This window comes from Prinia subflava, chromosome 2 (genome assembly GCF_021018805.1).
Source record: "Prinia subflava isolate CZ2003 ecotype Zambia chromosome 2, Cam_Psub_1.2, whole genome shotgun sequence".
Taxonomy (NCBI): domain Eukaryota; kingdom Metazoa; phylum Chordata; class Aves; order Passeriformes; family Cisticolidae; genus Prinia; species Prinia subflava.
The window spans coordinates 1,692,927-2,208,680 of record NC_086248.1 but is presented as its reverse complement, the minus strand read 5'-3'; the positions used below and the strand labels follow the sequence as shown (position 1 = coordinate 2,208,680).

The 515,754-nt window shown below is 46.4% G+C and overlaps 4 protein-coding genes across 22 annotated transcripts; 2 read left to right on the top strand and 2 right to left on the bottom strand.

Moving 5' to 3' along the window:
- Positions 1 to 63,226: 63,226 nt before the first annotated feature.
- On the top strand, positions 63,227 to 184,671 carry KIF13B (kinesin family member 13B). Of its 5 annotated transcripts, none has more exons than XM_063422946.1 (41): positions 63,227 to 63,384; positions 75,683 to 75,776; positions 111,419 to 111,431; positions 112,873 to 112,933; positions 114,559 to 114,651; positions 115,251 to 115,431; positions 115,826 to 115,913; positions 117,215 to 117,349; positions 118,978 to 119,090; positions 119,536 to 119,647; positions 123,698 to 123,910; positions 128,067 to 128,177; positions 131,202 to 131,336; positions 133,396 to 133,526; positions 134,539 to 134,625; positions 135,277 to 135,470; positions 136,388 to 136,598; positions 138,522 to 138,684; positions 139,670 to 139,816; positions 140,237 to 140,386; positions 141,054 to 141,182; positions 142,396 to 142,566; positions 143,547 to 143,704; positions 144,718 to 144,850; positions 145,770 to 145,904; positions 148,430 to 148,459; positions 148,967 to 149,066; positions 149,375 to 149,501; positions 150,799 to 150,854; positions 151,788 to 151,912; positions 153,029 to 153,205; positions 154,720 to 154,812; positions 155,950 to 156,102; positions 157,016 to 157,093; positions 157,587 to 157,640; positions 158,487 to 158,507; positions 164,669 to 164,786; positions 165,840 to 165,976; positions 175,047 to 175,103; positions 176,493 to 177,459; positions 180,432 to 184,671. In XM_063422946.1, the coding sequence occupies exons 1-41, from the start codon at positions 63,330 to 63,332 to the stop codon at positions 180,701 to 180,703; spliced, it is 5,778 nt and encodes a 1,925-aa protein (XP_063279016.1). In that variant the 5' UTR covers positions 63,227 to 63,329; the 3' UTR covers positions 180,704 to 184,671. The 5 variants fall into 5 exon arrangements, with proteins under 5 accessions (XP_063279016.1, XP_063278999.1, XP_063279007.1 ...); XM_063422929.1 differs by having other exon boundaries at positions 63,228 to 63,384; positions 111,416 to 111,431; XM_063422937.1 differs by having other exon boundaries at positions 63,229 to 63,384; positions 111,416 to 111,431; positions 165,843 to 165,976.
- Positions 184,672 to 187,034: 2,363 nt separating this feature from the next.
- Positions 187,035 to 303,388, bottom strand: HMBOX1 (homeobox containing 1). 11 transcript variants are annotated; one of them, XM_063423050.1, is made up of 12 exons: positions 303,218 to 303,387; positions 298,934 to 299,043; positions 258,191 to 258,274; positions 245,980 to 246,459; positions 243,851 to 243,936; positions 235,512 to 235,622; positions 228,338 to 228,491; positions 208,530 to 208,612; positions 206,302 to 206,397; positions 204,830 to 204,924; positions 204,586 to 204,687; positions 187,035 to 201,336 (listed from the first exon to the last, which is right to left on the bottom strand). In XM_063423050.1, the coding sequence occupies exons 3-12, from the start codon at positions 258,211 to 258,213 to the stop codon at positions 201,199 to 201,201; spliced, it is 1,368 nt and encodes a 455-aa protein (XP_063279120.1). In that variant the 5' UTR covers positions 258,214 to 258,274; positions 298,934 to 299,043; positions 303,218 to 303,387; the 3' UTR covers positions 187,035 to 201,198. The 11 variants fall into 11 exon arrangements, with proteins under 11 accessions (XP_063279120.1, XP_063279113.1, XP_063279157.1 ...); XM_063423112.1 differs by lacking the exon at positions 298,934 to 299,043 and adding an exon at positions 203,489 to 203,569 and having other exon boundaries at positions 201,202 to 201,336; positions 303,218 to 303,388; XM_063423120.1 differs by lacking the exon at positions 298,934 to 299,043 and adding an exon at positions 203,489 to 203,569 and having other exon boundaries at positions 201,202 to 201,336; positions 204,619 to 204,687; positions 303,218 to 303,388.
- Positions 303,389 to 303,530: 142 nt separating this feature from the next.
- On the top strand, positions 303,531 to 365,480 carry INTS9 (integrator complex subunit 9). Its single transcript, XM_063423031.1, has 17 exons — positions 303,531 to 303,823; positions 308,598 to 308,725; positions 312,872 to 312,932; positions 315,069 to 315,131; positions 318,698 to 318,837; positions 320,434 to 320,520; positions 324,617 to 324,737; positions 326,432 to 326,566; positions 329,142 to 329,253; positions 335,013 to 335,193; positions 337,340 to 337,400; positions 344,192 to 344,363; positions 349,093 to 349,217; positions 351,717 to 351,884; positions 362,240 to 362,338; positions 363,217 to 363,354; positions 364,263 to 365,480. Exons 1-17 carry the CDS (start codon positions 303,815 to 303,817, stop codon positions 364,437 to 364,439), a joined length of 1,977 nt encoding a protein of 658 aa, XP_063279101.1. The 5' UTR covers positions 303,531 to 303,814; the 3' UTR covers positions 364,440 to 365,480.
- Positions 365,481 to 366,858: 1,378 nt separating this feature from the next.
- On the bottom strand, positions 366,859 to 507,774 carry EXTL3 (exostosin like glycosyltransferase 3). Of its 5 annotated transcripts, none has more exons than XM_063422980.1 (8): positions 507,687 to 507,774; positions 466,144 to 466,215; positions 420,571 to 420,673; positions 396,790 to 399,414; positions 377,489 to 377,616; positions 373,820 to 373,964; positions 372,938 to 373,066; positions 366,859 to 372,258 (listed from the first exon to the last, which is right to left on the bottom strand). In XM_063422980.1, the coding sequence occupies exons 4-8, from the start codon at positions 398,935 to 398,937 to the stop codon at positions 372,049 to 372,051; spliced, it is 2,760 nt and encodes a 919-aa protein (XP_063279050.1). In that variant the 5' UTR covers positions 398,938 to 399,414; positions 420,571 to 420,673; positions 466,144 to 466,215; positions 507,687 to 507,774; the 3' UTR covers positions 366,859 to 372,048. The 5 variants fall into 5 exon arrangements, with proteins under 5 accessions (XP_063279050.1, XP_063279042.1, XP_063279056.1 ...); XM_063422972.1 differs by lacking the exon at positions 507,687 to 507,774 and adding an exon at positions 487,445 to 487,673; XM_063422986.1 differs by lacking the exon at positions 507,687 to 507,774 and adding an exon at positions 487,346 to 487,412.
- Between the last annotated feature and the right edge of the window lie 7,980 nt (positions 507,775 to 515,754).

Here is a 515,754-nt window from a genome sequence, read left to right as displayed (position 1 = left end):
CTGGGGATATCAGGTTGGGTATCAGGAAAAGTTTCTTCCCTAGAGGGTGTTGGGCACTGGAACGGCTCCCCAGGGAATGGGCACGGCCCCAAAGCTGTCAGGGCTCCAGGAGCATTTGCACAACGCTCTCAGGGATGCACAGGGTGGGATTGTTGGGGGGTCTGTGCAGGGCCAGGGGTGGATCAATAACCATGGTGGGCCCCTTCAATCTCAGGATTTTCTGTAAAACTCTGTGGGTCCCCTTTTCTCTCCCCACCAAGAGCTGGCTGAGCTGTTTGGGGGGCAGCAGGACAAGGGGACCCCCAGCATTCCTGGCTGTGTCACAGAACAACGGGAGCCCCAACATTCCAGCCCTGGAGATGCTCCAAGAGCAGACCTGTGTCCAGAGCTGAGCAGGCAGTGAGCCTGAGTGGCTCTGAGTGACAGTGACACGGTCCTGCCAGCCCTGTGGCACCGCTGTGGCAGCTGGAGCTCCTCCATGGCCCAGCTCCTGCAGCCCTTCCTCTCCCCCAAGGCCTGGTGCAGCACAGGTAGGGCCTGATCCTGCATGCAGCAGCCCAGGGATGCAGTGTGGGGACATTCCCCACGTGTCCCGTGTGCCCTGGGTGACCCCAGAAGTGTCCCCATGCCCATGGACTCTGCAGGCATCAGTGGCACCAGTGCCCAGCACAAAGTCACCCAGCTCTGGCTGCCTGGCAAGGTGCCCCTCACTGAACAGAGTTCCAAACTCATCCTGAGCTCAGGGCATGGCAGGATCTCTGGCAGGAAAGATCAGGAGGCACAGCAGGATGCAGGGACAGACCTGTCACCACCCCAGGGCAGCGTGTCCAGGCATGGCATCAGGCTGGGAATGGCAGGGAAGAAGAGGAAGAACTCTGTGCCCAGAGCTGACAGCAAGCTCAGGGCTCCCGCAGGCAGAGCTGGAGCAGAAATGGAGGATTTGGCCTTTTCAGAGCACACATCGTTTGGGGATGGAGCAAGGCTGATTTTGATGTTATAGTTGTAGATGTACATGAAGATGTAGCTGTAGATTGTTGGGATTATCCCAGCTGAAGTAGAAGAAGAGCTCAGCTCAAGGCCATGGAAAAACCCTTATAGTTGTGGTGAGCCATAAACTCACTCCCAAGATTCCCCCGGTAGTTTTATGCAAATTGTTACCAGAAAGTTCTCAGTTCTCCCTGCTATTATTGGCTACTTTTTGCCACGGTAATTTTAATATTCTTAATCCTCCTTCCCTATTGGACCCTTCCCTCAGATCCCTGCCATGACTCCTCCCTATAATTAAATGTATAAATAACCCTGCTCTACCCTGGACCCAGTTCTTTTCCAGTCCATCCCTTGTACTGTGCACGCCATCCTGTTTGTTATTTTTTCCTTATTAAAGTTCTGTTACCAGAAAACTGGATCAGACTCGTCTCTCTTGTCAAAGTCACCAGTAACTGATTGTCCTGAAGACGAAGCAGCCGGTCCAAATGTCTGGGTTGAACCTGGGCAGCTTCAGTAGGTGTAGATGTAGATGAAGGTGTAGATAAAGGTGTAGATGAAGATGTTCACTGTTCTGTTTTTCCATTAAAACAATTTTATCCATAACCTGTCGGTGTCTGCATGGAGTGGGGAGTGAGTGCAGAGGGCCCCAGGAATGGCACCCAAGAGGTGCAAAAGTAGCACTGAGCCCCAAAGCAGAGCCACCAAGCCCCAAAAGGCACCAAGAAGACCCCAGACCTGAGTGACTGCCAGCAGTGCAGGAGGGGGACCTGCCAAAGGCCCTTCCCCAGGAGAAGAAACCCTCTGGGGTGGGAGCCAGGACAGATGGGAGTTTTAGTTTGAATGTCAAAGGTTTTTATTCACCTCCTGGTTTTTGCAAATGCTCCACTTTTTTCAAGACTCCTAGAATCCTAGAGCAGTTTGTGTTGGAAGAGACCTTTAAGATCTTCTGGTTCCAACCCAGCCCTCCATGGGGACAGGCTCCTGCAACATCACTGCAAGTGCAGGAGATAATAAGTTCCTTTGAAAATGAAAGTTGGTTTTCTCATACAAGGAGATGACTGATAGTTCTTGGGGAAAGATCCCAGGATTATCCTTAAAATTGTGAGATGTGCAATGAAATCATGGACGGTAGTGACCTCACATTTCTGCCTGGGTAGGACACTGTGTATTTCATATCCTAAAGGTACAACAGTAAGATATTTCAAAAAGAAAATAAATGTAATGTATTCATAATTGCTAATGTGATTGAGAACGTACATTTAAGAAATGTAATGGCATAAACCTGAAGAAATCTAATTCTGAAAGGAAGCTGTCTAAATTTAGAGTGATGTAGTAATAATTAATCCATTTAGCATTCCATGCTGGTTTCAGCCCCAGGAATGACTAAACAGAGGACTGCCCCCAGCTTAGGAGGGGCAAGGAAAATGGAAGAGGTTGTATATAAAAATATATGGGCGCTTTTTCTGCCAAGTCAAAACAGATCATCTCTGATCATCTCCAACAGAGATATTTTTTCCAGGTCAGTTTGCACTCTGGATTAGATGAAAATGCTTTCCAGCAAAGTGAGGTCTAAACTAGACCGCTATCCCAAGCTGCTCCAAGCCCTGTCCAGCCTAGACTTGGACACTTCCAGGGATCCAGGGGCAGCCACAGCTTCTCTGGGAAAACTGTGCCAGGTCCTCACCACCTTCACAGGGAAGAATTTCTTCCCAATATCCCAGCTATGGTTTTGTGGGAGGTGTCCCTGCCTGTGCCAGGGGGTTGGAACGAGATGAGCTTTAAAGTCTCTTCCCACCCAAGCCATTCTTGGATCCTGGGATTCTGTGGAGCATCTCATAAAGGGAAAGTGTGAGAGAGCTGAACCTGTTCAGCTTCAAGGAGAGAGGATTGAGAGGGGATCTTATCAATGCACACAAATAATTTAAGGGCAGCTCTCAAGAGGATGGGCTCAGGCTCCCTCTGTGGTGCCCAAAAACAGTGCAAGGGGCAATGGAACACAAAAAACCAAAACATTCGGAAGTTCGATCTGAATATGGGGAAAAACTTTCTTACTCTTAGTCTTCCCAGGGAGGTTGTGGAGTCTCCTGCTCTGGAGATATTCCAAAGCCACCTGAATGAGACCCTGTGTGACCTTCTCCAGTGACCCTGCTCTCACGGGGGGGTGGCACTGGGTGGTCTCTAGAAACCTCTGTCAACGCCAGCCCTTCTGTGATGCCATAAAGAAAGGATCTTCTCTCAGGCCGTAGTCATGGGGAGGAAAAAACAAAACTACAACAATGAAAAATAACCAAAACAAAACCAGGCAAGAAGGAAGAGTCATTGGGACCATGGGACATCAATAGAGACGGAAATAAAATCCATTATAACTCCTGGCCTTTGCATCATGGTAACCATAATATAAGCAGTGCGGGAGGAGGTTCTTGTTTAATTCAGTGGATATCAATGAGTTCTTCTTAACTGTATCAAATCGCAGTCATTTTGCTTTCTGTCAAATATTCAGTCTGTTGTTTAACTATTTTTGTTCTTTTTATTTATTTTTTCCCCCTGCTCCTTACAAAAACCCTGATAACCACTTTCAAAACCTACTTAAAGTCTGAACCAAAAAGTTGGTGAAATGTTGAAATGTCTTACAGATCTCACTGGAACACGCACAGCTTCATTCTCCATGAAGCTTGCAGTGAAAGGGAAGCAATTACAGTGTAAGATTGAAGACTAAAGCATCACCTGAGTGTCTTGTGAGCAGGGAATGTGGGGACCCCAGAGGCAGAACTGTCACCTGAATTGAAAGCATTCGGTGTCAAGGGACATTACCCTGAGGGATGGGGGACAAGAGGATTTTTCTCTCTGCGTTGGTCAGACATGTAAAGCTGTGGGGCCCTGATTCAGGTGTGCAGGAGCTGGCGAATAACAATCACGCTACACTTGAGCTGTTACTGGGTCTGGGCAAACTCTTCCCATGAAAATATCCACTGGGAAGCCCCAGGACTGGGATCATATCAGACACTGCGACAGGGAGCTCTCTTGGGGGACTGCCATGGTGGGATGAGCATGGTCCTGTTGCCCTCTAAAAAGAAAAAGGCTTTGAAATCTAGAATATAATACATATATTTATGTACATATCCATCTCACTCTGTTTGTATAAATAAGATTTTTTTTCACATTAAACCCTTTCTTCATACCTTCAGGTGCTATAAAGATGTGCCAGGGTCGTGTGAGCTCTGCTGGCTGCGGACATGAAGCCACAGGGAGAAGGGAGCAGCAGTGAATGCAGCTTTGCTGGAATTACGTAATTACTTTCTTCAAGCTAAAAGTATTTCAAGTGTTTGATTGCCAGTGCTACATAACAATCTGGAGTAATTATATAATTAGCAAGAAATTGCAGCTCCCATTAGGTACTTAGAAGAAGTCAGATTTAGGTTTGATTTTTTAAAAAGGTGGGAAGTTGTGCACATGTGGGTTTTTTGCATAACGATATGACCTCGAAGAAGTGAGGGAGTCGATTTTTTTTCCTTTTCATAAAGGAATATTTCTGTGTTCATTTAGAAAATAGATCAAGTAAGACTTGCTTGAGAAGATTGAGAAATCTAACGAAACTGGCGATTAAAAAGTTCATTAGGATTAATTGCTTCCAATTGTTACCAGAAAGCTTGCCAGGATAGGTAATATTGGATTTCAATATCCCTCTGAATAGAAAAAGACTTGGATTAGCTCCAGGGACAGTCTTCCTGGGGAGAAGGCCAGCGAGTGGTTAGTGTTGGAAAGGACCTTGAAGATCACCTAATTCCAGCTGCCACTGGAGATGGGAGAAGAAACCAGGTCTGACACCCAGACTGTGATTGTTCCTCTCTGTTGGGATCTGCCCTCTGACACCAGGGTGTTATCTGGTACTTCATACCCAGGGTTGGAGAAAAGGGCTATCGCATCCCTGCCATATTGCTGATCCTGTTGTTCAAGTGATCAACATTTCATTCATTAAAGCCACTGGAGCCTTGCCATAAACACCAGCCAAATTTCCTCCTGGAGTGAGCTGCTGACTCTTCCAATGATAAACAATTTTATACCAAAAAAAAAAAACCCATCCGATATGAGAGGGGGAAAAAATGTCTATGCATTTTCCACCCAGATGTGCAAAATGAAGATCCTGCCTGAGTAACCTCTTTTAAAGTCTTAAGCAAGGCCCAGGAGATATAATTGATTTGGATTTTTTAAAAGCCGGTGCCAATTTCATCAGAAAGACGCCTTGTGCAGCTCAAACCCACCGGGAGCCGGCATGAAATAATGGAATGGTTAAGTAACTTATTATGGACAGCAAGGAGAATTTGTAGCAGAAACTGTCGGCATGTCATTCCAGTGCCAGGGCAGAGAAATCAGTTCTAAAATTGATTTCGTTTGGTGGTGATGCACAAAAAAACAACGGTGCCAGACAAAGGGAGATGGGGCAAGTGGAATATTCCTGTTGCAACACGGAGCTGCTGAATGGGGAGAAAGCAGTGAAACAATGGGAGAGGAGGGAAATAGCTTGAAGAGCTGCATATGAGCCTGAAATTGTGCTGCAAACTTTGGAAGTTCCGCTGTCACATGAAAAAGTAATTTAATAGCCAGGCAGAAAGAGGACTGAGCCTCAGCTAAACGCAGTGCTGAGCAAACCTCATTGATTTCCATGGAAGGCAGCAGTGGATGTGGACAGATCCTGCACCGGGGCCACAAAAATAGGGAGCATCTTGGCACAGGGATGGGGTGGGGAGCAGCATCCCGTGCCACGTGTGTAGCTCCAACCCTTCCCCACCACCAAGCCCCGGCAGTGGGATTGCGTCCGACGTGGGATGGGAGCTGCACAGATTTTACAGCTGCCTCCCAACAGTCAAAAAACGAGGGGGGGAAAGCAATAAATTCTACCGAGGACAAGGAATTTGATGGCGGAGATGGTAAAGCGGGGAATGGCTTTGGGAGATAACCGGTGTCACGCCGTAGCGGATGTAAATCCCCGCAGCCGGCTCCGGCCGTTTACACCGTGAGGATCCAGCCCTTTGTTCCCCCGCAGACTCCGGGATTAGGGAAAATGAAAAGGATAAAGAACAGCCCTCCTGAAGCTGCGATTCACCCGCACGTTAATGTATGCGCATAAAGGAGCGGCCACCCGGGCCAGGCTGCGCCGAGAAAAGATGCGAAGGTCATTCAGGAGCAGATGTCACCTTAGCAGAAAACAAAGCAGTAAAATGAACAAGCCTCAATGGACCAAATGCCTTTTCAGGCAGGCTCCAGAATCCGTGTTCCAGTAACAGAAAATAAATGTACGGGGGGGAAAATGTGTGTGTTTGTTTCTTTCTCTTGCAGAAATAGAATCACATCCCCGCGTCTGAGCGGGAGCTACTTGAAATAAAGCTAGAACAACGCTTATCTCTTATCAGCACTCGGGGTTTGCAATAATGAAAAGATTTGCATAACAAATGCTTCTTCTCCTTCTTCGGGTTGGGATGGAAGTATTAATTTCCCCTACTTTTCTACGCTGTTTTTTTTTTTTTTAAATAGATCCACCTTTGAGCCAAAACACAAGCCTTTCTACTTTATAACCACTGCCTCAACCCTTGTCTATGCTGACTCTCTCCTGCTGCAGTTTGGGGATTGAAAGAAACACATTTTTGCCCTCATTTATATCCTTACAGGCTCCTTGTGGCTTCTGTGCACTTGCAAACAAAATAAAGACAAAAGGCCTCATTCATCCCTCGCGTGGCCCCGTTTTACACCCGTGCCACTCCGCTTCTTCAGCGCCGGGGAGGTGAGAGAAGGATCCTCCCCGCGTAGTCAATTAATTATGAAGTCAATCAGGAGGTAAATATATGCATTAGCCTCGGCGAGGGCTGGAGGGGATCTCTGCTGCTGTATCGCAGCGTCCCTCTGCACAGCAGCCCGCTCTGCCCTTTGATCATTTATGCTGCAGCCGGGCCCCCTCCTGCGAGCGCGTGTTGGAGCTCCCGAGCTTTGTGCTCGGCAACGGGGAGTGCTCGGTGCTGCCCTGAGGGATGGATGGAGGGATGGATGGATGGATGGATGGATGGATGGATGGATGGATGGATGGATGGATGGATGGATGGATGGATGGATGGATGGAGGGATGGATGGAGGGAGGGAGGGATGGATGGATGGATGGATGGATGGAGGGATGGATGGATGGATGGATGGATGGATGGATGGATGGATGGATGGATGGATGGATGGATGGATGGATGGATGGATGATGGATGGATCGATGGATGGATGTGGATGGATGTGGATGGATGGATGGATGGATGGATGGATGGATGGATGGATGGATGGAGGGATGGATGGAGGGAGGGAGGGAGGGATGGATGGATGGATGGATGGAGGGATGGATGGATGGATGGATGGATGGATGGATGGATGGATGGATGGATGGAGGGATGGATGGATGGATGGATGGATGGATGGATGGATATGGATGGATATGGATGGATGGATGGATGGATGGATGGATGGATGGATGGATGGATGGATGGATGTGGATGGATGGATGGATGGATGGATGGATGGATGGATGGATGGATGGATGTGGATGGATGGATGGATGGATGGATGGATGGATGTGGATGGATGGATGGATGTGGAAGGATGGAGGGATGGATGAATGTGGATGGATGGAGGGATGGAGGGATGGATGGATGGATGTGGATGGATGGATGGAGGGAGGGAGGGAGGGAGGGAGGGAGGGAGGGAGGGAGGGAGGGAGGGATGGATGTGGATGGATGGAGGGATGGATGGATGGATGGATGGATGGATATGGAGGGATGGATACATGGATGGATGGATGGATGGAGGGATGGAGGGATGGAGGGATGGATGGATGGATGGATGGATGGATGGATGGAGGGATGGATGGAGGGATGGATGATGGATGGATGGATGGATGGAGGGATGGATGGATGGATGGATGGATGGATGGATGGATGGATGGATTGATGGATGGACGGACATCCAGAAGCTTGTGGTCAGACTCCTCTCGCCCCAGAGTGGATAGAAATAGGCTCAGTGGGTATTTGACTCAGTATTTCACCCCAGTGAGGGCCTTCCAGGACCTTCCCAGGCCATGCACCAGCACAGAGACATGGGAGAGTGATCAACACAGAAATATGGGAGAGTGATCCCCTACAGCCAGGACCTGTCTGAAAATTGATGGGGGTCATGTCAGATTCATGAAGTTCCCCACTTAAGCCACAACTGCTTCTTGAAGATGTCACAGTCATACTGATGCATTATTTTTTTACCAGGTTCTTGGAAAAGGTCTTCTTCCGCTCTTAGAGTGGAACAGCTTTCCTAATGTCTAAAGCTTCAGTCTCCAAATAAAGCTTTTTTCTTCCAGTCTTTTTCCTGGGGAATGACTACATTTGCTCCAGAAGAGCCTTGTACAAGTGCATGCTCTTCTCATGCCACATCATTGTATTTCCTGTTGGGTAGCAAAAAACAAAAAAAAAAGCAAACAAAAAAAGAAAAAAAAAAAAGAAAAAAAAAAAGAAAAAAAGAAAAAAAAAAAAAAAAAAAAAAAACCAAAACTTTTTTCTCCCCTTCCCTTTGTCTTTATTCCTGCATCAGCAAAAAGTAGAAATCAAGTGTCAGCCTAAACTGACAAAGCTGAATGACACCTGTAACCTACTGCAAAATTTCATTTTACTGACTTTATAACCAAGGCTGGCCAAGCTGACTGCGGGAATTTTGAGCTGTTTTCAACCTCAGGTCACTCGGGAAGAACCTCCATGGGCCTCCTCTGGAAGACTCATTAGAATTTGTACATTGATATTGTTTTCCCAAATAAAAATAGACTGTATTCCGAGATCCCCACAAAATCCAAGATAAAGGCCAGAAGTCAGTGCATCACCCACGTGAACATTACTGTGGAAAAGCATCTATTTCTCCCCAAGAGAGGAAATTAAAAATATTACCATTCTTTCCAGTTCATTGTGCTGGATCAGTCCATATTAATGATATCCATAGGTCAAAAAGGAAAAGGAGGATGCTTCTTCATTCAAGGGCATTATGGAGAAAATTTAACAGGCCTTTTATTTATTTCTTTTTTCTTTATTTAGGACATTCATGCATGCCATCTCTTATTTCAGGGCACAGGGCTTTTTAATTAGGACATAGGCTTTGAAACAAATGCATTTTGGAATTCCTGAAGAAATAAAACCAGAGGATATTAAACTAAAATGACAAGGGATTAAAAATGTATATGATTTTCCTGACCCCACCCCAATTTTGAAATTGTTGGGCCATCACCATCACTTTTTTCAACTTAAAATAGAAGTAACTTTATTCTTTCCCTAACAGAGCGGTGAATCTCTGCAACATAACAAATAATTCTTGGGTTTTGAAATTCCACACTTAGTTAAGGTCTAATTCAGTATCCAGACACCGTTCTGCCATGGCAATGTCCATGACTGACTGCCACATTCCTAACTGCTAAAAGAAAAAAAAACCAGGTATTTCTATCTCAGATGTGGCTGTTTGGTCATACAAGAAATGATGCCTGTCTCCCTCAATTTCTCCTTTTGACAGTGAAGTGCTGAACAAAAAGCGGGAACAAAAAGGATCAGCATTAAAAGTTAATGCTGTAGGATTTGGCTTTTGTGTCTCACTTACAGGGGAGGAATTACAATGACAGGTGAATTGATCTGGTTTTCCTGCCCAGGGATGGGTGACGAGTTCAGAGAAGTTATGGATGGTCTAAGGATCTTCTTGCAGAGGTCTTCAGAGTAGAATCACAGAATCGTTTGTGTTGGAAAAGCCCTCCGAGATCATCCCAACTGCTGACCCAGCACTGCCAAGCCCACCTAAACCACGTCCTCAAATGCCACATCCAAATAACTTTTGAAAACTTCCAGGGATGGTTGCAGTTGTGCTGTCTCAGTCCTTTGGTGCTTTTAAGACCTAACTGGATGAGCAACCTGGTCTAAACCCGGCGCTGACCCTTCTTGGAAAAGGAGGTTGGACCTAAGACCTCGTAAACGCCCTTCCAGCCCAAATTCTCCTACAATCAAGCAAGACAACACCTTGTTAATTTTCCTTTTTTAGCTTGAACTCCTCACACTAAAAACTGTCCCCACCTTTAAACAAGGGACCTGGTACTGGTTGATGACCTGGGATTTTCCATTTCAATCCCTACTTCACATCACTTTCCTGCAGGGCTCTCCTTGTCTCCCATCTCCATCTGCAGAGCAGAGACATTCCTCTGTCTGCAAAAGGCAGCTGCGAGATGAATTTGTTAGAGATCAGCGGGTCCTGAATTCAGTGGTAATAAGGGCCATAAGACAGGCAAAATACAGGGTGGGAAAAACCTGACAAGATTTTGATATCTGGTCTAGTTGCCTGGATACTCTCTCCTGGCACAGAGAACTCATGCGCCACAGCCACCGTCACATGGTGTGAGCTCAGAAGTTGATTCACTTCAAGGCAGGAGGAATAAACAGAAAATAAAATGTCTTCCACGATCATTCCAGGGCCAGAACATTAGCAGTTATAAATTGCTCAAGACCTTTAGCTTTCACACCTAAGAGTACCTTGGCTGATGCAGAGGAGCAAAATGGTCTTTTTGCCACGAGGCTTGGGCTTGGAGCAGCCTATGGGTGCGTTGTGTCGGGAGCATGATTTTGGAAACTGGAGTGTGTTAGACAGTCAAGATCTGCAGCCTACTTCCATATGGCCACATTAATTTCACGGCAACTCTGCAGAGAGGAAGATGATGCACCTCCCACCCTCCTTGTGGGGGAGAAGCGGCGCTCCTGCCAAGCAGTTTGCACAGGACAATAATTCTAAGCACTGTCCCCTCTGTGAACAGCCTCAGATGGGGCTGCTGGATCCTCCCATCACTTCTCCAAACCCCTGCCAGGGCAACCCCTTGTAAACCTTCTAAGAGCCAGGTGAATTCTTTCTTCCTGGGCCACAGCGGAGTGAAACGAGAGAAATAAAGTGAAATAACTTCCCTCTGCTGAGGAAGGAGACAAAGTGTGACTGTGGTTCTTAAAAAGCTTGAGGAGCTTCCAAATTACAAGGGTTGGAAGTGTAGAGAATGCAGGGAGATCCTTTTAAGGGCATTTATGGTACTGAATCACCAAGGAAAGTAAATGCAGATCCAACTTGAAGACCTGTGGTCCTCTCATGGCAAGGAATGGGCCAGAACATGTTCTGCAGCACCACCACCATGGAGGCTTCCTGCCAGCTCTAGGTCAGTGTGAGCCTGCATCATCCAAGGAGAGACACCAGCCTGCTGTATCCCAGGAAAATGCCAGGCTGGGATTCACTTAAAGTTAGGAAAGTCTTTCAGGAAGTGGGTTATTGGCACAGCATTTTTTTCCCCAGCAGTCTGATGCTGTGGGCACTTATCATGATGAAATTGCTTCTTCAAGCTTTTTTTTTTTTTTTTTCTCCTCACAATTTTCCTCAGTGAAAAGTTTGATTCCCATCCACTTGGGTCAGAATTTGAAGCTTTAGCTTTGAAGTTTCAAGTTCTGGATCCACAACTGGAAAGATCCTGACCCTGTCTCTCCCTCTTTGTGGCTGGGCAAGAGAGGTGAACAACAGGAATTTGTAACAAAATTGGTTTATTTATTGGATTTATTGGATGGGGCCCTGAGCAACCTGATCTAGTGAGTGACATCCCTGCCCATGGCAGGAGAGGGAACAAGATGAGCTTTAAGGTCCCTGCCAACACAAACCTTTTGTGATTCTGTAATTACAAAGATTCTTTCAGAAGACTTTATGAACATTGCACTTTGGCTTGGCTCAAAATTTAGGATCGCACAAAGACGAGCCAGTTGATCCCAGCAGAGCACCCAAAAATATCACACTGTAAGAAAGGTTATAAAATTCCAAGGACTGATCATTTTAATAATTTAAGGGCCACACCTCAAGTGCCAGCCACCATTCCACAGGCCTGGAACATGCCTGTTCTTGGCTGCTGAGCATGACAATTGCAAAAGGCCCATTCTGCTGCTTCCCAACATCAGCCCAGTGACAAATACACAGAAAAAAAAAAAATCACTCTGCAGAACATCTGAAAAGGCATTTTATGTTCATTTAACAAACTGCCCAGTGCAAAACCTACAGGCAGGAGGTGCCTGCTGGGTGAGAGCTCCTCTGAAATTGCACGGGATTGGCTTTGGCCAGAAAATGGCAGGAGTTGGAATGAATCCTTCTGTTTGCTCCCCGGAGTCCCCCCATCACTGGGAGACTTGTCAGTTGTAGATGAACAGGGTAGATGGATGCACAGAAAACTCATATCAAAACCTGAGTTTCACTGGAGTTAAACTCACATCAGTCTTCCTCAGAGTAAATTAAATCTGGTTTAAACAAACAAAAGCAAAAAGCAACCACTCCTCCAATAAGTTTACTATTCAAACCAGGAGGAGCTTCTCGTGTTAAAGACTCTGGGTCATCACTACCACAGATAGCAATTAATTTTCTGGAAGACTGCATGACAATAAAGCCCAAATCAGTCCTGGCACTTGGTCGTGCTGGACAATGTGCTGGTGTTATTAAAAAGCCAATTACCATCAGCTTGTGTTCCAGATGACAGCAGGAACCACTTGGACAAACTGGAGTGTTCCAGGGAATCCTGACATCCTTGCACCACTCGTGGTAGCTGCAGCTCCCACCTAAGTAATCATTCAGCTGCAAAAGCAACCCTGATTAAAATGTTTACAGAAGCATTTCTGACAGGAGAGGAATTTCGTCCTCACCCACTGATAGATGCCTTGCTCCTTTCTCTGAAACGTTCAGCAGCATTGCAGGGAACAGCTTCAATCAGCTAAGATAACTCAGATATTCTTAAATTAAAACACAAAAGAAAATAGAGTATTTCCTCTTGACCCCCACCTGGCAGATCAAATGAGGACAATAAAATAAATCAAATTTTAGGATCGACTTGATTTGGTCTCTCTTGTGGAGAGGAGGGAAGACTCATATCATGGGTTTTGATAGGAACTGTTACAGAGGTAGGACTATGAATATCAAAGCTATTTTCCATTTCAAAGATCCCTGTTGGAGAGAAAACACTTCCTAAATTCCTTAACATCCGTGAGTATGGGTGGAGAGTGCTGTGATGGCTGCATCCACACCCTTTCAGAACAACTTCTGGGAAGGAAGAGAGTGTTCTGTCATTTTGTTGGTCTGTATTGGATGGACATCCCTATCCTATGACAATCCCACAAGTCCTGGCTGCACAAAGTTGGGATCTGCAGCCTCTGGCTGACACTGGGTGTTGCAGGTGGCTTTTCCTCCTGTGCTTGAGCAGCCCTGGGTGGGTCGGTGCTGCTGGTGGCCTTGGTTTGTGACCACTGGTGACACTCATAGTGCCAGCACACCTGTCCCTCTGAACAGAATTAACTGCAGTGTTCTGCCAAGCTCTGACTTGAATAATTCAGGTCTGTCCTGCAATTTCTCTTTGAGAAACTGAGTTTGGTGCTCTAAAGAAGGGGCTCTTCACCATGAGCATGTGAGATCCCATCTCAGGGCTGTTCATGGATACCATAATGGCCTGCAGGCTTTCTTCCAGAGGAAAAGGCTCTGTGGAGAAGGCAGGGAGAGAGCTGGATTTTAGCCCTGAGGTGGTGAATCTTTGTGTCCATGATCGTGGAATCACAGAATTCCAGGAATATTCTGTGTTGGAAGGAACCCACAAGGATCTTCACAGTCCCTCTCCTGGTCCTGCAGAGGAATTCCACCATGTGCCTTACACGAGGTATCACAAATCACCTTCTGAGGCACTTGCTCAATCTATAAATCTAAAAATAAATAAATCCATAAATTCCCAGACCAGCTCAAGGTCCGGGAATTGTGAGAGTGTAGATGCAAGAACAACCTGAAAATCTTGGATGCCACCTCCCAGGAACACCAGTTGCTCCAGTGACCGCTTTAGGGATGGACTGTCCTGTGGTCTGGGAGACAGCATTATAGATCCTAACGTCCCAAATTTATTCAGGGGACTTCAATGCGCTTTCTTTGATTAATACTTGTGAAGGGCTTTCAATAAAGGCCCAGCAAGGGTGTGAGGTTTGTGGCACTAATAATGGAATCACAGAATGGTTTGGGTGGGAAGGGACCCTAAAGCTCCCTGTCATGGGCAGGGGGACCTTCCACTATCCCAGGTTGCTCCAAGCCCTGTCCAGCCTGGCCTTGATAGCTCCAAGGATGGTTCTTCTTATCTGATGCCACTTACCTGTTAATTTTGTCTTGAACTTTGATTTTTTGCTAGGTTTGAGGACACCAGGTGGGAGATGGGCCAGGTTGGACATGTGCAGAGATGCTTCTCTTTTATTGCCTGATATTTCCACTCTTCCCATAAGCAGGGAGCTCTTGTTTCCTTCCCAAAGATACATCCTACAAGAGGCTGTTATGCAGCACAATAAATTACTTCTGATGGTCAGTTTTTCTCTCCTAATTGACTGGCATAGAAAAATAAAACAGCAGCAGCAACAACAGCTCCATGCTGGCTTTGACTTGAACTTTCCCAAGCACTTTGAAATCCTGAGTGAAAGAAACTTCCCAGCCTCTCCTGAGGCAGGTGGGGAGAATGAATGGGAGGGAGGGTGGAAGGGAAATCATTTCCTGAGCTTACCCAACAAATCCAGGCATGGTTTCATCTCTCTGGATTTACTGTCCCATCCTGTAGCCATCAGGATGGGACCCAGCATGGATTGTGTTCACTTGGGGCTGGGGAAGGCTGAGGAAGGTCTCCCTGATGTGGAAAAGAATCTCCACGCTGAAAGTTTATTCCCTGCTTTTTTTCTAATGGTCACACTGACCTAACTGGGAATCAGTGCTTTGCTTCCTGTTCAACCCAATAATTAACATCCATCCCTCCTTCTTGTGTCCTCTGCAACTTTCTTAAAGCAAAGTCCTTCTCCAGAGGCAGCACTTGTTCGCAGGATGCCCTAAAAAGCCGTACTTTTCCCCAAAAAGCAGCATCCCCAGGGTGAAGACTGCAGCTCCAGAACGCCACACGGCCTTGAAGAATCCCAGCTGGGCACAAGTCTGAGGGTGCTGGGTTCACTGGGAGCACTGGGGGAGCTGCCACCCCTGACACGGAGCAGGGCATCAGCTGCTCGCCGCATGCCAGGGCTCTTCGTGCCGAAAGTGGAGGAGCACGAGCTGCTGCCGCCCTCTGGGAGAGCCATCAAAACATCTGCGGTATTTGGGACCGTTCCAGGGCCAGGGAATCAGAAGTGGATCCTGGAAATCTGCCTGTTATCCTAATGAGGATGTTTCTGTGTCATGGCAGAGCGAGGCGGGGAGGCTGACGCCGGGGAAGGGTTGGTCCAAGCGACCTCCTGCTCGTGCCTGTCCTCCCCGTCAGGATCACTTACTGGTTTGTGTCGTGTGTTATTGCCTGTGTAACTTCAGCTCCCAGGAGTGTTTTCCCATTAGGAAAAGGGGGGGAAAAAATCTAACAAAGTAGAAGCTTTGCACGGGCTTTTAAGCAAACAAAATGTGGAGCATGTGTGCACACAAGATTTCACACCCACGCACAATTTCCCTTGTAACGTTGCAAATGGCTCGTGCACGAGGACCTGGCATGATGCAAGGCAGGGAAAAGTGGGAAAAACAAGGGGAAAACAGGGAAAAAAGACAGGGAAAATTTCAGTAATTGTTTCATTTTAGGGAAACCATGTAAATTTTCAGCGATGAAAACCAACCTCCATCCTGTTTTATCTGATGTTTGATCAAGCTGAAAACCCTTTGGCGTTCCCTTCCCATGCTCTGCCGTGGAGGTACTGTAAAGCAAATAAAAATTGGGAATAATAATAATAATAATAACAACACATCTGGGGTGGCAAGGTTATTTTATTTAGCACTTATTGCCTGCAGTCACTCCTAGTTTGCTAAAGCCTTTTGGACTTTCAGGTGGGAGCCATAGCCTGGCTCATAGGGCAACAGCCTGAGGAAGATTGTGGATCGTGATTAAAAGCTTCCCAAGATTTTCTGAATGACAACAGGGAAGAAAAGTCCTGCTATTCCCAACAGTTTTTTGGAGAGAAAAAAAAAGATAAATGAAAACCACAGTTTCTCTGTGCACATCCAACAGTGGCACTTTGCGAACTTTTCAGAATCCCAAAAATATTCCGCTAGATTGGTGGTTTATTCCCATGGTCTTTTTTTGTCAGTGAAGGTTTTCCATTGAATGATACATAGAATTTTGGGGAGATATTAGAAATTGGGAGGAAATTCTTCACTATATGGGTGGTGGCACAGGTATCCCAGAGAAGCTGTGGCTGCCTCTGGATCCCTGGAAGTGTCCAAGGCCAGGTTGGACAGGGCTTGGATCAGCCTGGGATAGTGGGAGGTGTCCCTGCCCATGGCAGGGGGTGACACTGGATGAGATTTAAGGTCCATTCCAAACTATTCTGGGATTTTATGAAAATTACTTCAAGGCGAAACCACCTTCAGAAAAACATCCCAAATAAAGTCCTGGCCGGGAATCCCGCCTGCCTCATCCCTCTGATCTTCTCAGAGCCAATTTCTCCTCATGCTCATTGAGTGTCCGAGTGCTGCCTCCCCACCACATCAGAAACACAAATGTGGAACACGTGCCCTGCTTCATTAAAAATTATGCTAATGGGAGGCATCATTTAAATTGCTAATAGGGTCGGCTGTTTCTAGTAAGACATGACAAACTGTCTGGAAGGAAATTTTTGCATTTTTAAAGATCCCCTTTATTCCCAAAGGGAAGTGAGTTGTTTCAGAGGGGAAAATATATATATGTATTTATATACACACACGAGCACGCACACAAACACACGCGCGCACAAAGACAAACATTTTTTTTTCCACCTCGATAAAATGCAAGTGGCCACAAATCAGCTTTTCCTTTGTGGGTGCACAGGGTTGGATCTTTTTTAGCCACAGGAAAGGGGTGTTTTGGTGCTGCTGCAGCAGGAGCTGCTGGAAGGGTGTCCCTTCACCACCTCCCCACACCCTGCACGCACCGACTCCCGCTGCAGATTAGCAGCTGCTCTTTGCAAGGAATGCTGATTAGCAGCAGGCAGGGGAGGGAAAAGCCACAGGGATGGATAAAAGATGAAGGCAGAAGAGCAACCAGGACTTCTGCTCCCTCCCGGGACCGCCTCGCCTCGGAATAAGTTATTTTTTGTGACAGATTGGAGCAAACCCTACAGCAAAGGGGCAGCAGTTTTGTCTGCACTGGGCAGGGCACTGTCTATCCCATTCCTGGGCAGAGTTTTGAGGTGCCTGCATCCCACCAAGAGATATTTGCTCCCCTCAGCAGTGACAGGAGGGAGCACCTGACCCCTGGAAGCGCTCAGGGAGCCCCTCCCTGCCTCTGGATTGTGCTGGGAGGAGGGGGACAGATGGCAGCACGGCCACTGGGGACACCCCCTGGAACACCACCAATCTGCCAGAGGGAAAGGGCTTCCAACAGGGAGCAAAGGAGGACAGGGAAGCATTGGGAGGTGAAGCCAGGAGATAAAGTCAACTGAGGACCGCTGGCAGGCGCAGGCAGCTGCTGAGGGACCACAGCTGAGCTTCTCCAAGGGATCTGGGCATCTTCCACAAACTTCCCAGCAGCTGGGAGCATCCCCCCGTGGTGTTTGTGGTGCTGACATCGGTGGCCTGGCAGAATAACGCTGTTTGCAGACTCATAATAGCATTTTTTTGGTCAAAACCTGAATCAGCTCCTCCTCCTCACCTGGGATGGGCTCTCCAGCAGCAGCTCATGAATAGCCACAGCTTAAACACTCCTGCTGGTTGTCACTTCATCATTTCAGTGGTTATGAATAAATTTAAGCTTAGATAGGGATGTCCATGAATTAATTGTTGTTTTAGAATGACCTTCTGTCACAATTTGACACTGGCCCAATGCCACCTTCTTTCAAAGGCATTTGTGTTGAATGCATCTGGTTCTGTGGGGGTTCTTTTAATCCTTCAGTTTTATCTGTTTGTCCTTAGAAGTCCATATTTATGAACAGAAACAGCCTCAATATGTGGGTTTTCCTTGTGCTTCAAGCTCTCCATGCAGGTTTGGAAAATGACCTTAGTCCGGATAACTTCACTCTGTGCTGCTTGGGGTTTCTCTGGGTTTTTCAGCAGAAGTGGGTGCAGAGAGATGTGAATTCATCCCTGCCCCGAGCTGATGGGAGCTGGGCAGGGAGCCCAGCTATGGGAGAGCCAGCACAGCCAGAGGAGGTGGCTGTCCCCTTCCACCAAGGCTGCCACATCCCCTGAAGGTGATCTTATCTCAGGAGTGCAGGCAAAGTGACCATTGTGCACATGGACAGAAAATTGCTTTGTTTCTGCTCCAGACTCAGTTCCAACCTCAGCTCCTCTCCCTCTCCCAGTCCTGCCACAATATTTGCCATTAACAACAGGACAACCACAAGGCTGAGCTTGTCTGTTTATTTTACCTCACTGCTATTTTATCTCACCTGAACCACTGCTTGGCCTTTCCATCTTGGCATTTTCACCATTTCTTCCGCCATCCCCTTTTACCATCATAACTCAGCACTCCAAGGTCCACAGACAAGTGTCCCAATAACCAATATTTACATGTGCCATGGAAAGAATAAACAAAAAAAATCAGAAAAACAACAAACCTGAGGAAAGCCAGTGTGCTGCACGCAGCAATGCAGCACACTCTGCCTAATTCTGCCCCTGGTGGAATGTGATTATGTCTGGCACACGATAGGCAGAAGAACTGCCCAACAACCACGAAATTAAATTCCAGGACTCCAGTGCAACTTTCTCACTGCACAGCTTTAGGAAATGCAGACAGAGCCCCTGATGCAATAAATACCCAACAGCACTGGGAGATGGCTGCTCCAGTAAGAGGCTGGAATTCCAGGACATTCCAGGACAAAGTGAACAGTGCCAGGATCTGTCCCTAATCTGGGTTTGAGGACTATCCCACAGAAACATCAAATCACAGAATGGTTTGGGGTGGAAGGAACCTTTAAGGTCATCCAATCCAACCCCCCTGACACACGCAGGGACATCTTCAGAGCCCCTTAGCTCAGCAAAACTTATCCCAGGCCAAAACCATTCCAGAGTCAGGCTGATGATGATTTCTGGGCTCCAAAACACTTTAAATTCCCTATTTCTGACAGACTTTACTGTAAGATGAACACTGGTCCCCAAGGACATGAAGTTTGGGTCTTGTATCCAATTTGTAAATAACGGCCTGAGGCAAAAAACACTGGAAACAGAGATTGGATGAGGTGATCCTGGAATATCAACCAGCTTTCTTGGGCTCCTCTTCCCTCCTGGGCATTATCCCATGGGACTGACCCAAAAAAAAAACCTGGAGAGGCTGAAATTTGCTCTTCTGAAGCCCAAGGGTCTGCAGCTCCACCATTCCATGGTCCCAGCAGCCCAGGCTGCCCCTGAGCTTCCCATTCCCCACCAGCCCCTCCTTTTTGATGGGAACAGGTCCAGCATGGCTCATCTATCCCATGGGGGAGGAAGTTGTTGCACATTCCGGGAGTGGGATGGATCCAGGTTCCACTCATGTAAGTGAGGCATTAATGCTGGTGTGGATAATATGATACACACTTGAGTAAACAGGTGAAAGTACTTTACCTGCCATGTTTCGAGGGAATTTAGTGAAGAAATGTATTTTTTTAACATGAAGTGGCTGTTTGGGAAGATCTTGTAGCATTTTTTTTTATGAGAGGAGAGTGAAGTGTCAGAACCACCTTCAAGGCTCGCAACAGGAGCATTGGGAAGGTGGGCAATAGTGTTCATCCCTATAAAAAAGATCCTCTGTTGCAGCCAGAGGTGGAATAAAACAACACAGTTGCTCCAGGTGGAGATGGTACCCTGAGTTTTATAAGGCTGGGATCGAAAGGATTACCTCAACTGCAGATTTATTTCAGATGTTAGATTGTATCAGCACACATTTATACCAAGAGAAGGTCCCAAAGGAGTGGGTCTGTACCAGAAAAAAAATATCCATTGTAGACCTTTAAGAAGGTTTTTAAAGTCGTTAAGAGATGTGAACCTCATCCACTTCTGTTCTCTTCTGGTTTGCTGTATTGATATTTGGGATGTGTCTGAAGATTTAAGGCAGGAAAAGGGGGAATGGCTTCCCACTGCCAGAGGGCAGGGTTAGATGGGATATTGGGAAGGAATTCTTCCCTGGGAGGGTGGGGAGGTGCTGGCACAGGGTGCCCAGACAAGCTGTGGCTGCCCCTGGATCCCTGGCAGTGTCCAAGGCCAGGCTGGATGGGGCTTGGAGCAACCTGGGACAGTGGGAGGTGTCCCCACCCATGGCAGGGGTGGGATGAGATGGGCTTTAAGGTCCCTTCCAACCCAAACCTTTCCATGGTTCTGTTTTTATAACCAAACAGAGCCTGCAGTAATGTGGAAAGTGCATTGGAAAATCATAGAAGAGTTTGGGTAGAAAGGGCCCTTTAAAGGTCACCTGCCATGGGCAGGGACACCTTCCACCAGCCCAGGCTGCTCCAAGCCCTGTCCTGCCTGGCCTGGGACACTGCCAGGGATGGAGCCTCTACCACCTCTCTGGGCACCCTGTGCCAGGCCCTCACCATCCTCACAGCCAAGAATTCCTTCCCAATATCCCGTCTAACCCTCCCCTCTGGCACTGGGAAGCGAGTCCAGGCTGCCAGGAGAGGGTGGCTGACCCTGAGTGTGTGTGGCACGTGGCCACCATTCCTCCTCAGTGCTGAGTGCCCCTCCTGGCCTCTGTTTTTGTTGTATCTCCAGCTAATCCTTCCTCCCCATGCCTCCCCTGATCTCCCCCAAGTTGGCTGGCACCCCTTAATCTTATTTCAGAGATTTCTGTTCTAAAAGTTCTGCTGACCCACCCTCCCAGCCCTGCCCAGAGCTTCTCCTGGGTTGCTGAGGAGGTCGCCGGCCCTTCGGCAGCTCCGGTTCTTTTGGGAATACTTTTGGAATGCTACTCCTGAAATAAAGCCTGAACCTCTTTAGCTCTTCTTTAGCTCTTGCTCAGCACAGTCACTCACAGGGTTTGCCCTGAGAGATCTCTGGAGATCAGGGAAGGGATGGGTTCTGCACAGGGATTTTGGGGCTGGGTCAGTGAGACTGAGATGGGAAAGAACTGAGGATGAACAGCAATCAGGATTGCTGGTCCCAAAACTCATCCTGGCCTGTTGGTGCTTTCAGAGTTAGACCCAGTTTTTTTGATTATCCCAACTCCCATTGCACCAGTTTTCCCCCAAAATTGGAGGGGACTTCAGTGCAGTCACATCATGGAGGGGAAGATGGGATGAGTTCTCATTTGAAAAACAACCTCCAAATCTCTTTTGCTGCCTGCTGTGGGATGGGTGGTGAGACAGAAAGGCAGGAGACCTGGGCCCACATCTGTTATAACCCCAAATTTGGGCACATCACACACTGGGCTCAGCCTCACATTCACTGTGTGGGTAGTTGGGGATATTTTATTTGCATTTCAAATAACTCACAGTCACCTGTGTGGGCACAAACCTCACCTAGGTGAGGCTGGTTTGGAGATGTGAAGTTTAGCTCCTCATCACCAGCCACTTCTCTTTCATACACTTGATGATCAATAATTCTCAGACCCGCAAAATTTCATTAAAAAAAAAAAAAAATCTCTGTTTGGAGAAAATAGGACTTAAGTGTCATGGCCCTTGCAAATTTCCTCCCCTAAAGCAACTGATTCCTCCCAGCTCTGTGTGCAACAGAAATGAAACATCAACTCCTCAAATTTCCCTGTTTCAGCCAACAATGAATTTCCAGAAATAAACCCCAAAATATTCACCAAATTTTCCTCCTACATTGCCTGATTTTCTGCTAACATTTCCTACTTTTTCAGATTGGTGATACAGAAAATAGTCAAAGTTCTAATCACATAATCCAAACAAGACTGGTTTCAGCTTCTCTTCTTATACCTTTACCTTCTGGTCTCTCACTAGGACCTGAATTAATGCGAGTGTGTGCTTTGAAAGTTTGATTTGATGCTTATTTGGCCTCACAGCGGTGTTTTCTCCTTCTGAATCCTTCTTTGTGTAAATAAACTGACCAGTCGGAAACTGCTTCCACAATTTCTTCTAAAGCACCAGCAGGAGCATTTTCCAGGACAGCATAAACCAGAGCAAATTTGAGTGAACATTCCTGATGCAATTACAGCCAATCCCACCCCGACCAAGGCCATGCTATTCCCATCCTAATGCATAACTCAACTCTCCCACTGCTGGAAAACCAAAGCAAAAGGGTGGAAAGCTTCTCCTTCAAGTGTGACCATCACCTGCAGAGCTCCTCCAGGTGCCTCCAGGAGCCAGGAACCTTCCACGTGATGTGAGCTGTCCCTCCGTGCGGAGCCAGGCAGCTCAAAAATAGGCTGAATATATTAAGTGGTCAAATCAGGTTATAAATATTAAACTGGCTCTGCTGCCTGCTGGCACATTGAGCTCAGCTGAGCCAGCCCAGCGTGGCAGGGGGGGCTTCATTTGCAGGTCTGTGCTCGACGGGGCCACAGCTCAGCTGTGGGATGGCAGGATCCCAGCAGAATTCCGAGGTGATCACAGCCCTCCCAGAGCTGACTCCTGAATTTCTGCTCCTGTTTGTGGCATTCATCAGGCTTCAGAAGGAAGGAGAGAGCGGGAGCGCTCCATCCACTAATGAGCTTCCTCCCTCTCTAATTTCCTCGCCGCTTTATTCTCCTGTCCCACCAAAATCCAGGAAAGCCAAGTCTAAAAGCATTTGAACTGTAAAAAAGTGCCTTTTTTCCATCAAATGTGGCTCTATTAGCAGGACAGAAAATGAGGACCTGGAGAGAAAAGGTCCAAGTGCATCTCCCCATCCAGCACAACCTGGGGTGGTGGAAGTTGCCCCTTCCCATGGCAGAGGGTTGGAATGAGCTGATATTCAACCAACCAAACCATTCTGATTCTAGACTGTGACCCAGCACTGACAGCAGAACAAACTCCTTCATGTCAACAGCACAGCACATATTTTACATTTAAAACTCAAATTCACATTGCAAATGCCTTCCAGACGTGCTACAAGTGAGCGTGCATGGATCCAGATCGTGGATCACAGAGCAGGGCCAGAGCACCCAGCATTCTGCAACATCAAACCTAAGGAACATTGTGCTTCTGCTCAGGAAAAAAATCAACACATGATTGAGTTAATTCTAACTCAGCCTGTGTCACACGCAGCTCTTTGCCTGGATACAGGAGGAAGAATAAGTGAGGAGTCTCTTCTGCTTCAGGAACCGGCACTGGTGATTGAATTCTGACAGCCAAACTGGCATATGGTCACAGAGCATGGAAGAGGAGGAAAGAGAAGGGATTTTGATTTCATGGAATCATAGAATCACAGAATGGTTTGGGTGGGAAGGGATCTTGAAGAGCATCCAGTTCCACCCCCTGCCGTGGCCCAGGTCCTTTCAACCTCCCACCATCCCAGGTGGCTCCAAACCCTGTCCAGCCTGGTCTTGGACACTGCCAGGGATCCAGGGGCAGCCACAGCTTCTCTGGGCTACCTGTGCCAGGGCTTCCCCACCCTCATAATAAAAAAAAATGTTTTCCTTCACTCTAGTGTTAATCTCCCCTCTTTTAGTTTAGGTTTACATCATTACCCTCATTTTAGCCAACACTTTTTTTTTTCCCCAGCTCCATCTTCTTCCCACTGGCAGAAGTACCACAAGGCTGTGGGAGGAAGAAGCCTTGGCTGCCCCTTCCCTGGAAGTGTCCAAGTCCAGGTTAGACAGGGCTCAGAGCAACCTGGGGTAGTGGAAGTTGTCCCTGCCCATGGCACGAGGTAGAACAAGATCACCTTGACATCCCTTCCAACCCAAACCCCTCCATCATTCTGTGTCTGTAAGAGCAGCCCCAGCAAATTCATCCTCCATATGTGCCCAAATCCTCCAGAGAAAGCAAAGCACGAGGATAAAGTTAATCATACGCTGTCCTGAAGGAGAAGTCATTTTGTGTTTCTGAAAGGACTTTCTGGAATATTGGGGTGAGACTGGAGAATGAGTGAAAAAAATCAATATTTTGAAGACTGTGAGGGATTTACAGAGTACTGAGCCTTGGTGCCAAGAGGAGGGTGATCCCCCTGCACAGCAAGCCAGCCCAGCTGGCACCAGTGCTGGGAGAAAACCTGGGATGCTGAGGAATAAAACCTGTCTGGGGACTTGCAAGATGTTTCTGCATTAAGAGGAGGGCTTCTTAATGGTAGAATTAAGTGCTGGTATTCAAAGTTTGGCTGTGAACTGGTTAAACAAACAGATCTGCTCTGTTGGGCTGTCTGTGATCGTGAAATCACAATCAACAAACAACTGGTGGAGGGATAAACCTGTTGGGAAGAATTGCTGCACTTCACACCAATGCTGAGCGTTCCCAAACTCCTTCTTGCACCTCAAGAATTGATTAGCAGGGAAGAGGTCATTGCCAGTCCTGTAAATCTCAGATTAGACTATTCAATCCAGATAAATTATGTCTGTATAACCCTCTTTGGGCACTCTGGGAAAAGTCATGGCTCTGGGGTAAATCCTGGCATTCCTTTGCAGCTGCTTTAAGGAGTTCCTGTGTCACAACTCCTCCTCGCTGGCCCTGGCTATGCAAGATTTGCCTGATGCATGGGAGATGGCTGTGCACAGATTTTCAGGTGCATTCCCACATGGGCAGCAAGCCCCACGTGAAGCAAATCCCTCTGCCAAAAAGGTGAGTCTCGAGTGGTGTCCTGAGCTCTGTCTTGAGGAGGTTTCATGCTCCCTCCCCCTGGTTCTGCAGCAGTTTTTGTGTGCTGCATTCAGCACTCTGGCCCTGGCACAGTGATGGGAGGAGAGGAAGGACCATTTCTGCCTCACACGGTGGCATCCTGCCCCTAAAATGGTCCCTGGGGTAATCCCTGGCTGAGGGGGTGAGGAGGGCAGCAGAGCACACAGTTTGGGGGTCTCCAAGCCATATCAAATACGGTTTTATCAAAAAAGGGGAAAAGCTCCCCTGAAACTTGATTTTTCTCCTCTAGTTAACTGAGCCAAAATGGCATTGAAGTAGGAAGTAGAATAAATACACACAAGAAGTCTTTTCACAAAGTTATTTAATTCACCAGAAGGGACACTTAACCATACAGCAGCTCCTTATTTACATCGAACTGCTCTTTATGCATCCTGTAAACATCAGAAGCAATTTCTAATAAATTACAATCCAGGGAGCAGCAAATCAACAATATCACTGAGTTGTTTAAACGAATTCATTACAAAATATATTGCCTTTTTCCCTGTGACTTCATTCAGACTGCACTTGAAAGCATTATTCTCCTGAATTTTCTGTTCAGGATATACATGTGCAAAAATATCTCCGAGCAAGAAGAGATTGTATTTTAAACTTCATTGCCCTTGACCTCAGGTCCTTTTGAGTCTATTATGTTCCAGCCTCTCTGGCAACACCATCACTGGTGACATCTAACAACAAACAGCCCCGACAGCAGGTCCCAGCTAATTCCAATTGAGATCACAGATTCAGCCATGTAGGAGTCTGAAAAAGAAATCCCTAAAATTTCTATAACCTCTGGGCTTGTCTTTACCAGAAAGGATGTTCTACACAAAATAATAGGAAAATGTAATATTGTTTGCCAGTTTAATTGGATGTGCTCCTGTTATGAAAGAGATTGGCTCTTGCTGACCGTGTATAAAACACAGGATGAGAGCAGATCCTGGTTGTTCAAAGTGACAAAAAAAACCCAGCAGTGATTTGAGGTGATGTGACAGCTATGGGGACATTTTCTTGGCCTCGATTCCAAGTGCAGGAGGGGGCTTTGAACAGGTTCTTTGGGGTGGACATCACTTGGTGGAGGAAAACCCCATCGTGCCCATACCTCTGCCTGTTTAAAATGAGGTCCAAGGCGGCCCCAACAGCACAATTCCCGATTTTTGAGGTCAGCAGTGGTGGTGCCCTGCATCCCACTGCCCCTGGCAATGCAAAAATCCACTCTGGAAGGAACATGGATTTCAGGGATAGGATGGAGAGCAGGACAAGAGGCCGTGGGGGGCTGTTCTGGCTCATCCCCCACAGACCTGACCCCTGACCACTGTTTTATTATGAAACCAAGAGCTGGAGGAGCAGAAAAGGGAGCCTGGGCAGAGATGACAAAGCAGCAGCAGGTTCATCTGCGGCAGCAAAGCCGTGTCCCAGCATTCCCAAAAAGCTCTTGTAGGCCACGGCTCTCTGGGTGGAGTGGTTCAAGTAGCTGCTGTCTGCCTCGCTTTCTCTGCCTTCACTTACAGAAAGCCACAAGAAATATTTCATCCTCTTTGTTGAGACAGTTTCCTTGCACTTAGAGAGGCAGAACAAGTGCATTTATGCTCTCACACCAGGGCTTGCTGATGGCTGTGAGAGGCAGCTGGGGACCGGGACTGGGCTTGTTACAGCTTCAGAAATTCAGTGCCTGAGTGCCTTTGCTCTGGGTGAGAACGAGGAGAGGTCTGTGCTGCCTGACCTCAGCTCCCCTCCCGAGCCACCACAGGGACAAGAGAAGGTTTCCTGCCATGGGGAGGTGGTCTCCAGTTAATTCCCAGGGTCAAAGAAGCACGGACTGTCCTGAGTTGGAAGGGACCCACCAGGATCATCCACCCCAACAATCCCACCCTGTGCATCCCTGGGAGCTGTCCAAACGCTCCTGGAGCTCTGGCAGCCTTGGGGAGGTGCTGTGCCCATTCCTTGGGGAGCTGCTCCAGTGCTCAGCCACCTTCTGGGGAAAGAACCTTCCCCTGATATCCAACCTAAACCTTCCCTGACAGAGCTCCATCCATTCCCTGGGCCCTGTCCCTGCTCACAGGCAGCAGAAACTGGAGCTGTCCTTCAGGAAGAGCTGCAGCCCCCGGTGAGGTGTGACCTCAGTCCCCTCATCTCCAGGCTGAACAAACCAAATGACCTCAGCTGCTCCTCATAAGGCTTCCCCTCAAGGTCCTTCACCCTCTCTGTAGCCTATTTTGGATGCTCTCTGACAGCTTCAGGTCATTCTTATTTTGCAGTGCCCAAAACTGCTCACAGTATTCAGAATTCCACCCTCGTGAAGAGCAGAGCAGGACAATGCCCCTTCCTCTCCCTGCTGGTGATGCTGTGCCTGATGCCCCCAGGACAGGGATGTCCCTCCCGGCTGCCAGGGCACTGCTGGCCCACATCCAGCTTGCCATGAGTCATGGAATGGTTTGGGTGGGAAGGAAATCTCTTAAATCTCACCCTGTTCCAAGCCCTTGCCATGGGCAGGGACACCTTCCTCTATCCCAGGTTGCTCCAAGCCCCATCCAACCTGGCTCTGGGCACTTCCAGGGATTGATAAATTGCAGGAATAAATAAACCAGTTCCAGATTCTCTTTCCTTGGCCATGAGGCCTTGTCTTTGAGATGGGGGAGCTGTCACCATGGGGTGCATGTGCAGTCTCAGCCTTCTTTTGGTGCCCCCAATTTGCTGCTGGTTCAGAGACACCTTGGAGCAGATTTTGGCACTGAGCAACAACATTTCTGAAGTTTGAAGGGGTGAATCCCACCTCACCATGAGCAGGGAGACCTGTGTGTTGTGTAAGCCTTGTTCTTTCACTCTATCAAAGAGCAGGAGCACGTTTTGCTGTTCTTTAATAAATTAGGCCATGAAGAATTGTCTAAGGAGGGTTTTCTGTGCTCGCTGGTGGGATGCTGTCAGCAGCAAGCCCTGCCCATTCCTCCATGGAGTTAGTGTCAAATCCAGTCCAGTAGAATCCCTCTTGGTTTCTTCATCCATAAAACGCCTTCCCTAACTTCCAAAAGGAGAAAATCCCTGCACTTTGGTGCATCTCTGCAGCCAGCCATCCCAACATGGAAGATGTTTCCTTGGCTATAATTATTGCCTTGGCCATGGCAGGCTTGTGCTCCACTTGTCTCTCTGTAAGTATTGGTGTGTCTCCTGAATTTTGGAAAAAGTGCCTTTTTTTTTTTTTCCTGCCAATCCCAACAAATGGAGGTCACAGCTGAAGGGCCCAGCCAGGGATACCCCATAAATGGACAATGGTTTATCCCTTTTGGGAAAGGACATTTTCTCCACAGAGCCGGAATTTGCAGTTTGTGTGGTAACAGGAAAAATGGACCTCTGGGATTTGGGCTGTAATGGGAAAAGTCTTAAAAAATAAAAGCAGATTCTAATTGTGCCTGAAAAACCACCTATAAACACCTAATTCAGCTGAAGAAAATGCTGAGAGGAGGAATGGGGATAGAACTGACTGGCATCTTGGGCACATGGAAATGGGAGAACTTCTGGAAATGGATGAGATTGGGCAATCTGAGCGAGCCCATTTTTGGAAACTAAACCCATTATGGGGATAGAACTGACTGGCATCTTGTGCACGTGGAAATGGGAGAACTTCTGGAAATGGATGAGATTGGGCAATCTGAGCGAGCCCATTTTTGGAAACTAAACCCATTATGGGGATAGAACTGACTGGCATCTTGGGCACATGGAAATGGGAGAACTTCTGGAAATGCATGAGACTGGGCAATCTGAGTGAGCCCATTTTTGGAAACCGAGCCCATTGAGCTTTGTCTTGGCACAGGCTGGGATTGTTGGGGTGTCTGTGCAGGGCCAGGAGTTGGACTCGATGATTCTCGTGGGTCCCTTTCCACTCAAGATATTCTGTGATTCTCTAATAATTACTACGAATCCCCGTGTTTCCTTAATGAACTGGGTATGATGAGCTCAGGAGAAGACCAGATGAGGCTCAGGCCACAGCAGAGCGCTCAGACCGTGAGGAAGGAGCTCAATTCTCCGTGCACTCCCTGGGCCACCCTCATCCAGGTGCTTCTCCTCACACCTTAATTCTGCATATGCAAAATAGAGCTAATTCCCTGTAATTTGCTCAGCGTGGGAGCCTTAATTAACATTTTTAGGAGAAACCCCGGGCAGACCTGGGCTGGGGAAGTGGTTGTTGCCCTATCAGAGCAGGCATCATTCCAGGCCTGGGCCGGCAGCGGGAGCTGGCTGGGATCCAACCTCGCTCTGCTCCGCGCGCCCCGCGTTTGTTAACATCCCAATCAATACCACGCAAAATCCAGCTTCAACTTTCCAGCTGCAGCTCGGGCCGTGGGGTTTCTTTTTTTGTTTTGTTTTCCTTCCCAGCTCACCACCCTAAATCCTATTTTTCCAGCTCCTTCGAGCCCCGCTGGGAGATATTAAGGTGTTATTATCGCTCCCCGTTGCTGCGGGGGAACGGGGGGAATGCTAACGAGGGAGACGCGTCCTCTCCTCTCCCTCGGTTCATCTCACGCCACCTCTCCCACCGCTGTGAGCTTTTAAAAACAACAAATTGCAGGTTGTCCTTCCTTCCTTTGCGAGGGGTGACCTTTAGGGTTCGCGATGCGCTTCGCCGAGGGATGAAGAGAAATTTGTTTTCCGGGAGGAAAAGGAGAGGAGCGCTGAGATTCTCAAGAAATGGACCTTAAGAGGGGGAAAAAAGAATATTTTGAGGATAAATTTAAGAGCTGCTGGAATGCGGATTCATCAGGAGCGGGTCGGTTCTGGCCAGCACGGGAACCAGAGGGATGCAGGATGGGGTCTAAGCAAATATGAGCCTATTAATAATCAATAACTGCTGGCAGGGCAGAGATGATTCAGGCCAGGTTGGTGTCTAATTGCCATTATTGTTATTCTGGTTTAAACCCCGTTCCCCTCCGCTGCTGCCACCAGTGATCTGAGGCGCTGTATTTTTAATTTGTTCCCAGGCACGGCACAATCCATCACATGCCTGGATCCAAATGCCAGCTCGGGAGCAGCAGCAGAGAAACATTTTTTTGTTATTTAAGTTACTGTATGCTAAGTTTATGTTGATTGCTCTGAGTATCATCTCCCAAAGTTAACTAGCGTTAAAGTGTTGATAATGCCCCACTTTCGCAATCAGATTTGCATAGTGCACAACGGAGTTTTAGCAGGAGGAAAAAAATTAGCTTAAGTGCTGTTTTTCATCAGCCCTGTCAGTCTCACACTGTTTGCTTCATCTGGGTGCACGGGGCGTTTGGTGACAAATGGTTATGACATTTTCCATCTCAGCATTACGTCATTACAGAATCACTGCCATCCTCTGGCCCGCGGCTGCGTCCTGGCCTGGCACAGAGGGAGGGGAGGGGTGAAAACGGGGGCAGAAAGGCAAGAATTGGGATTTTTTTAAGTATTTTGTTATTTACGGGTTTTATTCCCTCTGTGGGGGGAAAAAAAAAATTCGACCTCTCTCCCTTCCCCCCTGCTCAAGGCAGCATCCAGGAATATTCCCGTGGGGAAAACGAAAAGCATCCTGTTCCCGCTGAAGCCAGCAGCAAATCCCTGGATGTGCAGGATCCAAAGGGGGGTGACCTCTCTCTGTTCGGGGTGCAGATCCAGGACTGCTCTTCCCAGAGGCCTTTCCTCTCTCCTGGCATCCATAAAACCTGGCTGACATCCCTCCCCTGCCTTCCTGTTCAGCCCCGGATAAACCACGGAGAAAACCAGGCTGGAGATCTTCCCTGCGACACCGCTTTATAAAATAGAATGCAAACATTTCCTCGGTGTTAACAGCTCCGAAATAAAATCCCCAGAAGGCAGGAATGTGTGACATCCATAGCAATTTTGGTTCGGTTTTGTGTTAAACTTCCCCCCACACCCCCATCCCTTACTTTTCATCTTGGTTTTGTAGCTGAATTTGGGAGAAATTTGTTCAATTTATTCCCACCCTGGATCAGACAGAAGTTTTCACCTGCATTTTGCGGGGTGTTAAGGTGGCAATTCCTCATTTTGGGGCTCTGGTTCCTGTTTCACCCCCTTGCTTTAGGGGTAAATATAATGCTGTTAAAGCCCAGCATTATCCTGGGATGTGTTTTTAGCCTGAGCCCCCCCCTCCATACATTAAGTAATTCATCCTCATTGCCATTAGGAATTCAGATGTTATTTTACGGGAGGGGAAGGGAGGATGGATGTGCAGAGCAGAGCACAGCTTATATTTTACACATATTCCTTTTTGCTGTGCGAGTTGCTGATTTACTCTTGGAAACCTGCTGGAGGAAGGTTTGAAGGAAGCTTTATGGGGGAAAAAAAAGGGATTTTTAATGTAATTCAGGCTTCTCCCTGCTCCCGTGCAGCTCTCGCTGGCTGGATGTGCAGAGCCGAAGAGGGAACGGCCGCCTTTGCATTAATAATAGTCCAATAAAACCAGACAATATTCCTGCTTAAACGCACTGAGTTATGTAGATCCTAATTCTAGCACATCAGCAAGCAAAGAAAAGCAGATATTTCGTCCTCGCCACAACAAATTCCGTGATACAAATGCGAGCCGACATATGGTAAAAATTGCCTGCAGCCCTGCTGATTTACAGAACTGTTTTCACTCACAGATAATTCATTAAAAATCATTTCATACTGGCTGTATATACATAAAAAATATTTACTTGTGTAAATATCAGTCAGGAAGGTATTGCTTTTTTTTCCTTTTTTTTTTTTTTTTTTTTTTTTACCCTTTCCGTTCTTTTTTATTTTTTTGACAGCTGATGGGGAGGGGGAAAAAAAAAAAAAAAAGATGTATGATGGACATAGGGGAAAGCAAAGGTATTCCTGGCATCCATCCGTTCATGCTGGATATAGGTCAGGCCTGGGGGTGGGCTGGGACAGCTTTAAATCCGCTACCTGAGCCATCTGCTCCTCCACGCCCGTGGAATCTGCGTTGGGGAAACGCACACTAGGCAGGCGTGGATATTGTGGGATACGGCACAAAAGGGAGCTGGGAAAGGGCTTGTACCTGACTCAGGGCTCTCTGCTGACCTGTGGAACAATGGAGGAATGCACACCCCGGGAGGTGTCGCAGGAAAAATGGGATTTCAAGGCCGCTGCTGCTGCTGCGGCAGAGCAGCTTGGAAAATAAAGAGCAAATCCCAGCAAGGCAAGGGGAGTTTTGGGGGTTTCATGGGGTTTGCAAATTGTCCTAAAATGATGGAGGCACCAAACATGAGGGGGAGAAGTGGCACGATGGGGTTTGTGGCTCCCAAAGATGAAAATTCCAGTTATACCTGAGACAAGCCCTGAAATTCCCCTCCCAGTCCCACATTTTACCCTCTGAAATATGTATTACACCACTCTAAATGCTGAACAAGGCTTCAGCCCGACATTGTCCCTCTTTTCCCTGTGCTTACTCCAGTAGAATTTCTCTAAATATGATGAGTTTTAAACCTAAAGCTTAAAGACCTTTAGATTATTTTTTTTTCCCCTCGAGGAAAATTCAGAAATAAATCGTGGACTACAAAAGATTCGGGATATTTCGTTTGCTGGGGGTTTTTTTGTCTCTCCAGCCAGTAGGTGAAACAATATTATTTAAAGTGTGGAAGGGAATAAGTACTTGGAAGAGGGATCTGGTCCATCAGCTTTCATCCTCCATAAAACCCAGTAGTAAACAAAGCAATAATATTTGGGGGCTTGGAGAGGGCAGCTCTGGGGGGAGCTGGGATGTTGATTAAGAAGGAATGGCTACGTGGGGAAAGGGGGGGATGCTGGAATCGCATCCCACGGCGGCGAGGGGAGGAAGTTTGGGCCCGTTTCCTCTGGAATTTGGTGCCGTGCCTCACTCCGTGGAGCTGCTGCATCAATGGGAAATTTTCCCATCAAGCTGAACCCGAAAGGGAGGGTAAAATCAGCTCTCACTTCCCCATCGGAGCGTCTACAGCGCGAAAGCCTCTCCCGCTCTATTTATACACTGGATAAATCAGTCTCCAGACTGTTACCATAGATAACAGAGTTTTTCTCCTGCTGTTGTCTCTAACAGCTTCTTTTTCCCCCCACTATATTTTGCACGGTTCCTACCTATCACCTCGGTGAGTAATTCCCCTGCTTTAAATCAAATTACTTGGGGGAGAGCCGGGTTTTTCAGGCAGAGGGAGATTTTTCATCCCCCCTCTCGCCGAATTTTGCTCCCAGTTCTCTGAGTAACCCTGAGAAATCCTGCAGGAAGGGGAGCTATAGGTGGCTGCATCTGATCCTGATACATATTTAACCTTCTCACGGTCTCCAGGATTTAACTATTTAGGAGGTGAGCAGCCGGCACAGGCGTTGCACCGGGATAACGCGGCCAGGCTGGTTCGCAGCGATGCCGAAGCTTCCCACAAAAATCCCTAATTCTCACCACAGAGCTTCTGCAGGAGACATTGCCACGGGCTGGGATCTTTATTTGGAATAAATAACTCACTCAGTGCGGCAGGTCCCTGTTTTGGGGACCAGTGGCTGCGGAGTTTCCCCTCGCAGGGATGGGGCGTTAATGGGATTTGTTGCTCCTGGCTGGGGAGCGAGGGGGGTTAATCCCTTTCTCCATGTATATCCCTGCTAAGCTGGTTTAGGTCATGTTTAGAGCTGAGTTTTGTGGTACAGGCTCTGTCCACCCGTCCATCCCGCAGTGCCAGGGATGAATCCAGCTGCCATCTTTGCTCCCCTCGCACCTCCCAGCACTTAACAATTCAAGTGAGCCCCAGAAAGAAATTAAAGCAAAGGTTTAAATTCCACCAAAGCGGTGAAAAAGCCTCTGAAGGCTTTTAGAAACCCTGCGTCGGCGTTCGGGGAAAGCTCCCAGCGAGGCCCAGAGCCCTTTGTTTGCTGCAAGGGGATTTATCCTGGAGAGGGTAGGGAAGGAAAGGGACTTCTTCCCTCCACCTGCAGGGACCCATTCCCCCGGCATCACCTCTGCCATCATCCCCAGCAGGCGTGAAGCTGCTTGTGGGGAGGCGGCTTTGGGGCTTTGGGATCTTTTCCTAAAGCCTTCCAGGAGGCTGCAAAGCGTTAAATAGCCTCACCTGACCTCCTCCAGCAAAGCCAGGCTCTGCATCCTTATTTAGGGACATACATCACCTCCACAGCTTTCCCTCTGGCGCTGGGGGTGGAGCAGAGAAGTGAAATGTCGTGAGAGGGAGGGAAAAAAAAAAGAAGTAGCTCTAAATCCATCTGAATTTGCCTTGAAACCCCTTTCCCACCCCAGCCCGGCCGAGCCGTGCCGGCGATCCCGGCCGAGGGCCGGACACATATGCCGTGCCATATGGAGCGGCACGATCCCAGTCAATCGGATCTTCGGGAGTTTTATCGTTTAATTTCTTAATGTGCTAACAGTGCACAGGGAGGGGATGGATCACCGGTTAAGTCCGAGGATTTATGTTTTTAAGGGAGCCTAATGTATTTCCGAGCGGGCTTTAAATATCCCCGGCCAACGTGACGGGCGGCGGGCAGGAGGGTGAGCTGGAAAAGGCCCTGGAAGAGCCCTTTGAGCTTTAATCCAGCACAGGTTGATCAGGTGACATCCAGCTCCGTGTGAGGTGAAATTCAGGCGGAAAATCCCCATGTCCATTTGACAAAGCCATTTTGCCCAGCCCTGAGCCCTGTTCTGGGTCTGTGTCCCCCTGCTGCTCCCGTGATTTCCATCCATGGGTCTGTTCCATTTGAAGCAGTGAAGGATGGGTGGCAAAATCTCCCCAAGGCCCTGATCCTCAGTTTCTCCTCTTAGAAAGAAAATTGCATTTCCTTCCTTCAAACTGCCATTGGGATCAGGGCTTATGCAGACTCCCAAGGTGCTTTCGGCTCCTCGAAAGGAAAGGTCTTACAGAGAGATAAAAAATAAATGTCCATAAAAAAACACACAGGAGTCATTTCAGGGGAGTATTGAAATTACAACCGTTCACCTCCAACCTGCCACGAAACTCATCTATTTATTTTTAAATAAAACCTCCTCAGCTCTCCATAAATCTCCGAGGCAGGGAAGCAAGGAGGGGATGAATTAGGCAGCGCCGTGACCCCATCCTGGTCCCCGCTGGGCAGCTGCCTGCGGGGCAGGGACGGCTGCTCGCGTGGCCCCGTGGCTCCAGCTGCGGCTGGAAGCGTGGCGGTCTCAGAGGGATGCTCTGGCTGTTGGCTTCTGTCAGCCAGACCTTAAAATCTGCGCCGTTAGAGGCCTTATTTGAATTGCAAACGGCTCCAGGGAGGTGTACGTGGAGTTGCTCTCTCAGGGTAAATAGGGTTTGGGTTTGTTCTTTTTTTTTTATTTTAAGCTAATAATATTGTGTCATGCTTTGAGGGGGGTGATGGTATAAAGGGCAGGCGGAAAGATTTCTGTGGCTGAGCTGGTGGCTCTCCCGAACCATTTCTGACAGCTAATTTCTAGCATTTCCTTGAAAACTCCTCTGATCCGATGCGTTAAGCAAAATGTCGTGAAGGCAATGGGAACACAAGGGGAGGACTGTGAGACAGCACTAAAGGGGAAAGGGCAGAAGCTCCCCGAGGCTCCCAGCCACGTGTTTTGGACCCCCAACGTGCCCAAGGCCCTTGTGCTTACTCAGAGCTGGACGCTCCTGCCCCTCTCTGAACACACTCGGGGTACCAACCCCCTCCTCGCGCTTCCACGCGGGTTTGTCTCAGCAACTTCTAGGCCTCGACTGGGGAGGGAAGAAGGAAAAGAGAAAAGAAGGGATGTGTGTGTTGTGTTCGTGCAATGGGAAGGGAGGGAAGGAAGCGACGTGCGCTGCGGTGCAGCGCTGGAATGATCTCGGCAGCCGCGGCTTGTGCGGAGAGATCCCAGCAGCGGGCACATGCCCTTGACACCAAATCACCCGGCGAGTAATGAAGGATTTCCTGCCCCCAGAGCCTGCTTGAGCCGGGGGTTTAGCCCGGGTTAGGCTGTGCAGAGCCCTGACAAGGTTACAGGGTCTGACTGGTGGTGTGGGGAATGTGTAGACACCCCTGGATGGAGATGTGTGGATACCCACAGCGCGCTCCTCGCCGCAAACAAAAAGGGCGCTCTTCTCCTTGAAATTCACCTTGAACGCGGTGAGATGGGGTGGCTTCCTTGGTTGGTTTGGGGTCCTTTATTATTATTATTATTATTATTATTATTATTATTATTATTATTATTATTATTATTGTTATTCGTGTCCCCCCCTTCCTTTTCCCTGACAACTGCCAGCAGAGAGGCTGCAAAAAACGCTGAGGAGCCACTGCAGGCTGCGCAGCGCTGGGAGCTGTCAGCCCCACGCCACTGCAGTGATGTCAGCCGCAGCCACAGCCACTGCCACCCCCAGCCCCTGCACACACGCGAGTCGCAAGAAGAAGAATTCATAATTACAGTAGCGTAGCCATGAAACCAGCAGTGCTGGGGGTGAGGGGGGTGGGGGGGAGAGAAAGAGAAGCCTCGGCCAAAATTGGTACTTTCATTTTTTTTTTTTTAATACCTTTTTTTTTTCCTCCCCCTGCAAAGCTGCACCCAGCTCTGCTGCAGCATCCTTTCTCCGCAGCGGGGTTTGGGGGGGCCAGGGCAGGGGGTTCCCCCCCGCAGCCCCCCCAAAGCGGGTGGAGGGTGCGGGGGGCTGCGGGGGGAGCTGGGCAGGGCTGGAGGCTCTTTCCCCGCGGGTCGCTCCTTGTTTTAAAAGGCAGCATTTCTGCGGACAACACCCGGAGCATCTCTGCGGGAGCGGGGCTGGGGGCGAGGGCTGCAGCCGCCTTGTTTGCGGCGCACGGAGTCAGCAGCTGGGATTTTTTTTTTTTTTTTTTTTTTTTTTTTTTTTTTTTTTTTTTGGCTGAATAATCCTTTACGGGGAGGGGGTGTGCGGGGAAAAAAAAAAAAAAAGGGGGGGGGGGGAGCTGGGGGAGGAGGGAGGGAAAGTGAATCAACATCACCGAAGGAGGACAGCGAGCAAGATTAGGGCTGGCTAATGATAAATGAGAAGGCGCCGCTGACAGCTCCGCGCTCCGCGCAGCGCCCGCCCGGCTGCTCCGCGCTCCCTCCGCACCCTCCGGCCGCCCGCTCCGCTCCCGCCGCCGGCCTGCCTCCAGCCCCCCCTTCCCTTTGCTTTTCTATATATATACTTTATATTTTTATATATGTATATATATATATATATAATTTTCACCCCCTCCGCATAGCGCGGGGTGGGGGCACATCCCACCCCCTGCCTCCCCGAGCATCCTCCGCGGGATTACGCGCCTGGCCGCGCTCCGCACCGGCTGCAGGACGGAGGGACCACGGCGGGGCTGCCGCAGAGGGTATTTCCTTCGCTCCTCTTCTTGGGGGGGCGGGTTTGGGTCGGGGTCGGGCCGGGAAAGGGGGGCTGGATAGACAGGACACCCCTCAGCACCCCACGGGGGAGGGGGGATGCAGTGGGGGCTGCGCTCCCACCCGCCCCCCCCGCGCCCTTTCTTCCCCCCCGGAGGGCTGGGGCGGGGGGGATGAAGGATGAAGCCGGGGCGGTTTATCCGTGGGCTCTGCCCGCCCCCCCTTCATCGTACCCGGGTGACCTTTCAAATCAAAGCCCGGCTCGTACCTACCAAGGTGCATTGGGCAGCGAGGGCTGGGGGGTGCTGGGGAGGGGGGGGTGATGCACCCGGGCTCTCCCCCTCCCTCTGCCTTTCCCCCTCCCTCCCTCTTCCCTCCTCCCTCCCTCGCTGCTCCCTCCCTCTCTCTCTCTGCTGCATTTTGCATGAGCTATCTAGGTCATTAGCATTTTAGCGTATGCAAGACTTGACAAAGCTGATGAGAAGCCAGATGGGCCCCTCTCCTCTTTTTTTTGCACCACTTGGGATCTGAGCGAAAGGATTGACTGCAGCAGGCGAACGGGGGAAGGTTTATTGCGCTCCTCCAGACCCCCCCGCTTATAGCAGCGCGGCGGGGCTCGGGGCAGGCGGCAGAGAGCGGGCAGCGCCGGGCAGAGACGGAGGGCAGGTAACGGGGCCCCCCCGCCGCCCCCCACCCCACAGCCCGGGGCTTCTTGGATTTGATGGAGGGGTGTTTTATTTTTTTTTTTCCGACGGGGGGTTTGGGGGGGTGTTAGGTTGGGTTTTGTCCCCCCCCCTCCCCCCCGCCCATGGGGAAGGGCGCGCCGAGCCTCCGCGGGGCGCGGAGAACAAAGGCTGGGCTCCGCGGGGTCCCTCTCCCCCCTCCCCTCCTTCCCCCCCTCCCTTTTTTTCCCCCTTTTCTTTCCCCTTTTCCCCTTCTCCTTCTCTATATTTTCTTCCTCCCGAGGAAAGGCCCCTCTCTCCGTGTTCACAGCGGACCTTGATTTAAATGTCCATACAATTAAGGCACGCGGTGAATGCCAAGAACGAGGCTGACCAGCATCGAGGCCGGAGGCGGCTCCGCGGCTCTCCGCACCCGCGGAACCCCCCGCACCCCCCGCCATCCCCTCCCCGTCCCCCGAGCTCGGCCGCGGGCAGCGCTGCGCACCGGCGCAGGTGGCACCGCAGCGCGGGGAGGGGGCGGACAGGGATGCTCGGGATGGGATGGGATGCGCCGGGACGGGATTGGGGCTCACGGCAGCTTTTGGGGGGCTCTCCGGGATAGAGGAGAGGGAGTCCTTGGCAGCACGGGCGCCCGGGGTGTGAACTGCGGAGCTGTCACTCGGGGGTGCCCCGCGGGTGGGCCCCGGGGGGACGCGGCTGCTGTACCCGGGGCTGCTCCGCTGCCGCCGCTTTGTGCTTTGCCTTTTCTCTCGCCTTTTCTCCGCACAGCGATGGGGTTTTTCCCTGCTAAAAGCAAGGGCAGGTCTTGGGGTCACCGGGGCTCACGCTGCTCCCCCGGCAGAGGGGGGGTGGGGGGGGATGCTGGGGTAAAGCCGCTTTTTTTTTCTTTATTTTTTCAAGCTTTATTGTGATATATGATTTTTTTTCCGGTGGCTGTTTGTGTGTTTTTCCCCTCCGCCCTCCCTCTCCTTTTAATCCTTATAATTTAAATCAAAAGTGCCGGGGAGAAGAAGGGGGGGAGCGCTGTGTCTGCAGGGCGAGGCCGGGCGTAAATCTCTCGGAGGGATAAACATGTCATTTGTTCCCTTTGTATGGTAATGCTGTCCCCCCCCCAGCTGCCCCCCCACCCCCCAGCAGCTGCCCCAGCCATACATCCTCCCTACAAAAGATCCCAATTACCCATCGGCTGCCTCATTATACTCCTTACACAGCCCCGGCGAGAGGCGTGTGTGTGCGAGGAGCCGAGGGGAGGGGGGAGGAAGGATGAAGGGGGGCAGAAACAGCACCTGAATTATTCAGAAAATCAAATAAAATTCAAAACTCTGGAGGTGGCGGGAGGGAGGGGTGCTGCGACCCCGCGGGGATGCTGCAACCCCGCGGCCTAACACGGAGCAGGTGCCCCCCAGAGCCTCCTGCAGCACAAGGGCTGCTCCCCCCTTCCCCCCACTGACACCCCGTTGGTTTATTCTTCCCCTCCTTTTTTCAGGCTTTTATTTTTATTTCGGGGTTGTTTTTTCTTCCCCCTCCACCCTCATAGCCATCACCACCGCTCTGCCCTGCTCCCCGCTGGGGCCCTTCACCTCCTTTCCCTTCTCCCATCCCTCTCCTCCCTTCCCTTCTCTTTGCAGCTGGAGGCCACCCCGCATCCCTTCATCCCGTCCCAGTGCTCCCAGCAGGTGCCTGGCACTGGGGAAGGTCAGGCCTTTCTGCAGGGGACACCCCCCCACCCCTCAGGGCACCTGCAGAGCTGTCCCAAATTTGGGGAGCCCTTGGTGATGGCGCGGGGGGTCCCATCTCTCTTTGCAGCTCCCAGCACAGAGCCTCACCTCTGGAGCGGCGCCCTTGGGAGCACTGGCAGCACCTCGGGGTCCCTGGGACGCCTCCTTGCCCCCACCGAGGGGTTCTGCAGGTATTTCGGGCCATCCCTCCCTGGGCTCGCATCCCGGCCGCTGCGGATGCCGCCAGGAGCTCATCGGGTCGTGCCAATAAAGCTCTTTCCTTGCGGGTTCCTGCATCCTCTCCTTTGTTCGTGGAGGTTTCTGGCCCATCTCTTTACGGCAGGAGCCCCCTGAAGGACCCGCGAGGTGGGGGACGAATGGTTAAAACCCACCCCAAAATAAAAACCTCAGCCCTGCAATTCGGGGTCGCCTGCTCAAGGCTGGGCGGGCACCGCCGCATCCTGGACGTCCAGGGGAGCCTGAACGGCCGGAGGGCTCCTGTGTGGTGAATAAAAGGGGGGAAGAAAGAGATTCAAGGTGCTTTCTCTCTGGGATTGGCCCCATCCCGGCAGGCAGATCCCTGCCGAGCATCCCTCTGCGGCACCGCCAGCCCCACAGCACCCAGCCCTCACGATCAGGATGGATTTGCTTTTAAAGCCGTGGCGTGGGAGAGGAAAACAAGCCCTGAGTAACCCCAAATAAAAACACAACTTGTTTTCTGTTTTCCCAAATGGCCGGGATGAAGAGGTGCCACCACCACGCACCCCAAGGCCTGGTACCCCCGGCAGGGCCCGGCTGCCTCCCTCGGGCTCAGCCCAGAGGGATGGAGAGGAGGGGGCAGGACACTCTTATTAATACTAATCCCAAGAAATATTGCTGTGCCCTGAATAAATCAGGCCGGGGGTTCCTCCAGGACCTTTGCCCCCTTGAGATGAGCTGCAGTGCGGCCCCTCCTCTTCGGGGTGGACACTTTGGGAAGGGAATTGGCACGGGGGGGGGTTGGGGGGGGGGTGGACAGATGCGTTTGATTTTTTCACTGAGGGATGGAGGAGGAGGTGGCACGGTTTTATTCCAGGTTTTATTCCAAGCACGTCAGCTCCCCCCTCCCTCCCTGTCCCCTCCTTCCTCCCTCCACCCGCAGTCCGATGTAAACACAGCGGCAGGGACCTGCCAGGCTCCAGCCCCTCTTGGATTATGGGGGGAATTAAGCAGCTTTGATTAACACAGCGATGCCCCCAAATAACCTTCAGGTGTCTGGCCCTCAAGGTCGTGCACTAGAAGGGGCTGGGGACAGGGACCCCAGGGCACCCATCCCGTGGGCAGAGGGAAGGGATGGATGGAGAGGACTCGAGGGGAGCAAAGATCCTTCCATCTGCGATTTTATGCCGGTTTTGTCTCTCCTGCCCACGCCCACCCCTGACCGATTCGCTCGGCACTGCAGCGCTGCTTGGGCTGGAGATGCTCCGGCTCCAGCGGGGAGGTGCAATGGAAGGTGTGGGAAATTCCTCTATTCCCCTCATTTCCCAGATCTCTGTCGAGTGCCAGCCCCGGTCTTCACCCAGCCCCAAGAAGGATGGTGCTCTCCATGTACAAAAGTCTTTTGCTCCATATTCCCGCAGCATCCAGCTCCTTTTCTCCATTTCTTTTTTCATGCCGTGTACCTCCATGAACCACAAGCCAACACATCTCCTAGCAGCAGCAGTCAAAGTGGGCGTTTTACTGGGAAATCTAATCAGGTTTCGAGGGGAAAATCCTTTCTTAATGTCTCAGCTAAGCAACGAGCTCGATTAAATTGGTCAGGCTGTAGGAAGGGCCAAGAGTCCCATCTCCTTTCTCCTCCCTGCTCTTCCTGGACAGCGCTGCCATCTCCGCACTCCTCCGTCTTCAAAGCCCAAACGAGCCTCAATGACACAGGACTCACATGTCATTCCCCGACATCCCCCCCCGCCCCGCCTCCCCCCAGCAACAGAGTCACAAATCATCTCAAACACTCTAAATTTAGCCCGGCAGCGCGGCCACGAGCAGGGATTTCAGTGACATCACTGCTGGAAATTAAGGGGTCAAACGGGGAGGCTGAGCGCGGCACCCTGAGCAGCGGGGACGACGCTTCACTGATCCTTCCCCACACTGAGGGGACATCTCAAAGCATCCCCTCAAAATATATTTGTCCCAGCTCCAGAGTGGAGCAGCCTTTAGATGAAATCCCATCAGGAGCCGTGCTGAAAGGCCCTGATGGATCAGCACTGCGGAGACGCGCGGTGCGACCGGGAGAATCCAAAGGAGCCAAGCCAAGCTCTGCCCGGTGCAGAGGCTGGGAGAAAGGGGACTCACACCTCACCCTGGAGCTGGAAGGTGGGTCCAGCACTCCCTGCAGGGCTGGGAATGCCAGGGCAATGTTCCCGTGGCACTTGCAGAGTTGTGTGTGCTCACGGTGCCCGGTGGTGCTGTGCTTACAGGGCGGGGATGCTGCTGGGGTGTCCCAGTGCCTGCAGTGATTCCTGCCTGCTCTGCAGAGCCAAGGAAATCTCTGCACGTCGGGAAATGGGAGCCAGGGCTGAGTCCCGAGGTGGGAATGGGGCTGCTCTGATGCACAAGGTCCGATATTCCAGAGGATGAAGAATGAAGGGAGATTCCAAATGGCTGCACTGCAGCTAGAGGGGCAGATCCTGAGCTCCTCAACAACATGGGATGGATTCATAAACTCACACAATCACAGGATGGTTTGGGCTGGAAAAGACCTGGAAGAGCATCTCATTCCAACCCCCTGCTATGGGCAGGGACACCTTCCACTATGCCAGGCTGCTCCAAGCCCTGTCCTGCCTGGCCTTGGACACTTCCAGGGATCCAGGGGCAGCCACAGCTTCTCTGGGAAACCTCAGCCAGGGCTTCATCACCCTCTTAGCCAGGAATTCCTTCCCAATATCCCATCTAATCCTGCCCTCTGGCAGTGGGAAGCCATTCCCTGTGTCCTGTCCCTCCATCCCTTGCCTCAGTCCCTCTCTTTAGCCACTGGAAGGGATTCTAAGGTCTTCCCAGTGCCTTCATTTCTCCAGACTGAACAATAAATTACTGCTTGGGGGCCCTAACCAGAGCAGCTGAGATGATACTTTTAGAGACCTGTAACTCACAGCACCCTCATCCTTTAGTGGTCAGCAACCCTTCATTTCTGCTGTGTTTTTTTGGCAGCACAAAAAGGCTGGAAAACGCTGCCTCTGCCTTTTGAAATTCACCTTCCCCTTGCCCCAGTGGTGAGAAATGAAAAATGAACCAACAAGCCAATGGCTCCCGCAGCATGAATTCCTCCTACAGGCACCAAATACGACATGGTGGGGAAGGAGAAGAGGTTAAAATCTGACAGGGATCCCTTGGGCCACAGCAGCGCACGAGGATTTCTCTGCTGCCAACGCACACGGTGGCAATTCTGTGAACGTTTGCTTATTTTGATAGAGATTTTGCCTTTTCAGACCAAGTGTTTCCGTGTGGCACCAGCTGTAGGGATGAGCTAATGCAAAGCTCAGTCATTTCCCTGCTCACCCGGGCCTTCCTCCGCTCAGGGAACATCTCATCCAGGGAGAGACAAAAGCGATGCGTGTGCACGTGTAATTTCCAATGTCAATGCGTTCGGAGAGGAGTTGGAATCATAAAAGTTATTTCATTTATTACAATCGTACATAAAGCCTCTTAGAGCTGCAGACTTGGAATAGGCAATTATGCCCATAGGTTAATAACACGCGGCGATTTGACTGACAACTGGAATTAGATTTAAACGCGGCAGAGTGGCAGCTAAAGGTACTTTATTAAAACTGTGGCTGGGGATTTGTTCAAAATACCAGTTGCATACCTTTCCTGGTAAAATATTTATAGGTAGCACCATATTGTGGCCCATTATATTGCATTTTCTTCTCTTTTCCCTCACTGCTCTGAGCCCTGCTGTACGGCGAGGGATTTCTCTGGTTGGATTTTGCTGGGGAGAAGGGAAATGCCAGGGGTTGCTTCACATGGGGTGATGTGATCTGCAGTGGGAAAGGGTCCTAAAGCAGTGATTAACTCCAGACCTACGAGGGACCTGGGTTTACCTTTCCATCCTCTCTCCTTATCACTCCCCAGTGCAGCATCCTCTTAACGCTGCCCTCATTAGCCCCGAGCTAACGATCCCAACAGCCCAGACAAAACCAGGGTCAGTGGCTGATACAGCCAATAAAATAAATATTGTTTGATTCTGTTGATACTGGGAGCTTTTCCTGCTACTGGGGGGGATCCTCCTTGTGAGATTAGTTTAGCCTGGGATGGGTTACCTGCAACCAGGATGGAGTCCCTGCTCATGGGAGGTTTGAATACCAAGTTAGAGAAATGTGTGACAGGAATGACAGGAGAAAGGGGCTGGGGCTGTATTTCCCATCATTCTTGGAAAAAAACACTAAATTTCTTTAAAATAATAGCTAAGGACCAGCTGGGTCTGGGCCAAGTGAGATCCAAAGGTCTTGTTCCACCCTAACATCAGTCCATCATTCCAGCCAACCTGGAAATGAGGATTAAAATCCCAAAGGCTGTTTGTGTGCCACTTCCTCCACTGGCAGCCAATGGAAAAGACAGGTGACACCTGAAATGCCCTTAAAACTAATTCCCAGTTTTCCCAGTTCCCATTTCTTTCCCTTTGCCTCATTTGTGTGAAAAATCTCTGAAAAATCATAAGAGCTCTTATAATATCCAGGGATATCCAGGGATTCTCATGGATCCATGGGCCAGGGGTTAAAATTCAGGAGCGCTGTATGGCATTCAAGGATTTCACTTTAAAATTAGCAAGGCCAAAATCAGCAGAGAAGAAAGGGCAATACATTGTCTGGAGAGGGACAACTGACAGGTTTTAACACACTGAAGGATGGTACAAGTAGATCTCCAAGGTGGCCAAATCCAGCAAGGTACAAGGGGGATTTCTCATGGATTTAACAGAGGGAAAACTCCCCAGCCAGCACTCACTGGCAAAACAGAGTGTACACTGCAGACTTCCAGATTCCCATTCTTCTGCAACAAAGCCTAGCAGCTCAAAATCAGAGTTTAATCCAAAATACTTTCCTTAGTTTCAGGGAATGGGAAGCTGAAGGTGCACTCAGCTGGAAAAGGAGCTTGAATCCACCATTCCATCATCATTCCCTGCCTGGCTCCAGCATATTCCAGACCAGGAGTCATCCTCTGGCTGAAGATGTCCAAACTCCTTGCAGGGGGCTGGACTAGGTGACCTTTAAAGGTCCCTTCCAACCCAAAGTGTTCCATGATTCTAAGATCCGTGGGCTCCCCAGTGCTCCCTGGTCCTCAGGATAAGGAATTAGCTCTAACTCCAGATTCTGATCCTACAGACCTCTCCTGCCAACCTGGGGGCCCAACCCCAAATTTCAAACCCCCTATTACCCAACAATTAAAATAGGATGAAGCCTGAGAGCACCAGCTATAAAAAGATCATCCTGATACTCCTCATGCATTAAATATGAAGGCTCAAATCCTTCTGTGGTGCCACGGGGGGGGAGCAGCTCCCTGGGCTGGGATTGCCTGGTCCTGATGGATGCCCTGACCCTTCCCCAAAGAGCAGCCTGTGGAGCAGGGCCAGCAGTGCCCATGGCAAACAGAAACACAATTCCCAGCAGCTTTTTCCAGCAGATTTCCTGAGTGCCAATGGCAGCTTTGGAGGAGAAAGTGCCAGGAGGTGAAATAACCAAAGGCATGTGAGGGGCATTGACTCAATCCCAGGGTGACTCCCTTTGTTAAAATGCCCAGGGGAGAAGAGACCTCCTTTTTTTTCTTGGTTTTTTTTTTCTTGTTTTTTTTTTTTCTTTCTTTAAATGTCCTGAAAGATTTATAACCCTTTTTGTCATGTTCTCCCTCCTATCACTGATAAAACTCATCCTGGCACGACCTGAGCCAAGGATCAGCTCTTAAAGCGTGGCAGAGAAAACCTCTGTGATTTAAAGCAAACATCCAGTCCTTGGCTGCAGCCCAGCCCAAATTCAGGGAGCATCCCAGCGTTTCCAGACATGGAAAGGAGGTTCATGTGTGAAACCCACATGGGATCAGCTCAAATGAGCCCAGCCACCCTTTACCCTCTCACCTCAGTCCCTGCTGCATTGGGTGAAGGTGATTTCTCACCCTCTCAAAGAGATTCTTGTGTCACCAGCTTGTGTAATTTTACCATCTTATGAAGGTATAAATGTCTACATGAATACATACCCACACATTTATATGTTGTTTTCCCTAAAGCCCCGGGCCCCAAAGGCAAAACTCGATTCCTAAAAACCTCAGTGTCCAAAAGCTTTGAGGGATGAGCTGAGTTTACTCGAGCAGCTAAAAAACAAACCCAGAAGGCAAATCCAAAGCACATTAGAAAGAGCACTAAAAATACAGTCAAGAAATTGGAAGCAATTTTGTGATCCGGGGATTTCTTGCTGGGTTTTCTGGGAGTTTGGGGTTGGAGATAATGGCAGTGGGAGTGGAGGGCGGCATGGTTTCATTTCAGGATCAATATCAGGGTGGAGCAAATGGTGTATTTATCTGCAAGGCTGAGAAGATCTAATTGTGCCCTGTTTTGCACTAATGCAGCTCGGTGGCACCACCAGAGAGTCCCAGAGTACCAGAATGTGCTTGTTTTCTAGTCCATCCCTGGTTTTTGTTGTGCATCCTGTCCATCCTGGTCTCACCCCAGCAGTTTTATGGATTATTTCCAGGATGCCCAGATCTCTGCTCCATCCCTCTTTTATATCTCAGGGTAAAAAAGGGACCGACATCATCCTGGAGGAGTTCCCACTAGGAAATAAGGTTTTTATGGATGATTTTAATTGGGGGGACACTTCAAGGACAAACCCAGACACATCCAGGAGCAGTAATTGCACAAGGAGATGAGGTTCCCAGGAAAACCCAGCCCAGCCCCGTGGACATGAAACCACAATTGTCATCTGTGATGAACAACAGAGAGGGGAACGTACAGGAAACAGCAATTAAACCATTAAAGTCTTGGGCAGTTTCCCAGTGACCAGCAGCCTTTAGATATATAAATATCTCACATGGCATAAAAGGAGCTGTTCTCTACCCATTATGTCCCCAGTGACCTTCAGGAGGGACAGGGGGGGTTGGGATTGTCACTTTGAACTGGCATCTTCTGCTCCATCTTAGCAGTGAGACATCCCTTGGGACAGGCATCTCCTGCTCCCCAATTCACTGCTTGAAAATCCCAACTGGAAGCTGAAATCCAGTTGAGATCCCAGCTGAAATTATCCTAATTACTGCCCAGATCTGCTTCCTGTAGATCCCTGGCTGTGGTGCAGGGAAATAACTGAGCTGGAAGGTGGCAAATGTGCTGCTGTTACCACATTTCAGTGTTAAAATAGAGGTTCCTATATTTAATGGGAATGTTTTGTGCTCCTGTTTTGTATCGCACCCCAAACACCCTGAGGGATCAGCCCCAGACCCGAGGGAGTTTCTGGGCTCCAGTTTACTTTAATAGTCAAGCTGTGCAAAATGCAAAATATCTCAATGAGCGCTGAAAATTTTGGTCAGCAATTAACAATTGGCTGTCCTTTAATTAGCCAAAGGAGCAGCCCTGAGAGTGAGATTGGAATCAAGATATCCCAGGGAAGATCCACGATCATAAAAAACAGCGACAAGCTGAGTTTTCATCAGTCAGAAATCATCCTTGGCAGGTGCTGCTTGCTGGGAGAAGAGTTTTGGGGATAGATGTCAAGACTGATTGCTCCATTCGGTCTGGGTGGGTTTTGTTAACGCCACCAAGAGCAGATTTAGTGGTGTTTACATTGAAATAATCACCCTGGGTTTTCAAAGCCGTGCCTGCTTTGACAGGCCTGGATCTGTGGCTCTCGGAGGATCAGTACCTCGCACACCTCTGGATTTTCACCCCGGGGAGGCTCAGATGTGCTGCTCTGGTGGTCCCCCAGCAGGAGAAAATGCTCCCCTGCAGCCCCATTTTCCCCAGTATCCCCCAGTAGGGCAGAAACCCCGGCTGCTGGTGCCGGGTTTGGTGGTTTAACCAAACCACACAGGGCTGCAGGGTCATTCCTGCGGGCTGAGCTCCCCGGGGATGGAGGGCTGGAGGTGTTGGGGGGAGTCCTGCGGCGCTTTTCCCTTCCCACCAGGCAATTCCTGCAATTCCTGCCGCTGCACGGAGCGATGCTGCAGCAGGGAGCGCCTGCAGGATGATGAAACGCAGAGGGGCCGTAATGAGATTTCAAATAAAGCCAGCTTTTCCCCTGGCATGTCTGGTCTGGATAAATCCAAACTGTTGGCAAGGCAAAAACAGCCGGGAAGGAGAAGCGCGCCCTTGACCTGACACGGCTCTCCCCATTCCCACCCCTCCCTGCGGATCGGGAGAACAAATCCTGCATGGCAAACAGCTCATCCCGATCCAGGAGCCGCAGGAATCGCATCCCGGTCCCCAAACCCCACACGGCACCGCCGGGGCACGGCACAAGCCGGGGATGTGCCGCGGGTCCCGCTCCCCGTCCCGCAGGAACCCCCTGGCACAGGATTTTGGCACCGCTGACCATTCCCGGGCGTGCAGCGCATCCCTCAGCTCAGCATCCCGACATTCCAGAGCAGCAGCCGCTAGAGGGGGGCTCAGCACCGGGAGAGGGACTCGGAAAAGCCCCGCAGCCTTCGGGGAGGAGGAGCAGCTCGGAGCTGTGCGTGGAGGAAGGCGGGAGGCTCGGGGAAGGGAGGATGCGGGCGATGCGAGAAGGAAACCACACCAAAAACGCCTTCCCAGAGCGCTGGCTGCCAGCAATCCGTGCGCTTGTTAAATATTCCTGCAAATCTCTGCGGAAAGCGATGCCCTGCCAACAGCACCGAGGGGCTGCGGGGCTGGAAGGAGGCAGGACGGGGAAAAAAACCTCCCGAATATTTCCCAGTCAGGGAAGCACAGCTAAAATCTGCCGGTTTTAAAGAAAAGCTGCCGTAAATAGCCATGACTTCATCCCTGCAGCCACCGCTTTTTACTTTTCACGGGAAAACAAACCTCGGTAATGAGGAGCTGCCAGGTGAGGCACGTTTAGGATGCTAAAGCTGCTCGGATGTCGGATGGACACATCCAACACCTCGGCCCCCCCTGAGGTCTCTCTGCCCCCGGAGGGTTTTTGGGGAGCCAGGCAAGGTCCTGCCCTGTCCAGCTCCCACCCTGTCCCTGCCTGATCTTTCTCATCACTCCCCATGGCTTATATGGAAAACGGGAACAAACTTTTTTATTAGGGTTTGTTGCTGCAGGACAAGGGGTGATGGGTTTAAAGTAAAAAACAGGCGATTTAGACCAGATATAAGGAATATTTTTTTATTATTATTATTATGAGGGTGGTGAGGCATTGATAGAGGTTTCCCAGAGAGTCAATGATCCCCATCCCCATAAACATTCAAGGCCAGGTCGGATGGGTCTTTGAGCAACCTCATCCACTTGAAGGTGTCCCAGCCCACTGCAGGAGGTTGGACCAGATGAGCTTTAAAGGTTCCTTCCAACCTAAACCATTCCACAGCTCTGTGATCCCACACCTGGGGGCCAGGGCTGGACCTACAAAAGTCCCATTTTGCTCCTGCTGGTGGAAATCCTCACCATCCTAAATCTGTGAGCCAAAGCAGAGATTATTCCTAGAAAGGCCAGCTCTGTCCATCTCCCAGCTGTTTGTTTCTGCAAATATCTTGGCTGGGAGGGGAAGGCTGGGGTTTCCCAGGTGGAATCAGTGCTGCAGGACAGAGTGGAACCCACGCCGTGGTGTCCTGGTGCTGGTGGTGCTGCATGGATGGGTGGAGGTCGCTTAGAAACTCCTCAGCACTGGAGAGGGAGCACAGGAGAAGGGAGAACAGAGGGGCCACTGCTGCTGGTGTCCATGGGGCCGCACGTGGAACTCCCCCAGAGCGTCTGAGACCTTGCTCCCGAAAGGTTCCTGACACTGATGGTGGAGTCACCAAGTCACTAAGGTTGGAAAAGCCCTCCAAGACCATCGAGTCAAATTATTCCCCCAGCACTGCCCTGTTCACCACTAAACCACATCCCCAGGTGCGACACTGTCTAGGTTTGGAAAGACAGGGATCTGTCAGGGAAAAGTGGAGCCTCCCTTGGAGTGGAGAATGTAAAAAACCCTCCCTCCAAATTATTACAATTTTGCAATTAGGAGCTTTCAGGCAAAATATGGGAATAGGAATAGCAGCTCTTTACTAGGAATATTAAAAAATGCAAATGCAGTAATACAAAAAAAAAGCAAGCAAACAAACAAAAGTCCTAGATAACCCTGACAGAGTCAGGAATACCACCTGACACCCTGTTGGCCAGGGTGTTGGAAGCAGTCCAAATAAATCCTCCTGGAGTGACAGAAGTGGTTCTGTTGGAGTAGAGATGATCCTGTAGTGGCAGTGAGATGAGTCCAGTCTTCCTCTGAGAATCCCGTGGAAAAGAGAATGTTCTGAGGTCCCTCTGTCCCCGTTTTTATCTGGGTAGGGAATGGTTGGCTCCTTCCACTGTGTGGAGCATCTCCCAATGGGATGAGGTGATGTTATCAGTCATGGGAGAGGCCTTCAATGGCCCATTCACAGGGGATGTCCCTCGGAGGAGGATGGGTGGAGGAGGAGATAAGGAGGCCCTGCCTTATCTGGTGTTATCAGGTGTCCCATTAACAGAAAATATCCACCCTCTTCCCCCCCTAGAGTTACAAGAGATAAAGAACAATATCTCCCAATGGGTTTCAACAGATGAAAATAGAATACACATTCTTAGTTACATTTTTCAACCCAAGACACACACACACACCTTTTAAACACTTCCAGGGATGGTGGAACCACAGCAGCCCAAGCCCAGCTGGTCCCAAACACATCAGCTCTGGGACCCAGATGTCATGAGGGTGCAATCCAAGGTCAGCCACCAAATCAGGTCCTGGGACATCCCAGGAAATGCAGCCCCTGCTGGAGAGCCATGATTGGGAAGGACAGCTGCCAGCTCCAATGCCGAGCAGCACCTGGATAAATGAGCTTATTTAGAGAGGGACTCTTCAAAAATCACTCCCAGTCTGTGCAGCTTTGCTGGGCTGGATTACAGTTTTGCCAACAAAAATCTGAATTTTCTGAAGTTATCCCTGTAGAGCTCTGCTGCTGTAACCTGCAAGGACACAGGCAGGGAAAGCTTTCCATACAGCCTGAACAGTTTAAAACAGGAATTTCTCCATGCCCAGGGAAATGCTCAGCCATGGATGTCGCCTGCTCCTCCAAGCCCTACCCAGCCTGGGTTTTTCAAGTTTTGCTTGAGCACTGAAATTCCTCCTCCTTTTTGCCCCCATGTAGAAGGTATCTCTCTCTTTCCCAACCCACTGGAGTTTGCACATGGGAATCTGATTTCCAGGCTGGGAGGCAGGATCAGATCCACCTTGTTCTCTGCTTTGCCCTATCCCCACTCTTAGAGACAGGATTCTGGGCTGGATTCCAGCCTCCTCCAGGATATCCATTCTTGGGATATAAAGAATTCCTCACTGGATGAGGAGCAGCTTCCCTAAGGGCACTGTTCTTTTTATGTCTATTTTAGCACCATATCTACATCATTCTGAGGCTGCAAAGGCTTTAAACCATGCAGTGCCCTCAGAGTAAACACTCTAATTTTATGTGAATCCCTAGCATTTGTGTTTCTAATCCAGAATTAACATCATAAGCAAATAAATTTATGCCCCTTAAGTCTACAGATTTCATAAAATGTGTTTAGCTTTACACAAAAGCCTTTTTTCATCTGTTTTTTTCTGTTACAATTTTTCAAATTTCTCCTGAAAGGAGGAAGCTCTTGAGGAGCACAGGAATACCCTTCTCTCCATCACGTTCCCTCCCAGTGTTTTACAGATTCCCTGACAATCATTTGATACCCTGCTCTCCTGACTGCTGTCATCAGACTTTTTCTGTCCCTCACCCTCCTTCCACCAAATTATTTTGGCAATTGGTGGCAATTTATTTCTGAGAGGATTATTTATTTGCATTAAAATACCTATGAAATCACAGTTGTTTGGAGTACGACTGCAAAAACTGTGTAATTTTAAGTAACTCAATATTATATTTATATATATAAATATATATATCATATATATATATATATGATATATAAATATATATATATCATATATATATATATATGATTTAAGTATCACACCACCTCTACTGCCTTGTTCCTCTGTTCCGGGATGGAGTTTGGGTGGGAATGATTTTAAGCTGCAGGATAATGTCCCTGTGCATTTCAATTGCTCTGTTAAACATTAATTCTTGTGGGAAAATTTGTTTTCCTTTCCATCAAACCACCACAGGAATACTTTTTTTTTTCAGGACCAGAATCTTGCTGTTTAGTGGAGCTCTTCTCTACCACATTTTTCTGTCCTAAATTTTTATTTGGGGCATTTTTCTTTTCAAAATTTTGCCTTTCCTTTGCTATTTCTATAATTCCATGTGAGGCTGCTCTTCATTTGTATTTTACTTTCCATCTCTCTGAATTCCTGCTTCCTGAACATCATCTCCATCAGTGCAACAGACAGATTTTCATCCCTTGAGCAGAAACACCATTTCCTGAGGTGATTTCCAGTTTACCTTTTTGAGTTTATCTTTACATCAGGAGCAAAAACACCAACACTGGGAAGGATTTCTCCCCCATGTAGGATGAAACCTTCCCCTGTTTAATGGGATGTTTTTCTTGGCCAAGCTTCCACTGCAGTTTCAAGTAAAAGTCAATTTATACCTCAGCATAAGAATTCAATTTCTGTTCTTGGGTTGGTTATATTCTGTATTCTCCAAATTCTCACTTCTAGTTTTAAGGGATGTCCCACCAGCCTTTAGCTGAGGTTTTCAGCTCCCAAGTCCCAAGCCTCAGATTCCTTTAGCCCTCCAAACCTGCACATTATTTTCCCAGTCTCAAATTTCTTTTTGGGAACCAAATTTCTGACACAGAGCCAGCACATGGGTAATGCCACTAATTCCTTCTTTCCAGAAGAGTTTCTTGTCAGGAAGAATTTCCTTGCAGGAACAGTTTCTTCATGGAAAGGGTGGTCAGAGATTGGAACTGCCCAGGGAGGTTTGGAGTCCCCATCCCTGGAGGTGCCCAGGGAAGGTCTGGCTGTGGCACTCAGAGCTCTGGGCTGGTGACAAGGTGGGGATTTGCCACAGGTTGATGATCTTGGAGGCCTTTTCCAACCTAAATGACTCTGGAATTCTGTCAAGAGTAGCAGAGATGGTGTTAAAACCACGAGTCAGAAGAACCTCCTTGCTTTCAAACTCCTCAGAAAGAGCAATCAAACCTTTCACTGGAGAAAAACAACGAGAAACCCATCCCAGGGGGCTGAACTGTGGGGGTTTTCAGAGCTCAGATGAACTCAGGGGTTTCCCTGATGCTCAGGCATGGACCAAAATGTTGGTTATAGGCTGGAGAAGGATCTGTGACTAAAGGCATGCCTGGAAGCTTCTGTGCTGAGAAAAGATTTGAAGGGGGTTTCAGCAGGGTTGGAAAAGCCTCCCCAGTGCTTTTATTCAGCTGCTCATCCAGAGAGAAGTTCCCAACAAAAGCCCAGAGCTTGTTTAATGGTTTAACATTCCCGTGCATCCTTGGGAAGCATCTGACACACTGCTTCTGTACAAATAACCACAGCAGCACTGTACAGATGACTTACTTTGTTTCCCAGTGGGTGTGTAAGTAAATTAGCAAAAAATAAATGTCACGCGGCAGTGACTTGACTCCGTTTCTAAAGGCTCTGTTTTCCCTCTGTATTTTTGTTTGTTTAACAAGTTCTTAATTAAATTCTGTTTTCTGGCATTCGAGCTGATGTGATGACACGAGATAAAGTTGTTTAGAATTCAAATCTTCCTCGATTTCTCGTTGTGGCAAAGGGAGAGATAAGAGCAGCCAGGCCCTGCCTTCCCCTGGTTGTGTGTGGCTGTAACTCCAGCCAAGCAGGAGCTCTCAGCCTTCCAAAATCCCTCCTGCTCTCGTGGGTTTGTCACTGCCTTGAGAGGATAAAAAATAATGTGTGGGCTCCCCCTTCTGCCTGAGAACATCAGTGCCGGGAAAAGGATCGGGATGATGGAATGGTTTGGGTTGGAAGGGACAGCAAAGCTCATCTTGGTCCAACCCTGGCACCCCTCACCATCCCAGGCTGATCCAAGCCCAGCCTTGGACACTTCCAGGGATCCAGGGGCAGCCACAGCTTCTCTGGGCACCCTGTGCCAGGGCTTCCCCACCCTCCCAGAGAACAATTCCTTCCCAATATCTCATCTATTCCTGCCCTCTGGCAGTGGGAAGCCACAAAGGAGGGCCAGGATGACTTTCTGAGGCGCCAGGTTCCTGTAAAACACACCAGGCAGGGCACTGAGCATCTCTGAGCAGCTGGAAGAGCCTGTTCCCAGAGCCACACGTCTCCCTGATAACCCCCCTGGTGCTGGCAGGGCAGGAGAAAAGCAGCTCCACCGATTCCTGGGGCATCTCCACTGATTCCTGGGGCATCTCCACTGATTCCTGGGGCACCTCCACTGATTCCTGGGACAGCTCCACTGATTCCTGGGGCACCTCCACCGATTCCTGGGGCAGCTCCACCGATTCCTGGGGCAGTTCCACCGATTCCTGGGGCACCTCCACCGATTCCTGGGGCAGCTCCACCGATTCCTGGGGCAGCTCCACTGATTCCTGGGGCACCTCCACCGATTCCTGGGGCAGCTCCACCGATTCCTGGGGCATCTCCACTGATTCCTGGGGCACCTCCACCGATTCCTGGGGCAGCTCCACCGATTCCTGGGGCACCTCCACTGATTCCTGGGGCAGCTCCACTGATTCCTGGGGCATCTCCACTGATTCCCGGGACAGCTCCACTGATTGCTGGGGCATCTCCACTGATTCCTGGGGCAGCTCCACTGATTCCTGGCAAGAACAAGGATCACTGCAGATCTGCAGCCTAAAACAGGGAGTGGGAGTCATTTCCCTTTACCAAACTGTAAATTAGACCCTCTAAGCTTCCCCGTCCCCTCAGAGAGACACCAGCACCAGCAAAAAAGGTGATTTCTCCCAGGTATCTTTGATACTTATTCCAAAAAAGCAAAAATTGTCTTCCAGGTTGTTTTTTCCTCCTCATTCCCACTGCAAAGACAGGGGAGGTGACTGATGTCACAGAGCCATGGAATCTTTAAGGCTGAAAAGTGTCATTAGTGAGGCCCAGCACCACGGTCAGCCTTAAACCACATCCTCAGGTGCCACATCCACACGTTTTTGGGACACTCCCAGGGAAGGTGACTCCACCACTGCCCAGGGCAGCCCGTTCCAGTGCTCTACAACCATTTCTGTGGTTGGATTCTGTATTTTTAGGAGCTGAAGTAGGACTGGAAGGTTCCTATTCCTTGCCTTCAGCAAGTTTCAGAGCATTTCTGTAGAAAACATGGAGTGCGAAGCCAACAAGCTCATCTATTTAAAATACAATTTAGAGCATGAAGACAGAATGATCTGAAGGCTGGGCTTAAAACCAAAACTGACTCAAGCTGGAGATAAAGCACTGACAGCTCTGGCTATGGAAAGAATTGAAGATTTGGGGAAGAATCAGTGTGTAAATTCACCATTTCTATTGAGGGGTCAGAGAATTCAGTGGGCCCTCCTTGCTCTGGGATATATCATTAAATACAAATTCTGACTTGGGATAAATCTGGACATGCCAGTCTCAAATCCGCCACTCCAGTATTTCTGGTTCTGCTGTGAATCAGCATTCTCTTTTTGCAGGGTGATTTGTTTAGCTAATTCATGTGAATATTCCACTTGCAGGTGCCGATTTTAATCCAGGCACCACCCCAAGGGACGTGCACAGCATCACCCACGAACTCAGATGAGTTGTGGGTTGCAAGAGTAGGGGATGCCCCCTTCCTACAGGGCAGAGGTGTCAAAAACTGGCCAAGAAAGGGATGTGCAAAACTGAAAATAAAATACCTCCTGCAGAAATCAGGGGGAAAAGTTCTCACTAACTCTTGGTGAGCAACACAGCCTTCCCTAATTTTTTTTTATGCTGTTAATTCATGATTTGACCACAGATTAGCAGTGGCTTAGAACTCGGAGCACATTCAGTGAAATCTCTAACGCTGCACGAGATCCCTGGGATAACTGGAGGCAGTGAAGGTTGGCTGCACATGGCAAATCACCCTGAGCACATCATTTCCACGGAATCCCCAAACACAACATCTGGATCAGCTCCTGGGCTTGTTAGCTCAGCTCAGCTGAATCTTCCTGATACCTCACATTTTGATGCTTTTTATTTGGCTTTTAGTTATTTTCATTTCACGAGGGAGAGGAAGAAACAGAGAAACTCAGCTGAGGTTCTGAGCTGAGACTGAGCAAGGATGTCTGCGTGGCCTCAGGGCTGTGGATTTCTGAGCTAAAGATCCTGAAAACTCCCATTTTGCTACACCTTCACCACTGCCAATGCTTCGTGAAGGGAAAAGGGAGAGGGAGGTGGAGAAGGGGATGGAAAAGAAGGAAAAGCCAAAGGGCAGCCTGGCACAGGAGGACCTGGGGGACATTTTCATTCTGGAGCCACTTTCTCCAGATGAAATTTGTTGATTCAATATGTGCTGAATGTTGAGAGCTGTTGAAGCTGTTTGACAATGGAAGGAGAAGGTTTGGATGTTTGACTGTGCCCAGAGAAGGGAACAGAGCTGGGGAAGGGACTGGAGCACCAGGAGAGGCTGAGGGAGCTGGAAAGGGGCTCAGCCTGGAGAAAAGGAGGCTCAGGGGGGACCTTGTGGCTCTGCACAACTCCTGACAGGAGGGGACAGCCAGGGGAGTCAGGATTTCTCCCAGGGAACAGGGACAGGAGAGTGAACGGCCTCAGGCTGTGCCAGGGGAGGTTTAGATCGGATATTTGGAACAATTTCTTCCTGGCACAGCTGCCCAGGGCAGTGGTGGAGCCTCCATCCCTTTGGGGGGGTTCAAGGCTGTGTGGATGTGGCACTCAGGGATATGTGATGCTCACAATCTTTGCCATTTGGAAAACACAAAAAACCTAGTGACACAAAAATGCTTCTCCTTTCTGCTGCATTCAAGAGAGAAATTAATTATTTTCACTCAGATGTTCCCACATTTTGAGAGATAACACTTCTGCATTTTCTTAATTTTGCAGCCAGCCATGAGTTAGGGACCAGAACACCAAAATCCCTCTCTCCAACAACCCCCCCTGCTCCATCTTTTCAATTTGAGACAGCATCACCCAGCTCCTAAATCCAAAATCCAGCAGCACCAGGCAAGCAGAGCCAGCACCAAGATCCAAATATCAGAGCTGGGCTTTCCCTTCCCAGTACAGCAAACTGGGATGCTCAGAGGTCAGACTGAGCTGCCTCTCTTTGCATGCTGAGATATGGATGGGTGCCTTAGGGAACATGGAATATCACTGCTCCCCTCACAGAAACGTCACAGGAACTCGGATTTAGGAGCCAAACCCTTGGTTTGGTTTGTTCTACGGGCAGATTTCCAGGGGAGCCAACCAGCCCTGAGCAGGGCTCTGCCAACACTTGGCATTCATTAAAGCCACAGCTCAGTGGGTGATGTAATTACCTGGACATTTCCATTTTCGTGTTTAGTAATTCCAAGTGAAAGTCCAAATAAAGCCCACTTTTCACAAAAGATTATTGATTTATCTCTTTTTTTAGCACTCTCCTTGTGGTATTTAACCATTCACAGTGCACTTCTATAACCACTTAGTGAAGATATTCAGGTTACATCCACAGCAGTAGTAGGAAAATGCTGTTTCATTTCTTTTGTCGCACAATTTTTAGTGCATAATAAACAATATCTAGTAAAAAGAGCTCCCAGGTATCCATCTCTCTCTGATAACTGAGCTAATCCTGTTATTTTAGATAAAACATGGTTAAAAATAATAATTAAAAAAAGACTAAACGAAGAGAGAAGGGAACGTTGCAGTCAGAGCTGATTTTATTTTTGCTCCGCAGCCACCGGGTGTCACCCTTGCCTGTGGAGTCAGAAAGGAATTTTCGGTAGCTGATAAAATCCTAATACATCAATAAATCCTGCGGCCCCCACTGGTGACAGCATCACCCCCACATGCCACAATTCCACAGGTTTCAACATCGAATCACAACTCATTAAATCCGGGGAGATCTGGAGCTGGCACTGCTGCGCTATTTGCCAAACGCATTAAATTATTTTCATTATTATTGATGTAAATGCGGCTGGAAAATTTAGATCTGAGTTTAGATCGCGTGTGTGAGGGAAAGCGATGAGGAGAGAAAGTGGGGATGGGTGAAAAAGCCCCAAAATTTGGCTTTTGCAGGTGTCTCCTCTGCAGCAAGCACATGATTCAGCAGATGAGGCTGTAACACATTCCAGCCTTTGAAGTCAAGGCAGTTCAGGTCTCACCGATCCTGCACCTCAGAATTACGAGGAGATAAAGGCTGCAAACATGACACAACTCCCTAAATATGCATTCTTCAGAGTATCGGTCACTGCCTTGTGCTGGGGGGGTTTTGCATTTCTGGGATAACAAACTTGTCTTGCAACAGCTAAACCTGCCCTACTGCTAAATTTTGTATTTTTCGGGCTCTCTAGAGATTCTCCATTTCCTCCAAGGACAGAAGATCTATTTTATTTTCACACGAATGAAATTCAATGTGGAATCTTTGTCTGAAGAAAGAACCCCTCCAATAAAATGCAACGTGACGGGTAAATCCAGTTGCTTTGGCACAGGTTGGATCAGCCAACTGAGCAGCTGATAAAGATAATAAAAATTTTTAGTCAACAAGAGGAGAAAATTCTCATTAGGGGCCTCATTCTAGCAGCACATAAAATGCTGATATTACCTGGCCCTGTGCTGCTGCCAGAGGTAAAATTTGTGTTGAAATCCCACCACTAAAGCACAGCCCTAAGGAATTTCCCTTCCATAAACAGGGCACGGATGGGATTTATGGAGATATCAGGGCCTGGGATTCCCTCTGGGTAATGTAAGAACAAGCATCACGTCCTACAATGCCATAAAATTTACGGCCAGGACTTTGAACTTCGGAATGACTCTTAAAAAGTGGGAGATGTCTATAAAAAGTTTGTTTGGGGCTTTACTCTGTTATATTTTGCTGCAAGAAGATGTCAAGGATTCCTTTATTTATCTGGGGATTCTGTTCACAGTGAGGGCAGGAGGCCACACACAAATACCTTTAAAAATCTGTCTCGGGATCAGCATAATTCAGAGTTTTGAGTGGCCTTGGAAACAATCAATCCAAATTCAAATTTACAAAGTTCCTATTTAAATAATAAACCACAGAAAGTGCTTTGCAAAAATTGAGGTGAATCTCCTGAACCTGCACATTTGCACAATATGTTGCACAAGAAATTGCAGCAATTCCTCTGGAAACAAACAAATAAATATTTATAACAAGCAGAATTTTGACACAACTGATTTGGAAAAATTGATTTGCTGCTTTATCCATATATTTTTTTCTATCTGTTCTTAATATTGGTTTTCCTTGGCACTTTCTTTCTCAATTAAAGCAGAAATCAATTCATAACAAAGACAAACTTAACTTCTGTTTTTGCCCGTGCCTCCAAACTTTTACTTGGTTTACACATTCCTATCTTCAGGCTGAGAAGAAGATAAACCAGAAGACAAAATCAGATTAAAACTTATTACCCCAGGGACTGGACAAAACAAAAATCTGTGAAAAATATACAATAGCAATAGGTTTGATTTTTTTAAACGCTTCACCGCATATTTTGTGCTGAGGATCTGATCACTGCTAAAGCGCTGCCGGATGAATCCCAGGACTGTCCCAGGGGTGCTGAGCTTTTAGAAAAAGTGGTGAGCGCTTCAAAGTTTGACTAAACCCTGGTAAGATCCCCTGGTTTGGTTTTCCGAAGCCTTGAATGATTTATGGGCACAAAGTAGGTCCACAGCAAATCCATAATTGACGCCTCTCTTTCGACGCTTAGGCTGAACAAGTGGAAAAGCGAATTTAAAACGCGCTGGATTTGTTGCTTGTCGTGGTTTGGGTGAACGGACATCCCAAGGACTGTCATGTTTTCTGGCTTGCCCGGAGATAAAATTCTTTCTAGATGATCTGAGAGCTGAAACATTCCTGCCTTCATCAAGATAAAAGCAAAAACTTGTTCCCTGGCAGGCTGGTGATAACGCACAGCCCGGGCAAGACACATGTAACCACGTATTTCTAAACAAAAAAAAACCCCAAAAAATCAATTTTTGTTGCTTTAAAAAAAACAAAAATAGATGAAGGACCTGTTTTTTTGTCATCCACATCCCTGTGGAAGCCCTGCCACAACCAGGTGGGCACAGCAATAACTGTGGCTCCTCAACCTGATGAAAACAGTGTCGCATTCAGGAACTCGATAAATGAATGGGAGGGACGAGCAGTGCCTCCCCCCCAAGGATGTTTTGTTAATTAAATTAGCATTTAAATAGCCAGAGCTAATCTGGGAAGTCAGCCCCTCATTACAGTAACTAGGAAGGGGGAAAAGAGCTGGAGACAATTCCCTACAAGATGGGGTTAAGTTGGCGTTTCACAAACTATTTGCCCGGCCTGTCCCTCCCAAGTGAAAGCTGCCACCCCTCCTCTTTCCTCCCGGCATAATTAGCATGTTCCAGGGCTGTGAATGGAAACAATATCCTCCCTCCAAGCTGTGCCCCTCCGGGGAGATGCTTCCCACAGATTGTGGAACCCTGAGCCAGGGAAAGGGCTTGTCGAGGAATTCACAGTGGGGTAATTACAGCAGCGCTTGTGCCAGTGCAGGAGGGGCTGAGTTGCTGTAATTCAGCGCAGGAAGCAAGAGGAAGCATAAAGGGAAAGTGCAGAGACAGGACTTGCACACAACCATGAGAATTTATTGCTCCTGAGCATCTTCCCAGAGCTCCCATCAACAGCACAGAAACTGAGAGGGGTCTCTGGACTGTAAGGATGTCCCTGTCTTTGAAGAACTTTGCAGAAAGTAGCAATGGTTATGTGTAAATCTGGTTTTTCCTTGGCTATTAGAAGTGAAGAAAGGGTAAAAGAGTGATTTTTTCAGATTTTAGAATGAATTCTTCATTCCTAGTAGAAAACAGGAGCAAAGCTTGCAAGAAGTGTGTGATTGCACTTAAAACGCTCTGGCACTCCTTAGGAACAAATAAAAAAGTGCTGTGTGATCCTTCCCCTAAAAGATTTGCTGATTAATTTTACCTAAAACAGTGATGACTGATACGGGAGAGGAGATGCAGGAGGAAGGGCTGGCCTTGAGTAACACCTGCAGTGCCACATCTGGCCTTCATCTCATTTCTCAAATCAAATTCCAGGTGACTCAGCCCGAGGTAAAATCACTCGTGGTGCTCAGCTGGAAAGTGGGAATTCAATTTATCTCCACGGCCAAAGCGCTCGGTTTCAGAAAACCTTGGTGCGGTTTTGCCGAGGCCCCAGCTGGAAAATACCACGAGAGGTTCAAAGCCGGGTTTCATCCTGTAATTGGATCCTCAAGTTCACAAGTGCAAGGACCAACTGTGCAGGCTCAGAGTGGGACATCCCCTCTCTTGCAGGGCTGCCTGCTGATAAAAACTCAGTTTTTGCTTCAAGCTTTCACAGCTTTGCTTGCTCGGACCTGTTATTTAATTTTTTATTCTTTTTTTTTTTGGTGCCTTCACGACATCTTCCCAGCCCTCATGCTCGCTTGGGATGCTCTGAGGAACGTGGACATTAATCCCATTTAATATAATATTAAATGCCTATTTAATATTCGTTTTCTCTCTGCTTTCACAAGATATTCTTCAGGTCAGACAGGCATGAAGTGATAAATATTGAGTGCAGTTCTTCTGGGAAAAAAAGGGCCACCTGCCAAAATCTTATCTTGAACCCACTTGGAAATGTGCTATTTATTTATTTCTGTCACAAGACCTCATTCAATGTTTGAAAGTCAAACGATTACAACTGTGAATTTTGGGGTTTTTTCTGTCCTTGCTGAAATCTGCCCTTTCCAAACAACATTGAGAGAATCCTTGTTTTGAACTAAAACAGCAGCTGCAAGGGTTTTCAACCATGACCATTAAAATGAGGTTTGGGGTGGTTTTTTTGCATTTTTGCATTATAGTTTCGTTCTCGGTCTTTGCAATAGGTGGCTGTGGTTGAGCAGTTGAGGGGTTCTAGTGAAGGATAAATTGTGATATTGTTCGGGCTGGGTCTGACCTGCTTTTTTTTTTTTTTTTTTTTTTTTACCTTCAAGACATCTTCCCAGCCCTCATGCTCGCTTGGGATGCTCTGAGGAACGTGGACATTAATCCCAATGTGACTTAAAAGCCAATTTATTATTCATTTTCTCTCTGCTTTGACAAAATGTTCTTCGGGTCAAACAGGCATGAAATGATAAATATTGAGTGCAGTTCTTCTTCAGAGCCTCTTCAAGTGCCTAAAGGGGCTCCAGGAGAACTGGAGAGGGACTGGGGACAAGGGATGGAGGGACAGGACACAGGGAATGGCTTCCCACTGCCAGAGAGCAGGGATGGATGGGATATTGAGAAGAAATTCCTGGCTGGGAAGCTGGGGAGACCCTGGCACAGGGTGCCCAGAGAAGCTGTGGCTGTCCCTGTATCCCTGGAAGTGTCCAAGGCCAGGCTGGATGGATCTTGAGGCAAACTGGGATAGTGGAAGGGATTGGGGTTGGACCAACATGAGTTTTTAATGTCCCCTCCAACCCAAACCATTCTGTGATTCTGCGATCTTTAATGCAATGTGACTTTTTAAGTGATTTCTAATGAACAAAAACCCATGGAGCACAGATTAAATCCCAAGGTGAGGTTGTAAGTTCCAGAAATACCTCGGTATCCCCAAAAGGAGGGGACTGAGATGTGATGAGCTTCCCTTGCAGCCACCCATGGGTGGACTGGCAGGGTGTGGGGTGACCCTGAGCTCCCTCCACTCCATAAATGCCATTTTGGCTGCACCCCTCACAAATCCATCTATTCTGAAGGACTCCACATCCAAGCATACAATCTCTGGCTCCCTCACTTCAACATGGACATCGAGGGGCTGGAGCGTGTCCAGGGAAGGGAATGGAGCTGGGGAAGGGACTGGAGCACCAGGAGAGGCTGAGGGAGCTGGAAAGGGGCTCAGCCTGGAGAAAAGGAGGCTCAGGGGGGATCTCCTGGCTCTGCACAGCTCCTGACAGGAGGGGACAGCCAGGGGGTCAGGCTCTGCTCCCAGGGAACAGGGACAGGAGAGGGAATGGCTGTGCCAGGTTGGTCATTAGGAAGAATTTCTTCACAGAAAAACTGGTGCCCAGGAAGTTTCACCAGAACACGAGGAAGAGCTTCTTTCCTGTGCAGTGACGGAGCACAGGTTGACCAGAAAAGGTGTGGAGTTTCCACTCACTGGAGATATTCCAGGATTGTCTGTATGCAACCCTGTGCCGTGTGTTCTGGGATGAGCCTGCTTGAACAGAGGGGTCGGACCAGATGCCCCGCTGTGGTCACCTTTAAATTGAGCAATTCTGTGATTCTGTGCTCACACATTGGAAGGGGCTGTCCAGGGAGGTTTGGAGGTGTGGAGGTGTCCAAGGAACACCTGGATTTGACACTCAGTGCTGTGGTCTGGTGACAAGGTAGTGATGAATCACAGGTTGGACTCGATGATCCCGGAGGTCTTTTCCACACTAATTAATTCCGTGATTCAGCCAGCTTGCTTCGTTAGCAGGCGGGGAGCAGCGGGAAGGACTACAGCTCCCAGCGCGCACCGCGGCGGCCCGCCGGGAGGTGAAGGGGGCGTGGCGCCGCGCGATGCACGCTGGGAGTTGTAGTCCAGCCGGCATTGGCCCGGCGCGGCGCCTCCCTCCTCGGCGCTCCTCCCCGCTCCGGCTCTCCCTCGGCAGACGGAAGCCGGGCAGGGACGAGGGAGCCGGGAAGGCTGGATCGGCAGGATGGGGGACTCCAAAGTGAAGGTGGCGGTGCGTGTCCGCCCCATGAACCGGCGAGGTGAGACTCTCCCTTCTCCCTCATCATCCTCCTCCCCTGTCCTTCCCGGGAGCGGCGCGGGCCGGGGGTGCCGGTCCTTGGGGACAGGTGTCCGTGGGACAGGTGTGCCCCAGGGCGGGTGAATCGGTGCGTGTCCGTGTGTGCTTAATTATTTATCAGGAATGAGCACACCCCGGATGGGCACAGGCGGGTGTGTGGCCGCGGCCGCGCCGTGCTCACCCCCCTCTCCCGATATCTCTTTTCCTAAACCTGCCTGGGTTTATGGCTTTATTTTGCCTTGCCCGATCCCCCGGGGAACAACCCTCTCCACACCTCTTGCACCTGCTTTACAGCCGGCTCCTGCTGGGAGAGCTCTTCCTTCTTCCTGCTTTGCGGTTTTGGGGGAAAATGCGGCTTTTTCTGCGTTTTGCCCCGTGCTAATTCACCCCGCCGCTCTCCAGCCCTCGGTGGGGCTTGAGGGGGACGCTGTTAACCAGATGACAGCGACACAAGGACAAAAAACAAGCACGAAAATACAGAAGAGGAAGCGAGAATTGACAAGAGAATTTTTTTGTTGTTGTTGGTTTTGGGCTGTTGTTGGCTTTTTTTTTTTCCCCTTAACGAAACTTGCCTAAGGGTTATGTTAATCAGACCGTGGTCTGGGCAGCTGTTTAAATGTTTATTGCTTGTCTTAATTGGAAAAACTTGTTCTGGATGATGAGGAAGCGAGTATGAAAAGGCAGCTTCAGCCAAGGAATGGGAAGGTGAAGAAGGCAGAAATCCAAGAAAGTGTAGGGTGGCTTTTTTTTTTTAATCCCACATTCTCACAGGAGTATGCCAATAATTCCTTTTGGGGAAAGGGAAGCCAGTGAAGTCAGTTCAGTAGTTAAAGTAAAAAAAGGAGGGTGGGGGGAAGCCCTTTATTGTCTACATCATCTTACATACAATATCTTTTTAATTCCTTTCTATTTAAAAAAGGGTTAAATTATTGAATACAGTGATTCCACGCCTGTAAAACTTCAGCAGGGGAATGTTCAGTGAGTTCTCAAGAGCTCCTGAGTCCCACTTCAAGAACAAGAGATGGAGTTTGATGCCTTTTACAGGCTGATGATTTAGGGAAATTGAGGAGATTTTGACCAAAAGCTGCATTTTGTTAAACTTCAGGTGCCAGCTTTCAAAACTGAGGAGGATCCATCCTTTCAGAGAATTGGTTGGAGATGGAGTGGCAGTGTGGAGGAGCTGGTGGTGCCTGGTGTCGGTGACAGATCTGAGCTTTCCTCTTGCTCATGTCCCTTTCCTGACAGAGGTCATTTCCTTGGCTGTGTCCCAGACGTCTCCTGAGTGCTTGGTGTTCCTCACCCCCGGGATTAGACAATAATTCAGGCTGGAAGGGACCTCTGGAGCACGTCAGATGAGATGAGCTTGCACAGGGCCTCGATCAGTGAAGTTTGGAATCTCCAGGGGTGACTAATGCACCTCTCCCTCCCACATATATCCTATATCTGTCCAGCCCTGAATTTGTCCATGTGTCCCTTTCCAGCCAGGATCTGTGGGGAAGCACTGGGGGAAGTAAAGTAATCTACAAGAAATCTAGATTGTGTCTTGTTACTCTCTTTCATAGAATATCCTGAGTTGGCAGGGACCCACAAGTCCAACTTCTGTTTCTTTTCTATTCTGTATAAACTTAAAAAAATGTTATGGAGAGGATGACTCCTGTCAGGAGGCTCATGCAGGAGTGAGGGATATTTGAGTATCAGTCCTTGATGCTCATCAGAGAGAAGAGGGTCCTAAACCCCTCACTGCTGGGAGTTTGCTGCTATTAAACATCCTGTTATTTGTGAGTGATGCCTAAATCCATTTAACTCTAGCCTAGAAGATCCGTGTCTTTTTCTCCCTCAAACAAAATGTCCTGGAAGTGGGTTTTTTCCCCAGCAGATTATTTGTCACAGTCCAGATGTTTTGGTCATGTCTAAACCACTGATGCCTCCCTATGGTATTTCTGATGCACCTTGAATTTATAGAAACAAACAGTGATACTGAGACTACAATTTTTCTTACCTATTTAATGTTAAATTTAGGCATTTGTGCAACTGATTTTCTGAAGAGTCATCCATTTGGAAGACTTCTGTGGCCTTGCTTTTTTTTATTAAGCTTTGAGGCAAGAGGCAGCTTTCCTGGAAGCTCTTTCATCCACATTTTGTTCTGAGCAGTGTTTGTATGGAGTTCTGGGGCTTTGGACCTGAAGCAAGTATTTGTTTTCTTCAGGATCACGAGTAATGTTCTTTCCTTCCCTCTGCACCGAAGGGCTTAACATTGCAAACCTGTCAGATGGCTGAGACTGTGGAAAGTTAAGCTTTGAAATATTCTCAGTGTTTACTTGTGGTGGTGGTGGTTGTTTTTGGTGTCTGAGTTATGAATTTCTTAAGGCGAGGGTTTATTAGGTTAATAAAAGCGGTGTGCTTAACTGTTAGGAGTTTTTACAGCTCATAAAAGTATAATGGGTTCCATGGCTGCATGTGGAAGGGATTTGTGTATCAAATAATTGGTTATTTATAGCACTAACATTTCAAGGTGTTTGGATTGAGAGTCCTGCTTCATTCTCATGCAGAATGGTAATCCATAAACTCAGTTTATAGCACGAAGTTTTAGTGAGGGGAAGCATTTCTAATTGTACTTGGGTTTTGTTATTTTGCATCCAGGCCACTTTATTTTGGATCTTTCTTCAAATTAGACCTCAATCCTACCAAGCTTTGCTTTTATAAAAATGCTGCTGTGTCCACACGTTCGCAGCGCCACGTCTGAAGTTGGAGGCTCTCCTCCTTTTTTACATCCCTTCTAATTTCCAAACTGGGATCTCGATTAACAGGCTTTTATGAATTAAATAATTCAGTACTGCTTTGTTAGATAAGGCCCTTGGTCTTTTATTTTCTCGGCTCTGTAATTCACTGAAGTATTTCCTAGTGCACTGCGTTATTCAAATGGGGGTTTGATAACAATCAGGAAGTTCATTTGCTGTTTTATTTAAGAGTTGCAGTGGATTTCCTTTTATGAGTGTCATGTTTGACTTCTCGTAGCAGATATTCATCATATTTCAGGTAAATACAAATCTCAAGCCATACCATGAAGCAAATGACAGCTGAAGGCTTTTTAATTAAGATTTTTCTGAGTGAATACTTTGTTTTCAGGTGATATTTGGGTACGAGCAGTACATAAATATATTAACTCATTGTGTTTCCTTGTGCTTTTGAATCAGTTCAGTGTCGTGTTAAATAATGCTGATAAAAGTTGTTCTGTTTTAAAAGAACGTGACTTAAGCTCAAGGATAGGGCTGGTGACACTTAAGCCAGTCCAAACTGCTCCATCCCACTTGGGTCAATATTTTTTGAACAAGAAAGGCAGGAAAGCAACTGCCTCTATTCTGGCAATGCTGCCAGATTAAACTATTCTAGGATTGTAGTGTAAGAGTGGCAGCTCCAGTTTAAATATCTGGATTAAACTGCTCTAGACCTGTAGTGTCAGACCTGCAGCTCCAGTTTAAATATCTGGATTGCCTGTAAATACACATTCAGGTATCTGTTCTGTTGATATGTGTATTTATCCAGACTCAGTGTTCAAACAGGGATCCTCTCATGAGAACTTTGATGCTGAAGGTTCTGTTTCCAGTGCTTGTCAGGAAGGAATTTGCTTCTGATCACTGTGTCAGGTGGTAATTTTATGTCCTCCCACTCTTCTTGGAGGAGATTCCCAGCCACCTGAAATGTTTTTGGGGTTTCAGGTGAGGAGGTGGGGGTTGTTCCTGTGCTCTTGTTTGTTTTCCCATGGAAATTACAACAGAGACAATTTATCCATAAATTGGCGTTTGTGCAAGCGGGTTTATAAGATTAATTACAGTATTAGAGGGTGTGAAATGGCACCTGTTGTATCCTGATGGCAATGTGCAAACTACAAGGCTGTTCTTCACCATTATCCCTGTCATGCACAAGTGCCTGGAGTTTGGAATATTTCCTGCTGATGGTTGATAAGCTATAAAATAATGTTTGGGCGCAGGATTAACCTTGAGATAAGGTGCCAAATGGGTAAAGGATGCAGAGTTAATGTTTCATCTTGTGAGGCAATTGCATTTGAAGAGCTCCTAAGGTGCTACAGCCTTAATCCCTGCAGCCAGAGACTCCCAGACATCCAACGTGGGTGCCACAAAGGAATTTTCTGCTCTGGTTTCAGGCTGGCTGCTCCTCCTGAAGATCAGATACACCTGGACTAGCTCTGCCTTGGCTTTTGGGTGCTTGGTGGCAGAGCAAACTCAGGCATTTCATGCCTGTTGACCTTCCTGGGAGCTCCCCAGAGTCCCCACACTGATTTATTTACTCAGTCCGGGGGTGTTTGCAGCAGCAGAGCTGGCTATGAGCAAGGTCCATGTCCAGATACATGAAGTGCCCTCACTAAAGCTGTCTGGGAAGCTCTTTCCTTGCAGAAAATGAAGCAGCAGAGGATGGAAAACATTTTTTAGCATTTGGGCAACATGGAATTAACGTGAGGGGGCACCTTTTCTGTTCCACATGCTGTGAGTTTGAGTTGGCTTTCCCCTCATGGATGAGCTTTGATGGCATCGTGTGCCCTTCCAGATGCACTCGTACATATTTAATGACCTTTAATTGCTGCAAGCTGAAAATTTCATGGCTTACATTTGAGCAGTTCATATAACAAGAGAAGCTTGAAAGGTGCCTTCATGTCGGTAGACATAAACAAGTAAATTACTGTATTTTTGTCAGAATTCATCACTATGTCTTGCAATCAATTCCCTAAAAGTGCTTTTACACTCTTTTTTTCCATATAAGCCCTCAGCATTATCATGTAGATGGAAGTTATTTTCACATTCACTCCTCTCCTCAGTTAGTTTTGCTTTTATTTGTGTTGGCTCCTATGTAGCAAAGGGCAAAGAGAAAAGTCACTCTTGGGAAACAAATACTGGCAGGGAAACTTGAGGACTTGTTGTCTTTGAACTGGCTTTCACATTTCTTTTTCAAACAAATAAACAGCAGAAAACCCCAAACAACAGCCTCCCATTTTTTTTAGTTGAATTGTGTGATAAACAAATATTTTAAATTACTATTTAAATATTTCTCAGTCTTTTTGCCTTTTGCTTTTTCAGACCAAGAAAGGTATGAGAAACTAATTGTAATTTCTTATCCAATGCAACTTGATGGCTCTGGCCACAGCATTCCAGGTCTAACCTCCAAGGGAATGTTAATCTCCTGAAAATCTACTGGCAATTTAAAATACAAAATTTCTATCGTCTGTCTTCACAGGAGATTATTTGAGCTTTTGTATTTGGGGCCAATTTTGGCTTATGAGCTTAGGAGAGGCACTTTAAACCTTTCACATTTTATTTGTTATACTTCAGTTGGCTTTTCCAGCTTTTGTGAAGCTCTACAAGGCCAGTTCTGGTTCCCAGTGACTCTGAAGAGTTTGAGGCCCATCTCCCAAGGGTCCTGAGGTGTCACTGAAGGTGCAGCTGCCCTAAATCTGGTAGTGGGGTCAGGAGGAAGCTGAGACAAATTTTATTTGACCTGTCTTGTAACACCAGGTTCATGGCTCTGCTTCAGTGGGACTCAGGATTAAATGGTTTTTGAAATGGCTGGAAAATTGTCAACCTTCATGAACTAATTCCTTAACTTGAGCTCTAATGGAAGAACTTACATGGAGATCAATGCTCTTGATTAATTGGGAGGGGTCATTTCCCTTGATTCATAGAAACATGGAATGGTTTGGATTGCAAGGGACCTTAAAGCTCATCCCATTCCACCCTCTGCCATGGGCAGGGACACCTTCCATTGTCCCAGGCTGCTCCAAACCCCATCCAGTCTGGCCTTGGACACTTCCAGGGATCCAGGGGCAGCCACAGCTTCTCTGGGCACCCTGTGCCAGGGCCTCAGCACCCTCAAACCCAGGAATTCCTTCCCAATATCCCATCCATCCCTGCCCTCTGGCAGTGGAAGCCATTCCCTGTGTCCTGTCCCTCCATCCCTTGTCCCCAGTCCCTCTCCAGCTCTCTTGTAGCACTTCTAGGCACTTTTAGGCTTCTGCCATCTTATATAATGTGGAAAATATGGAAGTTCATGTAATTTGTAAGAGACCTTTTATCAACCCTGGCTGTGGTGCTAAAAGTTCTTACAATGCCATGCTCCCCCCACCACAAACCATGAATTTAAAACCTTGCATACCCCCTTATTTGCTGTATCATTGTTCATTTAAAGACTATTCCAAGCTGCCCTGCAAAAGCCATCTCTTAGGATCACTTTGTTTGGGTGTGGAATGCAGGGACCTGCAGTGGGATGGTTTTTGGGGTCGTGGCTGAGGAAGCTGCAGTGTCACCCCGTGGCAGTTCAGGTGGTTTTGTTGTGCCACCCAAGGCAGCCTCTAGAGCTGGGTACAAGATTATCCAATTTCTGTTGTCAGCAGTTGCAGCCAGTCCATGAAAACAGTTCCCTGCCTGATCCATGAGCAAAGACAGAAATTTCCCAGAGGTGAGAACATCCAACATTTCCCAAAACACCTCTCTCCCCTTCCTCCAGGATTCGCACACGCCCCTTGTCTCTGCCCCAAACCTGATTTGTACAATTTCAAGCAGCACCTCTGCCAGAGTTTCCTAACTCTGTTGTGGAAAATCTGCTGTGCTGAGTTTATGATTACCAGACACGTGACTGCTGCTGCAGAGGGATTGGAAATTCTTACCTGTGGTGGGAATGGGCTGGTGCCTGCTGAATCCACAGTTCCTTGCAGTGCTAGGCTGCTCCTGGCTTTGCTTTTCCAGCTCTCTCTTGCTTGCTGACTTTTCCACCCAGTTTGAAACTCACTGAATTTCTTAGTGAAAAAGCCCAAAGTGTGTATGGGGAGTGAATTATTTTTACAACACCTGGAAATTCTTTTATCAAAGGCATATCAGAAATTTGGGATTTAGACAAGTGTGGTTTCAGCTCTGATTTACACTGAATCCCAGTTTTAGAAAAGTCTTGTGAGGAGTTGAAGAATCAAGGAAAAGAGAGTGGCTTCCTTCAACCCCCACCTTCCAGTTTCACTAGTAAAATAACAACTCATCCAAGGAACTCTCTGTGAGCAGCTTGGACAGAACACTTAACAATTATTCCTACACTCAGCCCAGCTTTGCTTAACACTTCTACAGCTGTGAAATGTAAATGTGGAGAAGTGACTCAGATAAGTGCTACCCTTTTATTATGGATGTCACAGCTCTCTTCTTCCGAAGCTGTGAAAGAGATTTTCATTCTCTGCAATAAATGGTTCTTGATGTTGAGAGTCTGAGTTTGAATTCTTCAAAGAGGAGTTAGCTGATTCATTTCTTGATTTGATGAAACAAGTGAGTAGTTGATTGTGTTTGCTGGGTAATGACCGAAGGTAGAAGCAGGTTAGCAATAATAATAGGTGAAATTTTGTTTGAGGTGCAAAATTTGGGATAAATCCCAAAGTTTGACAGTGAGCCGCTTCTGTCACCTTTTAATTTCATCTTTAATTTCTCAATTTCATGCTGCCTGAAAAAACCCACACCTGAATAGTTGAAGAAAATCATACCAAACTTTGACAAACGCAGATTAATTGGGGTGTTTGGATGTGCATCCTTATGATCTTATCTTGGTGCATCCCAATTTTGCTTGTTGTTCAGGAGCTGCAAGTACCCAGCTCACCTGGGAGACACTGAAACTAGTAAAAGTAAGGGTGGAGTCCTTGTGTGATCATATCCAACAGGGCAGGCAGATAATTTGACTGTAAGGCCAACCTGCTTTAATGATATTAAAAACTTAATGAGGTGGAAATGATGATGATATAAGTTTCAGTAGTGCCTAATGTAAGATTCATCTCTCAGTTTACCGGAAGCGTTAAAGAATTCAGAAATCTGCCAAAGAATGTAATGGAGCCAGAATTTGAAGAAAGTGAGTGATGTGCTGTTAAAACAGGATTTGAACTGTTTCTTCAGCTGAAAGGAGAGTTTCCATGTGAGCCTTTGGCCAGGGTAACTGGGATAAGCAGCCTTAAGGCTGTCTGGATCCAGACCCAGCTTAGAGGCTCAATAGAACTGTTCCTTAGGGGTTTGTTTTGTGTGACACCATGAACTGGTGGAGCAGCTCATCTCTGCTGGGACAAGACCTCTCCCAGCTCCTCTCTTCCCTCTGCACAGGTCTCCCCACCTGTTTGCATGGCCAAGCTTTCAATGGGCTGATGGAGCTTTCCATAGGCTCTGGATACATCCATTTTCCATGTTGGGTGGTTTTCTGCTGTTGAAGTGACTTGAGATGAGTTACAGAGGATCTGCTGAGCACGGTAGCTGCAGAAGGTGAGCAACAGGCACAGGAGGGAAGGACTGGAACCCCTCTGGTTGAAAATAGCTGCAAATTTGGCTCACCACATCTTCCAAAACTGCAGCACAGCAAGGTGAAGGCTTTTAACATTAGCTGTGTGAGGGTGATAATCAAACAAGGTGTGTTGCACGGAACAAATTGGCTTTGAGCCTTTTTTCTTGCGAGGACATTTGACTTTAAGGAAGTCTCTTATCCTGCCTGTGTGCTTTCTTCAGGGCATTTCACAAGGAGAGGTTTAAGGAGCACTGGTGAGATGGAGGTCACCGGGCAGTCATGGATGCAGAGCCTGCCATGGGCGTTCTCTCTCAAGAGCTGCATTAAGAAACGTGGCAGAAATCAAGCTGCTTGCAGACCTTATGCTTTGCATGAGGCAGGTAAAACCCTTCCTCAGGAGCTGGGAAAAGCAGGTCACTGCAACACAGAGTGTTAATCACTAACCAGCCAGACCAAGATAAAGTGCCTTGTCGGATATGGGATGTAAGAAGAACATGGTTTCATCTGAGCAAGCATGTGTTGCATATTAATGATCGGTAAATTGGCTTTCAGGGTGTGGGGAGAAATTAAAATAAACACTGGCTTCTGGAACTCGTCTGGCTCTTCCTCCTGCAGAAGCACAGTGTAATAACAGAGGAGCAGTTTGGCTCAGGAGAATTTCAGTTTCACGTGACTGCCTGCTTTGGCCAGTGATCTCGAGCTTTGGCTTTCTCTGCTGCATGTCAGCTAGCAAAGGGCTTTAACATTTCTATCCAAAAACGTTAATGGAAGAAACTCCCTCTTCTTGTGTCACTTACCAGGAGAGAGAAGCCTGCAAGATGCTGTGCAATAAGATCTGTGGTCTCTGCCTGAGAGCCTTCCAGACTGAGTTTATAAGGTGCTGTGAGGTGAAAGAGCAAGTACAGGTGACTGGGGAGGAAAGAGCAGAGATGAAGGAGGATGAGGATTATAATTAACATGATTAGACACGAGCGTATTTGGGTGATTCAGCTGAGGTGCTGAACCCTGTGTGGAGGTTATTCGGCGTAGCCCCTCGTCATCCTGGCGTGGGAGGGTGTGAACAGTGTGTCATGGCCATCAGAATCAGCTCTTGGGAGTCTTTTCCAGAGTTATTGTCACTGTGCAGGGACGTGTTTGTGTCCTGGGTGTCTGTAACAGTGACTTTGGGTATGAGCAGTGTGTCACGGCCATCAGAATCAGCTTTTAGGAGCCTTTTCCAGGGTTAATGTTGCTGTGCAGGGACATATTTGTGTCCTGGGTGTCTTTAAGAGTGATTTTGGGTGTGAACAGTGTGTCATGGCCATCAGACCCAGCTCCTGGGAGCCTTTTCCAGGTTAGTGTCACTGTGCAGGGACATGTTCATGTGCAGGCTCCACGTTCTGGGTGTCTGTAGCAGTGATTTTGGGTGAACACATGGCCATTGGAATGAGCTCTTGGGAGCCCTTTCCAGGGCCAGTGTCACCTTGCAGGGACATATTTGTGTCTGTAGCAGTGACTTGGGGTGTGAACAGTGTGTCATGGCCATCAGAATCAGCTCTTGGGAGCCTTTTCCAGGTTAGTGTCACTGTGCAAGGACATGTTTGTGTGCAGGCTCCATATCCTGGGTGTCTTTAAGAGTGATTTTGGGTGTGAACACTCTGTAATGGCATCAGAATCAGCTCCTGGGAGCCTTTTCCAGGGTTAGTGTCACTGTGCAGGGACATGTTTGTGTGCAGGCTTCACATTCTGGGTGTCTTTAAGAGTGACTTTGGGTGTGAGCAGTGTGTCATCAGAATCAGCACTTGGGAGCACTTTCAAGGGCCAGTGTCACTGTGCAGGGACATGTTTATGTCCTGGGTGTCTGTAACAGTGATTTTGTGTGTGAACACTGTCATGGCCATCAGAATCAGCTCTTGGGAGCCCTTTCCAGGTTAGTGTCACCTTGCAGGGACATGTTTGTGTCCTGGGTGTCTGTAACAGTGATTTTGGGTGTGAACAGTGTGCCATGGCCATCAGAATCAGCTCTTGGGAGCCTTTTCCAGGGTTAGTGTCACTGTGCAGGGACATGTTTGTATCCTGGGTGTCTGTAGCAGTGACTTTGGGTGTGAACAGTGTGTCATGGCCATCAGAATGAGCTCTTGGGAGCCCTTCCCAGGGCCAGTGTCACCATACAGGGACATGTTTGTATGCAGCCTCCACATTCTGGGTGCTATAAGCAGTGACTTGGAGTGTGAACAGTGTGTGATGGCTATCAGAATGAGCTCTTGGGAGCCCTTTCCACGGCCAGTGTCACCTTGCAGGGACATATTTGTGTCTGTGTCACTTATAGCAGTGACTTTGGGTGTGAATGCTGTGTCATGGCCATCAGAATCAGCTCTTGGGAGTCTTTTCCAGAGTTATTGTCACTGTGCAGGGACGTGTTTGTGTCCTGGGTGTCTGTAACAGTGATTTTGGGTGTGAACACTGTCACGGCCATCAGAATCAGCTCTTGGGAGCCCTTTCCAGAGTTAGTGTCGCTGTGCAGGGACGTGTTTGTGTCCGGCTCCATGTCCTGAGTGTCTGTAGCAGTGATTTTGGGTGTGAACACTATGTCATGGCCATCAGAATCAGCTCCTGGGAGCCCTTTCAAGGGCCAGTGTCACTGTGCAGGGACAGGTTTGTGTCCTGGGTGTCTGTAACAGTGACTGTGGGTGTGAACACTGTGTCATGGCCATTGGAATCAGCTCCTGGGAGCCTTTTCCAGGTTAGTGTCACTGTTCAGGGACACGTTTGTGTGCAGGCTCCACGTCGTGGGTGTCTGTAGCAGTGATTTTGGGTGAACACATGGCCATTGGAATGAGCTCTTGGGAGCACTTTCCAGGGCCAGTGTCACCTTGCAGGGACATATTTGTGTCTGTAGCAGTGACTTGGGGTGTGAACAGTGTGTCATGGCATCAGAATCAGCTCTTAGGAGCCTTTTCCAGGGTTAATGTCACTGTGCAGGGACATGTTCATGTGCAGGCTCCATGTTCTGGGTGTCTTTAAGAGTGATTTTGGGTGTGAACAGTGTGTCACGGCCATCAGAATCAGCTCTTGGGAGCCCTTTCCAGGTTAGTGTCACTGTGCAGGGACATGTTTGTGTCCTGGGTGTGTTTAACAGTGATTTTGTGTGTGAACAGTGTGTCACGGCCATCAGAATCAGCTTCTGGGAGTCTTTTCCAGGGTTAGTGTCACTGTGCAGGCCCCACGTCCTATAGCAGTGTCTTAGGGTGCAGGCTGTGTGCTTTATCCCATACCTAACCCCATTTGTCACTGGGTGGATACCTTGGACTGCTGTCAGTGTTATCTGAAGCTTTTTTTTTTGCTTCCCCCGCCTCTAGGGCCGAGAGTTCTCACACACTCCAAATATCCTCATTACTCAGAGTCCACATCCCTTTGCTCAGCGTCACTGGGGAGAGCTGGACTTGCCGGGAGCCCGTGGGGGAAGGACAAACCCTCTTCTACGTGCTTGCACCTAAATTATTTTTGATGGGGCTTGAATCTCTGTGAGCAGGTGCCCCGGGACTGACAGCTGGCACTGTGTCACAGCAGTGGCCAGGGAAAATGTGCTGCAGATGGCAGGGCCAGCTTTGCTTTCCCCGCCAGCCTGTGAGGCATTGAGGGAGCAATAAGAAGAGCTGTCAAAGTGGTACCAAGCCTAAATGGTTCTTTTCCCCCAGAAGAAATTTCATACTTCACACTTGTGTATGCTGATTGTCGTTCAGTGAAACCTAAATGCTTTTTCTTGCTTTGAAAAGAGTGCTTGCTTTAAAGCTGGACGGGATCCATCCCGTCAGAATATCCCTAGAAGTGGAATTTGGCAAAAGTCCTGTTTCTATTCTCTGCCTGATGGGTGGCTGTCAGACTGCATGAATAAATTTGGTGTCTGGAGGAAGTAATGGTGTATATAATCCCAGTGCTTTAGGAGCAGCACTTGACACTCTCTCATTTCTTTATAGAGCTTGATCTGCATACAAAATGTGTGGTGGACGTGGATGCAAACAAGGTTATTCTTCACCCTGTAAACACCAACCTTTCAAAAGGAGATGCCAGGTAAGATTTTTGAATTGGGAAGGTCAGGTTGCAGAAATTAGATATGAGTCTTAACAACTAGGAAATGCAGGCCTTGATAGAAGGCTTTTCGTTAAAAAAAATTGTATATTCTTTCTGCAGTGTAATTGCCATCATCCATAAAATAAGGCTCATTTTTACCACGCTGGGAAGTTGCTTTGAAAACCTTGTGCATTTTTTTCCTGCACCCAACAACGTCTTAGTGGTTGAGTCCATGAGCATTCATTTTTTTTTCTCTGTGCTGCTGTGGGACAGGAGAAATTTAAATCTGCAAAACAATTTGAGCGAAGCACGGTTTGTCATTTTGGAATGAAACTCATTTTCACAGTTGTTTTCTTATAATGGGTCATGGTGTAAGAAGGTGAATGGGAACATTCTGGAGAGTTCTAAGAGTTTCTTGACACTGGGGCATTCCATGCATCAAAAATCCGTGGAGAAGTGGCTGAGGGTAGGGACCAGTTTGTGTCGGAATTGGCCTTAATCTGTTAAATTACTGTGAAACTGAAAAGTCATGTAGTGAGTGATAGAGTTAAGCTTGTGACTACTTAATTTATTGCTTGATGCAAGGGGAGGAAATGAAAAAATACATGCATGAAACAAAATAATGGTGCAGGAAAAGGCAAAACCTGTTGTCTGCAGTCAATCATCTGTTTTCTAGGGGGGAAAAAATGAAGAGGTCTTAAGGGTAAAAGGAGAAAGATTCAGTTAAACACATAGAAAAGCTTTGTTTAAATGTTTAAATGTTCATGTGATGCTGAGCTCTCTATCAGGGGTCAGTATTCATTAACTGACCTCTGATAATTTCAACTCCTCAAACCCAAGTGTAGCAAATGGACACGCACAGAGATCATCAGGTGCAATATTTACCTCCTATTGTCATTAGCTGAAAGATTTATTACAGACAGTGGGACTGGAGCTTTAATAAGTCACTTAAAACCAAACAGGCTGTGTGTGGGGGGTTGTTTTTGTTTGTATCAATATCCTCCTCTTCCAGGAACATGTGCATTGCTCAGCTGCCAAAACCCTGCGTTGATTTGAGCCTCTAAAAATGGCAGGAAATTGAGATTTTCAGAAGCCAAGTCAGCCACAGCTGGATTAAAAACGTTCCTCGTAGTTTCTCTAAAACATGGCAATGAAATGCCATAGGTTTATAGGGTTTATATTAGGGTTTATAGTCCCTAATACATGTTTAAAAACGTTCATGGGGCAGCCACACATCGTGCAAATCGTGTCCCTTGGCAGGGAGGGCTGTGCTGGCAGTGGCTCCAGGTCCCAGACAAGGTGGTGAGCTCAGTGTGGGAATCCAGCGCTGGAGCAAAGAATGCTTCATTTGCATCCTCACAAATGGCCAGTGCTAATCTGAGCAGGAAGCAAAGGAAATTTATACGGGGTGGTTTAATAGAAAAGAGGAAAGTGGAGGCCCATTAAGTGCACTGTGGGTTTGCCTGCACACGGTGAGACAACAGATCCCAAAAACACGAGCTGGAGCGATGAGGGTTTGGAACAGAGTCCTTGTGGAACAGGTCACACCCTTGAGGGGCTGCTGCTGAATTGTCTTGGCTTCTGCAGCTCCATCAGAGGAATCTTAAATATCAGCTCAAGGAGAAGGTTAGTTGTAGCTGCAGTTTTTCTAAGACTGGGCTTAATTTATGCTCAGGTTCTGCTTCCATTTCCAAATCCGCCATCAACTGCTTCACCTTCTATTACAAAATCAGTTCCTTTGGATTTCAGAGTTGTCTCAAGTCAGCTGAAGGAATTCTGGCAAACCTATTTACTACACGGGGAAAAGAGAAGTAATTAATATTGTAAATACACAGTTTAGGTGCTTGTAAAGCAGGGCAAGTTTGAAAACCTCCAAAGCTTTGCTGCATTTCTCATTGAGATGCCAGGGTCAATTTAGGAACTGGGAAAAGAATTTCAGAAATAGAATTCTGTGCTGTCACATCCCCACATGTCATGACTCAGCCTTGCTCTGGCAGGGAGTGACATTTGGAAAAACAACCCATGACTTTTGGATTTAAGCCTTTTTTTTTTCCCAACTTCCATCCTCTCTGGGAGAAACCAAGCCTAGGAGATGGGGAGAAGCAAATAAATCCCTAAATTTGAGGTGTGTGGGACCTGACTGTTGCATTGGGCAAATTGTGTCGGTGTAATCGCCACTGAAATGTTCTCAGGCCTTCAGAAAAGTGTCTGTAGCTGTTTCAAAGTTGGAATTAAAAATTAAGGGATGTTTTGATAACTGATGGACCTCACTTTTTCTTGTGTCTGCAAACTGAATAGATTACTTACATATTTCTCTAGAGACTTGAGGATTAATAAGTACCTGTGAAACACTTGCTCTTAAAACAAGTCTCTTTTCATATGACTGGAAAAAATCTGGTATTCTCCTGTTATTCCTTAACCAAGAAAGGACCTTTCCTGAGCTGGAGAGAGGCAGCAGTTATTTTATTGAGCAATCTTTAATGCTGTTGTGCAGGTTTCAGTAACTTGATCACGTCCAGAAGATCAATTTTAAAACCCATGGGGTGACCTCCAGGCTGGGCAGGCTTTGCTATTAACCTTGGGCTGTTGATGGGGTGGCTTTGCTTGGATGGTGGTTCCTTGTGTTAAAATTAAAATTACAGCGTGTGGAAATGCTCACCCTCTGCTTTAGCTGCCTTCACAAAATTAATTGTGACAGATCTTGGAGCTCTGTCACAAATTTCCCCGAATGACCTCTGTAAATCAAAACCTCCCCTCAAGGATGTGTGAAGCTCCAGGGATTCTCTGTGGATGGATAATGTCATTAGCATGACTTGTCCCCTCTTTTGTTTGCTTTCCCGAGCTGTCTGCTCCCTCTGCTCTCCCTGTTGCAAAGGTCAAGGCTGAAGTTTCTTTATCAACTCGGGATTTACTCCGTGTTGCAAAGATTACTCACAGCATTCTTACTCTGGCAGTGGGGCTTGGAAGAGGGTGTGAACTCATTGTGATTGAAGTGAATAGATAAGTGCTGGGCAACAACTGGGAATGTTTATGGGAATTAATTTTTTTGGAAAATCTCCAAATTGACTGTAATTACTCCAGGCTCCTTTATAGCCTTTTATTAATATTATTATTATCAAATTGCTTGCGGTGTAATTTTATACCTCCCGTTCAAGACCTGTTAAAAAGATTGATTTTTTTTGTTTGTTTTTTGACATGTCAGACAAAGGAGGTTTATTCTGTCTTGCAGACATAACTGGAATTGATGTGTAACTGATATGAGCTCAGAGATCAGTGGTGTATCAGTCTGGCACAGCCCTGTGAATCAGCCGTGGTATTTGTAAAGAAAAGCATTCATTGAATCTGCCCAGCAAACCACCCCTGAGCCTTTTTTATTAAGAGAAAATGCTTAAAAATGAAACAAGTGCTGACTTCACTGTACTTTTGTTGCAGTTTGTGGTTTCTAGCTGCATTCCCTCTTGTTTTGCAGAACAGAGAGATTCCAAAGACTGGCACAGGGTAAAAAACTCCTCCGAGGAGTGAGTGCAGCTAACTGGAGCTGACAAGTGTGTTAAAGCAGGCTGGGTTTTTCCTCTTCAGCTATTGTAATGTCTTTATAATTAGTGCTTTGTAGTAGATAATTCAGTAAATGAGGATCTTTCTAAAGATCTGCTTTTATTGTATCTATTTCTGGATTTAAACCACTTTTCTATACTCTCACACATTTTTTTTGCTCATCAAGTTGTGGTGCTTAAACTCAATTTGGTTGTTTTTAAGAAGTTCTGAAAATTGAGAAGGGGTCTGTTGTTATCTTAGGCTTGAGGATTTTTGTAGCCTTGCAGCAGCTGAGCTCAGTGATTTCTGCTTTGATGAGGAACTGGGTGAAGCCCATGTATATTTGACATAGGAAAGAATAATTTTAGAAGATTCTTCTGCCATTCCAATTCCCATTTTCTTTCTGAGACATATGACAGTGCTGAAGAAGGTGGTGAGGAGATGGGGCTTGGAGCTGGGGTGGTGGAAAATGTCCCTGCCCATGGCAGGGGGTTGGAATGGGATAAGGTTTAAGATCCTTCGAACCCCAACTATGATTTAAGTGGGTAATAAATTGCTGATTTCAGGGGGATGATGGACTTCAGGCAGCATTTGGGTTAAAATGAACAGCCCAGCATGTTAAAGCTCTCCTGAGTTTGTCTTTGGACTGAAGTTTCTTACAAAGCTGAAGCAGCTTTTAATCCTCTTGAAGAAATGAAGATCAGGGCCAATTCAGACAGAATCCTGGCAAAGATTTAGATATTGAGAAAATGCTACCAGAAAACAAGAATGGGGCTCTCAAGGACTAACCAACATGAGTTCACTCTTTTTAAAGGGTTAAGCGCAAAGCGAAGGAACGGCAACAAACACACGTGACTTCAAATTTAAAAACAAACAGACCGGTTGCTAAAAACTGGAATGGGGTGTTCTTGCAAGCCCACACAGGCTCCCCGTGCTGTGTGTCAGCCTGGAATCCCGTGCTGCAGAGGCAGGAGCATGTGGGGAGGCAGGATAAGCTCCTGCTTGGCACAGCTTACACAATGTTGGGTCTGCCCAGAGCAAGGTGAAGCCGCCTTTCACCTGCCTGGGTGTGTGGGTGACTCCTCAGCGTGACTCCAGAACTCCCCTCAAAGCTGCTCAAAGCTGGAAATAAGTCATGACTTAGCAGCTCTTGCTGTGGGGAGTGTTAGAGACCTCGAGCTGCCTCAATCATGACAGGAAATGATAATTTCAGTCTGGAGGTGACTGAGTGGTGAGGTGGTAAAACTGTGTGTAAATGGATTTCTGGTGCAAAAGTTGTAGATAAGGGAGTGTGTTCATGTTGGGGTAGATGTACATTGAGTGGAGAAACAATTATAAATAAAAAATACCCCTGTGATGTGGTAAAGTATATATAGCACATATTTCAGTGAGCTGTACAAGGAATATATGTGGAATGATAAGTGAAAATCCCATTTAAAGGAAAATGGGCAAAAATCGAAAGCATCATGGTCCTGTTTACCTTTGCTCTATATCTTTCAATTTTGTGCACACAAACATCCATGGGCCTCACTCAGAGTGAGGATGCCTGGAGAGGGAATTCTGACAGGATTATATAGATGTTTTTAAAATGTAGATATTTATGAACTGGAAAACTTGACTGGTGGGAGTAAGCAGGAAAAATTGACTTCTCAATAATAATTCATAGCAGTAGGAGCACATTGGGGTGCAGACTTCACTTCCACCCTAGGAAAGGGCATGCATGATCAGGAAAGGAGGCAAATGTGTCAAGGCATTGCTATTTATGGAACTAATCTGCAGAACTGCACACTCCCAAGAAAACAGGCAATTACTGGTAGATAGTCATGGAAAAATGCCCACATTTTCTTGAGAATCACCCAGGATCCTGCCTGATGTTAGGCAAGAACCACTTGGAGGGCTGTCTCATCTCGGGCATCTGTGTCCCCAGCTGTTCCTGCATTTGGCTGAGGAGTCTCAGCTGTTGGACACCACCAGAAATGGAATATTGGGCTTGCTGAACCATTTGCATGCTGTGGCACGGTCGCTGTTTGACAGCAGAGCAATTTAAAGGGTGAAATATTATTCTCTTTGAAGATGGGTGAAAGGTAATTGCTGTGCCTTTGCTTCTCCATATCTTTCCTGGCATTGTATTAATTCTGTATAAACTGCTGGGGGTGGGGAAAATTCAGATTAGGAAGGGACACAGAATTGCATTTAAGCAGTTGCATTAATGGCTCCCTTGGCTGAGGTGTCACATTGGTGCATAAAATTCTGAAATTGAAATTTCTGGGTTAGATGTTAGCTCAGCATTGTCATCCAGGGCACAGATCTGTGCAAAGTTTTCATGTGCAGCAATGTTCCAGGAAGTTTGGGGGGAAGGGAGTGTGTGTGTATTCCAGAGGCCAAGAGCTGACATCCAGAAAAAAGGGAAGTCTGCCCCTCTTGACATCCAAACTGGTGAGTTTTGGGCACACAGGAAGTTCCTGTTTGCAAAAACAGCACCATGAGATTTTCCTGCACTGCCAGCTTGGCCTCTGTTGCATCCCTGCTCAACTCTTATTTCAAGCATGAGCTTGTTCTGTAAAATTTATAGTTATTTCTGCTGGATTTTATTGGTTGCTGAACAGCCTGAAGAAGTTGGAAGAGAAGGGAATAATATAGCTGATTTAAAACTGACAGAGTAATTTAAATAAGTGAATGAAATTGTGGTGAGAACATTGGTTTTTCAGTCTGCTATCAAACCTTATTTTTTAGGAAGTGGTATCAAACCTATAATTTGGCAGTGAACTTGTGCTGGGGTAGGTTTAGGTTGGATATTAAGAACAATTTCTTCGCTGGGAGGATTTCAAGCGTTGGAAGGGGCTGCCCAGGAGGTGCTGGAGTCCTCATCCCTGGAGGGATTTAAAAGTTCTGTGGATGTTGTGGCACTTGGGGACACAGGGCAATGCTGGGAGAAGGGCTGGAACTGATGGTCTTAGAGGACTTCTCATCATTCCATGTGCACTAGGGCTGCATACAGTTCCCAGTCATTTGTATCTCTAAAAATTATCTTCTGATGTTAAAATTACACGACTGAACGCTTCTGATGAATTTCTGCAGTCCCTAGAAATAATTTTGTTAAAAGTGTCCTGGGGACAGCAGGACTGGCTCTGCCCCTGCACCTCCCCAGGCTTTGGCTGCACAGGGGAAAAATGAATTTGCACAAGGAGGTGAAGACTCACCACATAAAATCCTTATCTCGTGTAAAATTGAGAAGTGGGAGTTCTGCCAGGAGAGAAGGGGCTTGCTGCAAGTTTTGCTTTTGAGGAAGTGTTTACTCCAACTCACATGCTTTGACTGAAGTAAAAGTGAAAATCCAAGACAGAATCCCTCCATTAATTTTTGTGATGGATAAAAAGTAAGCAGAAGTTTTGAGCTGTGCTTGTGTGTGTCAATGTGCTTAAAACAGACCCGTAACTTATTTTTTATTGCTTAAGTAAATAAATGGTGAGACTTGTGTTAATGATTTCTTTTATAGCTGATTCCCTTCCCAGCAGCTGGGCCACACCTATTTACATCTACCTTTTTTTTTTAATGGCAAACATAGCCATAGCTAATTAGGATTATCTGTTATTTCAAAGCTCTGTGCCCATGTGGCAAGTGAAAACTGCTTTAACATGAGCCATATCCTCTTTAAGTGAGAATTGGGTGGCTATGTCACTACTGGAATCATCCTTGGCCCCCTAATAGTCCTTGGAGGAAATCAAAGAGGCTTTTTTTGATCTTGCTGCTCATTTGACCAAGTTGGTAATAACCTTCTGCATTGGAGGGAAAGAGCAAATAGATGAAAAAAATGAATTTATTTCACATCACGTGATCTGAAGTACAACCCTCAACTTGTGCTTTATTGATTCGTAATCTCTGGTGCTTTTTCTCCTTAAAACCCCCAACATTTGTAAAATTCTTCACTAAATTGAAGGGGTTTTGCTGTGCAGTGTAGCTGCAAGTTCTGAAGGACTGGTGGGGTTGTTGACCTGCTTGCAGACACCATTTGAAGGTTGATGGTGATAATTACTCCAGGAAAACCTCCAGGAAAACTCCTCTGGAGCTGGCAAAGGCTTTTGGCTGGGATTTCTCCAAGGAGTTGACTTCTGCTGCAAACAGAAAATTACCTTCCCACAGTGGTACCCACTTCCACTGGCCACTTCCCAGAGCTGGGTTGTTTTCTCAAAAAAAACCCCAGTGCAACCACAAAACCAAACCAAAACCCCTCTTGGTGCCGTGTCGAAGCCATTAGAATGAATGTGTTTAATATTTGAGTGGGATGTAGCTTTTATTGAACCATTTATGGCAATTTTGAGGGAACTGTCTCAACAGTTTTGGTTTTCTAGCCCACGTATATCTGAAGCTTTCAGTAACAGGTTGTTGAAGCTTGAAGGAGACTGAAGTTGTAATTGTTCTGTTGACTTGTTAAATCTACAAACCAGACAAATTCTTTTGTTTTGGGAGGAGTCTATGTCCCTCTCTCTATATCTCACTGATTTATGCTCAGCCAGTTTTGTTTTGGGGATATTTGAGTTTGAACTCCAAAGTCTTGATCTGAGATTAATATAATGTTGCAGTCATTTTGATTGTGTAGATGTATCCCCCAGGCTAATTTGAAATAAGATAATCTGAATGTTCAGGGTTGAGCTGCTTTGGCAGGACAAGGTTTGATGCTCTCCTAAGAGGGTGGATGATGCCCCATCATATTATCAGTGCTTGTATGGTCAGCTGGAAGGCACAGGCAGATAATAGCTCATAAAATCTTTTAATTTCCTTGTATTTTGGAAAATGGAATAGGAAAACTGTCAGGGTTTGTTTCCTAAATTATATACAGGCTTAGTATGAAAAGTAAAGGAGAAACTTCTTAGTATCTTACAGTCATTCCTGAGGAAATTTGAACAAATTTTTAGAGTTACTTGAATGCATCAGTTTGAGATAATTTGTCCTTTTTTGTTGTGGTGTTGTTAATTTTAGAATGGCACTGTTGCACTTGATGCTACCTTACACTTATGGGGTTTATTCTGATTTTGTCACCAGCTCTGTAAATAAAGCTGCTGAATAAAGAGGAACTTGTTTCTCTCTGTGTTTGTTACAATCAAATGATAAAATTGGAATTGCTGTAGCACCTCAAGATTTGCTTCAATATTTGATGTTCCTCCACCTATTTAAATTTCAGTAGATGAGGAAAAAACACAACAGGCCTGTTTGTTCTCCACCTCCTGTGAGCAGAAATCAGCAATCAGCATCTTGTAGGTATTTCTGCTTTCTGGTTTCCATGAGCTTGGTCTGCAGGAATGCAGCATCTTGCATGGGCAACACCCTTCCCTCTGCTGGGAATGCTTTTCCTTCATAGAAAAAAGCTCTGGAAGTCTGTTTATGGCCTCCTCCTAAAAGGAGCACACTAAATTTTGTGTTGTTGCAGTTTTGGAAGTACCAAACCATCTTCTTTTGGTTGTCATTTGCATTAAAATAAGTTCTATCTTTATCTACTGGTTTTGTGTGGAGCAGGATGGATTCTGGGGATATAAATCTGGCTGTGGGGTGAGCAGTGCATTCACTGCTCTGGGAGTGTGTCAAATAAAATGACATTTTAATTAGTGCTCGAAAGTTCAGGGCGGCCTTGATAAGCACAAGGTTTGATAAGCATACAGTGCCTTACATAACTAATTATCCAGTTGGAGCTCCTTTGAGGAGAGGAGCAATCAGGGTAATGGTGATTTTTTTGGCTAAAGGAAGAGGGATGGACATGAAGGATATCATGGGAGGAATGATGGAATTCTCCAAGAGCAGTGGCTGCACAAGGGGATTAAAGTTTTGCCTCAGCTCTACCATATGCTCCTTATCTGACTGTGAACTGCAGATTCCTCTCTTCCATTTCAAGCCTCTAAAATAAATCTATCATGTTTTCCATTTTTTTGGTTGGTATCTATTCCAAGAAACAATTTACTGTGTGGGAGGGTGGCTTTTTATTGTTTGAGGAGGATGACTTTTGGTTTGTTATTGTTGTTGTCTTGGGGGTTTTTTGTGTGTGTTAGGGCATTTTTTTGGTCTTTTTTTTTTCCCAGCAAGAAGCTTCCTATGCTGGTGTATAATTAATGAGGTCACATCACTCAGTGGGGCCAGAACTCTGGGCCTTTATATTGTGGCAGTGACGTAAGGAAACCCTATATCTTAATGTGTATTGTCTGAGCTTCTTAGGCTCAGCCACTTACTTGATTTTCAGCCTTTTGGAAGGCACAATACCATTTTCTTCCTTTCTCCTCAGGGTTTGCAGCCTCCTGCCAGCGTTTTGTTCTGTCCCTCAGCAGTGGTGGCCTTGCTGTGCTGATCAGATAAATGAAATGAAATGAAGGAACAGGATATCCACTCAGCTTTATCTGAACAGTCCTGCAGTGACGAGCACTTCCAGCTCTCTGGGTTTTTTAAAGGATTACTTGCCTATGTTTATGATGTGAATTTTATCTATATTTCAAATATAGATATTTGAATATAGTATGTTCAAATGTAATCACTCAGAAATAGTACCTATTATGAATAACTCCAGTCAAAATTTAACTCTGATCAAACTGCCAGAGGGCAGGGATAGATGGGATATTGGGAAGGAATTTTTCCCTGTGAGGGTGGTTAGATGGGATATTGGGAAGGAATTCTTCCCTGTGAGAGTGGTTAGATGGGATATTGGGAAGGAATTCTTCCCTGTGAGGGTGGTTAGATGGGATATTGGGAAGGAATTCCAGCCTGTGAGGGTGGGCAGGCCCTGGCACAGGTTTTCCAGAGAAGCTGTGGCTGCCCCTGGATCCCTGGAAGTGTCCAAGGCCAGGTTGGATGGGCTTAGAGCACCCTGGGACAGTGGAAGGTGTCCTGCCCATGCCAGGGGTTTGAAAGTGGGTGATCTTGAAGGTCCTTTTCCACCCAAACCATTCTGGAATTCTGTGGCAGTGACATTATCCATTGTTTTATTCTTCTGTTAAACCTTTTTCTGGTTTGAAGGCTCTTCTCCCTGCTCCTCTGAGCTCTTGGAATGGAATTTGCCATCAGTGAACTTCTATGTTGAAATGCGTGTATGTCACAGTCCGTATATTTCTGATTCCTTCCCAAAAATGTGCCTAAGATAACATCTTTGCAGAGTTTGCAGCCGTGGCACCATGAAAAGGGAGGACTTCAATGTGCTCTGCTGAAACTTCAGAGGTGTGAAGTAAAAAAAAAAAAAAAGAAAAGAAAAAAGAGAGAAAAACCATATGCAGATTTTGTGGCAGAGAAGAGAGAAATAGGGATGGTTGTGAGAGGAAGCAATTTTCTGGTTGCTGAAACCACATTTGCACCAGCTGAGGCTTAGCAGCATCTCTACTGCCTGCAAGTTTTCTTATTTAAACACCTGCCCTAAGCAGCAAAGAGGCTGTGAAGCAACTCCATGCTGAAACCTCCCACCCTTGCTCTGCCCCTGCCTGTGCAAATCCTCTCTGCAGAGTTTGCACACGTGGTTTGATCTCTCCCTGTCACTGAGGTATTTTCCTGTGCTGCTAAGAGTTTAACTGAATTGCAGGAGGAGCACTGGGCAAGCCTTCCCCGGTGTTCCCAGTGCAGGAATTATGTGGGATTAGCAGAACCATGGCAGGTTCACACTGCACAGGAGTGCAAGGGGTCCAGAGTAAGCTCAATTCTGTGTGCTGAGTAATTTCTGCAGCATGTGGTCATAGGTTTGGAACTGGGCATAGTCCTCCATGATTTTGATAATTAAGAATCTCTTGGTTAAGTAGTGAGGTGTTTCACTCGTGAAGGTGGCACAAGGTGAAACTGGAGGAGTTCTCTGAGGGTGTGTGATGTCTATCCTGGTACAGCTTTTTGTGGAATGATGTCAGTCTTTGGAAACACAGGAAGATTGGAGCTGGAAGGGGCCTGAGAGAATGAGATTCCAACCCCTGCCAGGGGCAGGGACACCTTCTACTATTCCAGGCTGCTCCAAGCCCTGTCCAGCCTGGCCTTGGACACTTCCAGGGATCCAGGGGCAGCCACAGCTTCCCTGAGAACCTGTGCCAAAGCCTCACCAACCTCACAGGGAGGAATTCCTTCCCAATATCCCATCTAAGTCTCTCCTTTTCCAGTTTGAGGCCATTCCCTGTGTCCTGTCCCTCCATTCCTTATCCCAAGCCCCTCTCCAGCTCTCCTGGAGCCCCTTTAGGCTCTGTAAGGTGCTCTGAGCTCTCCCTGGATCCTTCTCTTCTCCAGGTGAGCACCCCCAGCTCTCCCAGCCTGGCTCCAGAGCAGAGGGGCTGCAGCTCTCAGAGCATCTCCGTGGCCTCCTCTGGACTCTCTCCAGCAGCTCCACGTCTTCCTTGTGCAGGATCTCCAGGGCTGGATGCAGTGTCCCAGGTTGGATCTCATCTGAGCAGGGCAGTGAGGGAGAACCCTCCCCTCCCCTGCTGCCTGTGCTGTGGGATGAGCCCAGGGTTGGCTTTCTGGGCTGAGTTTGCTGTGCACTCTTTAGTCAAACATTTCCTCATACCTTTATTTTCTTTGTCCTCTAGTCCTGTTTAGGTTTCTCAGGTGACATTTTCCCAGGTCAGGTCATGCCAACAACGCCTTTCCAGAGGCCGTGGCTGAGTTTCCTGTGCTCTGTGACATCTCTTCTGCTGGGCAAGGAGATCACCCCATCTTCTGCTGAGCAAGGAGATCACCTGGCTGCCCCCAGGTCAGAGATGTGAGAGGCAGAGCAGTCCTGGAATACTTTGGAATTGCTCTTGGAGTGGTGGCAGGCTGACTCAGGGCAGTCTTGAATACAAGGATGTGCCTGTGGAGCCTGGAAGGGGCCTCTGGAGGTATCTGCTCCATCCCTCCCTCCTCAGACAGGGGAGCTGTTCACCCAGGATTATGTCCAGATTTTTTTTTAATATCTCCAGAGATAATTTATGTAGCTCTCTGTGCATGAATAAAACCATAAGTTGTTTGTATACTGCTGAAGAGTGACCTGATTCCGAGCGGAATTTGGATTGCACCTGCCTTGCTGAGATGTGGGAGCTAAGCTGACAGAAGTCAGTGTATAAATATCAGCTGTCACTGGATAATTGTGTCCATAATTAATATGTTTGAAAGTGAGAGACAAGTTGGTTTTCAAGGCAGTAGTGATATCAGCAGTTGATTGTAGCTTCGTTTGTGAGGGGTTGTTGGCAAGCCACAAGTCTGCACCTTTTGGTAAATTATATTTAGCAGGACATCCATCCAGAAACCAAAAAAATTCATCACAATTATCTAATGTCCATCTTGAACAATTATCTTCCAAATGAAAGTTTAGCTTATACCTCCTGTTGAAGTGGTATCCAAAGAAATTCCATTTCAAGCAGTGCTGAGTGCTTCTTGTGTTATTGGCTGCTTTGGCTTGCGTGGAAACAACCTCTGCAGGACGTCCTTTGTCCTAAAAAATCAAGGATTTAAAACTTATTTTTTCTTTCCTTCAGTCATTTTTCATTTGGGGAAGATCTTGCCTGAGTTTTGGGGTTGACTCTGGGAGGCTCTTCAGCACATCAGCAATTATAAAAAACCTTTAGCAAAATTTGCCAGACACCCTCTAGGTTACCATGGCTTTTGAAACAACATTTTTTCCTTACATTTTGAACATTAACTACTTGGATCCTTGAACCTTGACAAAGGCAGGTGCTTTTAAGGTGTTTTTTTTCTTAGGAAAAACGTTGGATAGGAGATTTGAACAGATTAATTCAGACACTGCAGGTGGGGTAGAAAGTGTTTAGGACTTCATGTGCTCTGGTCATGCCTCCTGTGCCTTAGACTTGCTGCAACAAATACAATTCCAAAGACTTCACTGGCACCACTAACAAGTTCTAAAACTGTTGCCAAGTTGCATAGAAGTCATTAAGCCTTGTTTATTGTCAGGATTAATGCTTAGAAGGAGCTTGATTCCTTCGGGAAAAGTATTGAAATCCATCCTTGCAGAAAAATGAAGTTAATTTTTATCACAAAAGAAAGTAACTTGACATCTTAGTCTCTCCTGGCATCTTAAAGGCCAACAAGAAACTAATTACAGCATAATTGTGGTTTCTCCTGCTGTTGTCCCATCTGTGTACAGTGGTTTATAAGATATTATAAAAATGGATTAAATGGCCATAAGTTAAAAATCTTTGCTGTTTTGCAAATGATTGGTCTTGTAATTATAACTGGAGTTTTGGAGCAAGTTTTTAATCTGTATTTGCAGGGGAACATAATGAAAAAAAAAGAGTTTATAGTCAGACTTGAAAATCTATTTATGGGAACTCAAAAAGCAGGAAAAATCTTATGCTGAAACAGTTACCAAATTTTTAATTATGATTTGAAGGATGTCATTTGAAGACCTTTTAAAACCTATTTATAAACACAATTCTTTTGGAATACAGTACCAAAGGCAGTATGGAAAATGAGTAATAATGGCAGGAGTACAGTATAAGATAATTGTTCTCCCTTAAAAGGAGATACTCAGTTTATTATTTGAATTCCAAGTCTCTGGAGCCTGCTCTCATGTGAGTCTCTGATGCTTTATAGGGAATCTTTCATTGCTAAACCAACTGAATAATCTGAAATTATGGCTTCTCCTGTAAGGCTCATTTGTAGACTTTTTTTTGTTATTAATGCTAAAGAAAGAAAAAAAATCAGACCAATGGTGCGTTAGAATTTGGGGAAGGGTTTCAGACCTTGTTCCAGTTTTTGGGTGACAGAAGGGACCCCAGAATGGCCTTGCAGACTCTCTGTGGGGTGACCTCACCCTGTTGCCATGGCTCTTCCCAGGAAGGGCACAGTGCCTGAGACAAAGCAAAAGAGAGAATTATCTAAAGAGAGAATTTGCTGCTGCTGCAGGATTTGTGCAGAAGACCTGTAGTGGTCACAAAGGATAAAGAACAGCCACAGAAAGTGATTTCTGTGCTTTCAAGACGATGCTTGTCCAGGAGGTGCCTCTGTCACCTTCTCTGTCATCTCCTTTCCATTTCATCCATCGTGTTTGTGATGTACAAACATGGATAGGCAAACTGTCGGCATGATCTGAGTGGAATATATCAAATTACAGAATGGCTCAGGTAGGAAGAGACCTTAAAACTGATCCCATTCCAACTCCAACACCTCCCACTGTCCCAGGTTGCTCCAAGCCCCATCCAGGCTGGAACATTTCACAGATCCAGGGCAGCCACAGCTTCCCTGGGCAGCCTCTGCCAGTGTTTTACCAGTTCTGCAGGATTTTGGGGAGCACAGCTCTCATTTATGTGTGGTACCTCAGTTTGCTGCCCAGGAAGCAGGGGTAGATGGATTACTGAGTTTTTTGGGTTCCAGTCAGCTGTTAAATGCTGCAGAGTGGTTGTAACACCAAACTGGGGTGGTTTTGTGCTGTGCTGGGCCTCAGGAGCATTTTTCCACCTCTGAGCTGCTGATGCAGGGTATTTAACTTCAGCAAGGCAAACCCCAAACCTGAGCAATTCTGAGGAGGCATCAAACCCCAGCATTTTCTGCCCTCTTGGGTGAATCTCCCTTTTTAAAGGTTGTGCTTTTCCTGCCCTGGTGTTCTTGCCTGTGTGACCACTGCTCTAAATGTTGTATTAATTTTAAAGTAACACACAGCTATGAGTTATTTCTCTGGTAACTTGGAGTATTTGATGGAATCAGTGACGTGAGCACATGGCAGCTTTGTCTGCTGCCTCACAATTCTCCCCAAAGCCATAAAATAGCTGCAAGTGCTGGAGTTTTGTTTTAAACCCCTCTCCAAGGTTTACCTTGCCATTTATCAGCTGAAACAATGCAGCCACAGAGAACTTCAAAGTCTCTTTGCTTCACAGCAGTGACCCAGGCAGAGCAGGTTCCTTCCTGTAAACACGCACTTTCCACGGCTCAAAGTCTATTTTTAAAAGTATCTTTATTAGGAATCACCTACTGGTGCTGTGTCCAGGAGTTTTTCAGTGTGTATGATCCCCCTGTGCTGTGGGAAACCAAACTAATCTTTCCATATTCTTAGAGAGCTGGACAGTGTAGATTGAATTGAGGGTTTTTCTGTTGATTTTTAAATTTTTTTTGACATGCTGTAACTTTATATTCCTGGTCATTGAAGGTAGACCTTGCACAGAGAACCACCAATGCATTTCATGTTTATCTGATGAATCACTGCTTCCAAATAGCTTATTCCCTTTCATCAGGTTTTTAATTAGCAGTGGTTGAGGATCTGAATATTGTTGATCATCTGAGACTGCTCATTGCAATGAAAGATTTACTGCTGATCAGTCTTGTGGTGTTCTCACTTCAACTCCAAATCCTGCAGGTAAATGGGGGCCAACAGAGTTGTTTGAAATGACAGCTATTTTCTAATAATCTGAGTGATTAATTATTATTCCCTGTTCTACCCTCTGTCCCACTTGTTCACTGATACTGTCTGCTCATCTGCTGGCACTCGAGTTTTGATACCAGGGAGATTTTGGCTGAGGATCTGTGCTGCTCTCATGTGGGAATCCCTCTTTTTGTGGAGCATTAGTGTAGCAGTTTCCTTGAAAGAAATGTGAAGTGCCTGTTGATATACTTAGGCTTTCTATTTAGCTAAAGCAAAAAATAGAAAGAATTTTTATTTCTGTCCTTCTGTACTTGAAAGTTATGTGCTTTTTAATTTTTTGCAGTAGTCATTCCGTGAAAACAAGGCCGTTTGCTGTGCTGTAGTCATGCATATTTGCTCTTTGCCATGGCATTTTTCATTGTGGGATTCCCTCAGGATAATTCAGTAAAATATCCATTCCCATTATCTAAACCAGGTAGTCTTTAAGCTGGGAGTATGGAATGGCTTTAGCTGCTTATCCCTTGTCTCTTAATTCTTGATAAGGAGATCTCATGGAAAGGTTTGTGAGAACCTCAGGATAGGACTGAAGATAAAATGTGGAATTTTGTGTGTAAGATAGGTTCCATCAGCATATATTTATCCCATTACTGAAATTACTTTGCTTTGCTGAAATACACCTTCACACCACAGCTTTTAGAGGCTGAGGGATCATAAATAGTGAATTATTTCATATGCTGGAGCTACCAGAGGACCTCAGTGCTTGATACAAAGTGCTGCCATCACCTTGGAAACCCGTGTTGTGACAAGGGAAAGGTGGCACAAAGACCAAGTGTATGAAAGCCTAAAAATAGAAAAATACAAATTGGGAATTTATCTGTACCACTCTTAAGGGCAAGAGTTATTATGAACTATTGGAACTGACTATGACAGGTAACAGTGAATTCTTGTTGGTAGAGTGAGGATGTGTTTCTAAAGGAGCAGTGATGGCCAAATGATGCAATTTTGCCCTCTTCACTTTTTGAGTTTGAAGCCATTCCCTGTGCCCTGTCCCTCCATCCCTTGTCCCAAGTCCTTGTCCAGCTCTCCTGGAGCCCCTTGAGGCTCTGCAAAAGGGGTTTTTTTTTAGGCTCTGTCTGGTTGACAGGAGCAGCTCCATGAGCAAACCTCAGTTAATGTGGCAGAAGGGAAGGAGTCATCTGGGAAAAGGCAGGGCAATACTTTGGTTTTGGGTCCTAAGAAATACCATCTCCTTGCTCTTCCCTTCTTTCTGAAGGCCTTCAATGCTGGATGAAATGACTTGTGCTGTGAAATTCTCTGCTTTAGGCTGGCATGACTGGCAGTAAAACATGGAGCAGGGAGGGAGGGATGAGAAATACTGAGCTCAGGCTCTGCTGCCAACACAGCCTTGGATAAGTTACTGTTCCCCTTTGTCGTATCCATTCAGTGGGAACAATGCAGGAGGCATCAACACACTCGTGATTCTTTTATTTTGTTCAAAAAATTAAAAAGTAAAGGAGAGCTTCACATTTATTCCATCTGTTTCTGAATCATCTGGTGTGTGTTGATGGCACAGGTAGCTGAGTTCATGTCAGTGACCCACTGGGCAGATGCATTCAAGAACCCAAACCCAGCCTGATCTGAGGTTTATAACACTTCAGTGTAGATATTTTTTAAATATTTTGCTGGGGTAGTTTGATAAGACATGTTTAGGAACATAAAGTAAATAAACTCACTGGGCTTGAAATACTGCCTGCTTCATTGTGTATTGGTAATTGATAGATCTCTGGGCTCATTAGTTAAACTAAGCAGGGTTATTTTAATTTTATTTGCATCAAGTGCAAGAATGTTTATGTGTGTACTTGTCCATGGTTTTCTTTCTAATGAAGGGTTGTTTCTCATTAAGGGTTGTGTCATTTGAAAGATTTTCGTATTGAAGTTTTCTTTTAAGCACTCTAAGTCATTGGAAAATTTTACATTTAGCAGTTGAACTTAAAAAAGCAGTTCCATTGAAGAAGAAGAAATAGGAGAGGATATTGAAAGATGTGATTTTTTTTTCCCCTGCTAATTTCTTTTGGGTTTGCTCAGTGATTTTTAGGCAGGCCAAGTCCTCTGCCTGATTTCTGAAAGGAGCCTTGGACTTGAGACAAGCCAAGAGCCTCTGAAAGTCTAACAAAAGAGCTTGAGAGTAAAAAATCACTCTCTTGGTATCAGAGCCCACTTCAGCTGAAAAATAAAAATCATACTAGGTATTCCTGATGTTTATAATGTGCATGGGTTACAAAGGAACAGCCTTTCAAGCAGCCTCTTACAATACAGCTTTATGCCTGTAACATATTTTCTCTTCCTTTCTTTTTGCAAGTCATGTTTTTAGCCCATTTCTTTCCCTTTCAACTCTGGAAGGCAAATGTAATGTTTGAAATGCTGTGTTGTACTTGGAGAGGTTGGATTTTCCTCTTATTCTGTGAAACAATAAATGGAAGCTTGAGTGTTTGGAATTGCACAACTCAATTCTTCCCCTGAGAGCATTCGGTCATTAAATTCCCGATGGGAAAATTGAAGTCCAAGGGTAAAAATAAAGGTGTAAGGAGGGAGATGCAAGGAAGGGGTTTTGTCAGGTATTTGCTTTTGGCATAAAAATGTTTTGAAGCTTTTCTGCGTGGGCCAAGTGTTGAAATTCAGTCCAGCTCTGAGTTTCAAAACCCTGTGTCCTTTTGGTATCAATTCTACCCAAAACCAGGTGGCCCTGGGTGCCCAGTCAGAGGCTGCATCCCAGTGCTGCTCCAGTCTTGGATAAATGCTAATTTATGGATTGTACTGGGGGAGGATGGAGAAAGCAGCAGGGAAGCCACCCCTCCACCCCTTGATTTATAATTGTGCCACTTGCACAAAGTGCTTTATTCCCTGGAGATTGATTTCCTGCACTCTGTGACCAGCTTTGCTGTCACCCCTCAATCCAGCCCTGCAGCCAGGTTGTCCCCAAAGATAAACCCCCTCTGCTCATCTTAAACATTTTGGAGTGGTGATAACTCACAAGAGAAACCCCTCTTAGTGCTGCTGTTCAGCAAGAAGCTGCTGCTAATTAATGAAGCAGAGAAATTGGGTGTGATGAGTCTGCAGTGACAGTCCCTCCTTCAACATCCTCTCTTCACCCTGTGCTTAAAATAGCACCTTAAATTTCTGCATGGCTTTGTTTTTATGGCAGCTGCTTAGGAAATCCTGGATTACACATCCCAGGAGCGTGGGCAATTCCAAAAAGGGCAGGACCTGTTGCTGCAGTACCTGCAGAGAGACATTTTCTTGCTGTGTCCTGTTTTCCTGTGGCATCAAGTGACCAGATTGAATACCCAGCATCTTTTCTGTGTTTGTTGTTATGCTTGGACAGACTCATTCAATCAGCTGCATGAATGAGCATTTAAGGGGTTTATAAGCCAGAGTGGACAAATTGTGGTAATTAAACATCTTGTCTATTTTGTTATCCTGGCTGCAGAACAATAATGAGGTTAAAGGGATACTGTCAAGGTGACAAAGGTACCAGACTGTCTTACCTAAAAGCTGTGATTTTTCAGCTGTATATATTTGAATATTTTGGTTTGGAGTGTTCTTTCTGCCTGTATTTAATTTCATAACATTTAGAGGCAGAGGGAAGGGGCAGAACAATACAAATGTGTGGTGTGAAATCCATATCAGCTTCTTATTTCTTGGAGTTTGTCTCTTTGAAATGCTGTCAAATAACTTGACAGTCTCTAAAGTTTAATTTTGTGCAATGGGTCACATGTAATTGTTCTAGAAATTCATACCTCACTACTGAATATGACAAACATACATTTAATATTACAGAAAACTGAATGCAGTAGAGAAATGGGTAACTCCTTAGGGCATTGCTGCTTAGGAATGCCAGTGTCTTTTATATGGGCTTTGTTAAATAATTATGTTTATGTGGCTGAGAATTTGATGCTCATAATCAGAGGTGATTAAAAAAAACAAAACAAAAAAATGCAACCAGCTAAAAGCCAACCAGTTTAGTAACATCAAAAGTGGATAAATTAGCTGATTTCATATATTAAAATCAAGCCAAAGAGAACCAGCAGTCATAGCCAACGACAGCAAGGCTGGTCCTGAAGGCTCATTTTTGAGGAAATCACTCAACTGGAACATGTGATCTGAACTTTACATCAATATGACTTTGCTTTTTTCCTCTCCTGTACTTTGTCAATTCTTGTATTTAGTTCTTATAGTGTTTTACGGTTTTTATCTGAAAGTCTGATACTCATTTCACACGTTTTCTTTTTGTCAAAATCCTTTTCCTTTGCAAAAATCATGTTGAGGGCAAGGACTTCTTTCACCCGCCACTTTCAGGGCTGTGTTTTGGGGAAAACAACTGTTAACAAACCATGTTTTTTTTTTGCAACACAGGCATCATCCTAGAGCATCTGGCCTTGGGTAGTCTCCCAACCTGCCTGCAAAATAAGGACTTTTCCTTTCTTGTTTCTGTTGGCAGGAGGAGAAGGAGGATAGCCTGGTCTGTGTGAAGGAGTGGGTTCCAACCTGTGTTTTTAGGACTGGCAGGATGCATGGATGTCCTGCACTGTCACTAAAGGCTCTGCAGGAGGAGGTCTGCTGTCTTTAAATGCAGATTTGTTCATTTTGGCCTCACAGGCTCTTTAGAAAATTGTGGTGGTTTTATTAAGTGGGGAAGGGGGAAGCTGAAAAACATTTGTAGGTGGTGTAACAAAGCTGAAAATCTTCTGTCCCACCATGGGCTGTGTGAGACAACCAGCAAGAGCAGGGGATGTGGAAAAGGAAAGTGTGTGTGGCTGTTCAGTGATTTTTCCCTGGTGTGTGCTCAGCTCCCTGATCTCAGCCCAGATGAGCAGACTGGTGACTCTCAGACATCCTTTTGGCTATTAATTTTCACCCTCTTCCTGTTCAGAGAGGAATTACTGCCTACATGTCTGTATTTTCCCTGGTGCAGCATACTTTCAGTTTTTGTTTTTAAGTCTCTGCCAGCTGCCAGTGTACAGCAAACTTCTTTGTAAAGTTACCAGTTTGGAGATTATTATTTTCCCCCTCACTTACTGCTTTTATGGCTAAATGATGGTTTGTAGTGGTGGACGAAGTGTGAGCTCTGTGGAACAACGAATCCACAAATATTCTGTAGTTTATTTTTAATGAGGTTTCCAGTCAATTTTCACGCAATAGCTTTCCTCCCTCTCTGACAGAGTCCTTCCCATTCCCACCCCTACCCCACCAAAACAGAGGTTGCCCATTAAAGATAACATTTTCTTTAGCAACTTGTACGTGTGGGTTTTGTTTTGTAAGGAAGCAACTGAGTTGATCCATCCCCACAATTTGGGGGAGTTACAGCCAGGAAAAGTCCCCATGGAAATGAAGATGCTTGAGTTTATTTGATGTAAGTGGCTGAAGAATTGTTGTAACAAGGAGCTGTTGTTAGAAAACATTTTTATGGTAATGATAAATGGGAAGGAGAAGAGCTGACCTTCCAATTCCGTGTTCTGTTCCAAGTGGGATTGTTGGGGTTTTGCAGTGGCTGTGAAGCTGCTTTGTGACTCTTTGTGATGCAGTCACCAGGGAATCCAGCAGGACAGTTTTAGAGGAATAATTTAATTAATGATTCTTATTTTGTCGTTCTAAATGAAGAGTTGTGTGTTGAGCATTACTGTATAATCTTTAATGGATAATTTAGTATTTAGCTTCCAGCTTCTCAAAATGATCTGATGTCTTTTGGATTTAGAAGAATAAAACATGAGTGATTTTAAGAGCAGTTGCTTCAGGTTGAGAGTAAGCCAGTCCTGTTCATCTGATAAAATTCCAATATCTGCCTGTTCATCAACACAGATATTCATAGCTGCTCTTTGTAATTCAGGATGACCAGAAGGTATTTTTGAGCACCTTTCTAATCCCCAAATTTCATCTAGCATTAGCAAAAAAAAAAAAAGCATTTCTTGGTGATGTGTGTGTTTAAAATAATTAAAAGAGCTTCTCGAGGTACAAGTAGACATCTGCTTTTATTCTTATTTTAGGGAACTGCTGTGCTCAGTGCTAAATCATGATAATGCCACATGAAGTGCTTTTGCATGTGCTGTCCCATATGAAGCACAGTCAAGCAGGCAACAAGTTGCATCTAAAAGCAAGATATTTTTCAGCCAGAAGAAGCAGCAGGCAGCCTGGGAGTTCAAAGCTAGAATTCAGCAGGAAACATCCTTTGGCTCTGTTCAGTGCACATGAAAGCCTCACATCCCATCCCTGTTTATGAACACCAGCAGCTTGCTGTGTAGCCCACACTTGCAGGCTAAAAATAAACTTATTTTCAGTGCAAACTTGGCATCAGGAGCCCACAAGTTTATTTGGTGTCACCTTTAGGTGTTTCTTTTTCAGGGAAATTAATGACTCCTTTACTGTGTGTGTGAACTATCACACTATTTAATCGCTGAGACCACAAAATACAAAACTCTTTTCCACATGGCACGTACGAGAATTTGTCTTCCAAACAGATCCTTGGAAAAGGAAAAGAGAAGTTTTAAGTGAAACCAGCTGCCAGCAAGTGTCTGGTGCTGGTGGCTACTGTGGAACAAAAAAAAACAGTGTGAGGAGGTAAACATTAGTTGGAATTTTGGGTTGCAGTTGTTTTTTTTAATCTTGTTTTAGGTTTTTACACTTCTAGAATTTCAACTTTCCACAGAGAGTGTTGTGCCCCAAATGAGCAGAACTCACATGGAGCACAGGCTGTATTTCCCTCATGAAGAAATGATACAAAATATGGTATAGTTGTGGTATTATAGTAATGATAGATTATTTTTAAAGGTTGCAAAAAGTGCACAACTCCCTGACAGGAGGTTGTAGCGAGGTGTGGGTCAGTCTCTCCTCCCAGGTGACAAGTGACAGGATGAGAGGAAATGGCCTCAGATTGTGCCAGGGGAGATTTAGATTGGACATTAGGAAAAATTTCTTTGTGCAAAGAGTTGTCAAGCATTGGAACAGGCTGCCCAGGGCAGTGGTGGGATCACCATCCCTGGAAGTGTTCAAAAAAGTCTGGATGTGGCACTTGGGGACTTGAGTTGGACTTGATGCTCCTAGAGGTCTTCTCTGACCTTTATGATTCTATAATTCCACATTTAGCTGAAGAATTTAGAATTACAAACAAGAAATGGCCTCAGATTCCAACAAGGAAATGTGACTGTGCTTTTCTTATTTATTAGGGATTTTTTCTCTTTAATTACATTGCTTTTTGACAGAACTAACAGGTGACAGCATTTTTGCAGGGCTATAGCACGTGATAGGTGATGAGAACGGATATGTTTTGATATTTTCCTCCATGCCCAAGTATCCATTTTGTATTAACCATTTGTGGCAGTGGGAATCAGCACAGAAGGTCTCAGTTTCTCGGTGATGGATTGCTCTGTTCACTAGGACTTCCTATAAAACCACTTTATTGTGGTGAGATTCACAGAAAAGCACAACTCTTGTTCTCATCCGGGATGAACAATGTAGATAATTTACTGCAGAAGAAGCTTTGGAGCACTGAATTTACAGCATTAGATCTGTCCTGCAGTTGGAGCAAAGTAATTTTAGATTAGTTCTAAGAGGGTTTTTAAGGAGGTGCTGAGGCCCTAGCAGAGATTTCCCAGAGAAGCTGTGGCTGCCTCTGGATCCCTGGAAATGTCCAAGGCCAGGCTGGACAGGGCTTAGAGCAACCTGGGACAGTGGGAGGTGTCCCTGCAGGGTTGAATGAGATGACCTTTAAAAAGTCCCTTCCAAACCATCCTAAAATTCTGTTCCCAGTGACTGCACGAGGCTTGTTCACACACAGCCCTGGGGCATCATTTCTTGTTATCCAGCTCTGTGATTCCCTGTTCTGGCTGCTGTTTTCCCTATTTTCAGCCCCTTTATATTGTCCAGGAGGGGAAGGTACTAAAGAGCCACAGAGCTGCATTTGTGCAGCACAGAACACTTGACCATACAATGAACTTTTAATTGGCCTGAATTGAATGTAACCCAGCACATGTGCAATGTCCTGAAAAAGACTTTTTAATAAAAATATCTACAACCACGAACAGCTTTTGCTCCAGAAACAGCGTTATGGAAGGGTTTAAGTCTCCTTTTGGGGTGTTTTTTTGTTTGAGGGAGAGGTGTTGAAAGGGATTTCAAAAGGGAAGGCATGCTGGGGAGATAAACAGCTCTGGGAATAAGAGCAGCACAGGAAGCGAATCCATGGTGTTGCTTGTGGGAAGCTCTTAGAAGTAATTAGGGATAAGAGTGAGGCGGGAGGAAATCTGGTTGGCAGCTGTGGCACTTCCAGCAGCAGCTCTGACCTTGGCTTGTAGGTGCTTTGAGGCTGCTGGGGAAAGATCTGCTGCCAGAGCTGCTGGTTTTACCTGAATTCCCTTGGAAAATCTGCTGGTGACCTACGGAGTGCAGGTTCTCATCCCATGGCTAAAGGCCCTGCATCCCTCCTTCACTTCAGGCACTGCAAAAATATGTGATAAGAGTCGATGACAGACCAGAGGACTCGTGTTTGCAATTTTTGGAAGCCTTGTCTAATCCTGGAGCACCAGGAGCAGTCTCTCATCCATCTGCCCGAGGGTGGGAATTGCATCCTCCTTGCAAACACCTCCCTGCCCTGGGACAACATGAGGCTTGGCAAAAGCCAGCGAGTCCCTGGCCAGGATCCAGGCCCAGGAGATTGGGCTGGCAGGAGAATCGTGGTGGGATTGAGTCTGACACAATTTCCGTGGCTGAAAGGGATGAGTGATGGTGCACGGTGCGTGTCTCACCTTGTTCAATATCTGAGCATGAAGTGATAACTTAATCCCTGATTGCTCCTTACAGCCCTGCAGGCCACAGGCTCTGGAGGAATGTTTGCCAGCCAAAAATGATGTCTGGCTTCACCAAGCCCAGTTTCAGTGCCTTTTCCAGCTAACTCACTTCTGAATTAATTTGGGGCCAGATGGTTTCGTGCTCTCGACGTTGTAGCTCCTGCACTTGGTCCCACCAGCCACACTCCTCTGCTGATGCCTGTCCCTGATTCCTGTTGTCCCCAGCATGAATAAATCAGCAGCAGTAATGAACAAACCCTTCAGCAGCTGCCACGTTGGTTTTTGGGGTGCTGGGTGTTGATACAAGTGTTTAATGAAAGAGTTTTTTGTACACAAGAATAACCATCGTTGGAACCAAAAGTGAGGACTAAAAGCGTATTCAAAATCATCTTTCTCATTAAATTCTTCAGGATTATCTGATTGCCCAAATGAGAGCTTTCAGTTGGAGCACAGTGGGCATGAAAGAACTGCAGTGCTTTGAAATAGTTCTGTAGTGTGTTCACTCAGGAACAGTTCACAAAATATTTCCTACACTTAAAATTGCCACAGCCATTTGCAGAGGTGGGAGGGAGAAGAATAGACAAAGCAGATGGGTAGGTTCATCCCATGGCCAAAAGATGAATGTGGGAAATTTAGGATGCAGAGGAATGCCACAGTGAACCAGCAACACCTATTTAGGTAGAAATAATTGAGCTTTTTTCACCAAATAATGAAGAGATCTGTATTTCTGGGGTCTCTCTTTCCTTCTCGCTCCAAAGATATTCTTTTTTGTCCTCAGAACAAGTTCCCGATGCAGATCTGTTCACTTTAATGCAATTCTAGGTTTAAGCAAATATTTAATTCTGCCTAGAGCACTCTGACTTTTTTTTCAGCAGTCTGGAGCCATTAGCAGGGCAGATACAGGACATGGGAGCCGAGCTGTCATGGTGAAGGCTTGCTCATAATTTTCATAATATGCTGTATTTTCCCTTTGCATTTCAGCAAACAGGTCAATTATAGCTTATTTCTCATCCTCATGCTGGGAAGGAAAAGCAGCTGATTGGAGTGGTAGACTGAGGATAAGGATTGCTTTTCTAGGTCAGCCAGGAGAGAGCTTGGTTCAAAAATGTTACCCTGGAAGGCAGTCCTTTCTTGCTTTCTTTGGGACTAAGTTTGTATTTATTTCCTCCTGCCAGGTCCTCCTGTAAATGAGATTTCTGGAGTTGGATGGGATATTGGGAAGAAATTGAAATAATAGAATTGTAGAATTGTTAAGGTTGGAAAAGACCTTTAAAATCACAAAATCCAACCATGCCAAGCCCACCATTAAAATGTGTCCCTAAGCACCCCAGCATCTGGTAGATCCCTGCAGGGGTGGTGATAAGGATATTGATCCTGCCTGCTCCCTCATCTCCACATTCAGTCAGGTTGTCTTAAATGGGCTGGAGGAATTCAGACAGCACTGAAAGCATTGATCAGGGAGGGTACAGAGTCTGTGCTCTTGGGAAGAGCAAGACAGCATGGCATCATTCTTTTTTGAGACACATGAACACTAATTTTACTCTAGCTGAATGTTTGAGGCTTCTAACACGTGTCAGGCTTTTGTTGGACTGCTCTTTTTGAGGTGCCAGTGCTCTGACAAGCTGCTGTTCTCATTTGCAGCATGGTTCAGATGAGTTGTGCTGTTCTTTCACCTCGCTTGGATGCTGATGGAGGGTTTGGGTTGAGGGTACCCGGGTGTTGTGCCACAGCCTCTGGGTTATAGCTGTGATCATGGATGTGCTGAAGTGAGGAAATTCAGGTTATTCAACAGTGGAGCCAAGACAAATCTGTTTTTTATGCTGATGACCATCCCTTCTTGCCTGCAGCTCTTATCTTCTCCCTCCTCCCCATCCACCATTAGACCAACATCATTTGTGGTTTCCAGTGTGTTTGTATTTTAAATACTGCTCAAATCCCTCATTTGGAGCTGGATCCAAAATAGACTTCACCAAATAAAAATAATGCTGTGCTCAGCAGGCATCTGGTTCTGGAGGTACCAAAAATGACTCAGGTATAAATTCTGGCCCTGTGCATGTGCCCTCTTCATCAGCTGGAGATGCAGAGGTGCTGAAATTGCATCAAGGTTCAGAAAATTACTGGCTGCTGTACCCAGTGAAGTTCCCAGTCTTGTAAATGCCCTGTGCATGCACAAACCACACCATGAAGATTGATTTCTTTACAGAATGTGCCCACAACAATGTTCCCTTTTGAACTGCTGCCACTTCAGACATTTCCTACTTGCTCAGTGCCTGGTGGATGTGTAAAGAACCTGGAGAACCAAGTCCAAAGAGAGGAAAGAGGTACTCTCCACTGGAGGACAAGGCAGACCTGTGGAACCAAAAAAAAAAAAGTGAAGGAAGCAATTGGACTTCTTATTCAGGCCTTGGGGCTGGAAGGTGTCTCCCAAGTTGCATCTGTGATTTTTTAACACAAATTGCCTGGACAGTCGTGAGATAAATGACTGAAAGTTCTCTGGGAGTGTCTGAAAATGTCGACAGTCAGGTGTTAAGAGTACAGAGCTGCCTCGTGGTGTTGATAATTCAGTAGGAGTAGATGGGGAATAAAATTAGCAAGTACTCAGAGACACCTCTTCTACACATTTGTGCTTGGAGGGAGTTAGTGCCTATTTAAAAGAAATAGAAATATATAATAATAAATATATTATAAGAAATAGAAATTGCTAATATATTCGGAATGCTCTTGGTGAGGCATTTGTTTCCCCGAGTTGAAGAGTCCTTCCAGTGATTTCCTTAGTGTGCACTGATTGATTAATGTGAGGGTGAAGAGCCTGTGAGCTGCTCTGGAGCCCCCATGGCTGTGGATCCCTTTGTACTCCTGCAAATGTCTCATTTTTCCTCATCTTGCTCTCTTCTCCCTCTCTTTCTCCCTCTCTTTCTCCCTCTCTTTCTCCCTCTCTTTCTCCCTCTCTTTCTCCCTCTCTTTCTCCCTCTCTTTCTCCCTCTCTTTCTCCCTCTCTTTCTCCCTCTCTTTCTCCCTCTCTTTCCCTCTCTCCTTCCTCTCTCCTTCCTCTCTCCTTCCTCTCTCCTTCCTCTCTCCTTCCTCTCTCCTTCCTCTCTCCTTCCTCTCTCCTTCCTCTCTCCTTCCTCTCTCCTTCCTCTCTCCTTCCTCTCTCCTTCCTCTCTCCTTCCTCTCTCCTTCCTCTCTCCTTCCTCTCTCCTTCCTCTCTCTCTCCTTCCTCTCTCCTTCCTCTCTCCTTCCTCTCTCCTTCCTCTCTCCTTCCTCTCTCCTTCCTCTCTCCTTCCTCTCTCCTTCCTCTCTCCTTCCTCTCTCCTTCCTCTCTCTCTCCTTCCTCTCTCCTTCCTCTCTCCTTCCTCTCTCCTTCCTCTCTCCTTCCTCTCTCCTTCCTCTCTCCTTCCTCTCTCCTTCCTCTCTCCTTCCTCTCTCCTTCCTCTCTCCTTCCTCTCTCCTTCCTCTCTCCTTCCTCTCTCCTTCCTCTCTCCTTCCTCTCTCCTTCCTCTCTCCTTCCTCTCTCCTTCCTCTCTCCTTCCTCTCTCCTTCCTCTCTCCTTCCTCTCTCCTTCCTCTCTCCTTCCCTCTTTCTCTCTTTCTCTCTCTCTCTCTCTCTCTCCTCATTCTTTCTTTTTTATTCTCTTCCATGTTTGTAGTAGAGAGGGACTGAAAAGGATTTTAGGGAAGAAATTCTCCCCTGTGAGGGTGGGGAGGCCCTGGCACAGGTTTCCCAGAGAAGCTGTGGCTGCTCCTGGATCCCTGGAAATGTCCAAGGCCAGGCTGGACAGGGCTTGGAGCACCCTGGGATAGTGGAAGGTAGAGGCTCTAGTGAGTTTTGGATTTGATAATACCACCAAAGGTGAAAACCCAGTCTTGCTGGACCTGAGAGAGTTCTTGAAATACCCTTTGAGGGATTAAATTCCTTTTAGTGCCACTCCTTTGCTTTCCATAGTGCCCAGGAGATCATTCTGGGATTAATCCTGCGTGCCAGTGGCTTGGCTGAAGGTTATCCTGGGTGTGAATGCTGAGTTGTTGAACAAGATAGACACAAAATATTGTATATTTTCCTCTATGTGCTGCTCCACTTGCCATCATTTTCCATTTGGGATCTCCTGGAGGAGTTAAAAAGCTGCCACATCCTAAGGAGGTTTTTTTCCCTCCCTCCCATGGTTATAAAAAGGTAGCTACAGCCCACTTCATTAAAAAACACCGTAATTCACAATGGTAATTGAAAGTTTGAGGACTGGCTGTTCACCAAACATTCTCTAGAGCACAATAGCGTCCTGACATCTGAGTATTTACAAACAAAAGGATAAAGTTGTAATCTCCTTGTCATAACACCAGCTTTATGGGATCCATGCTCTGCTTGAATGTGGTCGGGACTAAGCAGATTATTGTACCAACAATACAGAAAATTTAGCTCCAAGTACAAAATACCCCAAACCCACAAAGCTGCTGCTCAACCCGAGGTTTGGGGGCTTTTTTTTTTTTTTGTTTTCCTTGCTTGCTTTTTTTAAATTGTTTTGAATGAGCTGGCAAAAATTAGTTTTGTCAGTAGAAACTAAGTAACCACCAACTACGCCTGGAATGCCTTGGAGCACTGGAGGAATTTTCCAAGGAACAGTGATTACCTTTGTTCCTTTTAGCTACACAAGTTTAGGCTTTGAACTGTGTATGCTCTTTCACAGGTTTTTTTGGGTTTTTTTTTTTTTTATGTATTTGGGGTTTTGTTTTAAAGGCTGTTTCTGATTGCAAAAAAATCTTTTGCTCAAATAGTTCTTCCTCCCAAAGAACTCGGTACTGCCATGGAAGTAAAAATGAGACTCTGTAAGAAAAATGTTAATTGCAGGACATCATCAAAAATTGGAGTTTGGGAAGCCTCAGCATTTTGATACCACTTGGCCTGCATGTAAAAACAGGGTAAAAATATTTATAAACTGTTAAACAATTGTGAAAACCAACAACCTTAAGCACCTTACAATCTGAAATATTCTCTGAAAACAGTTTTCTGAGTATCATAGGATAAGCTTGACGTGATCTTGATTTAGTTGACTTTTCCTCTCATTGTGTATACCTGGCAGCAGCAAAATGGATTGCAAGTTGTATTTGTCTGAATGGCAGAAGGAGGAGAAACAGCTTCCCAGAGAATTCTAATTTTTATCAGCTGTCACACTGCTGTCTTTCAGTTATATCTGTGTTAGTAAAATCATTAAATCTATTCTCTACATTTTATCTCACCATTGGCTCGTGCTTTTTTATGCCGTGAAAGAAATTCTGCAGCTGAAATTTAAACAGTAAAACTCTGACCATTGCAGTGCTGGCTCTTCAAAATTCTTCATTCTGAGTCCTTTATTCATGCAGGAAAAAAACAAAAAACAAAAACAACCTGCACAAGCTACCAATTAAGGGATCTGCTTCAGAAAGATAACTGGGCTCCCAAACTTCAAACAAATCCAAGATCTTCCTGGTATTTTGTTTTGTTGTTGATGGTTGGTTTGGTTTTTTGGTTGTTGGGGTTTTTTGGGTTTCGTGTTTGGTTTGGTTTGGTTTTTGGGGGGGATTTGGGGGGGGTTTTTTTTGGGTTTTGTTTTGTTTTTTGTGGGATTTTTTGGGGTTTTGTTTTTTGTTTTTTGTGGATTTTTTTGGTACCTCCTTTGCATCTGTGCAAGGCCTTGAGACTTGCTGGTTCTGGAGCTCTCCAGTAATTCCTGCACCATTTTTCAGCTTCTCCACTCTAGGAAGGTCCTGTAGTACAGTGAAGGATAGGAAAGCTTGGAAATAATCAGCCCAGTTATTTCAGAATAAAAGACTCTGTGTTGTTAAATCCCATCTCCTGTTCAGGCAGGTGTTTAATGCCGAGGCAATGGGAGCACTTCCTTTGGAATTCCACTTATCTGCACCCCATATTTGCCTTCTGAGAGACAGCCAGGGGTCATAAAATTATAGAAAATCCTGAGCTGGAAGGGATCCACCAGGATCATCCAGTCCAACCCCTGGCCCTGCACAGATACCCCAAAATCCCACCCTGTGCACCCCTGAGAGCGTCGTCCAAACATTCCTGAAGCTCCAGCAGCCTCAGGGCTGTGCCAGTTCCCTGGGGAGCTGTTCCAGTGCCCAAACAGCCTCAAGACTCCAAAGCCTCATTTGAAGGATGGGTTTTCTTGAGGAACCCTTCAGTCTGTGAAATCTGTAATGTTTTAACCCACTGCTCTTCAAGCAGAGCCTCGTTTGCTCTGTGCTGAGGTGCTGGGAACGGGAGATTTGATATTCCTGAGGTGCTCCTGGCTCTGCTGGGTTTGAGCAGTGAAGCTCATGGCAGGTGAGTGAGAAGTAGAAAGGGAAAACACCTTTAATTGCAGTGGGAGGGATCACTGCCAGGGCAGCAGGATTGCAACAGGATGAAAAACCTAAACGGGGCCCTTCCAACCCAAACCATTCCGTGATTCCATGAAAACACTGCACAGGAAAAAGAAATTGGGATTCAGGGTGTTCCATACCAGTGCTGTTTTGAGCCATTCTTAACCAGGGAAAGAAAGGAAGGAAGGATCTGAAGGGATGACAAACTCTGCCCATTGTAACTTTAATTCTTTGATTTCATGGAATATTGGTAAATGCTGCTGTTGTGTCTGTCAAAACCTAGGATAGTTATTGTACAGCTTCTATCTGCAACAACTTATTAATAAAATCCCAGAATGACTGGATCCAAAGAGTAAATTACTGTTACAACATCACGTCAACTTTATTTTTAATAATAGTAATTTTTAAGCCAGCTGGGAAGATAAAGATGTGTCCTTACAGAGTGATCGCTGGGAGACATCACCACCTCTTCACTTGTAAACCCCAAGGAGTTTTTCCCCATCAGTTTCCTTTTTTTGCTCCTTTTTTAGCTGCTTTCTAGAGTTTATGCTGGGCAGTTTCTGCTGAAGGGCATAAAATAGCAGGAATTACAGTGGCATTTGATATGGTTGTTTTTGCAATGGTTATGGAAGACTGAAAGTGGAAAGCAATAAGAATTTCTGGAGAGATTTGCTGAGCCTTTCCTGATTCATAGTTGGAATTGTTGCCTCTCTTTTTTTTTTCTTTTTTTCTAATCCTCAAATTTGAGTTACATTTTCCTAGTCTAGAAGCTTCTGAAAATGACAAAATGTTATATTTCAGTCCCATAAATCCAGCATAGCCTCGTGCCCCGTGGCAGTATCACTCAAAGGCACAGTTTGGATGTTGTTGCAGTTGCTGTTGCCACAGGAAATGTTCTTTTTCAAAAAAATTACAGAGAAGAAAACCCATCCCTGGCATGTCAGCTCCTGTCCTGGAGCTTCTGGAGCCCTTTCCCCTGCTTCCTGCCTTGTCACCTCCCACCTTTCCCCTCCCTCTGCCCCATCTGCCTGTCTGTGATTCAGACAAGAGGCGAGATGTGCAGTGACTGATTTAGAGCATGTGCTGATTTGCCAGCTGGCTGCTATCTGGGAGCTGTGGGGTCAGGAGAGATAAGGGCTCAGCTCTGCTCTCCCCAGCCAGGGTTCACCTCTGCTCCTTTGCTCTGGGGTGTTTTCCCCCTCAACATTTGCACAATCTGAAATACACTTGAAATACTACTGAACCTTCCTTCCCCCTTTGAACATGGAAAAATTGAGTGTTACTAAAATGCCACTAATAACGATGGTTGAACTATTGTGTTTGAATATGTAATTTAATTATTCCATTAAAAAATTGAAGCAGTAGTGGTGTTGCCCATACACTGATGGTCTCAGCTGGGATGTGCTCTGATTTTATTCATATTTTTACATTGTGGAACCACCAGAATATTCTTGGAAAAGCAAACATCCTGATCAAGAGGCTTGATCAGGACACATTTATGCTGTGTAAGAGGTAGTTTAAACAGAAATTATTACCCAAGCTCCATGTCTTCATTCACTGTCTAAACAGCAGATATATTCATGGAATCTCCAAATGATTTGAGTTGGAAAAGCCCTTTAAGATCATATCATTGCAATTTCCTGCATCAAATAAAATCCTGTTAAATGTAGGGTGTTGTTTCGGAGCAGTCTTACTCCTTTTTTAATTCTAGAATTAAGTTAGATAAGTTCAATTCCCTGCTTCTGTTTGACATTGAGCTGAGAAGAGATAAAAGAAGGGAGTTGGTGAATTCCTGTCAGGCTGGATAGCAGTGAAAACAAGTAGCTGGAAGCATCTCAGTGGCATCCTTCAGTGGCTGAAAGATAAGTTTTCCTGCTCTGCCTTGGATGTTTCTGCTGGATCTGAGATAGAGGTGAATTTTTGGCTGTGAGCCGAGGAGCTGTGCCTGCACCTCGGAATGGTCCTTGGGGAGGGAGAGGGACTTGGGACACAGGGAATGGTTCCCACTGCCAGAGGGCAGGGAGAGATGGGATTTTGGGAAGGAATTCCTGCCTGTGAGGGTGGTGAGGCCCTGGCACAGGGTGCCCAGAGCAGCTGTGGCTGCCCCTGGATCCCTCGAAACTTCTCTGTGCCTGGTCCTCCTCAATGGAACAATTCCTTCCAGATATCGAACCTAAATTTCCCCTCTTCCAGTTTGAACCCGTCCTCCCTTGTCCTGTCACTCCAGTTCCTGATGAACAGTCCCTCTCCAGCTTCTCTGTCACCCTTCAGACACTGGAAGGTTTTGTGAGGTGTCCACACAGCCTTTTGCAGGCTGAACAGCCTGAAATTCCCCAGCCTGTCTCCTTAGGGGAGGTGCACCTCTGGACTTGCTCCACCAGTCCCATGTCCTTCCCATTTTGGGGACTCCAGAACTGTGTGCAGCATTCCAGATGGGTCTGACAAGAGCAGAATAGAGGGAAAAGTCACCTCCCTGCTCTGTGTTCCTGTCGTGTGTGTTTTGTTGTAGGAGCTCCTTCCCTGCTGCGTGGGTGATGGAATTTTATGGAATTTACCTTTTTCTCACCTCTGGGATGGATGGGAGCACTTGGCTGTGAGCACCCACCACTCCCAGTGTGTCCTTGCAGCCAACCAGGCTCCTGTGGGTGCTCTATTTCCCCATCCATTCATTTCCCAAGGGATTTTTGAATCAGGTTAAAAATCTTTTTGTGGGTTTCTGACTGCAGCTGCAGCTTTAATGGGCTCGTATGTGCACAGCACAATGCTGTGTGATGCAGCCTGCACCCTCAGTGCTTTCCTTGGGGAAACATTTGTCCCATTTATTCTCTTCATGCTCAAAAGTACAGCAAACAAGCTGCAGCTTGTACCCCAAATGCTGCATGCTGGGTTTTGTAGGGCTTCTGTTCCCTCACGTTTGAATTAAGACCCAAGACCTGTGTTTGTGCAGCCCTTCAAAAATGAGATACTTAATTCAGACTAAAGATCTTAAGTTAAGCTTGGTGATACATAGCCCTGTGTAATCCATCGTCTTAGAATGGTATCTGTGATAGAACTTCTCAGATTATATCCTCATGGCTGCTTTAACCCAAATACTCAATAATATGCCCTATATTGAGGGCTGGGCAGATCAGCTGGGTTGTTGCAATGTAATCCTGCCTTGGAACTGGGCTGGGAACGTGAGCAGGGCAGTGTCACATCTCTGAGTGCTGAACCCAGACTCTGAATCCACTTCCCTTGGTTTTACAAGGAGAATGTTGTTGTAGGAATAGTCTCTAACCTGCCCTGTAAGCAGAGCTTCCCTAAAAGCAGTTCCCAGTGAAATCCTGCAGCAAAGGGCTCCATGAGCATTTCAGAAGACACAAAGGCAGGAAAATGCTCCTGTGTCTGGATCAATGCCCCAGTGAAGGGGATTCCCTCAATAAAATCCACCCAGGAGCAACAGCAGAGACTCCACACCAAGCTCTCTGCCAAGGACCTTGGGAGAGCCTTTATTTCAGCTGAGCCAGGTGGCAGAGGAAAAGGGGTCACATTGTCATTGCTGGCTTGGGTGACCCTGTGACATGGGGTGACCTTGGCGTAAATAATCATCCTGCTCTCCCAAGTGCCCATCATTCCTATTCTGTCAAACAGATACACACAGCAGATCCAGGCAGGAGTAAAAAGAGGTGATGGATCTGCATAATAAATAATAGTTTTTGAGAGACAGTGCTCAGAAATTGCTATTTTTAACTCCCTTCTCAAGCCCTGTGAGCAGCAGGAGCTCTGAGGGTAATCCTGCATGGCTCCCACGTCTTTCTCCTGCTCTGTTCAAAAGAAATCAGTGTTGCTTGTCACAAGACTTTACTCGTTGCTGATGTCAAGAGTTTCCTAATGTCGTGGAAGGTCCAGGACAAGGGGAGTGTCAGTGGCTTGTTGTGTGTTTACTGCTTTTCTCTAGCCTCTGATGTGGGGAGGCTGCATAACCTGCAGTCATCGGCCGGGGCCCTGCTGGTATTTTAAAGGTCACTCCAGTAATTTTGTCCTTGCTTAAAAACAAAAAAACAACCCCCCCCCCCCAACTTTTAAATTCTGCACAAAACAGCGTAGAGGAATTGCTGTTCTCTGCTCATTCTTTTGGGGAAGCAAATGTTTGCTCTGCTGTCCCAGCAACCAGAGAGAGCTGGGTTGAGCAAGCCCAGGGGCTGGACTCTGAAATTTCCTCTTGAATAACACTCCTGAAGTTCCTGCTCAAGTGGTTTTGGAAATTTTTATGTTGCTTGGGTACTTTGTTTTTAAGAGGTAATGACACTCAGAGAGAAGGAGAGGTGTCACAAGCAAAATAAACCTGCACGAGAATGAGGAAGAGGTGCAGCATGAGGAAAATCAGTGGCTTTGAATTTTTAATCAACTCTGAGCAACATCTCAAATCTTGCCCCTAAAAGGGTTTATAAAATGACTTGGGATCTGTAAGCAAGGAGAGATCTGAGGAGAGAAATGAACTTCTTAAATACAGCATTCCAATGATTAATGAGAGCACAGTTAAGCTAAAATCACTACAACTAACAGTCCTTGTTCTTCTTTTGTCTTTTTTTTCCTTCATCTTCCCCTGACCTTGTACCAAATCCTTTCCACTCCTGATGCACTGGGGAACAGCAGGACTCACCCAAAGGTAAGGGCTTTTATCAGTTGTCCTGTCATTTATTAAAATGACTATTAAAAGCATTTTGCAGAGCTCTGTGGCTGATCAGCTGCTGAGTAAGAAACTCGAAGCATCTCCTTGCTGCAGAAATGCTCAGTACAGCCCGTGCCAAGGAATGAGTCAGAGGAACAAATGAGAACATCCACACTCAGCACTGCAGACTCTGAATGGAGGATAGTTGTTCTTTGTGGGCTTTTTAAAAGCGTTTTTCTGGTGCTTGTGTTAAAGCAAACTCATTTGGTTTTTATGGTCCCGTGACTTTGTGCTTGTGCTGAAGACTCTGCCCTGGGATATCAGGGTTCAGCTCCATGGATGTGCTCAAACAGCCCAGTGGTGTTTTACTAAATGTTCTGAAGTCTTGGGATGCTTTAATAACATGTTTAGCTGTAAAATGAATTCAAAGGGGAAAAAAAAAAGCACCTTAATTTTTAACACACAAGTTGTTTCCTCAGTCAGAGGATATAAAGTAACTACTTTATCTCTTGATGCTGGTACATCAGTGTAGTATGGGAGGGGGGGAAACAATGTATTTTTTAAGATAAATTGTTTAAATTTCAAGGATTTTGCGGTGTTAAAGCTTATTCATAAATGTTGATAGTCAGCAGCGTAACAATGCAGGACATTCAAAGGGGAAAGAGCAGTTTCCATTAGGCTTGGAGGGGAAATCCACAGCCCCACATTGCACTTCCCTTCCCTACATCCCACAGAATAAATTTTGCCCGTGTGAATGTAGGTCAGACATTACCCTAATTAATATTTTTCCTTGCAGATACATCCCCAGGGGAGCTGTTTTTGCAAACATCTGTCCCAAAATACACATCCTGTTATTTCAGGTCATCTTTCAGGACGAAAGGTGCCTGTGGACCTTTCGATGGATTTATGGCAAAATTGAAAGTTCTCTATTAAAAATATTATAGTGCTGCTCTTTTCATGATAAAACTGATTTGCTTTCTATTATTCTTTGTAAATATTAGACTTTGATGGCTGCTTTGGTTTGTCATGAAATGTAAATAAATACATACTCCTCTTGTATGGAAAGAGCTTCCTACCCTAAGGCTGGTTTTTAATTTATGCAGACAAGAGGCACAGGGAGATGGGAGGCAGAAAGAGCTAGAGGACATCTGTCAGTTTGCAAAAGAGAAACTCTGGTGAAAAATGAATTGCAAGGATGGGTTTGGAGGGAGAAGTGGAAAAGGTCCTTGACATCCACTGGGTTGGCACAGAAAGGAACAAATAGAAACAAGGAACAAATGAAAGCATGCAGGAAAAATGAAGTGTTTGTTTAGGCTTCAAACTCCTTGAAAATAAGGACTTCAGTGGGGATGTGTGTTGGGTTCAGGATGTCAGAGTGTGAATAAGGTGTTGAATTTAGCAGCAGCTGTTCTAAGGTGTCCTGGTTGTTTCCCTGCAGGTGTTTGCATATGATCACTGCTTTTGGTCTATGGATGAATCTGTCAAAGAAAAATACGCAGGTAATAATATTTACTGTGGCTTGGTTGTCTCCAAGTGGGAATGATGTGATTAAAATACATCATTGGTGCAGGGCACAGGCCATAAGTGCTGTCCCCTCTATGACTGGCTGCTGTCAAAAGGAAAAGGGAAATCCTCAATCATTCCAGTTTCTTTTCTCTAAAGATGACAATAACAATGGGCACTGCCACCCTTTGCAGTGCAGAGAGTGGAGAAACCCTGCACAACTCCTATTTACAGCTTTATTTAAAATACTGCTCCAACTCCATCATTTTAAATGCATCAAATCCATTTATTTCTTTTGAGGAGCATTGTTATGTGTAATTTCATGTTCTTCAGTGCTGATGGGAGTTTGGCATCATAGTAACACCTAATAAAGGAATATTAATAAAAGCCTAATTTCATTTAAGTGTATGTGAATTGAGATGCTTTAGTGAGAATGTGTAATGTATTCAATTAAAAGTTGTCTATGTATTATTATGATGCATTTTGTCATACAGTTATGGTAAAATATGAAATATATTTGGACTCATCACTCCTATAATTTATTCCTTTCACATTGTTATCCTTTAAACTTTGGGATCAGTTGAACTTGTTAACATTTATTTTATAAAAATCATAAGAAAAATCAAAGACACATATACTTTTTAATTTTAATTTCTTTAACACATAACTAATGAACTAACCTATTAAGGCACTGAGGAAAAATGTGACACTTCCAGCCATACAAATGACATAAGGAATAATGAATACATTGTTTCTCAAACTCGTAGTGGTGCCTATAGAACTGATATTTTTATCTGTTACACAGTGGAAGTGTTAGCTCAGCTGAGCCTGGCACAACTCTTGGTGCTTTTGATGGGGAATTGAGCATGGATTTGGCTGTAAAGATAGGAACTTCAATGAGAGAAAGGAAGAGCTGAAAGGAACATTATTAGAGAGGACTTTTCAGTCCGTAAAGTTCTGTCATGCCTTGTTCAGACTTGAGGTTTTCTGGCTGTAAAATTCTGAAAATAGATTTTGTTCAAGTAGTTGCTACCCAGATATTTTAAGCCTTCGTTCCTCTGCCTGGAAAATGATCAAAAAACCTCAAAGTTCAATTACAAAAGAAATGATACACCTTACTTTTGGCCAGTGCAAAATATCCTGTGCAAATCATCCTTATCTTCCACATACTTGTGATTCCTTCTCTGCAAAAATCTCCTCGTGGTATTATCCAATGTCTTACACAACAAAATTTTCCAGTGCTCTGCTGATTCCCTTGGATTAAAATCAACTGACTGTCATGAAAATGTCCAGCTTGACGATATTTTGAGGAGATATCATTCCCCAGCAGATCAAATTCTGCAGTTGGTCGTAGATTCTCTGCTGATAAAACTTCTGAATAGGAACTTTGATAGGATGTTGCCTCAAGCACATCCAGGTATATCCATGATAATCCCAGCCCCTGATTTTTACAGCAGCATAAATCTGGAGCACATCTTCTGCTCCTTTCCAGGGAGCAAACACTCGATGGAATTTAGCAGGAAAACCCTCACAGCTTTTACCGAATTGTCGAAAAATCCATATCGAGGGACAAAAAGCTCTTGCTGTGTTACAATGTTGGCCTGTGTGTTTTATTTTCTAGGTCAAGATGTTGTTTTCAAGTGCCTTGGGGAGAATATTCTCCAGAATGCCTTTGAAGGCTACAACGCTTGTATCTTTGCCTATGGGCAAACGGGTGAGTCCCAGAGTGAGGGAGAAATGTTCCCTCCAAAGGTGCTGTGTTCTGGCTCCAGGTTCCTTCCACGCCTCTTGTGACATTGTGTGAGGAGAAATGCCTTCTAACACAGATAAGAAATGTTTTCCTCTTTTGTAACATCAGATATGAGGTGAGCAGGATGAGAAGTAAGGTTTTGTTGCTGCTGGCTGCCCTTATTTCTCACACTTCGTGTTATAATCTTTGGCGTGACCGTGATCGTCCTTGAGCTCAGAGCTTCGCTCAGATTTTCTGCCTCTGCAGTTAAAATAAGCTTGAATTGTCATTTTAATGTAATATATAAGGAGTAATATGAAGAGTTTTCTCATTGTGGGTGTTAGTGGCTTGTCATTCACACTAAGGCTGTATCTACCTAAAAGTTCTCCAGCACTCTGAACCAAATTTCCCCTTTTCATTAAAATAGTCTTTAGCTCAGTGGTGTTTGGGTTACTTCAAGGCAGAAAACCAAACCAATACCAATGCAGAAAAAAACCCCCAAACCCCTCTTTTATTTCCTATCAGTATTCTGCACAGCAGGAACCTTTGTTATACGCTCTCTAATCAGAGTTTTCCTCACACAGGATCTGGAAAATCCTACACCATGATGGGTACTGCTGATCAGCCCGGATTAATCCCTAGACTTTGCAGTGGACTCTTTGAAAGAGCACAGAAAGAAGAGAATGAAGAGCAGAGTTTCAAAGTGGAAGTATCCTACATGGAGATTTACAATGAGAAAGTCAGAGACCTCCTTGACCCCAAAGGGTACGGAATTCCTGTGTGAATGGCACTGTAGTATTTGTCCTACACTCTTCCTTTCCATAACCAGTTTGCCTTAATGGATCCCATCTAAAACATTTGCCTAGGATGGCTTTTGCTGCTTCCTGATCTCAGCATCTCCTCATTATAAATCAAAATAAAGTAACAAGGCTAAAAGCTTGGGGTAAATTTACCTTTTGTGAAGTGACAGCGCTGTCTGTGTCGGCTTTTCATGTGTTATAAAACTTTTTTTGTTTGCATTCTGGGCCCTTGCTCTGTGCTTCAGTGGGTATTCGTGAGACCATCCTGTCTGAGATGTGTCAGTGAGAAATGGACTTTGTGTAAATGTTGTCTTAAGTCAGTCATGTGCTTATAAATCCCTTTTTTTTCCCCCAACCAGAAGCCGTCAGTCATTAAAGGTTAGAGAACACAGTGTTTATGGCCCTTACGTAGATGGCCTATCCAAACTAGCTGTTGCTAGCTACAAGGTAAGGATCAACTTTATGAAAGGCTTATCTTGACATCCTAAACACCAGGTGCTGTCCCTTAAGCTGGACAGAATCATGAAAATTCTCCTTATCAGTAATTTCAGAGCTGGAGATTGTTGTGTTGTGATCCCTGGGGAAAACAGGGCTGAGAGCAGAAACTTCATCTCGTGCTGCTCAATAATTCTGGAAGTAATTCCAGCTGTTGAATGGAACAGATTTCCTCTTAAGACGAGTGCACACTGTCATGAGAAAGTGTTCTGTGATTAATTACAGGCCCAGGATCAAGCACAGACAGGCTGTCAGTGCCCCACTGTGTCACTTTTTGCCTGTCGTGCTCTGCTCAGTAATTTCCCTTCCCAGTAGCTGGAATTGTGAACTAATGATTGTTTACCAAGCAAACACTTGAAAGCATCTCACGGGACTGGATAGCAAATGCTTAAATGTGCATTCACAAAATGCCCTGTTTGCCAAGGAGCATTAATTTACTGTGAGGAAATGGATAAATATGGGATGGAATCTGCCAGCTTCACCAAAACACAAAAACAGAGCCATCCCACCATTGCAGTTTCCCCAGTGTTCATCCAGCTCTCCTTGGAGGTTTCAGCTAGGACAGGACACATTTCATGCTTTGCCTTTCCATGTTGCCCAGCAGCTTTGTGTAATCCAGAATTCGGAGTCAGTGCTCTGTGGTGGTCCTTTGTTTGGCTGTTTATTTGAGTTGTTTTGGCATCACCCAGCTAGAGATGCAGAAATAGAAGTTTAGCCCAAGACCCCGAGGTTTTAATTATTCACACAATTGCTGTGAAACCCCAAAGCAGGGCAGCTGCACCTTTCTCAAGCATCACAACAGATCAAAGCACTTAATAAGCTCGTTAAATTTGGAGGAATATAATGACCTGTTCAGCGTGGTTCTGTTTTATAAACCTCTGAGCGTTCTGTCAGTATTCCAGATTCTCAGACCATGACAGCTTGAGGGTGAAATCTGACAGGGTTCAAACACAAATTGCTGTTTCCTCACTTCTTTCTCTGCTTTTGAGTGTTGCTGTGTGCAGACAGGTGCATTATTTTTGTTGATAATTCAGTATCTAAGTTGAGGAGTGGGTGAAGTCATGACACTGTGGAGTTTTCTAGGTTTTAAAGAGGGGGGATCACTTTTATTTTTTTTCCTCACATTTTTCTGACTAAACAAATGGGAGGCTTAGTGAGAAAACGCTGTGTTTGACCAAGATGAGATGACTTTTGGAGGTGATTGCAAAGGATGTTAATGCAGATATGCTCATGGCTGTGAAAATTGTATTTAGGACATCGAGTCCTTGATGTCTGAGGGCAACAAATCTCGGACAGTGGCTGCCACCAACATGAACGAGGAGAGCAGTCGGTCCCACGCTGTCTTCAAGATCATCCTCACCCACACCCTCTATGATGTGCAGTCAGGGGTAAGAAAATTTGCAGTTTTCCATGCAGGCTAAAGATAAAATAGGTGAAAAATAGAAATATTGCATTATATTAAAAATAGAAATATTGCACCAGTGTACCTCTGGTGATCCCCTTCCCCGTGGTTATTGAATGTAAATTTGTATAAATGATCAACTTTCTAAAGTGAAAAAAAATACAAATTTTAAGTATTTTGCATTGTATGCCATTAATGCTTTTGTGTGTATGTATTAAATGTTGAAAAAGCATTTAAAGCTATAAATATTTTTATTTATGTTTCCTTATATATAAATATGCCTTGGAGGGATGCATGAAATACATTATGCCAATATTATTTCGTTCCTCACAGAAAATGGTGATAAACTGGAATTAAAAGAAGTATCTTTAAACTTCTTTGATAGATTCTGTGCTTGGACAATTCTTCAATATTTTCAAAGCCTTGGAGGAATGTTGAGTGTCCATAGAGCAAATCTGAGCCTAAATATTGAATATATTGGAAAGCATAACAACAATTTGGGCTTTTTTTCCTGCTAATTTCTCAGTTTCCACCAATCTTCTTATCCACACAATTCTCCTTATTCTGTATTTGGATTTTTTTTCCCCTTTGCACTTCAAATCAGCATCATACTGTGCTGATTTTTTTGATTTTCCCCTAATTTGTCATTCCAGTTTGGCTGGGGCTCTTCTGCTTTTCACTCCTGCCTTTTGAGTGGTCCTGCTCATCCTGGATGCGGAGTGGTTGTGACTCCCCATCTTCTCTGCACCTTCCAGTGACCCCTGTGGGAATTCCTGCAGCAGATTTCCCTGTTCTCCCATCTGCTGCTCCTGGAAATGGCACATTCCATGATCACATCATGTTCTGATGGGTTTAGGGTGACATTTTTGAAAGCTTCTTGATTCTAATTATCCCATTCATTTACGGGAACGCTTTGCTTTCTCAGGGATCCTGAGATGCTGAAGGTGCAGATGCTGCAGAAGAGCAAGCTGTTCTCAAAGGCTGTTGGCTCTTCAATTTCAAATTGGTTTAGGGAATTCATGGAGTGTTTCAGAATATCATTTAGGGTCAAATGAGATGAAAGGATTTTTGTAACAAAATCTGCGTTACAGGTTTAAATACTCACATAGCTGGGATCGTGTTCCAGGAGGCTGATAAGGAGAAAGCAGGCTTTGCAATTGTGATAATTTATGTAAATTATAACATGCTTCTCATCAGGTTCATTCCCAGTCACTGGAAACCAGAAGAAACCCTGGTGTAAAATCCAAGGATTTTAGGAGGCTGTTTTGAGATGAGGTTGTGAACCTCATGTCTCTGCTTGTGACTTCTCTGGTATAACTCTGATTTTTTCATGGTTCAGCATTTCATTAGTGTTTCCTGTGTGCATCTCCTGAGATTTCTGGGATATTTGTGGATATCAGAGCACCTGACTTCACATTATCCATGGCTCCACTGTTGTTTCTGAAACAGCAGGGAGTGACTTAGCACAGGACACTTCAAATCCAGCCATTCTCAAAGGGGCTGGAACAAGAGTTTACACCAAAAATGAAGTTTTATTTCTGTTGCAAAATACATCAAACAATGTAATTTGATTGAAGTGACCTAACAGGGGCTGTTCTCTGGTTCCTTCCCCAGACATCAGGTGAGAAGGTGGGCAAGCTCAGCCTGGTGGACTTGGCAGGCAGTGAAAGGGCAACTAAAACTGGTGCTGCAGGAGACAGGCTGAAAGAAGGAAGCAACATTAACAAGTAAGACCTTGAGATTATTTATTTTCCTTTTTTTCATCACCATTTCCTGCTAAATACAGCCTGCTTGTAAAACAGGAGGAAGCTCCTGTAGTCAGTTTTCTCCTTTCTTTCTCTCCACAAAGCTCCTGTAGTCAATCCTTTTCTTTTTCTTCTCTCTCTTTCTCCTTCTGACATGCAATACCCTTAGATATGGGAATAAGAGCTCCACCTTTTTAGAAAATGTTTGTGTTCCTACAACTGCCACTGATTTCATTGTGAAGATTACTAAGACTGAAAACATACTGAAAAAAATAGGACTAGAGCTTTTGTGAGGAAAGAATGATCAAAATTAAACTAGGATTTTTTTCCCTCAGAGCATGTTTTTGGAGAGAAAGTCACTGTATAAATATGCATTTGACTTATGAATATTTACCCTTGTTAATAACTGCTTGTGTTCTCTGGGCAGATCCCTCACAACTCTGGGGCTGGTTATTTCTGCCCTGGCAGATCAGGCTGCTGGCAAGAACAAGAACAAATTTGTTCCATATCGTGATTCTGTGCTCACTTGGTTACTTAAAGTAAGTAAATTTTGGGGTTTTTTTTTAATCTTCTTTTTTTTAAAGTGAAATAAAAGAGAGAAAAGGGGGAGAAGAGTCTCATTGAATGAAATGAAAATTCTGTGCTTTCTGCCTCATTTTCTGGGTTTGATGTTAACCGTAATTGTCTTGGGAAAATTAGCTGGATGTAAGCCATTAGTATCTCTGCAGACTAAATGTGTTCCCTGTCTTCTGCTGACCTGCAATGGCCTAAGGATTAAGGAAACTTCAAAAATAAAATTAAGAGCAGTGTATATTTTATGGGTCAGTGTAAGTACAGCTTCACACACAGCCTTGGGGCTAATTTAATTTGGGTTATTTCTGCATGCAGCTGATTTTACATACTGGTATGCTTAGCTCTGAAGATGTTGATTAAGACTATTACCTTTTCCTAATTGTCTAATTTAATTGTTAAGATATTCTACTTCTGTCAGCAGAGTATAATTGCAGAGCATTATCCCAGTTACAGTCTGAGGAACAGGTCAGGAGGCTTCAGAGATGGTGTTAATGTGGAATGAGCAGTTAAATCATTTTCTGAACTGCACAGGACTCTTATCTGGTCTTACTTTGGGGGAAAAAAGAATGTATCATGATGGCACTGGGATGAAGATCTGTACAGTCTAAATGAAGAAACCCAAATTGTTAAATATGAGATTTATATATGTCAAATTTCTCTTTTTTTGCCCCTTGTGCTCTGTTTAATTGTTATCCAGGAGCAACTGAGATACTTATTGGTAGAAAGAAATAATTTGAGAAAAAACTGATTTGTGGTATCACCAGCCTCTCTTTGTCCTCTTACTTTTTTGTAGATGCTCTGTCTACATTTTGCTACCCTTTCTTAGCAATCTTTTTAGATGTTGTTTAAATTTCACATCCCTGGGATTTAGCTGCACACGTGGAAAGAAAAAACAAAGTGACTTGCAGGTTGTACAGAAGTGTGGTGGTAAAAAGAAAAACAACACATTTTTCCTTGCAGAGATTTGAAAACAAAGTTGAATTCAATGCTTAAGTAAAACAAAATCCCTGCTCCTGTAACCTCTTGACACACAAACCTTCATTTTTCTCAGTGCTGCCTTTTAATGAACCTTTTAGCATGACTTGTGAAAATATTTATCCCTAACAGATGTGGACATCAAGTAAAAATCTAAGCGGCACAACACAAACAGTGTCTGAGTAAAACAAGTCCTCATAGCACGGAGTTCTTGCACTGAGGCTTTTTCAGTCTTTAAATACATTTTGCCTCTCTGTATTTACATTGAGTTTTTACTCTCATTCATAAGAAAAAAGTGATTTTTTAGAGGGTCTTTGCAAGGATGGCAACAAAGCCCCTGCTCAGCCTCGCTTCTCCCCGGTGCGCTCAGGGTTCCTGGTGTGGCTGCAGCAGGGTGGAAACCTCCCTCATGAATTTCCAGCCTTGTTGGAATTAGTTCTGCTGCCCCATTTGTGAACAGACCCAGGCTGCAGACTGCAATTCCTGCCCAGCACCTGTCTGGGCATTGTGGCAGGAACTGGAGCCCACTTTTGTTCTGCCTCCTTTCAGGCAAACCCTCTTTGTGTCCAACATCAGCCACGTTCATGCCAACAAAAGGCTTGGGGGCTTTGGGGGTTTTTTAGCAAACAAGCTCTCATTGAGGCTTTATTTTGAAAGGGGGAAAATTTAAACTTTTTTTTTTTTTTTAAATTAGAGATCAAAGAGGAGATTTATTTGTTTAAAGAGGGCCTGTTTGGAGAAGCCATAGATGGTGGGCTGTCGTTTCTCCCTGGCTTTCAACTTTTAATTGTGATACCAAAGCAGACTAGATGTGTTCTAACAGCAGGAATATCTGTCATACAGTGTCTCTCCACAAATCTGAGAAATCAGTTCAGGAGACCTCAAGATCTGACAGTTTTTCCTTGATTTTGTGAGGTTTTCGACAAAAGTGCCAGGTGAAAAATATCATTGCTTGAGCAGTGGCATCAGGTTATGTGCAGGGAGCCAAATAGCTTTGTCAGTTCTGTAACTTCTTGTTTTAATCAAACTGTATTGGCATAAACATGTTGTTTTCCCATGTTAATCATAGGCCTGATGGCCTCTGTTAAAAATATAATTTCTGAGCTCTACATTTTGAGTGTTTTCGCAGTAATCTTGCTGTTTGAGGAGAAAAAGCTAGTTAATTCTTAGAAATAACTTACTATTTCCATTCTGTCTCTCCAACACATGCAAGCCAGTCTTGCCAGGCTCATTTCCAGACTCTTTTCACTATTGAGAGGCCGATTTGGTATTTTTTCACCTTTCTTGCTTATCATTAAAGAAACCAGTGCAATCAGCACGTGAGTTTTGTACATAAAACTTTATCAGACAGTCTGGCATTGGGCTTGGATTGCTACGAGAGGGACTTTGCCCAGTTTATAATGGGGGTATTGTGGGTTCTGGTGTATCACAGCGTTCTCAGCTGCCTCTCCAGCAGAGCTGCAATTCAAATAATGAATTTATCCTGGTTTGGAGCTAATTAGTGCAGTGGAGGACATTCCCAAAGTGTAAAGTGTTAGGGTTGGATTTGGAGGGGAGTACCTGGCCAGCTCCATGCCAAACTTCAGCTTTTTAGGCTGAACAGGGATTACAATTGCAGGGTGTCATTCCTAATTTTTGACCAGGAAATCCCATGGAATAATTCATTAGGGCCACTGTTAAAATTTTCAGTCAAAAAATATTTCTGTGCTATAGAGGGGACCCTCCCAACCCATGGCTTAATTTGGAATAAACATAGGCTAATCCTTGGTGAGAAAAGTGACAGTGAGATCAGTCAGAAAACTCTTCTTTGCTGCTGAATTCTGTATAAATACACTTACCTGCGTGTGCTGACTGTGCTGAACACTCTAAATACCCAGAGATTTACATTTCATATGAGTTCCATGCCCTTTTGCATGACCAGAGACAGCCAAGTGCTGCCAACAGCCTGACTGCTGTCAAACTGGTTTAGGCATCACGCAGCCAAGAAGAGATTCTTGGGCAAATACTTAAAGGGGCATTTTAATGATTGCTGAGGAGAGCTCCACGTGTGCTTTGGAGTTGAAATGGTTTGACAAGCAGCTAATGCAGTCAGATTGTTCTAATGGCAACGCCTGACCTACATTTCATGGGTTATTGAAGATGAAAATTAAGAGCGTGGTTTGTCTCAGAAAGGGTTATTGTGCAAAAACAAACAAACAGAAATCCCCACCCCAAAATTCCAAACAAACCAAAGAAACCAAACTGCCAAACAGAAAAAAAGAAATCTGCTGCACAATTTAAACCTGAATATTTTATCTTTATATATCTATATTTAGCCAAAATTGTAAACCAAAATCTTATGGTCAATAAAAAGATGGGATCCTTCCTTCCTCTTTCCTTCCTTCTTTCCTTCCTTCTTTCCTTCCTTCTTTCCTTCCTTCTTTCCTTCCTTCTTTCCTTCCTTCTTTCCTTCCTTCTTTCCTTCCTTCTTTCCTTCCTTCTTTGCTTCCTTCTTTCCTTCCTTGTTTCATTCTCTTCTCTCTCAACCAAATTCCAGAGGGTAATTTGTTGTGTAACTCAGTTTAGATTTGCAAGCTGTGCCCATGGGACGAGGGGAAGGGCCCCATTCTGAATGTTTATAGGAATTAAATCAGCTATATTGTTTATGAAGAGATATTTCAGGAATTTATTTCTTGAAGACTTCTGTCTTCTAATCTTTAAAATGAGGTAATCTGAATTCATCATGGTTTACTTGAGCTCCCCCAGTAGTGTCTGAGAAGTTCAGTGCTGAAGTGTTTATATTGCTGGTTTGTAAACCTAAGCAGAAAACACAGAAAGAAACCTTTGAAGCCTTTACCAGGCCCTGTAAAGCCCAAAACCTTTTTTTCATCCATGTTGAAACTAAAAAAAGCCCAGAACGCCGAAAGCCAAGAACGACATTTCCTTAACGAGCTTTCGAAAACCGCGCATTGAAAAATCGCGACTCCTTCTTAACTTAAACTCTTAGGCCAGCAAACTCAAAATAAAAATGTTGATATTAAAGACTCTCCTTGACCTTCCAGGACAGCCTCGGGGGCAACAGCAAGACGGCCATGGTGGCCACGGTGAGCCCGGCGGCCGACAACTACGACGAGACGCTGTCGACGCTGCGCTACGCGGACAGGGCCAAGAACATCGTCAACCACGCCGTGGTCAACGAGGACCCCAACGCCCGCATCATCCGCGAGCTCCGCGAGGAGGTGGAGAAGCTGCGGGAGCAGCTCACCAAGGCCGAGGTACAGACCGGCTCTCCCGAGGGAATTCCGTGGGGGAAGCTGGCGGGGGATGATTCTGTCTCCCTTGATGTGATTTTTTCAGGTTTTTCTGTCTCGAAGGCACGGGTGTTTGTTGGGGTGCTGAGCGCTTTGTTGAGCGTTCTTGGTTTTACTCTGTGATGCAGTGTTGGAGTCCAGGACATCCCTCTGGTCACCCTGGAGGGTTTGGAGACCGGACAGGGGGGTCTGGGATCTGTCCAAGGGGCTCAGGCAGCCTCACACAGAGCCCAGGAGGACACTGCCTCTGATCCCTGGCCATGGGAGTGAATGCCCACAGTGCATGAACAATCACAAGCTGAGAGAATTCAAAATAAGCAGTATTTAGTTTATCATAGAACGTAAATGTAGAATCTAGGATTTTTAGTATATGGGGTTGAAGAGACAAGATGGAGGAATTGGGGAGTGGCCCCTGTGCTCCTTGTTCTTGCTCTCGTCCCCCATCTTTTGCTGAGTTGGATTTTAGAGATTGGTTTAGAGTAGAAATGACATGTTAGCATAGGTAGTAGGCATTGGTAAAATTTTGTAAATAAAAAGTTCGTTGTGGACATGGTTGGGTCAGGGGTACCGTACATAAGGTGCGGGGCTCTCTGATCCACCCAGTCCTGCCGCGTGTCCTGCTCTGCTGGGGACGCCCTGCAGAGCTGAGAAAGAGCTGAGAGATAATGAAGAATAAACAACCTTGGAAACATGAACTGGAGGACTCAGCTTGTCTGCTCTGGCTCCAGTGTGAAACACTTAGGGCAAAGAGAAGACAAAAAACCTCATTACCTCGGGGAACAGCAACCCTGAGGAGAATCTCAGGGAACAGCAACCCTGAGAATGCAGAGGACGTGGAGACAGGGATAGTTCCAGTTGAGGCTGGGTGATGTCTAGGCAGAGCTCTGCTGATGTATTTTAAGAGTCCAGCATGGCCATGCCCTGTGAGATGTGATTTCAGTTAAATAAAATTTCCTTGCCTGTTTCCAGCTGTTGAATCTCTTACAGGCACTAGGAAATGTCTCTCTACAACTCCCTGAAGGGAAGTTGTAGCTGGGTGGGGGTCGGTCTCTTCTCCCAGTGGCAGGATGAGAGGACACAGCCCTGAGCTGCACCAGGGGAATTTTAGGCTGGACATGAGGAAAAAATTCTTCACAGAAAGAGTCATTGAGCATTGGAATGGGCTGCCCAGGGAGGTGGTGGAGTCACCATCCCTGGAGGTGTTTAAAACAGACTGGATGTGGCACTCAGTGCCATGGATTAGTTGATAGGGTGATGTTTGGTCACAGGTTGGACTCAATGATCCTCAAGTTCTTTTCCAACCTGTTCTGTGATTGCTTCCTCAGTGAAGTTTCAAGAGAAACATGCTCTAAATGTTAGATGAGGGCCAAGAATTAGTTTAATTCTGAGTTCTGTTCCCAAAGGGACAAAGTGGTGATGTAATCCCTGTGGTTTGCAACTCAGAAAAATTATGATTACAGCATTTGCATCCTGAGGTATGCAGGGAATGCTGGCTGTGATACTGCAAACAACTCGTGGATTTTGGACTCGTCTCATTTGAGCTGCCTAATTTGCTAAGTATCCACTGTGTGTATATCAGTTTCTTTTAGGTAGCTCAAGATAAATATCATGATATTAAATATCTAAAAATTCCTCTAAGATATCAACCACAGACTTAGCAATACTCTTGAGAGTTGCAAGTAATCCCCATTTGTTCTGTTTTTTTAGCATTACTCCCAAAATAATGGCAGCTGTCCAAAGCAATGAAGCAGTGTTTCCTAAGGATGAAACAATAAATATTTCCCAAGTATTAAAATCCCACCCTAGTTGTCATCCCAGTGGCGTTGACAAAGAGCAGGGAAAAACCAGAGCAATTTGCCATTAAGAGGCTGCACAGTAAAGGTCAAACCCCACATTCACAGCCTTGTGCTCCTTTCACTTCATTACATTTGTTGCCCATCTAATTGTTCTTGCAGAAATGTGCATAAATAACTTCCTGAAGTGAACAAAAGCACTGACTCATTATGACAGGTTACATTTTCAAAACTCATTTCCAGATATAGAAGTTGCCAAGTCGTGGGTTTGGGGTTTTTTTTACCTTTTGTTGTCAGTGTCCTTTTCTCTCCCAAGCAGCCAGAACAGAACTTGACAATTGACTTTCACCTCAAAGAGTATGGGATTATCCTCTTTTCCCCTTTCCTTTTATAATCCATGCATTTTGATTTCTCTTTTTTTGTTGGAATTAACATCATGTTTTAATTTGTCTGTGCTGAGGCCACCAGTTTATCCCTCCTGGGAATTCACCTACTTCCAGCAGAGAAGAAGCAGCCCCTGAGTCTGGGATCAGGACTGGCCCATTTTTAGGGGGTTTATTTAGGCATTGTAGGAAATAAGAAGAGTTACCCAGTTCATTGTGCAGCTGAAATGTGTGAAAATGTTCACTAATTATCTAAAGAAATGGACAAATTAGACCTTGAGATTACCTGGGCTTCATCATTCTGCCCTGGTAGTGTCCATCCCTTTGCACCAATCAGGTTTTTTCTGGCATTATGAATTTTTATTTGGGAAAATGGTCTTGGCTTCACTCCCCTTCCTGTGTGGAATTCATAGAATCACGGAGTTGTTTTGGGTTAGAAGGGACCTTAAATCTCATCCAGTCCCAGCCCCTGCCATGGACAGGGACACCTTCCACCATCCCAGGTTGATCCAAACCCCATCCAGCCTGGCCTTGGACACTTCCAGGGATCCAGGGGTAGCCACAGCTTTTCTGGGCACCCTGTGCCAGGGCCTCACCACCGTCACAGCCAGGAATTCCTTCCCAATATCCCATCCATCCCTGTCCTCTGGCAGTGGGAAGCCATTCCCCCTTGTCCCTCCATCCCTTGTCCCAAGTCCTTCTCCCTTTTACCCCATATTTAGGTATTTAAAGCAGAAAAAGCCCACACAGGACACATCAGCTGACAGTTCCTAGACTGTTGTGTCTTGAGGCAGAGGAAACTCCTGTCTGAAAACAGGATTTTCCAATCCTGGCCCTTGCTCCTTTTCTTGAAGGAACTGCAGTGTGATGAGAGCACTCTTTGATCTGGATTCCTGTGAGGAGTTTTGGGTTTGTGGTGAGGGAGTGCCTGTTGCTGGAGGACGATGCTGCCATTGTTTAATTGGCATTGCATAAATGCCAACCAGCCAAATGATGTTCCTTATTAGCACTAATGAAATAATGACATGAGGAAGTCCACAGGCTTTTTGATCGAGGTTAGTTGAGGAGGAAATGCCAGTATGGAGATGGAAGTTTAAAAATCATAGAATAGTTTGAGTTGGAAGGGACTTTTTAAAGCTCTTGTCCTGTCATGGGAACACCTTCCACTATCCCAGGGTGCTCCAAACCCCAGCCAGCGTGGCCTTGGACGCTTCCAGGGATGGGGGGATACTGATTCCCTTTCAGTTTTGGGGGTGTCTGATGGGTGACTGTGGGAGTATCTTCTTATCCTTAAGGTAAGGCCTTGGAATATTTCACCAGACATAATTAGAGCTGTGGCAAATTAGCAAGAAAATGGAATTTCAGTGTCCAGAAGCACGTTGTAAAGCTTCCTTTGATATTCACTCTGTAAACTGCATGCAGAAATGCAGAGGTGCATAACCAGAAGAGCTGCATTTTTCCTACAGAAAAAATATTGCACACATCAGGCCATTTACAAATGAGCAATTAGAATATTTTGGTGGCATGGCAATTTACTGAGATGTGAGGTGTCATTTTGAGGGGTTGACAGCTGAGGGGACACAGCCAGAGCAGCAGAATCTTAAAAAACAAGACTGGTTTTGATGAGGGTCACTTGGGATGTAGAAATAAGATTATTTTGTGTGTGAGTATCTTTGTGCAAATCTGCCAGTATCATGTGATTGGTTTGTGTTGAAGTACATAAAATCCTCGTTAACATCTGTACTTGGAACTAATTAAAAGAACTTTTGGGTGGATTCTGCCTTTATGTGCAATGTGTGTTTTAAAGACTCCTTCACTTACTGCTAACTGTGCCTTGAAAAATGAGTTGTGTTGCCTTTATTCCCCCATCTGTGTGGCTGCAGAAGGAAAAAAACCACAAAGCACAACAAGCTTTCCTTGTTTTATTGGCTTTTATTCCTGCAGGCTATGAAATCACCAGAATTAAAAGAACGATTGGAGGAATCAGAAAAGTTGATTCAGGAGATGACCGTGACCTGGGAAGAAAAATTACGAAAAACTGAGGAGATAGCTCAGGTTTGCTGCTTCCTTTCCTCCTTCCCTGCCCCCATTTTTTATGAAAAATAGGTTTGTTTTCTTTGTCTGTCAGTTCATAGAGGTTGTCTGAGTCTCTCCCCACATTTATGGGTAAGTAGGTCAAGCTTGCTGCCCTTTTCAAAAGCTTGACTTAATTCCTGTGATAGATGGGTGCCTCCCAGATTACCACTCCAGTGACAGCAATAAATTGTCACTGTATGCAAATGGAGAAGTTATTTAAAAAAATAACAATAATAATCCACGGATGAGAGGATTACAGGGGGTTTTATATTCTTCAGGCAGTAAAATTGTTTGTGATGAGGGAGCACTGAGAGCACTCAGTGCAAGGTTATGGACTGAGTGCCTCAGTGCACCAGGCAAAGGGCATTCAGAATGATAAAAAATAGAGCTGCTGAGGATCTCTGTGTGGTTTAATAGCTCCTAAACTGATATTTAGGGCCTCAGACCATAACTGGAGATGATCACGTTGGAAAAATGACTCAGGTCACCACGGTTATTGCATGACACTGCTGGTCCTTCCCACACAAATGCTGATGGATATATTTGCAGAGGGGAGCTTTGGAGGGGGAGGACTCTTGGGAGGTGATGAATGGTGTGTAATAAATAAGGGCAGAACGGAGCCCCTGGTACAAAGCCCTCTTGTAGATGCCACAATCAGAATAGACTGTGTTGACTTTGGTTTTAAAGATCCATTGTAAGAAGTGCTGCCTGCGACTATGAGGGCTTCCTGCCTTTCAGGGCAATTCCTCCCTGTGTATAAGGGTGGGAAAAAAATAAAATATAAAATAATAATAGTGAAAAAAATCCCTCCCTTATCCTACACAATAGTTTCTAGGCATTTAATGTGTGAGGAGGTTGAAAAAGTGAAGTAATGAGCTCAGCTCTCCAGAATAAACGTGCCTTGATGTTTGCATGTTGCTGCTTTAGCTCTCTGCCTTTCTGGCTCTAAATTCCCAGCCTGGTAGGATGTTTCAGAGCTGAGAGCTTCATGAGCCTTGAAAAAGGGATATTTTTTCCAGAGCAGGGATGAGGACAAGTGTTTGAGCAGCGTGGGCTGTTTCAGGAGTGTCTGGAAGTCAGGGGGAGCCACTCTGTCACTCCTCACCTGACAGGGGAGAGAAGATGGAACAGAAGGTTCCTGGGTCGAGATAAGGATGAGGAGAGCTCAATCATCAATTACTGCCACAGGCAAACCTGACTGGACTGGGGAAAATGAGTTTAATTCATTGCCCATCAGATCAGAGTAGGGCAGTGAGAAATAAAAACTGAATCTTAAAACACCTTCTCCCCTCTTCTCCTTTTTTCCCAGGCTCGGCTTCACTCCTGATTTTCTACTCCCTACCCCCAAGTGGGACAGGGGTGTAGGGAAAGGGGGCTGTGCTCTGTTCTCCACGTGTTGTCTTTGCTGCTTTTTTTTCATCTGTCCAACTGTGTCAGGGTAGGATGGAGGGATATTTGTAAATCTTTGAGGAAAGGATGATGCCTAATACAGAGCAAGGACCATAAAAGAGCCATCACTGAGAATTCAAAGCCTTAAACAGCAGCCACATGAACAGGCAATTTTTCACATTTTCACTGAGCATTTGACACACTTTAAATGTTTTTTTCAGTGTTTAAGTTAATTAACATTAGGTCTTGAGAAAAAAATCACCAGGAACTGGCTGTTTTTCTCTCAGTTAATCCTCTGAGGTTCACACTGTGGGCCAAGTTCTCCTTAGGGCAACATGTGCTTTATCTGTGCAGATAATGAGGATTTTTGTGAACTTCAGAGCCTGGCACTGGTGATCGGAAGAGAGATCTTTGACATCACGCTGCAGTTTCTCCTCTGTTCTTTGTTTTCCCTCTCTCTCTCACACACACACATGACTTTTCCTTACAAGGACATTATGTTGGGTTTGTGAGCGTGTGGGGAGACAGGGAACAGAAAATCAAGAGCAAATTGTGCCATTTCTTTGCAATTTTAATCTTCGTTAGACCTGGTACAGCTCCAGTGCTGAGCAGAGAATGATCCTGAGCATTGTGACATACTCAGTTTTTAAATTTAAAGCACTCTGATAGGTAAACATTCCAGGATTAGTCCTACATTATTTAATTTGATATTTTTAAAAGTCTCAGCAGCATAGGGAAAGCACTGTAGGTCTTTTGTATGGTTTTTTTACTTATTAATTTCACCCCCACCTGTTTCTGCTTCCCCCAGTAATCCTATGAAGACCCTCCCATATTTATTTCTAATTTTTTCTTTTTTTGTTGTTGTGGACAGTCTCACTTCAGTTTCTCTCTGATCCTGGGAACAATCCTCAACTTTTCTATCCCTGTAGGGTTGGTTTTTTTTTGTAGAAGAATCCCTTTCTTTTCCTAAGTCAGAAATGTTTAACGTTCCTCTTTCACTGCTCTGCTCTCACCCAAGCCCTTCCCCTTGAGAGATGAACATTTTTTGCACAGTAATGCTTTGTTGGGTGTTTCTATGAAGTCTTTTGACAAGAACAAAACCCCATCCAAAATGCTGCTATTCTTGTTCAGCAGGAAGTGTTCTTTGCATGGCTTAAATAGCAGGTTGCCAGTTTTTTGTCATTTTGATCGCTCTGGAACAAAGCACAGACACGGAGCTTGGCTTGGCAGGGATTTCACTTAACTTCTTGCTTTTTAGCTGGAAAGGGAGAATAAAGGGCTCTAGAGATGGCTTTGTTGGTAGCATTTTGCTGTTGCAGTGAGGTCATGGAGAAGCTCTGCAGTGCTGCAGGAGGCTGCTCCCAGCTGCTTTCCCTTCCCACTGGGAACATGGGGACGTGTGGCACCAAGGCACGGAGCCCTCGGAGAGCAGAGGGACAGTCACAGACACCCCCGAGCACAGCTTGGTGGCACTGAGGCTTTTGTGCCTCACCTGTTGCAGAGGGAAGAATTTCCTGCTCTGGAAGTGTCAGTGCATCGTTCCTGCCTGGTGGGAGTGGATTTCCCAAGGGATGAGCATCAGTCAGGTGGATTCTGATGGCTGCTCTCTTCCAGGAGCGTCAGAAACAGCTGGAAAGCCTGGGCATCTCCCTGCAGTCCTCTGGAATAAAAGTTGGGGATAATAAGTGTTTCCTGGTTAATCTGAATGCAGATCCGGCTCTCAATGAACTCCTGGTGTACTATTTAAAGGTAAAAATATATCTTTGTATATAAAAAATATCTTTGTGTATAAAAAATACCTTCGTATATAAATTTTTTTTTATGTCGGAAGTGGGCCTCTAATTCAGTTGGCAGAGGTGTACATGGAGAGTTTTATATAACTGTATATCTGAAAATATGAAGATTTTTATGAGTGCAACCTTTTTATTTCAAATGTAATTCTTTGTAGCGCAGGAAAAGTTTGGGGATTTGATGTTTTTGTTTGTTTCGGTTTCCTTTGGCTTTTTTTAAAAGAAATTTAGACGTGTTCTTTTTTGAGAAACTCTCTCCTGTTCTGGGATTGAGGTTTTTTTGTTGGCTGGGTTTTTTTGTGCAAATTTTCACAACCTTTTACCCATGAAATTGTTTTATATGAAGGTTGGGCATACCAGTAGTCAGCTTCTCAACATGTAGTCTAAATTCTGGCTGCTGTCTTCAGTTTATGAAATAGATTTTTAATCCTCTTCGTACAACTTGCCAGGAGTGAAAAACAAGTTCTGTTCTGCCTCAGCACTTCTGATGTGCACTCCCTGTTTCTGATATTAACCATCAAACACATAATGTGACTTTTGGACCCTGTGCTGAAATATTGGGGCAGTTTATTGTGGTTTTCATAACTTCTAGGTGGAGGACTCAGGAGGAGAAACAAGGTACAACCATTTTAAAGTCACATCTTGGAGGGCAAGTTTTAAAAATTTCCCAGCAAATGTTGGTGCTTTGAGCTTCACATTAAATCATTCTCTTCCCTTTGAAGTGGGGTAGGAACTCTCAAAACAGCCACAAAATTAGCAATTAGGCTGAAAGATGGTTTTGGTTTAGTCAGTCTTAGGAATTATGTGATCCTCTTTTATATCAGCCATCGTGGCTCTGCGATATCTCAGTAAAAACAAGGGAAAACACTTTTTCCTTGTCGTATCTGCTAAAGAAAAACACATTAAAAAGGAGAAAGGAGCTGAGGTTTTGGGAGAGGTTGACTCTTTCCTGGACAACTTGCAGATAAAAGTCCAGAGTGTGACTCAGCTGCTGAATCACTGACAGATACTGGGACAGATCCCACTCCTCCCAGTGGTCACTGGGAACAAGGACAGGAAAGCCTTTGGCCCATCAGTGCCAGCAGGAAAAGCCTCAGCCTTTTCCTTTTCTAGGGAAAACTCCTTGGGGTGGATTTTATCTCCTTCAATTAGTCTTTGTTGTTTTTTTAATAACTCAGATTTGTCTTGTTCCTGGGGAATTTTGGTGTAAAAATCCCCATGCTTTGAATTATTATGATAAAATTACTCACATCTGTTTTTGCTAAGGTCCTGAGATTGAGCTCTCTTGTTTCTCAGAATATTTGCCCACATTCTCTCTGAGCTGTGTGTGCACCAGGTCCTTCAAGAAGAACAACCTGAACTGACCTGTCTGAACTGCTCTATCTGTTCCTCAAAAATTGCTTGGAAATGCCTAAAAAAGAGATTTCTGTCCCAAAATGGGGATCCAGCCCTGGCAGTGCTGGAGTCCCCATCCCTGGAGGGATTTAAAAGCCATGTGGATGTGGCACTTGGGGACGTTTTGGGGACAGTGCTGGGGGGTGGTTGGGTGGTCTTAAAGTGGTTTTTCCAACCTCAATAACTTTATGTGTGGGGTGATCCTTCACCTTCCAAATCTCCCATACCTTGAATATCCAGGAATTTCCTGAGCTGTTTTTGATCTAGCTGGAACCTCCATAATCACCATGGATCTGCCACTGTGAGCATCTCTCAATTCCTGCCTGAATTTTGTTATTTCTTTGGCTTCTACAACATCCCAAGGCACTGAGTTCCCCCATTAAACCATAAAAACTTCTTCATTTTCATGTTTAACTGTTGCCTGTAAACTTTCCTGAGTGCTCCCTGCTTGTTATTGTAAGACAAAGCGTTGATTCACTTCTTTTTTCCCCTCTAATGGAATTATTGAAGGGCTGTGACATTTTGGGACCAGATGACACAACACATCCAGAAGGAGAATGGGTGAATTAGACCCAGTGAACCTCTGCAGTTTATTGTTAACATTTGAATTTATTTCTCCCCAGGAGCACACGTTGATAGGCTCAGACAACTCCCAGGATATCCAGCTGTGTGGAATGGGAATCCTTCCTGAGCACTGCATCATAGACATCACCCCAGAAGGCCAGGTTATGCTGACCCCTCAAAAAAACACCAGGTGAAGGAATAAAATGCAGCCACAGCTGTTTGATAGCTGTCATTTTATCCAGTATTTTATGAGTAATGAGCACAAAGATACTTGGAAAGCAAACTTCATAGTAAGAAAAATTCTGCTTCTTGTATGCTGCTTTTACATTTTAATTGTCACCTGTTCCTCTGTCAACTCCTGTTCCATCCCAGTGAGATTTCTCTCAGGGAGGGTGTTTGTAGCCCAAATTTTCAAAGGGAAGATGAGTAAATTGCGTGTGCTTTCAGCAAGCAGATACTCACTGATTTGCAGCTGTGTAGATGCAACTCCTATCAAAATTTGAATTAATTTTCTAGGAAATCTGTTGATATGCAAAGAGCTGCTGAGGCATTTGTTGCTTTATTCAATTAAGTAGCTCTACTTGAGAAGCAGCTGGCATATTCACATTGATCACAAAATGACATGCAGAGTCAGCATCTGCAATAATTTATTGTTAATGCACAAAATTCAAACTTTTCACGTTTACCCTGCTCAGAGCAGATTGGGCTGGGTGAAAACCTGAGATTCCCTGAAATTTGAGTTATCTCACAATCCTATTTTCAAACTCACTCTGAAATAAAAGAAGTTTCTCATTATTTTAATTAGTGCCTTTAAGCTATTCGTATAGCAAAGGTGTCTGTTGCCTTATTCAAATATTTCTATTTTGTGTCTGTATTTCAGAGCAGTGTGCAAATGCTCTATTGACTTTTTTTTCAGGTTGCTCATTTTTAAGCTCTGATTTTACTCCCCAGACACAGCTGTAATAATATCTGTCTAAATGTACTAAACTTCATGAGTTTAAGAGGTCAAAAGAAGCTGAATTTGAAGCGTGTGAGAAACAGCACTGGGTAGATAAGTGAATTTTCTGGGAATATTTTGTCTGTTTGCAATCCATAAATCTCTTATTCTACCTTTACTTGTTGCAGTATGAAAGTAATACTGGGAGAGGAAGAAATTAAGCTTTACAAAAATATATTTACTTCAGATTTTTGCCTTTTCACAGGACTTTTGTAAATGGCTCTGCTGTCGTGTGTCCCATCCAGCTCCACCACGGAGACAGAATCCTGTGGGGAAACAACCATTTCTTCAGGTAACAGAAATCATTAAAGGAACTGTAAATTGGCACCCACTTTGTGTTGGCTTAAGGTATGAGGAGAGATGGGGATTATAAAAGCAATGCTGATGTTGGACTGGTTTTTATTGCTAAATCTTATTCCAAGGTCACTGTGCTCTCTGTCCCCCTCGTCCCAGCCATTTCTGTGACCTTCCTGTGTCAGACAGGATCACTGGTAGATGTTTTCTGGTCAAGACTGTGCTTTGAAACCCTCTGAAATACCTCAAAAATCAGTGGGTTTGAATGATAATCTTGAATTTCAGTGCTTTATTTTATTCTTAAAAGCAGAACCAACACAAAAAAAGTGAGATTATTATTCCACTTCATTATTGCCCCTAAATTATTTGGATGTAGCATAACTAAAAAATGTCATGATTATCTAAACTGTATTATTGGTAGTATCAGGTACTTAATTATGAGAATGTAGAATGGATTAATTAGTTTACCTTCTGCTCCTGTTTTTGCCCTGAGGAAAACTGCACCCACAAGAGATCAATAAAATCCGAAAGGGGAAAAAAAATCACCTGATTTGGAGGCTCTGCTGAATTTTCACAATATTTAAAAGCGACCCTGCGTTTCAGAGCTGAGCAATTAACAGTCCTTTAAACATTTCCCTCTTATTTAAAGGCTGAATTTGCCAAAGAAGAAGAAGAAGAAGGCAGATCATGAGGAGGAGGAGCGGGACAACTCCATGAAGTGCAGCAACAGCGTGGAGCAGCTGGATGCAGATGGAGACAATTCCAGTGAGGTGTCCAGTGAGATCAACTTCAGCTACGAGTATGCCCAGATGGAGGTCACCATGAAGGCTCTTGGCAGCAATGGTAAGGAGCCACAAAAAGTGTTGGAAATGTGTACAAAATATCAGGATAACCACAGGCTTTTTCCCCTTGTAACTTCCTTTTGGAGAGTTTTTCTTGTCAGTGACTCATCACAGCCATTTTTGTGCTCGAGGAGGGAAAAGTAACCATGGCAGAATGTTTGGTTTGGCAGTGCTTGCTGAGGGGAAGGCCAGAAGTGGAATGCTGGTGGAATTGCAGTCTCAAACCAAAGTGTTTTCGCTTGGCTGTTTATTTTTCTTGTGTTATGTCTCACTCAGGCATTAACTGCAGTGATTTCTGTCTCTGAAACCCTGTTTTTGAGTTTTTGTGGTCTTATGTCCCAGAATGACATTATTTTGGGAAACAGGAGGCCTTTTTTTTTCTTCCCAGCAGCTTGGGCTTTTCCCTTTTCTTAACTCTCTTAAATCATTTGTAAACATGTAAATATTTGTTTTCCTTCAGAATTCAGCAGCACTTTTTAAATACACTCTGCAACAAAACCTAGAGTCTCCCTCTTTTAGACCTGTGTGTCACAGATGGCACAAAAAAAACCACACAAGGACAGGCTGGTGAGAAAAGCAGGACAAGGGATGAGTTTATTTACAAAACTCAATTTTATGCATTTGCTATGGGGCCTGTGGGTTGGAGGATGGAATTCCACCTCTCAGACCACATTGCTCAAGCGAACTGTCAATCAACCTTTTCTTCTCACCTAAAAATATGTAAACAATGAAAGACAGCTAGCAAAACATTGTTTTAGAGTACAAACTGAGAGAAAGTAAAAATTCTGACTCTAATATGAAGAACTTTACAGAAGGCTTAGAAAAGTCTTCAAAACCAGGGCGATGCTCCTGCCCCCATCCAGGACGCTCCTCGTGGATCTCACTGGAGCCCTTCCTTTGTTTTCAAACCCTGCCTAGACCCGATGCAGTCAATCCTGCAAAGCCTGGAGCAGCAGCACGAGGAGGAGAAGAGGTCAGCTCTGGAGAGGCAGAGGCTGATGTACGAGCACGAGCTGGAGCAGCTGCGGCGGCGCCTCTCGCCCGAGAAGCAGCAATTCCGCAGCATGGACAGGTTCTCCTTCCACTCCCCCAGCGCCCAGCAGCGCCTCAGGCAGTGGGCAGAGGAGAGGTGGGTGACCCCCCGTGACCTTCAGGGGGGTTCAGTCAAATTTCTGCGGGGAATTTTGGCGAGATTTTGGTTGTGCTGTGATTGGTGGTTGATTTCTGTGAGGGCGCGCGGAGGACACGGCCAAAATATTTATCTGAGAATCACAGAGTGATGGAACAGGTTGGGTTGGAAGGGACCTCAAAGTCCATCCAGTTCCACCCCTGCCATGGGGAGGACACTTTCCACTATCCCAGGTTGCTCCAAGCCCCATCCAGCCTGGCCTTGGACACCTCCAGAATAACCAGACCTAAAATGGTAGAAAATATGAGAAATGATGAGTTCCTGCTTTGTTATTGAGGAGCTCTGTCCTGATCGGCAGCAAATTTAAGTAAAGATGGGGTGATTGGATGAAATTTTGAGGCTCCTGTGTGAATTTGTTCTTTCATGAGTCATGAAAGCTGCTGGGAGGTTCTTTTTCGTCAGCTGTCTGACCTGGGCAGGGTCTGGCAACCAGAAGAATGCAAATAAAAAAAGGCAGTAAGAGGATGATAGAAAGAATTTGAATCCAGATCACTGTAAAAACCATTTAATAACCACAGAGGGGTCACTGTCCACTCTGCCCCTTCCTGGGTAATGGCACTGAGGTTATTTACTTCAGCCCCTAAATAATCTTTTTCACTATTGGTTCAAAAAGAGCAGCTGCAGGAGGAAGATGAAACCCTAAATAAATGAACGTGGTACAGACATTGTCATGAAAAATACGAATCCAATATATAGTGATAGAAAAGCAACTTTGGAAGTCAAAAAATATTTCAGACAGCCTGACAGGGTGCTAGCTGTGTGCCTGGGATGTTTTGTGGCACCAGATTCCTGGGCTGCACAGTTGCCACTCTCTCTCTTATTTGCCACGAAGGCCAGTGAGCAAGTGGGTCATGTCTGAATAAACTTTTCTCTGTAACGTGGAACATCCAAATCTGTGGAGGGAAAACTCTGGAGTGAGCCACACAATAGTTGCCTGTTCAGCAGATGCATGGACAAGTCTCCAAAGCCAGCAGCATCCTAATTTTTGTATTGTTAAATTCATATGGGTAGGGTTTTTTTCCCTCAGTTGGAATGTGATTTCATACACCTGATTTTTGTGTTAAAAAGGATAAAATTATTTTGATGTGGAGGGACCTGAAAGCCTTTTTAGTTCTACCCCTGCCATGGCCAGGGACCCCCTCCACTGTCCCAGGTTGATCCAAGCCGTCTCCAGCCTGGCCTTGGACACTTCCAGGGATCCAGGGGCAGCCACAGCTTCTTTGGGAAACCTGTTCCAGTGCCTCCCAGCCAGGAATTCCTTCCCAATATCCCACCCAAATCTTCACTTTTTTAGTTTGAAGCCATTCCCTGTGTCCTGTCCCTCCATCCCTTGTCCCCAGTCCCTCTCCAGCTCTCCTGGAGCCCCTTTAGGCTCTGGAAGGGGCTCTGAGCTCTCCCTGGATCCTTCTCCAGGTGAGCACCCCCAGCTCTCCCAGCCTGGCTCCAGAGCAGAGGGGCTCCACCCCTTGGAACATCTCCATGGCCTCCTCTGGACTCTCTCCAAGTCAGGGAGATGATGCAGATGATGCAGGAAGCCCCAGACCCAAGAGCTGGGACCCAAGGATGTTGTGTAGGGCAGTGTCCAAACCTTTGCACAAGTCCAGGTGAAGCCCAGGCCTTGTGAACACGAGGCTGCTCCTGGGTTTTCTGGAGGGGCTCATCTGTCCAATATCTGTAGCAGCCCCAGTAAAATGTCACCTGTCCCTTCCCTCTTTAATCCTCACCCACAAGCTCCCAGTCGCCTCCTCATCCATTTGTTTTGCTTTCAGTCATAAAGTGACTGTGCTAAGCTGCTGCGTTCCAACTTTCCATCATAAACCTGATGATTTTCCCTGTCTCCCCTTCCCAATCCCATTCTTGCAGAGAAGAAATGCTGACCCACAGCCTGAGGAAGCTGCGAGAGCAGATTGTTAAAGCCAATTTGTACGTGAGAGAAGCCAATTTTATCGGAGAGGAGCTGGACAAGAGGACAGAGTACAAAGTGACCCTCCAGATCCCAGCCTCAAGCCTTAATGCCAACAGCAAGGTACAGCCACCCTGACTGAATTAAATGGTTGTTCACTAAGTTTGTCCCTCAGTGTTGAGATTTCTTTTACTCTGGCTGTAATGGTTGAGTTAGTTTTCCACTGATGGGTGTTAAATACATCTCTGCTATATCCTTATCTTATTTTATACCATGAAAATGCTCTCATGTGCCTTAAAAGAGAAATGTTTTGGTGCAAGACCTTTCCCCTGGTGTTGAAGATCCCCCTTGCTGCCATTGCAGAGTGACAAAGTCTCTGCAGGTTGGGTAACATCTGTTGCAAGTGTTTACCTTCCCTTTGAGGACCTTTGGCTTTGCATCATCCTGCAAAGGTTCTGCCATCCCTGTTGTGGAGGGAGGAACTGGAGCAGAGAGGATTTGGGTTGTTTGTTCCCAGGCATCTTAGAAACTTTGGAAGGAGGGATCTGAACCCAGATTTCCGTGCCTCAGGCTGGATGCCTGAGCTGGTGTTATTTCCTGAAGCCAAATCAATATTTTGGTGATACTCAACCTATCCTAATACAATAGATGGATTTTATTCCAGGATTATCACTTCTGTCAGTTGTTTCTGAAGTTTTTCTCGCCGTCTTCTGGGGAAGACACATCCAGAAACAGGATGGTAAAGGGGGTTAAGTGTCTGCACTAGCTGAAAGTTGCAGGCAGTAGTAATTTTAGCTGGAACTCCGGGCCTGCTGTAACTTGAGGATATTTGTGAAATACTTAAACGTTCCCATTTCTAACACTTATGCAAGGTGAAAATCCATGGAAACCAGTGCCTGTAGCTGTGATTAGACCTCCCAGTTAAAGTGGACACCAATCCACTGTGACAGCTGAACTCAGAGCCTGTCACGCTCCGATTTGGCTGCTCAAGCCAGAATAAAAAAAGAGAACAGACTTTCCCCAAAGATACTCCCAAGTTTGTGTTAGTTTTAAACTCTTTTTTCACTGTTGTGACACAAATTCCTTCTTGGCATCCCTTCAATGGCAGAGAGGTGCAATTCTGAGTGAGCCTGCAATCCAGGTGAGGAGGAAAGGGAAAGGCAAACAGATCTGGTCACTGGAAAAGCTGGAGAATCGACTGGTGGATATGAGGGACCTTTACCAGGAATGGAAAGACTGTGAGGAAGACAATCCAGTAAGTAAAAATTACATTCCTGGAATTACATTCCTGCTGCATTTGCAGGAGGATTGTTGGGTGGAGGTGGGAATATGCAAAGAGCTGAGTTTCCCTGAGGTTTTGCTTTTCCTGGCACTGAACTGATCCTGAGCATTTCATTAACCCTTATCCTGCATAGTTTGGTGAGGGAATGGAGCACACAACAGGAAGCAGCAGGTAACACAAGAGCAGTTCATGTTCAGGAATCTGGCAGAATTAAGGAGAACTTGCTCAGAACAGGCCTTACCCAAAGAAAAATTCATTTCCATTCTTCCGGTTATCTAATCTGGCCTCTTGCTTGAGTCCCTTTTTCTTTCACTGGGCTGGTTGTGCACCACTTTGCAAAGTGTTTCCTGGGGGAGGTTTGGTTTCCTGACAGGACTCTGGATTTGCTTGCAGGTGATGAGAGCTTATTTCAGGAGAGCTGATCCCTTCTACGACGAGCAGGAAAACCACAGCCTTATTGGAGTAGCCAATGTTTTCCTTGAGTGCCTGTTCTATGATGTGAAGCTTCAATATGCAGTTCCAATCATCAATCAGAAGGGAGAGGTTTGTCTTTCTTTATAATCTTTATAATCTATCCTTACTCAGTTGTTTGATTACAGCCTGTGGATCTTGCTATCAGGATGGAGCAGATAATTTCCAATTTCATGTGCACAAGTTCTGCACCAACAGTGTGGAATTGTGTAAATCCCATAATATTTGACTGGAGTTTTCAGACAGCTCTGAATCCCAGTGATTGAGAAAGGAGAAAGCTTCCTGAGCACCTTCCTGAGAGGAAAAAGCCCAAAATAAATCCTTAGGATGAGCTAAAACTCCACTGGTTTCACTGCCTGCTATCAGGAAAATAGGTTCTTAAATTTATTCTGTAAGAACAACTTCAAAGGCAGCAGAGCACACCAGGCAGTGTTCTCCATGGTCAGCATCAAGTGTGCACTTTGCAGACTCTCCAGAGACTGGTTTGAAGGTGAGATTGTTCCCCAAAGTCACCCAGCAGCTGATTTCTTCATGGTTTTTACAAAAAAGGCTTTTTGATTCTTGCTCCGAAGTGTTCTTCCTGTGGTGCAACAAAAGCAGAGTGCAGGAGCAGAGGAAAAAGGAATAAAAATAGGAATAAAAATAAAATAAGGAAAAAAGTTGGCTGCTTACAGACTGGGAGGGGTGAACCTGTCACTGTTTGCTGGCACACAAATAATTCTGATTCCTGTCCTGCCAGGTTTCAGGTCGTCTCCACGTCGAAGTCGTTCGCGTGAGCGGGGAAATCGATGACAGGCTGGTGGGAGGTGAGGACAGCCCTGACTACTCGAGTGAGAACGACATCCAGGAGAGAAAACTTGTCTGCAGGGTGAGTTCCAGAGGTGTCCCAACCTCTGAGCCACCTTTTCTCTTCCCAAACTGAGTCAGAAAGAAATCCTGGGCTTCTGGGAGTTGGGTATCTCGTCGTAACCTCATTTTGTTTCTGGAATTGACACAAGATCATGACTTGGAGTTCATTCCTTTCATTAATTGCATTTATATGCCAAAGGCTCACCCCAGGCAGTTTCATGGAATCCAGGGAAGATTTTTGTTAGGATTGGCACTGCAATATCCAATTCAAGAAGAGTCACAGAATCTGATAAACTCCCATCATTCTAGGAATCATGATCTCTTAATATTTCTTCTTCTCTCAATACTTCTTTCTCTAAAGATTAAATATTTCACAAAATATGTACAGTGTGTTTATTACTGTTAGTAGTAAAAAGAAAATTAGTAGAAAGTATTTACTAGCAGTTCTTTGTTATATTAAAACTACAAGCTACAGGTAAGAAAAGAAAGGCAAAAAACATTAGAGGGAGCCATCCCCAGCCTTTGACTTCTGGACAATATGAACAATTTGGGAGAAATTGTGCTTTTTTCCACACTTTTTATGCTGTCCCATAGAGCTTCAGTGTTTATAAGCAGGATGGAGCATTTTGGCAAAAAATATTCCTGCCCAATCATGAGGATGGTATTTTTTGCAGAAGTCCAACTCATTTGGTCTTAATTTGACAAACGGAGAATAAAAGTTTATGAAATATGTGATGAATATGATGGCTTTGTTTAGATCAGAATGAGAATTCTCAACATTCTGTTCCTATTTGGCCTTGATTTGATGAGGGGACAGGCTGATGTTGCATTCTCTGGGGTTGATTTTGGGTTATTTCCAGCATCACAGAGTAAGAACAAGTAGTATCTTAAACCCAGGATTTTTAGAGCATAAAGGAGCCACTGGAAAACGAATTTTTTATTGTAATCCTCTTCAATTGCAATGGGTTTGGTGCATTTCACCATTAAAAATGAGCAGAATGTCCCTTCCAGGAAATATGAGCCTGGTGACATCTAGTGACTGTGTTCACTGCTGCACTCCAAATGTTGTCTCCAATGAGTATCAGTGCAGAAATTTCATTTGCTAAATTGTTTTTGCTTTGCTATCTTATCTTTTTTAACCCTTTGCAGTGAAACATTGTTCTGTCAGGTGATGTTTTTAACTCCATGCCTGATGAATAAATTTTTCATTTCTTTTCTCACCTCCTTTCCAGATTAAAATACTTCAAGCTACAGGTTTGCCACAGCACCTGTCCAACTTTGTGTTCTGCAAATACACATTTTGGGATCAAGTGGAGCCAGTTATTGTTGCACCTGAGGTGGATCCTTCCCAGTCTTCCATCAGCAAGGAGCCACGGTGCATGGTTGTCTTTGACCACTGCAATGTAATTTATTTCTCTGTTTTATTAATTAAACTGTTGGGCAGGCACAAAAAAAAAAAAAAAAGAAGGTTTAGGTTTGTGTAGTAGTTTTATCTGCCTCTTTTCTCACATTATATTTCATGATGCCCTAAGACAATTTTTAATTTCATTGTGTTGATACACTTATATTTTTTTAATAAGAAGTTAAAACGTCTTCAGAGTCCATTTAAGTTTGATTCTTGTGCACTGTTCATTTGTACAAAAATTACTGAAGGTGAAGTGGGTTAGTAAAGGAAAACATCAGTTCATCAGAGAAACTTGAATTAGAATTTCTCCACAGTAAAATTCACTGTGGATGAAGGATATTTATCTGAGGATATTTGATGTCAGTAACTGGGCTGATCACTCCAAACCCTGATGAAATGAAGAGAAATGTCCCAATTCTGGGACCTGGGGCTGCTGTGGATGCTGAAGTTGGGTTGTTAGAGCTCAGAACAGGTTATTTAGGACAGACTCTTTCTTCCCACTGCCTTTGGAGCAGCTGAGCAGAGGCATCTTTAAAAGAGACTTCTAAAGTCAGCTTGGATGAATCCCAGCCAAATCACCCCAGCCCTCACCGTGTTCTATCATTTCTTATCACACTGAGCAATTTATTCCTCTTGCCATTTGTGAAATGGATGTAACACCTTCTGATGAGTTTTGATTTTCTGATTCTGAACATTACAGCATATGCTTTGATTTATTTTATTTTCCTGAGCCATTGGCTCAGGGCTTCCGTCAGTCTGTGGTCATTTTTCAGCTCATTACAGGCTTTAATCTTTGGAAAATCACATACCTTTGACCTGCCTCCTGATTTTACAAACTGAGGCAGCACTTCCTTCACCCTGGATTGTGTCTTGGGAACCAAGGGGATTTTTAATAAATGCTTTTATTAAAATCAGAGCAGTAAAATCTCCCGGCCTGAGTGGTGTAGTCACATTTACCAACTGATTTGTCCCTTCCAGGAGGTTTCTGTGAATATTTCTGAGGATTTCATGGAGCATCTTTACGATGGTGCTTTGGCCATTGAGGTTTACGGGCACAAGCAGAGCGGCGACCGCAAAAACCCAGCCCTGTGGGATTTGGGAATAATTCAGGCCAAAACACGCAGCCTTCGGGACAGGTGAGTGTGGGAAACACATCTTTGGGTTGGAATTTGGGGAAAATCACTTTTTTTAGAAGCAACTTTTTCTTTTTTTTTTAAAGAAGCAGCTGCGGTGCCCAGTTTTGAAGCAGGTTTTGGGTAAGGAGTCAGATTTTGAACTGACTCCAGTTCATTCCTGGCTGTGAAATGCCATCCCTGTAGTGCTTCCACTGGAAAAGCATTATTCCTTATTACCTCAATTTGGATAAATATGCAATATTGTGGTAATTCAGACTGCAGGGGGAGTTGTTTGTTTGCTGGCACCATTTGTTGTCCCCAAAGTAATCTTGCAGCAGCATTTTATTCAATGTGAGATGTTTTGCCTCTTCAGTTAGAAGGCAGCTCTGCATCTTAATTTATTGGCAGTTACTTCTCTTTTTACTTGCAGCTTAAGCTTATGTTGACTATTAAGCTGCATATATGGAAATTTAAAATAAAAATCAGGGAAATACGACAGAGAGGAAAAGGATGCTCTAAAATAGTGAGTTGTGTTTGATAGCTAAGTAGTGAGCACCTCTATCCCTTTTAATTTTGGAGTTCTACAAAAATTGCTGGTTCTTATTAAGCTGTGGGAAGGGTTGGAGAGAAGGCAGTGACATGAAGAAGGTCAGGAAAGTGCTCTGAATCTCGAGAGCTTGTGAGACAATGTCACATTTCATTTTTCTGTCTTCCATCTCACTCTGATTGCCCTGACAACACCGGGCCTCTGTGGCAGGAGCTGAGACCAGGGCTTAAATGTGAAATTGGGGCTTGGATTGGAATCAGGAAAAGGTTTATTTCTGATCTTTGACTAAAACAGCTGTCAGGAAAATTCAGGAGCACTGCACAGCTGCTACCTGTAAACGGTGCATTTATTGCAGCAGTTGTTGCTGCTTCAGTCTGCACTCTCAGCTCATCAGTTTTGATGTTTTCATTCCTTTTTCTTTGGGGAAAAAAGAAACAAAACAGCCAAAAAACCAAAGCAACAAGGCAGTGTGTGTCCTGTTGTGCAGGTGGAGTGAGGTGACCCGCAAAGTGGAGCTGTGGGTTCAGATCCTGGAGCTGAATGAGAACGGGGAGTACTGTCCCGTGGAGGTCACCCCCGCCAGGGACGTCAGCACAGGAGGCATCTTCCAGCTCAGACAGGTGAGGTGGCACAGGCTGTGCAAAAATCACCTGGGGACCTCTGCTTTCCATGGCCAGGGTGTGCAAGGAAGCCTCGAGCTCAGGTGCAAAACAAAACGCTGTGGGAGACAGCAAAACTCAGCTTAAAGGTGATCAAAGCCCTCCCTGTCACCTTTTTGCTCTGTCCTGTGCCAGCACCTGGCAGAGGGGACATCAGTCTCCACTGAAATTCATTATTTTTTAAAGAGGCCCAGAGTTCCTTTTTATTTGATCCTTCCAGCCAAGCACTCCTTTGTTCTTTGAATTCTACCTGCTTTAAATTGTTAATACCTGACTGGACAGCTCACATTTTTAAATGATGAGTTATTGATAAGCAACACGAGGAATCAGTAAATGTTGGATTCAAGCTGCTCTTCTGGCCTCACCAACCCTTTTGATTTTTAATTTTCTTTTTTTTATTTACAGGGGTTTTTTTTCCCCATACAGTTTTACTAAAGAGCTTTGCTGCACTGATACCATCAGTAGGTCAGAATTTTCAGCCAAGGAGAGCAGAGTCAGGAAAAGTTCACTGAAACTCCAGTAGCTCATCAAATCAGACTATTTTGTAGCTGGGGAGAAGATCCCATTTCCTGCCCTCAGATGTATTAAAAATAAAATCCTATAAGGGAGGAGTATGTTTGAAAACCCTTCAGAAAAGTAAACTGGGGAGTTGCTGGATGCTGAGCTTTTCTTTTTCTCTTTAAATATAAATCCTTGCAGCAGGAGGAGGGATCTCTTGAACACTGGGTCATTGGGATTGCAGCACTCTGTTCTTCCCAAAAGAAAAGTATTATACTCCCTGCCAATGGCTGCCAGTAGAGGTCTCTCTGGAATTAAATTTTCAGCACTCAATATATTAATTTATTTTTAAAGAAGCATTTCAAATTGTTCTTTTGGACAGGGGCAATCTCGACGAATCCAGGTTGAAGTGAAATCTGTGCAGGAATCTGGGACCCTGCCACTGATGGAGGAATCCATTTTATCTGTCGGCGTTGGCTGTGTTCAAATAAAACATGTCAAGTCACAAAATTATCAGGTAAAACTCTGAATATTTACTGTTTCCAAGAGCTGGAAAGCATAAAGGGAATCATTTTCCATGGAAAAATGACACTTGTAAGATGTTTTGTGTCTCTTCTGGTTTTGGTTGGGTTTTTTTTCCATCTTTGAGAGCAGCACAGCCTTAACACACCACCAGAAGAAGAAAAGAAAATGCAAACATTCCTAAAATCCATTAGGAGTTTTTCCTGTAGATTTTACTTCAAGTATTAGACACAGAAAGCAATATTAAGTAAGTATTGAAAATAAAAATTAATTGAAATATTCCAATTAAAAATTAAAATAAACCAGTGCATAATCTATTTAAACAGTGTCCAGTTACAAATGTTAGAATTCCATGAAGCACTTGTGGCCCACAGTAGATATTGGGCAGTTGTTTGACAATCTCACACTCTGCATCCCACGTGTATCCCTCTCTTTTTAGGGTTTGTCTTCTTGCACTGCTCCTTTGAGTTTCTGGTGCACTTCTGTTTCCCCCACAACAGATAAATGAGAATTCAGTGACTCCCTGGAGCTGGCAAAGCCAAAATCTGGTGCAGCAGCAGAAGTCTCTGAAATTGTTTGATTTGCTGCCCTGTTTGTTAAATTGAAAAGCAGGAGATGTCCCAAACATTTCTCCTGTTGACAGCACATGATTCAATCCATGTCTGCTCCCTTTTTTTTGCCTAATCAGGAAGGCTTTTCCTCTGAGCTCTGAAGTACTTGGGGTTTCTGTTGTCTCCTAACCAAGTCAATCCTTTCCCATTTTGGGTACAAAAAGGGGGATTTTTTCCACCTTTCCAGCAGCATCCTGGGCAGATTGTTCCTGTTATTCCCCATGAGGCTCCTGCTGGCTCTTCCTGCAGTTTTTCCACCCCAGCAGCCCCTGATACCCCACATTTCCTTCCTGTAAAGCCAGGAGGCTCCTGAATGAAGCAAGTTTCTCTCCCAGGACAGACTGATTGATTCTTGCAGTTTTTTCTTGACCCACACCCTGCAAGTTCCCCTTCCAGCCTGTTTTGTAGGGACAAATCCCTGTGGAGCATCCTCTCTGCCTCACCTCATTTATTCCCCAGTGAATTCCTGATCCACTGACCAGTTCCAGACTTATCTCACAGAGCTGGCCATCCCCAAATTGTACATTCTGTCAAGGGGAAAGACTTAAACTCAACTTGAGAGAGAGAAACCAAAGAGTTGTGCCTGACACTGATAATTCCCATTGGAAAGAGCCACTGAAAATCAGATTTTATGAGACCCGTCGCTTATAATAGGCTTTGAACATCAGCACCTGGATTTTTTAGTCCCTTATTATCATTTCTCTTACCTCAGGTAAATCAGGTATCTCTGGAATGTGAAAGATTTTCTAAAGACCTTGAACTGAGGAAATGCCCCTTCTCTATGGCTTTTTAATTTTAGCTTAGCCAAGTTTTTGCTTTCATGATTAAGGTAGAAAAGTAGGCTCTGGTGGCTCGTTATTGCTTAACTAGGTGAGTAATAACTCCCTGAGGAGTGGAGCCCTCATTCCTTTTGCATTCCCTGTGAGGAGGGGAAGTTGTGCTCACTGCAAGTGGCTCTGCTTGGGATGAAGATGAGAATTAAAGGTGGTGCCTGCCATCAGAAAATGATGGGAATAAAAGGTTGAAAGTCTGCATTGACACTCCTGGTGTGGCTGCTGTTTGAATTACCATGTCCAGGGAAGGGAACAGAGCTGGGGAAGGGAATGGAGCACCAGGAGAGGCTGAGGGAGCTGGGAAAGGGGCTCAGCCTGGAGAAAAGGAGACTCCAGGGGGAATTTTCCTCTCTGGAATTCCCTGACAGGAGGGGGCAGCCAAGTGGGATCGGGATTTCTCCCAGGCAATGGGGTCAGGATGAGAGGGAACAGCCTTAAATTATGCCAGGGGAGGTTCAGGTTGGATATTTGGGACAATTCCTTCATGGAAAGGGCTCTCCAGCCCTGGCACAGCTACCCAGAGTCCCCATCCCTGGAAGTGTGGAAAAAACGTGGATGTGGCACTTGAGGTTCAGTGCTGACCATGGGGGTGCTGCTGCTTGAAGGTTGGGCTCAATGATCTTAAAAGCCTTTTCCAACCTTAAGAGTTCTGGGATTTTGGGAATCTGTACCAAACTTGGATTTTTCAGCACTTGCTGTAACATTCCCATTTAAATCTTAGAGGTAAAACAGCATTTTTATTTGCTGTCCAGGATCAAAAGGTTTGAAGCTGTTTCTCCTGTCTCTTTCTTGTATTCCACTTTCTTTCAATTATTAAGTCTTCTAATAGTTACATTCCTGTGAATTTTTCCATTATAATTACTGGATTGTTCTGGTTGGTGTTTAGATGAGATGACTGCAGCAAATCTTTGGGATTCAGTGGATTTTAATTCTGTGACCATGCCACTGCTGAACTCAGACTTTTATTTATATGTAAGACTGTTAATATTGCTTAAAATAGTCACAGCTTTTGCATTCAGCGTGTTTCCTGCTATCAAAAAAAAAATTAATGGCTTTTTTTGTGTGTTTTGGCCTAGGAAGAAGAGGATGAAATGGACAGTTACCAGGTAAAAATTTAAAATTCTCTCCTACAAACGCAGAAGTTTTCAGATGAAAGCATAGTAGAGGAGGAACTGAACATTCTTAAGGATACTCAGGTGTTTGGAGGTTTTTTTAAAGGACATGAGCACTTGAAAGAGATATATTAAGGGCACATTTGCAAATGCCATAACAGTGGGATGGTGTGGGATAGGGATGATTTCCTCACATGAGGCTGCTAAACATTGAGGGGAGTGGTGAGGACTGGGGTTTCCAGCTCCAATGGTGAGTTTTGGAGTAGTTTGGGGGCAAAGAATTGTATAAAATGAAGGATTTTTCAGCTGTGTAGTACAGAAAAAGCCAAAGAGTTGGCAAGGAAAAATACTTTAAAAAATGTGGAAAGTTGAAGGGTTTGGATGTGTCTTCCTTATCTTGTGCTTGGGTGTAGGATGAGCAGAAGGGTTGAGAAAATGCCCAAACCAGAGTGAGGGAACCTTCCTGGGGACAATATTTAATGTTTTTATCCCCGTTTTTAGGACAGGGACCTGGAGAGGCTCCGTCGGAAGTGGCTCTGTGCCTTAACAAAGCGCCAGGAGTACCTCGACCAGCAGCTGCAGAAACTCGTGGGGAAGCCTGGTAAGGAAATGCTCTTAAAGGCAATAACAGTAAAAAGCTGAGAGATGTGCACACACTTTTTATCTTAATATGTTGTCAGGTTTAGAAAAGATGTTCGTGGAGAGCTGGATCTCCGAACTCAGCAGTAATTTGGTTTTTTGGGGGGTGAGGGTAAAGTTGGAGAAGCCTTGATGAAATGGTTGTTATGAAATTGTTGTTTTGGGGTGTTTCTTGGTGTGCTGGGCTGTGAGCAGAGCAGGGTTTGTTCTGCCATGGGTGGTACAAAAGGAGAGCACCCAGGGGTGCCCTGACTGACGTCCTGCCTGCAGATAAAAGCGAGGACGACGCGGATCGGGAGGCGCAGCTTCTGGAGATGAGGCTCACCCTGACAGAGGAAAGGAATGCTGTGATGGTTCCTTCAGCTGGCAGTGGCATTCCTGGAGCTCCAGCAGAGTGGTAGGAACATCCATCCCCAGAGGAGGGATGTAAAAATGATGCACAGCCCATTCCTGCCTTTGGATTGTGCCCGTGTTTATTTTTTTTTTCTCTCCTCAATCTGCCCTCTGTACCCTGCATGAGCAAAGTTGTTAAAATTAGGCCTCTTGCTTAAATTGTTTGATCAGGTTGTGTCTCTGAAACCCAGAAATGCTGTTTGGTAAACGATGCTGTTATTGATCAGGGGGTAATTATAACCTTCTGAAAAAAGGAATCGATATTTATTACCACTGCACTCGCCATTTAAAAAAATTAGCTAATATGTTAACTACCTAGTGCATTCACTTAAAAGGCTGCCCCCTCATCATAAAACTGCATCTCCAGGAGCATTTTGTTGCACTCCTGGTTTGAGAACAAACTCTGTTTAGTCAGCAAGTGTTCCATGTAATTTTCTGAGCATTAAAAATAGTAGAGAGCACTAGAGTGAGACTGGATCAGCTGAGAGCAACAACTGCAGATGAGGATTCGGGGTTGTCTCACCTCAAACTCCTCTTCAGGTGTTTGCAGCTTCCTGAATATCTCCTCTGAGCAAACCTCTAGCAGTATTTATTGATGGAATTGAGTGTCATGGGGTTTTAAGCTGAAGTTTGTCAGATCTAAAACATAAAAAATACTGAATTCTTGATGGAAACACATCAACTTTCACATCCATGTGTTTCATTAGATTTGAAAACACTGGAGCTGCAGGAAACTGGCTCCAGGAAGAATCTGGTTTGCACCAGAGGAAATGTTCAGTGTGATTCAAGCACTTCTTGTATTACATGAGACTCCAGCCTGCTCTTGTCCACTCTAAATCCTTCAGTTTTGGTTCTTCAATATGTGTTTTTTAAGGAAGACTAATAACTGTGTGGAGTGGCAGCATCACTGTTAGTTTAAAAACTTTGAGCCTGGCTTTTCTGATTCCCAATTTCCCTGCCATCACTAAAGTCTAGGGCTTTGCATTTCATCAATGTGTATGTCAGAGTAAATAAACTTAATTTTGCTATTAGCATTTAAGAGAGAGAAAACACTTCAGAAAGCAGAGGTCAAAGAAGATAATAATTCTAAGAGAGCTGATATAAAAGAAATACTGATTTATTTGAGTCTCTTGGACTCTGCAGCAGTAAATTAAAATAAAGAGGTTGGCCAAGGTTATCAATAGTCTGGCTAAAAATTGCAGACTGAATGCAATGTCCTGGGGGTTTGGATCATCAGGGACGTGGGCTGGGTAAATCTCTGTTACTTTAAATGCCACCACTGTCCCTGTCTTGTATTTTAGGACTCCTGTGGCTGGTATGGAAACTCACATTCCTGTCATATTCCTTGACTTGAATGGTAAGTGGTCCTTAAGGTGGCAGAGTAATTAGAAAATGAACTTTGTCCAGCCAGTGATGTTACAGAATTAAAGCAAGCTCCTAAAATTACCAAAAGCCTGGGATGGCAGGTGGGTTAATTGGAGAAGTGCCCATATTTTCCTGAAATATGTTGCTTAATGTTTCAAAATAAACAGTATTATGTGTGGAAGGAACCACAGGTTTTAATAATCCCGTGTTTCAGTGCATCCCAATGCAAGATCCAGTTTGAACAATGTCATGTGCTCCTACCAAAGATGGGAAGCTGGAACCAAGAAGGTGACAGCCCCAGAGCAGTCCAGGGAGCAATCAGTTAATTAAATCCTTGTTAGGAGGTTTAGAAGAGGGTGAACATTTGGATGAGAAGGGGAGGTGACACAGCCTGTGGTGAGGAGAGCTGGGCTCCAATCTTCTGCCACTGCTGCTTTGTGTCCCTGGGACAGCACATCCCTGGCTCCAGTGGCTTCAGAGAGGAGCTGGTTAATAATTCATGGGAGGGACTCCAGCCAGGACAGGCTGAGCTCCTCAAAACCCAGATTAAAGGTTTGTTTAGTCATGACCCAAAAATACTGTGTTTTCTCCTGTTCAACCAGCAGCTTATCTTGACAGCACCACATATTTAGTGCCAGATGAGCTCAGTGCTGAAAATCCACCTGTGGATTGGCAAGGAAGGGGTGTTTGCCACAGGGGAGATTCCCCTTTATTAGGCACATTTGAATCTGTGTCCCCAAATCTTTGTGCACACTTTCTGTACAGAAATAGGATTTTTTTTTTAAAGTGGAACAGCTTTCATTCTGTAGGTGAAGTCTTAAGTAGCCAAGCTGGGGATGAAAATGTGAATTCGTGACTTCTGATGTTTTTTAAAAGGGTGATTGCTTTGTGTTTCCTCACCCTCCACGTCCCCTCCTGTTTGCAGCTGATGACTTCAGCTCCCAGGATAACCTGGATGACCCAGAGGCAGGAGGCTGGGATGCTACTCTGGTGGCAGAGGAGGAGGAGGAATTCTTTGAGCTGCAGATTGTGAAGCATCACGACAGTGAGGTAAGGAAAGCTGCAGACCAGGCAACGTTAGTCTTTTAATTTTTTTTATATGTCCACATATGAAAATAATACATCAAATATGTCATAGGAATGATACAGCACTTGTTTCTCCTGTGGGCAGTTGTGTTTTCAAGGAATATTCACGAGGAGTGTGACCATGACTTGGAAAAGAGTAAAACTCGAGGATCTTCCTTCATCCAAACCCAGGCATTCCAAAAGCCTGAGATTCAGTTTGGATTTAACAAAGCAAAACCTCTGAGCAAGTGAGAGAACAAAAGCCCCAAACAAAGAACAAACCAAACAGTCTTAATTGTTAACATTTTTACCTCTGCATTGCTACACTCATTATCCTCCATTTTGACACATAACTCATAATTTCACAACTTCACAATTGTTAGTTTATAATTTCTACTGTTAGGTTTAGAATCTCTGACTTAATTTAGTCCTCAAAATTTTGCTCCTTTTTTCTGAAACTTCTTCGTTTTTAAGAGGAGCTTTATTCCTGGTAGCTCTGTTAGGGATTTCTTTTAGGTCCTTATTTGTATTTAGAGTCTGGAAATTTGCCTACCAGGCCAGTTTTCTTAAGGCTTGAAGATAAACCATTTCAATCTTCAGTAATACTTATATTTTAACATGCAAGAGGAAAACATTGCAGCTTTTGCTGTATTGCTAGAAAGGCTTCAGCAAAGTTATTTCTCAACTACAGGCAGGAGAATTTTTGTGGCGTGATGGAAGATTTCCACTGCAATCTCTGTTGCTCTCTGGTTTATCTTAATAAATTAGGGCAAATGGTCCTGCACTTCTGCATATTTTATTGTTTATTTGCAATGATCCTGGGTATTCAAAGATCTTTTTTCAAGAGGAAATGTTCCAGAGTTCGAGCAAGTTGGCATTTTTAATCCCAACGTCTTCATTTGCCAAACTGATCTTGATTTTTAAATGGCCTCTTCTAAAGCGTGGGGATTTTTTCTTCTCAGTGAGCGAAACGCAGAAACCAACTCTCAAAATTTATGTATTATGTATTTTTGCTAATTATGCTTAATTAATTACAGTTAATTATACACCCAATTATGCTTATTAGAGGATACATTTTATTTTTTTTCTTTTTTTTTGCAGGTGAAAGCAGAAGCCTCGTGGGACTCCACGGTCCACGACTGCATCCAGCTCAGCAAGGGCACGGCGGCGGAGGAGAGGGTTTACCTGATTGTCAGAGCCACGGTCCAGCTCAGCCACCCTGCAGAGATGCAGCTGGTGCTGCGCAAGCGCATCTGTGTCAACGTCTACGGCAGACAGGTGCAGCCCTGCAGCCCTCCCCACTCCCCAAAATTCAGATTCTCCCTCCTCTCCCCACTCCTCAGCCGGATCGGCGGCGTCCGGCCAGGCGTTGAGCTGCCAGCTCCTTTCCCTGGTGTCCCTTGAGCTGTGGGTGGTGACACAGCTTGTTTCTCATTTGAGTATGACAAATTTCTTTTTCTCTCAACCCCTAAGTGCTTTCTCAGTGGAAGAAGGAGTTAATTCCTCGTGTTTTGCATAAAGGAACTCCTGTGTTTCCCCAGTCCTGTATTATATTGCTGCTAACCATTTGTATTTACACCTCCAGGTATTTAAAAATCAACTAGGAGTAGCTGGAGGAGGGATCCCTTGTGTTAATTCACCAGAGTTAATCACTCTTGGTCCTTTATGTTTTCCAGCTGGTGCTCTTACAACAATGTGTAGGTGAGAGCAGGGTGTTTGATAAACGGCAGGCAGTGAAGTTGTCATTCCATTTGCAGCATCATGCCCTGAAAATAACATAAATCCTGAGAGCGATGGGGGAGGAAGGAGTTTGTTCAGCACTGTCTGAGAATCCAGCCTCCCCTGGCAGTGATAATGACAAAGCAGAAAGCCTGGATTGTTATTCTGCTTGCAGTTAAAATCTGAAGCAGGAGCAAAGAGAAGAGAGGTGTGGTCACACCCAGATGCCCTGTAGGCAACTCCCAGTGCTGGAAGGAGAACCCCAGTTCTTGGAGCTTCCATCAGGCAGAAGCTTTTCCTCAGCAAGGGAGGAACAGTGAATTTTTTGTCATATGGAATGGGAGACTGTATTGAACAGATCAATTGAACATGCCAATAATCACAATCAGGTGAAGTCTTCATCAATTCTGTTTTCTACAGATTTAGTCAATGCCATTTTTTACTTTCATTCGACACAGAATCTTTGGCTTTCTTCCTGTTTTTCTAAAAACCCCCGTCAATAACCTTTCCTGGGAGTTTGTCTCAGCAGCATCTTTGAATGACTCATCTCTGCATTAATTCAAGAGTCCAGTTCTTAACCCTGCAAGGCGCCAAGTCAGCATAAACAATGACCATGCCCCTTAAATCATTCTTCATAACGATCTCTTTGGTCAAGAATTTAATGTCTGTACTTGTCAATATTCAAGACAAGTTACCTAGGGCTCTGTCAGGGAAAAAAAAACAACCCTAAAAGCAGCTGATGCTTGGTGAAACAGTCACCTTGCAAGGAAGGAAGTGAATCCTTCTCTGGATCCACAATAAGCAAGCAAATGATTTTTGCCAAGTTGAAATCTTTGGCTCTTACATATTTATTGGTTAGACTTTGGAGTTTGGGCTTCTTGCATTGTGAACTGTATTTATTTCAGATGGAATGTGTTAATGCAGGTTTTCCTGGTGGTTATTTCAGGTGGAATCTGTTAATCCACGTTTTCCTCATGTTTATTTCAGGTGGAATCTGTTAATCCACATTTTCCTGGTGGTTATTTCGGGTGGAATCTGTTAATCCACGTTTTCCTGGTGTTTCCTCCCCCCAGGGTTTTGCACAGAGCTTCCTCAGGAGAATGTCCCCCCGAAGTTCCATCCCTGGCTGTGGCGTCACTTTTGAGATAGTCTCAAACATTCCAGAGGTGAGTAAGAAACCAGGAATGTCTCAGATTGGCCAGGAGCCTCTGATTTTGTGCTTTCCCCCATGGTTTGGAGCGTGCTGGCTCTTGCTGGTGCCAGCATAAACTGTGGTTTGGAGAAGATGGAGCCTGATTTAGCAGCAACCTCTGCCTTAGCAGTGTCACTCTGTGTTTTGTTGAGTGAGCATCTATTTGCTCAGGTCCTTGAAAAGAGAGAGGGAGGGTGGAAAGAGAGAGGAAAAATGGGCAGGTGAAGTGCCTGCTGCAGGGAGCACGAGGATCTGTGTTAAAAAAATAACAAAGTGGCTTTTTCTCAGTAATGTCTTTATGCAACTCTTGATTCCTGAGCATGTTCCCAGTTAGATGCTAATCCTTTCCTTCCAAAGAGATGCTCCATCAGAGCACTTGTGAAAACATTAACACATGAAGAGCCAAAACTCTGATTGCTGCCTGGCTCTTTCATGTTCTGCTGCATTTTGCACTCTGTGTTGAAATGCTTCTCAAGCAATGTTCTACTTTTTTTTTCTTCTTCTTGCAGCTCACTTGAAATTTTGTTTTCCTCTCAGGTTAGATAACGCCCCAAATGTGCTCGAGCACTTTTTAATTATGAAATATCTGAATGCAGCCCTTTTGCTAATTAATGGCAGTGTCTTGCTGTGAGACTCTCAGGAAGAACCCAAAAATCCTCAAAACAATAACCACGTACAGCTTGAGGTGTCTGTGACAGTGGCAGGAGCACCTGTGCAGCTTGCATGGCACAAGGTGTTCATCAGAACCTTAGATTGGGTATTAGGAAAAAATTTAGAAATAGATTTTAGGAAGAAACCTTTTTCTCCAAGGGTTGTGAGGCAGTGATTGCCCAGAGAGGTTTTGGACCATGGAAGTGGCAAAGGCCAGGTTGGACAGAGCTTGGAGCAACCTGGGATGGTGGAAAGTGTTCCTGCCATGGCAGGGGTGGAGTGGGATGAATTTTAAGCTCTTTTCCAACCCCCAATTCCATGATTCTCATCTGCCCCTGAGCTTAAGGACGAACAGTGCTGAACTGGTGCCGGGTGGTTTAAAATGTGTTTTCTCCGGGAGTGTTGTGGGAGATTCTGGGTTTATTTTAAAGTGCTGCCCTCTCTTTTTGCCCATCCCCAGGATGCTCAGGGGGCTGAGGAGCGGGAGGCACTGGCCAGGATGGCAGCAAACGTGGAAGATGCAGCCTCAGCTGACTCTGAAGCCTACATTGAGAAGTACCTGCGGAGCGTCCTGGCCGTGGAGAACATCCTGACCCTGGACCGGCTGCGCCAGGTCTGCAGCAGGCAGTGCCCTCAGAGCAGTGTGTGCAATCCAAAAATCCTCCTGAGTGCACACAAATCACCAAAGAACCCCAAAAACCACCCCAGTGCCTCCCAGAATGGGCCTGTGGCAAAGATCCAGGGAGGCAGAGATGTCCTCGCTCAGCTGCAGCACGGACGGGGCTGGGAATTCTGTGCTCAGGGAACAGTTCTGGGTTGCTGGGTTTGGGTTTAAAGCTGTTCATTGCTAATTCTGGTTCAGGAAAAGGAGTTTTGTGAAGACAGCTTCTGCTTCCTGAAGCTTTAGCAATAGTTTCTGCAATTGCCAGTAGAATTTTTGTCATTTTGCCCACATTCTACTTTGAATTCACCAAAGCCATCCTGCCAATAAAAAAAGACATTGATCGGGTTAATTTTAAGTACTATAACTTGATCTGTTTACCAGGAAAAATACAGGAGAGAGAAGCATTTATTGAAAATTGTTCCCCTGGATATAAATTATGCAAGCACAAAGAGAAAAGTTATGCAAAACAAGCTGGAGCTTGTGCCTGCCCACTATAAATTCATGGGGAAGTGTGATGCACTTTAAATATTGAAAGCAAGTTCCCTGTCGTTTATAATTAGTTTAAAGGATTAAAATAGGAGCACAGCTAGGAAAGAGAGCCTTAGTTTTTGCATCTCTGTCATCTCCTAGAATCAAGACTAGCTGCAAAATCCTACCACGTGCCAATCAGCAAAATACCAGATGTTCAAATTTATCCATTCATAATTTTAGCCGTGTAAACTTTCCAGACCACAGCCGGTGCCACGAGGCAGCTTAGAAACATTTTGCTTGTGTAGACAAAGCTGTCCCGGGACAAATCGGAGCTTTAAGTCTTGCCAAATACATTTATTTGCTTTTTTTTTTTGCTCTCTGTGACTGCCAGGAAGTCGCTGTGAAGGAGCAGCTGATGGGAAAAGGGAAACTCTGCCGCAGGAGCCTGAGCTCCCCCAACGTGAATCGGGTGAGTTTGCCCTGCTGGCATCTCCAGCAGCTCCACTCTTCATTCTCAGGTCCTGGAGCCATGGAATAGAGCAGTGAATTTCCTTCTTTTTGACCTCTCTGTTCTATTTCTTTTTTTTCCTGAACACTGGAGATTTTTCATTTCCTTTCCAAGTTGAAGGGTTTTTTTTTTCTTTTTTTCTTTAGAAGATTTAAAAACAAGTTACAAGTATATGCTGAACTTCAGCTTTGTACCAGTGTTGTGCATAAGAAAAATGAGACTTCTACTGCCCAAAGTTTGAAAAGAAATAATTTGATAGGACTGGTAATCAAACCAGTGTCAAATTCTGGCTCCTCCCAGGTCAAGAATTAAATTGTCACCTTTAATTTCTTGGATTTTGGTTCTGCTTTAACCACAACACTGTTTCTCTTCGGTCTTGCTAGTTAAGAGGCACAGTTATGAATTTTTTAAAGTTCTTGTTAAGAAATAATTCTGCTTCTTTTAACTCCTCCAGCTTTCTGCAAGCCGCCAGGATTTAGCTCCCCCTTATAACCTGAGCAGTAACAGGGTGAGTATCTACAGATCTCCTGGGGAAAAGGGGAAAAAAAAGGAAATTACTCTGCTCTACCAGGGATTAGGAGCATAAATGGAAAATGTCTATGAAAAAGGGGCCACCCCATGTGCTCCTGGATGCTTGGGACAGGAATAGTTTGGATGTGCTGCTCTGGACCTCTCTGGGGAAGCTCCCAGGGCTTGTCCCAGCCCCTGTGGAATGCTCAGGAGCATTTTCCAGCTTTAGAGCTCTTCCAGAACTTTCACCTGGGTGGAGGGAAAAATTCTGGGATACAGGAAGAGGTTTGGGTCTGTATGTCAGTTCAATTCCACCTCTAGACAGAATAAAGGCTGTGAAGAAATCCCTGCCCCTCCCAGTGGTCCTAAACTTGTGGTGGGTGATAATTCAGCCCATTTCACTCCTTAAAAACACCAGTATAAACCCAAAAAACATTTCTTTAAGAGGTGAAAAATGAAATTTAATCTTATTTTCCAAATCCTAGATCAACTGAAGGATCTCCTCCTGATAGATATTCCTGCCCAGCAAGTGTGGAGTCATTTTGAGGGGGAGGATCTGGTGGTGACAAGGCATTTTAATGCATAATGCAGTCGCACAGAATAATAGAATTTTGATGTAGTGCTCCAGCATTGGTTGCTGAATCTGCTACATCTGATCCATGCAGAGAATGCTAAAATATGTGCAGGAGATAAAGGGTTTGTAGCAATTTCTGTTCGGAGAGAACCGTGGGGTGTTTCAATATTGTAAAGTTTTTTAAAAAGCAAAAATTAAAGTTTAGATTCTTAATGATTTCTGTTTTTCTCCTCCCTTGCCCTCAATGGTTTCTCTCATTGCATGTTTCAGAGTCCAAAGGTGCCAGCAGAGGTAATGCATTAGGTCCACCTAATGAGTGGGATAATAATTTTATCTCACTATAAAGTTGATTTTGCTCACTCACACGCTTTCATTTCCTGCTTTGAAGATGCTGCTGGTGGTGCCTCATTTGCATAGCACAGAGCAAACGAGTTTTTCCATTGAAATCCTGTCATTAATGCAGCGTGAACTGCTGCAAAGCAGAGAACTTTTCTCCTTGGGTGCATCCGATGGGTTCTTACAGAGCTGGGGCAGTTCAGTGCCATTTCTCACAGATTTTGGGGCAGGCTGAAGTCATTTCAGAAATAACCCCCTCTCAGATGAAAAAACAGACATGAAAGCAAGCAAATATCTCAATATCTGCCAGTGAATGTTAGCCTGGAGATGAGATGAACATTGAGACTTTCTCTCAAATCTTGCTCAGGCTTTCTACCTTTTATGATTCATTGTGAGCAACTCTTGATTCCTGTGAACAAACAACTTTAAAATAACAACTGAGCCAATGGAAAACGTGCTTTTCCTTAGTTTTGTGTTAGTGCTCTCAGAGGAATGACCCTTTTCTCCCAAGCTTTGGTTGACTGGAATTTTGGGCAGCGGTCTGCATGAGGTTCTGCAGCTCTTGGCCATGGCTGTGGCTGCTGACAGAGGCTCTGTGCTGCAGGAATGTGGAGCTGAGGTGCTGGAGCTGCTCCCCTGCTTGCAGTGAGCTTCAATCCAAGGCACTTGTTCCTCAGGGCATGGAGGTGCCACCTCCCCACTGGGAATTCCTCTTTGGAATTTCCTCTCTTTCCTCTGGTTCCAGGCAGGGCTGAGTGGAAATGCCCCTGCCCATGGCAGGGAGGTGGAATTAGGTGATCTCAAAACCCTCCCAGCCCAAACTATTTTGTCATGATCCAGTTTCAATAGAAAGGTGAGAAAAAGCTTTTGTAATCCCAGGGAAATATTGAACAAATCCTTAAATGTCCCTGCAGCACAGGGACATCACAGAGCTCACTGGTGGCATCAGCCCTGTCCCTGTTAGCATAAAGGACCTGAGAACAGCTTGATAGGCAAAGTTTTGGTTAAGTTGGATGTCTTTGGCCCTTGTTGAGAAGTTTGGTGGCAAAGAAGCCTTCTCCAGCAGTCATGGATTGTTATTTTATTGTCATTTTACCCGGAATTGGGTGTTGTTTGTTATAATAATCCAATCCCAAACGAGTGATTTAACGTATCCGAGGAAAAAGCAGTCACAGGACAGTAACAGCACCTGAACTGGGTGCAGAATATTGATGCAAGCCCTTGGCACATTCCAGAATATTCCTTTCCTTAACTTTTATTCCATTTCTTTATTTCTCTCCTCTGATTGTTGCTCCTTGCATCCCTGCTGCCTTTACCTTGGATTTTTAGCTTTGTGGAAAGAGCTCCTGAGTCTCATTCCTCTATATCAAGCACCATCCATGCTGGTAAAATTTGGAATGTGGATGCTGCTCCCTTTTCCAGCACTCAGAAGAGCCAGGGCTCATTCTTCTTTAAAAAAAAAAAAAAAAAAGAGCATTAAACAAATAAACAAGAATATTATATGAGTTGAAATAAGAATTAAAGGTGGTGTCAATGCAGCTACAACAGGCAGCTCAGGAATTTCAAGAATTAGGGCATGGATTAATCTTGCAGGCTTTGACAGTAAAAACATGGATGGGTGGTGACATCCTCCTGAAAAGCTGGAAAAGTCCTTCTCCAGGACTGGAGCAGAGGTGTGGGATGGGCACATTTTGGGGAGAAAAAACACCTTAAAGAATATCCCAGTGTGCTGAGAGCACAGAGAGATTCCAGGGAGCAGGATGAGCCGTGAATTCCTGGGAAATACTTAATTCACCACTTGGAATTTTTAATTTCTGAATTTACTTCGGAAGAATTGGATGGCCTTTCATATTGTCAGCAGGACTCCCCTCTAGGTTCTGGCTGCTTGCTTAAATAAAAAAAGGCAATTTTACTCCTGTTATCACTGCAGATCTCGTTAGGGGAGAGTGAGATGAGTTTGATTTCTCCTTGCACATTAGGTGGTGCAGGGGTGTTGAGTGTCTTAGTCGTGGTGTCAGGTACAGGGGGTGAATTTTCATGTTCAAGGGGGCTTTTGTTGGAAATGTAATTTTAAAATTGAGTTGACTGAACTCGATGAATCAGAGGCACCTCTGAGGTGTTTTACAGATCAGACTAAATCACATATGGATAAAAAACATCACCAGTTTCTCCTAAAACACCTCTGACAAGAAGCATTTTGTCTTGGACAGTTGTCCTTCCTTTCCCAAAGGCCCAGTATTTGTAGCTCAAAATCCAACTAAGACAAGATGGTGCCATTCAACCTGCAGGTTTTTCTGGGAACCAGAGGTTTTTTTCAGCAAATTGAAGATTTGTAAATTGAACCTAAATAATCCTGCTGTTCATGAGAACAAGTGCCTTTTGTCCCAGCTGTGTGTCCCAGCTGTTTGCTTGTATTCCAGTGCTCCGTGGTCACCTTTTCCTAAGCCTTTTCTGAACTGCTGAAATAATAAAACACAAGAACTATTTCATTTCTCTTACCCAGTGGCTGCATTTTAATGGTCTGTCAACTTCAAGGAAAGATTTGTCAGGTAAAGGCTCCAGATGACTTTAGGTAGTGATCATCCCTACCTGCCCTGAAGGTTTTGTGCATGAAATAAATTCCCTGGGGGTTTTTCATGGAGGAGGTGTGAAAGAAAGGAAGGCACAGGGGGGAAAAGGAGAAGGTCTTACAAAAATAAACCACTTTATAAACAGCTCTGCATTAAAACACATCAAGGGATGTGCATTCTTCTGGTGGCCACTTTGATTTGTTAAATTAAATCACTTGACCTCTGTTTGGTCACTTGGCAGAGAGCAAATATATTCATGAAACGATGGCTCCTCTGGGCAAATGATTTATAAGCTTCCTCTCTTTCTCTCACCACCCTTCTTGAGAGAGAAAAGATTCACAGCACTTAAATAATAATAATAAGAAGAAGAATAGACTTAAAACTTGGAGTGGTGCAGTTGGTGAATGCACAAAGCAACACAGGAGAGTGCTGGATGACTCCAGCTGGGAAACTTGGGAATTTCTTCAAGTTAATGTAGTTAATAATTCTTTTTATTTTTATTTTGGTGAGATTGACAGGGGTTATCTTTTGATCCAGCTGAGTAAAATCATTCATGAATTATCTTTTCCCTCTGCACAGTGGTTGACACTTCCAGTTGTCCCCAGTATTTTCTTTTCCAAATGTTTCTCCACCCTGTAGCCCTGATTAACCTAATTTTGGTGGTTTGTTGTCATCTCAGAGTTGGGGATCACAAATCTGACCTTCAGGATAAAGCTGTGATCTCTGCACTCTCTCCACAGCAAATGTGATTCAAAAACCCAACACAAATCCTTTTCTCAGTCCTGCTCTCAGCACCTTCACTTTATTTAGCCTGGCATAATAAAAAAACTAAAATTACTTAGAAAATGTAGTCATCCAGAGTATCAAGGCTGAAGCAAAATTTCCGAAAGCTCCTAAGGAAAAAGCCTTTTTCTACAGAAAAAGTCACCAAATGCTGCCAATCTTTCTGTGCAGGACGAATATTCTGAAAGTGTTCTGCTGGTTCTTACCTTCCATTTTTTCAGCATTTCCCCAAACAGGGGCTAGAAAGTCAAGATATTTGCCTGAAATCATTTTTCTCTTGGAACAGTCAGTGAAGGGCACTTCTGACTCAACAGATCATGACTCAGAGATTTATTTTGTTGCTCTTTACCTGCACTGAGTCCATGTTCTAGTAAGCTACAATACTCTTGAGTATCTGTAATATTCTTTTTGTTTCTTCTTTTTCTGGGGTCTCCAGAAGCGTTTGGGCTTGGCTCAAAATGATCCATTTGTCTTTAAGGGGATCATTATCTCAAGATCCAAAAGGATCACTAATCAAGATTTAATTTCTCCAAAAATGAAGCTTTCAGATGCTTTTCACTCTTCCACAGCTCTTTTTCCTAATCAAATTCTAACATCTATCAGGCTGATGGCAACAAAACCAGTATTTCAAGATTATTTTGAGCTTTGTGTTGTTTGGTCTGAGTCTTCCATTTTTTATTAATCTCTGCATGTAAAAAAAACACCTGAGAGAAATCTGCACTCATAGGAACACAAATGACAAAAGAAAAATTTTTTAAAATAAGTAGAGTTTGGGGATGAGGAAGAGGAAAGATGGTTCCATGGAAGCATTTTGTGGAATTTTCCAGCCTCAGACATGGCTCTTGGATGTGGGTAAGACATAAATGAGTTGCAGGTCAAAGATAATTCTGGAATTGGAGGCTTAAGGCATGAACAGAAGCTTCCAACACCAAAGAACTCAAAAGCAGCAGACTGAACAAAGCCCTGCAGCTCCCATCCATCAGCTTCACTTTCAGGGTGCCTCAGACATCATCAGCTCCCCCAAATTTGTCTTCCCAGCTGCAGCAGTGCCTGCACCTGGAGCAGCAGGGCTGAAGACAGGTCCAAGTGAGGTTATTTGCTATTCAAAGCAGGAGAGCTTCCCTGGGACTCACTTATAGATCCAAATGGAAATGATTCTTGCCCTGGGCTGCTCACCGTGACCTTCAACCCATTGGAGAAATCTATTCCTCCTATCTTGCCTTATTTATTATTTGTGAAATATTCAGGACTTCAAATTCCAGTTAAGATTGTGTTGGCTGCCTGTCATTTTTGTGTTCAAGGTCGGATTAATTCCTTGCATCCAACAGTGGGGAGCTTCTTGAAAAAGCACATTTCCCCCTCTTTCTCCAGGAAAAAACTGGCCTGGGATGCAGCAGGTCCTTCCATCCCTTGTAACTCCTGCACCATTTTACTGTGAAAATATTTCTCCTCCTGGACTTTTCTTGACCCACAGGCTCATAAATGGGTATTGAGTTGCCTTCAGGCCTCCTTTAAATTACCTAAATGAGAAGGAAGTGCTTTGGCAGTGTGCTTTTGCATCTGTGCCTCCCTCAGACGTTTCCAGCACAACCCTGTGGAATTCTGGTCTCTCTTCAGCTCTGCACACTCAGTTTGGTGAAGCAAAACCTGTCCTGCATCCACATGAAACCTCCAGCAGAGGCACACCCTGAGCAGTCACTTGGAGTAATCATTGCAGACAAATTTATAAATAATTTTACCCAGCAAGATGAGGGAATTAATAAAAAATAAAAATTAATTTATAAATAATTTTACCCAGCAAGGTGAGGGAATTAATAAAAAATGGATTTTGACACGTGGATTCTTGACACTCACATGGAGATGTGAAACAGTGGCCTGGGGTTTCTCTCTTAGCCAAGGGGCTTTGTCACTGAGGCATTTCTGGCTGTGAGCTTGAGAGGAAAGTTCCAAAAGTGGAATTTGTAAGGGAAGAGGAGTCACCCCTTGTGTGCAGAATGGTGTGGGGGATCCATGGGAAAAGCCAACCAGAGAGCCCTGGGATCCTGGGAAGGGAAAGGAGCTGCTCTTTCCTCTGTCACTGTTTCTTCCTCACCTGCATCAGGCTCATGTAGGGCTGAAAATAATCTTGTTTCATCTTCAAAACCCTAACCTGTCCCAAGCTTTTGTGTGGCTCCTGCTGTCCACAGCTTGGATATTCCACCTTTCTCTTTCCCAGGCTGTCAGAAAATTTTACAGTGCCACAGTTGCTTTTTCTTTGATCAGATCAACCCCTCCTTTCTCTGGCACAAACATCCAGCCTTTAGGTCTTGTATTTCTTGTCTTGTTTAAAGCTCTGTCCTCAACCTTTTTCCTGGCACTGCTTCCACCCCTCCTGAGTAGATACACAAAATATTCAGTGTATACACAGAATTCAGTAGATACACAAAATATTGTTCATTGTAGATACACAAAATATTCAGAATTTTGGGCAGACAGCGCCATATTATTTTCACCTGGGTGTAACCCAGCTTCCAAACCACAGCAGCACAAGTGAGTGAGATATTGCAGCTGTGAGGTCTGGGAATAAACTTTTCTCTCTGCCTTTCTGCTGAGGGTGCTCATCTTTGCAGGGCTGGGTGTGCCAACTAAAAACACCTCTGGGGAAGGGTCTCTCCTCAGCTCTGGCACTCTGAGCTTGGCAGAGGCTGTGTGCAGGGTGTGTCAGGATTGCTGTGCTCCTGCTGATGTGCTAAGTTGAAAAAACAACTTTTTTCCCCCTTCTAGGGTCGATGGGAGAGCCAGCAAGATGTGTCCCAAGGTGCCACAAACTCCAGTAGAGGCATTAGTCCATCTCGTACCTCCCTGCCAGGCTCTGGGCAGCAAAACCACTCCCCTGACCCAGGTATGGGCTCTTGTTCAGCTCAGGGAACTCCCCTGATCCAGGTATGGGCTCTTGTTCAGCTCAGAAAACTCCCCTGATCCAGGTATGGGCTCTCCTTCAGCTCAAAAAACTCCCCTGACCCAGGTATGGGCTCTTGTTCAGCTCAGGGAACTCCCCTGACCCAGGTATGGGCTCTCCTTCAGCTCAGAAAACTCTCCTGACCCAGGTATGGGCTCTTGTTCAGCTCAAAAAACTCCCCTGACCCAGGTATGGGCTCTTGTTCAGCTCAGAAAACTCCCCTGATCCAGGTATGGGCTCTTGTTCAGCTCAGAAAACTCCCCTGATCCAGGTATGGGCTCTCCTACAGCTCAGGGAACTCCCCTGACCCAGGTATGGGCTCTCCTACAGCTCAGGGAACTCCCCTGACCCAGGTATGGGCTCTTGTTCAGCTCAGGGAACTCTCCTGATCCAGGTATGGGCTCTCCTACAGCTCAAAAAACTCCCCTGATCCAGGTATGGGCTCTCCTACAGCTCAGGGAACTCCCCTGATCCAGGTATGGGCTCTCCTACAGCTCAGGGAACTCCCCTGATCCAGGTATGGGCTCTCCTTCAGCTCAGAAAACTCCCCTGACCCAGGCAGGGGCTCTTGTTCAGCTCAGAAAACTCCCCTGACCCAGGTATGGGCTCTTGTTCAGCTCAGAAAATTCTCCTGATCCAGGTATGGGCTCTCCTTCAGCTCAGAAAACTCTCCTGATCCAGGTATGGGCTCTTGTTCAGCTCAGAAAACTCCCCTGATCCAGGTATGGGCTCTCCTTCAGCTCAGGGAACTCCCCTGACCCAGGTATGGGCTCTTCTACAGCTCAGGGAAATTCCTAATTGTGGGATGAAGTCACTGCAGCTCCTGAGTGTCACAAAAAGTCAGAGAGTGCTTTCCCTTGACCACAGAAGTCATCATAGACTAAAAAGAAGTTTTAAATTTTTTTATACAGGGCTTTGCGTCAGCTTTGGGGATTTTTTTTTTTCCCCTTTCTCCCAAGAATAACTCTTTTCATATATTAATATTTTTATTTCCAACAGGTATTGGTAGCCTGGCTGCTTCCTACCTGAATCCTGTCAAGTCCTTTGTGCCTCAGATGCCGAAGCTGCTGAAGTCCCTGTTCCCTGTGAGAGATGAGAAAAAGGGCAGGCAGAGCTCTCCCTTTGCACAGCAGGTAAAGCATTAAATCACCCACAAAATCCAATATTGGTGAGTGCTGCTGGGCTTGCTGGCAGAGAGCAGCTTTATAAAAGTTGTTGCACAGCAAACCAAGCTTTTAGGCACAGCAGAGCCTCGTGATCCATTTCCCCTCCATCCTTCCATCCTGTCCAGGGGAGCTGCTGGGACTTATTGACACAAATTCAGCCCACTTGGCTTTTTACAGGTGTCAGCTCCACTCCCAGCGTGATTTATGGGCCTCCCACTCGCAGCAACAATGGGGAAATTTATGAAGGGCACTTAGTGTTGTTTGTGTATTGCCAGGAGGAAAATGTAATGCTATTTTTAATTCCTTATTTCACATCCCCTCCCCTCCCACCCCTCGCCTCAGCTCGTGTCACCTTTTGCCATCTTTTCCTGCCTACTTGGGGCAGTTGCTTTTGTTCATTTTTGTCTATTCCACATGTCAGGGAAGCATTTGATTGCCTTTTTCTTTTTTTCTTGTTTTATTTGGATGTTGTGCTGCAAAGCTCCCACCTGCTCCAGAGGTGGCTTCTGTGCTGTGAGCAGAAGTTGCTGCACGGTCAGGCTCACTGAAAAAACACTTCTGTCTTTTAAAAACACACCAGATGAGCTAGAGAATCCCACTGTAAATCATTTCATCCCCTTCATTGATTTGTAGTTTATTTATAAGAGAATATTTCCCTCTGGAGTAAATTTTGAAGGTTTAGCAAACTGCTGTGAAGATGAATCCAGAGCCAGATCTTGTGTGAAATTTTTTGGGAGTCCTTCTGCCCATGCTGGCTCTGCTCTCACCTTCTTCCTTTGCCTGAAGTTCACTTATTAACTCAGACTTTTCCTCACCTCTTGCTATGCAGGCAAGCATTTTAAAGAATATTTTCCTCAAAACAAGCCCTGAAATCCCTGAACAACTCTTTATTTTGTGGATGAATCCAGGTATTTTGTTTGCAACTTGCTGTTACAGGAAGTTGTTTTGGCATAATAGAAATACAGTAAAATATTAAATAGTGCAAAAATAAATCTACTAACACTTAAATATTTTTAAAAGTAATTTCTGGCACAGATAGCACAAATAAGAATGAGGCAGTTTTAAAATATTTTTAGCTTGATTGGGGATTCATTTTACATTTTCGTGTAAATTTTTGCTTGGTGTTGAGGCTAGAATTGTACAAACCTCCTCATCTGTGAACTGTAGAGAATTAAAATGAAGGTGGTGACTTTCTTTAAAGGTATTTGGGTATGGAAAGATGCAAATAGGTGCTCTTACAATTGCAGTGAGAGCCTTTCACACGTTCTTGAATGCTCAGTGAATCAGTGAGAGCTGAGAGGAGGAACAGGCCTAATTTCCTGCCTCTAGTCGAACCACCTGTTCCCACTCCTTTCCTGTTCAAGATCAGTCGTGGATGATTTGTCTAGAAATCAACTTTTAAACTTCAGAGACACCTCTTTAATGAGATTTTAGCTTGTGTTACGGATTACTGTGGAAAGTCGAGCAGGTTATGATCTCAATGATTCTGAATAGGAGGAGAAATGCTTTTTGTTTTTTAAAAAATAAGAGGAGTGTGTGATGCTTCAGTGCCTGCACTGGAGAGCAGCCCAGGGTTTCCAGGACCAGTGGATCTGTGCTATGTAATGAAATGAGAATTATTAGAATTATTAGAATTATTCTCTACTTTCAGGTTTTGTAATGGAACAAGTCACCTGTATTGCAAATGCACCTCCCTGGTTTGAGAGGTTTTACAAATTCCTTGCAGCTCTGTCCACAGGGAAATGGAGATAGAGCTGTCAGCAATCCCAGGGAATTGTGGAATATCCTGAGGTGGGGAGATCCACAGGGATCACTGATCCAACCCCTGGCCCTGCACAGAGACCCCAGAAATCCCACCCTGTCCCTGAGAGCGTTGTCCAAGCACTCCTGGAGCTCTGGCAGCTTTGGGAATGTCACCATTCCCTGAGGAGCTGTTCCAGTGCTCAAACACCCTCTGGAGGAAGAGCCTTTTCCTAATCCCAACCTTAGGAAAGGTGCACAGAGAGAGAAAAAAACCTGAAGGAATTGCCCCAAAATCAACTCCAGCTGCTTCTGTGCAGCACAAAAATCAAAAGGTGCCTTTGCAGCAGGTCTGGCATGTGAAGATCAGAGATTTCCTATCCCATAATCTCCCGTGCTGCTGCTTTCCAATGGCCTGGGGATGCAAATGTGAGCAGAGGAGTTGAGCTGGAGGTGGTGATGGATGGCTGAGGTGGTGCTGACCTGGAGCAGACACTGGGCAGAGCTAGAGAATAAATCAGATATTTATTGAAAGGCCTTAAAGGATTCACCTTGGGCAGTACCTGAGTCTGGCCAGGGCTACACCCAGGATGGACCCAAAATGGTCACAAAATGGATGACCAGTCATGAGGTCTCACACTTTTATAAGTTTTGGTCCATTTGCATATTGGGGTTAATTGTCCAATTCCAGCTTCAGGTTATGAAGTCCCATCCTTCTTTTCTCTCTTCAGCCCAGCGTTTCTTTTTTTTTTGTTTTTGCTTTTGGGCCTGAAAACTTGTAACCATTGTCCTTGGTGTGCAGCAGGAGAAGGATTTGTTTTGTCTGCCTGCTCTGTGAGGAGAGCTCACTGACACTTAACACGAGGCTCAGAACTGCACCCCTGGGCAGCCCAGAATGTGAAAAACATAAAAGCTGAAACTCAAAGCATCAGAGGGACTCAGGGAGTCACTGCCATCCTGTCAGCTTCGTTAGTTTTTAAGATTAATTTATTCCTTAAATAAGGAATTCCTGTGGAACTGGAGAATCTGTGCCACGGAGGGGACACAGAAATGATCTTTGTGAGCCTCAGGGAATGCAGAACAGCACCTCGAGGTCTGTGGGAGAGGGAAATGTCAGTGCACAGTGACAGGGGACATAAATGAACGTGTAAGGTGGGAGAAGTGGGTGGTAAACTGAAATCTGTGAGGGAGAGGCAGAACATAAAGGAGTTTCTGGCTTTAATTGCAAAGGAATCTGACCCTTAACTGGGAACTGCTGGAGTTTTGTTGCTGTAAACAGCAGTTTGGGAGAGCAGGGCCCAGGAGTAGAAATGACAAAGGGGATGGAAGGAGCTGGATCATCCTTCCCTGGGCTGGAAGCTGAGATGTGGGGAGGTGCAGGTTGGATTTTGGGAGAAGGTTCCTGCCCCAGAGGATGTTTGGGTACATTCCCAAGGCTGCCAGAGCTCCAGGAGTGTTTGGACAATGCTCTCAGGGATGCACAGGGTGGGATTTTTGGGGTGTCTGTGCAGGGCCAGGGGTTGGACTGGGTGATGCTTGTGGGTTCCTGCCAGCTCAGGATATTCCATGATTCCATGAAAAGCAAATTTCCAAAGGAGCAGGACTGAACCTTTTTCCCAGGTTTGGAGTTGAAGTTCACCATGACTATTCCAGGTGGGTGTGGTACCAAATCTCTGTTCCTGTGCTGATAAAAAAAAGGAGATGAGTTCTGATCAGTCATGATAAAAACACACTTTAAAATCATTTTAGCAGCTTTTTATTTCAGCCCTGCCCATTGCTTAGAGTGGCATTGACATTAAAGTGAGTGAGCCCACACAAAATTACCTTTATAAAGTGATCTTCCCTTGTTTAGAGCGGTTGCTTGAGCTTCAAAAAATAAAAAAAAGGCAGAGACATCCCAGTCAAGGTGGTGGCAGTGAACAAAATTGCTGTCTTTGACCTTCTGCTGCAAGTTTAGTAACTAATCTGGAGAATAATGAACCGCAATTAATGAAATCTGCTCTCGTATTCAAGTGTGTTTCTCAGACAGCACATAAAATAATTGAAAGAACTTCCTGCTCTCTAATTAGTTAGATTGAATTAATTTGGCATAATAGGATTCTTTATGTAACTCGCGGAACGGCTTCCGATGAAGCTGTTTATGTACCTAAAAGATTGGGTTCTGATGAAGCTGTTTATATACTTTAAAGTTAGAAAATGCCTGTTTTCTCCTTTATCTGGTGCCTTTAAATGAATTGCTAGTAGCCTGTAAATAAAAAAAAATAATTAAAAAGCAATAATTTAAAGCTTTCTCGATGGCTGGAATTGCTTTTTATTTCCCCAGCCTATTCTTGAAAAAGGCTGAGAACCACAGAGTGCAAGATTTGGAGCTTTCCTGCTGATGGGGAGAAGCTTCAAATCCTTGTTTAGGATATGCAGGTGGAGGGAGAAGCAGAATTTCATCTCTCTGTGCTTAATTGTGTTGTGTAGGAATTGAAACTCCTCTTTTTTATCCACATGCTGAGGCTTTCCCAGTGTTTCACCAAGCAGAATTCTGTTCTTTTCCCTTGTGGCCCTGCAGGACCTGCCTGTGTAATCACATTTCAGGGCATCACTGGGTGCTGACATGAAAAATGGACATGTTCAATTCCAGCTTCTGGCTTTTTTTGGCATTGCAGGAAATTCCTGTGGCAAATTTGGTGAGTGGATTTTGCTCACCTTCCTATCCAAGAATCTTTTCGGATGCTCAGATGTCTTTTTGTAAGCACATGGCTTGAGAGAGATCTTGAGTCACAGATTTATTTAAAAAAAAAAGAAAATACAAACTCTTTGAATTTCCATATAATTCATTTTTGCTTTATGGTGTAGCCACATGGAGAGGACAGCTGTCACTTCTTTCCCTTCCACCTTCTGATGCAGACACAGAAATTAATCTTAAAAACTAATGAAATGCAGTTAATGCAAGGCTTTCTAAACAGACAAAACCCCCTTTTCTGGCAGTCCATTAAAAAATAACAGTTTCATGGATGGGCCTGGTGCACAGTTTAATTGCTAGAAGTGACATTCCTTAATCAAATGTAAATAATGTGGCCTCAGAGAACCTTCTTTAACATCTTGAAGGCTTTTTCTTTTTTCAGAGTTTCGAGTGAAAAATCATTTGGGTGCTGCAATCAGCAGAGCTCCACAGCAGAGCTCGTGTGTCTCCTTGTTGGTGATGTTTTGATTTCTTTCTGAGCTCAGTTTTCCCTCTCATCCTCAAATACAAATAGTTTTTGATGAGAATGAGTGTGGAAAACTGGCTTTGGAAGTTTCAAACCGCTCAGATTTCTTTATGAACTAACTCAAAAAATGGGTAGGAATTGCTGTTTTCATCTGCCAGGACCTAGAAACGAAGTAATTTAGCTGCTTAGGAAATGGTGTGGGTAATTTTATATAAATTGTACCAGAAATGGGGAATCCTGAAGTCTTATTATGGGCTGAAACGTTGCATATAGGGAATGTGGAATTAATTTGTTTGGGTTTAATATTTAAATGCAGAGTGTATTTAGAGAAGAAAATGAGCAAACACAAAAAACCCCAAGAAATTAACTTGCACTGGACCTCAGATCTTCTCATGGAAGGCAGGAGGTTTTATATTTGAGTGATTAATGAGTTTGCCCTCATTTTAAAAACAATTTTCAAGAGGAATATTATTTGGGGGGTACCTTTTAAAACTGCTTCTTTTTGGGGGTAGGGAATTTGGAATTCTCCCTGCATTTCCATGCACCCCTTGTGCAAGTATTTTATCCTGGGTGCTCCAAACTGATTTAAATCTCTGTTTAATGAATTTAAATCTCTGTCCTGCTGCAGAAGTTCCCAGTAGCTGCTGTTAAATGGTGATGGGACCATAACACTGTGAGTGGGAGGGTCCTTGGGCTCAGCCATTCCTGTTGGGGATGGGAAAGCAAAGAGAAGAGCAGTGGAAATTTGGGATAATGTCCTTTAGGATTGTCTCAGCCATACCTGGCATCCACAGGGCAGTTCTTGGCTGCACTGGCCTGATTTGTTCTCTTAAATGCCACTGAACTTTCTGCATATTGGGTGTTAATACCGAGGGATTTTCTTCCAAGTGACACCAAATCAAAGGCTTTGCCCTGGAGTCATCAGTCCCTGCTGCCAGAGGCATTTCACCAAGTGTTTAATGACACAGAAATGCCAAACGTGTTCTGCTGGGCTCTCTGAAGAGGTGGCCATTTATGGGATAAAAAAATGTTCATTCAGGATTAACGGGGGTGCCTCTGAAAGTGGGGAGGCTTTTCCTCTTCAGGCTCAGCAGCGTGGCAGGCTGGGCTCTCCTTTGGTCCCCTCAGAGAAGGTGCAAAGTGACCTCTGAGAGAGCAGAAAATGGGCACTCCTAGAGGTCAGGGATTCACAGGATCCCTGTGGAATCCTGGAATGGTTTGGGTTGGAAGGGACCTTAAATCTCATCCAGTCCCACCCCCTGCCATGAGCAGGGCCACCTTCCACCATCCCAGGCTGCTCCAAGCCCTGTCCAACCTGGCCTTGGACACTGCCAGGGATCCAGGGACAGCCACAGCTTCTCTGGGCACCCTGTGCCAGGGCTTCCCACACTCACAGCCAGGAATTCCTTCCCAGTATCCCATCCAAATCTTCACTTTTTTTAGTTTGAAGCCATTCCCTGTGTCCTGTCACTCCATCCCTTGTCCCCAGTCCCTCTCCAGCTCTCCTGGAGCCCCTTTTAGGCTCTGGAAGGGGCTCTGAGCTCTGCCTGGATCCTGCTGTTCTCCAGGGGAACATTCCCAGCTCTCCCAGCCTGGCTCCAGAGCAGAGGGGCTCCAGCCCTTGGAGCATCCCTATGGCCTTCTCTGGACTCTCTCCAGCATCTCCTCATCCTCCTGCTGTTGTCCCCAGGGCTGGAGGCAGCTCTGCAGTTGGGGTCTCACCTGAGCAGGGCAGAATTCCTCCCTCCCCTGCTGCCCAAACTGTGGGATCATCCCAGCCCTTGGGGGATTTTTGGGATGTGAGTGCACCCACCCGGAGCACGTCCAGCTTCTTTATATCCTCAGCACCTCCCTGCAGCGGCTCTTAGGACAATCAAAGATGCTTTAAAGTGAAAAGCTTTCATGTTCTCCCTCACCCTGTGTTTTGTCAGCTTGGTTGAAGAAATTCTGCCAGAAATCATCACTGTGAAAGGGTTGTGGATAAATAGATAAATAGATCAGGTTTAGCAGCCACTGTCTACAAACCTTTAATGACAGAATTTGGCTCTGAATCCAGAAATATTGTTCATCCAGCAATGCCTTCCCAGACAGTCCCAACACTTTGTTTTCAGTGTGTTTCCCCCCTCTCCCCAAGGAATTTAAATGCATTTCACCCCACAGATGTGTTCTGGTGCCCTGGTGCCCCGGTGAGGGTGTTCCTGCCCATCTGATTTTTGTCAGCACCAGGGCTGGGCAAGTGCCACCTCTCAGAATTGCTTTTTTTCTCCCTGTTTTTCTAAACTTTGCTTGGCAGAGTTCCTGTCATTTGGAGATCTTGTCATCCTTTCAGGAGGAGAACTTGATGAGGAGTGATTAAGGCCTCGTGGTTTTCTTTCTTTTGCTGTGTGGTACCAGTTGGATTTTTAAGTTTTTTGTGGATTTGCAAGCTCTAAGACTGGAGGTTTTGCAGAGATAAAAACCCCAAACAAACACTTTGCTCTGTTTATTAGTTTTAAAGGGAGAAAAGGGAATCAAAGGAACTGAGAAACAGCTTTAATACTTTTCCTTACTCCAATTCTGCTTATTTCTGCATAATAAGGCTGGGCAAATTTAATAAAAACCTCAGCTTTGCAGGGTTTCTTCATTGGTTTATTCTGATCCATCTGCTCTCTGGAGCCCCAGGGCCTGACCCAGTGAGGATCTCAAAATGCACAAACCTGTGCACCCAAAGCAGAGCCAGTCTGCTCTGAACCCCATCCCAGAGGTGAATTTTCATTTAGCAGGTGTAGGAACAAGCAAAAACCCCTCCTGTCCTGCTTCCTTTTGTTGAGCTGGAGCTTTAATGTCTTCAGAAAATTTATTTGGGTCCATGGTGGGGTTTTTGTCGGGGGTTTTTTTGTCTTTTTATTTTCTACCTTGAAGCACCTCAGTTTTTTAATGCCTGGCAACCTCTGTATAAATAAAAGCTGTTCTTCTCTCCCATCTTTATTCCTCATGAGGGTGAGATCAGTCACATTCCTGCTTTACTGGGCTTAGAAGGGATGCAAGAGAAGGTTCCTCACTCTTCAGTGGAAGGTTTCAGAGCTTTAAACAGAGTGCTGAGTGCTCAGAATCACTTGTCTGGGAGCTGAGCTCTGCCCGTGTGTTTGTGCAGAAGGAATTCTCCAGTCCCTTGGAGACAAAAAGAATAAAAGCAGGCAGCTCCCAAATTGTGTAACGCATCTCCCTCAAGGAGCTCTTCCCCTCAAAGTGTGAACCTGCCCTTGCAGTGCAGTATTTAACAGTGCTAAAGAGATTTTTCTGCCTTTTTCTCCTCTCTCCTTCTCTTCATGCCTCCCTTTCCCGAGGTTCTCCACGGATCTGGTGGCTCCCTCCCCTCCTGTGTGACAGCCCAAGCTGACAGCATAACCCCAGATTTATATCAGGTGTCACAAAGTGCTGCTCGGGTCTCAGGAGAGGGATTATTTCAAATCTGCAACATAAAAACCTGAATATGGAGCAAGCGAGGGCCGTTTATTGTCGGTGCCTGTGCATCCAGCCCCTGCAGCAGGCAGTGGGAACGGCCTCCTGGAAAAGGGAATGCACAGGCCTGGACTGGATCCTGCCTTCCTTCGTGTGTTAAAGCCAGTAATGCTCACATCCAGCCTGAATTTAGAGATGGAAAGGGAGAAAAACCTGGAGATCAAACCAGAAATCCTTAGGGTTGGGAAAGGCCTCGAAGAGCTTCAAGTCCAGCAATCACTCAGCAGCAGCCCCATGGGCAGGACCAGTCCATGTCCCCAAGTGCCACATCCAAGGGGTTTTGGACACTTCCAGGGATCCAGGGGCAGCCACAGCTTCTCTGGACACCCTGAGGGCCTCACCACCCTCACAGGGAACAATTCTCTCCTAATAGCTAACCTAAATCTTCTTTAGCTTAAAACTATTCCCTCTGCCTGTGTAAAAACCTTTTCTCTCTCTCTATTTTTTTTAAACTCCATTTCAGGTACTGAAAGTCCAGTTTAGTTCCCCATTCCTTTCATGACAAAGGTTTGGATCCCAAAATTTCCAATATAAGCTTTACCATTTACCAGTTCAATCCTTCCATGGAATGATTCCCTTCATTTCCCTCCCCCCAGGCTGTCCCACGGATTATGGTTCAGTCAGCTGCTCTGGATGCTGCAAGGATGAAACAGGTGAGCACATCCCAGGATGTGGGGATAAAATCTTTATATTCACCTGCCTGAGGTGGCCAAAGCTGCTTAAAACCTGTTGCTGCTCTGTGAGACAGTGAAATTCTGCTGGGTGTTTCAGGTCCTGGTAAAATCTCCTCTCCTATTCCTGGCTACACTTTGATATTTGAAAGCATTAGCAGATAATTAGCTGAAATTTAGCTGGTTTGCTGCTTCAAAAGGGAAATTTCCAGGCTCTGGCAGTGTCTGTAAGCAGGAGAATTCTAAGTGTGGAGCTGAATTCCCCATTTTTGCCATGGAAAAACTCTTGCTAAACTGGAGAGAAAATAAAACCTGTGATCTCCCACTTTTCAGCAGAACTTCACTCTCCTGAGCAGCACATCAGCTTCCTCCCACTGTGCTTTTATTGTCTTAAAAACCTGTGTTATCCAAAGGGAAAATCCAGGGAAAGTGCAAAGCTCCTGAGTCCACATGGGCACCACCCTTGCCGTAGGAAAGTGAACGATATGTTTTGAATCTGCTGGAATATTTTAAAAAAAAAATCTTACATTTCACTTAGCAAATCTTTGGCTGTGAAATTTTAGTAATCCAGTCAAATCCCTCTCTCTTCAAATGCTGCTTGAGTTTCCAGTGGAAAAGGCATTTGGGAATAAGCTGAAAATCCTGTCGTTTGGGACACTCAACCACTAGAAATCACAAAATTGTGAATAATAAACAAAAATGTTCACCTGAGACGGGATTTGTTCAAATCTCCCCTTCTCCAACCTCTTTTTTCTCCCCCCTTCCTATTAGCACTCTCCTCCCTCCCTCCTTCCCGAAGAGATTTAGAGACATCCTAATCTTTTAGAGTACATGTGCTGGCAAAAGATATTGATCTATCAGATTTAGTAAACTTTACAGCCAAGAAATACATCACTGGAATGGGCTGTTAATCTCAGGAGGTGCAGTTAATTTCATCCTCTGGAAGTGCGAGGTGCTGGCGGCGCTGAGGTGGGAATGGCATTTGGAAATGGGGACAGAAATGACACTTTAGGTGCAGGGGGATGATTTATCCACCCACAGGGTTAAGCCAAATAACTGTGAGAGACTTATGGATCACTGCTGGTTCCCATCCCGTATAAATCCTGCTGTTCAAACAGCAAATGACCATTCCTGCAGCATAAATAATTTTTCAGTAAATATTGGGGAGCGTATTTCTTGGGGTTGACACTTCCCTTATTATTGGAAGGAGGGAGCTGACAGGGATCAGCTTCCATCTTCTGCAGGTGGCAGCTACACGGGGGTTTGGATGAGCTCAAAGCCCTGGTGCTTCCCAGAGGTCTGGAATCTGTGCTTTTAGCCCAGATATTTTGGATAACAGAGCCCCACGTTGCCTCTCCCCCCGTGTTTCAGGTGAACCAAGAGGAAATGTCAAAGCAGCCACTGGAAACAGCGGCGCAGGCGCCCGAGGCGGACAAGAGTCTGGAGAAGACACCCAAAGTGCCTTTGGGGCAGCCCACGGGGGACACCCAGGCCCAGGACTGCCAGGAGGGGCCTCCAAGCCCCCTGAGTGAAGCCTCCAGTGGGTATTTTTCCCACAGTGTCTCCACAGCCACCCTCTCCGAGGCCCTGGCAGCGGGGAGCGACGCTGCGGCTCAGCCAGGTCCAACTGCAGGGAGTGACTGCCCTGCTCCTGCAGCAGCCCAGGTCCCTTCTGACGGGCAGGGACACTCAGACAGGGCTTCTGAGAGCTCTGTGACCACCAAGAGGGAGAATCCTCCCACGTTCAGCCTCCCTCTGGCTGCCCCCAGGCTGAGGGACAGCCCCGAGGTGAATGGGAGGTCTTGCGCTTCTCCTCACCCCAGCGAGCAGGGGAACAACGCCTCTGCAGCCACTGATGCAAAACCTCTTCTCTCTACCTCCACTCCGAAGGAGTCAGTACCCAAACAGTCAGGGGAGCCAGCCAGGAAAAAGGAAACATCTCCTGGGGCTCTGGAACTGGCGTTTCCCAGAGCTCACCCTGACCTGCCCGGCGCTGCAGCCTCCCCCTTCAAAATCCAGAAGGTGAAGACGTCGGAGCTCAGATCCTTCACCAGCATGCTGGGCTCAGACCCCGCGAGCTCCCCGGGCACAGAGGAGCAGCAGGAGGGGGAAAAGAGCACGTCCAGTGCCCGTGGACTGAACCACAACAGCTCTGAGACAGCAGAGGAGAAACTGGAGGTGGTTTCCGACTCCGAGGACGCCAACGAAATTCCCGAGTGGCTGAAGGAGGGAGAATATGTCACAGTTGGCACCAACAAGACGGGCACCGTCAGGTACATCGGGCCCACGGACTTCCAGGAGGGAACGTGGGTTGGTGTCGAGCTGGATTTGCCTACAGGTAAAACATCCCCTGGATCATGGGTGGCGTTTTGAAAAGGGAAATGTAAAAGGTCTTCCCCTGCCGTCATCTTTTTCCAAACCTGCTCTCGCTCCCAACCCCTCTGAGATCCCAACCCCAACCATTCTGTGATCCCTCACTGTCCCTTTTCAGTCATTTCTCTGGCCTCTTTCACTGGAATTGGGAATCAGGATTCCTTTTCCATGCACTTTGGTGGGCAGTAGCTGCAGGAGACAGAAGGCCTTGTGTCCATGGGATTCTGTTCTGGGCTTCTGCAGTGAGGAGAAAGGAGTTCCAAGCACAGCAGGAGTTGGGGGATTTAGCTCAAAGGGACATTTAGGCTAAATGAGTTGCAAAGTCTCTGAATAGGTGTTAAGAGGTAATAGGATTTTATTTTAAAGTAAGGTTTAAAATTGCAAAATACTATTTCTCTTTTAGTGTGTATATATATATTTATATATATATATATTTAATATGTTTATATATACATACACATACACACCCCTGTGTATGTGAAAAGCAGTGGGAAATAATCATCCACTGACCGCCAGCTCCAGATAATTTGAGGTTTCTTTCACCATTTGCCATCCCTGCCTGACTCTCACCTGTACAGCTGTGGAACTCCCAGAATTCAGGCTCTCCAGGGTTTTTTTGGGAACCAGGGTGCATTTCCTGGGGAGGCTGCTGCTGTTCCTGGGCTGTTGATGTGGGAATAGAGTGTCTCCAGCACAAGAGGAAAGGGAGATGAGGGCTGGGATTTGATCCCTGCTGGCGTCCAGGCTTCCCCAACCCCTTTCCTCTCCAGCAGGCAGGACTGGGGGAACCCAGGGAGTGACAGTGAGAGAATTTGGGTTACATAAAACTCCTTATTCCAATCCTGTTAGCCAAGTGCAGCATTCCCAGGCTGGACGGTGAATCAGCACGGCCTGGGCTCCTCCCTGCTGCCCATCTCCCTGGGGTTGGAGCAGTTCATCCAGCAGAACACTGTCCAGCATCCAGAGCTCCCAAATCTGCCTGTGCTCACCAGAGCTGAACTGGGCAGGGACTTCCCAGCTGGTTTCAGAAAACCCTCTGGAGTTTTCCATCCTGGAAAGCAAACTGGAGCTCTTGATCCTTTTGCAAGCTCTAGTAGTTCCTCAGTCCTGGATTTGTGCCTCATTAAAAAAAAACAAAAAAACATATTTACAGATTCATTTCAGTCTGGAAGGTCACCTTCCCTCTGTCAGGCTGCTCCAGTGCTGATCCTGTTTCCACATCCCAGTATCAGCAGCTTCCATGGAAAAGTCAGGGGATTCTTGGCCTGCTGAGGACTCAGCAGCTGATGTTGCTGGAATTTTTTTCCCCCTTCTATTTCCACAAGGATTAGGACTCTGATTTGTTGGAGCGTATCTGGCTTCTGGCACATCTGGAGCTTCATTTGGGGAATGTGGTCACAAAGTCTTGGTCACACTGCAAACAGGGATAGAATTCCAAGGACATGGAAATCCAAGGCCTGGCCACATGAGGGTGCATCGGACCCAGGGCGCTGATGGTGGATTTGAAAAGGAAACACCCCAAAAGCCAAAGGGGTGACTTTATGTCATTTAAAGAAGCTGTTGGCTCTTTCCACCTTCCTTTTATGGATGGGAGCAATCCCTGAACAGTGATCCTGAGAATCTTAAATGATCTCAAACGAGAAATAGAAAGATCTCAACAGCACCAGCGTAGAGAAATCATCCTTCCTGTTCTGTGGAGGGTTTATGACATGGCAAGGGTGGCAATCCTCAACTTCAGACATCAGCTCAGAAAGCCAAAAGCTCTTCTAAACGTCTATTTTTCCTTCCTTCGTGGTACTTTGGTAATGGAACTGATTATTTACCACTTCTGAAGAAATTATAGAGCAAGTGGGGAAGGAAGGACAAGGTGGAGTGTCCCATTCAGAGTCGCTCCCCAGGCCTTGCTGGGGGTCAGCAGGGAAATTTTACCTCCAGGGTGTATTTTTAGGGAACAAATTTTAATTTTGTTCTCCCTCTCAGTGTTTTTCCCTTGTCTCCTTCTCTGGGTGTAATTTGCACAGAATAAAACCCAAACTTGCAGGAAAAAAGTCCTTCCCTGTGAGGGTGGCAGAGGTTGCCCAGAGAAGCTGTGGCTGCCACGGCCCTGGAAGTGCCCAAGGCCAGGCTGGACAGGGCTTGGAGCAGCCTGGGTGTCTTGGTTTGGGAAGAGAATGTAAACCCCCCTCCCTCCAAATTATTATAATTTTGCAATTAAAGACAAAGATTTGGGAATGGGAATAACAGTTCTTTACTAGGAATAATAAAAAGTACAAATATAGGACTACAAAAAAACAAGCAAACAAACAAAAATCCCAGAAATCCTAACAGAGTCAGGAATACCACCTGACACCCTGTGGTCAGGGTGTTGGAGCAGTCCAAATAAATCCTCGTGGAGTGGCAGATGTGGTTCTCTTGGGGTAGAGATGATCCTGTAGACAGGCTCCAGTGGTGGTGAGATGGGTCCAGTCTTCCTCTGGGAATCCAGTGAGGAAAAACAGGATACTCGGTGTTCCTGAGTCTCAGTTTTTATCTAGGTAGGGAATGTTTGGCTCCTCCCATGGGGTGGAGCATTTCCCAATGGATGATGGAATTGTATGAATCATTGATGAGCCTCAATGGCCCATTAACACAAGATATCCCCAGAGGGAGGATGGGTGTGGAAGAGCTAAGGAACACTGCCCCACCTGGTTTTATCAGCTGGCCATTAACAGAACACACCCACCCCCTCCCCCTGGAGTTATGAGGAATGGGTTATACAAGAGATAAAGAAAACATTGCCCTAACTGGTTTCAACAGATGGAAAAACAGAATAAACATTTTTTGGTTGCATAACCCACGACTCTGGGGCAGCAGGAGGTGCCGGGGTTGGAAGGGGATGGGATTTGCTGTCCCTCCCATCCCAGGGCAGTGTGTGACTCCCTGCTCCTCTCGTCCCAGGTAAGAACGACGGCTCCATCGGGGGGAAGCAGTACTTCAGGTGTAACCCAGGCCACGGATTGCTGGTGAAGCCGGGCCGGGTGCGCAGGGCGGCGCGGCGCCGCAGCCTGAGGCCGCAGGGAGCCGCCGAGAACAGGAGGAGCGGGAACTTCTCCGGCTCAGCCTCCAACCTGGCCACCCTCACAGCCCTGGCCAAGTCGGAGGGGGGATCCACGCTGCGGCTGGAGAAGAGCCAGAAGAACGCAGAGAACAGAAAATCCTGGGCAAACTGAGGGGTCCCAGCCCGGCAAACGCCCCGGGGGAGCCGGTGGCTTCAGGAGGCGGAACCAACCATCCCAGCCTCCAGCTGGTGGCAAACACCGACCATGAAGGGTTTGTTCTCTCTGCTCTGGGTGATTGACACGGTGATTCTTTGCCTCGTGCTGGTGCTGGATTCTTCGTTTCCTGCCCCAAGTCCTGACGCCTCCGGGGGCGGCCCTGGCGCGGCGCTGGGCGGGTGGAACGAGCTCCTTCTCTTCCTCCTTTCCAAGGAAAAGCGGTCAAACCACGGCACAGCTTCCCAACAGCCACAAAATCCTCCCCAGGCACCAGTGCTTCCCTCGAAGGGCAGGGCGATTCCTGAAGAACCCCCCAAAGTAAAAGCTCTGTTGAGATTCCCTAAGAGCTGTGTCAGTATCGTGTAATCCACTGTGGAAGGGCAAGGTGGAAGTGATTCCAGGCGGGCAGAAAAGTGACAGCAGAGCTTTGTTTGGAAATAAAGAACCCCCAAAGTCCCTTTATTTAAAGGAGCAGCCGCCCTTGGGTTGTGTGGCTGGGACCAGTGCCTGTTTGGATCACTGCCCCGTTATCCCACTCTCCTGTGGAAAGCAGTGCAGTCTTCCCAGCTGGTTTGTTGGGAATGGGAGAAAGCCCATGGCCAGCTCTGTCCTGTGTTTGATTTTGGATTCATTTCATGTTTGCTGTCACCGTGGCAGGATCCCCTCTCTCGCTTGCCCCAGAGTGGCAGGACCTCTTTGGTTCCTCCCTGTGGGCTGAGAGGATTTTTGTGGAAGTGTCGGCCCTGAAGTGCTTCCCTGTTCCCACCCAGCCTTTGGAGACACTCGGAGTTTTGCCAGGCAGGGGTCTCTGCCCTCGTAACAGGATCAATTCAGTCTATTTATTTTTATTTATTCTTTTAAAACACGAAATGTTTGCGCTTTACAATCATCCCAGAGGAGCTCTCCCGGCACCATCCCGAGCGCCGAGCCAAAGAGGAGGTGCCTCTGTCGTCCCCAAAACCAGCGTCTCTCTTGGCAAGGGGGAGGTTTGGGTTGACTTTTATAAAACTTGATTTTATTTCTGGCTGGTTTTCAGCTGCCTGTGGCACGGGGGACACATCCCTGCCCGTGTGTCCATGCACGGATCAGCCGATGCTTTTTATCAAATCCTGAAAAGCCACAGATTTTTCTACCCTGAGCTGTTTATGTCTTGTTTAGTCATCACAGGGGCCTTGGACAGCCTGAGCAATAGATGTTTTAGCTACGTGGGGACTATTTAGGATGCTGAATTAATGATTAAACTTTAATATCTCTCCAGTCGCTGCCCGTGGGTATCCAAGTGCCTTAAACATCTGGTTCCGAGGTCCAAGGGAAAGCTCCATTGGCATCAAAGGAGATAGGGATGCTTAGTGAAGGAGATAATTATGCTGATTTACTGTAATTAATATCATTTATGCAGAAGGAATAAAATTAAAATAGAAACTAATCTGTAGCAGAAATAAGTGGGCTGGGTTCCGATGCAGCCTGCGTAGAGCTGCCAGGGGTTGTGTATCCTTCCAGCTTGGTGTAAGTAGTTTCAGTGTTTCCTAAATTTTCCTCGAGAAATCTTAATATAAAATGTACAGAGCAGCTTTTTAAAGGTATTTTTAGTGTACAGTTTTCCCTCTTTTCCCTTTGCACGAAGCTCCTGTCCATCCGAGCCACGATGGGGGAGGAATTTGGTGGTAAAGAATTCGGATGCTGAAAATCCCGGTTTTTTAGAATTAAAACCGGTTTTATGAACACAGTGAAACTCTTCATTTCGGGGTCTGAGGAGTCTTGCCAATGAAAGACCACCCCCTGATCAATTTGATGCCTCTCACACTGCCTTGCTGGTTCTCTGAACCCCACCCTGACCGTGGTTTTAATTGCACTTTGTTCCGATGCGCTGCCGAAGAGGCCGGTGTGGAACAGCCCCTCCCCAGAGCTGTGTGTTTTTAGTCTCAGCATTTCAGACACTTGGATTTAGGGATGTCTTTAAAACCCCTCCCTCTTTGCTCCGTGGCCCCTTTGGGGGTGATGCAAAGGGAGGAACCTCCAAGTCCTTGTGAAGCCTCTTTGCTTGTGCTGCTGGCTGGGAATCCAGGATTTCCCCCATGGAAAGGTGTGCAGGCTGCAGGAGAGAAGGGAGGAGCAGAAGGAGCTGGGTTGATGTTCCCTGCCTCTGCTGCTGGTTATGAACTCTTCTGGAGCCTGGTTGGGCTCCAGCCCTGGCCGGGTTTGGTGTTTGCAGCCTGGGACACGTGGCTGGAGGCTGATCCCGGCGGGATTCCCTCTCCTCCCAGCCCCAGCCGCGTTGCAGAACCACAGAGAGGGCTCTGAAGGGTGCTGTGAGCAGCCCACACCCGCTGCCTCCTCTGGATAACCTGTCCTGGAAGCAAATCCAGGACAAATCCGTTCATGGGGCTGGGATGATTCCGGGAATGCGGAGGAGCACGAGGAGCCCGCGGTGCCTTCGCGCAGGGAGGGCCTTGCTCAGAGCTCTGCTGCTTTTCACCTTTCCCTCTGACTTTGGAAACAAAACCTCTCCTCAGTTTGCACCCCCTGATGCAGCACAAGCTCCAGAAGGCCAAAAGCATCAAATTCGGCCATGAGGGTGTTCCTGGAGGATTCCCTGACTCTCTCCTGCTGCCTCACAGCTTTCCTGGGCACGTGAGGCCTTTTCTAAAGGTGTTTTTCAGATTTTTGGCATAATGAGTGCACATTCCTCTACTCAAAACCAGCTGTTACTTTGCCCCAGCTAAGCCAGCTAACCAGAAAAGAGGTAAAAATCATCATGGAGGTAATAATGTCTAATTTTTACTGATAATACTTTAGAAAAACTCTACTCTCAACCTGAAGGAGGAGGTGCTCTTAACTGGAACCGCCCAGCGCTGAGGCTGGTGTGTGAATAGCTATGCAGATTTTTTTTCCAAGATTTTCATGCACTTTATACAGGGAAGAAGAATATTTAATGCAGGAGAGTGTAATTTCTATCATCTCTGGTGTCTCTTGGGGGTTCAGTCCTCCTGGCTGTGTCCCTGACTCGTGGGTGGGTCTCGGATTCTTGGAAAACGGCGTTGGTGGCTTGGAAAGCTCCAACCCCCTCTGTGTTTGCAGGGCTGGGGTCCCTCCTCCCCACGGGGTGTCTGTGGCACCAAGCCAGCCAAGAGGAGGCTGCTCAGAGGGACTTTTTGGGGTTTTCCCAAGCCAAGCCAAGCCTTTTTCCCGTGTTGGGTTCAGCTCTTGAGGTGTTTTTATCTCCATGTCCAAAATCCAGCCCGTTCACCCCGAGGCTTTGGCCCTTTCGCTGTTCGGTGGCGTTGCTGAGTCGAGGAAAACGAGCAGAGGCAATTTCTGTGTGGTGACACCGCCCGGCTCTGTGAGCAGAGGGGTCTGTCCGTGCCTGGGGTGGATTCACCACCCCTGTGCCCTCCTGCAGAGGCAGAACCCCCTCTTTCCTCCCCACACCCCATCCAGGCGGGGCCTGGGTGTTGTCCAGCCCCACGGAGCCGCGCCCGTGGCGATGCTCCCTCGTCCCTCCGCCGGTTCCTCCCGTTCTTTGCACAAGATTTCGTTCTCCCAGTGCCTTATCCTGGGCCAGCAGCCGGCGGTGAGGGCTGGGCGGCCTCGGGGTGCCTGGATTTGAGGGAATGAGGAGCGGAGTGGGCTGGTCACACCTCACAACCACGATCAAGTGTCTTGTTCCTCCCTGTCCCGTATCCATCTTTGGTTTCTGCCCTCTCCGTGATCCCGTTGGGTTCCCCGGTCCCAGCTCGTGTGTCCCTGCCAGGGTCAGGCACTGCAGGGGCCCTGTGTACTTTAAATGAGCTGAAATCCAAAGAGACTTTGTAATGAGCTGTAAAGTTTTTAATTATTTCTGTACCATACTAAATGACTGTAATATTGTATCATACGTGCGATGCCGCCTGCAGGACCTGAATAAACGTCTTCTTTAGAGCCGGGATGTCTGCGCTTTGTTGTTCCAGTTAGTGGCACCAAAGTGTTCAGAATTGGACTGGTTTGGGTTGGAAAAGCTTCCAGAATTGATTCCAGTGGTTCCACAGCATTGCCAAGGCCACCACTGAGCCGTGTCCCCGTGTGCCACAACCACAAGGTTTTTAAATCCCCCTGGGGTTGGTGATTCCAGCGTTCCCTGGGCAGCTGTGGCAGTGCCTGGCCACCTTTTTGGGGAAGAACTTTTCCCCAATATCCACAGTGGGATGTGGATCCTGTGGACTTCTCTGCCGTGCTCCAGGTTGGTCTGTAGGGAGGTCGGCGCCTCGGAACTGCCACAACCAACCCTGCCAGCCAAAAAGGCCTTGGGGTGATGAGAGATGAGACCCCCCTCTCAACATTTCTTTATGTCCTTGAAACCCCCTGCCTGGACCACAGCATTTCCTTCCTTGGGCACCATTTCCTCCCCAAAACGCAGCTTCACATTGGAAACAACAGGCAGGGTTTGACTGGGGTTGTTTTGTGTAGTTTTTCAGTTTATCTTGGCTTTTTTCTAAAGCAACAAACGCTGCGTTGATCCCCCCCATCCCCACCGAGCAGAGGATATTTTTATCAGCGCTGTCTTGCAATCAGCACACAAAAACAGCTTTTTTTTTTTCTTTAAAGCCACTTCCCTTTTATGTTTTACCTTCTGAAAGAAGAAAAAAAACCAAACCCTCTTTGGCTGAAACACAGGAGCTGTTTGAAGCGGCGTCACTTTGTTCAAACCTCGCTCTTCCCGGAAGGTGGCTGCGGCACCTTCCCCGCGCCGCCGCGTTCTGTTCTGCAGCCAAAGCCGCCTTGAAAAGGCTCCCATCAAAAAGAGCAGGAAAATAATTTTTTAAAAACCTCCAAAACTCACAAAGAACACCTTTTTTCCTTCAAATTAATGCCGCTTCCTTCGGCCTCGCTTGGCTTCAAACACTTTGCCGTGGGAGGCAGCAGCCCCTGGGCTTTACCTCGTGTGGAGAGAGGAGCTGCCCTGGGCACATTTCCAAGGGGGTTTTGCTCACCTTTGGACACCAACCTGTGATAAATTATTGTTTTTTCCACGATCAATCTGGTTTCACCACCAACACAGGCACAAAGAGCTGGAAGTGCAGCTTCTTTGCAAAGCACAGACCTCCAATGTGGGTTTGTTCCTCTGTTGTTTTTTAAAACACCTTTTTTCTGCATTCCTGGTTTTCAGCTGTGAAGGAGGGAGTGGCCTCATCCAGCATCCCAGGTGTTGTGACAGACACCCCTGGAAGTGTCTTTCCCATCACTGGAAGTGTCCAAGGACAGATTGGATGGAACCTGGAGCAGCCTGGGATAGTGGAAGGTGTCCCTGCCCACGGCAAAGGAGGAGCTTTGAGGTCCCTTCCATCCCAAACCATTTTGTGATTCCATGATCTGCAGCCTCCTCTCTCCAGGAAATCCTGCAAACACAGCAGCTCTGGCAGCTGATGATGGGGAGGGTCAAGACAAATTTTATCCCCCTCTTTGCCAAGTCTGAAAGATGTTTCCACCCCTGAAGTCCATTTTTCATCATCTGCACCCCTCCAGAGTTGCCTTCCCCCCTGTTTTGGGGTGTCCATCCTGAGCAAAGCCCCCGACCACGGCTGCACATCCTGATTTTAACCAGGATGGCAGGACCCCGACACCATTTCACTGAATAAATCAATTCCTGTGACTTTGTGTCTCCTCTGCCACCCGGCTCAGCTTCCACACCTTCCACCTGCAGGAATTCCTCCCCTTTCTCAGGAAACTTCCCTGAGACCCCCCCAGGCTGCTCAGCCCAACCAGGCCAGGACCAAAGGGCAGCCACAGCCCCCTCCTGCCCGGGGCTTCTCCAAATCACCCCTGCACTCAGGAATTCAACATCTTCTGGTTTGATCACCCCGAGGGCCCCAGGTCTGCTCCCTCCACACCCTCAGCTGCTGGAGCAAGAGGGATCCTTGCTGGGATGGGGCTGGCAGGGCCCTTCCTGCTGGGGGAGGCTCAGAGGGAAGGGCAGCATCGGCAAGGACACAACAGCTTTGTGTGAGCAGCACTGCTCCCTGTGACAAACACAGCCCCGTCAGAGGAGGGAGAACCCCGCTCTCAGTATCTCCTTGGAGTGGAAAGAGCCCCAAAAGGTCTCTGGAATCAGCCCATGGCTCAAATTCCAAGCAATTCCACTGCTTCAAACCCACCAATCCACCACCTTCATCCCCTCCAGAGGAGGAGTGCACAAAGAATTCATTTTTCCCCCAACAATTCAAAATTTCCTACATTCGCTTTGTTCTCAGGACACATTTGAGGTCTCACAGCTAAGCCCTGCACAAAAAAAAAAAACGATGGAAGAAAAGGGTCAGTGTTGAGTTATACATTTTTATTTTCTAATAGGTACAATACTAAAATAAACACAAATTAAAAAAAAGTTTTATTAAAACAAAACTGTACAAAAAAGCAGTTATACTACATTTTAATTACAGAACAGTCTACTGTCCAAAAGGCACTAATCCAGAATAGGAGATACAATGATACAGGACTCATTGGAACTATTTTAATCAATACAATAGAGCACTTGTTTCTCTGTCCATTCACATACAGAAACAAGGACTTTTGCTACAGTCATTACACATTGTTATAAATATGAGCCCTACGTGGAAAGGTGCAGTATCGCTCTCCCTGGGCCGCGGGTCAGCTCTAACAAACACAGGGATTAAATTAAAAAAGAATTGAAAAAAAGGGGGGCACAAGGGCAGAGGTTGATGGTTTGTTTTCATGCTGCCAGGGGAAGGTGTGATGGACTTTGAACCTCACCTGCATTTGGATCTCCAGAGGCTGGACCAATTTCCTCAAGGGACTGGAGGTGAACTTCCATCATCTCCTGCCCCAAGCTTCCTATCAGTTCCTACATCCTGTCCTGTCCAGTTTCCTTTGGCCCTTTCTTTCCCTGGATAATTCTCTGTGATGGATAAATAACAATTCCCAAGCACACCAAGGGTTCTCAGGTTTCCTACACCATTCCTTTTCTCCTCACAGGGAGCCACCAGCACCTTGCAGACGAAGGCAGTGACTGGGAGAAGAGTTTGGGATGCTCTTCTCCACACTCAGTGCCTTCACTGCAAGGGCATGAACAGAGGACCCCTCTCCAGGCTGCTCCAGAGCCAAGCCAGGGTGCCCCAAAGCCACCAGGGCTGCTGGGTGGAGGTTCCTGAGGGACACAGGGGGAGTTTCAGCCCATCCCCTCCCCAGCCTTCCCTCCTGACACCCAAAACCCCAAGAGCAGCCAGTGGGGAACACGAGGCTCTTCCTCCATCCCCCGTGGGCTGGGACTGAGGTTCAGCACCTTCCCACCACGAGGATCTGCTCCTCATCCCTCCCAACCTACCCAATCCATTTTTTTCCCCAAAAAATGCCGGGCTGAGGAGCAGCAGCAGAGCATGGAAACGCATTTAGGGAACAGCTACAGAGGAGCCGACCAGCACATGAATATTCAACTTCACCATGAGGAGCAGCGCAGGGAAATTCAACATCTTGTCTTTCAGCTGAAGGAGCAGCCCTTAAGAGCAAGACCAGGGTGGATCTGAAGGGGATGATGATGAGGATGAGGATGATGAGGGGCATCACCTGACTCGTTCCTGTGGAGGAAGGAGGTCGGACGCACGGCAGGAGAGGGATACTGCACCTTTGGAACAGTGTCATACACATAAGACAAAGACAGGCATCTGGATGTTAACAAAAATAAGTAACAAAGAAATATGATTAAACAAAATCTCTTCTCACATCATCCTATACTACATCCTCCTTCTGCTTAGCAGAAAATTGTACGTACACAAAAATACAAATACACAATTTTGTAGAACAGTCTGATTTTAATATATTTATATATATTTATATTTATATGAGTGGCAGGTTAGTTCATTATATAGAGCTTTTTGCACTTTTGGCTCATATGCAACAAGGCTTTATAAATTCAGCTTTAGCTTTCATTCAGGTTTTATAGCTTCTTGAACATTTGTTTTCACATTTAAAGCAGCATCCAATTTGCAAGAGGAGTTGGTGGTGGCTACAGCAAGGATCAGGTCAAGAGGTTATTTGGGGGCTGGGGGGGAGGAGAATATACATTCCAGTGTGAGTGTGAGTGTGAGTGTGAGTGTGAGTGTGCGCTAGTGCTCATGGAAAACCGACCAGAGGGTGAGCACACCCCTCCAGGATCCCATGGTTACCTCTTGAGGTAGGCAGGACACCTACAGCAGATGAGACAAGGGCCCAGCTGGGGCAAACCTGCAGCTGGGAGAGGCTGACGGGGGAATGGACAGGGCAGGGACGGGACACGGCTCGTCCTGGGTGTCACTGGTGGACCTGGTGGCAGTGAAGGGACAGGAGATGCACGGCTGGCACCCGCCCCAGGCCGAGGTCACGGTGGGACAAAGCCGAGACACAGAATTTGGATGTGAGGAACCTCCCCGGGGTTTTGCTCTGATTTTTGGGTGGCTCTGAGGCTGTTCCACCGTGCCCTCGCTCGGGGGTTTGCAACGCTCAACTGCAGCGTCCATCTGCTGCCACCAGCGTGCACTGCCAGTGACAGCCAGGAAATGTCACCTGCAAAAGGCACCTCGGGGCAGGGCCAAGGGTGCCACAGGCTCCACTAACAGTGCACTTCCATCAGGACCCAGCAACTGATTCCCACAGGATCGCTGCTTCTATCAACACCCAGCCCCTCCCCAGAGGCTGTTTCTGCCCTCTGCAGGGATGTCCTCACAGCTTTCCTTGCCAAAAGTCCTTTCCCAGGCTTTCCCCCCTCAGAGTGAAATCATTTTGTTGCTGATGAAAAATAAAAGATCTACACACAGATTGCTTTCATTTGCTGAACCCTTAAGTGGTACTAAAACACCTTGATAGTGTTCTGTTACCTCCTTTCACTCTGGTCAGAAGAAATCCTCCTTCAGTGAATTTTTTTGAACTATCACTGATACCTCTATTCTTTAAATCCACGTGAGATTCTCACCTATACAAAATTATAAGCACCTGCCAACAGTTAGGATTATTTGGACAAAATGTTTAGCAGGTGCCACTGTGATAAACCTAGAAATAATTAAGGATATAGGAAGAAACTGCCTTTGGGATTCCAGAGAGGTTTTGGCTGCCCCATCCCTGGAAATGTTCCAGGCCAGGTTGGACAGGGCAAACTAGGACAGTGGGAGGTGTCCCTGCCCATGGCAGGGGTGGGACTGGATGATTTTTAAGGTTCTTTCCAACCCAAACCATTCTGTGATTCCAAAGGAAGTGATTGAAGAAGCCCATCAGCTTTTTCCACCCAGACCTGGTTTTCCAGAGGTGGATGTTTGTCACCCAGAGCTCTTTGTATCTGCAATCCAAGAGGCAGTTTCCTCCTGAACTCCATCCAAGCCTCCCCTCTTTGCCATCCACCCCAGATCAGAGCTTGCAAACGTTTGGCTCAGAACTGAGATCCCCCTGCAGAGGACTGAGAACCAAGGGGGGCAGCACGAGGAAGGAACGGGGAATCTTCTCCAGCCGGATTGTGCCGGACTCACTGGAGGGATGTGCGGAGGGACGCAGGGAGGGCTTTTCTTAAGAGGGCAATGAGGTCTAATCCTATTCCTCCAGCTCGCTCTGGAGTCCTGTTCCTCACTTAGGCACTTTTAAAATGGACATTAAGAAAAAAAAACCCTAAAATGAAAGAAGTACTGCAGGTATCTCCCGCTTCCCGGGCTTTCAGCAGCCTTGGGAAGATGACAAAGACCAGAGGAAGACAGCCAAGGCAATGTGTCTGGAAATGAGAGCTCCTCATGGCCACAAACTTTGACTCGTCACCCTTCGACAGAGATGAAACCAAACTGAGTTTAAATCTGCTGTTCCTGGGTTACTTTAGGGGCACAGCCTGTCCCACGGTGGCACAGTGACATCACAGGGTGTGACAGTGCACTGTGCTCTCCCAGCCTCAACCAGCAGCACTGGGGGGAGCAGGGCTGCCCAGAACCAGCCAGAACTCCAGCAGCAAAACCAGGGAGGCTGTGATGAGATTCAAAGACATTCCTGGAGCTGACAGCAAGGAAAAGGGGGTTTGCTTTGGGGTTTTTACTGGGTGATAGGATGGGGAATCTGTCCCGCCCAAAAGACCAAACAGGGCTCTGATCCCACAGCAATCAAAAATCAGTCACCAACTTCAGGGCAGCACGAGGCTCAGGATGACCCAAATTCACACAGAAGCCAAAAAAAAAAGGAACAGAAAATTCAGTGGATAACACTGGAGGATGGGGAGCTCAAAATCCAAACTCTGTTTTCACTGTGAATTTTTTCATCTGGAACAGTGACTTCAAGATTTCCCAATGATTTTCAAGCCTAAACCAACTGATGAATAATAATGAAAAGCTGCTCTGGCTGCAGTGAGGGATCCCTAGCCCTGGATAAAGGAAGTGTCCAAGGGGAGCAGCAGACTCCTGGGGAAGCTGTGCAAATCCAGGCATTCCAAACACCCCCATGAAAAGCAGGCACCCAAACTGGGACAATCCACTGCTCCCAGTAAGGTCCCAACACAAAGGGCAAGCAAGGCAAAATAAACTGGAACAAGAAAAGCCAGGCTGGACAGGGCTGGGAGCAAACTGGGATAGTGGAAGGTGTCCCTGCACATGGCAGAGGGAGGAACTGGATGAGCTTTAATGTCCCTTCCAACCCAAACCATTCCACAATTCCATGAAAAAAACATTTCCACTTTGTCCCTCTCCCAGGGTCCAACCTGCTGCTGTAAACTGGCTGAATTTATGAGCTGATTGGTTTTTTTTAACCAGCCAAAGTAGATAAAATTGTTTTTATTTATTTCATATATACTTCGACTTCAAGTAAGTAATGGATACAGCACCATCTAAAAGGCCAAAGGAAAGGGGAATGTCTCCCAGTAAACAAATCTTCCCAGTAAAAAAAAGACAGTCCAAGTAATAATAAAAAAATTATACTTAAAAATTGCTGTTTCTGTGATTTTCTAATCATCCAAACTGCAGAGAGGGAAGGGAGAAGGGTCTGAGAGCTGGGAAACCCCAGAGCAGAAGGTTTGGAAGCTTCTGCCCTACACTGGATTGGTTTTTATAGGGTGGAAGCAACATAAATCCCTCACTTGGAGGCTGCAAGGACAACAGCTTCAGGTCAGAGCACTTCAGCACAGGCAAACCGGGTTAAATGGGATTATTGGGATGTGAAGGGGTTTGTATGAAAAATAAAAGAAATTATTTCTATGAGAAGCACTGAAATCTGGGAAAATAACGGGACAAATTCAGTACCGAGAATCAACTTCAGAGGAAAGCAAATGGCTCAGAGCAGTTGAGGAGGGTTGAGCTCAGACTCTCCACAGGAATTCCTTCAAGGAATGCAGGAAAGAAGGAGACATCAGTTCAGCAAGAGGGCTTGTGCTGCCTGTGAGATCTTTTTGAAGCCCTCTGATAATGGTGTTTGTGAAAATCAGCTGCTGAGGCACTGCTGCCCAAAGAAATGGTTGTAATTGATCAAATTCTATTTATGCTGGATTTTTGGGGGTAATGGGACAAGATTTTTATTGTATGGAACTGGGGTTAGAGACATAAGGCACGGTGTGTTCTCTGATGGAAAGTTCTTGCTGCAGAGAACCCCTCCAGAACTCAAATCTCTATAAATATTCAATATTCTGAACAAGTTCTAAAGGTAAAAGACACGTTTTATCTCTTTGGAGTCACAGATTTACAATTAAGGCCAGAAGGGACCAGGCTGTCACCTACAAGGAGACCCTGAAGGTCGGGTGGCCTCCCACAATCCTGATGCAAACTCCCTATTCCATCTACTTCAGAAAATAAAAAAACTTAAAAAAAAAAACCCAAACACAACCCTAATTGAAAGTGTCTCTCTATTCTGCATCACTCTTTACAAATTTATCACATATATGCACCACTCCAAACCCAAACTCATCCCACACACTGGAAGTGGAGATGCTCCTGCTGATTTCACTCCTTAATTTTACCAATTTTCAAGGTAAGAACAGCCTGGATGTGGCAGGGACAGTCTGTGGCATGTTGGGCTTGAGAAGATCTGTTTACAATGCATAAAGGAAAAGGAAAACCTGGTCAGTGAGTTGATGTTTGGAATTCCTGGCTCTGGTGAGAGTATTTTCCACCCTATCCCTACAGCCCTGTCAAAGAGAGAAGCAGCAGCTTCATCAGCAGGCAGACTTCAAAAAAAAATTCTATCCTAAGTCAAACATGCTTTGAGGAACAGAATAAATGCTTAATATTCTTAATGGAATATACTGGGTGAGAAATATTAATTAATAATTTACTTTCATTATCTCTCTGCCCTCCTTGAGCGATCTGACGGATAAACTGTGTAAGTAAAATGTATTTTTAAATCTCAAATGATGTCAAATATATCTCAGAAGGCTGAATCCAACCTCTTAATTAAAGAGGTGGGTTATTTAAGCTACATGTGCCATCTTGCCATAACATGGAAGACTTTAATTAGTTAAGGAGAAGGGAGAGGAGGACGGGAAGCTGAATTGAGGCCAGTGACAGCAGCAAGTGAATATCTAAAAATGTATTTTCTAAACCAGAAGTTGTTCCCATTGCTACTGGGAGTGCAGTGGTGGGAACTGTGCTGGAAGAGATGAAGTACCCACGGCCACAAGTCTGCTCTGAACTGGGATTCACGAGGATTTCAGTGCAAAGAAGCTGAAAAGTAACTGGAAGATTTAAAGAAGAGCCTAAGGAAGTCCCTCAATTCTCTTGAGAATTTGTTGGTGATAGGAACTCGACAGTTTTACTAAAATTGACTCAGAGTCCCTCTAAGCATCTTCACATGCCAACAAAATGTGGAAAGCTGCCTGATAACTGGAGAACAGCACTATGGAGAGATCTGGGCAGAAACTTAAGGGCAGAAGTGGAGCACAGTGCTCAGTGGGCAACAGATACTGACAAAAACAGATTTAAAAGGCACAGAACATCCTATGGCAGATGCTTTTGGAGAATCTAACAACTCATCAGGGGAAAATGATGATATTTTGGGTCATCACCAGCTATCCTGGGTGAATGGCAAGGGTGGTGTCCAGCCAACTTTCCTGTGGGGGGATAGTTTGAGATTCCTTTAAGGAAAAAGGGGAGTTAGCTCCTATTACTACACTCTGTTAGCTGAGAGAGCAGAGCTGGAGGAGAAAGGGCAACGAGTAAGGCTTCCAAACTGGGAATGGCAATTTGGAGTGGCTCCCACGAGCCAGGGACATTCCCTGCTCCAAGGAACCCTCCACCTGCAGACAGGTGAAAACTCAGGATGAGTTCATGGCTCGTCCTCTCCATCTCCTGAAACCCAAAATGAGCCACAAGAGCTAAAGCAGGCCCTGGGCAATCTGTCCCCAGGCTGTCACACAACCAAATGTCCTCTTTGTCTCCCCAGCTCACTGGGAGCAGGGAACACAGAATGAGGAGGAGCAGCTTTGCATAGAAACCGAGCTCGCTTCAGTCCCTGCTGTTTGTAAGTCACCATTCACTGAGGTCATTATTTAAGTTTACAGAGGAGCTGTGTTCCAAGTGTCACTAATAACACTGGTATTAAAAGAGAATTAGGGGGCGGGAGATCTTCTGTTTTCAATCACAGGAAAGACAGAAATCCTTTTAATCACGGCCATGCCAATCCCTCCGTTCTAAAGCCGCTAATTACCCGTCAGGGACACCCAGGCATTGAAAAGAGCTGCCATCACTGTGACTGCCACACTCCCAGGCATTTATCCTGCCCATCCCAATTACCCTGGCTGCAGCCTGAAAGGATTCAGCACAAGTGTGCCGGGTGTTTTGATCAGCAGAACACACCCGCTGCCATTGAGCAGAGAGGGGATAAATGGCAGAGGGAGGCTTCTGCCAAGGCAGCTGAGGGAGAGATGCTCTGCACATACAGAAACATCAAAGCCCATCACCAGCTCCATGGCTTCGGTTCATTCCTGCTTCAGCTCTTGGCTGGAGAGCTCCAGACCTCCCTGAAAGAGTGGGAAAGAGCTCCACACTGCAGCCATCAAGCCCATTGGTTCCTTCACTGCATCAGCCTGATTAAAAGTGGCGTTGAAAATGTTTTGTGAATTTTCCCCTGTGTTTCAAATGGCAAATTCTTTTCTAGCTCCGTGGTGGCTGTGGCTGCTCCATCCCTGGAAGTGTCCAAAGCCAGGATGGACACTTGGAGCAGCCTGGGATGGAGGAAGATGTCCCTGCCCTTGGCATGGGTGGGGCTGGATGCTCTTTAAAATCCCTTCCCACTCAACCCATTCCACGATTCTCTGCTATAAACTACAAACCAAAAAATTCCAGGCTATTTTTAAGTGACAAAACCTAAGGCCAAGGATGGCAACAAACTCTTCAGCACAAGAGTTTAAATTTTTCTCCCTCTGCCTCACTGCTGCCACTGAGATAAACTTCCACTGGTTTGATTTGATTTACATTTGTTGGACAAAAACCAACATCAAATCACTGTCACCTTCCTGACAGTGCTCAAAACACCCAACCACGCTCTTCTGGTTGTAACACATTTCTCACAAAGGAAAAAAGATCATTTCAGTGTATTTTAAATTTGGATTTGTGGCTGCCATCTCTAGAATGCCTCTGGTTTTCATGAATGTGCAATGTCAGACAGTTTCAACCCCATAAATTTGACAGCAGAAAGAGAGGCTGAAATGAAGGGTTTAGGGCTGTACCAAATCCCTTTTGGCCAATAACTGATCCAATATCCTGAGTAAATATCCCAGCTGCTCAAAAGCCCAAGGGGGAATGTTTTAGGTTGAAATGTCTCTGCAATTCCTCTTGGGAACTGCAAGGTATTTTTTTTGGTCAGGCCATCAACCTTCCCTTCCAAGGAATCACAGTGAAAACTCCACAAAACTCCATTAAAGTAGCTGGGATCAGGATCCAAGCCCTGCCTGCTGCTACAAACACACAAAATCCATGTATGGAACATATATTAAGGTCACTGACACGTAACACAAATTTAAAACCAATCCTGCCAACAAAGATTCCTGCCAAATGCCAAAAGCTGCACCAAACCAAAGATTACTGCCAAAAAAGCTTAAGACTTTGATCAAAATAATATCATCAAGTTAAATAACTTCAAAGAGTGCAAGAGCTATTTGAGTGGGAAAACTGAGATAAAATGAGAGCAAAGCTTTGACAAAAGCCCCTAAATTTGCTGGTAATTACACAATGAAGCTGATGAGCACTGGGAAGTGGGGGCTGCACCTTGGAGCTGGAGTGGGAGGAGGAACATTATTACAAATATTAATTAAAATGAGTAGGGATAAAGCAGAGGAGGGGTTGGGAACCATCCCCAACTGAACACCCACAGCTCAGGATTAGGGGCAGAGCCTCACACTGAATTTAGTGATTTGCAAAGTGTGACTCCAGCTTTGGATCCCAGTTAGGATCACACAAAGGGAACCAACATCCTGCATCACAGCAGCAATTCTGAGTTTGGAAAATTCTTACACCAATTTTAGTGTGTTTATCTGCATGAAAAATAAAAGCTATTCCAGCTACCACACTGCTTTCCCTAGAAGTGGCCAACAGCACAAGGAAAGGGGGATCCAAGTGAGCATAATCTGACTTTTTCCCAGTCAAACCCTCTCAGCTCCTAATAATCACCAATTTGTGATTTACTGACCCCAAATTTCTGGCTTACCACAGTAGTCACCAGTGGGCTTGAGTTAACCCCAGTTTTTCCTGAAATAAGTTCAGATATGTGGAGTTTCTCACTTGTACTCACAGCAGCAAGACAAAGATAAATCTTCACAAAATTAAGGCAAAACTGTTCTACAAATCACAGATGCTACAAAAACATGAAAAACTTACCAGTCTGATGTTAGGCAATGAAACAAACAGAATAAGTCAAATATCCCTGAAGAACTGTGTAAACAGAGCAAATAATTAATGAAATCTCTAACTTATGGCTTGATTGGAGCCTGGAGCCAGACCCTGCAAATAAAGCTCCTCTCTATTAGTAAACTAGGAAAGACAATTTTTATGAACAGCAAAACAGAAAAAGCCCTCAACAAATAAACAGAATTTCTTTAAACAAGTCAACATGTACAAATCAGGACTAGGGAACACATCAACCTGAGCAGGTCTGCACAGAATCAGAGAAACATTTAGGTCAGAAGAAACCTCTGGAGGCCTCTAATCCAACCCTGTCCAGTTGAATTTTGAGTATCCCCAAGGATGGGAATTTCACTGACTTTCTGGACAATTTCTACCACTGAGCATGAAAATATTTCTATTTATATTCATCTGGGATTTTTCTTACTGCAGCTTTAGCCCTCTGCCCCTCAGGTTTTTGCTGGGCACCTCTGAGAAGAGCCTGGCTCTGTCTTCCCTGGAATCACGGAATATCCTGAGCTGGAAGGGACTCACAAGGATCATCAAAGTCCAACTCCTGACCCTGCACTGGACCCCCAAATTAGAACTAATTTATTAAGACAGTTAAACCCAAAATCTGGGATGTCCCCAGAGCCAGCCTGGACAATCCCAGCTCCTGCAATCTCCCACAATGGGATGTGCTCCAATCCTCCCTCTCGCCCCTCCTGCCCACACACCGGTCCCACAAATGATGGACAGAGGGGTCTAAACCCTTTCCATGAGCTCCTGGAGGCTCTTAATGAGATTCCTTAACTGCTGCAAGGATGCACTGCAGACTCACATGCAGCACAGACTTCACTGTAACCCAATATGTGTCTATGAAGATCTATGAAGATGTGTACTCAGAAGATCAACAGAAAACAAATCTGCTGATTTTTATCAACTCATAAGGCTTTTGCAAATGTTTGGGACCTCATATTTCACGGAAAAGGGTGGGGGAACTAAAAAAAAACCCAACATCAAAACAATCCAGAAAAGAAGTGGAGGTAGAAATTGTTGTTTTAAGAAGATGGTCAGAGACGACAACTCAAGTAAAAGGACTTTATGAGGGACAAATTATCAGCCAGAATTCACCCTAAAAAGTTAAAAGCAATCTGTGACCATCACAGATGAGGAGCTTCTTAAATTAACTTCTTCTCTGTTCACAGAACAAGAAGGTAGCTCGGATCTGCCACCAGAGCTGCTTCAAGGAAACCCCCAGAGAACAAACTGCAGCGACTCCAGCCTGGCTCCAACAAACTCCATTGCACTGCTACCAAAATGAGGCTTCATTTCCAAGGAAACCCACAGACAGAAAGACAAAGATGACTCCTATATAGTGGAAGAACCCCCAGAAGAAAGAATTCCAGGATTCCTGAATTCCAGGACACAGCCTGCACTGGTTCTTTGATTTACTCCAGATCACGTTTGCTCGCCTCGGTACCATCACATCAGCACCTGTCCCATCACAGATAACTCACCTCAAACCAAAAAGGGACTGACCAACTGCAAATGGCTCCTTATCAACTTCCAGGATGAAGGGAACGACCTGCCAGGAGCACCTGGGGACAGCTGAGGTCCCACTGGTTCCTCTGAGGTGCCACTTGTCCCTCGTAACCTCCCCATGCCCCAAGAGAAGCCAGAACAGACACACCCCAAACACCGACCCCACAAGGGGTTGATCCCCCAGATATTTGATATTTTCTCTGCTAAGGTGACAATGTGGGAAGGCAGAAATCTGGTATTTACAGCCCAGGAAGATCTGCCAATCTCCAGCTGCTTGCAAGGGGTTTTTTACCTGTTTAACCTTCAGAGAAGATGCTGGTGTGGGATGTCAGCAGCTTCCTGACAGTGACAAACAGAATTAAAACCAGATTATTCTACATTAGATGGCACAGACACACAATTTCAGAGGTGTTACTTTGATCCTGCATGACATGAACCTATAATCAGGATACAGAGGTTCTAATACTATTTTTATACTTTCCTATTGCTTTAAAAAGGCAAAGCCTCAAACAATGCCTTTTTACAGATATTATAGTAAGCAATAAGCAATATTTCTTTTAAAATTGCAGCTGTCCAACAGTTTGAGTCTGTTCTTTTTAAAATGAAACAGCCAGAACAAATGGTGGTGGCAAGCCCAACGTAAAGAGGTCATCGATTATTAAAATCTCCTTACTATAAATCGTGGATGTTGCTTGTCAGCTCAGTGTGTGACTGCGGAATGAATAACTAGGTAAAATTCCACTAAGGCTCGAGTTTGCTCCATCATTCTGCTGTGCAAAAAGAGAAATAAAAGCTCTCCCCATCCTTTCACTCCTTAGTACCAAAAACATTCATACAGGCAGGAAGAAAATAACTGCAGTGGTGCAATGGTCGCTGATCCGAGCCCTGCCTTTCCTGAGTCCGCCCTGATGCTACTCATGAATTTGCCTACTCGAGAAATGCAATAAAACAGAAAAAAAAGGTGGCTTCATTCTGTTCCAGTGATCTACATCTAAGGAAAGCACGTAAATTTTCCAATGAAATCCCTAAGTGAAGTCAAGGCCAAGCCTCACCTATAGATCTTCCAAGGGCCGAAGAGGACAGGATCTCCTCGGCACTTGGGGGAGCAGTTTGCTCCATGAGGACAGAGGGAGCTGATCTGGAGGGCTCAGCCTGGCTCAAACCTGCTGAGCAGCCACGCTGGAGGGGTCACCAAGCTCTCTGAGAGTTAAGAGGGAGGAAGGGATGAGAACAAAGCGAGCAGCAGCAGCTTCCACCTCGAAACTGGAGGGGAGTGAAGGGAAATCCATCCTCCAGACTGAGCTGTTTTCCCCTCTTTAAGCCATTCCCACACAAACTGGGAAGATAAAGCGGGACGTGGAGGAAACGCTGGGCAAACTTTTATATAAGTGTCTCCATACAAAAATTTCTGCAGGTTTTTAATTTGTTCTCTGCTAATGTAACACAGCCCTGCCCGTCTCTAACACTCCTCGTGCTGTTTCCATCAAAATGTTTCCTCTTACCGGCAGCAACACATCATTCTATCAGGATGCCAGGAGATCATTTCCACACAATGCTAGCAGATGTAATTTTCTTAGATGCACACACAGTTCATCATTTAGATACTAGATGACAAGGTGATCGCAGGGTGACTCTGTAATGCAAGTTGGCTGTTTGGTATTTGGAATTCTCAAATGATAAAAAAAAGACTTATCAAATATAAATATCTTTAAGAAAAAAGTAACAAAAGTGCTACATATGATCAAGGAAAACAATTCCATTAGTTCCTGCTACTTAGAGTAGGTTTGCTTTACAAGTATTACCACATCCATTATCAGTATGGCTTCCAATTATTAATTAAATTGCTCGTAGCAGTATAGCTTTCTCACACCTTAACAAAGACAGAGTAAAGAGAACACAAAACATTCACACCCCATTTCTCAGGTAAGAGATCCTCCTGCCTTCAAACAAACAAAAAAAGTTCGTATTTAGGAGAATATTTATGCTCTGATGGTTATCTAGCAAAGGTCAGATGTCGAATTCTCCAGTAACCCTTCAGGCTAGTCAGGAGGCGTTACTTACACAGGCGTGTAAAAATCCACTCACCCATTTCAGGACCTTAACAACCTTCCTGGAAAACATTGCTTTGGAAAGTGGCAAAGCGGAGAGGGGAGGAGGGTGGGGACAGAAAAGGTGAGAGAGGAGGAATTAAAGGTGAAATTGTTAATGACAGATGGGTAAGAGTCTAGACCTCTTCTGAGCAGGCACTGCCAGCCACGCCAAGAACGAGCAGTGGTTCTGAGAAGTGGACTGTTGTCCATTAGACATTCAGCTCATTTTTCATTTGATCCCAGGCTGGGCTTCAACCACGGTCCCAGAGGCAGAAGGCAGCACTTCTCCACTCAGCCACGCAGCTCGTGAGAGTAGAGGATGTCTGTGTTGAATATGGGAGCAACAACCGGAATGTGGGAATGTGTTTCCAATGGACATTCTCAGCACAGCACCCGAAAGTAAACGGAGTCACTGTATGAGCAGTGAGGCACGGCTTATTGCAGCTGGAAATCGTTTATTCCCAGGCTGGAGTGGGGTTTCTAAGTGTTCTTTTTACTCTCTGTTGGTACTCCCGGTCTGGTGTCCATCCACCCTGTGCCACTACCTCAGCTTGCATCCTTTCAGTCTCAGGGCAGGGAAAGCGTACGGACTATCGGTTTCAACACCATCTCTAAGGTTATCCAAGATTTTAAGTGTAGCCTAAGACTTGTAATTGAGGGCTGTCTAAAATACCTGGAAGCACTTTGAATGCTAAGACAGAGCAGCAAGATTTTTTTTTTTTTTAACTTTTTTTTTTTTCCTTTTTTTTTTTTGGTTTTTTTTGGATTTTACCTTTCTAGCCACTGGGGGCCGGGAGAGGGAGGTTGGTTGGTTGATTGATTATTTATTGGGAATTAATACTGAGAGAGTATATGCAAAGGCTGAGGGCACCATGCCATCTTCACAGAACAAGACCCTAACAGCTAACTGACGTACAAGAAACTGCAAAGTTATACTGTAAGAACACATATTAAGGACCGAGGAAAGTCTGCTAAGGTGCTACGTCTAAAACTAAGTTACTTCTTGCTTTGACCCTCCCCTTTCTTGGCATCAGTCGTCGTCCAGAGCCTCTGTCTTGATCTCGTTGGCTCCTTGCCGGGCCAGCGCCAGGATGGTGTGGTTGACTGCTGCCATCTCCACGGCTAAGGAAATGGGGTCTTGGTGGTCACTGTGGCTAGTGCTGTCATCCTGGGAGCCAGGGGGAAGGAGCAGAGAGAGGCAGGGTTATTCCATGAGGATAAACCGCGGCGGGGAGAACAAACGCGCCGAGCGACCGTGGGGGGACGGAGCGGGGTCACAGCGTGGGTTTGGGACTGCTCCCCTCACTGTGCACACAAAGGTAGGAGAGGAAGGGAGTGGGGGACCCAGATCTGGAGGAAAATATTGGATTATAAAGACAGAAGTGATACACAAGTCAGGAAAGCAAATCAAGACAGGAATCACAGGGCACGGCACAGGTCCATGCTCACAGTTGGATAATCCAGTTCTGGTCACCCCATTTAGGTTATCCCTGGCCATGGTAGGGGGTGGAACAAGATAAACTTTAAGGTCCCTTCCAACCCAAACCATTCTCTGGTTCTCTGATTCTATTTGATGCCACAACAGAAATCCAAAAAGCAGAAAAAAAAATCCCAAGGGAAAATGTTTCCTCATGAGAAGAAGCTAAACAGAGCCAAGTCCTCCAGTTTGGGGAAGAAATGGCTGATGGTTGATATGATAAATGTTTATTACAAATAATTGGAAAATAAGAGGGCAATTGTCCTCTTTTTTTTATGATTTAATAATCAAAGACACTCACTGGAATGATAATGTGATCCAAGGCAGCAGTGGGAAGCAGTGCTCACTTAGCACAGTTCAGGATTCACTGATTTTTACATCAGACAAAAGTAAAAATGGCTTTAGAACATGGGGGCGTGACAAATCCAGGGGAAATTAGTTTGCTAGAAATTAGGAAAACTCAGGAAGACTCTTAAAACTACTGACTTCCAGAAGCTGGAAGCTAGTAGAATGAAATAATTCTATCCATATTAGAGAACTACTTTTTCTTTAACTGGTACTATTGACCAGAACTATGACATAAACTGAGCCTAACCCTTGGTCCAAGTCAGCATCCTGTGAAAATATTGAATTCACACAGATACAGGGGAGAATACACTGGAAAACTCTTTGAATGCTAACAAAACCAGTGACTGAAGAGGACTGGAACCACCATAAATCAAATACTGAATTCTGGGAAAAATCATGGTGTTTTCCCCTCTTTAAATGGGGCACTAATAGTTTTCCCCTATGATCTTGGAGTTTTAAATTATCATTTACAGAAAAGAAATCATAAACATTTATCAGTCTTCCAACAGCCTTCAAGTGATGAACTTGTGTGATTTAAAATTTAAAATGTGCATAGAGCATTTTTAAATTCAGATGATGGGTGGCAAATGTTGAGGAGGACCAAAAAAAACCATTAAAAAGCCAGGATTTGGTAAAATCCTGAGGTTATTTAGAAGAATTCATTCATTTATAACAAGGGCCTGGTAAATTTTAGGGCCTCTCAGAAATCTTTATCATGGTTCAAATACAGAGCCCTAAAATCTGGGGGGTTTAGGCATTTTGTTAGTATTTAGATGAACTTTGTGTTTTAAAGTTTATTTGAGTTTAAGTGTTGCTGTGGAAAACAGAATTTCTGCATTTAACAGCTAAAGGATGTTAAATGGTCATCAAGGAGAACTTGCCATTTAATCTGCTTTGCTGCTAATGACTAATGACACCTCGCAGAAGAGCCCAGATTACTGAGAAATGTAATTTCTAAGGCCTCTAAACAAAGATCTTTAAATTTTAATAACCTATTTATTTCTCTTTTCGAAGTATGCTGGTTAATGCACAGAAGAAGAACAGTTTGGGAGTCTGCATCATGCTCCACCTCAGTATTCTGGTCTTGTGTCTGTCTGACACGGAATTTTCTGGGCTTGGCAGTGGTTTCTAAATATTTTATGGCAGTCACAGAGCAGCTTCTCAGCACTGAGAGCCAGAAAAGTTGGTCCCACCAAATCTGCTGGTGCTGAGCTACAAAAAGGGTCTCAATCCCCATCAGGAGCAGAGCAGCTGCCTCTGCCAGGGATCTGCTGAACTGGGCCAGAGCCAAGTGTGCCAGGGACTCATTCCAGGACACTCAGCAGCCTTTGGAGGAGGAGAATTCCCAGCTTCTCCCAAAAGAGGCGGTGAAAAGGGATCCAGAAACATTTCCTCTCAAAAGCAGCTGAGGGAACTGCTGGAGTCACTGGTGCCAAGCACACACAGCCCTGGGGGTTTGGCCAACACTGGGAAAATTGGGAAGGGGGTGCAATACCTGTCAGGAAGGTGTGGGAAGGAAGGGTCACCAACTTTAGGGTAGGTGAGGGCTCAGAGTGCGGGAAGGGGTATTCTTTTGCTAGAGAATTTAAAAAAGAAGTTGCTGGGTTAAAGGGTTAAAAATAACCAAGAAAAAGAGAGAACAGGCAAGAATTAAAATGCAAAACCAAAAAGAAAAAAGGTAACATGTAGACAATCAAAATAGTGGCACATTGTTGCAGAACGATATGGGATAGGCCAAATAAAGGTCAGAGTTTAGTAAATCAAATCCTTTCCCCCCACCCTTCACCCTTTGTCTGTCAGTGTCTGAGGGATGATCCTGAGAAGCTCCTGGAAGGTTCCCCCACAGAATAGAGAGAGGGGGCTCAGAACCTTTCAGGAGGGTGCTCAGTGCTCAGAATCCTGCTGGGAAAGGCTGGCACAAGGAATTCTGAAGGGTCCTGGGCACTCAGTGCTCAGAATCCTGCTGGGAAAGGCTGGCACAAGGAATTCTGAAGGGTCCTGGGCACTCAGTGCTCAGAATCCTGCTGGGAAAGGCTGGCACAAGGAATCCTGAAGGGTCCTGGGCACTCAGTGCTCAGAATCCTGCTGGGAAAGGCTGGCACAAGGAATCCTGAAGGGTCCTGGGCACTCAGTGCTCAGAATCCTGCTGGGATAGGCTGGCACAAGGAATTTGAAGGGTCCTGGGCACTCAGTGCTCAGAATCCTGCTGGGATAGGCTGGCACAAGGAATTCTGAAGGGTCCTGGGCACTCAGTGCTCAGAATCCTGCTGGGATAGGCTGGCACAAGGAATTCTGAAGAGTGCTGGGCAGGGCACTCTCCTGTTTGTGTCTAGGGCTGGGTCAGCAGCTCACAGCAGGTGTGGCCCATGCTAGAATGAACAGAGCCTTCCTTACAGAAGGAAATAAGAGGTGCCCAGTTTGTTGGGGATCATTCCTGGTGCCTGACACACATGAAAGAGCTGCCCACCCCTTCCTGAGGGAGGGGAACTCAGTGCTGGGGGATGAGAGCGTGGGCATGGCAGGGCTGTGGCTGGGGTGAGGCTCCCCTGCCGTGTCTCAGGCATTGTGTGTGGTGTGAGGGGTGTAACTTGCTTGTTTGGAGCAGATCCTCCTGTCTTCTTCTACCTTCTCTGCTTCTCTGCCTCCCTCGGAACACCGTCCCTCCTCCTCCCCGTTGCGTACTTGCCAAGTGTCCTGTTGGGAGGCAACAAATCCACGTGGGTGAACACTGGATTCTCCCCCTTTCCCCATCACAACGACACAAAATCCAAAGAAAACAGGATTTTCAAGAGGCAAAAGGGCCTTTTTAGGTGTTTGAGCTCTCCTCAGTGCTCACCTGCTCTGAGTAGTCGTTGCCGTCCACGTCATCGCTGTTGGAGTGACCTCCCGGACTCTGTACATCTATTCCATGGCTCTCCAGGATTGCTGCTTCTTCGAAAAAAGCAAATGGATCCCTCATTTATCTGATGCATTGGAGCAGCTAAAGTAACTAGGGGGTTGTTTTTTCTGTTTTTCAGGAAGTTAGAATGTCCGGAGGGACAGGGGTAGTTCTGAGCCCCTTGCTCTTCACTCTCCCACATTTGGGAAGGCAGCACAGGTACAAACACTGAAATCTTTCCCTGCCAACTCCCAGACTTGTCTGTGAGTAAAAATCCCTGTGCTCCAGCCAGGCCTAACAGGAATCAGTGTCATCTCCAAGGCACTGGAGTGGCAAAGGCATTTCCTGTAAATCTTCCCCCATAGTTTGGACTGGCAGCACTCGAGGGGGTGGGCAGTGTCTGAAAACAGATGGGAGAAATTTCTGAAAGCACTTCAGGGATTTGAAAACACAAAAATCCATCTTCTAGTAGGATTCAAACATCTAAAGCTCCCTCTGGCTCTTTTTAATCTCTTTCCAAACCTCCTCCCCAAACACTAAACTCCACCCACCTTGGACTGAGCTTGCTTTACTCCCCCATCCCTTTGAGAAGCTGTTTTTACTTGTAGAAAAATAAATTTAGTTAAATTTCAGTAATGTGTTAAATGATGTAATAAGAACAGTAATAAAGCAAAATAGTGGAACATTTGAAATAATTAAAAATACTGGAAATAAGCAGATATGGATGTCTTTCCACCCATGTGTTGCAAAAGTAATTCTGCATAATATCTAAGTAAGGCCATCAAAGTTCTCTATGAATGGCAGGAGTTTGTTGAATCCAGGCCACTGAGGTGATTAATTTTCCTTAGAATATCTTATCCACATCAGAGGGTCTCCTTGCTACAAGTTCAGAGTCACTTTTGATTTCATTACAATCAGCTAAGAACTCACAGGGTTAACTCTGAAGTGATGTTTTGTTTTTTCCTCATCATCAAAAAAAATATGGCTTTTTTCCAGCCACTTGTCCCTGGGCAAAACCTTGGAAAGCTGTCAGGGGCAGAGGTATAACCAGGATAAACACCACACTAAGTCTGTGAACCTGCCAACATCTCCATCTCCTTTATTTACAGTTTTGAGGTTTCATTTCAGATTTGAGTTTGGATCCTCAAAGGGGGGAAATGCAACTCTCCTTCCACCTACAAAATCCTCATTTTGCTTTTTAAAGCTGACCTTCCAGTAAAACTTTGTAACTGCATCACTCCTCCTGCACTGATGACAGAACTCTACAAATTACACGTATTCCACAAAAAATCTGGAGCAGCAAGGGGCTCATTTTCATAATTCCTCCAGGCTGTCAGCACCTCTGGCGTTTTCACTGATTTATTCTCACGTCGTTGCCACCTCTCCTGAGCACTCCCCAAGCCTTGCAGGTGGGCTCTGTGATACATTACCGATATTGGCTCTCCTCTTGATCTCCTTCCTCCTGTTGGCAAACCAGTTGTACACTTTGAGGGAGGTGACTCGCTCCAAATCTGACAATTTTTTTCCTAGGAAAGCAACAGAGGGAAAAAGAACAGTTCAGAGGTGATACTCACTGGGTTCTAGAGAAGATGTGGCTGCCACATCCCTGGGAAGTGTCCAAGAACAGCTTGGAAAAGGCTTGGAGCAAACTGGGATAGTGGAAAGTGTCCCTGTCCTGGGATTGGAACTTTAGATGAGCTCTGAGGTCCCTGCTCATCCAAACAATTCTGGGATTCTATGGGATAAACCCCTGAATGACAGACAGCACTGGCAAGTTGTTACAACTGAGAAAAAAGTGAACTTTATGTGGCTCAAACTCCTGTGTCCAGGTGCTGTGGCACTAACTGCCAAATCTCTTTTATTCTGATTTTTAAAAATCTGAAATACAGCAATTTCTTCAACCAATTCAATCCAGAGCCACGGGAGAATGAAGGGTTGCTTTTCCAGTTTGAGCACAAAACTGAGATTCCAAAAACTGAAATTCCTGCCCCATCCCTGGGGCTCCTTCTCTTACCGTGTGTCACGAGGGTACAGCTCACAAAACAAAATGAATGGAGAGGTTTTGTGCCACCCTTGCAATCTGCTCTCCTTTCTCTCAGCCCCCAGCACCCATCACACCCTCCCAACTGTGCCAGGTCACTCGGGATCTTTGGGGGTGGATGCTGGAAACCAGATCACTGGATTTTTACACTTTAACCAACAAAAAAAAATCCCAAAAACCAGGAGGCAGCTATAGAAAACAATGCCTTTATCTGGTCATCAGTATAAATAAGGGAAGACTGGAGGGAGTCCCTTATTTGTTCAGTATTCCAAGGACATCCTGGAAAGCTCTTCTGTTGCTCTTGACCCTATATAAAATATTCTCCATATCTCCATCCTCAGACCTCTGCAGGCTACACAGGGTTGAGCCCCTCCTGCTTCTGACTCCTTCTCAAAGTTTATTTATTCAGCATACAAAACACCCATGTAATTGCAGCAATCTGCACACTTAAATAAGTTAGGAGAGATGAGACAAGTGAAAGAAAGAAAACTCTGGAAATTGATAGCTTGGCTGCTGCCTAATGCTTTGCATCAGCACCACTGGCAGTGTTTTACTGCTCCCTGACATGCAGCACTCTGTTCCAAGCTGCTCCACAAACCAGCAGCACAGCCAGGAATCAAATCCTCAGCTCTCTGCTCCTCTCTACCTGATGGAATTTTCAGGGAAAAAGTACTTTGCCATGAGAGTGCTCAACACTGTGGAACAGGGGCCTGGAGGCAGGAAAAGCTCCGGTTCTGGAGATGCTGAAAATCTCATCTGAGCTGCTCCTGCCTCACCAGATGAACTCCAGAGTTCATTCCACTCTCAACTGGTCTGACCCTGTGCCTCCTGTGCCAGTCCCAGCTATCCACAACTCCCTGGAAGGATAACAAGGTGGGGATTCATCTTTTCTCCCACAGAAAAAAGAGACAGGACAAGAGGAAATGGCCTTAAGCTGTACCAGAGGAGGTTCAGGTTGGATATTGGGAACAATTCCTGCCTGGAAAGGGCTGCTCAGCCCTGGCACCGCTGCCCAGGGCAGGGGTGCAGTCCCCATCCCTGGAGGGATTTAAAATCCCTGTGGATGTGGCACTTGGGGACACGGATCAGTGCTGGGGATGGCTGGACTTGATGATCCCAGAGGTTTTTCCATCCTAAATAATTTTGTGATTCCATGTGCATGACTCACGCCTTAGTTGCCTTCTCATTAATTTTTATTCTGGTTGTATGAAATCTAAATATATCCAAAACACAAGTTCTGAAATCTATGTAAATGTTTGGTTAGCAAAACTAAGCAAAGGCAGGTGCATCCACTAACACTACACTGAATATTCATGCTCCTCTCCCAAGGATAACTTCTCCAGAAACAGGGAAAATGCAACTTGTTGACCTAAAGATAAGGTCCTCCATTAACACCCAGGTTCTAATATGAGATTCCTGTCTGGCAGCTGAAAAATACTGAAAAACAGGAGAGCTGAGCTCCTTCCTCCTCCAAAAACCTGATTTATCAGTCAAAGGTTGATGACCTTGGAGGTCTTTTCCAACCCAAATGATTCTGTGATTCTGCAAACATCAGTCTGAGAACTCAGGGTGCTGAAACCTCTTTGTTTTTGGGCAGGATCCCCAGCAGTTCCTCACCTGGTTTTTGTATAACTGCGTTACAGGCGTTGGCAATTTCTTCTCTCTTCGCCTCGTCGGGATATTGATTCTCATTGAAGTAACTGCAAAAGAGGAAACAAAAAAATCTCAGTTTTTTTCTTAAGAAATCCAAGCATGGAGATTCCAAAGCAGCTCCACTAAAAGGTGTCAGCTGCTGATTTATGCATCACTCCTCCACAGGCACCAGACACAGTGAATTTTATGGATGAAGTAACATCAGCCTGTGCTTATGTCCACATGGAATGAAGGAAACTTCCCAAATCCCTCAGATAAATGAGTATTATCCCAGCACTTGGAATATTGTACTAGGACACCCAAAAATGCAGGCAATTCCATGGATAGCAGAGTTAAGATTGTCAAGTGAAGCATCATCTCCAAGACACCACAGGCCTTTGATTTTATCATCTATTTATTATTTCTCCCCTGACACACGCCCAGCTTAGGCAGAAGGAGCTGTTGAAGATTGATTTTGATCCCTGTTCACATACATTTATTAATATACCAATAGTCATACATACTTTTAATATCTATATTATGCAAACCCCCACAAATACTGCAGAGACAGGTATGGTGTGGAGATGCTATGAAATTACACAGGACAATTTCTACAGCCAGATTTTTTTTTTTAAACCACAATTTAAAACTTTTCAGTCTTGCTCAGAACGACGCATTGAGTACAACACGCTTCTAACAGTATTTTTCTGGAATAATTCTGATTTTATTGTACTTTATATGCAGCAAACATCCCATAAGAGTTAAAACTGTTTCCTCTTTTACCTCATTGAACCGCTCTGCAAATTTTAATGAACTGATTTACATTCTACAGAGCTTATCAGATCTGCATTAAAACCAACAAAACGTCCTGTTTACTTCAATGGACTCTGCTAATCACACCACAAGCAGGGATACCACTGTTTTTTCTGTAGATTATCCATAGTATATAATCCTAGGACTTCTTTTATCAACTTTGATCAGCAGCAGGTCCGGCTGTTGGACAGCTGCTCTGGATTTGAAAAGAAGATTATTTATTTCCTTAACTGCAGATCATTTGGTAGTGGGAGATTCAAGCATATTGAGGCAATTATTATTTTCCATTATTCATCCAGTGGATTGGCCCCAGTTCCTTTTTATGGAAATCCAGATTCTGTTCCATACAGGAACTGTTTCTGTCCAAACTTTGGACACTCAGGTTGAATTTTAGGTGCCACCACTTCATCCCCCTGTTCACAGAGTCATTTTCAGCCACAGCTATGCCCAAAAGGGGTTCTTATTTCAAAGTTGCTGCTCAGTAAGAGAAATCCCACATCAGCTCAGGGATTTACACCATTCATGTACTTCCAGGTGATCTGCTGGAAGAGAGCAAATGGAACCACAGGAATAACTCAATCTTCTCTAAATGAAGGGCAGCTCTGCCTTAAACTTCAGTTTAAGTGTTGGAAAAGTTGGGAGCCTGTCAGCCAACATTTCCACAATTAGAGTGAACTAATTGCTGGAATACAAGGAGGAGTTCCCTGACACAGGATTGGTGTCTTTGTCCAGCTTTCTGAGAATTTAGAATGAACATCACGGCCTCTGCACATGGTGATTTTTAAAATGTTTTCTCTCCTCTTCCATGTCTTTCCCCTTTCTGTGATTCCAGCCTTTGAAGTGATGTGTGTGTCTATCTCAACTTGCAAACTTCTCTTCAAAGGGGTCACGTTCTGTACAAAGGTGCATTTTTAGGGAATGGAGAGCTTGGAAAACAGAGCAGAAAATGCTTTTTGCAGTAGGTAGTGATGGAAGCAGAAGCTCAGGATCCCAGTTCAACAGCCCCATGACAATATTTCAGCTCTCCTACCTACAGGGCACTGCCCTCTGCCCAGAGCCAAGAATCATTTCCTCTTTTAAGCACCCTGAGACAAAGGAACATCAAGAGATCACGGCTGAAAACTGCTGCTCTGTAAATTACAGGAACACACTGCCTGCCCTGGAGTCCTAACCAGGAACCCAGGTCAGCACCACATGTCCAAAAATCAACATTTATGGAAGAAATTACAAAATACATAAAATTATCAGTCAGGGTGATAATGAACTGCCCATTCTTGTTGATGCAAAAAACTGAGACACTAATTAAAGCAGCAAAGACAACACCAGAGCCACCAGTGACCCTTTTCTTGTCACCTAACTCAATACTGTCCCTTCACCAAGCCACAGACAGGCTTTTGCTGCCTCCAACAAGTAACAAAACCATTTTCTACCAACAACAAAACTTCAGCCCATGCTTACAGTTCCCAGGGATAACAGGAAATCTCCCTGTGATGGAGCAAACTTCCAGAACTGCACAATGAACGAGACATCTCTTCTAGCAAATGAGGGAGTTCTGTGTATTCCAGTCATTTCTGTGATTCAGAAACTGCTGAAAAAGTCATTTTTACCTCTAAACATTTTACAACTAAGTTATAAACAATACATCTGCCTGAAATTGTTCATCATCCTGAAATGTTTTCTGTAAATTCAAATAGGAATTTCTGATCTTTTCATGTAAAATGTCTAAAACTTTCTGCAAGGAAAGTGAACCTTACTAGAAAATGTGAAATTCTTCTCATCCTAAATCTCCAGTTTATGAAATAGCATCCAAAATCTCAGTGAGTTGTTACACAGCTGTCCTGGTCATTTTTGTGGGGATCACAAAGCCAAGTGGGTGCCAGCTGGAAGGGGAACTTCTGGAGCAGTAAAAATTCTGTTTCTGCAGTTGACAGAAATTTTAGAACCTGCCTCTCCTTCTCCCTGCTGGATTATTCCTTATCCTCATTAATGATTCTTTAGTGACTTCTCCTTTCCCCACACATTCAACCTCCCCATAAACTTGGCCAGCCCTCAACTTGTGCTCCCCAAAATGGAATCTTGTGCTCAGAACTGAATCCCAGGATGGTGTGGGGTGCAAGGCACCTTAAAGATAATTCAGTTCCAACACCCTGCCATGGCCAGGGACACCTTCCACTATCCCAGGCTGATCCAGCTCAACCTTGGACACTTCTAAGGATCTCTGGGCAGCCTGTGCCAGGCTCTCCCCACCCTCCCAGGGAAGAATTCCTCCCCGAAATCCAACCTAAATCTATCCCCCTTCAGCTTAAGGCCATTCTTGAGGCCACACTGCTCCTCCCCATGACCATATTGTGCTTTTAGTGATTGAAGGAGTGCAAGCTGCTTTATCAGAGCTCACACCCTGAAACGAAAAGGTCTCACAGCTCCAGGTAACCCAAAATACCCAACCCAAATTGCTGATTTTTCTCCTCAGCCTCCAAATTCCCCGTGCAGTAACTCCACCAACACATCACATTTCATCCCCACCCCTTGTGGCTGACATGCCATGACACCAAGCACATTTAAAGCCTCCCACATGTGGCACTTAGTGGTGAGCACAATCCTGGTTGATGGTTGGACCTGATGATCTGAAAGGTCTTTTTCACCCCTAATCACTCTATGATTCTATGATTGCTGGAAAGCAGATGAGAAAAATTAAGTTTTTAAGATAGGGAAGCCATGGAAAAAAATTCAAGACTTCATCACTGACTATTTTGTTTGCTCATGTAGATGTTGTGAAAACACTATGATTTTTTTGGACTACGGTTCTTGCAGTAAATTAATTATTCTGCCTCTACTTCTGTTTCTTATCAGCCAGGTACACAGGGAAAGAATGCAGGATGTCTGAAATTCCCTTCACAGCCACAAACCTGTTCACAGTCTGAAAAGTTTCTGAAAGCTACAGATGAAAAATATGAAGCAATATGAACTTAAAAGGAAAGAAAAAAAAAAAGAAAAGGAGCAGGCACAAGTAACTCCTGCAAAGGCACACTGCTTTCTAGACAAAGGGCAGCTGTCAGCTGAATACCTTCCATGAAGAAACCAAATGATCTCTTTTGTGGAAAATGACAGTGGAGGATTAAAATGAAAAGTGGCCAAATAATTTACATGAGATGAGAATCCATATGATGGTAAAGAATGCAGATATCCTTGAAGCCGTTTCATTTCAATAACACTGAAGCCTAGAAAAATTGCAGATTCAGAGAAACCCTCTTTCTTTCAGGGATAATGTGCTTAGGACAATGATGGAGAGGGAATCCATCTCAGCCCAGGGCTCTGTAATGGAAGGAGAAGCCTCCCCCCGATTCTTTACCAAGGTGCCCCTCTCTGAATTCCTGCAATAGCTGCCAATCTTTTTATTTTTTTTCCTTCTGTTCTCGAGGCTGAGATATCAGATGCATTAAGCAATGCCTCAGTAGTGTTCCTGATAATCCACAGTGAAAGTCTTGTTGCTTCCTATCAGCTTTGCAGCTGCCAGGGAAGTGTCTGAAACAACCACGGAGTGCCACAAGGATGGGCGGGGTCGGTGCTTTTCCAGATAAGGAGAGAGATGAAGCACCCCCAAACTGATCAAAAGAGCCCCAAAACTGATCAAAATACCCCAAAGCTGAGGAAATGCTTAGTTTACAGCAGGACCTAGTGGTTAAAGCTTCCAAGTGTGGCAGGGGTTCCAAGTGGAGAGGCTCAAATGTGTTGCAGGGTAACAATTCATGGTCCTGCTGCAGCTGAATCACTCTCGGAGATATCCAGTCCCAACATAAAAAATTGGGGGTTTATCCAATGCAGAATCTACCATAACTTTAAATCACCTTTGGAAACAAACTGTAAAAATCCTCATTTTTTAAAAATCTCTCTCATTCCCAACTCAGGTATGGAGACACAGATCACCCTCACTGGAGGAAGGATAATTGACCTTGACCAATTAATGGGAGGAAGAACACACAGATGGATATTTACTGAAGAACAGCACACGTGCTGGAAGCTCACTCCCTCCCTTCACTTTGTGTTCACCTCACCTGGGAGTGAAATACCCTGCACTCCTGTTGGGGCTCCAACTCCTCTGCTGGAGACAAAAGAGTCACAGAATGGTTTGGGCTGGAAGGACCTTGAAGATCTCTGTAATTCCCACCCCCTGCCAAGGGCAGGGACACCTTCCCCTATCCCAGGCTGCTCCAAGCCCTGTCCAACCCGGCCTTGGACACTTCCAGGAACACGAGATTCATCTTCCCCGAAATTCAGGCTGCAGTCCAGCTGAACACAATTTAATCACAGAGCAAAGGGAACGATCCCATCCTCTCCCTCAGTCCCTTTTTGCAGGAATGTTTTGTGCCCAGCTGCCTCCCTGCTCCAGCTCCCCACCCGTGCCAAGAGAGGCGGGAGGACACGGCTGAAAAGGCAGCTGGGCCCAGCTCCTTCCACTGCAGCTCCCAAAGATCCTCTCCAAGGGATGCTGAAAGCAAAGCCAGAGCCACGGGCTCGGCCAGCAGCCCAGGGAGGGATGGAAAAGCAGAACTGCCCAGCTCCCACCCCTGTGGATGAGCTTGTGCTGTCCCCAGGGATGGAGCTCCCTGCCAAACCCTCTGGTGGTTCAAAATACACGAGGTGAAAGCAGCTCCTCTGGCTCTGATAAGATGCCTGTAATTTCAGCTCCCTATCTGGTTTCCCTCCCAAGAGTTCCTCTGCTTTCCACTGACAAGGCACAGAAAACACTCAAATGTAGTGTTAAATGTATTTATCTCTCATTAGTACATTTATCACCCCAGTATCACCCAGCAGGCAGAGGTCACTGTTCCAGTCTTTGTGGCTTTTAGCAGAACTATTATTCAGGCTGTCAAATCAATGGAAATATTTCTGAAGTTAGTCTGTCATCTGTGCCTGAGATCTTATCTCAGCATGGCATGAGACAGACTGTCAGAGGAGTGACATTCAGAGCGTAATCTCATCAGAAAGTGTAATGACTGGTTTATTTCCCAGTAAATACTGGCCAAGAATATCCCTAATGCCATTCTCAGCGAGGTCAGCAGATGACACCACCAGTTTTATCTCCTGATATTTCTACCGATTCCCTAGGAATGACATGGGTGTCAACTAAACCCATGACATAAAGTCATTTTTATTTCTGACAGCAAAATTAAAGCTCAAAGATATCCCCTCCACAGATAAACTGTGATGGAGCTGAGAACTTCCCCCAGGACTGCAAAACATAACCAGGCAAGGATGGGAGGTGCAGCTCTCTGGATGGACTTCAGCTGAGGCTGCAGCTCAACCAGATCTTTTAAGCAGCAAAACAAATCTAAGAAAAAAATCCCTGACCCAGAAAAACACTGACAAACCACGATGGCTGCGGCTCTCTGCTGTTTTTTCCATGGCACCATCATTTAGCCAATGGATTCCACAGGTCCATGGATTTACAGGAATGGAGAAACCACTGCAGGACTGTAGCTTGACCTCCTCTACAGCACTGACAAGAGGTCTCTCAGCAATTCTGGAATTAAGCCCAGATCTTCTGTGCAGCCTGCAGAGATCTCCAGTCCCAACATAAAAAATTGGGAGTTTATCCAATGCAGAATCTACCATAACTTTAAATCACCTTTGGAAACAAACTGTAAAAATCCTCATTTTTGAAAAATCTCTCTCATTCCCAACTTGAGCTTTCAGGCCCAGGGTATTGCCACACTGTCCAGGGACAGCACAGATTTTAAGCCTCTCACTCGAAGAAATGTTTCATTCTTGGATTTCTTTTCCAAGATTTGGAAGTTTTGCACTGCAAAGTGCAAATCTGGAGGAGAGACCTCACCAGCACTAGATCCCTTAGAGCACCAGACAGAGAGAAACTGAAATTATTTCCCACCTCAGGATGTGTCTGCATATATAAATTCCAGAGCCATGTCAGTACACATTAAAAACCCTCACACAACAGAGCTGACTCTCAATTCTGGTTTTACAAGTCGCTGTCTAAACTCTGAGAGAGTCGTTTCACTGATGTTTCTTAGCAGGAATCTCCTCTGCCACGTAGATTAAAATGCCAAAAATACACCTTGCACGGGAGTGGGTAAAGCTGGATGACCTTCAAAGCTGATACAACAATGAGGTTTTCATTCTTTCAACATCACTTTCTCAGAGTTTTGACAGCGGTCTCCAGGACCACAATCCTATCAAGCTATTAATATTATCCTAAAATTTGTTTAGAAACAGAATTAATTGATAATAGCTCTGAAAGCCTCGTACTTGCAAAAGATAATCTGCGTCTCCTAATCTCTAGCACCCTACTGTCGAGATAATTAACGATTAAAAAAAGAATAGTTAAGACATCCGAGGTGGCGATTTACTCTTCCTCGTAATTGGATTTGGTGATAAGAGCATTTTTGAAATTACACAACAGGCCTCTTCTGAATGGCAAGATCTGGAGTTTGCAGCAATTTGAAACAAGGTGCTTTCTCCTTTAGGCACCTTGAAGACACTGACAGCTGAAATTTTGAATATCCTTAAACTTTCTCTTTCACCTTCCTGGCACCACCAAACTCCCAAAGTCAACAGAGTTCACTCAATTGTTCATAAAATAAAAATGGACATTTTTTTGAAGCCAGCAAGTAACCAACACATCTAGACAAGATAAAGTGAGAATTGTCCCATGATATTTCAACAAGCAGTTGGTGTGAGCAGACAGCATCTTCAAAGCTCTTCCCAACAAGGCCTCTAAGCATGAATAATAAGATCCCTTGTTCCTTTTCATTTACTGGAAATATTTAAATTGAGACCTCCACGCTGCAGGGATATTTATGTGCATTAAATCCGCCGGACCTCGTGAGCGATAAACAAAACCTTTCTTCAAACAACTGCGAAACAAACATCTCATCTTCGTTTCTTAACGTGGTACAGGGCAAGAGTTATTTCAGTTGTATTTGGGATTATCTGGCCCTCCCAAGCAAAGCCCAGGCAGGGTCAGGCCATGGTGAAACATCTCCAAGGGGGGATGAGGCCCTGCAGGAATCAGCCCTGGCCCACCCACCAGGAAGGGCTGTTCGACCCTCAATTCCAACCAGACAAACTCCCATCAACCACTCACGAGGCAACAGAGGATTCCAAGGCTTTATATGGCAACATAAATACACAACAAAACTTGGGTTTTGCATTACTCAGTGCTGAACATCTTTATTTGCTCTCTGGAACAAAATATTCCACTGGGCAGAGCCAGAGCTCGGTTTTCAGCTCATCTGGTTGGGTATTCCTAGAACAGCCCATCCCTGCCTCAAAGCTTTAGTGGGAAGCTCAGCCCTGGATGTGTGTAAATAATGTCAGTGTGAGCACCAAGGTCCCCCAGGTTGTCCTCACTTAGCCTCAGTAAGGTTTTAGTCCTTCTGGATGGGAATCTTGGAGCCTCCCTTTGTCCCAAGCCTCCAGGAAAGGAAAAATCCCAGTCATGAAATTTGGGATTAATCTTAGTATAAACCGACAGCTCCCAACATCAGCACCAGCATTCTCCCTCAAAAATCCACAAGTTTTGTTTTCAATTTTCAGTCTTGGACCAGATTTTGTTCAGTTTAGCAGAGGTCCCAGCTGCTGCTGCATTTTCAAAAAATAAAAATTGATTCAGCTAAATGAACAAATCCTACAGGATTCCACAGCCAAGACTGATTCCTGTAGCACCTAAAGTTATCCAGCACCTGGATATCCAACATCTAAACTCAAGATGAAACCTGACTTTGGGCTCCATACATGTATTTTTTCTAACACCCATTATCTCCAAGGTCTGGGCCAAAATTGTTATCCCATTAAGTGTTGTACAGCCAGGTAGCAGAAAATGTATTTCATTTTTTCCTATCAATCTGTTCTGTACCTTGCAACCTAAATACAACACAACAGATGGACAGAAGCAAAGGAAAATGAGAAATAATGAATGAATCCAGCAATGCCAGGGGATTAAACCATTACAGTGCCAACACCAACTTCAGGAGGTTCTTCACAGACAACGCAGCAAAGGAGGAGATTTAAGGGAAGTTTTAAGCCATAAAAAAACTTTAGGATCTTTAAAGAATATTTCTCAAACTTGGCAGCAGCAACACCTTTTTCTTTATTTGCTAAAGACTCTCCAGTGACCATTCACCATCCATGGGGAGTGGAAACACCTGAATTTACTATCCAACTATTTTACAGTTGTTTTTTTTTTTTTTTTGCCTACAGGACTATGAATAGTTATCTTGGAAATAATAAGCTCTAAAGACTAAAAAGATAATTTCATTTACCAACACCAGCACTCTTGTTTCGTATTTCAAGAGTGCTTTTTATACCTAGACCATCAACTCCTTTAAAAATATTCTGAAATTGTCTTTTTTCATCTTACTCTTTAATATTATTACAAGAATTTACAGGTAGAAGAACAGCAAATTTAAAAGATACAGAGCCAAGAAAACAAATTAAATCAATCCACAGCTCTCCAACATTTGTGCTCCCCACCCTGAGCCGTGGATTTTGCCATGTGCTTCCTCTTAAATGTCACTGTCACCCTTGCTCAGATCAGCAGAGTTTCCTGAGGACAATCCTTCTAGGAGGCATCACTTAAACAGTGCTGGCAGTAAAGTTCCAAAAACAACTGAGGAATTGCTGACCAGAAAACGTAATTATCCTTAGCATTTCTGCATTTCAGTAAAGTATTTGATAAAGTGACAAATGGGAAATTATTAATGATTTTGGAAAAGATAAGGATGAGTATAATTACGAGACAGGGGAGAAAGGAAACATCTAACTAAGAAGAGACTGAAAAATTAAACTAATGGCATGGAAGACAACAATCAGGGATACTCCTCAAGTATCATCTTTGGAGCATCTTAAAAACAAAATCAATTAATGATCCTGACAGAAAGTCTGCACATGGTGATGAATCTGCTGAGAGCGAAGTCAGAAGCCACATCAATACCAGAGAATTGAAGCACCATAAAAAGTAATAGAGAATCCTAAGGGCAAGAACTAAACAGGAATTTAATGGTGCAGCATCCAAGGTCACCCACTTTGGGAACAACAACTTTGCAGGCACAAAAAGATCATCAGCTGGGAAGATCAGTTTTTGTGAAGTCACCGTGACCAAAAGATACAATGCAACAAAAGCACCAAAAGGCCAAGCCTGACATAGCTGAGGATGCTGCAATTTGCAATCCAGAGAGAAAAGCATCATAAAAAGGCACTTCTATGTTGTTGACAGAGCTCCTCACACAGAGCAAAGTATTCAAAACAAATTAAAATTTACGTGTGTTCAAAAGGAAAATCAAATAAATAGGAAAGCTGTGCTATCCTGGATTTAAAAAAAAAAAAAAAAAAAAAAGAATTAAAAAAGAATCTAGGATGTGGTAGTGACTTTTGTGGCTAAAGCCCATCTGGCTCTCTGATAGAACATTCTTTCAGGCTGTTTAAAGTGCTCCACAGTCTGACCAAGAGCCCATAAATACATGATGCAACAACTTAAGAGTCTGACTTTGGAATTTTCCTCCCTCACTTCTCCTGGTAATGACTCTGTTTATTACTTGTACAAAGACCTCACATCTGTTACTCGATGGCAGAGAGTTTCCTCTGAGGTAGGGCTGGACTCTGCTCAGCAGTGAGAGTCAGCAGGAACGCTCTGCACAGCTCTGGAAACAGGAATGGGAAAATCCAACCCTGCTCTGGGCTGGATGCTGCTCCTGGATCCTCCTTGCTCACAGGAACAGCGAAGGTGACAAGGTGCCAGCTTGGTCCTGAATTCCTTCTGGATGCTTCCCAGATCATTCAGGAATTCTGTAATTAATTGTTAATTCTGTAATTCCCTTCCGTGAGTTTGTTCCAGGGGTAACACAGCACACACGCTGGGTGAATCCTGCTGGGTGGGGAACTCTTCCCTCAGCCTGGAGCTGTTCTGGACAGCCCAGGCATTGTGAACAACCACATAAAATGCAGCCTGAACGTGCCAGGGGCCACTTCACACAGTTTGTGTGCCAGGTTTGTCATGGCTTTCCCTGCCTCCTGAATCCATGTTAAAATAGCTGAGAAAATAATAACTTAGCTGATTAATACAAGCTTTTTGTTCCTAATTCCTTCTGTGTCCTTCTTTAAACAGGACAGTCACAGGAAGAACACCATGAAGGATTGAGGCAGATCAAGAAAGCTCAAATCAGAGCACCAGACTTATATTTTTACGCTGTTCTTACAGCAGGCAGCATCTAGAGGTCTCAACATGATTGTAAAGAGCAAGAGGTTCTGTGTATGAACTCACAACAAGCCCTTGACTCACACAAGTTGTGCCCTAAAACAACTGGCACTAACAGTTACATCAAATAAAGTTCTGCAGGGCAAATTATTTATACTGGATACAAATAAAGCTGGTAGTTTTGAAATTCACAGCAATTAACACTCCCACGACTGAATTTCATTTGTTATCTCAGCATTAAGCAAAGCACTGCACGTGGAAAAGAACAAATTCCAACTCCTCAGGTACGTGACCAGGTCTAAATCAGCAGCAGCTCTTCAGGAAAGACTATTCCAAGAGGAGATACTCTCAATCAATACACAAAAGTGATCAGCAAAAAAAAATACATGTTAGGCTGGAGGTCAGAGAACAACAGGACTTGGATTCAGCTGCTTGTGCAAGCTGGAATATTCACCCTGGAAAAATGGAAATCAGCTCTGCTTGGGTCCCCATTCACCTGCCCCAGGTCACTAAAAATTGAATGTAAGAATAGAAAAGGTCCAGAGAAGAGTGACAATTAATATTATTAGAGGCAAGGGAAGCCTTGGTGTCTGAGAAGAGATAAGAGAGTGACTGTTAAGTTCAGAGAGGAGATAAACGAGCAGCACGTTGATAGCAGCACGTACAGAGAGTGATCCTGATAAATGCAATGTTCTGCCTTATTCTTTCTCATGATACTCATGCCAGAGGGACCTTTGACTTTTTAAACACATCTTAGCATATAAAATGCAACTAGGTATAATTAGTTCTTCCGGAAGTACCCTGAAGACCTTTGCAGGATTTAGAAGGAATTACATATTTATGTGAATAATAAGAACGCCCAGAGCTGCAATAGCAGGATTAAAAATACAGGATAGCAGGTCAGAGCTTCTGTCCACAGCCACATGGCTGCTGGCCAGGTGTGAAACCAGGCACAGGATGGAGAGGACAGGTAGAAAGAATGATAAACACCACCACCATCATCACCTGGGCTGAGATCCTGCTTGTCACCTTCACGAGCAGGGGGACAAAACACTGAGGTGCTGGAGGAATGCAGCAGAATATCTGGACCAGAGGAGAGGCCCCAGTCCTAAAATGTGGGTTTGCTGCAGGAGCCAGCGTTGTTACAGATCACACTGACAAAGTTGCTTTTTCTGAATGTTGCTTTCAGTTATTCTGACCTTGGCAGATACAAGAATTTTATCTGAAGCCTGCTGCAAGGAGCTGCCCCTCCCATAGATCATCTTTTAAAAAGAGAGAGAGAGAGAACACAAGGATACAAAAAGCACCTGAGCTCTCTAGGAAGCAAAATAACTCCTTAGATACTGGATCCTTAAAGAAACCAGAGTCTGGCGAGGCTTTGGACAGACATCCTTGCAATCTATTTTACTGCCTGCAATCTGCCAAACAACTGGGATTTGCTTACAGCTGATTAGAATAGGAAGCTTGTATATTATGCATGTCTGAGAGGGAACAGAGCTTGATCTAATGCAAAATAAGGCAGATCCTGTGTGCCAAGCAGAAAATGGCTGCTCTTGCATTTTCTGAAGACACAGAGCAGTGACCCTGAGCCAAAGCACTTGAACCTTCACACAGGCAGATGATTCTTGCCTGTGTCTGAATGGTAAAGTGAACTTTGCTGGGTGCCTTTGCAAAGTGCCTTCGCTCAGATCTCGAAGCATTTCAGGAGCACAAACAGCAAAGATCCTAAAAAAAACCCCATTCCCTGCGTCTCAAAGGACTTAATGAAGTTGAATCTCCCCGTGGAAGTTGCTGACTAACAAACACCTTATGACAGGATTGAAAGAGCTGGAAAAAATATAAAGAAATCACCTGATGTTTCTCTCTGCATTAAGATCAAGTATCTCAGAACCACCCTGACAGATTTCAGCTAATTTGCTCCTGAGAAATGTTCTGTAGCTCCTGTAGACAACCTGCTTAATGCTGTGCCATTCCTGAAGTCAGGAAGTTTTTCCTAATGCCAATATTGCTCGGTAGCCCGAGAATTAGAAGCTTCTGGCACTTTTCCCTTGGCTTGACTCATCTCCCAAGCTGGGAGTGGGTATTTTCCAGCTGAGAACAACGAGTTACCAAAAGGTTCAAGGACACCTGAGGGTCACAGGGACAGCAGAGAGAATTCCCAGCCCTCCTCACCTCCCAGGGAAAAGGAGCAGCATTCCTGAGCCAAGCCGTGGCCATTGTTACATTGATGAGAAGCTGCTGTTCTGTTTCTAACAATGCAGCAGCCTAATGGAAGGGGCCAAAGGACATTACTTCCTGCTCTGCTGTCAGCTTGGAAAGGGAGAAACGCAATGAATCCCAAACTTAAATCTCCTCCAAAGCCTTGCACAGGAAACTTAGATCCCCTATGGGGCCGGTATTAAGGTTCTGCTGGAAGACATAACTAAGAGTAATGGGATAAAATTAACTAAGAAAATTTCCTAACTGGATTTCAGGAGCTAATAGAGCTCTCACGTTCCCCGGGGGCGCCGCGGAAGCCCCGGCGCTCGGGAGAGCTGCGGTAAAAGCGCTTTCACAGTCGGAAGGATTTCTAATAAGGCACGTCAGGCCTCATCTCACTCGGGGCCAGGACCATGCCCAGGGCACGCCTCGGGATCAGGGTGGGATGAGCCCTCTCCAGGAGGGGAAACCAGGCTGGATCTCCCAGCACTACGATGGGAATGCTGCAGCGACTGATCCCGGCATGGAGATGACCTTCCCCAGCTTGGGGCCGCTTTGGAGGGGAAACAAAACCACAGACAGAGCTGGGCAGTGATGCCACAGTAATCATGGAATTATGGAATGGTTTGACTGGGAAGGGACCTTAAATCTCATCTTGTTACAATTCTGACAACTTCACTATCCCAGGTTGCTCCAAGCCCTGTCCAACCTGGCCTTGGACACTTCCAGGGATCCAGGGGCAGCCACAGCTTCTCTGGGAAGCCTCTGCCAGGGCCTTGCCACCCCCACAGCCAAGAATTCCTTCCCAATATCCCACCTAAACCTGCTCTCTGGCAGTGGGAAGCCATTCCCTGTGTCCTGTCCTTCCATCCCCTGTGTCCTGTCCCTCCATGCCTTGTCCCAAGTCCCTCTCCAGCTCTTCTGGAGCCCCTTAAGGCTCTCCAAGGGGCTCCAGGCTTTCCATAGATTCTTCTCTTCTCCAGGCTGGAAACCCCTAACTCTCCCAGAGGAAAGGTGCTCCATCCCTCTGCTCCTCATGGACCTAATGCTCTCCTGTACCTTGGAAAAATCAAAGGACTCCTCTTCCACAAAGGCAGTACAACCATGCCTGTAAAGAAACCAAGAACTCATCCAGCTCAAACCAAAGAAAATGAGAACAAAACCAAGCAGATCACACAACTCCATGGAATCACCATCTTTTTGTTCAGCTTCCCCTTCCTGGTGCTCCCAGCTGTGCATTCCTTTCCTTTGGCACAGCAAGCCAGGACAACTCAGGAAAATGCAGGGGGAAATAAAAAGGATTTATTTTTCCTGAAGTAGGCCGAATTGGCTGCTATTTCCATCAGACAAGAAACATCTCTGGCACAGCACAGGGTGGCAGGAGGAGGAATTGAGAAGGGTAGCGAGGCAGGGTAACACCTAAGGATGAGCTGGTGACAAACTGCTAATTCAGCTCAGTACAGCACGGAACTTTACCCCCCTATCTTGGGAAATCTAAACTCATTTCTCTCCTGAATAAAGCCAAGTGGAACTCCTGACTCTGTTTTGCCACTTATGAAATGGGGATGATGGGGATCTACAGCACTGATTTATTAAAATACGAATATTGATCTAATATCTATCTAATATTGATATCCAACTGTGACAGACAAAAACTCTCTAAGAGTTAAAGTTAGAAAGTGAACTTTTTTGTGACGTGGGATATCTCCCCAATGTGCACTGCCAAGATCACAGGTAATTACAGAGCCTTTTATTTACAAAAATGTTGAATACACAAAGTACAAATGCATATTCATACCCCTGTCACTTCCTCTTCTCAATGTTAATTGATAAAAAGGCTAACTGACAAAAATTAAGCACGAATAGTTTGTTCCCTGAAATGGGTCGGTGGCACTTTTGAGAGGAGTGGGCACCAAAAGGAGGAAGTAAAACGAGTCTTCCTCGTTCTCTACTTTCAACCTTTTCACTGCAGATGTGATTGATGGATCCCTGGTAGAATTCCCTGTTTCCTGTTTTCCACGACTATTTCAGGGGGTTCTGGAAACGGGAGGTTTGCAATTGTCTCGTGTTCCTGGGGTCTATGGATGAGTTTCTCTGTTTTTCACAACACACAGACACAAAGTTGACAAGCAATGAGTTATTAAATCCGGGATAGTTCATCTTAAATCCGGTTTCTTTTAACCATCCTCTAACTTTTAACTCGTTTCAGCAAAGCTTATCTGTTCATTTCAGCTAAATCAGCAACATCTATTGTTATCTATAACCTTAGCTTTTCTAAAATCTTCAGAATTAGTGTCTCAGCATCTCAGTCTTATTTAATCTAAATACACCTTTACGAAAGGAGCTTCAGAAGCACAGACAAGTGTTAAAATAAAAACCCAGAACCATAAAATCAAACCAAATAACCCTCAACCAGAAAGCAAAGCTCCTGCTCCCTAGACAAACTGAAATACGTTCAACTGATGAATTATTCATTTTTGTTTAGGGCAGAATTTACAGTTATTTTAATTTTATCTTTGGATAAAGCATATACTTAAAAAACAACACTCAACTTCCCCCCCCTCAGTCTTTAACAGCGCTCATGAAAAGTGCCTTAAAATGGGGATAAAAATCACTGATTCTGCTGCCAATCTTAGTTATTTTTTTGCCTGAAAAAGAAGATAAACCTCTACTCCAACATATGATTAGAAAAGAAGCATAAATCTGGGGGAAAAAAAATAATAATAAAAAAATAGACTGACAAGACAACACAGCTTCATTAAAAAAAGAGAAAGCCCTAAGGGAATTTTCAATTTCATATTTCAATTTCATACTTCTAATGAGAGGGGTTGAAAAGAAGAAGCAAAGCAGAGAAAAGGAAAAAAAAACAAAACACAGCATTATCAGTGGGACAAGACGTAACAAAAAAAGAACACGAAAGTGAAGCAGAAAGAGGCTTTCAAGTTTAACCTCAGGTTTGCACAGAAAGGACTCTTGCAGTCTTAGCTCTGCTCCCAAAGGAGGGCAAAGCCACACAACAACATCGACACACTCAAAACTCAGCATATTCCATGAGCAGGAGGCTCCAGAAGAGAACAGGTCAAGGTTGGCATCAGTAGCACTGCAGTTGTCTGAACCACACCTAGTCTGCAGTTAAATATAGAATTTTACTTTCTGGAACCACTGCTCCTCTTAACCTTCAGAGCATAAATATTCAGGGAGATATCTACAGAAAAATAAAAATGTAAAGGGATAAAGAGACCCAAATCTATTGTCCAAAAAATCTAAGACCAAGGTTTAATAAACTACCCTGGGAGAATTCCAAAAAAGCAGTAAAGGCTGGAGAATTGAATTACAGAAACCACAAGCAGCATCCTGGAAATCCAGTATAAACCAATTAGTTCCTTTAATACACATACCCTGTACTCAGACCCTCAGGTGCATCAGACATTTCAGGATATGGCCCTAACTCTAATCTTCATTCTGTCAGGTTGGCACCAATATAATAATTAATTGAACTGGAATATTTTGTTGATTTAAAGCTTTAAAAAAAAAAGAGAAAATACCCTTTAACCCTCACCCTTTTCATTCAGTTCCTGACCAGTGCTGTGCATTTTCAGTGGGAGAACCTGCTCCTAAGAAACAAATGCCTCAAAATTTTGCAGTCACATTCAGATTCTTCCCTTGAAATGCTCTCAGCATTTTGACACACGGACCTTTAGCAACTCCAACTTTTACCAACTGAATCCGAGACAAAAGCAAAAGCAGGGGGCACAATTCAGTGATGGAGCAGGTCAACACCCTCATCCTCAGCCAAGAAATGTTTATATTGCATCACAGCAGCATTTCACAGGGAAGGAGGAGGTTTGCAAAGATTCCACTCAGGTCTGGATTCCACCCTCTTATCTGCAGGCATTAAACTAAACCATCAAAGTTAGTTCTAATTGCAGGAGGCAGCCGGAGAGGAAGGTGCACAGAGCCCTCCTCTGAGTGCATTAGTGGGATGGAATTGTCTCCTGGATCTCTGTTTCCCTTTCCTGGATAGGGATCAGCCCAAATGAACAAGCATTTTCCTGAGGTTCCCAGAGCAGCAGCTCCCATCCAGGTGCCCAAATCCTTGTGTGCACCAACATCAGAGCCACAAGCTGCAGGACACACAGACAAAGTGCCCTGGAAGTTGCATTTCATTAGGGAAAACAGCCCATTAAACTGAGATGCATCCACTCAGAGACAAAACTTAATCCTGCAGAGGGAAATGCAAATTACCAGACAAATGGCTTCAGCCCACAAGCAATGCCAAACATCATTTCAGTGGCCAAATGCTTATTCCTGACCCTGGGGCACCAGGGGAACCTGATCTGCTTGGGCCAGAGGGGTCTGGTTACCTTCATCCTGCTGCTCTTATGAGTCACATCATGGCCAAGCCTGGAAAACTCCAGTGACCTGTAAGTGAAATTACTGATTTTTTTCCAAGGGCTCCCAGAAGAGCGTTTTTCTCCCACTCTTTCGAAACTTGTCACATAAAACAGCTCATCCTTACAGCTCAACGAGGCCTTTTAAAGCACAACAGTTAAACAACCATATTCCCATTGCTTTATGGTGTAGCTTTATTGTCACACAACACTTTTACTGTGTGCTTGCCTTGAGTAAAACTCCTCAGCTTTGCTGCCCAGTACCCCACACAAGGCTGTGAAACCCAGCACTCAGGCAAGGGCTTGGCAAATTAATCCTAAAATCCAGGATTGAGGCAATGTGGCAGCAGCAGAATAAGGAGAAAACTCTGGCAGCAAAGACCTTACAGAGCACAAGACACAGAGAACAAAACCAAGAACAACAAAGAAGAAGAATTTAATGAAAAATTAGATCGGGTGATTATTGTATCTGCATTTACAACTGGATGATTTCCAGTGTCAAGACCAACTAGATCCTTCCAATACTCAACCCCAAATCTCCCACCTTTCTAAGAGATGTACTAAAACTATAATTTTAATTTATAGTGTCCCAGCAGAGACTGGCTTGAGGAGAGAGGTGGATAAGGAAAGAAGGGTGGCTTGCTCAGCTCTGTATCCGCAGTTTCCCCAGCAAAGGAGTCTGAGGTACAATCAGGGTTCAAACAGCAAATAACAGCAGTTACTGCACTTTGGGATAGACAAAAATCAGGAAGGAAAACAGCCAAAAAAGCTCTGATTCTACTCCCAACAAGCATTTCACACACAGAGGGCTGATCAGGAGATGGTGCTGCCCTGAAGGCACACAGAGCTGTGGTGGTTCTGTCCGTCTGCACACACCATCAGGACAGTCAGACAAGAGTTTCAAAGTGCTAAAGATCCTGTCCTGCCCCTTGTTCTGCCCCTGTGGGGGACACTAGAGGGGGACACTGGAAAAACAAACTAGCAGATCACAGGACTTTGCATTAGTTGGGTCTAACACAGCAGAACAGATTTCAAACATTTACATTATTTCCTTTGGGGAAACATCCAGGCAAAGCCAAAAATATCAGTGCCAGATAAAATATCAGTGCCAGGCCAGAACAGGGAAACAAACTGGTTCCAGTCTTGCAAAGACACCACAAGTGTGTCCAGCCTGTGCTCCTGAGAGAGGAACAGGATTTCAGGATTTCAGGATTTCAGGATTTCAGGATTTCAGTCTTAGCTCAGGCAAAAGATGCTCTCCCACTCCTAATCAGTTCCCAAGACCCCCATGCAAGCAAGAGGAAGGGGAAGCATTAAAGAAATGGTAAAAACACATCCTACAAATCTGCTGGCTGAGGTCTCACTGGGATTGCAGGTTAGGGAGGAGTAACACACAGAGTCATCCAGGCCTTCCATGGAAAGGAGGCTCCTCATGGAAAAGAGGGGAAAAAACTCCTCCCAGACATTTAACCCTGGACAGAAATAAGCATTCATCCCTAAACTATATCCCAGTTCCCCAGCCCTTTTTTACTGTACAACATTATCCACAAAAGAGACATTCCTGTAAGCAGAGGGAAAGGCAAAGCACGCCCAGGCTCAGAGAGGAGAACCAGGAGCTCTAATGATCACCTGCCACTCTGCACATGGATTTAAAAAATCCACTTTGCTCTGTGCTGCTCCCAGCTCCTGTAAAAGGGTTCTAAGAGCCTTTTTGGACCAGGAATCCACTGCTTGTTAGGCAAAGTTCTGCACCCTAAACAATTACAGCGCTGCTGAAATGCCCGTACTCACTTTAAAACACCACGAGGCATCAGGAGGACAGGCAGGAAAGTGGAAAGGAGGAATGCAGAATGGAAAGAGCTTGCAAGACCCTCCCAAGAGAGCCTGGATCAGGATAAGTGGGAAAGTTTCTGCAGAAGCAAAAAGAGCTGAACACCAACACGCTCTGAGCTAAGGACACGATGTACAAAAATAAAGAGGTCCTGTCCAGAGCAGCGTTACAATTTTTTAAACAACACAAGAGGCAAAACAGCTCCTCCTACTCCATCATCACAAATCAAATTCTTACAGGCTTGCACGAGGCTACAGCACATCCACGGAAACAACCAGAGCAGAGCAAAGGAGCCTTGTCTTGGCTTTGGAACCCCCATCTCCAAACCCCTGAGAGAGCCAGCACGTACCTCTCCATAACAGCCAGGCACTCCTTTCTCCACGTGAAGCGACTGCCTCGCCGTAGCCTGAAGGTCCCAGAGGTAGCTGTGACTGGGGGAGGCGTCTGTCTCCATTCTGGCTCTTCTATTGGGATGGGAGCGGGTCTCATGCTTAGTGTGGCCCCTAAGGACAATAAACACTGTGTTTCCCAGAGGGTTAAAAGTCAGGCCCATGCTCTCGCTCCTGCTCGTGAAAAAAAAAAGATAAGACAGGTGATGAAGCCATTCAAACTGGAAAAAAAAAAATAAAGTATCATCAAAGACACCTTAAAGATACACAAAGTCAGCTAGAATTCCCATTTCCCAACCTCTAAGGCAGACAGGGATGACCATGGAAATCCAAGGAGCTGATGGGCACTCAGGAAAATCTGTTCTGTCTTCATCAAGAGGAAAAGGATCACACAGAAAGAAAGGGTGAGCTGTGCCCTAGCTGGGATTCATTTAGGTTGTGCTGCCACCTCAGCTGTCACAAAACACGAAAGAGCAGTTTCTATTTATTATACAACAGTCTCAGGAAGCAAAATGGTAATTTATACCCAAAGTATTTCAATGTGTCCAGAGAGCTGAGAAAATACCTGAAGCAGCTCCACCAAGAGAAACAAACCCTGTGGCCTGGGCAAACAGGGGCTCACGAGGGCCAGGGTGCCTGAAAAGGTCACTGAAAGCAGATTAACATCACAACCTTCCTCTCCTGCTCCCCTTCTTTGGGTGTATTTCTCCTTTCCAGGAGTCTGAGCTGGAAAGCATCAGGCACGAGACAGGATTTGGCAAGATGCCTTCAGGAAAGGCCCCTTTGAAACTTACCCCTGATCCTTTCCACAACAGCCTCTCAGTTAATAAATCAAGATAAATAAATCAAGGTACTCTGGGAGATCGATCTTCCTACACCTCTTGGTGAGGATGGCAGCCTGGGATAGGACACGAGGACAGAAACCAGGGTATGTTCTGAAGGACAGCTCTGTGCTCAGTGACTTCCCCTGCAGGGAAGGGAGAGCTGTTCCAGTGTGCAACGAAAAAATGAGTTAAAAAAAGGTTGTATGAAAAGATAAATCACCACCTATATCCCGTGAGCATCCTGATTCCAGTGGAATTCCTGCACTGGACACATCCAGGAGAAGCAGCAGCCCTGCTCACTGTGTTGGGCACATTAAAGACAGCAAAAACCCCTTTGGGTGTTCAGGCTCACTCAGAATGGCTGGGATTTAATCACCAAAACACAGTGTTAGTGCAACAACACTACTCCTCTAACACACAGAGGAGTGGAAGGGCCAAGGGAACCTAAGAGTTTAACCAATAAACAAATTGCTACAGCTAAAAAGCAAGAAATGAGCTGTTTAGGCACTTGGCCGTGTTCCTTTCCAGAAATGCACACGGAGTCTTTCCCTTCCTGCCAGGGGCTTGCATCTGTGTTAGGTAGTGGAGCCCAAAATAATTCCCCAATGTTCCCCAGGAGGAGTGAGTAGGAAGTGAAGCCCACAATCTCTGCCTTGCACACACAAGGCACGGTGCCTCTCCCTAATTCCCAGCTAACGAGCCTACACAGATTACTTGCTTCCACTGAAACATGAAATATTTCCTATAGTGCCAATTTACTGGGAGGCCATTTCAAGGAGAGCTCCTTATCTAGTCTCTCTGCTACTTGCACAGTTTAGGGGGCTGGGTGGATATCAAGTTGCCAGGCTTTAAATACACTTTTTAAAAAATAAATAAAATTAAAAAGAGACAGGGGGGAATAGAAAAAGAAGCTACCTTTCCCTGCATTTTGTCAGCAATATACTGTACCTACCTGAAGATTTGATTTCACAGGGAGAGTACAGAAATATCAGTGATGCCTTACACCAAGGCAAGAGATGCAGAGTCCTTCCATTAAATTTGCCTGAGATTTTTCAGACAAAGGTTGAAAAAAAAAAATCTGCATCGAAGGCATAAATTTTCTGCTGCTGCTACAGGTATGTTCACGTACTGAATATAATACACTTTTTTAGTTTTAGTGGCCTTCCTAGATCAATTTAGCCATTTCTCTTTTCTATGGGGTAACATCAATAGCAGCAGCAGATAAGAGAGGAATATGCTGAGAATTACAAGCAAGCACCCCCACACAGCAAGAGAGGAGGATCTGAATGCATAAAGAGGCCCAAAATGGGCTGGGATGAATGTGTGGAAAAAAGGCAACATGGGATGCTCTCAGCTCCTTCCAGGGCCTGAAGGGGCTCCAGGAGAGCTGGAGAGGGACTGGGGACAAGGGATGGAGGGACAGGACACAGGGAATGGCTTCCCATTGCCAGAGGGCAGGGATGGATGGGATATTGGGAAGGAATTGTTCCCTGTCAGGGTGGGGAGGCCCTGGCACAGGTTCCCAGAGAAGCTGTGGCTGCCCCTGGATCCCTGGAAGTGTCCAAGGCCAGGCTGGATGGGGCTTGGAGCAGCCTGGGATAATGGAAGGTGCCCTGCCCACAGCAGGGGGGTGGAATGAGATGACTTTGAACCCAAATTTATCATTTATGATGTGCACATTTGATAAGGAACTTATGGAGCTTCTCCTCATCCCCCTCTCCTCTATGAGCTCCCGTTTATTCTGCTGTTCCAACATTCCATCACAAAATTCTCGCCACCCAGCTCCACTTCCTTGTAACTTAGCAAGTTACACCCTAGTCACCAGTTCAAATTCTTTTTTTAAACCCCTCAAACAGCTTTTAAGAAGAAGTGAAACTTCTCTCCTGAGCAGGCAGAGCAGAGAAAACGCAGCACAAGTTCTCAGAGCGTGCATCAAACAGCAAGACACCTCTGAGGGGTGCAGAGGTGAAGCGCCTGGGAAGAGCTCCCTTCACACACACAAATGAACAGAGACAGCTCTCACTCCCTGCCAGGGCTCAGCACCTTCTCCTACACCACTGGGTTTTCTCTGAATTTTTTCTGTGACTGAGGATGCTGCAGATGGGTTTGGGGGAGAGGAGTGCTCTCTCCACGCTCAAAATTCCTCCTGGCCAAGGCCTGCACGTCCCAGACCCCCTCCTGAAAGAAGGGAGCTGCTCTAAGAGCATCCCATGCACTCACTGCTCCCCATCCCAGGGCTCAGGCAGCTGAATGGTCACAGAAAGCCTCAGGCGTCTCCCAGCTCCATTTCCTGCAAGTTTTCATTTGCAGCAAGCACCTACTGCACATTATCCTGATAAGAACAGCTGCCTCGCTGTATTTTTAGCCAGGCTGACCCCAGATCACACAATGAACACCTCTCGGTCAGAGCTGGACTGAAATCAGCAGCACCACAAGGTTCCTGACAGAGCCCACGGCAGGGAGGAAGAGGAGCAGAGCAGGGACTCACATCCCCAACCATCCCTTCCCAGTGCAAACCTCGTGGGACAGCCAGCCCCTGATTCTGGGGTGGCTTTTCTTTCACAGCTGAACAAGAACCGCTATGAAAACAACAAAAGAGATGCCACATCCTGATAATAACTCCCTTTCATTCTCCCTTTTGTTCAAGGAGGAAGAGCCCATGGTTCTCTCCAAGGTGACCACAGCTGCCTTCCTATTAGAGGAGAGTGGCAGAAATAAACACCCAGCCTCAGTGGAAGCAGTCTGTATCCATCTGTAACTTTAATTCATCATTTTGAGGTGTCAGCTTCACTTTGCCCCACACAGAGGCAAGAGACAAGCTGAATTTACTCCACAACAAACTTCCCACATTGCCCAACCCCCAGTGCCAGGGAAACTAATCAGGCTAATAACTACCAATCTAAAAAAAAAATTATTTAAAACCTATGGGCTCTGAAAAAAAATAGTGAGAACTATGCAGGGCACTACTGGCTTCTGAAGTATATAAAATTTATCTATTGCAAAATGCTCTCAGTCCTCCACAAAACACGGGACAGACAAGTGGTGCCTGTGTGAAAAGAGCTCCACCTAAATGAAAAGCATCCCTATTAATTGGAATACAGACCTTTTAAACACCAGCATTTAGCATTGACTTCTTCCCTGCAACAAAAAAACCCCTGCCTTTCACCCTAACTGGCAACTCCTTCCAGGAAAATTTACAATCAGGAGCACGCTGGAATTCACAGCACTGCCATTAACTCTGACATCACTCCTAGCAAGAAAACATTGATTAAGACATTTCTTTGAGCAAGATTATTGCATACAGTGGGACAAGTGGGTGTTTTTCTCCTGTTCCATGAGACTTCAAGTCTCCTTTGCAACATTCCAGTCTGGTGCTGTCTGAACACCCACCACCACGGAAGGAGAAATGCAGAAACTGCCCATGCAAAGCAGCAATCAAACCCAAGAAAGTAACAAACAGCACATTCAAGAGCTCAAAGCCAGCTGGAAAAGAATGGAAGGGATGGAATTGCTGAGTTTCTTCCATATAGGAACAGCATCTGAACAGCAGCAACATCCTAAAACTGCCCTAAGGCTCCCCAGCACCAAGTCCTTTGGGTGGCAGATGCAGCAATGCTTGTGGATGATTTAAAGCATCACATAGCACATTAAAAAAAAAGAAAATATCTTCTGATATATTTGAAGTCATAATTTGTTTATATAAGGACAGTAAAAGACAAGTCCTGCTGTGAGGAGCTGAAGGCAAGGCAGGGGTGTCATCCACAGGGAAAAGGTCTCACCTGAATCCCGGAGATGGGAAAGGGAGATAAAAGGTGAATTCTACAAAAAATCTGGCAGAGCCAAGGGAAAGTCTGCCAAGAGATCTCCAGTCCTTTCCACACAAACTATTCCCCCTTCACAGCTTAGAAATTTATTACATCTGCTGTCTAGTCCTTCAAAACTCTTTCAGTTTTAAGTTTCCTTTCCATTACTACACAAATCCAGTCAAAAAAATGGATTTATTCCAAAGATCCAGTTTTTCAAGAGAAGGAATTCTGAAAACTGGGGTACCAGTAGTTCCCAATAGCCTCACTTTGCCCTGTGATAACTCAAACCTGCAGGTCCTTCTGCACACAGACCTGACTTTCTCTCAGAGGACTGAGATTTCCCTCCCAGCAGCTGGAACTAGAAAAGATGGGATGAATGAGGACAGAAAGCCCAATGCCACCTCTTGGCAAGTGAGCAACTAGAAAAAAGCACATGGGAGTCATTTCAGCCCTCAAGTTTCTGCCAAGGAGGACAATCTTTCACACCCACAGAGAGTGGTGATGGCATCACTTTTTTGGGAATATGGCAGGAAGCTCCACTGATTTCCTCATTTTCTGGCTCTAAGGAGGACACCAGACCAGCTACTCTCTGCTAATCACAGGATACTCTAAGTAGTACCCAAACTTCAGCTCCAGATTGGTTTTGTAACAGTGATTTAAACAATTTTGTAACAGTGATTTAACCCCAGGATTCTCTGGACAAGGTTGGTACATCCCTTTACAGATTTCTTCATACCCATGTTAATTATTCTTGGTACCTGGTCTGACCTGCAGTATAACAGATGGCAATAACTCAAAGCAGTGGATTATCCTACAATGAATAAATAAATGCAACCCCATTTTTCTCAGGTAGATTTTCCTGACAGCGAGAGGAAAACTGAAAGTTCCTCCTTCTACCTCTGCCTCTAAAAAGAAACCAAGGTCTGGTCCTAAAAGGAATTTAAGTGCATCCAAACAGCCCCTTGGCTTAGGCAGAGGAAACAATTTGCCTTTTACACTCCTTGAAAATGCTGTTTAAAATCTCTTTTTGGGAAAAAGGTTACACTCAAACAACCTCTCCTCAAGGAGCTTTTCCATGTCTAAAGCAAAGCAGAGTTAACGTTGATTCATTTCAATTTCAGGCATAACCTTCAGTGTGGAAAGTCCTCCTTCCTTAGACAACTCTCCAGAGCAGAAGGACAAACAAGATGTGAGCTCATGGATATGGGGAAAAAAGAAGGTAAAGAGGAAGGAGTTAAGATTTTAGAGCTAAGTTGAAGAAGGGTTCTGTTACTGGCACAAAATACCATTTCCTAAACAGCTTCATGTGGTACTGCAAATAAAAGATGCAAGGCTGGGGAAAATCCACACAACAGCTTTCATCTGGAGAGGGTTTAGGAGGTTTTTACACCTTCCAAAAACTCTCAAGTTTTTTCCACTACTTTGGAGGCAACACCTTTCATCAAAGGGAAATGTTTGGGAGTTACTTTGTAGGGTAAAACCTGAACCCTTCCAAGCAGCTGGTACTGGATGGTTCTACCCAGGAATTCTGCTGATCCTCAGTATTACAGTCCCAGCCAGTGCAACAATCAAGGCTTCTTGGCACTTTTACTCTTTAAAATAACTTTAAGAAAAAGAAGCATCAACATCTTAAGATGCTTAAGACAAAACCAGGCTCAGCTGTCCCTCTGTTTGAGGCTCTGTTTCCACTGTAGTTTTTCCTAGAATTCTGGATTTTGAAGCCAAGTTCACATTAGAGAGGCTGAGTTTTAAATTCCTTAAAACAATTACACAGTTAATTTAATCAAGCTGATGTTTAAAGGAAATTAAACATAAATATTTTGATCTTCACAATAAAACTGTTAAAAGGGAAAAATAAGAACTGTGGTCAAACAAAATCTATGGAGAAGAACAATACAAGGAAATTAATTCAACTGTGATTTTGAAGATTGCTGGTTAGTTAAAAATAATGAGGAGCTTTACTTCTCTTTTTGTATTCAAGATCTATTTTGAGATTTGGAGAAGCAGGTGGGATTTGAAAGACACATCTCCAGCTTATCACTGTAACTATCAACATCCCATCTGTGGGCTTGAGATCCAACCCAAAACCCTCTGAAGATCCTCTCTGACAAACTGTGAGGAGGTTTTTGCTGCAACTTTATATTATGCAGCCATTATTAATGGTTTGTGTTTGTTCATCCTGAAAAGCCTCAGTTTGTATTTCGCGTTTACTGGCTATAACTCCAGTGACTGCTTGTGATTCCCAGATTTAGTGAGTGGGAGGGCAGGGCAGGTATCTGTGGCTGAGGCAGCTCTGGAAAAGGCAGCTCTGGATGAAGCAGATCTGCATCTTTTATTGCAAAGCAAAAAGCAGATTTTTGTTCCCACCCTCCTAAAAATTAACCCGGTCAGAGGGAGAACCTCTGGAGTACCCCAGACCACAAAGTGAATTATCAGTGCTAATAAACAAAAGGCTTCCATTGCATAAATAAACAGCAGGAGATGTTTAGGCTGCATTTGTTTACCAGGATTTGTCTTCTCAAGCTGGTACCATCTGTAAAATGCCCTTTTCTTCTGTTCACTCAGGTCCGACCCCTGCTGCAACAGCCAATGGGAGATCCGGCTCTGGCTGATACCTGTGAAAAACCAGAACAGAACAAAAAAGAAGAGAAAGAGAAAAGTTCTTCTTTACCAAACATTCTGAAGTGGTTTATCTACTGATAAAAACCACTGGTTTATCATTAGATAAATGCTGGTGTCTTACAAAGCCCAGGAACTTGTGATGCTTCAATTCCAGAAAAAGCAGAGTTGAAGCTTCCCTGCTCCATCCCCAAGTGCCCGAATTTCTCCCTGGGGTTATGTTCAACCTTACTCAAGGAACACCCTGGAATCTGCATTAACAGCCCAAAAGCAAAGAGGGTAAAAACTGGGAAGCCAAATTGAATTGTCCACACCTCCCCCAATTCCTAAACTTCATCTGTGAAATGGCAAAAAGATTCCCCACTATTATATATAAATAATGACTGTTAGGAAATCCTTATCATTCAATGCTTGAATAAGAAGGGAGATAAACACAGAAAACAGTTTATGTGATATGGATCACATAAATGGAGCAAACCAACTGTCAGCAGCTGTAACAACAGCCAGAAACCAGACCACAAAGAGCAGCTGTCTGTCTGTCTGTCTGTCTGTCTGTCAGCAAAGCAGGAGCCAAGCTCAAGGTACCCAGGCATGATCAGGAGGGACAAAACACTGCAGTTTTTAAAGCAAAAGTTGTGAGAAAACAGTAAGAAGGGGAAAAAAATCCTAGAAGTTAACACAGTTATTTCCAAAGTGTGACAGGGAGTGAAGGATCAATGCAGAAAGGACAAAAAGTGAACTAAATAAAAGAAGAGGTTTAGAAGTGCATGAAGAGGTCAGCAGTAGGTTCATCTGAAAATGTAAAGAATGCAATTTACTGAGTAACTGAAGCACTACTTCAGAACTCCCTGTGCCTTCCACAAGGCCCTTCAGCCATCAGAACAGGTTATCAACACCCAAACCCTCCCGAGAAGTGAAGTTTTAGGAGGTGCTCCAAGTCCCAATACACTGCCAACACCACCTGTGCCACCACCTGCTTGGCGATATCGCCCGGGCAGAACCCAAACTGCCTCCCACCTCTAGAGATGCATCAAGGTTTTATAAGCTCTCATAATCATATTTAACTCACGAAAAACAGCCCCCTGTAGTTTTACCACTTCTTATTTGGGGGTTTATTGTGCTTTTTTTGTGTGTGTGTGTGTTGAAGGTAGTTAACTTCGGAATGTCTCAACCTGACTCTCAGGTATCATATTCAGGTGGGTTTACACCAACCAGATTTTTTAAATCGCTGGGTTTGTACTCTTAATTGCTCTTCCTCAAACAGAATTCTGGAGGCTGTGAAGTTTCAGTTGTCCTGGGGGAAAGGGATGGGTGTTTTTGTTTCACAGCTGTGCCCACAACACAGATCCTGATTTTCCCAGAGCCCACTCCCAGAGATTGCCTTGCCCTCAGTGACAGAGTTCAGGAGCAGCTGGGGCAGCCAAGAGCTGCCTACCCCCAGGGCCCACAGTGGGATCTAAAACTGAGTTTATACTACTGGGGAAGTGGAATTATTCAACCAAACACAACCCTCAGAGCCTGCCAAGTTTACATCAAGTAACTGTGGAAGCACACAAGTTAATACCAAAAGAAGGCAGTGTAAGTTGATAACACTCTTTGGCTCAAAACAAGGCTCCAGCCTAGCTGAAATCCTGCCATCTGCATGCCTGATCACCAGTGGAAAGTCCAAGCTTTGAAAATTTGCAGCTCTTGACCTGTTATGATTTATAAAAGCCATTTCTTGTCCTGGGCTGTAGGACACAGAGGTTTGTGTCTCACTGTTTTTGGCTGCCCTGCTCCCATTAATTAATCACTGGGTAACAGCTCCAGTCATTTACTTGTTTACTATGGTCCACTTACACTTATTGCAGTGATTAGTGTGTGTTGAGTGTTTGGATAACAACCTAAGATACAAACACAAAGCACTGGTAGATAAAAATTATAAATAGAGGTTAAATGTCTGCCATGAGTGGAAAATCCAAATTCTGCTCTGTGTCACACGTGGCACAGATGTCACCACTCCAGACAATGTGCTCGAGGGCAAGGCACAGCAGCAGGAGCCAAAAAACCTCAAGCTGGGTCTTGCCATGTCCACTTTAATGGAATCACAGAAAAATCTGAGTTGGAAAGACCTTTAAAGGTCATCTAGTCCAACACCCCCTGCAATGAGCTGGGTCATCTTCAACTGGATCACAATGTTCAGGGCCCTGTCCAAGCTGACCTTGAATGTTTCCAGGGATGAGGCAGACACCAATTTCCTGACCAACCCGTGCTATCCTCATCATGAAAAGCTTCTTTCCACAAATGATGCCCTGTCCCAAAGTCCTGAACTGCCTCAAAGTTCTCCCAAACAGAGCTGGATCTGTGCTGGGATCCTTTTGTGGCTGTCATTTAACCACAGCTGAGCCCCCGACTTACTGTGAGTCCTCACAGCTCATGAAGCTGCTTCTGCAAAATGTTTTTAAGGCATAAAATTCATCTGTACCTCAGCAAGGTTTAGAGCCCCAAAATCATATCCCAATAGTTTGACAAGCCCACGGTCACACGCAAAGTTTTTCACAAGAACTCATCCAGGATCTCCCAGATCCCAGAGCTGTGGGATCCAAACCCATCCTTAACTCCTTTCAATGTAAAAAACAAACCCCCCAAATTGTCATGTCAGAGTCTCTTGGATCTCGAGTGGGTTTCCCACAGTTGACTCACAGGACATGGGCCACCAGGACCCTCCTGTCACGTTGTCCCTCATCACTCACCCAGGGAATTACACTGGCAGGAAAAAAGAAATCATCCTGCTGCCAGAAGCAATTAATGAAATAACTTCTCTGGAGTGGTGAAAATCCAGCAGTGCTAAAGAAATTCTCTCTCCAAGTGAAGCAGGGACCTCAAGGAGAGCTGTGATGCTCCAGGCTCAGCATCAGCAGGGCAGGAACACTCCTGGTTACGGACACCAGCAGTTTTCTCACAGAAAACACTGAAGGAAAGTGGTACCCACAGAGGATTACTGCAGTTCAGATGCTGACTGCTTGTGTCACACCCTCTCCTTCCCACAGCAGGCCACACTTCCAGTGGTAAACAAAACAGTCTGTGCTCACTCCCCTGGCCAGCCCTGCTGTCTCCCACACATCTTATTCGAGGAGAGAGTTTCCCTTCCAAATACATAAAATAAATGGCAAAATACATCATCGAGAGAAGGTCACTGCTATGTGCAGCTCAATTCTGCTCATAACCCTCAACTCTGCTATTCATCAAGTCTTTAGGAACTGGTTTTCACCTTCACAGATAGATTTGTTCAGCAGCTCTGCTTTGCATTTCTTTAATGTTTCTTTCAGGAGAGGTTTTCAGAAGCACCTGGAATACGTCAGACCTGGAGAAGAAAGTAGCTGCCTCTGTTTTAAATCTTCACTTTGTAAGCAAAGTCCCAGATTCAGAGAACAAGTGCTTGCAAAGGACATCTATCAATTTAAGAGATTAGCAGAGCTTGTTTACAGAAAACCTGCAAAGATCAAAATCATAGAAAAACAAATCTCTGTGTTGTCACGAGTATTAAAAAAAAAAACAACCCAGGAAGGAAAATGTTTCTCAAAATGCAGTTTCATGCTATTTGAGATGATCAGTAATTCAGGAATTTTCTGAATTCCCTTCACAATGAAACAAGCTAAGTTTCCCTGTGTATTGGCGTTTGCTCAGCATCCCTGTGTGTGAGTTCCAAACCTGTGGGGATTTTATTTGTTCCAGCAGTGCTCCAAGGCTGCCCTCCACTGCACGTGTGTTTAGCATAATCTGAAGCCAAGTCCTGGAGATCTCCTATCAATTAAGGCAGACACAGGAGGACAGGGCTGGGTTGTACAAGCAGAATAATTGGGAAGGGTACCAGAACTGCACCCTGGAAAGCTCCATGTGTATTTAAAAACAACCCAATAAATGACTTCTGCATTTTACTGTTGATGGGTTTGGTGGTTTGGTTTTTTTTTTAACTTGGCTTGGTTTTTACGTTTTTAAGAACTGCGAAAACTGAATTGAAATTTCTGCTCTGTAACCTCAAGAAAATAAGGGTGTTTTTTTAATTCCTGGACTCCCTATGTGTAAAAAACCAGGCAAGGTAGCATTTCCAAACCTTGCAGAGGCATCATCCATCAAACCACTCCAGCCCATCTGCAGAGGGCTCATCCCTGTGCTCTCCTCCCTCTCTCCTTTACTGGAGAACAGAAATACATCAGTTCCTGGAAACATTTCCCCACCCTCCACCTAACTTTGGAAGCTCAGACAGCATCTCTGAGAGAAGTTTACGTTTCTCTCTTCGTCCTTTGCCTTCTGACCATAACCCGGTGCCCAAGCACAATTCTTGTGGCAATTTAAGCAAACTGCAACACACGACTCCAAATTCTATTTGATAAAAATTTGGCAGCTCACCTGCCCCACGTGGGGCTGAAGCCCCAGCCCTGAGCAGGCTGCAGTGATGCTAAAAGGAGCTCCAAACACCAGGAGAGGAAATTCCGCAGGAACTATTATTAGCTCCTGTTTATACTGTCATTTTTCTTATCAGTAGGAGATTATTTATACAGAGCCCAACCCAAGTGCTTCTTGTTTATCTTATTACAGACACCATTTAAAAAGTTTCTATAAAAAGCAGCTCCTGTTTTTAGGACCAGCACTAGTAAGTGTTATGCTAAGTTTTTGCTTCTTATCAATCATCCCTTTATTTTCAAGTCACTTTTTAATAGCCTGTTCCTATTTTCCAACCTGCCCTCTCCTCTCCATACACCAGGCAACCCTGCAGAATGTCTTCTAGGTTTAATTTTTCTTGTCAGATTCATTATCTAAATGACTTTTAAAGTTTCTAGTGATTTTATAAGGATTAAGAGAGCCTCAACGTTTTTCTACTGCAACAGCTGACTTTAACCTTCAGCTCTGTGTTCCTCTCTCCTGCATCCTCCCTCTCCACCACTTGCCTTGTGTTACAGCAGGAAAAACAAGAGGAAAAGCTGTTTACTGATGCTCTGTAGGACCATGGGTTGTGTAAGAGCTTTGCAATGTTAGAATTAAGATGGGGAACAGGAGAGATGTGTTTCTGAATGAAAGTGTAGTTTGAAGAATTAGCAAAATAAGGTAAAAATGAGGTTTTGAGGGGTCACTGTTGCAGTAGAGGTTTCTGCACCAAGGACAGAACGTGGCAAGTTACAGAATGGGGATAAATAAGGTCATAAGGACTGGGGAAACAGAGAATTGATAGAGGTTGAAAGGAAAAGTTGCCAGCAGAGGTAGCCAAGCCAAGCCACTCTCTTGGACAGAACCAGCCATAAATTTTTCATTTCTTTCTTGCCTCTACCCAGGACAGAAGGGATGAAGACTAAAAAGCTAATTTTTCTATTTTCCTCTTGTACAAGTGACTTCTTACAGAAAATCTTTATCAGTAAGACTAAGGCTGTAAATCCTGAGCTGCTGCCATTCGGGATCACACCCTCTGCAAAGCCTCTGCCTATACAAACTGGGTTTTTACTGAAAGAGAAGCGATTTCCAGACATTCCTTGGGAGTCTCTTTCCCAGTTGAAAAGGGGAAGAAAAAAGAATACTCAGAAGTTATCCAGCACTCATCAGACCCGAGACAGGCCTGGAAGGGAGAGCCCTGGGACGCTCTGCTCCGGATCTCTGTCCCCAGCTATTTCAGTCACTCCTCACCACTCCCTGCTTTTGAGAGGAAGCTGATGTTTCTCCCTGCTGGAGCTGAGCACACTCTTTAATCTGGTCCTTCCAAACACCTCTGAGTTTTACCATTTCTCTCAGATAAGCCATTACCATGTACTTAAGAGTGGCACACAAGTGCTTACATAAGGCAGTGTGGGGTTTATTTAAAATGAATCAGCTCCCACCAAGCACAGGGAGGGTGACTGAGATGTAAAGATGAACTGGTTTCCCATGGATTTGACTGGAAAACAAAATAATAGCACAGTGCCTTCAGCTCAGCCCCCATTCTGTCCCACTGACCCTCTGCAGTGCTCTCCTGTACCTCTGTGAGCACACTGTGGATCCCCCTCGTGTTACATGAGTGGGAAGGGTGTGAAATTCAGTCAGCCACGTCTGAAGTGAAAACTTGGTGTCGTTTACTCACAGGAGGAAACAATGAGAGCTCCCAAAGGCTAAATGCCAACTCAATGCCCACTGAAATCCAAGAGAACAGGAGGGAAGGAGGGGAAGGATCAGGTGTGAAGAGATTGGTCTTGCCTTTCCTCCAGCTCCTTGCAGGGTATCAAACACACACACCAAGCACTCAGTTAATTATAATTAGATCCACTCCTTTCACTGATACAGGCTTGGATCTGGTGTGCTGATTCTGATTCAGTGACCCCACATGTGGCAGTCACACTGACACAAAAAAAAAAAGAATTGGCTCCTTTTTGAAAGATTCCTTTTGTGCAGTTTTCCTCTCTTTGCACTATTTCTCTTGCAGGGGAAGCCAGCCTGACTTGCTGGGTGCTATACAGAGGTTAATCCAGAGATGGGTTCTTCCAGGACTATATTCAGGCAAGGAATGATCAAAAGCAGAAGAGTGAGCCACTAACTACCAAAAATTTAGAGTTCAGGTACAATTTAAGCAACTCAGCTTATACATTGATTTTTGAAGTATTCGTACTAACATCTGATAAGGCAAATAACATCCTTTACACTTATAGAAATTGTTAATCTCATGATTTTCCAGATAAACTGAGACCAGGGAAGGACAAGTCATTTTACCCAGGATCATAGAAGAGTTGGGAGACATGGAAGGAATTCCTGGCTCTGTGGCTCAAGCACCAGTTTGTGCTTGCCCACCTCAACTGCTGCCATGTCTGCAGACCCACAGCTCCCACCAGGTGGGTTCCTAGGACATTTCATATCCTGGAAATATCATAAAAGAACAATTTCCCTCCTACTGCTTTGGCATTCCCAGACACCAGGGAACCTTGAGAATTATCTATTTCAAGATCCTTGTCCAAGCTTGGGTTAAAAAGTTAACAAATCTTAGAGGTGTAACACGGGATTGAGCTTTCTGAATTTTATCATCAAGTCTTCATCCTAAAAGAAGAGCTGGAGTCAATCCAGGGAAGAGAATGGAGCTGGGGAAGGGGTTGGAGCACCAGGAGCAGCTGAGGGAGCTGGGAAAGGAGCTCAGGCTGGAGAAAAGGAGGCTCAGGAGGAACCTTCTGGCTCTGCACAACTCCTGACAGGGAAAAAGGGACAGGATGAAAGGGAATAGCCTCGAGCTGTACCAGGGCAGGTTCAGGTTGGATATTGGGAACAATTCCTGCCCATAAAGAGCTGTCCACCCCTGGCACAGCTGCCCAGAGCACAGGTGGAGTCCCCATGGATCCATTTTAAATCCCTCCCCACCATCCCTGGAGGGATTTAAAAGCCCTGTGGATGTGGCACTTGGGGACACGGATCAGTGGTGGCCTTGGCAGTGCTGGGTCAGACTCAGTGGTCTTAGAGGGCTTTTCCAACCAAAAAGATTCTGAGGCTGTTCCAGGCAAGGCCTGTGTGCCTGGAAGGGGGAAATAATAACACCCCACCCCATGGGAGGGGCAACAGGATTTTGTGACCCTCTCTGTAAAGCTCTGGGAACACACCCAGGGAAGAAGTGGCACCAATGCCGTGAGTTCACCTGTCTGAATGTGAGAGAGAAGGTTCAGGGCACCCAGAACCACTGCTCCTGCCAGGTAAAACCTGAGCTGTTCTGGTCATTCCTCAATCTCCCTTCAGATTTTCATTAATTCTGACTCAAAGGATGGATAAAACTTCCAACTCTCATCCTCCAACTCCTGGCTGCAGTGGTACCAGCTATAGCTGTGTCCCCTGACTATGAATATACTTTTTAATATATAAATACATATTATCTTTCTCTCTCCATACCCAGAGATGCAGATATGCATCTATTTGCCTCACTCAACAACAATTTAAGAATTAAGGAAAACTGTTTTCATTTTAAGATAAGAACTTCAGGCTTTATTATAACGCTGTAAAATAAAATCTGCCAGCACAAGCCACAGGAAAAAAAAAAAAAAAGGACAAAAAAAAAGTGATTCACTGGGGAAGTTCCATGATGTGCAGGACAATGGGTCTTAAATCAAAGGCATACATTATCATGACTAAGCTGACAGATCTGCACTGCAATGCAGAAAGCCAAGTGATATTCCAACATCTGCACCGTGCTCAGGCAGGCAGCTCAGACACAGAGATCCCCCAATGAGGAAAGGACTCCCCCAGCTCTTACCTGTTACCTGTGCAACAACTGCTTGGGAAATCCTGCGGTTGGCGAGGAAGGCTTTGATCTCCTCCTTTATCACACTGCTGTCCCTCCTACCAAAACAAAACAACAGGACACACAAAAAGAGGGACGGACCAAAGGGCACCTGCAAGATGCAAAATGCCTTTATTTCCTTTATTTAGGGGACGAGGAGTGGGGAAGGCTGGCACTGAAACAGCCCAAGTGCCTCAGTGCTGGACACTTCCCTTCACAAGAGTCACGTTTGATCAAAGCACCATAGCAGGAGAATGGATGACTCATGTCCCATATAATTCATATTAGGTGCAGCACTGCCATATGGAATGTACAAAGTTTCATTACACAGGGATGAATAAATCTCTCATACCGGCATAAAAACCTCACTCATAAAAATGAGGCAGAAAAAATAAAAAATAAAGGATAGCAGGGGCTGCATGGTTAGTTACCCAAATGAATATGCATGCACCAACCTCCTCCAGCATCCCAAGGAAAAGATCCAAAATTTCACAGCCTCTGTCCTCACACCCCTCCTTTAGTTCCCTGCTTAGCCCATAACTGACTGAACTGAGGTCTCTGTATGATTTTTACAAGGTCTGCACAGGTGGTTCAGAAGGGGCTAAAACTGTGCTAAAAAGCAAATAAATTAGAGGTTGCACATGTACTGTGACACGCAGCAAATTTCAATTGCAATAAACACATACTTTGCTCCTCCTCTTCCTCTCTCCTTTCCTGAGAAGGCCAGGCAATTAAACCCAGCCTTTATTAGGCTTTATGAGACATTTCCCTTCCCCTTGTCCCCTCCTGCCCCAGCAGCACTGAAGGCAGACTCAAGCTTGTAAAAATAAAAGCAAAATGAATGCTGTGCTGTGGGTTCATTTTTATTTCTGTACCCAACACTCATCTTCCATATGCCTGCAAACACAAGTAATTTCAGTTTAAATAAGCACTAAAAGCATTACCTGGGACTCACTGCACAGGAACCCAAACCTCAGCCATGGGAACTCTGATGTACTCACCCCCCTCCTGCACGATTCCATCCTCCTGCAGCCCACAGCAAACGAGGTTGATCGGCTTTTCTTACTGCTCATCACTAATCCTCTCCCCCAAAAGCCACATCTTTCCCTGAAATCCCCAAACTACTTCCAACATTTCCATTCTGGAGCTTATGGACCCCAATGCTCCCCCTTAGGTACTTCAGGAATGGAGCAGTTTTGGGGGAAAAAAGAATAAATTCTAACATTATGACCAAAATTGTTTTGAGACATTTGGCCTTTCCTCTGATTTCTTTCTGCTCTCAAAGCCCACTGACTCTGACTTTCATCCTCAGGAGTGTAATCCCCTCCTTTCATCTCTGCCATAATGCTGAAAAGGAAGCTGCTAAAAGTAAAGGAAGGTCAGCCCTGAAAAAAAAAAGCATCCAAATGGCTCTCAGAGAAAACTTCTGCTTTTTCTTTATTATTTGTATTTTCCTGCACCACCCTGCAAATCCCTGCCACAAACTATGAACAAACAACATGCATCCTCTCCAGATCCCACTGGAAAGCACTGACCAATCCAAGCTGGATTCCCTGCTCTTCCTCTACATGGAAGGAATTACAACAGGTGTGTAACAGCAGAGGAGGAGTCATGTGAATTTGTGAATCGATATTTGATCAGAATCCTGAATAAAAGTAGGGTGGGAAACCAGTGCTCTAACAGCAATCCCAATTTTTGGTACAGCACTGGAAAAATTATTTCAACATTCAGACTGTGGGACACCCACACAGGGCCAGGGGCTGCCTCCACCAGGCAGGTGAGAGGTCCTGGGATGGAGACCCTTGGAGCACTGGCAGGAACAACTGCCTGAAGCATCTGATCATCAACATCAAATCCCCGTGGAGTGGGTTGGAAGAGACATTTCAGGTCATTCAGTCCAAACCTACTGCGATAAACAGGGGTGTCTTCAGCTGGATCAGGTTGCTCAGAGCCGTGTCCCACCCGACCTTGGATGTTCCCTGGGATGGGGCATCCACCACCTCCCTGAAAAACCTCTACCAGCACTTTACCACCCCACAACCCCTATCTGAGCACCCATTCCCTTCTCACCTCCCAACTTTTCTACAGCGACCTTCACTCACCTCATCAGCTCCTCCACTTTGTCGTCGATGTCCAAGTCCTCCTCGGAAGCCTCGAAGCTGTAGGACCTCTGGGCCAGGCTGTTGGCCAGCGGGTAGCGGGTGGGCGACATCTTCCCGTTGAAGGCGGACAACCTCTCGTTACTCTCCCTCCCGTTCTGATTCGTAGTGCAAGGCTGTGGGGAGGTGTCGTAACTGTTGCTGGGGGACGGGGACATCCCCGAGTGCTGCGTCTGCGTGGAAGCCGTGGCCGTGGAGGAGGACGCCGGGACGTTGTTGGTGCTGTTGCCGTAGGAGCCGCCTCCGTAGCCAGATCTCCTCCCGAATTTGTCGCTGTGCTCTTGGTCGAGGCGGTCCAAGGTTTCTAGGGCGTGCAGGATCTCATGTCTGGTCATTCCCGTGCGTCTCAGGCGCTGCAGGAGGTCGATCTGCTCTATGGTGAATCTTGGCTCGTCCGTGTAGTGAGACATGGTTTCCAGCAGGCTGGAAATGTGGTAAAATACAAAATAACTCAGTGAAGTAGTTGTAGGTGGCACAAGGAAAGTACTTTATAAATTTTGGTGCAAAACTTTGAGACACACACACACGGCAGCTCAAAGATCCACCCCCAACAACCTCAACCTGCCATGAATGCCTATCTCACTACACAGCAGAAGGGTTTATCTTCCTTGGAAAGCTCCAACAGCATTTTGGACCCCTCCTGCATTCCCCAACCCTGCAGTTTGTACCCTTCTGCTTTTGATAAATCACTGCTACAGAGACTGCTCAGTAATTAAGGCTGCAGCTTGATTCCTGACAAAATTTTGACCAGTGTTTAGTACCCCCCCGACAGGAATCTCAGATTTCTGTGGTGGGCACAGATCTGAGTTTTTCTGGACAAGTTTTAACCAGTTATGACGTGACATTCATGAATCTCAACTCTTTCAAATCTTAACTACAAAGAGTTCGAGTTGCCCTAACTTTGGTTGCAACCTTGAAAAAAAAGAAGATAAAAACACACCCAGCGGAAATTCTAGTGGCCTGTAGGACCCAAGTTGATTTGACTGAAGTTGGATTTCTGAAGTTAGGAACTTTTGAACCTGGAATGTTGTCACAGATTGCCTGCCCTGACAAGGAAATTGCAGCACATCCAATTACTCCTGAGCTTTCATTTAAAGAAATAAGTCTTCAGCCTTTTCCCTTCCAAAGGGAAGGTAACTCAACCATCCTGGTGGCTCAACAAAATCATTTTTAACTCCTGAACTTCCCAAGGTGCCACAACAATGAACATTATTTGCTGCAAAGCCCAGAAATGGAACTGAAAATAACCACGGTATGCTCCCTTAATCACTCTTCTTTCCTAAGTCTCCTGGCTACAGTTCCAAATGTCACACAAACAACAAGATCTCCTCCTTCAGAACTCTAGATCTTGAGAAGAAGGGATGGCAGATGGAGGGCAGGCAGAACTTGGCAAGCAGAATACGGCATTTTCCATCCTTCTCAGGAACCTTCTCGTGAGTCAAGGGTTTATTGCCATTCCTGCGGGAGAGCGGGGTGAAGAGATCACTCAAACTCCAGGAGATGTGACAGAGCTGATGTACAATCCCTGCGAGCCAGAGCAAATCACGGCTGAGGGAAAGTCAAGGAAGAATTCCAAGGACCCAGTGAAAGCCAGGAGAGGGACGATGGCTGGAGACCTTCCAGGGACAGGGCTGCCTACTCCTCCCCACAGATTTTGAGGAGGACTCCTCACGTCCATTTCTGCCCTGGCACAGAGAAGATCCCAACAGGAGTCATGGAATGACTCAAGAGTCATAGTTGGGGCTGAAGAAGAACACTGAGACCTGGCTTGTTGGAGTAGGGCTGAAACAGAGCTGTAAAGACAAAGCCAGGATGCACAAATCCACAAAAATGGCACTTGCAGCCTGGGAAATACAGAAACGAGAAGAAAGTCCCATCCTTTCCCTCATCCAGCAACTGCTGAGTCCCTTCCATTGTTTTGTGGGAGAAGGAAGCAGGAGGACAACGCAAGGGGATGACTCCCATCCAAGAAAATGCCTGTGTGAGAAGACAGACATTCTACATCCACATCAGCGCTTCAGCCCAACAGGAATGTGCTGTCCTCTGGAGAATTGATTACTGGAAACGTCCGGGCCATTTTTAATTTCCCAGGACAAGCACCCAGACTGTTGAACCACAGGAGGGCACGGCAGGCGATGCAGCAGTCGACCCGCGACTGACTGGAATTGTAACAACCACGATTGGGAAGAGGCATCCCAGCCTGACACCTCCTGACAAGGAGCATTTGGAAAGAGACGTTGTGTTCCAGGTTTGGCCTCTGGGGGAGGCAGGGCTGCTCCATCCTCCTCTCCCAGCTTTGGGACAAGTGTCACACGGACTCATTGATTCATCACAGACAGCTCCAAGCAGCAGTTTTCAAACAGAAAATCTCTTTAAAACATCTGGCCTTGAGGTGGTTTTCACTGGATATGCCAGCTCACCCTTCCTCTGGGAGACACCTGGTTTGGGCATTTCTTACCTGTTTGTCTAATGTCACCATTTCCTGGATCATTTATCTGTCAATACCAAGTTTCATGTGCTCAAGTTCTTTGTTTGAACTGGAGAATTTAATGAGCCAGAGCCTCCAACTAGAATTACCTCCACTCAAAATTCCTACTTAAGAGATTCTTCAACGTTTAATACTAAAACATACTTTAAATTATTTAATCGTCCATTTATCACAGAGATAGAAATGCAGAACTTTTGTCCTTGTAGCCCTGTGAACTAAAACACTCCCATCTGACAAAAGCAAGACTTTCCAGACGGCTTCAAGAATGTCAAGCAATACAGAATTATGGAATTACAGGATGGTTTGGATGGAAAGGGGCAGTAAAATCATTTAGTTCCACCCCCTGCTGTGGGCACAGACACCTTCCAATATGCCAGGGTGCTCCAAGCCCTGCCCAGCCTGGCCCTGGACGCTTCCAGGGATGGAGCAGCCACGGCTTCTCTGGTGCCAGGGCCTCACCAGCAGTTGGTGGCCATGGCCAGCGATTCTCTCTAAAATTTGGGTGTCATTCCTAATTCATCTGAAGTGCCAGGGCTCAGCTCCTGGATCTGGGTGCCAGGGCCAAATTAATCTCCTTTAGTGAATTACACATAATGATCTGGTGAATCTGAAGTGTCCTTTAGAGGATTCCAGCTAATGAACTGCAGAGTTCTCAGATGCAGGGGCAGGGGTCGGCCTCCAGCCTCGATTTGTCCCTCTTTGATACAGCTGAGCTTGTGCAGGAATTTCAATTCACAGGGATGCAAAGGCTGCTGGGCAAGGCCGCCCTCTGCCCCAGGAATAAGACATTCAATGACTTCCAACTCGTATTCTGGAGTCCTGTTCATCAATGGACTTTAAAGCCTTGCAGAAAGTAATGTAAGAGTAGCAGACCTGCTGTCAAATTAACTCCATGAGACCGTATTTAACACTGGAAAAATTCGGACAACTTGAAAAAAAAAAACCCTAAAATCAATGATCTGCTTGCCTGTCCATGCAAATAATTCTTTCAGCACTCCAACACTTTTAAGGCAACTTCTGGGTAACTTTTCAAGTCAATATTTAAGAGATAAGAACACCAAAATTAGAGTGTCTCCCCGCTGGTCTCACTAATGTCACACAGAGATGTCCGAAGTGCCTTGTTTGTATTTGCACACTCAGCATATACTGCACTGACACATCTCATTGGTCTTCTCGATCTGGAACTCCTGTTCCCATCTTCACATGCTTTTCTACACAGCCATGAGATCTAGAAATAATCCTGAGGGACTTTTATGTATTGAAAACAACTGCAGGAACTTGGAATTTTCCATTAAAACCCCAAAACAAATATTGCAAAACGTGGTATTATTGAACATGTTCCAACATTGTCAACTATCCACAACTTTTTAATGAATAACTACAGCAAGCATTATTTAGAACTCTTACTCGAGCAGGGCTTCAGTTATTTTCCCTTTTTAAAATATATATTAATAAACTTACCCTGTTTAAAGATCAATTTACAAAACAGTTAATTAAATCAGCCATTTTAGAATCACCCTAATTTCATTCACCTCATTAATGAGTGGATATTCTCCACAACTTCATCCCCCCACACTGCAGTAAGAGCCTCTTATCCTCCTGCACTCCTCTGGCTACCTGTAATTCAATTTGCTTCCCCCTCTTTTTCCTTGTAAAATACAATCAGCTGCAAAAGTAGCGAGGAATAAAACAAGACAGAGACAAGAAGAATGATTGGGGGGTACAGGAGAAAATCAAGATGGAAAATACTTTTCCTGAGAACACTGGACTGACTTTGCTGTAGGTAAACTTTGCTGCCTGTGTAGCAAAATATCCTCTACATCCCATGCTTTATCTGCTACCAATACTCTCACCACTGGCTGTTGAATTTCCTTGGGGAGACACCCAAAAAAAGAGAGATAACCAAGGGAGAACAGCCGTGCATTTTTCTCCCTGAAATTTTGCAAGCAAAACCTCTTCAAATCTCTAATTAAGCCCAAAACTAGAAGTGACCGATTTTTAAGCAACTGAATCTTGCCCTTGAAAACAAAGTTTCTTTAGGTCCTGACAGAAAAAACGTAGCCTAAAGCATCAAACTTATTTACATTCCTTACACTAAGTTGGCAATCACTCCCCAAATAGATGGTACCATTCTAAAGCATTAAAACTTCATGCTCATCTTTCCTGGCTGATCCAAAAGCAACCTGAGGTACCTCAATATCAGACTGAAGGAGAGCTCTAAGGAGGTAAATAAAAAGGAGTTTATTTTCCCCCCCAAACCCGCAGATATAAAATATCCAGCAGGTCCCAACCAACCCAAAGCAGCATCACTCCTTCCCTTCTAAGGGGACGTTGTGGAGGCTTTTCAGGAGCTGCTCTCACCAGCATTATCTTTCATTCTCATTCCATCAAGGGTTATTTCACCTCTTTTTTTTAATGAATTTCACCCTTTGGACATGGGGCTCCCTCCCCAGTTTGACTGTTCTGATCTCCAGTGGGGATACGTGGCCAGGGCACTCTTTCCTTATCTCCTTGCAGTGCATAGAGAAAAGTAAGGAAAAAACACATCAAGGGTTTCTCACCTCCTCTCCCAGCCCAAGCCCACGCTGGTACAAGAATCATTTACCCGACACTTAACTTTCTAGGTGATGGAGCACAGCAGAATAATCCCATAAAAACAGCTACGAGCTAAGTCCATGTCCAATTGAACTCGCAGAAGTTCAAAGCAATTCAATTACCCGTTTGGGAATAAGGCCAGACAGCAGCCTTAACACCTCTAACACTTGAGAAAATGGCTCTGGACTCTTTAATGATCACAAGAAATCATTTTTTCCACTCTTCTACTCACTGGAGATGAGTAGGAAGCACTCTAGCATCACTGAGGAGATGCTCTTCTGCAGAGGTCCTTCTCCAATTCCCATTAAAATTCACTGCTTTATCTAATAAGCAAAACTCGAGACTGACAAAACCAGTTGTGCTTTTTGCTGTAAGACCTATATTTGATATAATCTGCATAATATGGATGTGGGCAAGAGCCAAAGTGTTCAGAACAGGATCCTAAGTCAGGTAATTGGTTTAAGAATGATTCTGATCAAGTCCCATCAACTGAGGAGAGCAGGCTGGGGAGAAATGCCAACATTTCCCCTTCCCTGGCACACAGCACAGGACCCCTCTGCACTGCACTGTCCTGCTCACAGGGACATCCAGGATTTGTCATCTCATTTATCACAGCACCAGCATTTTTCACAACATCACAGGCACCTCCTTGGTGTCACTCAATGCCATTTCACCATTTAAATGGAAAAGCAAAATCACGCCGTAAATTGTGGCTTTCCAGCTGAAATGGGTTCTTCTGAAGCACACAGCTAAAAAACCAATTTCTACAACTCCTTAATTAAACCAGAGTTTTAACTACCATCACAGATGAAAGCTGAACTCCTTAACCTGCCAGATTTTTCCTGTTTGTCTCTGCATCCACTGCTGGTGAGAACTGCAGCCTGAACAGCTCTGGAGGTGGATGTCCTCCGGATGTTAAAAACAGGCATTAAAGATGGCATTGCTATTTCCAAAGCAATGTAATTTGCTTATCACCCAGTCTGACATTCAACCACCAAATTCACATGAAGTGCTGCTCCAGATGCTTCCTACGAGAACCAGCGACTACAAAGAAACTCCACTTCCAGCTGCCCACTCTGAATTTTTTAAGCCTGTTTTAGGTTATGCAAGCTTGTTTCACTCTTCACACATATTTATGAGATCTGAGGACCAAGCATGGTTTCATTCAGTCCTTCCTTTTCTACACAGAATCCCAGGCTGGTGCTGGTTGGAAGGGACCTTAAAGCTTGTCTGCCATGGGTAGGGATGGCACTGAGAGATGAGGTTGATCAGGGTCCCATCCAACCCTTTACCCTGTCCCAAAGAGTGCAGCTGGTTCTTATAAGATTCTCAAAGGAAGGGCTTCCACTGAGCCACAGCTGTTCCACAAACAGCACTGACATATATCACCAAAAAACCCCAGAATCCCGAATATTCTGAGTTGGAAGGGACACATGAAGATCGTCAAGCCCAGAGGCAAAGACTGTGACCCTTCCAGGGCAGCTCTAAGGCACTGCTGGAAGAGAATTGGGGCATTTAGGGCATCACAGTATCCAGTTTTCTGAAATTCCAGCCTTGGCCTTTTCTGTTCTTACTGAACAAACAACTCTCCTTCAATTTGGAGAGTGGTGAGGTCCTGGCACAGGGTGTCCAGAGAAGCTGTGGCTGCCCCTGGATCCCTGGAAGTGTCCAAGGCCAGGCTGGACAGAGCTTGGAGCAACCTGGGACAATGAGTGGCATCCCTGTCATTGGAATGAGATGATCTTTAAGGTTCCCTGCAACCCAAACCATTGTGTGATTCGATGATTCACGACAATATAAATATTTCAGAACCACCTAACACTTTGCATCGCATTAAGCAAAGCTGCCTTCAAAACCAGGAGCTGATGCTGTGAATTCTGGGGCGTAAGAGAGGATTAAGGATCTGACTCATCACTTATGCTCATCAGTTGCAACTCCAGTATTTTCAGAGGAGTTGTACCAGTTTTCAACAGAGAGAGAGAGAGAGAAAAAACCTCAGGCCTGAAGTGCTCATCATGTCAACGAACACAGAGCCATCCTCATCCATACGTTTGCATAATTATCTCCAGCAGTTGCATCTCTGGGTTCTGATTTTTGTAAAAAAAAAAAAGGCCTCCGCTCCCATTCATCCTGACTCACAAACAAAATGTGATTCTTGTAATGACTGCTCTCATCCCGAGGAGGGAAATCAGGCTCGGAGCTGAGCCTCGGCGTCACCAGCTCTGTTTAGGGATGCAAAACGGCGGCTCCGGAATGCGCAGCTCCGCCACACGCCTTCCATCAAAACGGGGACAATTAATAAGAGCAGCCTGAAACTTCTGAAAATAAATCCGGCGTAATCAAATACTCACCGCTACACAAATGAGGGGAGGAGAGCTGGGAGTAGAATATCAACACATCGTTTCTTCAGGAGGCTTCAAGTTTCTCAGCTGCTTACACAGCCCCAAAACCCCGACTCACTGTTCTACACAAGCTGTTCTTCCACTTATTCTCTAAAATTCTGTGCTGATAAAGTAATTTTAATGGATGCTGGCAGTGAGCAAACCCAGTCATTTTGCCACTTGGGTGAGTAACTTACTCTGCTTTACATCTCTGGGAAAGAGAGAGAGAACTTGAGATTGATCTTACAAGGCAAAAATATAATATAAATGGCAATTATTGTCATAATCCAAGTCTTACAAAAGGGACTGACCTCTGACTAAGCACAGGGCTGGCAGCCAGATACTTCTGAATTCTACTCAAGGCACACACTGATTCACACTGACACCTTATCTGTCTAACCCTAACCTTCCCTACACTTCCAAAATCTGGGTTTCCCGCTATTGTTGCAATTCTACAGCAACAAGGCAGGAATTCAAACTCTGAGCCTGGATTCAAGGGCAGAACGAGGGATCAGCAGGACTAACAAACAGAGAGAAAAACTGTAGTGGCAGCTGAGTGCTGAACCACGGCCCAAAGCCCCAACCTGTGCCAAGAGCAAGGAGGAGCTCTTGGATTTGGGAGCCAAAGACTAAGCTTTGGATATGTAAGCTCTGTAACAGCTCTCAAAGCAGGACTTGTGTGCTTTAGTTACAGTAAATCTCATGAACACACTGAAATAGTGGAATCCAGGTGAAGAAATTATCATTAAAAAAGTCATCAGTAAAACTGAGACATGGGCCTGCCCTAGAGACCAGAGTGACCCATCCCTGGAAGCGTCCAAGGCCAGGTTGGATTTGGGCTTGGAGCAGCCTGGGATAGGGAAAGATGTTCCTGCCCATGGCAGGGGGTGGAACTGGATGAGCTTGAAGGTCCCTTCCCACCACAAACCCAAAACACTCTGCAATTCCAACCCCAAACACTCTGGGATTCTACAATAATTCATCACTTTTAGCTGTCAAGATTTCAGGGTACAGTGCTGTCTTCTGCCTCCTCCATTTCATTTCAAACTTGGACCAACCCTTTATTAAAATGCAGGCAGAATCTCAGAACTCTTCTCCATTAATTCTGCGACCTGGGGTATCTAAACACTCCCATCATGAGATTCCTGTGAGGCAGGGAAGTAACACTACACTGATTTTTGTGACCAAGAGTTCCCAGAGAGGGCCTGGACTTTGGACAAATCCAAATGACTTGTTCAAAGTCACACAGGAATTTTGCAAGAAGGCAGAACAAGAGCCTGGCCAAACTCTGAGTATTTTCTCACTCCATTTCCATCTATAGCATCACACATGATAAGGTGCAGGACAACTCTGAAGCAAAGCCATCACCAGGATTTCCACCACCTCTTCCACACATGAAGAACAAGAGACATTTTGAAGTATTTCAGGCACCTTCGTTCTCCTTCAGGATCTATCACCAGCACTAACAACTACAACACTTCCTTAAAAGAGAAAATAATGACTTCAGAAAACTAAAATCCAAACCCAGCAAACAGCTGAACATCACCTACCCCTGCTTTTGTGCTTAACTACAAAGAAATTTATTTTCCACTAGAAGAACAGCTTGCAAGTGCAGTTACTGGCACAGCCTTAGTGAAGACAGAAATTACACTTGGAGAACTCAGGAATAGATAACAGCGTCTCCTTGAAGAAAACAAATCATAATAGCAAAAACCATGGGCTTCTGGCCACTGCTGCTTCCATACTGGAGTTTTATTTTAGTTAAAAGCATTTCAGAAAGAAATGAATATCCTAATTAATGCTCTTAAAGCAACAAACATTTCTTTGTGTAAGCCAGACCCGAAGCAGGGAAATTTCCTGCACGACAGACAAGACCCAGCCTACATTCCACACTGCCAAGGCCACCACTAACCCATGTCCCCAAGTGTCACATCCACACAGCTTTTAAATCCCTCCAGGGATGGGAATCCACCGCTTCCCCGGGCAGCTGTGCCAAACCCTTTTGAGGAAAAAAAACTTTAGCATTCAACAAGATTTTTCTTTAGGCCACTTTTGCTGTGAAATTATGAGGTAACTCATCTGGTTTATCTTAAAGTAAAACCAAGGGCTCAGGCCCATTGTTAGTTGAAGAAGTTAAAAAAATCAAATGAATGCTCCTAGAGTCACCCACTATTTACATGATACCTTCTCACCAAAGACAAAAGGAGAAAATCAGCTGAGTTTCCTGTTACCTGAGTTTAAATAACCTGCTCTGTGTCACATTTCAGGGACATTGGACAGGTACAGCTCAGCCTGTGGTGATTTTCTAAGCCACTGCGAGTCCAGTGCCTGCTCCTCAATCTGTGCTGACTTGGTAGAGCTCACACTCTTGTTCTTTTCTTCCTGTTGCTTCTCCTAAATGATGACAAGGCTTCAATCCAGTCCTTCTCCATCTGCATTATTCACCCTCATTTTCTTTTCCTCACCCTCCAGACGCCCCTGCCATTGCTGGCAGTTAAATTCATAAGCACTGGCCTGATAATTCAGGTAAATTGGATCTGACGACAGTGAAACTGTCTGGTTCTATCAGAAATCATACTTTGAGGGATGTAAAACATACTGATGGTCATAGCTCACTATTAACACATTATTAATTAATCAATAAGGACTCCAAAGCTCAAGTAATTACTCCCATATTTATGGGGGGCCCAATAGAGATAAAGCTGTGTTGGCTACAGGGCTTAGCTTTAGATAAATTCTTAATTCCTGTGAGGCCAAGATCAAGAGTTCTGTGCTCACACCATGCCTCAAACTCCTCTCCTCTGGAGTCTCTGATTCTCATCCTACTAAGGGTAAAAATGAGACTGAAATGGTAACTGAAGCCAGGTGACTCCTACTCTTAGGAGTAACCCAACTACTCTCTTCCCATGGCAGTTCTGCAACTCTTCAGTCTTAATCCTAATGTAACTCACTACTTAAATTCAAACTTTTAAAAAAATTTTAAGGCTCCATTTTCTTCTTTCCCCTTCACAATCCCATTTACCTTTTGTAAAAGGTATCTGTGGTTTAATCTGGAAACTTTCTATCTAAATGGGTCATCTTGGCCCATTTTCTCTAATTTAATACTTTCTAATCCCCTCCAAATAGGTTCCCTCAGTCAAAAATTATTCACCTCCACTTCTACAGCATTTTCCATGGCCATAGTAACTGCACATACACTGGAATAAATAAAAGGAAGCTGCTACTGCTCTGCTGGGAGGTGGCAGCAGAAAACTGCACAGGGGCAGAACATGACTGACATCAAGCTAAAACACAGGGAATTCAAGCTATGCAATTCCCAGTCTGGAAATCTCTGGCAAAAGCCTGACACAAAGCTCTGAGATGTCCTTGTGCTCACTCAAAGCACAGAGGAGCTCTGAGGTCACCCAGCAAACTCTGAATTACTGGGATAACAAAGATGCCCAGGGTGATTTGGCCTTACCTCCAGACTCCTCTCCTGCTGTGAACCAGATCTTTACAATTTCAAGGGGTGATTTTAACACTGAAATCCAACATTACTTCCAGCTAAAAGGAAGAAGAGGAGGTGGCTCGAGGGACTGGCAGCAAAAGAGGAAACCACCACTTTTGAACAGAACACTAAGCCACCAGCAATAGAAAATCACTAATTAATGGCTTTTTGAAATCCATTGGAGTTTGGTTTTCAACACTAAATCCCTGGCAGTCATTATTTTTTTGCTGTGACTCTTACAGCAGGCTGTGACTGTGCTGCCACTTGCACTATCACTATCCAAGGACAGATCTTCATCCTTGGAATAACCCATCTGGGAAAACGTGATGCATTCCCAGCTCCCTGCTACCTATCCTGCAGAAAAGTTTCTCTTTCCAGCTCAGTCTAACAGAAGGAACAATCTGAAGTCAAGAGGTCAAAGTATCTCAGGAATCTGATTGCAGGGCACGAGCATTTGGCTGTGCTTTTAACAGGGATACTGCAAACAGTGACACAGGAGTGGCCAGTGGGAGATGAGTGACAGCACAGTGCAGGTCAAACCCTCCCTTTCAGCCTGGCAAGCTTCAAAATTTGAATTAATTTGCTTATTTATTGAAGAAACAGCATGGAAACCAATTAAATTGAAGATGTATAACAGAAGTAATTAAAAGGAACAAACTGATTTCAAATTCCACAATGAGATTTGGACAACCTCGACTGGCACTGGGGTTTAAGATACTTGAGTTGCACATCCAGCACCAGGGTTAGGTGAGGAGCCCCAGGATTTCTGTCTCTGCCAGAGGCCACTAAATTGAAGGTGGCTCATCCCTTACAGTAAATTTAGAGCGGTGTTAAAGTCTTTATCCCTCTCATTTATTCAGTTACTATATGGAGATTTCTTCTTTAACACTGATTTTTCTCTGATCAAGACTGATTTTCTAAGAAGTGCATGATTTTCCTTCTGTTTCAGTGACAGAAATGTAGAAGCACAAATAATACACGAGCCAGACCAAGTGAGGAATTCAACATTACTACTCCCTGATTTAAATGTCCAGTTATTTTACTATTCCTGGTTTAAATGTTCCACTAAACTAGTGAAACTCTCCATTTCAACCAACTGCTCAAAATCATTGTAGCCATTTCTCTGCTCTTTTTAGACAATTTACCACAAGAACACCACAAAATTACTCTTAATTGTTACGAGTTTCTTCAGCTTGTACTTACACTACTGGAAAAGTTCTGAGCATACTTTACATGAGGATGGGACGTTACAAAGCCTCTTGAGGGTCTTCAGTGTTATTCACCATTCTGTAAGACACAAGGAAAAGATCCAAGAACATTAGAGCTGTCTGGGAGAGGCAGAGAGATCCAATCACATAATTCTGGATAATCTGTCACTAATCCAGACTCACAGACTTCACTGCACACGGCAGATTCTTACGGAGAAAGTTTATGTCTGGTGTTGTAATCAGTCCAGAGACAAAAATTTAAATTACAATTGATTTCTTTTGGCCACAAGTAAATTAATCTATGCAATCATTTAGCCTTATGACAGTTACCTACCCTTTTAACTCACAAAAGCTATTAAAAGGATTATTTGGCCAACATCCGCAAAGAGCTCAGGAGACAGGTACTGTGTTCTGAGGAGCAATGACCTAATAGAATTTTCCTCAGCCATCACTGCTGATGTCTTTCTCCACAAACTAACACGGACTGAAAGTGCTCCAAAAGTCAAACTATTAACCAAGAGGGAAGAGAAAAGCAGGATGTTCTGTCCAGGCAGAAAAAGAGTGGATACAGTAGCACAGGGAGTTGCAGGGGATAATTTCCTCTGCTCCATCTGAAACATCAGCAACCCTGGATTGCTAATCCATGGAGAGCAATCATGGATGACACATCTTGGCTCTTCTCTGTGGTTAAAAATGCTCCAGATATTGGAGAATGACTCTTCCTCCCTCAACATCTGCTGGAAATGTTGGGGAAGAACTGCACCTGTCCCAGGTGAAGCCTACTGGGCACACGGGGATGCAGAGGCACAGAGCTGGTTAAGCTGGAAAAGCCCTCTGAGATCACAGAATCCCAAAATGGTTTGGGTTGAAAGGGACCTTAAAGCTCATCCAATCCAAACCTCCTGCCATGGGCAGGGACACCTTCCACTATGCCAGGGCACTCCAAGCCCTGTCCAACCCGGCCTTGGACACTTCCAGGGAGCCAGGGGCAGCCACAGCTTCTCTGGGAAACCTCAGCCACGGCCTCATCACCCCCATAGCCAGGAATTCCATCCCAATATCCCACCTAAACCTGCCCTCTGGCAGTGGGAAGCCATTCCCTGTGTCCTGTCCCTCCATCCCTTGTCCCCAGTCCCTCTCCAGCTCTCCTGGAGCCCCTTTGGGCTCTGGAAGGGGTTCTGAGCTCTGCCTGGAGCATCCTCCAAGCTGAACATTCCCAGCTCTCCCAGTCTGACTCCAGAGCAGAGGAGCTCCAGCCCTTGGAGCAGCTCCATGGCTTCCTCTGTTTTCACTCTACAGCTCCACATCTTCCCTGTGCTGAGGACCCCAGAGCTGGACACAGAATTCCATGGGAGGCCTCACAAAGCAGAGTACAGAAGGATTATCACCTCCATCAAGACCATTGAGTCACATTGTTACCCCAAGCACTGCCAAGGCCACCACTGGCCCATGTCCCCAAGTGTCACCTCCACACGGCTCTTAAATCCCTCCAGGGATGGGGACATCATCTCTATGTGGTTGTTTGTTTTTTGTTTTTTTTTAATCTCCATGAAAAAACTCATGAACTTTCAGGACCAAAGGCTGGGCTGAATGAGCTTTCCCAGAAGTGGCAGCACTCAGCTTTTGGCCCCCAGCTTTCCCAGGAGGTTTAATAAAAGCCTTCTCCCACCCAGCTGTGGCCAGGGAAAGCTCTGGGTGTTTCCAGGGAGGAGAGGAGTTGAGAGTTGGCTTCTGCTCTTCCAGAACAACTCATTTGGCCCACCCTGAGGTCCTGAGCTGCCTCTTTCTCTCCAGGAACAGAGGTCACCACGATGAATGGTCCCAGCAGACCCTCACAGGCCACGTTCTGTGAGCTGAGGATCAGAGACACCAAACCAGTGATGGATGGAAGAGCCAAACACGCAGGTCCCTCCCTGTCAGCCACACCAAACCTTTTAGAGAGACTCCCCCACCAAACCCCTCCTCTGTCAAATCTCTTAACTGCATTTTAAGCATATTCCCCCAGGCAGTCACAAAAAAATATGAGATCATGCTGCTGACTTCTTGCCAAATTTTAATACAGAGAGCTGTTTTGTTTTCCAAAGAGGAACAAATTAGACTTAAATATATACAAACTTTCTGAAGGTCAGAGGGGCTAATGATAAAGAACTGGATTCCTCAGAGAAAGATCTGTTTCCAGGGTGAGGAGCGTGGATGTAGCAAAGAAGACAACACAGAAAGGAAAGAAAAAAATCACCTTCCATCATCATGAAATGCAGGATTAAAAGTGGAACACGACGAGATGAGATAAGAGAAGCAAAGAAAAGGCTGCTGTAACTCAGGTTTTGAGATGACAAAGGCAGGAGGATGATATTAGTGATAGCAATGAAAGAGGAAAAAACTGGTATGGACCTCAGATGTTGTGAGAGAAGAGCCATCAGGGTCTAGACCAAATTTGGGACACGATTAGAGAAGGAAGACAAGCTTATCCAGAGAGGACGACGGGATTTCAGCAGAAATAAACAGCAGCAAATCCATGAGAAAACAGGAATAATTCTCTGCTTTTGCTACATCGAAGTGTCAGGCAGGTTTATTACACTCAGAACGCAACCACAAAGTGTCCCAGACGAAGTGAGGAAGGACAGGGAATGCTCAGGTCTGCCCTGGGAGCAGCAGTGGTGAAAGGAACCGCGGCTCCGGAGAAAGGAGAGGAAGCCGGCGCTTCCTCCGGCCGCTGGCAGCCCCGAGCGGCCGCTATTGAAAAGGGGCACAAACAGCCTTTGACTCCACGTTGGTCTAAAGTTCAGTGGCACAGAAATACCTTCCCCACCCCCAGACACATGTGAGAAGTTGCTTCAACGCTTTTGTCACTTAAGGGCACATCAGGCAGGGGACAAGCAAAGCCTTCGCCTAAAATCTGAGTCACAATTCAATCCTGACCAGCACAAATCCCAGCAAGAAGAAATCCTGACTCTGAATCATGACTCAATATCCCTCCTTCCCTCAGTGTCCTTTTAGCACGACCCAAAGCACCAAAGCAGCCAAGGCAGGTGTCACCACTCTTTGTGGTGATATGGGAGTAAGAACTCAACAAACCTTTGCCCTTTTCGCATTATTCATTAAATAAATTATCTGCTAACCCAGGGAAAACACAACCAGCTACCCTTCCCATTTCTGGTAGAGACAAAAGAAAAAAAAAAGTCATTATTAATATGGAAATCAAGGCTGCAGTTGTAGAATCAGATGTAATGAACAATCTTGTCCCCAGCTTAAGTTGCTATAAAGGCAGCTTAAATTTACAATGGATGAGTCTTCATGGCAATCTGTTTTTCAGATATTAAAAATCTCATTTTCTCGGTGCCAAGGACAAGTGGAAGTGTGAAGCACTGGAGTATCAACTCTGCATTTGTCTCACTTGACATGAAATCATTCTCATTTCAGTTCTGATTTTTAATACATTCCTGGGATCCCCTTCAGTTTTCTTCATTTTTCACTGTGTGCAATTAAATGTTTTGAAGTGGAGTTCACCCTGATCTATAACACCCTGCAGAAGCAAGGAGAAAGTCACTTGGTAAAGATGAGGCTGATATCACTTATTTGGAAGAGAAACTCATTTTCTCTTTTAATTTCTGAGTGACTCACATAGTATAAAAATAAAAAAAAAACCCATCACTTTGTATTTCACTAATACCTTCCTTGGTGAGTTCTTGAAATGGGCTTTACAAATAACAAACTAAAAGCTTTTGTCCTTGGGGAAGACAAACATCACCACTTTGACATAAGTAAAACATGAACAGAGGGGCTGAATTCTTGGCTTAAAGCCACCCAGGGCAGTATCAGTGGCTGCACACAGCAGAGGCCCCAGCAGTGCAATTGTCACACCACCCCTGAAACACAGAACCACCAAGGTCCAGGCTGGTGAAGAAATTCAGCCCTAAGAACAAAGTTCTACCACTGCTGAACTCACAGGAAAGGCAGATCCCAACTCTATGCATAATTACAAATCACTACTCTCCTAGAAACAGAAAAATTTAAAAAATTAGGTCTTTTAATCAATGTACAACGTAAGGTCTGTGCGAATGTCAGGTCTTCTGGGTGGACCCTGTGCACATGTGTGTACACATGTCCATGAACATGTGTTGGGGAGGTTCAGGCTGGACATCAGGAGGAATTTCTTCATGGAAAAGGTTGTTAAGCATTGGAATGGGCCCAGGGAGGTGGTGGAGTCCCCATCCCTGGAGGTGACCAAGCACAACTGGATGTGTCACTCGATGCTCTAATCTGGGTGACGAGGTGGGATTCATTCCAATTGGATGATTTTGGAGATTTTGGAGGTCTTTTCCAACCAAAATGATTTTGGATTCAATTGGTTTCTCTACACTGAGGCCAGTGTGAAGTGAAGCTGTCACCTGGTTTAACTTCTGTCCCATGACATCTCACCACAAAACCAGCCAGAGACAAGGATCCATCCACTCCAGTTCATTCTGGTGATTAATCACCCTCTCCACTACAAATTTGTACTTGATTTCTACTCTGAATGTCTGGCTCCACATTCCAGACAGCAGCCCTCCTTTGCCACCTCCAAGTCCTTTATTCCTGGGAGATGTTCAGACACGCTTTTATTTACCCAGTGCTTTTAAAAGTCAGTTTTGATACTGAGTTTGTATCAAAACTTAAATTCATCTGGGTACACACACAAAAGTAGGACTAGTGTCCAAAATACTGGAGCTAATCTAGGACTCTCTAGCCCATTTTCCCAAAATAGACCTATTAGGAAAAAAAAAATTAATAAAAGCTCTGCCATATGACTCGAGGATGTGTTTTATTTGTGCCCTGGGAAGCAAGGCTAGGAAGCTTCTCCAGGCACTGCCACCTCCTGAGCACACCCCACGGCTTGGTGACGTGCAGCATGCAGTTCCACGTGGAAATCCTTTTATCCAAGCTCCCTGCTCAAGCAGGGCCACCAAAGCCTGTTGTTCAGGACCATGCCCTGAGCACCTTCAAAATTTAAAACTTCATTTTCTCAGAGCAACGTGCGCCACTGATGGAAAGCAGAAAAAGATCGTGCATTTTGTGAACACAAAAATCCTTGGAAAAAATGCTCGGAAGTCACCTCCAGCCATTGCTGCTTTCATTCTTACTGTGACTGTGTTGTTTACCAAACCTTTCACAGTACAGCCCTGGAGCAGGCCATATTTTGGGATTATGGTGAGGGAATGCAGCAGCTCCTTGTCAAGTTAACAAGTTTACAATTTTTTTATGTGATCCTGTTTTTTCTCTGAACTCTGAGGGGAAAAGATCAACAGCAGCCTCTCCCCTTTAGAAAACAAACACCTCAATCTTATGATACAGCCACAGCTTATCATTTATTGCAGGTAAATGTAAAAAAGCAAATAAATGATTTCTCCTACAATACGCCCTGCAGCACATTTGCAAAGGACAATTAGCCAAGGATCACAGTGAAAACTGTTTCTCCCCACTTCTCCCTCCCAAATCCCATGCAAAAGAAACCTCCTTGCCCAGATTTACTGGAATTTCTTAGAGCACGAGGCAGAGGCCAGGCTCCATTTTGAGGAAGACTGGCAACAGATCCCACTACAGAAAAACTGAGGTCCCAAAATCATGAAGTTTCCCAAACTCCAAGGCTTCCCAAAAGGCAGAAACATACAGGTCCTTTCCTGTATTTCATTGGAAAGGATCCTGAGCTACTCCAGAAGTCCCAGAGACCCATCAAAGGCAATGCAATCCCAGTAAAAGGATATAATTTAGTGTTGCTTTGTCCTTAATGGCAGCTGAAAATGAAATGCTGCCACCACGCCACCTCTGCAGACACATTTGAGCAGAGCACCCAGGCTGTACTTTGGTTATTGCTTACAAATGAGCTGCCAGCCTTAACATCTCAACCACCTACATTCGTGGATCTCCTGGATTGCTGCATGTTGACCCCTCAATCATGGCTAAAAATTTGCCTGGAATCAAAGACCAGGCTTGAACTGGCTCTTCCAGCTGAAATTACACGTGAATGTCGCCAGCAGAAGAACGGCAGCGAGGCACAAACTCCTGACTAGCAGACAGCCAAGGACTGCTACAACTCCATTTCCTTGGGGATCAAACAGGTTCTCAGTACCTCAGATCAGTTTGATCACTGAAACGGGACAGAAAGAGTGAATTTGGAGCCACCTGACCCTACAGAGCTACAGGGGGAAAGACAGGCCCTGAGCAGAACGGAGATTTAAAGCCCCTACACGACACCAGCAGGGTTTGCACCTTGAACTCCAGGTACTCTCTAAGGAACACACCTTCATCCCAACAAAACTGATGGATGGGAAAGTCCTTGAGGCCAAGCCTGGGCCAAACACACAACAAATGAGAGGCTCCTTTAAAAACCATCCCAATTAACACAAATTACCTTGATGGTTTTCTGTGAGGGACACAGGAGCCCTGGACATGCCTCGTAAAAGGAGGTGCTGTACTGCCAAGCACAACCCACCTCCACTGCAGACTGCTTGTCCCAAAGGGGATTCAGGAGTCCACCAGGAAGAGGAACTCACAGATTCTGCAGAGATTGGGGTTGGGAAAGTGTAGGGTCAACAAGGGACACAGCAGAAGATACAACAGCTCCAAGAAATCAGCGTTCATCCAACTGGACAGGAAGGGACCTTCCTTCATCTGTGACTCTCCAGGGAACACCTCAGTAGATGCCCCAAACCCTCTTCAGCGGAATTCCAGAAACTGCACTTGGCATTGGATCCTTGACAGAGGGAAATTAATTGCAAGACAAGGGCTTTGAAATGTGTTGATTGAAACAAATTTGATTTCCTCTTTATTTGACTTGATTTTAACTTTTCCTCTGCCAAATCAGGGAACACTTCCAAAAGCTGCATTTTTTCAAAGAGTGGTCCATCATGCTTGGAATTTGCATTTGCACGGATGTAAAACCCTTGGCAGGCACAGAGAACTGCACTACACGATCCAAAGATGCCCAATACAAGAGGCACATTCAGGTGAACTGAGTTCAAGAACCTACACCCGGCTGCTGACCTAAAAAAAGAAGTTAGAATTGTATCTGCCATCACTTGTACCAGAAACAAGCAAGAGAAACAAGTCATGCCTCACAATCCTTTATTTTTGCACTGCTGCATGGCAAAAGAAAAAGTATTAGGAGGAAAGTGGCATCACTTGACAATATCAAATTCGCTGCATAAAATTTAAGTATTATCTGTTTTAAAACAGGTTTTGGATTTGAGATCATCATGACTTTTTCCCAAAAAGGAATGTGGTAAAATGCTGTACAAACAATAAACTTGGTAGGAACTTTACAAAATATAAAACAGTGTTCTGGAAAATGCTGTGAGCTCTCTGTTACTTGCAATAAAATAAGAATGGAGCTCTTTTTCACCTCCAAAATAATGTACATAAAAATTGTGCCATAAAAGGAGGCTGAGAGCAGGGCAGAGTCACCACGGTGTGCCCTCTGCTCACACCTGCTGGAGGTCATAGGGCAGCCAGGGCACCCATCTGTTGTTCACTTCAGAACACGAGGAGTTCTCTGAGATGCTGCAGCAGGGCTGGGATGTGGCAGACGTGTCCCCACTGCAGCAGCACAGATCAAACACGTCCCCTGGCCCCGCTCCACCCCGTGCCCTTGTCAACCTGTTGTGCTGGAAATATCGATCCGTGGCTCCAGCGTCCTTTTCTGCTTCCTCTCTTCTTCCTCCTGGCTGACCTGGACTTTGATCAGCTTCCCCTCTAAAGGAATTATCCACGGCAAGCAAAGAGGCCGATCAAAGTTTCCTTTTTCACAGCTTTGCCAGAAAGCCTGAGGGGCTCTCCCACCCCTGCAGAGGAACACGGAGCAGCCGAGGCAGGGAGAGGATGAGCTTTTAGAGCCAGGTAAAGCTGCACTCTGGTGACTTTATACCAGAGATTTCCTCTTGTTTCTACCCAGTGCAGAAACAGAGATGACTTTTCCTGCCCAGGGCAGGGGCTTGGAACTCACGGACCTGTGACTGGGCTGAGACTCAGACACTCATTCCAGTGTGACCCCCACCCTGCTGAGCTGCAGTGGGAGCTGCTGGCACCCTGATCTGAGCACAGAGCACTCTCAAAGCTGTGTGAAACAAAATACCAGTTCCAAAGAGCTAGAGAATCATGGAATCACAGCATGATTTGTTTTGGAAGGGACCTTAAAGCTCATCCGGTGTCACCCTGTGTCATGGGCAGGGTCACCTTCCATTATGCCAGGCTGCTCCAAGCCCCATCCAGCTTGGCCTTGGACACTTCCAGGGATTCAGGGGCAGCCACAGCTCTCTGGGAATTCCATCCTAGCCCTCACCATCCTCACAGCTAAGAATTCCTTCCCAGTATCCCATCCATCCCTGCCCTCTGGCAGTGGGAAGCCATTCCCTGTGTCCTGTCCCTCAGGTTCTTGTCCAAAGTCCTTCTCCACTTTTCTTGTTGGCCCCTTCATACCCCTCATTTAACACTTTTCTGCCAAAAAATTAAATAAAATAGTCCCACCTACTACAAATGGCAGCAACATTCAAGCAAACACCAAGTGGATGCTCCAGGACAACATTCCAAGAGCAAGCACAGTCACTTCCCCTACCCCAGCCCAGACCACACACCCAAATGGAGATCACTCGCCAGCTAAATATTATTCTTTCAAAGGCCTTCTCCTGCTTAACATATTAACAGGATTTATAGGAGTGACTGTCTGGAACACTGCTTAACAATGCTAATAGCAGAGTTCCAAGAAATACAGTAGTTTGGCAATTGCAAATCCAGCAATACACGCTGAAGTATGTGCTCACGCTTGCTAAACCTGTAATCCGAGTTTTTTTTTCCCTCCCCATAATAAGTGGTTTAAATTTAGTAGGAATGATTCACTTGCTGCAGGTTCACTTGCTTTATTTCTTTTTTTTTTTTTTGCACTTGGAATCCATCTTGGATGACATCTAACAGGAAGATTGGAGGAAGGAGGCAGAACCTGGCTTTTTAAAGAAAAGCCAATGTATTACCCTGGGCATCTTCTGTAATTTTAAGTTAAGTATCTCCATAATTCACATTTTCTCCTTCAATAAGCAGTAGATACAGGGCAGACAGAAACCCAGGCAGGGTGTTAGTGATGCTTGTGCTCTAAAAGCTGGGTCCAGGCTGAAGAATAAACCATTTCCTGTGGTCCTAACAAATACTCCATCCCCAGATGTTCTGCTCCAGCACTGGGATCCAAGAATTCCAAAATTATTAAGGTTGGAAAAGACCTCCAAGATCATTGAGTCCCACCTGTGACTGATCCCAAATTTGTCACACAGCCCAGAGCACTGAGTGCCACATCCAGGCCTTCCTTGGAGACCTCCAGAGATGGGAACTCCAAACCTCCCTGGCAGCCCCTTCCAATGCTTGACCACCCTTTTATTTAAGAAACTGTTCCTAACATCCAATCTAAACCTCTCCTGGCACAGCTTGAGGCAATATCCTCTTGCTCTGTCTGTTTTAACCTGGGAGAAGAGGCCGATCCCCACCTGGCTGCACCCTCCTGTCAGGGACTTGTAGATCCAACTGGGACCCTCCTGTGCCACTCTCAATCCAACCAGGCTGAGCAGCACCTTTGCTTTCCATGAGCAGGGCTTGGGAGGAAGGAATCATGGACTTCCAGGATGGATTGGATTGGGAGGAACCTTAAAACTCATCCCATTCCATCCCCCTGTCACAGGCAGAGACACCTTCCACTATCCCAAGTTGATCCAAGCCCATCCAACCTGGCCCTGGGCACTTCCAGGCACTTCCACAGCTTCTCTGGGCACCCTGTGCCAGGGCCTCCCCACCCTCACAGGGGAAGAATTTCTCCCCAACACAGAACCTAAACCTCCTCAGTTTAAAGCCAATCCCCTTGTCCTGTGCGGAGCTCTGGCAGGTGGCTTTTGACGCATGGAAGGGGCCTGGGAAGGAGGGAGGCAGCAGAGCAGGTGACAGCTTTGGGACAGCACCGGAGGACTATTACGGCAAAACTTTGCTAAATATATCAGCAGTGCAAAGTAGGTGGGTCAGAACATCCCTCCAAGAGAAATCCAGATTTGGAAGCATAGCCCAAGTGACAAGGTATACATTCAAAGTAGCTATAAGCACAAACATAAGGGCTTTAAGCAAGAACACTCAGAGGATTTGGAGTTTTTCCCTTCCCCCCTCACACATGTATCTATATTCAGCCAAAAGCACAACACAGGTCTGCAATGGAAAATACTCTTTAGGAAACACGCAAGGAAAATAAATGGATGCATAGAGAGGTGAACTGACCTCCAGTCTCAACTGAAATTATTTAGGAAGCTCGGGAACAAATTTAGACTGAGCTGTCGGCCTAAACCCTCTCACCTGTGAGTGAGCTGAGACTCAGCAACTCACTCCATGTGTGACACCAATCCTGGGTATTTCTGAGCACACAGGACTGTCAGAGCTCTATAAACCAAAACACTGATTCCAATCCCAAGAATTACAGAATCACAGAATCACAGAATAGTTTGGGGTAGAAAGGTGGTTTAAAGCTCACCTCCTTCCAACCCTGACACCTTCCACTATCCCAGGTTGCTCCAAGCCCCATCCAGCCTGGCCTTGGACACTTCCAGGGATCCCGGGGCAGCCACAGCTTCTCCGGGCACTCTGTGCCAGGGTCTCCCCACCCTCACAGCCAAAAATTTCTCCCTAATATCCAACCTAAACCTACTCTCTCTCAGAAAGAACCATTCAGTAAGCCCAGGACAAGGAGCTGAAGTTGTAAGATGGAGACTTTGGAAAAATGGATGAATTTCATTGGGCTGTGCCAGAGTTCTGCTGAATCTTCGAACAGGAAATCCAGCTTCAGCTGTGGGAATGTATTGGAAGTGTTGATAAAAGCCAAAATTGCAGAACATTTGGAAATGCATAATTTAGTAGAGGACATTCAGTACAGATTCATAAAAGGAAGGTCATGCCTGACAAATCTGCTGAAATCCTTTTTATTATACGACCAAATCGTTAGGTTAGACAAGAGTGAAACAGTGGACATAAGTTATCGGGATCTCAGGAAAGCATTTGATTTTGTACCACTCAGGCTGATTTACAAAGCCATAAAGTATTGTGCAGGGAGAAGGAATTGAAATGGATTAAAGAACATTTTAGGGATAGGCACAAAGGCAACAGAGTGAGTGGAAGGAATCTGAAAGAGAAAGGTGTAAAGGTCAGGCTGCTGCTAAAGGTGTAAGAACGGGCTCTGAGAATTCCAAAACTTCAGCTCAGCTACCATTTGAGAGGCAAAACCACCTGAATTTGGGGGCAGAACTGCAGAAGGGTATTTATTACTAGTGGTAGTGTGTTTTGAGGAAATCAGGTGCAGAAAGGTGGCACTTGCAAAGGCGCTGCACCAACCTGTGGGATTCACCTGTCCTAGAGATGAGATGTGAAGGGAACTTCTGGCTGGGAATCCACACTCGTTTTAAAGAGGATTCAGTAATTTTATGGTCATTAATAAAATCTGCAGTTACGCATGCTGTGGTAATGATTTGGGTAATTAAATCTGAAGCTTCTGGGAATTAAGCTGATGGCCTGAAAGGGTCAAAACGAAAACTCCTCTGGTGCTTAATCAGAGGAAGAGCTTTGCAAGCTGGATGGGTGCATTAATTGTGCCATACTGACCACAATGTGACACACAAAGCTACATCCAGTGGATCTCTGGGCTGATCCAGCTCAGCTCTCCACAGAAATCACCACGATTTCATTCATCCAGGACACACCAAAAGAAACCAGCGTGGCTTTGTTAGCCCCTCTGAAACAATTCTGCACAGACAAAAAGAACTCCCACTCATCCCAAGGTTTTCCACGGGCTGCTGTTAAAATCTTCTCCTGAAAACTGCCAATTATTCTCGTGGCTGGCAGACTGGACATGAGCTCTGCTGCTTGATGATGATGCAAGGAGTTTTTATCCATTGTCTTTCCTTCCCTAAGCGAGCAGCAAATCTTTACAACAATGTCCTCGGGAGCCAGGGTAAAATTCCCCACAGAAAACTGAGCCTCAGCTGCTGCTGCTTGACTCAAGGTCAGCTGAGATAAAGATGAGGACAGAACGTGGATCTTCTGATTCCCACTCCTGTGGCCTGAATTCCAGGCCACAGTGCTGCTGCCACCACCTGTGGGGACAGCCTTTCAATCTTGAAGGCTGTCAAAAGCCAGCAGCTTTTCTAAGCACTCAAAATCACTTTAAATAAACTTCAGTTTGAAAAAAAAAAAAAAAAAAAGTTAGGGGAGAACAGGTGGACTCCTGTGACACCAGAATTCTTCAATGCACAAAGAATCTTTCATCTCACTGTTCTACACGGCACCTTTAAATATTCTTCTACATAAAGGCATGATATGCAAGAGCAAAAGAATAACTGAGAAACAGTAATCCCTACCAGATCAACTGTGCTTTATCTACACAGATTCTGCTTTCATAAAAGCACAGAGGAAAGAGGGGAAAAAAAAAAAAAAAAAAGAAAGTACATTCTTATTGTTTTCTGAAGCTTAAAATAACCACAAAGTGAGAAAAATCAAAGCTGTTCCATAGAACAACTAGGAAAAAAAAGTTTCACTGAGCATTTGAGAAAGACAGTAAATGGCAGAAGATGGAATTAGAGATTTAGTGAGTGCCATGGTCACCAAGCTCAGATCCTAAATTTGGTCTGTGCTTAAACCAGAGTGGTTAGAGGGAAGGATCTGCTACAATGTATGTGTCCCATATATAATTATAGCTGTCACTGGCAGGGAAGGCTACAGTTCTGGCTGCCATCACATTCTCCATTTTCACTTGCTAACTTCTCTGAAAACTTTCTTTTTTTCCATTTATAATGCAAGTGGATGCAGGCAATGTCTGCAGGAAAGCTGCTAACCGTGAGCCAGTCAGAAGGTAAAGGGATCGGAAAAATTAGGAACAAATCATCTGTACTCAACCCAGGCAAACTTGCCATCAATTTATTCTCAAAGCTGATTGATTATGGAGCTTTTGCACTTCCAAAAACAAGCAGAAAATGCATTATCTACTACAGCTGGTTTATGAACCAAATATTGGAGCTTACATTAAGCACAAGGTCCAGTCTGGTGCTAGGGGAACAAAGTGGCCAAAATAATATCTAAAAGCCATTTACTGAATCCCCATATTCCAATATTTTGTATATTCCAAAGCATTGAGCTGTTCTGCAGCACCAGTGGGCTGCTGACATCAGGGTTTCTCCAAACCCTCCTTAACTCAACCTGTGTTACCTGCTGGAATGACAATCCACAGAAAAAACCTCTGTAATCCCCAAACCCCCAAACTGTTTCTGTGCCCAGAAAGCATCTGAGGACTGATTCCAGCCCTGTCTTCCATCATTTCCAAACACATCTTTCCGTCTCCACACCTCATCCAAGGATCTGGGCAGATTCTTTCCATTTGGCCATTCAGACTCCTGGAGGGAGGTTTGTATTTATGGGTTTATGTGTTTTTAGGTACACGTTTGATTTTAAATTCAAATAAATGGAAGAGTCCATTAATCTCATCCCATTCAGCTGCACTCTAAAACAAGAGAAGCAGCAGTTGAAGACAAACCAGAATTACACACGTCATTCAAATATTAATTAAAGTTACAATAACTGGCAATTAAAAATAGGTGCAAGATCTTTTTGTGGTGTGAATGCTTCCATCCCTCAATTTCCAGCTGCTGGGGTACCAAGATGAGCCAGCAGCATCCTCCCAAAAGATATTTCAAGAGTCGTGGTTGTACCACGAAGGAACTGCATTTTCCCCTGCAACACTGGCTGCTAACAAGTAAAATTTAAAAATATCTGTACAACATCTCCTGTGGATCAATGACCAAACAATGAGCTGCTGTTAACAAGCTTCTAGTTTTAAGAGCAATGGAAGAAAAAGCCCAGTATTTTTAATTCAAACGTGACCTCCACTTTGATCCTGAACTTTTAGGTTAAGTTTCCACCAAGTGCATGGATATTGATGAAAAGGACAGCAAGGCACTCAAAGGTCTACACCCCAAAATCCAGATAGGAATGAGTGTAAAGCCTTTCCTGTGCAAGCTTTTAGACCCATCCCTATCAGCACCTTTTGGTTTTACTCTGAGCTGGACAGGTACTGACTTGGAAAGTTTCTCTTCCTGTCTGAGAACTAAAAATTTTGACTTGAGTTACTCAAGAGAGGTATCCAAGTTTGGAAATTGGATGTCCACCAGAGTACTGGAAGATGTATAAATCAACACATCAGGCCTAAAATGTAAAAGCTACTGTTTAATGCAATATGCCAGAAATAAAATGTGAGTTCCTCTAGACAGTCTGCAACAGGCAATTATCTAAAAAACAATTTTTCACGAAGTTCTGCACATTCCTGCTGACCAACAATTCTGCTGCCAAGCACAGGAGACGGGAGGATGAATTTTTATCTTTTTAGTTAGTTCTAAGAATATTATCCAAAACACTGACTTATATAAAGGGATACTTTCAAACTTCATTTATTACTCAGTTCTTTCTGATTCTTTACACCCAGTAAAGATAATGCACTTGCACACTGGCACACTTATCTCTTATATAAATCTCTGTCACCATCCACCCAAGGAGACAATTTGTTAAGCCAGTTTAACCCCTGCTGAAACATGACTTACTACTGAAATCACAGCCAAATTCCCATGCCTGAGGTCAGCCCTAGAATTTAAACAACTCCTGGAAGACATTCCAAAGTTACAGCAGCAGGACTGCTGCAAGTCCCTCTAGAGAACAGAACAGCACAAAAGTCACTGGCTGGGAGCTCTCATAGTCAAAATAGATGGATCTTCCTAGATTGATTTTGTATTTTTAAAAAAATGGGATTGTCACAGAATCCTGGGATGGTTTGGGCTGGGAGGGACCTCAGAGCTCATCCCATTCCATCCCCTGCCAGGGCAGGGACACCTTCCACTATCCCAGGTTGCTCCAAGCCCTGTCCAGCCTGGCCTTGGACACTGCCAGGGATGGAACAGCCTGGTTTTAATTTTCCCCTCTTGCTGGCACTAGATTACACAAAATGAGCTTTGCAGGAGAGGGGTGATGGAAACAGTGAAATACTTGGATCACTGGAAAGCGTTAATAATTACACAGTGTTGGTTGATGCCCTGCAGTTCTCACCAAGGATTTGCACCAATAGAACCATTTCAGGATTTGAGAAAGAAAAAGAGAAGTGGGGTAACTCTGACAAGTCTCTTTTTATAGGACCTCCTCTAGAATCCAAAGTAGAAAATGAAACATCCTACCCCTTCTCCCAATGTCCTCACACAGTTCACATTTGCTCTTATTTCACTTCCAGTTCCTGGAGTCAAATGATCTGAAGTGAAAAACTAAAAGCTGAGAGATGTAAAGTAAATAAATACATCATACACCTTCCTGTGTCCTTCACTTTGCCAAACCCTGACTTAATAAGAATTTATTTGATATATTTGCTGTTGTAAATAACAAGCAGCAGTTAATATCAAAAGTCTACTCAGCCTTAATACTTTGGAATATAAAGGTCTTGGCAAAAAACCAAACAGTATTGGTCTAAAAAACTCTGTTAACCTGTAAAATTAGTTTGGAGCCACTTTTACCTGTGACTGAGACTGATCAGGCAAGAACCAGAAAGTGCCCTGGTTGAGAAGAGCTCACAGCAGAAGAACTCCAGAATGAGGGTCAAGGATTATCAGGAAAAATGGTGATGGAGAGATTTGGGCAGGGGCAGAGAAACAATACCTGATGGCCCAAATTTTACCATTCAATCTATAAATCACAAAATCATTTAGGTTGGAAAAGACCTCCACGATCATGACATACAACCTGTGACCCATCACGACCTTGTCACCAGCTCAGAGCACGGAGTGCCACATCCAGTCCTTCCTCGGACACCTGCAGGGATGGGGACTCCAAGGGGAGTCCCAATGCCTGAGAATCCTTTCCATGGAGAAATTCCTCCTGGTGTCCCATCTGACCCTCCCCTGCTGCAGCCTGAGGTCGTTTCCTCTCCTGTCCCTGTTCCCTGTGAGCAGAGCCCGACTCACCCCTGGCTGCCCCTCCTGTCAGGAGTTGTGCAGAGCCACAAGGTCCCCCCTGAGCCTCCTTTTCTCCAGGCTGAACAACCCAAAAGCTGAAGCCCTGGCTGTGGTTTCAGCCAGATGAAGGCTGACTTTCTGCAAGGAGTGTTTTCACTGCCATCACAGACTGGATCCTGGCCTCGTCCGCCAGTCTGACCCCGCAGGATCCGATGTTCTTCCACGGCCTGGGCACAATTTATGTGCAGCCGTTCCGGAGCGTGGATGCACTGTAAAACACAGAACTGCAGGAGAGGCTCCACATCCACAAGGAGAAAAGTGACACCATAAGTCACCATCCAGTTGGCTGGGGGAGAAAGGGGGATGACACACACATGCATATAAATGGATGAGATCACAGCCTCGGAACCCGCTCTAAAGCAACCGAGTAAGACTTGCCCTTAATATTCTTAAAACGTTTTTATTTTTGAAATATAAGACGTGAAAGTGCCCCATTTTTCACTGGCTGAAGCCAAACTTGAAATAACAAAGCAGTCCTAAGTAGTTAACAGGCTACAAAACTGCCCCTGATTTCCAGGCAGCGCTGCAGACTTGCAGAGTAACACTGTGTACCCATTAACTCCAAGTCCACAATTTGGCCAGAATTTGTTTTGCTGCATTACAGCCAAATCACTTTTTGTGTCTGTCTTCCTCCTACGTGGGATTGCCTGAGCAGAACAGGATGCCAATGCTGAAAGCACTGACTGTCTCCGACGTTACCATCTCTGATTAAGAAGGCCCTTTTATTGCAGGATCACTTAGACTTTACAGATAACTGTTGCTGCATTGAGATGAAGTTACTGGCAAGAAGAGCTTACGGCAACTCAGGGAACAGCAACCAGAATATTAAGACTCCTCAAGTGAGCTATTTCCGAAGTCCAGCACAGAAATTATTTTCCTAATATCCTTTTCTTGCCGAAAGTAAGGTTGACTCTTTCTTGTACTCCCCACAGAAGATGAGAAAACCTCATATTCCTCATTTCCCTGCAAGAGACTTCCACGCTGGGTTTGCACAGCTCTTGGCAGGTGGGGTGGGTTACTGAAAGGTTCACTTTAAAGATCCCTGCTCTTTCCTTCCACTGTAGGAATCCTCTCAGAATTCATCTCTCCATCCTTTTACTGCCACATTCTCAGCTTCTACACGAACTTCACATCTTGATTCCAGTCCTGTTCCTACTCCACATTCACACCCCATTTTGGTTTGCTTCTCCAGCTGAGCAAGAGGAAGTGTGTGCTCCAGCTGCCCAGGAGCTGATGAGCAGGGATCAAAGACTGCAGCTCCCACATCTTCGAGGGACCAGACACAAAACACCACCAAGAATCAAATGTTTCACACCAATGGACAAGAAATCCTCATTTTCTGTCCAGGCTGCCACATATCCTGAAGGATATCCTTCCACTCCATTTTACATCTGCCATTCCCTGTGTTACCAGTATGGGGAAACAGCTCTTCCCACTTAATTTCCCTTTACCATTTGATATTTCTATTCCATCTCAACTTGTTTTTATTGAAAACGGATATTCCAATATATAAAGCATCTCAGTAAGTTGCAACAGCCACCAACATGTGATTTGTCGTCAGATATGGGTGGAATTTTTTGATTCAGAATCAAAAATCTAATCTAGGATGTGGGACAGAAGCACCCAGAGGTGTAAGGTCGTATGGACCATTAACTTCCACCTTCCAGTTTTACAGACCTGAACAGCAACAGTGTTTTGCATTCCTATAAAGCCTTTTTGTCCTCATCAGAAAAAAGTTAAGTGTTTTCTAACTAATTAAGCAGAGCTTAACATCTGCAAGAGCCTGGTTCCTGCATCACTTTGTCACTTCCAGCACAGGCACTTGAGTGATGGCAGGGACAGCTATTTATCACCCCATCACCAAAGAACACAAACAGCAGCAAATGAATGACCTGACAGTACAGAACCCAAGTGAAACTGAGAGTGACAAAACGCTGGGACCTCGCTTTTGCCCTGATTTACAGCGCAGAACATTCAGCAAGGGAGTGCTGGTTCATCAGCAGTTCGTTTTAAAGTGGTACAAAAGTCAAAAATTACAATTAAAAGAATGAATTCTCATTTTCTGGGAGGGAGAAAGGGAGGCCCTGCACTCTAAGCACGGGTTTGATATTGTTGAAGATGGGAATTATCAGCTCAACACCTCAAACTGTTGCCTTTTTTCCCTAAACATAAATATTTACACAGTGCTGAGGATGCAGAGTAATAAGCGAGGAGTTAATTACCAAAGGATTTAAGGTGCTCTTTAGAGTGGATACAAAGCTATCATCGTCCCATCAATGTTAACAAAGTGTAATAGAAAATCTAAACAGACCAAAATCTCGTCTGTGCTTATTACTGAAGCTGCTCTGAGGCTGCAGTAAATCTTGTGGTCCAGGAACAAAAAAAAAAAAAAAAAAATACAAGTGTGAAAGAGTTTTGGTTTTAATCACAAGAACACAGAGCAGCGTCTGCCTGCCTCGTTCGCTTGGGGAATTTAAACAGTGACCAAAGCACTTGAACTCGTCTGCAAGACGCACTCCACGTTCAAATTAAAAAAATCTGCTGCTCAAGTCCTTCAGAGAGGAAAGAAGAAATTCAATATGTATTCCATTGCTTAGTGCATTTTTCACCTTGACCACCAAACCAGGATTACATTCACCATCAAAAAAATACTAGGAAACTACCTGAATTCATATTAAAATTTATAAGGCAAAATGTAAAAAAAGAAAAAGGGGTTGAATTGTATTTTAATTTTTTTAAAAGTTGTATTCCAATTCTGATCAACTACTCCAAAACATAAACTCCGTACAACGTTATTTAAAATGACATGGAAAATATTTAGCAGCATTAGCTATTGCTGTGTTTTAGCAAGCAAGAAAGGAAGGGAAATAAATCCCAGTCCTGGCTGGTGAAAACTACAGCAGCAGCACTGGGAAGGAAAGTCAAGTGCTAAGGCACTTTTGCCCTCTTTGGCAGATATAAGGAATAATTTGTTCATTTATAAATGTAAACGTTACAGAATTTAAATGAGGATTTGTTGAATTATGTACTGCTTCAGGACATATTCCTACCCCACTTTCCATACCAGCTAAGCATTCCTGCTCCTGCCCAAAGAAAGAAATGAAGGAATTAACTTAAAAGCTGTACCTGTTTGCAAATAAACACGCTTCAAATAGTTACCAGCCAATGAAAATCAACCTATCTTTAGGAAAAGAATGAAAGTACAATCCCAAAACAAGATTAAAATCAATGATTTAAATCAAAGCTTCCCTCTTGCTGATGTAAATCAAAGTGATTTAAATCACCAGTTTTGATCAATTCAGTTATTTGCATAACATTGATCGTTTATCCCTTAAAATGTCATCTAGGGGCCAAAGTTAGCTGGGTATTTCTCTAAATCTCAACTCAGCCAGCAGAAATAAAGCTTGTGTGTTGTTATTTAAAAATTTATAAAATTCCCTAACATTTCCAGCCCCAACATTTCCATTCCTGATGTCTGAACGCCTTGGGGCGGCTGAAGTGGTTGAAAAGAGGAACGGAGGCGATTCCATGGTGATCCTGAGTACAGCCACATCCCCCTGCCAGGGCTCTGGGGACATTCTGCCTTGTCACCAAACACACCAACACGCTGAGGGGACAAACAAGTGTTTACAGGATCCCTCAGCCCATCAATTCCCTTTAATACCAGGGGTTATCGATCTATGGTGGGGAATTTTCACAGCAGGTTGTTTTCCTGCATTGATCACGGGAGCAAGGCGGGGATTAACAAAGTGCAGGAGCTCCTCCACTCCAGGAAAACTTCCTTTGCTGAAGGCAGGGCAAAGGTCACTCAGAGCTGCTTCGTCCATCCCTGGAAGTGTCCAAGGCCAGGCTGGGCTTGGGGCAAGCTGGGATTCTGGAGAGTGGCCCTGCTCGTGGCAGGACCAGCTTTAAGGTCCCTCCAACTCCAACAATTCCATATGATTCTGTTCATCTTGGAAAAGCTGGATTTTCCTCTCAGTCCTCCCTGCCTTCCTTTTCCTACAAAAACCAGTTTTGATTTGTACAATCCTTCACAACTACCATTATTTCTTTCACCTCCGACTCTTCACCTGAATTTTCCAGTCATTCTGACACTGTCCAAACCCTTGAAAATCTCAACTCTTCTCCTTGCTTCTACCTCCTCTCCTGAAGCTTCTGCTTCAAGGTACAACAGGAAGGAAATGCTGGGGAAACTGGAAGGAGGTGAGAGCACCAGGATGATACACACTGAAGTCAAACAGCTCCTGTGAGGGCAGTGAGGGGCTGGAAGGGATTTCCCAGAGCAGCTGGGGCTGTCCCTGGATCCCTGGAATTGTCCAAGGCCAGGCTGGACAGGGCTTGGATCAACCTGGGACAGTGGGAGGTGTCCCTGTTGGAATGGGATGAGTTTTAAGGTCCCTTTCAACCCAAACCTTCTGGCATTCTGTAAATTTTCAAGCACACGAATCTACTAAAAATTCAACCAACGCTCTGCTCGCACAACATTTTATGCAAATAACAGCTCTCAAAAACAAAGAATAACCACTGAGTGCTTTTACCTGTTTTATTGGCATACACAAAAACACAACTGTCTCGAGTACCAAGCAGGTTTTTTTTTAAGAGCAAACATTTTAAGGCTACAGCACAAAGCCAATAACTATATCCTGGTCACTTTGATCCAATTACAATACATTTTAAAGTATTACAGTACTTTAAAGATTAAATAGTCTCCATCTAAAGTTACCATGCTGGAAAGTTCTTGGTTAGAGAACACCCGGCCCTGACTGCGTGAGCTTTTCCACTTGGGAGATTCAAAGTGGATTTAGCAGGATTACCAGCATACTTCAGCATTTTCAGGATCAGAGCTTAAATGGTATCTCCGACACACATGTGGGACAAAAAAAACAGTGGAGGAAAAGGAATTCTGCTCCTAAGAAAACCAAGAAGTTATCGATCCTAAGCAGCTTTATGCTTTTGACTTCAAACTAAGAGAGAAGGAATGAAAACAAATACTCTGTGTTTTAGTGAAGGAGTTTTATCAATATCTATGTGTTTATGTTCTATTCTGTTAGCATTAATTGGTAAATAAAACAAAATATGCATCAGGAAATGACAACATTTTTAGATGACGAAACTCAGCTCATGAAGGCACCTTTTTTTGTTCAACACTGAAAAAACCTCCAAACTTTATAAATATTAGATTATTATGCTGACCTAAAATACCCTGCTGGACAAACCACTAAAAAAGCCCTACCTCACATCCCTGTATGTAGCAAACAGCATTTTCCCCATTTTTAAAAAGCAGATGGAGCTTAGCTCCTTTCAGGAGAGCAAACAGCCCAGACCTAAGAAACAGGGAAAGTTAATATCCCAAAAAGAAGGTAGAAGCTGCTCTCAAGGCTGTGTACAGATATTTCCTGCCTCAAGATCTTAAAAATTCCCTCCCCAATGCACTCAGAAAACCAGAGTTGTCATAAACTGATGCCCAGATTTGTTTCCCAACCTTTTTTTTTCCTTGTTAAACTGCTCACAATTTATTTTTAACTACTGCACAGAAGCTGCATCTGTCGAGGATGCTCTTTTTGCAAGCAGAGCTCCTGCTCAAGAGACTGCAGGGAGACTTGCCTGCCTTGCCTTTAGCAGAGTTAAACCATTTCTGAATAAGAAATTATTCTTCTACACAGTATTTCCAATTTTAAGCTTTACAGCTCTGCCACCTGCCAAAGTCCCACTGCTTTGACAGGAAAAGGACATGGCCAGAGAAGCTGCCCCATCCCTGGAAGTGTCCAAGGCCAGGTTGGATAAGGCTTGGAGCAATCTGGGATATCTGAAGGTGTCCCTGGCCGTGGCAGGGAGTGGAATGGGAAGAGCTTTAAGGTCCCTTCCCACCCAAACAATCCGGTGATTCCATGATTCCATACTGCTGCTGTCTCTAATGTCTCACATGAGCACAAAAGGAGGATTTAGAAGTAGATGGGCTATGTTTAACTCGCATTTAGAGCCTTTAAAAGTTAAAGGAGTGCAATGAATGATGCCAGGACAAGCATTATCTACAAAGATAAACGAGCTCAAAATAGCCGGCCGTGGATGTGGATCCTGCAGCAGGAACCATTTACAAAGTTCCTTCTCACCACTCTTCCAGAGACTCATCTTAAAAACCTCAGAGCAGGAACAACAAAAAAGCAAAACCAACTTCTGTCACTGAAACAGCTGAAGGCCTTCACACAGATCTCACATTAAGAGTTCACTCTGAGCACGTTACTTCAGGTATTTTTGAAGTCCAGCCATGCTATGAATACATTCTCAGTTGTAGGGTCTTTCCCTTGAAGGAAAAATCCCTGCAATACTCAAAGTTGGACAATACCCAGAGTTTGAATGTCCAGCAGGGACAGGATTTCCTCTCTGCAGCTCCAGGACAGCATCACCTCTCTCTGTGAGGGAGGTTACGGACTCCCCATCCCTGAAGTGTTCCAGGACAGGTTGGACAGGGCTGGAGCCCCTCTGCTCTGGAGCCAGGCTGGGAGAGCTGGGGGTGCTCACCTGGGGAAGAAAAGGATCCAGCGAGAGCTCAGAGCCCCTGCCAGAGCCTAAAGGGGCTCCAGGAGAGCTGGAGAGGGACTGGGGACAAGGCATGGAGGGACAGGACACAGGGAATGGCTTCCACTGCCAGAGGGCAGGGATGGATGGGATACTGGGAAGGAATTGTTCCCTGGGAGGGTGGGGAGGTGCTGGCACAGGGTGCCCAGAGAAGCTGTGGCTGTCCCTGGATCCCTGGCAGTGTCCAAGGCCAGGCTGGACAGGCTTTGGAGCAACCTGGGATAGTGGAAGGTGACCCTGGGTGGAACAAGTCGGTCTTTAAGGGCCTTCCCACCCAAACCAGTCCAGAGTTTGATCCTGTACAGTCTGGACACAGTTGAAAAGCAGGGCATGGACAATCCAAGCTCTGGCAGGAGCAGGCATCAGTGCATCCTTTGATACCTTGCAGGGAGAGCGTTCGTGCCTGGAAGCCCAGGAAGATCAAAGGTGCCCTGTCATGGAGCTGAGGATGCTGTTTCACCTTGGAGCAAGCTGGGATAGTGGAAGGGGCTGGCAGGAGCTGGGACAGGATAAGCTTTAAGGTCCCTTCCACCCCCAACAACTTTGTGATTCCATAATTTAACAATTTCCTAGCCCTGATCTTCTCATCCCGCTGAAAGGCCGATCTCAGAGGAGCACCTAAATTTGGGATACGAGCTCCTAGAGCAGGCCCAGCAGTGCTGGGCTGTGTGTGTTCAATGCCAATGCCACATCCAGCTAAAGGATATCCACGGAGCAGGGCCGGGGCTGCCGTGCCCTTGACTCCACAAACACAGCTGCAATACCCACAAGCAAAGGTGCATCTGCATCGCTGCGGAGTCATGCAGTTTAAAAATAAAAGCTTGAAAATGACTTTCTAATTTGAAATAATTTCAATTAGAAAGACGATTTAAGATGCGTATTTTGCAAAAATTTTGCAAGGGAGAAGAATCTCAAGGCGGTGAAGCAGTGGAAGTCACTGGGAAAGCACTGGGAACCAGTGTATGATAAAGTGCCAACCCATCTCTCGAGCAGAATCCTTGTCTGCAAGTACAAAAGAACAAACATTTTCTTTTCACTTTGCTTATTTAGCTCAGCTCAATGACTGCAGCTTTCAAAGTTGAGAAATCAGCTGGGAATTCAGAAAGCAGGAAAAACAGTTTCTCGCTTTTAAATGAGGAATAAAAATAAGGTAAGTTGATGAGCTCTGCCAGTTCTATGGTTTTGAAGGACAAGGTAACCAAAAATTAGGTGAAATTTAGCTTAGCACGACTCACTGTATTTAATAATGTACTTTAGAAGAAAAGCTGTATTTTGACAGAAGTGTAACACAGCCTTAACATCAAGTAAAACTGCACTTTCAATTGAATTAGTTTCCATCCAAATGGAGCTTGACATGATTTTAAATAGGAATCAGCTGGGAAATATGCAGGATTAACCATGTTCTAATTCAGCATGTAATAAATGTATGGGAAGCAATCTAATTGCTCAGGTTACATCCTGACACCTGCTACAAAGCCCTGAAGTTCTCAGCAGAGCCCAAGAAATCCAAGTGAAAAACAAAAGTAAGGATCAATTATTCAAACCAAAGTTTCCTTCCTGCTCTTTAAACCACTTCGATTCCCATCGATCCACGCGCTGCAGCGTCAACTTTGTACAACCCCCCCACCCTCTGAAGCCACACTCAGGTCCACACAACATCCATGGATGCATTTATTGGAGGAACAGAACTTCTGGGATGGATTTCATGGATTTTATCTACCTGGGAGCCAGTCCTACTGCTGCCCTGAGCAGCTAAGGGAAGGGGAGCCAAGAAATGCTAGGAGAAAACAATGGGACAACCAGAGGAATTTGGGTCTGGAGTATATTTGAGGAAACAAATGTATCATTCCTTTAGGAAGAAACATACAAATTAAAACAAAACCAATTTTTCTGACACCTTGTGAAAATATGAACTTGAAGGGGTTGGGCATGAGTTTTGTATAAAGGAAATGTTCAAACAGGTATAATAAGTTGTTTAGAAATTTTGAAACTGCTGTGAGCAAGCAAAATTGCTCACTCCCACTCTAGGAAGTGGCAAAGGTAATGTCAGGAACTTTAGGAGGCTGTGAAGAAGCAGAGAAGGTTTTAGTGTAAATGATGAAGAAGTCAATTGATGGAATTTCATATCAGATCTATTTGAGGACACCAAGATGAGACATTGACCATATCACAAGCCAAGGTCAGAGCTTTCCGACAGCCACACTGGCAAACTCAAAGAGGACAAAAAACTCGATTTTTTTGTTCAGAAGAGCTGTTTAAGAAAAGGACTAGTAATGGGCAACCTTTCCATGACTGGAAACTTTCTGACTAAATTCGAAGGAGCCTTGAAGAGAAGGACCTGGGGGTGGTGGTGGACGAGAGGCTGGACGTGCCCCATCCATGTGCACTCACATCCCAAAATCCCCCATGTCCTGGGCTGATCCCCAGCATGGGCAGCAGAGGAGGGGGAATTCTGCCCCTCTGCCCCTCTCAGGTGAGCCCCATCTGCAGAGCTGCCTCCAGCCCTGGGGCCAAACTGCAGAAGGACGTGGAACTGCTGGAGAGAGTCCAGAGAAGGCCACAGATGTGATCCAAGACTGGGAGAGCTGGGGGTGTTCACCTGGAGGAGGATCCAGGGAGAGCTCAGAGCCCCTTCCAGGGCCTAAAGGGGCTCCAGGAGCACTGGAGAGGGACTGGGGACAAGGGATGGAGGGACAGGACACAGGGAATGGCTTCCCACTGCCAGAGGGCAGGGATAGATGGGATATTGGGGAGGAATTCCTGGCTGTGAAGGTGGTGAGGCCCTGGCACAGATGAAGCTGTGGCTGTCCCTGGATCCCTGGAAGTGTCCCAGGCCAGGTTGGACAGAGCAACCTAGGACACCAGAAGGTGTCTCTGCCCATACAGAACGATCTTTAAGGTCCCTTCCCACCCATTCCACGGCCCCACAGCTTTGCACAGGTGAACAGGGCAGTGCTGCATCCCAAGATCCAATCTGCTGGGACACAGAGCAGGGGATGGGGTTTGGGCACACCCCAGGACTGAAATGGTCTGGGAGAACCAGAGCACCGTGTTTGCTTTGCAAAGCACTTGCAGGGTATTTTCAGGGATGTTCTCCAGTGGCCTTGTCTACACAAATTGGAAGATTAAACCAGACCTCAGAGCAATTTAAATAAATCTGCACAACCCGAGTGTCACTGTGAGTGCCTCACAAAGCTTCATCTGAAATTGGTTCCCTATCAGCTTAAATTTGTGTCTCCACAGGTGGGAGCCCTGCTGAGCACAGGAGGCAACACCCACAAATTGACCTCTAACCACACAGTAGTAAAAGTGATTTATACCTGGTTGTAATTTCACCCAGCGTAAGGTGTGTATATATAAATAAATATAAATTTTATGTACATACAAATGCATTTGGGTGTATATAAAATACACCCCAATACGGGAAAAGGAGCCACCCACTCATGCTCCAAATCCGTAAGCTTCTCCCAGCCATTCCATAAACCTCACAAGCAAATCCAGACCTACTTTATGTTTTCATAAAGCCTGTGACTAAACCTTAAAATAAATAAATAATAAAAGGTCATAATTCATCATCCTGACATCAAATCAGCAGACTGGGACTCCAGTATATCAGAGTGATGGATATAGACTTGTTTTAAGGATGGTTTAGTCTGCATTATTCCAGAACATTTATTGTTGCCTTTAAGACTGTTTCCTTTCCAAGATGTTTCAAATAAAAGCAACAGTCTTCTTCTCCCTTAAGTGCCTGAGAATCCACTATTCAGCAAAAACAATTTTCCCCAAAAAAATCATGACTAGGGAAGCAACAGGACAGAGAGTGCTAGAAAACACAATTTCTTGTTTTTCCTTATTTTCTCTTGCTTGCCAGGTGATCTAATAACCATTCTTTGATGGATATCACGATTTAAGCCTCTCTAAGGCAAAAATCCTTCCTAATAAATGTCCAACCACCACGAAATCTTTCTGTCCATCACTTATCACTGCTGACGTTTCACTTTGCCACAGTGGCAGGATGCTGGAGCACCACTTCCCTGTGCCCCACTGTCCCACAAAGGACCACAACCAGTCCTCCCAGGCCATCCAGTCCTGCTTCCACCTGCTCCCTGTGACCCACACCTGCACTCTTGCCCTTTTCACGAGGTGAGATTAAAAAAAGGAAGTTTTACTTCTCTAAACATAAACTCTGATCTTGTATCAAATGCTGTTAAATAATGAATACACACTTCCAGTTGGAAGTCATATATATATACATATATATACATATATATACATATTCCCATCACCAGAGCACACTGGAAACTATTAATTCTCATTTAAACCTCTGCTGTTGGTAAAACACATCAACTTTACAGGCACAAGGAGGTCTGACAACAATCTCAGATGTCCTGTCCTTGGCTCCTGAGTACAACACTTCTTCCTTTTGCCTTGGGCCAAGATCACATTTCTTAACCTTAAAAAAAAAGACCTTTTGCAAACAGCTCCATGGGCCATCCTGTATCCCACTAATACTACGAGACACAACAGAGTCATAAAACGACTCACCATTTTCACCAGAACATTTTCTTAATTACAAATATTGATAAAAACCTGCATGACTTCTGCTTCTCAGACAATCCCAGCAACACTGACAGTGCTTAAGAACGTGCCCAGGAGACAGAACATTTACATTTGCTGCAATTATTTCAGGGACCTTCTTCTAATACCTTAAAATTCACCAAGAGACAGCAAGTCAGTACCACCAATATGGGAACTTGCTGTTTGATCCACATCTGAACGAGACCTCCTCGAGTTTGATTTCTGTTGTAAATGGTGCTTTGTAAGCACAACTGGTAATCGATTTGGAAAAGAGGAGAAAATGTAAAGGAATAAATTATCATTTCTACCTGCATGCCTTGCTCTCCCTGCCCAGTTTTACGTAGTTTACCTTCTTTGAGCCTGCTTAGGGAAGCAGAGAACCCAGAGAATCCTTTTCAGAGGAGCTGAAAAGCCTCAGCAAAAGGAGGAGAGGTGGCTGCCAGCTCTGCCAGTGCAGTGCTGGGGGATGATGTGCTCCAGGAACTGCCCCCATCTTCCAGGTTGCTCCTATCGCTTCCTTCCCTGCAGCAGAACTGAATCAAATCTTTTTGGGTTTAAAGGGTGCAGGAAGCTGCTCACAGATGTGGGAGTACTTGCTTTTCAAATGAAAAAAAAGATAAAAAAACCCACAAACCACCCTAGGTCTGCCTGCACCCCTCTTGTCAGAGTACTGTTGCATATCCTCCATTATATTCATTAATAAAGCTGTTTTTGTGTCACAGGCTGTCATTCACACTGACTTCTCCTTCTCTCAGCTCATGCACAGGAGCTCCCTGGCCTGAGTTTTGTAAATAAATATCTGTACAAACAGGAACAGAGACACCATCATGCAATATGAGGCCATAATTCCACCGGGGAGAAAGCGTGAAAGGAACCCCAGGTAATGGAATTGTTTGTACATATTCACACAAATAATCTTAGCCCTTGTCCTGACACTAATACAAGAACACAAGTCTTATGGAGCTTGAAATCTTCCCCTGGAGAAACAACTTTGCAAAAGCAATGGAAGAAAGCACGCTGGGTAGAAAAGGCTGTTTGTAGCTTTGCTTGCTGTTTAAACCAGGCTGATTAATCTTTAAGATCCAGCAGCTTTTCAGATTTTTGCCATCCCTCCCTCCCTTACTCTACAGCCTTTAAGCAACAGCACACCAAGGGCTCAGCTATACCCAGGGCTACACACACAAAGCCCAGCAAGCACAAAAGCTCATGTGAGAGCTCAGAGACCACCAGGCAGCCGGGAACACAGGGCAGAAGTGGGATACAAGGAACACAACCCAAAAAAAGAACTGAACCTCTGCTCCATCTCTACTGAGATGCTTGAGTACAGCGACCACAGCCCTTCAGAAACCCTGACACGGCAACAGGACAGAGCCTCAGGCTGTGCTGGGGAGGCTCAGGTTGGACACCAGGAGGAATTTCCTCATGGAAAGGGGGGTCAGGCATTGGCAGGGGCTGCCCAGGGAGGTTTGGAGTGCCCAGCCCTGGAGGTGCCCAAGCAAAGGCTGGAGGTGGCACTCAGAGCTCTTGGGCTGGGTGACAAGGTGGGGATCGGGCACAGGTTGAACTCGATCTCTTTGGTCTTTTCCAACCTTAATAATCCTGTGTTTTCAGGTTTTCCAGTTGTCTTCTCCAACTGGAACCATCAGGGTTGATGTCTAAGCTTTCACTTTGACAATAACATCACAGATACTGGTAAAATCAGAGATTGACAACCAATATATTCTCAAAGCTAACATATAAAAACCTCTCACTCTAAAAATTTGATAAAAGATGTGAATATTGACAGCTTGCTTTCATATGCAGCAAGGTGGGAATGGAGGGCATGAAGAAGATACTCAGAGAAGAAATATGAATGAACAGAAGGCATTTATAAGGAGCCTGGTACCTGGAGTGTGGCACAAAAGCCAGGCCACCCCCTTCCTAAAAACCTCTTGCAGCCTAAAGCCCTGACTGTGAGGTGATCCATCCCATAAAGTTAAATATTGCTACAAATATTTTCAGGTCTGGGCTTTAAGAAGCACAAGGTAGTCCAAGGAAGTCCTTCAGCACACCAGTGGGAAACCGAGGTTATGTGGAACACCAGAAAAAAAAGCTGTAACAAAACCTCAGTGTGAAGCACAGTACAGAAGATTTCGACCAGGAAACAAAGCAAATGCAGCTCCTCACTTTTGCTGAGTTACTTGGGAAATAAGGAATAAAGAGAGAGAATCAGAGCTCCATTAGCCACTGGGATCTAACTGTACCATGTAAGGGCTGTTTGCCTTTGCTAGAACAAAAAATCCTGCCTAAACTATATAGATGTAATGCATATGTTACACAGAACCAAGTTTACATAATAAAGAGAATATATATTTGCTTTGATCTCCAGCTGCCCCATAAATTTTTAATAACAGCTGTAAAACAGAAATCTTTGGCTAGAAATCCTCAGCAGCAATGAAATTTAAGCTCCCTACTCATTACAGGTTAAGAAAACTCATTTCCAATCCATTCCTTGTAGAACTGTTACTAACTTCTTACAAGGAGAAATGCAAATGTCATTCCCAGCCATTTATTTGTAGATTATTCTCTTCAGGCTGGCTCTCTCCAAAACAGAGGGATAAGGGACTATTCAATCTGGTTTGTCATCTCTGGTCCTATTAGCAGAGGCATTGCTAAATTCAGATATCACAATCCTCTCATTTTATATTTCACTGGAAAGATGCCTCAATCTGTTTTTTTTTTCCTCTCTACAGAGAAACTGTTAAACCGAAAGTACTAAAAAAATAACTTCTCTACCATGCACCACAAATAGATTACAGTTTCTAGTTCAAGTGCAAAGGGACAAAGAAACCAAAATCTTTTTATATGCAGACATTAAAGTAAAAGCAGGAAACAGACTTAACAACTGGCAAAAAAAATAAAATTAACCCTTGTGCTTTCAGTGATGAATCTCACAAAACTTCCTTTGCTTTCAGCTCCTTCTCCCCACTAAAAAGAATCACCAGTGCTGTACAGCACTTGAAACAGTATATTAACACATCCCCTATGAAAAATAACCTTTTTGGTAAATTAGGAGGCTCCAAAAGAGGAACTATCAAATGCATTATCTAGGAAAAAAAATTACAATAAAATGAATATGAAATTCCTTGTTCAAGTTTTACATATATCACTGTATGTGTCACACAGAGGCAGTTTTTAGGAGGAAGGTTTCTAGAAAACAGTATTTAAAGCCAGTATTTGGGGTAGAAAGAGGACAGATGATTACAGAGCTGTGTGATAAGATGAGAAAGAGCGAGCTAATGGGATATAAAACTGCACACACTGGAGACAGCTTTACAAGTTAGAGAAATGACAGGCAAATAGCAATCACACCACACCAAAAAGGCACTGACAGGTCAGAAAAAACCTTCATTTTCTAAATGACAGCAGACTTAGTCCCTGTGTATGAAGAGTACACAGAGCCGGAGTTAAACAGTAACTGAGAGTCCAAGAGATGTTTGGAGAGTGCCCAAAATGGAGAGAAACCATTCCCTGCCCTCATTCCACGGGGTTTGTGCCACTCTGGACACAGCCAGGTGGGTTTTTTTGGATGCAGATCCAGCAGAAATCCAAGCTGGAGTGTCCTGCCAGGGTTGAGCACTCACAGAGTCCTGCTGGCTCAGAACTTTGAGCACTCCCCAAATCACTTCCAGCAAAACTCCTGAACAAAGCTATTGAACAGCCCTGTGAACACACTGGTGAGGATGGCACTGGGAAGGACTCACCCAGTTTAAATACTGTATTTGTTCCTGCTTAAAGTGGCACAGGACTGAACAGGGATTGAAAGGAAAAGACAACAAAAAGAATGAAACAAGCCACATGGAAAAAAAAGGTGAGTTAAATTAGAAATTAAGCACTCTTAATAAGATAAGGCAAACTTCTGATCCCACCCCAAGAGCACATTTCTTACACCTGATTTTACCTGAACTCAGTTCCTACGCTGAGTTTTGCAATTCTTGCATAAACATTACTTTACAGCTGCCCAAATGCACAGCTACAAACCTGTGGTGGTGCAGGTTTGTAACTCTGTTTTTTCAGCTCCAGGCTCAAGTGTCCTGAAACACTCTCAGGACATATCCCCTTATTTTTGTATCATTGCTGCCCTGCAGAAAAAGAGCAGCAAAGCACAAACCTCACTCAAACCCCAATTTTAAAGTCTACCATGTAAAATGCCAATTAAACAACTGCATTTTAAGTCTCCCCTGTGCCAGCCACAGTGTTCAATCCAGTAAGAGTTGCATCTCTTTAAGAACTACAATAAAATACTTTTAAAGTTCCCCTTTTCAAAAATAAGCTGAGAGAGAGAAGAGGGGACAGGATGAAAAGCACAAGGATGCATCTCCATGAAAATTATCAGTTTAATTTCCCCCTTTGCACAGACCACAGAACTGCAGAGGTTGGACAGCACCTCTTGAACTTGTCCAGTCTAACCCCCGTCTTAAGTGCAATTTTCCAGTGCAACTCGCTCCAAAAATAACTGTGTAGGAACATGATGATCCACCTGGATTTAGGCTGGTGCTGGGGTAATGACTGGACTACAAAAATACATCTCCTGACAAAGGCCAGCAGCCTCAGAGCCCTGGGGCAGGCATGGCCCAGCAGGGAGGTTTCTGAAACCTGAGGCAACGTTGCTAAATCACTTTTCCGTGGTGGCTGACTAAGGCCAAAACCAAAAAGTTAAGTTCAAACTGGGTTTAAGATTAGAACTGGGAACTGTGACTGCAAATGGAATACAAAAGAAAGACAATCAACAGCAGCAGGGAAAACAGGCAAGAGAAACTCGAGGTGCAGCATCAAACCCCATAATTTACAATTTCTCTGCTTTCTGCAAACACCAGTCACAGTCCAAGACTCTCCTCAGCGGCTGTAAGAGCACAGAACTTGTATCCAGCACATCCAGATTAATGCAGGAGATTTTAGGAGGTCTGCCCAAATAATGTCTCCACACAATTATAGCTCAGAAGTCATAACCCCTCCCTTTAATATTAAAGAAAAAAGAAATCACATTTGCAGCCAAAATGTACTGATAATACTGCAACAGCAGCATGGCCCTGAGCCTGCAGCCTTCTCAGAAATCATTCTCATTAGAAGAAAACTCAAGGATCATCCTCCTCATCCAGTGATTTGCAGGACATTTAACACACGCTGCTCACTGCAAGGCCAGTGCTGGGGAATTTTTCAGGAGTTTAAGTGTTTCAATCCCATCCCTGTGCAGGTTTTATTTGGAAGAGATGGAGAGCATAAAGCAGAGCTGGGAAGCAGCACCCAGGAGGACACCAGAGGCAAAATTCTGCCATGAGGGGTGGGGGGAAGGCTGCTCACAAATTGTCAAATAACTGGAGGGAGGGCCAATGTCTCCTCTGGAAGGCTGACAGTAAAAGTCTGTCAGAAGCAAAAACAATGGAGAATTAATTATTCTTAAATATGAAAGGACCCAGAACTCAGTGATCTGCTAATTAAAAACAAAATATCCACAACAGAGTTCCAGTTCAGTTCTTGTGAGAGCCAACAGAGAGCAATCCACCGCCTGTAACGTCAGTAAGAGCTTGTTTTAAGGACTCATCCCTTAAAGATATCGAAATTTAACAGGAATTGCAGATATTTCGTACTCATCTACTCCATATTCAAATATCTGAGCTCACACAAAATACACAAGAGAGCCTTCACCAACTCATTGTGTTTCAGCAGTTCTGGAAATCACTGAAAAGTAACTGGCAAACCAACTAAACTTCATTAGTGTAAAGCTGCTCCTTGAAGGCAGCTCTGGAGGGGGTCAAAGCAGTGAAGTTTTATTTTTGTTTCGCTGCTCATGCAGTGGGTAAGAAGCAGAAAGCAGCTCTGATGTGTGAGAAGTAGCACAGACAAGCTCTGTGACAGGGAGAAGGAAAGATAAATTGTGACTTTCTGTGAAGATGACAACACTGAAAATTCAATGTCCTTGTCTTAATTTCTGCACCCACGTAGCCAGTGGGTTGTGTGAGGGACAGAAGGAAACTCAGGTTACTCCAGTCTACCTTTCCTACAGTGTTTTGCAAAACAGGGAGGGAGTAGAGAGGTCTCCAGATAAATCAGGCTCTGCAGGCATCCAGCTGCAGGATCCCCAGACTCTTGTGAGAAATTCTCTCCTCACAATTTCTAAAAGCCATCAATCAAAGGAGCCACAAAAACCAAAAGAATCCCAGAATTATTAGGGCTGGAAAAGACCTCTGAGGTCACTGAGTGCAACCTGTGACTGATCCCCACCAGAGCTCTGAGTGCCACATCCCGGGACAGCTCCAGGGATGGAGGTTTGGGGACTCCAAACCTCCCTGGGCAGCCCCTGCCAGCCCTTTCCATGAGGAAATTCCTCCTGATACTGGGAATGCTGGACAAGTAGCAGTGCTGAGACACAAAGCAGAGTGGAAGGGTTTAAATCCACCCTCCCTGAGCGTGGTGTCTCAGTGTGAGCTAAAGGGAGGCAGCTCCCACAGTTTTAAGACTTGCAATATCTCAGTTTGGAGAAGGTGCCCACATCCTTTTGTGCAAGCACTGGACAGCAGCAATTCCTTTAAGGACAAGCAGAGGAGATGGCCACCACAACTCCACTGTCTCCCTTTGACCTGGCAGCTCTAAATTAGGAGTGACATTTATTGAGGGACATTCATTGAACCTTTCTTAGAGCCACAGACACCTCAGAGTGACCAACACCACCCTGAACATCACTGGATACCTGTGCTCAGAGATTAAATCTCCCCTTAAAGCTTTCATTTTCCACTAAATTAAACAAAAACCAAACTGGAGCTTCATCCTCTAGCCAGGCATGGGCCTGAAGAGCAGCATACCTGCATTCCAATTTCCACCCTGGGTTATTAGCCAGACTGTTTATAAAACAATTTTAAAATGCCAGCTTTTATGTATTACAGTTTTATTAATCCTGAATGATACATCATAGGTGCAGGATGCATAAAAGGGTTACAGAAACATGGTTTGCATTTTAAAATGCTTTAGTGAAAACAAATGAATTCTCTTTATTAAATGAATTGAACCTTGCTGTGTCCTCCACGGAAAGATTTCAGTATTAGTGAATCTCCTCCCTCATTGTTCTTTTTTCCACCTTATGTTAGGGGAGGAAAACAAGTATTTCGGCATTTACAGCTCCCAAATGGATTCTCAGTTTTGAATTAAATAGGCTGTGATATGAACTATCTGAATACACAGAAATAAAGGAAATATTCTCTATGCACATGCAGGAGAGGCTACTTCTGTCAAAAAAACAGGTTTACTGTTTCATCAGATTTTGGTTCCAAGAGTGACAACCACCACTCCACTGGTTTGACTTGATTTGAGATATTGGCAGTAGAAATACAATGCTGAGGTTCTGCTGGAGTCCATAACAAGAAACAGAGGCATTACAGCAAAAGGCTTAGGCTTTAGAAAAAGGCATTTTTACATTTTAACCTATTTAAATTGAAAACACTTTTTAATCAAAAAAAACCCCCAGATTTTGAGTTCGGGTTATAAACTCAAGTTTAGGTGTAATTACAAAGGGAAGGTAGAGATGCTTCATTGCTGGTTTTATCAGCCAACTTAGCCAACAATCAGCTTTTATTCTTATCAAAGATACAGATGCATCCATTTGCCATTAACCAGATCTGTTTCCCACAAACTGGACGCAGCCTCCAGGCTCCAGATAAGCAGGGAATCTGCCTTCCAGCATCCAGAGCACAGGAATTTTAACACCTTCCTGGAGCAGCATTTAAATTGATCATTAGTGTCAACAAATACAATCCAAATGGACTGTCCCAAACCTCTCTGGAAGCAGAGACTCTTTTGTGCTTGTTCGGTGTTTAACACTCTGGAGGCCCTGCTCCAGCATTGCTGCCACTTTAATCTTCATTTTAACTATTTTATGAGTCATTTATACGCCAAGGTAACCCACCTAAGCAATCAAATACAACGACCCAAAAAAGCTCTGGATCCCGGTTTTCTGCTTTCACAAGGCTCAGAGGGGAAAGAAGATAATTCCTGAACAAGCTCCGTGTTCCAAGCCCAAGGTTTTAGAGAGGAAGGGGAGGCTGGAAGGGGAGAGAGGGAGGGATGAGCTTTCCATAGCACTGCAATGCCACAGGAAAGCTCCACGTTTAATGTAATCAAGCTCTACATTGCAGCCATATGGAAACAATTTCAGTCAATAAACAACTCCTGCAAGAAGACAGCAGAGGAACAGGAAAATCAGATCCTGATTTAACCAGGAGGCAGGAGAGCTGCTGGCTCAGCTCAGAGGCTGCCATGACACGGAATATCCACGGCCACCACAACTCCACGGCTTTGTGTCCCCACTTCTTGCCCTCCACACCTCGGAGTGCAGGAGTACAAATGGCACAGCTCCTTCCAGTGTTTCCCAGCCTCCAAGATCCCGTGCCTCAGTGCTTTTTCCTCTTTCCAAGCTTTCCTCAAAGCCTATCGCTGCAGCCAGCTTCCCACCCGATAGGCAGAAAGGAAGCAGACATCCCAAAATTGAGATACTCGCCCGACCTCCCTGCAATTTATCTGCCTGGAATTTGCAGGTTTCAAACCAGGCACTTTCTCAGGGAGCAAATCTTTGAAAACACCCAACTTGGAAAAAAAAACCAACCTAAAACACCACACATTTTACTTCTTCATGTTAGTGGTATTTAAATGAGGCTCGGTTTCCAGATTCCATATTATCCAGGATCCTAAAAACCAGTGGCAAAAATATAGCCTCTCCTGCAGAAGGCAACATTCCTGTGCACTGCTGATTACAGCTGCAACACCAAAGGAGTAAAAGCTAAATCAGTTTGGGACAGGAAAAGGGAAATTCAAGGGAACAGCCAGTAAGCAAAAGCAGCTGCATTTTTAACAAAAAGCAAGAAGGCACAGTGCTATGAATAAATCAGAATTTCCTTGAGTGTGACAGAGGAGTGACACCAGTATTTATGAGAATAGTGCCCATGAACTGAAGGGTAATTCACAAGTGTCTTCAGAAGTAGCTCCTTGTAAAGGTTGGGAAGTTCATCCCTTCCACAATGCCAGGGGATCTGGCAGCAGATGCACCACAACCACCCCAGAAGCGCTTTTTTACACTTTTTTACACTTGAGGACATCCAGAAACAAAAGGCCTTGGGATGTTTCTCTGAACTACCAAAGTGCAAGATTCAAGGTATCTTAAAAAAACAAACACAGTACTGGGAATAAAATTTAAACCCAAGTAGTTTTCTAGTGGAAGGAAAAACCACTGAGAGCACTGGGAAGAGTTTTCTGCAGTCTGAGGCAACAGGTCTTTGTCACATGAAGGACCTTTTAATTCACCAGCAATAAAAGATGATTCCCAGCAAATCCATGAGCAGGGAAACATTTAAATCAGCCTAAAACCCATGCACCAAAGAGGCCTTTCACCCCACGCCAGGATGTTCTTATGTCACCAATGCTCAGCGAGGGGATGGAGTGAATCTGCAAAGCTGAAATCTGGGTATCCACCCAGGCAAAGAACAGGAAAAGAAAAATCTGTATTTTCCTAGTTAAGAATTACAAGAATAAAGACACCAGTAGTGCCAATCAGCACATTTTCATGGCAAATGTCTTGATAAAGGACTAACTTTTTTCTTTAGAGATTACAAATGTAGTTGAGCAGAGTCAAGGTTCTGGTGGAAACCCACATCGGCTGCTCCGTACCCGAGAGCTGTCACTCAGCCAGTTCTTCATCTACTTCCTGGGATTGCATCATGCTAATTTTTTTTTTTTTTTTTTTTTTTTTTTTGTCACTAAATTTAAGGTCTGATGCAGTTCAACGTTTTTATCACTGCAGATAAAAATCTGTGAGTGACACCAGGACTGTAGCACAACAGGACATTATTAGGAGGAAAGGACAGCAGGAGAAAGGAGGCTGAAAGCCTGCCTTAAGTTAGCTCAGGAAAGCCAAACTCATCAGAACACAAAGGCTAATTTATAATCTAAAAAATGCAGACTGTAACTACTAAATGGCAGACTTGAGTAAAGAATGTCAGGTCTGGGTTCATGAACAGGATTTCCTTATGCAAAAGGGCTCCTGGCAATCTTTTCAATGGCTGTGCAGCAAAAAGGGCTAAAGGCACCTCAGAATTTGGTATGGACCAGGCACAGGCTGGAACAGGCAACTTTTTTTGGTCTCCACAATGTTAAAAATAAATGGAGACCATGAAGAATCACCAGATGATCTGAGTGCTGGAGAAAATGCCTCAGAGTGAGACTTAAAAGCTCAACTCTGTTTCCTTATCTATCAAGTAACTTGATTACAGAGTTTAAGTACCTTCATGGCAAGAAAGTCCTGGATACTAAAGGGCTCTAATCTTGTCAGGAAAATCCTAACGAGAACCAGCGGCACAACTTAGACTAATTCAAATTAGAAATCAGCCACTTACAACTACCAAGAGAAGTGATGAGCTTGAAATTACCAGTGATGGACACTCAGGGCTGGAAAGCTTTCAAATTGTTTTTAGCCAAACATCATTTACTGGTCTCAGTTTCAGAGTAAATGATTAAAATTTAAAGGCCTGTGATACAAAGCATATAAAACATATCAGGGAAGGCAATTTAATTATCTGTTCTCGCCTTAAATTTTATGAATCTCCAATATGTTAACATCACTCAACTTCTGTGGACCAGGAAATTAAAGAGGGAGGAATAAGTTTCAAGTTCAGCAAGTTCCCTCTTTTTCACACTTAGCACTAACCAGCAGTGCTCCACCAAACAAAAGGAGCTCCCACAAACAGGGAATGACCAGCTGTGATGTCTGGAAACCACATGTAAGGCAATTTAATCAGGCAAACTCTGATCAGCTACTTACCCCTCCCACCTGAGCCATGAAAAATCAGTATTAGCTTAAATAAGCAGTTCTCATTCTGGGTAACCACACCTCTGACACCCAGGGTTACACTCCCAAAAGCAGCAGCACCCATTAAGTCAGACAAGAATCTCCAATACTTCTTAAACATAAAAAGCATCTCCACAGCCCTGAAAGGATTATTTCTATATTTCATACTGGAACACAGACAAGTCAAAAAGTTTGCCCATAGAATAAAATAAAATAAAACCTATGGTAGAGCCTAGAAAATAAATTTCATTGCCAGGAAGAATTCGCCAACAGTCCAGCACCACTTCCATGTCAGAGCTGCTGCACACCCTCAAAGGCTGCCAGTTAAATCACAAGGAGATTTCTGGTGAAAGCTGACATTGTAAGCAGAGAATCTGATCATAGCAGAGAAACTGTCCAAAGTAAAGGTCAGAATAAACATCCAAGCAGGAACAGCGCTGGTATTTGATGAACTAACTCACTGCTTTCTGCTGCCATCAGTACTACAGTGCCACGGCAAGAACAAAAAGCAGATTCAGTGCTTGCCTCAGAGTCAGAAGGAACGGGCAGCTCGAAATGCAGGAAATGACTCTATATGCTGCACTTCCCAACTGATAGGGCAAGGCTTATCAGAGGAACAAAACTGCCTGTTCACAAGAACACTGAAAGAGTAGCCTACAGTATTGTTTCAGTGGGAGTTATCCTGCTGCTGAACTTCACAATTCTAAGGAAGTGAAAAGAAAAAAAGGTTTCTTAAGTATTAAGTTCAAAAGTGGGGAGAAGACCAATATCAGGAACTCAGGACAAGCAAGATTCAACTGTGGGCAGAGCCATACAAACATCATTAATAGAATTTTTATGCCTGGCTTGTAAATTCCTTCCTTAACCCAACATTAAAATCTCACCTACCACCACAGCAGTGAATGGGATTCATGTAAATTGAATAAAGCTTCAAAATATAACTCATACATATGGAGAAAAAAAAATGCCACCTCTCTGCATGAGGCAGGTGTCAAAATTCGTTTCCTCAGGCTGGAAGAAACTCTTCCCTGGCAGCAACACTCCACCCATTGGGCAAAAGGAGACTGGAAGCACCTGCCAGCACTGCAAACACACCAAGTGGGATCTTTGTCAAGCCCTACTACAGGACTGATTCAGGTGTATTCATGTACACCCTGCTGGAAGGGCTCTGCTTGGTAACGAGTTTCAGGCTGGGAATTGCACTGAAAACAAGACGAGATGATGAAGTGGAGGTTCAGAGTGGAATTCTGTAGGAAAAAGTGACCTGACCTTCCCCAGCTCCTGGTTGGCTGCACAGGGAGATGAAGCAGAGCTCGCTCTGTCACGAGCACTACGGCAGTTCCCTGCTTTAAGAGCAGACTTTAACTTCAGACTCTGACTGCAGCTTTGATTTAGAACTGGGAAAGGGAAACCTCCACACAGACAGGGAGAATCACCAGTTATGGATTATTTCTTTTAATTCTTAATAAAGCACATTAAAACAGCAATTGTTCAACTTGCTGGTGTCTGCATTAACATGGGGCTGAAGTAAAACAAGTGACAAACATGCCTGTGCATTCCTGAGATAGATCAGAAGTCCAACACCAAAAAAATCCTAATAAATGAAGCAGAAGAAAAGCAGATCAAGAAAGAAGGGAATCCCTCATTGTCTTGGGAGAAAGTTTGCTTTTGACTCGATGGGAGGTGGAATATAATAGATTTAAAAAGAAGAAAAATAACTAAGTAAGGATGAGAATTGTCAAGCCACAGAAGTCAGCGGGAAATCCTCCCATCACCATAAAAAATAATCTCTGGACTTAGATATTCTTAATGACCACATCAGATGGACAGCAAATAAATTCCTTATAATGTTACTGCATATCAGCATATCACAGATGGAAAGTGCAACAGACTGGGGGGAGACACCTGTGTGCCTCAGTCTGTGACCTTACGTGAGTCACTCGGCCCTCGTGCCTCAGTTTCTCCAACTGTAAAACACCAATACCTCTGTCAAGCACTTCTAGAGATTCACAAACACAAGTACAAAGTATTGTTTTGACATGGAACAGCAAAGGAGGGCAGTGGCTTGGCCAGAACAATCCAGTGGGAGCCACTGGAGCTGTGCTACTCCGGCCATCAATCGATCAGCCCTGGTTAGGCCGGGCTTTACGACGCTGGAATTGTCACAGCAGCAGCTCCAGGACTGTGACACGAGCCCTGCAGCCTCACACAGGGAGCCTGCACCAGCCACAAACCTCTGCTGAACTCAAAGAACAGGAGCTTCCCAAACCCAGCAGCTTTTTTAAGGTTATCAAGGATAAAGGCTCCTCCACGTGCTCACATGACCGCAGGGTAACGCTGTGTAAGCGCCTAGTTAAGAGGGGAAGGATAAAACCAAGAGCACGTTTAAAGAAAGGGATATATTCACTTGAAATCTGCAGGCACAACACAAAAATAAATGTGTTTCTCACAGTGACAAGATGAAATTTTCGGTTGGTCAGCGACTACAAAGCTGGTTCTGGCTGTGGACCACATGACAGCCTCAAATACGTAAGAACGCTTTATCTGCCAACTTGCAATGAAGACCACACAGTTAATAGTTTGCAACCTCCTTTCCCCCAGAAGATCTTGAGAGTTGAGTAATAAAATTCCTCACATGATTTCAATGAGAGGGTTCACTTGTCAGGGGCTGTTTGGAGATAGTATCATATGTCAGGGAGGTGCGGCTCAGATCAAGTTTTCCAACCTTGTGTTTTCAAGGCTTGACTGAAAATGAAAAACAAAACAAAACAAAAAAAAACTCAGGCGATGAAGTTTGAAACTGGAGAAAAATGAAATAATCTCTAGATGTTATTTTCAAAATGTCAAAGTTAGCCAATTAATGAGGGGAGGAAGAAAAACTGATTAAAGCCCTGACAAACCCTTGAGATCACAGACTGATTGCGAGTTCTGCTGCAGACTCCCTGCAGGAACCTGGGCAAGTTGATCCCTCTACACCTTGCTTTGCCACCTGCGAGACGAAAAATAGCACTTTCTTCTCATATCCTGTCATTCTTGCTTGTGCTGTTCCCCAAATTAAAAGCATTTGTCAAAACACTTATCTTTAGCATTAACCCTGGGAATTGCATTCACAGCTACCACACAACCCGTTTGCATGACTGAGTGTTCACATACAAACTCTTAGGACACTTTGCTACCCAGCAATCCTAATTTAATATGAGTCAAAAGGGAGCTTTAGTCAATACAGGAATATTAGAATGCTAAAATACAGTTTATTACTGATCTTACAAATAAAACCAGCTTTAGGGTTACAAGTTAGACCGACCCCCTCCCTCAAAAAAAAAAATCAAATTCTCCTCATTATGTCCTGAAATTCCTGCTGTAATCACAGTATTTGTCTCGCTGCATTGATAACCCGCAAGATCATATTATCAGCATAGGTATAATTAAAGCTCAATCCCAGGAGGACATGCATGCAGAATCCAATCCCCGCTCTGTTAAAATCAGCATAACGTGAAATCAACTTCAGGGACTTTAGAATCAAAGCTGCATGAAGTTATCGACAGGAGAAACAAAGGCATCTGGTTTTTGCAGGAAGATTTTTAAGCTGACAGTATTTTGATTTCAAATTCTAAAAGTTTGCAGATGAAAAAGACTTGCTACAGATGCCAATACTGTAGCCTGTCATTCTGTGATGGCCTTAAAAGCTCAGCACAGAAAATCACTGTGAAGCACAAGTTGCTCTCTTTAGATTAAAATGTGCAGTTGTTTCCTGAAAATTCATTTGTTTTCTAACATATACAACCGAACACCTTCCCAGATCCCTTGGTATAAGGAACAGTACAGCTTCCTCCTTTCTCCTAGTTCAGTTTCATTAATTCTCACAATTCTCCACCCAAAGACCCAAATTTCACCCCTGCCCCACTGACACACAACACAGAAAGAGCAGTCCCAAAAGTTAATGACAGAACAATTCCTGACAGTCATGCTTAATAAAAATGCATTTTATTAAAAAGTAAAATAGTTTTAAAAATGCATGTCAGAGCCCCACTTTTTTCCCAAATTCAGACAGCAAAGAAAAAACATACCAAACACTCCCATGAACCTATGGATTACTACTATAAAGTAAATACTTCATAATAATTTAGTTTTCAAAACACCGCACAGCTATCAACTTTTAATATCCCTTTGTAAGAGACAAGTAAGACCAACACAGAAACTGCCTTAAAAATAAGCTTCCTGCAGCTGACACCAGCTACTGATTCCATGGAATTATCAGAATCACAATGCTAGAGAGATGCACATTGTCCAGAAAGGTCAATAAACCCAGGGAGTTGCTTGACACCGCTCAGTGAAGCAGCTCCAGAGATAACCAGGCCTCACTCACACAGGATTTTCTCCCAGACTTCCTTACCCCTCCTTAAAAATCCTGCTGTTTCACCTAGGGTAGCATTCCTGTAACCCAGCTGGCAGCCTGCATACCACAATGTCGTCTAGACCTGCTCGGAACAGGGGGATGACACAGGAGTAAAAATGCTGATGCCTGTTCTGGTGCTAAGGGAACGAGGGGAGGAAGAAGAGGCAGCACGGAGTGAAACACAAGTTCCTTGTTCCCAGCCTCCTGCCCAGGCTCGTCGGGTAATTCTGTCAAGCAGACAGAAAAAGTTGCAGGGCTATAGAATAATCTTCACATAAGGGAAAAAGAACATTCCCAAAGCCCAAGTTTTCACATGCAGAAACAAACCCTGCCCTTCCCTGCTCCCCGAACATGCAGATAACAAATGCATCCCTGCACAGACAACATTTTCCATCCTTTTCTTCCTTCTCCCCTCTCTCCATCTCAGAGATGTTTTCTTAGCAATTTGGAAGAGAAATGGTAAAAAGGGAGATGCAAAACACAGAAATAAATTAAGTTTGTTGTCTGCTGTTGACGGATTTGGTCTTTGCATGACGGGAGGAAAAAAAATGTTAGGAGTGATAAATCCATATATACCTACTCCAAACTACACCCCGCTTCCCAAGGGACACGGTATAATGGTAAATAAGTATAGATGCAGTTCCTACTAATGAGGCAGGGTACAGCAAGGCCAAAGAAAATGCAATCATCTCGGGGAAAAAAACTGCACAGGACTCCTCCTCTGCCATCCACGGAGGAAATCAAATGCCAGCTGCACCATCCCAGGAAGGAAGCAGAGTCTGTACCTGATGAGCCCTGCAGAAATGAGCGAGTCATATCACGGGACCCGAGCAGGCACTTCAGGCTTTCTCCAGCCCACAAATCGTTTGCAGAGCACAATTCCTCGCTCCGGTATTTTGCATGGCATCACTCATGCAAATTGTAGGGCTAATTTTGCCCGGCGTTTTCTTTTTTCCTTCCCTCCATCCCCAGTAGTTTGAAGCAGGGGGACATAGGTATCATCTCCCAGATCCGCGTTCCCATCACCTTAACGCTTTCCTCTCTACAAAGTTTAAATTTCCCCAGTTTTTTTCTTCATAAACGTTTTGTACTTAAAAGCCCTCGAATCACACTCCCAGTTTTACTTGAAAAAATTGAGACAGACCCGACTCCACAAACATGCTTAAACCTTCATTTCCTCTTCCTTCTTCCTTCCCCACCCCCCAAAAGAGCATTTTTTTTTCCCTAACACGAAAGAACTGGGGAGAAAAACGGCACGTCCAACCAAGGCTTTTCCAGACCTATCGCAAAGAACAAAATGCTTCCGAAGAAGTGCTCTGCAAACATACCAAGAGACACTCCACCAAGTAAGAAAAAAAAAAAAAGGAAGGGAAAAAAAAAAAGGAAAAAAAAAAGGGAAAACACCCATCAGACAAAACTGAAGTCGAAGAACTCGGCGGGGTCTGGCTCGGGTGTTCTGCACCTAAATACACTCGCCTCTTGTTTTGTTTTAACCCCGAAACTGAGGCAAACACTCCAGCAGAATTCCCTGCCGCTTTCCCCCGACCGCTCCTGCGGTCAAACCGTTCTGACCCAAAACCAGCCCGGGCACGGGACACGAAAGCATTTACCCCCCACCCCCGCTCCCCACCTCTTCCCAAGAAGTACAAAACAAACAAGCGTCTGACACCCCACCCAAGCTCTCCTCGCACATTTTGGGAATGACTTCCCTCCGGGTCCTACTCCTCCCCCACCCGTTCCGATGTTAAACTCTCCAGCAAACAGACACCCTTCGGGGGTTTCACGCCTTTGCTCTCCCCGAAAACCTCCCGAAGCCCCGGGAGCTGCCAGAGATCTCCCTGGGAGGCGGCGGGGTTTGGGGCACCCCGAGCCCCGTTCCCCGACCTCCACCGGCACAAAGCTCTCGGAAAGGAGCCGTCGGAGCCCTCGCACAGCCCCGGGCAGGGCAGAGCTCCCCGGCAGAGCGAGGGGGCTCCGTGCCTGGCTCCATCCCCTCAGGTCGGAGCCTCCCTCCTTCCCCTGCCGTGCGCGGGGGTCGCACCAGCCCACCCCAAAACTCCGCGGAAAACAACACCCGAACATCCCCAAACCGCAGCACCCACCCAGGCTGAGGGAGCTCCGCGGCCGCCACTCCGTGCCCCACACCCGGGAGATGGGAGGAATCAGAATAAATACACAAATGGCAGGAACAGCGAACCCCAAAGGTGCCCTGCCCTCCCGCTGCAGCTTCCCGGGGACACCTTCCTCTTCCTCCTCTCCCCCGATCCGGGGGCACCCGCGGAGCCCCCCAGAGCTGCGGCTCCAACTCTGCCGCCCGTGCTGAGGGGCTGCCCCTGCCCACCCCTGCCCGCCTCCGGCTGCCCCCCTCACGCACATCCCGCTCTCCGGCTCGGCGCGACTCCCGGCGGTGCCGGCGGAGGGGGGACCCCTTCCCGCTGCCCTCCCTCCCTCCAGCCCACCCACCCGCCCGCCCCCTCCCCTCGCCACCGCCGCTCCCCCTCCGTATCCCCCCTCGACACTCACCTCTGGGTGCTGCCGGCGCCTCCGCCTCACCATGGGCCGGCGGGACTGGGGGGGTCCCCCCGCCCCAGATTGAGGGGGGATTAACGGGGGGCGCGGAGGGACGAGAACAATAGGGGGGAGGAAATCCCTCAGCCCCCCCACGCCCCCCGAGGACACAGCCCCCTCCCCGCCCGGCGCTCCTCCTGCCGCTCCCTCTCTTTTTTTTTTTTTTTTTTGGGTTTTTTTTTTTTTTGGCTCAATCACACCAGACCGACTGTCTTTGTCTGTCTGACAAGCGCCATGTTGATATCAACATCCGAGCCCCCACCTGCTGCAGCTGTGAGACCCTGGGACTTGTAGTTCCCCCCTCCCCAGGGTGACGGGGAGACCCGCGGCGCCTAGACTACAACTCCCAGCGTGCCGCGGGCGCGCGGCGCGCCAATGGGGCGGAGGGGCAGAGCTCGAGACGGACTACAACTCCCGGCATGCCTCGGGCGGCCATGACGTTATCTAGGGCGGAGGGGGCGGCGGGACTACAACGCCCATGATGCCCTGGGGCGCGGCAAGGCGGGCAGGAAGGGGGCAGGATTGTCCCGGTAAATAGAACCGGGGGACGCGATGAAGCTGGTGAGTGCCCGGGGCGGGGGACCATGAGGGCGGGGAGGGGGCTCAGCCTTCCCTCGGCCCCGGGGGGGGCTCCCGGGGTCGCCTCCGGGCTGCCCAGTCTCAGCCTCGCCAGGCGTGTGAGGGGAAACTGAGGGAAAAGGGGAGGAGGTGGTTCTGAGGGAGTCGGGGGGGCTGAGGGAAAAGGGGAGGAGGTGGTTCTGAGGGAGTCGGGGGGGCTGAGGGAAAAGGGGGTGATACCGGGGCGGGGACGGGCTGAGAGAGGGGCGGGAGTCGGCCCTGAGGTGTGGGGGAAGGCGGGGGTCGGCCCCGAGTGGGGAGGGTAAGGGGGAGGTGTTGCCCAGGCTTGAGGTGTTGGATGGGTTCAAATCTTAGTAGGATTCTGGAGGAGGAGAAAGTATTTCTCAGCCTTCCTAGCCTTTAATCGTGAATCTGGCGTGGAGCTTTCCCCCTGCACGTGTGGCTTCTGCTGGACTCTGCTAGGAACGTGGATAAATTCCCGTGGTTTTTGATGAAAGACGTTTTCCATCTGCAGTGTGATAATACAGAGAGATACTAATAAAAATAAAAGAAAATCAGCCTGGAACAGCTTTGCCAAGGGTTCACCTTGCTTCTGACATGGATTTTGGTTCTGATATTACAGTCTCCTGTCAGAAAGTACATGACCCATGATATTGGTCTCCTCTCTTGAGCTGTTTAACTTTCCTAGAGACCTTGGATTCAAGTGCCGCTTTGTTTTCCAGGAAGAATTTCAGTTTCATGTAATGTGCTGCAGTTCCCAGTCTGGAGGTGAAAACCCATGCAGTTTTTAACATACCTGAGCATAATATTGATTTATTTAATCTGAAGTGGCACCATTATTCAATTTAAGATTCTCTCTTGGTTTTGAGACTGAGCAGTGTATTATAACAAAGCTTCAAAGAAGTAAATGTGGATTCTGGGCCGTTTTAAGACTTTTAGGAAAGCACTTTCCATGGAAATGTGTACAATTAATTCCAGAGGCAGGTGGTTGAGGAGCTTGATCCTGCTTAATCTTACCTGTGTGATAAGGATCTGTGCAGGGATGAATATTAGCAGTGAGACAAACACTGCAAAGTCAAAGAACTTCTGGTTGGGATTGTAGAGGCTGATAAAATTCAGTGGGGAAAAGCAAACTGGGGAATATTTCAATAAAGCCCCCAGTGGAAATGCAGAACTCTTTTAATGTTTAGATTCTTGCACAGGGACAGAGAGAGGGAAGGGTTAGGGAGGGGAAATACAAACTCTGGAGTCTGTGTTGGAGCATTTTTAGACCTGTTTTTAAATTCAGGCTCTGAGAATTATGAGATTCTTCACCTTATAGTTTTCTGGAGATGTGTCTGGAGAATTTGGGGTTGTGAAGAGAGGAGTCAGATGCTTTTCATCCTCTTTTCTCATAGTTTGGGTTGAATTTGGAAGAACGGGGTAGAGGTGAGGGACTAGGGGAATGTTCCCTTTCCTTGGCAGAGGGGTTGGGATGAGCTTCAAAGGCCCCTCTAGCCCAAACCATTCTGAGATTCTGACTCCAGGTCTGGTTCAGAAGCCAGTGAAAAATTCAGATTCCCACAAACTCAAATGTGCTTTGAGTCAAACCCCGAAGCTCATTCCCCTCCCAGATTTTAAGCTAATACTGGACGAATGCACTGCAGGATTTGTTGACTTGGAATTCCAAGCTCTGCCTTTAACCTGCACAGCTCTGAACATTTTGGAGGTGCAAGTTTGAGCCACCATCCCTCTCTTTTCTCTTTTCTGTCCTCCGTGAGATGCTCAGTGGGAAGGGGATGTCTGTGGAGAACCTGCCTCTCCCTGAGCATCTGGAATCAGAATTGTAGTGCCCCACTGCCAAACTTTCATCCACATGGCAAATCCTGCCAGGAAAGCCGTGAGCTGGGCATATTTTGTGTGTTTTGTGTCTTTTTTTTTACATGATATTTGGCATGAGGATGAGACACTTTTGTGTGTTGGCTGCACCACCCTTTAGCTGTAAGGGAGTAAAGCTGGAAACAAGCAAATCTTGAAACAAAAAACTTTATTTTAGTCCAGGCAGGAACACGATTGAAAGCTCTGAATCTGTTTTAAACAGTACCAAGTATAAACTGTGTGGAAATGATCACATTTATAATGTGTATAGAGACACACACAGTGCAAACATTCCCATTCTTGGATTCCTAATCTAAAATTCTAACAGAGGTGCAGGCCCAGCAATGTCACCTGTGCAAACGCCTGTATAGAAAATAGGAATTGCTTTTTTTATTTTTCTTTGAATCTGGTAGCAAGAATCCATTGAATCCCAGGAATCCATTTACCACAGCGTGACAGCCACGGAGATGATTTTTAGCTGCTTTTAAAGAAGGAAAAAAGGAAGATTTTCCAGTTAGCTCGTAGATGTCAGGGTAGTGATATTACTCATGATTATAGAAAAAGGCAAGAAAATGTTTTGCTGATAAAAGTGGTGATATTTCATTGCCTTTTTAAATTACCAATAGTTTAAAAGCTACAAAAATAGAATTTATTTTTCCCTTCATTTCTTTCTATTTACTTTAATTTATAGCTCCATTTGTCAAAGTTCTGGTCTGGTGAGAACTTAATTTCACATGAGTGTGTTACATTTGTGAATAAACCAACTGAATTCCTCACTCCTTCACCAGCTTGGCTTTACATATTTTTTTAAACTTTACTAAAAGAAAGGCAAAATGTGATGTAACTCCTTAATAATTAAGGCTTTGTGAATTTAAAACAAAACTCTCCGTGATATTTTAAATTTAATATTTGGGGCTTAGTCGGTTTTACTATTTAAATATAGTTTAAAGCGGGTTTTTGAGGAATGTATATAAATAGACTCCTTGAGGGCCATTAATCCAGACGGCTGCAGTCCTGTGTTAACATTTTTGTGAGCAGAGGTAGAAAATGAAATTATTAATCTCCCTTTTTCCATTTGGTAGAGGGAAGTGTAAAACACAAGCTTAAGGGATAAATGACTTAGAAAAAGACTGAGTCTGTTTTTAGAACAGTGCGTGGCCAAAAAAAGTGATACTTTTCATCTTCATTGACAAAAACTCGAGTTTAAAATCTCCATTTCGACCACCTGAGCCCGGCTTTGCTGCCAGATGCTCAGATTTGGGAGATGGAAGATCGCTCCTGGGAGCAGAGGAACCCACCCGCAGAGGTGGCCACGCTCTGCTCAGACATTTGTCTCTAATCCCACGTTTTAAAGGCGACCTTTGTGTTCTGTTCCCCCTCGGAGCTCCCGCGCCTCGTTAAATGTTTGTCACTCCAGACAGGAGGTGGCTGCATCTCAACGATGCTCAAGTGCCCCCTGCATCACCTGCTCAGCGCCTCATTAAGCTTGCAAAGCCTTGGGGATTTGGATACACAAACCTTTCCATTCAGGTGGGGTTGCCCGTGTCCCTCCTGCTTCCCGTTTGTGTTTAGCAAGACAAAAAGCAGGTGAGGACTTGGCCCCGAGCTGCTGCACCTGTGCAGGGGTTGTTGGGGCGGGTTCCTTACCAAAATAAAAATTTGTGTTCCTGCGGGGCTTCTCTGCCTCCCTGTCCACCTCATTTTCAAATTTTCTAGCCGAGTTTTGCCAGGAGGGCTGAGTTTGGAAGAAGCTGATTTCCTGGGGTTTGGGGGGAAATAAGTGATTGCAAGAAAAAAAGGAGATTCTGCATGTGTCCTAAATCCCAGAGAAAACCTTTGCCACTCACTCAACCCTTGGCATCAGAAAAACTGTCTGAGGAAAATCTGACCCTTAGTTCCCTGACGTGGGGAAATCTCAATGAACACACGCAGCTGTGGAACACAGATTTGTTGGAAATAATGTTTTATTTTGGTGTGTTAAGAACTGTGTTTAAAAACAAGGGGGGAGAGGCAGTTTCTGACCTCTGTTCACAGAATCACTGAGGTTGGAAAAGACCTCCACAATCGAGTCCAACCTGTGACCGACCCCGCCTTGTCACTGAGTGCCACAGCCAGTCATTCTTTGGACACCTCCAGGGATGGGGGCTCCAAATCCCCCTGGGCAATCCCTCCCAATGCCTGACCACCATTTCCATGAAGAAATTGGGATCATGAGCCAGATTTACGAGCTACTGTTTGCTGTGAAGCCAAGGAAAGTAATTTCAAGAAGAAAGAGCTCACTCTTTTGAGAGTTTTCATACTGATAACCCAAAGTTTTAGTTTGATGGGTTTTTTTTTGCAGTGGAATGGGCAATTCCCAAAGGTGTGATCATGGAACCACAGAATCATTTAAGGATGGAGATCGAGGGTGACCAACTCCAACCATTAACCCACAACATTCCCCATGTTTTAAAATCACCTTCAGGGATGGGGACTCCAGCACTGCCCGGGGCAGTTCCAATGCCTGACCACCCTTTCCATGCAGAAATCCCTCCTGATATCCAACCTGACCCTCCCTGGCACAGCTTGAGGCCGTTCCCTCTCCTCCTGTCCCTGTTCCCTGGGAGCAGAGCCCGACCTCCCCTGCTGTCCCCTCCTGTCAGGAGCTGTGCAGAGCCACAAGGTCCCCCCTGAGCCTCCTTTTCTCCAGGCTGAGCCCCTTTCCAGCTCCCTCAGCCTCTCCTGGTGCTCCAGCCCCTTCCCCAGCTCTGTTCCCATCCCTGGACACGCTCCAGCCCCTCTGTGTCCTTGCAGTGAAGGGCCCAGAGCTGGATTCGAGGTGTGACTTCACCGGTGCCCATCACACAGGGAAGGGATCATGTTCTGAAAGTTCCTGAGTAACTCCTTGTCATTCTTGCAGTACTGCCTGTCAGGACATCCAACCTTGCCATGCAACGTGCTCAAGTTCAAATCCACCACCATCATGCTGGACTGTGGGCTGGATATGACGTCCACCCTCAACTTCCTACCACTGCCTCTGGTCCAGAGGTGAGTTCTGTGGGCTGTCAGCGCTCAGTCTGCTCCTTCTTGGGTTGGAATGCTGTGCCTGAAATGGTGTCTTGGAAGGAGGCAGGGGATGGGTACAAATGAACAGCATCATCTGATATCATAAATAGACTTTGTTCACTTAAAAATTCTCTTTATCAAAATAACGTCCTTTGGCTCAGTAGACGGAAGACATTTTATGGATTTATTGATTGGTTTTTCTAGATAATTTATTCTAAGCTTCAGTAAAGTATTGCTGCAACTGCTCAGCACAAGTGAGGTCACATATCTGTCATCTTTCTGGCTTCTTCATGCGAGATGAGATAAATGGGTAACTGAGATGGAGTGCGTGGAGCCCAGCGAGTCCTGTTTAACCACCATCTTCTCAGGCTGTTCTTCCCAGCACGGACTAATGCAAAGGAAAACAGCACTTAGCAGCCCTTATTAGTTGCCTTCGTGGCACAATTGTTCCCTTTTAAAAGTTAAATAAATAAAAGGGCAGTGCAGCTGGGCACGGGGTTGGAACAGCAGAGGAACAAAAATAGAGTCGAGAACAGAATTCTGATATCTCCTTTCTGTGCCCTGCTACAAAGTTGTATTTCCCCAGTTTTTTAGGCTAATTTGGATATTCAGTTAGGGTGACATGTTTTGTGTCAATGGAATAAATGACAAAAATTAGCAGTTGGAAAGGTGGGAATGAGTCACTCTCAGTGATGGGAAGCAGTAGGAGTTTTCTTAAAAGCTGTTTAGTAACTTTGATCCACAAGGAAACAAGTGAGGAACACTCTGGGTTCAGGGAAGGCTTGGTTGAGAGGGGAAAAATACCATTGGAAAAGGGAGTTTCCTAAGTGACCTAGTGAGGTTAAAGCAGCTTGTCCAGCACTTCCTATGATTTGTTATTTTTTGGAGAGGAGAGGAAAGGAATAGACAATGTGTGCATTGTTCTGCAAGAACTTGGGAGTTCAGGATCTGCTGTAGAGAGGCAATAGATGCCCTCAGAGGGATCAGTGTAAAGTCAATTTTTGTCCCATTCCCTAATGCAACTGCTGGCTGCAACAACTGGTGCAGTAATAGATTTTGAACAGATCCAGCAAATTTTGGAAATCCAGGTACAGACAGAATTGCCTTGCATTTGCTTTCTCCCACCCCCCAAAAAAAGGAAATTCAGAGAGGAACAAGTAGCAAAATGAGGTGATCGAACAAAGGCTTAAGAGGTTCTTTAAGCAGCAGGAATCAGCTTCCCTTGGGATGTGGCAGCTTTGTCTGCTGATAGCAGACCCTGGGAATGAACAGCCAAATTGCAGGTCACAACCTGGAATTCCCCAAGCACCTCCAGAATGTCGGCACTAAAATGACTCAAACTCAATAAGAGAGGATGTCAGATTTGACCCCTGATGGCCCAGCGGAATCGGAGCAAACCCTTGGATTTAAATCCAATCAATCTTGTCGTGAGGTGACTGAACACCCCTCAGAGCAAGGATTGGCCTGAGCACGTGGAGTTAGGCAAGGAATTGATCTCCTCTGCAAACCAGGTGTCCTGCAGAGAGTTGTGGAAATAAGTCAGAAATGTGAGGAGGAATGTGGCTGCCACTGCAGAGTCCTTATCTCTGTAGTACTCACAGTTGTACTTACATTAGATTAGGAGTGCATTACTGTGATGTCCAAACACCTCTGAAATTCAAATGTGTGTTATCAACATAACACGGGGTGACAGAGAGCTGACATTGTCATCAATGCCAGGTAAGGTGACAGGAAGGACATTGGAACACAGGTCTGTCACATCTGGGGTTCTCACCACTGTGTCCTCTCCTCCTTACTGGAGATGGACATGAGTGAGACCTTAACCCAAGAGGAGCCGTGCTTCTCTCTGCTGTCTTTAACCAGACATTCCAGCAGGATCCATGAACCCCTTGGATTCTGCAAAGCTGCCCAATTGTGTGATATTGCAGAGGATCTTTGCAACACAGCTCAATCCTGTGTCATACCTGGCATGGGACCCTCGTTGAGCAAATATTTTGAGAGCCTGTGCTTTAATCTATGAGAGGAGAGTGCTGCAGTGTTTGTGGCATTAAAGGGACTGGGCATTTTTTAGAGTTCTTTGCTCTTCAAAGAAATGCCTGTGCAAAGGTATTTAGATTCTCCCTCACCCTGGAAATGGAATTCCCTGTTCTCCCCAGCCCATGGAGCATGTCCAGAGCACCTGCAGCTGCCCAACTCTTCATGCTCCTGTACATTAAAGGAGGTTTGTCAACTGGAGTTCCCTCCCCTGCACCAAAGTCAAATGCAAAACAGTGAGATGAACATGTGGGAAGCTCTTAACCTTTCCTGTCTAGCCATGACACACTTGCTCACATTATTTATGGGACAGTTCCAGCTATTTTGGATTAATCAATCACTCTATTTCAATGTCAAAAGCATGTCAGGAGGAGCTGTGATGCCTCTTGGCTTCAAGGTAAAGAGTCCTTGCTGTCCTGTGTTGCTTGTTCTGCTTTCAGCCACACACAAGACACTCCTGCTCATTTGGCCTCCCCTGACTCTTCACTGCCCAGTGGATGCCAGTTTAGTACAAGTTCAATGCTCTTTCATCCTGAATAAAGCAAAACTCTTGCTAGGTTAAATTACTGGGAGTGAGACAAGTAAAGTTTACTCTGCTCTGCCTCGTGCTGCTGAAGCCACAGATGGATGCAGGGATTTGCAAGGCACAAGGCACTGCCCTGACCTTGTGCTGGTGTTGAGATGTGAGGCTGCAGCCCTCCAGCCAAGGTTCCTGTCCTCCCCTCCTACATCTTTCAGAGTTATTGCATATCAGAGTGGTTTGGTGTTGCTTTTTCCATAACTCTTTTAGTCTCACTGCACCAATTCTGCTCAGTCCCCTCAGTCTCCAAATTACTGCTCCTAAATTGTGCTTTTGAACAATCCACTGGGGAGCACGTTTAGCCTCTTCATCTTTTCTATCATCAGACTTCTTCTTGCTCTTTATCCTCAGAAGGGAATTGCCCTTCTCTGGCACAGCTTCTCCATGACAGATCCTTCTGCTCTCACCTCTTACCTTCTGTCTTCACTCCTTGACTCTTGGATTTCCCCTTTTTCCTTCCTTGTGACTTACTGGAGTGTCAGAATCTGTTCTTTTATACTGCTGTGAGCCTAAAGTCAGCATTCCTCTGAGCCCTTGAATCACTTCCTATTTCAAGATGTTGAATTTGAAAGCCCTTTTAGGATATAAACATGCCTGTCTGTAGGGATTACTGCACTGCACTTGCAAAATGCATTGCAACCAGGTTCTGTGTCCAAATCTGAAGTTGCAGGGTTTGGTTTCAGGTGGGTTCAGTTCTCTTGTTTGCTCGATTTTTTTTTTAATTTGTATAAATGAACCTCAGTCTGGGCAGAGAGTGGTTTCAGAGCTAAGTTGTAGGCTCACACAAAAATCAGATGTCACTGTGAAGTATGAATAAATCAGTTATGGCAGCAAGAAATGCTGCAGCCATTACTGCTGTAAACCCAGAATTACGTCTGCCTTTAAATTCCTTTATTGGCATTTGAAACAATGAAAAAGGGGGCTCTGCTGTTGCTTAGAACCTGCAGTTCCCAGCAAAGGCTCCTTGCCCTGTACAGCTTTTGGTGTGGGTCTGCAGGGTGACACCCAGGCACAAAACCATGGTTTATGTGGATATAAAATCCCAACCTGTGTCTATAAATGACTTAGTCCAGAGCATCAGTCTTTCCCTGCCACTGCTAATGGGAATATTTGTCTGTGGTCCTCTGTCCCACAGAACAGTTTTATGGTGCTTTTGTGTTGTTTCCAGCACAGGGTTTGTTGCTGCCCTAACTTCTGTTTATTCATCCAGTTTCACCACAGGGAGCTCAGCAGCACTGAGCCTTTTTAAAATCCTCACCATAAATGACTAAAAACTCCCTGCATGCCTCGTCCTCTTATTTCTTTTTACTTGTAAGTGTCATCATCATGATTTGTAAAAGTCATTGTGGTGAACACTTTACCACAGTGAAAGTGTCACTCTGTTTTATGGGGACTGTTACTTCCCTGAGACAGGAATGGTGTTCTCTGCCTGTATGACACCAAGTAGAAGCTCTGTGCTTAGCCACTGATAAGAATTCAGTTCATATTACAATAATTTCTCTTTCTTTCTGCAGCCCCAGGCTGTCCAAACTTCCCGGTTGGGTTTTGAAGGATGGAAGCACGTTCCTGGACAAGGTACTGGAGCGATGGTTGGAATTTTCTGGCCATGCAAAAAGCCACCTGACAGGTTGGGAGCTGGTGCTGCAGGAGCTGACTCATCCCAAAGGTTTCTCTGTGTGCCTTTACCAGCCAGGATGTCCTTGCAGGGCAGAACATTTTGAAATAAAATGCTAATGGCAACTCTCAGGCTTCAGAGGTAGCCTAGATGATAAAAAAATCCGCTTAAAATGCACAAGCCGTCAATGTGAATATTTTTGTGTTTCATGGAGCTCCATAAATAATAGTGCTTTGCCTTCTTAGAGTGCCTTTTATTCCACAGCCTCACTTTTCTGGCACTGAGGCTTCAGAGCACGCCTGTAAATGAGGTTGGTTTCGTAGCCTTTTTCAGGCAGAGCTGTGAGAAAGGCAATGGTTTGCCTATGGGAGGTCTGTCATAGAGGAAAAGCGTGGCTTTGGCCTCTGAAAGCAACATGTGTTCTGCTGCTGGACATAGCAGGGAGGATATTATCTCCAGCCTCCTGGTTCTGAGACACAGAACTTCCTCAGGGACACAGAATTGCTCTTTTTTTTTTTTCCCCTCTTTTCGTTCCATCAGTTCTGGAGGCAGAATTTATCTGAGGCTTCAACCAAAACTTGGCACTGCGGCAGATCTGCTCTAGGGGAACAATGAACACAAAAATATGTCAGATGTTATTAAAATAGGCAGATACATTTCAAATGTGGGCAGCAATAGGTACCAGCGGAGAAAATGCTTAATAGACTGTTCTCTGACTATGGGAACATTAAAGGAAACAGTGATAATAGTTGCTTTTGTAGGGGACTTTGAGGTGGACAAAATGGATTGATCTGATTTTTACAGACAAGGGAGCTGAAGATCACAGATTAAAGACCCGATTTTTCTTCTCATTGGAGACAAAAGAAACTGTGCAGGCAGCATTTCTGTTGGTAAAATAGTAACAGCTCTATTCAGAGCACTTGCTAACTGGCAGTTGCAGGGCTGCAGAGGCTCAGGGGCAGAAATGGAGTTGCTCTGTTTGAATTCCCTGGAATTTGTGTCTCCTGAGCCTCAGCTTTGGTGTCAGAGCTTTGGGCTCCAGAGGATGGACAGACTGTCGCTGTAGTTTTATCACAAATATATTTAAATTTCTGGGATACTGCTGCTGCAGTGTGTGCTGAGGAGAAACCTCCAAACTCTCACAGTGGCAATGGAGATCATGTTAAAAATTCAAAGGCAGCATCTCTCAACTTCACCTTGACCACTGTAAGTGCTTGGAATGGTAAATTCTTTGACCCATGCTGGAAAAAGGCAAGGGAAGGAGTCAAAGGGGAGTGTTTTATCATGTGGGGTGGACATTCCTGTTACAGCACTCAGTTATAAAACTTCAGTCCTGGAGAGGCATTGAAATGTGCTGTGATCTACTTTTAATCATTTTGAACTCCCTTGAGATGAGGTTAGGAGACTTCTGCCACTAGATGTAATTGCTCATTCGTTATTAGTTGGCAGGTGCACTGTAATTATTAAGAATTGGATTCAATCTTTAATTCTGTCGGTCTGAAGCTGGCTGAGACCACTCGCTTTGGGACAGGAGAGAAGGCAGGGTGGATGGTGGGGAGCCTGGGAGTTGTGCTAGGAGTGGAGCTGGAAATATTTTTGTTCCACCCTGAAGAACGTGACTTTTCATGTGACAAAAGTTTTTTGATGACAGCCTTGAAAAAGAGGAAGAAAATAGGGGGTAGAGTTTAACAAAAAGTGCCATGTGGAGATTAGATCCCCAAAAGTTGTTTCATCAAATACTCTGAGACAGGGCTGTAAATTGTATTTAGGTTTTGATAAGACAGAAGAGGTTGGATGTTATTTAAAGTAAATACCAAGCTTGCCTTCCTGATGGTTTCCAGGGCTCTTTCTTTACCTACCAGAGTGCTCTCTCTGTCCTTCCCAAGGAGGATCTGATCCCTTCAAGCAGCCTCATCTGGCATGAAAGCAATTTCAGATCTTCCTGCACCAAATTGTGTCTGGGAGGGGGATAAATGTCCTGTAGTAATGGGCTGGAAATCACCTGTGATTAAAAAAAAGTCTGGAAAATGCAAAATGTGCTGCCTTGGAGTAACAGTGTTGTATTTTTGTGTCTCCTCTGTTGTGGTTTTTTACAGGAGCTGAAGGAGTGCTCTGGCCACGTGTTTGTAGACTCTGTGCCTGAGTTCTGCTTGCCAGAGGTGAGTTTGTTCAAAGCCTCACTGAAAAATCTGACTCGGTTCAACCACATGGGAGAAACCTGTTAAATTATTATTACTATTATCATCAGGTTCCTGCTAATTTATTCATACTCAGTCAATAATACTGCTAAAACCCTGTGTTGTTAAGGTGCCTGCAGGCTCTATGACACTGGAAAAAGGGTGGAAAGAACTCTTTTCAGCCGTGGTTTTGGGAGACATGGGAGATCTCCTTGAGCAAATATCTGACACAAGAACAACACTGAACTGATCCTTTTTGTGGCTTTTCAAAGACAGCCTGGCTGAGCTGGGCTGACTGACAGGATCCCTGTGCTGATCTAGGTGAGGGCAGGGCGTGAAGGTGAGGAGAGCTGCTTGTCTCTAACCTCAGATGCAGGACGTGCCACTGGAGCTCCCTGAGGAGCCAGCTGTGGTTGAGCCAGGCTGGATTCTGCTGGCTGCACCTCTGCCAGCAGCACTTTCAGGTTAAAAACTTTTACAGCCTCTTCGAGGGAAGAACTTTATCCACTGGCATGGCTGCGAGTGGCTGCTCAAGCTGGTTTTCACTGGAATTTCTGGATTTAGAAAAAGCAAGACTATTGAAGATGTTTGGGTTACCTGGAGTAACCTGATGGATCAGGGGACTGCTGTAGGAGAACTGAAGATATAAAAAACTGAGCAGAGAGAGGTGGGAATGAATGATGGAGAGTAGCATGGGAATAGTATCCCTTTCCTCAGTGTGTTCAGAGGGTGATAACATCAGTTCTTTCATTTCATGCTGGGATGTTTTCTCTGTGTTTTAAAGACAGGCACAATTGCTTTTGGGCAGCAATTTTTTTTTCTTCCTTTCTGGCTAACCTTGCAGACAGGAGGCACAAAACACTCCTGGAAGGTTCCTGTCAGCTTGCTGAAGTTGTGGCAATGTTATTCCCATGTGTGGATCCTGTGGAATTCACCTCTGGCATCACTTTTGTCATCTTGATTTTTCCAGACAAGTGGGCAGCTCTGGTACTGGTTTTGGCTGGTGGTTCCAACAGATGATAACCATTCCAACCCAGCTGGAATTGTCATAATCCAATCACACCAAAAAAGACCAGCCCAATAATTCTGGGTTCTTATGAACCTTTTGATTACTGTCCTGTGGAACTGAGGGATGTGGGAAGCATCTGTGTGTGTAGGAAGTGCCATTATGGCCCAGATCTTGGGAAGGACAGGGTTTATGTGCTGGATTCTCTTTGGAATGATTATCTGCTGGAGTTTAGGGTGCTTCAGCCAGACTTTCTGGTTACTTTGGGCTGGAAAATACCCACATGTGCAGCTCTAAATATGACAGGGAGTCACTGCTTAATTTTACCCCTGTTATCCCTGCACAAAGCTACTTCCCAGCTGCCCGTCCTACAACCAGAGGATGGCAACCACACCACCATTGCAGGGGCTTAAAAAATGGCCTCTCAGATGTTTTCCAAAATTCCCAGCAGATGCCACATCCCCTCCATGAACGCTGGGAAGAGATCAGCTGATACCCAGCTCACACCTTGAGCTCCCTTGTGTGCAGGAGGTTCAGGAGTCATGGCCAGCTGCAAACAGAGTGCAAATGTTGCTGCTCTTTAGCAACACGGGGTAAGAGGGAGCTCATGTGAAAGAGGCTTTTACTTTGTCTCCTTCCGTGGCGCTTCTTTTGAAGAAACTTGTCTGCAGAAGCAACGAGCCAGAGAATCTGGGTATCGCTTCCAGAGCGCCGGTGCCAAAGCAAGCCAAGATCTGGATCTAATCCAGCAGCCACAAGGTGATAAGAGGCTGTCTCGGCAGCAGAGCACTCTCACACATGTCAGAGTGCAGGGTGCAGCCCTCTCTTGGCTTGGCAGCCTTCTGCTCTCTCACTTCACATGGAGGAAACATTTTGAAGCCTCTTCAGCTCACTTTAGTGAGATCGCCGCAAGCCCCAGGGAAGTTTTCACTTTGTTTTGGTTTTGACACCCTTTTCCTGCTATCAGTAAATGCTTGTAGGGTGCTGAGATGTGGCCTGCAAAAGGTTGGAAAGTGCTGGTCTGTATCCTCCTGATGATTCTCCTGGACTGGGATTCAGCTCAGGGCTGGAGCCAGGCTGAGAGCTGGGGGTGCTCAACTGGAGAGGAGAAGGCTCCAGGGAGAGCTCAGAGCCCTTCCAGAGCCTAAAGGGACTCCAGGAGAGCTGGAGAGGGACTTGGAACAAGGGATGTGCAGGGACAGGACACAGGGAATGGCTTCCCACTGTCAGATGGCAGGGACAGATGGGATATTGGGAAGGAATTCCTCCCTGTGAGGGTGTGGAGGCCCTGGCACAGGTTGCCCAGAGAAGCTGTGGCTGTCCCTGGATCCCTGGCAGTGTCCAAGGCCAGGCTGGACAGGCCTTGGAGCACTCTGGGATAGTGGAAGGTGTCCCTGGGTGGAACAAGTCGGTCTTTAAGGGCCTTCCCATCCAAACCAGTCCAGAGTTTGATCCTGTACAGTCTGGACACAGCTGAAAAGCAAGGCATGGACAATCCAAGCTCTGGCAGGAGCAGGCATCAGTGCATCCTTTGATACCTTGCAGGGAGAGTGTTGGTGCCTGGAAGCCCAGGAAGATCAAAGGTGCCCTGTCATGGAGCTGAGGATGCTGTTTCACCTCCTCAGCTCGGAGATCATCGCTCCCACATCAGCTGTGATCGTGGATTGAAACCATGAGCTCTTAGGAGCAGTTAAGCAGCTTGTCACCAGAGCACTGTGTCAGCCCTCTGCAAAGCAGAGTGACCTACTTTCTTATCTTTTTTATTCAAATTGCTGGACCAAGCCTTGTAATCAGATAATATGTGCTTGATGAGTGTTGAATTCCATTAGCTGCTCTATAATAACTGTGTTAGAGGTCAGTAATCTTGTAAATTTCTGACTTGACACCATTTGTGTTATAGCATTACCAGTAAATATTTCTAATTAAAATTCTTTTAACAGTGTGTGAAATCTTCTGTCATTCTCTGAACTCTTGTCTAAACTGTCACATCAAAACCAATTGGGCCCACCCATCCATTTTGTTGTATCCTGTGAATGGGCTTCATCTCCTGCTGTAGAAAATGGGAATGATAAAGATGCCAAACATTTACTTGATAATATGAGGACTATTTTTAAGCATATGAATAAATACAATCTTCATTCATCTCTTTCTTGGGGTACAGTAAAAAAAGAGACACCCTAAATTGCTGCTGCAGAGGGTTTGGTGTCTCTTCCTCCCTAAGGAGATGCACACATCAATTCTTTGATAAAAATAAAATAATCATGGATCTCATAACAGCAGCCTTTTCATCACCTGAAAGAAACAAAAACCCAGGACATGGTTTCCTTTCCAGGTTGGAGAACGGAATAATTTTAGGGGGATTTTAAAATAAGTCTTGTTAATTTAGAGGCAACGTTAATCTTTGCAGCAGTCGAGAGATGCTTTTATAAACCAGTTACATTCCTGCAATAAAGTTTAAAAAACCAGAATAAGAAGTTTTTCTGCCATGTATTAAACTGCATGAAAGGGTTACAAGTTGCTTATCTCCTTGCTGTGTTTTCAGACTGAACTGCTTGACCTCTCCACGGTGGATGTAATCTTGATCTCCAACTATCACTGCATGATGGCACTGCCCTACATCACCGAGCACACGGGATTCACTGGAACAGTTTATGCCACCGAGCCCACCGTTCAAATTGGCAGGTAAAAAACCCCTGCACGTTCTCTGCTCCCCTCCCAGCACTGCTGAGGAGAAGGTGGAAAGGACAATGTGGGGAGAGGAGTGGTGTCTAATGTTCCGAAGAGGCTTTCAGGCAGGAGCTGAACGCCAGCCAAGTCCTCAGTGCTGCAAATGTGTTAACCCCGTGTTTCCCAACCTCTGAAACCACCAACATTTCCAGCAGGTGCTTTAGAAGTGGAATCTGAGTGGGCTGATACACCTCAATAATTGCCATACAGGCAACTTGAGACCTTCAAAAACCATGGATCAAAGAGCTCTCCTGCTCTTCTCTGTCCCCCTTAGCCAAAAGGAGCCTTCCCAATCAGAAAACTGGAGTTGTTCTCCACAGAACCTGTGGCTGCCCCATCCCTGGAAATGTCCAAGGCCAGACTGGATGGGACTCAGAGCAACCAGGTCTAGTGGAAGGTGTCCCTGCCCATGGCACATGTTGGAACTAAATGATCCTTGGGGTCCCTTCCAATCCAAACCATTCCAGGATTTTATTATTCCATTTAATCACACTTCCCTCCACTCCATGGAAAGGAATTCAAGCTGACCTCGTCCCAACTGACAGCTGAACTACGTGAGCTCTGAACTCCAGACAGAAGCACCAAGAAAAATGGCAGAAATAGGAGACAAGTAGAAAAAGACAGGACAGTGCAGTCAAAACCAGAATAGTCATCAGATTTGCCAGTCTGTTTTAAAGAATTGTCCTGTTGACTGGATGGGTCAACACCAACCACTGCAGGTTTGGTGAGGCCTGACTGGGACTGAGCTCTGTTCCTCTGGCCTGCAGAGGTGCCACCTTCAGTAATCAGGAACCAGATTAGGCCCTCCTATCTGCACTGCTCTGTGAGCACTTCAGGGCAGGAATCTTTGTCCACTGAAGGTCCTGTGCAAACTTCCCAAGCCAGAGTAATTCCCTCATTGTGTGAAAACAAACAAACTGAAGGCCCTTGGAGGTGAGAGGAATTGTGTAAATAGGAAGGAGTAGTAGAACTCTGGGCTTTGCTGGTGCAGAGCTGGAGATAACAAGCAGTCTTGTGGGAGAGTGCACTGGTGTGGTTCTCCCCATCCCAAGTCATTGCAGATGCTGTCTTTTGCTCCAGACTTCAAGGGAAAGCCTGCACACAGTCACAAATGCTGTTTATTTGGGCAGGGAATTCTGCAGTGACAATTTCTTAATGCTTGACACCTTTTCCTGTCTCAAATACGCATTGGCAGATGAGGAGAGTTCACTCTGACAGCATGCTTGGTTTCTCTAAGTGATAAACAGGCATCAGCTGAGGAGTTTTTGTTGGATGTTTTGTCTCATTACATATCACAAGCAGTCAGTAATGAAGAAATTATCTTGCACTTTCCAAATAGCCCATAACCCAGTGGGCCACATGCTCCTCTGCTGCAAGCAGATGGAATTGGAAACACTCTGTGGGGAAAGAGGGGCAGTGCTGGAAATGGCTTCTGTGGGAAGAACCCCTCGGTGTGTCACAGTTTCTGTGGTATTTTGGAAAGATTTGGGCCAAAATTCCCTCCTGTGTGAGAGGAGGCAGTGCTGATTTGTGTTTGATTTCTGTTTTCAGGCTCCTCATGGAAGAGCTGGTGAATTCCATTGAACGCGTGCCAAAGGCTCAGTCTGCCTCCATGTGGAAGAACAAGGAGGTGCAAAGGTAAGGAACAAGTCCCAGGAAAGGTGATTGTCCCAAAGCTTGGGAGGCACTGTGAGGATGGCTCAGCTCCCCCCGTTTGAGATTTGCTGATGGGACTCCTTGGCTCCATTATTTTTTCATTATTTTTACACGTGGTTGGTTTTCCAAACTCACAGATTTGTTTCTTGGAGAAGGACTTGGTAACAGCAAAGCCTCCCCTGATCTCCCCTCACAAAGTTCAGCTCCATGATGATAAATAAAAGCAGCAGATTTGGGGATTAACATCATAAAAGTTGGTGAAAGAAACAGGCTATTTAAATTTAATGGTACTGCATTGGAATAATTTAAATTTAAATGGTGTTTACATTCATGTCTGCTGACATACTAAGAAATGTTGCAGGCCACTGGTGTTACCTTTCTTCCCATCTTCTTTTACACCTGAACAGCAGAGATGGGCTTTTTGGCTTTCCAAATCTTAAAAACAAATTAAAATCTGAATGAACAAGATTATTTGGAAGCACCATGTCCATTATTCTGGCTATACATCGAAACAAGATCCTCAGAGTTTTAAAAGCCTGTGGAATCTAAAAATTATCCATACACTTTACTAATTGCAGGTGATGCTTTACTCGGAAATAAAAACAATTTTAGGTGCACAGCATGTTCCTTGGAGGAGACAGTTTTGTTTTTAGCACATTTTAAAGATAGGGTTGGTTGATTAAAAAGTTATTTTTAAAAGCTGCTTTGTGCATTTTTAATTGATCTCCCATTTTATACTCCTAATTCTTAAGATGGGCTCGATATAGAAGTTTCCTAAAAGTGACTTATGTCTTACATTAGAAGAGTAGTCTTGATATTTTCAAATCTCACAAAGCAAAAATGAAAAATCCAAATTACCATGGTTTTAGCTGTAGATTGTGTTCCCCTGCTGAATTTAGGAGCAGTCTTTACACTGTAACTCTCACTCTTCTGAAGAAGACAAGCAGATGTCCACTCAGATGTAAAAGCAAAACTAAATTCACTAAAGTTCAGCAGGATTTTCAGAATAGTGGGTTTGGTTTTTTTTAAATTTTGGGGTCCACTGGCCTGCTCAGAGCCACTGCTGAAGCTCCCAGTGTGTGGAGAGAGAGGATTGGAGCCATTATTCCTGTCACACCAGGCGTGTTTTGTATGCATGGTTTAAAGGAGAATCATATATCTTGCAGCTCATATAATGTCACTTTCCTGGCGGTCGTATTTTAGGAAAAGTGCTGCCTGGCACTTTGCATGCTGCTGATTATTCCAGAGGACAGCACAGAGAGGGAATCTTTGTTCTGATTCAGCTGCTGGAGAAGCCTTTTTTACCTTGAAGTGGAATTTAAAATATCTGTTCCTCTCTCCTATTGCTGGGGATGTCTCCCAAAATTCATAATTCCATCCTGTAGCTGCTGTAAAGGGGTAGCAGGAAGGTGGGAGCTACTAAACAGCTGTTTATTAACATAAATTTGTGTGTAATAAACTCTGCTGGTATGAACCAAAGCTGTCTTTGAGCTGGAACAAGGGGACAGATGTGACCTCCCTCTCCACCTCTGCCCCACCTGTGCCCTGAGGTTCCCCCTTCACCTCCCTGTGCATCTGTAAAGCAGAGCTCCCATCCAGCACAGAGGGCACACGGGGACTTTAATTAATGTTTGCAAAGTGTTTGGAGATGCCTGGTGACAAGTGTCACGCAGGCGTGAATGGAACTGATTATTAGAGCAAAACATCCACTGATCCCCAAATTAGCACCTGGCTAATGGCACATGCAGGCTTGGACTGACATCCGTTACTTAAGAAAATGGGATCTTGATGAATTGGGGTTTTTTTTCCTACTTGGCTGTTGCTAGAACAGAATACTTATTACTTCTGAGTCAAACTTTAATTTTTCAGGCTGATCAATCCCCATTACTGCTTTACAGTTCAGCTAGTTCTACTCCAAACAGTTAATATAAAACACAAAGTATTATCATCTTCATTAGATAAAGCGCTGGAGCATTTTAAATGCAAACACTGTATAAAATATAATAAGTTCATTATAGTGGTTTACATTTTTCCATTATCAGATCCAGTCTGAACTAATTGCTTAGCCAGTTTTATTGCCACTGGGTTTTATTTCAAGTGAGCAGTCTCGTAGAAGCTCTGTAGATGTCAGCCAGGATATTTTTCACACTGATTGGGATTCAGGGGCTAAAGAAGAAGTTTGCCTTATGAAAGGCACTTTGTTGACTTCTTGTTTGATGGTTTCCTAAATCTTTTAAAGTTTTTCAAACAGGCTGTTTCCTGAGGCCTAGGAAATCTCACCGTGGTCTGGTGTGGTTTGGTGCTGCCATCCTCCTCTCCCTTCAGACAATTCTGGCATTTTATGTCATGTGTTAAATGTCACCTTTTGCATTGACCAGGAGGGGCTGTCTCTGTGCAGATCCCAGGGAAGAATACAAATCCCTGAGTTTTTTAAGTGTGAATTTTGTATCCTCATGTGTGTGGAACCTCCTGTTTTGTGGCTGTCCCAGCAGCTGCCCTCATAGGTGTGATTGTTGTGAGGTGATCCTTTAGAGGATGTTGCCATGGTGGCAGCAGATTTACCCCAGACCACAAAATATCCCCTGGTAGCTCTGTAGGGATTTTGGAAGTGATGACTGAATGCTGACAGGGACACATCTGAGGGACCAGCACCTCACAGCTTCATTAAACCACTGGAGGCTGGTGCCACTGATCTCTGCCAGGGATCAGAAGATTTTCAGTGTAGCCACAGTCAAGGCTAAGAGAAACTTCCTTCAGTCACCAAGGACAATTCCCCACTTTTCCCATTACCTGGAGAAACATTTTCCTCTTCCCAGAAGAGAAGCTCCTGAAAGCATCCAACACTAAATGCTTCTTATGGTAGGTTAAAGGCTTTTACAGGCAATTTGCTTCAGTGCAGTGGTGGACAACTCTCCACATCGTGTGGCCTTTTGTTGCTTACGACTTCCCAAAAAAGACCTTGAAGGCTTTGTTTGTTTCCTGAAGCACGGGCTGCTTTCAGCCAGCGTGTGCTGGAATTGCAGTTATCGTTCTGGACATGTGCTGTGGTCTTGGCAAGAGCTGCCCTTAATCCTTTCTTCAGTATCTTAAATTATGGAGGAGTTCACTGACCTAGTAGATATAACAATAAATTAAATTCCTTTAAACAAATTGATCAAAGAAACTTGACCAATTTCCATAAATCTTTGGAAATTGGTTTGAATTAGCCTTTGATTTAGCATTGGTTTAATATACAAAAAAAAAAAATTCCTATTCTTCTTGCGCATTTGGCAGCTGTGCTGCTTCCTGCCTCAGTTCATGTTGCTAAGGAAGATTTATTTCCCAGAAGTTACCATCCCTCTTCCAGCCTGTGACATTATAGTTCACTCCTTCCCTTGCCAACGCCGGCCAGCTGACTCGCAGTGTCTGTGAGGGGCAGAATGGATGGATCTCACTTTGGTGTAAAACACCTTAAATACTTCCGTGGAGGGGATTTCAAAGAGCTCTGCAGTGTCAGCTCGTGTGTCCCTGCCAGGGCACTCAGAAGGGAAGTGGGATTGAGGTCAGGGAAGCTGAGCTGCAGGGACTCGTGCTCTTGGAAGAGACCAGTGGCAGAAATCAGGGCAGAGCCATCCCTGCTCGTGGTCTGGTAACTGTACTTTAATCACCAGATTGTTTCAGATTATCAGAGTATTATTCAGATTATTATGATATACAAACCAGACACTGATCCAAGATCCCAGTGCTGGAGGTGCATTTCATATTGACATCTCAGATCAGCCAGCACCTTCCATCAGTGGTGAAAATACCACAAGAATTGTGATAACACCTTGATCACAGCTATTTCTTTGATGCAAGGACAGAACAGCAACAAAGAGAGCTGGAGGAGAGCAGTCCTCAGGGCGAGGCAGACTGAGAAGCGTGGCTCTGCTCCTCAGCAGGCTGAAAGCCTCACCCTCACTTTGAAGCACCAAGCCCACTGAAAATAAAAATTTAAAAGGGCAAAATTGAGGATGTGGAGAAGGTAAAGGGTTGCAGAAGCTGGTGCAGCAGCAGCTGTTGCTCTGGACCCCCACAGAACATCCCGCCGGTGTTTCAGGTTGCTGCCGGCGCCGCTGAAGGACGCGGTGGAGGTGTCCATGTGGAGGAAGTGCTACACCATGCCAGAGGTGAACGCAGCCCTCAGCAAGATCCAGCTGGTGGGCTACTCCCAGAAAATCGTGAGTACCTGGGCAGCTGCCCTAGGGCAACACCAACAGCTGTCCCCAGCTTTTTCCCCTCTAAATCCTGTGTTGGATCCAGTTACCTTGGCCTAGGCGAGCAAGACAGGAATACACAGACCTCAGTCTGCCTCCCAGGAAGGGCTCTTGTTTGGTGAAATCAGGGAATATCCATTTGTTTCTTCTCTTCCTTGGGGAGCCAATTTTAAGGCTGCATGCCCTCAAATTTGGAGCTGATGGCTGGCCCGCTGAGAGCTGGGAGGATGCAGGGAGTGAATGTATCCTCTCTGTCTCTAAGCCACATCCCCTTCCCAGCTCCCCTATCTCACTTCTGGGAATCTTTTGAGTGCTTTAGCTTCATACTGTAAATTAGGGATTGTAAACAAAACCTAATGGTTCAATGGGAACTTCAGAATCTCCTTTCCCAGGGCTCCCAGCTAACAGTTATTGTCTGTAATGCTGTTGACCATAATCCAGTGTAGTTCCCAGAATGAACTGAACCAACAATCCCATAGTCTGCAGATCCCATATGGACTGTAGGCAGCATGTGGGCCATGGTCCCTGCTCTTATTTGGGCTGTGGTACCTGGTTTTGCTGCTCGGAAACCATAAAAAATAAAATATTTATTGTATGGGTTAAATACGGGTTAAAGTAAGTTGTGACTCCTCATTATCTGCGGATTGTTACAGTTAATTTTTGACTGTCCTCACAGTGTGGATGCATCTCCTCTAATTACAGATCTGTGCATCTGAGCCAATCATTCTTTTACATAAACTGGGGGGAAAAAAGCATTTTTTCTTTTCCCAAAGTTAACTTTTCAAATAATCAAACTTTAGAGTCTTGGCTTACACACTCTGAGGAATGACAGCCCCCTGCTTTGTTTTTCAAGGCATCCAAACCTGTATTGAAATACAAAAAAAAATCATTAGAATTGCATAAATCAGATGCTTGTTCTATTATTCAGTAATCAGAAGGTGGATCACATTAGGGAGGTCTGTTCATAAAGGTTTATTTTCCTTTTTCCAATCAAGTATTCCACATTCCTGGGTACAGATGAAGGAATTTAATCCCTAATGACACCTGGAAAGGAAGCAACTGTCAGGTTGCTTACACTGAAACTAAAATGCGGATTGAGTTTGCAGGGTGTTGTTGCTACATCACCAGCAGGTAGCATTTAAAAAGAAAGAAAGTTAGAAAGCAAGTGAGTTTGAGCTTAGGTTTGTTTTCTACAGTAAAATTTGCAACCTGAGCAAAGTTTTATATCAATATAGAAGTATTTGTGCTTTCTTCTCTCCTGCTGGCCAACACCAATTTAATTTGACTAAAGGAGAATAGAGACTTAAAAAGATGCAAAGCTCCCACAAACTTCTTCAATACAGCAGAGGCAGGCAGAGGATCAAGACCCTGGCTGATTCCTTCATTTTGAGCTGTTGTTCAGTGTGAACTCAGATGCCATAAAATTCACATGGAAGAGAGAATTCATGGAGGCCCTGCCTCAGGAAAAGCTTTTCTCAGAGTGTGTCCTGCTAGACGTGGGTGGGTACAACCAGCAGATGTAATTCTCAGCAGAGCAGCTTTACAAAGGCTTTGAGCAGCAGAACTGCTTTTGAAATTCCTGTCACTGATGATAAAATGACCTGTCCTGACTTCTTTTGGAGCTCTCTCAAGTTGATGTCTCTCGCTGTGTGTTTCAGGAGCTGTTTGGTGCTGTGCAGGTCACCCCTCTGAGCTCGGGCTACGCTCTTGGGAGCTCCAACTGGATTATCCAGTCACACTATGAAAAGGTTTCTTATGTTTCAGGATCTTCTCTGCTTACCACACACCCTCAGGTACAGCCCCTGACTTTTCTTAGTCTTTAGGAGGAACTTTTGCTCAAAAAAAGGGTTTATTCCAGCTGGGATCAGGTTCAGGTTAGAGACCACACTAAGGTAACTGCATTATCAGTGCCTGGACTTACTGGGCATTGATAAGACATACCCTGACAAATGACAGGTATCAATAGTTATGAGGGAAAGATAACTAAAATTCTTTTTTTTTAGTGATTTGATGTTCACTTAAAACTGTGGAATTGTCTTGCACTCTAAAGAGGAAATTTTCAACAGAGTTAAACAAAAAAGCATTAGTGACTTTTTAAAAAAAATCCATATTTGACTGAAGAATCTTCACAGACAGTTCACAGACTGCTTTATATCATTTCTGAAACATCCTTCCTTAGGAGGAATGATAGCTTAGTGGCTGCCAACTTTTCCACCCTGCTCTGCTAAGGGCAAAGTCTTTATAGTGCTGTAGATGTAATTTCCAGTAAATTAATTCTCTCTAGATCCATAAATTCTTAGTGCAAAGAAAGGCTTGAAGTTTGCAGTGCCATGCGCTTCAGAAGTTGTCAAAATAGTTAAAAGCATTATTGCAGGAGGTATTTAAAAATAATTTAGAAGATGTGTCAGGTTTTTGATCACTAAGTGAATTTCCCTCAAGGTGGGTGTCTGCTGGAGAGCTTTGCTCCTGAGCATCCCTCACTTAAAAGCTTGTTCTGAGCTGAGAAACTACAGTAGATAAATGCTCCTTAATAGTGGGGCCATCCTTAGGTGCACAAAATGTATCAGAGCCTCTAAATCCCTGTTTCTCATCAGCCTCATTCCATCCTGTGCTCTCATCCCCTCCTAGACAAGGAGCAGCAGTATTGGACAATGTGTGAATGGAATATTTCTGTGAGGAAAAAGTAATTTGGTAAATAAGAATGTTTTCTCATCACTGCTATGAAATGTGATTCAGTTTATCAGGTCAGAACTGGCCAGGCTTCATCACTTCCCAAAGGTGAACCTTTCTCTGGAAGCTTTTGGTAAAATCTCTGTCTTTAGGAAATTAAATTCCTGTGGCAGAGCGTGGTCTGAGTGAACTGCTCATGGGCACATCTTTAGAGGGAATAGTTTAACAGATAGTTAAAATCACATTCAGTTTGTACTTTCCTTGTTATTTACCACATCACAGATGTTACCCCACATCATCATCGTCTTGCATTTGCTTCCAGATGCTTTTTGAAGACAATGCATCGTTTTTGTCCTGGGGTTAATCCCTGTGAGCACCAGCACAGGCTGCTACAATCTGGTGTTTCTGTATCTGGGTTTTGGGAGCTTCCAACCAGCTCTTCATCATCTCTTTGATGTTTGACAGACAGTATGTAATGATAATATTTCGAGTGGCACAGAGTCAGAACTGTGAGCAACAAATCATTTCTTCCTCAGGGAGTGGAAAGTTGTTTGTCTGTCCTGGTTCTCCATGGGATCATGACGAGAAATTCATCATGAAATTCCCTTTTTTTCTTTTTTTTGTGCAAACAGTCACTGCATTTTGTTTTAAAAAAGGATATAGTTTGAACATATCCAGAGCTGCTTTTCCAGAGAATTGGGATTTAGGCCTGGCACCATTAACTGTTCCCTGTTCTTGTGGCAGATGGTTTCCATTGAAATTTTGCCTCCCCCTCTCCTGAGGCTGGAATTGACACTGTTGCCACTCAAGTGGAGAACAGGATTTGACAGCACAGGTTCAGACATGTCACTAAAAGCCTTTTAAGACATATTCTTTACATTAACCCACAAAAATCAATGCAGGCCCTCTGAGTGCAATGGCATCTGAAATTATGTGGATCTAATATGCCATAATCATTATGTACATTATCACAGACAGATTCCATATTATTTTTTATTGCATTATTGGCATTTCATTTTCATGGACACACTGGAGAGAGTCAAAGATTGTGATAAATCTCACGTGTCAGGTCTGATCCTAGCAGGGGTGCACAGTTTAAACTCCTGTCAGAGTTGATATGAAATTCCCCTGCACGTTTAACAGAGCAGGGTCCTTCTCAGCTGCCTCAGAATGGCTCTGGAGGGCTGTGAGCAGGGGAATTGACCTTACAGTGGTCTTGGAGGTTCAGCACAGGAAATCTCTTCATCTGTCTCTTCTGGCAGAAATCTTTCCTCTTGGTGAGGCTGCAGAGAGTTGTTTATTGAGAGTAAATAACCATAAAATACCACACAGCAGTTGCCCACTTTTGCCTAATCAATAGCTGTGGGATGGGCATCCCAAACCAGTGAGGCTCAAAGTTTCCTTTTCACCATCTGCAGAGAGAGAGCTGGACTTTACCTTATCAAGATTGGATCATGCTACATTTTCAGTATCAAGAATATGTATTTAGTGTCACACTAATGGCTGATTTCTGAATATCTCCTTTCTGTTTGCTAATGCAGAGAAATGGGCTTGTGCTTTCATTCTGCTTCAATAAAACACCAGTATTAAACAATTTAGGTTTCCACAGATGGAGGAGGGTGAAGTATAAAATGTTTGGTGACTGTATCTATTATGTCCTGCCTGGTGAAACTCTCCCATCCCCGATTTTATTTCCAGCCCATGGACCAGGCTTCCCTTAAAAACAGCGACGTTCTCATCCTGACGGGGCTGACGCAGATCCCCACTGCCAACCCCGATGGAATGGTGGGAGAGTTCTGCAGCAACCTGGGTAGGTCACTGAGAGAAACCTCCTGCCTGTTTTAGCATCTTTTTCATGGCTTTGGGTGGGAAATAATTCTGAGATTCCTGGAATTGAACGAGTTGTCCAGCTATAGCTCCTGGCATAAAACTACCTGTTTAGATTTTACGATGTGCTCCTGGTGTCATTAATGCAGTAAGTGCTTGGAGAGACACGAGTTGTACCTGAAATGTTTTGGAATGGAGCAGGTATAATGAGATTTAATCATCTGCTGCTCCTGGTTTGCTAAGTGTGTCCCTTGGCTGCCAACAGGCTATGTGGATATTGTTCCCAGCTGAAATATTACTGTTTCCTTCCTGTGTACCAACCAGAGTAAAATCTCTACATGCTTTTTTATGACTTTCAGTTTGAAAACAAGCACATCTGCTTCCCTTCTTACACCTGACTTTTAAATATATCAAAAGCAAACAGCACAATCTCTGTTTAAAAAAAAAAGTCAAGATTTATTTATAGACCCCCCAGAAATATAAAACCTAATCAGACTCTTTCACAGCTGGAAAAGCTGATAATTGCAAAGCTGTGATATCAGTGTGAATGGCAGCATTTTCCAGCCTGTTTGGAATGTCACATCCAGTGCTGTTCTCCTTTTCTCCCCTTCCCCCTGCTCTGTTCCTCTGTGCTCTCATCCTTCTTTCATCAAACCACTTTTCCATCTCTGTCCTGCTCTATGTTGCCTGTTCTTTTATCAGAAATCTTCCCTTTATTTTAAATTCACTACTTTTTATAAATAAAACTAAAAACCTCATGATAGGAGGATCCTGAGGAAAGTTACCAAAAGACATGACAAAACTAAATCAGACTAAATTCCTGGTCTGGTGGAATGTGACCCTGCCCATGGCAGGGGGTTGGAACTGGATGGTCCCTAAGGTCCCTTCCAACCCACTCAATGATTTTAAATATCTGTTAATGGAGCTCATTTTGGCATTTTATAAGAATGATAATCATGGGTTTTACTAAAGATCCTCTCTGCCAACACCCTGGCTCCAAGAGGGGCTGTGTGCAGATGTCTGAAGAAGAGCAGGAGAGCAGGGTGAGATTCTGGGACACTGTCCCTAAACCAGGACAGATACTTTCCTCTCATGATCATGATCTTCAAGTATTTTTATTTCAGGAATTTCCTGATTTAGATGTGATTGTGCAGTTAACGATGTCCAGGGGTTTCATTCAGCCTCCCCTTGAAGCTGTGTTAACACCTGTGATTTCCTTTCCTTTCCTTTCCTTTCCTTTCCTTTCCTTTCCTTTCCTTTCCTCTTTCCTTTCCTTTCCTTTCCTTTCCTTTCCTTTCCTTTCCTTTCCTTTCCTTTCCTTTCCTTTCCTTTCCTTTCCTTTCCTTTCCTTTCCTTTCCTTTCCTTTCCTTTCCTTTCCTTTCCTTTCCTTTCCTTTCCTTTCCTTTCCTTTCCTTTCCTTTCCTTTCCTTTCCTTTCCTTTCCTTTCCTTTCCTTTCCTTTCCTTTCCTTTCCTTTCCTTTCCTTTCCTTTCCTTTCCTTTCCTTCCCGCACCTTCCCTTCCCGCACCTTCCCTTCCCGCACCTTCCCAAACCTTCCCAAACCTTCCCAAACCTTCCCTTCCCGCACCTTCCCAAACCTTCCCAAACCTTCCCAAACCTTCCCAAACCTTCCCTTCCCAAACCTTCCCAAACCTTCCCAAACCTTCCCTTCCCAAACCTTTCCAAACCTTCCCTTTCCAAACCTTCCCTTTCCAAACCTTCCCTTTCCAAACCTTCCCTTTCCAAACCTTCCCTTCCCAAACCTTCCCAAACCTTCCCTTCCCAAATGTGTGTTTTTACTCGTGTTTGTGTGTATTTCACCTGTTTTCATTGTTTTTAAACACTGTGAATTGTTATTGCCCTGTGAGCAGCCACAGACCAGCTCTGGTGACCTTGCTTTGGTAAATCCAGATGTGCTGCCCTTCTCTGTCCCTCCTGGACCTTCATGGGGGTCCCTGTTCCCCTGACAGATGGTGGCACAATCCCCTCCTGTCACACTGAGTAAACAAGAGTGAGACTGATAATTAAAATGCATTTACAAATTAAAGTCTTAGAGCTGTAGTTGGGCCAAAGCAGGATCCAGAAGTTGACTGTGTATAAATAAACGTGTTGCATGTGTCAGCACAGGTGGCTGTTTGTCTGCACAACTCGTTCTGGTTTACAGAAACATTCTGAACTATTTTCAGGGCTTTGCAGGTCCTCAGGGCAGTTTCTGTCTTGAATGAGACAAATTCAGAGAAATGAGAAAATCATTAAAGACCAAAGGAAGATAGATGCTTAAAATAATGCCATTGTAAGAATCTGGAATTTGAGTGGTGCTTGCCAAAATCCAGCAGTCTGAAGAAATGAAATAATTCTATTTTAATGCTGTTTAGGGCTGTCTTTTATATGACACCAGGTAAATTTATCCACCCAACTACAGGAAAACAGAGAATAAGTTTTCTTTCAGAGATGTACAGAAGTCCAAAAGCAACAGGTTACTAGGAAAAGCAATTGAGTAGGCAGATTGAGCACAGTCGTTTTCATCTGTGTTTTTTCACTTCCAAAACGTTCAAGGGAGTGCACAAGGAGCTCAGAATACCCAAGGTGAAATAATGCAGAGAAAATTCACCAAAAGTGTATATGAGGAGGTACCAACACACCTGTGAAGGAGGGATGTGAAGCACAGAAATGGAAGTGTGAAAATTCCACCTCGGTCTCTGTTTTCATCCCAGCAGGAGGAGCTGCAATCCCGATCCCCAGGATCCCCAGGGCACACAGAATTTCCTCCCCACACTCTGTCCCACCTCCAGCTTCCTCTCAGTTCACCCCAAGCCCCTTTTTTCCCTGCTCAGCACTGCAGCACCAGCACTCTGCAGCTCAAGGAGAGCAGTTTTACTTCCACATTGCCTTGGGCACCAGCAGCAGAGCTGCCAGCCTGTCTGTGGGGACACTTGGTGATATTTTGTGTGAGTGTGAGGCTGTGTGTGTTTATAGAGAGCAGAAAAGAGCACAGTTTGCTTTTTAGGTGCCAGCTCGACCTTGTGGCAGCAGCTGTTGGGAAAGCAAGGATCTCTTTGTGAGTTGTAAATTGAACAACTTGTTATGGAGCTGCTGGAGGAGACTAAATTTGAAATGCCAAGATTATTATACAGCTTTTATCAGGAGAGAGCATCCATCAGTCACAAGATAAATTGGGCTTTAAACAACTTTCAGATAGATGTGTCCTCTGACAACTCTGAAAGTTGTTGTAGGGCTGCAGAGAGCCAGACTGGACCTGCTGCTTGTGTGGAAAGCAATAATCTTGGAAAGGCTTTCACCCCTGTTTTGCAGAAGCTGGGAGGTGATTCTTAGCCCTTTGTGGGTCTATGGGCACCTGGCTGGAATCCTTCTCCACTCTCTGAATTGTGATTTTATACCCATTTTTGCCCACCAGCTCTGCAGTTTTGCTGGGAGCAGAAACTCAAGCTGACATCTTCTCCAAGACTTCACCCTCTGTTATTTCCTCCATGGCCCCAGGAATCTTGAACCCGTGCTTGTTTGCAGCAGAGAAGGCTTGAGGTTTCCAGGGAACCAGTGGGGAAGGGAGGGCTGGGAATTCAGCATGGCCAGGTTTGGACAGTGTGGGGCTACAGGGGTGGTTTCTGTGAGGGGTTTCCAGAAGTTTCCACCATCCCAGCTGGCTCCAGGATGGACCCACTGCTGGCCAGGGCCAAGCCCATCAGAGGTGGCAGCACTTCTGGGATAACAGAGTGAACAGGGGGAAAGAAGTTACTGTGCAGGAACAACTGCAGACAGGGAAGAGGAGAGTGAGGAAAAATGAGAAACAGCCCTGCAGACCCCCAGGGCAGTGAGGAAACAGAGGCAGGAGCTGCTCCAAGCATCAAAGCTGAGATTCCCAGCCCAGGGAGAGGCAGCTGTGTCCCTGGGGGACACATGGGGGTGCAGAAATCCACCAGAGACCCCACACTGCAGCAGGGGATGCCTGAAGGAGGCTGTGACCCCGTGGGAAGCCCACACTGGAGCAAGGTCCTGGCAGGGCCTGTGTCCTCTGGAGAGAGGTTTTGTCCATGGTGGTACTTTGTCATCACCCTGGTTTTAACACTCCCCACAAGCTTTTGGTTACATTTGCTCCCCTGCCCAGCTGATAGAGCAGCTTTGGTGGGCACCCAGCCTCCAGCCAGGGTCAAAGCACCACAGAGGAATGGAACTCACGTTTTTTGTGGCCTGAGACCTTCTTTAACCTCTATTCTGCAACCCATCCCTGGCCTGTGCACCATTCCTGCTGCAGTGGGTGTGGGTACTCCCCTTTCCTCTGCAGAATCCTTGGGGGTGTGATGTCTGAGTGTAAATTCAGGTCCTGGAGCCAAAGCCTCAACTTCCACCTCCAGATGGCTTTGAAAATGTTGTTCTTACTCTCCTCATGGCTCTCTTCATATCCTGTTGACAGCTGGGACAGTTTAGATTTGCCCATGTGAGGGGGATAATGTCACACATTGCTGGGATGTTTGGGAAAATCTCAAGTTCTGGACTAATGTGATCTTTTGCTGCTCATCTCCACAAATATTTGGATGGTATCGTTTGTATATGGCCTAGAGAAATAAATCCACTACCCTGCAGTTGTATTATAAGTAATAAACAAGGGGCCTTTGATCAGCAGTTGTTGATAGCACCATGTCAGAGGCACTGACTGCTACAAGGAGTAAAACAACCACAAATGCTTGTGAAAAATCCTACTAGGCTGTGCATCTCCCTGAACTCCATAAAACTTAAAACATTCAGCCAGAAAAATCTCCCTTGAGGAAGCATCAGGGACAAAAACACCCTTAAAGTGCTAAATCCATACCACAACGAAGCTCAGCAAGAAATTGAAGTCAGGAAAATGATTTGGGGAGAATGCAATATTTGTATTTTCAGACTCCTCCAAAGCTTTTTGTGGAATGCTTGGTGCATGATGTAACTGCTGCTGCACTGCAGTTAACAGCAGTGGATGCTTTTACCCCACGACCACAGGTGAAATTGCTCACTGAGCTGAACAAAGTATTTCTCCTTTCCCAGAAGGTGCAGGATTTTTGTAATTCATTCTGCCACAAGAACATGATGTTTGCTCTGCTTGCTTTTGCTGTTGTGCTCAGATCTGTCTCCATTACAGAGTAAACCTATATTTCCTTTTTCTTCTCCTTATTTTTATCTAGCCCCATGCTGTCTGACAGTTTTAAATCGTTCTTGTTACACAGGAAGGACAGAAATATTTAGAGTTTTTTAAAGGACAAACATTCCATCACCCATTTCTGGCTCTGAGGGCTGTTTGAAATAACCACACCTTCAGCTTTTCATCTGAAATCCAAGCCCTGAACAGCTCACCACGTGCAGTGCTTTTGGCTGAGACCTGGGAGCTGTTGCCCTTCCCCTCTGAGAGGCAGCTGAGAGGTGGAGCAGGGTTTATTTTGATGGGGAGAGGGTTTGTGTCCCTCCTTTATCCTCCTGTGCCAGTGCACGGCTGCCCTCTCCTGTCAGGATTTTCCCATTCCACACATGGCCTGTGCCTCTAATTAAAGGAATAAAATCATTCCACTGAGCCTGGAGAGGGCAGAAAATGAATGTATTTAATGATCAGAGCTTTTCTTCCCAACTCATGTGCATAATGTGTTGTGCTAATTCATGCAAAAGCTGCTTTTTATAATAATAATTGGATGAAAGGAATTTATCAAAAGTTGAAACACCACCTCAGTGAATTGATTTCTCTCGTTGTCTCTCCCTTAGCCATGACAGTCCGGAATGGAGGCAACGTCCTGGTTCCCTGTTACCCCTCTGGAGTGATCTACGACCTGCTGGAGTGCCTGTACCAGTACATTGACTCTGCAGGACTCTCCAATGTCCCCTTTTATTTCATCTCACCCGTTGCCAACAGCTCCCTGGAGTTCTCGCAGATCTTTGCCGAGTGGTAGGTGTGCCAGGGCAGCCCCAAGGGCACCCTCAGCTGGGGGAAGAGGCAGGTGCAGCTTATCTGTACCTGACACATCCTAAAATACACCTGGTTGGGATTGTGAACAATCCTGGAGTCACCAGGGCATGTGTGTAAGAACATTTTCTATAATTAGGGAAGGATTATTTCCTATCCAAATGTGCAAACTCAATCTCTGCTTTTTGGTGCTTACCCTTAATGAGTAAATTACGTTCCTGACCTGGGTGTGTTTTAGCTGTGCCTGTTTGCAAGTCTAATCCCCCCAAATTCTACCATGGTGTCCCTGGCTAAACAAAATAGTTTTCAGGCTAATTTGGCTGAGCCATGGCAACAAAAGGCCAAGAGTGTCCTGGGCTGCATGAGGCAGAGCAGAGGCAGCAGGTCAGGAGAGGAGATCCCGCTCTGCTCAGCACTGCTGAGGCCACATGGAGGGTGTCCTGTGGGGTTCTGGGGTTCTTCCCAGTCCCAGAAGGATGTGGGATTTCTGGAATGAGGCCAGCACTGGGCCATGAGGGGAGGCTGAGGGAGGTGAGGCTCTCCAGCATGGAGAGCAGAAGGCTCAGGAGGATCTTCTCATGATAGGAAGGGGCTCAGGCTCTTCAGCAGGCAGAACAAATTAAAACACGTGAAATTCCATCAGGGTAGGGGATTTAAACTGCCAGAGGGCAGGGTTAGATGGGATATTGGGAAGAAATTCTTCCCTGTGAGGGTGGGCAGGCCCTGGCACAGGGTGCCCAGAGAAGCTGTAGCTGCTCCAGCCCTGGAAGTGTCCAAGGCCAGGTTGGACAGGGCTTGGAGCATCCTGGGATGGTGGAAGGTGTCCCTGGCCATGGCAGGGGGTTGGAACTGGGTGATCCATCAGATCCAACCCAAGCCATTCCATGATTCTGTGATTTTGTGAAACACTGCAGTGCAGAGAGGTTATGGAGATACCAAAATCCAGCTGGACACAGTCCTGGAGGATCTGCTCTGCTGTGAGTGCTTGAGCAGGGCTTGGACTTGGTGATCTCAGGAGGTCCCTCCCAACCTCAACCACTCTGTGATTCTGAGCCCTGGAAAGGAGAACCCAACCACCTGGAACTCTTCTCAAATTCTTACCAATGGAAACGTGCTTTAGAATATTAAATACAACCAGGTAGCTCTTCACTTCTTCCTCTCGAGATTTTGGAGTTCAGGAAAGAAATGACAGATCCTGGAAATCCTGTGGGAATTGATCCCTCAGGAGATTTGTAAAGAGAATTGAAATCTGGTGGATTTACATGGAAATGGAGGCAAAGATTAACATCTTTTTAACATCTGTTAAATAGAGGTTTGGGATCAGAACTATGGTTGATATTCAGGAACTCCAGCCTTTAATTCTACCCTTTACTCAGCTAAAGGAAATGCCTTCCTCTTAGTATCCCTTGGACTTCATCAAAATTAGTTTGACCCAGGCTCATTTCTTTTTAATAACGTGCAAGTCTGAGCCAGGCAGTGTTTCCCAGAAAAGCCACCAGGACAGTGTCACTGCAGATCATTGCAACGTCACCCAGACCTCTGACAAACAGCTTTTTTTAGCTGCTGTAATAGGATGAATCAGGAGTCTGGGTAGAGCTCATCAGCAGCTCTCAATATCTGTTTTAAAGAGAAGTGATTGATGGAAAATGCCAGGTCACAGTGAGCCTCGGGCTGCGGGGAGAGGCAGTTTACCAACATTAAACTGCAATAATAAAATGCACAGGGAATTAGATTAGAATGAGCAAAAGGACCAAGTCACTGCCCAGAAGGGGGCTGAGGCAAGTGGCATTCTGCTGCTGACAGCAAAATTTAGCTTTGCAAAAGCTGCTGAGATCTGGCTGAGGAACCCCTGAGTGGATGCTGAGTTACAGATTTGTCTTGAGCAGCAGAGGAGCTCTGTTCCAGTGTGTACAGAACTAATTTCAGCTGCCTTGCACCTTCTCTGTGTCATCCTGTAGATGTGGATCCTCCAGCCAGAAACTTTGGCAGCCACAGGACAAATTGGTGATTTTGCACCTGGTGCCTCAGATCCAAACCAGCTTTCTGCAAAAGTGTAACAGTAGGTGGCAGCAGATGCTGCAGGATGTGCTGCACCTCTAACTCGGGCTGATTTCCTTTTCTTTTAAAGGTTGTGTCATAACAAACAAACAAAGGTGTATCTTCCAGAGCCTCCCTTTCCCCACGCTGAGGTGAGTTAACCATGCTCTTGTTCACTTTCTGGATCACAGTCCACACACTGTAGCTGTTGTTTTTCTGATGAACCCTTCTACAGCTATTTAAGTTTTGTTTAAAGTGTTTTTTTCTCCTTTCTGTGATGAATTTGGGAGCGTGGGGGAGGAATGAGTGATGGTGTTCCCTAAACTCCCAAATTACCCTGTTTATTCCAGCCTATCACTTACACAGGCTGGCCTGGTTCACTCCTTCCCCCGCAGAAGGAGATCTGGTGTGGGATGTTTGCTCTTATCAGCTGCAACCACGAGCATTCCCTTTGTCCAAGCAGTTTATTTCTGAATCTGTGAAACTAAGAGCTTGTTATCAGAGACAGCTTAGTCATACCAGCTCCTTCCTCCCTCACTGAAGCAGGCACCATGTCTGCTGCAGGAGGAATGGTATTTTGAAAGAGATTTTCATATCAAAATTCAAAGTTCACAGCACTGAGTGCAATTTTAAATGAAATTCCTTGAGCGTTGTAATGAAGCAAAGAGAAATGAGGCTCCTAAATTCGGAGGATTTCCCTGCAACAACGTAAGAATTTGAGTGGAAGCTGTAGCCAAGCAGATATTAAATATAACTGATGCTTTCAGAGTTACCTCACATATCAGGACAGGAAATTCTCCCCTGGGAAGAGGTGGTTTTCCCACTGAAGTAAACAAGAGGCAGACTGGGAAAGGAAGAAACAGGACTGAGAATTTTGGCTAAATCCTCCTCCTGTGAGCCACTGAGCCACCTGGGACATGCAGAAACCTCTGTCTTTTAGCTGCTGTGGTCCAGACTGTTTGATGAGATGTGCAGAGCAGCCATGGCAGGTTTAAGAGCCCAGAAATTCAGTGCTTTTACAGACACTGGGTGGTTTTTTTTCCTCTGAGATATCTCATCCAGGGATGTGTTCTGGAAATTGCCATTACCCATCATATCTATCATGTGTAGGTGCTTCAAAGGCGTTGTTGGAAGTAGGATCTGAGCAGGAGCCCTCACTCTTTCCAGATGCTTGAATGTGTTTCAAGCAGGATGTGCAGTGAATTATGTATAATCTGTTACCAAGAATAATGTGGACTGCAGGGCAAGCCACCTGTTCACCACTTCTTTTATAACCAAAAAATTTATTCCCACTGATAAATCAGTTCCAAATTCTCTGAGTACGAGGCTCTGCAGCCTTGCTGCTGGCTGTGCTTTCTGTCTTGCCCTCCATCCCTGATTTCTGGGGTGTCCTTGTTGATCCAGTGTCATTGGATTCACTGACAGCTCCTATTCTGGTTTACAATATTCACTGGAACTGGCAGATTTAAGTGAAAACCCATCCAAAAATGAGAAGCCAAACATGCAGCTGTCGAAGAGTGGATTAATTAACCCATCTTATTACGATGGGTCTTTGTGTTTATAGAGTGATAACTCTGTCCTCTAATTCCTGAGACATTTTATATTCTCTGGGGGCCTGTTGATTGTGAGATTTTGCCAAATTGTTGGAACAGCTTTGCAAGAACTGCTCTGTGCTTCAGGGTAATTATGGAGGAAAGGCCTCCCAGCAGTGGATCCCAGCTCAGCTTCCCTGCACAGAGGCAGGAACGTGCCTGTCCCAGGTGCAGCATGGAACATCCCATGGGATGTCCCTGCCAGGACCCCCGTGCTCACACGTGCCCTGTTAAATCTCCAACATCTCACACTTTATTTCATTCACACAGTGTGAAAGATCCATAAAATCCCTGCCCAGCACAATCCTGGGCCTCCACAACCCCCTCCCCCAGGCAGGAGTTTTGCTTCCTGGCACTTCAGGGGATTTTTAATGAGTATCAGAAGCAGACAGTGAATGATGGTTTCTATCAGAGAGGTTGTTAGTGGAGAATTGCTTGGCTTTTTTCAAAGTAATGCTAGGCTTGTGCAATGTAACCTGTGCTGAAATTGCCCATCATGAAAAGATGTGCTTAACTGCTCAGTTGTTGGAGGAAAATAGGGAATTACTCAGACATGCCTCTTACTTCTTAGGAAGCATTAATAACATGCCTGGCATGATACATCAGAGAGGGACAGGCCAGGAAATAAGCTTCTAATTATCCACAGAACAAGGCCAGCCCAGCATGCTGCTGGTCCTGAAATTCGATGTTCCTGTTAGTTGTATAAACAGCAAGATTTAAAAACAAAGAGGGCCAAAAATCCCCCAAATCCTTGATGTTGTCCCTTGTAGCAATGAGTTCCAGCAGTGCCTGGTGTGTAGCAGAACAGAATAATTCCTTCCTTTAATCAGTTGGGATTGTGTTTGGCATTTCACTTAACTATGCCTTTATTATTGTCACAGGAGGGTAAATAAAAGCATCTTCATTGTCTCTACAATTACTATTTTTATTTCTCCTCGCTCTCTACGCTCAGTTGTTTGAAGCTTTTGCCTTCTCTCTGCATGGAAATTTTCCTTTTATGATTTATGTTGCATGTTTTGAACTCATTCCTTGTTCCGCTCTGCTGAATAAAACCAGACACATGTTCAGCTCTGCAGAGAACCCGAAACATTTCTCCCTCCTTGTTTAATTCCACTTTAATGGAGCAGGAGATGTTCATCTTACCTCCTACACAGTCCTGGTACAGTTCTTGTGGCATTTTGCCTCCTAACATCGAGTCTGAGTGAGCAGGGAACACTTTCCCTCTGTTAGGAGCAAGGAGTGTGGGCTGAAGTGCTCAGGTTTACAGGGATGGATTTGAGCATCAGTTCCTGCTAAAGTTAATAAAAATGGAGTGCCCAGGTTCATGTTGAAGTCTCTCCTGCAGCCTTTTAGTCGTGCACTAACTAAAAAAGCTTCTTTTTAAAAGTGTTTCTGAGGGAGGAGTTGCTCTGACTGCAAAGTCAAAAACTGGAGATCCCAAATATTTGTCAACACAGGCTGGCGAGGCAGGGATGGCTTTCCCTTCCAAGCCCCTGTATCCATTATATCCAGGGATCACCTGTCTAAATAGGCTCAGCTTGAAGTTCCACAATGCCTTGCTGAAACACCGTGAAGCATAAACCAGTAATTTGTTTAGCTTAGATTTGTTATTCTGGTATCCCAGAACCAACATGTGGTGCCTTACCAAATTCCATGTGGGAATATCCCATCCTAGCACAGCCCCAGATGAGGAATTAGAGGTCAAATTCCACGTAGGAATATCCCATCCCAGCACAGCCCCAGATGAGGAATTAGGGGTCTCCTTGACCATTTTTAACAGGATCCTTGGATTGTGCACTCTGCCCATCCCTTTTGTGCAAGTGGAGGCTTTGTGTTTATACAGGAATGGCTCAATTGTTGTAGCTGAATTGTTCCTCTCTGTTTGATCTTTACGTGGACAATTTCAGGCTCTAAGATAAGTGAATCCAGACCCCTCTAAATGTCTGCAACGATAAAATTGGAGAGGTAATTTGTATTGATCAGTATTTGCCAGTGGAGGGAGGATTTGGATTTACTGTGCTCTTATTAGGGATTCTGTTAGCAAGATCTAAGAGAAATGGCTGCAGAAACCCTTTTTTCCTGACTCAAAAAAGAGCCAGGGTGGGAGTAATATTGATTCTGTGGTCTTAAATACCAGCATTTGTCTTCTTCATCTTTGATTCCCTCCTCCATTTACCAGTTCCTGCATAACACATTCAAATAAATACCTGGAACCAGATGATTGTGGACTATTATGGTTTGGTTTATAGAATTGTGCTATAAATATTATCATATAGGAGTTGGGCTCAGTGATCCATGGGGGTCCATTCCAACTCTGGATATTCTGTGATAAAATAGGCCCCTGTTTGTGTTGTTCTGATGAAGGGAGGTGAAGTAGCAAATGCATCTCCCATTCCCTGATAGGAGCCACATCTGTTCCAAATTCTGGATACAGAGCACACACACACACACAGAGTAAATATCAGTGTATTTTGGCTCACTTCAACAAAGGGTACACAAAGGCTCTGGAGATTTATCCTGTTTATAGCAGCAGTTGCTGACCCTGTAAATCAAGTCTGCAGCTTTAAAGGGAAGCACAGAACCATTTGGGATTTCAGAAAAACGCAGCTCTCGCTCTTGATTCAGTGCTTTACCAGCCCCTATCTCTTAAGCTTTCAGTCAATAGTGGTTCTTTCTGTAAAAAGATGTTTTAAGTGTTGCTTGTGCTTTCCAAAAACCAGCCCCACTGTGGAAATATTGGCTGGCTCAGTGCCAGGCATTGGGTTTGGCCCAGGCTGGAGGTCTGACCATGGCACAGCACAGGTTTACACACCCCATCTCATCTGGAGATACAAAAAACCTGCACAAATCATTACAAACTCAGTCCCCTTAATGAGCTGGGAAATTTTGTTGGGCCTGTTATGCAAGTTCAGCTTCGTATATTTTTGATGGGGTGATTAGGAGAGACTTCATGTAGACACTAAAATCCACCAGCTGCTTTCTCACTGGAGTGAGCAGAACGTCCCTAAACTTGTTTGTGTGGCCTTTCACCCCTGCTCTGTCCACCTGTGAGAGTCAGGGATTGTGAGCTGAGCTCTGAAGCCTTACCAGACTTATCAGAAAAAGATCTGGCAAGATAAAAAGAAAAGATGAAAAAAGAATCATCACCAACGAGCTCCCGAAAACTGGATTAGAGCTCCTGTGTCTCTTTACAAAGCAATGGGAGGGGATTTGAAGGCTCCATAATGCTTTGAAGAAAAGACAGCTTTTATGTTGCTGAGCAGTGAATGTTTGTGGAGGTTTGGCAGGGAAATGAGCTGTTCACTCCTTTCCACAGCCACTGCTGCTCTCACATCTTCCCAAAGATCTGAATGCTGCATACAAATAAATATCATTTGAAGGAACCTGTGGAGGAAGATGCTGGAACAAGAGTTTGTGATTTTCAGGGGTGTCTTAGATCCGTGCTGGCTGTAGAAATGTCTTTCCCTGACCTAGCTGTGTGTCCCTGGAAAGGTTTTTCCCCTGGAATGTCACATATCCCATTTAATGTTTGAAATAGAAATCATCCTCCTGTTCCAGTTTACCCAGCTGAAACTGCTTCTGCGATGGCAGTTTTGAGACTTTTGGCTTCCCTCAAAAAAAAACCCCAAAAAACCCAAACCAAACAGAAAAAAAAGCTTTTAAAGGCCATTTCCTACAAGTTCATTTACATGTCAGTATTTTATAGATTCAAATTTGTTTTACCCATTGTCTGCTAAACTGCAGGTTTTATTACTGAAGCTTAGATGCTAAACCCTGCACTCCAGATGTGTTAATCAGAAATCTTTACCAGTATAATTGCAGGAATGTTTTTGAGATTCAGTGCCTGTCAACTGCCAGAGCAGTTACTGGGTGGGTTTTTTTTCCAATTTCCCTCTTGAAGATTAAATAGGAATTAGCTATTACTTGTAAACTGCAGAAAATACTGTCCAGATTCTACATCCTCCATGATTCAAGGATCCATGTGAAAATGATCCACGTGCCTCTACAGAATTGTGTAATAACCTTGAATTCTGAGATGCTTTGTGGTGCACAAGTTGCTGAGAAATTTCAATTTCTCTTCATTTCCATGCAGGCACCTCAGATGAGCCATGGTAAAAAGTAACACAGGACAAGGGGAAATGGCCTTAAGCTAAAGTGGGGAAGGTTTAGATGAAATATCAGGGAGCAAATCTTCCCTGTGAGGGTGGTGAGGCCCTGGCACAGATTCCCAGAGAAGCTGTGGCTGCCCCTGGATCCCTGGAAATGTCCAAGGCCAGGTTGGACGGGGCTTGGAGCAACCTGGGATAGTGGAAGGTGTCCCTGCCATGGCAGGGGGGTGGAACAGGAGGAACTTTAAGGTTCCTTCCCAACCCAAACCATTCCAGGATTCTGTGATTTGTTGAACAGACCAACCTCCTTTTAAAACTGCCTGACAGAGGAAGCCCCCTACCCTCCCTCACACTCTTTATCTCCGTGGTTTTTTTCTCAGTTGTTCACTCTGTGATTTCATGTGTTAAATTCCTTGCTTTTTAAAATATTTACAGTTATTTTCATGCTGGAGATGGAAGCATATACCTGCCAAGGAAGAACTTACAAAATATTGCATGAAAGTGCTTCACAGCCTGGTTATTAAATTGCTTTTTTACGTTGCACCTTGTTTTGCAGATTAGAAAACAGTGGCAGGAAATAAAGCAAAACTCTTCAAAAAGTGCCTTGATAAATAAACTTCTCCATCTTAGTAAAGAAATCTCTTCCACCTGCAGAGCTGATTTCACTGTGTCTGCAAAATATCTTATTGCTCTTAGTGCATGGTTATTGCTGGTTTCAGAGGTAAAGGAAGGGAAAGTCACTCTGTTCTTTTTCAGCAGATTTGACTTTTTGTGAACCCTTCAGACCAGGGAAGCTCAGCAGCATTTTGCTGAAGGCAGAAGTGCCTGGCACTGCTGTGATGCAAGAAAAGGAGGCTAAACATGAGCCCAGAGCTGTTTGCAGACATGGCAAATAGGAAAAAAGGAGCTTATTGTGAATTTGGCAGCTGAGCACTCTGCTCACTCCAGGGAACTCGAGGCAGGGAGTGTTTGCAGAGTTTCCTCCCAGTCACCATCCTGCTGGTACCAAAGAAGTGAGAGCAAGGAGTTGGAGGCCCCTGGCCCCATGCTCTGACTTCCTTTTCATAACATTTATGACAGTCGTGACTAAATTTGTTGGGAAAAATCTAAGATGTATCCAGGAAGGGACTCTCTGATGAGTTAGGAATAAATTGTAGAACATTTATAATCTCATGTAAATAAACACACACAAGCACAGAGGCATGAAAAGTTGCACTGTCTGGATTTTTGTTTTTCTTTCAGCTCATTCAGACAAACAAATTGAAACATTATCCCAGCATCCACGGAGACTTCAGCAATGACTTCAAGCAGCCCTGTGTGGTGTTCACTGGGCACCCCTCTCTCAGATTTGGGGATGTGGTGCATTTCATGGAGCTGTGGGGAAAATCCAGCTTGAACACTGTCATATTCACAGGTAAGTAAAATGCTGGTATCATTATCAGATTAATAGTTTGTGCACTCTGGTTAAGTGTGGCCACATCTCTGGGACTTTATTCATTTTTTCTGGGACAGAAGTTTTTGACTTCAGTAGGAGCTTATCTAAATTAAGGCCCCAGGACTGGCTGCAGGGATAAATGTAATTATTGTGCCATTTGATTTCAGTGTAGCCCTGCAGAGCCAACCTTTGCCACGCAGAGTCCATTCCTGCCACGTCTGAGCAAAATCTTTGTTATGCACAGCAGTAAAATGCCTACAGGAAATTAATTTTTGAATTAAAAGCAGCTGGCTGCAAGTTAAACCCAGGCAAGACCTAATGGATGCAGGTCAGAAAGGAGAAACACTCCTCCATATTTCAGTGGAACCACAAAACTTTCCTCATCCCTTCTCCTGCCTTTTCATCTTTCTGTGTTTCTAAAGAGGTTTTTGTCCTCTCTGCTGTCCCAGAAGTGTGCACCCCACACAGGCACAGGGATCTGAGCTGTTCCTGCCTTTGGGCTGAGCTTTGTTCGGATGGTTTTTGGCTGGCAGACACGTTTGGAGCTGAAGGTACAGCTCTGCCTCATTCCCCAGAGGAGCTGTTTCCTTTCTCAGTGCTCAACAGGTCTTTTAAGTCCCTCCACTTCTCTCCATCTGCTTCTAGTGCTGACCCTGATTAAAAATCCTCCCGGGCCTTCCCTGGACCTGAGGTTCTGTGCAGGTGTATTTGTCCCTGATGTGTCACCCAGACAGAGCCCTGCAGTGGGCACTGTCCTGATCTGAGGGGGCAAAGAACAATCCTTTAGGTCCTTACTCCTGATTTTGTGTCTCAGGAGCTCTGGGATAATGGGAGGTGTGCTCTATAGGACTTAGCCAGGTAAAAAAGGTGTGGATTTTTGGACAATCAGAACTGGGGAGGAGAGCCCTGAGGAACAAATCAAACCTACTCCCACAGCAAGGGTGGGATGGAGTCCTGCTGTTAAGTTTATTTTCCTCCAGTCTTTAGTGAATAGCAAAGCTGCTGGAAAGCACAAAACCTGAAGAAAAGAGGGCTGGGAAAGATTTCCTTCTTACTTTTTTTAGACTCGAGGCTAATGACAAGCAAGTCTCTTTGACTCTTTCACCAAAAAGTGTGACACTATCACAGCACTGTTAAGCCAATTTGGGGATGCTTACAGTGTATCATTAACCCTGTTCAGTGGGAGGGGAGATAGGAGGGGATTCCTGCAGGGAACTTAAATCCAGACTGGTTTTGTGCTGGGAAATGGTGCAAGGTACCACAGCACTACAGGCACAGCTGCTGCAGCGCTCATCCCTCCTGACCTTTGAGGAGGTTCAGGAGACATGCCCTAATTACAGTAATTGGGTAAAATTGCAATGTGGGTATACATTGTGTTGGAAATAGTGGATTCTACTCCAGTCAGGACTTCAGTTAAGCCAGAATTTGCTGGGGTGTGTATTCCATGAATCCCCAGGGAAGCAGTGGCATTAATCACGTTGTGAATGTGCTGCCCAGGGTGTCAGGATCTGGCCTTTCATGGCAGGAACTCTTCCCCTGTGTGTTCTGTAAGGAGAGGCAATTGACCTTTCTGTGTGAGATCCTAATCCTTCAGTGAACTGAGGCAATCCAGCACTTCTGGCTGAGCCTGGCCAGGGCAGGTCAAGGCATGGAAATGTCACTCCTGACAGCCTGGGCGTGCAGCAGGTCCTGGAGATTCATCCCCAGTTTGTACTTGGTGAAACTCCACTTGAGACCTGCTTTGCTTGAGTGACCTTGGAGTGCACAGTGATTCCAGATGCTTGTGGTGGTTTTTTTCCCTAAATTCTGTCTATCCATGGCTTTTGGCTCTGTCTGTGGGCACATCCACGGGGCAGGATGGTCCTACTGCCTCATGACTGTCTAGTCCTAGGCCTATTTCCTTATGGTGGTCTCAGCTGGAATAAAACACAGGTTTTAGTGCTGGGTTTGGCACTTGAACTTGATGACCTTAGAGATTTTTTTCCAGTCTAAATGATTTTATGTCTACAGAAATTCCTAGCAGATTCAATTCTCTTGTTCTTAGCAACACTGCAAATCTGAAGCACCTCCACTGATGCCAGTGATTTTCATTATTTAACTGCTTTTCTGTTTTAAGCTAAAATCTCCTGTGGATCTGAAAGAACCCCAGTCCATTGGAGCAGTGTGTGAGAGCAGACGATGTTGTAGCTTTTCCTGTGAAAAACTCCTGGTTTCTGGTAATTAGAACCTTTAAACTCCAGACCATCCCGCACTGTTGATGAACACTGCTTGTTCAGTCCACAGGAACCAGTCAGTCTCCACCTTTCCAATCTGTAATGTGAAAAACAACAACAAGAATATAAATTAAAGCAGCCAGGATCTGGCTGTGAGGGAACTGTGGTGCTGCCCTGCTGGCTGGTGTCACCTGCAGACATCACTGCTGGAGAGTATTGAGGAGATTATCGATTAAAAATATCGAATACCACTGAACCACAAAGAAATTCTAGGAGCAGACATGGTATAAAGAAGTCTCCTTTAAAAACCAGCTCCCTGGGAGATGTTAAAGCCAGCTCAGGCACGTCAGTGCTGCACAGTGGAAGGTTTTATAACTCAGTGTCACGCAGCAGTAAATCAGGAGTCTTGGGGGAAGAGCTAAAGGCCTGTAATTCTGTCAGGAAAAGTCAATATGTGTCCTTGACAAGCACTTGCTGCCTCCAGACAGGTGACTTTGGGATTTGGGGTGGTTTCAGAACAGCAGTTCCAGTGTGTCACATGAGTTCCCTGGGAGCCCAGCTCAAGTTGTGTTTTTAACATTCTGAATCTCCCAAGCCCCGTGTTAGGATTCCTTCATTAGAATTTCTCCCTTTTCCACGGCTCTCCTGTCCCTATTAGGAGTTCAGAGAGGCTTTGGACAGGATTTTATATGGGATTTCTAGACAACACTCCATGTCTGTACATTCTCTGAGCTGCTGATTCAGAAATGCTGAATAGGTGCTGCTTCAAATCTCTGTGTCCTCCACAACCCCAGATGGGCTGGAACACTTCCCTTCTGGTAACTTTTTAAACTTAATTTTTACAACTTCACAGCACATCTCTAGCAGAGAACCTCTGCCTGACTTAAGCTTTCTGTTTTCTCCTAATGACTTTTAAAAATCATTGTCATTTAACCCTAACTGATCACTGATCATCCTTCACCTACCAATTTTCTCAGTATTTCTGTTTGTAAATCTCTATTCATTGCTATTAAACTTACCTGACATAAAATGCCATTTTTAGAGCAATATTTTTAGGCTTTATTTCATTGCCACCACCACATCTGCTTTTAACTAACACGGCTTTTTGCCCAGTGTAATTTTTATTTCACGTTTGTGGATTCATGGCTTCACACACACTTCCTCGTGCAACGCTCATTTTTTGTTAATATTTCTGACTTTAATGTTCCCAGGCAGCTACTCTGACAATTGCTTTAAACTTGGGGGAATTCTCCCTTTGACAGTTCCAAACATTTATATCATTGCCTGGTGCCATGTTCTGTTCTCTCAGGGTAAATATCCCCACATTGTGCTCAGTGGTGCTTAGCCAGCAGCACATTTTGAGATTTTGAGATTTTTAGGTGAGCAATTAACTTGTCTTTTTGTTGGATGTCACGCTGGTGCTGAACTTCCTCTGGTAAGATTTGAAGGAGATTTTCTTTTTTTGCTGTCTGCATGAGAAATCCAAGCAGTGCTCTTGGCTCTGCTGCCATGTCAGAACATCCTAGATGGCTCTTTAAATCCAGACTGGAGCCTTTGAATTTCAGTTTCCTTTAAGTTCATCCTTTCACAGCCTCAGCAGGTTCCAGAGAATTCCTCCTGCTGTGTTCCAGCCGGGCTTGAACTTCACTTTTTTCTGCCTGGTGTCCTTTGAGGCGCTGTGGTTCAGGATAATCCAGCAGATGAGACTTTCATGCATCCCCTTCTCTTTTCCCATTCTGTACTTATCAAACTAATACCAGTTCCTTTTTTTCCAGCATTCCCTCTGTCCCATCTATCTCACAATTATCAGGGAGATAGAGATGGCATAATCTTTTCCACACCTTTAGTTGGTGACTCCCAGAATCAAGAGGTTACCTGTATCCTACACCGTGTCACCTGAGATCTACATTTGTCATTCACTAAAAAAAATAATCTTTTCCTGTAGTAGAGTCAATGTTTTGTTACTCTCTGTGGGAGTAAAAGCCCATTCAGTGCCTGACTTTTCCCTGGCAGACCTTTAATCCAGTAATAAAAGACCCCCTGGTTTCCCACCAGTCTAAACCTGACTCAAAAGAATAAATATATTTATATATCAAGATATCATCTTGATGCTGCATTTTTGTCGTAGTGAAAAGCAACTTGCCATTTGGATTACCTTACAAGACTCAAAATGTCTACATTTTGCCTTCCTTTATAAGATCTGATTAAAAATAAGAGATGGTGGGTTTGACTTGATTAAATTTGTCCTAAAAATCATGCAATAATGTGTTCAAATGAAATAATATTACTCTGTTGCTTGATTAAGGTAAGACTAATTGTGGGCGTAATTTTCATCAAATTAATTGAAAATAATGGGTGGGGGGAGGAGGAATGGCAGAGAAATCTGTAACAGAATTAACATTGAGCAACAGCTCTGCCTAAACTGGAATGAGAGAGGAATTGGGCTGTTTCTGTTGTTAATGGGCTTTGAGTGTTTTCAACATTTCTCTCCCCAGAACCTGATTTCTCTTACCTGGATGCCCTGGCTCCCTATCAGCCCTTGGCAATGAAATGTGTTTATTGTCCCATTGACACGAGACTCAACTTTATTCAGGTGTCTAAATTACTCAAAGAAGTCCAGGTAATGAATTTTCTGTTGCCTTTTCTTGTGTTTCTTCACACTGCTGAAATAAAATAAATGAATTGCGAGCAAACGTTGCGTTAAACAAAACAAGAGATAGCACCCAAATGCTTTTTTCCATGAAGAGGACACAGCATTGAGCTCTGCTTTAGGAGAGGTCTAAGAAAAGAGAGTTCTTGTAGTATCTGCTGTTCCCTCTCGATTCTTTGGCCTTTAGTGGCCCATCCTATTTGTTTCTACTAAAATTTGCTTTCTGGCTCATGACAGCTAAATAATAATTAACATTCTATTAAATAAAATAATAACTAAGTAATTAAAATAATAACCAGATTTTTTTTTCTGGCTGAGCTTTCCCCTGTCTTCTGTCTTGCTGAACTCTGAAATACACATTCTTCCAAACCTCCTAACAATGCCTGCATCACTTTATACTTTATTTCATTGTTGTGCAACCTGGCTTGTCACTGCAGACTGATGGAGCTGCCACTGCCTGGCTTTGGATAAAAATCTCCTTCCACATTACTGCTGATGTCTTGTGCTGTCTCCAGCTTGCAGAACCAGTGGCTTCTCCTTTGGCTTCCTTCAGCCCTGCAGTGGCAACCAGCCTCTTTGTCTTGGTTTGGAATCTGTCAGAGAAAACTGGGGTTTTCCTTGGAGTGGAGAATGTAAAACCCTCTCCCTCCAAATTATCACAATTTTGCAATTAGGAGCTTTCAGGCAAAAATAAGGGAATAGGAATAGCAGTTTTTTACTAGGAATATTAAAAATACAAATGCAATAATACAAAAAAAAAAGCAAGCAAACGAACAAAAAAGTCCTAGAAAACCCTTACAGAGTCAGGAATATGACCTGACACCCTGTCAGCCACGGTGTTGGAGCAGTCCAAATAAATCCTCCTGGAGTGACAGAAGTGATTCTGTTGGAGTAGAGATGATCCTGTAGAAAGGATTCAGTGGTGGTGAGATGAGTCCTGACTTCCTCTGGGAATCCAGTGGAAAAACAGGATGTCTGGGGTCCCTGGGTCCCTGTTTTTATCTGGGTAGGGAATGGTTGGCTCCTCCCCAACTGGGAGGGAGGAGATGCTCCCTCCTCCCCACTGGGTGGAGCATCTCCCAATGGGGTGATGGAATGTGTCAGTCACTGGTGAGCCTCAATGGCCCCTTAACAGAAGATATCCCCAGAGGGTGGACAGTGGTGAAAGAAATAAGAAACACTGCCCCACCTGGTTTAACAGCTGGCCCATTATCAAAAGGCATCCACCCTCCTCCCCCCTGGAGTTACAAGAGATAAAGAAAAAAGAAACCATCTCCCACCTGCTTTCCACAGATGAAATAGAATACACTTTTTTTGGTTACATAACCCAAGACACCGTTTGTGCTTTGCTAACATATTGCTGGAAAACTCCAGGAGCTGTTTTTGCAGCCTTTATTATTGACGGCCGAGGTTTCTGCTGCCGTGTTGACACTTGGGATGGTCTCCACCACTGTTGCCATTCCCTTCCAGTTCATGTGGCAAGGATTTGGGCGAAAAACCAACTTAATATTTTTATTTTTCCTCTCCTCGCCGCAATCACGATATCAAAGCAGCGATTAAAGACGCAAATTCCGGGCGGGTTGCGGCCGCACGCAGCTCCTGCTCCTGCAGCAGGTTTCTTGCGGTGCTGACATGTCGGAGTCTAGAACATCCCTCTGGCCACCCTGGAGGGTTTGGAGACCGGACAGGGGGTCTGGGATCTGTACAAGGGGCTCAGGCAGCCTCACACGGAGCCCAGGAGGACACTGCCTCTGATCCCTGTCCACGGGAGTGAATGCCCACAGTGTGTGAAGAAGCACAAGCTGAGAGAATTCAAAATAAGTAGTATTTAGTTTATCATAGAATGTAAATGTAGAATCTAGGATTCTCAGTATATGGGGTTGAAGAGGCAAGATGGAGGAATTGGGGAGTGGCCCCTGTGCTCCTTGTTCTTGCTCTCGTCCCCCATTTTCTGCTGAGTTGGATCTCAAGGATTGGTTTAGAGTAGAAATGACATGTTAACATAGGTAGTAGGTATTGGTACAATTTTGTAAATAAAATGTTCGTTGTGGACACTGGTTGGGTCAGGGGTACCGTACATAAGGTGCGGGGCTCTCTGATCCGCCCAGTCCTGCCGCGTGTCCTGCTCTGCTGGGGACGCCTCACAGAGCTGAGAAAGAACTAAGATAAGGTTCCCTGCCAGGGAGCCCTGGCAGAGCTGAAAAAGAACTGAGATAATGAAGAATAAAGAACCTTGGAAATGTGCACTGGCGGACTCAGCTTGTCGTCTCTACCTCCGGTGTGAAACACTTAGGGCAAAGAGAAGACTGAAAACCTGATTACCTCTGGGAACAGCAACCCCAAGGAAACTCCCAGGGAACAGCAACCTTGGGGGAACCCTTAGTACCTTGGGGAACAGCAACTCCAAGGAGAATCTCAGGGAATCAATAGCCCTGAGACTGACAGGAATTGCATGGTGCTCTCTTGCAGCCCCTGCACGTGGTGTGCCCCGAGCAGTACACGCAGCCCCCTCCCACGCAGTCACACCGCACGGACCTGATGGTCGACTGCCAGCCCCCAGCCATGTCCTACCGCCGCGCCGAGGTGCTCACGCTGCCCTACAAGCGCCGCTACGAGAAGATCGAGATCATGCCCGACGTGAGTCCCCTCCCCGCGGGGCACGGGCGTGGTGTGGGGGGTTCCTGCTCAGGCAGGCAAATTCCAGCTCAGCAGCTTCTGGGAGATTGTGGGAACACAGAGTTGTTGTGGTTGGAAAAGGTCTGTAAGGTCATGGAGTTGAGCTCAGCCAGCACCGCTGTGGTCGGCCTCAAGTGCCGCTTTCAGGGGTGGGGATTCCTTCAGCTCCCTTTCCATGAAGGAGTTGTTCCCAGTATCCAACCTGAACCTCCTCTGGTGCTACTCGAGGCTGTTTCATTCTTGTCTCTGTTTCCTGGGAGCAGAGCCCGACCCTTCCCTGCTGTCCCCTCCTGTCAGGAGCTGTGCAGAGCCATAAGGTCCCCCCAAGCCTCCTTTTCTCCAGCCTGCATCCCTTTCCAGCTCCCTCAGCCTCTCCTGGTGCTCCAGCCCCTTCCCCAGCTCCGTTCCCTTCCCTGGACACGCTCCAGCCCCTCAATGTCCCTCTTGTCATGAGGGACCCAGAGCTGTCCTCAGGACTGGAGGTGCAGTATTAGTCCTAAAGATGTCTTGTGGCTGGGATTTACAGTTGACTCTCATTATGTAAAGCACATTCTGTCAACTGGAGAGCTAGGAAAAAAGCATTTTTGAGAGAGAATTTCACTCTACAAACTAATGGGAACTGAAAATACCCGACTGGCTGGCTGAGAGAGCTGTTTGGCCTGGTGAAGAGACCTTAGAGCAGTTTCCAGAGCCTAAAGGGGTTCCAGGAGAGCTGGAGAGGGAACCTGGGATAAGGGATGGAGGGACAGAACACAGGGAATGGCTTCCCACTGGGAAAGGGGACATTAGGGTGGGATCTTGGAAGGAATTCATGGCAGGGAGGGGCTGAGCTGGAATTCCCAGAGGATCTGTGGCTGCCCCTGGATCCCTGGAAGTGTCCAAGGCCAGGCTGGAGCAACCTGGGATAGTGGGAGATGTCAGGATTGGAGTGGGATGAGCTTCAAGGTTTGTTCCAACCCAAACCATTCTATGATTCTGTGATTGTGAGCAAGCAAAAATTGTGTTCAGGTGAGTTTTTCTTTGGAAGAAAATCCCATCCCCCAAGACAAACAGTGATCTCTGCCAGGAGTGAAGCAACCAGCCACCTCCAGTTTAAATACGAGGAAGTTTTAGGCATGGCAGTTTGAATTAGTGGCCCAGGACCATGGCAAGGATCCAGAGAATGTAGGAGTTAGTAGGCAGGAGTTGTCTTTCTCCTTCCCCAAATTCACCTGCTGTTAGAAATACTCTTCCCATTAAGGATCAGTTTTCAGTCATGGTAAAGCAGCAGTGAAAAGGCTCATTTGTATTCCAACAATTTCCATAAATGGTTAATTCCTACAGGCTGCAGGAGCCCCGCAGGTTAATGGATTGCTTGTAGCCATCTAAAATGTGGATTACTTATCCCCACAACGTCTATTAGTGATTTATTAACCCCCTAAGTCAAATCCAAATGTACCCATATTACGAAGGGTGACCCATATTTTGACAGACACGAGCTTAAAATATTTTTTTTGACAATCCAATCAGCACAAATGTGTCCTTGGATCAAAGGTGACAGTGGCATTTTGCAAGCAGGCATTACTGCCCTTTGGAAAGTGGAATATTGGGTGACTTTTCATTGGAGTGTAGAAGGAGGAAACGTCCTTTAGTTGAGCCAAATATGAAGTGCAGAGCTGGGACCCACACAACAAATCCCTGAGCCAGCCCACAACACCCACTGCCACCATTTCACAGCATTTCTGTGAGGAGCCCACTGCTTGGAGACAGGGAGAGGGCTTGAATTACAAAATATGCTTGGCTGCAGCTCCATCTTGGCATGTATATTTAATTGTTTGGGAAATTTGCATCTTTATTGGATCCCATTAAACCTAAGAGTGGTGGAATGTGGCTTCAATTCACCAGCATGAAACCAATGCTGAGTTCAAAGTGCAGAGCCAGCCTGGAGCTCACCAATTATTCAAATTCCACTGAATTTGAGCTTTGGGTTTCCACCTAAACCCTGAGGTGGAACTGAGCTGTTGTATGAGAGCCTGTCCCTTGTGTCAGCCTCTGAAGGGACTGGATTCCAGCTCTCCCTGCACTTGCCAAACCTGCAGGGAGGGAGGATGCTCTGGAGGGAATGTGGCACTCACCAGCCTGGGAAAAGCGAGCTGGTTTCTATTGCATTCCCTTTAACTTGGAGAGGTCCGGCAGGAATCTGGAAAAAGGACAGAAACAGCATTTTTTTCTCCTCCTCTAACAAATAACATCCAATTACATTCACACAGGAGTCCTAATTTCAGAGCTATCCATGCTCAGGGAGGAGAAGTATCTTGTGATTGTTCATATCCAGGGATTCTCCAGGGGGATTGTTCAGCCTGGCAAAACTCTGGAGTGACCTTTCAGCACCTGAAGGGAGAACTCCAGGAGAGCTGGAGAGGGACTTGGGACAAGGGATGGAGGGACAGGACACAGGGAATGGCTTCCCACTGCCACAGGACAGGGTTAGGTGGGATACTGGGGACAAATTCTTCCCTGTGAGGGTGGGGAGGCCCTGGCACAGGGTGCCCAGAGAAGCTGTGGCTGCCCCTGGATCCCTGGAAGTGTCCAAGGCCAGGCTGGATGGGTTTGGAGCACCCTGGGATAGTGGAAGGTGTCCCTGCCTGTGACAGGGGGTGGCACTGGATGAGATTTAAGGTCCCTCCCAACCCAATCCATTCTGGGATTTCCTTGGTTCCAGAGCTGCTCTTTACAAGCCGCAAAAGCTGCTTGGTCTGTGGTGATGCTCCTGAAAAGACTCCTGAGAGCAAGGCTGTGCTTCAGGACTGTTAATGGATGCCATTCCCCAGCTCCAAGACATGCAAATCATCCTCCAAAAGAGGATCTTGCTCCTTCTTTTTAAGGGAACTACATGGTCCTGGTAAAAAATGGATGCAGCTTCCCCTTCTGCTGAGTGGGTTGTGCAAGACAGATTTCAGACTTGATGGATGGGGCTCCCTGGTGTGGGAGTATTTGCTGCTTAATGTTCCCTTTTCCGTAGCTGAGGGTTCCTGAATATAGGAATTTCTGTACTGCAGGGAAAGGGCATTTGTTTCATATGGGCTCCCACCAGCCCTGGGGTTCTGTGCAGGCTCAAGTGGCAATTGAAAAGGGCATTTTATAGCTCTTAGGAGCCTTGCAATGGCTTGTTATTTGTCAAAACCACGTTAGCCTGAAATGGAATGATGAAATCCGCCCTGGAAAAACCAGTAATTGCTAGATCTGCTGCAGGGCTGGGATTTGTGTATGAAGTAAACCTGAAAGCGCCATAAAAGAATGGCTGCTGCAATGAAATCCTGATCAGGGCCCTCTCCTGACATCCCCAGGCCCTTTCCCAGCTCAAAGTTCTGCCTGGATTCTTCCAGCTTTTGAAAACCAAAGGATTGGCTCAGCGTGGTTCCACTCAGTGCAGGCTCTGGTAGAGCGAAATTTCCTTCCCAAAGCTTGCAGTGATTCAGATCCTGGCCTGTCACACTAATGGAAATTTACTTTTACTGCTGGACCTCGTCTGTATTTCAATCACTTCACCAACGAGCAAAGGCAGGTCAGGCAGGCCTGTTGTATGATAATGAGATTTACACTCACAGCAGCCTTTGTTTGGAGAGAGTTTTGAACAGTCCCAAGGCATCAGGCTGGAATGGCTCTCCCAGGGATTGTGCAAACCTTTACACTTTAAATAATTCCTTCTCAGCATCTGCCTTTCACTTTAAAAAAAAAATAATAAAAAAAGACTGCTTCCTGGAAATTGGTTAGGCATTGTCTGCTCACAGGACAAAGATGGGAAAATGGAAAACACCTTCTGGAGCAAACAGATAAAATTAAACAGTAGTGTCTGAGCAAATAAAGTGCCTCCAGTTTAATTACAGCTGCACAATGGTGCGGATCACTCGGTGCCGGCAGCAGACACTTCACTGAGGGCTCTGTGCTTTTCAAATACTCAATTTGTGACTTCTCCAGGCCACAGCCCAGTCAGGAGGGTGTCAGTGTACGAGGCACAGCCTGGCACCGAGTGAAATTACCAAAAACTACTGCAGAGTTAGGAAAACAGCCATTATAATTATGGAGCTTTCGTCCTTACTCCTTTTCCTTGCTTTTACCTGACCTCTCCAACTTCCTTCTGTGTTTCAGGGACTCAGGAGTTTTGAATTCTGTCCTTCTTCCCACCCTCAGCTCATTTTGGTGACCCCACATTATCCAATCTCTGACCTCTGTGTTCCTTTTTTCCTGGCTGTTCCTCTTGGGTTCAATGTGCTGTAGCCTCACAAAAAGTAAATGAAATACAGCCTGTTTAAATGAAATACAACCTGTTTAAATGAAATACAGCCTGTTTAAATGAAATACAACCTCTGTGCTTCTGCTGCTCAGCCCTGCCCCAGCTCCCAGCCCACTGCAGAATTGCCTGGAGTCTCTCTCTGGGTTGGACCTCACCCATTGATATTCCACCAAACTGCTCTTTCCCACCTTCTACCAGCTTTGCTCACACAAAGCCAGAACCAGTGCTGATAAATCCCCTGGATTTACATCAGCAGAGCTCAGTGCAGCCTTTATTTTCTCCTTAATAACATCTCCCACCTCACTGTGGTGTCTCTTCAGGCCATTCAGCCTGAGAGGGTTCTCCACCCTCCTCCTGTCTTTTGTGGGCTTGGAATGTGTTATGCTTCATTTCCTTTGCCTTTTTTTGCTGCTGTACCTTTTCTGTGGTTGGTCTTACCCACAGGTTGTCCTGTTTAGTCAGATGGAACTCAGATCTGCTTTTCTGCTTCCAGCCTGCCTTTGCATGCCTGTAATAATGTCTAGGTTTGTTTTTCCCTTCATTTTTGATGGCTGGCTGTAAGATAACACTTTTCTAGCCAGGCACTCAGCTCTCTCTTCCCAGTCAGCTTCAACAACAACATCCCATCCCGACTTGACATTCTGACCCATAAAATGGTTACTATATTTTGAATATTTTGATTTATGCCATTTTTATGTCTTTGGAATGACTCATCTCTTGCATCTGCAAGCTTTGCTGCCTTTACTTTGAAGATATTTCACGTCCTTGCTTCCCCTGGCTGTCATTTTTCATTCAAATCCAAGCCTAATTTCTGCTTCTGCTGGTTCTGTTTTCCACCATTCTTTTGTAAGTTCCTCAAACAACTGTTCCCTGCCTGTTCCCAGGCTGCTGGGGAAGAGCTTCATTAAACAGCCATAAATCTCCTTCATTGCACTCTTTAAACACTCCTTAAACTGCTTTTTTTGGCACAGGATTGGCAAAAAAAGCCAGGGGTTAGAGTTATGCTGAGTGATTAGAGTGAGTTCTGGTGCTTGGAATCCCACCCAGGATTATTCCCTGGTGGTTGGCTGGTGTCTTTCTGGTTTGGGGACAAAGGTTTGGGGACAAGGTTCCTCCTGCTCCTCCTGGATCCCAGGTCCAGTAAACTGCACGTGGAACACGCCCATGGAAAAGAAGAGCTTTAATTCCTTGGTCAGCACTGCAGACTGTACCTGGTGCTTCTTTCATTTCCTCACTGGATTCTGGCTCTGTGGAAGCCCAAAACCAAGGTCTGGGCTTTTGCAAGTGATAAGAGCAAAATCTTTAGGTGTTCATGGTAGGATTCTTTCTGCACTGAAGTTAATGAGAATTTAAAATCTGCTTCACAGAGAGCTGTGGGAGACCCCCCAGCGAGTGACAGCTCTGTGAAGTTGGGGTTAACTCAGCACCTGAATTAAATTAAATTAATCCACACCTTGGATTGTGTCAAAAGACCTGACTCAGATCACCCACTAATGATTCTACAGATGCCCTTCATTTCTGGTGGAAAAGCCTTTGCTCCTTTAGGTCTCATTAGCAAAATTCCCCAATTTCCATCCTGCCTGTGCCTTGTTCCCTGTGCCTGCTGGTAACAGATCCACACATTTCAGTTCCCCCTTCACCCCATGTGTTTGAGCCCACATGGTTTTTTGTCCCTCTGAAGGATCTGACAGTTGCAGAATTCCTGGTTTATTCCCCTGGTTTAGCAGGGGCTGTAAAAATAAAAACAGGGCTGGGTCTGTTGGAGACTCCTCCTGTGTCTGGTTACAAGAGCGTGGCCATCAGAGTTCCTGGTAGTTAAATAATTCATTATTAGTAACTAATTTACTTTTTAAATTAAGGAATAAGAGGAGGCAAGGAAGTAAGAGGTGAGGGAAATTATCCTTCTCTCCTCACACCACCATCCAAATTGAAGTGAATGGCAAAGACCATGGTTTTAATTCTGCCTACAGTACTGACTCTACAGATCCTCCCTGCTTGTGAAAAGGCTGCTGCACAGCCTTGAAGCAATTTTGTCCTGTTAAAGAGGCTTTCCTGCACCCAGAAACTGGATTTGGGGAGTGGAGGGATGGAGGATGAGGCAGGGTGTCCATTCAGGTTTTGCTGAGGAGTAGTTACCATAAAAATCTCTGCAGGTGTGATCTCCAGGGCTTTCTCTGAACTCAGATCTTAAAATCCTTGGGCTTCTCTAATAATTACCAGGGGATATTTTTTTGTGCCATACAAATTCCATCCTGTCCAGGGGCTGGGATCTGGGTGGGAATTGCTCCATACCCAGCAAGCTCCAGGGCTGTTTTCCATCCTTCCCACCTAGAAATGGAAGTGCCCTCAGGGCTTACGTGGCCAGAACCAACAGTTTTTAAAATGAGCCTCAAAAAAATGTAAGATTTCAAATTGCAGAGACTTTTTTGCCCCTGCTGTTCCCAGTAGATGTTGTTCAAGCCCCCACTGTCTCTGATGGCCAGAAACATCCTAATTTCCAGCCCACACATACTCACTGCTGGCCTGCACACATTTATTCCTAACATCATGTTTGAGCAGAAATACACTTTCCCTTTTGTTGGTATTTTCCCTGTGGTGTTTATGTAGAATAATCAAACTCTCCCTTTGGTTTTCTTTTTTTGGCAGGCTAAATAAGCCAAGATATTTCGTTTTCCCTTACAAGACAGCTCTTCCTGCCTTAATCTACCCTTCAGAATCTCTTACTTGGAATTACTCACATTTTACAAGTGGTTCAGATGAAATCTTGCCAGGCCCAATGTAAGAGTGATGGCTCATCTCAGAGAGAATGACCTGATACTTTCTGGGCTTGCATTTTGCTTTTTCATGGCCGTGTCACATTTGTGACTCTCTTGGGATGGACTAATAAACCTGAACCCTTCACCTCTGTCCTTTGCAGCAGCTGCCAGCCCACGCAGAAATTGAGCAGAAATTCTCAATATTAGCTTCATCCTTGGACTTCATTTTGTGCTGTTGAATTTCATCTTGGTTTTCTCACTCCAATTCTTGAGGTCTTTGAGTTTTTCCCCTCTCATAACCTGATCCTGTTTTCTGTTAAAGGTGCCCTACAAACTTCAGTGGGACTTCTGAACATTCCTCCTCATTCTGTCCTAATTTCATTTACATTAATGAAAACTGGGAGTAGGCTCGAGAATGACCCTTCAGGAATTGCAGCAGCAGCCCAGGAGTTGCCTGGGAATCTCTTTCCTTTAACAGTGCTTTCCTCACCTCAGGACTGCCAGAGAAATCCACAGTTTGGGATTTCCCTTGTGCCTCTCTGGTCTGATCCCCCATTTATGCAGTTTGAAAATCTGGAAAACACATTTCATAATTAAAAAACCCCACCTGGGCTCCTTTCTAAATACACATGCTGTAATCTAATGTACACATCAGTGATTTCAGATCCTAAAAGTTCAGGGGATTTTAGCTGCTGCTCAGTTTGCTGTGCTCCTGCTTGTTCTCCATATCCAGCTCACCTCACTCAGCCCAAACTTTGCCTCTCCCTGCTGACTCAGCCTTCCTGCACCCTCTCCAGTGGAAGCCAGAGGAAAAAAGGGAAAAAGGGGGAGTTTGGGGAGGTGTCCCAAAAATCTAAGAAGAAATCACTGCAACTGGGATGTTAAAATACTGTTGTACATCCAGCATGTGTGTGCCTGGGAGAATCCTCCAGAGGACTAAGACCACGTGTGCTGAACCTGCCCTGATTTTATTCACTGATTATTCAGCTTCATTTTATTTTACTGTGGAGTTTCATATCCCATCCTCAGTGGTTGTTCAGCCCCTCATTGCCCACAAGAGGATTTTTGGTTGGTGACTGAAGACAAACCTGGGGAGAGTTGTCCCCATTGAAATTTTTAGGAGAGTCTTAAGAGGGACTTAATCCACGTTGTTCTTCATCAACATCTCTGTGGTTTGTGCTCACAGGGCGTGTGTCAAATCCCCTTTTGGGGTGGAAAATGCAACCCTACAGCTAAGACTTAATGCTAAAAATATCTTTCCTCTGGTTTAGCGTGGGCAGACAGCTCTGATCACAAGAGAACATCCCAAGCTAAAAACTGAAATAGTGCATGCATCCCCCTCAAATTGAACCTGAGGCAGTCCAAGTGCTCATCCACGGGCAGGGGGCTGATTAATGTGGTGTTAGATCTCAGTGTCCCTGCTCTGGTGGCTTTCCTGGTGTCAGTGTGTGACATCAGGCTCGGGCTAATGACTGGAAGGAAGACTCATTTATTCCTGCGTGGTGGGGGGCTTTTCAATCTCACACACAAAGGCACAACAAGAGCCAGGCACCGCAAGCTGGACAAATTCAACCTTGAAATGAGACACGGCTTCCTGGCTGCCAGGAGAATTAAAGTTTGAAACCACTTGTGAGGGGAAACAGTGCAGTTGCCATAGCTTGGAGTTCAGACAAGACTTGCTGCTTCTGTGAAAAGGGTTTCTTTAATGCAGCATTTTGGAGGAGTTCTGTGATTTGTGTGTGCAGGAGGTCACTTGAAAGGAGTGGAGCGGTGCTGCCTGGCCTTGCTGGGTGAATTACTGGATGTGATTAAATGACCTTCTTGGTCTGGGTCACCGAGTTTCTATAATAAAAGGATTGGCTGCCACACAGAGAGGGCTGTGAGCTGGAGAGGAAATAAAAATGAATGCCTGTCCTACCGTTTTTCTGACTGTAAATAATCCAAGTGTTGCTGTTTAGCCTGTTTAAAACCTGCAGAAACGTTAACAGCAAAATACTTCAGTGGCAGGAGAAGACTTTGGCTCCCTGTTCTTTAAGGATCTTCCTCTTCACAGGATTTGTCATTTTGCTCTTCATCAGAGCCCGTTTTGTATCGATCCTCCTCAGGAGGGTGGTTGGAATGGAAAGTGCCTTCGACCACTGGGAAGGCAGCAGAACTCCCTGCTGCAAGTGCTGCTATTTTTAGGTCCCAGGAGGAATCTGAAGCAATGATTGTTGTTATATTTTCATTCTCTTTGCCTTCAACAACAAACCATAAAGGCTGTATTCAAATTGCCTGCCTTAAAGATCTCGAACAGAGTCCCAGAGTAACAGTGAGCTGAGTTGCTCCATCAGATTTGGATTTCTAGGATTCACCACAGTGGAATACAGAAAAAAATTAGAGATTTTTAATGCAGCCTGTGTTTCTCCAACACACCAACTGCTTTATTTCAACTCTCAAAATGTCCCTGAAGCTTTAACAGTGGCAGGTGAGATTTTCAGAACTTACTAAAAGAACTTGGCTTCCATCAAAGCCAACAGAAAAACCCTCTGAGTGCTTTCATGGCAAAAGGACTGGGCATCCTGGCACCTTGAATTCCTTTGGAGGGGAAAAGGGAATCATTTTCTCCATTCATGAGCACTGTTTTCTGCAGAATTCCTTTGGAAAAGTGGTTGGAAGTGGTGCTTCCCAGCTGGCCAAATTCCACTGGTCTCAGCAGGTGCAGCACTGCCCACTCCAGGCACTGCCAGCAGTGTTAGATCCAAACTCCAAGCCAAGACTAAATTCTTTGTCTTTCAGGGAAGAATTATACAAAAGGCAGTGGAAAGGGTTTTGTGCAGCATTGTTGGAATAATTTCAAACTGATCAACAGTGGGTTGATTGAAAACATGGGGGTTTTAAGGACAAACCCTTCTTATTCCAGATACTCTGCAGGCAGGAACTGAAAGGAAACTCACTTTGATTTTTCATTGTCCATCAGCATAACAAACATAATGATGATTAGACCATGAGTTTTACTAACTAAAATTATTAATGAAGGAATTGTCTTTTCCTACAAGGGTTCTCTGGGCTTATTATGGTTTTTGAGACCAGCCCTGGTTCCTGCAAACCTCATGGTGTGAAATCCATAATTGTGGGAGCTGGAAGGAGGCTGGGCGGGTCCGAGGAGCTCGCAGTCCATCAGTGGCTTTGTGTTTACAGTTCATTAGCCCATGTTTAAAAATACCACGCTGCCAATTTATCTCACAGCTGGGTTCATGCACGTTTTCAGCTGATCACTTGCTGAACAAAATCTCCTTTTGCCTCAGCTTGCAGATTCCCTGGTGCCCTTGGAGATCAAGCCTGGTATTTCCTTGGCAACAGTTTCTGCTGTGCTGCATACTAAGGACAACAAGCACGTGCTGCAGGTACAGTGTAAGGGGAAAGGGAGAAAAACATCTTTACTCTGGCTTTTCCTGCCATCCAGGACCCCAGCAGCCCCTCCTGCAGCTCCTTCCCACCAGAGCTGAGCCCTTGGCAGAGGCTGGGTGAGGAAAACCTGGAGCAGGGAGTGAGGTGCAAATAAATCTCCCTGCCCTCTGTTCCCTGGTTGAGATAAAAGGGGAAGTGAGATAATTCCTGAAGAGAGGCTGCAGATCATCCTGCTGCCTTCCACAGTCAGGAACAGCATCAGTCAAGCTCTCAGGACCAAGGGTTAGAGGAGAGAGATGACCTGGGATGTGAGACTTGGGAAGAGCCCATGTGCCCTCAGTTTCCCTGGGGGTTGTACATCTCTGTACATCCCTCACATTCCCTTCCACCCTCTTCAGGCTGGAGGAGGCGATGTCCAGGATACCCTGGTGCCCTTTCTCTCAGATCCATGGGGCTGCAGAGCCTCCCTGAACAGCCCTTCCCACCCTGGCTGGGCCCAGGACGCTCGGGCAGAGAGCCCAGTGTGGGAATGTCAGGGATGTGAGGGTTGGGCGAGGATTTCTGTCAGAGCTCAGCACACAGGCTGCCCTCCTCCTGCCAAACTGCTTCCCTGGAAACCCTCAGCAGTGCTGGAAACATTGAACTGCTGCAGTGGGATTGCTCTGAGGCTGCTGTTGTTCATTTACTCCCTTCTCCACTCATTCCTGCTGCCAAATAAACTTAGACCTGGGCTTAAAATGCCAGAATCCTCAAAAACTGCTGGAGCTAAGCCACGCTCTCATCCCCTGAGTAGTTGCTCGCTCTGAATTTGCCTGTTTCCCAAGCTGTTGCATCCTTTAGAGTGGGATCTTTTTCTTTCCTTCCCATCCATCAGCTCCCCCCAAAACCCCCCCAGCCCCCTGCCAGCAAGAAGAGGAAGCGGGTGAGTGACGACGTGCCCGAGTGCAGATCCTTGAAGCCGCTGCTGAGCGGCTCCATCCCCGTGGACCAGTTTGTGCAGACCCTGGAGAAGGTGAGGAGTCTTGGGAGGCAGGTGGGATTCCAGCAGGTTTCTGCACGTCTCAGATGTGCTGCTTTGGCAGCAGAGAAGGGGGAAATCATCTGAGTGTAGCTTGAAATGGAGAATTCCAAAGTGCTCCAGGGTGTCCCTGCGCTTCAGAAAAGAGGGAATTGTTCCCTGTGGAGCCGTGTCCTGCTGTGTGGGGTTCATGGCAGTGATCTCCTGTTTCCCATGCAAACAGAGCTTTTGGTGGGTGGTTTGCCTCACAGAACTTTTTGGATTCAGCAGCTGAGGGAGTCTCAAAAGCATTTCAGTTTCCACAACATTTGTGAGAAGGTGACCGAGTGAGGAACAGATGCTGGAAGCATCTCCCCTGGTGGAGGAGCCTCCTGAGGAAGCTGCACAAATTTGGTTGCTGCTCTGTGGGGTCTTGTTCTCACCTGCAGGAGATAATTGGAGAGAATTAGCAGGGAAAAGGGCAGGATTGCAGAGTTCCAGAGCCTAAAGGGGCTCCAGGAGAGCTGGAGAGGGTCTTGGGACAAGGGATGGAGGGACAGGACACAGGGAATGGCTTCCCACTGCCAGAGGGCAGGGATGGATGGGATATTGGGAAGGAATTCCTGGCTGGGAGGGTGGGCAGGCCCTGTCACAGGGTGCCCAGAGAAGCTGTGGCTGCCCCTGGATCCCTAAAAGTGTCCAAGGCCAGGCTGGACAGGGCTTGGAACAGCCTGGGACAGTGGAAGGTGTCCCTGTCTGTGGCAGGGGGTGGCACTGGATGAGTTTTAAGGTCCCTTCCCACCCAAACCAATCTGTGATTCCATGAAATTCCCCCTCACCCCTGTGCCCTGGTCTCTCCTCTCTCCCAGTTCTCCTGAGCTGTGCTGATTTCCCTCTCTCTCCATCTCCCACCCCAAATCCAGCACGGTTTCAGCGATGTCAAGGTGGAGGACACGGCCAAGGGCCACATTGTGCTGCTGCAGGAGGCAGAGACCCTGATCCAGCTGGAGGAGGACTCCACCCACATCATCTGTGACAATGACGAGCCCCTGAGGGTCAAACTGCGGGACCTGGTGCTCAAATTCCTGCAGAAATTTTAGCTCGTGGACACCAGGAGGCTCTGCAAGGAGAGAGCCTGGAGCAGCAGAACTTGGAGCTGTCCATGGAGAGAGAGAGAATTCTGAGATTCAGAGAGACCAGAAACCACCTTCCCCTTCGTGGAGGAGCAAGGGAGTGTCCTTAATGTCTATTTTTTATATCTTATTTTTCACCTGGAATACTTTGGAGGAGATTCCTGTTGTGTCAAATTGGGAGCTGGGAATCTTACAGGAGACAGGAGCTGCAGTGCAATCAACTGCAGTGTTTATTTACAGCATCAGGGTGAGCTGCTGCTCCTCTGTCCCTCAGCAGTGTCTGCCCCAGAACTCCATAGGAATATTGGAACAACGGCCTTGTTCCTCCCACTGCTTCTCCCCAGTGCCCAGATCCCATTCCCTGCCTCTCCTCCCTGCGTGTTGTTCACGTGTCCTTCACTGGCACGAGGAGGGGAGAGCTGGTGTGGCAAAGATTGTACAGATAAAAATGGAAAAAGGGGGCCTGGTGGACAGGGAGAACAGTGGGAAGAGCCTGGCCATTCCCTGCACAAGCAGAGGCACTTTGGAAAAGCTTTATCCTCTAGGAATTCGGGTGTTTGTTGATGCTGCAGCCTCCCCTGGTGCATCCAGATCTGTCCATGGAGCTCCAGGCCCTTCACTGAAGCTGGTTCCTCCTGGGTTCCTCCATCAGCAGTGGAGGAAACACCTCAAGAAGACACTGAGGGAAGTCCATAAAGTAGGAAAACTCCTAATGCTCATAAAAAACCTTTCGAGATTGAAGTGCCTCTTGTTTCTACCTTCCAAAAACTTGTCCTTGCAGCCCTCCCATCCCAGATCCTGGAGGGAATTCTGAGTCATTTATCCAAAGCCATCTGTACTGCTGACCTGGGGAGGCTTTTCCCTCCCCAAATCACATGTTTAGGGCCTCACCTCAGTCAGTATTGCTTTTAAAGGTGACCCATTTCTCAGATTTACTGCTGTTCATTTTTTATTGGATTGTTTTGTATTTATTTGGTGTCAAAAAATAAAAAGCAGAGTGAGACTGCCCAGGAGGGAGCACATCCCGTGGTTTATAGAAGCCTCTCCATGCCCGTTCCACGTCCCTGTCCTGACACCTTTGGGAAATGAAGCTGCTCCTCCAGTCCATCCCTGTGGGGAGGGGGAGGCAGTGGAAGCAGCTGTGTAATAAAATCCACATCCCACTTCATTCCCGTGCAGGATTCCTGCTGGGTTGGGTACAGCCACACTTTGTTCTGTGTGTGCCACGGGTGTGTGAGCAGTGGTGTCACCAGCAGTGGTGAAAAACGGGGGACAGTGGAATTAAATCCTCATCAGGGTTTGCAGGTTTGCTGCTTTAGCATCACTTAAAAACAGAGTACTTGGATAATTTCACTTTAATAAACTCCAAAGGGATTATTCCTAACCCAGAGAGGCCCTGGGATGAACTCATCTTTCTGCTGGTTACCTCAGCTCCAGCACTGATCCCACTGCTCCTGCCTTTTCACATTCCCAAGGCTTGCCCACCCTCCTCAGGGGGAGAAAGTAACAATTAAAAGCTTTTACATTTTTCTTCCTGTCACTTTGAGCAGGAAAACTTCTCCTTGTTCCATCAGTCCAGCAGCTGAGAGTGGATTGTTTTGTTATATTCAGGTTGTGCCTGCTGGTAAAACAAACATGCTGGGAGGGGAATTCTTCAATGAGAAACCCTAATTAAACTGGAAAAAGAAGTGCTTGTTCCTTCTGCACCCAGAGAGAAAAACAAAGAGCATTTCTTGGGGGTGGGTCAGTCCTGCAGAGGGAACCATGGCAGCCCAGGGAAGAGTACCATGGATCCAATCCAAAAGTTCCCAATTTAATGGCCAAAGAACAGCAAAGGTTCCTGGTTTCACTCTCCTTCTTCCAGAAGGGAAAATAAATTCCCTTGGCCCCTTTGTGCCGTGGCCATCCCCATTCCCTGGATCCCACGTCCCTCCCTGAGCTGCTCCGGCCTCTCTCCACTGCTCCCCTCATTAAACACAATTAGTGAGGTGTGTGGCAAGTGATTAATTCCCAGTGACTTCCCCACCCTGTGCTCCCACAGGAATAATGGGGAGGAAAGGTTGAAATCAGATTCCTGCTCTTGGATGGCTTTTATGGAACAGCTGTTCCTGGGTGGAGAGGAGTTGATTGTGTTTTCTCTCCATTAATGGAAACAACTGGGCCAGGTCGGGTAATGCCAGGTCCCTGCCCAGGCTCTGTCACTGTCACTGGGATCTGTCACCTCCGTGAGCACCTGGACATGAGGAGCAGAGGGAAACTGGAGCTGGGTGCTGGATCTGTGCCCCACCAGCAGCTCAGCCTCTGGGAGGAGTGGGAGTGAGAGCAGAGGGATTTGGGATTGGGAACATCATGGCCTGGGCAGGCTCGTGGTGGGAAAGGTGGGATCTGACAGGTCCCATTCACCTGTCACAGGTGAGCTGTCACCTGGGAGCCATGGACAGTGACCCTGAGTCCTCAAGGATCCATGGACAGTGACCCTGATTCCTTGAGGATCCATGGACTGTGAGCTCATCCCCTGAAGATCCATGGACTGTGACCCAATCCCTGAAGGATCCATGGACTGTGACCCTGATTCCTCAAGGATCCATGGACTGTGACCCCATCCCTGAATGGTCCATGGACAGTGACCCTGATTCCTCAAGGATCCATGGACTGTGACCCCATCCCTGAAGGATCCATGGACTGTGACCCCATCCCTGAAGGATCCATGGACTGTGACCCCATCCCTCAAGGATCCATGGACTGTGACCCCATCCCTCAAGGATCCATGGACTGTGACCCTGAGTCCTTGAGGATCCATGGACTGTGACCCCGTCCCTCAAGGATCCATGGACTGTGACCCAATCTCTCGATGCTCCATGGACTGTGACCTCATCCCTGAAGGATCCATGGACTGTGACCTCATCCCTGAAGGATCCATGGACTGTGACCCCATCCCTCAAGGATCCATGGACTGTGACCCCGTCCCTCGAGGATCCATGGACTGTGACCTCATCCCTGAAGGATCCATGGACTGTGACCCCCATCCCTCAAGGATCCATGGACTGTGACCCAATCTCTCGATGCTCCATGGACTGTGACCCACCCCTTGAAGCCCACGAAGGGGACAGCTCCTCCCTGAAGGCCCTGTCACCTGGGATCACCCAGGGAAGGCTGGCAGCGCGTCCTTTCCTGGGCTCAGCAGGAGCTGGTGGCTTTTATGGCACTGCCGGGCAGAACAGGAGCAATTCCAGTGAAATTGCTTTTTATCAAGGAGCGCATCATCCAAAGGAGGAAATGGAGGGCTCTTTGTAGGGCAGAGGAGTGGAGTGTAAAGCACTTCACCCTGCCCTCCTCCTGGGAGCAGGGAATGAATTATTAACGGGATTCATCGCCTCCGTTTCCTCATCCCGGGGTACACAGGGAAATGGAACTGAGCTGTGGCTCCTCTCACCAAACACAGCAGTTACAGCAGGAAAAATTATTGATCAGGAGGTTTTTATCCCAGGAGAAGCCTCAGGAGAAAATCGGCTCCACTGAGTCCATGCCAGAGATGCTGCTGGACTCATTTGGGAGGCAGATCCCAAGACAGCATTCCACAGGCCAGGATCCTGGAGTGAGGAATTCTGTGCCCTTCACTGGTGGCCCTGCCTCCCTGCAGTATTTTGGGGAGATCTCAGGCATTTGGGAGGCTGAGCATTCACCTCCTCCCTCCAGGACTGAAATCCTTTGGGGTTTCCCTGAAACCTCTCCTGGAAACAAACCCAAGCACAAACCAAGCCTTACTCTGGGGCAGAAGGGAAAAGAAAGGACACAATTCCCAAAGGGAGCAGCAGCAGGGGCAGCAGGCACAGAGGGGAAAAGTGACCACGGAGGTGAAAAGTGACCACAGAGGTGAAAAGTGACCACGGAGGTGAAAAGTGACCACGGAGGAAGCAGCTGCTCAGGAGGGAGGACAAAACCCCACAGGCAGCAGGAAGAGAGGAAATTCAGCCACGTGCAGGAAATCCTGGGGCATTCCCAGCCCAGCGTGGAGGGGATCCCATGGCTCCTGGCCCAGCTGCTCCATTCCTCCCCTCTGCTCCTCCCTGCGGGTTTGAAGCTGGAATCTGCTTACAAACCCTGTGGATCCGTTTGGTTTTTCAGCCTCCTGCACAGGAGAGGGACCAGGAGCCTCCTGAGCCAGCAGTGGGAAGTGTCCCCTCGAGGTCCTTGGCTCTGGATCTGGAGCAGGGATGGGCAGGTTTGCAATCCCAGCGCCGGCTCAGCTGCTGCTCCCACTGCTCCAAACCCCCACAAGAGCAGCCCCAGAACTGGGATGGGACATCCCTGGGAGCCACTCAGGGTCCAGCCCTGCTCCCCCGGAGCTCACCGGGGGCACGATGAGGTTTAGCTCCAGGCACCGCCATCCCTGAGGAGTTTCCAGCATTCCAGCCCGGCTCACCTGCCCCGTGGGACTGGAACCCCGGGAGATGCCCGGGTTTGGGGTGTCCCAGGGGCAGCAGCAGTGACAGCCCCGTCCTGGCCCAGCCCCAGCAAAGAGGCACCGAGACGCCGCCAAGTTAAACTCTCCATTTATTGGAACCTTTTACAAAAATCTCAACATTGTGCTCGTGTCCAAGGAGTGTTCCTCGTCTCTCAGTTCCTGTTGGAGTCCCGGTGCTCACCGTGGGCACAAGGGGAGGGCAGGGGCCGTGTGGCACGGGCGGGGCCGGGGCCGGGTCACCCCTGTCGTTTCTATTTACAGCGGGAAAGGCCTCGCCCGTGCCTGGGGGAAGCAGCAGAAACTGCAGTGGGGAAAAGGTGCAGCTGCCAAGAGCCCTTCCCGTCTCCTCAGGGCTGGCGTGGTGGAGGCCGCGTGCCCCAGGAGCTGGGATGGGTCGTACAACCAAACCTGAGCTTCGGAGGGACCCTGGGGTGCCCTGAAAATCCCGGGAGAACGATGGGTGGTGGCAAGGAAGGATGTTTGGGATGGTGGCGCTCTGGAAAAGCCCCTCTCCTCCCTGGTGGAGGGGCCTCAGGACAGCTCAGGAGCAGAATTCTGGGCTGTGATTCCCAATCCTCCAGCAGGCTCGGTGGTGTTTGGGATGAGCTGCAGCAGCAGGACCGGGAGGGGCAGCACCAGCCTGGTGGGTGGGGAAGATGTTCCTGCTGGCATTTCATGTCCTCACAGAATTCCGTCCCTCCCAAAGGCTGCCCAGGAATCTCCAGGAGCAGCCTCTTTACTCCTTCACCCCCAAATCCTTCCCCTTTAGGGGCGCTCAGCAAGGAAGAGTTCATCCCACGACATGCAGAGAGATCCCACTGCACGTCCTGTCCCTACTCCAGCACAATGGACAGGGGGATCCTCCCAACAAGGAAAAAACAGCTTGGGAAAAAGGCCAAAGAGCCTGGGAGGAAGAACAGTGGGATTTGCTCTGCCAATCCCTGATCTCAACTGGCCTCGAATGGAATCACAGCAAGGGAAAGCAGAATTTCCAGCCTGGGGCTCCGACACCCAGAGCATCCCGAGGCACTCGGCAATGCCAACACTCCCTGTCCCATCCCTGCTCCCCAGGCTCTCACTGGAGCAACATTTCCCCTCAGATTCTGGACAGCCTGGAGCTGCTGAGCCCTGCCTGTGTTTGGATGAAGTGCAGTCCCTGCTGGGAAGGCAGAGCTGACCCCGGGCCTGGGCCGTACCCGAGCCATGGCAGCGCTGCTAACGAACCCCGCTAATGAGGGCGCAATTAAAGCCGTGGCAGAGGAGCTCGGGCCCCTCGGGAATGCTGGAGCTGGCACAGCTCCTGGCAAGTGCCACATTTCCACTCCGGGCAGGAGAATCCCTCCAGGTGTTCCAGGGCCTCGCAGGAGTCTCCCATGGCATTTTTAAGGGGACTGAGACTTCCCGTGCTGCGTTTTGGGCACCTGATGTTAAAACAAAAAGGGAATGGAAAGGGGAACAAAACCAGGAGAAGATTCCTTGATGCGTGTTCTGCTGTGGTCAGTGGTGCTGGTGAAGGGCCATGGGCTCTGCTGGGAACAGGCTGCTCTTCCTCTCCTTCCCAAGGAGGAAAACCTGGGGAGAGGAGCTTGGAGAGGCCCCAAAGCGCGGTGCAGGAGGAGCATGGACAGGGCTGACCTTGGGAATGAGCCCAGGAGCTGCTGCTGGGCCATCCGTGCTCCCACACACCAGAGACACACCAGGGGTGGCATCCAGGAAAAGCAGGGACATTGAGGTGACCACACAAGTGCCACCTTCCCACCCACCCAGCAAGAGCTTCCCCAGGCTGCTCACAAACGTCTGGGATGTGCTGAGGGAGGACATCACAGCAGGGCCAGGCTGTGCCCTTCCCTCCCGTGCCCCCCTCCAGGGAGCAGGACAGGGCAGCAGCTGAGCTCGGGTGCTCACAGCTGGGACAGGATTTGACTCTGGGGGAGAGGAAGCAGCTCCAAACCCACGCTGTGAACGTGATCCCAGCAGCATCACAGCCTGGAAAGCTCCTGATGGGATTGAGCCTCGGACAGAGCCCTCAGATGGGCCGGGGTTAAGGCAGCTGAGGCAAACCCGGCACGGGCACGGAGCCTCTGGGATGGGAATGGGGCAGAGCGGGAATTGCAGCTCTGGCACACCCAGGCTGAGCACGGAGAAGGGTCAGAGCCTCCAGGAGCACACCCAGCCCTGGCTGTGCTGCAGGTGGATCTTCCCTAAGCCCCAAACACGCTCCCTGTCTTGAGAGGATCAGCAGGACAAGGTGGGCAAAGAGTGAGACAGCAGCAACTGAACCCCCCCGGCTGCGGCAGGGGAACGGCGCGGGGCCAGAGCTGGAGCCTGGAAGGAGCATCCAGGCCAACCTCGGCCCTGCTGAGGGCTCAGGGTGGGAGAAGGGCAGAGCAGAGCCAAGGGCTCCTCACCAGGTGAGGCCTGAGAGGCCTCAGGAGTAGCCACAGGGCAGGAGAGGCCAGGATCCGGTGGGTGAGAAGAGCTGTGCCATGGGGGGAAGGATGGGACAGCAGTGGTGACAGGAGCTGCACCCAACACCTCCAACCTGGCCTTGCCACGTCCCCTGGGATGGGCTGGAGGGTCCAGAGAGGGAATGGGGTGGGGAGAGGAGAGGCAAAAGAAAAGGAAACAAAAAAGCGCCTCACGCGGCAAATCTAAAACACTTTCATTTTAAATAACAATAATTATAATTAAAAAGAACGGCTGCCCTTGGCTAGCGAAGGGGCAGAGCTGGTGGCCAGCGAGCCATTCCTCAGTGTGTGATCCATGGGAGTGTCCTCACAGGAGCCATGGGATCCCATTCCCTGTGCAGGTTCCTCACAGGAGCCATGGGATCCCATTCCCTGTCTGGTGAGCCCTCACAGGAGCCATGGGATCCCATTCCCTGTCCAGGTTCCTCACAGGAGCCATGGGATCCCATTCCCTGTCCAGGTTCCTTACAGGAGCCATGGGATCCCATTCCCCCTCTGTTGAGCTGCTGTGGGAACAGGGGAAGGAGGGAAGCGCCCATCCCAATCCAGGCTGTCCCGTTTGCCGGCGCCTCCTGCACTCTCAGCCCCACCAAACCCGCGCCGTGCCGGCCTCTCCCGCCTCCGGGCGCAGCCGCTGCCGTTTCTAGATGAACTTGAAGCACTTGGTCTTGTCGTGGGGCAGGCGGGTCTTGAAGAGGACCGAGTCGACGCGGAACTGGGTGTAGAGCAGGGGCATGTACCCGTACACCTTCACAAAGAAGTTGATGCACTTGTGCCGCTCGTGGAAGTGGGAATCGTCGTGGGAAAGCGCCTGGGGGCAGCCGGGGCAGCGGAAGGTCCAGCGGGAGGTCACCTGGCAGGAGGGACAGAGGGGTCAGAGCTCGCTGCCCACAGCGCCCAGCCCGGCACCGCCAGGGGCTCGGACACGGAACCTCAGCAGGGACTGAGGTGGAAGGGAGCTCAAAGCTCATCCAGTCCCTGCCGTGGGCAGGGACACCTCCCACTGTCCCAGGGGCACCTCCCCCTGTCCCAGGGTGCTCCAACCTGGCCTTGGACGCTTCCAGGGATCCAGGGACAGCCACAGCTGCTCTGGGAATTCTATTCCAGACCCTCCTCACCCTCACAGGGAACAATTCCTTCCCAATCCCATCCAACCCTGCCCTCTGGCAGTGAGAAGCCATTCCCTGTGTCCTGTCCCTCCATCCTTTGTCCCCAGTCCCTCTCCAGCTCTCCTGGAGCCCCTTTAGGCCCTGGAAGGGGCTCTGAGCTCTCCCTGGATCCTGCTGTTCTCCAGGGGAACATTCCCAGCTCTCCCAGCCTGGCTTCAGAGCAGAGATCATCTCTGCCATGGGCATGGATCCTTTCACCAGCCAGGGAATTCAGTCTGATTTAGTCCTGCAGTGTCAAATCTCAATCCCTCTGCTCAGGGGCAGGGATTTGGCTGATTCCAAAGGCTGAGCTTTCCCACTGGAGCCGGATTTCCCTGGAGCAGACACCGCTCTCTTCCCAGGCACAGCTTGTCCTGGCTTTACCTTGATGGGAGGTTTCCTGGTGAGGTGGGACACCAGGAAGTTCATGGCGATGTCCTCGCAGTTGATGTACTCGTCCACCATGTCCCGGATGGCCTGGGGCATCACGTAGGAGTACAGGTAGGCGTAGTACTGCAACAAGGACAAAGGCACAGCGTCCTCCAGGGGCTCCACGGGTGACAGCAGCACGAGGGACACTTGGGATGTGCCTGACTCGAAACTCAAGGATCCCAGTGGAGACCCTCCCCGTAAGGGAGTTAATCCTGCACCAAGATCTGCCGTAGCCACAGCAGCAGCAAACCTGCCACAGCCACCACCCTCTGCTGCAACCTCAGAAATTGAGGACTGGGCCCATCAGATCCTGCCCCTGCTGCTGTGGAGTCAGCCCAGCAGGAACAGCCACTGGATACCCTCCCCAAGGCACTCAGGACCAGGTTCTGGCTGTGTTGCAGTTTGGGGAAAGTGGGGGACCTCAGAAATTGAGGATTGGGCGTTCGAGCCCCCTCAGATCCTGTTCCAGCCCCCTCAGATCCTGCCCCTGCTGCTGTAGAGTCAGCCCAGCAGGAACAGCACTGGATACCCTCCCCAAGGCACTCAGGATCAGGTTCTGGCTGTGTTGCAGTTTGGGGAAAGTGGGGGACCTCAGAAATTGAGGATTGGGCCCCTCAGATCCTGCCCCTGCTGCTGTGGAGTCAGCCCAGCAGGAACAGCACTGGATACCCTCCCCAGCACTCTCAGGATCAGGCTCTGGCTGTGTTTCAGTTTGGGGAAAGTGAGGGAAAAGGGGCAGAGCGCTCCCACGTTTGTCCTTACAAACCCACATCCCCCCAAGCTGCAGCCCCGGGGGGCTGTGAGCAGGAAGGGGCAGCCCCGGGAAGGTCTCACCTTGTGGAAGAAGGCAGCACCAGTGAGCACCATGGAGAGCTCGCAGGAGTAGTTGGAGTTGTAGAGCCAGGACTGGTGGGGGATGTCCCAGGCGTGGTAGCGCCCCGGGAAGCCCACGATGCGATCCCTGGCCTCCCTCCACACCCTGCAGACACAGGAATGTCCGTGAGACAGAGCTGGGAGCCCGTCCTGAGGGCTGCAAGGGACAGAGGGGTCTGTGCTAAAGGAGTCTGGCAACTGCTCATCATACAAGGAATGCCCAAAGGGCAAAAAGGAAAACTCGAAATGTGCTCCTGTCCTGGAGCACGGCTGAGCTGATTCTGCACAGGGAAAGGGCTCCTAAGCCATAAATCAGGGATTTTGTAGCTCATAAGGGCTGTTCTGGAGGTCTAAAAGGAAACCAAGGCCAGAGCAGCCCAGGCTCAGCCCAGCATCTCCTGGCCTCTTCCCCAAATCCCTGGGACTTCCCATCTCCCAGCAGTAAAGCCAAGATAACATCAACCTCCCTTAAGGAAAGCCTCCAGACCAGGCTGGATGGGGCTTGGAGGACCTTGGGATAGTGGGAAATGTTCCTGCCCATGGCACAGGTGGAACTGGATGAGATTTGAGGTCCCTTCCCACCCAAACCATGCCAGGACTCTGGAAATTCCGTAATTCCTTAATTCTGTGAAAAGCTGCTGAGATGCTAAAAGCCCTGGTGTCTCCCAAGGGAGGACCTGGATTGCCAAACTGCAGCTCCTCACCCCAAACTGCAGCTCCTCACCCCAAACTGCAGCTCCTGACCCCAAACTGCAGCTCCTCATCCCAAACTGCAGCTCCTCATCCTGAACTGCAGCTCCTCATCCCAAACTGCAGCTCCTCATCCCAAACTGCAGCTCCTCATCCAAACTGCAGCTCCTCATCCCAAACTGCAGCTCCTCATCCAAACTGCAGCTCCTCATCCAAACTGCAGCTCCTCACCCCAAACTGCAGCTCCTCACCCCAAACTGCAGCTCCTCACCCCAAACTGCAGCTCCTCACCCCAAACTGCAGCTCCTCACCCCAAACTGCAGCTCCTCATCCAAACTGCAGCTCCTCATCCAAACTGCAGCTCCTCATCCCAAACTGCAGCTCCTCATCCCAAACTGCAGCTCCTCATCCCAAACTGCAGCTCCTCATCCCAAACTGCAGCTCCTCGACAAAAACTGCAGCTCCTTGACCAAAACTGCAGCTCCTCATCCTGAACTCCAGCTCCTCATCCCAAACTGCAGCTCCTCATCCAAACTGCAGCTCCTCATCCCAAACTGCAGCTCCTCATCCCAAACTGCAGCTCCTCATCCCAACTGCAGCTCCTCACCCCAAACTGCAGCTCCTCACCCCAAACTGCAGCTCCTCATCCCAACTGCAGCTCCTCACCCCAGACTGCAGCTCCTCATCCCAAACTGCAGCTCCTCATCCCAAACTGCAGCTCCTCATTCCAGACTGCAGCTCCTCATCCCAAACTGAATTTTCCTGGGCTCTGGCCACACAGGAGAAGTCTCCCGAGCCCTGAGTGCCTCCCTCACCCCGACACATGTTCACAGTCCAGCCTTGGGAATGAAATCCTGAATTTTGCATGTGGAGCGTGGGACTGCCTAATGTTCTGCTCTCATCTGCAGCTCACGCTCCTCCAGAGAAATCCCCCAGGAGAGCTGCAACCCTGGCAGGAATAATTGAGGGAAAAGTCAGTGCCTGATGCCTCAGCTGGGACACAAATCCGGGTTCCACGGGCAGGGATGCTGGCTTCCTTTGGATCCTTCAATCCCCCCTCCCTGCTGCTCAGTGCCCAAGCTGTGGCTCCAGACTGCACGAGAGAACTCCCTGTGGACACAGAAGGGTTTTCCCTCCTTCCCAGGCACAGAACTGGGCAGAAAGTGCCATTTTTGGTGTTTTTTCCCCCCATTTGGATGTTTCTCCCACAAGCCCTGTTCTGGGAGAGCTACAGGAGGAGAGGAGCTGAGATTCCCTGAGCTTTCCCTGTGGAGCACGGATGTGTTTGCTGTTCAGTCCTCCACTCCAATTAATGAAACTCCACGATAATCCCGAGGAATCGACGCCACCAGCAGCTTTCCCTGGCTCCATCCTCCCCCCAGCTCTTGTTTGCTGCAGCTCCTGTCAATCCAGGGTGATTGTTTAGAAGAGCTGGAAGCTGAAACCACTTATTCCCTTTCACTTCTCCCACATCTTCGCTTTCCTACGAACGTGACGCTTTTCCCTTCCCAGCTCAGCCATGAAAATCAGGATTTCTCTGGAAAATTGTTCTGGGGGCGCTCTGAGAGCTGCCTCCAGCTCCCTCCTGAGTGGAAAATGGGGGAAAATCACGCTTTTGGCCCCAGGAATCAAAGCCTGGAGCAAAGCTTTGACAAAGCACAGTTGTTGTGGGCAGAGGTTCACTCCGGTGCCAGGACTCCAGCAGCTCCTGGGAATGTGTTAACACAGGGAGGCTTTGTGGGAACAGGGTGTCTGTAAGCAGGGACATGAGTGAGAACAACACAGGGCACTTACAGCCTTCATTTGATGCTCTCCAGGGCTGATCAGCAAAACTTTGGCCAGGCAAAGGAAAACAGAGACCAAAAAAGAGGAGAGAACGGCCCAGTTCGGATAAAGAGCCTGGAATGGGGCAGGGAAGGGAAGGCAGGAATCCTGACGCCTCCTCCTGCCCTTTAATCCCTCTCACAACTCGTTTTTTATCTCTCTGAGGGAGCCTGGTGGGTTTCCAGGCATTCTGTGCCTTTTAATCCTCCTCCCAAGCAGGTTTTGATCCCCATCTCCCATCCCCGGGCAGCTGCCGGGTGTTCTCCCACTGGGAATCGCAATCCCTGCTCCTTGTGCCACCCTCGCCCCCAGCAGCTCCTGGCAGGGAGGGAGCTTTGCCTGCAGGAGCTGCAGGAGCAGCTGGCACAGCCCTCCCCCGGCAGGAGCCCCCTCATTCCCGTGATCAGGAAGCTTTTGGCAGGGAAAAGTCAAGGGAAAACTGGGTGCTGGAGCAGAAGGGGGGTGGGAGTGAGAGCAGCCAGCTCCTGCCTTAGCTGGGTGACATCTGCCTTTGCTGGGTGACATCTGCCTTTGCTGGGTGATGTCTGCCTTTACCTGCTCCATGGGAGAAAATGCCCAAAGAACTGTCACACCCCAGTGTCACCAGCAGGTGAGCATCCCCCTTCCTTCTCTCCGGCTCATGGAGGGAGTGCAATGCCCTTTGGGATTTGTTTTCCAGGCTCTGCCCACCCTGGGCCCTTAAAGCTGTTCAGGGACCTTTATCAGCACAGCAAGAGCCGGGTTGGGAAGTGCAGGGAACGGGGCTTCCTGCACAGCCTGGGATCAGGGTCCTGGGCCATGGGCAGGGCTGTGCCAGCCCCAGCCGTGCCCGTGGGGAACGGGGCTTCCTGCACAGCCTGGGATCAGGGTCCTGGGCCGTGGGCAGGGCTGTGCCAGCCCCAGCCGTGCCTGTGGGGAATGTGGCTTCCTGCACAACCTGGGATCAGGGTCCTGGGCCATGGGCAGGGTTGTGCCAGCCCAGCCGTGCCCGTGGGGAATGTGGCTTCCTGCACAACCTGGGATCAGGTTAAAGTGTGGGCAGGGCTGTGCCAGCCCCAGCCGTGCCCGTGGCCGCTGCCGGGGCAGAGCCTGGCCCGGGGAGCCGCCGGAGCTCACCGGAAGCCGAACATGATCTCGTCGTGGCGCAGGTGAGCGTCGTCGTCGATGGACAGGATGGCCTCGGTGTCGATCTCGTCCCAGGGCAGGAAGCGGTTGTTGAGGCTGTTCTTCTCCGTGCGCACCACCTGCGGGGCGGGAGGGAGCTCTGGGGGCTGTGCCGGCTGCATGGGAGGGCTCTGAAGCCTCAGAGCATCACTCCAGCAATTCCCCTCAGCCCCAGGCAGGCACCTGTAAAGCCCTGCTGGATTTCTCCCTCTTGCAGGAATCACAGAGCAGAACCATGGAGTTGGAAGGAACACACCCAGATCACCCAGTCCAGCCCCTGGCCCTGCACAGACACCCCAACAATCCCACCCTGTGCATCCCTGCTGTCCAAACGCTCCTGCAGCTCTGGCAGCCTTGGGAATGTCACCATTCCAGTGCCGACACCCTCCAGGGAAGAACCTTTCCCTGACATCCAGCCTAACCCTCCCCTGGCAGTTTCACACCATTCCTGACAGCCCCATCCACCCTGGATCCTTCCCACTGCTCTGACACTTCCAGCCTCCCCTGGCTGATCCAAAGTCACTCCGTCCATCCCACTTTTCCCACCCCACTCCAGTCATTTCCCTGCCTCTGCTCTGAACAATCCCCATTTAAAAATTAAGCCCAGCCTGGTGAAAAGACCGAAGCGTCACGGCAATAGAACTCCATTAAATGAGATTACACTTGATCCCACAAAAAAGCCCACGCTGAAACCATTAGCAGTGGAAATGTTTGTATCGGGATCTGCGTGACAGCTGGGGTGATTAAATTCCCATGGAAAAGCAGCCTTGGAGCTTTCATCTGCCGACAGCTCCGGGGGGACGGAATATTCGGCAGGAACACGTTGAATATTTCACTGGAGGGCCATCAAAAGCACCACCAATGTACTGCAGGTGAGCAAACTGGGCAGCTCTGGGCAGGGGAAAAGCAGGGCCAGAGCTGAGCTGGCAGCATTCCCACCCCGGGAGCTCTGTGGTTTCATCAGGACGTGGAAAAAGCAGGGAGACAAAGTTGGCACAGGAATTTCTGATCCTGCTCCTTCCCAAGGTGGAGAAGCACCACAAAACTCAGCTCAGTGTTTGGCTCGGCTGCAGGGTTATCCAGAGCCAGCAGATGCTGCCAGGGGTTTTCTGTCTGCCTGGGAACTGCTGGAGAAGGGGATGCAGGGATCAGGGTGGGAATGCAGGAAAAGGCATCTCCACACTCCGCGTTCAGCTCTGGGGGCCTCAGCACAGGAAGGACGTGGATCTGCTGGAGTGAGTCCAGCATGGAGAGAAGGATCCAGGGAGAGCTCAGAGCCCCTTCCAGAGCCTAAAGGGGCTCCAGGAGAGCTGGAGAGGGACTGGGGACAAGGGATGGAGGGACAGGACACAGGGAATGGCTTCAAACTGCCAGAGGGCAGGGATGGATGGGATATTGGGAAGGAATTCCTGGCTGTGAAGGTGGTGAGGCCCTGGCACAGGGTGCCCAGAGAAGCTGTGGCTGCCCCTGGATCCCTGGAAGTGTCCAAAGCCAGGCTGGATGGGGCTTGGATCAGTCTGGGATAGTGGAAGGTGTCCCTGCCTGTGGCAGGAAGTGGAATGGGATGAGCTTTCAGGTCCCTTCCCTCCCAAACCATTCTGGGATTTGAATTTCCAGCTTGCTTTGCTATAAACTGTGTGGGATAAAAACCCACCTGCTGTATAAATATGGGTGATCCAACACAACAGATAATTGAATTTTTTTGGTGTGACTGATCAGGCTGTCTGGAACAGAACAGAGCTCCCATTTAGGTGGTGATGAAGCATCTCCAAAAAGTGCAGAGGGCCCTCAGCTTGAGGCTGTGTGTGGTGCCCACCCCGTGCATTTGAGAGAGGAGGGAGGAGCTGGAGTTGGACACAAGAGCAGGGATAACACAGGAGCAGGTGAAGGAGCTGTTCCAGGGAGGGAAGGCACATTTGGAGTTGGTTAATTTGGCCACGTGGCACCGATGAATGTCACTGAACCTTGCCAGGGCTCCCAGGTTTCTGTTGAACTCCCCGGTGTCCCTGGGTGGTGAGGACTCAGTGCTGAGCTGCCTCCTTGCCCCCTGAGGTGCACAGGAAGCCATCTGTGTGATTTCATGTTTGTTAGAGGCCTCTCATGGAGGTTCTCAGTCTCCAGGATTGGTTTATTCCCTGTGTGCAAGAAAGGGGCAAACCATTCTGGAATCCTCCAAGTCACCAGCATGAAGCTCCTGTGTGCCACAGGGCAGTGGAGCTGGCACTGGGAGATCTCTGCCGGGAGGGTCTCCTGTCTCCACCTGGGGGGAATCCACCTTTCCTCTGCCCCATCCCCTGGGGAGAATCCACCTTTCCTCTGCCCCATCCCCTGGGGAGAATCCACCTTTCCTCTGCCCCATCCCCTGGGGAGAATCCACCTTTCCTCTGCCACATCCCCTGGGGAGAATCCACCTTTCCTCTGCCACATCCCCTGGGGAGAATCCACCTTTCCTCTGCCACATCCCCTGGGGAGAATCCACCTTTCCTCTGCCCCATCACCTGGGGAGAATCCACCTTTCCTCTGCCACGTTCCCTTTCCAACATCAGCGCTGCTCCTTGGGAATCGTCTCCCTTCAGCTCCAGCCCTGCCCTGGGTGGGTCTCACCCCCAGAAGAGCCCAGAGGTGCCACAACCAGCCCTGTCTCTGTCCTTTTGCTGATGCTGAGGTCTCAATCTCTGCCCCAGCGCTGCCTCTCCCACCCTTCCATCATTTTAATCACCATTTTTTGCCACAACTTTGCTCTTTAACCGTCTCAAGCCAAGAGCTCTGTCCAAACCCAACGAAAGCAGAGCTGAGAGGCTCCTGCAGAACGAGCAGTTCTCCTTCCCAAGGAGATTCAGACAGTGAGGAGGACACAAAATCAGCCAGAGAACAACAAGAGAGGCCCCAGCCCCTGACCAAACACCACCTCCCCCCACAGCAAGGGCTCCAAACACCGAGCAGAGCATCAGTGGTGGCACCTGCACCAACTCCAGCCCCTCCAGACTCAAATCCAGCCCAGACTGTGGTTATTTTTGGTTAATTTTGGTTAGTTTTAACCCTAATTTTGGTTATTTTTGACTTTTGTTTGGGACTAATTCTCTTTAAAACGCTTTGCCATCTGCTAAATGGCCCAGAGCTCAAAACCACAAACCTCCTGGGCGGTTTGCAGAGTTTGGAGACACCTAAAATGCCTCCAAGCACCCAACACACCCCACCAGGAGCTTCCTCTCCTTTTGGAAAACCAGTTCCAGGCGATTCAGTGCCACAACCTGGGATTTGTTTGACTCAAGGAGCACAAAACCCCGCGACTCCAGGACGTCCATTTCCTCCCGGTGTTTTGTTGTTCACAGACACGTTGGACAAATGGATCTTAAAAAACCCGAGAGAAAACTAAACCAGAGCATAAATCCAGAGTCTGCCCAGCAATAATGGCCTTTTACCAATACTTTAAAATACGTTTTTATACATAAACACAAAAAACCACCGCAAAATCGATACCTTCCAGCAATCTCCTTGCTAGTGAGGCTTCAGGCTTAAGCTTTAAATTAAGTGTCACATATAATTTGATGGTGAGAACATGAGGAATGCCTGTGCCCTTGGAGGAGTTTTGACAGCTCAGCTTAGTGAACTGGATTGATTCCTGGGCAAAGAGCAAACTCTGCAAGAACCCGGGCGCCTCATTGCTCACATCAGGGGAGCTGTGAGGGGAAAAAAGGGATGCCCTTAGGAGAGCTGGATAATCTGGGGAGACAGAATGAGCTCCCAGGAAAAGGATCCGTTTCCATCTTTGCCAAAGATGAGGAATTCCACCCAAACGGGCTGGGGGAAGAGGGCAGGGTGGGGTGGGGACACCACGTGTTCCCTTTGGAGAGCGGGCAGGACTCAGATCCTCTCCGTGCAGGAAGGGGTTAACGCCTCTCCCGGAGCAGGGGTGACCAGCCTGACCAGCCCAGGCCTGGACCTTGGCCCCAGAGGTGCTCTCAGGGCTGCTGTTCTCTGAGATTCTCTTCTGGGTTGCTGTTCCTTGAGGTAATGAGGTTTTTTCTTAAGGTTGCTGTTCCTTGGGAGTTTCCTCGGGGTTGCTGTTCCTCGAGGTAATCAGGTTTTTTGTTTTCTCTTTGCCCTAAGTGTTTCACACCGGAGCCAGAGCAGACAAGCTGAGTCTGCCAGTCCGTGTTTCCAAGGTTGTTTATTCTTCATTATCTCAGTTCTTTCCCAGCTCTGCAGGGTGTCCCCAGCAGAGCAGGACACGCGGGGGACTGGGTGGATCAGAGGGTCCCGGACCTTACGTATGGTACTCTTGACCCATCTAAAACAAACTTTTTATTTACAAAATTTTGCTAATGCCTACTACCTATGTTAACATGTTGTTTCTACTCTAAACTAATCTCTAAAATCTAACTTAGCAAAAGATGGGGGATGAGAGCAAGAACAAGGAGCACAGGGGCCACTCCCCAATTCCTCCATCTTGTCTCTTCAAACCCATATACTGAGAATCCTGGATTCTACATTTACGTTCTATGATAAACTAAATACTGCTTATTTTGAATTCTCTCAGCTTGTGATTGTTCATACAATGTGGGCATTCACTCCCATGGCCAGGGATCAGAGGCAGTGTCCTCCTGGGCTCTGTGTGAGGCTGCCTGAGCCCCTTGGACAGATCCCAGACCACCCTGTCCGGTCTCCAAACCCTCCAGGGTGGCCAGAGGGATGTCCTGGACTCCAACAAAGTGCCACCATTGTCCCCAGCCCTCGAGGACTGCCACATCTGGAGGTGATGATGTTCACTCTGCCCATGTCCCACGTCCTCGTTCCCAGCTGAGCAGGTGGCCTCGCACCCTCCTCTCTTTCTGCAGAGGCACACAGGAAGCCAAGGCACATGTGGGAAAGAAATCAATTAAAAACCAGCCAATCTAGGCTTAAGAGAGGCCAGGGAGGGCTCTGTTGGAGGACTTGGGGAGATGGCAAACTCTAGGAAAAGGGAGCAACGAGTTCCAAGGATCCCTGAAGCCACTCTGTCACATACATTTAATTTCAACTCCTGGACTGGCCAAATCCAGACGTGTTCTGATTAAGAAACTTGCCCGGATCAGCACCTGAGATCCACCAGGGTCCCCTCCCTCCACACATCAGGCACAAGTGCTGGGATTATTTACAAGGCCCCCTGGAAGGAGGGAAGGGTGTGCAGACCCATAAACAGAATAAATCACATCTTGTATCACCACTCCCTCCACAGCCGAGGTGTGAGATCAGACTGGCACCTGCTGCTCTGCAAATGCAACCAGAGATGGGCACGAGGAGACAACAGCTCTGCCTGGGCCCACCAAGCAGCATCTCCTGGAAGCTGGGTCATTTTTTGGAAGTGAAGCTGTCAGAACGAGTTTGCACAGAGCCAAGCAATGAATGTGGGATGTCAGACAGGGACAGACGGCCTCAGAGTGGGCAAAGAGGAGGAATTCCTTCATGGAAAGGATGGTTGGGCAGTGGAAGGGGCTGGCAGGGAGATTTGGAGTGCCCATCCCTGGAGGTGTCCAAGGAAAGCCTGGATGTGGCACTCAGAGCCTGGGCTGGTGACAAGGTGGGGGTCGGGCACAGCTTGGACTCGATGGCCCTGAAGGATTTTTCCAACCTGAATGATTCCGTGATTCTCTCAGCATCCTGGCTCCAGCAGGAATTCTGGCACTGGGTCAGGCTCCACTGCACACCCGAGGTTCCCTTTGCTAAGGATGACTTTGATCCTGATGTCTCTGAGCTCTGCCTCGTTCCATGGAATGAGGGAAGAGGCTGATCCCGGGCACGCTGGCTCCATGACAAGCAGCCAAGCTCTCTGCCAGGACAGGTGCCAAGGAGAAGCCAAAGGAGCTGCTGGCATCACCCAAAATCTCTGCAGCCACTCCCACTGAGGTGACATTGGAGTAAATCCCGCCAGTCCGACCACGGCCACATTTTAAACTGGATTTTCTCAGTGTTTTATCACTACCTGTTCTGGGCAAGCTGGGCTGCTCCACAAAAGCTGGCAGGATCACCGTGGCTCTCTGCCCAGACCTCAAATCTGCCCGGCTGCCCCTCCCAAGGACAACCACGGTGGTGCTGATTGAAGATTTCCAGGAGCAGCCTCACACCCAGCGGCGCTGCTGTCCCGCCCTGCCCACGCAGAACCTTCTCCCTCCTGCCAACCTCAGCTCCCACCCTGAGAAAACCCTCAGAGGACAGAGATCCATCCTGCTTTTTCCAAAGCCAAAAGCACAGATGCAGGAGCTCAGCCAGGAGCTCTTCATTTCATGAGAACTGAAATAATCCTGCCTCACTCGATACAACACGCGGCTCCTCCCGGCACGCTGCCAGAGCTGCACGGGCAGGGAGGAGATGGGATGCCAGCACGGCATTTCCACCAGAGCCAGGCCCCTGGGGTGATGCCTTTCCTCCCCAAAACCACGCTCTCCTTCCCAACACAGACCCAAAAACTCGAGGGAATGAGTCTGGCACAAGGCGGGACTCGAGGGTGCTCGAGCAGGAATTGCTGCCCTGCACTTTGACATCGTGTGAGCAGGGTGTCAAAGCTCCTTCCAGACTGCCAGATCTGAGCAGGCTGGCGTTTTGTAACAAAAAAAACCCAAAACCAAAACCAAACAAAAAAAAACCCACAAACAAACACCAAAAAAAACAAACAACAGCAACAAAAAACAAACAAACAAAAAAAAAACCACCCAAAAACCAAAAACCAAAAAAAAAAAAAAAAACAAACAAACAAAAAAAAAAACAAAAAAAACACCAACAACAAAAAACAAAAAACAAAAACAAAAACAAAAACAAAACAAAAAAAAAAAAACACCAAAAAACAAACCACCAAAAAAAACCCACAAAAAAGAATAAACCAAAAAAAGGATGTTCTTTTGGCCATGTTTGTGATAATGAATGTTTAAAAACTCGGGATGCAGAGGCAAAGTGCCAGATGCACAAAAAGCAGCTTTGAGGTGTTTTTTAGGACAATATTTGGGTGTTTCCCTGGGGTTGACACACTCAGATTCTGACGTATCAATAAATGGGAATGGCTGGGACCTCAGCTCCTAAAGCAACCCCGTTACCACTTCCAGAGCTGTCCTGAGGGAGATGCCTGGATCCTCCTGCACCCAGGCAAAAGCCACAGGGGATGTGCTCCTCTCATGACTCCTCACCATTCCCAGCTGGCTCTAAGCTTTTTCCAGGACTGGATGAGCCCCAGGATGTGCTTGGATGGAGCTGTGGGCAGTGGGACATCAGTCCTCACCCAGCCCATAGAAATCCTCTGGAATCTGCTCCCTTGCTTGACATGATGGTGCCAAAAATATCCATTTATCTGAGCATCCAGCCCGAATCTGACACTTTTAGCAGGATGTTTCCTCAGTCATGCATTGCCTGAGGAGCTGTCCCTGGTTTTCACAGTGGTTTCCCCTGGCAATTCTTCACCTTCTTGTTTTCCCTTTCATCCTCCCTTGTAAAGATGGATTGGGAAGTTGCTGTTATCCCTTTCCTCGTGTATTAATTATTCCCTGCTCCTTCCTCTTCACCTTGAAACAGCCACAGCCCCTCCTTTACACCCTGAACCTCCAGCTTTGCTACCTCCAACTCAAAGCGTTTTCAAAATCTGAATTAAAAGGATTTATAGACTATTTTAAGACCCATCTCCAGAGGTATGAGAAGGGTATTTAGCTCCAAAGCCATCCAGAGGCAGCGCACGCTGAATATAAATTGGCAAAACAGATGCATTTTAAAAATACGTGTAATTAAATAATGCAACATAAAACCCAGCATAAATTATCCCCCGCTGAGAACAAAACCACACAGGAAGATACCACGGAAAGGCTTTTTTAAAATTGATGTCCACGCACAGAAAATGTGCAAACACTTGGTCTCCCTTTAAACTCCTCAGCTGAGATCAGTGGATTGCTTGCCTCTGAGAGGAGAAAACAGCTTGAGATACAAATAAAACTGATTATTTATTCATTTTCATACAGGAGCAGCTGTCGCATCCTCCCAGAGAAACGAAAGGAGAAGGATGCTCCTTTTAACATTAAAGGGATGCAGATACTTATTTTTATTCTCTGTGTGTTGCTGTTAGTGGCTGTGCAATTAGAGATGCACATGGAGCTGGTTGTCCAATTAGATTTATTTTACAATTAATTGTAATTATTTGGCTCAAAGAAGGTCCCTGAGATAACACGCTGTCATGTTCAAATACTTCCACTGCTGCAGCTCGTTCCCTTCTCAACTTCCTGAAATTCCTGTGAGTGTTTTTCATGAAAGCTCCCAGGGAAAAGCTGCGGAGTGCAAAGCTCCTGATCCAACTTCCACTGGCAGGTCTGGGATCACGAGCCAGATTTACAAGCCACTGTTTGCTGTGAAGCCAAGGAAAGTCATTTCAAGAAGAAAGAGTGAGCTCTATTGAGAGTTTTCATACTGATAACCCAAATTTTTAGTTTGGTGGGGGGTTTTTTGCAGTGGAATAGGCAATTCCCAAAGGTGTGATCATGGAACCACAGAATCATTTAAGGATGGAGATCGAGGGTGACCAACTCCAACCATTAACCCACGATCCACACCCAGAACATTCCCCATGTTTTAAAATCCCCTTCAGGGATGGGGACTCCAGCACTGCCCGGGGCAGTTCCAATGCCTGACCACCCTTTCCATGGAGAAATCCCTCCTGGTGTCCAACCTGAACCTCCCTTGGCACAGCTTGAGGCCGTTCCCTCTCCTCCTGTCCCTTTTCCTTTGAGGCAGAGCCTGACCCCTCCCTGGCTGTCCCCTCCTGTCAGGGAGTTGTGCAGAGCCACAAGGTTCCCCCTGAGCCTCCTTTTCTCCAGGCTGAGCCCCTTTCCCAGCTCCCTCAGCCTCTCCTGGTGCTCCAGCCCCTTCCCCAGCTCTGTTCCCTGCCCTGGACACGCTCCAGCCCCTCAATGTCTCTCAGGAGTGTGATGTCCTGACAGATGTCACAGTTCTCTATCTGTGCTCTCTCAAGCTGCAGCTGGATGAACCTGTTTGCACCTGGCAATTCCTGTCTTGGTATTCGAGGCCTGAAAATCCCAATGGAATTCTGCCCAGCCTAGGAACAGTCCCAGATGCTGGAGCTGAAACACCCCAGGGAGATGATGGAGGGTCCCCAGCATGGATTCAGGATAAGCAGGGCATCCACACACTTCTACTGTCAACTCTGAACTTCATCCTCTGCCCCTCTTCTTCCTCTCCAAATACTCCCTGGCTGCTTTAGTGGCAATTTTAGCAGCAAAAAGGTTGTTCTGATGAAATGGGGACACCTTCCTCACACTGCCTGTACCAAACCCACTTGGTAATATTAGGTACAACACAGAGATGCCATTTGGGACCACTGCTGAGAACGAGAACACGCAAAGAGGCAGAGAGAGGGCAGGCAGCAGCTTCTAAATCCACCCAAAATTGGAGTGTCACTGCCTGGAGCTCAGGGATGAGGGATTCAAACTGGGCAGCAAAAGCTTCCCAGACTGGGAAACACCAACAGCTCAGGAATGAGCCTGGGAACAGATCCCACCCTCCCCTGGGATTCTGCAGGAGTTTGGCTGAACCAGCTGCAGATCCTGGAGCAGAGAGAGCCTGAGGAGCTCATCAGGTTGGAGTGACCACGGTTCTGAACTGGCTCCCATCTCCTGGATCCATTCTGGGAATCACAGGGAAGCTGCCACCGCGCCAGGCAGGGCAGAGCTGCACAAGGAACTGACTGGGAAAGCCGGGCCTGATTTTGGCTAAAAATACTCAATTTCCCCGCCTGCCTCACTTTCCCAGCTGTGGAGCACTCAGAGCTGTGTCAGGCAGGTACAAGCTCCTCAACATCCTTGGAAGAGCCAAACAAGAGCTCAGAACAGCCAGAAAGAGCCCAAGAGCCACTCACAGGCTGCAGCTCCCTGACCTGATTTCAATCAACACTCAAAACCCCAAAACTTTGGAAGTGTGAAAGTCCAGATCTCCCTCAGCCCCATCACCAGCTAATTCCTGCACTTGTGATTTCCCTGGAAAAGGCACACTGCCAGTGCCCTGATCCGTGCCGAGAATCCCGGCAGCAAATGGACTGGGAGCTCAGGGGGGATCTGAGAGGGGCTGTCACATCTCATCTGTGAGGCAGGAGATGCCAAAGTCAGGAGGGGGCTCGGGAGCACCCCTGAGGTCTCCTCCCCTTGCCAGGCCATGGCACGGGAGGAAACCCAGCAACTCCCATCCTGGGGACACAGAAATGCACAGCAGAGAGGCAGGGAAGAGCAAAGTGCAGGGAATCCAAGGCTGTGATCCCAGGGGATTATTGGAAATACCTCCTTTCTGCTCACTAAGTGAGGCACAGCTTATCTTTCCACACTTTGCTCTTTGGCTGATAGCCCAGCTGCTTTAATTACCAGAGGCTTTCGTCAGTGCAAATCCTCTGTATTGTTGTGCAATTACTTCTTCAGCGGGTTCCTCCTCGGGATCTGTCAGACAGGATTTCCACCACAGCAGGAAAACAAAACACCTGGCAGAGCAGGTGCCATTATTTGTAAATTTGTTCACATTGGTGCACCTCGCTCTTCGGAATACATCACACCCAAGGATGCTCAAGAGATGTCTCCAGCATTTCAAAACTGCTCTGATACCTGAAAATTGAGCTTCTACAAGAGCTTCAGTGCAAACATTTGTATCTGAGGGCATCCAAACGAACATCACAGCCCAACAAAGGGAGGAGGGAATTGGTGTCAGACTATAACTCACTGAGCAGCTACTAAAAAACCTCGAATATAAAGTCTGATACAAGCAGAGCCAAGAAGCCATCAAGTTTGCAGGCAGGTTATTGTTTTGATGGGAAGAGGACAGTGGATTTATTAATGTTTATGTGGCTGGGAGCAGCAGTCATAAAGCACTCGGGCACATAAACTCCCTTTTGGCTTCCAGGCTGATTCCAGACCGGAAACATTCCGGGGATTTCTGAGATGGGAAGGCTGAGATCTCACTGGGGAGGTTCTGGGAGAAATGAATTCAGCTTGCTGCAGCATGTCTGCCCTCAAATCCATCACAGAGGGATGAGAGCTCCTTTACAGAACGTTCAAAGAACTGTGCCAGTACCCACACCACCATCCCCAAATTGGCATTTTACCCCTCGTTGTTCCTGTTGTTCCAGCTCACTGAGAACCGAAATTTCCATCAGCTCCCACAGCAGAGGACATGGTTGGAATGTCCTCCTGAACGTGGCCAAATAAAGGGAGAGGCATCTTCCCCAAATGCACCATTTTCCCTCCAGGTGGCAGAGCCAGCCAGTGACAAATTTGGATACAAGGTCTAGATGGGTTTCTACGAATTTCTCTCTGAATTCTTCTATGAATTTCTCTCTTTTCAATTTCTGGATCCTAATTGCTGGAATCCTTGGCCAAATCCTACTTTACCTGGTCCACGTCTCACACCAGCCCATCATTCTTCTACCCAGAGGAGCACAGAACTCAAGGCATGGGCAATGTCAGGTCCTTCCAAGCTTGATTTATCCCAAGGCTTTTAATACTTGGTTTAACAAAATCCAGGAGGAATAAATGCTTCCATCAAGAGGGAGTTAATAATTACTGCCAACACATGGTTGGGATGAATCCAGACCCCCAGAACCACCTCCCACAAGCCACAGGATGGGCTGGGAATTAAGGACCAGCATGTGTTAGAAATTATGGAGATCACATAAATGAGTCACAATTCAAAACAATTCCTTTCGTAAATTCCCAATAAAATCAACCTCATTAATATCAGTGTTTTGAAACCAATTTGCGTTGTCACCTGCATCCAGAGCAAGAGGAAAATGAGCCCTGCTGGAAAGAATGATCCAGTTTATGGCTGTTCTGAAGCTGTTCTCATTCCCTCTCACCTCCCTGCTGTCACAGCCCGAGATGTGGCTGCCCTGTGTCACAGAGATAAGCCAGGCTCCCACAAGCCGGGCTCTGGGCAGAGATCAAAGCCATGATCAGGCTGGAAATGGAACTTCCCTGCCCAAAAGCTTTCAGTGTTGAGAACAAAACCCATTTCTCCTCCCTCCACGAAGCTCCAACCCCTCAGAGTTCAGTTCAAATGAGCATTCAGGAAGATGAAGACTCTGCTGAACTATTTGGATCTGAGTTTGTTATCTGGGAGACAGAAGCTTCACCAGATTTCCTGTCCTTCTGCTGTCACAAAATCTGGGAATAGGTGAAAACAGCATTTCTGTGAACTTATACGGAGACATACAAGGGGATGTTTCAGTGACCAGGTGTGGCTTTCTCTGTGCCTCAGTTTCCCTCTAGTGCCCTTAGCTCATTGCTGATGGTCCTTTCACCAATTTCAGGAAAAGGAAAAAAATCCTCACTTTTCTTAACAGGTCTAACACAGATTTTCATTAATTAACTAAAGGCTTTAAATATATGGAAGTGTCTAAAACCTGCTGATTTTCCCCCTGATTTCCTCATAGGCTCTATGAGACATCCCCTCACTGTCATCAGGAGGAAAAGCTCCATCCTTTTTGGGTGTTTGCAGTGATTGATTCCAGGGATTCTGGAGACAGGACAAGAGGAAAACAAACTGCAGCCCCTGGTTCTGAATCCAGCTACTCCATCACCTCCACCAATGGCTTTTCACAGGAGATGAACCTTTTCCAAAAGCCCAGGAAAAGCCAGGTGCTGCTTTTTGGAGAGGGGAGAGTTCCATATGCCCAGCAGGGCGGGGAGACCCAACCAGTCTGATTTTATGAAAATGGGAAAAAAGGCATCCATGAGTTTGATAAGAGAGCAGCATCTGCTTCCTCACCAGACACAGGGGAGGAAAGGGGAAGGGACTGTGGGGAAAAGGGGTAGGAGATTGTCCAGGGGGTGGCTGCTGCTGCCAGCCCACCCCAAAACTTGGGAGTAAATCATCACCTTCTCCTTGAGAGCTGCAATGTCTTTGCTGATCGATCCACAGAGGCATCTGAGAGTTACATCAGACAGGCAGCACCAAGCAGTGATTAAAAACTCTCTCCTGCTTCTCATCTCTTTGTCTAACCTCATATCCAAGAGGTACCTTCCTCTTTGTAACCTCCTCATGTCCCTCACAGCTGCCTCTTTGATGTCCCAATGTCCCACGAGGTCCCTCCTGCTCCAGCAAACACAGATTCTCTTTTTTCCCATCTATTTAACACCCAAATTCCTGACCTGGGCGAGTCCTGCTCGCTCCTTCCCACCTGTGCCAGGGGACCCATCCGTGTCTTGTGGCACAGCACCGAGTTATGGCCACTCTGGGAGATGAAGCTGTCTTCACAAACAAGGCAGCCTGTGCAGAATGCACAATCAAATGGCTTTGCACAGCAGAACTGCTCTACCAGGACAGATAAAAGCCTGGGAAGAAAGGAAATGCAGATATCCAGGCTCTGGGACTTTATGGGAAGAAGGGCATAGCTTGCAGCGAAGTGGATGCCAACACTCGGTTCCATCGTAACAAAGTTACAGAGGATGAAAAGTAGGTGAAAACAAAAGGGAAAAAGAGAGAAAATGCACCCACACACTCCCTTTCCCCCACGCTTGCTCCAGTGCATGGAATTTGGGGACATTTGGTGTTCTGTTGGTATTTAAACAGGTCACAACACAAACCCTAAAAGCAGCCCTGGAAAATCAGAGTGGGTTTTGCTGCTGCACTGCCCCGGTGCCAAGTCCTGTCTGCTGCTTTTGTCCCCCAGAGGTTGTGACAGAGCCTGCTCCAACCAGGGAGCGCTTGAGATGCACAGGCAGCTTTTATGTGATGTCTGATGGCTTCAGCACAGGGGACTGGCCCCTGTGACACCTCCAGGCCTTCACATGTGACAAAACTCACCCAGTTATGTCCCCAGCAGCAAGCAAGGACGCTGCCCTCCCTTCATTTTCCTCTCCAATGCCCCAAACACGCTTCCTTCTGGTCACCAACCCCATCCTGAGCCAAGGGGATTCGGAGAGCTGGGGCTACAGGAAGGTTTTATCTGTGGAAAAGCCATCACAAAGCAGCACATGGCACAGGGGAGAATGAAGGGCTGGGTTTAGAACAGCAGTGAGGATGGTGAGCGTGTTGGAGTTAATATTCCGAGTGCAAATTCCGAGGAGTCGGCACTGCTTGTTCCATTATCAGCCCGCGTTCACGCATGGCTGCACCTCTGCTCGGGCCCTGCAGTGACAAGCATCTGGATTTTAGGATTCGCAGGTAAACTAAGCAGCAAATTTGTTCCTTCCTCTGCTGCTACACAGCAGAAAGAACAACATATGGAGATGGCAAAACTCAGGGGGATTTCAGAGCTCCGCTGCCTCGCCGGCAGCAGCGGCTCCGCGGGCAGCAGGTGGTGCTGCAAACCCGAGAGCGCGCCCAGGCTCTTCTGTGGAACATCTCCCTGCCTTCCACAGCTGCTCTCCAGGAGAAACTGAGCTCACAGACCCGGGACACACTGCTGGTAACGCTGGTGCACTGAACAGGGACTGTCTGACCCCGGGATGGAGCAGATCTCCTGTGGGAAGTGACTCAGTGCTAAAAAACAGGGATTTTCTCGGCGGATTTTGTGTGAACGGTTCCTTCAGGAAGTAAACCTGGAGCTCCCCACTCCCATTTGCAATCCAGGACCTCAAGGCAAAGTTGGGTTTTTGCTGATTTGGAACACAAGAGCTGTGAGTCAAGGTAAGGCAGGGAAAAGCAGGATAAAGGTGGGACTCACTGAGGAGTTTCTGCAGGTGATTGGCCCAGAAAAGCACAAGTCACATCACCAAGCCGGAGTTTGGTAAATGCTGAATTACCAAGCTGAACCCTGCTGGTATTTAGGCAAAGCTTCCAGGAGGGAAAAGGATCGACTGAAATGCTGGTGTTGATCACCATGGGCAGGGTTTATCTCGAGCTGCTGTTCAGTTTGGAAGGTTGGTGCTGCTCTCATCAGGAAACCAAGCCTGAGGAGCCAGTTGCTTGCTGAAGGACAAATATAGAGGAGCTCATTCTGCCACCATGGCCACCAGGTTGTGTCCTGCTCCTCCCCTCAGCCAGAAGCATCACCCTAGAGATGCTGCTGTACTCCTTAAAATGGAGACAGGAAAATCCCTTCGAGTCCTTCTGCTGGAAAGGACGTGCAAACCTCAGGCACGCGAGCTCCAGAGCCAGCTCAATTTACCCAGCCCAAAGAGAAGGGAAAGTCAGGACAGCATTCCCAGCCCAGCCTGATTAATAAATGCCATGTCAAGGGACCTGCGTGCAGCCAAACAGGTCTGCAGAGCTGGCAGTGCTTCTGGATTAGCCATTTTCCACAGATTCTTCCTTTTTAAACAAGCAGCTAAAGGGAATGAGCCCTCCCAGCCAGCCAGGCCAGCAGCAAAGGACGTTACGCCACTGGAAGTGGCTGCAGGGATCAAAGGCAGAGACTTGTTCTGGAACAAAGCTGGAGGAAGGGATTAGTCACTGCTGGCAGCCACAGGAGCTGGCACTGAACCCAGCCTAAGTGCTCAGAGACACCTCCAGCACTCCCAGCCCACCTCAGCCCCGAGGTGGAGGAGAAACCAAACTGCTGCAGGGCTTTTCCAGCCACTGAGGGCTCTCACAAAGGCAGCAGAGGGAGAGCAGCTGCAAGTTCTGGCTGTCACTTCTTCGAATGTGAGCAGAGGTTGTGAAAATAATGCCTTGGGCTGAATAAGGTTTAACCCCAAATCACAGAATCTCAGAAGGGTTTGGGTGGGAAAGGAACTTAAAGCCCACTCAGTCCCACCCCCTGCCATGGGCAGGGACACCTTCCACTATCCCAGGCTGCTCCAAACCCTGTCCAGCCCAGCCTGGAACATTTCCAGGGATCCAGGGGCAGCCACAGCTTCTCTGGGCAATAAAGAAGTTCAGCAGTGGCTGTGATGTGGCTGCTGGAGCTGGAACAGTCCCACTCCTCCAGTCCTGGGGAGTTCTCCTAAGGCAGTGCCAAAGACACAAACACTTGGGGAAGAGTGAGGTTTTGAGCTTGCACAAACAAGACTTCTCATTCACAGCCTTTGGGGTTTGCTGCAACACTGATTAACGTGAGATGGGAGGAGTTTTTACAGCTTTAAATGTGAGGGTGAAGTGCCTGCATCTGTTCCAGGGGCAGCCCTGAGTGCCTACAAACAACTTTACATTACGATGGATTTCCACCTACTCACTTCAGGCTGGGGACAGGGACAGAACATTTGATCAGGCTCCTGTGCCACTTAGGAATCCTCCTGACATTGTAGTAAATTATGCCATCTATATTTAAGTCAAACCTTTTTTAAAAAATCAGACGTATTCTGTAGCCCTGTTTATCTCGTTACCCATGAAAGATTCAAAGCTCCAATGCAGCTTTGAGCTTGGCTCTTGATTCATTCCCAGCCCACCAGGGAAATCTGCTTGGGAGGACAACCCCCAAATCACAGCCAGGCAGCGCAGTTTGCACACCACATTTCAAGGAACTTGTCAATAAATAAGGTCAACACGTGGAGTGAGGAGAAGTCCAACTCTCCTTTGGGGAATGCTGCTAGCACAGAGTCACACATCTCTTGCCACCAGCAGGCCCTGGTGGGGTTTAGGACTCTGTTTTGCTTCCAAAGGTTCTTTAACGTGCTACACACGTTGCTTTGTCTCATTTAGCTTGTGATTTACATGAAATCATAGAACGGTTTGGGTTGGAAGGGACCTGAAAGCTCATCCCATGCCAACCCCTGCCATGGGCAGGGACAACTTCCATGATCCCAGGCTGCTCCAAGCCCTGTCCAGCCTGGCCTTGGACACTGCCAGGGATCCAGGGGCAGCCACAGCTTCTCTGGGAATTCTATTCCAGGCCCTCCCCACCCTTACAGCAAACAATTCTTCCTCAGTATTCCATCTATCCCTGCCCTCTGGCAGTGGGAAACCATTCCCTGTGTCCTGTCACTCCATCCCTTGTCCCCAGTCCCTCTCCAGCTCTCCTGGAGCCCCTTTAGGCTCTGGAAGGGGCTCTGAGCTCTCCCTGGATCCTTCTCCTCTCCAGGTGAACACCCCCAGCTCTCCCAGCCTGGCTCCAGAGGGGCTCCAGCCTTTGGAGCACCTCTGTGGCCTCCTCTGGACTCACTGCAACAGCTCTGCATCCTTCTGATGCTGGATTCTCCTCAAAAACCTTCTGGCTTCAGGTGCTTTGATGCTGGATCATGCTGGCACACGTGTGCTGCTGCTCTGCTGCTCCTCGGGTGCCTGGACCCGCTTCAATCACAGCCCAAATCCACCCTCATCCCTTCTCCTCTGCCCTCGGGTTTCCCTGCAAAGCTCTGTGCTTTGGGACCTGAACATGGAGCAATTCCTTGCATCCCAAAGTTCCCGGGAATGCATTTGTTACACAGAGATACAGCACTGCTGCCAGATCTGAGAGAATTGGATATTCCCCATCAAAAGAGCTTTTTCTCCTCATAAGGAAATCAGAATCACAGCTCCTCGCTTTCTTTTTGACACTGGCACACTCTGGCTTGTGTCTCCTGCCAATCCCATGTCCCCACCTCCCTCTCCCCTGGCCAGCACATCCCAAGGCTCAGAGCCCCACCTCTGCTCCCCATGTTGCTGTCACCCTTTTCCAGAGCAGAGCTTGGGATTTCTCTCTGTCTGATGAAGCCCAGGGAAGTTTTCCACCATTGCCACACCAAACCATCCTTGGAGATGAATGGTACAAACTCCCAACAGGATTAAACACCCACCCTGGGCTTAGCAACAGGCACGTCAGGGGGATGGATGCCTGGAGGCTGCTCAGGGAGAAATCCCAGATTTGGGCTGTTTTAAAAACTGCGATTTCGAAAAACGGGAAGGAGGCAGAGCTGTCATCAGACCAAGAGGCCCCTTCAGAAAGGAGCTGGCAGAAGCTCTCTGTGACCCAGCCACTCCCCAGTGTCACACCCACCATCCCAAGGCAGGAATACCACGATTCCCTCCTCTGCTTCCCAACATTCCCCACAGACCCCCCGTGCCACGTGGCTCGAAGGTGACACAGAGCGACTCGTGTGCGTCGAGTCCCCAAAAACCCAGCAGGGCTCCAACACAACAGATGTGCAGATGAGAGCCAGGTACAAAAAGCCATTATCTTCCATCAACAGAAATGCATTTTTCTTTTACAAATAACACCCATTAGCAGCTCCAAGGAGAACAATCCCCTTTCCGAAGGAGGACGTGGTTTTTCGGCACACACAATGCAAAGATTTTGTGGAATTCGCAGGTTCAAAAGGACTAATGTGAAAGATTATTTCGCAATTATCCAAGCAATTTTCTCTCCTCATTGTTCCCGGACCATAAGGGTTTTTAAATGTGAGCAGAAGGATTTATTCATCACAATAATAATAAAACGAAATATTAAATCAATGAATCTCTTTGCATGCAGCATAAAGCTCGCGTTGCTATTAAGCTCAGTAGCGTCCTGTCACATAAACCACACGCAGTTTGTGTATTTAAGTACCATCTCCCTCTTTTATTTTTCCCTTCCCTAATTTGTAAGACATTATCCTTCCATTTGTCCTCTAAACACAGCCAGATTCAGAGCACTCAGTGTTAGTTCTTGTTAGTGGCTCTGTGCCCTTGCTCTCTTTATGAGGGGAGATTTATATTTAATTTTGATTGTTAACAATGGCCACTGAAGAAAGTCATGCTGGGATGACCTAAAGGAAGGAAGTCCTAAAATAAACAAAAAACTGGGGAGAATTCACTCCTTACAAGTCAATGTCCAAGTGAGTACATTTGCACGGGTCTGAAAATGAATGTTGGCTTTTGAAGGTGTCACTTCTTCAGTTTGGCTGGGGAAAAAAAAAATCAAGCCAAATATATGCAAAAGTCAGCTACAACCTCAGGAGCATGGAAGCCCTCACGGTCACGTCAGCCTTGGCTTGTAATATAAAGTGAGAGATGAGTTCTGAGGTCTTTGCAGTCGACACTAATTCAGTTGGTCCCTCTTTTGTTTTAATAAAAAATTCATCTGGCAAAGTGCAGAAACAGTTACTACTTAGGTATTTATAAGGTGTCAACTGTCCTCACAGGGAGGCACTTAAAGAGCCTAAGCAAAGATTTCCAACCAGCAACAATCTTTAGCTTTAAGCATCAAAATTCATATTAGGCTCCTCAAAGGCACTTGGCATTCTATGAGTGCTGAATACCTGGCACCTCTTGATATTCTCCACTGATAAAAGTACCCAAATGAGGTACAGACACCTTCAACCATCCCCCAGGACCGCAGCTGGGCTGACACAGCCGACTCCAACACACAAACCCCACCACCAACAAGCCCATTGTAGCTACATCCGTCTTACCATGATCGGGACGCCAATGTCTGGCCACAAGAGATCCTCGGAGGGAAGCTTGGGAGAGTTCCACACCACCACAACTTTATTTAAGTAGGGGAGACCATTGAGCCTTTCTAGGGAGTTCATCAACACTTCCTCCCGCTCGTAAGTCAACATCACCACCGTGAACTGCTCCCGCGGGACATTGCCACCCAAAGCAGCCTGGAACTCCTTCCCAGAGCCACCTGCTCCTCCACCAATTGGTCGAAATCCAGTCCCAGACCCCAAAAATTTTGCTTCTGATGGTAAAACGGGGTCGAAGGGAGTGTAGGGGAAGAGGTGGAAAGGCCCTGGGGCAGAATTCCAATTCCTGTAGATATCCATGGCGGTGAGGGTGAAATTGCGGAGATATTTGGGAGAGGCGTAGGGTGGCTCTGTCTCCACGGGCCCCAAGTCCAGGTCACCATTGTCTGCCATATTGGGGTCTGTACCAGCAGCTTTGCCAGACCGGTGGGGGATCTCCACGGCGGGTTCTTCTCGGATAGGAGCAGCCGGGATTTGGATTCGAGTCCTTATGATAGCTAAGACTGTGCTGAAGACGTTGTCGGAGGTGGAGAAGTAGGTCTCCCACAAGAAGCGGCCCTGCCTCCTCATGGCAAGGAGATCGTTGTCAGAAATGCTTCTCAGAAGAAAGTGCACTTCTGTGATACGTGGCTTTGGTATAATTAAGGCTGCCTCGTTCCACCGGATCACATCGTTGTAGGGTAGCTGAACTTGCTCTCCGAGAACTACCGGGATGGCCCCGACTTCCAGAGCCTCAAACAGTCTCATGGTACACCCGGCAGAGATCACTAAATGGGTGTCCCCGGGGGTGATGATCAGTGCAAAAGTAGAAAGCTTCAGTAGCTCTAGTCTGTCGTCCCTTTCTCCACACAGAGCCCACTCAGTGGGCAGACTCGCCTTAGGCTGGTTCTTACACGTGAACTCCACCAGAACAAAGTCCAGCTTGCTGTCCTGAACAGCCTTCAGGGTGGTGATGATCCGGTCGTCATAGTCGGCCGGGGCGTTGCCTTCGATCTCCTCTTCGAAGGAGCGAACCTCCTGCAAGCTGGAGCGGAGAGACTCGATCTTCTCCCCCTGGAAACTGAACAGGTACTTACGCTTGACCGGCACCTGGGGAGGGATCTCTAGGAAGTTGGGCTCGGACATGGCGTGGACCAGAGGAGAGACCACGATGTCAAAGCCCGGTCGGTACTGGGCGTCGTAAAAGGTGGACTGGGCGATCATGGCGCGCCCCGTGCTGATGTTGTAAATGAAGTTCTGAGTTTCCGACTTCCTCGACAGATTGATGATGAGATGGTTGTGTCCATCAGTCCTCCAATATGGCAAAGAGTGCAACTGTTGCTCTAGTTCAGTAGGTTTTGGCATTACGGGCTCTTGCATTTCCCCCACTAAAATTATATACACACAAGCAATATTTGCATTTTCAGTAACATAAACGTTAGTTCTGACAGTCGCCTCAAAGGCCTGTTTAATTAAAGGGTCTAAGGAACTACCAAAAGGGTAATCGTCACTGTTGTAGACATAGACTGGAAAGCCAGATGTCAGCGGGCAGCGCGAGTAGTCAAAGCAGTTGTGCAGCCTGCAGTTCCTGTTGGATTTTGGCAGGGGGAAGGTCGCATCGTCCTTGTCTGGCAGCAGCCGGATGGGCAAGGAGAGCTTGGGCTGGTTCTGAGCCATCAGCTCCTTGTAGGAATGCTCGGTCTGACTGATGACGTTCTTCAGCTGCAGCAGGTCCTGCTTGGCATTTTCAATGCTCTTCTTGCAGGCCTCGATCTTCAGGTTGAGCTTGGCGATCTCGCTGTTGAGCTCCTGCCGCTTGGCCTCCAGCTGGAGCAGCTCCTCGCTGACCGACTCGCGGATGCGGCACAGGTCCTGCACGTGCTTCACCTCGCACAGCTCGTTGCCGGTGCGGGGGCCGAAGATGCGCTTGCCGGCATCGTCCGCGTCGTCGATGGTGGTCAGGTAGTAGTGGGCGATGAGGGGGAAGAAAACGAGGATGACGAAGAGGGTGAAGCTAAGCCAGGTGAGCCGGATCCGGCTGGACCACCTCAACACCCACGGCTGGCCTCCGTTCCCCACTCCCCCATTGCGCAACATCGTATAGCCAGTCATGAGTTCCAAAGCCGCCGCGCGCGCAATCACGTTGGATCAGTAGCCATAACCAAAAGAGTTTTTACAGCGAGCGTCTCGAAGGGAAATGTTATTGTGCCTGCTCAACGAGAAGCCAATGGAAGGGGAATTTCATCTTCTTGCCGTGCCGGCGGCTCTTCCACGGTCGTTTTGCTGCAGGCGCGACTTCTGATCCCGTTAGAGTCGAGCATTGACCTTCTCGCCCACCCCCAGCCCACCCCTGGTCCACGGGCAACCTTTGCTGGAAGTGTCACAGCGTTGTCATGGCGATTCAGAGTCGCAACAGGCAGAAGGAAAACGCAGTGGGACCGAGCCGAACTCCACCGCCGCTGCCGACATCCTGCATTACCATCCGATGAATATGCAGAGGCAGCAGCCGCCGTGCAGAAGGAGCCAGAAGGGACTCGTAGCACTGTCAGTCTCTCTCATCGCTGCTGGGAGGGCGAAGCTCTGCCATTCCTGCAAGAGAACAATCACACAGTCAGGCCACGCAACCAAAACGACCCATGAGTGACCTAAGGCACGGTCAGATTTAACAGCAATTGTCCTCTCTCAAAAGAACAGCCTCTGGGGTGTCACCTGCGAAGGTGGTGGGATCCATCAGATGTGGACTCACAGCTTTCTCCAGGCACTCTGCTCTTCATTAGGGCTGTGTAGGGTTGTTCCAGACCACACAACCTCCTCAGCCCTGGACCTGGATCCCTGTTTTGATCACCTGCAAGGCCCCCTCTCCTCACATCCAAACCAGAGGCGTTGACGCCCACCCGCTCTCCCTGCCCGCCCTGCTGTGATCCCGGGACGCAGCAGCGCTGGGAATTTGGACTGCATAACCGAGTGTAATCGTTATTGTTCTGCTCTGGTGACTAGAGCTGATGAGGAATTTTTAGATGAAGTGTTTTGCTTTCATTTCCTGCTGGAAAATTTTGATTCGTTGCATGAGAAAGTTTAAAGAGAACGTACTTGTGTTGGTTACAATTAACCGGCTGGCTGCGTATGACGGAATTTCTGGCCAACACTGGAGAAGTCTACACTGTACGTCGAAGTGAAGATGCTGAAGTTAGGATCTCTTGGGAGAAATTCTTCCCTGTGAGGGTGGGGAGACCCTGGCACAGGATGCCCAGAGAAGCTGTGGCTGCCCCCAGATCCCTGGAAGTATCCCAGGCTGGACAGGGTTTGGAGCAAACCGGGATAGTGGAAGGTGTCCCTGCCCATGGCAGGTGGAACCAGATGATTTTTAAGGTCCCTTCCCACCCAAACTATTCTGTGATTCTATGAAATTCACATGAGCTGAACATGACTCAGCCCCAGGCCAACAGATTGAAATCTAGGCCACATCAATATGCTTTCAGTAGAAAATCTCCCCTTTTATTGGCATCCCCCAAGGTACTGAGGTTTCTGGGATATTCTTTCATACACTGGACTTCCCACATCACTGTGAATATAGAGCTGGGCTTAGCAACAGCTCCTGCACGGCCTCAAGAGAAGCTCATTCATTTCCGTTTCAATTTTTAATTAGGAGAAAGTCATCCACGCTGGTGACGGTCATTTTTCACTAAATCTATTTAATGCCCTTCTCATCTACTCATCAAGAATACCCAGAAAGAAGGTGAGGAAGCAAATCTCAGCTGAAAGAGAGATCTGGAAATGGGCCAAAGCAAAAAAGTTCACCTTAAAGCAGCAGAGAGAAGTCAGGAGGAATTTTCAGTGTTGTACCCAAATGCACGTCAGAGAAAATAGAGGGAAAATTCGATTTTAACCATGAGAAAACATCATGAAGAGGGGAAATATGTGGGGTAATAAAGCACAATCCTCAAGCCTATTTTTACACAGACATTTGTTGTCACTAACTCAACACTCCATGATTAAATGGGATTTCCATCCCCCCCACCAATGTGACCCACAACCCTGTTGCACAGCAGAATGAACACTTAAAACTAAGGCAGATTTTAAATTCATGACATTGGCAAACATCGGTGGTGTAAATCTCAGAAAGCCAGGAGGATAACGGGGCTGAAAAGTCAGCACAAGGCTAAATCAGCTTTCTTGGATCTTGGCAGCACATGGCTGTGGGCAGATGGGAGGCTCCAGCCTCTGGGACTGCTCTGCCCAGCAGCAGCATTTTAGCAGGCGCCAACACGCAACTGAAGGCAAAAATAATAATAGTATTAATTTTAAAAAAGTTTTTATTTTATTTTTTTTCTTTCCCCCCCCCTTTTCAGGCCTTCTGCAGGAAGTGAAGCTCATGCTCTGTGTGTGTGTGCCAGTCTCTGCTATTTCAGCCTGGTCTCACGGAGGCTGCAAAGATGCTCCAGTTGCCACCAGTTTTCTGCTAACAGCTGGCCAGGAGATGAGCTGCCCTAATAACGCTTCTCCTGAGGGAAATGCCAAAGCACACTTTCACTTGAACACCACAGGATCTAAAAATCAGCTTAACTTCAAGGCTCACGTGGGGAAAATGAGCTTTGCTGGGGTTTATTTTGGTTGGGGTGCCATGGGGTAGGTGGGGTCAAACGCTGCAGGGTGTTGAGGCAACACAGAAATGAGGAATCATGAATGTGGACACGTGGACACGTTGCTTTGGGCTGGTCAGAAAACTGGGAAGACTGCATCACAATCTTATTCCTTTGTGGTTACTTTGCCTGTTTATAAGCCATAAATGCTAATGAAATGGCAAACTGGACTCCCTAAAATGGCAACTGGGGTCCCTGAAAAGCCAGATCCATCATCCCATCCTCAGCAGCTGTTCTGCCTCCTAATGCTTCCAGTGGCTGCTCTGCTCCTCCCTTCCTTGACAAAAGAATAAAATTCATCCTCCTCCTCACCTCAAAATGTGGGTTGTGAATTTAAAATATCCGTATGCTCAGAAGTCTGAGGTTGCCAATGTGACTCTGTTGCTCTACTGGAAAACACCACACGGGAAAGACCAGAGCAGGCTGAGGAGGGATTTAAAATGCACCACACGTGGCTTGGGATTAGTTAAAAGTATGGACTGTCAGTATGAAATATGTGCTGGTGATAAAATGAGCACTTTAGACACACTCCTGGACTCTTCCTCACTATTAAGACTTTATTCCTCATCAACTCAATAGAGCCTGAGGTAGTCACACATTGCCATTAGGACTTATAAAAAAGATAAAGTAAAAACCCAATCTGTGGTTTTATCAAGAGTGACTCCGGGGCTGTGTTTATCAGCCCTGAGGAAAAAGGCTGCTGATTCCCATCATTCCCAGAAAGAAATCTGGGAGGAGAAGCGGGATAGCTGCTGGGCTTTCCAGCCAACTCATCCCTTTCACTCCCAAGCACTATTTAGTTCTTTAATCTTACCAAGCTCCACACTGAAAACTCTTGTTGATGTTATAGCACAATGTTGCTGCCTGATGGAGCTAATTACACACAGAGAAAGAGGCAGGAAGAGCTCTTAGGAGATCAGAAGATCAATAATTACCAGAGCCTCTTCCCAAATGCCAACCTGAGCGAATTCTCAGGCACGACAGGTTTGCACACTGCAGTTCCTTCTCCCATGAAACTCAGCTGCTCAGAGCACATTGTCAAAGCTCAGGCTGCATTCTCAGATTTCCTTAGCTCCACAGGAGGCTGTCCCTGTGCCAGAGAAGTTACAGGAATACCTGAGGTTCTCCCTCATTTTGCATTTCTAGAAATAACCCGGCTGGTCTGGTCTGTGAGTGTTTGTGGAGTCGTTATTCTGCAAACGTTCAAGGACTTGAGCACACCTATTCCACCCTGCTTGCACTTCTGTTATCCATCTCCCTATAAAATTGGGGAAATACTGCTCCTTTCTCAGCATATTTGTGAACAGAACCTGGAAAATTTAACCTTAAGATCCTTCGGAGCTCAGCAGAGCAATGCACAACTATGGTGGCACAGACGGCACTGTGGGGAGGGAAATCCACAGGGATCCTCCTGCACCTGCTAAATCAGAGTTCCCAAACTCTCTCTGAGTGCATTGATACTCACCTTTACTCTCTTTCCTTAAGAAATGAGAGGTCTACAGTGTTATTGTCCACAAAGTTCTGTTCTGCTGCTCTCCACGGAGAACAAACCCGGCCCTGCCACACCAGCTCCCTCCTGGCAAATGGACAAGGACCTCAGGGAGAGTGGAAGTGGCTCCCAGCTTTATCTGGGCTTGGAGAGACACCTTCTATTGCCAAGTCTCTCTTTCCTCAGCACTAGGAATGAAATCAAAGAGAGAAAATAAAAATACAGCGTATTCTCCCCTTCGGAACAGGCTGTAGTGGAAGAAAACAAGCTCCAAACAACCCTTCAGCAATGATAGCTTTGTATTTCCTAATGCTCAAAGGGAAGGATTACATCCCAAATCTCCCAATCACTCTGGGAACAGGAGCAGGTGAACAAGGAGAATAAATCTATCAGGTGTGCGCTTTAAGGTGCAGTTGGTTGGGAGCAGATCCTTCAAAGGAGCAGATGGAAAATTCACTCTGAAATGCTTCACATGCAGCGGCCTTGGGGATCATCCCGAGGGATTTGTACCATCTCCAGAGCTCACAGGCACAGAACAATTCTCCCAGGCTGAGATCAACACTTGTATGCACAGGTAAAAGGTCCTGTAACGTGGAAATTCCAGGGATAAAGTGCATCCCTGGCTTTAGGGAGCTTTATCCAAACCAAGGAACTTTCCGCATGTTTGCAGCTCCGTGCAAATCCAAACCTGCTGCCAGCCCTGTTCCTCATCCACATGGGCATGTGTGGGATAAAGGGATCCTGGAAAAATGCTCCAAGAGCCCCTCCATGTGCTCACTCGGGAAAAGCAGAAAACCACATGTGCTGAAGAAGGCAGTGGCTTTAGAAGTGGCATTTGAGGAACTTTGAGTTTTCCACCCCAAGTTCTTGGGGAAGAATTGAGAGCTCACTCCTGCCACCATGACACACAAGTGATGTTCACAAGTGATGTTCTCCTCTGTCCTCCCAGCAGCAGGGAATGATGAGGAAAAAGGCAGGAAGAGCCAACAGATCAACACCTGGCTCTGAGCAGGTAGAATTTTGGGGCTTTGGATTGTGGACTGTTTACACCACACCAGGTCTGGTTCAGCTGTTTTAAATGGAGAAAAAGATCATCCCACAAGGGTTAGGAGGGCTCAGGGACAAAGCTTCAAAGAGGATTTGAAGGAGGATGTAAGACACCCAAAACTCACTGGACAATGCCCAGGTTCAGACACATCCTGAGGTCCCTATGGCTCTGGGTCCAGGCTCCCAGGTGGCAGCAACTCAGAAATGTGAGGAGAAACCTGGAGTTAAGAAGTCCTGGGCCTGCCCCCGGCTCTGACACTGCCTCTCTCCAACACCCAGGGGAAATCAGGCACCCCCCAGGCCTCCACCTCTCTCTCCACAAAGCAAAGGTGACCTCAAACGCTTCAAGGCAGACGAATGAAGAACTGAGTCTGGCTCTCAGCTTTGTGCTCTCATCTGGGCACTGGGACAAGGCTGTGCTCCAGGAGATGCTCAGTGTTGAGAAAATACAGAAACCTCTTCCCCAGGTGCTCACAGGTACCTGAGCTCTGCCCTCTGCCAAGGGCTGTCCCTGCTCCTCGGCCGAGCTCACAAACACTCATTTATTCTGATGAAATCCCGGACAGAGGAAAACCACATCCTGTTTTTAAAGAGCAGGTAATGGAGGTGTGGAGAAACAACTTGCTCAAGGTCACCTGAGAAGCTGTGCCAGCTTGGGATTCAGTCCACATCTCCTCATCCTGTCCGCAAGATCATCCATCTTCCCAGCCTCCCTTCTTCCAGTGGCTTCCTTCTCCAGTGCCTTTCTGCTTTTTGCATAATGCATTGTGAAATCTACTTTACATATAGAGCTTTTAGCTCTTGAATGCATTATTTAGTGTTGTTTTCTGGTAATAAACCAGTCAACAGTGTTTTATTTATTCTTCCAGGCTGTACACAAGCACTCCTCCGCTCAAAGGAACACGCAGCTTAGGAGCAAATCCTTCTGTGTCCTGTGGGATGGGGTGGCAGAAAATCCTGCATGCAAAGTTCAGCCCTCTCCTCTCCAAAGCTCATAGCATGAGACCACAGGGCAGAGTTTTCCAGGAAAGCTGGAAAATCCCTACAACCACCATGGCTGAGGTTGCAGTGCTCACCACATTCCCGGTTACGAAGCGCCGAAGATATTTTGGGACACGGGAAGCAAACTCCAGGATGCGGTGGCACAAGCTTTTACTCGCTTCTAAAAGGGATAAATTAGGTGTGGGAGGAAGCAAAGCCTCTCTTTGCTTTTACCTCGAAGTAATTAATGAACAAGAACTCTCCTGAGGTTAAACCACAGCTGAGAGCCCAGCGCTCCCCGTCACACGGGAGATGCATGAGGAGGTCAGGCAGGAAGAGAGGGCTGGTTTCCCAAACACTGAATCCATGAGACAGCTCAGATCCTTGGTATTCTTTGTGGTTTCCAGACAGCTCAGGAATGTTATTTTCCCCAGGGCAAAGCCACAAGCCTCTCTCACCTCCCTAAAAACCTCTGGTTGCTGCTTGCACAGCAGGAAATAACCACGTGGCCGGTTCAGGCTCCTGCTCTCTGGAAGAAGCTTCAGGTCATAATTAAGCACAAATTTAAAAGTTTCATTGTCCTGGGTAAGTTATAAGGAAAAGGAAATACTGCTTGAAAAGCACAGAACACACAGAGTGTTTAACAGCATCTCACTCAGCAGGGTGGGTCTCTATGGAAAATAATCCATCTGTGTGGGGTTTATGGAAAGTTTGCCCCTTTCTTGCACACAGGGAATAAACCAATCCTGGAGACTGAGAACCTCCATGAGAGGCCTCTAACAAACGTGAAATCACACAGATGGCTTCCTGTGCACCTCAGGGGGCAGGGAGGCAGCTCAGCACCGAGTCCTCACCACCCAGGGATGCCGGGGAGTTCAACAGAAACCTGGGAGCCCTGGCAAGGTTCAGTGACATTCATTGGTGCCACGTGGCCAAATTAACCAACTCCAAATGTGCCTTCCCTCCCTGGAACAGCTCCTTCACCTGCTCCCGTGTTATCCCTGCTCTTGTGTCCAACTCCAGCTCCTCCCTCCTCTCTCAAATGCACGGGGTGGGCACCACCCACAGCCTCAAGCTGAGGGCCCTCTGCACTTTTTGGAGATGTTTCATCACCACCTAAATGGGAGCTCTGTTCTGTTCCAGACAGCCTGATCAATCACACCAAAAAAATTCAATTATCTGTTGTGTTGGATCACCCACATTTATACAGCAGGTGGGTTTTTATCCCACACAGTTTATAGCAAAGCAAGGTGGAAATTCAAATCCCAGAATGGTTTGGGAGGGAAGGGACCTGAAAGCTCATCCCATTCCACTTCCTGCCACAGGCAGGGACACCTTCCACTATCCCAGACTGATCCAAGCCCCATCCAACCTGGCTTTGGACACCTCCAGGGATCCAGGGGCAGCCACAGCTTCTCTGGGAAACCTGTGCCAGGGCCTGCCCACCCTCATAGGGAACAATTCCTTCCCAATATCTCATCTATTCCTGCCCTCTGGCAGTGGGAAGCCATTCCCTGTGTCCTGCCCCTCCATCCCTTGTCCCCAGTCCCCCTCCAGCTCTCCTGGAGCCCCTTTAGGCTCTGGAAGGGGCTCCCTGGAGCCTTCTCCTCTCTAGGTGAGCACCCCCAGCTCTCCCAGCCTGACTCCAGAGCAGAGGAGCTCCAGCTCTTGGAGTATCTCTGTGCATTTCCATTTCTCCCACCTGAGCAAAGCTCAACCAGGGTTTGGAGCAACCTGGGATAGAGGAAAGTGTCCCTGTCCATGGCAGGGAGTGGGACAAGATGGGCTTTAGGGTCCACCATTCCATAAAACCTAATGAAGGTCCCTGCAGGATACTCCACTACCCAGCACTTGCAGATGTGGACGTGGCCAAACACTTCAAAACACAATGAAAAGACAGAACATGACACGTGAGGTTTGTGTGTGTGCCCAACAAAGTCATTAACCAGCAGCAGAGGGGATGATAGGAGACAAACAGCAGCACAATCCATGGTAATTAAATTCCTACAAAGCGCTTAAATTTGGGATACTGGCTCACGGATCGTTCAACACACGCCGTGATCTGTCCTGTCACCGGTGCCCAGTGCTTCCCTTCCAAGAGAGCAGAAAGAAACACAACAAACAAAAAGAAACACAACAAACAAAGCTCTTCTCAAGCTGTTCCTGGCTGGAGAAGACCTGCACAGCCCTTGGAAAAGGCAGGATGGGAGATGGCAAACTCCACTCAACACGTTCATCCAGCGTGGAGAACGCTCCTACCAAAAAGGGAAGGTAGAAAATATCCCGAAGATGCTGCAGATGTAGCAATAAGAGCAGTTAGGAAGGGCAGAGTGACACTGTTCTGTTTATTGGAGGGCTAAGGGAGAGGTCAGGCAAGGAGGGATCCAAGGAACTTGAGCAGAGCTGGAGGTGAAGGAAGGAATTAACTTTTCAGCTGCGCAAGGTGGATTCAATCACCGAGTGAGATGAGATGGGTTTGGGAAAGCCACGGGTTATAAAAGTTAAGCTGAGGGTTAGATTGAGCCTGCCGAGAAATAAATTGGTCATTTTAAGACCTACTCACCAAACATTCAGGAATGGAGCATTGACCTAAGGAGGTCTTTGGAGCAGCACCCCCCTGCCCCAGGGCTCTGCTTGGGCTTCACATCTCTGTGATGGCCACTTCTGGGAAATGCTTCAGGATCTGTCCCAGTCAGAGGTCATTGTGCCTGCTCCCAGGGCTGGGAACTCAGGGATATTCAGGAGAATACAGCAGGACTCTCAGTTTAAGGGCTGCAAACTTAATGAGCAAACACAGCACTTCTTTTGACCTCAAAAATTACTTTTTTAGGATAAAAGGGAGGCCTTAAAATAAAAAAAAAAAAAAAAAAGGCAGGATGAAATGCTTCAACCAATGGCACTACTGCATGGAGCCTCTTCCTTAGCATCCCAGAGCAGATGTGCTGCACTCAAAATGTCTTTGTCTATTAAAACTGTGTCAGCTTCAGAGACTCCAAAACTCCCTATGGCATAAACAGAATTTCTAATGAACAGCTGCAGGATACAGGAGTGGCCGCACAAAATGCAGCTGCTGAGATAGTTTTCTTTGCCCCCCTCTCACCAGCTTTTCCCTGCCATTTCCACCCATTTGGGTCTCTCCTGTCCTCCCTCTCCCACAGCTCTCACTGTTCCTTCTGTACCCTCCACATCTCCTGGTCCAAAGGAACCCTCGACCTCTCTCCTGCTGGAGTTTTGCTGCTGCTTCCCCTGCTCGCACCAAGGAAGCGCAAAAGGGACAAATTAAGGAGAAAAACGTTATCACGCCAAACCCTGTAATTCCAGAGAACAAGAGCAATCCTCAGGGAAGGATTTATCCTGAGTAAATTGAAACTCACTAATAGATTTTTTTAGCTTCCACGCTGCCTTCCAGGCCAAGGCAGCAAAGCACGACTCCTTGTGTGAGCTGGGGGAGCTCTTTTAAAACGCCTTTGAAACCCAAAACCTGTCAAACTTAAAGCCTGGTCCAAATGCACTTCCCAGCTGCTGTCCTGAACCTAATGGAGTCCTCTTAGCTGGAGAAAGAGCTGGAATGATTACTAATTTAGTCAAGGGCTTGTAATGGCCCTGCAATGCTCAGCACAGGATTTTGAGAAAAGTATCTGTGCCCCTGTGAGTTCTGGGAACAGCAGCACAAATGAAGCTGAATTCTTATTGCTTTGATGCCTTCAGTTTTCCATGGGGTTCTCCAGTACCCCATAAAGAGCCTCAGTTCCCTATTTTCAGACCATTTATACAGAGTTACTGCTTTGGGGAGGTCCATCCCTCAAATCTGAGTGCAAACAGCTGATGGATTCAACAGTTATTGGGAGACTAACAGGTAAGAGCAGATGCCAAAGCCCTGTTTTATTAGAACCCTCTGACAACTATTACAGAGCATCTAATGCTAAGAAATGTGTCTTTTTAAGGGAATTTTTATTAACTGGTATCGAACATGAAAGCCAATTAATACCTCGAGGCTTTGAGACAATCTGTCTGCTGCAATCACACCAAGTCCAAATGCTTCAGCCACGAGGGGTGAGACTGGTGCTGTCACTGAGCACCTCAAAGCAGCCAAGTTTTTAGAGTTAATGGTTTAACAGCTTCCCTGGCCTGGCAGCAGCATGTTCAGGACAGAGCTTGTTCATAGGGATATGAAAATTCACATCACAAATGTGATTCCATGGCCAGGAGGGAAAATTCCCGTGGATGTTGTGGATACACCCCGCACTCCAGGGATCACCCAAATAACCCTCAGCATGCAATCCCTCCTGCCTGCCCACAGCACAGGGTGGAGGGAATCCAAATGCCAGCAGAGAGGGCACATTTGGGAAGGCTGGAGCTCCTCTGGCTCCCAAATCCTCCAGGCAGGAATCTCCGACACACAGCAGCTATTTTTGCAGGGGAGAGGGGCCAAATGTCCTTGGAGCAGCTCGAAAAAGGGGCCACAGTGCCAGCACAAGGCAGATGAAGGAACTGCTTCCAGCACAGGCTGCTGTCTCCCAGCCATCATCCCAAAGATCAGACTGGCTCCAACTCAGGGAACTTGTTCCAGCTCACTTCAGGGACCGTTTGGAAAATAGATGCTGAGAGGTGCTAATGGATGAGCAGTCCACAAACGCCTCTTCTGGCCATTCACAGCAGTTATTATGGCCACAAGAGCCAGCCCCAGCATCTCAGGCCGTGCCATCTCCCTCTCATCTCAGTGGCTGGAGCCACGAACGCTTCTGATTGCACAAAATTTCCCTGAGGGGCGGCAGAGCTCTCTCCCTTTCAGCCTCACACCATCCCAGGCTGGAGATGTGTGGGTTTTCTGTTGCCACCCACTGCACAAGAGTGGCCAGAGTAAACACCTGATGGCCAGCCAGGAAAAGGAGAGCCATTCCCAGAGGCTGGGAAAGCTGCTGGCAAACACAGCTCCACTGTGAACCAAGGCATTGGCCTAGAACAGAGTCATTAGGATGGGCACAAAATTCACAACTCAATTTGGCCTCTGCAGAGAATCCAAAAAAAATATTAAGGAAGCACTAGGATGGCAGTATTAGATCAAGGCAATGATCCGTTCACTTCAGCCCCTCACTCCTCATTTCCAGCTGCTTTGGTGTAAAATAACCATAAATCACAGTCGTGGAACAGTTTATTCAGGACAATTTCCCCCAAACCATTAACGAATAGGAGTTGTAGGAGCCCTTGAACAGCAGCTGTCCACCAAAATATCTTTTTTTTTAAGCAATTAATCACAGACATTCTCAACAATAGAGTCTGAACTGTTAAAAAAAAAAAAGGGAGGGAAAAAGGAAAGGAAAAACACACCAAGCACTCAGTTCCACAGCTTCCTGCAGCATCAGCTTCCACAGATGAGCTCTGCAAATTGCCCAGAGGAGCTGTGGCTGCCACTGGGTCCCTGGAAGTGTCCAAGGCCAGGCTGGACAGGGCTTGGAGCCACCTGGGATGGTGGGAGGTGTCCCTACATGGCAGGGGGGTGGAATGGGATGAGCCTTGAGGTTCCTTCCCATACAAACCATTTAAGGGATTTTCTTTCACCAGCTTCAAACCCAGCCCCTCCTGATTCAGTCCCTACTCCCTCCTCCAGCATTACACACATCCAGGGGGATGGGAGTGACAGGAGTCACACCCAAATCCCAGCAGATCCAAAGGAGTAATAGTCCCAAAGCCACCACAGGAACAAGAAGTGCCACCTTACCTTCTCTAAGCTGCCTGACATCCCACCACATGCTCCTCTCTGCACCAGGCAGCACAAATCTTTTCAGCCCTGGCAGCCAGCAGAGTTGGCAGGGAAGCAGAAACACAAGGATCCTTCTGCCAAGGGATAATTTCAGCACAAATCTGCACTTCTGCTATTGTCTCTCCCTTCCTGATGGACACCCTGGCTCTCCAGCACACTCCCTTTGTGGAGCAGCCCTCCCTCTCTTTTATCCAGCGTCCTGTCTTTAACATCTTTGTTCTGTTCCCATTCCACTCATTTCCCAAATTTGTGCCTAGTTTCCCTTTTTTTTTTTTTAATTGCTCTCAATATGTCACTCTATATTAGTCAACAGCAGATTTATTTAAACGTGTCAATGCTGTTGCTTAGCAGATCTGACTGTGCTTTATCATTTCAGCCTCCTTCAGAGTCACATGTTCCCCTTCCCAGAGCTCCCCAGAATGTTTGGATCGCCAGGAAGTTTGAGGAAAACAAAAATAAGACTAATTGTAAAGGCAGGCCACTGGCCTGACTGAGAAAGCTTCAAGAAAACAAAAAAAACCATCACCAAAAACAACCAAGAAAAGGGATTCTGCCCAAAACCCCACATGATTTTAATTCTCATTTAGGAAGCAGCATCAGGTTCTGGTTTTCTTCCATTTTCTGCCTTTTACACATGAGTTTCAATAGGAGCCCATCAAGTAAATGATCACCCAGAGCTTTGGAGAGGGTCTGATATGGAGCCACTATCAGCTTTCTCCTGCAGCAGCTAATTTTAGGAAATGGCCTTCAACTACTCTATAAAAGGCTGGGAACACCCAGGTGAGAGCGTGTTCTGACCTTTGAAATTAGATTTGGGTCTTTGCTGAGGCAGAGAGAGAAGATAATGTGCAGATAAATGCCCCACAGGAGGTTTTCTGCTCGGGCTTGTCCAGCTCTCCACAGTGCTGGCGCTGATTTGGTCATTGCACATTCACAGCTCGGTAACTGGAGTGCCCATGGCTCCAAGCAGCAGCAGCTCTGCACAAAAACTGTGGCACAGCTGTCCCAAAATGCTGATGGAATTCTGGAATCATGGAGTATTAAGGCTGGAAAAGCCCTCTGAGATCACTGAGCCCAACTAACAACTCAGCGCTGCCGAGCCCACCCTAAACCAGGTCCCCACATGACAGAATTCTTTACCAAAAGGACTAAATAAAACCAAGAAAACATCACCCTTCTGCAATCCCCTGAAGCAGAACAACCCCAAAGTGCACCCCAAACCCTGCTATGTGGCCACTGACAGATGCCAAGCCTGCACATTCATCGAGGGCTCCTCTCTGAGATCATCCCCACGCCTTGGCTCCACTCCAGGGGCATTTCCCACCTTTCCCCTAAGTCAACCTCATCTTCTGCCCCAAAATCTCCAGCTCAGCCACCACCCTGCCTCCCTCCCAGCCAGCCTGGTTTAGAATCCCAGAATCTCAGACTGGTTTGGGTTGGAAAGGACCTTAAGGCTCATCTCATTCCAGCCCCTGCCATGGGCGGGGATGCCACTCACTAGATCAGGTTGCTCAGGGCCCCATCCAACCTGGCCTAGGGGGAATTAAATCCCAGAACTTGATGCCATCCACACAATCTCCAGCAGCTGCTCGTTCCACATTCAGAGTGCAGACCCCATCCACGAAAGCAGGTTCACAACCTTGGGAACTCATACCACAACCTGAGACAGCCCAGCCGAAGACAAATCCCTCAGCAGGGCCTGCCAGAACGGCTGCTGATGGCTTTCCAAAAATATCCCAGTCCCCCTTCCACGGTGCCTGATGTCCATTTACTTACAGCCACCTAAAAATAGCCCTTCCCGCCGAGAGAAGTGAAAGGAGCTCATCACTCCACGAGCACAGGACTAAAGGAGATAAAATACTTTGGAAATGCAGCGTCGGGAACAATCCCGCTCTGGCCCCGAGACAGCCAGCTGGATGGGCCTAATGATTCTTCTCCAGCACCAGCTGTGATTGAATTTATTTCCATTTTGGTGTGATTAAAATGAGAGAGATGGATAAAAGGGAGAACAAAAAGTCCGTCCGAGATTTCAAAAGACGCTAAAAATAAAATAGTTTGTGTGAGCTTGGCACCCTACCTTGGCAATTTTTATGTGTGTCAGCCAAGCTTGATAACCCAAAATGAAGGCACAATTTTTAGGTGGGGAAACGAAGGCATGGGAATGTTAAAATACCAATTCAATCATCAATAAAATCAACAGCAGGACAGGTTTAAAGGGCAGGAGCTCCTGGGGCACCTGCCTGTATCCATGCCCTAAGATCCCACTGTATTTACCCTTCATGGGGCCATTTTAATGGTTTCCATTGCCTGGCAAGTACAGATGGATGCTGAGGAGTTCAGTGGCTCCTCATGACAAGTTCCAGCCCATTTAGCTCATCAAAGGGAGACACTTTGCCCAACCTCGCAGGGGAAAGGCACTTCCTCAAAATTCAAATGTACAAGTTTAGCAGCAGGAGGCCAGAAATTAATCCCTTTATTTAAACATTAACAACTTGAAGTGTCTCTAAGCAATTGTAAAGGCTTTATTAGAGAAGGCAAGTGAGCAGCCAAGTCAAGAGGAAGCCAAGGTTACCTGCACTCACTTTCTGAGTATTAACTGTGACAGCACAAACTCACTCTGCAGAGGGTTTGTCCCTCGAATAACGAGGACAGCAACACCCTGAAGTCTGTGGGCAGGGATGGATGGAGCAAATCCTCCTGGAATCCATTCCCGTGGCCACAAAGGGTAAGAAATGTGCTGTGGGCAAACCCAACCTCATTGATTTATCCTCTGAAACCACCCTTGGCAGATGTTGATTACCTTGCCAGCAGCAAGGTTCCTGTGTGGATATTCAGTAGGAAAAGGAGTGACTGGAACAGGAGCCTGGAGAGCTGGTGGGACCCTCCAGCCCAGCACAGCCAAAGCTCCAAACTGGACAAAATGTCCTTTGCCCTAAGCAGGACATTGGGTTAAAGACTTCCAAAGATCCCCTCCAAACTTGTTTGTTCTACAATTCAAAGAAACGGCAGAGAGAAGGTGGAAGCCTTTCCTGGAGATATCTGAACTGGATAAAGCTGTTGTGGATAATAAAAATACCTCTTTGTAAGCTTTTCACTGGATGTATGAGCTGGTGGCACACTGTGCTTCCCTCTCTCCAACGTTTACCTCTGGACACAGGAATACATCTCCTCAGTTAAGACACTTACACCACTTTCACACTAAAATTCAACGAGTTTTAGTGGCATTGTAGGACTTAATACTTGTAGGAGTTGTTGAAACATTCATGAGTGCAATGCTGTGAGATTAAATGGGTTGGCATTAAAAGACATTTCAGGGACAGTCTTTTCAGGACCAGCTTTCTGCTCAACAGCTACACAATCATTTCCACAAATCCTTCCATGTATCCAACAAGGTGTGCACATCCCACCCTGGATCCTGTCTGGTTGATGCAGTGGGAGAAAAAAAGCATGGATTAGATGCTGTCTGAATTGCAGATGTCACCAGGTTTGGCTTTATTTTAATGCCTCCCTGTTACTGGAAAGGAACAATTGAGTTTCACCAAAGTCAAAAGCTCCTCTCAGGTTCATCTCCCTTCCAGCTGCTGCAACAACTGTCTTGCCAAAATCCATAGAAGACAAAATCTATAGTTCCTAGGATTCACATTTTGAAACGGCTCCAAATGCACAGAAGAGGTTTCACCTTTAAGACACTCTTGCAAGGCACACAGCTATCTCCCTGACTTTGCTGGTCCTGATCCAGATGGAAATAAAAAAAAAACCCAAAGCACAAGTCAGTTTTTCTGCTGACCAGGATTACCTGCCTGAGTATCAGCAGCCTTCAAGGACATGGTCTAACCCACCCGAGTGGAAATCACCAGTGCTGGATGCAATTCCCTTAAATCCTCTAAGCCTCTGCCTCTCTGCTGGAACAGCTCACTGCTGATAAACTCACTTTCAGGCTGTTTTCATAAAACGGAAGGTCAGCAAACGATTTGCTAATTAAATCTGTCACATAATTCTCAGCCTGATGCTGAGACTCCACTGAGCAGAGTGGCGGGCAGGGGTCAGCTGCCTGCTCTGAGGTGTGACAGGGCTGTGGGGTCACCAGGCCTCGGTGACAGATTCCTCAGAGCCACATCTTTAGCAGCAAGCTGTGTTTTGGCAGCCTCTCCAAGCCCTGCCCCACCTCTGCAGAGTCTGTCCATGTTCAGTGACACGTTCTTGCTTTGCTGCATCTCTTGCACAACTCGTCCTGCAGCAGCTCAGAAGTCACCCCTTGCCCCAGGGTGGCTTTGCAGATGAAGGGTGAGATGTTGCACTGATCAATTGTCAGTGTCTAAAATGATCCTGACTTCTTTCCAAGTCACTCTGAAGAAACACAACAATCCTGCCCCCATAAAAGAGTCTCTGCTCTTGGGAGGTCGTTCTGTTTTCAGCCAGAGGAGGGCAACCACACATGTTCACAACAGGCAGCATCCTTCTGCCTGATACAGAAAAATGCACTTTATTCCCATTCCCAGCCACCAGAAGAGTTGTTTCATCTTTCCCGTTCTGCCTCATTTTTGTCTGTTCCCTTCCTTGTGATGTGTAAAAAGCATCCCTCATACAAAATCACAGTTACAGAATGGTTTGGGTTGGAAGGGACCTTAAAAATTATCTACTTCTACCCCTGCCCTGGGCAGGGACAACTTCCACTATCCCAGAGTGCTCCAATCCATGTCCAACCTGGCCTTGGACACTTCCAGGGATCCAGGGGCAGCCACAGCTGCTCTGGGCACCCTGTGCCAGGGCCTCCCCACCTTCTGAGTAAAGAATTTCCCTCTAAAATCCAACCCAACTCTGCCCTCTGTCAGTTCAGAGCAGCAGAGTATATTCCCATACCAAAGAGAACCTGAACTCCTCATTTCCTCCTGCTCAGCAGCAGCTCTGGTGGCCAGGCCAGACCCCAAAGCCATCGAGCTTGTCCTAACTCTGTGTGCCACTGACCTAAGGAGAATTCATCAATCCCAGCAGGGAATTTGGGCACTGGGAACAAGGACGTGGCTATAAACTGCAAAAGGACTGGGAATATTTTCTCCCTCTCGTGTACTCCTGCCTGTCCTGCTCACACAAACCCTTCAGAGCCTGGATCAGGCTGCTCCAATGCTCTCCTGCCAATTTTGAATCACGAGATGGACAGGAAAGGGTTTGTTCAGGAGAGCAAAACAACCTTAACTTTTATATCTTGAGGGAGAATATCTTGCAAGTAACACCATTCCTCAGTACTTAGCTGGAAAACCCAGGGCAAGGCAGGAGTTTGTGGGAGAGGGGACTCAGCTCTTCACCCTCTCCCTTTGAACACTTCAACAGCACAAGGCACTGGAGTGAGACACAGGGATTCACTCAGGACACGAAATGGAAATTCAGCAACCCCATCAATGCTGATTTTTAAGGATATTCATTTCTCCATCATCACTATGCTCTGTGGTAAAAGCCACTTTACGAGCTCAGCTGATCTGGGATGCTGTTGCATCATCACCTGATGTTGATAAATAATTATTAAAAAGGAAAAAAAAAAAGAGGTAAACAAATCCATGCTTCTTTTGTGGCCTGGGGTGGTTTTCAGTACCATTATCAGTGAAAAAGGGGAAGGAGGAGCTCTGTGTTTTTGGCATGGGCTGCTGTGGTCCCCAGGCCCGTTCTCTGGCCTAAATCCAGAAGGATTTGGGAATCCCAGTTTTACACCATTTCAAGGTGTTCAGTAACAAATCAATCCTTGAACCTGGGGAGGGTTCAAACCTGAGCTGTGCACCCACCTGGGAGCAGGGAATTGGGATTGGGAATCCCAGTTTTACACCATTCCACGGTGTTCAGTAACAAATCAATCCTTGAACCTGGGAAGGGTTATTACTCCAGCACGCATAAAGGAAATATTGAAGTGACAGGGAACTTCCCTTCCCACCTTCTGTGGGGATAATACAAACCAGCAGAGCAGAAAGACATCCAAAACATCGCTTTTCAAAGCAGCAACAGATTTTTTCTGTCAAAGGAGAGATTTCACAAGGATGTCTTGGGAATGGGTGGATTCACAGCAAAACAATCGAGCAACGCGAGAGACACACGATCATTTCTCTCCTCTGAGTGGTGAAAAGCTTTCAGATTTATAAAATTAGAGCTGCTTATGTTGAACATCTCAAAGGGAAGGGGAGGGAGACGAAGCCTTTCTCCCGTACAGCTCTCCAGCAGCAACTCCTGACTGTCCTCAGTGGGAAACACGGAGCACTCTTGGTGGAATTCTGAGTTCCCTCCCATCCAGGCATGGGGGAACTCAGAATTTGCAGGATTTGGGTCTTTTTTGGCTTTTGTTCCCCTTCCCTCTCTCCCTCCCCATCCTCCCTTTGACAACCACTGATGGAAAGACTGAGGAGAACACAGCAATTAAGGAATCTGAAGCCTTGCTAGCAGCTACTCTGAATGCAGGCACGTGAAGCAGCAGGATTCTGCTGGTGACATTTGGACCACAAATGAAGTCCCCGAGAGTAATAAACAATCAGGTAAAGAAATCTGGAAAGAAATTACCCAGCACACCTCGTCTTGCTGGCCCCCATGAGATCCATATAAAATGTGTTAATGCATCTGATTATGATCTAAATTATGTACAGAGGCTCCTGCCAAGCACTCTGTTTCTTTATTGTTAAGTTGGAAGCTGTTTAAGAATGGTCCAGTCATCGTGTTTCAAATTAGATTTGGGGAAAAAACATTTTCCTGCTTTATTGCTGGCTCAGAACACGGGAGAAGGTTGGGATGTGGGTTTTCTCTGCTGGAGAAAAAGCAGGAAGAGTGGGGACAGAACAGCAGAAGAGCCAGTCTGTCACCTGTCCTTTGCTGTCACCTGAGCTGTGTGGCTTTACTGTACCCACACACGCCACAGGATTATTGCAGTTTCGGCTTTCTGCACATTTTTTTTCTGGAAGCAGGGTAAAACACCAAGGTGTTCCCATGCACACTCTCCACAGGCCCAAAAACTTTGAAAGAAAGGATTTCTGGAAGAGTTCTGAGTGCTGAGAAGGGCTGGCAGAACACCATGTGAGATTTTCCTCACACCTTTGAGGGCTACCTGAGCTGTGACTTTTGCAGCCAGTCCTTTGTGCTGCTTGGAGGCAGGTGAAAAAGCTGGTTCTTCTCCCCAGCATACCACACCAGGAGCTTCTTAAAAAACAGATACACCACTCCCAGGGGTAAATTCAAATTTGGGAGAGCACCCATCGTTTTAACTGCAAGCCTGACAACCTCACGTGTGCTGAAAACTCCACCAGCCCAACCTGTGCTTTTTCTTCTGCTGCTTTTCTCTTCTGCTGTTTTTTCTTCTGCTGTTTTTTCTTCTGCTGCTTTCTCTTCTGCTGCTGTCTGGCCAAGCCTTTGCTCCGTGGATCAGCATCTCCTTCCCCCTGCAGGGCTGGATTTTCCCAAGGCAGAAGCAGAGCCAAGGTCACCTTGCTCAGAGGAGCTGGATTTTCAAAGGAGGGTCCTTACAGTTATTAAAAGTCTTCCATCCCTTAGCTCTGCCCTCCCAAGCTCCCAGCTGCAGCCACAACTGCATAAATCTGGACTAAGCAGGGCCCTGTGGAAGTGAAATAGCCTATAAATAGTTCTTACAGGTTTATTTTGCTCTATATATGTATATAAATCATACACACACATATATTTATGCCAGATATGTGTGCACCTCTGAATGATGGAATGATTTGGGCTGGAAAGGACTTTAAAGATGATTTTATTCCATCCCCTGCCATGGGCAGGGACAACTTCCACTGTCCCAGGGTGCTCCAAACTCCGTTCAACCTGGCCTTGGACACTTCCAGGGATCCAGGGGCAGCCACAGCTTCTCTGGGAATTCTATTCCAGGGCCTCACCACCACTCTTCTAGTAAAGAATTTCTTCCTAATATCTCATCTAACCCTGCAGATCTGTGGGAAGTTAGGGATAAGAACTACCATTTGTAGCCACCGTGGTAATGTAGTGGTTTAAACATCCGGAAAATGCTTTAATGTAGGATCACAGGCTGGATCCCAGCCAGGCAGCAGCACTGCTTTTAAAGGAGTATTTATCTCCATAAAACACTCCCTAAACAATGTGCTCAGTGCTTGAAAATAAAGCCTTGCTAAACAACCAGATTTTAACCTGGAATTCTGCATGTTGGCAATCTCTGCTGCTCCAGGTAAGTCTGATTCCCTTACACAGCATGATGATTTTCTTTTGTGAGAAGAAAAGGAATTTTCTCTTTCAGTTTAACTTTGAGGCAAGATGGAAGACCACAGCCCGGCCTCAAAGATGTGAGATCTTTTGAACTCCAAGTCAGCAGGCTCTCACAAGAGCTGAGCTCGAGGGCTGCTCTGGAATAAATCAAAAAGGATTTACTCTTTCACTTGAATAAAGCAGGGGGGAAAAACTCCATAGATGCACAGATATGGGGTTGGGGGTGGGGAGACAGCTAACAGGTTTAAAAAACAATAATTTAAAAAGGGAACTTAAGAATGCCATGATGGTTTGATAGTCACAGCCCCATAAGTTAAACTCCATCCTGCATGGTTGGATTTCCTGCAGGAAATCACAGGCAGAGTTGCTAAGCCTGCTGGAAGCAGTTCAGCCCAAGAACACAAGGAGCAGATGCTCCAAGCACAGCTCACAAGGACACCCTGTGAGGAGAGGAGAAATCCTGGAGAAATCCTCGGACAGGGAGTCCAAACAGGGCCTTGAACTGGCCGTGTGTCACTAGAGTTGTGACCTCTTCCCAGAGGAGCAGAGTTCACGGCCAGAAGGGACCTTGAGAGCCCCCAGTGTGCTTGGAGCTGTACCACAGCCCCTCACACCTCACCCAAGCTTTCCTAAGAGCAGGAGTCAGATTTAGCAGCCAGCCTTGAGTAACTCTGGTGGCTCCCAGTCACGATCTGCGTGCTGCTTCCACTCCAAAACTTGGGCTGACAGAGCAGCTCTGTGCAGGATGCTGCTGCCCTGTGGTGTCCTTGTGTCCCTGTGCCACCAAGTGCCATTCCCTGGAGCGGGCAGGAGTGACTCCTTTGCTTTGCTCTTGACACCTTTGCTGGAGCCCAAACTCATCAGCAATTCTGACAATACTCCAGAGCCTGAGTGTGCCTGAAGGAGCTCAGCACAGGGCACAAAATCTCATCCTCTGGCTGCCTTACACGAGAGAGAAGAAAACTGAGGAAGGAGAAATGTGCTGCTGGCAGCAATTCCAGCCTCTGCAGTGAGATTGGAAGGCTCCCAGGCAGCCACACACCCCCGCAAGAGCTGTGATCAGCACCCGTGGATTAATCCTCACACCTCGATTACAAAGAGTTTGGGGACAAGAATCTGCCCAGAGAATGATGCTAAAGAAGAAAAATGTTCAGAGCCCAACTTCCCCCTGAGCTGTGTGCAGGGATTTGGATCCCCAGGCACCCAGACACTGAGCTCAGAGCATTACTGACATTCAACACTGCTTTAAAATCACAATTGAAAACTGCTGAAACCAGAATATTGTGAAATGCTGCTTCTTCGCCTGCAGTTCTGCCAAATGAAGTTGGCTAAAACTTTCAGCAATTAATGGATGATTAAATGAAAGAGATGATGGCCAAAAAATATGTAAGGGCTGGATTAAAGCTCTGGGGGTGACACTGTGCTGGTCCTGCCCCATTTTTACAGGATTTCCTCATCTCACCATTATTTCAACTGGACCATGGGGAGGAGGAGAGCGTTGTTAGAAGGGTGTGAGATGTTTTGGTAAATTATGTTAAAATCCAGCAAGGGAAGAAGCAACTTAACCCCGGGCATGGGGCAGCCTGGCCCTGCAGTGCTCCTTTGTGCTTTACCTGTTGTCCCTCAGCTCCTTGGCTCAGACCTGTCCCACATCTCACATCGACTCCTTCACCACCTCTCTTCTTTCTCCCAGGGCTGATCTCGAGGGTTTCCCTCCTGTTTGACACAAAAACACAGACAAAACCACATGGACTCCAGAAATAAGTCATGCATGGCCTCAGGGCATCGTGCAAGAGCGGCACTCAGACACAAACATTCCCTCTGGACCTCTCCAAACAGGGACTGGGCAGCCTGGGAGAGTGGAATGAGATGAGCTTTAAGGTCCCTTCCCTCCCAAACCATTCTGGGATTCTGTGATTTGTGACACAGTCTTAAGCCTGGAAGCTCCCACAGGTTTGACAATTTGGGGAATAAGGGAGGTTGAAGGACACCAAAGGGGGAATCAGGCACAAATCACCACCTGGAGAAGGGATATTGCAAATCTAAAAAGGATCAGACGTGGATCCCGATAATCGACAGCTCTCATATTACATCCATGTGATCGTTTCCCACAAAAATATGAAATAAAATCGTTATTTCCATTGTTCCATAAGTGCCAAGGTCCAAGAGGATCGCTGCCTCTTCTGTAACACACCACGAGTTCCACCCAGCAGCTCCAGCCTCAAGCCCAGCAATTCCCACCAATTCCTCACCCAGCTTTTTCCCCAGCTCAAATCCTCCCTCAGCCCCACCTCTGCTGCAAACAACCCGTGTGATCTCAGCAGACAAACATTAAAAAATTTAGAAGAATATTAAAATACCTTTTGTTAAGAAAAGCCCGAGGCTCCGGGATTATCTTTCCTTGGCTGTCAGTGGTATTTCCCTTTGTTTTAGAACAAAAAGGACCATCCACATCCTGCCTTCATCCTCCTCCACAGCCTCTGGGACAGCAGAGCATCTCAGCCTCGCTCTCCCCACCCTGACTCTCACTAATGTGTTCCATACCGCAGCCTCTGCCCAGCCCCAGCTCCCGGCAGGGACTCAGGGCTGGTCCTCGGAGCCTGGAGCTGCTTTATAAAGGATTCCATCCCCTTCCAACCCTTTCACTTCAGCTGGCAAAACACTTCCCCAGTGCCCACATCCTGGGGATACAAAGAAGGAAACGCATCGTGATGGGAGCTCCTCTCCTGGCAGGGTCCTGCTGGCGGGGTTCCATCCACACGCGGCTACAAAATGTTTGCAGAAACCAGAGCAGAAACCCTTCCACCCCTCCTTCCTCCCCTGATTGCAAAACTCTTCCAAGATTCTCCAGAAATCACGAGTGGAGATGGTCCTCAACAGCCACAGCTGAGGGTTTCACTTCAAAGTGACCTGTGGAAAATCCACTTGGAACCTCACCCACGCTGCACGAGCGCAGGATCCGCACGGCCCTCGCCGCCTCTCCTGGGTCTGGAGATGTTTTATGGCAAGCTTGGAATGCTGAGAGTTTACAAAATAAAAATCTGCCTTTTTTTTTTTTTTTTCTTCAAAGCCACCAATTATTTTTTGAGTCCCTGAAACTCCAAAGGAGCCAAGGAATCAGAGCATCTGGCAATGGAATGCCCAAATCTATCAAACAAAGCGCCGTCCTGAGAGTCACAGAATTGTTTGGGTTAGAAGGAACCTCAAAGATCATCTCATTTCAACCCCCTGCCATAGGCAGGGACACCTTCCACTAGAAAAGAATTTATTTTAAAAGCCTCATTTTAGTGTAAGCTCTGGAAAACATCAGGCTCTTCATAGAATAAATGCCACTTTATGATTAAAGTGAAGGTCTATGTCTAATAAACACTATATAATTAATATGATGTAAAAATTCCAGCATGTATTAATATTTTATTCTGATCACTGTCACTAAAGCAATAACAGCAACCCAGCACAGGCTCACCCCCCAAAAAAAAAGGGTAAAAAAAGGGTGATTTCTCCCTACTCTCCACCAGAGAAGAGGTGGCAAGTCCCTGTTGGAACTTCATTTTATATTTTATTACTTTTTACAAGCCAGCTATGCTAAAAGGTTGCACCAGTAATTTAAACTGCAGTTGTCAGCAGAAGTGAAGGACATTGTGGGATACATTTTATTCCAGCTCTTTTATTGCCTGGCTCCTCGGAGTGATTCAAGCAGCTTGAGGATTTTAGAGGCACTGTCACAACTGTTTCTGGCCCAGCACAAGCTGCTATTTGAACAAAAAAAAATTTAAAAAAAGTACCCAAAACCTCCAACTTTTAAAGAACTGTCTGGACCAGCAGAAGCTGTTCAAGACTCAGCAACTCCTGAATGCCACCAAATTGTTCCCTCATGGGGACAGGCGTTTTCTGCAATGTTTTTCCCTATTTGGCAGAAGGGGAGGGGGATCCATAAAACAGGGGGAAATGCTGATTTCTGCAGCTCTGCCAAAGCTCAGCAACACACAGAAACACGTCGTGACTGTCCCCACCATCAGGAGCCAGCAGGGCTCTGTCACATCTGCTGGGACACAGCGAGGCAGGTGACAAGCTGGGGACAGGAGCACCACGAGGCTGGCACAGGGCCAAGCCAGGAAAGCCTCCAGCAGAGCTGGCCAGAGGAGAAATGTTTTGAAGATTTCTGAGACAGCAGGCGCCTGTTTTTTCCATCCCAGCAGCACCCCAGGGTTCTGCTGGATTCTTCCTTAGGGATTATCAAAAAGCAAATTAATTCCTTCAACTCAGGGACCAACCCTTTCTCCTCAGCACCCACCTGGACACTGCAGGGCTGGAGGGGAGGAACATCCCGCTGCTCAGACTGCTGCTGGCTGCCTGCCTGGCACAGGACTCCATTCCAGAGCCCATCAGGGAAACTATCCCAGAAAAACAGGGAAATGTTCCTTGGTGGGAGGGTGGAACCATTCCTGCTCGAAGCACTGCAGTAATTCAGGCAGCAGACAAAAGGTGTGACCGAGCCTGGTGTCCCCACTGCTCCTCAGGGTGCTGAGCTCTCCTGAGGTCCCCATGTCCCACCCACACTCAGAAAGCCACAAAACACTCATGGGTCACCTTATCCCAGCTCTGGGGTCTCAGGGTTGCTGTTCCCTGAGATTCTCCTCGGGGTTGCTGTTCCCTGAGGTAATGAGGTTTTTTGTCTTCTCTTTGCCCTAAGTGTTTCACACCGGAGCCAGAGCAGACAAGCTGAGTCTGCCAGTCCGTGTTTCCAAGGTTGTTTATTCTTCATTATCTCTCAGTTCCTTCTCAGCTCTGCAGGGCGTCCCCAGCAGAGCAGGACACGCGGCAGGACTGGGGCGGATCAGAGAGTCCTGGGCCCTTTGTACCATTCCCTGACCCAACCACTGTCCAAAACAAACTTTTTATTTACAAAATTTTACCAATGCCTACTACCTATGCTAACATGTCATTTCTACTCTAAACCAATCTCTAAAATCTAACTTAGCAAAAGATGGGGGATGAGAGCAAGAACAAGGAGCACAGGGGCCACTCCCCAATTCCTCCATCTTGTCTCTTCAAACCCATCTACTAAAAATCCTGGATTCTACATTTACGTTCTATGATAAACTAAATACTACTTATTTTGAATTCTCTCGGCTTGTGCTTCTTCACACACTGTGGGCATTCACTCCCATGGCAGGGATCAGAGGCAGTGTCCTCCTGGGCTCTGTGTGAGGCTGCCTGAGCCCCTTGGACAGATCCCAGACCCCCCTGTCCGGTCTCCAAACCCTCCAGGGTGGCCAGAGGGATGTCCTGGACTCGGACACTGGGGGTGCCTGCAAAGAGGGAGATCCAAGAGTGACAATCCTGGAAGGGCTCACAGGGCCATGGGGTCACCTGCACTGATCCTGACTCAGCACGGAGGGGACATTGCTGGACCCCGGTCACTTTGTGGGCAGAGGAGAGAAATCCTCATCCTCACCCCTTCCAGCCTGGCCTGGGACACTGCCAGGGATCCAGGGGCAGCCACAGCTTCTGTGGGCACTCTGCCAGGGCCTCACCACCCTCACAACCAAGAATTTCTTCCCAATATCCCATCCAGCCCAGCCCTCAGATGATGCCACAGCAGTACTGGATCATTCTCAGCTGTCCCCCTGCTGTGGGTCCCTCCATGTCCCCCTTCAGCACACACAGACACTGAGCCAGGAGAGGTCCATGGCTCCCAAAGCTTAAAATCTGTGAGGACAAGCAAAACTTACTTTGCAAAGAAACAGAGGGAAAGTTCTCAAACCCAGGCTTTGGCGGTACAGTCAAATTTTGAAGTTTGGGACATGATTTAATGTATTTTAAAAAGTTTTTGAGGTCACCTTTGATGCAGAGCTGTCTGGAAGGGGGAGGCTGTCAGAGGGTGTCTTAGCAAGGGAATATTTGTTCCCTGGGCACGGACTCAGAGCCTTGTGCACCCCCTATGGCACCTGAATATTCCACGTTTGTGCTCCAAGCCCCACGGACGCTCCTTTGATGTGGGGAGCTGCAGCTCCTAAAGGTCTCTGGAGATCACAGGAATCTACGTGATTCCTGTGTATTTAGTGGAAAAGGAGCCTTCCATCCCTTGAAACAGAACTTTGCTGTTGTTATCTTTTTTAAAGAACTTTTAAATTGCTTTTTTAAATTATTTTTTCCATGCCTGATGCAGAGAGCAGCTGTGGAGAGATGCCCAGGAGGGCTCCTCTGCTCCACGGGGAATCCAGCCCTGCTCTCACACACATGGTCCCCTCCTGGCCTCTCCAACATAAACAAATCAGACCTACATCCTCCTGGAAATGAAACCCAGCCCCTCAGATATGTACACAGATCTCCTTCTGCCCTGCAGGAAACTGGGATGGAGAATTTGCAGCCCCAGGCGGGCCTGGAGCAATCCCTGTTCATGGGGAAGGCCAGGAGTGGAACACACAGCACTAAATGGAACCTTGGGATATTTAATGCCCTCACGTCTCTTTTCTGACCTCATCTCCTCACCAGTCACAGAAATGTGTCCATTTTCCTCTGCTCATCCTCACAGTGTTCACCAAAAAGCTTTTTTTCCTTTATTCCTGGTCACAAAAACATCCCAATCTGCTTCCATCTCACTCTTCTCTGACAATTATCTCCACTTGCTTCTCTATTTTCTCTTCTTTCAAGGCTCTTACTCAGGCTGGGTTTTTTCCTTTCCCTCACCTGCCTGCACCACCATTATTTTTCCCACTGCCAATCCAAAATTTGGTTTCAGTAGAGTTTTTGAAGCTCATTCTCCTGCACTAAGGCAGACAAATATTGCAACCTTATCGAGAAATGTGCCCAGGAAATCATTCCTGGGATGCTCCAACCTGAGCTGAAGGCCAAGAAAATGGAGACAGAGCAATACAGGCCCAGATCCACAGCTCTGGAAAGCATTCCTGGCACTCTCATTCCAATTGCCATTAAGGAGAAGCCAAAGCCCAGCAGATGTTTGGACAACACAAAACATTAAATAGAGCTCTGATATTTAAGAGCAGAAACGTTTCCCAGGCTAATTCAGGCAACATGTCCCATAAAACTGGCAAAAAAACCCATCAGGGTCCATTAACTGCATTTGCTCTCCAGCATCTGCTCCTGAATTGTTTATGCACAGAGGTTACCCAGCATGTTAATCCTCCAGAAAAGAACATGGAAAGCAGAATTAGGAAATGAAGGAGTGCTTGGGAATCCTGTTATTGTGAGTGGGATAACACAGGAGGTGTCTGTGGAGGGAGAAATCCCCACAGAAAACTCCAGAGAGCCCCTGTTTACCTTCCACTTCAGCAAACAAAACCCCACAAACGGGGAAATTCAAACCTGGTGTTGCAAGCAGAGAGAAAGTCAAAGATTTTATGACCCCGCTGTGAGAAAGGAATTTTAACAGGCTGGTGAAGGATAAACTGTTAGTTTCTTCCAAAAACCTGAACAAAACCAATTGATTTCCCAGAAACAAATTGGGAAATTATCCCCCCTGGCCCTAAGAGTCAAGTCCAGACCTGCCACCAAAGTTTCTCCTGCCTTTTTTCCTTATCCTTATTCACTTTGCGGGGCTGGCTTCAAACTCACGATCCAAATTCAGGCAGGCTGGAGATGCCCTAAAAGCTGCTGAATCACCAGAAGGGAAAGGGATTTAAGCTCATAATTTCCCTTCCAGCTGAGCAGGAGGCTGCCAGCACACAAGGCAGGGTGGAACTCAGGCTGGGAATGCTCCACGGAGAGCTCTGTGTGTTCCCAGATGTCACAATTCCCCTTTCATGTCCTCTTGCAGAAGACACAACTCTCCACCTTGACTCTTGGATGGCCAAGTGAGCACTGAAATCCCACAGGGACAAAGATCCCCTTTAAAAAATCCCTGAATTCCCTCAGCAAGCTCAAGTCTGCAAATTGAGCTGACAGAGAGGAAAAGGAGGAATGCACAGGGATTTCAGACAAGGAAACGAGGGTGGATAAGGAAAACAGGACATTTACTGTGGAATTGTTACTCCCAACACTTATCAACAAGGAGTAACAAGACAAAAACCAGTATTTAAATTGAGTATTAGGAATAAGTTCATCCTCAGAGTTGTCCGGCCCAGGGCAGTGGTGGAGCCCCCGTCCCTGGAGGGATTTAGAATTTGTGTGGATGTGGCACTTGGGGACATGGCTCAGTGGTGGCCTTGGCAGCGCTGGGGGACTCCATAATCTTAGAGGAGTTTCCAACCTAAATGATTCCAAGATCAGGATTTACTTTTCAGAGGAAAGAAGGAAAATTTTTTTTCCTCCCTTACCTAACTCAGAAAAATTTTATTAAAGAAATCACTTTGCACAAACTTCAGAGGCTCAAGACATTCAGGGATAAAAACTGGACCTTCAAATTAAGATTTTTAGTGTTCCTCTTCACCTGACCCAACAGCTGGGGATATTTAAATCCTTTTCACCTTAAACCAGTTGAGTGGCACAGGGAATTAAAATGAAAGCGATGGATAAATGAACTGCTGCAAAGAATAACTCATCAGAATCTGTCTTGGCACAGTTCTTCCTTCTCCAGCAGGAAGTGGCAACAATCCCCTTCCAGAAAATTGTCCAAAGCTCCCAGCCCACTGCCAAAATTCATTCTAAAGGAGCTGGTCCAAGCAAGAACTTCCAGGATTTTATGGTGCAAAGCCACCCTCTGTTCCACGACTGCACTTTGCTTTCACAGCAGAAAAGGCGCCTTGAGATTTTGCCTTCAAGAATTCAATGGAAATTTCCTTTGCTCACTGCCACCAAACTGGTGTCACCCTCTCAGCATTCCCACAGGTAAAGAAAAAGCAAGTTCAGCTTCCAAAGAGAAATTCAGAGGCAGCAAATCCATCCCCTCCTGGGAATTTGCTCCAGTGATTCATCCCAGCCCACAGCCACCTTTCAATGTCACCTTCCAAACCTCTCCAGGACTCAGCAGTACCCAGCGCCCTCTCCTCAGAGAAGGGACTCAAGTTTTGGTCTCTTTTCTGACCCACAAACACAGTGGGAGAGTTTGAAAGTTCAACTCTAGATATTTTCACCCTGATCCAAAAGCTGCCCTGCTGCTCCTTCTGCAGGAACTCAGCTTTTCCCACATCTATTTTAACATATCGACATTAGAGCTAAATAAGCTACTCGAACAGCATTTCAGAAATGGAGTTTTTGGAGTAAAAACATCCTTTGCTCCTATTTCCCAGCTCACATGTCCATAGATGGCATTAAACACTTCTTTATTCTGGGAACTGAAGCAGATTTGGCTGCTCTGTCCAGCCACAAGTACCTTTGCACAGCTCCTGGAGGACTGAGCCCTCTGCCCCAGCCCACTCTGCTCACTCCATCCTCCAGTTTAAAAATCATCTGGATTGCTCCCAGTCATTTATCATATTCTTGGAACAATTTATTACTCCACTGGGGTTGTGAACTCTACAGATTTTCTTGTTCTCTGTACTTGATGAAAATCACAAGGGCCAGGACGCAGCTATTCCTAAGAACTCACATTTACAGCTTTATCACAGCTTTCCATGACTTTTATTTCCTACTCTGATGAAAAAAGAGCAGAGACAGGGGCTCACACCATCTTCAAGACAGCTCTGATGCTGCCTGGTCACACAAAGATGGATTTGTTCAGAGCAGCTCACAGAGAACCCACTCCTCCCTATAAGCACAAATGTTACACTCAACTTCTTTTCACTACGGACAAGAGAAAATTGATTAAGCACAAGAAGCGGTCCTTAAAAAAATGAATCTGTTTATCTGCTCTCTACCAAACAAAAATAACCTGAAAAACTGGCAAATCTAAGTGTTTGCCCAGCAGATAAGACAAATCACACTTCAGGGACTCTCTGGAAGTCCTGCAGGCCTTTTGTCACCACAGGAACGATACACTCTGTTAATGCCTCACCATATTTATTTATCTTGCAGGTCAGCACCACCTCCAAAAGGAAAAGAAGGATTTTTATCCTCACTGTGCCACCTCCAAGAGCCCAATGGCCCATCCACCTCCAACCTGCATTCTTACAGAAATACAATTTGTACAACTGTGTTTTCTGACACCTCTTCTAAAATCTTCTGAAGCTGTTTCTACCCAAATTTGGGCCAGGATGAAGCTCTTGAGGCATCAACGTTGTCCTTCACAAGGACAGAAGCTCAGAGGATGGGTAAGGACGGGCAGCTCCTGCTCACGAGGGGATGAGCATATTTTAATAGATCACAGAATGGTTTGGGTTGAAAGGGACCCAAAAGTTCATCCAGTTCTACCCCCTGCCATGGACAGAGACATTTTCCACTATCCCAGGTTGCCCCAAACTCCATCCAGCCTGGCCTTAAACACTTTCACATTTATATACAGGAATATTTTATCATCTTCACCACCATACACCTATATATACACACTTATTTTCACATACAGGCACACACAGGGAGGGCAGGTCCCACTAAATTCCATCTACAAAACTAAACCCAGGGTGTTCAAACTCTGGGAAGAGAATTTCTGAAGAGATTTCCAGCAGCTTCCCCAAAATGACACAGTCCATGGGAACAGGATCCAAGCTGAGGGTGGTATTCAGTGATGATTAAGAAAAACAGTTTTTCTCCCTCCTCTCCCTCTTAATTCCCTGCCTTTATTCCCTCAGTGTTTCCAAACTGGCCCAGCTTCGGTGGATTTTTATGGGAACTGCAAATGAGGTATTTGCCAACCATCCAATCATTGCTCCCAAGTGCAGAGGCACCGTGACTTGAATTGGTCACCCTGCCTTTATTTGTGTTTATTTTTAATTGTAAGGAAATTTATTTTCTCACTCTCACCCTCCAAAACAGCTGAACAGTTTTCATTACAGTCTTCCCAAAAAGAACCAGGAGTTGGAATGTTCTACCTGAAGTTTGGCATGATATGAAGAGCTGAAAACAGGATTTTCAAACACAGAGAAAGCTCAGGAATGCCACCATTGCCCTCTCCCAGATTAAGAACATCCATCAATCCCCTCTCAGGGCTCTTCTCCCACCCTTCTCTGCTGGTTTGCTTTGCTGCAATACCCAGTTTAGGCTGCCTGGTCCTTTGGAAAAGACCTCAGCAGTTTATTTGTATATAAAATACACAGCAGCGCTGCTTTACACTCAAAACCATCCATTTTAGCCATGAAGGTGTTGGTTTCACACAGCCACCACCACAAGTTTTTAAAAATTCCCTTCAGATGCTCATGCACAGGCCACAGGATTTCTGAGCAGGCAGAACATGAATGTTCTGTGTGCTGTGATACACAATTCCCATTTCCATAATCAGGATTTCACGTTGCTCAAAAGCAATTTGAGGTTTGGTTTGGGGTTGTTTTATTTTTTTTTTAGTCTCCAGCAAACCCTGAAGCTGGGGATGAAGGAGAGGAAGGGCAGGTCAAACACGGCCAGACACTGTTTTTACATGATCCTTGCCCAATTCTATTTCTCCACAGCCAAGCAACAAAAAAAAATCTCACAAAAATCAGATGGAACCATAAACAAGCCCACCATGAATAATAAGGAGTAGAAGGGGAAGGGATGGGGCAGGATGCTGCCACATCTGATGCTGCCACTTTTGTCAGCTCATTATTTGAGGCAGCCTGGGCTCCCCATGAGGTCCCACCGAGCACTAATGACTCAATCAAGGCACCTCCCCGGGGCTGAGGGGGATGCTCATGAATACCAGCATCAAATCAAAGCCTGCGAAATCAGTGGCACCCTATGGAAAAGTGATGGGATCAGCTGGTAAATCCTTAAAGCCTTTAAACTCCTGCCTCATACCAAAAAATTGCCCTGACTAGAGCTGGAGAAACAAGGAAGGCTAAAAAGCCAAAAGTGGGGAGATGGGTTCCAGAATTCTGCAGAAAACTGATCCACGCTTTTGTCACCACAAGAACGATACACTCTGTTAATGCCTCACCATATTTATTTATCTTGCAGGTCAGCACCACCTCCACCAAAAAGAAAAGAAGGATTTTCATCCTCACTGTGCCACATGAGGCTCCAAGAGCCCAATGGCCCATCCCACCTCCAGCCTGCATTCTTACAGAAATACAATTTGTACAACTGTGTTTTCTGACACCTTTTCTAAAATCTTCTGGATAAAAAGCTTTTGGATAGTGCCACAGGGACAGGACACAGGGAATGGCTTCCCATGCACACAGGGCTGGGTCAGATGGGATATTGGGAAGGAATTCCTGGCTGGGAGGGTGGGGAGGCCCTGGCACAGGGTGCCCAGAGAAGCTGTGGCTGCCTCTGGATCCCTGGAAGTCTCCAAGGCCAGGTTGGACAGGGTTCGGAGCAACCTGGGACAGTGGGAGATGTCCCTGCCCATGGCAGGGGCTGGGATGAGATGACCTCTGAAGTCCCTTCCATCCCAAACCATTCTGGGATTCCACGGCTCTAAGGCAGGAATATTTGTCCCTTCCATCCCAAACCATTCTGGGATTCCACAGCTCTAAGGCAGGAATATTTGTCCCTCCCACCCCAAACCATTTTAGGATTCCACGGCTCTAAGGCAGGAATATTTGTCCCTTCCATCCCAAACCATTCTGGGATTCCATGGCTCTAAGGCAGGAATATTTGTCCCTTCCATCCCAAACCATTCTGGGATTCCACGGCTCTAAGGCAGGAATATTTGTCCCTTCTAACCCAAACCATTCTGGGATTCCAGGGGCTCTAAGGCAGGAATATTTGTCCCTTCCATCCCAAACCATTCTGGGATTCCAGGGGCTCTAAGGCAGGAATATTTGTCCCTTCTATCCCAAACTGTGCTGGGATTCCATGGCTCTAAGGAAGGAATATTTGTTCACACCATTTCCAAAGTTAAAAGCACATTTTTTTGAGTGATCTCATTCTCAAGCCAAACCGGACAGCAACTTCACATTCACCAAGCTCCCCGTGCTACAAAATCTGCAATGACTTCAAATTCTTCACTATTAACATATTCTCCATATTAATCTTCCCCAAATGATCCATACTGGGAATTTATGTATGGCTCAGTATTAAAATCCACTGTAACTGTGTCTCTGAGCATGTCATGGAGCTTAAATACAGGCGAGCAGAGGGCATTAAGAGGCTGCTGAGAATCATTTTCTAGTACATTCGAAAGGACAAACTGTTTTTATGAGTGTGTGTTTTACAGTCTGTTTTTTCAAATTAAATCTAAAATAGTTCCCAGATGGAAGCTGTATCATTCCAATTTCAATCTAAGGAATATTTTATTTTAAAAAATAATAAAATAATAAAAAATGAGGTGAAAGTCTGACTCCACTGAAAGGCCAACACTGTCTTATGCTGCTCAGAAAGGACTCAGAGACACGGTGAAAAAAGCCTTGAGACTTTTTTCTGAGCGAAGATTCAAATAATAAGGAAACAGTCCTAAAACAGTAGCATCAAAGTTTGGCCTTAATTCCACAGAGTGCATCAGACTGTGGCAGATTTCTTTACAAAGCTCCAGGCACCCACGAGGCAGCCGGAGAGAAAAAAAAAAGATTCCCTTGCCCACCGTGTTCTCATCCACTCCCTCCAAGCACCTCTCTTTCTGCAAATCGATATTTTCCATTATTTTTAATAATTCCATATAGCTGTAACGTGGCTCTAACACTCTCCCCAGCTCACAGCACCTCCAAAGCTGGAACTCAGCTTTTAATGAGCATCAGTAACGATGGTCCAGCTCATCTCTGACTCCAGCACTGGAGAGGTGATGCAGATCCCTCTGGTTCTGCCAAAGTAATACTGGGAAAAGCAGGGAGCAGGAGATGAAACCAGGATGCTCAGAGCTGTGGATGAGGGTAAAAGTGCAATCAGCACCTGCCTTGATTTTACATCTCCCACGGATTTGTAATTTGGCCTGGACAAATGTAGCAGGGTTTGATTACAGGAGCCCAGGGATGCAAAAAGCAACTCCCTTGGCAACTTCCAGCCTGGCTGCTACAGGAATTGGAGAGGAATCATTACAAATACCTGCCCTTCCACAGGGCAGAAGGAATAACTCCTGTGCCCTGCACACTGAGCATGGCTTGGTCTTACTCCCCCTCCAGCCAGGATGGCCACATGCCTCTCCCAAACACCTCCTGGGTGTCCTGGTCACATCCCAGTCAGGAAACCGTGGCTATCCATGGATCAACAGGAGCCCAGCACTGCTCAGCACATCACCCTCCAGCCCTCTGTCAGAGCCAGATCCCCAGGGATCACCAGGGAACAGAGTGCAAACAAATAGATGTGCTCAGAAAGAAATGCTTGGGAGGAACCAAAAGCAAATTCACATTTCCTTTACTCTCATTTCCCCTCTCTGGACCTGTTCTCCTACCTGCTAATGCTGTCCTTACTCCAGCTTCTGGCTCCTACCCAAACTTCTTAAATTCCTCATCCATTACAGCATCATGGAATACCCAGAGTTGGAAGGGATTCATAAGGATCTCAATCCAACCCCTGGCCCTGCACAGACACCCCAACAATCCCACCCTGTGCATCCCTGAGAGCGTTGTCCAAACACTCCTGGAGCTCTGGCAGCCTCAGGGCTGTGCCAGTTCCCTGGGGAGCTGTTCCAGTGCCTGACACCCTCTGGGGAAAGATTTTTTCCCTGATATTCAGCCTAACAGGCCTTCCTGACACAGCTCCAGCCACTCCCTGTGTCCTGTCCCTGCCCACAGAGGGATCAGAGCTGCCCCACTGCTGCCCCTCAGGAGGAATTCTCCAGCCACCATCCCTTCTTTTTGATGTCCTCCCATCCACACCAAATTCTACATTATAGATTACAGCAAATCAGCAATATGTTGCTCTGCTTTGCAGCTCAGAGAGGATCCAGTTCTGCCCCAGCTCATTCCTGTCAGTACCACCAGGAAAGCTCCGCTCTGCCTCATGAGGGACAAAACCATTCTGGACAAACTGGGGAGCTGGGAGGGAAGAGTTTTGATGGAAAAACGATCTCCTAACTGGGTAGAAATAGTGCTGTCAGACACACCATGCCAGAAGGAGTTATCCTTTCTCCAAACAATTCTAGGCAGCGCAGTCAGGAGTGGCAACACCAGCTTGCTCCCTCCTCAAATCAATTTTCCAGCCGTCCATCCACAGTTCATCTCGTTGTATTCCCAGTTCTGACTCCCCTCAGCCGGAGCAGGGAGCTCTCCCTGGAGCTGGGATTAAACACAGACATCTCTGAGCAGGGATCTTTCCCCTCTCCGTGTCACCAGTGCCACCCTTTGTCACCAGGATCACTGAACAGCCTCTTGAAACCCCAGCCTCACGTGAGGCTCTGCTGCAGCCACAGCACCAAGAGCAGGTTTCCGTATCAATTTCTGCTCCCTGAAAACCCCAGGACACAAGAAGAGCAGAATAATAATACCAATTACTGATATTTGATGCAGTCATTTCAGAGCCAATTAACATAATGAACCTCCATCTCTTTCAGATAAGCAATCTCCCAGCACTCCAGTTAAAGGTGAGGGGCTGGAGCACAGAACAAGAATGTTAAGCACTGATTACAGGAATGGAATTGGGAACGATTTCCACAGAGCCTTCCTCCAAAAATCCCCCTCCCAGCCCCTCTCTGCCTCCACACACACACCAAGGAGGACCTGCAGTATTTTTAATCTGTATTTTCATGGCATGCTGAGGGATTAGAGCAGGAAGCTTTTTATGACAAAGCTCCTGAGCCCACCCAAGCCTGGCAGCCAAGAATTCAGAGGAAAACAAGGAAAGGAAAAATCAGCAAGTTCTGGGTGAGAAGCAGCAAATTTCATCTGCTGCATGATGGAGAATTGCCTGCACCAGAGGAACAGATCCATCCCTCTCACAGGGAACATAGCTGGAGCTACGTGTGCTGTTTGCTTCATGCTGTGTTCTCTGCAAAATCATTGCAGAATGGTCTGGGCTGAAGGGACCTGCAAGATCATTTTGTCAAAGACTCTTAAAACTCAATTCCCTGCCACCTCCCACTAGCCCAGGTTGCTCCAAGCCTCATCCAGCCTGGCCTTGGGCACTTCCAGGGATCCAGGGGCAGCCACAACTTCTCTGGGAATTCTATTCCAGGCCCTCCTCACCCTCACAGGAAGGAATTCCTTACCAATATCCCGTCTATCTCTGCTCTCTGGCAGTGGGAAGCCATTCCCTGTGTCCTGTCCCTCCATCCCTTGTCCCCAGTCCCTCTCCAGCTCTCCTGGAGCCCCTTCAGGCCCTGGAAGGGGCTCTGAGCTCTCCCTGGATCCTTCTCTTCTCCAGGTGAACATTCCCAGCTCTCCCAGCCTGGATCCAGAGGGGCTCCAGCTCTTGGAGCATCCCCGTGGCCTCCTCTGGACCCACTCAAACAGATCCACATCCTTCCTGTGCCAAGCATTCCAGTTCTGGAGGAAGAAAAACATCACACTAACCATCAGCACACTAAGTGCTGAGGAAAGAGCTTATTTATGACTTTCCCTGAATATAAATCTTTCTGTTCAGTTACAAGACCATTTGTGGGGTAAACATGAAAATTCCCCATGGATGTGGGAGAACAGAACTGCACTGGGTGCTGGAGATGTCCAAGCCTGTCCATTCTGGATAATCTGGATTTCTCCAGCCAGACATGGAGCTCAGAGAGCCCCAGCAGCCCAGCCCGAGCTCACTGTGCCACGGGAAGGGGACTTGAGAGTGACAAAGCTCAGGCCACCAGCGTGAGAACGGGTTGATAAAGCCACACTGCAGTAATGTGGATTTCCTGCTTTTGAGGCCACCAAAACCGTTTCAGGATTTTTTTCCTCTTCTTAGAAATCAACTAAAAGTGTGGGCACGGTGAGTGCAAATGGCAAAACCATAAGAGAAAACAGAAAAAAGATGAAATCTGGGTGTTTGGCCTCTGCCTACAAACTGAACATGTCTCCTCACTCCCCATTCCTCATCCAGGACATTTCCCTCCTTTGCTTCCAACTCCACCACAATTCTCATTCCATTTCTCAGTTCTTACACACTTGTCCTTCTCTGTCCCATCACAGAACTGCTCCAGGAAATGCATTAGGATTTCTTCCTAAACTCTGTGTAGAATCACCCCAAAATGCTGATCCTTGCTGAGGCACTACACAAGAGACCCACAATACCCACAAATCCAGGCAGCCCAAGAAGAACAAACCATAAACAGGAAAAATCCAAAACACTGGCTGGGCTTTACCCAGACACTTAAAGGGAACAATCTGCCCATGAGAGGGGGTTGGAACTACATCTTCAGGGTCCCTGAAAACCCAAATCCTGTGTTTCTGTGATTTCTACTCTTGGGCAGAAAGGTTCCATCACATTTAATAACCATAAATCTCCCAGTTCCTCAAATAAAACAAAATGCAGACACACAAAATGTCTAAGATGTAAAATGAACAGAGTTTAATGCACTAAAGCTCGTGCTCTGTAGCATGGAACCAAAAAATCTACCCCATGATCCAGAAGAGGACAAGGAGCAAGGGTGGGTTTCAACGAGGATCAAATTAACAAATTGATGAAAATGAGGTTTGATTTTTCACACAGCAAGGTCACAGCAGTACAATCTGAGTGCTGGAATGGCCACAGCTACACTTTGGGTTAAGCTGTGGCTGCCCCATCCCTGGAAGTGTCCCTGGGACAGTGGGAGGTGTCCCTGCTCATGGCAGGGGTGGAATGGGATGAGCTTTGAGGTCCTTCCAACCCAAACCTTCTGGAATTCTGAGCTCAGCCATCACCTCCAAGCTGTCACATCAAACAGCAAACGGGAATTTTGATTTTTATTTGCCTACAGACTAACAAGGAACCAGGCTGAACACGCCCAGGGCTCTTGGTCACTGCCTGGCTGTACAACCAGAAGTACCAATTACCAGAACTTGGAGATACCTTGAAGGCACTAATTAAGCCAATTAAGGCAAGAAAGAGCTAAATAACTTGCCCAGGGCCACAGAAGGCAGTGACCAAGTGGTGTTTAGGAGTCTCTTCACAGCCCTGTTCCCCAGGCCCTGAGAGAACCCCACAGACCAATTCCCAGGGGTGAGAAAGCTGTGCTGCACTAAAAACCGAGTTCCTCCCCTCTCCCTCCCTCTCTGCCCACAAAGAAATCTCTTTTGATGAGAGATTTCACACAAGATGTACAGCCTGACTTAAACCACAAAGAAACCAATCACAAATCCCTCACCCCCAGTGCTCAGGGCACCTGAACGCTGACAAAGGTCCACGCTCCTCTGTGAGTGAGCAAAGCTACAAACAGGAGGAAAAAATACAATTTCCCACGTGCTGCAGCAGCAGGAAGCACTGCCAGGGATCTCCCAGTCAGGGATCAGGGATCTCCCAGTCAGGGATACTGAACAACTTCAATTATTAAAGAAAATGCATGCAGGCAAAAAAATGCAGTGTTAGATTTTATGCCAGGAATATGAAGAAACTTATTTTCCCTACCTCTGAGGAAAATAATGTATTTTAATTTAAAGGCCATAAGAGAATACTGCTGTATTGCAACTGGCCATGAGGTGCAATTTACAAGACCACTGAAATTTGGAATATACACTGCTCATACAGAACTAAAATACCAAACCAACCAACCAAAACAAAGAGTAAAAAAAACCCCAACCATTTAGATTTATTAATAGTTTTTAGATTTTACAACATGATCACTTAATTCAGAATGCTATTCTATTTGCATTTTAGAATGTTCCTTAGAACAGCATTTGTGCCTTTATATTCTAAAGTATTTGCCTACATAACTTTTGTCATTGAACAGCCATCAGATTAGTGGACCATAAAATAAAGGACAATTGCATGATCAGGTATCTTTTGATAAACTCGCTATTCTGTTTAACATATTGCTAAATTTCAAAGGTATGGATAAAAATATTTCTGGGATATTAATCTAACTCTCAGGAGTCAGAGATCTCCCAGCCAGGGATCTCCCAGTCAGAGATCTCCCAGTCAGGGATCTCCCAGTCAGGGATCTCCCAGTCAGGGATCTCCCATCAGGGATGTCCCAGTCAGAGATCTCCCAGTAAGAGATCTCCCAGTAAGAGATCTCCCATCAGGGATCTCCCAGTCAGGGATATCCCAGCCATGGATCTCCCAGTCAGAGATCTCCCAGTCAGAGATCTCCCAGTCAGGGATCTCCCAGTCAGGGATATCCCAGCCATGGATCTCCCAGTCAGAGATCTCCCATCAGGGATCTCCCAGTCAGGGATGTCCCAGTCAGGGATGTCCCAGTCAGGGATGTCCCAGTCAGGGATCTCCCATCAGGGATCTTCCAGTCAGGGATCTCCCAGTCAGGGATCTCCCATCAGGGATCTTCCAGTCAGGGATCTCCCAGCCAGGGATCTCCCATCAGGGATCTCCCAGTCAGGGATCTCCCAGTCAGAGATCTCCCAGTCAGGGATCTCCCTGTCAGGGATGTCCCAGTCAGGGATGTCCCAGTCAGGGATCTCCCAGTCAGGGATCTCCCAGTCAGAGATCTCCCAGTCAGGGATCTCCCTGTCAGGGATGTCCCAGTCAGGGATGTCCCAGTCAGGGATCTCCCAGTCAGGGATCTCCCAGTCAGGGATGTCCCAGTCAGAGATCTCCCATCAGGGATCTCCCAGTCAGGGATCTCCCAGTCAGAGATCTCCCAGTCAGGGATCTCCCAGTCAGGGATCTCCCAGCCCAACCTCAGGACCCCACTGCTGGGCCAGGTGAGGCTCTGCTGACCACACAGCAAGGAAGCAAAACAGGATAAAGCTAACAGGGCTCCACTGCCTGTGACTGAGGCGTCCTGATACCCCAATTACCCTGGAGATGGGAATAACTAATTAATCAGGAGTCACGGGATGGAAGTGAGCAGCTAGATGTTTTGGGTTAATTTAATTACTTCACCTCCAAAGCATCCCAAAGTTCCAGCGACAACAGATTCCCTTTCCAGCATCCCCCAGCACAGCAATACTCACACTACCTGTATTCCAACCCCTCCTGCAGCTCCTGACATCTCCAGCAGTTCCAGATTTCCCTGGGAGAGGCTTCTGGCAGCCTCGCTGGTTTTCGGTGTTAGGATGTAATAAAAAAGGAAATTCATGAATTGTCTGCAGCAATTTGAGGGAGATTTGTGGCCATAGCAACATTACTATAATCTATGCTGCAGGGAACAAAAGCCACTCTGATCACGTTGTTCCCACCCCACCCATAAGGCTGGGAAACGCTGTCCAGACACTCCCCTGTCCCCAGATGCCCAAAATTTGCTCTCCCACTGGCTGCCCCTGACATGAAATCACCGAGAAGGGGATTTAGAGTGACTCTGGAAGGTTGTGCAGGACATTCACCATCCAGAACAGACCATCCCAAGCTCCTGTGCTGCTTCAGGAAGGGGACAGTGCCTGGTTTTCCCAATTATCCACCCAGCTCCAGCCATCCCTGTGACAGCAGACTGGGCTGGGGAAGGGCTGAACACATTCATTGTGCTGGCAACAGAAAATAAACAACTCACCCCGGGTTTATTGCTGTCGGTGCCTGCAGGTTCTGTCCCCTCCCTGTCACTCACTGCATCCCCGCACTCTGAAATTCATCCAGAGCATCTTTAGGCTCAGCCAGCCTCTTGCAAAGCCTAGCTGGGGGTCTAAGCTGCACTCAGGCCTGCAGGCACTCCTGTAATGCAAATAAAACAAGGAAGCAAAGCACTGAGGAATTAATCTAACGAGCTGCCTGTGCAGCTCCCACAAGGAAGATGCCCCCGGAGAGGCCGGGCTGCCCAGCCAGCTGAAGGCAGAAATTCCTATTAATGCTCTCACTATTTTTAGCTTCACAAATCAGGGAGAGCTGACTCGTGCTTCCTGCCCCCAGCCACAACATCTGGGTTCTTTCTGGTCACTCGGGCTCTTTTTCCCACAAGGCAGAGCCTGGAATGTGGCAAGGTGGAGCTCTGGGAGGCGGGGAAGAGGCAGCAAACTTTCCAAATGAGCAGCGAAAAGCAGAGGGCTGCAGTAATTCCACCGCTGGGATAACTCGGCAGCAGTGATTACAATCTGCCCACTTAATTTGGCCCTGCAGTTTCTATCAGAGGCACAGCAGGAGGAAATTGTTGTACAGTGGTTAAGGCGAGGGCCGGGTGTCGGTGACTGGGGTTTGATTCCTTTCTGTGCAACCTCAGGGAATTCTGAATTCTGCTGCGGTTCCCTGGCTCGCAGCATTCCTTGGGAATTCACCAGGGAGCTCACGGGTCACAAAGAAATAGAAATAGAGAGGAGAAATAGAATCAAAAGCTACTTCCTGCTCAGCAGGACGGAAAGCATCTTACAAATTTATATTTGTATAAATATAAGGCGATTTGTAAGTTTGTAAGGCGATTGAAAGATGTTAAGCACTACCCAAAATTGATTGATTGGAGTCTTCCAACCATGCCAGTTCTACAGGAAGGAAAGGGCACGGCCTTGCTGAGCCATTCCCATAACCCCCACGCTAGCAGGGAATCTATTTGAGAACATATGTCTTGATAGTCTCAAAAGATGATCTTAAGAGACAGGAAAAATTAATCATCTTGTGCTGGTCTGACTTCAACTACTTCATAGCTCTGAGCATGGGAGCAAGAATTGCCAGGAACATACAAAAACTCAAAACTGAAGCGTAAAAAATAAATTTAAAAATGGCACGCCACCCCAACAAGTTAAACATGATAAAAGATGAAAGGAAGGAGGAAAAGGTGCTTATTGCTGACCCTTCAGTCATTTAGGTTTGAGTTTTGGGGTTTTTTTGGAATAGAATATATTCCAGTAGCCAGGACCTTCTGCTGGTTTTCCAGAGCAAGGGTAGTTCTTTGTAAAATGCTCTGAGGTCCTCAAAACGAAGGCCAAAACAAATCAATAACAGAACTTCCAGTCCACAATAAAACTCTCACTCCACATCAGCTCTGAATGGCTGAGACAATGTCTTAACCCCTCACAGGGGCTTCAGCACCAGGGAAGCAGCGTGGGGTAATCTGGAATAAAAAGTTGCTGTAGAAATGGGAACCCCTTGGCAGCATTTTCTCCCATCCCATTTCCATATCCAGACCCAGCAGGGGCACAGGGATCCCTCGAGTCCCTCAGCACGTTTGTGCCATGGGATGAGTGGCTCAGAGCCTCAGAAGAAAGGCAGTGCCACAGCAACAGGCTGAAGTCACCCTGTGCCAGTTTGAAGGCCAAACACGTAACCCTGAATAAAGCAAGAGGCCAGGAAACAGCCCCAGAGCTCTGCTCTGCTTTCAGGGGAAGTGTCACAAGCAGCACTGGTGCCACTGACCTACTTATCCCCACAAAAGGGCCACAGAAACAGGCACCAGCCCCAGCTCCGTGGCTGCTGCTCCCACAGCACCAAAATCTCTGGAAAATTCACTGTAAGGAACATAGAACAGGTGGGACCTTCCAAGACTGCTCCAGTTTTCCCAGAAAGAACTGCTATTTTTGCCACTGTGTTACACAAGGGCAGGGTTGGAGCAAGGCTGTGTTTAGGAAATCCCATTTGCACCTCTGCCTTCCAACAGCAACTTCTGTCCAATAATCTCCCTAAAGCTAAAACCCTCCTGTAATCATTCCAGGGCAGACAGGATTCATTTTTTCAGGATGAAAGCTTGCAGAGCTGCAGGAGTGTTTCAAAAAGTGATCATCCCCACTTGCCAAATCGAACACAAACCCACAGACAAGGATGTGGGAATGCTGAGGAGGAAGAGCCCGCAGCATCCCACAGCTCCAGCCTGCTGCTCCAGCCAGAGCCATCACCCCAGGGACCCGGGCATGGAGTCAGGGAAAAAAGAGAGCAAGAGAGGCAAAGCTCATCCATGTGGAAACTCAGGAACACACCAGATACAGGACAGCAGGATGAGCAAAAATCAGCACAGAGCCCGACAATCCCTTCGGGGCACGGGGTGAGGTCTGAATCAAATCTGGAGTTGTGGGTTTATTTTGAGTCTTGTTCAGAAGTTCAGCCCTAAGGGCAACCTTGCAAATGGCAAAAAGATAAATGAGAACTCCACATTAACAAAGAGATAAGGCAACACTGACAAATTTAATTAATTAATAGTGCAGCCAGCAGGAGCAGGGCAGTGATGGTCCCTCATGCCTGGCACTGCTGGGGTACCTCCAGTCCTGGGGACACTTCTGGGACAAGAAGGACATCAAGGGGCTGGAGCGTGTCCAGGGCTGGGGAAGGGGCTGGAGCACCAGGAGCAGCTGAGGGAGCTGGAAAAGGGCTCAGCCTGGAGAAAAGGAGGCTCAGGAGGAACCTCCTGGCTCTGCACAATTCCTGACAGGAGGGGACAGCCAGGGGGGTCAGGATTTCTCCCAGAGAACAAGGGAGTTACAAGCATAAGTGGGAGCCCAGCAGGTCTCTCGTTTCATTTTCAAGTAAAAGAACTTCAGAAAACTCTTCCAATAAAAGTTTCCTGAACAGCAGCCATGACTTCTGAATCAACACTCCGGCAGCAGATTCCTCCTCTCTCCCAGCTGATGGTGTGATGGCTCTTTCCTTGCCAAACACCTGCTCGTCAGAAAGCGAAGCCGAGCGCTTTATAGCCCGAAACAGGCTCTGCAAACATGTGAACCCACCATGCAAATGAGCCATTTGTTCAGGCTGCACACACTGCAGCCACACAAGCCTGGCTCCTTGATCTTCTGTGGGTCTGAAACTCAGTGCTGAGCCACAGCCTTGGTGGCCTGTGGGGGTTTCTCTGAGCCAGGCCTTGGTGGCCTGTGGGGGTTTCTCTGAGCCAGGCCTTGGTGACCTGTGGGGGTCACTGAGCCAGGCCTTGGTGACCTGTGGGGATTTCTCTGAGCCAGGCCTTGGTGGCTCGTGGGGGTCACCCCAAGTTAGGGAAGCATGGCCTTGGTGGCTCATGGGGATCACCCCAAGCCAGGGAGGCAGATCATGAACCCTGAGAGCTTCACTCAGTCTGATGTCTTCAGTTTCAGCTTTTATGTTTTTCAGATTCTGGACTGCCCAGGGGTGCAGTTCTGAGCCTCATGTTAAGTGTCAGTGAGCTCTCTTCACAGAGCAGGCAGACAAAACAAATCCTTCTCCTGCTGGAGACCCAGGATAATGGTTACAAGTTTTCAGGCCCAAAAGCAAAAAAAAAAAAAAAAAAAAAAAAAAAAAGTGGACTGAAGAGAGAAAAGAAGAAGGATGGGACTTCACAACCTGAAGCTGGAATTGGACAATTAACCCCAATATGCAAATGAACCACAACTTATAAAAGTGTGAGACCTCATGACTGGTCATCCATTTTGTGACCATTTTGGGTCCATCTTGGGTGTAGCCCTGGCCAGACTCTGGAACTGCCCAAGGTGAATCCTTTAAGGCCTTTCAATAAATATCTGATTTATTCTCTAGCTCTGTCCAGTCTCTGCTCCAGCTCAGCCTTCCCAAGGCATCAACTCCTGGATTCTTCTACATCCTCGTGCCTCATCCCAGCATCACTGCAGACAGCGCTCACGGAATAAACTCTGCGGAGCTGCCAGAGCCTCCATCCCCTCGATCTCCTGCAGATGTGACATTCCCTGATGATGTGACACTCTGATGATGTCTGGACTGCTCCGAGGTGCCACCACGGCGGGCAGGGACAGGCGGCTGCCTGCCATTAGCGCCGCGCCCCGCTGCCTTCAATTAAAGCGCTCCGTCGTCGCCGGCGGCGCGGGGGGAGCTCCCTGTCTGCTCTCATTTCGTGCCGCACACTTCACGCAGCACGGGCTTCTCCAAAGGCTCTGCTGGATTCCACACAACCCCAGAATCGTTGAGGTTGGAAAAGTTTTCCAAGATCATCAAGTCTGACCGTCAACCTGCACAACCACAGTCATCGCTAAACCATGTCCCCAAGTGCCACAGCCACATGTTTTTAGTGATTCCAGCACTGCCCTGAGCCGCTGTTTCAATGCTTCACAAAAATTTCCATGATTTTTTTCCCCCTCCATGTCTAACATAAAGATCCCCTGGTGCTGCTTGAGGTCATTTCCCTTGCACTAAAACATAACCTGGGAAAGTTCACATTAAAAGAGGCAATTGTTTTGAGGATGGTGGGAATTGGATCAGCCAGGGGTGTTCACCTGGAGAAGAGAAGGATCCAGGGAGAGCTCAGAGCTCCTTCCAGGGCCTAAAGAGGCTCCAGGAGAGCTGGAGAGGGACTGGGGACAAGGGATGGAGGGACAGGACACAGGGAATGGCTTCCCACTGCCAGAGGGCAGGGATAGATGGGATATTGGGAAGGAATTCCTGGCTGTGAGGGTGAGGAGGGCCTGGAATAGAATTCCCAGAGAAGCTGTGGCTGCCCCTGGATCCCTGGAAGTGCCCAAGGCCAGGCTGGATGGGCTTGGATCAACCTGGGACAGTGGGAGGTGTCCCTGACCATGGCAGGGGTTGAAATGAGATCCTTCAGGCCCCTTCCCACCCAAACCAATCCATGGTTCTGTAACAAACAAAGCAGTTTGCTCGTTCAGCTGCAATTTTTTTCTGAAGTATGGCTGCAACAAGAAACAGATCAACCCAAAAGGCAACTCAAAGGCACTTAACTGACCTAAATAATGGTAATTTCCTGGAAATTTCACTTAACTGCTTGGGAGTTTGCAATACTTCAAGCAATCAACACACAGGGCTGCACAGATAAAAGCTGGGGGTTTCACTTCCCCATCTGAGACCTTCTGAGCAGCACCAGCTGTGCCAAGAAAAGAACCACAACGCTGAAAATCTCACATCTCCTTTTGATTTTATGTCACTTCTAGAAGGAGGCACTTCCAGCCTGCAGAAACTGTGAAGAAGCACTAAAGAGAATAAAACCAGAATAAAACTTCCACGGAGTCTCACATCCTTAGAATGAGACATCCCACCCAGGAAAGGAGCACATGAACTTGAAAGCTCAGCATCCCTTACAGATCTGGATTCATAAAAAGGTAACATTTCATTCAGAAAAGGAAAGTGAAACGGGAATTTCATAGGAACAGCAGACAGGAGCAAAATATTTTATTACACTTTTATGTATTAGCTTTAACAGTGCCTGGTTCTGCCAACACCGGGTTGGCAGATGTTTGGCATGCCTCAAGTATGAATATCTAAGAAGTTTCAATATTTATCTTGGATTCCTCCTTAAAAAAATAACAAACAAACAAATAAACCAGTTTTGTAAAGTCTAAAGTTGTAGCTATGGGAGGAAGAAATAGAGTTAGTGAGGTATCACCTAAAGCAACCTATTGCTTTTGAACTCACCAGGAGAAAGCAGCCTCCTTCTCTCTCCCCATAAACCTTAAACCACGTGGGATTGCATTTTGTAAATTATTTAATGGATTAAAACCACATAAATTGAGAAATATACAGCCAATTATCTCTCTTTGGGTGCTGATTTTAGCATCTTGGGAGCCTTTGGATGGTGCAGATTTCCACCAGCACAGCTTCCACAGCCACCCTGAGCCACCTCATGACCAAAGGTTGGGAGTTTTTTGCCAAAGTAGTTTGGATTTCCCGTGGTTTAATTTCATATTAAGGTCTGGGCACATTGGCAGAAGAGGGAATTTGGCACGATGACACCAATGTTAGGATAAAGACCAATCAGAGAAAGGTCCTGTGTTGTGACAAAATTAAAGTTTTGAAGCTCCAGACAGGACTAGAAAGAAAGCCTCTGACAGAGACTTTAGCACTTTTATACTCAAGTCAGGCAAGAAAAATTAGAAAAGGGACAATCCTGCCATGGAAAGACCAATTATTATCAGCAAATTCAATGCCAATATTAGTGTGAATAGAGATGGCCCCAAGAACACAGGGAAAATCCTGGAAAAGCGCCCCACACCTGGAAGGGTTCAGCTCCCACACAGAGAGGTGACACAAAGGAAAATCAGAGGTTAAATGTGAGTTTAAATCTGAGTTATCTCAGTTAAATGACAGGGTTATCTCACCCAGGGGCTCTGCCTATAACAGTGAGTTAAATCAAACCAGAGTGGACCCAAACAGTCCGAGATAAGGATCAGGAAATGGCACAGGCTGAGGAATGTCCTAAAAGGGAGCTGGGACCAAGCTGTCCTGATTTTGGAGCTGGAAGTTTAACCATGGGATGGTGTCAGGTGGGCTGAGGCCAGGGGACAGGGCAGGAATGTCACAGCTTGACTGGCAGTGGTCACCAGTGACAACCCAGAGCCAGAGCTGCTCCCAGACAGACTCCAGGGAAGGGCCTGGGGGTGGATGTGGAGGAGACAAGGAGCAGGTGGATGTTTTTTAGGGAAAAGCCTCCAGTGGCCCTGCTGATGGCACTCTGGACAGGAATACACCAAAACTCCTCAGAGGAGAGGACGTGAAGTGGCTTCACTTGCTCTCCATGGGATCAGACAGACTCCAAGGACTGCCTGTCACACTCTGATCCCAGCACAAGAAGAAAGAGCCCCTCAAAACCCAAAGGTCCTGCCAAAAGCCACCATCAGTGACTGAAACACTTTATACTGAGAAAGATCTGAGAAATCTCTTTCTTTGAGCACTTCTGGAGACACTTCAAGCTCTCTCTGCACTGCATATTCCAGGATCACCCTGAGACACCTCAGCTCCAAGGGACGCAGCTTTGGGCTTCTAGTGAGGGAAAGAAAGAAAGGAAGGAAAGGAAGGAAAGGAAGGAAAGAGGGAAAGAAGGAAGGAAAGAAAGAAGGAAGGAAGGGAAGGAAGGAAGGGAAGAAGGAAAGGAGGGAGGGAGGGAGGGAGGGAGGGAGGGAGGGAGGGAGGGAGGGAGGGAGGGAGGGAGGGAGGGAGGGAGGAAGGAAGGAAGGAAGGAAGGAAGGAAGGAAGGAAGGAAGGAAGGAAGGAAGGAAGGAAGGAAGGAAGGAAGGAAGGAAGGAAGGAAGGAAGGAAGGAAGGAAGGAAGGAAGGAAGGAAGGAAGGAAGGAAGGAAGGAAGGAAGGAAGGAAGGAAGGAAGGAAGGAAGGAAGGAAGGAAGGAAGGAAGGAAGGAAGGAAGGAAGGAAGGAAGGAAGGAAGGAAGGAAGGAAGGAAGGAAGGAAGGAAGGAAGGAAGGAAGGAAGGAAGGAAGGAAGGAAGGAAGGGCGGAAGGAAGGGCGGAAGGAAGGGCGGAAGGGCGGAAGGGCGGAAGGGCGGAAGGAAGGGCGGAAGGAAGGGCGGAAGGGCGGAAGGAAGGGCGGAAGGAAGGAAGGAAGGGCGGAAGGAAGGGCGGAAGGGCGGAAGGGCGGAAGGGCGGAAGGAAGGGCGGAAGGAAGGAAGGAAGGAAGGAAGGAAGGAAGGGCGGAAGGAAGGGCGGAAGGAAGGAAGGGCGGAAGGAAGGAAGGGCGGAAGGAAGGAAGGGCGGAAGGAAGGGCGGAAGGAAGGGCGGAAGGAAGGGCGGAAGGGCGGAAGGAAGGAAGGGCGGAAGGAAGGAAGGAAGGGCGGAAGGAAGGAAGGAAGGGCGGAAGGAAGGAAGGAAGGAAGGAAGGAAGGGCGGAAGGAAGGAAGGAAGGAAGGGCGGAAGGAAGGAAGGAAGGGCGGAAGGAAGGAAGGAAGGGCGGAAGGAAGGAAGGGCGGAAGGGCGGAAGGGCGGAAGGAAGGGCGGAAGGGCGGAAGGGCGGAAGGGCGGAAGGAAGGAAGGAAGGAAGGAAGGAAGGAAGGAAGGAAGGAAGGAAGGAAGGAAGGAAGGAAGGAAGGAAGGAAGGAAGGAAGGAAGGAAGGAAGGAAGGAAGGAAGGAAGGAAGGAAGGAAGGAAGGAAGGAAGGAAGGAAGGAAGGAAGGAAGGAAGGAAGGAAGGAAGGAAGGAAGGAAGGAAGGAAGGAAGGAAGGAAGGAAGGAAGGAAGGAAGGAAGGAAGGAAGGAAGGAAGGAAGGAAGCCAATGCTTTTCATCTTCCCCAAACCTCTCTGAAAGCAACACAAGACTGAAGAAGTGCTAAGAACCAGCACAGTGTCCATCCCTTCTCAGTACAGATAACCAAGGGGGCCTTCCAGGAGAGCTGGAAAAGGACATTTTGCAAAGGCAAGGAGTGACAGGACAAGGGGCAAAGGCTTTGGGCTGACAGAGGGTAGATTTCAATGGGATATTGGGAAGGAATTCCTGGCTGTGAGGGTGGGGAGGTGCTGGCACAGGGTGCCCAGGGAAGCTGTGGCAGCCCCTGGATCCCTGGAAGTGTCCAAGGCCAGGTTGGACAGGGCTTGGAGCAGCCTGGGATAGTAGAAGGTGGAATGGGATGAACTTTAAGGTACCTTCCAGTCCAAACCAGTCTGGGATTTTATGATTATCCACCGTGCTGAATCCAATGCCAAGACAGTAATTCCTGATGCCAATCAGAGCTATCCATACCCAAGTATCAGGCAGGCAAGATCCAAGCTTTTGAAACAGTCATCACATTTAAACTTGGTAATTTATTACAATTAAACTGCAGCACTGTAATTCAAGTGAAAGGATGATACTCAAGGTAAAATAGCCAAGGTCTAATGTTAAGAGGGGCATTTACAGAGAGAAATTGTGTTTAATCTGTGCTTGAGAGCAGTGGCAGGTCCCTCTCTCCTGCTCACACTTTTTCCAGCACCATCTGCTCGAGTTCAGCTCAGTGCAAGTGTTCCTCTCCTGGCAGGAACTGGAGAAGAAACAAGATTTAAAAGTCACTACAAAAAGAACAGCAGCTTGAGATGAGGAAATTGCCTGAAATTTCATTCCTCCCAAGTACCTGTAAAAGCAGCAGCACACCCCCCTTCACTCAAAGATCTCAGCACTTGTTTTCCTTCTTTATCTCAGTTTATTGATTTAGCAAGGAAAATCAGCACTCGAGCTTTTGCCAGGAAGGATGAATTATGTGTGTAGATTCAAAAGGTTTAAAGCAGACTTGCACTGAAATCTGAGAATCAAATTGTAAGCAAGATTTTTCAGCCTTTACTACATCCCCAAAGAAGAAGCATTTTCCATTGAAAAACAGATCCACGAGCTGCCCAAGCTTTCATTTGGCCCATCTTTAAAACCTTTACATTGCACAGAAATGTTGCTTTCATTGTAGATTTCAGAAAGAATAAAACTAAAAACAAAACCTGAAATTTCCTACAAGCACCCAGGGAGCTTTTCTTCTTTACTACTTTACTGTGCCAGAAAGAAATCGCTGCGTGCTTTAAAATAAATTTTCAATTAAAACCGCTCTGCAAGACTCAAGGCAGAGTTTTATTTCACAGGGAAGGCAGATTTTCCTTGGTGGGGTGTGGATTTGCTGTGCACAACACACACGAGCCCACGGTCAGTGGCACAAACACTCAGGGTCCAACCACCACAGAAATGGGGAATAAATCAAAGAATATCAGAAGCCCTTTGAAAACAGCAAGAATCCTTGGGTCCTACCCCAGCTCTGACTTCACTTAGTGCAAATTACTCTGTTTTTAACTAAAAGGGTATTAATCCAAGTCAATTAGTCCAACCATACAGAACCTTTATTTGCAGAAGTGACCTTCTTTCCAATTACCTTAATTTTAACTCTGGAAGTAAAATAAGACAAACCTTCAGGCAAATTGCATTTTAGAGCAAGACATAAATTCCATAAACTTCAAACAATTGAACCTGAGAAGCTGAATTCTGATTAATTTGCCTATCCAAATGCAGATGAGCCATGAACCTCCCAGCACCCTCAGCCCAAATTTCTGCTCCCAGACCGAAGTGTGACGCTGCTCTTCCTGTCAATAATCATTTTTCCCCCTCCCAGCAGGCTGAATTTCCAGAGCTGTGAATGCTGAGCTGTCTAAGGCTCTCAGATCCTGGGAATGGGAAGCATTACATGATGCTTAAGGCCATTAAATGTGTGTTGAGTGCTGGAGCCCAGAGCCAGCCATCAAATGTCGAGATAAAAACCTCCAACAAAAGGTTTCCAGGAGGCTTCTGTTAAAATAAAATAAAAATGGGAGGCAGGGGAGTTTGAAATATTAAGGAATAACAAATCTGTTTTCCAAGTTCGTTTTACTGTGTTGACTCTGCTAAGTGAAAAGGGCTGCTTAAAGGGAGTGAATGGAATCAATCATTGCAGTTTAGGGAAAACTCGGCCCAGAGGTGGGGGGGAGTAACTCACCCACCCTCAGAAATACCAGTTTGCTCAAAAAAAAGGAGAAAAGGCCACTGGGGCAGGCAGACAGTGAAGAAGTCTGACACTGGGAATGGATTCCCACCCAATTTTTCAAGTGAGGGGTGGCTGAACAGCAGCTGAAGTTCCTGAGACACGGCTCGCCAGTTAAATCCAGCCCCAAAAAAGGTTTAAGATGAGACAAACTGAACAAGAGGGAGAGATAGGAAAAATCTCTCCTCTCAAGTGCTGTAATTAAGGAACATGGAAAGAAACAAATAATGACAAAGTCGCTTGTTGATCACCTCTGCTCCAGGAACAGAAGAGCCCCAGAGTGAAGAGCAGCTAAAAAAGGAGCCTGTGCTGATGGCTCCCGGTGTTTGGAGAGAAGGGAAATATCTGCCAATGATACACAAGGCTGTGCTTCTGTGACAGCATTACAATCTCACAGATGTCATTGTGAGCTTTCTTCAGGTGATGAAGCACTGCTGGAACATCCAAAAGCCCCTTAAGAGAGGGAGTAGGAGCCCCATTTTTCAGCAATAAAACCCCAGGATGACACACGCTGGAGGAGCAGTTTGGTTCCCACAACTCAGTGACTTCCCTGGATGCTCATCCTGCTCCACTCATCCGTAGCCCTGGGGGTCATTAGGGCACAGAGCTGCTCATAAGCAGAGCTCAGGGTTACAGAAACATCCTCTGCTCACATCGTTGCTCTATTTGCTTTCTTTTCCTCTTCTAGGTCTCTCCTCACAGCCATTTGTCTTCAGAGAAGCTGTGGCTGCCCCTGGAAGTGTCCAAGGCCAGGCTGGACGGGGCTTGGAGCCACCAGAGATGGTGGAAGGTGGCCCTGCCCATGGCAGGGGGTGGCACTGGATGGGATTTAAGGTCCCTTTCCAACCCAAACCATTCCAGGTTTCTCTGATTCCCCCATCCAGGGTTGCATGAACAACCAAGTTGCCTCAGGAGAGACCTGCACTGCCACAGGTGTCAGGAAAAAGGAAGGGAAAATCCAACCCTCCCAAAACAGACAGGGCAGCAAAGCTGATTTCCAAATATCAGGCAACATCTCCTGACACTTCTCCAGAAAACCTCAAAAGCTTTTTAGCCAAAAAGGTAACTTGAAAACCTCCCCCAGCCGAGGGCAGCACTGGGAATGCCCCTCTTGGACACAATTCCCAAAGGACACAGCAGGAAAGGTGCTGCCACAAGCTCAGGTCTCAGCAGCTGCATAAAGAGAAAATTATTATCAAGGTGCTCAGCTGGGTTCTTTTAACCATAGTTAAAATTAAGTAATCACTCCTCAAAGATTTTCCATTCCTCCTCAAGCCCAAAGCACAGGAGGCAGTGGTGGATCTCATCCCAGCTCCTGCTGTACTCACCCACCACATCCCAGTCTCCGGGAAGGAGGGAAGTGCATGCACCGTGGTCAGATTTATTATTTTTAAAACCATCATTGACACACTTGGCAGGATTCAGAGCTCTCATCTGGGAAGATGAAACTTGCTACGTTTGACGTGGGAGTCAGACATCTCTGCTCCCATAATGGAGTTCACACTGACAAAACACGGACACAAATCTTGGGGAAGTCACAACTCCCCCCACCCTCAGTGGGAACCAGGGCTATTAATTTCAATTTGGAGCATCAAAGCCCTCAAGCCAAAAGCACCAGGCAGAGAATAACCACATCTCGCTGCGCGCTCTGCGATTTACGACCTGGAATTTCAGGAGGGGAAGAGGAGTCCTTGTGCTGCATTTCATTTTTCTGCCTCTTAAAGCCCTGCCAATAACAACAGAAAGTCACTAAGAACCAGCTCCCTTCCCAAAGGAGCAGCACACGGTGGGACAGAGCCCAGCTCCTTCTCCCACAGCTTTATTCCATGTGGAGGGCAAACAGGAGCAAACAGGGTTTAAGTGCCAAAGCAAACAGAGGCAGCTTTAACACACAGGTTGATGAAAGAGGCCGTACACAGCTCTCTTGAGGTCTTTTCTTTGGAGGCTTCATTCCCTCAGATAATGATGAGCTGAGAGGTTCCAAGACTTCAAGTGATAGTTTCTGCTTCCTTCAAGTATATATATATATAAAAAAATAAATTTTCAATCTCATCTGCTCTTCAAGTCAAGATTAATGAATCCTCACAGCAATGGCCACAGTTACCTGAGTGATAGATTAGAGGGGGCTCAGGTTTGCTTCTGGTTTTGCAGAAAGGCTCAACCTCAACCTGGATACAACCCAGAACTATTTAATTTATAAATTTTTATGGATAGTATTATTGCCTTGGAGACTAGATACATACAAACATTCCCTTAAAAGTAGAATTGAGAAATATGGATTTTTAAGAGGATTTCGTAAATCATTGTTAGCAATAAAAGCTGCATTTGGAGAACAAAGCTGGAAGTTTTAACTCCCCAAATGCTGCAAGAGGGAACTCAGGAGAAACCAAGTCCAGGGAGTGAAGGAATTCATCTGGTGTTTCACATCCACCTTGAAATAAGAAATGACAGTGCATGGGCCAGCAGGCTTCTCTGGAGTGACTGGTATTTAATAAATTATGGCAGTGTTTTAAAAAGAGATACAAAAAAAACAAGGCAAAAAACAAGGTATTTTAAGAATAGAGACCAAAATAAAAGACAGTTCTACTCCAAGGGCATAGACCAAAACAAGAGCTACAAGCAAGAACATAACACAAGACACAAATAAGTTTGTGAAGGAAAGGACCAGGTTGATTCTCTCCCCCAAATCCAGAGAAATCACTTTATTTTATACAACAACTGTATGGGGAGAAGGAGTAGGGGGGAGAGAGTATCAAAATCAAAACAAGTCACAAGGCATCAACAATCCCTTGATGACAGCAGAGTAGTTTTTGTTGGCACAGCTCACGACAGCTGGAGGAATAATTGCGATGCTGAGCGAGGATGCCGAGAATATTTTGCTTCAGAGGCTCAGATGAAAGATGTTATCCACAAGCACTTTGCAAATGTTAATTAAACCCACACAGCCCCTTTTTGGCAGATCAAGAAGTATTTATCCGTATTTTGCAGAGAGGGGAATGAACGTCTCAGGCACTTTTAACTTAAGGTTAAAGCTGCTCTTAGGACTTAGGAAGTGCCCTGCAGAAACACCATTAAAAACACAAATTAACCTTCCCAGTCCAGCACAGCCAGCATGGAGCTGATCCCTCTCACTTCTCTCTGACTACTGCCCCAACAGAAGCTTTGACTCTGCAGAAAACCCAAACTCTGAGATGAATATGGGCACTACAAATGAGCTGGAAAAGAAAACACCCAAACCAATTCAAATGCTCTTCTTTTGGCTTTGCCCTTCAAAGGTGACAGCTTTTTCTGGGCTTAAAATCATGGAATACCATGAATTGGAAGGGATTCATAAGGATCATTGATCCAACCCCTGGCCCTGTGCAATAATCCCCCCTGTGCATCCCTGAGAGCGTTGTCCAAACGGTCCTGGAGCTCTGGCAGCTTTGGGAATGTCACCATTCCCTGGGGAGCCTTTCAGTGCCCCAGCACTCTCCAGGGAAGAACCTTTCCCTGATGTCCAACCTAACCCTGGCACAGCTCCTGCCATTCCCTGGGTCCTGTCCCTGTCCCTGTCCCTCAGGAGAAGCTGCAGCCCTGGTGAGTCCCCCCTCAGCCTTCTCCAGGCTGGACAAGCCCAGCGACATCAGCCCCTCCTTGCAGCTATTCCAACAATTCCAAACAAGCTTCCTATTCCATAAAACACCATTCTCCAGCAGGGTAAAACAGTAATAATGTCAATTTAAGCCAAAACAGTGAGTTAAAAGCAGGCAGAATCGATGGAAATAAAAAGGAGCAGTGAATCATTACCAAAAAAGACAAAAGAGGCACAAAGTATTTGAGGCACCTACGCTGGCAGGGCGGGAGCACCACTGTGTCCTGGGGAAAAGAGCTTTTCCTCAGAAGAAAACCACTCCATTATTTGCTAAATTAACATGGAACATTTGGTATTTAAGAGGGGAAGGGGCAGTTTGTTGATCTATCAAAGAGGAGCTGAGAACATCTGCAAGGTCAGGAAGAAAATGCATAAACACTCATGTGAACTAAAACACCAAAACACACAGTGGTGGCCGATGCCTGTGATCTTGCCATGAAAATAAGCAGATTTGGAGTTCCTTCCTGTTTAAAAAAAAAGAAAAAACTGAAGCAACTGATTTAGGATCTGTATCAGTTGGAAATACATTTAAGGATGCAGTTGGAAAGGAAACCTAAGAGTAAGTGGAGCACTTTGAAAGATTATTGCAGATCCCTATGCAGCAGAAACGCTGTGGGACAGGGTCCCTCCCACAGAGCTCACACCCAAAGGTGTAATCACTGATTACACACACAGTGGAACAATGTTTTTATAGATCTGTTTTTATATATTCCATTTATGTTTACAGTGTAACCCACAGGGCACAGCACACAATTCTCCACCGGGTGCCCACCAGGTCAGGAGACTGCCAAGGGCTGCAAGGTGCATTCAGAGCAAGCACAGAAGCTGAGAAGCTTTTCCTAGGCTAATCCAGTGCCTCAGCTGGCTTTCCTCAGAGCCTGCATGACCACAGGAACTTCAGGAGCTGGGAGGTCTTGCCAAACCAGGCTGAAACGTGCCACAGCACGAGGGGCCACCACTGCTAACTCACCATTTTCTCATTGCTAATCCAAAAGAAGCTCAGGGAAAGCCTGGAAACCTCCCCAGGGAAGCAGGGAGCAGCTGGTTGTGCAATTCCAGCACTACCTGTGCTGCTGCAATGTGGCAGGAGGCAAACTGGGGCCAGAGGCAGCAGATGTTACCCCCTGTGTGACCCTTCTCAGGCTCACTCCAGCCTGCCCCAGATCCAGCTCCTGCTCCTCCCGTGCAGAGACAGCAGGGAAAGGTTCTTCCCCAGAGGGTGTCAGGCACTGGAACAGCTCCCCAGGGAATGGGGATGTTCCCAGGGCTGCCAGAGCTCCAGGAGTGTTTGGACAACACCCTCAGGGATGCACAGGGTGGGGTTGTTGGGGTGTCTGTGCAGGGCAAGGGGTTGAATTCCATGATCCTTATGAATCCCTTGCAACTTGGAATATTCTGTTTCTGTGATCCTTTGCCATTCAGCTCAGACTTGCTTCTCCAATGTGCTCACTCAGGGCCACAGTACTACAGGCATTAAAATAATGTTTCAGTGTCGTTTTTCATGACCAAATCAAACTATTTTGGCTCATAATTCCATCTGTGCCCTTGGCTTCTGGTTATATTAAAACTGCACGCAGTGAGGTAGATATTGAGACATTATTAAAGGTGCTCTGCATCCAGAGCAATTCCCACAGAAATGTATTTGCAGTCCATTTCATCTTGATGACAAGGCTGGAATTAGGGCAATTCCAGCTGGGAACTACTCCTGTGTTTTCATACACGCTGCAAGGCAAGGCAGCTTCACTGACCTTTCCTGGCTGCTGCTCTGGGGTTTTTCCCACAAACATTTGAAGGGTTTGGACTGGTTCTGGACCTGCTGCTGCTCTGCCAGGGGAGCAGCCCTGCTCCAAACTCCAGGGAGATTGTGAGGCTCAGCACTCGAGGCTGCAGGAGGAGCAGGGGTCTCCAGGCAAGGGGCTGGGGCCAGGCCTTGTTATTCCACGCTTTCCTGTAAGAGACCCAGCACATTTTTGGCCCTCCCACACAAATCCATATTTGTATGGCTGCCAGTACTTTATCGCTTCCCTTTTTGCTTTTTTGGTTGCTTGTTTTAAACTTTGCCCAAGGTTACATTCAGCAAAGGCTGCTCCCTCCAAATACAGCTTTAAACCCACTATCACATTAACATCTGGAAATCACATTTAAATCCCTCTTGAAAGTGAACGTTTGGCAAAAGAAAGCCCCAACTGAGAGAAAGCAGAGGATTTTTGCACCACATCCCCTTTGCATGTGAAGAATTTTGCAAAGGCCACCTTGCAGCTGTTGTGGTGACCTTCCAGAGATCAATGCCCCAACCTGTGCTGGGGGAGCAAACACCACACACAAAACGAGCATCACCAACAGCCTGGAATTTGACACTGGGTATAAACGAGCTCAAAACCTCCCTGCTGCAGTTACCAACTCAAAGTGCCCTCTGCAATGCCTCAGGAAGAGCCAGCAGCTGTTGAAATAATTCCCTTTTTTTCCCACCCAAATTAATGTTTGGAATCTGCACATCTCTGACTAGAAGCCACTTTATAACTCTCACTCACTGCTTGTGGCTTTTTATAATTTTCCTTTGGGGGATCAACGCTGTCCTTAATGTTAAAGGTTGGGGTTTTTTCACCACTAAGAAATACATCATCTGTATTTCTTATTTTAATTAATATTTTCAGTAACCCCTCTGCTGGCCCTTCACCTCTGTTATCACCCTGCAGCTGCTCAGGGATGCCTGACAGGGCCCCTTTTTGCAGCTCCTATGTCCAGCAAATGTTCCAGACAAACAGCAGACTATTCCAGATTATCCCTCACCAGATTTAATGACTCTGGAAAGATCCCCAGGGAAGGAGTGTTTACTGCCAATGAGCTCCATTAAGTATCCAACAACATCCAGCAAAAAATTGGGGTTTTAATTATTTTTCAAGCTGAAAGATCACAGAGCATGTGCCATACAAATGGCCTGCCCACAATTCTCTGCAGAATTTTGGGGACTGTCAGCAAAGACAGCTACTCCAAGGAGGAGTAACTTTACTCAGGATAACCAAGCAGTAGGAAAACCCTGCCTTTTGCCCCACAGTGCCAACAGGGAGAGAGCAGAATGCCAGGGAACACTTTTCAGACAGTGACACGCTCCTGCCGTGAGAGGCTTTGTTAAGGATGTGGGTTTGCACTGTTGCCCAGCTGATCTCGTGGCCTGGTGCTGCTGAAATGAGGGATCTCCTCCCCAGCTTCCAAGTCTGAATCAGGGAATTAGGCTGGAGGGAAACTTTCTGGGCTGAGAGGGAAGGAACTGGATGTGTATCAGTGCAAAAAGATCAATGGGAGCACAAGGCTGGGAGCAAAACCTTTCCTTGCAGCACCAGCTTGCCCTGAGATCAGCTCAGCTACAATGCACAGCCACACTCTAAATTTAGAGAGCTTTCTAACTCTAAAGCTGTGTCCCACGTCCATTATTCCTCTCCAACACAAGAATGAGCCGTGCTATTATAAATGCTTTTATACCAGCACTGTGCTCTTCACCCTACAGGAGCACACATCAATTGTGGGTAAAGCGGTTCAGCTTTGGAATGCAGACAAAAACTGAGACAACGTTAATGGTGGTGAAAGACAGGTTGCCTGGGGAGGGAAATGATCAGAGATTTAAGAGGAAAGGGGGGGGGAAAAAAAAACCTCTACAGATAATTTACCTGTGCTTGGGTCACTGCTCATTAGTGCTCTGAAGAGAATCACTTCACAAGTTATAAATTAGGCTGCTCTTGGCTTACTCCCTCATTATCCAGGCCAGGAGCCTTTCACACACACGGGATAATGGGAACACTTACTCTGAATAAAATGAACAGAGGCAAGGAAAGAAACAGGAACCTTCATTTGGGCAGGAAAAACCACCAGGAGACCCAGCAGTGGCATTGGGTTTCACCAGTCCCTTCTCTGTCACTCTGCATTTCCTCCTTCTTCCAGAGAAGGGAGAACAGCTCTGAAAACAAACTCGGGCTGTGCAGAAGGTGTTTTCTCCTGTTGGTATTTCCATCTATCCCCTGCTGATTTGGGATTTCCAACAGACTTTTTAAAAGCTTTCCCATTCAGGCTGAGCTCTGCTCTTAACAAGGTTCTGGAGAGACTGTTCAAGGCAGGCATCTGAAAACTTGTTTAATTTTGGTTATTAGGCAAAGCTCACTGTTCAACAGCAAGTAGTCAATTCCTGTCTCAATTTTTTAATCTTTTGTAATCGTGGCTTGAAAAAAATGCAGCTGTAACACTTCTTTAAACATTCATGATTTTTTTACTGTATAGAAATAAAATCCACCAGACAGTAATATACTAGTGATACCTATCAGGGTAAGGGCAAGATCATTCATTTCCCACACACCTTCTAATCTCCTGCTTAGATCTCTGATAAAATAAACTCATTATTAAAAAGCGCTTTCATCTAAAGGTTAAAGGTTGACAAAATCCACAACTTTGGAACAACAAAAGCCAACTTTGACCAGAAATGCTGAGACAGCCAATTCAGCCCAAAAATTCTGGCAATTTTCCCTGCTTAAAGGATGAGCTGTGCAGCAGCAGCAGCCTGACACACGGCCTTGCTCTCAGGATTCCATCTCAGAGGCAAAAGCACATGGAAACAAAGACACACTTGGCCAGTGAACCCAAGAGGGGCTGTATAAATGAGCTCCCTGGAGACCTGACAAAGGCTCCCTTCCCTCCTCAAAGGCATCCCAGATCACGGTGAGCACTCCAGACGGAATTAAAAGGACTCTAAATCTGTCCACAGGGAAAGGCAGCAGCTGGGTCAGCAGGATGGAGCAGAGAGTTCAGGCAGCCACACACAGGGGACGGGAGGGAAAAGGGAAGGAGTAAATCCTCCTTTCCTTAGGGGCAGTTTCAGTGCACTGCAATCCCCTTCTGCCCTTCCCAGGTTAAATCTCTGCTCTAAAAATGCTTTCACTGGTACAGAGGGCTGAGGCACCCTGATCTCATTACAGATCCAGCCCCACTTAGCACCAGCTTCCAAAATCTTCCCCCTCTTTTTTCAGTGCTGTAAATACAAATACACAAAACAACAACCTGACTCTTCAAAAATGAAGAACAGAGATTAAAGCCCCACTTTTCTCAGGAATGGTCACGGCCCCAGGGTCTGTGTCCAGGAGCATTTGGACAGCACTCTCAGGCACAGGGTGGGATTGCTGAGGTGTCTGTGCAGGGCCAGGGGTTGGACTGGATGATCCTTGGGAGTTCCTTCCAACTCAGGATATTCTTCAATTCCAGATAGATTTTTAGCAGCACTACCTAATGCAGGTTCAGTCTGGGGCCTGCCTCAGAGGCAGAAGTGAAACCTGCTCTGTCCAGGACCCTCCCTGGCCAGGGAAAGCCGCCCCCCTTGCTCACTACACTGGACCAAGAATTCCTCTTCTAAAATTTTAAGCATCATCTTCACAGCAAGATGCTCGTGAGCTCCACATCAGCCTTTCTGCTGCCCGTGGGAGGCACAGATCTTGGCTTGCTTTTAGCTCCTCACTTGGGAGCTGGGAACAAAAGGAATGAGAATCCTTCAGTCATCAGCATCACCAGCCAAAAACAACCAGAGAGAAGCAGGTCTGAGAGCCACCGAGTGCAGGAAGCACGTGACAAAAACATCTCCAGCCGTGAGGAATTTAATAACCTTGTCATTAATTCTGAACAAACAACAACACTGATTCCCACTCTTCCTTTGATTTGCAACAGAAGGAGGAAGAAATGAAGTTGTTCAAACAGGAGCAGCTGTTACATCAATGCCAGTATAATGGAGTCTCCAGCATCCTGTTCTCGGGAGAGCCATCGCTGTTTGAGGAAGAGTTCTGCCTTTTCAAGAGGACTTCAGAACCTCAAACACCAACCTGCAGCAGGATTTGCTCCCTAATCAGAAGTCAATTATCCTGCTGAGTGATGACAGAACAACTCACAAAGTAAATCCTTCTCATCTCGGGGCCCTCTGTGATGGAGCTGCGCTGGGAACTTCCTCACCCACACAAAAGCAAGGAGCATTTCACTTGTGCTTCCCAAAATTATCCCCAAGAGCCTCCCTCTGAACTGCCAGGTGAACCCTCAGTGTAGGAAAAGCTTCACCCAACAATGTGAGCTAATGCACTTTTTATCCACAGCAGAAATTCTCAAGTTTTTGTTAAGTCTGAGGAGATCTAGAACACATTTACACCCAGCTGTCTCTAGAGTTCACTCACAGAATCAAACTTGTGCTACTGCCATTGTTTCTCACTTCCCAATCATTGCTACAATAATGCAAACCTCCTGGAGAGTCCTTTTAATAATTTTTAACCACTCTGAAATAGTTCTCATATCCTAAATCATTTTCATTCACAAACTTTTCATCTGTTCTCAGAATTTCTTCCTTGCAGGGGTCTTGTCCCAGCACCGTTCCCTTCCCAGGTGTCTGAGCTCAGATACTAAAATCAGTTCCAGAGAGGGCTCTCAGGATCTGCTGTTGGATAAATGAAGCCACAAGTTCAGAGAGTGGGTTGGGTTGGAAAGGACATCAAAGCTCACCCTGTTCCATGGGTGGCTGAGCTTTGTTATTTACCAGTGAAAAAGCAAGACCGAGAGAAGAATCAGGGAATTATTAAGGTTGGAAAATCACAAAAATCCAGTCATCAACCCAGCCCCACCACGTTCACCACTACACCAGGTCCTCAAGTGCCACATCCACACTTTTTTTGAACACTTCCAGGGATGGAGATCCCACCACTGCCCTTGTTCCAATGCTTGACAACCCTTTCCATGAAGAAATATTTCCCAATATCCAACTTTAACCTCCCCTGGCACAACTTGAGGCTGTTTCCTCTTATCGTGTCACTTACCTGGGAGAAAGCCTGACCTCCTCCTCCCTACAACCTCCTGGCAGGGAGTTCTGTGGAGCCAGAAAAGGGCTGGAGAATTGCAGCACTAACACACACAGAGGATGTGACACCAACCTGATGTGAGATCACCTCTCCCCTGCCCTGAGCTCTCTAACCCTCTGTGTGATCCAAGGAGAGCTGTGAGCAGAAAGGAACTAAACACACAAACACTGACTTGTTCTCCCCAAATCCAAAGCAGCTCCTGGCAGGGAAGGGAGGAGGACAGAACCCAGGCTGACATTCCGGGCTCAGCAAGCAGCAGCAGTGCAGCACATACTGCTGGCTTTGTGACGTGCCACAAAGGCAGCCTGTTCCAGCTCCCCACATTGTCCCCCAAAGCCTCTGGCCCAGTGTCAATGGCTGCATTAAATGGAAAAGTCCCCTGGGTGATGGCACGAGCTGGATTCTCCCAGTTCCATCTCCCCAGCGTGGCTGGATCACCGCAGGGATCCCAGGGAGGCCTCCAAACCTTCCCTCACTCCAAGGGAATCCAGGAGGTTTTCCCTACAGGGAGTCTCTCATCACAAGAGATTTACTTGGGCAGAGCAAAATTCCACCACACAACTCAGCATTTTACAGGCCCTTTCCACACTGGCTGCATTATTCAGGCAATGTGCTAAAAAAAGGTAAAATATAAATAAATAGATGCAGTGTTCCAGTGCTGTCCAGGAAGAGCTGACCCCTCATTCAGGGAGATCAATATCTGCTGCATGTACACCCTCTGAGGCCAAAAATAATGCTGGAACCACCAGGAGAAACAGCCAATTAAGCTGCTTTTCTCCCAAGCAGATTAAAAATTACTCTCAATTTACTACCTTACTAAACTACGGCTGAAATTATTATCGTAGGCTGGCTGTGGGCTGGCTGTGTGCAACTTCACAGACACGAGAGTACAAGAAGAATGAGAAAACCATAAATATAAATTTATGTATTTTTATATATATATGAAGGGAAGGAATAATAAAAAATCTCCATCTTTCACCAGCGAGCAGGGGCTGGGACACCCTGAGGAGCTGACAGAAAATCAACTTGTAGTTTCTGGATGTGTTTCTCTCCCTCTCTCCTCCTCGTGGTGTCCCTGTCCAGGAGGAGTCGGGTTCAGGACAGGTTGAGGCACAGGTGACACATCCTTGGCAGGCCAGGTGAGGCTTTGGGGAGATTTTGGTGTTTAATTGAGAAATCTGTGCAGTGAACTGGTCTCAGGGTTGTTATTTCTTTGAGATTTTTTTTGGGGTTTTTGTTTTTTAAGGTGATAAGGGTTTTCTTAAGGTTGCTGTTTTTTGGGAGTTTTTTTCTGGGTTGCTGTTCTTAGGGATAATAAGGTTTTCGGTCTTCTCTTCGCTTTGGGTGTTTCACACTGAAGCTAGAGACGACAAGTTGAGTTTAGCAGTTCGTGTTATTAAGTTGTTTATTCTTAATTATCTCTTAGTTCTTGTCTAGCTTTGCAAGGCGTCTCTAGCAAAGCAAGACACGCGGCTGGACTGGGCGGATCAGAAAGCCTCGCACTTTAAGTACGGTATCTTTGACTTAACTACTGTCCGAAACGCATTTTTTATTTACAAAATTTTGCTAATGCCCACTACCTATACTAACATGTCAGTCTCACTCTAAGCTAATCTCTAAAACCCAACTCAGCACAAAATGGGGGAAGAGAGCAAGAACAAGGAAGACAAGGGCCACTCCCCAATTCCTCTATTTTGCCTTTTCAGCCCTATATACTAAGAATTCTAATTTCTATATTTATACTCTACAACAAACTATCTACTACTTATTCTAAATTCCTAGGATTCGTGACTCTTCCTGCATGTGAGTGCTCACTCCCATGGACAGGAATCAGAGTCAGTGTCCTCCTGGGATCCCCGTGGGTCTAACTGACCCCCCTGGACAGACTCTAGACCCCCCTGGACAGACCCCAAATCCTCCAGGGCGGCCAGAGGAATATCCTGGACTCCAACAAACTGGTGCTGCACAAATCAGCTGCCTTGGGAGAGAGCACAGACACACCCTGGGAGCTCTTTGGGGTTAAAGGAAGGAAGGAGGCACTGAGGAAGGCAGCAGAGAGGAAAGAAGAAAAGCACAGTGGTGGAAACAGCAATGGAGGCGTGGCAGACAAACCTCAACACTGGGAAAAAAACTGCTCTGGATGGTCCACAGAGCTGTGATTCAGCGCTGAGGAAAACATCCAAGAGTTCTCAGGCCAAGAGAGGCCCAAGGTTCCCAGGCTGCCCACAGGGCAGGGCTTTAATCACCCCTGTGGGAGCCCTGACTCACCTTAGGGCAGCACCAAAGCCACAGATGTGAGTCAGGGCAGATAGACAAAACCACAGAGTTGTCAGCCTCGGAACTTCAGCCCCAAGCCCTGGGACTGCAGCTCTGCAGTTAACACTTTCATCACACCCTACTCCAGTTCTACTTTTTGGAAGCCATTAATAACATAAATATCATTTATGCAAAGCAGAGGAGATGGAGAGCCAGGCCCTGCCCTTGCAGAACCAGAACTTGTTTAATCACTCTGATTTATATTTATCTAAATAAGGCCAATTCTCTATTTTGGTATCATTTCTTAACCAATGCAGAGGGGGAGAGGGTTTATGACCCAGAGTGTTTCTTGTCCTCATTTAGAAGATGCAGTAGTTTTAGTTTCACAAAACTAAAGTTTTAGTTTCACAAAGATACATCCCATATCCTGGCTTTAGCACAAAGCCACACAGGGCTCCTTGTTAACAATGTATTGTCCCAGTGACTCAGTGCACTGGAATGCTATCAGGTTTATTCACTTTTCTGATAGAGTTTTTAGATAAGACACACAAATATCTGCTTTTTAGAAAAAAAAAAGGCTGTGGCTTATTATTATTACGTGGAGCATCAAAATTCCCAGTTTCTTTTCTATGGCTAAACATCCAGAGAACTGCAGCAAAAGGACAGGACCTCAGAAACCCAAAGGTTCTTTCAATCTTCTAGTAAGAACACTCAAGAGGAGAAAAAAATGACAAAAAAAGCGAAAAAAATTGGAAAAAGTGAATATAGTGAAGATGGTCAAAAGCATGAAGCATCTCTGTAAGGACCACTGAATCAATCAGGACATTTTAGTCTGGAAAAGAGGCCTCTGACAGGGGACACAGTAGGGAATTACAGAACTTTATGTAAATGCAAATAATAAATATGAGCTTATTCCAGTACACGAGCTGGCAGCAGGTGCAGTTACCAAAAGGAAATGGTTCACCCCACAAAGTTAAACTTTGAAATGCCTGGACAGAGGCTGAAAGCACACAGGGTTTAATAAACTGATGGCAGATGAAGGACATTCCCACTGGCCGTGGCTGGAGACAGGACAGACCCAGCCCCTCACAGCTCAGGTGTTGGTTTGCCCCGTTCTGAGTTTTTAAGAAGCAGACAAAAGTCTCCAGCATCTTCTGAGGGGAACAGCAGCAAGGAGGAGGAATTCCACCACCTCATTTTTAGTGCTTTTTAGGAGGACTTTTTAGTGTTTTTTAGTGCTTTTTAGCACGACTTTTTAGTGTTTTTCAGTGCTTTTTAGCAGGACTTTTTAGTGCTTTTTAGGAGGACTTTTTAGTGCTTTTTAGGAGGACTGCAGGAGGTACAGGCAGCACAAACCCTCCCTGCCACACCCAAGTCCTCTCCCCCAGCCCATCCTCATTGCAGCCAGGACCACAGGAGCCTCTGTGAAGCACAGGAAACATCAAACCCACACTCCTGACCGTGTGGATGGTGCCACATCCTCACAGGAAGGGACCTGCTACAAAACTCCTGCAGAACTTGACTTTGCTGCCAAGCCAGGAAGCCTCAGGTGGTGTTTTGGAGATGAGTCTGCTGAGTGTATTTTTTAGATTCCAGGCCCAACGCAGTTATTTAGATATTTAGTGTCATGCAGAGTTTTGCATAAGAATGACTTGTTAAGGAGTCCCTTGGAACAGGTTATTTTCCCATTCTGCTCCACGGCAATCACAGTCTGATTCCAGCATCTCCTCTATTCCAGCTCCCTGCCAGGAGCAGTCCTTCCCTCAGCTATCCCCTACTGACCTAAATTCATACTCCTTGCTTTAATCACAGCCTTCCACCCTGAAAAGGACTCCAAACCTGAAATCCTTGCCTCCTACACTCATTCCTCCAGCCACCAGGCCCACTAACACAGAAGGGCTTCTGAAGGTCAGTGCTGAACCTGCTGCACACCACAGCAGCGTAAAAAACATTGCACAGCCCAAACGATGTCCTGTGCAGCCCGTGGCCTGTGCAGGCTGCAAAGCTGTCAGCCTGAGACTTCCCTCTCCTTAAGATATGCAAAGAGAAGGAGAATTCAATGGTATTGACTGATCCCAGCTCCTGCAGTCAGCAGCTCTGGCTCAGAGCACACGCTGGGATTAGAGCTGTCGATGAGGGCCTTGGCACGGTGGCACCATTGCTGGATTATCGGCGTTGTTTGTCCTTCACCTGCCCCCTCTGCTGCTCCCAGCTTTGTTATTCTCTGCTGAATTTTTCACAGTTCTACCTGAGGGGAGTCCCTGCTGCGTTTGGCAGGGTACAAAGATTTCCTGGACCCAGAGGTACAACAAGAAATGCTGGAATACACAGGAATAAACACCTGAGCCCAGGACATCCTGCACGTGCTGGCTGGATGTGGCAGAAATGAGGAAGCCACAAATAAATTTGCCTCTCTTTACCCTCAGCACAGGAATTCTCTGCCCTGCTCCCTGGATATATCCACACCAACCTGATGACACAATCCAGTCCCTAAATTATTTCATCCTTGACTTTTGTTAACAAACACTTTCAGTTCCAAGATTCATCATCCCACATTATCCTTAGGGAATCACCTGCTGGGGCCGTCACAATAAACTCAATTGCTGCAGCTTCCACACTCACCTGAATTTTACAGCCCATACTAGAGCATCCTCCAGGCTCTCAGTCACCTCTATCAGGTGAAAAAAATCCCTTTTTCAGTCTGGCCACACCACTGCACCACATGGGCCAAGACACTCCAATTAATCAGAATTTACCACCTCGAGTAGTTACTCCCTCCCAGTAGCGAGTTCTAAGATGTTTGCAGACACCTCATAAAGCACAAGCTCGTTATTACAGCCCATTAACACGCATGCAAGGAATTTTAATGTGTAAAAATTCCCCATGAAATAAAGATTTTCTCCTCCACTTTCAGGGCAAACCTGCCATCCTTACCACGAACTGGACAACGCTTTCCTGTGGTTTTTTTTCCTGCTCTTTTCCGCCCACCAGTCAAGCCAAGCCTCATTTGGCTGATTTCACAGCCCTGCTTTATGAGCAAACCCAGCATGAGCTGTGGCAGGCCCCTCATCCACCCTCCCCACTCAGTTCCAACACCTCCAACAAGGCTGGAACAGCTCTGGGGAGCATTTCCACTCCTGATCCTGCAGCACAGGAAGCCTCAGGTGACACCCTCAGACCTTTAGGGTTGATTCCCCACAGCCCTGAGCACTGCCAGGTGGAACTGCAGCAGTTCTCCACTGCTGGAAGTGGGATGAGGACACAATTTAGCACTTCAGATAAAAGGAGCTGCTGCACACTTCTCCCAAAACAAGAGCCAAGCCAAGGAAGCTTGCACTTTCAGGAAAACACTGCCCAAGCATGCAGATTTAATGCTGTGCCCCAATGGAGGCAATTTGAGGCTGACATCAGGCACTACAGAGAGTTTTATTCCTGAAATATGAAGGTACTCACTGCACACGGTGATCAGGCAGACTGGAATCTGTCCCTCCTCTGCAGCCAGCGCTCTACTCATCTGTCTGGAGCCTGTTAGAGAAGGAAAAGAGCTGTAAATACAGATAAAATGACCAACATTTGTTCAGATCAAGAAGTAGGTCAGGTAATCAATGCAAAACAGGCACGCTCACCTCCCCAGCTCTGAGGTCAAGAACTCAAAGCACCTGCAAAGCTCTCAGCAAGGTCTCTCAGCAAATGCTGTGAAATGCTGGAAAACAACCACAGCCCCGGCTGCCTCTGGAGGCTGCCGAGGTCAGACCTGATCCAGCCCAGGAGAAAAACGAGGTATTTATCCATGAGAGAGGCAGCAACAGCTTCCCAAAGGCAGCAACTCCAGAGAGAGTGAATCAGAGCTCTTTGTGACACGTCCTGATCCCCAAAGCACCACTACACACGCAGGGGAACAAATGTTTATTTTGTTCTAAATAAGTTCCAAAGAAGTTCCCTTTAATGCATTTGTTGTTTCAACACACTTTATCCCCTTAATGAGGCGCCACTGAAGTTCTGCTTAAACCCATTTTGATTAAGGAAAAGATTATCCATAGAATTGCCAGCCGTACGTGTTAGTATACATCACACACAGACCAACTGTGCTTCAGGGAGACATTAAATCCCCGTTCAATTAATAGAGACACCTCTTAAAATGAGCATTAAATAATTCCCCACAATGTAGCAAGACAACTGGCTACTCCAGTAAATTGGAATAGAAATAACTTCCCATCTCTCCACCAACAAAATCCCAATCAAAGGCTGCCCTTAAAACAAGAGGTCAGTCAGGAGGGATGGGGGGCAGGAATGTTACTACCTCAGTGCTATTGTGTGCTTATATTAAAAGCTCTTCATCAAAAAATTAAATGAAATAGATGGCTTTCATGTTTATCAATAACAGAGCTAATGGTTTTTATGTAAATGCCATTACTTTCAGCCAGATCTGCAAGAGACTGGAGCCACATAGCCCCATCTCCCCTTGCAAGAGACTCCCTTCAGGCAGCCAATCTAAATGCAAATTACAATCAGAAGCAAACCCAAGAGTTTTCTGGATGATACTGAACACACAAAACTAGGGACAAAGCAGAGATATCTAAGAACAACCCTCCTCCTCTGGAAAGACCTCCTGATCTCACATTGCTTTCCTATCCTGAACATACATAAAAATTAAAGTATAATTTGGTTCTCATTTACAGTCGTCTTATTTACCAGCTTCTTCCCTTCTATTGCTTTCAGTATTTAAAAAAAAGGAGGGGAATGTTCCTCTGTGGAGAGAATCCCCTCTCAGAGATGTTTCCCCCACAATGGGAGCATTCCATCGGCAGGGACATTAAATCAGAGCCATAATAAAGCCCTAGTTGGACTTGCCAAGAACCAACTGCACTTCCACATTTTCAGGAGGAAATATCTTCTTGGAATGGAGCTGTTTTGCAAATCAGGGAAGGAGGTGTTACTACAGGCTGGTTATTAAGAGGCAGAGACACAGAACTGCACAAGGAGCACCACGTTCCTGCAGCATAAAAGCTTTTTGAAGAACACTTCAATCCAAGCCCTACCTGGAGCACAGATCCAGCCAGGACTTTTCAGCACTGATTAAAACAAGGTTCTAATGGCAAATCTGAAAAGAACTAACCTTAGCAACTGTGCTGCTTGGCAAGGAGAATGCACAGAGGAGAAGCTGAAATTAAAACAAAGGGCAAAAAGCTGCAAACCCAACTATGGCAGAGTCTGCACGTGAATCTCTCTTGCTCTGACCACCACAGGCAGCTCCACACCAAACTTCCCTCCCCAAGAGGAGCACAAGTCCTCGGAGGGATGCTGCTAATTAACAGTGGGGCTGAGCACAGCTCGTTACACGGTGAGGAGCTGAGCACTCTGTGTGTGCTGCAGGAATGCTCACGGAGCAGAACCTCACTAATTAACATTAATAACTGCGAGACCACTGCTGCATTTTGGGAATCAGCCAGCAAGAAACCAGGCAAAGTGGGAAACCAGAGGGACAACACGGCACAGCAGGCGCCTGGTTCGCTTCTTTGGGTGTCTGTAATTAAATAATTTATCATTGTGCTCCTGTGTTTACGAGTGAATGTGCTGCCTGTAAACAAAACACCTCCTGTTATGCAAAGCCTTGCTAAATCTGAAAGTCTGAGTGCAAAAACCACAGCCCTGACTACTTTCTCTCAAACTTTTCTCGTGGGCCAGCAATTCAGAAAACTCAACAACTTCTTCATCTGTTCTGTCTCACAGATCCATTGTTCCACACACAAAACCTCTGGCTTTCTGTCCTGGATCAGAACTTGAAGTTGCTAAGGCTCCCTTCTCCTCCTTCCCTTCCTCCATAAACCTGGAGAGGCAAGTTTGGGGTCCTGTGTAGTAAATGGAGACTGGGACCCCAAATTGGGCCTTGTCACCATAATGACCATGCAGGATCAGCCCTCGAGCAATTTCCAAAACAAGCAGATCTCCTTTTTCTCCCCACTCCGAACCCGCTGTGCGAGGCCTGGCGCTGTCACTGCCAGAACCACTCAGGATTTCACATCCAGCCGCAGCCGTGTGCGAGCAGAGTCTGATTTCACAGCCGTGCTCTGACTTCAGCTGTCAAACCACAGGCACAGGAGCTGCGTGCCTGCAGAGCTGAGCTGTTCCTGCAGAGCTGAGCTGTTCCTGCAGCCGCTTCCTCCCAAAGCCCCCAAAATCAGAGAGCCACACATCCCCAGCCTCCAACCAAATCCCGCTGCTCACAGCTTCCACCACTGGTTTTGCCAGCAAAATGAAGATTTTTGGTGGCAAAAAAACTTCCAACCATCACTTGAACTTTGTGATTTTGCAAAGGCAAGGAAGAAAACTGGAAATATTTCCCTTCCTAACAGCTCCTGTTCTTTGCTGTACAATTCACAACTGCACTAAACTCACTCAGCACTGTAATTTTTATTTCTCCTTTCTGTCATCACACAGCCCATGGCTTCACTTGCTGAAGCCCGGGGTTTTCCCTTTGCAGAGGTGCAGGTTTATGCACAGCAAAACGGTCTCTTAAACAGTTTTTTCTTATTTCCTTTTGTCAGAGGCTTCATGCTATGATGAATGTGTAGAAATGCAAAGCAGAAGTACACACAAAAAGAAGCCAGTGTGTGAGGTGGTTTTGTCTTATAAAAAAAAAGAGCCAGGATTGACTTACGCCTCATTAAAGAGCTCAAGTCTGCATTTTTATTAGATATATTTAGACACCAATGGCTTTAAAAAAAAATAAATTAAAAGCAGTTCTCTGCTTAACATATGGCCCTGGATCAATCACGTGGACAGTGGGCACAGCAGATTCTCCAAACACAGGCATGGAAATCATTTTAATGACCTATAAAATCTCAGGCAACACCAAACTCCACAGTGGTGTGACAGAATTCAGCTGCTGCAGGGCACCACAAAATCCCTGTGCACACCACAGCTCCTCCAGGAGACAGGGAGGACACACACAGACAAATCATGCAGCATTCATTTTTTGGTGGAGAAACTGAGGCATGGAAGAGGCATTTTCTGCTATAATTCATTTCCTATCACAAATCAAACCCAGACAATTTCCCAGCCATCAGGTTCTTCACTACCAAGTGTTTTTGGCAACTCTGCTGTAGCCCTGTGTCATCCCCTCCCTCCTCACACCCTGGTCTCTATTCTGACAAAACACACAGCTCCAAGAGAAAACTTATTTCCAAATCAAGATCCAGTGTGGCTAATTCTGTAAAGCAGTAATTATTAATGTAAATTATATCTCCCCAGCTTGATGCCAATGATAAATGATGGCAAATGGGCAGAGACTGGCACTGAACAAAACAACGAGGCACACCCAGAGCAAGCATGTCTTGCAACCACTAAACACACATTTCTGTGCTCTACGTGGGCAGCAACTGCTGTCCAGAATATTTTAACAGCAGAAACTGCACTGTAAAAAAAAAAAAAACAAAAATCACCACAACATAAAAAAACCTGAGTACATTCCTCCTCTTAGTCGGAGCCAGAACATAAGAAACAAGCAATATAATTATTTCCACACCACAAGGAAAATAAACCCAAGAACACACAGAGGGAAAGAAACAAGCCTCCAAAGCAGATCTGCAAAATAGTTCAGGGCTTCTGTGCTGGGCTATAATTTCCCAGCACAAATCAGGAGAGTAAAAACTCCAGGGAAGCCAAGTTTGGAGTGATGAACACCTCAGAGCCCACAACACCCCCTCCTCTACCCCCTTCCCCACGGAGCCTGCAGAGTGGATGCCCAAAATCCAGCACACCCTTCAGCACATTTCATTTTGCCTCAAATGACCCTTTCTGGTGTGGCCTATGGTACAAACAGAAAGAAAAACATTTTCTTGCCTTTTCTGCATCAAGCACAAAGAGCATCAACCCCTGCTGGTCCCACCTGTCCAGAGGTGCTCATCCACAAGAAATAAAACATCCCAAAATGATGATGTTGATCCCAAAGTGGGCATCCGGAGTGCCCAGCCCAGGTTTCCCAGCTGGGATAGCAGTGGACCCAAAATCCTGGAAGGCTGGAAGCAAACAGGAGCAGGAGCAGAGCCTCTGTGCTCCATCCAGATAGCAGAATCTCTCTCTTCAAGGGTAAGTAAAAGCACTTTCAGGAGAGCTTTTTTTCCCTCCCTTCACTTTGTTTCAAATGGCTGAAGAATTTCCTCTGTGAATGCTCCCAATTGTGGCTCACGCTGAGTTATTTTTAAAAGCACAGGAGCAGATTTTCAAGGCCCTGAATGAGGAAATGCAAAGCTTTTATTAAGCAATAATAGCCCAGACAATGGTCACAATTTCCCAAGGGTCTGAACACGGCAGCTGACAATGAGCTTTATTCCTCCACAAAACCCCCTTCACAGGCTCAGAGGGTTGGCTTTGTACAATCCAGGCTCAAGTTGGGGAGTTAAAACAGAAAGCTCTGGGGTCGTTTTCAGTGTGATTTCCTCCACCAATGCACATCTGATCAGAGCTACAAAAATCACTGGGAAAAGGAGCCATGCACTGTCTCACTGCCTCCTTTTCTATCATCCCCATCCAGCTGGACCCTTCCCTTGCAGATGGATCCCAGCTGACAAACTGGCCAATATTCCCAGGGCAGGAGAGTGAAACAAAGCCCTTCAGCCTTCTTCATTGATATCTGAACCACTTCAAAGCTAAATTAACTAAATATAATAATAAACTAAACCTGGCCTCTCACTAAAACGGCCAGAGGGACTCTTCAAACCTCAGACCTGCTACCAAGGGCTATAATCAGATCCAGTGGCCACATCCAGCTCTTCTTTCCTTCCAAGCAGGAGGAAATTGCAACTATGAAGAGCTTGTAAAGTCTCTAAACCCACCCAGCAGCAAGGTCTGGCCTTGTAAGGCCCAGTTTAACCCAGTAATGCCGGCCACGAGTGATTCCCAGCACACCTGAGCCAGCTGGACTGGCTCTCTCTGCAGCAGGCACTGCTGGAGCACAGAAAATCAGATTGGTTCAAGATGTCTGCTCAGGACAAGATGAACTGTGCTGCACAAAGGGGTGTTCTTCTCTGCTGGTTATAAAGCAGACCTCGAAATAGAAGGATAAAAAACCAAACCAAACCAAACAAGCTTGATAAACAATCAGATCTGTAGAAAAAAAGTCCAAATCTAAATGTCTTCCACACAAATGCTGTCCTCACCTTCAGCAGAAAAGCAGCTAACACCATAAATTCAGGAGCTCTTCCAACCAAAACAAGCGTATTTCTATCCTCCCACCACCTCCCCTCTTCCCTGTCCCACTGAAAGCTCGGAGTGGCTGCTCAGCAAACCGAGATTACAACTAAACCTCACCAACAAGAACCGAGCTTAGCTTCAATCCGAGCACTTCCCAAACTGCTGAGCCTCACAGCCAGCACAGACCACAGGAGCTCTTTCCTCCAGCTCACCACAGCCTCCAGGGGCTGTGAAAGCATTTCCTGATCTTCTGCAGATCTGTCAGCCAAGAGAGCTCAACCCCCTTCAGAAACACCTGCAATGCTCCTGTTGGTGCAGCCCCACCAGAGGTGAGACCTCTGTGCCTGCTCCATCACAGAGCCTGCTCAGAATGGTGCAGACACCCAAAAAATGCTTTCAGGTTTGTCTGCAACTTCCTGGAGGAAAGGAGAAGGTGTTTTGAGGATTAATGAAATGTGCTTTGTCCCCCTTGCTGTTTTCAACCTGGCTACAATCAAGCATAAGGCAACAGCCTCCACCATAATTTGTCTTTTTTACTGTAAACTTCAAGGCCCCTTGAGCCAATGCAATGCCTGAACTTGGCTTAAGATGCTACTGAAAAGTCATTAATTTTCTGCTTGCCCATGTCTGTGTCCAGACAAGTGTGCAGGAATTCAGGGTATGCTCAGGAAATGGATGCACTCAAAGACTGAGGGTGCCAAAGGTACCCAGCTATCACCATTCAGAGAATTCACAGAAGCAGCAACATCTGTAAATCACAGCATATTATTTTCCAGCCTCGTAATCAAGAGATTTGCTAGATTATCCAGAGCTCTGTCTGATCATGACAGACGAAGCTGTTGAAGCTCACTGCAGCTGCCTGAAATGCAAAGAGCTTGAAGGAGGAATGCAGCCCCTCCAGCGCTCACTTCCAATTAGGAAAACTCTCGGAGTGATGAGGAAAGAGCCCCTCACAGCCAGAGGAGTGGCCACAGGTGACAAATGTGCGGGCCAGCAGCCACTGCTTGGCAGAGGGAGGATCAGGCAGGCTGCAGTCAATGAGAAACCAGAGAGGCTGGAGTATCGTGGGGAGGACAGGCAGCAGAACTTTAAAAGGCAGCTCTGCCAGCGAGCACAGCTTCAATTAACAAGCTGTGTTTGCAAGGCCAGACTCCAAAACGCTCCTCGGTATCCAATCATCTAAGCCGTGCTTAAAGACACACCATAATAGCACGGAACTGAGGATCAGCTGGCTGAACTAATCCCAGCCAGATGCTAAAACCACCAGCAAATAGGTCAGTAATGAATCCCACACCACGCAGGGCCCTGCGCTGGGGAACAGGCACACACCACCACCTGTGGAAAGGGTTTGAGAGGTTCCTCCCAGCCCAAAAATAAATATTTCATTCGGTGGTTTGGGGGAAGGGAATCATAGCCCACCTCATTGCCAGGAAGCCTTTTCATTGCTACTTTTCCAGGTGATGTTAGGCAACAGGTAATTCACTCCTACACGGGTAGGAGCAAAAATGCCCTTGGGCATTACTGACAATTCCAGATTACTACAACCGGAATAGAAATCAGATCATGGAGATTTTATTATACTGCTCTGCAAATTACTTAAATCAAGCAAAAAGGGACAAGGTTAAACTAAGATTCCTTCTTGCTCTGCGCTCCACATCTGCCTGTGAGAGTACACACGACAAAATGAAGTCCAGCTGTTCACTTTCAGATACAGCACAAAAGTCATTTATTAACCTACACAAGGTCCAAACTCCAAAAGCATGGGCTAAGTTATTCCAGGTACTTTTTAAGACACTGCTCTCAAGGGAGAGTGATGGCAGATACCATCTTTGGAAAGATTCAGGACTGTATCTTACCAAGCCTCCACTGCCATCCGTGACCTTTACAGTAACACAATAAATATTTTAGCATATAATGAATTTGCTGTGTTACGTTTGCTCTCTGGGCTCTTGAAGATCAGCCAGGAACCAATCGATTTGGGGCACAAAGCTTACATCAAACTGAAAGTTGCAATGGAGGTCTTACTACCTGCAGCAAAGAGTTAAGGGGTGAAGAGAATAAAGCTGTTGAAAAAAAAAAATCCAAACCAACTCATGAGCTCCCCATTTACATAAACTTCCATCAGATTCACCACACCAGCCCTGAGATCCCTACAGTCACTCAAGCAGGACTGGCCCTGGAGCTGCATCTTTATTCTTTTGAATTCAAAGATTCATTTATGCCATCAACAAACCTTTCAAAAATAACCTCAAAACCCCCCAAGCTTCCCAGGAGTTTGAAGGACAGACTCTGGGAAGCTGCATGGTTTAGCTCCAGTCCTGCCATCAGCAAGTTTGGATCACTTGGATCCCTTCAGACACTTCCTTGCATTTCTTTGCCTGTTTGGAGGTGTCAGGGCTTTGTCATTTTGCAGCAGCACCTCAGGAAAACGTGGAATTGTTCACCTGCAGAGGTGAACACACAAAGCCAGCAGATACCAGCACCAGATATTGAGGCTGTTGATCTGTGCCAAAACCTCGAGCAGCCAGATTGTCTCTTTTTTTTTGGATCTCATTTTCAGTAGATTTAGAAAAATTATCCCAGGGGTATGGCAAGAGACCAGAATGTAGAAGATCATTTCATGACATCTCTAATAACACACAGTTAACAACACCACCTCAATTTTTGTCTTTATGACCTCACTCATTGGGAAGAGTTTTTATCACCCTCGATATCTTTAAAAACACTCCTCCTCTCTGTCTCCACCAAGTCTTTCCTCACTGCCATATAAGCCCAAGGCTTCTCTTTCCTCCCCTTGAGCTGCAGTCAAGGTAAGATCTTAATTTCCTCTACCACCATCTGCAATGAAATTGCCTCCACACCCGTGCCAAACAAGCTGGAATTACACCATTAATTTCAGCTTAGTCAGCTCACCCTACAGACTAAGTCAATATTTGACAGATATTCAGCAAAGACTACAATTTATTTAAATTCAGCCCATCTTGCTCACCAGAACAGAGATGAGAGTCAGCAGGACTTGCTTTTTTGGGGAAAAAACACCAGATAACCACACTTCTTTTGGCTGGAGACCTCCTGTCATCAAAGAAAAAGAGGTTTAGGGCTAGAAAGAGCATTTTCCTGAGCTCAGCCCTCCAAAGCAGGCCTGCTTCCCGAGAAACAAGCAGCATTCCCGGGAACGGCGCTGCGGGAGTGAGAACATCTCAGCTTTCAGAGAGGCAGGGTTGCTAAGGCAAGCAAACAAAAGGCTCCTTGTGTGCAGCCCACAGCTCCTCAACACATCCCCACCACTGCTGGATGGGTGCAGCCCATCCAAGGAGCTCCAGCTCAATCCAGGCTCCACGGCCAAGCCGTGCCCCTTCAGAGCCATTCGTGTTTTCCGGTGCCGTCCCAGCTGCTCCACAGATGGCAGGGAAATAAATTCTGAGGGAAAGGATTTATGTGAAAACAATGCCAAAGAGGAAGGAGTCAAACCAGCAAGCGGAGTGTGGGGAATAAAATCATAATAAACAGAACAGATCAAGCACAGCTCCACCGTAAACTGCAAGCGGCCATCTACTCTCAGTTTTCAACCACGGAAAAAATAAACCATCAGCTGCAGGACAGCCCCTCAAGCTTCCCACCCTGCACAGAGTTTTGGTGAGATTCTGAAATCCAGCTGTGTGAAACCAGCACATCTCGATGCTGTGAGTCAGCACCAGCCCTCACAGATGTGATCTCTCCCCAAGTGCTGCTTTCCAGAGGCACCCTCAGAGCTTTCTGCCAGCGCTGCTCAGAGGAAGAAAAGCTGCTGAAGCCACCCCATGTGCCAGGCCTGACACCCCCAAGAATGCTCTAGTGGGAAGTGATGACATCCCCAAGAAACAGGCTCACGCCAGAGTGGGGCAGCTTTTAAGATTAAGCTGCTCCAGTTTCGAAGATGGGCACTTTTTGGCTTTTGATAGAAAAAGCCAGAGAAGATGGAAGCAATTCCTTTAACTGTCACTTGAATTTTAACTTGAATTTCTCGTGTCACATCTTCCCTCCTCATCTTCCCTCCTCCATCAGCACAGGCAGCACTGCAGCTCCTGGGTGTCTCTAACCCTGTTGTGTGCCCTGGTTCATCCTGCTGGCTGGCAAAGTGCTGTGCTTACAAGAGCCCTGGGAAATGGTGCCAAAAGTGAGGATTAAAGGAATAGGTCAGTAAAAAATTCCAATAAACAGACCATCCCAGGGAGGAGGAGGAGGGGAGTGTTGATCCAAACCTCCCTCTTCCCCAACCAGGCAAAGTCAGCAGACACAAAGCACCACACAGACCAGAGCTGCTACCAGCAGAGAAAGCTGCTCGTGTCATTTTTCTCTTTTTTCAGTGTGTGAAAACGAAGTGTTCCTTGTTTTGTACAAAACTGGCTGGGAGAGGAGAGTCCAAACACCAAATAAACAACCCACAGGCAGCCCAAACCAGCTGCAGAACAAGGAGTCTCCCACCCTGCAGCACCCCGGGGACCTTGCAGGGAGTGAATCTCGCTTGGCCAAAGAAACGTGCCTGTAAAGAGACAAGATCCAAATCCAGAATAAACCCCGTGCTGCAGCTCATCAAAGGGTCGGCTCAGGGTTTTAATTCACTCACAAAGGAAAAGTTAAAACCAAAAATATGCATATCGAGGTTTATAGCAACAAAAGGTTTCCAGCAACATTTTCTCTCGCCCCTGGACAAACTCTTTGGCTGCAGAAGCTGAAGGAAACCGCGCAGTGTGGACACACAAATGTACCCTGCATTTGAAAGCAAAAAGAACAAAGCTCTGGTGAATGTGGGAAATTAGAAAGCCTGACAGTTTTCACCCTGGTTTATCCCCTGGCAAATTAGCTACTGTTTAAACATGGAGCTTGGGCATTACATCATCTGTTTGCAGGGGAGGGTTTTTTTTGTTTTGTTTTGTTTTTTTTAAAGCTAAACCATTCTTGTATTCACAGCTTGAGGAACATTGTTCATTTCCAAACACACTCAACTAAATGAAGAGGTGGATCAAGGTTTTTTCAGGAACCCTGCGAGCAGGGAAGCACACACCTAAACTGCTTTGCAAGTTCAAACAGTAAAAGATTTTATCTGGAATTCAGCAGGAAATACGGAGCCCCTCAGGTTTGTCTGTTCATATCCAAGGATGAAAAATCTACTTTTTCAAGTCAGGATGTGCAAGCAGCCTGATGAGGAGGCTGAAATCACACAGGCTGCTGCTCACTCAGCTCCAGATCATGGTGGCTGGGTCCCATTTGATTCTTGCAGTCATTTCTGTCCCCTGTGGAAACAACTCCAGGTTTCAGTCCTTGAGGATCAGCCTGAGAGGAAGGGAAACTCCAAACTGAGCTACTGGGCATATTTCTGGCATCTGCTGTCCTGTTCCAGCTTGGACACTCATTTTGGAGACTTCATTTTCCCTTGAGAGACGCTGATCTCAATCAGTGCAATTTTCTGCAAAGTTGGCAGAAGCTGAATTTTGCAGCACCTGCTCCTTGGCACGGCTCTCACAGAGATTTTTTTTTTGCTGTTTTTGGAGGACCAGGCTCTCACAGCCTCAACAAGTGCAGCTCCAGAAAGCACAGAGAGCAATGGGCTCTCGTGTGGAAACTGGAATGCTGAGAGTGAATTCTGACCCTTTGCTCTCAAGGGCTGTCAGATTTTAAAGTGGGAAAACGCCAGAATTTTCAAAAAGGAAAAAGGAAGAACCATTGGTGTCAGCCCCGAGAAGTGCAGGTTTCACAGTGTTGGTGTGGAGCAAGGCCCTCAGATATTGGATATTTTCCTACAAACCAAACCCACTGTGGGCTCTGACCACAACCCAGTGGCACTGAGGAACCAGATTTCACAACAGCTCTGCTAAAACTTTGTTTAAAAAAAAAATTCCTTTTTTCCCTTTCCCTAAACCTGGTGAGGTTCTATGATCTCATCACATTACAACCTTTAAAGCTGAAAAGGACAAAAAAGCAGACAAAAAACCCCAAAACAAAATAACACAAAACCAAAGCAAAGCCACAAAACCAACAAAAACCCCACAGACCTTTCATCATCCCATCTCTAGACATGCAAAAATATAACGAGAATTTTCTCCTTGAAGAAAGGAAGGTTTTTTTTGTACTAATACCCAGGATAAGCAATTCTGGCTTAAAAAAATCCAGGCAAACAACCACACCAAAAAGTTTCAAAAACTTCATCTGTGGAAGTCTCGTCAAATAGAGCTTAACCTTTAAAAAAGCAAAACCAGTAATGCACACAGAAAAAAAAAAACAGCCTTTGCTGTCAGAATGTAATTAAAAAACCCAAAACAACTCAATTTTGCTCTATATCAAGATTGCCAGGAGCTGATCTGGGAGAAAGTCAAGCAAACAAATTTTCTCTCCGAGATTCCAAAAGGTCATTTCAAACAATTACTAAAACCCAGTACTGCAAACAACATATGCCAATTCTTTTTGGGTTTGTTTTTTTTTTTTCAATTTACAAGATATCTTTGCTGCTCCAGTTATTACCTGGAAAGAATAACAATCCCAGGGATTGTGCACCTGATTAAATAATTGCGTGAATTACCGAGGAATCACTAAAACTGTATTTTAAAAAGAATTGAGAACTGTTTGTTTATTCTTCCTCTGCTTTTGCATAACAGTTCCCAAAACAGGTCTCATCTGCAGCTCAGCTTGGGCCAGGATGAAGAACACTGGACAGGAAGTAAGGGAGATTATTAAATTCACTTCTCAAAACAGAAAAGCGGAATCCATAGCAAGGCGACATCAGAATAAAAAGTCAGGCAATAAAAAGAAGCCCCAAAGTCTGAAAAATTTGTACCCAATGCACATTTTCAGGCAATAAAAAGAAGCCCCAAAGTCTGAAAAGTTTGTACCCAATACACATTTTCAGGCAATAAAAAGAAGCCCCAAAGTTTGATAAATTTATACCCAATACACATTTTCAGGCAATAAAAAGAAGCCCCAAAGTCTGAAAAGTTTGTACCCAATACACATTTTCAGGCAATAAAAAGAAGCCCCAAAGTCTGAAAAGTTTGTACCCAATACACATTTTCAGGTAATAAAAAGAAGCCCCAAAGTCTGAAAAATTTGTACCCAATGCACATTTTCAGGCAATAAAAAGAAGCCCCAAAGTCTGAAAAGTTTGTACCCAATACACATTTTCAGGCAATAAAAAGAAGCCCCAAAGTCTGAAAAATTTATACCCAATGCACATTTTCAGGCAATAAAAAGAAGCCCCAAAGTCTGAAAAGTTTGTACCCAATACACATTTTCAGGTAATAAAAAGAAGCCCCAAAGTCTGAAAAATCTGTACCAAATACACATTTTTAGGCATAAAAAGAAGCCCCAAAGTCTGAAAAGTTTGTACAATACACATTTTCAGGCAATAAAAAGAAGCCCCAAAGTCTGAAAAGTTTGTACCCAATACACATTTTCAGGCAATAAAAAGAAGCCCCAAAGTCTGAAAAGTTTGTACAATACACATTTTCAGGTAATAAAAAGAAGCCCCAAAGTCTGAAAAATCTGTACCAAATACACATTTTTAGGCATAAAAAGAAGCCCCAAAGTCTGAAAAAATTGTACAATACACATTTTTCCAGTTGTCTCACTACCAAGACCCTTCAAAAGGTGGCATTTTCTTCTCTCAGTGCCACTCCAGCCCCATTGACAGGAAGTGCCCGTGTCAGCACAAAGTTCTGCTGCACCCAGCAGCACCGAGGAGCTGAAAAATGAGCATCTGATTCTGGTGACCTTCACAGTCATGTACAACAGCCAACTATTCCTGTCCATTCAGCGTGTTCGTGCAGAACGGGTCCCTGAGCTTCACTAAATCACCCTCCTTTGGTCCTGAGCGCTCTCTGGGGATGCAGGGAGGGTAAAAGGTGCTGGGGCAGCTCCCCAGAATTCCCTGACAGAAGGGGGCAGCCAGGTGGGATCAGGCTCTGCTCTCAGGGAACAGGGACAGAATTGGAGAAATAGCCTCAAGCTGTGCCAGAGGAGGTTTAGGTTGGATAACAGGAGGAATTTCTTCACTTAAAGGGCTGTCCATCCCTGGCAGGGCAGTGGTGGAGTCTCCATTCCTGGAGGGATTTAAAATCCACATGGATGTGGCTCTTGGGGTCAGTGGTGGCCTTGGCAGTGTTGAGGGATGGTTGGACTCCATGATCTCCAAGTGCTTTTCCAATCTAAACTGTTCTCTGATTCCCTTCCAAAGACACTCCAACATGAATCCGCCCTTGCCTTGTGCTCCCCACCACTGAGAGGACTCCCCACCCCCTACCAAAAATCCCCCAAGCAGTTCGATCTTGGATTTCCAAACCAAATCACTTCACTGAGGCATCACTGAAAGACAGGGACTGCAGAGCTGAGAGAGGGACATGGCCACCCCCTTCCAGCAGCAGGCTGTGAGATCAGTTCAACCATGTCACAAATGCCAAATTCGAAGGTCGGTGTCAACAAGCACCAGGCAGCACCTCCCTGCCTCACAGACACTTTGTGATACACTGTGGAAATGTTAACCTGTATTTCCTGAGCAGTTAAAAAGCACAGAAGCAGGAGGAGGTGACAGAAAAGCTTGGATATAATCCCCTCTCTCCTCAAAAGACTTCACGTAAACAAACAGGCTGAACAGGGAGATCTCTTGATGCACACACAACAGCTTTTGGTAAACAGGCTAAGAATAGGTACAGGGACAGCAAAGTGTCCAAGCGAGACTCCCCTGCTCACAATTCCCAATACTGCTCCTGCTTTATTCAGTTTGGAGGAGAGGAAATTCGCTTTGGTTCTTTTTATAACACTTGCTCCATTGCATTTGTCAAACAGCTGCCACTTTGTGTCCCAGGGAGAGCTGCAGGAACCCCAGGCTCGCGTGTCGGCGCACGCAGCAGGATCAGAGACGCGCACGGAAACAGGCGCCAGATCTGCCTGCAGATTCCAGGTCACTCCTTCCAGGGCAATGGAATTATCAGAGACACAAGTCACAGCAAAGCCTGGGTCATGCTGGTGGAAACTACCCACGGAGATGCTCCTGGCACTGCCACCTGAGCAATGGCACCCTAAACACAAGCTCAGCGAAACACTCTGCATGCAAAAACAGCTTCCACAAGGGAGAAACAATTCTGTAGCTTGGCCTTTCTAATCAAAATCATCATTGTCCCAACAATGTAGAAGTAACTTGAAGAGAAAGAGCAGGTCTGATCCCTGAGGGTGGGGGGAGATCAGCTTGTGTACAAAAACCTTGAGATACCTGCCAGCTCCAGCTCAATCCTTACTCCTAACTAACGACACCCTGGGGACACTGGCAAAAGGCTTGGTGCTATTCATCATTGCCACAAAGTAAAAACAGAGTCAGGAGACCCTGGAGGCAAATGCAAGAAAACAACGGCAAGATTTCTTTGAATCTTTTTTTATTACATCTTCATTTTTGTTAAAAATTCTCAGATTAACGTCAACAATGACACTCTGCAGATGTTACTGATTTCCCTGTGAAGAATGGCAGCCTCAAATGTGTTTTAAAGGTAAGGAGTGTAAGAAGTTGGCAGACTATGACAGAGCCCAGCAGCAAAAAAAACCCCCTAAAATGCTTCTGGGTCCATCAAATCTCACCTGCTCTGCTGGAAGGGAACCACCTCAGGATCAGCTCCACCTTCTGCTTTTAACAACCACCCTACAAGAGCACTACAAGAGTAGCTCTCCCCTTTCTCCAGGTCCTTGGTTTTGTTTTGGGATGCGCTGTTGAGAACTTTGCAAGGAAAAGCTTAGCAGCTAATTGTCAGACGCCACAGTAATTAGTGGCACCTCTCCAAGGCATCCATCTCTGGCTGCTTCTCCGATAGATGGCTCCTCCTCAATGCCCACATTAAAATGAAGGTGCACGAGGTAGGCGGCAGATTCATTTACAAGCACCAAGGTCTTCCCAGGAGAGATGCCTAAGGAAAGAAATATCTTAGCTAAACAACGCATTGGTTTGGTTTTTTTTTCCCTTCCTATTTGCTATGGAAGTGCTATCTTTATTAATTATCTGAGAATGATGCTAACCTATTCTCTGACATGTATTATTAGATGTACAATGGGAGTCAATGTGCTCCTGTATCACATGGGCAGCAAATTACCTCTAAATGAGGAAGACAAGATCACACTGTCCTGACTTGTGCCCACCTGCTGGCCACACACCACAGCTTTGATGTCACTTCTGCACTTACATCAAAGATTTCCAACCTGTTTTACTTGCAGACCCTCACAAGTTTCCCTGCAGGGCTCTGGTAGGGAATTCAGGACTGCTCTGCTTAGACTTTCCAGACCCCTTAGGAAGAGGCTCACAGCACTGCTCTATATATTTAGGCTCTGCTCTCAGCTCCGAGGCTCCCCACTTGTTTGGCAGCTTCTTCTTGTCACAAGCTCCAACGCTTCCACGCCAACCTTTTCCAGGCATCATCTGTGTGTCGGCAGCACTCCCCAGCAGATCCTGCACTCCACACGATCCAGAACACATCACTTCCCACGAGGTGCCTACACAGAGCAGCCCTGCTCCACAATTACTTCCTCGTGCCCGTAATAGAGGCACCAAAAGACGCGCACGGATCCCAGCGCGACGCGCGTTACGTACGGCGCCGAGGCACCGGATCACGGGTGGAAAGGGTAAAGGAGCCCTTCCCACATTCCATGACGTGCTGGATTCCATCAGACCCAGGCCCAGAAGGTGGGGAACACATGGGATGAGGAAAAGGAAAGCTTCTCTTCACGTTGGAAATGGAGGTGCGTTGATGGGACAACGTAATGGAGGACATCGGATGGGTTTTTTTGTATTGGTTTTATAAGCAGAGAAGACAATTTCCACATTAATTGTCCAAACCCGAATTCATCATCTCTTTGTCTGCATTTACAAAGTACCCAACCTGTCAAGGAGTGTTCCCTGAGGAAGGCACTGCATGGGCAGAGCAGTGCATTTCCTGCCCCGTGGCACTGTGGCCTTCAAACAAACAGAACTCACTTCCAGGTGAATCCATCGATGCCAAATATTCCGGCACAGATTTGAGATGACTTTGTTACCCTGAACAGGAAAACAGCTCATCCAGAGGCAGATGTTGGAATCCACACTTCAGGCAACGCTGGTACCAAAACACAACAGGAAGGAAAAACAAACCTCAGGCTACCTGCACTGTCACTGTCCCTAAAAGTAAAGTCAGATGACCAAAACACAACAGGAAGGAAAACAAACCTCAAGCTACCTGCACTGTCACTGTCCCTAAGATTAAAGCCAAATAAGAAGATACCTGGAAGTATTTTGAACCATAAAAGAGAGCATTTTATGAGGCAAGACAGGTAAAAGACCAAACAGCTGGGCACTGTGTGAAGTAGGGGAATAAAAATGTTACTTCTGCACTGGGAAATGTTCTTAGTATTTTCTATTCCAAGATACTTGAAAGTGTTTCTTGGAATCTGTGGGTTAATCCCATGTTCTGACACCACTCTCAGGCAGGCATTTGCATGAGAAAAGTGGTACATTTTCTTAATGCACCAAAATTCACAGGAAAGGGGAGGGCAGAGGATAGCAGAGAAAACACAAACCCCGACTCCAGGCAACAAGATTCCAATCATTTAAAAAGGTGATTGTAAGAGCAGAAATTCTGAGACTCATTGAGAATATGTGCTTTAACATAGTCCTTATGTCCATTAGTGGCTATAGATTAGTGGCAGATGCTGGTCTGGAGGTTTAGGATTCCATCCCATGCAAAAAAAAAAAAACCCTACAGGATTGATTTGATTGATTTATACTCAATTTTCTGTATTTCACTCGATTTTACCCTTGAGGAACAGATCACTCTGTAGTGTTATTGGTTATGTCAACGCAGCCCTGAGAAACCATTATCCATTTATCTCCAATTAGCAGGGACAGATCATCAAATCCCAGAATGGTCTGGGTTAGGAGGGGCCTTAAAGGTCATCCCATTCCACCCTCTGCCATGGGCAGGGACACTTCCCACTATCCCAGGTTGCTCCAAGCCCATCCAGCCTGGCCTTGGATACTCCCAGGGATCCAGGGGCAGCCACAGCTTCTCTGGGAATTCTATTCCAGGCCCTCTTCACCCTCACAGCAAAGAATTCTTTCCTAAAATCTAACCTAAACCTGTCCTCTTCCATCCGAGATGGATTAGTCAGACCTCTAAACTGCTCTTGCCGGCAACAGGCATCAATTAACAAAAAGCAATGACTTCACAGAAACGGGATTTCAATTTGCACTTCAAAACTGGCCCTGCAAGTGCTGTTAATAACATCAATTTACCTGGTGGGCCAGCGCTGGAGGCTTCCTACGCCCGGGCAGCCCGGGGATCGATGAGCTGCACACGCTTCTGCCTTTATCCTCCCTAAACAAACCCCAAAACCTCAAACTGCCTTTGCACCTCTTCTCAAGCACGATTTGCATGTGCCGAGCAGCGGGCTGAGCTGCAGGAGCCAGACTCAACCACACCAAGCCCCAGTAAAAAGCACTTTCAAGCGTTCTCCGAGAAGGAAACTCTGCTTTTGAGGATTGAGGTTTGCAGCCCCACGACTGCAGCTCGTAGCCGTGCTAGATTTAGCCCAGTGAGCACAGCCTGGGTCAGCACGGGTTGGAGGAGAGGCCCCAGCTGCATCCCCCAAATCCCATGGGAATGCTCTCCCCACTGCCAAGCCATGCAGCAGCAGAGATATTTGTTTTTTCAGTACAGAGTGGTGTATCTAAACAAGCCTATGAGTTACTTGTCTTTTTCACATGAAAAAACAACAATATTTTGCTTGTTGGGTGGTTAAGACATAGGAATCCCACTCATTAGGAGCAACACCAAATATTGCATCCCGAGTTAAAATCCCATAGTTAGGAGCTGCTTCAAAATCTGCTCCTTCTCAAAAAATAAAGGTATTTAGGACAGATCGCAAGAAAAATCCCTGGTGATGAGACAGGAGCCAATGAGCATGAGCTCTCTTCCAGTTCACTGCCTCTGTGGGGTCTCCAAAGCAGAAAAATTGTCTCTGGACCAGGAACCAATTCACAAAGGGCTGCCGTGATCTTGGCATCGAACAGGTAACATCTGTGGTTAGCTGCAATTCCCAGCCTGGTGAAAACATTGCTGTGGGCAGCACGAGGAATGCCCTGGGAAAACAGGCAAGGCAGCTGGGAGGGGTGATAGGAGTCAAAGAGTAAGGGAAAAAAAAACAAACAGAGGCTGGAAGAAAAAAAAAAACCAAATACACGCAAAATATACATGGCCAGAAGGAGAGAGACAAACTGAAAACTTGAAGGCGTCATGGGACTTCAAGAATTAATAATCATGGGAAGCAAGCTCAGGAAGGGCTCTGGCTTCCTATAAGCAAACAAAACTTAGGAATGCATCAACATCATCCAGCTCATCGGCTAAACAGTCCCAGAGATCCACAGATATTCAAGGGAAGATGATGATGATGATGATGATGATCTGTCCCAGCCCATCTGAACAGCACACAAGAAATGATTTTGCTGTGTATTGTTGAGACCCAGCCTCAGTGATGCCAATTCAAGTCATGTTTTACTTGTTCCCAGCATTTGACCACTGCCAAAATCCATTGTCACGTGTAAACAAACATGAGAGCTAATAGTCCCCACTTGAAAAACCAGAGAATTCCAGAAAACTGCTCTGGACTTCCCTTCTGCAACACGACATCAAGAAGTTTGAGAATTGTCTGTACCACAGCCGAGCTGCTGGAAAAATTTGCTCAGTGAAGGCAGGCAATTACCCCGCTCCAGAATCCCTGAACACCGAGCTGAACCCATGCAAACTCCCATTTCTGGAATGAGAAATGGAAAAGCAGAGGCATCCCAAAGGCCTGAGTGGGTACAGATAACACTGCATGATAACAACTGGGCTCTCAGATGGTGAAGTTAAGGGATTTGTCAGGGGGAGGTGAATCTCCCTCCTCATCACCACATAATCAGACTGTGGTTCATTTCTGATGCTATTTCTGCATAGAAACGAGTTTAAGATTACTCAGTACTTGATAAAAGCCGCCAGCCCACGTTCCAAGATGCTACTATCTCGGATATCAGAGATTTCTCCATGAGAACAGAAATATCTGAGATAATCACCTGCATGTGACACTCCTCTCGGGAAACAAAGTTACTTAATCTTCTTCACACACATATGAAGATTGCAGCACAAAAAAACCCAGGCACTTTAAAGGCAAGTTATCATATCATGGTATCAACACACACGGTCTATCAGACTCACACAGAAACAACAAGAGGTCAGAAACTGGTCAATGCTTGGATTTTAACACACACACAGCAACAGAACAGCTTCTCTAAAGTGCTTCTCAGCATCTGTGAATCCTTAATACCACTTGAAACATTTCCAGCCCCTTCAGGCTCCAAATTGTTTGGGTTTGGACCAGCGTAACAGGGCATTAGCCTGTCAGTATTAAGTTTATTATTACTGCCACACAGGTAAAATTTTTGGTAAAGACCCCGATGTTTCTTGAGCAGGAAGAGACCTCATGTGGGGAAAACAGCTGGGAAAAAATAGTAACAGATCTTAACTTCAGCAAATAACTCACAGGAGTGCAATACCAGCCACGCTGAGAAGCCCAGAGTGAGGGCAGCCTCGTCCTTGCTGTCCTCACCACCTTGCAAGCCAGAACCCCAGCAAGAACCACAAGGACCAGACTCAGAGTGGGAGAAATGGGGCTGCACTGGCCAGGGTGGACGTGATGGTCCCTGAAACACTTGTCCCACATCCACAGGCAGGACACTGGAGTCTCAAGATCCTTGCTGGATGCAGGAGGGAGGACAGGCAGGAAGGCTGGAGCCTGTCAGCAGCACCTGGGCACCACCTGCCACCACAGCCCCTCTGCCATGAGGGTCCCCAGGCTTGTGGGGGCCCCTCCACAGCGGCCCTAACTCTGTGAGACTCCCACAGTGCCCCTCATGCTGTGAGGGACTCTCACAGCCAACCTGAGGGGCTCTCCCAGCCTTGTGGGGGTCCCTCTTTGCAGTGTGACATCCCCACAGTGCCTCTCACGCTGTTGAGGTGAGGGATTCCCTTCACAGCCTCACCAGCCCTAAAAGAACCCCCAGCCCTGAGGGAGCTCCCGCACGGTGCGCCCATCCCTGAGCGACCCCCTCACAGACCCCTCAGCAACCTCTCCCCGCCGTGCCGCCATTCCTGAGGGACCCCCGCTCACAGCCCCCCCCAGCCCTGCAGGATCTGCGCTCACAGCTCTCCCCAGCCCTGAGGGACCCCCATCAGACCCCCCCAGCCCTGAGGGACCCCCGCTCACGGCTCCCCCAGCCTCGAGGGACTCCTCTCGCAGTCCCCCCAGCCTTGAGGGACCCCTGCTCAGAGCTCCGCCGGCCCTCAGGGACCCCGCGCCCCCCTCCTGCCCCTCAGGGACGCCCCAGCCGAGCCCCCCCCACGCCGCCGCTCCAGGGGGCTTCCCCCGGACTGTACCATTCCCGCCTTACCCGGCCCCACGGGCTGCCGCGGAGGTTCCGGGGGGGGGCGTGTTACCGCTCTCCCACCTTCCTCCCCCTCTCCCCGTGCGTGGTACGGTCCACTCCTACCTCTCGGCGCCCTCACTTCGCCCTCCTGGCGGAGCCGCGAGTGGCTGGGGGGGGAGCCATAGCCGCTGCCTCGTCTTCCCGCTCCGTCCGCCTTCCCCTGCTCCCCCCCCCCCCACGGGCCGGACACAATTGGTTTATTCCGAGAAGCCGGCCGATCTTCTCCCCTTAAACCGCTGGGTCTCGCACGTCTTCGGCCATTTCCGACCGAACCGGCGGAAGTTACCGAAGTGGCGGCGGAACTTAACGAAGGGAGGCGGAGATAGCCGAAGCGGGGGCGGAGATTGGCGAAGCGGGGGTGGAGACACCCGAAGGGTTAAGGGCGGGGAGCAGCGAGACTCTCGGCTCCGGAACCTGACGGGAACAGCCGAAGCTTCCCCAGGCTCGGCTCTCGCCACTGCGCAGGCGCGCCGCGCCCCGGCGCGTTTTCCCGCCTAAAAGGCGGGCGCGCGCCCGTGCCTCGCACCTTCTGCTCCCCTCATGGAAGGGGCGCGATGTTGTCAGTGTCTGATGCTGCCTCGAAGGGGCAGCCGCAGCCCGGCCCTGGGGGTAGGCAGCCCTGTTTATCCCCCTAAAACCCTGTCAGTGTCCCTGTGGAGCTCAGGCAGTCCTTGCAGTGCTGTGTACCCCTCCAAGAACCCCATGACAATGCGCCCATGGAGCTCTGTCATCCCTCAGCCCTACAGTGATGTGGACGTCCAGGTGGCTCCTGGCACAAGAGGTTAGGAAATCAACTGTGTTAGGGGAAAGTGATCAGCACATACTAAAATACCACTATGGTTTGGAGTTTGTTAGAAAATAACATCCAGGTCCATGCTGGAGGGTTGGCATGAACAGCATCAGTGGTTAAATGTTGTGAAGTCAGAGAAGCCATGTAGAAATCAGTGACTAGTACTAAACATAGCATGCAACAGATGGTAAGTGAAGCAAAAGAGGGGAGAAAAAAGCAATGAAGAAATGAAGGTGGGGGAGAAAGGCAAGTAACAGTGCCAGCATCTTCTCACAACAAAACCGCATCACACAGGTCCAGTCCTCTGTTTATAGGTTCCAGTTTTACATATTAGGAGCTCCATGAAAGGCACTTGTATCTATGCCATCAAATCCCACACCAAAACACACACTATGACAACTTTGGGGGAATTAGAGAGTTTTTCACAGAAGAAATGGGGGTTTATCTCCAGGAGTAAAGAGGATGGTGTGCTTCTGGCCACAAAGCTCCAGGAATCTCAGCTTTAATAAAACATGAGCACTTCAAAACGGCGAAAAACCACTTTTCCATCACTCTGCACTTTTTAACAGTCATTTACACATGTGTAAAGAATGCAAGGAGAAACTAGCTTTTATTCTGAGATGAAAAAGCAGCGAGGGGTGAGGCGGGGGCACAGGTCTGCCCTTTGATAAGTGATACAAAATCCAATCTCGCCGCAGGGAACCTGCTGTACAGAGGGGCAAGAATAGGAACTGCAGGTTCAAAGGCTTGGTGAAACAATACTTTTCATATTTTATCAGGCCAAAAATTTTAAAAAGATTATGACTATGACACAGTATAAAGACTAAATTAACATTCGAATCACTGAACACACCCACGTTGTCCTACCACACACATCTGTTCCCACTGTGCCACGGCTCGGGGTTTTGTATTCCACTCTGATCTACCTGGAGCTCTTCAGGAGGAAAGAGGGAGACAATCATTCCCCTCATGTCCTCACCAAGGAAGAAACACCAGTGGAGAATGTGCACTTCAGGGACAGCTCTGGAGAACAATTCTTCTCCCAGCTCCCAAAAGAAAAGGAGCTGTCAGGATCAGCAGTCAGTCTGGCAGGTCTCCCTTTCAGGAAGCGCTGTCAAGGCTATTACAGATTATATCGACAGAGACACCTTTGGATTTAATCCCCTTCTCTGTGTGCTTCCCCTTCTTCCTCTAACAGGAATTGGTTTTAAAGAGGAGTTTTCAGCTTCCCTTCTACCAAGTGAAAAATCCACTTTTCTGCTGCCTTCTGCTTATCCCAAAAGAAAAATTACTGTATTCAAATGCCCTCATTTCCCACCTTTTCTGCCATCTGGGCTTTTATTTTCTCATATACACGTAAAATTTCCACACCAGAAAAGGATCCTAAAGGGCAGGGTCTATAACCTACAATTAATAATTATTTAAACAAGAAAATAAATTGCCAATAAAGTTGCTCGACACTTTCCTGGCAAGGAGAAGCCTTTTACTCCTATCAGCTTCCAAACCTGTTTTCCCAAAGGAACGGACTCAATGCACAGTGCCAGTCCTGTCAGAGACTTGGAAACTCCATGGTGACCTTGAATTGAAGCTGACAGGGCAGAGGACTAAAAACACTGATCCTGCTGTAGGGAAATGTGCAGATGCAAAGCCACCTAAAAAACAGCTCCATTTTAGATCTTGGCCTTCTGTTCAACCTTTAGGAAGAAGTTCTTCCCCGTGAGGGTGGTGAGGCCCTGGAACAGAATTCCCAGAGAAGCTGTTGCTGCCCCATCCTTGGAAGTTTCCAAGGCCAGGTTGGAGATGGAGCATGGGGACAGTGAAAGGTCCCTGCCCATGGCACTGGAGGAGCTTTTGTGTCCCTTCCAACCCAAACCATTGTGAGATTCTGCTCACAGAATGACTTCTTCAGACACCTCTGTGTCATTTCAGGCTGGGAACCTCCCTTATATTTATTACCTTTCAAGTTACTCTACTCTTGGCAGCTGCAGCTGAACGCAGTGAATGCCATCACACCTTTCTGTCCTCTCTACATAAATGGTTCCCACTTTCCTTCCTTTTCCTTATCCACACCACATTCTCTCTTCCTCCTGAGCCTGTCTTGAGTCCCGGTGCCTCCAATCTGCTCTAAATTCCACTGAGTCATTGCAAGCAGGTATAAAAGAGTTTCAGAGCCAGCTAAGGCACATTTCCATGGCACACTTCCATGGCCTGAAATAAACCTCAGAAAAACATGGAACGACGATGGCGGGGAGGACCCTGAGCTTCCAACTTTCCCCTGCTGCAATCCTTTTGGTACATCTTTTTTAATCTTTCTCCTCCCTTCCACAGGAGACGGTACCAAGGTCGGATTTTACAAGTTCCAGGGAATGTTTTCAGACCGCACTCTTAACCTCAGACACTCCTGTTGGATTCCATAGGATTCAGCCACATTTTAGCCCCAGGGTGCTGTAGGTGCTAAATAGATTATCTACATCTCTCAGCCACTATGGAACAACTACACAGCAAAGCTCAGTTTTTAATCCTGCTGAGACTCCGACTGCTTTTGGCCACCAGGTATCCCACAGCTTCACAAGAGGAAATGTTAATCTGGAATGCTGGCCAAACTCCAGTTTAGGTAATTATATTCTGACAATTTACATTTTCCCTGCAGTTTTTTAATGCATATGGAATTTTTTTTTTTTCCTTCCCTTACTTTATGACATAAAAGCAGCGGCCTGGTCGTGCTCCTGCTGTTGGAGCAGCTGCCAGGCTTTGCAGCTTAAGTAGCTGCATTTCAGTGGTAGGTAAAGGCATCTCAGCACAGTTAAATAAAGCCCTTTGAAGACCCCACGGGCACGAGGAGTATTGTAACAATACACCCCACTGCTGGCAAGGGCTGGAACGTGAAATGAAACACCCAGGAGCAGGAAAGGAAAGAGTCAGCACAGGAATGGACACACAGAGCCTTCCCTCCCAAATCCTAATTTTGCTTTGGACCTGGTGCAGCCCCAGCTGGCATCCAAAGAGCAAACACAATGAACTGTCAGCACCCTGCACAGAGGAACCCGTTCCTGATAGCAAAAGAAAATAAGCTTATAAAAGTAGTGGAAGCTTTTGGCAAGATGCTGGAGGACACTGCCTGGTGCTTAAATGGGATGAGAAAAAGAAATGCCTGTTCCCTTTGTAATGAGGGCAAAGTTACTGGTTTTATTTTACCTGGCTTTGTAAAAGAAAAATCATTGGGCGAGAGATGGAGTAGAAGCTTTTGTTTGGGGTGGAATATTATGGCTCACGCTCTGAGTGTGTCGAATTGCACTGCCACATGCTTGATTAGGGATAAACATTCTAGATAAATTAATTAAATGACTGTATTGTCACAGAATCACATAGTAGTATGCATTGGAAGGGACCTTAAAAATCATCCTGTTCCAACCCCATTACCACAATCCTTTGTTTATAAAACCATTCATAACCACTCTGAGTTCTTTTCTTCACAAGAAGCTTTCTAAAAGTCTCATTTTCCTATTTCAGCAACAATTACTTAAGTTCTGAGAGATGAAGACAGTGGTGACAAATAAACCATGAGATACTGGATGGATACAGACACACGTAGCTTTCCCTTCTTCCCAGATCACTGTCAACCAAAGGCTGTTATCTGTACTAGGTGAGTCTGTCTCACAAGTAGTTTGTTGATCAAAATATGTTTTTCCCCACCCCCAAAATGACCAAAAATTAATTTCAGTGTGATGGGTCACTCCTGGCTGTGGTGGGAGAGGGTAAAAGTAGAGCAGGTTTCCCTCCCCTTGCTCTGTAACAGCTCAGGGTAATTCTACACCAATCCTGCATCAAAAGAAATGATCTAAAACATCTCTGAGTAGAACTTATCTACAGAAATAGTTTTTAAAATCCCACTGAGAAACTTCCATATTGCAATACTCCTGGAAATTCCATGGACTCCTAAAAAAGATGGAATCTGAGGCAGGAAGCAGCAGCCCAGCCTGGTGACAGCCAAGCAAAACTCTGACTCTGGGTCTTGGCAATGGCTGAGCAATGGCACAAAATAGCAGCGCTGCCTCTGTCCTCAAGGCTCCTTCCCCTTCCAAGCCCTGCTGCACTAAGGAATCAGCTGCATTTCTGGAAAATTCCCTTGAATTCCTGGAGTATTACAGCTAACCATGCTTCCCCTTCATCTCAGCACTGCTGCTTTGAAGTTTTCCAGAGATACCCAAGGAAGAAGACACATCCAAATACCTAGACTAGCCCCAGACTCCACCCTGGAACAGATGGCGGGGTTCTAAATACAGACACATCTGGTAACCACTGGTATGAAAAAGCTGGCAGGCTTGTTCTGCTCTAATAAATATTCCATCATTTGAACTATATTTAAACAAAAGTTAGAAACAAACAATCATTTTGCTTGTCTAACATAATCCCCAAACACCTACATATTGTAACTGTGGCATAGCTCGGGCATGACACTCTTGTCTACCAAAAGCAGTTGTTGGGTTTGTTTTTTTTTAATTAAGCACTCAGCACTCTCTAAACTTAAATTAAAGGTGACTGCAAACCAAGCAGTTGAGTAAAGTACAAAAGCAGCATTTTCAGCATGTGCTGAGGAGACTCAAGGCCGTGATGCTCCAGCACTTCAGCTCACCCTCGAGTCCGCAGTTTGAGGGGCCTTGACAGATTGCTGAGAGTGCTTGAAACAACTGGGGGAGTGCAGACTCTGCTCACACAGACCTGTGTGTTCAAGCCAGCTGTTCCATTCCTCCCTCGTCCAGCTCCCATAATGTAAACCAGGGATAATTCTTCCTTGTCAGGAAGACAATCTGTTAGAAATTATCATCATCCTGTAGTAAAGGCAGCTGGGAAACGTGTCTGCAGGTGGCTGGGGAAAACGCCCACCTTCAAAGCCCCTCATCAAAGTCAGACCTTGAGTTTGCACACTGCCCATGGTCACCCCAAATCCACGCCCAAAACTCCATTTAAATAATCTTCTGGAACATTGTTCCATGGTTCTTTCTGTGAGCTGAGTGAATCATCTGTGTTTGCTAAAAATCCAAAGCGATAGCAGGCATGAAAGGATCGTGCTGGATTAGAGTCACTTTGGGAAAAGGCTGTAAAAGGCTGTCTGCTGGGACTGTGCCAGAGGACCGCTGGAGACCCCACCGTCGGGTTTGGATGTGTGCAGAGAGCTTTTAAAAATGGCTAGAGAGAAACAGAAATGCTCCGAGGAACTGGCTGATAAGGGAGTCTGAAATTCCAGATATAGAAGGAAGAACAAATACCAACAGTGGGGCCCTTGAAGTAAGAGCCAAACGGGCACTGAGCAAACCAGAGGTGATTCTGCAGGAGACTTTTGGCAAATAGTGAGAATGCTGTAATAAAAACCACTTGTGATCACTCAATTCAAGTCTATTTTCCACAAATTGACTCACTTTAAGCTAAATAAAAGCAGGTCTGCGAGGTTTTCAGTTTCAAAAAGTTGAAGTAATTAAGCGAACTAGTTTGAGAGGCTGAATGGCTGAAAGGCTCTGATGAGAGGACCTTGAAGCCAAAAAAAGAAAAACCATCTGCCATTTGCATCCTGAATAGAGAAGGTGAATGAGAAGCACACGTGGGAAGCAGGGAGAACACACTGGAGATTGGAGATAGCCTGGGTCAAGCCCCCAGGCTGAACAGAGATGCTGCTGCTGAGTGAAGAGAGCAGAGGGGTGAAGGCAGGGTGAGCTCTGACATCCCACAGCCACTCAGAAAGTGCATCTGAAGCTCTCCTCTAACCACAGACATCCCCTACTTCCAGTCCCTCTGGAATCATGGAGACCACCAGGCAGAATATTCCTGAGAATGGGGAAGACTCCGCTTTCAACAGCAGACAAGGCTGGAGAACCGAGGCTGAATCAAAACATGAAAAGCAAGGAAATCCTGAGCACAAAGTGCTCATGAAATCAAAGTTACACTGTGCTAAAATAGTCTGGCACCCCATCTTTGATAACCACAGCCTTCTGACAAAAAGGCACTCGGTCTTATTTATTGGGATTTCAGTAAAGCAACCAGAAATCTGGGGACTCTTTGTACATGGGGAAAACGGGGATCAATAACGAGAACACCGGGATCGATAATAAACACTCGTGCTCCTTAAGTGCTGCAGGTTTTTTAAAAAGCACCTTACAATGATAAATAACTGTAAGTAATTGTCAGCATTTTGAGCACAATCTGTTTCAAGGCCTAACTTTACTATACAAAAGGCTTTAAATTTTAAAAGATAAATATCTAAGTAGCACAAGCCTGCTGCCAAAACCGACCACTAAAATAAGGAAGCAGGTGGCAGCTGCTGCTTTTTCCCAGCTCAGAAGAGACTTCCTCCTTTCCACAGTTCACCCAATTCAGTTATTAGTGCATTGGAAACAGCAAAACCCACTCCAAGCTGAATCTGAATGAAAATATTTCTTAAAATGTAAACCTTCCATGGTTTTTTTTCATACCTGCAGGAGTCTTAAGTGTACTTGCCAAAGCGCAGAACCGGAAATCCAGAGTCTGATCCCTTAATACTGAAGCCAACCACATTGCATAATCCCATTAATACATTTATCAGGCTCCATCTTCACAGCAATCAGGTTTTTAGCCCTTTACACAATTCCCATTAGAAGGCTCTTCAAGCACCTCTCTTGGTTTGAAGCTATTCTGCTTTTTTCCAGCGCCTTTTGTTCTTGTGCCAGAATTGTCATTTAACTTAAAGAACTCTTCTCCCTCTCTGCTATTTACACCAGTGTATTTATAGAGAAGGAATCTAATTTTTCTCTGCCTTTTTTTGTCACCACCTCACCATCCTTTTATCGTTTTGGGAGCCAGATTCCCTGTTCTCCAGATCATTTCCAGCAGATGCCCTCTGCTGCACCTTTTCCAGCTGGAATCAATCTTTCTCCTATGGACAAGGAATGCAGAAAGCATTTTAAACAGTGCCTCACTAAAACCTGTTGCAGTGGCATTTGCATTTCCTTGTCACCAGTGGGAATAATTCAGTTGACAAATGTGATCCCAGAATCTACCTTTATCATCAGGACATCAGAATTATCCTATGGTTGATTAACACATCCTAATTCTCACACAGAACCCCCAGCTTTCTATCAGTTTGCATTACAAGAACTCATATTTGCTTACAGACAAATGGTCCTAAACTCAGTCATTCTTCTCCTGGGATCTCCTGTTTTCCCTCTTTGATGACACCTCCAAATCCCATTAATTTCAGCTCTATCATTAATCAATACCTTGATTCACACCAGGCTTGAGACCGGTCCGTGAGGAGCACTATTGCTAACTCGCCTGCCAATCCTTCTTCAACCACACTGCCTTTAATACAGGATTTATTGAGCAAAAACACGAGCAAAATACTTCAATTCTGATTTATTTAAACTCTCTTCCTTTGCATTTCTTGGGTTTTTTGTTGGTTTTTTTTTTTTTTTTTTCTTTAATGAAAGGCTGATTTTTGCTGGTGGAGAACAACAAAGACACGCTTCTCCATAAATCAGGCCTTTGCCTGAACTGCAAAGCTGTCCTATTTTTACAGTTGGGCATCTGTAAAAATTAATGAACTATGCAAGTCAACATATTTGATGTTTAAAATGGTAAATGGAGTTTCTTAATGACTAGTCTGACTTTTTCATTGTACTTTGGGTTTATGTCACAAATTTAAAAAACAACGAAAAAGACGTCAAACTTGTAGTTAAAAAAAACTAAGCTAAATGTGCTGAATACATAGTTTAAATTAAAACAAACTGGTTTACTGTACAAAGAAATTCTGCAACCTATAAATAGAACAAACTTCTACCTATTCAGCATGTCTTCAGGTTCCCAGAACTTGAAACAAAATTAATTTCTATTCTCATGCAAAGGAAGAGCTGATGCACAAGTAAAATGAAAACTGGCAAAAACCACTTCACTAAACATTTTCTTTAACCCACCTGTCAAGGAGAGGACACTCACACAACCCAAACACAACCACTGTCCTTCTCCCATCCCTTTTTTCCCTCTCTATAAATCCATGGAACTGGAATTGGAGAAACACGTGTGCTGACACCATCACAGGAGTCTGAAATCCCAGCAGCCACAGGCAAGGAAGCTTTTCTTGGTGCAAGTGCAGCCAAACAGAGCTCAGGGAGAGGGGCAAACCAGAGAGTGAACAGGGGAATCGCTCCAGCTGCTGTGGGGAGGGTTTGATCCAGCTCTGCTACAGATCAGGAGCTGTCCCTGCAGGCATTGCCTCAGTATCAGCCTTACAAAGTCTCTTCAGCTTCCTCATCCCAGAGGAGAGCAGAGAAAGTGATAACATTGTCCAAATCTTCATCCACCAGTCCTGAAGCACTCCGAGATCCTCCAACACGTGGCAATGCTTTTGTTTAGTCAATACCAGTACTGGGTCCCACAAGTGCAAGAGCAAACAACCATTTGCCCTTCCAATTACAGCAAAGTTCCACTAAAACCACTGTGTATGTCAAGATTTAAATTCAATCAAGTTTAAAGATGAAGAAAAATCCTCCCTTTCCCCCACTACCAGTGACAGAACAATACCAGGCTCTGCCCTTTTTTTTCCTTTGTAATTAAAAGTAGACTGAACTTCAGGAGCGTTATTGCACTTGAAGCAGTAGAATAAAGTGCACCATAAAAAGATGCCACTGGGATCGGTTGAAGCCAAGAAAATTGCAAACATTTTGAAGGAACGAAGCCAAAAACACAGAACCAGATTTCAGCTTGGCTGTGGCAGGAGGCCAGGGGAAGCACTGGGGGAGTGTGGAGAGGGAAGGCTCCCTGCTGCAGCCCCTGGATCAGGGGTGATGGGCCAGGTAATGGGGTGGCACAGCTGGGGGAGACCAGGGAAGCAAAGCCCACTGCAGCCTGCTGGGCTCAGCTGAGAAACATCCTCATCATATTAAGCCGTGGCATTAATAAACATCGAGCTGTAATCCACCACTTGCTGTCTTCAAAGAGCTCTAAACCCAGTGACTAATTCTCACAACCACCTCCTTAGGTGCAGGAGCTGTTTATAAAGATGAGAACAAAGGCAAAGCTGTGAAGTCATTGGCTCCTAAAAAGCTATTTTTTAAACCAGAGGAGCACAAGGCTCCCAGTGACACAGCCCCCTCAGCAGGTGGAATTTCCCTCGTGTTTCTTCGACAGCAGGACACATCCACAAGCTAAACCACTTGTCCCCAAACCTGAAACTTCACATATAAAGTTACTTCACTAATGTGTGTGAGACTGATTTTATATCTTCTCCATGCAGGCTGGGAGCAGCAGAGCAGCAAAGGAAGTGAAATGGCTGAAGTGATGCTACGATGGAGATGGTCAGGAAATTTTGGCCACTAAACTTGCATTTCAGCTGATATGCTTTAACCAAGAAAAAAAAGCCTCCACACTAAAAGGTTGGTAAATCACAATTCCTAGATTCTCTTCTTCATCTCAGTTTTTCCACCAGCAAATGAAATCACCTTAAAATTTACAAGAAAGCTTTGAAACAGATTCAGGTTTATGACAAACTCCTGGGAGAAAAGATGCACAGAGCATCTCTGTTACCAATGCTCAGCTCAGCGGAGATCTCCAGAGGAGACCAGAACTAAAAAATACCTGAACAAAATGCCAGAAACAAGAATAAGTTACTAAAGGGAAAATAAACCAAACACACTTGTGTTTCTAAGCACCTCAACAACGTTATCAATAAACCCAGATGCAGCCTTTCCACAAAAGCTGCAGCGACAATCGATTCAAATGGATGGCACTTCTGTAATGCCCCTATTTGACTCTCTCGAGCTGAAGCAGATAAAAATTCAAAGATTGGACTTCCTTGGTATTTTTATGTTAATCTGCACAGCTTTAGGGAAATTGTTGCAACTCAACTCCAATTCACTCCGTGCAGTCAGAGCCATTCAAGTACCTACCAGCAATTTTCATACCCCTCGAAGTCTATCTCATAAACTGTCATCAACCCAGTGCATTATCTGTTCTGAAAAAAATCTGTCAGGAGCACCAGGCAGGCTCTCCCTCGGTTCAGATAAGCAGAGCAGACCTGACTCATCTTCTTTTTTTTTTTTTTTTTTCCCTTTTATCCTGATTTGTATTGTCTCCTTTAAAATTTATTTTCCTGTATAGCACAAGATCAGGCTACATATATGTATAATGTGTTTGCAAGGGACAGCGAGAGAAAGGAAGTGTTTTTAATCTCCACCTATCCCTCTTTCTAACAGTTCCTTTTGCTTCATCTTTTTGGAGGTATTTTAGCATTAAATTCAAATGAATTCTCCCTTTTTCTTGCTTTTGTTGAAAGAAAACAACAGGAGATGTGAGAAACCCAGGTAGGAGGAAATGCTTCCCTGCTCTGGAGCGCTTGGACTCGCTCAAACCTTTTGCTGTGTTTCTGCAGAAAGCAGATGAGCAGCTACACCTCACTCGGGGCTACTTTTTCCCAAACTGCCACTGCATTTAAACTGAAAACCAGTTTTATTGCAAATAGAATTGGGCATCCACAGGCCTGAGGTCTGCCAGGGCAGCAAAGGGCCCCGCTCTGGATCCCATGGAGCAGCTGGAAGATCTCCCTCCCTCCTGGGGACTGGTTTCCACTCAGGCAGCTGGAGCTCCACCCCACCCCGGGGCTCTGTGAGCACCTGGGCTGCCCCTCATGCCTCACTGCCTGTTTTTCATGAGCTTACACAACCTTCATTACCCTTCAGCCCAGTGTCTCTTTGTCAGGCTTGCCTGGAACAGGCTGGCAGGTCCAGAAGTTGTTGTGGTGGCACAAACATCCGGGGTGGTTGGGTGAGATTGGGGCTCGTTTTGTAAGAAAACAACAAAATGTTGGTTATTGTGTCACAGATCTGAGCAGAGATCCCAAGCAGTGAAACAACCTCAAGATTTAGGTGTAACCATGCAGAAAAATCAGTATTTGGATGAACTTGGGAAGAGCCAAATGTCTAAAATACCACACTGATAAAGAAACCCCCCAGCCCAGCCAGCACCAGAATGACACTGCCAAGGTCCCAGGGCAGATGGAGCAGCCAGAAACCCCTCACAGGAGTCAGAAATTGCACCACACTCCCAAACTGCTTCACCAACAAGCTGGGGGTTGCACCAAGGAGCAGAGATGGACAGAAAGGTCCATCCCTTTACTCCAGGAAACTGCACAAAGTTTCACTTCAGTCCTGTTCTTCCATGAGTCCACCTGAGATTCTCCAGGGTTGCTTCAGGTTGTGGTTGTCAGGCGCAGGTCAGTGGCAACCCAGGTGGAGCAAAAGCTCCAACTCATCAATGCTTTTAATTCTTTAAGCCTCTCTTTGCACTGCCATTGTGTTTATGTTTCCCTTTTAACAAGGCCTTCAAGGCAACCTGAAACACGAAAGAGCAAGGAGCAGGAAAAGTCCTCAGGTGGCCAAAGATTCATTAAAACAGACAGAATCATTCCCTTTATCCTCTCTCCAGCCCCCACTTAATTGAGTAGCCTGATAAATTGATGGATTACAGTGAAATGATCTTGCTGTGATGCCTCTTGCTGATGAATGAAGAATGTCCTGCCAGAGTCTTCTGGTTTCAGGTGATGGATTCAAGCCCAGGCTGCAAAACAATTCCTCGTGACTGACAAGCTCAGCTATCTGCACTCTTAATCTTGATAATATTTGATTGAATAAATCCAAGGTCATCATTTCCCAGGTGGATAAATTGTTCGAAATATCACCAGCCCTCCAATTACTTCAAACTGCATTAAGAAAAAAAGGTTTAAGAATATTCACCTAAGAGCTGCTGAGATTTCAGCCTCGTGGCTGGGAAATACCTACAACCCAAAACAAAACTTTGCTGGAGCATGAACGAGCCACTGTGGAGTTCCATTTGTCATCTCACGGCCCACAGCCCTTTTCCTGCAGCCCTCAAACCTCAGGGACACGGACCCCTGGGGAGGAACATTGCTCATGTTCAGTCACAGCCCAGCAGATTCTTTCTTTTTTTGTGTGAAAGTTTGATGGGAAGCAGCTTGACTGAACTGGAGTGATTTCAAGACGTGGGAAGCTGGGAAAGGGTAATTATTAATTGGCATCATTTTCTTTCAGCACATACAAACACTTTCTAATAGGGGGAAACCTTAAAACTCCCATACTTGAGCTTTAGTGAACACTTTGGGGATGCAACCTGATTTTTCCTTCCCGTTTTCTTCTTCTTTAAGAGGCAAAAATGGGAGCAAAAACTTCTGTGCACCTTGGCTGCACAGAACTTTCACACAGATCTCTGCACAGCATCAGCTGGATCGAAAGATGGTGTGTCATTTGTGAAATATTCCAGTCCTTTATTGTGCAAGCTCCTAATTATTAATGTCTGGGCTCTCTATTTCTGCAGTGAGATTTATGATGTACCTCAAGGTGGTGGATTTGAACTAATTTTCCCTCAAATCTGTAGATGGGAAGCCACAAGTGCTTTTTATGCCCTCAGTCTCTGTAGTCTCTGGTGCAGAAAACCCCCAAGGAATGAAGAAGCCCCTCAAAAGAGGAATCTGAGGTGAAAATTGTCCTTCTTTGCCTTCACAACCACCACCACCACAGTGGCATGAATGTCTTTTGTCACTGAGCTGGCTGTGTCCTGTCACTCAGCTGGGCATGGAAAAGTCCTGCAAGGGACAAGCAGAGAACTTCTGGGCATAAAGGGTTTCAATTCTTCGTGTGGTTCCCACAGCAAACTGAAAGGGAGTGATTTTAAGCCTGGAAATTAAGATGGTTTTGGAGGTAAAAGCATGGTTCAAGAGTCGAATGAAGTTAAATCTGTATTTTCTGCAAGGATACACTGGAAAAACATGTACAATGAGCAACCAGCACCTGGACTGGTGGCACACACTGCTCTTACTGGTCTACCAAGGCTTAACACAAACAGCTTGTGCTCCAGAAAACACTCATATTTATATATTCATACACATATAAATGTACATATAGACATGCTGATCAAGTCACATGTAATGCAAACAGATAATAAACCCACAACATCTTTTGGCTCCAGGATGTGGGATTTAAAATAAAATTAAAATTAAAAAATAACATTCTGCACGTGCTACAGCAGAATTTGCATTAAAATAAGCTGTGCTGGTCCCAGTGAGTTATAGGTGCTTGCAAGAGGCAGGATAATGGGATTTCACTGCGTTCCTTCCCTCAGAGGTAACTGCACTCTTATCAGGAGATGCAGGATATGAGGCTCTGACACGGCTCTGATTCATGCTCTGGAATAAAGCAGATTTTTGATGGCATCTGCATTGCTGACTCAATTGCGTATCTTCACTGCTGATCTTGTTGGTGCTGGGAAAAGGGATTGGGAGGGAGAAGTGCTCCTGTTGCCTGCGTGTCACGGCTTTGCTGTTTGCCTTAGGGCCTCACTGGTAAAAATAGGTAAATAAAGAAAATAAATGTGTTCCTGCCTCCGTCCCACATCCACCAAGGCAAGGCTTTCGGCTGGTTTTCTCCACCCAAACTTGGCAAAGCAACTTCAAGGAAAAAAGGGAATTTCAACTGCTCTGCTTTCGGAATATAATTGAAATTAAAAGAAAATAAACCTTGACTCGTCTTCTCCCTGCAATTAGTCGCAGCCAGTCTCAGAAAAAGGTGGAAGACAAACATTTTCTTGTTGAGGCTCATTCTACCTCCAAGTGGTTGTTTCCAAAGTCTGGATTTATTAATTTTTTTAAGTTTCAGCTCTGACACATTTAATTTTCTTCCTTCTGGAAAATAAACAAGAGCAGCAGCCCAGCAGGTAATGAAACAGATTCTTCTCCAACTCTGAGAGTAGAAAGTTGAGACCAAGAAGATAAATGAACACTTTGGAGGATGCTAATCACACATCATGGTGGTGATTTCCAGCAGCTTCTGCCTGGTCTGCCTGGTGCTCTGGCAACCCCTGGTGAACATTCACAGCCCCACGTGCCAGACCCAGCACGGATTGCTGCTCCTGTTCTCTTCTTACCCTGCCTTCACCACCAGAGCTGTGTTGGATGTGGCTCCTCAGTCTCTTCTCACAGACAGGGCTGTGACACCTTCTGTGCTCAAAAGTGGGTGATTTAGCAAGTGAAAAGACCTCCAGCTGCATTTTATGGAATCATACAAACATGTAGTGGCGTGTGTTGGAAGGGAATTTAAAAGTTCATCTCATTCCAACCCCCTGCCAAGGACAGAGACACCTTTCACTAGGCCAGGTTGCTCCAAGCCCCTCCAATGTCGTCTTGTGTGGAGGTTCATCCCCATGGCATGATCCAGGTTGGGTTATCCATGTTGGGCAAGGATAATATGGGAGAGGACTCTCCATGCCTTGTGTCCCTCTTGATATTTCCCTCACCAAGGGTGCAAACAGGACCTCAGGGGGGTCAGGCTGAAGGTTCTCTGCTGTCGTGGTGGAGACACTGTGCAAGAGCCAGAGCCTTCCCCTTGCACCTCCTCCCATCCTGGCTCATAGAGCCCACACACAACATCCACACCAGCTCTGGAGACCTTTGGGATGATCCAGGATGAGACATTCCCCACGGGCTGCTGAGGAGGCCAGACCAGGCCAGCCCCAACTCCCACGCTCCCACTGGCCTGTGGCAATGGCCCCACCAAACCCGAACCCTGAAAGAGGCAGAGGATTTACAGCAAAGGAGAGCAGGCCCGGGGTTACAGCCTCGATGCCCAGTGCCAGGGCTAAGCCTCCTTTCCAGGGAAGTCGTGTCTCGTCAAGCCTTGGCTGAGCACTGGCCCAGGCTGGGGCTTGCCCAGCTTCCCAGGGCGGCCTGGCTGGTGACTAATTACCCCTGACTAATTATCACCTCTTCCCTCCATCATGGCACTTGTGCTGGCACCCACTCATGTGGCACAAAGCCCCTTGTGTTCCCTTCCCTCGGTGACCCCACTGCTCCACCAAACGTGGTCAGAACTGGTCCAGAGCCGTCAGGGATGGACAGCAAGGAACCTCCAGTTAAACCTCCAGGTTTTTGGGAGCTACCTCCAACCACAACCACCACCAGCTGTGCCTGTCTCCAGGTGTGCCAAGCAGCCAACCTGTCCCCCCTGCACTCCTGTTTGGAGGTCTGCTGAATTTTCCCCATCCCAGTTCATCTCTACTGTTTAATTAATCACAAACAAATTCAGGGGAGGGTGGTTGGGACAGCACACAGCCATTAAATAAAATATAAACACCTCATCCATACTTAACAGCAGGTTTGATCTACACTGTTTTCCTTTCCTTTTTTCAAGGTGATTTGCAATTTCTTTGGTCGCATTTTGGGAAGGGGAGGGCTGACTTACTGCGTAATCTCATTTTTGATCTATTATTAAATGCCTGCTTTCTTTTTTTTTTTTTTTTTTTCTTTTTTTCTTTTTTTGCCCTTTCTGTAGGAAGCCAGAAGCCCCAGCAGGAATTACAGCCAGAGAGGAAGGTGAACTGTGAAATGAAAGCTGTGAGAGAAAGAATTGTTTGAGCTTTTGTTTGAAATTTTCAATTTTCTGATTTTTGGTCTGGAAAAAATCTCAGATTGGCAAACCAAGGCCAGAGCCAGGACTCAATAGAAGTCTGGGACAGGACCACAGCACAAGGGCAGTGGCACTCAAGGCAGCCAGGAAGGTTGGATTTTTTACCATTTTGATACCATCTGAAGGTGGATCCATTCCTAAGGCCACACTGGAGATGCATCAGGGCTGATGAATGATTTTCATCTCCCTTTTTGCTTCATTCCAGCCCCTCTACATCACTGACAGTGATTCCCCCTTCTGCTGTGTCTCAGGAATGAGGAGTTTCTCCTCCTTTGGCACCAGGACTCGCTCCTACCTCCCAGCCAGATGAGTCGAAAGCGAGCCTGGCTTTGCTGCCAGCTCCTGCTGAGAGCTGGATGCTCTCCTCGCCACGCCAGCCACTCGGCTGGCCAGCAAATTGTCCCTTGTGGGAGCCACATGGCCAAAATGTGTCCCCCAGCTCCCCAGTGGAGCCTCTGCTCTGGTATCTGGAGCTGACACAGGCTCATACAGAGATCATCCACTGGCAGCCCCAGAGAAGGGCAGCTGCTCGTTAGCATTTCCTATTAATTGAATTAATTCGTTTAACAATTTCCTGTTAATTTCCTATCATAATAATTGCACTATTAACTAATAGGAACAAAGCCATCATTTAACCACAAGGAATGTGACTTAGTGACAGTCACAGCCACCAAAGCTTGTTTTTTGGGGAAAATAATAGGTTTTTAAGTGGCTTTGTTTTTAAAGAGTCGCCCACGCAAGCAGCTGAGGGTTTTGCAGCTGAACTGGACAAGTTCAGACTCATTCTGAGGGAAAAAGCATCCCTGGGCCACATTCCATAGGAAACTCTGGTTTTTCCAAGGGAATACAGAAAGAGTAGGGACATGACACACATCCCGCAGCTCCGTGTCCTTCTGCAAGTGGACATCCCAGTACCTCCTCCCTGGAAAATCCAGGGGATGTTTGGGGAAAAAGATCCTAAAAATGGCACATCTGGGAAGAGCCATCGCTGGCTGGGAGCAGTCGGCAGATGTGAACATCCTCCGGTGCCCAACACTCCTCGTGCATTTGAGGGACCACCAGGACCTCTCCTGGTCCTGCTACAAGAACCATAAAACTTCTGCCTGACCACTTCCAGGCAGCTGCTTCCAGGAGCCACCAGAGACCAAGGATAGATGTAACAAAAACAAATGCTAGCATGGGCCTGGAAGTCCTTTCCTCATTCCCAAGGAACACAGAAACAGAAGAAATGAGGCAAGCAGTTGTGAACTTTCAATTCCAACTCACCCAAGAGTCACAAAATCCTTTTTTGGGATCCCCAGAGACCAAATCACAGCTGCCACAAAAAGTGATGTCGGTGACATGGGAGCAGATGTTCCCTCACCTTCATATTTTTGCTGGATATGACTGATTCAAGTTTCTGGGCACAAAACCAGTTGGAAAAAGATCTCTTTTCCCAGAGATGTATGTCTGCTAAAAACTCCAGAGCTGGATGTCACTGTGACATGAGGGATGTATGTGCCACCTCCTTTCTCCACCTCCAGCCTGAATCCCATCCTGCCTTCCCTTAAACTCAGGAGAAAGGAGCCAAATCGAAGCAACTGTCTGCATTTGGCTTTATCTGCTACAAAATGTCAAACTCTTCACCAGGAATTGCAACATTTCCATCCTGCCTCCCTCCAAAGCAGGAAGACTGGCACAAAGAAGCCAAAAAATAAAGCATCACCTACACCAGCCACAAATGGACTGAAGCTGGAGGACCCTCTTGGACAGCAAAGGGGAAAAAACCCACCTGAGTTTCTCCACATTCCCTTGTGTCACCTCTATTTGCTTCCCATGCATCCATTTATACAAAAATGTGAGTGCACGTGTGGCATGCTGGAAATATGACTAATGGATGGAACCTGTGCAACGTGTCAAAATCCTCCCTCTCTCCTCAAGTAACAGCATCTCACACGGCACTTGAGATGTTAGCACCTACGTTTAATCTATTTTCTTATAAGAGGATGGAGTGCATTTAATGCATTTAATGAATTACAGTGATTTTACGTCTCACCAGTGGATTCTTCACAGCAGAGAAGCCACAGATTCCCCCAGGCCATTGCTATGGGATCAACAGGCTTGCATCCCCTCTTATTTATTTATTTTGGAAGAGCACAGCAGGGTACAACACATCATTTGATTTTTTTGTTGTTGTTGTTTGTTTGTTTTCCCAGCTAATACCTCATTTTTCCTTACTCTTTGATGGCACTGGACTGCATCTCCTCGTCACTCCTGCACACACACAGCGCCCATCCTGCATTGCTGGGACTGCACAGGCTCTTCCAGCAGGGAGAACGCTCTTGCCCAAGGTTCCTCTGGGTTTTCTGTGACCATTTATGTGGTCACAATGGTCACATACGTGGTCACATATGTGCCAGCACCTCCACCCCTGCAATCCCCTCAGTTCCTGCTTTGGACAGGCACTGGGACACCTGGCCAGGTGGGAAATGGGGACAGGCAGAGAAACACTTGAGCACCTTTTGCTTTTAGCAGGGATAAAAGTATCCGTGTTTTCCCTCCTTTGCACACCCTTTCCCTGCCGAGCTGAGCGGAGCCGACCCATCCCTGGGCAGAGCAGAGAGCTCCGGGATGCACGGCCCTGCCCGGTCAGCCATGCTCACACCTTCCACGCCTGCAGCCCCTCGGGCTGGAGCAGAAACCCTGCAAAGCCCCTTCCTGCAAAGCCCCTTCCTGCAAAGCCCCTTCCTGCAAAGCCCCTTCCTGCAGCAGCCGAGGCGAGAAACACCCAGGAGGGAGGCAGAGGACCGAGCAGCCTCCGCGGGAGCGAGGTTTGCACCAAGGAGCAGAAGTTTCTCTGCTCGGCCACATTTGAAGGTGAAGGTTTAGGGAACCCAGACTGCCCAGAGCAGAGCGGAACACAAAGAAACCCAGCCCCAGCATGATGAAATACAAGTTTATTTGCTTTAGCTCGGGTCCAACTTCCCTCCCTGGCTCCGGAAAAATTTCTTTAGTGCTGCTCTGGCTGGGGGCTTTCATGCAAACCAGGTTTTTAACCAACTCAAAACACAACTCGAGAGAGAATGAGAGTCCTGAGCACCCCGAGATCCATGACACGGAGGGAGAGCTGAGCAAAGAACGGTACCAGAGCATCCTGACTTCTCCAAGTCCTTCTGCTCTGCCCACACTCTCCTGGTTCATATCCCAGACACGGAGCTGACGCGGCCGTAGCTGAACAGTGAGAGGTACCACGACACCGGCGCTGCCCAGATGCCTCTTTAAGGGCAGCCCAAACCATTCCTCTGCTCTGCTCGCCTCCCCTCTGACCATTCCCGGCTCCCCTCCCTGCAGGGATTTCTCCTTGTTCCACACAAACCCTTCCAAAGCCTCCGATTTTCCTTGCATCCCCCATGGCCCGATTTACCAAACTCGAACGCAACTTTCACCGGGGGCAGAGCAGCCCCCGCCCGCTGGTTCATCGCAGCCGTCACATTAAACCCAATTTATGTTGCACCATCCCGGCGCAGCGGGAGAGGAGCCGCTGCCGCCCCAGGGCCACCGGCATGAGTTTCCCCCAACTTTGGGGACCTGGATAAAAACCCTCTCCCCCCTCCAAGAAGGCAGCTGCCGGCTCAGCCAGGGTTCATCCCGTTGGAAAAAAACCCAGTCCCCAAACACCCCCAGCCCCGGGGACATGAGCAGCCTCCCGGGACATTTCCAGCCCGGGATAGGGAGGGGAAAGGAGGAGGAGGATGGGTCCCCTCCAAGAGGGACCCATCCCGGGAGGGGCTGGTGCTGCTCCCCGGCTGCGTCCGGGGCGCCCCTCCTGTGGCGCTGGGAGTGATTATAAAGCAGAACAAAATAAAGAAATAAAATATTAAAATAAATGAAGAGGGGGGGAATTAAAAGCTAAACCAATACACTAAAAATTAAAAAAAAAAAAAAAAAACAGAAAATAAACCAAATAAAATAACATACCATAAACCGAAATGAAATTAAATAACACCCTGCCTCCCGAAGCGTCCCGGGGAGCGGCGCTTACCTGGCGGAGGGGCCGCGCTGCCCCGCGGAGCTCCGCGCTGTCCCTGCGGCCGCAGCCCGGCGTGCGGAGCCCGCGGAGCCCCCGGCCCCACTCGCTGCATTCTGGGAAGCGGTGCCCAAAAATGGGGGCGCGGTGCCCTCTGGTGGCACCTCCCGCGCGTGGGGTCCCCTCGGCTGGGAAGGGATGGGGCGACCCTGGGACCCACATGGGGGTTGAGGGGTTTAATAGGATGTGTGTATGAATGTAGGTCGCTATTTGTCTATGTATGTATACGTGATGTTTTATATTCATATATATTCATATATATTTATAAATATATTGACATATCCATACACATTCATATATATATATATACACATTCATATACATATTCATATATGTCTGTATATGTGTATGTATGTAATTTTATGGGTACCTGGTATGCATATATTTCATGTGTATATGTATATATGTATTTTTATATATATTTGTGTATGTATAAAAACTTAGAATCCCAGAATGTTTTGCTTTAGAAAGGACCTTAAATATGACATAATTCTACCCCCATGCCATGGGCAGGGACACCTTCCACTATCCCAGGTTGCTCCAAGCCTTTTCCAAACTGGCCTTGGCCAGGGATCCAGGGGCAGCCACAGCTTCTCTGGGAATTCTTTTCCAGGGCCTCCCCACTCTCCCAGGCAGGAATTCCTTCCCAATATCCCATCTATCCCTGCCCTCTGGCAGTGGGAAGCCATTCCCTGTGTCCTGTCCCTCCATCCCTTGTCCCAAGTCCCTCTCCAGCTCTCCTGGAGCCCCTTTGGACACTGGAAGAGGCTCTAAGATCTTTCCAGAGCCTTCTTTTCTCTTGTGCCCATTCCCAGGCAGAACCCAAAAAGTGCCTTAAAACACCTCTGAAAAATAAATTGAAGCACTGGTTTGGAGAGGAAGGGGCAGATGTTGGGGCACGTCGGCTCTTGGGGTGAAACTCGTGGCTGGAGGTGCAATGTTCAGAGCATTCCCCTGGTGAGAACTTGCAGGACACACACACAGAGTGGTCTGTAGTTACAGAAATGCATGGATTGATGGACTGGAAATGCATGGATTGATGGACTGGAAATGTATGGAGTGGTGGACTGGGTGTACCCGTGGGTGTTGCAGGAGGATGTGGGGCCAGGGCAGGTTTGGGGACTCTGAGTCACAGCCCCAGTCTTGACTCTTTCTGCCCTGCTTTCCCCCACAGGCATCTCCTCTCCTCTGTGTGCCCAGGCTGCTTGGAAAATGTAATTAATGCATCTCAGGTGGGTAATTAATTCATCTCGGGTGGATAATTAATGCAGCTCCGTAGCAGAATCACCTAAATATTAACGAGGTTTTGTGGCTTGACCTCCCCGGGTCAGCACTGCAGGAACTTTTGCTCTGCTGAGCCCAGCACTGGGATTCTGCTTGGAGGCCAACCAATAACTCAGCAAAACCCTGGGGAAAAGTGTTTGAAAAGGGAAAGGGATGGTGATCCTACACCCAGCCACGGTGGGGTCACCCCAAAAATGGGATTAAAGCCCAAATACCACTCTGGAAGTGACACCTCACAAGCCCTGATCCACATTCCCAGTTTGCATCGAGATCCACTAAGGTAATTCCTGGGTTTTTCTGACAGGGGAAGCAACTCCAGGTCATGGACAAGACCTGGAAAAGAGGCACCAGTGACAAGAGAGGAGAATCGCTGAAGGACTCTGAGGAGAACCAGGGGCACAGCAACCTGGAGCTCCAACTTGTCTCTCTTCCACGGCAAGAGAAGCCTCACAGGAAGGACTTGGCTTTCTGATGCCACCTTGTGTCTGCTGCAGATGTGAACTTTCAGACCCTGCCAGAAGCTTATTCGGACTCAAAACCCTTCTTTTTCAACCAAATTCTCCATTCTGCAGCCTCTCTTCCCATGACGTCTTTCTACAGGCTCCCGTTTCTTCCCAGGAGCAGAGAGGTGACCCTGCAAAGATAAGGATCCCTATCTCAATCAGCATTCTGGAGAGGGCTAAAAGTATTTCTGAAATCCCAGGAAATCCCTTGCAGGAAATGAAATTAAATATTTCGATTTCCGTGAGGATCAATTGGGATAGGTTTGGGCCATGTCCATAAATTTCATGTCAGCTCCTCCATACTTCTTATTTCAACTTTTTTTTTCCAGAATTTTCTGACGTAATTTTGGAGCATTTCATTTCTTGAAATGCTCACTCTCTATTTTAATCACAATTCTGGTTATTTTCAGAATGAGATTTAGACAAGCTCTGGTGCATTTCCCTTCACTTCTTGACATCCCATTAACTTTAATGCTCTTAATAGGAATTTAACTTTTTACTTCTTTTATTTTGAGATATCATTTCAAAAAATTAAAAAACTACTACTTTATTTACTGTTTTTTCCAGATGTGTGTTTGACTTAGAGTAATTTTGGATAGTTTAGTTTGGATGCTTTTAGCTTGATTCCAGAATTTTTTCCTTTTTCCCAGATTTTTCTTCCCTGATGCCAGGCTTGGTGTTGGATTAATTTTGGCAACTTTTGCTCCTCATCTCTCCTCCCATTTCATCTCTGGCCCTTTTGTGCTAATCACTCCCTTGCCCAATTTTCCCGGTTTTTTCTCATTTCTCATTTCCCATCCTATCTCCTTTCCCGAGCCTTTGTCCCACTCGCTTCTCCGATTTCCAGATTTCATTCCCTTTCCTGAAAGGAAGGTTTTCATTTTTCATTCCCTTTCCTGAAAGGAAGGTTTTCCTTTCAGGAAAGGCAATGAAATCCTGCAATTTCCATGAGCATCCTTTGGGCAAGCTTTGGTGCATTTCCCTGCACTTCTTGGCATCCCAGCCACTTTCATGGCTTTTCCTTGATGTCAGAATTTTCCTGTTCTTTTTTTTGCCATTTAATTTTTTCAAATTGTTCTTCTTTTTCCTTTGTTGCATTTCTTCCCCTTTTTCAGGATTTGAATTTGAGTAATTTTTGCAAATTTTGCTTCTTTTTACTTCTTGTCATTTCATCTAAGTCTCTTAGATTTTACTTATTTCGTTTGCGGATAATTGAGGGTTTTTTCTGATTGCATTTTATTTTATCATATCTGCTTTCCAGATTTTTGTTCCGCTTTGTTCTCACATTTCAAGGTTTAATTTTCCTTCTTGCGTTTTCATGTGTGTTTTTCAACTCTCATGTACATTGCAGTAATAATGATTTTGAACAGTTTAAATAAATGAAACGTTTTGAATATCACTGGGGAGCGACCAGTGATGGGGATAGCAGCTCCTTTTTTTGCATTTTTGCATTTATCTGTTTGTCCTGGCACTGTTTCCTCCAGCTCCAGGTGGCAGCTTGGCATGGATAATCCGACATCTTCCATGGGGCTGGTGATGCCGGTTCCTCCTGGTGGAGCACAGCGATGGAATTAGTGGAGGTTAGAAATTCTGAAAATGTTTGTATGGTGCATCCAGGTGTGGTCAGATGGGCAGGGAAGAGCAAAGCCAGCAGGGAGCATCTCCTCTCCATCACCTGCAGCTCCTGGGGTACCCGGAGGAGGCAAATTCAATCTTTTCCACTTGATTTTAATCAGCTCATCAGTGACACTGACAGCCGGGCAGCTAAGAGGTTTATGTCTGCTCTTCCCTAAGGATTGGCCTTTGGATCCAAGAGAGGGAAGTGTCTGCATCTCCACCTCGCTGGGGGTGTCACACCAGAGATTCCCCATCTCCCTAAAACGCCCTGCTGCTCCTCCATTATTTAATTGCACAACCCAGGGACTCCTTCCTTCCTTCCTTCCTTCCTTCCTTCCTTCCTTCCTTCCTTCCTTCCTTCCTTCCTTCCTTCCTTCCTTCCTTCCTTCCTTCCTTCCTTCCTTCCTTCCTTCCTTCCTTCCTTCCTTCCTTCCTTCCTTCCTTCCTTCCTTCCTTCCTTCCTTCCTTCCTTCCTTCCTTCCTTCCTTCCTTCCTTCCTTCCTTCCTTCCTTCCTTCCTTCCTTCCTTCCTTCCTTCCTTCCTTCCTTCCTTCCTTCCTTCCTTCCTTCCTTCCTTCCTTCCTTCCTTCCCTCCTTCCCTCCTTCCTTCCCTCCTTCCTTCCCTCCTTCCCTCCTTCCTTCCTTCCTTCCTTCCTTCCTTCCTTCCTTCCTTCCTTCCTTCCTTCCTTCCTTCCTTCCTTCCTTCCTTCCTTCCTTCCTTCCTTCCTTCCTTCCTTCCTTCCTTCCTTCCTTCCTTCCTTCCTTCCTTCCTTCCTTCCTTCCTTCCTTCCTTCCTTCCTTCCTTCCTTCCTTCCTTCCTTCCTTCCTTCCTTCCTTCTTTCCTTCTTTCTTTCGCCACAAGCTGTGGCAACGAAATGTGAAAACACAAAACACCACGGAGGCAGAGGTCTGCAGTGCAGAGCTGCTCCCCAAAAAGAGGAGCCTGTTTATTTATTTCATTTTTATACATTTATTTTTGTGGGCTGTCTTCTGGGGTTACCACCCCTTCACCCCACTGGCCAGACCAGCTGTCCACCAACATTATTTTCAGGCTAGAAATACGTAAACAAAAGACAGTGAACAAAAACGAGAAAGGTTCTTTATGTTCCAAAGAGTGAGAAAGTGAAAAACTGACCCTTAGTAATGCACAGAAATTAAAGAAGTGACTGCATCTGATGAGCAAGCAGAAGGCTTTAAAAAAACCCAGAAAAACCGGGGCAACAAGGAAATTATTGCAGATGTCCCCCGGGGGGTTCTCCCGGGTGGTGCTGGGGCTCAGAGAGAGGGACACGGGCCACTGATGGGACACGGCTGTGGCTGTCCCCACGTGTCCCTCCAGGGCAGGACACGGGGCAGAGGAGGGGACGCTGTGGCCCAGGCAGGACTGCGGGCCACCAGAAAAGGGGGGAAAAAACACAAACCAGCGCCAAAGTCCCGTTCGCAGCTCCGGGAAGCAGCGAGCTCGGTGTGATTCCCGCACTCTCCGCGATTCTCCAGCTCTCACGGCGTCCCTACAAACCGCAGGGATTGTTGGATCCCAGCTGCAGCGGGAGCGAGTGACTCGCGTGGCAGTGCCGCCCTTTTCCCGCCGCGGCCGTGTCCACGGATGTGTCCCCACCCCTGCGTGTGGCACTGATCCCCAGTGCCACCACCCCCGCCTCCCTGCCCGCCATCCCGCCGTGTCGCTCGGGTGTCCCCGGGAGGGCACAGGGTGGCACTGTTGCCTCAAAAATCCCGGCCGGCCTCTGGGGACGCCGCTGTTCGGGCTGATCCGGAAAAGCCCCAAGGACGGAGCTCCCCAAACCCCGCGGCCGGGCCGGGCGTGTCCCAGCCCCGTGCTCGGACAGGCGGGGATGAGCCCCGCGCGTCTCCCTGCGGATTTTCCTCTCCAGGGTAACGCAGGTGTTTTTCCTGAGTTTAGGTGGAAAAGCGGATCCTGCCAGACCGCGCCGAGGGCAACGCTGCGGGCACTCGGGGCCCTGCACCGGGCCAGCCCCGTGGCTTCTCCCGTGACATCCTCCCGAACGCTCCAGCCCGAACCTTGCAGGGATTCCCGAGCATCCCAAGCCCCGGCTCCTCCCCGCAATCCCCCCTGGCCGTGAGCGTCCCTCCATCCCTGCACAGCAAAGCGCCCTCCCCGCACCCAGGGCTGCTCCCGGAGCTCTGCCAACAGGACCGCAAATCCCCGCTGTTCCAGGGTGGAGGAAAAGCGTTTAAGGATGGCTTATCCTTGGGAAAACAGGATGCAGGGGAAACAATTGGAGGAGGAGGAGGAGGAGAAGGAGGAGGAGAAGGAGAAGGAGAAGGAGAAGGAGAAGGAGAAGGAGAAGGAGAAGGAGAAGGAGAAGGAGAAGGAGAAGGAGAAGGAGAAGGAGAAGGAGAAGGAGAAGGAGAAGGAGAAGGAGAAGGAGGAAGGGCTCTCCCGATGCCGGCTGAGCCCAGCATTGGGCACATGGGCTCGTGGGATGTGCCGCTTTTTCCTGCACCACCCCTGACCCGACTGCTCTGACTGATGCCAAAAGCCCCGGAGGGTGTGGGGCAGGAGCAGCGCTGGGAATTCGAGTTAGGCTGCGGATGTCACGGCTGTCCCCGTGTCACCCATCCACTGTCACCGCCGGGGCCGCGCGGCTCCTCCCTCAAAAAAAACCCAAAAAGTTCCAATCCCGCCAGTCACGGCTTTTCCACCGGCAGCTGCTGCGGGCGGGGATGGAAATGCCGGAGGGGCGCGGAGCCCCGCGGACGGGTCGGGAGGGTCACGGGCAGTGAGTGACAGGGGTCGGGGTTTGGGGGGTGACCCGGCACCTGCTGGCCGGGGCTCGGCACCTCCCCATTGTGCCGCTGCTGATTTCTCACAGCTCCGGGGGCCTCGCTCCAATTAGCGCCGTGTTCCCTTCTCGCCCTAACGAGCTCCGGCAGCGTCCGGGGGCTCCGCTCGCAGTTCAAGGCTCCAGAGAGCGGGGTTAACCCTTCACCCGCCCGAGCAGCGCTGCTGCCCAGGGCGGATCACCCGGGGCAGCGCCGGGAGCTCTTGCGGAACAAGCAGGGAATTTTCCTCGGGATTGCTTTTAGGGAGAAACGCTTCAAGTGGAGAAAAGGAGCTGAAAATGAAGATGGTTTCTGGTTTTCATGGAATCATTGAGGCAGGAATAGACCCCCCAAGATCATCGAGTCCAGGTTTTGGCTGGTCACCACCTTGCACCGAGTGCCACCGGTGGGATGGGGACCCCACCACCTCCCCGGGCAGCCCCTTCCAGGGTTTTCTGTGAGGAAATTCCTCCCGAATCTCCCCCTGGCACAGCCTGAGGGCTTTTCCTCTCATCACTGGAAGCCCAAGCTCTTGGTGAGCCCCAGATTTTCCTGCTCTTCCACGAGCCAGCACATGGATGGCCCTGCTCCCTCTGTGCCATTGTCCCCAAGGGCACCTCACCCTCAAACTCTGGGGACGACCACGAGAACCCCAAACCCGCCCTGCTAAGGAGGACTTGGGAGCTGGTGGCCTCCCAGGAATTAAAACTGAGGAACGAGGTTCCCTTTTCCCTGATCCCCCTTTCTGCAGCCCAGCAGATGTTCTGTGCCTTTTGGCAGGGGCCGGGCCTTATCTGATGGTGCCGTTTCCACGGCGCGGATCGAGGGCTTTGAAGGCATCGGCGGGGGAATGTCGGGGCTCGTCCCTTCTGGCGGATTCCAGGTGGGATTTGGAGCTGGATTATGTTGCAATTCAGGGCCTAGAGGGATTTTTTCAGCACGTTCTCCCTCTGAACGGGAAGCAGCGCGGGATATGTCTACGCCAAGCAGGAATATAAATATATTTATATTTAAAATATTGGATTACATCACCTTGGGAAGAGGCTGGCACCTATTTGGCACTGCCAATCCATCTTTCTTCGGCTTTGCCACCATTTCAGGTGCCTCCAATTTGCTGAGCATCCATGCAGCACTCTGGTGGGAGACCCTGGTGTTGGAGTCTAGTCTGGCCACCCTGGAGGGTTTGGAGAGCGGACAGGGGGGTCTGGGGTCTGTCCAAGGGCTCAGGCAGCCTCACACAGAGCCCAGGAGGACACTGCCTCTGATCCCTGTCCATGGGAGTGAATGCCCACAGTGTGCGAAGAAGCACAAGCTGAGAGAATTCAAAATAAGTAGTATTTAGTTTATCATAGAATGTAAATGTAGAATCCAGGATTCTCAGTATATGGGGTTGAAGAGGCAAGATGGAGGAATTGGGGAGTGGCCCCTGTTCTTGTTCTTGCTCTCATCCCCCATCTTCTGCTGAGTTGGATTTTAGAGATTGGTTTAGAGTAGAAACGACATGTTAGCATAGGTAGTGAGTATTGGTAAAATTCTGTAAATAAAAAGTTCAGTTAGGACGGTGGTTGGGTCAAGGGGACCGTACATAAAACCCAGGACCCTCTGATCTGCCCAGTCCTGCCGCGTGTCCTGCTCTGCTGGGGACGCCCTGCAGAGCTGAGAAAGAGCTGAGATAATGAAGAATAAACAACCTTGGAAACACGGACTGGCAGACTCAGCTTGTCTGCTCTGGCTCCGGCGTGAAACCTTTTGGGCAAGAGAAGACGAAAAACCTCATTACCTCAGGGAACAGCAACCCCGAGGAGAATCTCAGGG

Excerpts from the sequence above, each read along its gene's own strand:
- KIF13B (XM_063422929.1), top strand. The coding sequence starts at position 63,330 with ATGGGGGACTCCAAAGTGAAGGTGGCGGTGCGTGTCCGCCCCATGAAC. Across the intron at positions 138,685-139,669 it reads GCCTTAATGCCAACAGCAAG|AGAGGTGCAATTCTGAGTGA; the intron begins GTACAGCCACCC and ends CTTCAATGGCAG. Across the intron at positions 140,387-141,053 it reads TCATCAATCAGAAGGGAGAG|GTTTCAGGTCGTCTCCACGT; the intron begins GTTTGTCTTTCT and ends CTGTCCTGCCAG.
- HMBOX1 (XM_063423050.1), bottom strand. The coding sequence starts at position 258,213 with ATGCTCAGAACTTTTCCAGTAGT. Across the intron at positions 204,925-206,301 it reads CAAGAGGAGAGCCAATATCG|AAGCAGCAATCCTGGAGAGC; the intron begins GTAATGTATCAC and ends CTTTTTTCGAAG. Across the intron at positions 201,337-204,585 it reads GGAGGATCTGCTCCAAACAA|GATGACAGCACTAGCCACAG; the intron begins GCAAGTTACACC and ends CCTGGCTCCCAG.
- INTS9 (XM_063423031.1), top strand. Across the intron at positions 351,885-362,239 it reads AGATCGAGATCATGCCCGAC|CTTGCAGATTCCCTGGTGCC; the intron begins GTGAGTCCCCTC and ends CTTTTGCCTCAG. Across the intron at positions 362,339-363,216 it reads ACAACAAGCACGTGCTGCAG|CTCCCCCCAAAACCCCCCCA; the intron begins GTACAGTGTAAG and ends CCCATCCATCAG.
- EXTL3 (XM_063422980.1), bottom strand. The coding sequence starts at position 398,937 with ATGACTGGCTATACGATGTTGCGCAATGGGGGAGTGGGGAACGGAGGC. Across the intron at positions 373,965-377,488 it reads GAGATCATGTTCGGCTTCCG|GGTGTGGAGGGAGGCCAGGG; the intron begins GTGAGCTCCGGC and ends CTGTGTCTGCAG. Across the intron at positions 372,259-372,937 it reads CCAGGAAACCTCCCATCAAG|GTGACCTCCCGCTGGACCTT; the intron begins GTAAAGCCAGGA and ends CCCTCCTGCCAG.